The 550,973-nt window shown below is 41.2% G+C and overlaps 3 protein-coding genes across 10 annotated transcripts; 2 read left to right on the plus strand and 1 right to left on the minus strand.

The window, feature by feature from the left end:
• Nucleotides 1-28,739: 28,739 nt before the first annotated feature.
• GFOD1 (Gfo/Idh/MocA-like oxidoreductase domain containing 1) lies at nucleotides 28,740-100,146 on the plus strand. Its single transcript, XM_058030351.1, has 2 exons — nucleotides 28,740-29,131; nucleotides 93,877-100,146. Exons 1-2 carry the CDS (start codon nucleotides 28,879-28,881, stop codon nucleotides 94,794-94,796), a joined length of 1,173 nt encoding a protein of 390 aa, XP_057886334.1. The 5' UTR covers nucleotides 28,740-28,878; the 3' UTR covers nucleotides 94,797-100,146.
• Nucleotides 100,147-111,744: 11,598 nt separating this feature from the next.
• TBC1D7 (TBC1 domain family member 7) lies at nucleotides 111,745-129,556 on the plus strand. Its single transcript, XM_058040609.1, has 9 exons — nucleotides 111,745-111,885; nucleotides 113,189-113,379; nucleotides 113,833-113,956; nucleotides 114,616-114,696; nucleotides 117,571-117,758; nucleotides 119,372-119,509; nucleotides 121,128-121,273; nucleotides 128,359-128,488; nucleotides 129,290-129,556. The coding sequence occupies exons 3-9, from the start codon at nucleotides 113,845-113,847 to the stop codon at nucleotides 129,374-129,376; spliced, it is 882 nt and encodes a 293-aa protein (XP_057896592.1). The 5' UTR covers nucleotides 111,745-111,885; nucleotides 113,189-113,379; nucleotides 113,833-113,844; the 3' UTR covers nucleotides 129,377-129,556.
• Nucleotides 129,557-139,242: 9,686 nt separating this feature from the next.
• PHACTR1 (phosphatase and actin regulator 1) lies at nucleotides 139,243-434,749 on the minus strand. Of its 8 annotated transcripts, none has more exons than XM_058032829.1 (16): nucleotides 434,210-434,749; nucleotides 432,015-432,126; nucleotides 420,839-420,985; nucleotides 419,070-419,216; nucleotides 253,366-253,530; nucleotides 210,161-210,241; nucleotides 203,466-203,645; nucleotides 202,238-202,444; nucleotides 191,757-192,087; nucleotides 184,118-184,326; nucleotides 182,343-182,499; nucleotides 156,364-156,419; nucleotides 151,493-151,554; nucleotides 144,873-145,013; nucleotides 141,517-141,593; nucleotides 139,243-139,407 (listed from the first exon to the last, which is right to left on the minus strand). In XM_058032829.1, exons 2-16 carry the CDS (start codon nucleotides 432,073-432,075, stop codon nucleotides 139,392-139,394), a joined length of 2,037 nt encoding a protein of 678 aa, XP_057888812.1. In that variant the 5' UTR covers nucleotides 432,076-432,126; nucleotides 434,210-434,749; the 3' UTR covers nucleotides 139,243-139,391. The 8 variants fall into 8 exon arrangements, with proteins under 8 accessions (XP_057888812.1, XP_057888795.1, XP_057888786.1 ...); XM_058032812.1 differs by having other exon boundaries at nucleotides 434,197-434,749; XM_058032803.1 differs by lacking the exon at nucleotides 434,210-434,749 and adding an exon at nucleotides 433,341-433,507.
• Nucleotides 434,750-550,973: the final 116,224 nt, after the last annotated feature.

Genomic DNA, 550,973 nt, shown 5'->3' on the forward strand with positions numbered 1-550,973 from the left:
ACTTTGGTAGGTAAGTGATCTCCTGAAAGTAGGAGTCTGGCCTAAATTTTGTAATTTTTGTTTAAGCCTGTCTTTATAATAGCAGTTGCTTACCTTAAGTCCTGGAAAGTGAGAGATGTTGGGCTCCCTTCAGTTCCTGCTCTGGATGGGTTCAAGTTCCCTTCCCAAGGAAGGGCTCCTTGTCTCAGACCATGGGATATCCTGCAGGGAGAATGTTGACAGGGGAAGTCACACCACAGCTGAGAACAGCTGGCAAAGTTCCTGGCATCTGTGGGAAAAGGATCAACTATTTTTTAAGTCTTCTTTTAAAGTTAGATAGTAACTGGCAAAAATGCAGAAACGTCCTGAAGCTGAGCAATGCAACTCAGATTCCTCTGCCCAGAGTGGACAAGCGGTATTTCACCTAAATATTTACTTCTGATTAACTCCAGGGTCTCTAATTCAGGATCTTCTCTCTGGTGCCCCAATTGCTGACACTGAGGCAGCATCACATACATACAGGTTTGGAGTGTTACAGAGCATCCAATTAGTGAAAATGTAAGCAAATATTTTGGGGGGAGAGTAAAAATATTGAACAATTGAGTGCCTCAGTTATGGCTTAGTCTTTACAGGTACAACACTGAGACCCCTAGTTCAGCAGTAATATACTCTTAATATACTCAGGCTCAATTCCACACTGAGCTGAGGTTACTCACACATTGATGGATATCACAACCTACACTGTTCTTCCAATCGATGTGACATTTGCAGGTAGCAAAAATCTCTTTAATTTAGTACAAATGTGTGAAATAGTGTAAGAATTCAGGCAATGTTACACTAGTAGTATGGGCAACTGTCTTTCACAAGCCAGCAAAGGAGAATGAGATGTGGATGAAAGATGTTTCAAGTGGAATGGTTCAGAAGGGAAGTAGTCATGTGCTGTCCTACTTTATCACTTGTTCTAAGAATATGGCACAAGCCTGTTTTAATGCAAAGCGAGTCCCCTAACTCTTGTTCTGCTGCAGGCTTTGAAAGTGCAATTTGCCATGTCCCAGTTCTGTCAGTCACTGTGCTGGGAGCTGTTGGCGCTCTGTCATCACCAGCTGAGGGTCAGTCTGTGCTGAAACTAATATGGCCTGAAGTATTGCACAATCATCCTTTTGTGGTGTTCAAATTGCTGGCTTCTTGGCATTACAGTTATGCTTTCTGACTGTACAGCTTAATCACCTGGAAAAATGGGAGGGGGAAACAAAGGTCAGGAGAGCCTCCAAGCAGTTATGACACGAGGAGGAAAGTCTTTGTTTCTCCACAATCCCTACAAGTAAGAATGGAAAAATGTTGTGTCAGTAATAGCACAGAAGCATCTGCCCTCATCTCCTCTCCTGCTTCCTTGAAATGCCATGATGGAACAGATCTAAGTGCTTATGCTTTTATGCAATATCCCCAGCTCAGTCCAGTGCAGAAGTGACTTTGGGTGTTTCCTTTAGTCTTTCTGTGCTTCTCTTCTGAACTCTGAAATGGAGATAATGTTTTCTGTATCCCTTCCCTGGCTGTCTTTTACATTGCTGTTTTATACAGTGTGTGGCATTAAATGTTTCCTGCCTCAGGTGCAAGAATTGGTAAATGGAACTGATACTGTTTCAGCGCTGGTAGTTCATACAGTGGTTTGATACTCCTAGAAAAACCCTAATGAGAAAAAATATGGTATGACTAAAGTCTATTTGCCTTATTTCATCAAATATTAGCATTTGCTAATATATTGCTATTGTATTTTGAGATCCTGTCCTGCAAGCATGGTAACTAAATGGAATTGAACTTTAGTGCTAATATTTAGAGTCATAAAATATTCTCAGTTGGAGGGGACTCATGAGGATCATTGAGTACAACTCCTGACTCCCGACAGAACAATGTAAAAGTGAAACTATATATCTAAGATAGATATATATCCATATCTATAAATATATCTATATCTATATCTATATATAAAGCTATATCTAAAACTATATATCTAAGATAGATATATAGTTAGATATATATCTATATCAATATCTTAGATATATATCTATATCTAGCTATCTAATCTATATATCATTGTACAAGTGCTTATTGAACAGCAACAGCTTTGGGACCATCATCACTTCCCTGAGATCTTGTTTCAGTGCTTGGCCACGCCCTCATTGAAGAAAATCCACTCCCTCTCCCCTATTTTTCTTTTCTCTCTTTTTCATTTTTCTTTTTCCTTTTTTCTCTTTGTTTTTTCTGCTTTTCCTTTATTCTTCTTTTTCCCCTCTTTTTTTTTCTTTTCCCCCTTCCTCTCCCTTTTCTTTTTTCCCCTTTTTTCTGCCTTTTTTCCTCCCCCCCCCTTTTTTTTAAATTTTTTTCCATTTTCTCCTTGGTGCTTGTTTGTTTGTTTGTTTGTTTGTTTTCCCTGGTTTTATTTTTTATTTCTCCCTATTTGCTGCCAGGGGTGGCTGGCTGCGCTGGGAATGCAGAGGTTTTGGCAGCGCGCAGAGCCGGGAGAGGGCGGCAGCGCCGCTCCGATGTCAGCCGGGGGAGAAAAACACCCCACCCACCCCGAGACGTGGAGACAAGGATAAATAATAATCAATCTAATTCCAGTTTAGGGTTTGCCCGCTTGTCGCTATCTGACCCGGAACACCAAATGCTGGAACACAAATGCTTGGCTCTCTCAGCTGAATAGGTCCTTAGCTCCTTTATTACCTTTGTGCCGGCCTGAGGAAGGAAAGGAAATTATGCAGGCGCAAAAGGCTTTTCTCACCAAGCATACTGTGCAATCCAATGGTCGTGCTGCTAAGGAGCTGATAATAATCGCGCGAGGAATGAAAATTAAACCCTTCTGCCACTCTTCTTACAGCCCCTGAAGGAAATCACTTATCTGTACTGGAAGATCAGCCCAGTCTTTCTCACCTATTTATAGCAAGAAACAAAATCTGCGGGTTGTCAGCCTGATTCACAAGCAGAAGAGATTTAGCAGCACAGGCCTCCTTCTCTAAGCACTTTTAGAAAACACACAAGCGTTATAGCTTTGTAAGCTGTTGGAATAAATATATATATAATGAGGGATAGGGTGTTAGCTAAGTTTCTTTGGATATGTGCTCTTTCAGCAGCGCTACAACAATAGAAAATGGCTGGGATCAAATCATGTGCTGTTACCTGAAGGCATCCCACCAGTACGAGAGTTATTGGATGCGCTGAAATTCCTCCTGACCCCTCTGTTCCTCAATAAACCTGCACACAACTTCCTCTGGGGATGGGCCAAGTATTGCTCCATTAGTATGCAGCACCACAGTCAGCAGGGCAGGAAAATACGCACCAGGAGGAGAGAAAAGGGATGAAAAGCAGCAGGAGCGAAGTAAACGCTTTTAAATTCTGGACAGAAACTTCCCTCCACTGAGATTCCTGCAGGTCTGTGGTGTCATGAGAAGATGTAAAATATTCTGAGGTGAGAGGTCCATTTACTCAGGTTCTGTTTCTGTTTAAAAAATGGAGCCTAGACTGGGAGGCAGGGGAAAATTTATGTGATGGGACTAGGAATCCAAAAATTGTGACAACGGACACAGAGCAACAATCCTAAAATCTTCTGAAAGTATTTTAATCCATAAAGCTGTTGTGAAAATGATCATTCTGGTTCTCTGTGTGGTTACATATCCCTGGTGTTTAGCAGAGCTAGATGCTCCAATCTGCATTGTTTGTCCTATATACAGCAATATCTTCAGCTCCCAGACACTACCTCACCTGGCAACCCTGCAGCATTTACATCAGCTTGGGGCCTGTCGCCAGACTTTCTCCTTCCTGTGCCACTACTGTCTCATCCCTGCCAAAAAACCAGGACACTGTGTTCAACTTACACCTATAAATATCATCTGTATGAATTTATTTTTATATAAATTCATTTATTTATGTGAAGGACAGGAGGTTGTTTGGCATCCAGTTTTTTGGGCAGCACAGAGTCACTGATCAACACAGACCCAACTTCAGCCACGTCCTCTTTATGGCCAGGAGGGCAATTAACACACACACTCATGTTTCTGCACAGCAACAGACAGTACCATGATTGCACAGGAGCTTTATTTATTCTTTAAACAGCATTTTGTTTGCTTATCTATGGTTTTGCTTTTTACTAGCGGTAAATACCAAATAACAGTGATAAAAAACAAATAACATTTTCTTCTGTATATCCGCTTCTCAATCTGTCAAGCCAGCAAATATATCCAGTATTAGAAGTCATAGTGACTTTCTGAGACAGAGGTGGCAGCAGCCTGCAATTATTGCTGTTCCTCTTAGCTGTCAACCATCAGACTACCAGCTTCTTTAGGGAATAGTGTGCTGCATGGAGGCAGAAAAGATCCACAGATTTTCTCATTATATATTTGATTTTCAGAATATATCCCACGGAGTGCCCTCTCAGGGAATCTCGGTCCTCATAGATCAGGACTTTACTCAAGACTGCTCCTTTCAGATGAGTGTTAACTTCATGCTGTCACCTATAGACACTCTGTCTGCTTTAGTCAGGGCTCTCCATAACAATGCACGAAAAGATGAGCTGAAAGATGATGGTAAACAGCATGCAAATCCTCTCTTATCAACCACAAACAAGATGTGGTGGATATGCTAAAAATGCAGCAGCAGGAAAGAGGAAAGGTAACTTTTCTTAAAAATGTGTTAAGTGACACCTAATTAGTGCTAATCTCAATATTTTCTCTCTCTCTCTCTCTCTTTTTTTTTTTTTTTTTTTTTTTGTCCCCAGGAGCAGTGAGGGTTTTGGGGAGGAAGGGTAAGAGGGGTCAGCCTACTGCTAATTGCTTCTCCTTTAGCTGGGTCACTGCAGTTGACCTCATTCAAATCTGTGCTGGGTTGACCCTGGCTGGATGTCAGATGCCCACTGAAGCCACTCTTATCACCCCCTCCTCAGCTGCACAGGGGAGAGAAAATATAATGAAGGGATTTAAGGGCAAGGAGAGATCACTCACCAATTAACATCATGAGCAGAACAGATTGGACACGGGGAAAATTAATTTGATTTATTACCAGTCAAAACAGAGTTGAACAGTGAGAAGTTGAGCTAAATCTTAAAAACACCTTCCAACTTCACTCCTGATTTTCTCCACCTCCTTCCTGCAGTGGCCCAGGTTGATGTGGAGTGGGGTTTGAGGTCAGTTCATCACACATTGTCTCTGCTGCTCCCTCTTCCTCAGGAAGAAGACTCCTCACACTCATTCCCTGCTCCAGTGTGGGTTCCCTCCCATGGGAGATGGACCTTATGAATTTCTGCAGTCAGTCCTTCCCATGGGCTGTAGCTCTTCATGAACTCCTCCAGTAGGGGTTCCTTCCACAGGGTGCAGTCCTTTAGGAACAGACAGACTGCTCCAGCAAGGATCCTCCACGGGGTCACAGGTCCTGCCAGCAAACCTGCTCCAGGATGAGTGTCCCTCTCCACATGTCCCTAGGTCTTGACAGGAGCCTGCTCAGCCACGGACTTCCCAAAGGGTCACAGGCCTCTTCAGGCACATCCACCTGGTCTTTCATGGGCTGGAGGTGGATCTCTGCTCCACTGTGGAGCTGTATGGGCTGCTGGGAGACAGCTGCTTCACCATGGTCTGCAGGGAAATCTGGGCTCCAGCACCTGGAGCACCTCCCTCATCTCCTCCTTCACTGACCTGGCTGTCTGCAGGGCTGTTTCTCTCACATGTTCTCACTCTTCTCTCCAGCTGCAGTTGCTCTTGTGCAGTAACTTATTTCCTCTTCTTATGTGCATTATCCAGAGGTGCTACTGCTTTCTCTGATGGGCTCGACCTGACAGTGTAGCAAACAGGGCATTGTTCTTTTACCCCATTCCAGGCAGACCATCCTGCTCTGTGTTCTACCCAATCTTTTGTTTGTTTCCTCAACTGTTTCCCTGCTCATGCATGTCCTGGCAATGCATGTGAGCAGAAGATATATTTAAGATTAAATTTTCCTTTATACTTCTGAAAGACAATATCTAGTGATTATATCAATAAGTGAAATAATTGCTTCCTGTCTGGAGTGAATCTTTATAAATGACTAAATGCTCTAGAAATATGACTTCAGATAGAAATCCTGACCCTTCATTATTCCTCACCTCAAAAGTCTTTCTCATATAAGCCTAAAACAAAGTGCACAAATGTCAGCAATCTGTCTCTGGTAATAAATTAAATTCAGGTAAAAAAATCAAATATAATTTATTTCTTCAGAATCATGAAATGATATGGTGGGTGCAGCATGGTAGAGCCACAGTAATACACTATAAGCTTAAAATAACAGATGATGTGGTAAGAAAAGTAAAGATTACTTTATTTGGGTTATGGATTCAATGTCACCCAAATACCAGAAGGCTTGCTTTTGCCAGCTGTATTGGTTTTGTATGGCTTGGATTTGGAAGCAGGGAGGTCTACACAGGTGATTTCTGTGAGAAGCTGCTAGAAGCTTCCATAATGTCCAGGAGAGCCAATCTCTGGTAGCTCTAAAGATGGATGTGCTGCTGGCCAAGGCTGGGCCAATTAGAAATGATGATAATGCCTCTGTGATAACACATTTAAGAAGAAATCAAAACAAATGTGGTGCAGTTGTAATTTCAACCAGGGAAGAGCAGAGTGAGAACATGTGAGAAGAAAAACTCTGCAGACACCAAGGTCCATGGAGAAGGAGGGCAGGGGCTGCTCCAGGTTCAGAGCTGAGATTGCTCTGCAGGCCATGGTGACACCCTGGTGAGTGAGGCAGCTGTGCCCCTGCAGCCCATGGGGATCCATGGGGGACACAGAGATCCACCTGCAGCCCGTGGAGGAGTCCCATGCCAGAGCAGGCGGATGCTTGAGAGGAGGTTGTGACCCCGTGGAACATCTGTGGAGAGAGGGACCCTGCTCCCAGGCTGGAGCAGCCTGTCCTTGGATGACTGCAATCCATGGAAGAATGACCCAGGCTGCAGCAGTTTGAGGACACTGTTGCCCATGGGATGGACTCACACTGCAGCAGTTCACAGGGAACTGCTTGCTGCCTGTGAGGTGGACTGACTTTGGAGAAGTTCATAGAGCACTTCACAGGTCCCTCCTGTGGGAGGGACCCCACAGTGCATAAGGGGAACAACTCCCTGAGCATTGAGAGAAGCCATGGGTGATGAACTGACCATAACATCCATTCCATGCACCACTGGGGTAGGAGGTAGAGGTGGAAGGAGAGAGGGGTGTGGGGAAGGTGTTTTTAAGGGCTTGTTTTACTTCTCATTATCCTGCTCTGGTTTTGTGGATAGTAAATTCACTTAATATTTCTAAGCTGAGCCTGTTTTGCCTACAATGGTAATTGATGAGAGCTCTCTCCATTAGTGGGATAGAATATAAGAAAATAAAGATTGTGTAGAAAGTAATCTTACCCCTAAGGAGATGCAGCTGGCCCAATTATCAAAGATTAGGAACAGGCCTGACTTTAACAGGCCACAGCTGTAACCCATGAGAAGAAGAGTACTATAAAAGAGTGGGGTGGCTGGTTGAGAGGGGAACTGGAGTTGGTTGGCTCTTTTGTGGGGAAAAAGTCAGTGCTCTGAGGAGATGACCATGAGAAATGCCAAGAAGGTATTAAACTTTTGTGATAGGAGACAACAGTGTGGAACCCCTGCAATAAGATGGCAACACCCTCCCAGTCCTTATCTCAACTCATGAACCCTTTATTAAATTTTCTCTTTACTGCACAGAGGAGTAAGTGAGCACCTTTGGTGGGTGCCTGGCATCTGGCCAGCATCAATCCCCAACACCAAACTTGAGCATATTTTAGATTTCCAGCTGAATTTCTCTATGTACATCACCAAGACTGTGCCTGACTCCAAATGTTAACCCAGTGTAGCTAAAGTGGAATCTGGCTGGTGGGCAGAATGGGCTAGATTTGGAAATAAAGAGGGCAACTCATTTTTTCCCATTCCTGCTACCCTCCCTTAAGTGATTGTTGCCATTGTTTAGGTAGACAGGCCTCTTTCCCAAAGAAGCAGCAATGTGCTAGCTTGCAGAAAACTCTCATGCTCTCCAAACTGTTGTGTTTCCTTTATTAGTCTCTCATTTCTGTAGTTTGGTGCCTTTGGCTGCCCAGACACATAACCAGGACTGTGTGTAAGATTGTGCCCAGCTGGAGCCCTGCCAAGTAAAAAGCCAGGTAAAGGCCCCCTCTCATGGAAACATGGGAGGGGCTGTGTGAGCTTGCACTCAAATGCCTGAGCAGGGCACTGAGTGATGGAGAGGAGGAGCTGCAGAGGCAAAGCTCAGTCCCCAAGTGCAAGTCTCATGGAGCACCCAGCGATTCCTGCACACTGTGGCTGAAACCCCACAATTATGGGCAGTTGCTGCTCTCGAGGAAATGTCAGCCCTAAAGCCGTCCCAGGACAGCAACAGATGGGGGCTGGCCGGGTGAGTACCCCTGGGCACCTTCACTGCGCTGCTGCCTGGGGTGTACCACCAGCCCTGATGTCATCCTGGCCACTGCAGCCACCCCTGCTCAAGACAGCGGATATCTCTGGTCCCCGCTCAGAGCAAACACTGTGGATTTAACCCCTCACAGGGAGGAGGTAGAGCTGACAGCAGCCTGTTCTCGCCAGAGTAATTGACCAAAACGAATTAAATGAATACACATCAATTAGCATTGCCATCTTCCTGAAGCCAGCTGTTGTGTGACCTATCCATGGCTGGGATGTTCTCCATTTCCCTTGGGAAAATAATGCATTTCTCCTCCGGAGTGACCTGATGTGTTTATTAGGTGAGAGGAAGGGGATTATTTGAAGGAGGCTAGTGCTTAAGTTAAATCGCTCTGGTAGGCCACATAAAGAACTCTAAAACACCCAGTCCTGAAGCAAAGTGAATTTCCTGCGGTGCTTCTGGCAGCAAACAGGTTGTTAAATGCTCCCGGGTGTTACCCCTCATTATTTTTGTCATCAGTGTGAATGTGCATGGCTTGTGCAGTGTCGGAACCCAGAAAATTCCTCTCCCTGCCCAGGGAGCTCAGGGACCTTGGCACAGAGCCCAAGACCCCTGTGTCTTTGATTTAGCCTTTGGAAAAAACAATTCCCAACCTTTATATGAAGAATTACAAGCCACGACAGTTTAAGTAAAATGATACTGGATTTATCACAGAGTCAAAAACAGATTTTTTGGGGTTTTTAGAATGGGAGTTCAGGGGGCAAGATGGAGTAAGCTGGGCGTGTCTAGCCTTTCTCCTTCTTCTTCTTGGCTTCCATCTTCTGCTGTGATGGTGGCACTTTTAGATTGGTTTAGAGTAGAAGCTCACTGTTGTTGTAAATGATCAAATCGGGAGCCAAATTTATAAGAAAATTTGGCAATGATTTATTAAACTGTCAGCGAAATATAATTTCGATCGGCAAAAAACCCCACCACAGCCAAGGGCAGCGTCGAGCCCGGGATCGGCGCTGGGTGAACACAGGGGTCTGACACCCCAATGTCAGAGTCTCACCCCGTTCACCCCGCCTGCTTCCCGCAGCGAGCTCTTATACAGTTTGTTCTGCCTGAGGCAGAGATGACCGAATGTTCCTTTGTGTCCCCTCACATGCAGAACCGGGGCCATACAAGTGCAGGGGTAGACAAAAGTCCAGTCCAGGTGTCTGGATGCTGTCTGAGCATTCCGGAGAAGTCAGCATTCACATGTAACGGGGTGGCGCCGGTGATCACCGTAGTAGATGCAATCTTCGAGGTGCGAAATCACTCTTGAGTGGTCCTGGCATTCCAGGGAAGTCAGTGATCATCGCTCAGGAGGGTTCCATTCTTACGTTAAAAGACCTGGTATTATCTTAACGTGGTTGAATAAAAGACTCTGCTCCCGGCTGGGGTAGTCAAAAGACATCGCTTGGATCTTACAATATTTTATACATTAATAGCATGAATTATTTCTACCACATACTACACTGTCTAACGTAGGTGATAGGTATTGGAAAGTAATTGTAAACATTGTACGCGCAATTTTTAGTATAAAAAGATAACACCGCCCCGGGGCAGGCAGAGTGCCTCTGTCTGTCCTGCTGGACAGACCTCGGCAGGACAGGAGAAAGAATTTTATAGATAAGATACAATAAACAACCTTGAGACCGAGAAATGAAGAGCTCTGAGTCCTTCAAGTGCCGGGCTGGGAAAAGAGACTTTCTAACGCATCTCGGGGTCACTCTGAGCAGCGAGAGATGCCGAGAGTGCGGGGCAAGGGTTTGTCCATCACCCGTGCAGCTGAAGGCAGCACAGGGGCGAGGCAGGGCAGAGCTGTGCACAGCCAGGCAGGGGCTGATGGCCCATTCCAGGCTGTGTCACACCCTCCAGGCTGCTGAGCGTGGCTGCCGTGGGACTCCTGACCCGCGGGGGAGCAGCGAGTGGAGCTCGGTGAGTGCAGAGTGTGGCACTGCTTGTGGTGCCGGTGGCTTCCTGCCCCGCCTGTGGGCTGGTCACTGCCAGCTCCACCTGCGGGCTTGAAGCGTTTTGCCGCTGCTCCTCACAGGCAGCAAAATTTCATAAAAATGGCAGGAAGGGAGATAAGGGTTAAAAGCCACCCTGGCTGGTTCTCGGTAGAGACCTGCCCTGAAAAGGGAACCAGCTAAACTCAACCAATCGAAATTGTGAAATTTGAAGTCCAGCCTGAGTTGCTTTTCAGTGTTTGCTGGGATGCTAGGGGGGAGGGGAAACCGTCTGGCTCTCAGAGGAAAATACTGATCTAAGCCTATTCAATGTAGTTTGTATTTTCCCTAATGTGACTGTATTATATACACTATATTTTAAGAAAACATGTCTCTGAGGAGAATTAAAAACATTTACTTAAATCATGTTTGTTTCTCAAGTAAGTCTCTGATCTAAGGCAAGGAACCATACATATTTAAACTTGGAAGTTGTTTTTCTATGTATGATTAACACTGATTTCTAATGTATACGGTGTCACTTCTCCAGCTTGCTGCAATCTGCTTCATAACTTACAAGGGAAATTTCAGTGCTCTCTACAGGGCTGTGACAGAGACAAAGGAAATTTTAGAGGATAAATGAAGGATGCTCTTGAAAACCAGGGCTGTTAATTGGTACTCTGCTCTGTATTGATCTCATTCCTCTGCTCCTGAATTCGACTGAGATTCTGTAACCCCAGCTCAGGCAGATTGCCATTAAAGAGTTTTTCCCAGCAATATTAAACCCTCAGAGGTTCTCATATCCACCTTCTGAAACAGCAGAGATGTCCATCCAACAGACTTGCTTTCATTCCATTCTCTGCCATAAAAACTCAGGAATTTGCCCATCCAGCTGATCTATTAAAAATTAGCCAGCATTCCCTGAAAAAAACCCACCCATATGGCTTGCACAGCATCACTTAGTCTTTTTGCACTGTTATGCTTCATTCTGCAGAATTGCTGATGGTGTTGTAGCTTCAAGTTTCTCCACACTAATTGCAATGATATTTTTCAGTCTTTTCCTGCCAACCAAGCTGCTGGCTTTTTATTACATGTGTTCCAGAAAGAAGCAGAGGATTTCTGTCAGCTGGCTCCCATCTGTTTTGGAGGGAAGGGTGAGGTGCACAACACAGGACTTCTGCAACTGAAGAGAGAAAAAGTATGAGATACATGGGTTACATAAAAGTAAGGGGTATGTAGGAGCTTAAAACCCCACTAACCAAACCCAGGAGCCTCTTTTTGTGCAGTATTGAATGGAGTAGAAATTGTTTCTATCACTGCATTCACTACTGGGCCAAGATTGACTCTAGACTTCCACCTTCCTGTGCCTCAAAGGTGAATCAGAGATAAAAATGCCAGACTCCTATATAAAGTGCTTTAGAACCTGCTGATGAAACACATCCTTTGTGGTGATGTGCCCTATGGGCACATAAAAATGATTTCTGTGGAGCAAAAAGGCACTAACATATATGTAACAAATAGGTGAAGTTGTAGTCAGAGATAAGTAAAGATCAACAGAGCTCCCACTGTCTTGGCTGAAAAGAGGCACCACGTGCAGCCTGTTGGAGCCCAGCCTGCACACAGATGAGTTATGGATGCAGGGGGGTCTTTCAACAGGGACAGAGAAGCCTGTTGATATTGGCAGATAAGAGAAGATCCATGTCGCATTTCTCCCTAGGAGATTCTGGGTACACAAATGCCCACATGTGTGACAAAATGCCTCCTTGGTAGCCCCCCAGTTTCTGAAAGGCCATGGATGTGTGCTGTACACGGTTTTGTGTGCTGGGCACGTGCAAGGCTCCAGCAAATTTTAAACCTGTGGTGATGCTGTGCCCACACATGTGAAAGGCTCTGTTTACTGGGCATTACTTTCACCATGTGAAAGGCTGGGTTTACTGGGCATCCAGTGGATGCCTGGTCTGCCAGACAACCAAGAAGATGATCCTGGATAAAAGTAAAAATCTAAAAATCAGATGCTGACTTGGCATAGTGTCCATGCAAAGATAACAGGAGAAACCTAGGCACCTTCTCTGTGGCTCCTCTTCTCCTGCACTTACTTGGCTCTTGGTGCCTTCTGGGCTCACCTCTCCTCAAGGAAAGTTTTGCTATGGGTGTATGAGTTGCCCACCTGAAAAAACCACACTATTTTGGGCTTCACAGTTAAGGGAAGAGCTGCATGGCTAAAGCTCTGCTGGGGGTTTGGGAGACTTCTGGGCCTCATGAACTGCTCCTCAGATGGGTGGGCAGAAAGCATCACAGGCAGGGCCATGGCTGTGACCCAGTGGTGGTGTGGGCTCACAGCTGTCCCCAGGCAGTTGACCCAGCTCTCTCACAGCCCTCTGGCACCACTGCCAGGCCATCACCACTGGCACTCAACGTGCTCATGAAGGGCATGAGCCCTGGCCCCCCTTTGCCTCTCAGGAGCCTCTGTCATGGCAGAGTTGGGCTTTGGTTTTGGGGGTAAGGGAGGAGCGCAATTACCAGGTGTGAGGTTATCTCCAGCTCCTTTGCAGGGAAGTGCTGTGGGGAGCTCCTGGCAGATCAAAAAAAGAGGAATACATCAGGAGGGGCCTTACCAAAATACTCTGCAGTCCAGCTCACTGGCAGCAAACCTTATACAAGCCTCTTTCCAGGAGAGTTGCAGGGAGTCCAGCTTTGTTTGGAAGGAAGGTTTAACAAGACTTTTGTGATGGATAGTGTGGAAAGTTCCCAGGGAGCAATTAAAAAGGGGTAAGGGCAGGCAGACTCTTCTAGCATTTTTCCATTGCTATTTGGGTAACTGGAAGAGCTACTTTTGAAACTCTGAAGCAACCATAAATTCCTGGAGAGAGACAAGATGCTCCAAACATTTTGTTCCTGACAAAAACTGTTCTAAGTTTTGCTCGCTGCAAGCAAAAAGTGAGCAAATGCCAAACCAGTCATCCAAGTAACTGTACAGTTCAGTGCTTGTTTTGTGCTGTCTCTTTTGGGCACCTCTTCTAATCAGAGGGTTTTTTTTTCAAATCCTCTTCTTTCCCTGTCTAGCTTGACATTTCTTTAGAACGTCTTCATATTTGCTTTGTAAGGCAACAAATTCTTCCTCTCTGTTCTATTTTGTCTCTCCCCTTCCCTTGTGTCTTCTGTGAAGAGCACAGAGAAATTTCTTCCACATATTAAGCAGATATTCCTGCACCAGTAATTTCTGTTTTGTCTCAGGCAATCCATCAATCTTGTGTGATTAAAAGGTAATGTCTGTATGAGGCTTGTATCTCTTTCTACTAAGATTTTTCTATACCAATATATTGAGCAAGGAAAAGTTCTTCCAGCCATTAACAGGAAATGAAGGTAAAAAATTTATCCATTTAAACCAGACTTCCAGAAGTCAGTTGAAGGAGCACTAAACAGTTACAGGCAGGAACCTGCCAGGATCACTGTTTTGCAATGCAAGCTGAAATTTGATTAATTTGGCAGCTTTTTGACTAGAAATCAGAAGAGAATTTTGAGAGTCATGAGAGGAAATCAGGGAATTTTTTGCTTTTAAAGCTCTTTAAAACTCAGTGGTGCTTCTTCTCCCCTGGAGGTTTATGAGCATGCAGCAACTTCTGTATTTAATAAAGAAAGCAAGCACAGCAGAAAGACTGAAAATCTTTTCAAGGGGCAGTGGGGCTCAATCTTCATGTGATAACAGACCAGAAAATGTGGTTTCTGGAAATAAAGGCTTCAGCATCTAGGTTTGCATAGTCCAAATCCACCATCATGTATCTTGCTTTATCCAGTGCTGAGGTCTAACTTAGAAGCACTCCACAATGTCAAGCATTGAACGTGGCCTGACTGACACCTCTGGAGATCTCCTTGACCTCCCTTGAGAGGGATCTCTCTGGAGGCTGGACAGCCTGGCCAGAATGAGTTTAAGTTCCCACCAGTGGTAGGAGGGTGGCCAATGCATATGAACAATGTGGAAGAGAAGGTTGCGTGGCGTGAATAATCTGCTTCTCCTGGTGGAAACAGGGTGGTTCTAATCAACGTGTTACAAAAAACCAGAGAAATGTCTTCCTTGAAAATGATCAACATATGCCATCTGTGTGACAAGTCTAACTCAAGAGCAGTAAATTGGGAGTCAGTCAGAAGTGTTAAGGATGCCTTGGAAGCTTCTTTGTGTTAATGAAGGTTTCACTGGGAATTAAGGTTTTAAAACTGTGCTTTTCTACCAGGTGTGGGAATGCAAAATTAATGCAGATGCAGCAACCATGGCTCAGTGGAGAGGCTGTGGGCTGAAACTCAGAAGATCTGGTTTCTGTTTTGGGATGTGCTGATTGTGACATGGAAAAATACTTTATGCTAGATTTAGGAAAGTTTAATATTTTTGGCAGTCACAAATCCAGTTTTATCCTTCTGTGCTGCCAACCTTTCTGTGCAGTTAGTTTTCCAATTGTTGAATCTCCAGGGTCAAAGCTTTTTACCCTCCAGTCTGGAAGCTACTAACAGTCTGCAAGATATCAGAAGGCGATTTGTGGGAAGTGCCATAGTTTAAAAACAAAATTAAAATATTGCCAAAGGCATCATGAACAGTCAGAATGGGGAAAATACAAATACTGAACATCCTGGGTTGTATTTGGCTGTAAAAGAGAAGCTGCTGTGATAGTGTCTGCACAGAACAGCCTCTTGATTTGTTTCCTAAAAGATGTAAGTTGCTCTGGGTTTGAGGAGCATCACTTTCAGAGCATGCCTTTGTCACCATCATGCCCAAACTTGTGTTTCTCAACCTGTTCTGCATTTGGAGTCAAAGTTCATCTCATCTCCTCTGACAGCAAATCTGGAGGTGACAGTATGTTCCCTTTTATGCATGAACTCTGTAGTTAAGGCATTAGTTCAAGTTGTAGAAGAACTAAATTCAAACCCCCCTCTGCCCTGAGGGAATGTGAAATCCCATCTCTGACCTTTTGGAAAGTTGTCCTTGCATTCAGGCTCCCAGCAACTCTCAGCCTCTCCCTCCCCCTTCCTAGGGAGTATTTCCATCCCTCCTAAGCCAGGCATGACCTTGCAGCTCGCAAGAGAAGGCCCTTGCTTGTGAGGAGGTTCACACCTGAGGCTCAGTGTTTGCTCAAATTAAAAGCTCAGCATTTCAGCACTGTTTGCTAACAAGGCTCTAAAGAAAGGCAGTGCACGGAAATGGGGAGCCAAGGCATGAAGTGAACTGGGACAACCACTTATGGAAGTGATAAACAAATATTCTTCACTTGGAGCCTTTACTGCAAGTGGAGAAAGCGTAATTCCTGTATTTCAGTTTCTTCATTTTAGTTTGGTCAACAACTTGTTTATTAGAACTGAGGAATTAATTATGGTTTAAAAGATCAGTAAATTTATTTTTCCTACCCACCAGTCTTTGAATCAACTGAGACATCAGGACTACTAGAGATCTACTTATCCCAGGCTGTTTAAGCACTAGTAAGCAGTTATTTCATAAGCATCAGTTTTCCTTGTATGATGATACAGTCAATTTTAAATACAAAACATGTTTTGACATATTCTTCTTTTATATTAAAATCATTTGATATGACTTTATTTGATAACAGAAAGCAATGCTGCCTTTTGCTATGTTATTACAGCCTAATTTCTATCCAAAGGCATAACTACTAAGAAAAAAAAAATTGAATTGCCTAGCAAGTAAAAAACATGATTTACCCTATTCCAGTATAATAAAAGGTAAACATGAAACATTTTAAAAGTAAAAACATAAGCATTGGTATAAAAATGTCATTAGTTTCAGTATTTGAACATATATATATATATATATATATCACATCACATTTTGAGTTAGCAAAAAGTATGAAATACAAGAAACAGAAACAAAGTACAAATAACAAAGAAACAAGTACAAATAACAAGAAAGTATAAAATACAGCAAAAGTCTTCAGGTGCTGTGGAAGAAATCTCAGAGGCTCACCAACTACTAAGCATCAACTGCTTTTTGGAAAAATGATGAAATACAAATTCAAAGCAGGAACAAAACCTGATAACATTAGCTGAGTTCACTTGCTTTCTCCTTTAAGTGACAGTTAAAATAGATTGTTTAAGTCCCACACACATGAATCACTCCACCCAAGCTCATTTTTCACAACAGGAGGCAGTGAGTTTTCGTGCCTCTGCGGTCGGGGAGGAGGAGGAGGAGGAGGAGGAAGGCGGCAGGCTGCTAACCCTGTCACTGCTGGCTGCTGCTCTGCTTCCCCTCCTCTCCCTCCCAGCCCTCCCTCAGAAACAGCTTCCAGAAAATGCACTTGTCTCACCTTGCTCTCTATTGCCTTTCCCAGGAGCAAGGCACTGGTGTTTTCTGCCTGCCTTTCACCTCTCCAAACACACATCTCCCTGCCCTTGTCCTGTTTATGCTTCCCACACATCTCTGGTGATGGGCAGGTACCTCTGGAACCAGCAGATAGGTTTGACCACAAATGCTTGCAGGAACCTGAGATTTCCATGGAGAGGCAAGTTGCAACAGGTCAGACTTCTTGGACATGCAGGAAACTGGGACCTACTGCATCTGAAAGGAGAAAACCAGAGAGATGGGGTTTGGCATCTTGGGAAGTGAGGAGATGAGAAGTAAAGCAGCCTTGATACATTGGTTCACCCCAGGGCAAGAGGCTGTTTACTATGCTGCTGCTTACCTGGGATTTATCCACTGCTTTCTTCCCTCCCTTCTGTCTGACTCTCAGAGTCCCTCCATCATTGCACATCCTGCCCACATTTTGTACGAAACCAGCCCAGCCCAATGCAGCATAACTCCCCTGGATGCCTGTGGGAGAGTTTCAAAATGCCACCAAACCACTCACTGCAATTATACCTCCTTCCAGGAATAGGAAGTGAGCTCTGGGGCATTTCCAAGGGCAGCCACGACCTTCTGCTGCTATGTTGCTGTGCATGCAGGTTACCAAATTCCCTATGTCAGCTGTTGCCTCTGAATTATTCCAAGACTGTTTGCCATTCCTTTTGGGTAGTGTTGTTTTGTTTCGGTTTTGTGTTGTTTTTGTTTGTTTTTTTTTTTTAAATAAACATTCTGAGTGTAGCGTGCTGGCAGCCATCAATATTCAGATCAAATACCACTGTGTGATGTGCTGCCTGGGGGATAAAGAGAAACAGGAGATGACATTGGGTGCTGCTAAAACTCGTTATCTACTGCTCAGCCCCACTGCAAGTCTGATGGCAGAGAACTGACTCTAGGCAGGTTTGTCTGCCTTGACTGAAAGGCATAACTGCAGGATTCTAAAGCCTTGTGACCATGCATATTTTGGGAGTTTAATGCAGAGAAGAGCAGGATTTGCACCCACATGAAACTGCTTTGAATCTAGGCTTAGGGCATTTTCTGTGAGAAAAGAGTTGATATTTCCTCCTCCTTAATTGTCATGAAAATGAGTCACAACTTAATTCTGGACCATTTTCTATGCCAGATGAACAGCACAGCGATTCTTTGTTCAGATATCTGAAATGATAAAAACAATGCAAGGATGAGAACATCAAATTTCAGTGCTTAAATCACAGAGATTCTCCTTCCCTCCATTGGTATCTGAAATGTCTGCATTTTTTCAAGTGCGAAATTAATGAAAGAAAATGTGAGCATCTCTCCTTTTGAGATGAGCATGATTTCATTGCAAGTGCTTCATGCATATTTTTGACTTGCCTCTGAGCCTTGCCCAGTCACAAAGTTCACTACACTGGAAACTATTTCTCTGTGCAATCAAACCTGGTTAAGTCTAAAGTCTGAGGGTAAAGGCTCTAACCCAGATTTCTAAAATGATTTGCAAATGTGATTAAAACCAGCCTAGCTTTTCATGGTAAATTATAAAAATTATGCACCTGACAGAGATATTAACCTGAGCTCTGCCAGTGATTGCATTGCTGTATTCAGCACTCCCCTTTGTCTTTTGTCAGAACAATAGGAGCACAGTCACACATTTGACAGTGTCCCACATAGGGTTTATGTGGGACACAGCCCAATGTGTACTGCACTGGATTTGTGATTCCATACTGTCCTTAATAAAGCTGCCCTACTTTCCTTGTGTCTGTGATTTTCTAATATTAGAAGTGCTGAGTGCTATCATGTAGCCTTATTAATATTAAAAAAAATATTCTCCTGTTACTGAGAGATCCTCATTCATCCACTTTTGGTTATTTGTCCTACACTGAAAGGTGTTGTGTCCTTAAGCATTAGAAGACATGTACACAGCTGGAACATTGTCCTGTGCACTACAGGTGAGACATGGCAAACTGGAAGTTCCCTGCCATAGACTTCACTTGGATGAGAAATGATGAAGTCCTTTCATGAGGGTTTATTTAATAAACCACAGTTCCTGCACCAGTTTCTAAAATGCTAAGTATCCATTTTATTCCTAATGATTAATGCTTCAAGAATGGTGATGATATATATACTTATCTGAGGTATTAAAATACTTTTGAAGAAACATTCTTCTATTAAATAAAGTTCCTTTGAAGGATGCATTTTAATTGCAAGATGAAGATTAAGCCTTGCTTAAATATTAACAGGGAATTCTGGTGTGGAAATTTTATCTGTTTATCTTGAATTGGGAGTCAGTCTTTAGCAGCTGTGGTTTCAAAGACCATCTCAAAAGTATAATCTCATTAAAATTGGTGCCTGGTTGCCTTCCTCAGTTTGCAGATTTCATGAGAGTCACTCTCTCCTATTCATTTGGACATTGATGACTCAGGCCTGGATACCAGAAATCATTTTACCATTGTGATCATTTGGGCACACAAGGGCAAGACCTGTTCTGAACGAGGCAGACACAGGGCAAGGCAGAAAGAGGAAGAGGAAGCAATTAAGCCTGATTTCAAGAAGGAAGTCTCCAGCTTTGAAAAAGCCAAGAAATACCTTTGGCTCTTCTGAAAGAGAGAACAGAAAAACATCTGATGGTTTCTTTGTTAACAGGAAACCAGTGCTCCAAGTTTCTGATCCCTTGAAACACTCGACAGCGTGCTGTCCTCACCCCATTGTGGATGGTGGCCCGAGGGACCCCAGGAATGGACAGGTTTTCCTCCCCTGAGCAGCAGACATTGCTGCTTTCCTGAGAATGACAACACTCAGCTTCTTCACTGCAGACATTGCAAAGGTTCAGTATTTGCCTGGACTGAAGAAAGAACCTCCAGAAACAACACAAAATAATGGATTTACTATTGCAGATAAAGGAGAAATAGCAGAGAGCCAGGAGCCTAGAAACTGGACTGAATTTACCCTGCGTGTAATTAAACAAGACACGACTGACCATTATTGATTTAATGAAGCAAGGTCACAGAGCAGGTAATGCAGGCCAGACTTCAACACAATAACATCAGTACATTTGGCAAATCTAAGGCGTGAAATGTAACAGTTTTACAGTCTTAAAGAGCATGATTTTAAGGGAGCAATAGCTGTGCAGAGACACACCAATATCTGAAAATGTCTGAAAGCAAACTGCACTAACCTTGCTTGTGCTACAGTGCTAGCATGAACCTAGCTAATTTTTTCTATTTTATTTTCTCAATGCATAAAAAAGAAAGTTAATGAACTTGCTTTTTTTTTCAGATTAAAAATAATCCCAGTACCAATCCACAGATCTGATTCCTTGTGCCATAAATTGAAAATTGAAATGGAAACAAATGAGGAAGGCTGCCTAGGATCATAGGAGCATACTTCAGGCTGGCAGGGAGCTCAGTAGATAATGCAGTAAATACCACTGCCTCAGTACATTTCCCTTGCTAGCAGGGAAAGAGAAGGATGGCATTTCATTGTGTCCAGGAAGCCAACAAATCCAGACCTTTGGACAGATTATAGGAAAAATACAAGTTTCAGTACTGAATATCATTTATATATATATATATATATGTAAAGACAGCAGCAGGACACAAGCCTTCATTAGATGACAGCACTTTCCAGAGGCAATTAGCTGTGTTAATCTGTTTCCAAGAAAGAGATTGGGATTCAGTATCAGCACCTGGGATTCAGTACCTTTCTAGCAAGCACAGGACATGGGCTTGTTTCAGCAGGTAGACAGACATTCCTTCCTACTCTGCCTAACTGAGCTTTTGTAAAACAGCAGCAGGCTTGCCATTGTGAAATGGAACTGATCTGCAGCACCCTGGAAGGCTGTACAAGTCTGCAGTATTTAGCATACCTGACAATTAAAAATTATTCATGCAACAGATACATTTTCCTTTAGAACCTGTTCCATAGCTCTTTCCAACAAGGTTTCTTGCAAGTCACATTGAAATCCCAACTACTTTCTGAGACAGTACAGTTGAGGAGGGAGGCAACTGATTCCAGCATGGAGAAGTCTTGAGTTACACTCCTTGGCCACTTAGAGCACAGATCTGCTCCTCACACTGAGGAGTAAGAAATAAATGCACAGGCAGTGGAAGCAGTGGCAGGTGACCTGGTGGAAGAGTACAGGGATAGGGTCTGAATATGTAGGGATGGGGTCAGGAAAGACAAGGCAAAGCTGGAACAGGACTTGGCAAGGGATGTGAAGAATAAGGAAAAAGGATTCAATAAGTACTTAGGTCAGAAATAAAGGCTGAGAAGAGTGTGCCTTCCTTAGAAGCAAGCGGGGTGACCTGGTGGGAAGTGATATGGAGAAGGCTGAGGTACTCAATGAATTCTTTACCTCAGCATTCACTGGCAGTAAGGCTTCCTGCTTCTCTAAAGTCCCTGATCCTCTGGGTGGGTGTGGAGGAAGTGGAGTCTCTCCCACTATAAGCAAAGAGGAGATTCAGGATCACTGATGAAGCTGAATAATCACAAGTGTGTGGGATTGGATGAAATGCGTCCCAGGGTCCTGAGGGAACTGACTGCTGTCACTCTCCATCACATCTGAAAGATCACAGCAGTCAGATGAAGTTCCTGGTAACTGGGTAAAGGGAAAGATTGCTCCAATTTTTAAAAAGGTGAGAAAGGAGGATCTAGGGAAACAACAGAGTGGTGACCCTCACCCCGTGCATTGGAAGATCAAGGAGTGGATTCTCCTAGACATCTGCTAAGGCATATGGTGTGGGTCCAGAGGAGGCTATAAAGATAATGAGAGGGCTGGAGCACCTCTCCTGTGAAGACTAGACTCAGAGAGCTGAAGTTGATCAGCCTGGAGAAGAGAAGCTCCAGTGAGACCTCTTTGCAGCCTTCTGTTGCATTAAGGGGGTTTGTAAAAAAGAGGGAGAGGGACTTTTTGCATGGGTAGATAGTGACAGCGAAAGGAGCAATGGTTTTAAATTTAAAGAGGGCAGGTTTGGATTAGGTATCAGGAAGAAATTCTTTACTATAAAGGTGGTGAAGCACAGGAACAGGAGGTTACCCAGGGAAGCTGTGGCTGCCCCATCCCTGAAAGTGTTTGAGGCTGGGTTGGACGGGGCTTTGAGCAAGTGGAAGGTGTCCCTTTGATGTAGTGGAAGGTGTCCCTGCCCACGGTAGGGGTGTTGGAACTAGATGCCCTTTAAGGTGCCTTCCAAGCCAAACCATTTTATGATTCCATGACTTAAGGATAAAAGAGGGCTTTCTGAGAAACTGAACTCTTTCAAATCCTACCCTGCATGGCCCAGCTTAGACATCTAGAAATCACAACACATGCTCGCTTTCATCCACTCCTGCATGAGTTATAAAGTGATGCTTCTCTGCTATTTTCATCCCAAAGTAACATCTCAGATGTCCTGCAAGAAATGTGCAATACAATATTGCTAAAGTAGTAACCATTTTGGCTGCATATTACAGCTATTTGCACAGCACTTAACAAGTGTGATATGACACAAGCGACTGCTTAGGCTCCAAAGCGCTTTTCAGAATTAAGAGTTTCTATATGACTCATTCCCACTGTTGTTTTTTTCCCCAGTTAAATACTAATATGACAATCCCCTTCTCCGTGGCTCTACTTACATAGTTCAACAACCACAGATTTGCTAAGGTGGCTTAGGGAGCTTTACCTATTGCTGCCCAGTCCTTGGAATTTATCCAGGGTTTCTGGAGGCCTGCAAGAAGCCCAGGCAGGGCAGTAAACAGACCAGGCACATAAAGTTAAACATTTTGTGGGCAGGAATCATGCCTCCTCTGTAGGCCAGTACCTGGTGCTGTGCTCTAGGTCTGTCTCAGGAGTGGCTGCTTTGCTGAAGGCATGTCAGGGATTTCATATGCAAGTACAAAGCATGCAACACATCTGGTGATGCAGTGCTTGCACCTCTGCTGGCTCCTGCATCCACCCATGTTTCTGTCAGGAGGGAATGACTGATGTGATCTTTAAGCACCAATTACACCATCATGGGTCCTGGCTGCACCCATGTTATCACAGTAATATTTTCTGAAAAATCCGTTTGCCCAGGATTTTCTCCTGGGAAGCTGAGAAGCCTCAGAGAAAAATGAAAACAAATTCTTATCTCATTTGCTTCTCCTGTGTTGTGCTCACATGTGGAATGTGTTTGGAGATTGTTTACCAACAGGTGGTTGTTTCATTGGTCTCATGTGAATTGTTTTGACTCATCGGCCCATCAGGGTCAAGCTGTGTCAAGACTCTGGAAGGAGTCATGAGTTTTTATCATCACCTTTTTAGCCTTCTGTAAGTATTCTGTATTCTTTAGTATAGTTTAGTTTAGTATTATTTAATATAATATAGTATCATAAAATAATAAATTAGCCTTCTGAGAACATGGAGTCAGATTCATCATTCCTTCCTGCCACAGGGCACCCCACAAGTACAACACCATGTAGCTGTGTGTCTACTCCCTGCTTCCATCAGGTAATCCCATGTACAGCTCTGCTAACAGGTTCTCCACCTGCTTCCTCATGTTATTGAACTGTGATAGCAGGAGCTTAGGAAAGCCAGCCAGGCCAGAACTGTAAATGTGTACCAGCTGGGTGTCCCGTTTTGGGTGCCTAGCTGTCCTCAAGCACCCAAAAAGACCCAACAGAGATCAACAGAGAACATTGCGCTCATTTTCTCTGAGCCTTAACTTCTTCACATTTAAACTGAGAATACACTCTTGTCTTCATAGGACGTCACAGGTTATCAAAGAATGGAAGGTGTGCTTGTTTAGATCCTCCTCTGTGCCTTAGTGAACAGAGCAGCAATGTATTCACAACTATCTTGTTATAATGATGTGGTTTCTGGAAGCTTTGGTGGCTTCCTCACAGCCCAACCACACTTGGCATACATGTCTTCTAAAGAAAGGCTCTGGAAAGTGGGAAGGAATAAATGTAAAAATCATACTAAAAAGGCTCAGAGACCCCAGGCATGGTCACAATTCTCACTGATCAGAAGAGGACTGAATGTATTATGAACCCTTTGCTAGCAATGTGGTCTACTCTAGTTTTTTCTGTTGCATGTTAGACCATTTAATACTACAAATGTTACAGCAATTTCTGCCTTCAGAACTCAGAGCGGGAACTTCTGTGTATTCTCAGTGGAAATGCATTCAAAGAGACACTAAAACAAACTTGCTCTTCACAAGAACAAACTCCTGTCAGCTTGGGAAACTGCCAGTTGTGTGGCATTAGATGTAAAAGAGGACTTGAGCAACTCATCTCAGACATCCTTTCTCGTGCTGCACATTAAAGCTGTGGATGAGTCAGTATAGCTGAGTAGGAGAACCAGACAGGTTTGAATCACCACTTTTCCCCCATCTCTGAAGCAATACTGTTTCAATGCAAATAATTTCAACCTCAGAGTAATAAAAGAAGCCCAGTAGTGGTAATCACTAACCTCATACCCCAGAAGGAATTGACTGTTTAATGAAAATTCACAGCTGTTTCATGTTTAAAGACACTGATCTATGTAAAAGGAAATGAGCTAATTAATCTTAAATCCTGGAAATTGAGAAGTATCTGAAGAGACAGCAAGCTCTATTTCAGGGTTTCTCTGAAGCTATGTCATATTCAGCTCTTTCCTTTCTTGTTCAGATGGATGTTTGAGAGGTTTGGGAAACACAGCTGAGAAGTCTGACTGGATAAATGTTTAAAAACCTGAAAAAGAACAGATTCTTAAGTATGGAGAAGTAAAAAAGAAGCAGTGGGTTCCTGGTACTCCGTCAGGTGGATCTTATATCTGTCTTGAGCAGACTCTGGAGTTGAAAGCTCTGCAATACTTGGGAAGATGCATTCACATATTTGGAAAGTAAATTGAGAATGTTTATTGACTAAGTGCTATCTGTATGTGTGAGAACACCAACTTTCTGCATTTCACTTATGCTAAAAGATAATGCTTATTTAATGCTTGATTGATTTTTGTACCTTTTATTTATCCTTTTACATCTAGTACTTTCAATCTAAAACTACCTTAATAATAATAAAAAAACTAAATACAAAAGCTAGATAAAACATTTTTTGGTAGTTAAGTAGAACAGTTTTGAACTTTTGCAAACAACTGTATGAGAATTCTGTAGAAGTGCAATTGAGCTGGGATTTCTCACAAGAAGTTGGTAATATACCTATTACAGCCATTGTACAGTGTAGTGACCTGGAGCCACAAAACTCAGCTGAAATAAGTAAAAGAAATAGAATTGTGACTGCCACATTTTATTAGTTTCCTGCAGGTTTCATTACAGAACTTAGAAAAAGGATGTATGAGACTTTCATGCTTTTGTTTCTTTTTCTATGTGCAACTTTCTTCTTCTTCTAACTTACTTCTGTTTCCAGAAGAAAAATCAAGAATGAACAAATTCACTGTCTCTGTGTGAGGAATCTCTGGGTGTGTGTCTTCATTGAAGGAAGCTTTAGCAAACTTTAAGAACAAAATGCTGGCATTCTTGCCAAGATTGACGTGTTCAGAAGAGTGAAGGTAGGATATATGGAGTACGAGAGGCTTTGTAGCTCATTACACTCAACCCAGGGAGCCTTGGTCCTGCTTAGACAGAGCCTTCAACATGAGGCACTTAGTTGTGGTCTTAATCTCTTTTGTTTTGCACACAAAAAAAGGCTTGCCCAGATTTCTGATTTCAAGTCAGAAGTAACTGGCAGCATCAGTGGTGTGGATTTGAGCAAAGAGTCTGCTTTCACTCATGTGTGCAGTTGCCTACAGCATGGTGAGGACATGACCTGTATCCTGAAAGGCCAGTTGTCCTTCACTGCCTTCCCTCTCTGGGTGCTCATGAGGACAGGCAAACGTGGCAATAGGTGGCCCTATTTCACACAATTAATTGAGAAGGATTTGGCGCTGCTCAATACAATCAGTCTGCAGTATGGCCCCAAATGTCCCCCCAAAAAATGAGGGGAAACACGGGGCTCCTGCAGGTGTGATAATTCAGGTTCTCACAGGCTGACTTGGCTGCTGGAGTGCTGAGGGCTAGGTGCCATCTGCATCTACCCAGTTTAACACTTCAAAGTTATGTTCACTTAAATGGAGAAAAGAAATTAAAAATTAAATGAAGGAAAAATTCTTTCTAGGGAAATAGTATGTGGCTGAGGATCCGTAGTGGTGCAGAGTCCCCAGGCAGGTGCAAAGGAGAGCTGCTTTATTGCAAAAACCAGGCCTTTTTAAGCAGTCAGGCCTTTATCAGTTACATAGCTTTAAAGCATAACAAACCTAATTCAACCAACCACGATATGATGTGAATACACAATGGTTATACAACTTGTTTTTCTACCCCTAATTCAGCTGAGTCTCCTTCCCATAGTGCATTTTCACTTAGCCAAAGTAACTGGCCTGAGCCATGATTTTCCTTTTGTAAAGCTTTACTTATTGCTAACAACAGTGAACATAGCAGAACGTAATAATTTCATTGCCTAATGTAATAATTTCATTGCCTAGTCCTCAGTTCCCAGTTTGAATGCATTACTGAATATTTCCCAAAACAAGGACCTTACAGAGAACTTCATAAAGTGCCTGGTGTCTGCTAAAGTAAAAGCTATATATTGACTAAATAGGCACATAGCATCTACTTCTCTTCAACCATCACATATTTAGCCTGTTCCTGTAACCTAGCTACTTTTCCAGGTTTTTTTATTATGCACAGACAAGTAATTAAGACAGATATTCCAAATTCTCATTCTGGGAACAACTCTTATCAGCAGGTTTGAATGTTGGATGGAGAGCCCAAAAGCAGTCTTTGTATTTTAAAGAAAGGTAATATCAGTGTGGTTCTCTGACGAATAGATCTGGACTGTATTTCAATTGTCAGAAGCCAAAGAGTATCCACCTCCTTCACTTCAGTGCTAATAGGGCATGGAAAGCAAAACATGTTTAACTTGCATCAAGCCTTTCAGTGTCTCTGCTTTTTGTAATAAAGAAGTCCTGTGAGATGGTGGCTGGAAAAAAAAAACCCATCCCACCTCTTTACAGAGTATGAGAGAAGAGCCTAGTTTTTTTGAACATGTGTGGATTATATTTCCAACATTGTCCCTGGCACACTTCCAGAAGTCTCATATAGGAAAGATTCTTAATTTTTTTCGTCTTTCTTACTTTCCTTTTCCCTTTACTTTCTTCTCATTCCTTCCTCCATTTCCTTCCTTCCCCTTCTCTTCTTTTCACCTAGGAACTGGTAAAGAAAACAATTTGTAGAAAAACGTCTTTACTCTTATCCTCTAATTGGAAGCAGGATGTTTTGTCATTTTTCTGTTAAAGAGTCGGGTAGGCAGTGAGGTAACTGTGTGGCACTCACGAGAGCTGCTGTGCTCTCACCTGGCTGATCTGTGTGCAGAGCAGGGCAGAGATTCACCTCCGGGGGAACGAGGTCTGCAGAGACCTGTGTGAGGCCAATGGCACCACAGTCCTCTCCTGCTCCCAGGCCCACCTGCAGCCTCCAGGTTGGCAGCAGGGTGGCTCTGGAGGCCCAGCATTCAGCCCAGACAGGGATGAGCAGGAGCTGGCACCGGGTACCATGCCAGTGGTGCTGGAAGGTTTCCTCTTTTGGAAAAAGAGTTTTTACAAGGGTGTGTTGTCATAGGACAAGGGGCAATGGTTTTAAATTGAGAGAAGGTAGCTTTAGATTTGACATTAGGAAGAAATTCTGCACTATGAGAGTGGTGAGGCACTGGAACAGGTTGCCCAGAGAAGTTGTGGCTGTCTCCTCTCTGGAGGTGTTCAAGGCCAGGTTGGATGGGGCCTTGAGCAACCTGAGGTAGTGGAAGGTGTCCTTGCTCATGGCAGGGGGGCTGGAATGAGATGCCCTTTAAGGTCGTTTCCAACTGAAGCCATTCTATAATTTTATGATTCTATGATTTGATGTGTTGCAAGCTTTGTACCTGCTTATGAAATCCCTGACACGCCTTCAGCAAACCTGGCATTCCTGAGACAGACCTAGAGCACAGCACCAAGTATTGCGTCTGCAAAGGAGGCATGATTCCTGCCCACAAGAAATTTAATTTTATGTGTCTGTTTACTGCCATGCCTGGGCTTCTTGCAGGCCCCAGAGACCCTGGAAAAATGTTGTGGACTGAGCAACAGTAGCTAAAGCTCCCTAAGCCGCCTTAGCAAATCTGTGGGTTTTGAACTATTTAAGTAGACCCATGGAGAAGGGGATTGTCCTATTGACGCTTTGCTAGGAAAAAAAAGGAGAACCGATGTCCCAGTAAAGCTGAAGAGCCTTGTTATTTCTAAGGGAAATGAATGAACAGCAGTCCAGTGTGGGATGGGTTGTGAAGATATTGGCTGGGCATCCCTGGTGAGTGGATGTGGTGGGAAGCACAGGTGGTGGACCTGGAATCCGACCCCGTGCACGGCACTTTTAGGGGTTCAGGGCAGCTCCCCTCGTGCTCTGCGACATCTCCGTTCTGGAGGACCGTCCCAGGAGGAGACGGACCGCAGGGGATGGGCACGACCGGCTCACGCCAGTCTGCCGCTGTTGCTCTGCCAGCTCTCCTGTACCTTCACTGGGGCGTGACTCCGACGACTCCCCATCGCCACGACCCCTCAGAGGCTCTCCCGCGGGGGAAGAGATGGGGGAAGGAGGGAAGTCTTCGGAGATGCCCCGATACCGACCTGCCAGGCGGACGGCAAGCCCCGGTGGCGCGGCGGAGCGCACCTGTGGGCGATGTCTGCACCGCGTCCCCGCGTCCCGGGCCGCTCCGCTCCCGCCGCTGCCAGGGCGCGCCCGCGGCGCCGGTGCCGGCAGCGGGGCGGTGCCGGGGCGGGCGGCCGCCAATGGTGCGGCGGGGGCGGTGCGGGCGGTGCAGGAACACCCGGGAGGTGACAGCGACGCGCCGCCCTCCCGGCGGCGAGCGGGCGCCGGCGACCATGGCAGAGGAGCGGCGCTGAGCCCGCGCCGCCGCCCGGGGAAGGGCGGTCGCCCCAGCGCGCCCCGCGTCCGCCGAAGGGAGCGCAGCGCCGGCGCCGCCGCGGGGCTCTGTGTGATGGTGGGGGCATGGCGGGGCAGCCGGCGGCCGCGGCGCTGCTGAGGCGGGGGGCGGCTGGTCCCGGCCCCGGCGGCAGCAGCAGCAGCAGCGGTATCGAGCGGGGGCTGCCTCCCTCTTCCCGCTGAGAGAAGGAGGGAGCGCCTCGCCTCGCCGTGCCAGCCGCCTCGCCGCCGCCATGCTGCCCGGGGTGGGGGTGTTCGGCACCGGGCTCACGGCGCGGGTGATCGTGCCGCTGCTGAAGGCGGAGGGCTTCGTCGTGAAGGCGCTGTGGGGCCGCACGCCCGAGGAGGCGGAGGAGCTGGCCAAGGAGATGAGCGTCCCCTTCTACACCAGCCGCATCGACGAGGTGCTGCTGCACCAGGACGTCGACCTGGTCTGCGTCAACCTGCCGCCGCCGCTCACCCGGCAGGTCGCCGTCAAGACTCTGGGTGAGTGCGGGCGGCCGGGGGGCGACCCCGCCTCGGGCTCGGGATTCGCGCTCGCCTCGGGGCTGAATGGAATTGAACCTCCCCCCTCAGCGCGGAGTTTTCCCTTCGCTTTACTCTTCATGCCCTGTGTCTCCGGAGAGGGGCTGGCCGAGCCGCGGGTGCAGGCCGGGGACCGGCGGGGCGCGGGGGATGGCGCTGCGGCAGCCCGGTGTGACATCCCGTATCCCGCTCCTCGCCGGCGAGGTCCCTCGGCGCCGGGGACCCGCCCCTCCGCGATGCTCGGGCGAGCCTATGCAGAGCCGGGCCTGACACCCGAGGGTGCGGGAGGAGGGAGCAGGTGTCACCCGTGTTGTGGTAAAAAGGAGAAAGTCGCGGTAAAAGGGAGAAATGACCATCCCGCCCGCCGGTTCCCATCCGCGCCTGGCCCGGGAGCGGGGATCCGGGATCCGAGCATCCTGCCCGCGCTGCTCGGAGAGCGCGGGTGTCCGCGCTGCCCCCGGACCCAGCTGCGAGCCAGAGAGGGAGGCAGGAAGCGGTGACAGCAGAGGAAACGCTTAGCGAAGCTCACGTACAAAGGGAAGGAGGGACTGAAAAAGTAGGCATGCACTGTGGTGAGCTGCTCTGGTTTCAGGCGTGCGAAAGCGGGCCGCATCTCGCTTTCTCCTGTGTGAGCGCAAGTCTGGGCTTTACTCTGCCAGCTTCGGGATCTCTGGTCCTCGGACACTGGATTTCCCAGGGATTTAAGTCGAAGCACTCTCTGCAGTAAAGGAATTTTAATTTGTCCCCTCAAATATAGGCGACAAAAGGTGAAAATGAGAGGAGAAAGCTGAGGTGGTGTTGCAGAGAGCATGGAGGTTTATGAGCCAGGGTGATTGCTATTCGCTCTCAGCCTCATAAATGTGTGTGGTGTGTCGTAGTGTTAAATTGCTACTAGCATACTCATTAGAATTAGTCACCATTCAAATGCTGCTAATACTGCAGCCAGCTAGTGTTTTCAACATTTGAAATTATGCACTTAAGGAAATTAGGTCAGTACCTAAAGAAAAAATCCTGCCTCAAGTACAGCGTAGGCATTTGTCTGGAATCTTTGCTCAGTGTTACTTTCTGTACTTGGAAATGCTTGTTCTTTGAGTCAGAACATTTACTTTTCTTTTATAATATTCTTGACTTTTTCCTGAAGATGCTACACTTGCACCAGAAGCCTGACTTGCTTGACAGAATATGTGAATGAATTTGTTTTGTAGAAGTACATATGGCACAAAACACATAAACGACAATATAAGGTAACAAAGTTCCACGTTTGACACACAATAATTTGGAGACAATTGTGTCAGTTTTCCTGTGACACACTCTTCCTGCAGATGTTGCTCATGGAAGTGTCCAGGCTTGCCTTGTGCTCTTAGAGGTAGAGTCCCATGAGATTTCAGGCAGACACAAGGCATCTGTTAGAATAACAATATTTCTGAAATAATCAAGAAACACAATTGTTGTGCTTTCTGTCAGAGGGCCAGACACACACCTAGCATAATAAAGGCATAATGTTTTGTCCTTCTCTGAATATTTCCAGATTAAGGAAGAAAAAAAAGTCTGTTCTCAAGCATGAGTTGAATTTATGATTGATTCTATGAGTTGATGTAGCTGAGATGTTAATGGTACCTTGCTGACGCAATCTGCTGGCAACAGACTAGAGCAGGAAAAAAAGGTGTTTTCCCCCTTTTTATTAGAACATCGCCATTCTTGGTTCCCTTTCACCTCTAGTTAAAGGGTTTCCTCCCTTTCCCCAGCAGATGTTATTTGTATATTGTAGAGATAACAAAGTTTGTGTAAAAATGATCATTAAACAGGAACTAAACATGTTACAAGATGATAATGTGCAACATCTGATAATTTTTTAAATAGCGTTTTACTTTAAAGATTGTTACGGAAATATATCTTGGACTACAAGTAACTCCTCTCACAGTTATCTCAGAGGTAAATTTTCTTAATTTTTTTTTTTTTTAATACAGACATTGGGTCTATAACAATGAAAGTTCTTGCATGGTCTTATAGGTGCCAACAGGGAGCCAGAGCAGCAGTTCCCAAACTGCTGAGAGGAACATCTCTCTGCTGGCAGCTCTGTCTCCTGGTCCTGCTTGCCCTTCATGGCTTGGGAGCTGCTGTGCCCTGGAGTGATTATTTTGCTTTAATCAATAGATTTTCTGGTTTGTGGGAGAGAGTGAAATTAAGTGGGAGGTTCAGAAGTCTCTGGTAAACAGGGGTAATGTTGTATAGGCTGAGGAAAGCAAACAATAGAAAAACATTCCTTACTCTTGAAATTACACACAAAAAATATTATGTAGCAGCTAGTGATAGGACGTAGATGGGGATACCAGAGCTTTGCAGATGGAGATATCAGGAGGCCTGAACATGATGTCCTGCATTGCAGTAGAAGAGGTTGAGAAGTCATGAGTTGCTTTTTAATAACATGTTTAATAACATGTTTAATTTAATAACTGGCTTCTCTATTACAGAATGAATGTCTGGCCTGGGAAGAGACAGGGACCAACTTTTCTTTGCTACCCATGTTTTATTTTAAATGGTCTTATTTCCCAAAGCTGTGTTCTCATTTGGTGAAGTTTCATTATTGAAAAGTGAAAGCCCAAGGAAGCAGTTGGTGGTGTTTCCATCACCCACCTAGAGCTGAGTTTACCCTGTGAATTTGCAGCACATTAAGTCCTGTCTGGCCTATTCCTGATGCAGACTCCAGAGGTGAAGGTGGGGTGAAACAGGTGTCCCCACAGCTGTGTTTAACTCTGGCCACTCGGCAGGAAGGACTCAGTAGTTTTGTTTTCACTGATGCACCTGACATGGAGATGTGGTGCTGCTTGAAATGTGTTTTTGGCACAGTGGCCCATCAACTTCTGTTCAAACAGAAAAGTATGAATACATGCCCCAGCTGAGGAAGTCCCCAAAAGGTGGCTTCCTGGCAGCTGTTGAGGGGAGAAAATGGGAGAAATAAAGCTTCAAACTTGCCCTGTTAGCTTTTCCTCTAAACCTCTGCTGCCCATCTCTATTAGAAACAGGCTCCTGAGCTGCATCTGACTCTATGGTAGTTTTTTTTAGGAGTAGGATCAATGGTTGGGCAAGTCTTTGGAACCAGCTGAGAAATCAAGAGAGAATTGGAAACCAGGCTGGTTTGAACAGTGACCAAAAGCTGTGGTGTTTTATGTGAAATACGCTGATGACCTCTGTCACTTCTGGATAAAAGGAATCAAATTCCTTGTTTGCTTTTACAAAATGGGCCTGATTGACCTTTTCCCTTTCTTGCCCCTGGTCTGTCCTGTTCACTTAGGAGCTCTTTTTATTATTGCTTTATATTTGCTTCCTGGAGCATAATACAAAACTGATGTCCTTACTGACTTGCTGCTTGGTGGTGAAGAAAGATCAGTGGGTGAATATCAAGGTAAGCATTGAGAATAATGCTGCTGTTGAATAGGGGTGGTTTCTCTTCTCACTGAACTGGAACATTCAGTGTGTTTGCTAGAAGTTGTCCTCTTTTCCCCTCCCTTCAGTAGAACAGTCATATCCCAAGCCTGATCAGGCAGGGAAGCTGTGTTTGCATAGAGGAATGAAATGTGTCACCTATTGAATGCCTATTTGTGCCCAGCATCAGAAGAGCTGCTAGTACAGACAGTATGATATCAGCCTCCACCTAGTTCAAAACTGTCAGCACATGACTTTTCCCAGTGTAATTCCTCCTCAATCAATTAGATATGACATTCTTCAGATCCTGACTGAAATGCTTGCTTTGTGAGACTGAGTAGCTGCCACATCAGGTGATTTACTGTGTGTGGTTCTGAGAAGACCTTGGTGGCATTTCATCTTGAAGGCACAGATGTTTCTATGTGCCTGGTCCTGTTGGTGTTTGCCTCAAGTCAGCTTGGATAAAGAGAACTTACTCCTGAGCTCCACATGCAGTGTTTCTGGGGAGCAAATGTTTTGCTTTTGAGAAGACTCAAGTACCAGATGTTTAGCATATCTCTGGAGATGTTATCCTTGATTCTATTTACAGTTGTTTTGCTTACTCTTTCATCCCAAGTTAAGGACAGGAACACTGAGCCATGTGTTGAGTATTTACTGCATGTGTTTGCAGCCATGTCTATGTAGTATTAGTTTTTAAAATGTTTATGTTGTAGTAGTTCATGGTAGGAGTCCATTCTGCCTGGGGACTACACAGAGTATGATTTTCCCAGTCCTCCAGAAGCTGCTCCTCTTAAGGAGCACTTAAAGTTTTTTGCTGATTGGTAGCTCTTCTATACTTGATCGTGGTCATGAGGGAACATCTTTATTTAGAGAGGAACATAAATAGTACTGCTCAGATCCTTACCTTCCCACCCCTTCACAGGAAGCACTGGCACCACACACGCGTGCAGTATAGGCCTGCTGTCCAAAATGTGTGTGTGAGAACTCCTTGTTAAAGCACTGACAATGTTATTGCTGCGTCTATCTCTGAGGTATCAAGCTGCAATGAAGTAATTTACAGATCTGATGCAACCTCTAATGAATTTCTACACTCCTCTGCACCCATGCAAATCAGGCAGAAGTTAGGGTTGTAGCAGTGGATAAACTCAGTCCAGAGTTTATAAAGCATTAGGATTCCTGGGGAAGAGATGCCCTATTAAGGGAAAACATTATCATGACTATTTATTATTAATAGCAATGTAATTTCTGTCCTGTAATATTGAGTTTAAATTTGACCTAACAGCAGTGACTTTCAGCAGAGCAGCTCCTTTCAGCTCCTGTGCTTGGAAGGCAGATGACTTTGCGGCATATTAAATGTGAATTATGGTCATCTTAGTGCAAAAGAAGTCAGATGAAGTGCTGTCTATCTTTAATCAGCAGAGCTGGCAAAGGCTGTGATGCCTTTTTCTTACATTTATTGTAAAGGCAGTCCAAAGAGCCTGCTGGCAGTCGGCTGGATGTCATCTTTCTACTCAAGTGAGGAAGGTATCCCACAGAAAATGGCATCTAACTCTTCCATTGACCTTTTCCTCTCAGTACAGCAGACCTTTAATGCCAGGGTTATTCCTGTAAAATTCTGTCAGCGATATTCGGCCTCTGAGACAGCTGAGGTAAAAAGACCAGTGTTCAGGTTTTAAAACAAAACTAATAAAAATAATAATACAAAACCAGAAACCCCCCCACCTCTTGTTTCCTTCATGACCTTAAAATCAAAGGTGTGTTTTCATTTTTTTTCCCAGTTGCTCTCTTCTGTGTGAAAGTAGCCACTGGTTCTATTATTACCCTGGTAGGTGGGTTGGGAGCCCAGAATGGACCAGACTTGGAATACTTGGAGCACTGAGCTCCTGCTGTGATGACACATTCAAATCTGCCTAGCCTAAAAACCAGCCAGTTGTGATGGAAGAGGTTGTTTAAAACAGTGCTAGATGTGAAGATCTTACTGTGATCCTGTGTCCAGTCAGGCCAGTGTGTGTTGCTGCATTTTTTCCCTGTTTAAACAGAGTGCTTGGCCTTGGGGGTCCCAGGATGGTGTCTCTAGACCAGTGTGGGCAACTGAAGTGGGTTGGGGTGAATCTCTCAGGTTGCCTGCAGGTGTAGCCTTGGCCCATTCAGCTGGAGGAGGGCAGATGTGGAAAGCAGCATCTCTTGAGTTTGGTGGGTTACTGTCTGCTGTCAGATTTCACTGTGCACCGTAGGTGACTTGGTTGAAACAAATGGCAGCCAAGCCCTCAGCAGCCTCACTTCTCCCTGTGATTTAAATGGCAAAATGTGCCAGAGCACAGACACTCTTCTTCATCTGCTTGACTGCTGGGGGCTTGGACCTTTGGCATGGTGAATGAAGAAAATGAGAGCAATGCTGACCTCTGCCAGCGTTTGATTTGATCTGTCACGCTTTGTTCAGCAGAGCCCATAGTCAGGGGTGATACTTGGAAGAAAAATCTTCCTTTTAATGCATGTGTCAGGGCTGTTGCTGTCTGTTTTTCTTTTTTTGGTAAATCTTTATGTAGGCAAGTCCTTATGACCTTTATCATTTCAGTGTGCTTTGAACACTATTGTTGTGCTATTCTGCTCTTACGTTGTGTTAGACTGGTACACATCAGGGCTGTGTCCAGCACAGGTCCTCCCAGGGCACCCTTGCCAGTGCTAACAGTGACAAACCAGCATTAGCAGCACAATAATATCTTGATTTGGTGTTACAGACAGGTAAGAGGTAAGTATCTCTCTGGGGTGTGGCTTCTAGCATGGCTGAGGAAGACCTGACTAGTGTGAGTTAAGTAAAAAAGGGCTGGAAGTAGTAAAATATCTCCCATGAATGAAGCAGGTGTTGGTGCTGAAGGTGTAGAGTGCATGTCTGGCCTTGTGGCTGTGCTAGTGAGGATCTCTTTCTGTTTTTCACTTGATGGCACAGTTTGTACAGTGAATATCACATAGACAGTATCTTGTGCAGCTGTTTTTTAAATTTTTGTTAAGCGGCACATCTGTGCTGTTGCACAAACAGAAAATGTGCCACATAGCTTGATTCTGTGAGAAGATGTGAGAGGTATTGATAAAAGGTGTATTTATACTGTTAGAGCTGCCCAGGCTAAGTATTGTAATTATTTAAGGTGTAGAGTAAATTATTGCTTACATGGGAAACATCAGAAGACAGATTTTATTTGATTTTATTATTATTGTTGTTGTTGTTATTCTTTCTTGCATTGCTTTGTGCCTTCATTCTTGACAGACAGTGGCCACTGTGATGGCCTGCTGTGGTACTGAGCTGTCTCATCCCTCTGTCACTTTGTCTTGTTGCTTGGTTTTAGGGACTTGAGTTGCTGGGTGTTCAGTGGTGCAGGTAGATAAAAGGAAGGACTTGCAAGCTGCTTCTGTTGTTCCAGATTTTGAAAGAATATTAAATAATAAATAAAGGAAGAATATGTAGGTAAATGAGGAGCAGGGAAAATATGTTGTACAAATAAAATTACTGGATTTTCAAGCTTCCCATAGTTGCCTCTTTTCTCTCTTTCATCTGTTTGTTTTGTTTTTCTTTTCTTAAAGCCCTCTAATGCTTGAGGTGACTGAGGTTTGCTGTATGCTCCAGACATGGATAGTTTAGCACAACCCCTGATGGAGGCAGAGTAAAAGCTCTGCAAGATACTAAACATGTTGCTCTATCTGCTTTTGTTTGAAAACTAGGTAGATTGTGTTAGAGCATATCACAGCTTACTGTCCTTTTCTTCATATGTGCAGTAGATTTTGCCCATTGTGCTGTAGTGATGGCAGAGCCCCAAGAGTGAAAATGAAATTATATTTCCAGGATGGCCAAGATGCATGTTTTTCACAGGCCACTGCAGTGCTACAACCCCCTCCACTGTTAATATCTATTTGCCACAGCACTGTTTCTAGTGGCTGTGAATTGTTCTTGTTGCTTCAAACCACTGAAGCAGAAGTGCTTACCCTACTGCTTTTTGTTTATTTTCCATGTAACAAACTCTGAGCTCCTAAGAGTGAGCTCAGTGACTTCATTTGCAAGGTCAGCATGCATGCAGGTAACAAAACCACACTCCTTAAAAAAAAAGTCTTTCAGGTCTTAAGTCTTGATTTAAACAAATTTATTTAAGCAGCTATATAATTAAAGAGGGACAATCCCTTGTGTAGGTTTCCTAAACTGATTTAAGGCCTGGTCTGCACCTGGATTTTTGTACCAGTGTAATTTTGACTGCAAGGGCTATGATTTCTTTAATGCAGTAATTGCTGGGTGGTCATTAGAAGTCCAGCTGGTATGACTTGGCATGAGCACTGTTCTGCCAGCACAGTGGCACTTGTCTGTGGTACAGGTTATTCTTGCTCCCGTGCAGTGGTCAGTTGCACACATCTTTTGAGTGTTCAACTGTGTCTGTGTTACAGATATGGTCCAGCTCTAGGTGTGTGGGTATGGCTGTGCTCAGCACAGAGATGGGTCATGGACACAGTGAGGAATTCAGTTCAGCTTTTGGGTCACTGTGAGTTTGGAGGCCTTTGAACAAAAGTCTCCAAAAGGTCTCCAAACTTCTGTGCTTGTTCAGGAGCTGGCTATGCTGAAAATGTGGTGAAGAGCAGAGGAGAATGAACCTTGCTGCTCTGCACAGCTGGCCATGACCACCTGTGTCAGACAAGGCTCATCCACCTGGCAAGTGTAATTGTCCTTGGGTGCTGTGGGTGCCTGGGATAGCTGCACTTCCAGAGGTGGAACTGGCATCCAAGATATCATAAACACCAGATCTAAACACCAGAACACCCAGGTTTGACTCACAGAGTAGCAGGAGCTATAAGGAATTGTGGAGGCTGGGAGTTTATCCCCTTTCTCCTTCAGAAATAGACCATAGCATGCTTTGTTTTAGCATAGCCAGGGCTAATGATAAAAGTTTGGTTTTTATCAGGCCTAACTCCTGGATATGAGCATGGTGAAGAGCACAGAAAATGAGAACATGGTGTGAACAACTTGCTTGGTAGTAATGTAAGAGCAAACATAGTGATTTAACACTGGGAGTAAAATTGCTTCTCTCATTTGCTACTGTGCTAGAGTTTATCTCGGGGTGAAAACTGGTGCTTTCAATTCCATCACAGCAGCAGTCACAGCTTTAGTGAAGCAGATGGAAGTGAAAAAAAGGCAGCACCTTTGTTTTGCATTCTGATGTTTCCATGGCTTTTATCAGCAATAAAGACCCTTGTTTTGGCACTTCCTTGCAGTGAATGTTTGGCTGTCTTCAGCTATTCCAACTGGCAATTTTTTGCCAGGAAATGCCCAGAAGGGAGGGCATGGTTGAATTAAATACTGTTTGTAGGGTACTGGGCTTCACATGGCTAATGAGAAGCTTTAATATAGAGAGCTTTTCAAAATCCAAATGGAGTCGAGCAAGGAGAGAGAACTATAAAATAGTAATTACCCTTGCTGTGCTGGAGTGATGTTGCTTAAAAATGTGAAACCAAGGGCTGGGCTCAGTACTCCAAATTCTTTCTCTTGGTGTTTGTACATATAGTTTCACATATGTATAAAACTCCAAAAAACCTGTTAAAGTGAAAAATATGTAAATTAAAAATTCCTGGAAGTCCCTCCCCTTCCTTCACTTCCTCAGTCCATAAAAGACAATGCAACTGTTAGTGTTTCATGTGGGGATAGGAAAGGGGAAAGAAAATAGCTGGGAGAACATCTGAAACAATTGCAGCTAAGCTTGTGTGCTTAATAAGCAAAATAAATTCCAGAAATGTGCCTGAAAGTTGTATGTAAAAGCTTTGATTCTGATCGTGCTTGCTCCACTCTAAATGTAATTAAAGCTCTACTGGATCAAAGGAAATAGTTGAAATTTATGATGACATTATTGAGAGCACATTGTGGCCCAAAAGAAAAACCAAGTGTGCCTCAGGGAGAGCGGCCTGGCCTTGCAGATCTGTGTCCTCTCAGCAAAGACATCTCTGTCAGTTTAGGAAATGATTGGTGGGAGTCTTGGGACACAGTTATGCAAACTTTTGATTACAAGTAGTCTTCTTGAAGATAAAAATCACAGATTCCTTCTAGAGAATATTTGTCAGGCGCAGTAATTTCTGTAGGCAGGAATTTGCTTGCAAACTGCTTTTGTACCAGTTTATCAAACAATCTCAAGATATAGCTACGTCTCTGCAGTTCTATAGCTCTATATAGTTGTGTTTCTGTAGCATATTATGGCAGCATGTCTGCAGAAATGAAAAATAAGATGGAAAATATTTGGAGCAGAGGTGCATAAATACCTTAGCCATAGCCTACAAAAATCTATCACTAGATTAGTGTGACAGAGCTTGCAAAACTCTTTTGTGACTTACTGCTTGCCTTGAAGGAACTTGACAGTTTAGTCCTGAGAAGGATGCTTTGTGGTTAAACAGTATGAGATGCTTTGATAAAGACTTTCTTCTCAGGCAGAGTGCTAAGCAACACTCCTTGAGAGTAGTTTGTGGATACAGTGTTATCCGAATGCATGAGAGGGTGTCCTGAATTTTAAATTCATGTTACTGAAGAATTATGTTTAAAAATCTGTGTGATGAGATGCTTGTTTTGTAGGGGTGACATCTTTGCTAAACTAGCCAAAGTATGTGTGGACATGGCCTGTGACTATTGGTGTAGCTTGGGAGAACCTGAAATGGACATGAAATGTAATTCTGAATATATTTTTTACTCTGCCACGTAGCCGTTAGGAAAAAATACTTTGATGCACTGTATGCCTGAAATGAGGAAATTGTGTTCACAAGCCATCTTGCTTCTGTCTCATGAATGCTGTTCTGTTTGCTTGTGAGATTTAATGCTGTCTAGCAGACTTATTTATGCCTTTGATTATAGTGCTGTCTCTCAGCTTGTCATACAAATTTAATTGTGATGGTACTGTGGTTGTTGTTGTTTGAAATTACAGATTTGTTCACGTAGGCAAAGGCGATCCTTCACAAGGCCTGATGATGTGCACAGATGTTTTGGCAGCTGCTGGGACCACACCTGCTTCCATCTGTGTGCAGAGAGACCTGACCCTTTACATGTCAGGTGGGAATTAAATTGTTCCACTATACCCTTGTGGTGTGTTTGATGAGACCCCTGTTTGCTCTGAGCAAGAGCGGTCTGATGAGAATTAAGCCTCAGAGTTGCTGTCCTGACCTTCCATTCTCTGTAACACAGGTTTTGTGTTTGAATTAGATCACACTTACCTGCCTTCCTGAAGGTGGTTTCATCCTCCAGGATGCCCAAAACTACAGACCAGGGATGAGGGGGCATAGGGAAATGAAGAGACTGGCTGAAGGTTGTGTGGAAGCAGGTGAGGCCTTTGAGGTCCTCTCTCCTCTTTCCCTGTGGGACCTGCTGCAGCTGAATGCTGTTGGGAGGATGATCCTCGCAGGAAGCACGTCTGAGCTCCTGGAGGAGGAGCAGTCCCTGTCACTCTGGGTGGGGCTGTTCCCTGGATGCTTGTGCAGGGACTTTTGAATCGGGGTGGGAAGAGAGGACTGGGGAGGGTGCAGAGTAACCTGGTTCCCAGTGCAGATTAACCTCTACTGCTATTCTTGTTGCTGTCCCTTTTTGCAGGGCGGCTTGTCAAGGAATTGCAAGGACTGTTTGAGGCCCTGACTATTTTGTGGGTTATTAATGTCAGCAATCAGCTTTCTAGTGTTGGAGCTTTATCTACCAGGTGATACAAAAAAGCCCAAATCTTAATAAGACAGCTTACTATGAGCAGTGATGGCTCAGCAGCTGGGAGACTTGTGTATTTATTTTTAATGAAATATGGAATCTCTCTTTAGTATTTGTTATGGCTCTCTGCACACTGGGAAACCCCTTTCTTTACCAAATGGGCAGGGCCTTTTTGAGCTGACTGGAACAACTGCTGTTTTGGAAGATAGAAGCATACACATCTGTAATGTAGGTTGCAAATAGGTCGCAACCTCAAGCATCAGCTCAAGCTGATATGAGTAAGTTCAGATTTGCAGCTGCTGTTAGGAGTGCTTGAATGAAATATCAAAACATATCTGTAATTTCATGTAATTTCATGTCTGGGCATTTTTTCAGCCTGTAGAGTGCATAATTTTATACTACATAAATAATCTCCTCATCACAACCTCTACACAAAAAAAAAAACCAAAAAAACCCCCAAACCTGTGTTATCACTGAAATTAAAAAAACTAAACTTAAAATCTCTGCAACAAAAATTCAAAAAGTTTCACCTTAAAAATACCTAAAATAAAAAATAACTGAAACGACAATAACACCACAAAAATTCAAATCCAAACCAGTATCAATAACCTACAAGAGTTACAACAACTTTTAAAAAAAATCAACTGAGTCAAACCAATGTTAAAAATCACCAATAATAAACTAAATCCACTCTTCAACTTACTAAAAAATTACATCATCACTTCACCAAAAACTTTAACCCCTAAAATCATACTACCCTCAACAAAATCACAAAAATTCTTCAAAAAAGACAAACTCATCACTGTATTCCTAAAATCCCTTTCTTTTTTACAATTCTAAGAAAAAAAATGCAACTTTGTAATCTCATTTTCCAGTAAAACACCTCAAAACAAAATCCTTTGTTAATAATTAAATAAATTTTTCCTCCCTACAAGTTTCCAAAAACCATTTTCACAATTTTAAAAATAATTGCATACATTGTAATTAAAGCTAAAGCCAAATTATTCTTGACTTTAACAAGTCAAGAATTTTCAGTTTTCTATTTGCCATTAAAAAATAATTACTTTAATTGAACAATGCAAAATTCTAATAATTTACAATATGCATTTTTAAATTTCCCAAGTGTTCTATACACTATCCAACTCACAAACAACTGCAAACAAAATTAAATCTAAAAAAACCCCCTAAATTAAGTAAAAAACCTTTAAATACTGTAATCCTCTTCACTAATAACTCTAACAAAAACCACAAGTCCGTTATAACTTAATTTAATCAAAAAACTAATGTTTAAAAATCTAATATTCAAACAGTAAAAAAGTCCCCTCAAATTATTAAATTTGCTACAGTAGTTCAAACTTTTCAGCCTTTCCCTCAACCTTTAAATTTAATCACACATTCTATTTATGTTACTAATGTAGTCAAAAAAATAAAAAGTTCAATTTTAAAACTTGTTAACAATAAAATTTTACATCACTAACTTTCATATCTTTTTACAACTTTACAATATAAAACTAATCCATATTTTGTTTCTCACATTAAAACTCACTCTTCACTTCCTAAATTTTTAATAGAAAAAAATACGAAAACAAACAAACTAACAATAATTATTTCTAACACTTTACCAAATATTTTCAAACAAACAAAATTGTCATACTTTTTTCACCAAAATACACAAACACTCATACAAATGTTTCAAATCTCTAAAAGTCAAACTAAACCTATCAATACCTATCCTAACTATCAACTTATACAACCTATTTCTACAAAAGCAATCAACCCCCAAAACTTACAAAACCTACAGATGTAACAAACATACATCACTAAATACCCTTCCTTTAATAAATTTAAAAATATTCATGTTTCCATAAACACATTCTCTAATACAATTTTTACTTCCCTTCACACAAATAAAACCAACAATCATGCCTATCATCATTTCCTACAAACTTTTACTTCATTAAGTATACCCCAAAAAGTAAAAGCTAACAACAATCCCACATACATATCTCAAAAATTAACCACATTTTTAAATAAATAAAATATTCAGCACATCTTTAGTATTCCCCACTCTCCCACAAACCAAACAATCATTAAAAAAACACATCAAACCCTAAAACACATTTTAAATCCACAAAAAAAAAGGCTTGTGTATGGCCTTTTGCATTGTGCAGAATAATTTGATAGTGCTGGGTGAAAGTGAGTAGGGTGCTGGTAGTTACTGGAGCTGCATGTGCTGTTCCCTGTGCTTACAGGGAATTTGCACTAGATGGAATTGTGCTGTACAGAATCATTATGTCCTTCTAGTAGATATGAGTGTTAGTGCTTTTCAACAAGGTGGTAAATAAATAAATAGGCATTAGAAAACATTTTCTTTCCTTGGTGCCTGACAGAAAACTGTGGGATGATGCTCTAACTGCTAAATCGGGTTTTGGCAAATAATTTAAGGCTTTCTTGAAGAGTCTGAAATGTAATGCAACAAGTGAGTTATTAATTGGCCTTGTGTTCTCTTTGGGTTAATGACAAAGCACTGGGTTTTGAGGCTTTTGCTTACTTTGAGGAGGAATTACTTTTACATTTCTTTATTGAAAAGGATGCATCAAAGAATTAACAGCAGAGAAGTACAGAAAACTGGTTTTTTACTCCTAGAGAAAGCTAGTTTTACTTGCACTGCAGCTCTGGACCAGGATGATGGACACATCTGGGTTTTTATAATTGTCTTTCTGGTCTTAGTAAGTTAGCCTGCATCCCATGTGCCTTATGTGGTGCTTGCAGCTAGGAAGCCTGTAGGAAACAAGCAGATCATATGGACTATACTCTCATGATTGTAATGAGATATGTTCTTTGTCCCCGTATGAAAAACCTCAGATAGAACAAACTTCAGATGGGACTGTGCTGTAGCAATGGGCTTGTGAAATTGCTGCAACTGTTGCTGCCGGGAAAAATGAGAGTGTCACATTCTTCCAGTCCTGCCAGCAAATCAAATATATTAATTTGTAAATTAGTATTGTTCATGGAATACATATCTGTAGTAATAAGGTCACCTTGGTGGTCTGTATTTTTCTCAGTATCTGTTCTTTTATTCCCAGGCTGGTCTGGCACCATAAAGCCTGTCAGGGCCCAAAACTAGTTTTAGGGAAATTAGTGTGGGTAATTTTGCTGCTTCAATTTTCTGGTAGCAAACAGTGGGGGTAGTTTCTTCATGAGGAAAAAAATTTTAAAATCTGGCCAGAGAGGAAGAGAAGTCAGAAAATTAGTCTTGGGCTGGGACAAACTGTCTAACTCTGGTAGGAGAATTGTGTAGCATGAGCCTCTGTTCTGTTTTAATGCAGCTGTACTGTCCCAGTCTCTAAACCTGTCATTTACAAGACTATGAGAGATTAATTGATGTGGACAGTAGTTAGGATATTAATTAAAATGCTGTGGAAGATGTGAGGAACATCTGGCCTTATGTGCTTTAAATAGAGAAACTGGCAAATATATAATCCAAAATGCCTGTAATTTTCAGTCTTTGATCTTGTTTCTTCTTCTTTTGGATGCTCAAGTAGCTGTAAATTGCTTCACAGGGCACAAGACAGTGAAAATTCAAGTATTTATGGTCAAATGTTCATTTTGGTAGAATTAAAGTAATTTCAACTGGCCTGTTGCTTTTCAGACATGGTAACCAGAAAGAAAAGCCTGTGTGGAGCAATCTGAGATTTACCTCTACATTTCCTAGGGGAATTTATTTTTTTTTTTTTCATGTTGATATCCCCCTGTGCTCATGTAACTCCAACTTGTCCCCACAAAATATGGATGCATTCTTTATTCCTCCTTGGGATTAGAGGTGGAGCAGGTGAAGAACACTGAGCAGCTGGGGATGGGACTCCTGTGTGTCTCTGGTTCTCAGTTTTGCAAATCCTATAGCCTTTGACACATCTGTGACATTCCTTTTTTCCTGTTCTTGTTACATCTCCCATGAGAAGTTTTACAATGATGGGAAAACTCTCACCTCTTTTGGTAGCTGCAGGTGTTGGAGCTTTGTCTGAAGCCCACCAACAGCAGTGAGTGATCACAGGCAGAACAAGCTTGCAGAGCTCTTATTCCAGACTGCCTCGCTACAGCAGTGGGTGTTTTGGGTTAAAGTGGGAGAAGGGGGTTATTCACCTGGGTTGGACCCCTGGGCAGCTTGTCCCTCTCTCTGTTTGTGTAAAGCAGTGAAATAGATGCTGCTGTCCTCTAGGCAGTGGGTTTGTTAGGCATCAGTGCAGAGGTGTCTGTCACTTGGTGGGAGGCTAACTGTGAAAACTCAAACAGGACTGCATTCAAGGTCAAATGCTAAAAGATTCATAGCCCTGAAGATCTCACTGTCTCTGAAATCTTTGGCCATTCACAATCTTCCAGACTTGGCCCCTGAGAGCTTGATCAGGAGTGCATCAGGCGTGACCCTAATGGAACTTCCACATGCCTGAAGCCCAAAGACTTGAAAGCCTTCTGATCTGCTATTGGCAAAAAGTCATCTGTTTGAAGTCACTTTCTGTTTAGCAGTTGTTGTTTTGTCCAAAATTCCTAAGAAACTGGTCTTCTCCTGAAAGCAGCATTACAAGAGATGCAAAGCCAAACCCCGTCGCTTGCATTGTTTCACCATTTCCGTGAGATTGAAAGAAGTAGCCAGACCAAGTTGTTTTTCTTTACAAATACTTTTTGTGTTCCTACTGCAAAGCTTGTTTTATGGCTGATGCTTTTTTGACAGATTTTATCTCAGAGAGTAAAAAGCTGTAAATACTGGGAGTGGGATAAAGAGAATGGAATTTGTGATGGAAACGTGCAGTGGCCCATAACTGGGCCATGCTGCCACTGCTGTCTGCACAGCAGCAAATTTTAGTCAGATCAGAGAATATTGTATTTCTTTCTGCGTGGCTGACTTTCTTACATTTGGTGGCCTGTGTTTGGCTTGTTACCTTTGTTTGGAAACAGTGCCAAAAAAAGGAGACTTTTGAGGAGGGGAGAGTAGCATGGGCTGCTGAGGGTAAAGTCCTGTATTAGGAGTAGAAATCCCTAAGTCTTCCTTCTGCCCCCTTTGCAGGAGACAGGCACTGGCTGCAGGTCCCCTGAATGTCACAGAAACGTGGCAAGCCATGCCCAGCCTTGTGGGAAGTGGTGAAAAGGCTTAGCAGTGTTCTTTGGCATTTCTTGTCTTTGAAAATGCGCTGCTTGAAAACTTCAGATAACATTTGCCTGGAATAGGAGGATGTGTTTCAGTCAAATGATAAGAGGGGAGGGGCTGCTCTCAGGGCAGAGTGTGAGACACCTCCCTTGTTAGAAACAAATAGATGAAAATACAAAATGGAAAGGCACCCTGTCATGCTGACGAATTTGGCCTGAGGAAGCCAGCTGAATAAAGGCCAGCAGGGGAGGGGATGGGAGAGTGTTGGAGCAGGAGGGACAAGTGTCAGTGCAACAGGCTGTGCTTCTGGGTCTAGGCTCGAAAAAAATGGAAGGGGAAAGAGGGTGTTGCTCTTGTTACTTTGAAATTCCCTTGTCTGCCCCCCCTCTCGCCTGGGAGCTGTTCCCCGTCTCCCTCCCTCCCGCTACAGGCTGTGGGCTGCTTGCCTGCAAAGGGCTGTGCACCAGCTGCCCCTCAGATGTGCCACAGGGGCTCAGGTGGTGGTGGTGGTCCCCTGACAGTGAGATGCAGCTGGGATGAGAGGGCTGGAGCAGGACCTGAAGTGAGGTTTGCGTTACTCTGGGAAAGGGTAAACTGAGAGGGAGGAAGACTTCATTGACTTCAATGAGAACTGTCACACATCTCCAACACCAAAGTGCAGTGAATTAATGAACCTTCCCTGGAAGTGAAAATGCTAGCCATATGCTTTGGTGGTGAAAAAGGTTAAACAAAGTGTGTTACCTTTATTTTCCTTTCTTCAAGTTGTCTTGAACTTTCCAGGGAAAGACTCTGTAAAGGCTCTCTCCCTGTGGAGATGAACTTCAAAGATCAAGACTGCTGAGTGGAGGAATAAAGCAACCTGTCTGGCACTGAAAACTCCCCTCTGAGGTACCAAGAACTATTCTGGTCAGGCAGAAAATGCTTTGGGCACCAAGCGCAGCAGGTTACTGATAACATCACTGTGATAGTGAAGAATGGATAGTTAGCCTTCCTTTAGGAAGATTAGGAAGGCAAAGAGAAGTCAGGCACAGTTGGAAATTCTTGTTTATTAAACAGAGGTGATGAATAGGTATTTCAGCATCAATAAGCCATGAGACATTTGATAAGAGCTTGTTGAGTAACTCCAGAAGTTTTTTGCCAAACACGGTAAGGTCTGTTTGAAGTGACCTGGTATGTATCTGTGTGTGCCACAGCCTCCCACCCTTTCAGGTATATGAGCTGTCCTCCCAAGATGATTGCTGAAATGTGCTGTGGGCAGATGCCTGGTGTCACCTAGCCTGAACTCAACTTTTTAACCCAGAAAATGGGTTAAAAAGTCTGTAAAAATTTCAACTTCGATTTTTTTTTTTTTTTTTTTTTTTTTTTTTTTTTTTTTTTTTTTTTTTTTTTTTTTTTTTGTGAGGAGGGCCTCCAGATCAATGCTTTTCTTCATGTTCTGGAAAGGGAGCAGCACTGGTCCAAGCTCCATCAGAGCTCTGTGTCACAACCCTGCCATCTGCCTCGTTTTGTTGAAGCCACCCAGCTCCTCATAGCGAGGGCCTGTAAAGGTCTGTGTGTTAGCCTGGCCTGTGCTGTGATGCTGCTGATTTGGCAGTGGTTCCCATGCAGTGCATTTCAGGTTGCAGCAAGCATTGCAGTTAGGTGGGCTCAAGCTTACTTGCTGTTGTTTGAATAGAGTTAAATGCCCCAATGATGCTGTTACCCCTGCAGCCTTCTCACTGAGACACTTTCCTAGTGCATGCAGTACTTGAGTATTCTCCAGGCTTGTGGGTGTCTCCAGACTGATCTGTGGTTCAGTCACATCCAGTGTAGAGGGAGAGCAAACAGTGTTGTCCATTCCTCACTAGGTTCACAGCTTGTAATGGCACATTTTTAAACACAGGGCTTGGAAGGGGAAGCTGAAGGAGCTGTTACTGTTACTTGCTTGACTTGGCCCTGTGAACAACTCAGCCTTTTCCTAACATGGATATGTCTACAGTATGCATGACTTTGTATAGTTGAGCTATGTTTTTCTCCTCCTGGCTCCTCTTTGTGCAAGTTTTTCTCATGTGAAATATTTTGGATTAGATGAGGTTTACAAGGAGGAGTTGACATTATATTTCAAGGTTTGCCTCTGCTATTGCACTGGCATACTGACATCATATCCCCTGGGGTCAAACCTCTGGGATAAGAGCCAGTATTTAAAAAGATTTTTTTGCAGGGTGGAGGAATATCTTGTAGTTTCACCCCCTATGAGTTCAACCTCTCCCTCTTATGCTACTTTTTCATTATTTCAGATTCCACCTCTACAACAAGTAAGAAAAGGGTTTGTTAGTCCTTTCTGTGATAATTCATGCCTAACCATCTGCTTAGGAGGCACTGATGATACTGCATGCAGCTTGATCTCCTCCTGACTCGTTTCTGAATTGCTGTACATCCCTGTATGCTGTTAAGCCATCTTTGAAGCTTGCTGTGTCACAGCAGCATACATGAGGGGTAAATCTACTGAAGTCAGCCAAGTGGTACCAGCGTGAAACTGGAGTGACCAGAAAATCATGTCTCCTTTCTTCTGGATTATGTATAGCAGAGAGGGGTGAAAGCTTCAAGTGAGCAGAGAAAATTTTGAAAGCAGCTTTTTGATTTCCCTACCTAAGAGTCTGGCCAAGTATGCTGAAAGTAATTCCGGAGACCACAGGCTGATTTGAAGTGGATCCCTGGAGCTGCATAAACAGACAGTGCATTATTCATGAGGTAACTGAGCCTTTGCCCTGCTCCAGCAGCCTGGGACAAGCAGAAATGTGCTTGCTTCCTTCACCTGGTTGACTGGCCCTCTGGGAAAGTTCTTTGCAGAGTGGAGTGGAGAGCAGGGAAGGCTGCTGATACAATTGGGCTGATTTGCACTGTGACTTAGGAGCAGTTATGGGAAGCCCATATGAATTCACTTCCTACTTGTTAGTGCTGTGTTTGTCAGAGAGCAGTCAATGGGGATCTGAAGTCTGGGGTGCACAAAAACGAGGCAAGAGGGAAAGACTGCCTAGGTACCAGTGTACCTGTGTGCTAGCATGGGCTCAAGCACATCCCGTCTTTGTTCCTCCTGCACTCATTTGCAGAAAGCAAAAATAACAGTAATGTTCATTAGAAGCTGTTGAACGTGGCCTCCTTCAGTGTATTTCGGAATCATAATCTTGTAGAAAGCATGCCTCACCCAGCAGGAATTCAGCAAATCCAATAACAGGCTTATGATGCTGGATCTGGCATGAGAGGTTTTGGCTCAGCTGACCATAAACTGGAGAACAGAAAGGGCTGCCCTTGTTTGTGCCCATAGCTATGATGTTCATGTGGGATGTGTTTGTGGGAGAACTGGGTGTTGTGTGTGGTTTCTCCTTGAAGCATCTTGTCTCAGGGAAGCTAAGTAGACATAGAAACATGGACTTGGAGCAGTTGAAGTGGCCACAGAAAAAGGAATCTGGTCAGTGGCTATTGCCCTTTTCCTTCATGCTATGTTTGTGAGTCTTGCAAGTTCCACATCTGACTACTAAGGTAGTAGCTTCTGTCCTGTCTTATTTTATTCTAGGAACAATGCTAAAATGACATTTTTGTCCTCTCCCATCCTCCACTGTTTACTTTGCCATCTAAGTGCTGGTCTTCAAGAGTTGTAACATTAATGTGCCATGAGCAAAACCTGCTAAAATACTGTGATCTGACAGGGAGCAGATGAATGTTGTCATTTGAATGTGTTCTGCCAAGTTTTACTTTGTGTTATGTGTGTAGAGGTGGATATTTTAGCTGGTACAGATGTACAATAATGTTCTTAGTCCCAGGACTGCACTCTTGTGTTATAGTCACAGGTCATTGGAAGAAACAGGTGTTCAGAGAGAGGGCTGGCATAATCCTGCCATTCCATAGTCATACTGGAAGAACAAGTCTTATGTTTCTGGAATAAGCTGCTGTGGATTCCTTATGAAAACAACCACTTAGGTTTGGGTTTGTCTCTGACAGACCAGCTCTCTTACTGTTCATATATAAACATATATACTGTTCATATATATACATATATACTGTTCATATATGTACATGCTGTATGTTCATAGCTATTTGACACAGGAAAAACTGTTGAGGTCACCTAACTAATCTCCTGGACAGAGAAGAGTTTTCTCTACAGCATATTTTTGTGATTTATCTGATCTTAAATGTTTTCCTTTATGGAAATTCCATCACAGTGATCTCTCCGCTGAAGGAGGTATTTTGTAGTCAGGCTATACTGTCCTTTACCAATTTAATCACATTATTTCCATGTGACTCAGTTTTTAATACCTTAATGAGTTCTCTTCAATCCTTGTTGTTCCATTCTTAGAATTCACATGTACCTGTACTTCTACATTGATGTTGTATTGTCTGTTGGTGTGATTGAGGAAATTACCTCAGTTTACTAATGCCTCACATAATCTACATAACTGCATTCAGATGCCATTAAAATGGGTTGGGGGTTAGACCACTGTGACAGAAAAGGTTGGAACTAAATAATCCCTCAGATCGGTTTCCAGATGAAACCATATCCCAGTGGTGTAGTAAAAAGCAAAAATAATGCTGTGGTCTCAGTCCATCTTCTGGTGTGTGGTCAGATGACCCCTGAGAGCATCTAAACTATTTAAAGCCTGCAGAATCAATGCTGAATGTGTGAGCAGCCGCTGTTGTAGAGCTGTCTGGATCAGAGAAGCATGCACAAGAAAATTGTGTTTTCCCAGACCCTTTGCAATGGCTGTTACCAGGGGGTTGTGTTTTGCCTCGGTACCCCCACGAGTGGTCTGCAGATGTGGCTGGTGTGCTTTCACTGCTCTGCTCTCTGTGAAGGAGGCTGCACAAGGGTGTTGGCTCTGATGTGCCTGTCGATCATGGCTGAGTCAGAGAGGTGGGTACACAGTGACTGTGATTTTTCTTTTTCAGCTCTTCAGTGAGCAGCTCAGGCTATTCATCGCAAGCCTGCCAGCAGCTCTTGCCATTCAAGTGGGTGATGTTCTAGCAGCATCTCAGAGCTGGCAGAAAAGAGTGATGATCAGATGCAGCCAGTTAAAAAAACTAAGCATATGCTTTACAGGAACATTTGTTCTGTATGCCTGAGCTGAAGATGGAATTTCACAGCATCAAGGCAGAGCAGTCTCCCAGGGGAAATAGTGGCCTTTTGGGAAGCTTACTTAAATATTAGATGGACTGAGATGACATGTCAGCTCTGCATTAAGAAGGTCAAGGATTTTGCTGCATCAGGAAACCCAGAGGTGGACACAGCCTGCTGAGCACAGAGGTCTTGTTAGTGCTGTGGGTGTTACAGAAGCATAGCTAGAATGGATGGGATTGCATTAAACTTAAATATGGTAGTATTAGACCCTGGGGATTTGTAGGTTTACTCCCCAGATTGTATCAGCTCATTATAAAACATATGTCAAGTTGTAGCTGAGATGATACCACATGAAGGAAGAGGTTCCCTGAAACAAGTTCCTCCTTGCATGCTGAGTTTTGAGGGACAGTTTCTTCTGTCTCTTTCAGGTGCTATGGGAGATCAGTCTCATAACATCATGAAGTTAGGTTACCCACCCCAACTCAATGCCCTCAGTCATCTTCTCAGAAGAACAGCTGAGAGCTGCATGAGGATGGAAGCTGAAGCCCCCATTCTCTTGGGCATGTGGCCCTTCTGGGTTGGATTCACTGGTATGAATGCTGTGGAAGAAATCGTAGTTGCTCTTCTGTTCAGGAGCACATACAAGTCCCTGGAGATGTCAATCTCATGCTTCCACCAGCTTTAAGTTTGCAGAATGATAAAATGTGATGGTTGTATTGAGAGACCCAGCTGTAATACATGAAGAATGTGTGGCACATTAAACCTGTCTGGTTCATACAGAAACTCATGTATAATTCACAGTTTTTGTAAATATGTCAGTTTAATGCTTCTCTGCACCTGTCAGCAAAGCTCTGTCTCCCATGGGTTAGTCAGACCTGACAGCTTCTGAAACTGGACCCTGAATTGTGTGACAAATGGTGCTGAACTCTGAATATTGCTGAATAACAACTAATTTCAAATTCAGAAAAAAAAATCCTACAGTCAGACCCATTTATTGAAGTTCCTCATTGTCTCCTTAGGGCAATTTTAAGACTTCATCCTTCTTATGATGGAGGACCCCTTTACTCTCTTAGTAGAGCTAGATTGTACCAGCAGTAATCAAGCTTTGATTATTCTTCCCTGGACACATTCCACCAGCATCAAGAAATGTAACATAATGCAGTTGTTGGTCATCTTAGAGTTCTTTCAGATACTTATTTGTAGTTTAATTCATACAATATTTTCTTGTAGACTGTAGCTCCTGAGTAAGAGTCCCTTGCTAACCTGTGACAGAAATGTGCCAAGCCACAAGGCTCTTGGTGACTGGTGTGATGTGTGCCTACTTCTTATTAACTGAATTGCCTGTATTCCATGGATAGATTCAGTTGTGCTTTTGTAAAGCCTGTGAGAATGCATGATTTTGTGTGTTTGGTGCTTGCAAGCCTTCCTTGTAAGTGACAACACAATTCTCTTAGGTAGTCCATAGCAGGTAACAGCTTGGTTGAGTCACTGCTGCTCAGAAAACAATCCGAAATGCACTGTATACACTATGAAACTAATGCTAAATAACAGCATGTTGTATTGTGGCTCAGTCAGTGATGCTGAAAATTTTAAGAGCTGTTGCATGGTAGATTGTTAAAACACATTGCTCTGCAGGATGCTAATGTAGCCTGGACTGAAGCCAAAGTCTGTACAAGTCTAAATGAGTTAGTTGTCCAGGGAATTAGCCTGCTTTGGACTGGGCCCTTTGGATGGGATTTTCAGAAGCAGTCAGCAGTGCTCAACTCCATGACCCTAACTTCAGTGGGAGTGGAGAGCCCAATGCTGAGTTTTCCTGCTGTTAAATCCTACTGGATTTAACATCATCTTTGAGTGACTCAAAGGCACAGAAGGGAGGAAAAATAATCTGCATTTTCAAGTCAGATAGAGTATAAATTCTCTCAAGAGCTGGTTTTACAAGTGACTGTACAAGTTACAAAGTTTGCTTTACCACATGGTCAATATGAGTTATTTTCCTGTGCACAGATGAGTCAAACCTAGAGCAGTGAAAGGTGTGAGTCTGCATTGCTAAACAGCTTTTTGGTGGGAACTGAGACCCCTCTTTGGGAAATTGAATGTGTATCCGTGGGAAGGGAGCTAGAGCAAGAGGCTTTAACATCTGGAAGCCCTCCCAGGGCACATCTTAAACTTGGTTTTCCTGAGCTCTGCTTTCTTATCCAGTTTCATGCTGTCAGTTATCACATTCTAACAGCTAATGGAAATTGTGTGGCTACCTTCCTACTCTGCTGAGGGGTGTCATGGTAATTCTTTATTATTTCTGGAATTACTGTAGGCCCTTTCTTTGGGAAACAAAACGTATCTATAATAAAAACAAGAGCAAGTCTTCCTGCAAATATAATAGCACAAAAGCTGGCTGCTCTTTCCCACTGAGGCTATCTGACCCAAGCAGCCTTTCCCCTATCACTTTCAAAGCCCTTCATTTAAGGGAAGGGAGTGATTACTGAATCATTAAGGATAATGGCTATTTACTTTTGGAAACAATGGACTTGATGAACCACAAAAAATAGCCCGATTTTTAGAAGTGCATTTGTCTTAGAGAAAACTAGCTGGGTTTTGGGGTGGAAGTACGTACATTTTAATGAGGAGGTGGTAAAAAGTGACCTTTTGTTCTGAGGTAAACCACTTTTTTTTTTTTTTTTTAATCTTGAGGACTGACGTTGTCAACCACGGACCTAAGCTCGGAAATGTCAGGCTGAAAAACAATACTAACATTTAAAGTAAAGAGCACAGAATTTAAAACTTTATAGTGAGTACAAGTTGTCAGAGTTACCTGACACCTTGCTAGGAGTTCCTGTTTTTACCTTGTATGTTTTTACCTCTGTATGTTAACATACAAATTTGCTCTTTCTGCAGTAGGATTTTGCCATGTAATCATCAACATGTGGAAAACTGTTCCTATTTGGTAGAATCACAGAATGCTATGGGTTGGAACGGACCTTTAAATCTCAGCTAGTCCAACCCTCCTGCCATGGCAGGGACACATTCCACTATATCAGTTTGCTCAGAACACCTACCTGGCCTCAAACACTTCCACTGATGGCATGCCTACATTTAGGTATTTAGTCATGCTGCTTAGGTTACAGTGTAATTAAAATGTGCTGAGGCAAGGGTAATAGAGAGGGTATTACTGGGTTAATTAGCATATTACTGTAAAATAAGGGATACTGCTGGATTTGCTTTGTGAGCTGGGTTGAATTACAAACTGGAGGTAGTGGTGGTGGGATAGCTGAATTTCCTTCCAATTTTTCTCATAGTCCTTCCAGTTCATGTGACTCTGGAGCTTGAAAGATGTGTGTGTTACCTACAGCCTGAGTTGAAACAGTGACTCCTGCTCTGTTGTAAGTAATTTTGGCATTTATATAGATTTCTTTCTCAGGGTGTGTAGTCTTAGATTCACTCCTGACTTGAAGAGTGGGAATAAATGCTGCTGCAGACACAGCTGAAGAAAGTCTTTGGCCTTTCAGAAGAGATCCTGACAGGGTACTTGACAGTGGTACAGATGAGCATGGTAGAGACCTTCAATGCAGGATCCTGCTGCTGTTCATGATGATTGCTGTGAAAGAATCACTAGCAGCTGCATGTTAACCTAATGTAACTAATAACAGACTGCACAATGGCAAGGAGATAAATAACGCAGGAAGATCAAAACTGGAGAAAAAACCTAACAGAGTTTTTGAGCTTATGTAGATGGTTCTTCATAGACAAGTGACTTGGGAAGAGTCTTAGGTGAAGGTGCCCTGAAAGTGGAGGTAATCAGAGTAACCCAGGTCATATGTGCTTTTGGTAAGTGGTGTTGGCTGTATACTTTTGACTTTGGCAATTGAGCTTTGCAGGTCTAAGCCCTTTGCATTTTATGAAACCCTAAGCAACCTTTTGATGCCCATGCTTGCTTTCTTCCTGTGGAGAGCTCCAGGAGCATTTCTTGTCAGGGACAGACAGTTGTGCTATCACTGCCTTCTGCTGAGCACGTGGAGTAAACAAGCCCTAGCAAATAATAAAATGTGAAATTTGTGATCAGTGTTGAAGACAAAGTCTCCACCGGTCCCAATACTCTGTAGGGCAGCTTGTAATTGGATTTTTTATTATTAGACTCCTTGCTTATTCAAAGTTTTTGCATAAAATACCCAATGATTTCACTGGTAGAATATGAGGATATGAATCTTATTTATGCTGCTGCATTTCCTCCTATGGTAAAAATGCTTTATACCTGTAATAGGTATATAAATATTTTAAAGTGTTTTTAAACTTTAGGGAATGTAGTGAAGTGACCTCTGTGCTCTTAAGAATCAGACTCTATTATGTCTGAAGGGGATTGTTCTGCTGGCATCTGATAATATGCTCCAATTTATAGGGAATCTGTTTTTCAGTGAGCATTGCAGGCTTAACTCTGTCAGCTGGCTGAACTTTTGGTATAGGGACAAGGTCATCATTCAGTGCTTGTAGCCTGAGCAAGTAAAGCTTCCCCACTTCTGCTGCTGTCTTTGCCCTCCAGGAGACACATGAAAGACTTTGGCAGAGCCTCTTTTTAATTTTTTTTTCAGTTCAATTTTAGATCATTTCAGCATTTATTGCCCTTCCTGCTATTGCTTAGATCAAGTGGCATTATGTGATCCAGCTTGTCTTTGTACAGTGGGTGAACTTCTGTCATATGTGTGGTGTCTCCCACATTCTAATGACCTTCAGCAAATAAATGCTTATTATTTCCTGGTTAAACACAAGAATTAGATGCTTAATAACATATGCATTGCCAGTTTCATGTCACACATAGATTCCTAAGGGCTTCATGCTAAACCAAAGGGGGGTGATTTTAAAGTACATAATGGCTAATTTGTCTCATAAAAAACCATTTTTATAATGAAGTAGTAAGTTTGTGATCTTTCTTTAAAAAATACAAATAAGTATGTGTATATAAAAAGGAGGAGCATCACCCTTTAAGAATTACTTGCAGCTTTTGGGTAAATTTTAAGCTGTTTTACTGCAAATGATTTGTTTTATTGTCAGTGTGCAGTCATGGTGCTTAAAGGTGATTTAAGGTATATAGAAAGGTACAATATCTTTTATCTGATGGACTGATGAAGTTTGGGAAAATCTCCAAGCTTTCAAAAAACATTTGCATTGTGGGTTGAGATTTTTGTTGTTGTTTTTGTGTTTTGTGGGGTTTTTGAGTGTTACAGGAGCCTTAGTGAGTGAGACAGACACGCTAAACTTCAGCAGACTTTCTGTTCTTTAGTTTAATTTTGCGTTCTGGCAGTGAACCGTGCTAAAGCTCTTTCCACTTCACTGGTGCATGCCACAAAAGTGTAACTAAGAGCTTATGTAGTTTTGAGCAGACACTGCAGTAAAATTCCCTTCTGACCCTTTTTGACTTTCAGGCTTTTGCCAATCCTGCCAAGTCACCTAAAATGCGGGATTAAAAATATCTCACACAGTCAGAGCTGGTTAATCTGTGCTTGGTTTGTATGTCTGTACAAGCAAAAGGTTCTCATTGGTGATTTGGATATGCTTTTTGCCATTGCCTCATTTTAGGGCCTTCTTGTACCATAGATTTGATCACATATGAGTGTGGTTCCATCCCTTGAACACAGAAGACAAGATTTTTTTCAGGCAGGAGACATGGCTTTCCGTCTCAAGCATTCCAGACCACAGCACCTGAGGGCTCAGGCTTTCAAGTAAGGAACATGGAAGCACAACAAGAACAAGAACAAAACCACAGTGAGAGTTGTATTTTCCTGCCCTGACAACTCAAAACTGTCTCAGATACAAAGATGTCTGGTTGGTGCCCTGCATGCCCTGACCAAGCCAGGCTGATGATTGAAGCTGCAGTAGCACAGACATCAGCACACCCTGTGCAAAGTCACCAGGCATCCTGTGGTCTGTGAAACTCCCTGCTGCTCTGGTTTCGCTGCTTTTGCTGCTGGAGAAAAGCTCACTCCAGTGTGTCAGCACGTGCAGCAGTCATGCTGTGCTGGCAGTGTAGACATGAGCTTGGAGCAGTGTCTGATGCTGTCTCCACCGGTGGAAGGGAAACACCAAGCCTGACTCCCATGACCTGGAGGGGGACTTTTTACAAGGGCATGTACTGACAGAACAAGGGGTAGTGCTTTAAACTGAAAGAGGATGTGTTATTAGATATTAAGAAGAAATTCTTACTGTGAGAGTGGTGAGGTACTGGAACAGGTTACCCAGAGAAGTTGTGGATTCCCCATCCCTTGGAGTGTTCAAGGGCCAGACTGGATGGGGCTTTGAGCAACCTGATGCAGTGGAAGGTGTCCCTGCCCATGGCAGAGAGGTTGGAACTGGATGGTCTTTAAGGACATTTGCAACCCAAATTGTTCTGTGGTTCTATGACTCCAGAATGTGTTACAACAGCAGACCTTCAAAATGGGGATATAATAAGGTAGATTAAAGGTAGGAATATTCATGTGGGCTTTCTTGATTGTTCTCATTCAGGGTGGTGATTCCATATGATGATATTGTATAGTAGTTTGACTGACTGAATGAGCTAAACTCAGGCTTGGCTTTCACTTGTGAAGCTCTGCTGAAATAGATACAAGAACAGAAACAGTACTGCTGCAGATGTTTAGTTATAAAGGTGGTACAGCAGTGTAGTTTCTTCCTTTAAGAAGAGTGGAATAAGCTATCCTAAAATAAAGCATGATGCAGATAATACTGTTTCTACAACAGACAACCTAGAGAATCTGTGAGTACTTGGGAAACATTTTAAGAATTAGTCAAGGATTTAGACCAATTGTTTCCCAATTCTGTGGGTGGCTGCTAAACTAAAATAGTACTTCCCCTCTAAAATATTTATCTTACTTTAAAATTCCAGATTTACATTCAAATAGCAAAAGTAGTGGTGTGTTTTGTTCACTCACTTCTATCACTTGACTGTTTTGGTACACAGAGTACTTGTATCCAGAACAAGTGAAGATGCATGTGGCCATATATTAGATCTGCACATGGAACATACATACAAGGTATTGTCATTTTACATGTTATAAAAGCATAGGCCATATTTGGCAGATGAGCAAGACTGTGCTGTGCTAGGCATTGTATCAACACAGAGCAGAAAGCTGATTCTGTCTGATGTGCTTTCCATCTTTACAGAAATCAATATAGGTGATACATAGGGGAGTGCAGAGAAGGCAAGGGCATGATATTTTTCTGAAGCCAGATGTCAGTTCTGACAAAGAAAAGTTGACACAGAAAATAAAATGCAGGAGAGAAGCAGCAGCAATGGGAAAGGCAGGACGAAGGAAAGCATGAAAAGATTTGTTGGAAAACCAGATATTTGGGTGATAGCAGAAGCCTTCAGAGAGTGATAAGAAGCAGGAATCAAAGGCTCAGCAGTGGAGAATGACAGAAAGGATGACGGTAAGAGATGGGAAGGCTTGAAACCAAACATAAATTCGATGCAAGAATGCATCTGTGAGAGAGAGCTAGTGATACTAACAGGTTTGGTCTGTGATATTTGCCAAAGCCATTTGGGTGGAAGAGAGCAAACTTCTCCTTATCAGGACTGGAGGAAATGATGTTGGAGTTGCTGAGATGTTCGAAAGGAAGAACTGTACAAAAGCTGTGTAAAAAATACATTCAGGATGTGCTGTCTACCCTCTGTGTTAATATAGATGATAATAATATGTGAATTTAAAGTGTTTTCTGTTACTAACTACACTGCTTGCAGGTAGCTCTGTTTGGGAACAACGGACCAATTTTTCTATTTAGCTTAACCCTTTTCAAGTGAAACTGCAGAGAGGCATGTTTCTGGTCTGGGAGAAAAGTATCCTCCTACAGAGAACTGAGGAAATCAGGAGAGGCTATTAGGATAAGCTCTGTCTCAGCAAGAGCTTCAGCATAATCCAGATCTGTAGACATAAATGCAGTGCATATCCAAGCTGACAGCTAATGGTACAGGGATGAGCTGTGTTGACCTTAGGCAAGAGGAGGCAAAATAAGCATTCCCTTTTACTGTGTTTTGCTTGAGCTGAAGGCTAGATATTGGATGTGCTGTCCAAAAGACAGGCCAAGCATTTACTAAGTGCTGAAAGGGACTAGCCTGGAAGTAGTCATACATTAGTGTGTCATCAGTTTGGATACAGTTGAAACTGTAGATAAAATTTTCCAGGGATAAGATGCAGAGGTAGAAAAGAAAATCCAGTCAGAGCATTGTATGTAACAGAACCCCAGAATATGGGAGAGAGCGTTGAGGAGAGCATGAGTAAGGCAGGAGAAATAAGGTTTGGACAGTCATAAAATTATGGCTTTTACATGTCCTGAGAGACAGCATGAGCAATTGTATTAGTACTGTTGTAGTACTGTAAGGTCACATTAGTGATGCTGAATGCTACATTGTTAGTACTGCTATAATGTTTGTGTGATAAGGAATATCAGCAATCAGTGGTTATATTAGCAGTCTAATCTTGGCAAACAATTGAATTAACATCATGTGTGAGGGTAATGAGACAAGAACCTTAAGCAGTGATTGATTGCTCAGTGCCTGTACTACAGCTCAGTTAGGGAAAAGGGCTGGAGTTTTTTTCTGATTCTGTGAAAGATTTCAGCTGTAATCAATGGGAATTTCTGCCCTCAAGAACCAAGCAATTTAGCACTCTTTCGCTATGCTGTGATTGCATTAAATATTAAACTTCCCAAGAAATGAACAATCTGTTAGTCAAATATAAACTATAAACATGGCATGAATTCACTATTCTGTTGGTCTGTTTTATTTGAAGCAGGTGTAAAGCTCCTGCCATTTTGGTGGGGTAGCAGTTTGTGCTCTGCTTCACCTCTGTGCTGGTACACACAGCAGCTCAGTGTTTGGTGTAGTCCAAGTTGTTACAGATATGGTTGAGTTCCAGAAGAAAAGGCTGGAGCAGAAAGAGAGGATTGTGCACAAGGAGATTCTCATCTTGGATGAACCTGTGTTTTCTACTGGTTTTTGCCTTGACTTTGTAAGAGTGATCAAGATCTGTTGAATACCCAGTGAGGAATGCTAGTGCCACGTTGCCTCACTGCTGTTTCTAAAGGGCTTGGTGTAATCCAGAGCAATCACTGGCACTTGGAAGATATGACAATTTCATTCTTATTTTCCTTCCTATTTTTAATAACCTTTGCCCTATTCTTCCTCAGCCTGCTACGTCAGATTGGTTGAAGTCATAGGGCTCCTGGCTGTGTTCTCCTAAGGAGTTGTGTTCTAGTTTTGTTTTTAAAGGTAAAAAGAAAGACATTCCACCACTTCCCTTTCTCTTTAATGGAGAAGTGTTCTCTTTTCTGAGCAGAAAGGTTTGTGGTGCTTTCTGGAAACATTCAGACTGAGTTCACAAGATTTGCTTCTGAGAGCTTCTTCAGCAGCTGGATCTCCTGTGCCTTTGTAAATCTTACTGAAAATATTTCTAATCAACTGTTTATCACAGAAATTCCTGAGCCGTCAAGAAGCAGAAGCAATTGACTTTAGGAAAGCAGTTATTGATCCAGAAGAGCAGAATAATTGCAACAAGCAGTAATTAGCAAAATCAGATTTCACTCTACATTAAGTGCCCTTGCATATTTATTACACCACAGTTGTTGGCTCTTTCCCACATAATTTTGTCACTGGTCTCCCATTAATAAAGCAGTTTTAAATGCATTGGTAACAAACTGGCCAAGTCATTAAATTTCATTATCCATTCCAAAGTCTTGCTTTGCAGAGCCGTGGTAACTTGCTGTTAGTTTGTTTTGCCAAAGCTTTTGCAAAACTTTGGCAGTGGTTCTCACAAACTATGGCAGTGGCACCGTGCTACATCCCGAGATTTTCTGAGTCATGTTAAGATTCAGGAAACAACCATATAAATAGAGCTCTCCAAATAGTACCTTTACATCATCATCATGTGTTTCCAGTCGGAGGATAAATACTTCCTCATTCCAGTGGTGATATCACTTTTCCAGACCCTCTCTAAAACTAAAACTAAATATAGTCATAGAAAGTGTCTCTGCACTTACCAACTTAAGTGGTTGAGTCATTTAGGACCCTGGAGAATCAGAGAGGATGTGCTGTGTCATATATTACTGACAGTGATGGTGGCTTCAGTGTCATTAGTGAAAAAGGGAGGTGTGGTCTTGATTCCAAAATCTAAGTCTGGAGGTCAGTGGGGTTCATTATGTACAGACTGGCTTTGCACAGTGATTCTGTTTGTCCATCCACTTGATCCTTAGACTTAGTAAATGCTGCCCATCAATGGGACATCTGGGTACCTGACACCTGGAGAAAGTTGCAGATCCCCAGGCAGCTTCTTGGCACTTCTGGTAATCCAAAAAAGCTAAGGTTACATGCTAAGCTCTACTGTCAGTAGCATTGCCTTTGAAGGGACTAGTGAGGAAGAGGAAGCATCCTCTGGGACTGATTTTGAGGATGGTGAGCCCCTTTAGTCATTTCATCACTCAAAACTCCTGAAGCAACTGTGCTGCAGGCTGCTGTGGTCAACTCTCAAAATCAGAATCATCAAAATTGGTGGCCAGTCCTTAAAGTGTTGACTTGAGATGTTCTCTTTCACTTAAAAAGAGACATTGGGTAAATGGTATCATATACAGAATGAAATAAAATCTGATCAAGAATTAGGCCCTATGCAAAATCAGTAGCTTTAATTAGGTCAAAAGAACTAATGAAGAGTCATGTCAGTGAGCAAATCTCCTAACACCTAACTCTTCCAGGGTTGTAACTGCTCATTCCCCTGTCTTACATCTTCTTCTCTTGCTGACTGTGGTGGTGTCATGCCAGCTGTTCTTGTAGTGCAGTTCAGCATCAGAAGGCAAGCAGTAATCACTCTACACAGACATCACTTCAGACTGAAGGGATGCTTCCCTTCCAATTTTTGGATGTAGAAATACAGAAAGAACAGGATTGTTCAGGCCTGCCGTTTGCCAGATGGCCAAGAGAGCTGATAACCTGGAGAGATAAAAGCTCAGCAAGATGACAGCACTGCCACCAAAGCCTGGGGAGGAAGGCCATGCTCCACACTGGACTTTTAATAGAGAAACAGTGTGAGGACAGGTTTTTCACTCTGAACAGGAGGAGAGGGTTAAGAAGGACTTCCAATTTGGGCACAAAATCATCAGGCTAAACTAATCAGCATGCTTGGTTTTGTGTTGATATCCGGAATGCTTTTCTGCTCTGCTGCCTTCTCACAAGAATGCTGCTGTTTGAGGCACTAGGAAAAGAAAGGCATGCCAGGTGAGCAAAGAGCATGTTTCCTTGTCATATGCTTTCCAAACAGGAATGCCAAGATCTCTCTTTATATCTTGCTTTCCACATATTTCTAAATGGTACTTAACTGCAATATTTTTGGCTGTTATTTTGAGAGAATTAAATCCTTCCTTAAAAAGGAAGAAGTTGAATGAAGCTTCAAGAGGAGACTTGGGAGAAAATTACAGCTCTATACCCACCTGTAAGCCTCAAAAGGAGCTCCTTTTCACTCTAGCATGCCTTGTAGTCCTTTGAGACAGTGGATTCCAAATGAAGGCAGAGTCCCCAGATGTGTCTGGGAGGAGTGGTTATCTGGGAATCTAGCTGACATTTGGGACAGTGAGCTGGGAGAGTGTGATATAACACCAATTGTAAGTCTTCTAATCAGAAGAATTGGAGAAACCCATTGCCCTAAGGCTTTCTTTTAATGTCAAAGGCTTGTATTCTTTTAATCATATGTTCAGATAATCTGAATGGAATCTGATAATACAGAAATGGAAGAATGCTTGTGAAGTTTTGCACCTTAGCTTGCAAGGACAAATACTTGTGGGACAGACACTTGCAGGTGCTGCTTAAGTCTTCAGAATCATGGAGTCCTTTCATTTGGAAAAGATGTTTGAAGATCGTTGAGCCCAACCATTAATTAAGCACTGCCAATTCCACCACTAAACTGTGTCCCTAAGTGCCATGTCTACAATTCTTAAAAACCTCCGGGGATGGTGACTCAGCCACATCTGTGGACAGCCCGTCCCAGTGCTTGAAACCCTTTTGGTAAAGAAATTTTATCCTAATTTCTAAATCTAAACCTACCCTGAGGCAATTTGAGGCCATTTCCTCATGTCCTTTATAGCAAGAACCAAATGCTGTAATCTTGCAGTTATAATTTGTTCTTTGGTGATTTCCATCCAGTTTGAATCCCTGTTCTAATTAATTTGGATCTGGCAAATACATGTTAGGTAAAGCATATGTTCTGATTTATTACGGCATTTGTGATCTCTGATTATTTTTTTTTCCACACACAGTGGGGGCTCAATCACCAATTTCCTAAATGTTTTGGCTTTTCAGTGCTGAAAGGTGCCTCTTTGTCAAGCAGCACAAACGAGTGCTGCCCGTGCTAGCTGAGCCAAGGGAGGGAGTTGTACTCTTGCTGTCATTATGAGGAAGTTTGTAGGTGGTAATTTTCCAAACCAGAATTTGGCACTGTAAAACTAATACATTTTTTCCCTGGAACAAAAAGACTGTAGCTGTTACTGGGCACAGTGATTTACTCTCTCTGAGACCCAGCAGGAAGCAAGTTGGGAAAAAGCAAACAGCAATGTCTGTCTATAGTTTGCTCTTGCTTACAGAAGCCTCACCAGTGTTTGTGTTATCTCAGTATTGCAGGGAGAGTGTCCTTCTCCCCAGCCTTCAGGTTACTCTCCCTCTATCAGTAACCAGCCAGTCTTTGTGCTGCATGAAGAGATCTGCTTCATGTGTGAGGCATCAGCTCAACACTTCAGGCGCAGAGAGGCTGGAAAAGCTTCTTGTGAATTGCCAAGAAATACTCTGCTATAGGAACAACAGAGGGAAGTTAATGTTAGTGTAAATTCAGCATTGATGTGTTCAGCTCAGTCTCTCAGGGAAGAAATGTTTATTGTTTCCTTGCAGTGCCCTTGCCCTCAGACCCAGGGAATGCTCTAACTGAGGGATGCTCTGTGCTGATGCCTGATCTGTGTCCAGAAGGGATTTGAGGAGGATGGCATTAATTTCTTCTATCTCATTAAGCTAAATCAGGCTGTGCTTACAGCTTTTGCATTTCAGCACGTGGCATTCCCCTGGTATGTACCTTCTCTGTTTCCAAGACACCCCTCATAAAAGGAGACAGCATCTGGCATGAGCTCAGGGAACACGAATATATAAGATTCTTATAGTTAGCCCTGTTTCTTTTGCTGTTCTTTGGAAGCTTTTGTAGGATACAGGGACTGGCAGGATGTGGAAGCATATGATATGGTCAGCTCTGGATTACGCTAGCTTTTGTAAAGTGTTTTAGCCTTGAGTGACATTAATTGTCTTGCCTCCACTGGCTGTAAGGGGCGGGGAGTTTTGCCACAGACCAGACCAGATTCAGGTCAATGATCTAAACAAGAGTGTTAACTTATTTTCTTGTAGCATCAATGGGCACCTTTTGAGGCCAAAATAAGGATATTTGAAGGGTGTAAACACACACACACACACAAAAAAAAAATATATATATGTATGTATGTATGTATGTGTATATATATTTGTGTGTGTGTATATACCTGCCTCTCTAAGTTTATGACCATATTAGGCACAGAGACAGGCCAGGAGGAAACTGTGAGTTAAACAAAATTGCTTAAATTTTAACATATCCTGATGCTGGAAGAAGGAAATATCAGGAAACTTCCCAGCCATTTTTGTGGCAGAGTTTTATCACTGGAGCATTTTTGGGGCAGTACATTTGAGAGAGTCTATGGAGTGGAGCAGTACTAAACTGCTTACCACCTCATGTCCATGCAGACAGTATGTGCTAAATCATCAGGAAATATCTTCTTCCTGCATTTCCAACTGGAGCAGTGTCAGCATGAGCCCTGCATGCTTCCAGCAAGAGAGTGCTGCAAGCAAACCACAGAAGAAAACAGCGAGAGAGCCCCTTTCTCCTTTCTCCTCGCAGCTTTTGGGGAAAATCTTTTGTTTAGACAAAGGGAGCAGCCATTAGTGCCTGGAAGGATTAAGGCTTCCTGCTGAGATGTAAATCACTTTTGATTCTGTCTGGGAGATACATTCTGGGAACAGAAATAAATGACTGAAGAAGATGTGGGATGGGAAGAGTAATTGGTGACAACCTTTACGTGGTATAGGAGAGTAGTGGTCTGAAGGGAAGAAGTTTCTTGTCCTGTTGCTGAAGAGGTGTGATCTCCTTGCACTTAACTCAAGTTGGAAAAAACAAGCTAAAAGCCTTGCCCTTGGCTGGCATTTTTTGGTTACAAACTATTACACATGCACTGTGTTAGCACACAGGAGTCCCGTGTGAACTCGGTGTACCCTGTAAATATGGAGCAAGAGAGTAGCTCCCTTGTCAGATGGCTCACAGCCTTATTTGTCATGTTTCTGTGTTGTTTTTAAGATGACTTTCTTGCCAGTGGTGTTGTATGAAAATCCTGTGCAAGCATTTGGGAGACATGCATGTAGTGGGCTGAGATACAGAAAGAGCAAATGGGAGGAGCAATGAGGGGGTAAAATTTTCTAGTTTTTCTTGCTTTCTTTTCCTCCTATCCCGAGCACAGCACAGCAAGTTTCAGCTATGGATGATGATGATGACAGTAGTGAGTCACCACTTTTTGAGGCAGATGTGGGAACTTCCCATATGACGGAATTTCTAAAAGGAGCTGTCCTGCCAGGGGTCTGTTGGTGGCAGAAGCTGCCACCTGGGGCAGGGTATTTTTGGTGAGCATGACCACGTGTGCTGCTGGTTCCCTGTTCGGGCTGGGCTGATGCTGCATGGCTGGTGGGTGCCTCCCTCTCAGGTTTCTGTGCTGAGATGAGCCCCAAGGTACTAGAAAGTCTTTTTTTTTTCCCCAGCCCTGCGACTGAAGAAGTTGAGATTCATCGGTTGTGCTTTTCAAGGTTGTTTATTTTTTCTTATCTGTTACATTCTGTCTCTGACCTGCTGAGATCTGTCCAGCAGGTCAGGTTGTGGCACAGCGTCCACCCTTGGGGTGCTGTTAACTTTTTATATTAAGAAGTATATGTACTTTATTTACAATAATTTTCCAATATGTATCACCTATGTTGGGCAGTCTGTCTCTACTCTAAACCAATCAAAAAGTGTCACCATTCCAGTAGAAGATGGAGGACAAGAAGAAGCAGGACAGGACATGCCCAGATTCCTCCATCTTGCTTCTTGAACCCCCATTCTAAAACCCCAAAATTCTAATTTTTCACCCTGTGACAAATTAGCTATCATTCTACTCCTACTCTTGTGGCTTGTAAATCTTCACACAAAGTTGGTAGTTTTTTCCATGGACTAAAATCGAAGGCATAGGTGTTTCTGACTCCATGCCAGGGTCTGGAATCACCCAGGGCAGCCAGAGGAATGTCCTGGGTCCTGACACCTCCCTAATCCTTAATGTAGTCAGTGCAGGCAGCGACATCAGTAAAGTCAGGGTAGGTGGGTTTATTCCTATATTTTGGAAACCTTGATGCTTTTCTGCCTAGAGCAGAGTAAAAAAGGCTTTGAAATGTAAACATATGCCCTCTCCCTGCTTTTCGCTTTATTCTATTGTAAATCAGGAGTAATCCCAAGGAAGTTGGCAGTTTCCTGGTGTCCAAGGATTCCAAGGGGCTAATTGCAAAAGATGTTTGTATATTAAATTGCTGTTGAAGGGAATGACCTAATTTTTGTCACCTTTTGCCAGGGAAGGTGCAGTTGTGTGACCAAGAAGACAGTAAAGGAAGGGGACTTGATCTTGGATTTGTACTGTGAGTGCCAGACTTCTTGAAACATCAGTGCTTTACAAAAAAAAATCATACTGTCTTTACAAATGGAATTGAGCTGCCTGAGGGATGTTTTAGCTATGTAGCAAGTTACAAACTTTCCTAACTTCAGGGCAGGACTCTGTCCTGGTTTTAGGAATGTTCCCACACAACAGCTGCCGGCTCCACTTTAAATAACCTTCTCTATTCCCTAAAATGAGGTGTTTCTTTATTCATTTTTATCACAACTCATGAAAAAAAGCTGCAAGCCAGTAAACCACGGAGGCTTAAGACACTTCAGATTAGGATGAATCAGAATTTTCAAGTTGCGTAGATCATGCTCTTTTCACTGACTCAGAAGTCTGTCTCATTCTTTCCTGAGGCTCAGGCTGTTGCTGGATTTGGCAGTAAAGTTTGTCATTGTGATCAGTGTTTCACATGAATGTTCATGTGACCAAATGACGTGGAGCTGAAGTTTCAAGATCAAAAACCAAGAAGGAAGACTCAAAGTAATTTCCCCCTCCCCCCAATATTTAACTTGACTTGGTCTTTTGCAGTCAGCTGGAGTCTTGCTGGCCTATTTCTGTGCCCCTGACAGTGTGCTAAAAGATTAGACGCAGGTGAAAGATAGAATAAGAGAGGAGCCAACTGAATTCTTCCTGCCACTGGTGTCAGTTATCACTAGATAACCACTAAACATAAAGTAATTCCTTTAAAGGATGGAAAATGCTGGGTTCATACCGTGCATGTACAGAGGCCTTACATGACAGATAATCATTACAATAGAAGAGCAACAGTGATGGAGCAAGGGAGCTATCCCTGCCCATCCTCTGACATCTGCTGCAGTCCCATCTCAGTGCCCTTCTGCTCTTTTTGTTCAGAGCATGTGAGCTCCAGGCCTGGCAGGCACGTTTGTAATTAATGTTTCCAGCATCACCCTGATGCTGCTTGCTGTGCCGTGGAGAATGTTGCTCCCATGGAGCTGGGCTGCCATGTGGGCTGCTCAAGGGTAGTGCTGGACTCTCACCAGGCTCCTGCATTATAAGCTGGTCTCTGTGCAGAGTAATAAAACCAAGCCTTGCTAGAGAAATGGACCAGCTGGGGTTCTTAGGGTAAAAGCAGGTTTGAAGAGGGAAGGGCACCAGCCTGCTAGGTTGATCCATGAAGGGAGTTACCAGGATTCTTAATGCTGTGAAAAGTGAAATAACTGCAAATATATGGTTCTATAAAACAGTGCTTATGTGCCAGAGAAGTAATTCCCCTAGGACAGGGTAAAGGAAGAAAATGTTTACAGCCTTCCTATTTAGTAGGCTTCATGAATTTTGGCTGCTGCCTCTTTTGGATGCCCATTCATTACCAGAGCCTGTTAGAGCACTCAGAGCTTCAAGTGAGGCAATGGACTCTGTGGGAATCAATCCCAAGTCCCTGAAAATAGCAGTCCCCTAGCAATTAGGCATAAAAGGATGAGGGACATACCCATTGGGTCACACCAATGTTCATATCTGGCCCTGGATTCTTCTTCATCAGTACTCAGAAGATGTGCTGATCAGGTAGAGCATGGGAGCCTGGCCCATGTCTGCAGTCTGCTCCCTTGCACATTCCTGCTGCATCTACCATTCCAGTATTGGGGATGTTAGGAGAAGCGTTATTGCCTGTTCCCTGTACTGTTTGTTTATGGACCTATTGTCCCTGGATTTGTCTAATCCCTTTTTGAACCTGCTGATACTGTCTGCCTGTGGCAGATGTTCCAGGTCATTGCTGTGGCAACAAATTCCAGAAATTCACTACTGTCTCGCTAAAAATGTATCTTCTTTTATTAATTTTAAATTATTTCCTGCTCATTTCAGTGAGTGCCTCCCACAGCTAATAATAGTGAATTTAGTTTAAAACAGTTCTATAAGTACCTTGCCCACAGACTTCATAATTTTGTAAATGTTGATCATATTTCCCATCAGATTTTTTAAGCTGAAGACTCATGGACTTTCCGGTCCCTCTCGGTCAAGCAGCTCCTCTGTCCCCTTAAGCATTGCAGTTGCTTGTGTATGTACCTTTTCCATGTGCACTTTGTCCTTTAAATGCAGAAACCAGAAATGCCCCCAGTGCTCAGGATGCCTTTGTGAAGAGTGAACATGGGAGATGGAGCCATAGACCTGCAGCATTCACTGCACACAAGAACTATTTCAGATGCCAGTTTGAAAATTTGCATAGAGATGGGAAATATGTTTGTAAAATGGCATTACAAACTGCTGTTATTATTTTATATTTGATGTTAAGTACTGTAATTATTCATGGCACTTCTCAGGAAGGCAGAGGTAGGGTGGGTCGGAGTAACACAGCCCTACGTCATGCTTTGTGAACAGAATGGTTTTCCACATGGTCCCAGCCCTGCACGCATTTCCAGCTGTAGTGCTGCCAAGAACAATCACATGAATTTGCAGGAACTGTTCATGGCAGCAAGCAGCACTGTGGCCTCTGAACCCATGGTGCCTAGGTGTGTAGGTTCATACACATGTGCATATATAGGCAAGGGCCTTTTTTAAGCCTTGTTTTAATTTTCCAGTATAAATGTCAATGCCTTTAAAATGCAGAATGAAAGTTGGCTGAATTGTACAGAATGACTGCAGGAATTTCCCCATTGTCTACATAACTGATAGCTGACTGAGGTAATATTTTACACAGTCTAAGCTTAGTAATGGATCTGAAGGTCCCTAAAACTCCTTTCCCATATGGTCAAGCTTAAATCTGGTGATTGTTTTGTAGTGAGATTTTTTTTTTTTTGCCAAGCTTTGTTTTGTGGTTGTTGTCTGCAGATGGAGGGTTAACCCTGAGGAGGTGACTGTGTAATAAGAACGAGTGCATTTCTTGGCATTGCACACTGCAATAGTGAAGGAATATCCCGTGTTCTTACTGTGTTTTCAGCTTCATGTGATTTTTAACCACTTTATATTCTAAATGTTGTTTTTATGCTTTCAGCCTGGTTAGTTGTATCTTGATGTTGGTAAATGCTTTTTTGAAAGCCTTAGAGAGTGCTTTTGTCAGAGAGGAGCCGAGAAATTTTACCTTATTGGTCCATGCTCCAAGGATATTCATGGATATATTAGGTTTGATTTACTAATGGGCAGGGAGAAAATTGAAAGAAGCATTACTTGTTGGCTTTCACAGTCCTTTGTGCATAAGGTGAAGTGACAACATATGTAAATTTGAATTTCATTTTCTGTGATGGTCACAGGAAAACTAATTTACAGTCAGCATTTTGTCCACTAAGTTTGTCTTATGAATCTGATTTCCAGTGTTTTAAAAAAAACCCAAAACATCTCCTAGTATAAATGCGATTTACTTTGGCATCTCTTTCCTTCATTTTTCTGCCTTTTCCCATTTCATTATGAATTATAATCCATCCAAAAAGCTAGAATGGCTTTATGGTACAGCTGTACTTCACATATAAGCAGTTTGGCTGCCTTCCCAAAATGGCACATTTCAACCATGACTGCCATAAAAGCTGCTAGCAAGGATTCTAACCATACTGATGTGTTTCAGTCAGCTTCATTATATTTTTAAGTCAGGTCACATTCAAGAATATTCCTGGCCCTTGGCTATACAGTACAGTAACACTTTGAAATTTCATCTCTTGGGACATCAGCTGTCATTTTCGAGTCATTGAGAAATGTGTTTGATGGTACCTACCCAGTCCTTGGTGAAACATTTGCTCCTAGGACCATCTGCCCCTTTAATAGAGTTGTTATTTCAGCATCGCTTCAATCTCTGCAGCAGCTGCCCACTGATAATAAGTCAGATGTGGGGATGTCACAGAGGAGAACAGCAGAGCCTGACTGCAGTGCTGTTGTTGCCTTCATCTCACTCTGTCAGAACATCATTTCCCCAATTAATGAAATCCCCATTGCGTGTTCTGCCTGATCATCCTTCAGGTTCCTTCTTGATCCGTCTCCAGGCAGAGAGGCAAGTCATGTGGTAGCTCACACCAGATGCCTTTTTCATGGCCTCCACTTGCAGTGAGCATCTTTCTGTGCCTGCTGAGTTGTGTTTTTAGCTTGGCTCGGCTAACTCAAATTAAAACATTGGCAAAGACACGGGAATTTGCTGTTTCACATGGATTAGCATTTTTAAGTTCTTTTTTTAGGCTTGAGCTTGAACTGTAATCTCTGTTCATTCTTAGACTTGCCAGACATCTGCTTTCCAGCTGTCCAAATGAGCATCCCACTGAACCCCTGCAATTCTGAGCTGTCCAGTTTGTGGCACCCCAACACTACTGAGCCCTGCAGTGGCTCCCAGAGGGCACGAGGGACTGGCACTAATGCTGTGTGCTTTGGGACACAGGCATCTTGTTCAGCCTGAGTGAAAAACCTGTGCTTTTAAAAACAGGCCCAGTGTGAGTGACTTTCCAAAAAGGTTTCTCTTACAAGTGTCCTCTGTTAGCAGGGACAAATGTGCCAAATGAGGTGTTACGAAATGATGCGGTGTAGGAAGGGTCATTCCAATAGCTTGCCCATTACTCTGAGATCTGGGAGAAGCAAATTAACTTTTCTGTTTTGCTACTGATTTTCTGCCTCCTTTTGTAGTGGAGGCCTGTCTTAATTGATTAACTTTAGACAGTCTCTGTTTAGATGGTCTGGTCTAAAAGTTTCTTATCTAGTGTTGGCTGGTTACCAAGATGCTCTGTAAATGGTAGAAAGACAGACACGATCTTAAAATGTGTGCCTAAGTTAGTTAAGTAAATAGCCTTGTGGTGATGTGTATTTATGTCTGTTTGTAAGTCCCAGATTATATTTTCGACTAGATGCTTGATTTTGTGATGATAGAAAGGAGCAGAAATGAATCCAGGGCTTGTAGTCTCTCTGTGCCTCTTTTCACAGGCTGAAGAAGTCATTAATGATTATCTGGTGTTTCACAGGATGTTGTGGTTGGAAAGATGAAAGTGCCCAGAGATTTTATAAGTAACTAAGTTACGCAAAAGGGAAACATGCCCCTGTGTAGGCAGAGGTGACCTAAATGAAGTGACAGTGGCTTCTTTTGAATGGGAAATAAAAAAAGAAGACCTTTATCCTCTTCCTAAATAGCTAGCTTTATGAAATTTATAAAGCCAAAAGCGTAAGCAGCTTTTGTGGCAATCTTGGATCCATTTTCTGCTCCTCCGTACTTGGAGTCTTTCATAGCTGTACATATTTCTGTACATACACTGTTCACAAATCCTCTGCCTTCACTCAGGTGTTGGGAACGAATGAATTCTTTCTTTTTTCTTTCTTTTTTTTTTCTTCTGTTCTTTCCCTTCTCTGATGTGAGTGCTGGTTTTGGTGACTAAGAGGATAAAATTCAACAGCAGAGTCTCTTGATTCTCTGATGGGTGATTTAGTTGCAGACAGACTCCAAATACCACTTTCTTTTATTTCTCTCTTTCTTTCGATTCTTCTGTACAGGCACGTGGAAGGGTCTGAGGAGCCCTGTGCACATTGTTGGGTTGCTTTGCCCAGGACTTCTGTCTGCTTTTTGGGCCTTTGGCTCATCTTCCAGGCAGAAAAAGGTTAGCAATTGCTTTTATGGTTGGACAAGTCATTGTGTGTCAATAAAACAGACTGCTAGGCAGAAGTGCCACATTCTTCCGACCCTTTTGGCATTGCAATAACCCTTCCTGTGAGAGAATCCCACACCCTGGTCCTCTGGAGTTTGTGAAAAAGACACTGTTGTCTGTCTGTCTGTCTTGTGGGAGCATGGTTAAGTTCATTGTGCCCAGCTGTCAGGGGAGTCTCCCTGGCTGGAGCTGGCCCCATGGAGCACTTGGTGCATTCTGCACAGTGGTGGGAGTTGTGAGGCTCTCAGGCTTTGTGTTTGGTGTCCCTCAGCCCACCAGGGGAGCAATGAAGGTACCTCAGGTGGTTTAGCTCAGTACCCACCACTGAAAGGAGTACAAGGCATTATAGCATTGCCTCATGGGTTTTGGCTGTGTGTTCCTTGGAGCCACCTGGAAAGGCTTCAAGGAATTTGCAGTCCATGATGCCTCCCATGCCAGGTATGACCTGCTTGGTTACAATGACTTGGTGTTTCCTTCTAGATCAGATTCATGTTGGTTTGGCCAGATGCTGTATTCATTAACACCTCTGAGGGACTGTTTGAAAACAAATTCACCAGTCTGTTTCTTTTAGTGTGAGATACAGTGTGTAAATGATGAATGGGTTTTTGCTCACATAATCCACTTTCATCACAAAAATTATTTTGTTAAAAATTTCCTGGTTGGCTATAGAAGCCACCAAAGACTTTAGAAGACACACAAAGGCTTGTGTATTTGCACAGCTCTAACCCCAGCAAGACATGATTCGTGGCTAATAGGAACTGCTGAAAACATTTTCCCATTCCTTTGTGCCTGCACTTAGTGAGGAAACTGGGGAATGGAGTAAAGACTTAAACACTTTTCCGTAGAAACCTGCTCTGCTGGCTTTCAGTTGTGATACCAATCCATCCCTTCCCAGCAGGCAGCTTGCATGTGGTGCTGTCCTTGATCTCCTCAGCAGTACTGCCTTCCTCAGGGTGAGCAGGAGGTGTGGCACTCCTGGTAGCACATTCCCACCACGTGCTGTGTGTTGGGAAGAGCCTTTTCCCTGGTAGGTGCAGGTTGTGCTGGTGTTGTAAGAGCTGCCTTCAGGGAGGCAGGCAGATGTTGTGGCACTCGCACAGCTGGGCTTGTTTTGAAGCTGTGAGCAGTGCCTGTGAGACCTTTGTGGGTGTCTGGCTGTTAGGTGTTTTGCACTTCATCTTCCCCTAGGGAGCTGCCCCTTGCAAAACAAAGCCCCGTGCCACGCAGGGTGAGTTGACAGTCTGGTGTGAGTTGAAGAAAGCTCAATATTTTTTACCTTGTTCCCCTTTGCATCTCGCTCAGACCCACACACAAATGTACATTAAGGGACACTTTGAGCTCCTTTTGTCTTTAAAGTTGCAGATTATGACCTGGTCTGATCTGACTGTGTGCCTGCACCTCCACAATGTTTACCTGTTTTGCTCCATTTCGTTACAGCAGGGCTGAGTCTTTATCTGGGGCATGGAGCTGGTGAATGTGGACTCTGAGCCCTGAGATATGCTCCCATTTCTCTGACTGAATGCTCACAGATCTCACATTTTGGCATCTGTCCACAGATTGAAACCCTGTCTGGCCTGCTGTCACCCTGTAATTGCATAAATCAGCCCTAGCATTTGGCTTCTGATTGTAATTTTTGTGTTATTGTGTATTGTATTCCTAAAACTGTGATGTGTAAGGAGACAGTTCCTGAAAGAGGATTTAGGCCAAGCTGAAAAAAATTGCTGTTAAATAACATTGTTTGTTTTTAGTTGGTTTTTTTTTTTGGTTTTTTTTTTAATGTAACTGGGACTCTTTTTGAAGTCCTTCTTTAAATATGTAGTGACACTTTTTCTTCTTTAGCTCAAGGGTCAGTGTCTCGTGTCAGACCATGGTGTGGGCTCCCTTGCCAGCCTACAGAGGTTGCCAATTGTTTCTTTTCATCCCACTAGGGTTGGCTTTCAACTGTGTCTGTAAGCAGGGCTTGACTATTGTATCCAGATGATGGTCGAGCTCCCTGCAGCTAGACACTGCTCACTGACTTCCTCTGACAAGCTCTGCTGGCTGGGATACTCTTAAGCCCTTCTTGCATTACTCAGGATGGGTCAGGGAAAGGCCATAGGTTGGCACAGTTTTTGGTTTCCTGCATGTACATCTTCTCTGCTCATTACCTTGTGTATTGCCCAGCTTCTCTGCAATTTGAATTTAAATCCCTTCCTGGTCAGAATAACTGCATTTTCTAGAAAAGAGTGTCTTAGGTAAAAAAAATACAGAGAATTGAACCTCTGAAGCTTTCTGCTGCTGAAACTAGTTTGCAGGTTGTTCACAAGATGTTATGAAATGGGAGCTTTATCACCCCTCCTGTGCTATCCTGTTAGTTTCTTTAATCCCTGATTCATGTTTTCAATGGCTAAACCTTAGGGATTTGAATGAATGAAACTTTATTAAAAACTCCACCATATAGCTCAGTAGTAGACTCTGAAATGCTTTATCCTAAATATTCTCAACAGGATTGGCAAAAAACCAAAACAACAAAAATCAACAAAACACTCCAAGATAAACCTACCTTCTCCCCCAAAAACAGGGAAAAAATCCAAAATCTTATATGAGATACAGTAAATCTATTTAATTGTAAGTTGAAATAATTTCTAGGATCTGTGTTTTCAAGATGTTTTGTCCTGTCTCCAGTGTCAGTCACAGAAGTGGAATACAGCTTTTGCATTACACACCAGCCTCACTGATTTTAAGGCTCCAACATGAAAAATGGCCCAGTGTAGTGATTTATCATGAGATTTGGGTTCCATGTAGTTAAAACCTGCCTAGAAACCCAGCATGATGTCAGTGATAATTTACTGCATGCCAGGACAGGATTTAATTGCATGCATTGACAGGATCTGGCTTCCAAGACAAACCAGTATGGGAAGCACCTTCTCAAGGTGGGCCAGGCACGCCTGGGTGCTGCTCAGGAGTCTCCCTCACCTGTCTCCTCTGGGGTTCTTAGACATTCAGGTGGCAGAGAGTCAAGCTGCCCTTTCTCAGTGCTCCAATCACTAATGCAGGGGAAAAGCTTTGTCCCCTTTCTACAGCCGCTTCCATTTGTATGCACTCAAGTGGTCAGTGAAGGCTTTAGCCCGTCTCGACTGGCTGCACAGGAGCTGTGCACAGCCAAAACTCACATTTGCATGCGTCGGGTTTCTCCTTTCTGTCACTCCTTTTGATCCCACTGCGAAGTGACAGTAGAGAGGGGCAAATGGGGACAAGCGGTTCTTGCAGAGGGAAGTGAAGAGAAGAAGCTGGGAATGATTTTGTGTGGAAAATTAAATTAAGCCCAAGTGAGGCAAGTGGAGCAGGGTCTTGTCCAAGGTGGAGGAAGGCATCCCCTCCTGCTCCCCTGCTTCTGTGACACTTGGGAATCATGTTCTTTCCCAAGGACATTTTGAGCATGTTCTGCAGGGGGGATCTTCCTTGTGAGCTTCAGTGGAAATGTCAGATTAGCTGCAGTGGGAAATGAATAGCCACAGAGGAGAGAGGGGCCCAGCTCACTTCGCTAAAACTGCCTGATCCTATTGAAATGTTTTAGAGGGAGACAAAGCCCAGCCTGACAGACAGGACTTAATTGCATAATTCCTTTGGGAGAAACAAGAAGTGCTTCCAGTGCAGGTCCTCTCCCCTGAAGGGACTGCAGATTAATGGCTGAGAAGCCTTAGCTGAACTCGGCCAGTGGGAAGTCATCTCTGGTTGTTCAGGGGGGCAGTCAAAGTCATTTCAGTTTTAATTGGATGTGGCAATTCCTCTTCCTTTCCCAGGCAGCAGCAGGGGCTCCTGGTGTTGGTGTTTCGTGGTTGACACAGATACCTGGCACTCAGACCCAGTGTCATCAGTGTGTGTGGGAGCATTCCTGCAGCAAAGCCCTGCCAGGCTGCCTGTGCCTGCCTTGCTAATGTGGTCACCCTTTTGTACCCAGGTGTACCCCATGCTCCTCCTGCTGCTCTCTGGTGAGGTCTTTTCCAGCCAGTCACAGCATCTGGAGGTGGATCTGTGTCCTGCACAGGCCCTTCACAAAAGAGTTGGAGGTTTGTTTGTTGCCTTTGCTGTTTTGGCTCAGGAGACAGTGGAGTTCAGACTGTAACTGGTGTCACCAGCTGTGATCTCCCACTGCACACTTCCACACCTGAGTGAATGGGGTTTTCTTGGCAGAAGGGGGGAGGTCTGAGATGAAAAGTGCTTGCAGTATGCAATGGAGGTACCTGCAGCTGCCTCTTGGACAATCAAGGCATGCTCTGCACTCTGGAGTTCTGACATCCTCCTGGAGTAGTGGGGTGTGCTGGACTCACACCTCTTAGATACCTTATCAGGAAAGCTTGTCTTGTTGTGCTTCTGGAGAGCAAGGATAGCAGTGCTCTCACCTGTGCACAAGAGCATCTGTATAAGGCTGGCTGGAGATGGGCAGGACACAGTCCTTGCAGAGACCTTTTCTGTAACCACAGTCAATAAAATTAATTTTTTAGGCAGAAACCACCAACATACACTCTTGAATATTTGCTGTAGAGAAAGCAGTAACATTCTGATCTACTATTTTAGCTGGAGGGAATAAACGAGTCTGTCTAGCAATTAGAAAAGAAAGCTGAAAGATCTGTGTTTTCATACAGTTAGAGGGGAGAATTGGACAGCAGAGCTCTGTGTTCTTCATTTCTGCAGCCACTCTCTGTCCTCTGTATGGGATCCTCTCCAAAAACCCTGTGCTTGGCAGGACAGCACAAACAAGTGAATTAAAAAATCACATAACTTTAAAATTTTGCCAAGCTAAGGTAGCAGCAACTTGGCTGTTTACATATCTGCATGGGAGTAGTCACTAATCACAGTGTGCATGAGGTTCATTTGTGTCCTCCTAGGAAGGGCTGTTTTCACACTAATAATTGCTTCCATATGAGAGCTGGAGGTGTGTTGCTCTGCTCTTGTCACTGCCAAAGGATGTGCTGGAAAGCTGAGCCTGTGGTGGATACTTGCTGTGAATTACAGGTCTTGCTTGCATCCTTTTAGCTTTTTTCAGTGACTAGTGAAAATGTCCAAGGCTTTTTTGGGAGACAAAAAAAAAAATCCTCTTAGGTTACAGGTGTTATTAAACTTCTACTTCTCTCTAGTCAATCCTTTCTTCACTTTCTCTATTTTGTGTAGTATTGTCACTTTTTTACCTAGCTTCATACAATAATGCCAGAAATCAGAAAGCCAACTTCTTTCTTGCCTTCTTCCCTTCTCTGAAACTAATGTTTCATTGCCTACCCTCAGATGTTCTGGGCAGCTGACTCAACTAAGGACCAGATGTGGGTGAATGAAGGCGTGTTGCAGCCCGATACTTTGTGGGGATGTGTTCACTGCTTGTGGTGCCTTGCAGGGTTATTTGCATGGCAGTGAGAACTCCTCAGTAACCCAGTGAGCATGCGCACTGGGAATGTTGGCTTTCTGGAAATGAAGGGGTGCACTAGAGTCTTTTCTGACATAGAAGCAGAAGAGTGAGAGATGAGCTGGGATATGGCATTGCTTCCCCTCAGCACAATATTGTGTGAACAGGTGACCAGATTTCTGTGTTTTGTCAATTCTCTCAGTGGAAAGGACAATTTTAGATGAGCCAAACCAAAGATGACAACAACAGAAGCTATGAACCATACAGTTGGAGAGCAAAATACACTCTGTAGACTTAGAAGGGCTAGTTTTGTTGCAAACAAACACCACAATTTTTTTCAAAAGGATAATCCAACTGAATGTGACTCAGAAGGGAACCATCCAAATTTCTGTGAAGCCCAGTTCCTTTCTGGTGTCACTGAGCCAACTGAAACCTGCTGTATTGTGAAAACATTGGCATCAGCATAAGTGTGTGCTTTGTTCACCTTTGAATATTGTAGCATTAACAATAATTTTTTAAAGGAAAGCCACACCTATTGCATAACAGTATTGTTAAGGCTTGTCCAAGGTAAAGCAGCTTGTATTGCTGTGATGACATCCCCTACAACTGGAAAACTCCTCTGTCAAATGTGCTGCTGTAGTGCAAAACAGCTTGCAAGCAGAGAGAGGCTGTTCCAGCATGTTGCCACATTTTATGTCCTGTCAAGCCTCAAGGACAAATACAAGCTGCACAGTTTTAAAAAAGCATTTTTGAAGCTAAACACATTTGCAGTGAACAAAAACCTCACTTAAGTAGTCTAAATATGCAGGCAGCTTACAAAATTCATGTAGGATTTTTGCAGCACATACAAGAAATCTTTAAAGACTGAGCAATATGTTGTCTCCTGGTACTCTGGAGTTTCTGGAGATGTGAGCAGTTTGCTAAAGCCTCTGTTGCAGCACTCCCCAGCCCTGGCAGCAGGACACTCTCAGATCCAGTAAGTCATGTCTCTCCCAAGGTAGCTAGCAGTGCTGTGCCAAGGTACGTCAGCTGCATTTCCCTGTGGCAAAGACTCATCCAGCTACAGATAGACCACAAGGTCTGTCTGACCTTGCCCAAACATTCCTAAATCATCCTTAAGAAAATAGGAGGCCTGTGTGCAGATGCTTCCTCCAAGAAAGGGAAGGAAGGGGTACATACATTCTGTGTACACCTTGTGCCGACGTGCCCTTGGAAGGTAAGGATGTGTTCAGTAAAACAGCTGAGGTGTCTGTGCCATGGGAAACTAACTTTGACTTGTTTGGGCACTTCCCTTGCCTTCTGCCTCAGGGCAGATGCAGCTGTTGTAATGTCCCTGACAGAAACACACAGGAGTGTGGGACAAGGCAGCGTTGGGTAGGACATGCTTGCTGCTGCAATAGGAACACCTCTTCAGCACATGCTGCTACTTGTAAAAAGCTTATAGCCTGAATAAACCTGGGAAACTAAAATACTTGTGATGAGGACAGCCTCTGGTGCAGGGTATGGAGATGTGAGCATCCAGCATGTGCCTGGAGTTTGAGGCTGGCTGCTGGCCTCTGCTTTTGCCCATCCTGCTGGAAGGGCCCTGAGGGGACTTGCTGGTCTTCTTGTCAAGAATGGTTCTGGTGACAGTGACACTTCATGACTGGCAGCTGAAGGCAAGGCGAGCCTCTCATTTCACCCAGGCCACCACCTTTTTGTCAGGCCTAACGACATGCAGTTGGCCATTACTGAGATGAATTTGGGCTTGGAAGAGGAGCACATTACTGCAGTAGTTCCTCTGAGGCATCGAGTGCCCTGCAGTGCTGCAGTCAGACCAGGCATTCCTCCCGAGAAATCACAAATAGTTGTTTTGGCATCCCCCTCTTGCTGCACTGACTCATGGGGGTGAGTCTCTGCAGGCAGTGAGCTGCCTGTGGAGAAATGATCCTTTCCCAGATTTGGCACTCTGTTCATTTCTGGTTAGATGGGGTAAATATTAACCCTTAGCTTAGCTTTCTGCAGAGCTTGTATGACTGAGTGGCATCTTTCCATGTGCGCCTGTTGCTGCTGATGGGTATAACCACAGCCAGGTGCTGTTCCTGCCATGATTTTAGGGAGTGCTTTTGTCTCAGCACCCTTCTCATTTTTCTCTACCTGTTGGAAAATGCCCAGGAGTGAATCTAGCCTAAAGATGGTACTTTTGCCCAGGGATGAATCTAGCCTAAAGCTGGTATTTTGCCCTGTCTGCAAGGCACCCATTTTCAAGTGTGTGAAAGGAGGAAAACAAGAGCCTGGCTATTACAGCAACCTGAGGAGGTCTCCATGGTGAGAGAGAAGGATGAGAATCTTGTTTCTTGATCAGAAGGCTGGATTTATTGATATAAGATATATAATACATTATAACTATACTAAAAAGAATATGAAGAGAAGTTGCAAAGGCTTGCTAAGCTAAGAATAGAACAGAAAGAATGAATAACAAAGTTCTGTATCCAGGGAATCTTTCCCCAAGCTTGCTCCTGTGATTGGCCCCCAATTGTACACATGGAACATGAACCAATCACAGGTGCATCCCATTGCATTCCACAGCAGCTGATAATCATTGTTTACATTCTCCTCTGGGGCCTCTGCTTCCCAGAAGATGCAGAAATCCCAAAGAAAGGATTTCTATGAAAAAAAGTCTGCAACACGTGGCAGTTTTGCTACACAAAAAAAATCTCTGCCCTGAGACAGTCCAACCAACACTCCTACAGCTGAGGTTTGGTCGTTTCACTTTCAACTGAAGTTGAGGTATTCCAACAATCTTTGAAGAGCAGATATGGTGCTTTTTTTAAAGAAAAGAGTAAACCATGGCAAAATTGGATGGAAAAGCTAAAAGGATGGTGTAATTTCTGCAGATGCAGAAAGGATACTAGTGAGGAAGGGGTTAGATAGGTAAGATTACTGCTTTGGCCACTATCTGTACCAGGAGAAATCATCAAACTTCCTGACTTCTCTTTCCTCTGTCTTTGCAGTGTGAGGGTGATACCTGCTTGGCTTTGTTGAGTGCTTTGAGATCTGTGAGTGGACCACAAGTGACTGGTGGCAACTTTCAAAAATAGTGTGATTACCTGTTAGTTGTCCTTGTTCCTCCAAAGGGATAATCTGTCTCTCAGTGTTTTCTGTGCTGAGTGCAGATGCAAAAGAGGTAATGACACTGAAGGGTCAAAAATCTATCTCCCAAATGTCCTAGGGAGTGATTTTTCTTGGGATGTGGGGATTCCCAGTTTGAGTTTACATAGACTGGTGTCATAAATGAAAGGGAAAATAAAGAGAGTGGTTTTAATAAATTTCCCCCATTCCTAAACAGCAACAAGCAGATGGATTTGGAATGAACTCCCAGACACATGTGGCACCCTTCTGAGGCTGTTCAGGAGGATCCTCTCCCATGGCCTATGAGTGTGTGATCCTTGGACAGAGTCCAGAGCAAGGCTCTTGCCCAAATCCACCCACACACTCTTGTGTTCAGGTTTCTGACTGGAAACTTCATCCAGACTGAAGCACATGACAAATAATGCAGAGCTCCCAGTGCACTGTCTGTCCTGCCTGGAAATTCGCCCTGGTGTAAGATGTGGGACATGATGTTTTATATAGAGAGTTGTAGTAGTGTGGCTTCCCACGTGGCCAGTTATACTGGAATAATGATGACCTATTGAAATGAACCAAAAAAACTATAACATGCTTTTAATCAGGAAAACCATGTGTGTACTTGGGGGTAGGGATGGTAAATTTCTTAATGAATGGTTATGAAATAATAATGAACTCTGTATAGTTGGAGCATAAAAACCCAGAGAATTCCAGGATAACTTTTGGTCTGTACTTATTGAAGTGTCTTTTGGGCTATTAAAACCCTGGGCTATATTAAGTGATTTTAAATATACAAGCTTGTTACCATGAAGCCACTTGAGATATTGTATAATGTGACTGCAGATATATGCAAATTGGCATAATTTCCATTTGACATATGCACTGTAATTATTGAAAGCTTTTTTCCAAATTTATTTTTCATGTCTGCTGTAGTTAATTCACTATCTCCTTTTAACACTGGCAATTATAATTATTTGCCAAGAGCAAATCCTTGCTAACAAAAATCCAGTTTTCTTTAGCCTGCAGCTTTTCCTTTGAATTCATGATGAGATACTGTTAATCAGAGGAACCAGTGCTGGCCTCTGAGTATCCAGCAGGGCAGGAAAACACTGCAGTCAGAAAAAGAAATGCAATTAATTAGCCTAAGCTTCTTTCTGGCATCCCAGCCCAGCACCTCCTGGGTTGCCATGTTTGAGTGAAGAGGTGCTCTGTGAGATCAGAGTTAGCATCTCAATAGAACTTAAATTGAAAACTGTCTGTGCCCACTGTGAGATTTCTCCTCACAAGTCCTTGCTCATTCTTCTCTTGTAGGGGCTACAGGTAGAAAATAGCATATATTTGGGGAAAACAGTGTTATTGGGTTGAAAAATACGCTTTCTAGGGTTGTTTTGTGTGGGAATCTGAGCCAAATCTGTGACTGAAAAACGGAGCAATTGAAGACCTTTGGGATTCTAGCTGCATACTGCTGTTCAGAAATAAAGCAATTCTTATTCCCTTGAAAATGCCTCGTCCTTTGTGCCCTCCCTTCCCTTGGAGATCAGTGTGTTGTGCAGCTTCTGAAAGGAAACACAAGTGCAAGTGCTGTCTAAGAATTGCTGACCTACTTTACAGGTGTTTTATTCTTCATTGAATCAGATATGTACCCGCAACAGTGCAGGTGGATAAAAATTACATTTCTTTCACCCACTGCGGCACAGGTCAAGTGCAGGAGAGCTCTACCCTTGAAGTTTCTACCCCTGGAATATTACTTTAGGTTCTCCTGGGGCTTCAAAGGGATGAAGTCCGAACACAGCTTTGCAGTGAGCTCAGAACAGCATAAAGTAAGGCAGCCTGGGCTGCACTTCTGCCACAGCAGTAGGTGGGCACAGTGAGAGGAACTGCCCATGTTGACCCGTCTTTCCAGCCCAGGTATCCAGGGTGCAAATGATAAAACAAAGCCTGCTGTGAATAGGGGCTCATTTTCCATTGCACATTTGTGGAACACCTGGCACAAGAGGGTCCTGGGATTACAGTGTAAATGCAACAAAATCAGGTATTGGGGCTGATGAAGAACACAGCAGATTGGGCTGCCATAATTAATTATATATCCAGCCTGATGAGCATAATGGGGAAATGTTTCAGTGTTTTCCAGCAGTTTTTCAGTGGTGGGGAAAGATTCCCAGTGTCCTTCAAGAGCAAGTGGAAAAGCATAATAAAATATTACTTCAGCTGCTACTGTACCATAGCTGCATCTTGTCTGGTGCACACTTAGCCCGTGTGAGTGTGAATGGCATTTTTCAAAAACCCTTTTGGGAGGGTTAGTTTGCAGCTTGACTGCAGGCAGGACAATCTGGCATCCAGGCAGATTGCACCCGATGAGTTACTGCTCTCTGAGTCAGCTGCTTGGGCTGCTGCTGAGTCCTTGGCTCTTGTGTGAGCTCTGCAGCCTGGGGAGTAATTAATCAGACCTCCATCGTTCTTATGGACCCAGGGCTGGAGCCAGGGAAGCATGATGTCAGTGTCTCACATCGTCAGAATTGCTGATTCATTTGATTCATTCTTGCTGCTGCTTTTCAGAATGGGTTTATGGCTCCTCTTTAGCGGCACTTAGCGCTCACTGACAGGAATATAAAATACTACCCGAGAAAGTACACCAACTCTAAGATGACTGCCTTGAGGGGAGCACTTAATAATTTATTTAGAAGTTTCTCTAAGGACCTGAGAATCATAAAATACTGTTGGATGAGAAGTTAACAAAAGTACAGTTAGTTTAAATCCTCATTTGCTTGTCATCTGTTCACTGTTCTATTGGCCACGTTGCTCCAAGAGCCTGACCAATGGCCAGTGTGACTGCTTTAATTCATGGGATTACAGCCGAAGTAAATTTGGCTTCAAGTTGGCAAAGGCCTGATGCCAGCTCTCTGGAAAACTCTGTTACCAGAATTCTCACTAACTTCAAAATGGGAGTGGGGCTGGACTGAAGGAACCCAGTTTGGTTATGGGTAGGGTAGAACTGCACTACTCAACACTGACTCAGAGAAGTCAGTGAGAATGCATTTTGTCTTGAAAAGGTCCCAGGAAAAGGATTTTAATTTAGCTGGCTTGATTTTTCTTGCATAGGCCAAGCTACCTTATTTTCTTAGCCTGTGTGTTCTGTGGTCCTGATCCTTGATGTTGTTGGCAAGACATAAAAACCATCTCTGGTTTGGGCAGAGGACTAACTTAGACTGTGAAGAGGAAATGAGAAGCCATGAAGAATCCATGCCATGGGCTCACCAATAAATAGGCTTAGGCAAACTCTGATGAGCTAGGCAGGTGGGAGAATATTGTCCATGGTTTTGTGTATGGTTTTGTAGTCTCCCAGGTCCTGGGGAAGGGACACACCACAGATAAACAGATGGGAAAGGCAGCCTTGAGCCCTCTGGGTGAGGTTGGGGAGGTTGGACCAACTGCCTGGTTTCATCATGACACCTTTTGTGGCACATCTTTTCCTCTCTGTGCAGCCTTTCCTGAGGGCAGAGCAGTCATGCCAGCCTCTCCAGCTCTGCTGCTGCTGCCCCTCAGTGAGCAGAGAGGGGACCTGCTGACTGACACAAGGAGTAGGAAACCACTGACAGAACATTCTCTCCCAGATGCATTGTGAAGCCAATGTTTGTCCATTCCTGCCTTACATGCTGGAAAATCCAGTTCCACTGCTAGGCACAGCCTTACAGGCTCTAGTAGGGTTTGCCTAGTGATTATAAATAGATGTTTTCAACTTTTGCAGCTGCATATGTGGAAGAGAAAATGTGACCACAGGGTGCACACAGGGACACACAGGGTCTTTGTGCACTCCCTACTGAATGAAATGGCACTGCTCACCTCCACCTGCCATGTCTTGTGTGTGAAAGGAACTCTCCTGCTCCTTGTCTGTGTGTGAAAGGCACCTGCCACTTGTCTGTGTGTGAAAGGAACTCTCCTGCTCCTTGGCATGTGTCTGTGGCTATGTGCTTCTGCACTGAAGTCAAAATTTTGTTTGTGGGCACAGTCTTCAAAGTCTTCACAGTCTTTGTTTGTGAGCCCAGTTATGTTAGTGTGTCCCTGTCCATAGCTGGGTGCTTTGGTATCTGTAGTCAGTTCAGTATTTGGGAACATGAGTGATGATCTTAGAATTTATTTTAACCACTCATATCAGAAAATTAGGTCAAGTGCATGCTCCATTCATCCAGCACTGCAGGGGTGACACACATTTTTTTCAGCACAGCAGTCCTTCAGACTTCACTGGGCAGGAAAAGAAGTAGAAATACCCCAGCTGAAAATATTGCAGAGAGATAAGATTAGGAAAAACATTTGCAGTAGGGTCTGGGCTAAGTGGGTAGTGAAGCTGATGCTTCATACAGTCATCACATAGAAGGGAGCATACTGGAAACTTCAGTGCTTCTCCTGCAAAGAGATCGTGTGGCTGGATGCTTATTGAAGAAAATCCTGAAGTATGAAGTGCAGGGGGAGTACTGGTGCTGCTCTGCATAGTGATGGCATGGGAGATGCAGATAGGGATCTGACACTGCTACTTGTAGGGACAGTGGGTTTTTTTTCCACTGTCCCTGTCACTTGGCTGGCGAGATGTAATTTTTCGTGTTTGTAAAGCTTCATGGATCCTGTACAAATGAGTGCATTAACTACTCACCAGCTGTAGTCTGATGTTTATATTTTGTCAGTTTTTTATTTAGTACCAGATTACAGCTTGCTAGTTTTAATGGGGTAGAAAGGGTAGAAGAGAGAAAATCCCCTTGAAATCAATGAGTGTTTGCTTGAATAAGGTCTAAGTAGATTGTCTGGGAGATTTTTTTTCTCAGCCTATCTGAATACTTTGTGCAGGTCTTGATTTTTTTTCCCTGTATGGGGAAGTACTCAGCGGGGATGTGATGATGCTGTTTTGATGGGGATTTGAAGATAAAAAATCAAACAGAAATTTGGGAAAGCCAGCATGGTTTGTCCAATATACTTTTTCCCAAGCAGTATGAGAGCATGGAAAGCATCCAAGTAGGGCTCAGGGAATGTAAGTCTGAGCATGTTTCAGATGCCTGAGCAGATAATCTCAAGCTGAGACTCCTGAAGCATTTCCCTGTGGTGTGCACAAGTAGCTGGTTTGTCAAGGTGTATTTGCACCTTCTCTAGATTTCCCAGCAGTTAAAGGTTTTAAGTAGTTAAAAAATTACTAAGAACTTCATTTATTTCAGGCTCCAGTGCTGTTATTTGCATAAGTGCCTGCATAGAAGAGATGAGAATGACATGCCAGGTGGGCTATAAACAAGGAATCAAGCTCTACCCTGTGTTAAGAAAGGGTTAGAGAATTTTGCTTTGCCTTGCAAAGTGTGCTGGCATACACAGGAATGCAGGTCTCGCTTGCTTAGCTTGCTGTGAAGCACATTGCCAATGGATTGAGTGATGCAGAAACTTCATAGTGCCAAATCAAAGGCCCCAACTGGCCAAAGTAACAGAATAAACACTCAGAAATGTATAAGGACTTAGTAGGAAAGTTACCTTCAAGTCAGCACATGTGGTCTTTGCAGAAGAGGTTCTATATCATGGAATCTTAGAATATCTCTAAGTTGAAAGGAACATTGAGTCCAAATCCCTGCTCCTTGCAGGACTACCTGAAGCTTTCCTATGAAGTAAATGTGAGTCCAGTGTCAGGCACAGAAGAAATGCATCTATTTCAAATGCCATGAACACTGCAACATTTATATGTGCTGTAATACATGCACAGACATGGCCCCAGTCCATAAACCCTAATGACTACCTCCGTGCAAATAAAATTAATATGATATTAGTACATAATGAAAATTGATATCATCATTACAGTCTTCTCTCATTCTGATGAACTGTCCTGCTTCTGCTTAGGTGGCACTTCCTTACCTGCAGGCATCATTATAATCCTTTTGGAGTCAGCAGGGCTATTTTCCCAGCCTAGGCACCATACCTCGGGAGCTCTGTGCAAAAAAGACCGCAGCATAGCTTTTTTTTCTTTTTTCTTTTTTTTTTTTTTCCCCAAGACAAAGCAGTTTTTTGTTTTTCTGTTTGTTGGAAGGTGTTACAGACCACTAGCCCCGCTGCAATCACTGGTGTGAGCTCCCAGCTCATGGTAACCCTCTTAGCTCTTGAGCCTGATTGTGGCTGTGGCCCTGCATGTGTGAGCTGTGTCTCCTTAGTGAGTGACACCTAAACCGTCGCTGCAGATGGTGCTCATGTGCCACCAGCAGCAACATGCCCTTGCAGGTTTTTGTCTCATCATGCATACAGTTGTGAAGTTTGATTTAGCCTATGACTACAGGGCAGCCAAGGCAGAGACACAAACTGCTTTTTTTTTCCCCAGTGTATTTGAATGTTTAAGTTTTGTTTTCAAAGGAGTTGTGTGAAATATAAGTTCTATCAGTGAGGATACACCAGCCTAAAACCTGGAATCGATGTGATGGACCAGAGCCATAAATGAACTTAGGGCCTGGCTTTAGGGGTGTACAGTTCAGGTATGTGTGTTTTTACTGTGGAGATATTTCTCATCTAATAGTTATGAAGTACAGTTTGTCCCCGTTGACTGTAGAATTTAACAGGGCATATGTTCTTTAACTTGATAGTATTTTGATGCAGAGGAAGAGGCGTAGGGCTTGTAAAATCTCTGTTAGCCATTGGTTTGCTGGGGCCAAATGAGCTGCTGCTCATCAGCAGGGCAGTGTATTCCTGCCTCTGTTCATTTGCTGTCTGTTCCAGTCCCAAAGGAAAACACATTCCTCCAGTCACTGTTATTTTCCTTCACACTTGCAGCAGACTAGGAATACACACATGGCCTGTTAATACAAATCAGATCGTGAGCTGTGACTCACTATGTTGTCATAACTTGATTTTTTGCAACAGATATGCATATCTGTGATTAACAGATTAACATTGGCCAATGTTAGGGCTGTGACTGAAGCCAATCTTGTTAGGCATTCATCATCCTGATTTATTTCCTTGTCAAAAGGTTTCTTAAATAAGGTTTCTTCGAAGAAACATTGTCATGCTATCAATTTTCCCTGGCAGATGTACTGATTGAAATAAAAGTATGTTATGCACTTCTTTTCATGCCACTCAAGAACTGAATGACAGATCATGCACCAAATACAATAAATGTAACTATTGTTGTTATTGTTACTATGATCATTACTATATCACAAGATGGATGGCAGCAGCATTTCATAAGAGCAGAGACATATCTACACATTAATAAAATTCCTACTCCCATGTGAAAAGGTTTTCAAATCACCTGAGTGATTGTTTTTTTGAGATGGCCCAGACATCGTTTCTCATTTCCCAGAACAGAGCAGCCTTCTATCCAGTTTTCCACTCTTCCTGCATATCTATTATTTTGTGAGGGATTCAAAAGCTTTTAGCCACTGTGCAGTATGTGTGATATGTGATTCACACATCTCCACATGTAATGCATCACAAAATAGTACCAGCCCCATAGAACAGCCTGTCCCTGTATTGCATTGCTCTAGGCTAATGTACTGTTGGGCAGCTTAATTCTTACACATATCAAACTTTAACTCAGATACTTTTTTTTAATTGTCCCTTCTTCCTGTCCAGTCTTTGGGTAGAGAAGGGTGCTAATTTTCTCTGAAATCTATTTCTTTCTCCTCCATTATTTATTTATTTTGCAGAAAAGATGCTAGCAGGGCACACAAAAAATTGGACTCAAGGTGATCCTTTCAGGATGAGCCTCCAGACAGTGGGGATGTTACCATTAGGGCTGGCTGTGCAGCTCCTGGAGTGGCAGGAGCACCTCTGGGTTTTTGCACCAGACCCTTGCAGTGCCTTTCTTTCCACCTTGGGAGTGTTTTTACTTCCAGCTCCCTCTCCTTTCCCTTTCTTCATTTACTCAGCCACCCTCCTGCTTTTCTCTGCTGGATTTCTGCTGATGCTTGCTCATCTGGAGTGACTCCAGTGGCTGACTTGGATTCCCTAGGGAGCACCAGGAGGGAAGAAGGACTATGGACTTCACCTGGGTCCTCCTGATGCTCATTGTGCCAGTCCTTTTCCACTGCTCCAACATGCAGATGAGCTTTGTATCAATGAGCACAATATCCCTCCTGTCCTTACAGCAGTTCTGTGTCAACAGAGCCAAAGGAAGACACTTTTGAAACAGAAGAAATAATGTAACTTTCTTTTAGGTCTGTGTGTCTCCTTTGTAATCAATGGTTTAGTATGGTTGCAGCTCAGATCTCTTAAACAGTCTTCTGGGTTTTCCAGGGAGTGATGAACTTGAAAAGAAAAGAGAACTTAATTCCAGCCTCTGATTTTCTTCAGACTGTTTAAATATTGGAATGAGTTGATAAGATAACTGAGAAAGTTTTTTACAGGTCCTGGCAAAATTAAGCCTCCAAATGTTGTATTTTTTGCAAATGGTTCAAATAACTGTGAGGATTTCCGAGGTCATTGTTAGGTAAAATACACAGCAGCTCTCTCTACTGATACACAGTTTGTGTCAAAGATCAGTTTAGCTGTAGGGAACCACAGGCTGGCTCCAGGTGCCTTACTTAGTTTCTAAGATGGTTTCTGTGCACAGCTCCAGAGTTGACAATGTGTGTACATATGTGCAGAAGAACAAACTGCTGGCCATAAATTATTTAAATGAGAAATAGTGTATTTTGATTTAGGCCATTTGTTTTGACCATGGTTTTCAATAGACTCCCAGGGAAAGGTCTTCCTCTGATTGTGCGTAGGATCCAAAGGCAGCAAGAGCAGTTGCAATGGTGAAAATCTGAGAAGAAAAACTTGCATGTATTTATTTATTGTATGCTTATTAATGACAATGTGGATTATTACCATTTGGAGTATAGTTTTGTATTAGTTTCTTTTTTTAAAAAAAAGTGTTTGAAAAACTGTAATAAGTTTAAGTCATCCATTTGAAATAACCTGGTAAGTGTGCTCTTTTCACCACTCCAGTATTTTCTGAAACCCTCAGACTGTCCTTTGAATGTTGACAGTTTCTCTTTGCTTTTAGAAAGATTTTTTTTTTTTTTTTTCTGGTGACAAACTTAGCTCAGTTCACCAAAACCTTATTTTTTATTTCTCTCTCTCTCACTCCTCCATCCTGACAAAGAGGAATAGGTAGCAATTGCTAACTAATGAATCTTTCTGGTGCCAGTGAAGGATTTGATTATATGCCCAGACTCCAAATAGAGCCCTTTTTATTTTCTTGTGAATAGGAAGAAGAGAAAATACTGTATTGGGGCCTCATGTTTTAAGCAGAACATATAGAGGACTAGGCATACTTCAGCTCAGAGACAGACACTTGTTTTTTAAATTAGTTGGAGTTTTTTAATGTGAAAATATTTGTCTCCTTGTTTGAAACAATCAGAGCAGATGGGGAGAAAAAGCTGATGTTGAAGGTTTCAGAATTGATGATTCCTGTGCTGGTTACAGCCGTTCTACCTTCCCTGTGCTTTGAGTTCTGCTCGTTTTCAGCTGTGCAGCACAGGGATGATACAGGACAAAGAAACTTGGGCTGCTGGTAGCCAAGGAGCTTGAAAGGAGCTTTGTCTGTAGAATGAAGAGATGCAAATTCCAGGAACTGCAGACTCAGTAGTTAAATTCTTACTGTAGCTCCTCACTCTTTCCCTGCACTTACATGGAAAAAAATGTAAATACCCTGGACTGTATCTACTCTCCTCTCACTTCTGGGCTTATCTCCAGTTCACAAGGACTTCCTTTTTTAAAAATGAAGACTGAGGATTGCAAATAAATCACGTGGCTTCCTGAGAGAATTAAATACTGTTAGGTGGGTGACAAGCCATTAGAGCATGGTTATGATTTGACTTTCCAACATAAAGCTCTCCAGAGAGATCTTCACTTGAATGGTAGCACAGACAATTTTTTTTCTAATTGCTCAGCTGCTTCTATAGAGTTGGTTAGACATCTGCTTCTTCAGAGAAGAAGAGTGTTCTTCAATAATCTTCTTTTAAAAAGGCAGACTGGTACCTAAGTTGTTAAGGTTTGAATTGGGGGATGCACTTTACGAGCCTTGCTAGGAGATGTGTTCCCCACCTTCAGCTTAGGACTTGGCCTGGCCAGGAGTGAGTCTTCCCCAATGCTGGCACCGCTCTCTAGAGCAGAGCCAAGCTGGGAGGCTGGAGTGAAGCCTGTGTGGAGCCCTCAAAAGATGGACATGTATTTAAAATGTGTTTGTCATTTTGCCTGAGAAGTCAAGAAACCAATGCTCATTAGTTGCCTGGTTGTGAATTGTAGCACTGTATACCAGATTTCTTGATGCAGGTGGAAGGGGTGTGTATTCTTTCATAGGATGAGTTTTATCCAACTGTGTTGCTTATCAGCATGGACAGATATATTTCACTTTCTTGCTGAAACAAGCTGGCTGCATTTCCCTGCTTTTATGTAATTAATGAAGTTTTTGCTGTCTGATGTGGTGCGATTTTCAAAGACATGTGAAACAGCAAAACACGCTGGTAGAATGACAAACAGTAACAATTCATCCTTTGCTAGAGTCTTGTCCAAAAGTGGAGAGGATTAGACCACAGCCCCAGACTAGAGAAGAAGGGCGTCAGTTCCCAGAGAAGCCCCCTGCAGCACCTGCAGTCAGAGCACGCCATTCCATGAGATTTCGTGTTGGGAAGGGAGATTTTCCTTGCACTCTGCTCTCTGTTCTGCCTGATGCTGCTATAGGGAATGGCTCAAAGGGAAGGTGCCTTTTCTTCCTTCTCCTTTTGAGAAGGGAGCGGAGGGAAGAGAGCAGAAAAATGGTGTTTTGATCTGCCTTTTTCTCATTCTGGTGGCATAACCACACCAGAGTATTTCTCTAAATTAAATTAAGCAAACCTTTTATGTTCTGTCCCTACTTCCAGAAAGCTAATGTGGCTGCTTGCAGATTTGCAGCCATGGAGGAGACAAAGATCTGTAGTGCACACAGACTCAAGTGCTGAGCAGTGTTATGCTGAAAGAACTGCACAAGCTTTAATAGCATATAAAAGCTTTCTGGGCAGCAAGCAAAAAGCTGTTTAAATCCCTGACAGGGATGAGAGAATAGAATGTATTATCAGCATATGCACAGAGACAGAAAGTCTCTCAGAACATTTGCATTTTGGATTTGCTGAAATTACAAGGTTTCAACCTTTCCAAAAAGGTTGAAATGGTGGAAGGAGTAATTTTAAGGCTTCAATTTCTCCCTGTTGCCATATAAATATTTAGGGCTTTTCCCTTTCCTCTGCACACATGCCTGAGTTACACTGATCCCACTGGCAATTTTTCTCTAATGTACTGAATGTAAAAATCCATAGGCTTCTCTTTCATATTAATAATCATAATTTCATACTCAGATGTTAACGATCCCAAGTATTCCTTGCCCCACATGGCAAAGGACTAACCCCCACCATGCATGGCATGGAACACTCAGCAAAAAGATTGTCCCCAGGCTGCAATTCCTCATGAACACTGATCCTTTTCCTAGCAAGCACATGTGTGGAGCTGTATATCTTGAGACACAGTGCCTGGACAGAGCTCAGATAAAATGTGGCAGGCGTCTGTGAGGCAGAATGATGCAAGCTGAACTGGAGCAGAATGTGATGCTTTTGTAGATCAGTGGTGAGCAGGTCAGATAATGAGTAATATATATTGGTTCTTTGGGGGAAAATTGCTGTATCAGGAAGGTTTGACTTTAGGGATGTTTTGTCTTAAGATTTCCCTTATTTTGCTAACTAATTTGCCAGACTGAAATCTCTCTGCAAAGAGTCCGTGTAACTCAAGGATTATTACATTAGTGATTTGTATCAAGTGGCATAGCTGGAGGTACCAGGTAGAGGATATAGGGCAGGTGGATGAATGTTTTCTCCAGTATCAAACAGATGCAGCAAAAAATTATTTGGGGGCAGGAAAAGAGGTGCTATTAGTTGACGTTATTGAAAATGTCAACTCGGTCACCAATAGCCATCTGTAAAGATGAGAGAGAAAAGTAAAAAGAGAAGACACCATGGGCACTGAATAGAAGATTCTTGGCTAATTTAAGAGGAAAAATGAGTTTTTCTCTACTTATCTGATTAAGGAGAAGGTAGATAGGAGCAAGTTGAAGAAAGATCTTTCCCTTCTTGTCTGTTAACTGGATGTGACTGCCACTTCACCAATGACAGCCCTCCCTCCCTCCAGTTTCAGCTACTCAAATAGCAGCAGACAAAGACTGGGAGTAGGCAGTGTGGATAAGCTGGTTTTTGAATGTTTGGACTGTGACCCCCTTCTTCTTCCAGTCAGGCTGTTAAATATTCATGTAAGTGGGCTCAGATAGATCCCTGCCATCTGTCTGTACTTATATGACTTCATCCAAACAGCTCCAAAACATGTAAAATTTTATACTCTGAACAGCTCTGAAAAGAAAAAGAGATTTTTTTTCTTTTAAAACTACCTGAAGGGAACATGAATGAAAATACAGTGTGATTTTGCAAATAAATTTATTCATCTGGACTCCATCAGCAAGGACCCAAATTCAGCTCTTTTAAGTGCCAGGCCCAGCCGTAGCCCAAGGCTCTCCAGGTAAAGGTCATATTTAGTGTCATAGTTTATATCCAGAGTGTTCCACAGCTTACCTAATATTGATCATTAAGCATAAAATGTCTCTGTATGCAACTAAGAAGGAAACTGGAGATTCTGTCACTATATGTGTGTGTGAGTACAGAATGGAAGTGTTTGAGGAGGAGAAATCAGTAATAAGCCCATTATTTAGCCTTCACTGCATCCAGTTGCACACCTTGATGACCAGATAAAAGGGGACTGTCATGCAAGCTTCAGTAAGCAGTGTGCCATATGGGCAATTCCACGAGGGAACAGATTGTCACAGCTACATTTGACCTGTTTTAGAGCAATCCTGACTCTCCCTTGGCACCATGGATGCACTGCTGACATTTCAGCAGAACTGCTTCAAAAAACACTTGAGTGCCATTGTCAGAATAGCAGGGCATTTTAGGAGTGAGAAGCAATTTCTTCATTTTAAATTAAGCAGCAAGCCCAGTACTTCTCTCCTCAGAGCCTCTTAAAACAGTCTGAGCAGGAAAGAGGGAGAGACAAGAGTACTGAGAAGACAAAGCCAGGCTTTTCAGTGTACCTGTGTTAAGTTACTGAGTACATGCAATTGTGTCATTCATACCCTTCAGGGATTTGAGTTTGAACCTCAGATTCAGCTCACAGAAACCCCTGCATGGGCAGGTTGTCATAGAAGAGATGTCTGTGAGATGGCTGAGGTGGGTGATTGGTTTCATACCTGCTCCCAGAAGGGAGCTTACTTTTTTCTGTTCAGGCTCTCACCTTTGAGCTCTTTTTAGACAGGAATGCTTTTTGAAAATGAAAAGGATCACATTTTCACTGTGGTGCTTAAAAAATTCTTACATGTATTTTGGAAGCATGCCAGAGTGAGTCTTTGTGCCTCGAAAACATTTCAATATGGTGTTACTCTTTTAGGGTCTTTCTCCTTGGCTTAGTCTTTAAGAATAACCTTGAGGCTTTCAGCTTACTCCATTGATAAAAGTTTATTGATGATTTTCTTTTTCTCACCGTTTCAGGCATTGGGAAGAACGTCATCTGTGACCGAACGGCGACTCCCCTGGATGCCTTTAGGATGATGACTGCGGCTCATTACTACCCCAAGCTCATGAGCATCATGGGGAACGTTCTGCGCTTCCTGCCTGCTTTCGTGAAGATGAAGCAGCTGATCCAGGAGGGCTACGTGGGGGAGCTGCTGGTGTGCGAGGTGCAGGTGCACAGCGGGAGCCTGCTGGGCAAGAAGTACAACTGGAGCTGCGATGACCTGATGGGAGGCGGGGGCTTGCACTCGGTGGGCACCTACATCATCGACCTGCTGACCTTCCTCACCAGCCAGAAGGCCGTGAAGGTGCACGGGTTGCTCAAGACCTTTGTGAAGCAGACGGACCACATCAAGGGCATCCGGCAGATCACCAGCGATGACTTCTGCACCTTTCAGATGGTCCTGGAAGGGGGCGTGTGCTGCACCGTGACGCTCAACTTCAACATCCCAGGGGAGTTCAAACAGGACATCATCGTGGTGGGCTCGGCGGGACGGCTCACTGTGATAGGCACTGACCTCTACGGGCAGAGCAACAGCTCTCCTCAGCGGGAGCTCCTGCTGAAGGACTCCACGCCGGTCAGCAACTCCTTGCTTCCGGAGAAGGCCTTCAGTGACATCCCATCCCCCTACCTGCGGGGCACCATTAAGATGGTCCAGGCTGTCCGGCAGGCCTTTGAGGACCAGGACGACAGGAGGACCTGGGACGGGAGGCCCCTTACGATGGCCGCCACTTTTGACGACTGTCTGTACGCCCTGTGTGTGGTGGACACCATTAAAAAGTCAAACCAGCTGGGGGAGTGGCAGAACATTTCAATCATGACTGAGGAGCCAGAACTGAGCCCGGCATACTTGATCAGCGAAGCCATGCGGAAGAGCAGGATGTCTCTGTACTGCTAGCTCCTCTGAGCTCCTAGGAATGAATAGGAACCAGACAGCTCTTGAAGGAGATGGTAATTCAGCCCCTGTGAAGGGCTTGGGTGTCTTAGCTGAGGATTACAGGAGAAGGAAATGCAGTGTCTGGATCAATTAAATCTGTTGGCAGCTAAATGCCAAACTGATGTGGTCCTTCGAAATGCCCAGAACAGACAGGAGACGTAAGAGCTGATAAACTTAACTGTTTTAATAACAGTATTAGCTGGCTGATTGCAAAGATATATCATGGACTCATCCCCTGCTTGCAGGTGCTTTAGATTATCCAATTGTGTTTACTGTGAAAGGTTGGGAAGATCCTTTTAGATTTTCCTGACCTGCCAGAGGGCTGTGAAGGTACTGTCATGTCGTTAAATTTTCTGTAGTGTCTGACATGAATGTTTCCTACCATGACAGCTGACACCACCATGTTGTATTACTACACCTCCAACCAACACACAGAATAACAGGACTTGATGTGAAAGTGTTGCAGTGTTGCAGGATTCAGAAAATCTTGGCAGTTCACTTTTCATACAGCCTGTTAGGAGCTTCTCCGTGTTGGTTTAGTAGTTGTTTTTTGCTTTGTTTGGTTTTGATTTTTTTTTTTTAAAGCACAATTAAATAGGAAAATGTGTGGCTTTTAAAACAAAGCGGTCCTCAACCACAATGCATATGCCTGGGTATTTGGGGAGGGAGGCTCTTCTGTGAGCTCCTGGTAAGTGTCAGTGTTATGGGTTTTCCGAATAAAATGGATGATGGAAAACCTTCATGGATGGCAGGTGGCACGACCCAGTAATGATAATGGAGTTTATTATACAGCTGAACTCAGGCTAGTCTTACAAAGATTTGCACAAAATTTCCTGTGTTTGGGACTGACTTTTGAGTGAATTCATTGTGCATTTTGGTTTTAGGTGGGAAACAGTAGGAATATAACCCAAAACCATACAATGTTTGATTGCATACACAAGCGGTGTTCTTTTAAAACACTGTGAACTCACACTTGAGAGATGCACACCAACAAGTAATTTCACATCCCTCAATCCAGAAGTGCTCACCTCCAAGTGGTAAGTGTGAGTGAAAAACAAAAGGGATGAGGAAATTTCCCATCTATTTACAAGGAAAAAAAATTACATAGGACCCCCAGCCTTCTCACCTCCTTAAAGTGGCCAGCTGCTGGTACTGTATTAATCATTCCCTGTCACCAGTGCAGGGGTGGACAAACTTTTTTGCTATGTTTGTCCTGTTCTTCTTTTTAATATTTTAGATTGCAGTCTTGAAATAATTCTTTTGAGAATATTTTCTTGAAAGAATATTGTGAAAGGCACATGATTTATCCCAGTAAATAGGGATACTGTTTTTCTGAGTAAAGCTGCTCCAGTGCTGATGTGTTTACAGTGCTAGGTCTTGAGATAGTAAAAAAGTAGAACACAAGCATATAGCACTAAATCATATTAAACTTGAGAAAAACCTTTTCAGGGTTTTTTGTTAATTTTGACTAGGGGAAGTAAGAGAACACTGGGGTGAGCAGTAAATAGAAAGAGAAAATATGTTTTTGAACAGGAGGGCATCAATAGTGTTGTTCATCTTATCTGGCTTTAGTCAGCTCAGAGTTGGTTGTCTTGTTCTGATCAGCAAGAACACTGCAGTCAATACAGAGAGAGCTCTCCAAAGGCTGACTCAGTTCACCCTAGGATTAATATAGAAAGAGATGCCCACTGGAAATGCCTGTCTTCCTTCTTTGCAGAGAATTCTGGCTTCTAAATTTTGGTGTGGCTGAAGTTAGGAAACTTGACTTCCAGCCCAAAATTGATTCATATGTGCTTAATATTTCAAGAGCATATATATGACCTTTTGTTAAATAGTCCCCAAAGTGTGGTAGTGTGACTGATGAAGGAATAATGTAATACTGCAAAACCACACCCAAGGGGAGAATTGTTTCTATCCATGCTGTTCTGCCAGTTCTAGCAACTCTCTCTGGGGCTGTTTCGGCTAAAACCTCGGGCAAGGCTTCATCATTCCTTCTTGGAAGCAGCCCTTGACAAGTTTGGTTGTTTGTTTTTTTTTTAATGGGTTTCTCTGAGAATTCCAGAGGTAGTATCTGTGCCAATACGAATCTCCCAGTGCAACTGTCATGGTATATACCATGCTACCCACTTCCTGCCCTGAAAAGTAAATAACACAGAAGAAAGGATTTGACCAAGAAATCAGCTGTCTCCTGAAAAATAGAATTACCCCCAAGGGGATCAAGAGAGTTTTCATACAGTGAAGCAAAACCCATTTACTGAAAAGAGTGGCTAGTTCAAGTCATGAATGCAAGCCTGGTGGATAATTAACCATGTCTAGTTAAACATCATCCAAAAGTGGAACCAAACATGGACCACAATGTTTGTGAATCTTGCTTCTCAGTTTGGCGATTGTGTTGGAGTTGCTGTTCATGTCTTTGTCCTTCTTTATGCTTCACAAATGTTGGCCGTGTTTCCTCTCTGTGTTTTCTTCTTTTCTCTGTCTTTCTGGGTTTTGTGATGCCAGTTAGAATCCTTTCCCCTGCCCCTGCAGTGAACAGGCGAGACACATCAGTAAGGATAGTACTGCTGAGCTCAGACTTTCTGCCCCAGACACAAAGGTTTAGGTGGCAGGCATCATCCATCCTCTGTGCAGACGTCCAGCAGAAAGAAAATGCAATGCTTTGCTTACACAGACATCTGATGCTGCTGTCTGTACTGGCTTGCAAATGGGTTGAATCTTGTACAGCTCCTTGTGCTGGCCCAGAGGGAGCAGGGACAGGGTGGAACCTCCTCTTGTAATAGTAGCAGAGATGCTACATTTATGCTACCTAACTGGGATGGCAGCCGGAGCTGCATGCATTCAGGATTGTATGGCAGTTTTTCCATTCTCTGGGAGGTGAAGGTGCTGCAGTGTCAAGTGTAAACATACTAAATTTCCACCTGGCTTGGAGGAGGAAAGAATTAGTGTATTTATTGAATGTGTATTGTTATTCTGACAAATAGTTCATTTATAGTCTGGGATTTTTTCTTGGCAGCATCCAGCCCTCTGTTCCTTTGGTGCAGTTGAAAGTACATTGAATTTGCCCTAAGTAGCCTCTGGAGTTCAAGTTGGGTTTAGGAATTTGGGCAGCAGATAGCAGAGATGTATTTGATTGAACTCAGAAGCGGTACCATCCCAGGAAACATGTATTTGGAATTGCACTTTTAATGCTGTGCCACAAGGTTTGAGATGAATGCTGCTAAATTGGTGCAGGCCTAGGAGCCAAACTGCAGCTACTGCTGGAATTTACAGTAGCCCCCAAATTAACTTGTTCATACACTAGATAAGAAATTTCATTCCTCTTTCCCAGGACTGCTATTGGAGAGGCTCTTTCCTTTGCCATCAGCCTGTGCACATGGGATACTGATCCTTATGGTCTGTTGCCAAAGACAGAAAGAGCCAAAGGGTGAGCTTTGATGCTCTGCAGGGCTCTGTTCCAGTGCTGGGACAGTCAGCTGGGAGAGGGTGTCTTATTTCCCATTGGAATTGCATTGGGATTCACACCAGGGGTAGGCCAATGCTGCACTGTGACAGCAGGGCACAGCTTCACTCCTTAAATGTGCCCGGAGGGAGGGTGGTGATTGCAGCAGGGAGCAGCAGGAAGGTGTCTGCAGGCTGGTGCCTCTGTGCCTGCCCTGCAGGGAGGCTGTGGAGGGTGAGGGCTGCACTTCCCGAGGGTGACAGCAGCAGCCTTGCTCCACCTCTGTGTGTGGGAGCTCAGGAAGGGACCCTGCCCTTGGGGAAGCAGAATCTATCCCACACTCCTGCTGGATAGGCACATCCTCAGTGCTGATCTCAGTGGAGTCCTACATGGAAGTGTAAGAACTCTGCAGGAGCTTGGGCTTTCCTACATCCAGTACCGTGCATGTGGTAAATCCGTAGTACATCAGCTGTGTGGTGAGCAAATACCCAGTAGGCACGAGGGGATCTTACCCATGCAGCCAACATAGCAGGGAATTGGGCCATGCCTTGATGAGTTTTGGCTCAGGAAGGGCTGCTCTGGAGCTCATCCTTTGCTTTGGCTGAAGCAAATCAGCCAAATTTGATTGCAATCCCTGTCCAGCCAGCATCGGGCAATCAGAGGCAATATCCTCTTTGTACTAAGTGTTCCCTTCTTTTCCATAACTTTCCAAAAAGTGACTGAACAAGTAAACAGCTGTCCTGGAAGTTCAGCCATTCAAAAAATTGAGGCTTTTCTGCTGCGTGTGGTCACAGCACAATGACAATTCAATTTCTTGTTTAGTTTTGTGTCCATGTGGAATAGACCCAGACAATTTAAAATGACTCACTGTTATACCAAGAAAAGGCATATTTTATTTACTGGATAAAGGTAACATTAATCTTGATGTTGTTTTTGCAGAGAATCAGAAAGGAGTGATGACAGAACTTCTTGTTGCTGGGAATTTTTGTATTTGACTTTTATTTATGTCTTTCAGCATAAAATATCACTCATTATCAAGTCTGTTCACTGCTAAGTTCTGTATTTACAAGCCAGAGTTGTGGCTTTGTGCAGATACTCCACACTGGTTTGGTGTTCCAGTGGCCCAGTGATGTACCCTTAGTATGTATGAAACTCAACACTGGACTTTCGACCTCTGCAGTGATCTCTGGGTATGTGGAATTAATGTGAAATGGCAGGATTAATCAGGACAGCAGTTTCTTTTTGTTGTTGTTGAAGTTGCTACTTGTGGGGAGCAAAGTTTGTAAATTTTAGAGATGAAGTGTGACTGAATAATATTTGGCAGTCTTATCTGCTTTAAAATTTCCTCTTTTTTGAGCTGCTGGGTGAAGTCTGTCCAATAAAAATAATTTCCCCTTAACTGCCCACTTCCATTTGCTCATGAAAAGAAGAAATTTTAAAGTAAATGGGACTACACATAATGCTGCATTCATGAACTGATGTCAAAACCTCATGACTTAATGAGTGTATGAAGCCACAGTCCAAACAAGTAATGTCTTTTTTGAAGCTGCCAGATCGAGGCCTTGGGGTTGAGGAAAGAAGGGTATCAGCACAGGTCAGACTGAAATAGCTTTTATTCAACATTTTGAATAAAATGAATAAACAGAATGGCTATGGTCAATCCAAAACTGAACACGTGTTTGTATAAGTGTATTTATATACATTTTTTTTAATTTTGGGATTAAGTTCTATTTTTAAAGAATGCTGTTTTGAAATGAAAGCTTTCTAAAATCTTTTATTATGTTTTGGCATGTGTGAAATAAATTGTTTGGGGCTGGGTGGGGGGGGGTTGTTTTTTTTTTTTTTTGTTGGTTTTTTTTGTTTGTTTTTGTTTTGTTGGGGTTTTTTTTTTTTTTTTTGTTTATTTTTTTTTTAAATCCATACTTTAAAAATCTCATCCATTTGGTTTAAGGATGTTCAGTGAATTCAGCTGCCCTTGGGCAGGTTCAGCTCTGAACCTGAGCCTTCACAGAATCTTACAGTGACCCCATTTTTAACATCTGAATTTGGCCTTCTGAGTTTCCTTTGTGTCTTCTTGTGGCAGTGGGAAAACTGATTCATTCCATGGAGTTGGCAACAGATCATCAAGACACTTTTTGCAGCAATGCCAGCCATTGTCTCTAAAAGCACTTAACTCTATTGACTTGTTTACCTTGGTTATTTATGACCTTCCAGCCATGTGCTGTCCATTATTTGTTTTCCTTTTTTTATATCAGCCTTTGGACTCACTTCCCTGCCCTCTCTGTTTCTCATTCCGTTGCAAACCTGGAGCAAGCCTCCCTGGTTACCCCTGAGCTCCTGCTCAGTCTGTGTTACACGTGGCATACAGGGTGGCTAACTACAACTTGAAGTGGCTTTTAATACATTACAGGATAGGTGAGCACCACGACTGCTCCAGTACGGGGCATTCCGAGTGCTCAGCCAGGGCAGGAATTCAAGCTCCCTGCTGTGCTGTGCTGTGCTTCACGAGCAACACTCACTGTTTCTCTCCCACTGGTTTGCTTTTGTTTGATTTTGAAAATGAGAAAACGTTCAGTTTGTTGCTGTGTCAATATTAAGTATATATTTATTGTTTTTCAGACATACATACATATATATAAATGCTATATATATATATAATGTCAACGCATGGACATATGTACAGTAGATATTTTAAAGAGCTATTTATCAAGAAAATTAAGTGTTATAAGTAAACAGAGTTTATATTTTATATATTATGTAGATAGCAAAAAAAAAAAGTGGTTAAATTATACTAGGACTTTTGGGGGTGGGGTTGGAGAAATGGGCAAGGACTGGTTCTAGCATTTTAAACAGCCAAACTACTTTGTACGGAAGCTGCCTGCTGTGCCTCTCGGCTGCAACATCTGTTTGTTTCTTCTTTTAGAAGATGATGTGCATTGTTACTTTTACATTGCTTGGGGAATGTAGTTAGTTTATTCTCAGCCAACTGGTATGTGCTGCTTAAAACATGGTTTCCTGCTGTTCTGCATACTTGCATTGATGGAATAAAAGGATCTTAACTGGCAAATAAAGATGTAAAAGGTTGTCATCCCAGCTGTCTGTGGTCTTTCCCCACACTTGTATTTTGGGGGGCATGTGTGTGTGTAATAACCATCCCCTCCGCCTGGCTTCTGGCCTGCCTGTTAAGTTCAGCAAACAGAGTAAAATACATGGGCTTTGTGCTTGGAGGTGAGGATTTTGATGGAGGAAGAATGAAGTTTAACACTCATTTAACACTCATTGAAGATTTTATGTGTGGCAAAGACTGCACTAATGCCTCTTGGGGGGATATGTTTTGAGGGGACAGCTGCTTTTGTTGCCAAAGGATGCAAGTAAGTCCAGTGTCACTGCACAATTGTGACATCCCCCCTGCTGCCTGGAGATCCTTTTTTCTGAATTTTCTCTTTCTTCTGGATCCTTTCACTTGTCTTCCTACCTGACCACTGGTATTGTGGAATGGTTTTGCCTTCCCAGTCCCCAGCTCCCTCCAATGACTTCCCCATGCTTACCTCCATCCTTGCTCCCATCTGCCAGGAGGTGTCTGCTTGTCTGGTGCTCCTTTCCCCCCCTGTATGTGGGAGTATCTGAAGTCTCATAAGGATCTTCTTATCCCAGCCCCTCTGTTGCTGAGTAAAACCTCACTTGGGTATGAAAGAGAAGAAATTCTGAGATCTGAGGGAAGATTTAGTTGCCTGTGTGACTGATGTGTAAGAAGGATAGAGGATTTCCTGGATTGCCTTTTAGAGCAGAGCACACAGAAAGATGCTGGATTCTACTTGTATCAGTGCACATTCCATTCCCAAGCACTATGAGAGTGTGTAAATCCGAGGCACAAATCTGTGAAGGGATGGGAAATCATCATCACTTACAATGCACACTACCCTCAGATCACCTAATCTTGTAAACTGTATATTTTTCATATATATAAAAACTTACAGAGTTGGTATGTTTTATATAAAATTTACAGTGTGATTTCATCACAGATATGTAACATGTTAGCAACTTCTATTACTACTACTGCAATTGTCATACTGTAAAGATATATTTATATGCACATAAAATGCTCTTTATCAGTTTTAATACACATAATTTTCTTAGTCTGAAGAGAAGAAAAGCACAAGACAAGGAAGTATCAGTGCCCAGGTCTTCAGGAATTACAGTTTAATGTTTGCCTTGTCCTCATGAGTAAATGCAGTATAACCTTGCTCAGGTTTCCAGATCACCATCCCCAACCAATCAATTAGGCACTGAAATAGAATAGGGCCAAATTTCACAGTACATCCTTTCCCATCAACTTCAGAGTAAAACAAGGCCTACTTGTCTTTAAAAGGCTAAAATGTAGAAATCTCTTGGAAATAGCACCTGGGGGAGCAATTACTGTGAAACAGTGTTGGAGGTACAGTGGGGTTATTAGTACAGCGTTCCAGTGCACAATACATAACTGTACAGGTAAGTGAAAATGCAAGAGCGAGTATAAACATTCCACACTAATGAGGCTGCACAAGTGCTAAGATAAACATTTCCAAACCTGTGTCAGCACACTGAGACACTTAAATGCAGATTTATGAACCCAAGTGAAACTTCCGCTTTTAAAACAAACTGCAAAACCGTAGGTGAGGAGGAAGACCTCTTGCCATTTTCCCTAGTTCTTGAAGAACCAAGGCTTCCACAGTTTACCCTGGCTTGTCCTGCTATTTTCTGGAGCCCCTATTGATTACCAGCTATGCAGTAAAAACAATGGGTGGCTTGTAGCCATAAATATTAATCAGAAGAATGTTAAATGCATTGCATTGTTCTCTGGCAATGAAGAGTTTGCTGGGGCAGGGGTTATTAAAACATGCTGCTGTGCCAAATAGTAGACACACTTAATGCTTTTGCTATTTATTCCTCTCGGGCAGTGGAAAGCTGTGGAGGTCTTTTGTGAGGCCAGTGGAAAGCTTGTGTTTCAGAGCTGACACAGGTGATCCCCAGCACAACAGGATCCCCAGCACAGCTCCAACAGGGTGGCACAGCACAGCTCTTCCTAGGACAGCCTTTCCTGGGTTGGAGGCTGGGAGAGGGTGCCTGTCTGCTCAGTCTGCTTGGGTCTATGTGCCTGTGCTGGTGACAGCTGCAGTTGCCATGTTCAACATGGAAGGAGGAAATTTCCACCAGGCATCCCCAGCAGGCTGCCCTTGGAGTCGCCAGACTTGTCACCTGTCCCACAGCACTGGCCTAGTCCAAGCTAAAACTCATGTCCTGCACATAAATGCCTTTTCTAATGCATTTTCCCCTTGGGAGTGCTCCAACTACTGCATTTAGCACCACAAATCTTGGTGTGCACCACATCTTTGCTTTAAAATTAATCATTGCAGCTCCACAAACAGTTCCTGAGGGATGAGGCAGGGCTGCTGCCAAGCCCAGGGCACCACTCCTGCTTGTTCCTGCCTTCCCTGGGTACAGGCACTGGGGAGAATGTGTGTGGCCACCTGGTTAACAGTCATGGATTTAGCTGAAAACTAACATTGTGAGGTTTTTATTAGGTTAGTTTTCAGGCAGAACAATTCCCTGGTCTGAGTCATTGTCAACAGAAATTTATGCCAAATCATTCTAACAGCAGAATGTAAATAGAAACCAGTTTTGCTGACTGCCAGAAATGTGCTTTTTTCATCAGATCAAAGAGCTGGTAGAGTAACTACAGAATAATAAACATGTCCAAAAGAAAAGCTAATAGAGGAGAACAATTTTAAGTTCTGCATGTCCCTACAAAAGGATTTACATATAAGCAAGTGTTTCTGCAGTGGCCCCTCCTCCAGACATGGAGGTGGTGTGTATGTAGATTCTAGAGAAATGTTTCACATCCTTCTCCAGTCTGTTTCAATAACTCTGCCTTTCACAGTTAATCACATCTTGCAGACTAAAGGATTTTGCAGATTATCAGATCCCATCCAGGCAATGACAGCAGCCTCTGAATGCAACCAGTATTGTCACTTGTGCAATAAGTTTTACATGGTGTTGCAGCCAAACCTGGAAAAGCTGGGACCCACTTTTCAGACTTTGAGAAAGCAGAGATAGTTGGAAATGAAAATGGTGCTTGACATGCTTCTTTACTTTCCCAATGCTATCCCTAAATTGCTAGATTTTATATTTTAACAGTCCTTTTCAGTGGTGCTAGCTATGCAGCTTGTGGAAGTACCTGTGATGAAAAATGCCTTCCATTGCTAGTTGTGACATGCTCTCCAGGTCAAGAAGGAAGGTAATCAAAATGTCAGATAAGGTAATCAGGATCAGGGTAAAAAGCAGATTCAGAAGGAACCAGAACTTTCCTGGGCTCTGATGATTGACTCTGTTATGTTAATTATTAGGAACATCCCAAGAATGATTTCTGGCTTAGATCAACTTATATTTGTCTAGATCCTTTCCATGGCACTTTTAGGAAGTTAGCACACAGCAGACATGATTCCCACTAAGCAAACTGCTTAAACCACCCTCTTTTTTGGTGATGATGAAATTAATAATGAGCATTCTGTGCCAGTAGGCCTTAGTGGCAGAGGGTGAGCCTCAGGGCTTCCTCTGCTGCTGTGGGTGCAGCTGACTGTTTAGGACTGATTGCCAGAATGGAAGGATGTTGGGATTACAAAACTTGTGTGTTAAGAAATTGCTCTGTCTCTGCACTGTGTTGCAGTGTGAGGAAATGCAGGTATAAACACTTTCAGTAGAACATTTTTTGTTAAAATGGATTATTTTTTCCATTCACATTTCTATGCCTTTTGCCTGCAGTTCCATGGACAGCATAAACAGCTTTCTGGGACATGTCCTGCCCTTTTGGCTTACAGACCCTGATACCTGGAATCCTGTGTAGGTCTACTGTGGGACCAGGGCCTCTGTGAAGAAGAAAAGATTAAGTCACTTGCTGAATTGACAAAGCTCCCAGCTATCCACCCATGTCTGGCAAACTTTGTACTGCTTCATACATATGAAGCGTCTTATTAACAAATTCCCTCAAAATGAGCTGTTGTGATTATTCCCATTTTGCAGTTGGCAAAGTGAAGGCAGAAGTGAAATTGGTGAGATCACTCTCTAATGAATTTCTTTTTTTTTTTTTTTTTTTACTTGTAGCTTCCACCCTGTTTTTAAGGCAGATTTTGGTAGGATTATCCTCCTTTTATGGATGAAGTGGTCAGAACTATTTAGTTTTATAAAATTATTTTTATATTCTTTTTCTTTGCTGTGATGCTGGTGAGACACTGGCACAGGTTGCCCAGAAAAGTTGTGGATGCCCCATCCCTGTCACTATGCAAGGCTAGGTTGGATGGGATAAGGAGCAACCTGTTCTAGTGTAAGGTCTCCCTGCCCATGGCAGAGAGTTGTAATTAGATGATTTTTAAGGTGCCTTCCAACCCAAACCATTCTATGATTCTATGATTCTATGAGTTTAACACTAGTACTGGAAGATTTGAAATTACAGTTAATATTTCTGTTTATAACAGGATCTCATTGGCTTCACAAAGAAGGTAGATACCATTACCCTCATCTTGTCTTTTGAAAATTAGAGATGAATGGCAACCCATGTTGCTCAAGGCCATGCAGAACAAGTCTGTGACAGCCAGATCCACATCCTGCTGCTTTAATTTCTAGTTCCCTTTAAATAGTTCTCAACCCTAATATAATTCTAATTCATTATAATTAATATAATAAGTCATATATAATTAATGCCTAATATGCTGTTGCAGTTTGTGAATACCAAATAAGCTGGGGTTGGCTGCACAGTCTGTGTTCAAATTACTCTATTTAGAACAGGGCTAGCAGCACCAAAGCCTACACCAGCAGCTTCACAGCTAAGTGAATACATGTTGTGCAGTTCCATCTATGGAGAGGAAGGTGAGACTGCACTCTCCATGAATTGATTTTATAACCAAGCTGATAAAATCAGCACCAGATCCATCTGCTGACCAGAAAATCACTCGAATAACTGATCAGGTAGCACAAAGCTGCACTTTCTATTGTGTGTTTTGAGAAAGGATGTTAGAGGGGTGTATCTGCCTGCACCCTATAGCTCACAATGCTCAGCTTCACAAGGATTTCTGGCCTCAAAATGCTTCAGGGAACATTGCTTTCAGTTCCCAACAGAAAGTCCTCAATGATAATGTCTGCAAATCATTGCTTGTAGAGGCAGATGACAATCATCCTGGTGTAATTCAGGAATTGGTGGGGTAAATTGTCCTGTGATTTTTACAACTTTGCATTAATGCAGGACACTGACAGTACCTCCAGTACCTCTAAAAAGCACAGGAATGCAGACCTAGAAGGCTGACAGAAAATCACGGTCAGTAGAGACGGGGAGACTTCTTTGTCCTGTCACAAAACAAACAGCTGTTCACAATTCCAGCTGTACAGCTTGTCTTCATATATTCAAACAAGCCTGCAAACCATGACTGATAAAATTTCGAGTAATTAATTAGTTGCTGCTCAATCCTTTATGGATTCTCTAGCAAAGCCCTCTGAGCTTCACTGAGATCAAAAGCCAGCTTGTGCACAGGGCTGCCCTCCCCCTGGGCAGGCAGGGCTCCTGAAAGAAAACGATTAAGTGACAATTTATTCTTTGGAGGTACAAGTGCTGTGTCTGCTGGGTTGCTTTGGTTGGATCCAGTCCTTTCACCCTTCCATCAGTGGTCCCAGTAAAACTGCTGGGTTGGGCTCCTGCCTTTGAGCCTAGGCAGCAGGGTGGAACTAGGAATTTGCTTCCATGGCCAAACATGCCAGCAGCTAGGGTGCTGTTCTCAGCACAGGTTGTGGCTGAGGAGGATAGAAATGGGGTGCAAAGCTTAACCACAAAATAGTTTGGGTTGGAAAGGACCTTTAAAGCTCATCTATTCTCCCACAAAGAGCAGGGACACCTTCAACTAGATCAGCTAATTCAGCCCCCCATCCAACCTGACAATCAGTGTTTTCAGGGATGGGGCATCCACTGTAATCAGGGATACTTGGCTGAGTGAGGAAAAGAGTCTAATTACCACATGCAGCTTGTTACCTTGAACTGGCTTCTGGGCACATTTGTGGCTTTGGTACAAAGAGAAAAAATGCAAAGACTGAAACCCAGTCCTAATTTCTACTTAGTTTTGCATTTTGTTGCAGATATCTGCATATTTTTGCCTTGTCTCTAATCATATATGGGGATCATAATAACTATACCTCATCCAAACACCACAACTCTTGATTAGGCTGCTCAAGATGTTTTATTTGATTTTCCCACTGTCCTTAAACTGACCAACCTTTGTCTCATTTTCACCTACCTCATTGTCTGTTCTCAATTAAAGAGTAACAAACCTGAGATAATGTTATTTGGAACTGTTTATTAGTTACTATGTAGTGCCCCAAATGTGCCATGCTCAGTGACAGCACAAAGCATGTGTTTGGTACTATTTAAAAACTTGCAAGCCTTTTTCAGACAAAAATGTCAATCTTAACACAGCTACTAATCAGGTTGGTAAATGAATAATTAGGGCAGTCACAGCTGAGGTTACACAACAAATCAAAGTTATGACTAGAATCCAGAAGACATCATCCTAAAAAAATCGCTGACATAATCCTAAAAAAAACCCTTTACATTTGGAGCAAGCAACAGCAGTTGGTTATTTCCTTCCTAATTGTATTGCAGTTTCTGCATATCTTTGCAGACAAAACCATGTCCCCTCTGAAGAACACTTTCTTTAGCAGGATGAGAAAACTCAGAAGTAGGACACATTTGAACTCAGATTTCCAAGTTCAGCCACTCCTCTTGCTATTTTCAGCCCCGTAAGCCTTTTCCTTGCTGTCATGTGGGGATGCCTGCTCATGATTACAGGGACAGTGTTTGGTCTGTTTGGAGTCAGACTTGCCTCTTGTGCCTCCATGCTAAAATGAAAGGCTGAATTCCCCTTTGATGCTAAACAGCTTTATAAATTTTTTACCTTGGAGTGTTATATTTTTTCCATCTGACTTCAACAAGGAATTAAGTTGTGAACATTAATAGAGCCAACATTTGCATTCTTCTCTCAGGTAGAATGTAAACAGCAGGGGGACGCTGTTTTGGGCCAGGAAATGGGGCCAAGCTTTTCCACATCTGCTGATCTTCATAATGAAAAGGCTATGTGAATGTATAAGTAAATTGTCCTTTCCATTAACACAGCCCCACTCTCCATCTGGAAATATTCATGCCTCTGAAAAAACATGAGATGATATCTTAGAAAAGCTGATATGACCCAACTTGTAACTTCTTTCCTAAGCATCAATCATTTCCTATTATTACAGGAACAAGGGATGGTGCATTAGCAAGCTGGAATCACTGAATCTGATACACTCTGAAGATACTATTAGACAAGTGTCTTTTTTATTTTTAAAGTACATCTTCCATCAGTTTAGAGCAAATGAAACCCACATGAAAACTTCACTTATTCTCTGCATGTTACATCCTTGTGTCATAATGCCATACAAACATAGACCTCCATGCTGTGTGAAATTGACGTTTCATTGCTTTGCATTTTCCCCTTTTTTTGAGAAATTCACATAACAAGGTGTGCTTCTGATTGGTAATCCTGATCCATTGATAGGTCAGTCACACAGGACAGACTGAACTGACTTTCTAAGAGCAATGCATAGTTCACATAAAATTAGTGCAGCTTTAACAGCAAAAGCATTCATGAAGAAACACAGGCACAACAGTTCATATTTTGCAATAAAATACGTTAACAGTGCCTGTTTGGCTTCTTTCTCCTGTGACCCTTTATGCCAGCGAGTAATTCACTTGAGCAATATAAAGATATCAGTACAAAATGCAAGCACAGTGATACTCATAGTCACAGATAAAAGCAAGAGATGCAGTATGCTAGCAGGGTACTAATTCATTCAGCTCTGCTGTCTCAGATAATCCCAAGCCAATTCCAAACCTGCTTCCCTTTTAGCTTTTATGTGTGCTACCTTTTCTGATGTTATTACAGTTTAAAAGAATTAAGTGTTTAGGTTATCATGGTTTGGATAAATGCCTAGTTGTGTATTATTGATTAATGATGTATTAATCAATTTTATTATAGGCACAGTCCTCCACTTGGCTGACACTAGCAGCTATAAATGATTAAATTCTGCTTGCATTTTCAGTGGCAAGAAAGAGATTCTGTCAATAGGAATGAAGATACTTTATGTCCCTAGACAAGGGAAAATAAGGTTATTATTCCGTTTATGAAAATATAAAATGTATTAAATCAAATATTTAAGTCATTACTCACTTGTGTGCTTTGCAACACTGAGTTATGGCACAGAGAGTCACTTGGCAAGAACGGGTGGAGGTAGAAGGGCAGTTAAAAGATAAAAAGGCTGTTAGAGTAAGAAAGTCCAAGTAAAAAAATAGTTTAGTCATCTTTGGTTTGCTGTTTCACCACATAATAATTGTTATAGTCAACCTACTCTTGCTCAACCTATGCTTTTAATTTCATTTGCATTTTGAAAAATCTCAAATTAAATTCTTTAACTCATTTCCCACGGACCTAAATATTTATGTAATATTGACAACTGATCTCACTATAAACTATTATGTTAGAAACAAGCACCATTAAGAAAATCTCTGTGTATATGAAGCTTTCTATATATGGGGTTTAGAAACTTTACTAGGGGAAGAACATTAATTTGATTGTTTTTCAGGACAGGTGTTGATTTTATGCTGCATTTTTATGCAGCTAAACCTTTCAGAACCTATTTTTGTTTAGGCCTTTTTAGCAATGGCATACCATTCTGTTAACATTCTGTATCTCCTGTACTATAAATTAGTGCTAAAACAAATTGTGTTAGCTTCAGGCTTCTTCAGAGCACCACTATAGCTATGTAATAAGTCTTGATAAAGGCTTGAAGGAATGAATGATTGAAAATTACACGAGATTTAATTTCGGCAGCTGTTTCCTGAACCGTGTGATACTGGTCAGCTCCCAACACCACCGAACAGCTCTCATCCCGAGACAAGTGCCATCTATCGATAAAAGATGTATTTGAGTTGAGGGAGCCCCGAGTGACCAAAAATGGAACCAGCCTGCCACCTGCTGCTGAGAGGAATTATTCCAAGATTTGCTAGGATTTGTACACACCCAACAAAAAGCATACCCCTGTGTGAACTGGGTTTGACAAAAGCCTTGCCCATTCTGCAAGAGTGTGCTTTCTCCATGGCTACTTCCAAAGTGTGGGGCAAGATTAAAATAATGGGATGCCCTGTGCATTTGGAAATAAGCCCCATAACCTCAGCAGCTGCCTTGTCTTCTCTCTCTGGCACTGGGGAGGCCACAGCTCCTGTGCTGCGCCCAGTTCTGGGATCTCAATTCAAGAACGATGCTGAGGTGCTAGAATGGGTCCAGAGAAGGGCAACGAAGCTGGGGAAGGCTCTGGAGCACAAGTCCTGTCAGGAGCAGCTGAGAGATCTGGGGGTGTTGAGCCTGGAGAAAAGGAGGCTCAGGGGGGACCTGATTGCTCCCTACAATTGCCTGCAAGGAGGCTGTGGCCTCCTAAATAGGGGTCAGCCTCCTCTCCCGAGTTTCAGGTTGGACATAAGGAAGAATTTCTTCACCAAAAGGGTGTCTAAACATTGGAATGGGCTGCCCAGAGAGGTGGTGGAGTCACTGTCCCTGGAAGTGTTTAAGGAAAGGCTGAACTTAGCACTCTGGTCTAAGCTGACAAGGTGGTGTTTGGTCAAAGGTTGGACTCGATGATCTCAAAGGTCTTTTCCAACCTAACTGACTCTGTGATTCCAGCACTTGAGAATCTTGCTGCAGCTAACTCGATGGCCTCGTTCAAGTTTCTGCTCCTGGAAAGGGGCTCCAAGCAGGAAACTCCACTCCTGGGGCGAGCAGGTGTCCAGTGTTTGCAATAGCACAGAGGGGCTGGCAAGGTCCCACACATAAACATCACCAACAACTACAGAAGTACCCTAACCCCGAAGCAAAACCACACTACTAGTTTGGTGCCCCCTAGTTTTGGCAACACAGGTTGATTTTTGAGACTTTCAGCAGCGAGACGTAGGTCCTTTATCTCTTCTGAGGGGCGGGATATTTAGCACCCAGCACTTCGATCACAAGCGCCGGAGTAAATCTCGATTTCGCGAAATGCACTTCGCTTCCCAGAGGTCTCTGTAAGTAACGCGCCCTTGGAGTCGCCGCGGATGGGGGCGAAACCCATCATGACAGCAAACAACGCGGTGCAGCCCTCAGCGCACCCGCGCCAGGCGGGCAGCCGGCTCTGAGAGACGGATGCCCTCTGAGGGCAGAGGGACGGAGCTGAGGAGTGGCGGGGAGCACAGGCGGGGTGCGGGATGAACCGGGTGACCCCAAGATGTTGCGGGACGCCCACAGCAGACACCGCGACCCCGGAGCGCGCCCATCACGGCAGCCCCAGCGCTCCGCCCGCCGCCGGGGCGGGACCGGCCCGCGCATGCGCCGCGCTCGGGCCGCGCCGCGCTCCCCCCGCCGCCCCCGGCACCTCGGGCAGGCTCCCGAATTCCCGGGGCGCATTGATCCCGTGCCCAAATGTGCCCTTGTTTTCCTCTGGGACTGTGACGGAGGCCGGGAATTGAGCCCCGAGGTAGGGCCGGGTGGGGGGAGCCTCCGGCAGGGCCTGCGGGGAGGGGTGCTCGGTCGGGGGCAGAGCGCGGTGGCTCCGCAGCCCCGGCCTGTGCGGCGCCGCTGCCCCCAGGAGGGACACTCAATGGTACCGGGAAAGCCGCTGGTGAGGCCGAAAATGCTGTAATTGAGGGTAGGACGAGTAAATTACACACTTCTGTACAGCACACTTCTAATGAGCTGGCTAAGGATTTGTTTTCCCCCTTTCTTTTTCCAGGGTGTAAAGATTGGAATACTGGTCATTTGTAGAACATGGAGATACAAATCCTAAGTTGAGAGGGAGGAAACAAACTATCTTCCTCCTTTTACTGCTGAATAAATAAAATGTACTGCTGTTATAGTGCTAGTTTAAAATTATTAAAATAGTATTCCTGGCTAATAGGTCCTACTGTTATTTTTCAAGTTACGTTTCATGTTCCTGTTCTGTATGTTGTCATTTTTCCACAAGTGGTATGGCTAGACATGTTTTGTTTGTTTTTTTTTTTTTAGCTATTTTTCTAAATAACACTTACTAAATCCAGCTTTTAAAAATTTGACAATCTGAAAATTCTCAAAAAAAATCTGAAAATTTTCAAAAGTAGTTGACGGTCTGTCACATCTGAAGTCTGCTTTTAAACATGGCTGTAATGTAAATAATGGGTGCTCTGATCAGTGGACCCTTAAATACACCATACATGAATATCCCAGTCATTTTCTTAAGGATAGTGCAGGACTGGAATGTGTTGCAAGTAATATTTATTTCTTTTTTCTCTGGTTTTAAAATAATATTTGGCCTATCTCAGAAAGCACTAATTCAGTCATTTGCTGGTTTGTATTTTGCTGTCTGATCTTGGCCCTGATCCTACAAAGCACTAAAACCAGACATAATTTGAAACACAAATAGGCCTTCTGGAGATACAGATTTAAATGTGTGCACTCTCTATAAATTGTGGCCTTTGTTTATATCTGTAAGTGCTTTGCTCCTGATGTGTACTTTGGTTCTGCAAGGAAAAGAAGAATTTAACTATAAAGCTTCTCAATGCATCATTCACCAGTCTTTAGTCAAAATAAATTATTTTTCTTGAAGTTTTGCTGCTGTCACTGGACAAGATAAAGGTTAAGATTGTTCTTAGTCCTTGGAGTTAGGAAACAGAACTTTCTCATGTTTGCAAGCCTGAAGAGGAGAGAGAATTGATAGGTAGAGGGCTGAGCTGAATTGAAATGTCATTTACAGTTGTTCTGATACACAGAGCACTCACTGGAATTTACCTTTGTCTCCACTACAGGGATGAGACATTTGTTTGGTTTTAGTGCTGGAATAACAAGCTCAAGGCTGTGGCTGTTACAGCAGCTGGTAACAACATGAGCATTTAATTCCTATCTGCAACTTAAGAAGAAACCTACACACCCAGCCTTAGCCTTCCCTGTCCCACTGAGGCCAGCTCTGGCTTGTCCTTGCTTCTGACTATCTTGACTGGTGAGTAAGAAACCTAATAATTTTACTTATGTGGGCAATAGTTCTACTTGAGTAGGGTTTTTGTAGTCAGAATTTTGTCAGACTTGTAACTGTACTTTTTAATGTTGGTTTTGAAGTACAGGGCATGGCATAAAATATTTAAGTCGTTCTCCAGCAGTTTTTTAAAAAACTTTTTGGAATTTAGCATAATATACTATGTGGATAATTTAAAAAAATCCCTTAATTTTGTCTTTAAAGTTGGCATCTTTAGATCTTGTTTAGAATAAATTACATTTGTAATTGTTTATGTAAGTATGTGACAAAAAACATCTTGGAAGATTTAATATTCTGCAGGGTTTATTAATACTGTAGAGACATAGGCAGTAAATTTATATCAGTGTGCAAAATTACTTGACCTTAAAGCAAAAGGAATGTATGTTTGTAAGTCTTCAGAGGAATTCATTGTTTCTTCAGCAGGAATCAGCCATGGCTGATGACTCTCAGAGAAACTTCCGCTCAGTGTATTATGAAAAAGTGGGGTTTCGTGGAGTTGAAGAGAAGAAGTCGCTGGAAATTCTGCTGAAGGATGATCGTTTGGGCAAGTTGCTCTATTTCTTGGTGATTAGGGGCTGGGGAGGGAGTAATAGATAATGCTTACCTGCTGTGCTTAATACTTTTTTCAGTTTTGCATCTTTCACCAATAATTCCTCAGTCAGTGCTAGCTGACCTTCGATTTTCAAAGACCTGAAAATCTGATTTTTAAAACTATCAAAGATTTGTCACCTTGCTTGTTTCTTCTTTTTTTCCTTCTTTCATTCTCTGTGCCCAAGAAACTTAAAGATTTTTAGAGAAAGCAATTTTAATCTGAGAATGCATCATCTCATGCTGTCAATTCCATCTAACTTCAAAGCAATGAAAATGTTACTGCTTTTGGTCCCTGAGGAGTGCCACATCTCTGGCAGAACAGAAAGATAAATGTTGTCCCTTTTAAAAAGGCCTTAGTTATTTTGACAGTGACATGCTTTACAAAATGCCTATAAAAATGGTCCAGTCTCCTCCTTATGAAACCTGGAGTAGTTTTACTGTAAGTCAGGCCAATGTGAAAGCAGTGAAAGCATTTGTTGATAATATGTGGTGAAATAGAGAATTTCAATCTGCAACTAAAGTTTGTCATACTTACCTGGGTCAGAGATGCAAGCCTATTTGTAACTGTATTTAAATTTGTCCTGAATTTTTTTTCTTTGCATTTCTTTACAGATATTGAGAAGCTTTGCACATTTAGTCAAAGGTTTCCTCTTCCATCCATGTATCGTATACTGGTGTGGAAAGTGCTTCTAGGTATGAATGGAATATAGAATGTATATTCTATATGTATCTGTATAACACAGAATATAGAATGTTATATATCTGTATAACATGGAATATAAAATGTAGGAAGGTGCAATTTTTTTCTTTTTTAAATTTTTTTTGTCTTTGATGAAGTAATGACAGGATTATTCTGTATTACCTTGCCTACTGATGCATATTTAGCCTCCTTTTGTATCCACCTTGGATGCCCAATGGCAATTATAAAACAAGTTTTTGAGAACTTTGCTGAAATGTGCCTAGCAGAGTGTGTTTCTGTATTTAACTTTGTAACACTATCCAAGTACATTTATGAAATGAATTTGAAATATGGTTTATAAGAAGTTATCTATATCTGATAAGATATTCAGTTGTGCTCCTGAAATAACAGACAATGAAGTTGAAGTAAAGTTTTGATTAATTTTAGACTGAGTGAAGCATGGAATACATGTTTATTATAAAGAGAAGCTTCATGTTCTGCAGAATATCAGTTTCTTATGGCTTTGCTGCTGGCTTTGAATTGTATTTGCCGTTGAAGAAGATACAAGGCTGAAGACAAGTTAATGGTATCCCCAGAAACTGTAAAAACCATAAATAGATTATATTTTCCTAGAAGTGCACTAGTCAGATGACTAATTCAAGAGTACTAGTGGCTTTGCACTAACTGGTCAAGTACATTCATTGACTAGATGCAAAGTCATGTCCACTTGGAGACAAGGAGGGGTTTAAAAAAAATCTTAATTTTCTAATTCATTTTTTCTCCTTCCAGTTTTTTACATTTTGAAAGTTTTGGCTTCATATTCCTGATTATGTGGAATATAATTTTTATTCCTGGTTTTTTTGGCAAAGGTAGTAAATAAACACTGCACAGAAGGGGCAAGATCTAATTACAAAGCTTGAAGTTCTTGGCGTTGAACTTACAGAGTAGTCCTACTTGATAAAAGGCTCTGCCATTAACAATATTATTGTATTCTGGGCAGTAGTCAGCATCCTTTAAAATATTAGTAGTGGGAAATAGAGCATAGGAGTTTTGGACAAGCAACTCAGTACAGAATCCTTCAGCCAGCATTATAATAGCAAAATACATCTCTTTGCAAAATTGTGGCTCACTGCAGAGCCAGGTCTTGGGCTGCTTTAGATAAAGGATCTGTGAATCATATGATAACACAAAACACCTTATGAATCAACTGCATGGGAAGTTATACTGGTTCTAAAAAGTATGTTGTATTTTAAACCCAGAGTGATTCATTTCACAGCATGAAGTTGTTTCAGGGGAGGTTTGGGTTGGATATCAGAATAAGATTCTTCACCCAGAGGGCGGTTTGGCACTGGAACAGTTTCCCAGGGAAGTGGTCACAGCACCAAGCCTGACAGAGTTCAAGAAGTGAGCTCTGCTCTCAGGCACAGTGTGATTTTTTTGAGTAGTCTTGTGAAAGGCCAGGAGGGGGACTCAGTGGTCCTTGTGGATCCCTTCAAACTCGTGATATTCTGATTTCAAGTATTCCTGCTGTTATTCTGTAACATGCCTTGGGTGAACAGAGGTTCAGGGACTTTCCTTACACTGCATTTCAGTGTTAGCAGTTGTTAGAAAAGCTGGTATTGAGAAGGACAGTTCAAAATATCTCCCCCTAAATGGCTGGAACCGCAGCCCAGTCCATTTCTGGTGGGGGGTGTTATGTGACCTCTAAATAATGTTAATAATTTAAGAAAAGGGAGTGTGTCCTGTCAACAAAACCCTCTCAGACATGTGCCAAGGCTTGCTGATGTCCCAGGTGACATGGTGTGTCAGAAATGCCTCTGTTACCTACCTGTTTGAGAATGACTCATGATGGTTTCCAGGCACCTCTCTGTTGTTTCAGCTTTGTTTTGCCTGCCTAAGGTTGTCCTCTGTGTTTGAGGAGAGCAGTTGGCAGTATGTACACACAGTTATGATGTTGGCTCTCTTTTGGCGTATTGTGAAAAATGTCTTGCTTTCTTCCAGCTTTTGAAATGCAGACAGGTTTGCAGCTGGAAAAGAAAAGATAATTTTCTGTCTGATGTGCTTGTTCCTCAACCCAGCCATTTCATGGTGTAACACTTGGCAGGAATATTTTTTTCTTTAAATGAGAGGTAAAAGGAGCAGGTACCTTGTTTCAGAACTGACTTTTGAAGAATACTTTGTTCTCACGGGTTTCTACACTGAGAAAAATCCTGCTCCACTAGTGATAGGGAAATGGCATTTTTTGCCTAGGTGTATATATGTTTTTATTTCTGTTGAAGTCTGTGACAGTTTTGTTGTGAAAATCAGTGCATGGCAAGACTCTCAGGTAGGGGAAAGGACTGAATTTGAAATGGTAAGTATCTCTGCTGGAGATGCTGTGTAATTTTCTTTGCCTTTCTACTTAGATATTTTTTAAATTTTTTTTTCTCCCAGAAAACTAGAAAAGGTATTTGTGTTCTGCTAAGAAAATAACAAATGTTACTTTACAAGTGATGATGTGGCATTTTAAGTTCTAATCTTTAATTGATTCAACTGATTGATTGTGGTTTTTGAATGTCATTTTAGGGAGAATTAATTTCTGGTGCAGTGAGTAAAGACTTTTCTGGCAGTAAAGTAATTATTACTGCAGTGAACAGTATCTTTGCATTAGTTAGTTGCATGTATATATTCTCTGTCATCTCAGACAAAGTGTAGAATTTGAGAAAATGAACAGCTAATGTATATAAAAATCATTCTACAGTGACTTTGTTTTCAAAATAAATGGAAGCTGGGCACAAATATGCAACTAATACTGTACTGAAAACTAGACATATAAAAAGTAGGATTCCTCCTTACAATTGCTTATATTTTTTCTTTTAATTTTTAAAATTTAATTTATTTTTGTTTAGGAATCATTCCTCCTCACCACGAATCTCATGCTTTGGTGATGAAGTACCGGAAGGAGCAGTACTGGGACATTCACCACGCTCTCCGTGTGATTCGCTTTATTAATGATTCTACCCCACAGGTTGATGTTTTCCTACGCATACATCAGCTGGAATCAGGAAAACTGCCTCGAAACGTTGCTTTTCCATTGGTCAGTGGTGATTTTAACAGTCTGTTAAATGCAGTACTTTATTGAACTTGAAACTGTAAACCAGTGAGAAACTGAACTGCAGGTCACCCCACAAGTGCTTGTAGATAGAGCAGGTAAGGTGAATGGAAAGCAGACAAGTACTAGTGTAAAATAAAGAATTTTAGTCAAAGTGCTTTTCTCTTTTCCTTCCCCTAAGTACTTATGTAAGATTTTATGCCTTAAAATCTCTGTTGTCCTTTTTTCCTGCTAGGTTTCAAGCCTCTTGTACTCCGGGGCAATTCAGTTTCTTTATAGCACTGACATGAAATGACATCATCTCATTGTAGCTCATAGGTTCTTACATTTCTGAAACAAGGGTAATTCAGAGCCTGTACAAGCTGTAATTTAATGCAAGTTGCAGCAAATACCTGAATTATTTGTTTTTAAATCTAGACTTCAGTGTACTGTCCTCCTTTTTTTCTTAGTCTGAACTGATCTGGGCTTCTCTCAGGTAGTGCACATACTCTGCTGTTCACAGTATACACCCATATGGTTAAACAAGGCTGTGTTGTGATGGTGAATTAGTAGTGTAATGATAAAAACAATGAGTGGTTCTTTCTTTTCTCCATGAAATAGATGAGGAAAGGAGCCACAGAGCTTTCTAAGTGGATTTGTCCTGTAGTTAATTTATCCGTATTCACTCTAGCCCAGCTTAATTTGTAATTTTCATCTGTAATTGCAAATTTTGACATAAGTACTTAAAGAAAAGTTCAAAATTAAAAAAAAGGTTAGACTTGATATGGAAAATTCAGTAATATTTAGAATTGGAGGATTGCCTGCAGCATTCTCTTGTCAGAGGAGGGAATGTTTTCATACACTTACCATTTCCTAGGAATGTGGCCATCCTACCCTGCAAATTTCCAGTAGATAAATTTCCTCGATTTTGGCATGTGATTTTTTCAGTGGGCTGAAAATTCCTCCCTTCTAGAGCAGTATTGCCTTCTGAGCAAGTGTTTTGTCAGTGAATCCCAGAGCTGCTCTCAGGACTGGGGTGAGGTTTCATAGCGATGGTGTTTAACAGAGCCTCAGTCATTTCTCCTGTAACTCAGGTTTGTTTTGCTGCTGCAGAAAGCATTTGTTCTCTTTTCAGTGCAGTCACTGTCCCCTTAAACTTACGAGAGGTTGCTCTTGATGGTGGTGCACGTGTTTTATTGTAGAGGCAGAGGGAGGTAGAGATGTCAGATTGATCTAAATATTTTGAAATGTTTGAGTAACAAACAGAAGTCTGCTGAGTGTTTTGTGCATCTGAATGCAGAGAGTTCAAATAAGGATATGTGTGTATGGGAGCAGTCTGTGTGGCAGAGACACAAACCCAGTAGTATTTAGGACTCTCTATACACTGAAGCATATTTTGGTTTTAAAAGCAAGACAAGTCCTACTTGCTCTGTTTTAATAGATATCTGTCATCATCATGCAGCTGCTGCCCGATGTCTTGTTTAGGAACGTCAGAACAGCTTTTTGTGTATGTTGATTCCTGTTTTTTTCCCTGAATAGCAGAGAAAAGGAATGTAAGAATACTTTAAATCAGAATAGTCCAATACTTTGTAGATCAATTTTTTTGCTTTGTTTTTCAGGAACCTGAAGATGAAGTGTTTCTTGCTATTGCTAAAGCAATGGAGGAAATGGTAGAGGATCCTATAGAATGCTATTGGCTTGTCAGTTGTTTTGTGAATCAGCTGAACAGCAAGCACAAAGATTCATTACAACAGCTGGTAAGGAAAAAGGATTTTTTTTTTTTTGCAAGGAGAAGCAGTCATAGAAAGCATTAACAGAGGGAGACAACTGGAGAATCAGAAGTGACACCCTTGGATTCTGTTCCACCAGCTACTTTGAAAATAGGGGAGGAGTGCTTTTTGCATTGTGACTGTGCTGCCCTGTTTAATGTAACATTAGAAATAGTTTTTGTTTGGTATGTGGTAATTTTCAATTAACTTTTTTCTCTGAAGTTTACATTGTATCCAGTTGAATTATATGTCTCACAAATTGGTCACTTGAAATTTTTCTTTAAACGATTAAAATGTCAAAAGTGAAGAACATCTTGATGTACATCTGCTACTTTTTGGGCTGCATCTCTGGCATTCACATGCTGCTCATTGGATGATAGACAAAGCCCAGTTTTGCTTTATAAATGGAGCAGAGTACTCCATCTTCAGAAAAACAGTATGTTGCAGATCAAGTTATAATAAGAAGTGGAGTAGATTTTTTTGTAGCACTGACAATTTAAACACTATCACAGAATATTAATTTTGAATTGCTGTCTTCCTGATTTATAAAATAAAATTTTGATTTTAATGTGTACTTACCAAAATTATGAAAGTTCTTTAATTCATCAAAAAGCCATAACAGATAAGGAATTTTTAGTGAACAATGTCCTAAAAAGTAAAAATATCGAGTACATGTGCACCAGCAATTGCTGAATAGAAATTTGCTGAGGAAAATTGTGCCTGCCCTTGTTAGTTCTTCTGGAACTAAGAAATAATTTTTAAATCTACCTCTTGTATCTGTGGGTGGTACATTCAACTATACCAGTTCAAAGGAGAAAGAAATATTTTCAAAGTGTGTGTTCGTACGATGTGGCGTGAAGAGTGCCAAGTGTCTCCCTCCCTATTTTTTTTTTTTTTTTTGTAACACAATCAATGTGCCAAGACTCAGTAGGTGAGAATATTGGCAAAGGAAACATTTTCTGCCTTTGACAGTTGAAGTCCTTAGCAGTTTGCCTAACTATGACAAAGCATAAAGGTAGCCAAGAATTTATGAAAATGTGTATTATGTTACATTAAAATTTAAACAAGATGAGAAAATTATTACATGTTTATGCCTTAAATACTTAGGGTTTTTAAACAGTAAGTCAGTGTCCAGCCTTTAATGGGCTGCACAGGGATTTGCTCTCAGAATTGATTTTTTGGGTTTTGCTGTGTTGTGTGTAGATATTTTTGATGTGTGCTGAGGTGATTCGGTTTGAGGTGAATGAAACTCAATTTTACTTGTGAAGGTAGCAGTAATTAGTGCACGTTTAATCTTTGCATTGCTTGAAGCTCTGAAGCACATCCTTGCACCAGGGAATACTGCATATCTTGGAAGTTCTGCTAGTGGTCAGCAGTTTCAGGAAGCTGAGGTTGTTTCTTTGATTAAGTACATAATTAGTTAATTGCAAAAGTCGGTAACACCTGTATTTTGGAACAACTAAAACAATGAAGGTACATTATTTTAATATGTTACATTGCTCCATTACATTAATTGATTTGTTAAGACAGTGCTTGTCTTACAGTGTGCATTAACTATGAAGGTATTCTGATGTGACTTACCTAAAATTTTCTAATCCTTTCTCAGCCAAAATTTCTGGAGCAGTATTTGAACATTGAAGATAACAGACTGCTGATGCATCTGAAGGCATGTTCTGCAATGAGCAAACTCCCCTATGATCTTTGGTTTAAAAAGTGTTTTGCAGGATGTTTACCTGAGTCCAGTTTACAGAGGCAAGTTCTTTTTCTTTTCTTTCTGCTTATAACTGTATAGTCATTTCAGCTTTCTGTCACTATCAGGCAAAGAGCTTTCCATACTTTATCTGTAAGATTATGGTATTAGCTTTATTGCTAACTTGGAAATGATAAAATTGGATTTCATTCCCCTTGTTACTGATGCAAGATAATCAATCTCTGTGTGCTTGTTTCACCTACTGAAAATAAAAAGAATGGAGCTAAGTATACGAGCTGATTCTGTTGGACACTTAGTGCCTCCGAGGATGCAGAGCTCCAAACCCTCTGTCAGGGTTACATAGCTGAGTGGTAGTCAGTTTTTGGGCTTTTGGACAAAAATCTCTGCTTAGGGAGTGATTGTAATATTGCATTAGTGTTACATGAAAAAGATTTTAGGAATGTGTATGGGTTTTGGCTGGGATAGAGTTAGATTGTTCAGAGTACTGGTATAGGCCTGTGTTTTGGAACACAGGGATGTTTTAGTTCCTGCAGAGCAGTGCTTACACGGCATCGTTCTGCTCCTCACCAGCAAGGAGGCTGGGGGTGCACAAGAACATGGCTGGGAGGGGACACAGCCAGGGCAGCTGACTCAGCTGACCCAAGGAATATCCCATTCCATGTGCAGTCATGCTCAGCAGTTCAGCTGAGGAGGAGCTTGGCAGGTGGGAGCATTTGCCTGGGGACTCACTGGCCATCAGTCAGGGTGGTGGGCAGCTGTTCTCAGTTGTATCGCTTGTCCCAGGTTTTATTTTCCTCTCTTCCTTACAATTTTTTTAGAAATTATTACTTCTTTTTAATTATGAAACTTTTTTTCTCCACCCACAAATTTGTTTCTTGCTTCTTCCCTTCCAATTTTTCCTCCATCCCACTGATGGAGGTAGTAAATGAATGATTGGCTGCTGCTCAGTTGCTGGCTGGGGTTAAACTATGACAGAAAGTTTATTTTAAAAAGTACTAAGGCAAGTTGAATATTACAAAGTTAATGAAATTGTAGGATATATCAGGATTCTGCAGTTACAAACAGGTTGTTGAGCTTTTAAAAGGGAAAAATTCTTGTGTGTGACACTTCACTGAAGGGCTTTTGAAATGAAGCTTGCATGATTTCCCTGATTCTGCTGCCTGAGAACTCTTGGAAAGCAGGAAATTCAAGCTTAATGTAGAGAAACATCTCTCTGCATTAACAAGAGTTGCTGATAGCTGAACAGGATGTGGCACAGAGAAAACAATGGTGTCATTTGCAGCTGTCTAAAAACTTTGAGAAGTAACAATGTTCAAGAGAAACTTTACTTCGAGGTAATCACAGGACTTCAGTAGCTAGAATAGGAACCTAGCATGGAAACAGTGCTTTGTAAATTGCTTTGTAGAAAATGCTTTTGTGGTGGTAAAGTTGGTAATAATCTGAATAGTGGATGCAGTGTTTGTTTATCTGGTACTTCATGTTCTGTGGAGGAAAGTGGAAAATGGCTGTTCTTAAAAATGTTTTATTTACCCTTAAGAAGATTCTAGGGAACAAGCTGTAAGATTAGAAATCATGCTCCCTGCTCTTGTTGGACCATGGTCTTTGAGGTTCTGTAGGTTTTATTATTGTCAAGGATAATGTTTGAGGGAAAAAAAACATTTTGTGAAGGATTGAGGCCTTTAGGTGCAACATGGTTATTGTTACATGGCAAGTTCTTCTCATCAAGCACCTGTAAGGCACCAAAATAGTCTTGTCTGCCTAGTGCTTGTGTGATGTGGTGATTGAAAGCTTTTACTACTTCTGTGACTGCAGAAATTATGTAAGCATGCATAGTATAGGATGTTTGTTACAGTTTAGAGCTTAGAGCTCATGTGATTCAGTTTTGCCACTGGATCTTACGGCTGTGGACAAGAGCTGAGGGAGGAATTTGTATCAGAGCAGATTTGCTCTCGAAAGATGGAGATTTTTTTTAAATTTCTGTTGAAAATTGAAAGCTCAGTGGAGCTATGTCATCCTGATGGTGTAAAAGGAGAAATCTAGATGAAGAATTTTGATTTTTGTATTTCATCTAGCAATAATATTTGGCTTCAATTGACTATAATATTGATTTAGTTTTATTTACATGAAATATTTTGTCGAATCAGTATGCATCTGTAACATTTCCATATGCTGTTTTACCTTACTGACATGAGAATATTTTGATTACCAGAAATTTTTTAATACTGTTTTTTCCCCCTGGAAAAGGTCAAAATTCTGGCTTTTTCTATCACTCTGGAATAAAAACAAATTTCAGTGTTGGTATTTCTGACGCAGAACAATCCCTTTTCCCTACAGTTCTTGTGGGAACATGATGAAAGTGCACTTTTTCTTGGCAGTTTAGGTTTGTGAATTATTCAGTTGTAATCATAATGGCCTTATTCGCTGAGGAAATAACATACTTCATGGGTAGTGTGTGACAGATGAACTTAATTAATGCTTGGAGACTCAGTTTGGATTAGGATCTAGAAGCCCCAGTGCTTATCTGAAATGCATCCAGATGTCAGTGTTGAAACTGCTGAGGTTTGAAGGTCTCCAGTTCTCCTGTGAATTTTACTTACTTTCTTGTGAAGTGAGAGATTATCTGAACACAGTCTTTCATGATTTATTTTCACTTATGATTTACCACTGCATTTCTTAGAGTGGCTGCTTGCTTTCTATGAACTGTAGTCTTCTCTGTCAAGCAGATAAATCTAAAATTCATTGGTTTTTGTGTTTGTTTGGTTTTCTCTAAGGTGTACAAAACTTGTACATGCTGTGCATACCTGATAATGGTGGGATGAAGTTGCACAATACCAGTGCCTGACAGGCACTGCTACTCAGTATAAATACTGTTTTATACACACTTCAAGTTGCACCATAGGTAAAATTTGTGTATCAGTTTAATGTAAGTGGGCTTGGAAAATACATATGGACAGGTTTCACATGGAAACTTTTGCTTTGAGCTTATGCAGTGTCTAATACACTTGGCATATTATGTGATGAGCTTCTTAACAAACTTCTTAAAGGTGTCACATTGGTGAAAGGGAGGAACAGACCATTCCAAAGACTCTGTATCCCACCTGGAATATAGACAGGGTGTTTTCTGGAAAATGAACCAGCCTGTAGCAGAGGTTTGAGAGACACAGAAAGGTGTGTTTCTCTCTGAGACAGAGAACTGGATCACACCTTTGTTTTCATACTCATCATTGCCCTGTTTGTTTGTTTGATTTGTGCAGCAGCATATTTGCTCATCTGTTTGGTAAGCCCATGTGTGGAAAGCTTTCCAGTGGTGCTGTGAGGGCCCTCAGCTGGACATGGCTACTCTTAAACCTTGGGGTCCTGTTTGTGGCTCATCTCAACAGGAAAAGTGTCCCTTTGGCTCCCAGTTTAATCTGGCACTGTCAGCCCAGATGATTTAGCAGAAGCAGTGCAGCTTTGCAGTGTAATTGTGAATTAGCCAGGCGTTTTTTATGGCCTAATGATGCCGCCTACATGTCAGGCCCCTGCCTAATGTTGTTTGTACTCTGCACTGAAGGCTTGGCATTGGCTGGCTGCTGTTAGGTTATTAGTCTCTGGCAACTTGCTAGTGGCAAAGTATTTTGTCATTCTCCTGAAATCTTTTGACTTTCAAACTGGCACTATCTCATGTCTTAATATAATTCTGTAGTTTTACATCTGTGATCTCCATGCCCTGCATAAATTACATTTAGTTGTAAAAATGTAAGTAATTTGTTAATAGAAACAACAGAAATATGGAAAATGTCTTAAATTTACTGTGGAGCAGGAGGACATAAGAATGTGCATGTGGGCTGCTACTACAGAGAAACTTTATTCAGTTTGCCTTTGTCTCACTGAGCTGCTTCCCAGGTTTGCAAATGAATGGGCATGAGATCATGATAGATCAGGGTGAGATTTGTGTGAGCCTCATCAGGTCCCTCCATGCCCAGTTCCCTCTGGAAGGACACCCAGAGGTGCAGGCAGAGGAGAAAGCATTTGTTCTTTTTAGATGTCTCTTATCTGGGTGGCTGGAGGAGCAGAACCAGGAAATAAAGTTGAGTATGTTTACCCTGCAGCGTAGGGAAAAACTGAGGTTAATGGTAATGTATCAGAAAAAGAGAGAGCAGCAGTGCTGTGATGCCTCCTGTGTATTACTGCGCTGTGGTGCTGCAGGAACCTCAGAGAGTGCCTGGAGAATGGCATCCCTTCACACACAGGTGCACACAGAGTGTCCTATGTTGTCTATAGAAGAGGCTCAGTTAAAGTAAATGGTCTTATTTGCATAATCCTTGGCATGGTCTTTGCCTTTATAGCTTCCCATTTCTTTTTATTTTTCCTTGTGGTTGTCAGTACTGCTTTGCTGTTCAAGAAACACCTGCAAGAGTGTTCCTGTGGTAATCGAACAGTTGTATTTTACAGAGGATGATAGTCACACAAAACATAGTGAATTTTGTTCATAATATGTATTTCTTTTTCTGCATTCCTGTGTAGGGCTGTAGGTACAGTTTCATGATGTTTCTCTTATACTTTCCCCCTCTCCAGGAGTATCAAAGAACAGGTAAAAATTTGCAGTAAAGTTGATCTTAAATGATTGCTACTAAAAAAGTGAAAGCAGGACACCTGTGTATACACAATGTATAAAGACTGCTGTATTAGAATAGGATCATCAGAAAATATATTTCCTTGAAACTGCTGTGATTTTTTTCCATTTTTGACAGTTTATGTTGTTGTTCCTGGCTCTGCTGGTACAGACAAGGTGCTGACTGTTGATCGCAGTGTTGCACAATCGTTCCCAATAACTGTTACTGGTGGAGTTTTACTGAGTGTAACAATAGCTGGAAATGTTAAGGAAAAAATACTGTGGCAGACACAGCTGGTTAGTGCTGACATCTCATTCATGCACTTTGCTGTGCACCATCTTCCAAAATTTGTGAAGACACTGGTGATTTAGATACTGCATCTGTTTTGCCATTGTTAGAACGTTTGTTCTGGAATCAGACTAAATAATGCAGGAAAACAATAGAGTGTTTTCTGAGCATAGCATGTAACCTAATGTAATTATGGAGGCTGAAGTCAGAAGAATTGGAAGCAAAATAATGAAAGAAGACCGGGTATTTTATAATAGGATTAGTAAGTTTGTTTTCAAATTAACATGAGCTTTGATATGAACTTTAAAAATTATTTCCTGTTTTTGAGATCTGCTACTCTCTGTAATTGTCAGTTCTGATGCATATGGAACACATGGGGAAGTTTTTCTTGTGTTCTAAACAGATGTGTTTGGGAAGGAAAATGCTGTACAAGTAAACAGGAGTGACCTGTACAGTGTGGAACAGAGCTGTTGTCTCAGTTTTCTCATACCCTTGCTTAAAGCTTCCTAGACCTGACTTCAACAGCAAAGTAATATTTGCAGTGATCATTTGTCCTGGGATGCTTGACCCACAAATGAAGCAGTAAGATTTTGATCTTGTATTGTGTGTTGTTCCTGTCCCTGTGGGGATTATACTAATTGTTCAATCATAGCAAGACAGGGAATTAAAACTAAATTGCAAAGGGGAAAGAAATTGGCTGTGCCTTCCCCCCCCCCTGCCCCCACAATCTGTCCTTGTGGGTTTTTTGTTTCCTTCTGCTTTGAGAATAGTCCTGAGGATCTACACATTTGTTTTTCTCCTTTCTTTGTTATAAGTTAAAATCTAGTCCTATGTTTGAGTTTGTGCCTGTTGCCTCAGATGATTGGAAAGTGCCTGGCTCCACCCTTTTTGTGCTCTCCCTTCAGGTTAACACTGATAAGATTCGCCAGATCCCTCTCTTCTACAAGCTGAGCAGTCCAAGCTCTCTCACCTTTCCTCTCCTTTCATCACCTTCATTGCTCTTGGCTGGGCTCTCCCCTCTTAATTCCTTGTGTAAAAGTGTGATCCTCCACTTCAGCTCAGCTGTCAGAGTTCATGTCATGCCTGTGTTGTGCTCTCCTGGCGCTCTGAGCTGAAGGGCAAATTCTTCTGAGAGAGGTCATACAAAAATGAGTTGTCCCTGGAAGGAGCACACCCTTAGATCCAAATCTGAAGATGGGCTGCAGAAGATGTTTTTCAGTCAGTGTTACTATATTCAGAAATTATGGAGGACAGTGTGTGATCTTTGTTTCCCCATATTTTTATTTGGGAGGAGAAATACTTTGAACAAGTGCCCAGAAGGAGCAAGAACTGTAATCCTCAGAAACTCTTTCTGACACAGCTCTTAAAATTCAAGAACTAAAAATAATGTGAGCCCACAGAAGCTGCCATCTGACAGATGGTTTCACACTGTTTTGTGTAATCTTTTATCCCGAGTCTCTTGAGCTGGTCCTGAGAGAGACCTGCTGGATGAGGGATGATTTCAAATTGTTGCAGGCTAATAGTAGGTTTTGGTAGTGATGATCCATTTTAATATTCATCCAAGTTCTGTTGCTGAAGCCTTTGGACACCTGCCCAAGGAGGTCCAGGTATGATTTCACACGAGAGGTAGGAGTGCCTAGGTATTTCTGAGAGTGTCTGTGCACAGTGGGATGGATTAGAAGATTTAATAGTTGTTCCTTGTGCCTAATTTAAACATCATGGACTATATCCTGCTGATAGATCATATTTGTATCTCATACAGCAATGACCTGCTTCAGATGTAGTAGTTTGCTATTACACTTCTTTGAATTTTTAGCAACTTAGCTGATTGAAGAGTATCTTTATTAGGCATGCTAATGAATTTTTTTTTTTTTTGCATTAGGAAAAATTCTCATCTTTACCACACACTCAGGTAGCTGTGTAGTCCAGTAGAGTAGTTGTTACAGTCCAGGCTATTAAGCCAAGTTTTGCTTTTTGTACTTGAGCTTGTAAACAGTTCAATCTCTAAACAGCAACACACCATATCAGTACATTCCAATTACTGCTTGCCATCCCTCTGCTCTGTACAGATTGAGGAGTTGATAAAATGTCTTCTATTTATCCTGACCCAAATAATTCAGTACATTGCTGTTGTTCAGAAAAATATTCTGGATAGAGATGGTTGTACAAAGGCTGTTCTAGCAGAGAAATAAGCAGATAAACATTGCAATAATGTTTAGTTATTCCTTTTCACTTTCTTGTAGAGTTTGGGACAAAGTTATAAGTGGATCCTGCAAGATTCTTGTGTTTGTTGCTGTGGAGATATTATTAACCTTTAAAATGAAAATAATAGCACTGAATTCTGCAGAAAAGATCACACAGTTTTTGGAAAATGTAAGTACTCTAATTATGCTTTGCATTACCTTTTATAGCTTATAACTGTTTCAGCCTGAATTGCTTGCCTGCTGCAGATGTACCAAAAGTTATTATTCCATTACTGAGAACAGTGTAGCAGTACTGAGGTGAAGGGAGAATGCTCAGCAATGAGAATAATAATTTCTTCTATGAGGAGTTAAGGCTTCCATAGAATTAAGTGATTTTTAGGCTTGGGGAATGTATTGTCTATGTTTGTACAGAATTAACAATTCTTGTGATACTAAAGGATTTTTCTGTGAAAGTAAGAGCAGGTCAGGTTCGGTTAATTTTTCTGGAGGCTTCTAGAAGGGCTGGTTTCTGGTACTTTTTTTTTGTGTCTTGCCTGAGTGCAAATCTGTAGACTCAGTGTGTTTTCTGTTGATGTGAGGATGGGATCATGAACCTGACCCTGAACAGTAATGAGGTGTCTCAGCAGGGCTGTAGGATCCCAGTGTAACCCAGGTGAGTTACATGAGACACAGTCTGTGGTCATGGATAGGCAGTGTGGGCCATGCCTGGTATCAGGGATGTGTGAAGTGTGAGGTGCCTGCCTGCTTGTCAGCATTTTGGAAATACAAGCTGTTTGTCCAAAACCTGGATGTAATATGGTGTGTGCAGGACAGAGGGATGGTAGGATGAGAGGACAGGGAGATGGGATTCTACTTTTGTTTTCTTTCTAATAAAGAGATAAAATCTGAACTGGAAGTTCAAAGTCTTTATTTAAACAAAGCAGTCTGAATGGAGTGCTCTGAGCAGGCACCTTGCCCTGATCTTTTGCAGATTCCTCAGGACAACACGGACGCCATTGTCAGCAAAGCTGTGGATCTGTGGCGCACGCACTGCGGGACTCCGGCACACTCAGCCTGAGAGCTCTCCTGGCTTGAGACAGCTTGGGAAAAACTTGACTTTCCAAAAGACGTTTTACCACCCTTCCCCCATCCTAGTGTGGTGTTCTTCATTAACCCTTTTGTGTAAAGATGCTGTTAAAGCACGGTGACCTATATGTAAATATTTTTCAATAAATACAGATGGAATGAAGATACTTCATGATGGGGTGACGACATCTGAAGTTATGTGTTCATCCAGATACAGTATTTTGGTTGCACAGTGTGCTCTCTTGCTTTTGCAGAAGTAAAACTAACTCTTGAAGCAAGGTAAATAGATTTACTTGTAATGTAAAAATGTTTCAGTATGCCATCTTATACTTGGTATGACTAGGTACTACTTGGAGGTATTTGTACAGTGAATTTACTGAATGTCAGCCTGCTGGGTGGTGGGCAAGCATGCTTTTGCTAGGAATGTAATTGTACCCTTTTAACACTGTAAATTTTCCGATAAATGTAACTTCCCAAATCTGAGGTACAGGACATCACAATGACCAGGGGTGAAATCCTCTTCTGAAGTGTTTTAAAATACTTTTTATATGTCAGAACCTCTCTATGGCTGTATCTCCTTTTTTCTTCATGGAAGAGGTTCTAGAGAAGTGGATCTGTGCAGATATGGAGAAAATCAGTGGGATGAGCCAATATAATTCAGAATTACAGCCCAGTAATAACCAATGCCTCTGTTGAGTGCTTGGCTCAAAGCTGTTGTAATTTGATTCTTCTTGGTTTAGATTTCAGAATTAACTCAATGCAGAAATGTAATTCATGGTGTGAGTAAAAGTGGAGTGATTAGCCATAGGTAGAGATTTACTGGAGAACTGATCTTTTTCTTGTAAAAGTGTAAAATTCTGTTTCTACCTCTTGCATAGACCAGGGAATTGTACATAAGAATGTGTTATTTGACTCAAATTGGTGCTTAGTGTGCTGAGTTCCAAGGATGCTTGCTGCACTTGAGAGAGTGTGTTTAGCTTGCACTCGGTGTTGTACAGACTTGAAATGCTTTAGAAGCTTTTGTTTTAAACTGGGACAGGTTTACCTTGCAGCACATTAAGGGGGGAAGCCTGGGACTCAGCTGGGGTTACCCCTAAAATCCTGGGGAGTTGATCTCTGCTGGATGCTGAGACCTTGCTGTTGGTGCTGCTGCAATGCCCAGTTCAGGAAAAGCGTGTTTGTGTCTGCTTTGGAATCCATTGCTGTGCCTGCAGTGTGGTGTAACCCATGGAGTTCCCTTCGGGTGGGTGCTTGTTTTCCTCGTGCAGACACGGGAGCTGGGCAAGGTGCACAGGAAAGACACAAGCTGTGTTAGCAACAGCCCTGCATCCTGTAGCATGCAGTGCACAAGTGTTTCACATAATGGCCACGGGTGCAGTCTGAGGGGTTGCTGCTGTGAAGGATTCCCCTGGCATGCAGCCAGTTCACACCTCACCAGAGGTGCAGGTGCATTGCTGGGGCCTTCACATGGCACATTACTTGGTAATTTAAAAACAAGCAGCGATGACACCGAGGGTGTTCAGCTGTTTCAGTCCTGAAAGGGAATCAATAACTCATATTCTGTGAAGAGAGGTGCACTGCATCAGGATTAGAAATGCCAGTCAGTGTTACTGCTTCCAGGCTTGCCAGTGGGTGTTCCTCCAATTACTCTTTGACTGAAGGCTCCAGAAGTTTTGGTTTTTTTTTTAATTTAAAGAAGCCTTTTTTTGTCTATAGGCAGGCCTGGAGCTGCACAGAAGAGAGAGATCAACTTTTACAGAGCCTTAGAAAGGTTGAAGTTGGCAGGAACCTCTGGAGTCCTCATGGCCTGAGCCCCCTGCCCAGCAGGGCCACCTAGAGCTGGTTGCCCCAGACCAAGCCAAGTCTGTGTGGCTTCTGACTGTCACCAAGGAGAAAGAGTCTTAACACTTCTTTGGGCAACCTATATTTGGTCATCCTCACAGGAAAAAACTTCATGTTTTCACATAAACAACAGCAATTTTACTTAAACATCGCGTTTTATGTGGGATGGGTCCCAAAATGCTGCTCCACTGTAATGTCAGCTGAAGCTTGTATGTAGCTTTTCCATTTGTGTGTACCAAGAAGGGTCAGGAGTGTTTCCTTATTGCAGAGGTCATTATTTATTGTGGGCTATGCTGAAGAAGGTGCTATGCTTAAGAGAGGGCATGGTGGTTCAATGCCATGCTTCTTCACTGCTGGTGAGAGGCATTTGTTTGTCTCAAAATGGGTCTGCTCACAAACTTAAGCTGTGGATTTAGAAGGAATCAGTTTATGCAGAAGATGCCCTGAATTCCCAATAGACTGGAAGTATGAATCTGGCTCGCTTAGGCTCAGTCAGTTGTCAGTGATTGCTCAGTTGCTCGTACACTCAGTTGAACGTAAACCTTTAGCTGACTGCTCTGCTTCCCAAGGGAGCAGAATGGCACAACGGGAGCTTCCACTGTCCCCAGCATGTGACAGTCAGGGGAAAGTTGAGGCAAGGTACCTCTAATGTCCCAGCCTGGAGCAGAGTCCATTGTTAGGGAAGCCTCGGTCTGTCCCTCCAGACATTGTCACCAGCCTGGGGTTGGTGGTGACCATTCTTGCACCTCTTGAACTAAACCAGTGCAGTAGCTGTGGTGTCCAACTTGGCACTTCTAATGGGAAGTCCACGTTTGGTCATTTATCTACTATGGACTTGTAGTGCCTAACAGAGAATGTTTTGAAGTTGCATGTAATTGACTCTCCCACTGAAATCTTTGGCTAAGTAAGGTGAGGAAGGGGGGGTTATCTTTGTTATTTGTTTTCAGTTAACCTTATGTCATCCAGCAGGAACATAAGAAGTTACCTGATGTTCATTTTTCCTGAGAAGCTTGAAAATGAGGTATTTTTCCTATTTTTACATAATTTCTCCTTGGCTGGCTGAGTATGTAACTGCTTGCTGCATACTTGCTTGTTCATTTAGAACCCAATAAGTGTTAGGTTGTTGTTTTTGTTTTTCCTTTATGTTTTTTCCCCCCCAGAGATAGCACTGAAGCATTGACTTTGGAGATTGAAAGCTATCCCCCTCAAGCTTCACCCTGCCAAATATCTTCATGGGCTTTGCAAACAAGAAAAAAAGGTGTAATTTGATCCATTTCTCCCCTCAAGCCATGCTTTCTCTCCAGAGAGGTTTAGAGTGGTGCCACATGTCTGTGCTGTCCTGTGCTGCGCGCACCAATTCTTTTCCAGCTGATGTCCAAATGTTGTGGAAACTCCAGATAAGAAAAGTAATGGCAGATGTCAGAGGATGATGCTTGAAAAGTGATGAAGGGTTTGGATTTTATTAAGGGGCCTGACTGCATGGAAAGGGAAGCAGGAGAGCATGGAGACAAAAGTAGCTGAAATACAGTCATTCAAAGGCTCCTAAAGTAACAGTGATCCGGAGCAGCGTTCTGTGGGCAGGAGATCAGCTGTCATCTCCACATGGGACAGCTTCAGCCAAAGATCTCCTTCTGAACACCACAGCTCCTGTGGCACAAATTTACCTAGAAGCCAAGCTTTTGTTCATTCTGCCACTCAGGGAGGAATTCTGTATGCAGCTTTGTACCATTTGAAGGCACTGCTGGCCCATGTGGCCTGAGGGTGCTGTTGCACCTCCTGCACCTTGCCCTGACAGCTGCACCAGAAGCTCCCGCTGCTCAGGAGCAGCACAGCTGCTTTGTCCCACACACACCAGCTCCACTGCGTGACCAGGGCATGGCCACGCTGCTGTTTTTGGGCTTGGTTGTCTGGGAAGCTTGATTTGAGGAGCAGAGGGGAGAAATGGAGGTGAGGGAGATGATGGCAAAGCAATCCTGCTAAGGGCACCGAGCTCTTAGCCAGGCACTGCCAAGCAGCAGTGTGTGTTTGTGCAGGTGTGTTTGTTAAATGGAGAATTGTTTACCAGCCTCCTCTGTTTCCTGCCTACAGATGGCATTGGATTGCAATTTGATTGTCAGTAATTACATGGACTTCACTGAAGACACACACATCCCTTCACTCAGACTGCTTTTATGAAATGCTTCCATTGAAACAAAACCCATCCCTTTTGTAGAGGTCTCAGATTGGACTGTGTTCTCACATTCCCTGTACAATGTATTCTCAGCAATAATTTTCTTGTTAAAGCACAGAAATTACTGTATGTAACCCAACAACTATATGCTGCTGCTGTGGAAGCCATAGCTTGATGTGAAGGAAGGGGATCTTTAGTCACAACCTACAATTTTGTTTATTTATCCACATCTCACAGGATAGCCACAAAACCCATTGGCTGTCAGAATGGAAGTACATACAAACACACACAAACAAGGATTGTGAGGTAGGTGAAAAGTCGCCCAGATGGAAGCAAACCAAAAAAAGCCCAATACCAGAGTTTTGATCATGGTTTTTTTTTCCTACAAGGGAAAGAAACAGAATTTGGTCAGTTAAAGTAGATGGATCTTTAATTTTTGTGTAATTAGAAGCATCTGTCAGGGGAAGGGAGCTGCTTCTAGCTGCCACTTACAGTGAGGATGCTGAGTGTCACTCATCTCCTCAGGGTCAGAATGTTTGCACCATCAGTTCCAAACACTGAAGAGCCTCAGCAGAGCTGTCACCCTTGCAGGGGGCCAGTGAGCCTGTTTGAAGGTCTGTACTTACTCTTGTGAAAGCTTTTCCTCCTCTTTTCACTACACAGGGGCTTCGACTTGTCACCCACTGAAGCTACTCGGGGAAGAGGGGTAACAAAAAGTAGGAATACATGATATGGATGTGCAGGAATCTGCTGAACAGCAGCAGCACTTGCTGGTGCTGCACATTGACTCTGGCAGCTGGCCCTGGCAGGGCACAGCCTGCACCAGAGCATTGTGGTGACAGATGGGGTTTGGTTGTGGGGTTTTTGGATGCCTGTGTGTGTCTAGTGCAGACTGTTGGATTTGCTCTTCACTGGGTGGGTGCCAGGCACCCCTTCAGCAGCTGAGGTACCACTTGTCCTTCTTTGTGAGCTGCACCAGCCCAGCCACGGTGCTTGGGGCTCATCTGATCTGTCCCATGCATCCACTCTGGGAAGTCTCCCTTTCCTGCTTTGCTCCCATGGAGGTGTGGGAGAGCCTGGGTGGTATCCTTGAGTGCCTCTGTGTGTTACATTGTCAGTCACTGGGACAGAGGGTGAGAAAATACACAGGCACCAGAAAGTTTTTTTTAAATGAATTTTTTTAAGAAACTGCATACATCAGAGACAAACAATAATTTAAATACCATGCAGTTTCAGTATGTACAAAAACTAGGACATAGAGATCCAGTTTAATTTTTTCTAGTTATTTACATCATTTTCATACAGCCATAATCTGTTAAATTACAATACTGGAAGATCACGATTGACAGCCACCACACTCACTCCTATACAAAGACAATCTATATACATACACTTGGATATCAACTGGAAAATGCAACTGGTGCAGGAGTAACTGGGACACACAGGAACACAGGGTATGTGCCCGTCACCTCCTCTTTGTTTACAGAAGTTGTTCCAAGCTCAAGCAGACTGAACACCTGGGAAAAATAATTTGTCCTCCCTTCTTTCCTGATTTTTTATTAGCCTAGTCATCTCCCATGGCTATTTATACAAAGTTATTTTATTTGCAGGCACGTTAGGGAGCCCCCAATCATGTATAACTATGGGTTTCCACCTTGCCCATCTATTTTTATGAGTGCAAGCTTCACTAGGCATGTTGGAAGTGCTCCCCCCTCTCTTGGTTTATAGTGTTTGCATTGCACAGGTGGTGCTGTAGAAATAAGGAAGGGTGAATTTGGTGAGTAGTTGCAGTGATTGACAGACTTCAGTGGTTACACATGGATTAGGATGAGATTTATTTGTGTAATGGCCTCACTAAAAGGTTTCAGTTAACATAAAATAACTGAAAGTCTATTATGCTCCTTTCCCTGCCCCTTCCTTCTCTTCTGATAATGCCCAGTGTGTTCACTAGGAATTGCCTAGACCCAAAAGTTGGCCTGAGCTCCTTCCCAGCAAACCTGCAGCCTGAAACTTCTTCAGCCTGCGAGTACCCACCCAGTGGGGTGTAGGGTGGGCAAAAGCCACAATGCCCACATTCCCTCTGAGTCAGAATGGTGTCACCAGGTCCCTGCAACTCTCTGCTGGTGAAGGTGCGCCACTGTTGGGCTTCCTCACCATCACTTTTCCCAAACAACCAAAACTTTTTTGTCCAGATGTTTTGGAACTGCTTTTTTAATCCCCACCACCTCCCCAGCCACCCTTTAGTCCCCATTTCTACTTCATTCTTCTGCAGGCTGCTGAATACAGCAGATGTCAAAATACTTGCACACTTTAAATATTCAGAATTTGGTAGATATAACAAAAATGCTTCTATTCCTTGATTCTTACCTCTGGAGATGGACTACCTCTGGAATAGTCATTTTTATTCTGTGTTGACTTTTCCATTCTCTAAACCTGGTGTAATTTCTTTATTACCACTATTAATCTCCTTCCAATCAGAACGAGGATGACTCTGCTAATACAGACTTGGCAGGAATGTCATCATTATGTCCTACACATAATCCAGGTCAAAGGAGAGAAATCATGACTGTTTGTTGTTTGGTTTTTTCCCTTTACTGCCAACAGAATCACAGCTCCTTTGCCATGATGGAGATAGCTTTCACAGATCAGAAAACAATTCTCAAGAATCCAGATTTATAAAAAAAGGGACCAGCAGTTCCCCAGTCTGTGTGCAACTTCCTAGGGATGCCAGAGGTGGGTGTGCACACCAAGGATGTAGTGCTGTGTTCAGGCCCTGAAAGGAACATTCCTGTTGTGGAATGCCTTGGCAAAGGTTAACTTTGCAAACTACCCAGACCCACTGAAGCTGAAAGCAGATGAAGTGTCAGTTTGGTGATACTGCAGTGCCAAACACCTTGTATGGCTTCTTTTTCCTCTCCTTCACCCTTTTCAGGAATAAGCTCTATTTCTGTCTGGGGAAAAACACGGCAATTCTTCCACTTCTCTCTGGTGTCTGCTCAGCTAGGAGTTAAGTAAAAAAACCCAAAAGAAAAAAAAAAAAAAAAAAAAAGCATGGCTGCATGGAGCTGCCCTGGGGACAGCACAAAATCATTGGGCAAGGCTGAGTGTGGCAACTTGCTGAGTGGTCAGCAGGGACCTGCCACGAGCTCACTGGGATGAAGATGCTGGGGAATGTTTGGCCACCACCCAGGACTTGGCTGTTACGTGTCTCAGACAAGGGTTTATTTTCAATGTCAGACTGGCAGTGTGGGCACTGCTTGGGGCTGTGCCCGTGAGGGACAGTGGCAATACCCAGAGTGATCATTCCCCTGGGGACTCCAGCACTACCAATGGACAGACAGCAGCAGCCTGCGACTTCCACCTCCGTCGTCTTAATGTGGTTAATAAAAATGAAACAAACCCTCACCTTTCCTTCCCACTAGCCTACCAAGTCCTGTGATTCCTGTCACCACTGCTCCTTAAACAGTGTCCCTTCCATTTCACAGTGACCCTCTACACTAGAGATGCCAGGGCAGGTGTGAGATCCATGCTGGGAACACAAGGATTCTTCAGAACAGCTCTGTTCCAGAACTCTTTGCTAATGCAGTGCAGTCTGTGCACTTAAAAGCATAAAGACTTTCCTTCCTTGTTTTAAAGCTCTGAAGCAGTTTTGTAACTTGTGTGCATATGTATGTGAATGAATTTATAAACACAAACTGAGGTTTTCACGACAATAACCCCAAAGCAGTGTGTTCCTGGCTGGTAGTGCTCTGCCTCTGCTGGACTGAGCTGGTAACACTGCACACTGAAGGCTTTCACTACTGATGAACTCTTATCTAAAGCAAGTGTGAGCTGGTGATACAGGGATCACGGTGCACTTCCTCAGGAATCATCACCCAGTCTGGGAAGCACCAGAAACCACCTGGTTTTTACCTTCCTTTGATGTTCCATCCTACAACAGCCAATCCTCATTGAATAACTAATAATCCACAGCATTGCAAGGATGGCCATGGATGAGAATGAAAAGCTTTTGCTTCTCTCTGTTGGCGGGCCAATCTGCGAGGTGCTGAGTGCTGCCACCAAGAGCAGATGGAGGGTGTCACCCTCTCTGCTGGGATTGTTGGGGCAGGCTGGTGCTAGAGCCACTCCTTGGGCTCTGTGCAGGTCCTTTGGCCATACTCCTGCATCCAGAGGAGTGAGGTGAGGCCTGAGAAGAGGCAGGAGTGTTGGCACTACACTGCACTGCACTTGAGCATTAAATGCTCAAGGGTGAGAGGCATCTCAGCCTGCAATCAGTGAAGGGTGATGTTAGCATGGAACAGGGGGAGCTGGACAGGGAGCACAGAAGAGAGGATAGATACATGGAAGACAGTGAGAAAGGAGAAATTAGTAAAAGAATAACAGAAATAACTATTCTGTAGTAAAAAACTTTGGCCTCTCTGTTCAAACTGTCAAAGGAAAATACCTTTTGTGGAAAAAAAGGTGTCCTGGAATAATAATCTGAAACTTCTTACAGTCATGTTGCTACAGTGCTTTCAGCCACTGTCCCAAAACATGGCATGTCTCCTGTAAGAGTTTGAAAGGAATCCTGACAATGTCTGCCCCAGTTTGCTGGCATTATACTAGTTAAGGACTTAATTCTGGAAGGTGATGGCCTAAGTTCAGAAAAGCACTTAATTGTGTTCAGGTTCAATTAAGCCTCTTAGACACATTCCTGAAAGCAGTGAGGCTGTGTGTGCTTCCTCACTGTAGAGCACACGCTTAAGTTGGCAAGTAAGCCAGGCTCAGAGTGACCAGCTCTCTGAGCTCTGCTTGGTCAGTTTGTGTGTTAAACCACTATAATAAAAATAAATTAAAATCAAAGTTAGAACCAATAAATTCAGAACACCTCTGAATTGCTGTCCTTATGCCTCAGCTGTGGGTACCAGTGACAAGTCCCACTATCCATAAGAATGCCCCAGACTCCTTTTGTCAGGACAGGTAATACACCTTGTCATGCTTTGCTCAGTGTGAGTTCAGGATCAGTTCTTGAGACACCTGATAGAGAGACAATAGATATCCTCCATGGAACCTCCTGTCCCTCCTGTTGTGTGTCCCTCTGCAGAGCCGGAGGGCAATCCCAGCCTTTCCTGCTGCCGGGGGCATGCTGGCTCTCACACAGTCACAAGGGTTGGGTGTAAGACAAACTACAAGCAGAGCAGATGCCATGCAGTGACCATGAAGAGATGGGCTTTTGCTTGCTGGTTCTCAGTGTTCTTGTCGCTTACTGCTAATGGGCTCACAACCGGGTTTAGAAAATTATACTTGAAAGAGATGGAAAACAAACAGTTGCTAGAAGTGAAGCAGCCTTCAGTAGGGAGTCCTGTTCTTCAGAGGATTTTTCTGCTTGGAAGCTGAATAATGTCTACTGACTGGCTGAAAACTTCTCCAGGGAAAGAAATGCCTTTCTATTTCAGATGATATTCACAGATGGGCTGGCCCACGGAGAGTTTCGCTCCTTCACTGTCCTCATAAGGTGCTCTCAGCCAGAAAGGAGTGTTTGGTGTAAGTGCTTTAGTGCCATAGGGGCTCATCTTTTGGAGACTTCACCCAGGCCAAGTGATTCCCTGAACATGTCTCAGGGCTCCCTAGGCTTGATGAAGAGGCTTGTCAGGATGAGGGGTGCCTGAAGACAACAATGGTTGCACCACCAGCTGGGCTTGAACACATATGGCAAATCCACATGCCGGGAAAGTCCTATACATAGATGCCAAGTCTTGGCACGATTTCCCACCAGGGGTATTTTCTGTTACTGAAGCTTGAACCAGCAGGTCTGATGATGCTGCAGTACTCATCACATGTAAATACAATTCTCCTTTTTTTTAATATTTATTTTTCTACCTTTTTTTTTTTTTTTTTAGAAAGGCAGTTCAGAAGATTTACATTGTACGTAACAGGGAAGTGAATAATACCAGCACTTATGGTTCCTTTTAGTTATGTTTTGAAGATGGCATAGTAGTCAGGTAGAATTGATCTGCTACGGTCTATGAAACCTAAAACCCAAGGGGGAAAAAAAAAAGAGAAACAGTAAGATAATATCCTCACATGTATATTGCACATAAAAAAAAGTAGGAGAACTAATTGCTGCAGTGACACCATTAGGCAGTTCAATTCCTGCAGCATTGACATCAGCCATGCTAGCAAGAGGACCTAAAACAGACAGACACTCACACTTCCTTGGCCCTTGCCAGACTCACAGTTCATAGGTGTAAGCTGTTTGCACCAAAATCTACCAGAGACAGTCATACACTTCAGGTCCATCCTGAGTGGGCAATAGCAGATCAGCTCGCCCTCTTCCAGGCCATACAAGGCCTGACTCCACAAAAATTGTCTGGTTTAGACAAACCTTATGCTATTCTGCCACAAAGATTTACATGCAGTTTAACCATGATTATTCCCTGATGTTGGACGCTAAAGAGACAAATGGAGCTAAAATGGCCCCCCTTCCTGCAAGGCACCTTGTGTCAGAAGGCCTTGGTTTGTCAGATCTGCAAATACACATTTTTTAAGCTTTGATTTTTCACTCTATTATGAATTAATTAATGTGCCCCACTAGTAAAGTGACACTCACATTCTTTGCTCTTGCCACTGCTTAATGACATGAAGAGCTCATTACTTTGCTAATGACTTTATAATGGTGATTTATCTAAATTTATTTAAGGGAAATACTCTCTTTTGTTTAAGCATGCTTCCTTCAAGTGCGTTTTCCCAAAGCCACTTGTTGAACCAGTAAGTCCTGCTGTTCTTCAGGCAAAGCCTTATTCCAGAGTCTGTTACATGAGCTGTGGCTCTCTGCCTGGCCCACAACTACTGAGTCCAAGCTGCTCAGGGGTTTTCAGATACAAACTTTAAAGGGTCACTGCTTACTCCAACACTGGAAGAGAAGGAAAATACTGTGCAGAAACCTGTGAAAGCCAAGAGCCGGAGAGACTTCTGGAAAACTAAACCAGTCTGTATGTTGTGGGATGCTGAAAGCTTCATGGAATTCAAAGCAGCTCTCAATGGAGCTTGACTACTTGTAGCAACACCCTCTTTAAAACAGCCTTTCTACATTTGTCACCTTGCCTGGAGGAGCCAAATGTCCCTTAAAGGCTCAGTAACTGGGGTCAACAGATCTAGGTCAACTGTACATCCTAAGGCTTCTCCCAGACCTTGTGGCTCAGGAGCAGCTGCCTTATCTCTAGCAGCACTCTCTCACTACAAACCCCAGTGCAACCAGCCTAGCACATGCTAGGATGGAGAAGGGAGATCGCTTCTGCAAGGTAATATATGCATAATACATGTGGTGAATTTTAATATAATTATTAATTTATACACATAAAAATCTTCTAATACAAAATTAATTTTGCCTTAAGCTTTTCTGTATTTTTCCTAAAAGTACCACCTGCATTTTTCATGAGCAGTGAACTGATGAACACATCAATACAAGGGCAGCTCCAGTTTCACACCAGATCTCACTGTCACTTGTCTTCAGTACCCAACACTTGTCTTTAAAGTCTAAAGTGTTGATTTGCAAAGACCTGACTTCAGCCCTAGCCCATCAGAGAGGGAACTGGCTGGTTTGGGCTCATGGATAATTCATTCAGTCTCTACTTTTAAAACTAAAAAGAAGCCCAAGGTGTAAATAACAGTGCCTCTCTTACAGTGTGGATCTTGCCATGCCCCACTGCATCAATGGCCAGGTGTGGAGGACAAGACTGAGAGATCTGTGGGTGGTATCTGTGTGGTGTGACAGCTGCACACACAACAGGGCTCAGTGTGTGCTCATTCAGACTTTGCTACATGCTCTACAAGGGTTCCCTGTCCTCCTTCTGACACCAAGTCTTTTTTAAAATTTTTCATCTCAGAAGAACAGATAAGCAGCATGATGATTAGAAAACCCCAGGTTATACTTCATTAAATGGCACGTGCCTGCATAACTCCACATAATGGGGCAGCACGTGTTTGCCTGTGTGAGTTGTTTTTACAGCCTGTAATTCTAAATGTTGTCTAGACCTCATGGTGTGTTCAGTGCATGTTGGAGAAACAGCTGCTGGCTTTGATTTTCTTTTGAAAACAACAGTATTCATTTATAGTCTTAAAAAATTAATCTCTCAGCTTACCTTGTTAGATGCCTACTTAATTCATGAACTTCCATTTCAGAGCTTTTAAATTCATTAAGCTCTTTTCGAATGGCTGCCTGCAAAGGACAAAGAAACTCATAAATGTATAAATGAGAGAGATCAAAATAAGGTCACTTTGTTCTCAAAACAGTATATTAAAAGTAAAGCAGAGAGATAACATTATCAGAGAGACAAAGACAAACATAAAGACTTTAAAATGTGGAAAGGAAGAGAGATAAGCATGTTCTAAATCACATAAAGGGAAGAGAGAAATGCTTTGGTGGAATGGCTCAATTTGAAAACATATCACAGACAATGCAGGTACAGAACCCAGTTCTGGCTTATTATGTGAACATTAACATGTACAAAATCCAAATTAACACAAGCATGAGAAGAAAAATGTGCACTGCAGTTTGTGAAACACTGTGATCTGTTCCAGACTGGACTGTAACTAGACCAGGCCCAGATCCTGACAGACTTGTGTTTGAGATGTCTTCTGCCTTTATTGGTCCTGAATTTCCTCAGGGGATGTTACCTAAAGTGACTGATCTTACTTGGGAAGGAAAGCGGCTCCCTGCCCTCTACTCTGCCTTGGGCTGTGCCCCTCTGCCCTGCTCCTCTCTTCTGACCCAGCTGTGCTGTTCATTGAAGTGATTTGACAAGTTAAGCCAGCAGAAAAGCTGCCATGACGTGGTGGTATTCACCTCTGTGGCTTCTCTGTGAGGGCAAAGAAAACCAGGGGGCACTGGCAGGAAAAGAAATACTGAAAAATAAAAAACCAGAGGGGGTGACTTGGAGGGACTCAGCTGCAGGGCAGAGATGGTGCTCAGCAGAGATGCCTCAAGTCCCAAGCTCAGAGTCAAGACCTCTGACAGCTCTGTGCTATTTGTTGTTCACGAGTGGTTTCACAGTCAGCATTTGGAGGGGATGGACAAGGGGTCTGCTGTGGCCAAACGCTCCATGGTCTGAGGTGTGTGCACAGCCTTTCTGTGTGATGCTGAAAACATTAGGACAGAGGTGGAAAGGGGGTACTCCAGTAAGTGGTACTCATGTCTGTCAGGAATTTTTCTCAGTGAAGGAAATCTAAACCAGGATGAGTAGCACAAGCCCAAAACAGGACTTCTGCAACAGCCACGGCTGCAGTCAGCAACTACCTTTGCTTTGACAAACCCTAAGTGATGGATTTTGCAAGTGTTTCTGTACAGAAAAGGCCCTTCCTGCTCCTTCTCCACAGCTTTGGTTTCTTATTTCCCTTAGAAGTTCCTGTCAGGTGCTGCCTATCCATCAGGATGGCTGTGCAGCAGCTCCTGGGCTGCCTTCAGCAGAGCAATCTGCTACTGAAGTGACAGTGAAGGAGGCCACAGGGGTGGCTGACTCCCACAGGGACTGAGATCTGTTCCCCCCTCCATCCCTCATCTGTTGGAGAGATGCAAAAATGCCCTTTTCCTTCCCCTAAGAGTCAGACCTGCTAAAGACAAACTCTGACTGAGGGCAGTTCCCTCCCACAGAGAGGGCAGTTCCCAGCACACAGAGCAAGATTTACTGGCAAACAGAAAAACCCATTCCTAAAATCTGTTTTTGCAGTAAATCTAGTCTGTGTTGACCAATGAAGACAGCTACTGAATCTCAGCATCCTATCTAGGATGATGCAGCTTTGTTTCAATTTGTCTGGCTATTTTTTCCAACAGTGGACATAGTGTTGAGGAAAAGCAGGTCACCTGTATGACAGAAATCAAAATACTGCCCACAAAACCCCAAAAAACCCAATCTATCTGCTTCCTTATGCCATAAAAAGCAGTAATATTAGAATGCCAAATATCTCTTCTTCTGCTTTGCTGAGAAAGGTTAATTTGAAGGGCTTAACCCTTTTCTCTGACTACTGAACTTGCACATGCATTATAAAAAAAGAAAAAGTGACAAATAGTCTGACTTAATACTAAATTCCTTACTAGGTTACATTTAATAACGGTATTTAATGCTTATTCTTTTCAGAGACATAGAATGAGAGATCAAATCCCCATGCCCAGCTGATGTTTCTCCATGCCTTTCAAACCAGACAGGGATCTCTCAAAGGCTGTAGAACCAGTTGGGAGATTTATTCCCTCCCTCATCCAATAATCAAGAGAATAAAGTTAAGTCAGTTGACTAATATCTTGTCAAACATGGTGAGGTAAATGAAAAAAAGCTAATTTAACCCAGTATATTATGGTCTATGGACAGTCCTGAGGAAGTTTTTATTTTTTTTTTTTCAGATCATGTTTATGCTACATTAACTTAACCAAAGCTAAACTGAAAAAATCCCTCTATCAAGGAGGAGAACAATGTCAAAAAACTGTACAAATCCTTTGGTTGAATTATACAAGTATAACAGGCTGTCCTTTGTGAATAAAACCAAGAGGACCAAAAATGCACCATAAATGTGTGGCTGGAAACTCTGCTAAAGCTCTAAACATTGGACATCATGCTCTCCATTGCTGAATGACTGAGTTCCATGGCAAAGTCAAGGCTTGAATTCACTTATCTGAAAGTTTTTGAAATTAAAAGGGCTTCATAGAGTGACTATAAGATTCACGAGTGAATCACTGAGCCTCATAGTCATTGCTTCTTACAATGTCCATAAAATCTTTTAAATATTTTTCCTGAGGTCCCATTAAAGATCCTCAGAATGTGACTGATATAATTTGCCAGCAACTTAATAGGGATTAATGCCATCAATGTCAACACCAGAGACACTATTTAGTGGAAGTTCCACCAGTGCTCAGAGGCAGTTCCATCAATACCAAAGTATTCCTTTTTTTTCATCTGCAGGTCTTGTGTGATTTCAGTTCAGTGCTTAAAATATTATGTGGCAGAAATCCTGAGCAAATATCCCTGTTGTAACACACTAGAGAGAAGTGACTCTGGCTTTGGAGGGATGGAGGTACCTTTGCCAAATTGACCTGCTGGCATTTTCACACCCAACCCTGTCCTGTCCTGGCACAGCCATGCTGGCACACACTCCTGTCTCACTGCTCTGCTAAGTCTCGCCAGAGCTCTCAGCTGGCAGCATAATGTGATAAGACCAAAACCAACAAACAACAGGGCTGTCATCAAGACCTTTCCTCAAGGGGCTTGGGATTCCTTCCCTCCTGGTTTCCATGCATATAGTAACCTTCCTGCCAAAGATTTATGCAACAAACAAACAAAGAAACAAAATAACTGCGTGAATGGGAAAAAACCACAGGTGTGTTGGAAAGGGATGTCAGGTAGATGTTTATTCCTTGACAGCCATGGGACCTGTGGGACCCAAGGGATGCTGTTTGCCATGGCATGCTCTGGCTGTTTAGGCCATGGCTCTCCCAGAGTTGCCCCCTTACTTTGTCGGCGGCTGTGAGTCGTGTCCAGGGTTTGTCTGCCCTCCTGTCGTAGTCCTGCGCGTCTGCCACCTCCACGTAGTCACTGAAGCGGATGAGGATCTTCCTCTCACGTAGCTCTTCTACTGTGGGCCTTTGACTCAGCTGCAGGTTGGAGGAAGGAGTGGAAAAAGACATCAGGACTTTGCTTTTTCCCTGCAGAGTGCTGCTTGGGGATTTTACTGCAACCACTCTTACTGTAATAAGAGGGTTTGGACATTCCCACTGCTTTGTTTTTATCTGTCTTTCAGAGAATTTCTGCCTGGGAAATGCCCTTTGTTGTAACACCTTGACTATCATCCCACCTTCTGCCAGAGCAGCCCACTGTTCTTTGGGAAGCTGCTGTGGCTGGAGACCACAATTCCCAGCTGATGTTGATCACCCTTAGCAGAAATGAGATGTAAGGCATGAAAGACTCCTAGTGCACTGATGTCCCAGGAAGAGACAAAGATGACAACACAACTCCAAAGTGACCTGCACAGGCTGTGCACTTTCAGCCTTCTGCTGCTGTTGTCTGTATTTTTGTACTGCCTAGGAAGAGTCAGGCCAAGGCACGGAGTGGCTCCTGCCCTGAATTACATGCAAAAGGTGAAAACCAACTTTCTTTACCATTCTGATGTTCTGCAGTCCTTGCCTCCAGAAAAGGCAGGCAGCATGATTAGTGCTTATTGAACTTTTAACTGTATCTATTGACATTTGTGGTTTGTATCACACCATATCTGATTATTAAAATTTTATGTTGCATACTACAAGCCAAAAGAAATGGCAGTGGTGGATTGTATCATGTCAGGAAAGCATCTTCATAGTTTCAAGTATTTCTTTCAAATTCCACAGTAGAATAGGCAGCCACAGTGAAAAACTCCCCCTAAATTAGTGTCCTGATAGCACACGTGTCACACAGCCAGTTACATGGGCAGGGACAGCAGCTGGCTTTCAGGGATCAATTCTCCTTGGATGCACAGCGTGCTGGTGAATGTCAAAAGCAATTACACAATCGTTTCTGAAGGGGCTACATGAATGTGTGCATGGGGCTGTAGATGAGCTGAAAAGTTTCACTGTTAGAGTAGAACATTTGTAACCAGGATACATCAGGAAAAAAAATATCCTGATAACAATTTCCTACAGTGCATCATGCTCTTCCCACTCACTAAAAATAGATGTGTTTGAAATACTTTACCCTTGTGAAGGGTGAAAGGTCTAAATATTTAATAAAAGGCTTGAGATTCTATTCTGCAACATTATTTATGCCCCTGAATCCACCTTTCTTCCAAATTAAGTATCTCAGTTCCCTGCATTTCATCTTCCAGGGAGAATTAAGATTTAAAACAGCCAGGTTACTAAGTGAAGGGTGAAAAATCCCTCCTTTCTTCAGCACTTGGGTGGAGCTCCACTACCCTATTCAGCATCTGGCTGTAAGCCTGTGTGCTTGTTCTTGGCACAGCTGGTTTTCTTCCTCTTCTCTGTCTAGAAAAGATGATTGTGATGGGAGGCAGCAGTGGGGCTGCTCTCCTTACACCAGCATCCCTGAGCATGCACACACAAACTGGGCTCAAACAACTCATGTGGAGAGTCTGCAGAGCTGCACTAATGCCCTGCCTGTGAGATGCTCAGGAGGAAGGGAATGAGGATGGAAAAAAGATGCCCTGACTCTTGTGCCAGTGCTCCTGCTGTGAAAGAGTGCTGAAATCCATGGCTGGTATCACATAGTTCATGTGTAGCCATAAATCTACATATATTTCCATATATAAATACATGCACACAAAATATATTCAGTACATTAAACCAAAGTGCCAATCTGATCATGCTAAGTGTAACGAGAGAGACAACCATGCTGAGTAATTTTCTAAAAGCCATTAATTAAGGCTACATTATTGGAATGGTTAACAACTTTCTCTGCCTTCTTCTCATAGCATTGTAGAGATTTCTTGTGACCTTCTAGGTGTGAGAGTCTTGCAGTATGTTTGGGCTGCCCAGAGCTCCCTTAACTCTTGAATAGCTGGGGAACCAGCTTTGCAGGACTGACTGTAAGCAGCCCCACTGCAGGTGTCAGTTCAATGTGTGTCCATGCCGAGGACACAGCTCATCTGAGATCTCACCTTGCAGTTTATTTTTATGACCTGTGAGCTTTGGTCTCTTGGGTCTAAACTGCTTAATGCTGCAGAGTCCTTATCAAGGAGCACCTGAGAACAAGCTCTTCTAACAGGCAGAAAGAATAGGGCACATTCAGAAATTACAGGACAAGGACACAGCCAAGGGCACCATGCAATTGTCTGCACAAGGTGTGGTGCTCCAAGCAGGGAGAGGGGTTCTCACTGACACTTTTTAATTTGCTTCAGTTCATGTCAAAGGGTTGTACGGGCATGACTATGTCTGGACTTTTTCTGTGTGCAATACCTGGGCATTTACATTTCTATTTATCTATTTGTGAAGATCTGGGAGCTGAGGGAGCAGGGTAATTCTATGGTGAGTGTCTAATTATATGAGTGTGAACCAGGGTAAAATTCCCTTTCAAAATAAATGGATTTGTATTAATGTAAGAGCAGTAAATGAGGACAGGACCCTCATGCCTGGTCAAATTTTCTTCTGTATATTCTGGAGCACTAGTACATACAAATGGGCATTTTCCAGGCTTTGATACTAAGGCAATTTGAAAAGGAAGGTTTAATACATCCCCCTTTGTCCGTGGCATGTGAAATGAAGCAAACCCAAGCACTTCCACCAGGTAAAGTGGAGGGGGACTTACTGTTGCCAGTGTGGTCTTGGAATTTAGTCAAATTCAAAATCATGAGTTTGCCCCCACTTCAGTCACATGCTTATCTTAGCATGCCATCATTGCCTGCTCTGTTTCCTCATTAAAATGTTACAGTTGTTATTTAAAGAAGAAAACAAACTGAAAAATTACAAATTACAAACCCTAACCAGCAGCACCCCTCCCCCTCCTTTGCTCCTCACCTTTTGCAGTAAAGACTTAGGAGCAGGATGTGATGAAAATGCCCTGAAGACCTTTCCTTCTGACTATAAATGCAGTTTATCTAAATTAGCCACTAACCTTTTCTTCCTCTCTGACCTTTCTGCTCCCTGCTGCCTTTCTCTCACCTCTCTCTGATGAGTCCCACCTCTCTCAAGAGTTCATTATTTTCAACAGCCTTTGCTGATGCAAGCCAGTGAAGGTCAGTTAAAGAAAAGCTTGAACATCTTCAAGCAGGGGAGACATTTCCCAGAGAGGCACCAGTGAACAGAGCATTTAAATTGAACTGGGGCAAGAATTTAACAGGAGCAAAGATTTCAGATTATGGCATGGAATTTAAGAAACAGCCACACCTCTTCAATTTGACAGTCAGTATTACAGCTCTGAGAGATTTCCTTTTGGAGCTAGACCTCTGAGAAAAATAAGCTATTGGCAGTGGGGGGATAGGAAGCAGTAAACAGCTCTGGGGATTGAGAAGCATGGTGCCATTTAAGAGAAGAGAAGGTAGGAAAAAAAAGAGTTCTATTCCACCTTGCAAGTGATTTGTAAGATGTTCTGTTAATCCAGGCTACGAGTCTCTCTCTGTAATGGAAGTCCTCAGGGGACATTGAGGCTCGTGTTAATTGCCTTGGTCCTTGGCCAAGTTTGTCATGGTTCAGAGAGGATACGCTCTTGGTAGTAATTCACGGGGCCCAGATCTCCCTGTGGACGTGACCCATCTGCAACACTTCCAGAGGGCTTCTGCACATTAATATTCTTTGAATGGGCTGGAGGTCAAGACCAGTGCTCAGAGAAAAAGCCTCCCTAATCCACGTGTGCCTCCACTCCAATGACGCAAGCCCGCGTGCCCAAAGGCGCTCGGTGGGCCCGAGGGGCAGGGAGAGAGGACGGGGGGCTGGACATCCCAGGTGACAGGCAAACATGCTTCCACTCTCCTTCCTTGGGCAGGAGGGACATGAGCTGCTGAGAAACTTAGCCAACAGCATGTCCTTCCTTTGTTATTTGAATGGTAGCTATTCCTCACCCCAGTTAATATGGAACCAGATGAGTCGGAGAGGATGGAAAATGCTAAAGGGGGCAGCTCGCTATAGGTCACCTGATTTCTTTATAATGTTATTTTTTTTTTTAGAAATTGCCTGTCCAAATGATGAATTCAACCGGATATTTATTGCTCACTTTAATAAGCCATCTAGACCTAGCAAGGTAATCTTACTTATTACAGCATGTCATGTTACAACTTATCATCATAACACTGTAACAAAATGTCAGTGCTGACGGAATTTTAAGAATAGCTTTTTTATGGATGGAATGGGTTCTTCCCTTGGAATTGGAATGTTGCCACCAAAAAAACTGGGGACAGTAGTAGTTTCTGTAGTGCAAGGTCAAAAGTCTCATCAGCGGCTTCTACAGAACCACTTCCCTTCTTAAATCCCAACTACACACATTTCCAAAAGAGGCAACATGGCAGAGTTTCCTCATGTTGAATTTACCCTGCGGGCACGTGTGTGCTTGAAAATTCAGTGCAAACAGAAAGGGCTGCTGGGCAACACACTTGCTGTGCTCAATTAAACTTCTGCTTGATCTGGGGTTTAAAATCCTTTGGTAGTAAGACTTCAGTACAAACCGACAGAAGGAGCTTGCCACTCTGCTGTAAACACAACGACACATCTGGGACACGCTCATGAAAGAAACAGCTGGGGAATAACAACTATTTTTGCAGGATTCACTCAGTGGTTGGCATTTCTAGTTGTTATCTAAAACACTTGCACACTTTATTCACTTCTTTTCTCTGGTGATTTCTGAGCTTTTGTGATGATTTGTTTGGTAGGTGAGAACAAAATCTGTTGTTAGATCACCCCTGCAGTTCTTTCATTAAAATTACATGTGTCACTAGAACAATTTACAACAGTTTAAAAAGGTGATCCAAAGCAAACAATGTTAAGCTGTGTTGCTATCAACCTCAGAAATATGGGGGAGAAAAATCTTTACTAGAGAGGAAGCCAAAAAAAAAGACTAAAAGGTTTGTGACCAGGAACAGGGGTAGTAAAGAGCTAAATGCCAGGGCCTTGGACTGATGCTGCTTTCCCTGTTGTTCCTACATAAAAGGGCAAAGAAGACAAAGCAAGAAATCTCCCAGATAACTGCTGAGATTTTAGGGAGCAGACACTGCTGCGAAGCAGTGGCAGCCTGGGTGCTTTAGTTGAGCTGTGGCCTCTGCCTGTGACAGATGATTCCTGTGCTCTGCACTCTTCCTACAGGATAGTGAAGGATGGGAAGGATGGGAACCGTGTGGCGATGGTGCCGGCTCAGTCAGCAAGCCCTCACTTCTTAGGCAGCACACTGGGTGTGGGGAGCTTTGCTCTGTATCTATTACAGCTGCTCCTCAAATGGCATCAAGCTCCACACTGGATTCCTGCACGTGTTTACCCTTCAACGTACAGGGAAATTGAAAGCTTGGTAAAATGGCATTTCCAGCCTTTGCGCAGAGCCTCAATCCCATGAAACATCTGCAATGCAGTTAGGATCCTTTCTTTCAGGCAGTGCTAAGAGGGAATGCACAATCATCCCTGTCATCGTGGTGAGGAATAGAAGTGTTTTACAAATAATATTATGGCTCTCTAGCTCCTGCAGACAACAGCAGTATCCCCCCACTGGTCACCAAGAATTCTACTTATTTACATGAACTGAGAGTTAAGGCATGAGATTTTTAACCATGGTAGAAAGCAATTCAGTTCTCAGAATGTAACCTTTCCACATATATTTAGAGACCTTTCCTTGTTAATATTTATACCATGAAAGCTGTGATCACATAGGTCAAAAAAATGAAGCCATCTAAAATTGCACAGAAAGGGAATGGTGCTGCTTCACAAGTATGTGAGTTTTTAGAGGGCTTTCTTTACCCTTGGAGACAGGAAATATGTCAGTGCTGAAAGAAAGTTAATCTGCAATAGCAGGATGGATTGTTCACTGTGTATGTTTGGGCATCCGTAGACATTTATGCCAGCTGCAAAACTGAATGGGTACATCTGAAATGACTGTTCTTCAGTTTTAAGAGTAAATTACTTTTGAATCAAGCGATGCTGTTTTGTTTGTCCTTCCTTGCCAATACAAGATTGTTTTCTGCACTATATACTTTTTCATAAATGCTTGTCTCTATTAAGTTTAAATGCCTCAGTTGACAACCTCCCTTTCCAGAAAATGTTTAGCTTCCAGTTTTATGAGGGTTTTTTTTGGTGGAATTTTCAAATCAGCATTGCTTTAACTTTGTTCTCTGTAATGGCTACAGAAGCCATTACACTTACAAGAAGCACTGGTCCTTGTAAATGCTGATCTTTATCCTTCACTGTTCAAAACTCCTTCAGTTATGAAGACTAGATCTTCTTTTCTCCTGTTTGAAATGTTACCAGCAGTAGCCTGCAAAGTGGTTTCCTTTGCTCTCCATGGACTTACACCCTGCAACATTTTCTTTTAAAGATTTCTTTTTAAGATTTTTTTGTAAGACTTGTTTCACACTCTACTTTTGAAAATGGTGCTGAAGAAAAGGAAAAAGGCAAACAACTGTGCAGTAGGGAGAAAGTTAGAGTAGTGTCATAATAGGATCAAAGTTGCTTCTCACCTTACGTGTTAATCTTCTCTTAATCTCTCGTTTTTCCTCCTGCTCCTCTTGCTCATTCCGGGCTGTAAAAGATTTACAAGGATCTCAGACTGTGGACTCATCAGGCATGCACTGTTTGCAACAAAATAAGCCTTTCCATCAGTAAGTGTATTAATGTTTCAGGACCTCTCTGATGCACAGTATGTCCCTCTGGGGTGGGTGAGCATCCTCGATCTGTAGCTACTGTGCTTCTTCACACGCCTCATAAAACATCTACAGCTTCCTTCCTTTCCTTGTGTTGGCACCTCTTCATGTGTGTCACTTTCTATAAGGGCTGGGCAGCAAGCCAGCTCTTCAATAAAATGTTATCTCCCTGCCCACAGGCCTGGTGGCCTCAGGGGGCTCAGCTACGATAGGGTTGGATTCTGCAAGGTCAGTGGTTGGAAAAGAAACACGTACATTTTTTTTTCATCTGCAGAATAATTTCTTGCAGCTACTTTTTGGAGATAATAGAAAAAAACCTTTGGAATAGAGGTGCCAGACAAATTGTGCAACTTCCCATGGCATGAGTGGAGTTAAGGAGAGTGTGTCCTTCCATCACGAGCCTTCAAAGTTTCACACTGGAGCATAAAAGTTCATCCCAGGTCATTTAACTTTCAACATTAAGCCAAAAGATCACGTGCTACAAGTTCTTACCAGGGCATGCCTCAACTCTTCTCCCTCAAGAGTTCAATCACATTTGAGTACACTAACTCTTCTTCAACTTAGGAGCAGGCTGTCATGCATTGTCTTTGCATTGACCTTTACCAGAAGTCACTAAAATCCCAGGCTTCCAGGTACTCAGCTTCTCAATCAGTTAGGATCTGTCTCCACTGCTTCACTGATGGCTGAAACACTCTTTACTCCCGTCATGCCAGCACAAAACAGGTGAGAGCAAACACAACTCATCAGCTTTTCCAGTCAGTACTCTGTGCCCCTGCTGGGATCCAGTTCTTGCTCAGCTAGGACTAGCTCAGGCAGGAATAACTCTCTGCAGGGCACATTATGGACCTCAAAGGCCAGCTGAGGAGAGGTGCTTTGATTTAAATTGTTAAACTTTGGATTGCACTAAACTCAAGGGGGCATCCCACGTTCCTCTCTGCTGATCCTGCAGTTGGAGCAGGCACCTCCTGCAGAGCAGCAGGAACAACCCACCAGCCGCAGCTTCTTCAGCTATGAGAGCACAAACCAGCAATCTCACTGGAAAACTGGGGCTTTCCCCACACAGAAATGAGACCTAAGGTTTAGAGCCCACAGAAGCCTCTGAGCAGGTAAGAAGGGCTAGGCTGCAAACCAGGTGTCTCACTGCTCAGGACAGACAGTGCTATCACAACTGCTCACTGACTTCAGCAGGACTGGGAAATCTCCACCAAAGTGGACAAAGAACCTGCCGATGTTATGGTGTTTCACACTACACTTCTGATCTTTACGTGCCATTTTACCAAAAATACTGCTTATATTTTCAGAAGGAAGGAAACCAGTAGGGACTAAAAAGAACACAAGACAGCAGGGAGTTACAACTGTCTTTTTAAGCAATCACTGGAGTTGCTACACTGATAAATATGATTTTCCTCTTTCAGTGGTTTCTGCCCCTACTCGGCTGGATACTCCTCCGGCAATTGATCCTCTAGCAATTTTTTTCTTCCCTTTGTGTTTCAAATTTGGAGGAGCTGGTCCTGCAAATGCTTGCTTTCAGACACAGCACTAACTAAAGAGAATCCACACATAGTCAGGGTAGAACTGCAAGCAGCCGAGGAGTTTTATATAAAACTTAGTAATGGCTACTCATTTTTGTCCTTGGCATCTGATGTTTTTCTCTTCTCCTCACTCTCAGCCCAACCACCCACTTTCAGAGACAGCCAGGCTTAAGACTTCAGGCAGGTAAAAGCTGGAAAATAGGAATACATTCTCCTTCAAAACTAGAAAGTGACTTTGTTTTAGCCTATTTCTTTGAAGTTAAGTCATGCCAATCTTGTGAAGATACAGAACAGATGCTTTATTTCATCTTAGGTGTTCAGGAGATTCTCTGTTTCTCTAAACCTGTGTGTCAGGGTGATGTAGGTGCAATTTTCACTCCTGATCTTGTGCCAGTGTGAAATGTCCCCCAGTACTGTTTGAGGTATTCAGAACCCACCTAACCATAATTTTTATGAGAAATTTATACAACCCTAAATGTGCCAGGTTGACAATTGGATTACTTTCATCCACCTGTGAAGTGGCACAGGGGTGGTGCATGACAGGGGATCGAGGCATCTTTCCCTATACCCTTGGACAGCAAGTACAGGTGCAAAGTGTTCTTTAGTCTTCAAAATAACCCTGCAGGCCTGGACTCCTCCCACTCCATGCCCTTGATCTAAATATGAGTCAGTGACTGGGGCACACTTCAGTGAAGGAGATCCCACAAGACCCAGTTGTCTGTTTCTGCTGTTTCCTTCCTGTGGCTGCTGTGATTTCACTGTTGCCATCAGCAAGTAGCAGAACTTGGGAAATGGATGCTTTGCCCTTGTAAAGATAACTCATAATTACCGCAGTAGCACAGACCTAGGAAGCATTCAATTCATGTATAAAGACTGGCTATCCAACCACACTTTGCCTCATTTTTCCCCATCAGCATGGGCAGTAATGCAGTTACACGTGTAATAGGCACATCACAGTACCAGACATGACATTTTCAACAGGGAGATTTCAGCTTTAACTGCAGAGAAAGCCCTGTTTAGTCTACTTGAGAGCTTGGTAGGTTTTCTTTTGTGTTTGTGCATGCTTTGGGCTGGGCTTTTGCAAATTGCTTGACCTGCTTATGCAGAGAATTTACACTCTTTTTATTAGCACTTCCTGAGTTTCTCTTTCCCTACACTCCATTACATTTATTACAATGCTCCTTTTCAGAAGTCTAGAGAAATGACACAAAATTACATACAAATCAGAAAATCTTTATTTTTACTTGTTTAAGTGTAGAGTATGTTTATGCTTTCTTTTTAAAATTATGTAACAAATTTATTCTTTTTCTTTCCTGCTGTGGCTCACCAAAAGTTGGAATGCCTTGGAAATACCACATTACTCTTTCCTCTAATTAGGAAGCTGTTTGTTTACCAAGACACACATGTTTGGGGCAGATCTGTGCTAAAGCAAGCTATAAAAAAATCCATTTCGGAAATACAATGTGGTTCTGGAATCAGGGTAATATTTTCAAACATCCATGTAATTTAAAAGCTTTTATTCAATTAAAAAAGAAACTGGTGTTACTCAAGGGGTAACTCCTCTGAAATGTAAGACACCTTTAGGGCCCTCTGTGACTGCTGTGCTCAGCAATGTGACCTTTAGGAATGTCTGCAATGCACCCGGCGCTGGAGATGCTGCTCTCTGCTGATGCTGGTTCAAAGCAGGTGCCCAAGATTCCACCTCCCTCAGTGCCAGGGCAGTGTTTGCTGGTCATGCACCAGCACCAGGTGGTGCCTGACACGTGTTTGTTCAGAGGTCCCAGGATGACAACATGAGCTGCCAGAAAATCGGCCTCTGTCTCTCTGTGCGTGAGCCTGACATTGGTCACGTCGCAGGTCTCCCTTCTCCAGCTGTTCTGCTACACCCCGGGAGAAAATCACAGCTGGATGTGCCAAATATTTCCCCAGGTTCTTCCTCCAGCAGCCAGCCACCAGAGTTCAGAGCAGACATGAGGAGCACAGTTACCAAGAGAGGGCGGGTCCCAAACAAATGGCTTTTCCAGCAGCCTCAGGCTTGCCCACCCTGCTCTGCTGTCCGGTCTTTTCTCCTCTTGGCATTCACAGTGGTGCCTCTCTCCCTCTGACTGCTACGTGTAATAACATCAACAGATGAAAAGACCCTGCTGGGCACTAACACTATCACTAATCGGCTAAGATTTTGAAGTATTTGAAAAATGAATTCTGCTGATTTTCAGAGAATTATCTTCTGCTACCACATTTTTATGATTCTATACAATGCAGCTATTTGAACAAGAGAAGGTGAATTATGGACCTAGCTAAGGAGACATTATGTATAAGGTACCATTTTGGAATACTTTTTTCTGTAGTAATTTTTAAAAAATTTCCTGGAAATATGCATTTACTAACTTAAAAGGGGAAGAACTTGTTTGTTTGTTGTTTATTTCTGCTTCCAAAGTAACAACAATAATTAGATAAACAGCTTTCTTTGTTTTTAATATTCAAAACACTTGCATGCAAGTAAAGAAACTGTAATTTTCTTCCTGTTCATTCATGAGGTTATGAAAGTTGGACTCAGTCCAGCTTCCCTTCAAGTCAGTGGCAATGTATCTACTAACTTGGTTCAGGATTTCTGAGTGGTATTTTGTCGCTTTAAAAATTACGGGCTGAGGATCTACCAGCAAATTTTTGGCTGATTTAAAGGGAGAGTTTCATGGGAATAACCCTGAGTCACACTGGATTCTTTTTTAAATTGAATAAAGGCTCCAGCTAGCATAGATTGCTGTGAAGATTTTTAGGAAAGCTAATCGAGCTATGCCCTAATGTCTTTACTAACTTACAATGGGATGTTCATCTACGTAAGTGCTGCACAAAGGAGGCTTTTCAGGATGTCTGACCCTCTGTCTGGAATGTCATTCAAGACCTAGGATTTTTTCCCCTTAGGTTGTTTATTCTTGTAAATTTACTGACTCTGATTTGAAAGAACTGTTTCTGCAGATTTAGATGTTATTACAGACTTTCATGCTTATTTGCACTTACGATGCCCTTTATTATTTTTATTTATTATCAGTGATGCTTACAGAGAATAGCTGATGTTCATAAAAAACAACAAATGTATATGAAACCTAACCCAAATTATCTGGCTTCAGGTTAAATGGCAGCAGAATCAGGACTTACGTTTCAGTATGTTCCTCTGCTCCAATTCTTCAGCAGTCGGCCTCTGGCTCAGTCGTCTGCGAAAAAAGTCCAAGATCAGTTTTTGGACCATATCATATTCTCCTCAGTTCTCTGCCTTGAAGAGTCACTTTGGGGTGTGAAAGGCAGAACAGAAAGCACTGACACTGCTCCATTATGTACTTGGTATGCCTGGACCATGCGTGACACACACCATGCTTCGCTTTCGCAGTTTCCTCTGTTTCCAACCCACGAAAGACAAAATATGTTATGTCATCTCAGGCATGACTCTCCCACCCCTACCCCAGGCAGAGCTGCTGAAAGCTAAGCCACACAGATGTCTCCACTTAATTTCCTTCCCTCCATGCCTTCTTCCGGACTTGCACAAGTATTTCTAGCTAGGATCCAGCTAACCCTCTCGCTGCCCCCTCGCCAGCCTCCTGACCGCGCCCCGTTGGTTCACACAGCGTTTGAACACACAGACACAGAAAAACAAGGGACTGATTGGCAGCACTGAGGGCAGAACAATAGCAACCCTCCTCCTTCTCTTGTGGCTTTTATTAAATCCTATATTGAAGGATCAGTGTGACTTGCTAGTCAATCTGTCTGTAAGAGGGTCAACAAACCCCACAATCTGATTACAAATGGGGGCTCTGTACGTAGGAATGACCTGAATATTCAGAATACAGAGCAAGCACAAAAGCGTCTTTGCAAAACAAAGTAAACCAGAGAGATGACATCAGAAGTCAGCACTGTTGGGCATCCTCATACTTTTATCCAAGTCAATGGGTGTTTTGTCAATGATACCAGTGACATGACAGAGCCTTCTCTTCCTCCAGACTGGGTCATTCAGAGACATTTCCAACTTGAGGACCCCAGTCTTTGTCAACTGGACCAGCTTCCCTGTGAGTTACTGGTTACTGGGCACTGATAGGCAATGATAAGAATGCTGCATGGCTTCATCTTTGGCAAGGAATGTTTCCCTGACCTTGGGCACAGCAGCTCCCTGAAATGGAGCTGGATGAGAGATGTCTGACAATGGCTCCTCACCACGCAGGGACTAAGCTGCTGGTGCACGTGCATCCCCAGCCTTCTCCAGGGCCAGGAACTCATGTGTGTGCCAGTTCAAGACCCCCGCCCCTCACACTGTGTGCAGAGCACAGGGCTGAACAAGCACTGGGTAGGAGCCCACCTCCCACACCAGCTGTTTGAAGGCAGAAGCTTAACAGGCACCTGATTTTACAGTCTGAAGATCTCCACCAGCAGAGGTGATACCAGCTGCATGTCCTTTGGGAGCACTTTACACCATGAAAACAAACGAGCAGTACACAGCCCTATTTCAGTGTAGAATTTGGAGTCAGGAGCTTTATCCCTTTCTCAAAGCAGATTAAACATTTATCTCATTAAAAAAGTGTTAAAAGGGACAGAAACTGACCCTTAATTCAGAAGTAAAGAATGTCTGCAAAGTACTTTGAAGACAGAAAGTGCTATTCAAGTGCTTGCCATTACATCTTTAATATACAGTAGCTGCTGCTAATGGGAGACTTTGCCTTAGGACTGTGAAGCAATTAGAACTACTTCATTTCTAGCATCACATGACAACCAAAAAAGAAGAAGTTGCCTTTTTTAGCCCCACCATACATATCTGCATGAACTGTATTATAAATGTTTTCAATTCCCCATGCCATGATGCTTTTCAAAAGGATGCATCAGAGGGATGTTCAGGATGAATGCCAGCCATCCAGCATGTGAATGGCTTCTACAGAAACAGACATCATAGTAAAAAGAGAAAGGAAAAAACCCTCCCCCAAAGTCCTCCAGATTCCAAGAAAACAGGGATTGAAGGACGCAGATAACTGTTCTGTCACAAACAGTTCACACTAGGACATTGCTAACGGAAGGCAGAAGGTTTATCTACCTACAGAAGTGATTTACAACAGGGACCACATCTTCCATGTGTTCAGTGAGGTACCTGCCATGAAGCAGATGCATTTAAACTAAGCTTTCATTGCACGTTTCTGTGGCATTTCTTCCACACAAGAGGACACACATTTCCTCCAAGAATACCCTTGTCATTATCTGCACCCTCTACTCCTGTGCTGCTCAGGACCTAGAGACCATGGGATTTTTCCCCACACTGTCTGGTAGGGCTCCAAGTGAAAGCCAGCCAAGGATACTCATGTTCCCCATCAAGAGTCAAATTACTTTGTGGATCCCATTATCCACCCCTTTCAGTCTGCAGAGTGCTCCTGCCTAAATGGTGACTGCCACTTTTAAGTGATGCACAGCAGAAAAAGCCATGCCACTTTGGATAGATTAATTCATGGATTAGCAAACACTTCTGGAGTTTTATAATCCTAAGTTTCTAATAATGTGAGTTAGGCAGTAGGAAAAGCTAAGGTATTCTTGTAGTGGAACAAAATCTTAATTAGTCCTTACAGTGCAAGTAGTAAAGCATCACTGAAGGATGAAGAAGGTCATGAATAGAAGCCACAGAGGTTTCTGGCCTCCAGTACCAGTGTCTGCTTTCATCTCCATGAACTGCTGTTAAATTCCCATTTCCATCATCCCTTGGGACTGACAGAGTCTGCTCCTGCTCCTTCATTTTAAGTCCCTCCTTGATGAGCTCTTCAAATAAACCCAGCCCCTTCCACAGCCATTCCCTTCCAAACTCTCCCCATTATCTCTTTTCATGGTCTCTTGCTCATTTAATTTAGTTCCTTCTATGCTGTTACAGTGACTTCTGCCCCCAAACTATTGGGGCACACAAACACCTCCACCAGCTCCTCAGAACAGCACCATTTAAGCTCGTGTTTCTTGCCAGCTAATTTCTAGGCTTGCCAGACATTGAACAGCTGTAAACATCTCTGTTAATCTTCGAAAATCTTGATACTAGTTACAGATAATGTAAGTCAAGAAACACAAGCAGCTCTTGCTTTATTACCATGGCTGCAAAGACACAGGTTTGTTTGTTTTTTTTTTTCCACACTCAGTTTCAGTACACCAGCTCTAGCATAGAGCTCTGACCTTGGCAAACATCAGTGGTGGTAGCTCCCCAATTCTGCCTTCCTTCCTGTCCTGCCCAGAATGAAAAGTTGTTAATGAAGCCCACCTAGCTTGCACAGGTTGTTTTCAATAGTTTGATTGCTGGCTTGCTGCTGTGCCTCATTTAATTTAACATCACAGGGGCTGCATGAGGCAGTCAGGAGGCCACAGGTCAGGAAAAAGGTGTCTCATTAGCAGCACAATCAGAATAAACGGGAGAAAATGGATGTGAGGAAGGAACCTGGTGCCACAGCAAAGAACAGATCTGCCTGTGCAAACTGTAAGGATGGAGAGAGATGTGTGGTGCTGCTGTTGATCAGCAAGGTAACTCTGGCTGTTTCATCAAACAAAGTAAGTGCAGGTGTCTGGCCAAGGAACAGGGGAGACTGACCTCAACAAGTAACCACCTCTAACAGCACTTTCTGTATTTAAAATGTTCACGTGTCAACATGCCTGACCTTCACTGTGCCATCCATACAGTTTTGCAACGTGCTTCAGGCATCCAAGAAGACAGGAAAGTGTTTTGTAATTGGTGATTTACAATTATTGCTTGGTTTATACTTCATATATTTCTGCAATATCGATTACAACAGTTTTGCAAATATACTGTGACAAAGGTTTTACTACAAAGGAAAGCTTCCTAAGATTTATGGTGACATAAGGAAAGCCTTGCTGGGATTTCACTGAAAAAATATCATCCAAATGGGTGTGTCAGTAAAAATTGCTCACATTTACAAAGATAAACTTGACAGCAAACCAATTTTCAGAATTAATTCTCTACAGGATCAAATGCATCACACGTCTTGTGCTAGACAATAAGAGCAGTTCTTCGTAAGGATGGTGTAGTGAGGCTTATTTTGTTGGGTGATTTTTTTTTTTTTTTTGCTTGTTTGCTTGCTTTGAATTTGCTCTGGGCTGGGCTGGTCACATTATGGCAGATGAGTAGGAGTTTGGGGCCAGAGGCGACAATCCTGCAAAATCAATTGCTGTAGATCTAAAATATTGGCTGGTGCAGGGACCAACAGGAAAGAAAGGCAACATTTTCACTGATGGATGCTACTGTTTGGACCCTCCCCAGCAAACTGAGAACTCAGAATGAAAAGTTTCTGCTCCATGTGACAGTATTCTGCAGGAGCAATAAAAGGAAAAACATGTCCTTGGGCATGACAAAAAAGTTAAATGAAGTACACAGTGCTGCTTACCCTGCTCTGCAGTGTGACCACTCCCCAAGGGCTCTCAGACCAGCAGCCAACCCCTTGTGGGGGCCTTGGCTCAGATTTTTGCAGCCCTTTTGTCTGGCAGCACCTTTGAGGTGAGATGCTCCTGGCTGTCTTGGCTGTCCCCTACCAGGAGTCATGGGTTTTCTCTCCTTGATCTCTTGTTTTGCTGTGGATGAGCTCCAAGAAAAAGCTGGTTTATGCCATCCAGCTTGTTGATGTGTGAACAGGATGATGTGGGATATGTGTTTTCTGTGTACCAGGAATTCATCTTTGCCTCTGTCCAGAGGACAAGAGAATTTAAGAGCCTAGTGTGGGGTCACACGCAAGTATAATGGCTGGATACAATACAGGGCTGGCTGGAAATTGCTTCCCCACCCACTTGCCAGGCTTATTAACTGTGAGTGTTTGCAGGCACGAAAGGCAGAACTCAGCAGCTCTCCAGCGCCTCAATGGTGACATTTGGTGTGTGGGACCCATGAACAGGACTGGTGGACATGACAGGGCACACAGCAGGACGGTGAGATGTCCAGAATATCCCCAAGGCATCTCTGAGTCAAGTTGTGCTCACACAGTTGTTCCTCATGACTTAAGTCACCCTGATGTAAAATAACTTGTGAGCACAGCGGGGCATAACCTCTGGAGCAACTCCTGAATTTATTCTGTGCAAACATCCTCAATCAGCAGCAACTGGGCCCATACTACCCTAGACACTGCGCTAACAGAGCAGTAAATCTGAGCTGGGCACATGAGAAGCCAGCTGCTACAAAGAACTACTTGTGACATTGCTCTTTAGTTGACATAAATGAGCATGACTGAAGCCAGTAGAACTGCACTGATTTACATCAGCAAAATAATTCCACATGAGGAAAATTCAATGGGAGTAAAGAGTGTTAATTTACCTTGCCTTTCCCAATAATAATAATGAAGCAGAATTAACCAAGAAAAGGCTGTCAGGGGCTCTTTGCACTCCCATGCCATGTACAGAAAATTCAGAGAAAAAAAAGAAAAGAAGAAAATCTTGTATTTGTTTCTAGCAGTTAACTGTTAGCAGAGGGCAAGAATGAACTACCTCCTTTCCTTACATCACTGCACAATGAGCAAAAAATCATTGTAAGCCTGGATGTTCACTTTTTTTGCAGTGACAGCCCAGATTTTGCCAGCCAGACTGTAGAGTCTACAGAGGACTATCATTCTCCTAAACAGGATTTATAAAATGGGATTAAATGTACTTCTATCAATGAATTAATAAACTGAGGCCATATTAAATAGAAAATCCCTACCCAAAGAAGCAAGTGTAACCAATAAAATATCAATAAAATTCTTGTACTAGACTCCATTAGATGTTTGCTAATCTGTAGGATTATTACTTTCTTCAAGTTCCCTCACAGATAAGCGTGACAAGTCTCCTGGTATCAGTCATGATAATACACTTTATAAGTTCTTTTCTTGAGAAATTAGGGCAATAAAACCATAAGGAGTGTTTGCCACGACTCAGTTATCATGTAATGACTGCTCTACACTTCCCTGTTGATTTAAAATATTCAGCCTCTGGGAGATGGTGATGCTTCTGCAGCTATAAAGAAGCCTGTGGCAATGAAAGCAGACCAACGTGGGCAGAGATGCCTGTTCATCCCTAGGAAAATGGGTGAAGCACCACTGGCATGGTTTAGCAGAGAACCAGTTAGACAATTTTGGTAGGAAGTATTTGCTTTTGGTGAAAGTCTAAAAAACTGCTAAGTATGAGTTGAAGATAAAAGTATTTTCTGACAGTCCCTTACTGGCAAGGTACTACTTCTGCCTTAGTATCCCAGAGTGCTCCCTGCACTTCTGATTGTGTTCCCTTGACATTTGATCCAGGATAGCTACAACAGTCCCATAACCCTGAGCAGAGAGGCAATGCTTTTGCTCAGCATTAGTGCTCTGCAAGAAGTACAGAACAATCTGGAATGTGAGCCAAAGTAATTTTATTTCCCGTAACACATCTGCAGTTGTGTTTCCAGCTGGGCTCTACAGGAAAATCAGATTTACAACTGAAATTATTCAGACTTTAATTCAGGCTCTAAGCAGTCAATTACTACCCCCCAAAATTATCCTTATCCCAGACTTGATTTTGTGTTGAGAAACAGCTTCAATATAGACTTTAAAGCTCCGATTAGTCTAGATTGCAGTGAGGATTTTTGGGAAAACTAATCAGCAAATTTTCTGCTTGCTCAAGCATCTGTGTATAGTGAGAAATATAACCAAGCTGGCTCTTTGTTTAAAACTCTTACAACTGACCAATTTGTTTTCCCATTCTTTAGATCATGTGAATCTATTCTTGAGTCATGGCTCAAATGATGCCATTTTTTCTGGTTCAGCTCACTGAGGGATTGAATTATTATGATTTTGATTTATTCTTTGGAAAGTTACAAGCTTCCTGAGAAAGAACTGCCTGCCCAGAGCAGGTCTCCTGGGAAAAGAATATCATATTCAAAATGTAGATTTTAAAAATTCATTATGTTTGCATAAGGTTACATCTTGTTCATTATATATGGAACAAATTTCTTTAAAATACCCAAATAAAGCAGAAATATTTTGGACCATGAACTCTGTATTTCATTAAAAGAAATGAAGCAATGACTAGATAGCCCTATAACTCTGACTAGAAACACTGTGGATAATGACATACCCAGGTCATCACTCTTCCATTAGACCACTATAATAATGCAGACAATTGCATTTGCCCAAGGAATGACTTCATTTCTTTTCTAAAGATAATGCCAAGCAGTGATAGACACACAAATCCAGATTTTGTCCCCATGTTCAATAATATTAACTGGGAGATGCCTACTGGTTTGTGGAACATTGCAAGACCATGTCTCACACCTCAACCTCTAAAATGGAGCCTCCTCCATTTAATTACTGTGCTGTTCCATTAACATCAAAGCTGTCAGCCAAATGCTGGCTCTTCACATAAAATAAGATCATGTAAGTTTAAATGATTTTAAAAAAAGGTACAGCTTAATTAAGATAGTTTTGCAGCATTACTTCTCAATTCTATTATCCCTATCCCAAGAACAAAATATCCAACAACTGCAGTAGGAAACAAAGAACAATCTTTTTTAGAAGAGGGAATTTATTATGTATCTAATTCAAGAATGTATTTTCGGAACAATAAAAATGGGATGTTTTTGAGTACTAGAAATCCAGAGTGAAAAATATACTAAATGCTGGTTGAAAATCCAAAGCATGCCAGAAAAAACAGATGGATGTTAGGACCCATTGTAATAGAGAAAAAAATGTTCTAAAATGTTAGCAATTGTCCTTCTGTTGTCTATACAGCATTGTGAGAAGACACTTGCCTCACCAAATGTGATAATATTGAATTAAAAGCCGAATTTACAAAGCTACAGATATAATAATTCACAGTTCAAGGTCAATCTGTAAATGACTTGAGTAAAATGACACCAAAAAATAATCAATCTGAGCTGAACAGATATGCTTGCTGTCTATAGGCATTACTGAATGGTTTGTTTTAAAATCTCTGTACAGTAATATTGCTTTGTCTAGGTGAACGAACATACTTAAAGCAGTAAATAAAAGTTAGTTACACTCTTAAAAGCAAAGCCATCTCCAAGTATGAGCCAGAAGAGCACAATCTCCTTCTCTATTGGAATTTTCCCCACCTTGGCTTCTGATGCTCAGGGAAGCTTGGATGTTGGAACATATTTGATATAGGAATAAAGCAGTTATTCCTCTGTGTATGTGGCATGACCTTGGGATGGAGACAAAAAGCAATGCCTTAGGTTGGGAAAAAGTTTTGTGGGACCAGGGAAGAAAACACAGAGGGAGGCTGAGGGGTGACAGTGAAAGTCAGCCCCATTCCCCCAAGCTCTTCACCTTTTAAAGACCCAGGGATCTTTCCCAGCAACACCATCTTCTAAGGATGCTCTTCTGAGAAATCTGCTGCCACAAACTTAAATGCAACCTACCCTGAGAAGCAGCTCTGAGGAAGGGCTGAGGGCTGAAACACCTCATGGAGGAGCCATCTTCCTGATGTTTAGTCAGCTTGAAGATCACACCCCTAGATGGGCCTCTGTGACCACAGTGACTGACATGACCTGTGCATTAGCAGCTATGTTGCACTTCTAGCACTGCCAATAAGGAATTTGTTTAATGAAAAAAGCAGCAGCACCATATCTTCTTATTCACATATGCACTAACACAACTGTAACCCTAAAATATGAAGCCAGGGACACTTTAAGCATGTAAACAAATAAACCAACTTTGCTTGGCAGTCCAAGTAGTCTGTGACCATCATGGTAAATCTCTATCTAAGATGTAAAAAGCTGTTCATTTTAAGGAAGGAAGTCTGGATGGGGAGCTTCACCAGCGAGCTGAAGTCAATCTCAACATATACACAGCCAACTTAATAAAGTCTCCTCTGTTACTACAGCAGCTACAGACCACTCAAAGTACACAGAGAGAAATTACCATAGAATGGTTTGGGTTGGAAACGACCTTAATGATTACCTAGTTCCAACCCCCCTGCCATGGGCAGGGACACCTTCCACTAGACCAGGTTGCTCTAAGCCCCATCCAACCTGGCCTTGAACACTTCCAGGATGAGGGTACCCTAGGTGCTCTGGGCAGCCGGTTCCAGTGTCTCACTAGCCCCACAGAAAATAATTTCTTACTAATATTTAATCTAAACCCACTATCTTTCAGTGTAAAGCCATTCCTCCTTGTCCCCCCATTTTACATGCCCTTGTAGAAAGTCCCTGTCCATCTCTCTTGAGAAGCCCATTTAGGCAATGCAGGGCTGCTCTAAGGTTCCTCCTGGGGCCTTCTCCAGGCTGAACAACCCCAGCTCTCTCAGCCTGTATCACATGCACCCCCTCACCATATTAGTTTCTTGTAGACCATTTTACCAGTGCCAGCATGAAGAAAGGCAAATGAACAATAGTGCAAGAACAAAATTCATCTCAAAAAAGCCAATTTACACTGGTAAATGTCAAACCAAAAAACCCAACTCACACCCTTTCTGCTAAATGAATCAAAAGCTAAAATACTCAGTGACTTGGAACAGCCACAATATAGGAACTCTAAATATAGGCTTTTATAACAGAAGTTGGCAGTGTTAGCAATTCAAAACCACAATAATTCAGTTTTTTGTAGAAAAGATGCATAGGAAATAGCTATGGTGCCCATACTTTGTCTTGTTACTGAAGTGGAAAATTCCTGGAAGTAAACAAATTTGAGAGCTCTAAGAGCAATTACCTATTTTGTGACAGAGGGATTTCAGTTCCCCAGATTGTGGGATTTCAGATCCCCAGACTTCATGAAAGGCAGATGATAAATAGTAGTAACTATTTGCAAAGGGCTGTGCCTAAAATTTTCACTTGAAGATTAAGAATTAGGACTGGCTGAAATGTTTGTGACAAACTAAAATTGCTGGAAAATTGAGTTCTAGAAGGTCAGAAGCTATCTGTAAGGTGAGGTCAAACTTAGTGAGCAGTTTCAGCTGAAAAAAACCAACTCACTAGACACATTTTTCTCAAAAACAATAAAATTTAAAAAGCATTAAAAACACACTAGACAATATTTAATTCTGACCTGAAATGCTAGTTTTCAGGGTGTAATAAGGAAATTAAATGATGCCTGTACTTGCTATTTTTAGTCAGTTTTCCCTATTCCACTTGTTAATTATTTTGTTCCATTTGAGTACCAAAAGCAAAAAAATCCATTATTCAGCCAAGTCCAGTAGGCACAATTCTCCTTCCAATAACTGCTACAGTGATTCCAAGAACAAATCTACTGAGGTGGATTCCAAGGAGAACTCTCCCCAGCATCTGCATTGCAAACTGCAAAGTGCAGGTACCTTGGTCATTCCTCAACATTTAAGGGGATATCTGTGGTCAGACTGGGTCTTTGCCTGTTTGTATCTGCATCACCAACGGCATAATAATTTCTTATCTTTCTAGAGAATGTCATGTTTCACCACCCTATCCAGAGATTTGCCCATTGTACAAATTCCCAGCTAGTGTGTATTTAACACCTTCACTGCCAGAGCCTACTTCTGCCTCTATGCATTAGCAAAGGTCAGAAAGATTTTTAAGAAATCCTAGCATCTCATGGAATGTCAATGAAAACATGCAGCACCAGAGACAGAAAATAGCAAAAATGTCTAGCTTTAAAAAGAAATACCGATGAAATTATTTTACCTGGTTAAAATAAAAAAAACCATGCCTTAGGAAACTGCATATTTGCATTTTGAAATGATATTAGATACAATTATTCCACAGTTATACTATCACCTTTAGGTTCAAATCTAGTGGCCTAAAAGCATGACAAAATATTTTTTACCCAGGAGAATTCTTGTCCCATCTGCCTTTTCTTCTCTTGAATTTACTGAGATACACATAATTACCTAGAGGCTAAATTTGGACTACAAAGTGATAAGCTTTTTTTCTGTTGTTGCTTTGTACATATTTTCACAGCAAAACAAATGGAATGCTATAAAGAGGCTCATCACATCAAATAGGGAATTAGCAGCGGGAATCAATAATCTCCAAAGTAACAAAGATCCTATTTCCAGGCAAATACACTTAACTTCAAAATAAACAACCCCCCCCTTGTGAAACAAAAGACTTCCAGAGGGACATTCAAATCCTCTGTGCTATGTTGAACAGGCTGCAGCCTTTCTCTTTGTCCCCTGCATAGTGTGACATCAGCTTTTTACATTTTCTCCCTCAAGTTTTGAGAGCTCAGTTCAGCCCGTACTGAAGTTTCTCCACACTCAGATTTCCGACTGCTATCAGGTGCCTGTACATCCCCCTGTTCCACGTGGCACTTCATTAATGTGAAAACTTGCTTCATCTACACATTCTAGCTGCTGGGATGAGTATTGGTACCAGTATTCTTGACATTTTTTTTTTCACTAACTAAAGGTGATGGCGAACTATGGAGGGGGAGGGAATGCCCCATGATATCTTCCTTATGAAAAATGGGAGAGAAAACTGGCTCTGTTGACCTAAAGAATAATTTTTCCTTTACACTTCAGACACTTCACTTCTTAAATCTCATTGGAAAGGTGTTGTAGATATCTTCCCTGTGATATTTCAAATGAGGGTGCTATCAAAGTCCACATTTTTTCCAATTGTTTTCCCTCTAAAGAAAGACTGCCTTACATTATTGACTGGTTTTTGAGCTCCTTGCTGAATAGCTTTGCAGCTGGCATTCAGGCAGAAAGGCTGAAGAGAATTAATATTTAAAATACGTTGTACTCAAGCTGAGCACAGTATGTTTGTTCGTGGCTGCTGACATGCCATAGGAGAGGCCTGGATTTCCCTGCAGGGCACACTCTGCAGGGAAATGCCAAGACTGAAACACTTCTGTCCTGGGCATTCAGTGCCGTGGTTTTGTGGCACACACTTGTTTTCTGCATATCTGGCTGCAGTGATGGCAAGGACAGGGGGCTTGGAAGAAGGCAGCAAAGGAAATCATCGCTATCACCCTGACAAAAATCCCTTCTGAGTAGTTACTGATGATGCGCAAAGTGTTTGTAAACCTGGAAACTGCACCTACTGCTATGAGAGGCTGCAATTGGACTAAAACATGCTGGCTAGGATGGCCTGGGCAAACAGTCACAGTGCCTCCTTCCCAGTTATGCTCACCTTCTTTATTAGTTTAAAACATGCAATTTCTCATTCATCCACATTGAGCAGAAGTAAAAGGATACACCCTTTCAGGCCCTCCTTCCAGCCCCAATGGCCACAACCATGTGGACTTGAGTTTTGCTTTACAGGCAGATTGAATTTACATCTGTAGCCTATAGTTTATTGGGTGGTAAGCCTACTCTTATGACTGGACATTATCTAATGCTAATAACAACTTTGCTCTGCTGAGACCAGCTAATTAACACCAGCTGCTAAGGAGCATGAATGGGGAGGAATATCTCACAACTACTACACTCTGTCAACTTTTCAAACTCCTCTGAGCAGTGTTTTTAGCAAAATGTACATTAAATACACACTTCCACTCTGTTTTCTTCTTTAGAGACATCAGAACAATGCTGTACAATGCATTACTGGAGATCCCTGCTGCTGTCAAGATACCAGGCAGCACCACTGCAAGCTCTCTGGGATGTTTGTGAGAGATCAAGCTTCCTATTCCCCAAAGTGAGCAAGAGCAGCAATTTGCTGATTGCTGTCTCTGGATTCACCCACAGATAGAAAATGTTGAAGGCAGATCTTAAGGTTTTGCTCCAGATAGTTAGAAAAGCAGAAAAGAGCTATACAAGGGTGTCCAGACACTGAAAACTCTTGGAAGGGAAACTGGGACTCTGGGGTTTTTTTGTGGTGTTTTGGTTTTTTTGTTTGTTTTTGTGTTTTTTTTTTTTTTTTTTTTTTTTTTTTTTTTTTTTGTTTTGTTTTTTTGTTTTTGCTACAGGAGAGATGGACTGAGGGGATGAGGAAGTTCAGGGCTGAGAGAAATGCTTGTAGAAGGAAGTTGGGTGTCTGGAGTTGATTTCCTTGTGAACGCAGCATGTCATGTCTATGAGATGTTCTTGTCTAAAAACTGAGTCCTGGTAACTTTTTCCGTAGAGCAGAGCACAAGGAGTTTGGTTGCAAGAGCTAATCCCACACTCTCTTGGGACTGAAGTAAGCTAGAGACTTCTACAGTCTCCATGCCATAGACAGGCATTTGTCAAAGCTTGTGACCTGGCTAAATTGTCTGTGCTGTCACAGCCATTGTGCAATAACCCAAATCAGAGGACATTAGTCAAGCATTGCAGCAGAATAGCTTTATGAAACATATTCATCGAAACCTTAGGCTGCAGAGAGTGAAGGGAAGCAGGATTTGGGGAAGTCTGAGACAGAATTTGGCTAAAGGCACACAAAAAATCAGCCAACAATGCCATACACTTCAAAATGCAAAGACGTTGCTAATGCACATTGACATTGTCTGTTCTTTCCATACCTGTGTTATTGCAGAATGGTGAGTCTGGCAGGGATCTCTGAAGCCCATCTGATCCAATCCCCCTAGAGCTGGGACTGTGTCCAAATGACTTTTGAATGTCTCCACAGAGAGAAATCTCACAATCTCCCTGGCCCACCTGTGGCAGTGTTTGGTCACCCTCTGAGTAGAAATAATGTTACTGATGTTCAGAGTGAATCTCCTTGTTTTGTTTGTGCCTGGTGCCTCTGGTCCTGTCACTGGGTCCCACTGAGGAGTGCCTGCCTCTGTCCCCACTGGACCCTTCCTTCAGGTATTTATACACATTGATAAGATCTCCTGAGCCTTTTATCTAGGCTCAACAGTCCCAGCTCTCTCAGGTGCTCTCCACAGGGAGGATGCTCCAGTTCCTCATCTCCATCATCTTTGTGGCCCTTCGTTGGACTGTCTCTCATATGCCCCTATCTCTTTCCTACAGAGAAGTCTTGATGATCCTTGCAGATCCCTTCCAACTCAGAATATTCTGTGATTCTGAGCCAGAAGTTGACACAAAACTCCAGATGTGGCCTCACCAGTGCTCAGTAGAGGGGGAAAATCACATCCCTGGTCTGCTGGCAATACTTTTTCTAATGCAGCCCAGAATGCTATTAGCCATTTCTCCCCCTCCCCCCTCCAAGTTGCTGGCTGATGTCCAACTTCATGCCCATCAGGACCCCCAGAGCCTTTTCTGCCAAGCTGCTCTTCAGCTGGGTGGCTCCCAACATATACTGGACCATGGGATTGTTCCTTCCTAGGTGCAGCCATTAGCACTTGCCTTTAATGAACTTCATGAGATTTTTGCCAGCCCATTTCTCCAGCTTGTCAAGGTCCCTCTGGATGGCAGCACTATCCTGCAGTGCATCACCCACTACTCCCAGCTGGGTGTCACCAGCAAATTTGCTGAGGATCTGCTCTGCCTGTCATCCAGATCATTAATGAAGGTTGTTAAAGAGGACTGGACCCAGTACTGACCCCTTGGGGTATGCTGCCAGGTACTGGAGTCCAACTGGACTCTGTGCCACTGAACAGCAGCCTCTGGACTGGATGGGTAAATGGATTGAAAAGTTTGAGTGGCTGGAGCCATTCTTGAACACCTGAGGAATTTTACAGGAGACAGTGTTGAAAGTCTTACTGAAATCTACACAGACATTATCTACTGCTCCCTCGTTGTCCACCAGGTCAGTAATTTCACAAGTTCATCACATTAATCAAGCATGACTTGCTCTTGTGAATCCACATTGACTATTGCTGACTTTTTTTTGTCCTTTACATGCCTGAATATGGTTTCCAGGATTACCTTCTCCATCATCTTCCTAGTGATGCATGTGAGGTCAGCTGGCCTATAATTCCCTGACTCCTCTTTGAATATAGGAGTGACATTTGCTTTTCTTCTTGTCTTTGAGCACTTCTCCCAGCTGACAAGATCAGTCAAAGAAATATTAAAGAAAATAAGGATGGCACTGAATCTTCAGTAATGCTGGGTCAAAGTTCATCCTTTCATTTATACTTTTATGCAGAATAGTGAGGCAGCACTGCTCCCTGGAAGATTTTAACACATGCCCTAATTGTTAAAACATGACATGACTAGTGACAAGTGCTGGGACTAGTGACTAGTGACAAGACAGAACTGGGACAAAGGCAAGGTACAGTGATGGGCAGGTGGGAAAATCAAATCTGAGGCAGCCAAATGTGCAACCATCAGGAAGGATGCTGAGACAAGTGAATTGCCATGCCTGGTATTCCTCTACTGATTCTTTGCATTTCCCCATCACTGTTATGATATCTGCTCCAAAATCTTTCAGACTCAGGCCAAGTGCTGCACAGTATCTTGAACCAAGGTGGCGTGGCAGGGGCTACAAGCATTACTGAAATACAGTGAGAAATAAGACAGAATAAAGACACTGAAGAGAAGAATTAGGGACAAGGCAAACGGAAATAAAAGGGAAATCAAGACAAAGGGAAATAAAAGTGCCTCCCAAAGAAGTGCCTACATGATGGTTTTCAGAGGCAAAAATCATCTTTCCACCACTGAGCCTTTTTAATCTGTCATGTCACATTAGAAAACATGATGGAGCCCTTTTCTGGCATTAAACAGTGCAGTGCAAAATACTGGCAGCTATTTTAACTGCAGTAGAGTATTAGATTTTCTTTGCTAGTCTAGTCTGAAGGGGAAGATGAAGTGGATGGTAGAATATCACATGGCTCTATAATACTTGCAATTGCCCAGGTCTGCCTATCTTACCTTTTATGTCTGCTCAAACAAGGGAAGGGTGAATGGTTCTGGCACAACCTGAGGGTGAAGGACACCAGGCATTTACACTCAGTTGTTAACCAGGAAAAGGTAGAGTCTCTCAGGGGATGTTCTGACTTTGGAACACCAGCCACTCCTTTCCCTGAAAGTAGCAGAGGGGGGTTTTGGGATCAGTTGGGGAATCCCATGACAGGGAGATGTAAAGGCACCAAACTCTTGTCTGAGAAGTTTCTCTGCACTTGGAGACTGATGTGCAGCTCCAAACAAACCATTTCCTGTCAGAGGGGCTCCCTGCCCTCTTTCTTTTATAGCTGAACCTTGGATATTAAAGCTTCCCCAGGCCAGGGAAGTCCTTATATAGGGGCACAGGGTGCTCTGGGAAAGCTAGAATTGGTGCACAGTTTGGGTAATCCAACTTCCTTCCAAGGCTGAAGGAGCTTGCAGGTTTAACTGGAGGTGGGCCAGCTGATAGGGCTATGAAAAGACCTTCATGGAAGATGAGCAGAGATATTTCTCTCTGCCTTCTGTGAGGGCTCCCAAGGAGGGAGTTTACTCACACTTTACACAGAGCAGCCTTCCAGTACCTTAAGGGGGCCCACAGAGAGCTGGAGAGGGACTTTTCACAAGGGCATTGTCACATGGACAATGGGGAATGGCTTTAAGCTGACAGAGGGAGGGTTTAGATAAGGTATTAGGAAAAAATTATTTGCTGTGGGGATGGTGAGGCACTGAAACAAATTATCCAGAAAAGTGGTGAATACCCCATCCCTGGGAGTGTTCAAGGTCAGGTTGGATGGGGCTTTAAGCACCTTGGTCTGGTGGGAGGTGTCTCTGCTTGTGGCAGGGAAGTTAAAATGAGGTAGTCTTCAAGGTCCCTTCCAACTCAAACCATTCTCTGGTGACATGAATCTGCAACCTCCCTGCATGCTCCCCTAAGGGGTCTGGCTGCACCCAAGGTGCCATCTGCCAGCCCACCAGGTAAATGATGTCCCTGAGCTTGTAGAAGGGACAGGGCCCTGGTCCAGGAGCCATGCCTGCTCCCAGTGAAGAAGCAGGCTGGCTCCTCTGCAGCCCCTGATGTTTGAGATCAGGGTCCCTGCTTGCAAGGCTTTTAAATCAAAGCCAGCTGATTGCAGGGAGGCAAGAAGACCATTTCTGTCTTGATTACTGCAATAAAGGAAATCTTGAAGACTTTTCCAGCATGCTGAAAAACTCCAATATTCTGCAGGATAAATAGTCTAGCCTGACATTATAGATGCTTGCTCATTGAGCAAATACAATATATTGAATGCTTATTTTATTAATTATTCATTAACCAGTAATGCTGCTACCTCCTGAATTCAGGGATGTCAGTGAAGAACCAGGTTACTGAATTAATCTTGGGGCTAATGTGCTTTCCCTGCAGTTTGCTGGTTTGTTATTTATTATCAGAAAAGCAAGTAATGAACATTACTGGCTGCACACTTAGAGACATATTGATGTGATCTACCACACATTTCTCACACTCACACTTCCTCTTCACTAAAGTTATTAACACAAATGATAATTTCACATGGTCAGGTCAGAGGCTAAGGACTTAGCTGAATTCCCACATATGGTCTGTGCAGTGTTTGTGAATCCCAATGCATTGAAACAGGAACATAATTCTTATCCAAACCTGCCTCTAAAAGACTAGTTGTAATTTTTTCTGCACATATGCAAAAAAGGACCCTATTCATCTGAAAGCAATCCTTTTGTTAACACTATGTGTTGGAGAAAACATTAACGTTACCTAATTGTACCAGGTGTAATGGTAAGGATATTGCTTTTTTGATAAATTTATCCAAAAGACACTTAGTCCTACACAAAACAAACATTAAATCTTATTGACTCCTCTTCAGAAAGTCACCTCTGTTTACTCACATACAATAGTCTGCATGTGAAACTCCAGAGTTTCTGGGTATAGATGGATGACCATGTACAAAACTCAGACTTCCTCCTCTAGCAGTTCTCCTTGTACTCACAGTAATAGCTACAGAGAACATATATGAGCATATATACAAGCACATTTTTTAATTCCTGACTCAGATCACCTTTTAAATACATGTTTGACTGTTTTACAAGGATTGCCTCTGTTAAATCTCCTGCTCATGTGTTGCTAAATAGGCCATAATACATTGGAGGGGAAATGCAAACTGTAACTTCTGAGAGAGGTTAAATATTTTGCTCAAAGAGTAATTTCTCCATTTTACAATCAGCCAGCTATAAACAGAAATTTATTCCTGCCAGTCTGCTTTTATCATGTACTCCCACCTGATTTGTTTCCTTTACAGAAATTACAAGGTCATCCAAGCTAAGCAACTGTTGTGCTTGTGATCAACTACCTACAATCAGGAGGTACAAAATATGAAGATTTAGGGTTGGATTTTTTTAGAGGTGGAAATCTATGAGCTAGTTCTTAGCGGAGCTGCCCTAAATTTGTCAGTATTAACCAGCAAAAGACAAACCTAACAAATAAACCACCTTTGTTTTTAAAGCCAGAATATAACATTTTGAAGCAGCTACTTCCCTGCTTGTGTTTGCTTCACCTGTTTTTATTAATGCCATTCTTTTACTCCAAAGAGAGCACTGCACACACTCCATGTGGTCTCTTGTTTACTGGAGAAATAAGACTATTTCTATTACCAAAATATGTTATTCTCTTACTGCCACAACCTTTATTTATATCACCATGAATTATTTTGCCCAGCAGAGAAATGTGGCTTCTCTTATATAAAAGCTGCCAGTAGTTTGACAACTAAAAGCAAAACTACAATCAACTCGGGGCAGAAAATGAATGATACCACACCCCACTGAAACTGCAAAGGAAATTAAGGTAGATTTAATATATTTGTCTCAGCTGTGTTGACAGCCTGAATTAGACCTCAAATACAGACTTTGTTAGGGGTTTAAGGATATGGGAGGCATGAAGGGGAAATTGTAACCCCTTTAACACATTTTGCCTCAACTTCCTCAGAGAAAGAATGGGAGAAACAGATGTTGCAATGACAGGGCAGCGTGACTTGCCCTGCTTCCACAGAGCAGAAACAGGAACAGTAACAGACCCCAGCAATAACAAATTCCTCTCTGGGCTGGTGACATTTCTGATTGAAATGAACTTTGGACATGATGAAAACACTTTTCATTTCATCAGTGGTCACACAGGTGCCGTGGGGAGACCTTGCCCTCAAATGCCACTCCCTGCTGCCTACCATTAAAATCATCCCTCTCCTCAGAACAATGCTTCTCCTCCTTTGTAGTAGCATAAATAAGATGTCTCTGTACATTTGGAGCTCCATAGTCTAACATGGAGAGACACATCTGCCCAAGGACAGACTATATCTACTCTGCAAGGCTTTGCTTCCATAAATAACAAAACATCTGCTGGCCCTAGTTGAGCAAAATTGATGGGGGCAGGGTTTCATTCCATCCCAAGGTGGAGCTGGAAAGGTTAAGGACACTGTTCATTCTCCAAACCAAGGAGTGTGTAGAGGTGATGTGTTTTGTGGTGACACTGTCATCCCTTGATTGCTCCACTGACCTTTTGCCATAGCAAATTACTCAGACAAAGCAAACTCATGCTGCTAGCTATGAAATGCAAAACAACCATCAACTATCAAAACAATAGCAATACCATCATGATGTTAGACATGCCTTTTTCTGTAATGAATGATGATGTTAGCCATGGAAATTCCTCATACAAAGAGGTAAGTGCAAATGCTCTGAAATGAGGACCCCTGTCCTACTGAAAGACAGAGTTAGATGTCTAAAGAGATCTTGGTATTCGGGTGGTTTTTAAAAGCACACAAATGTTGCTGTCAATGAGAGTTTGTCAACTAATGCAATGTTCCAAAGTTCATAGGCATGGATGTACTTTTTGAGATATCAACACACCTTAATTAAATAGACAAACAAGCAAACAAATAAATAAATGTGTCTGGATCTCTTTCAGTGGCTTGCCTGAGACTGAAAAGCTGGTGGAAGATGCAGCCTTCTCAGAGTATTGTAACAACAAAGCCACCTTTCCTTTCAGCAGAGCCGAGCCCACCAGGACATTGATCACAGAAGAGAGGGCTGACAAGGGCCATGAACACCCATCTCCCTTCTGCACCCATGCACAGAATCCAAACCAGTTCTGCTCAGAATATTTATTCCCAGCAGTTGAGCTCAGATGTGTCATGGTAGCTCAGTTTCAGCTCGTCACCCATAAATAATCACCTGCTTCTCCTGCCTTCCTCCTGATGCTAAGGGCAATTTCCACAGCTCCCTTGAGCTTTCAGCAAATGAATAGCTAAACTAAAAGGGGAAAACTGCTAATCCCCCTAGGTACCATTGCAGCTAAAACTGAGGCTCAGCCTTGTGCAGTTTTTCTCTGTCACCCCCATTCACGTATCTAGTGCTGTCGCATCGTCCCTAATCCAGGATTTCGATGAGCTTGTTCAGCACAATCCCATTTTCCGTGTGATTTATCCCCAGCACCCTGCATGTGGAGAGGTGAGCTCCACGCACACCCGCGTGTGCGTGCTGCCATCAGGGATGAGCTCTTGCTTTAGGCACTTGCTCTGCTCTCATTAGCGGAAGCTAACATTAAGTGTGAGAACTGCAGACGTCAAATGTAATTAGGAAGAAATTATTTCACGTTACCCAACAAAATGGGGTCTTTGAATAAAGCCTAATCCTGCCGTCTGCCCATTCTTTTTATCCCTAAATGACTCGGAGATAGGGAGGGTGCAAAATGCCCTCCACAGCACCGGATGGGGAGCAGCCACCAGGAGATTCAGCCATGCTCAATGGGATCCATCATGCTGCCATCCTCTGGCTGAATAAACCCTTCCCTAGTGGGACTGCAGCACTGCTTAAAGAATTAGCCATTTCAAAAAGCTGAATCTCTTCACAGCCTAAATTGTAGTAAATAAAAATGATTGCTTCAAGCTATTCAGTCTCCGCAGACCTCTGAAGAACTGCTGTGTGTTTCAATGACTGTGCAAGCCTTGCAGACTGACCCGTCCTCAGTATTGGGAGTATCTGTCACCTTCATGGGGATGCTGACAGTCCAATCCTCTTCCCAAACTGTCCAATTTTTCTACTCTTCTTTCTAGTATCTCATACGAACGAGTCCAAAAACCTCACAGCAGCCTCATGACATTTTAAAAATCAATGACAATTTTTTATACTTGTGGGAATTCACCAACTTCATTCAATCACAGGATTTCTGTTGTAAGCAGCATTTTTCAGAACAGCTGAGGAATACGTGGTATTGACCAGGGAATGTGTAGATTACCTTTCTCAACAAGATAGTAGGTGATCACCATCTGTCAAACCTGCCATTCCATAAAGTTTAAGGATTTCTCATGCTGTGTTTCTCAGTCACAGACATCCCAGTACTATTTCCAAAACACCAATGGGACCATAAAAACATATCTAGCAGGTGTGCATGTCCAAATCTCAACTGTACTTATTTACAGCCATATGCACACAGACAGAGTCTCTCTCTCTTTCATGATCTACTGCCTCATGATCCTTGCAATATGTTATTTATATTGCTTCAGATCACGATTTTCCACTTGCTCGTGTAAGGACAGTACCCCGTAAGGTATTGTAGTGAATAAATCTAGGGCTACACAAAAAACAATGCAGAGCACTACTGTATATCTGGAAGAGAAACTTTAAAGCTTTAAAGCCAGCAAAACATACAAGTAGTGACACACAGGATTCAGGTGAGCAATTGGAAGAGCATCTCAAAGTCAGGAAAGAGGCAATAGGTAGTTTGTTACTTTCTTAATTTGTTTCTCATTTTACTAGTTAGCTAATGTGCAGAAGGCTGCTCCCCCACCTCATCTCTCTGCTTTCACACTGGGCATGATAAATACAACCCCTACAACTAACAGCTTTTGGGAGCAGCACAGCACAAACTTTTATTGGATAGCAAAATCTTACTGGTGTGCCTGTGGCACCTTCCAGTGAAGGGCAGCAGTCCCCTGACAAGCACTACTGCCTTTATGTGTCTCCTCTGCCTCCAGATCTGCAGAAAGTGGGTAGGAGTGTGTTGATCAGTCTGACATTATGCTGACCAGCAATAATACTGTGAATATCAAGAAGTTCCCTTGACATTGATTATTAACAACATGATGCCAGCACACTGGATTGCCAGACATTTTGTGTTATTAGATCATCCAATTCCAGCAGGTGGGAAAAGCCAGGATGGAAACAATCAGGGGAAACAAATAAATACACCATGTTCTTGAAAAGCAGTGGACTAAAATCTCAGCTTTAATACTCCTGTATCTAATTGCTAATGAGCACCTTCACCAGAGTGTGTGGGTTGTCAGACTAAAAAATACTTGAATGGTTTAGAAAGCCTCCCTTGTAGGATGTGTGGCAGATCAGTCGGTCTAAAGACACACATTTTCTCAGAGTATGGGGGAACACTGTGAAAGACACACAAAGAAACCAGGTCTTCCCATTCCAAGAAAGTGCAAAGTCTGGTGTTTGTAACAAAGATTAGAGAGATGCTGTGACAGGAGCCCTGTAAAGGGCTCTTATGTTTACTAAATGTGTTGATTGAGTCTGTGGGGTCTGTCATGAGCACCATTATGATTCTGTGGTGAAAGAGAAGTGCAAGGACTGAAGCACCTGTCTCAGCACCATGGGACATTCCTGCAGTCTCTGTGCAGTTCTGCTGTCCATCACCCAACAGTGCCAGCCTTCCTTTTCACCAGGGCTTCCTGACAGGCCTTTACCATTGCCCCAGGAAAACCTCCAAAGTCACTGTCACAGCCTGGATATTCCATTCCTCTCACCCTGACAGCCACTGAAAGCTAAATCCAAATCTTCCTGGCTGCTTCTCTAACTGGAATAACAGGGAACCTGTGCTTCCCAGCAGGTCCATCACAGTCAGTGAGACAGGCAGAACAGAGATGTCTGTCTTTTCCTTCCCTCACCCTGTTATCTTTCAGAGCGCTGTTTTTCCTCCTGTGTTCTCCTTTGTCTCACAGTCACACATGCACACTTCTTGAGCAGCTGTGAAGCTGCATAGGCACCAGAGGAATAAAATAGAAGAGAAGTTTGGGAGAAGCTAAAAAAAAAAAAAAAAGGAACACCATACTCACTTAAAGATTTACTTAGCACAGAAGGTTTGCATTTCAGAGCAGAAGATAATGGAGTTGTAAGGGTTTTTAGCAGCCAAGAACATGGTCTCCAGCATCCATTTTCCTATCCTCATGCCACATGTGGTTTTGAGCTGAGAGTTCTGCATCTTAATTTACTATTTTTGCTCCTTGTTTCATAGGAGATGTCACATTTTGGAGCAATCCATTCTGGCTTGGTTAGAGGAAGAGCTCTTCTAATTAATCGCTGTAATCAATTGCCATAATTGCTATGTCAGGACTCCTCAGAAATGGTTTATGCTGCACTGGCCTGTTCGTGTGGCTGGAATTCATATGATGTGGAATCTCCTGCCTTTGCTAGGAGATATTTTGGCACCTTGGGCAAGAAGCTCTGTTTTTGCTGGGGTCTGCATGTGCTGAGCCATGTTACAGGACACAGACCAGGGAAGCAGACCAGGACACATTCATGTGAAGTGCTTTGAGACAGGCACAAAGAATGTCTCTCATGGCTCAGAGAACACCAAGGTGTGTAGTGGGCCAGGTCCTTCTGTAAGATACAGTCCCTGGAGCCTCACCCTTACAGCTGGCCTGGTGTAAGTCAAGGCACTATTCTCCCAGCATGGGAAACAGTGAATTCTGCTCTGGAGTCTCTCTTCCAGTTGGCTGATGTAACACTGAAGTCATAACAATTTTCTGGGAATAACAGGAGGTTCAGAGGTTCCAAGCTACATTTAAACAGGATCTGAACAGACCTTTCTGAGCCAAACTGATTCCCAGTGCAACTCTAATAAGGCTGGAGGAACTGCACCTGGGATGATTTTGGTCCCACACAATATGTCAGTGGCCAATCTCAATATGCCTGGGAAGAGGCATCTTTGAAAAAGACATTCTCTTAATAGTACTAAATTCTTATCTGCCAAATGTGGTAGCCAATGAGCTCTTCCAAACTAAATACTGTGAGGATTATGCAAAAATACTGAAGTATCCTAATCAGCCTCTTGGTGAAAATTAATTGATCCATTACAGACAATAACTATATGCTGAAGTTTTTATTCTGCATTTTTACTTCTGTAAGTAGCATATGTGATTTGATTGGCTGGATATTTTAAACCCTAGGGAACCATTGGTGGAGCAGTACAAATCCCTCTGAAATCCAAAATTGCCAGCTGCAATTATAGTCTGCATCTAGCATCTTCTCTAAGGACTATAAATGCTTCACTACTTTAATTTTGCTTGGCATTTGCATCACTGTGTGACAATTACCAAGCAAGAGCAAAGGATGGATTCAGTAATAAAGTCTGGACAGTAAGGAAATACTGTCCAAATTGAAATATTCTCTCTATTTTAATCTCATATTCATCAGTTTATGCACATGGATATATCACATTTAGATACTGAGCACTGGTAAGACAAGCACTCTTCCTTTTTGCTGCTGAAATGCCTGTGGCTTCTTACATATTAGATATGAGCAAAATAGTTTTCTCCTCATATCTCTTTATTGTTTTCAGCTACTCAAAAGGATGAGATACTAAGTTGTAAATAGTAGTAATTAAAAGGTCAGACTGGAAACTACATCACTCCAGTTAAAGCTTGTGAAATTCTACCATTTTCAGTGATGTTACACTGATATAAAGCAGGAATGAAACAGCAGTTTCATTCAGCTCAGCTAGTTTTTGAACTCATATATACACAGTTTTAGTTATTTGAACTATTTGTGATTGCTCCTCAGTCCTAGCTATATTAGAAGACAACATCAGGCATTTTAGCTCAAACTATTAGATTAGCAGAGATACAGTTGGGGAAACAAAAAAACAACATTATGAGAATATGGGGCTCACACAGGAAGGGCTTTGCAGACAGCCAAAAATAGTTTCCCTTGTTAAAAAGGCATTTGCTGAAAAAATACTGTTTAGTGAGGAAAAAAGCAGGTTTTGGATAGGTGAAAAATAAAATACTTAAAATGAAAAAGATCTGGTGCACAGTGAGCTGTGCAGAATCAGTGTTTATAAATGACACTACTTTCCTTCATCAGCCATAGCTGGAAAACTTCAGAAAGACCTAAGTAATTTAGGCATACGGGCAAGATAGTAGAAACACTGTTCAATGTCATTGCAAGGTCAAGCAGTGAGAGACAAAAATTTAAATTCTTCAGATGCTTCAAAAGGGTTCAAATTTAACCATATAACCACTGGGACCTTGTTATCCTGTGCTGTTCTTTGGGACCCAGAGCTCAGTGCAGCTGCAGTCTAACAAGGTCGGAATAAAGCCGAATAAAGACTGAACTGAAAAATCACAGTACCAGCAACAGTGCAGCACCATCTTACATATTTTGGGCATGTTTGCAGAAGCCCCTCAACAAGATACTGGAAACTTAGGTTTTGGAGTAGGCTGAATATGATCCAGCACAAAAACTTTCAAAGACAGTTTAAAAAGGTGTGGTTAATTTATTCCAAGCAGGTGATAAACAAGGCCATGAAAGAAAAGTAAATAAAATGCTGAAAGTGGTATTTACCTGGAGCTCCTATTCTTCCTGTCTCCACAACATGGTAGCAGTGTTTACCCCTTATCCACCCACCCCCAAAATAAAAAAATGAAAACGTGCAAGAAAATTCCCAATAACTGGTTGGTCATTTCCTTGTGGTTTCCTCACTGGAGAGCAACTAACAGCATTCACCAGCTCTGCATAATACCAAGCTGACAATGTAAGAGGATTCAACTGATTACAGAAATCATGGCATGCACATAGAAGGTTCTCAGGCAGTTCTGTCTGACCTCAGTTTAGTAATTCTTGTCAGAAATCCTCGACATTTAATGGCCACCCCTTTACACCCTATTCAATACAGAAAACCAGAGCAGCTGGTGAGTAACCCTGTTATGAAGAAGAAAGTGTCTAGACAGGGTAAATCTGTCCAACCCGACCCAATGAAGGCAAGTACTGAAGGATTTAAACTATTTTGCACCGGGAAAAGTCTCAGCTACTCACAGGTGATGCTGTCAGAATAGAAAGTTATACCTGTGACCTTCGGCCAAACTAATAGCTTATAAAAAGGCACTTACAGCTACAGTCTGAAATGTTACCAAAGCTGAATATTTTCCAGTGATGTGCCAACAAGAACCAAATTCACGTAGCTCATGCTGATACTTAACCAAAGTTCCCATAGCATATGCCAGGAAAATGAAATGGGGAGTTATATGGGAAGCTTTATTGGACCAGAAATAACATATAGAACCATATCTTTTCTCTCCATGGCTTTTCTTCTTGAACATTGTAACCAAACAGATCTCAAATGTTTAAAGACTAAGGAAAAAACTACATGCCACCATATATTTCCAAGAGCAAGAGTTAAAAAAATGTTTGTCTCTTACCTTGTCAGCTTTGTCCCAATCTGCTGCCTAAGTTCAAGCCTCTCTTCATCAGTCTGCATGGGGAGGATGTTCTTTTCCTCTAGCTCTCGCTTGGAAGGCCTGTTGCTTAGTTTGATTGCTAAAGAGTCCTTCCTGCAGAGTTTCCTTGCCAGGGGGCCTGTGGGAGAGAGGAGAGGTTCTGCCAAAAGAGGTGTCATCATTTCATTACAGCATGCACCTGGCAAAGAAGGACTAGCCAAGGGAGGATATGAGGCTCCTTTACACTGGTTGGACGATAGGAAAAGGGGTGTCATTAACTTCATGTGCTCAATTAACCTCAATTCCTATCTTAATAAGGAAAAGCTGAAATTGGTAGGTATAGAGGAAATATAAATTAATATATTGCTCCATAGAGGGGAATGGAGAAGAAGGGCTTGTTTCAGAATTGGTAGTAACATCTGTATCTTTCTCTAGCACAGTATTTCCACATAATGGAATGAAAAATTCAACCTCAGAATATGGGCAGGCAGCAGAGCTATAGCATGTCAAAAGAAAGGAGTATCTGAATGTGTCTTGCAATGTAATATCAAGACATCCAAGCCAGCATTAGAAGGAATCAGAAGCGGCACAAATCTCTATGCACATGAACTAACTGCTTCCAGGGCGGTGGCAAAGACACTAAAAACCAATGGTCTTTTATAGCTCAAATTTGCTTTCTTAGGCTGGTGTTCAAAGCAGTTTGAGCAAGGAAGACAGACAAAGAGAGACACAAACACATGAGAGTTTGTCAGGAGAGTGTGAGATAGTGCAGTTCTGTTCTCTTTTTAGTATAAGAGCAAACACTGCTTAATTTCACCTACAGGGTAAGGTGGGGTGATGAGGAGATAAAATATGCCTGTTTTAGAATCTTATTTCTATGTGTTTTAAAAGGGATGTTGTTTGACTGTACTGCTTCCAGTTTTCATAAGAAAAGAAAGGCAAGGGCCTGGAACTTCAGATGCCACACCGAGGCAGGAATTGAGTTTTCTTACAGAGGTCAGGAAGGCCACAAGGTCCTTTCCCATTCCGTAATTGTGATATGGTGTCCTGGGCTGGCTATATGATGCTTGTATCCCCAGTCATCTGTTCTGTTTAGCTGCATGATAAGTTTTGCACATTTAAGACTTGTTCTGAGAGTAAAGGGGGGAGAGGAGAGGCGCAGAGTTTGTTGGGGAGGGGCCACTTGAATTTGTTTTTCTAGAGGAAGCCCCTTTAGAGGTTTTTCTCCCAAAATTGCCCTAAACCAGGACATATGGTTATCAATTAACCTCTTCTTATCTGAGCCCAATCCTCTGATTGTGACCCCTTTCAAAGCATGCGCACATATATGATTACAAAATGATTTACTATTGACTGTATATAAAAGCTCTGATTCTCTATGTGTGGCACTTATTTCATCCTCCTGAAGCAGCTATTGAGATGATCTTGACTTAAGCCAAAAGCAGGGCTTCTCTTCACAAAGGGCATTTGGGAAAGCGAATCCAAAAGCCAATTTGTAACTGAACCAATATAAGCCCAAACTTGTCATTTGAGTTTAGTCTGAGAACTACTGAGACAGGGATTCATGAATATTAGTGAAATCACTATAAATTCATACTGTTTGTTATTTTGGATTAGCATCTCCATGTAGTCAAGCCCTGAGAGATGAAAAGCCACACCCAAGAAAGAAAATACACAGGCCTTGTGTTTCCTCTGTGTATTGTGAGCTCAGGGTACAAATTAAATAAGTGAGAAAGGAAAAATGGAATGAGTCTTACTTGTAAATAATGAGTTATCCTCCTCTTCATCTTCCTCTTCTTCCTCTTCCTGCCTTGGATAAAGGCAGGAAGAATCTTCATAGTCAGTTTCATGAGGCACATTTTCTTTATTGTCATCGCATTCGATCACAACAGTTGGCACTTGTCTCATGTCTGGAAGGCCTGAAGGTCCTGCTTTTGTAACACTGTCACTTGTGTGTAAACCAGAGCTGTTGGGAAAGAAAAGAAAATAAATAAACTAAAGGAAACAGCTCAATGAAGGGCAGAGTTGCTTCTCTCACTGTATATAAGAAAGTAGTGGTCTTTCATCCCTTTTTGAGAATAAATGAGAACAGAAAGATTTTCAAGACCAGCAAGACATCTAAGGGGTTTAAACTGAGTACTTATTAGATTTAGGGTACAACACTTAAAAGGGAGAGTTGGGACATTAAATAAGCAGAAATCCTGTCAGCCAGGATGAAGCACTAAAGATCTGTGACAAATTCTCAGGGACCAGCTACTCAGTGGTAAGCACACCTTCAGCCTGGTGTCTGTGTGACCTTTTTGCTGGTGTGCAGGCAGCAAGGAGAAAATGTCTCACCTGAGTAAATCAGGCGGAGTAAGAGTGGGAGGAAGGAAGGGTGGACTGCAGGGGAAAATTGTAGAAAGGCAGAAGGAAAACTAGTGGCTTGTACTAGTGAAGAGTGACTTGAGGGGATGGCAAGTGCTCTGATGTGCAAGGGAGCGAGCCTGTGAAACTGGGCTTGGAGAAAAGAGACTTTATGAGCAGGTGAGAGTTACCAGGGAAGAAGCTAAAACCTGGGAGGTTTGTTTGCTAATGGCACAGTTATATACTGGGAGGTGGACATGATGATATCCCTTTTCATGCCTCAGCTTTTTATCCAGCCAGGTGCTGAAGATCAATCAGAATTGGCGCTAACATCAGATTTCTTTTGTCACAGGAGAAATTAATTATTTTCAGTATCTTATGAGATGAAGACCTGTGGTGAGGACTGCTACTATCTAGCCCTGTTTATGTGTTGAATTCAAAGCCCTTTACCAAATAACATCAAGTAGGGAAACAGGAACATGAGGAGGTGAAGATCAAAGTCAAACAAAATGTGGAAAGAAAAGTCAGGAACTGAAGTTGGGAACCCCAACCAGTTTTTATTGAAATAGCTCATGCTGCTTTTCCAGTATGAAATCGGAATGAAAGATTGCAAAAATGGTGGCAGCTCAGGATTGTGAGACAGCAGAAACTGCCCTCTCTCTGAAGTCCTGGCAGATGCAACAGCTCTATGAAAAATGGGCAACATTTGCCTGTGGGATACCCTCTCTATGTCAAACTCCCATTTCACTTTTCAGAAGAACATAGTGTGAAAACAGATGTTCTGGCCAAGTTGACCTTGAGGCACAACAACTTGGATCTGACAAGTATTGAGTGCCATCAATTCCCTTGAATATTTTAGCCTGAATACCACAGGTGTTCTGAATCTTGAATAAAATGTATTCTTCACTTTAAATGATTTTCTACAGAAATCTGCTGAATCTACTATCTTCAACTTGAAACATTTTGCTTTCTTCTAACCTGAAAGTTAGAATGGACTCTTAAATGGCTTCCAGATAACATTCCAGAGGGACTTTAAAAAATGTAGTTCTAGGGTTATAATGCTACTCCAAATATGCTTAGGGATTAAAGAGAAGAAAAGGCTTCAGATCCTGTGAACAAACCATACCAACAAGCTGTTATCATAATCTTCAGCTTCAAAGAAATAATTTTTTTAATTCCAACATGTATTATTGCAGACTAACCAATAATGAGATACAGAGCTTTACTAGATTCCTTGAAGAGAGAAACTCAATTTTCTTAGTGATAGCCCATGTTTTGTATCACAAAGTAAGAGAGATTCATGAAGAACTGGCTTGCAAATTTTTGTATTTGACTTCAATGATTTTGACACAAAAAAACCCTTTATCCCAAATGCAGTTTTAGAATCCATCAACTGAATTCTCATACTGACAAATCAACACACTACAATCTTTAAAAAGTTTGAACTAACTTTTAATTTACTGAAATGCTTTCAGAAGTTTTATATTATGAACTTCATTAAATCTGTTTTCTCTGTAAGCTAATTGTTGAGTAAGTCTTTTAAAGAGGAAAAGAAGGAAATTCAAAAGCCTGGAATCAAATTTCTGAGAAAAACCATAATATTGTGAAATTCTGTTAACACTGCTAAAAAAACACCCAAAACCTTCCAATTGCACCATGCAACCACTGGATCATTAATTTAATTTTAAAACAATACATGCACAGAGAGTAAGTACAAATGAAAGGAGCAAGAAGCAATTCAGCATCCAGGACTCTTTGGTGCTTCCCTGTTCTGTGAAGGATGGATGTAGCTTACAGATGCATCCTTATGGGTGTGTCCCCTTATGGGTAGCAGATATCAAAGTGATCCATCAATTTAGGTTATTGAGCAGATATAGGATGGCAACAAGATTTACAAGTTACCACAGAGGATTTTTATTTGAACTAGTGATCTAGAAATAGGCAGCTTCTCATCTCATTGTAAGCTTTCTGAATCATCCACTTTCTTGATAATACTACTTTCTATTTTAAGCCCCTCATTTTTCCTAGTGTTTTGTGTTGTTCTTGATTAAAATCAGCCCCTTCCACAGCAATTTGCCTAAGTCAGCTGTCTAAGCAAAGTTCTTATGAAATACATGCAGTACTGCAGTATACTTAAAAAAGACAAATCAAGGTCACAGGATATGTCCATTGTGTATAAATGACTCTGGGTCATTAGCAAAACTCCCACATGGTCAGGTGACTACACGACAAGGTTTTTTAGCGTTATTCACCAAAAAGCACACTATTGTTTCAAAAAGCCCATTTTAAACCAGTTTTTTGTTTTGCAACAAAACCAGGGAAAAAAGCTACAGTTAAGCAAGTACTTGTTTTAAGAAGATCTTAACACATGGATGTGAACAATTCATAGCTCCCTAGTACAACAACTTGCAATAACTGCTGGATCATCTGTACAAAATCAAAACAGAAAAAAAAGTGACACCACTATAGATTACAATGGTTTTAGTGAGAAAATACTTCAATGAAAAATCACCTTTTAAGCATATGAGTGACTCATGGTACAGAAAAAAATTTAAAAAAAGAAAAAAGTGAAATACTTCCTGTAAAATCTAGAGGGAAAAACCTGCACACTTCTTGTCTATCATGCCAGGCCCTTTGATTTTGGAATAGAAGATTACATTTTTTTCAGAATATTTTCAGATCCACAGTACTTTTATGTACTTAGCAGTTAAAACAAAAGGTCTGAAAGAACTTCAAACCACTGTATATATGTTTCTACTACAGGAATGTGTGTCAGAGAGAAGGCAGAGCTATAAATATTAAGTATTTCTATCCTTAGGCAATGCTAAAGTTTAGACAAGATGCAATTCTCTTGACAAGTTTTATGGAAGATAAATGTTTTCTGACTCAAATATGTTTCGTAAGATTTACAAGACACTGGTGGTAATGTCTAATGCATTTCATTTCATAAATCTACAGTCTGAGGCTGAGCTGGGTGTCCCAGAGGAACTGGTCTCACACACAGTCTTTTTGGACACAGTGATTTTTCACTGCTCTGCCACAGAGGCAATTCTAGCCTGGAGTGAGATATTGCCACCTAACAGCTCTTTAGTACGTACATTGAACAAACTGAGCCCTGGATTCATCTGTGCCTGCTCCTGTACACGAGCCCACAGAGTAAATGAAATTAATTGTCACCTTTCCAGACAGGCTGAGAATTATACAGGCAAGGCAGAAAATCAGGCTGTTTCAGATGAAGAAACTGCCTCACTAAGTCAAAATTAAAGACACATTTCGGTGTCACAAGAGAGTCTCTAAGGCTTCCTTAGCCACTGTTTGTGATGCACAGCTTTGAGGCATGATCTTTCTTCTCAAATTCATTTTGGTTAGGAGGATGAAATCTGCGTATTTTGGTGGCAGGGCTTACCAGATTTTCATCAATTCCTAAAATGCAATGGTAAAAAATGATGTCCAAATCTAGAGTTTTACTTATGCTTGACAAACACCCTTTGGACTGAAGGGAAAAGTCATTTGCAGTAAGACACAAATTAGCAACAGAGGTTGCAGAAAAAAGGTTACATGGAAATTACACATATCTCTGTTTCAACTTTATCTACCATAAAACCGGTAATTTATCAGGGAAAACAGAGGCAAACTGGCAGCACAAATGACATGTCATAATAGTCATACTACGACAAGGGGCAGATTGCCCTTCTGAGAATAGGTTATGAATAGACATGATGAGTACCAGAAAATGTTTGCAATCAAAAGTGTTAAGTGCACAAATGAACCTAATGTTCTATAATGTCTGTAATAAAATTTAATAAAAAAATCCAGGAATTAGCTCCCATTTTAAGTCCTAAGAACAACTGGGACTTGAATAGCTATTGCATGCCTTTTAATGTACCTTAAGACATTAACTTATTAATATGCACTAGATCTAGGTGAGGTAGTTACATGCAATCACTCCTGCAGAGGGGAAAATAGAGATAGAGAGACTCAGTAACTTTCTCAAGGTCAAAGACAGAAAAATCTGGCTTCCAGGTCTGTACAGAGGGAAAGCTCATTTTTCTCTGGCAAGCCTGTGGCTCATTGGCAAAGCACTGATTTCAACTATCATTCTTCAGATGTTGTTAGACTACCTGAATTCCAGAGATCTTATCTGTGTAAGCAAAGAGTCCAGATTGCTAGAGGAAGGGAAGGTTTTAGCTTTTCATTTTTTGTTCATGTCCACACTCAGACACCTGGTGAACAGGAGAGTTGTAAGGTATAAGACAAATTTACTGGACAGAATGAGAATTTGATAGAAACTGATTCACCAAATATCATTAGAGCTTAAATGACCTTGAGGAGCTTCCACTGCACCAGGACCAAAGAAACTAGGTACAAGGAAGAAAAGGAAAAATTCCGGAAGGAAAAGAAAAAAATTAGAGCTGAAAGCTGATCTGTACTTGTCTATGTGATCATCTCTTATTAAAATCAAAACACTATTCTAAAAAATCCCCCAAATTACCAGACTTGGCAGCATTATTACTGCAGCACCATGGCAATTCTTCTGTAAAGTTGTAGGATACTTTTGAGATAATGTCTGAGATCAGAAGGAAAAACCCCTTAGTATTCACCAGAAGCTGCCTCAGAGACTTGGCAGGCTCTCTCATCTCCTCAGGTTTGTTGACCCAACAGTAGTGGCCCAGTACTTTGCTAACTTGCAAGGAACAGCAAAATGCAGGATGTCACTCCATATCCTTTGCAGGCTACAGATGTGAGCACACTACCAAGCTCCAAACAGAGGAAGGAGATCTAGGATCTTTGCAGTTTTAACAGGCCCTCAAGAATTTTGGGCTGAAGTGTGCAATGACAAATACTGCAGTATTATTTCTCTAGAGTTTAATGCAGATTTTTACAATAAGGGAAAGTAAGTAGTGTCAAAATAGTAGAAAACAGGGGCATTCAGTGCAAGTAATTGTCTCCCAAGTTAAATAAATATATTTAAAAAATCTGCACAAATCTTCAAGCAAACTCGGCAAATTTATCTAGATCACAGTTTGGCTTGGAAAAAGCAAATGAAGAATTTAAGAGCAAGATCAGCTCCACAGAACTGTAAATGGTTTGAAATATTTTTACCTCTATATACTATAAAAATAACAATTGCTGATCATGACCTATTTTCTCCCTTGTGAATGCAGAAGTTATTGATTTGCTTTGACAAGGATCACAAACAAAGTACTCAATACATTAATCTGTGATTTAACTAACAGTTAATCAGCATAAAAAAGGCTATGAAAAATCTGCCTGCAATATCCTGAACTAGGATTTATATTCATTTTAAATGTGAAATATCAGTACCCAACCTTTTCTTGTTTTCTTCTTATTAATTGCAAAAGGAAACAATTGCTTCACACTGGGACATGATTGCTTGCTTATTCAGTTTTTAACAAGCAGCAGAGTTTCAGCTTCAAATTAATAGTTTAATCCAAACAGCATCACCTTCTTTAAATCAGTTAAACGTATTTGTAGACATAAACATGATGGATGACTAGAAACTGGAGCATTCATTGCTGTGGGGCAACAGATGCCACAGTGAAGTCATGCTCTGAGAGATGTCACTGGGCTCAGGATGACAAAGGGCCTTCTGCACACCGTGTGAGCCAGACATTAAGACGTCCAACCTAAGCTGGGGACAGCGTGGGCAATGCAGCCCCAAAGGAGCCTTGGGGAGACAACAGCAATGCTCTGTGCCTGGTGCATTGAATTTTGGAATGGTGTAGAGGCACCAGACCAGCCATGCTGGCAATGTGAGAGGTAAACTGGGTATGGCAGTAGGGGATACTCTTTCTATCCTACCTCTACAGCTCTTTCACAGACAGGAATAAGAATCTCCTTCATAGCCCTAGTAGTTTTTCCCCAGCTGAGAACTCCCCCATACTGTAGAAATATTAGCCCCATGATGTAATCACAGATGTGTCAGTATTCTGGTACTAAAATAAGCTGGCAGTGTGAGACAGCCTCTGGTCTCCTGACTCTTTTTCAGGCAGTATGGAGAAACTGCCATCAATAATCCAGTTGTTTCCAACTATGGAATATAATGAAGGTAGTTATCAGTTATCAGACAGAAATACAGGGGTAAATCATTAAGCATTTTTTCTCTTAGACCAAATATTTTGCCTTCCTGTATAACAGGATGATCTGATGCTCCTAGAACAAGGTGGCTACAAATCTGTCCTTGGTACTAAATAAAACATGTAATTTTTCATCCATCTTCCCTGTTCTGGGACTTTTTCAGTTTTGCTCTGCAAGGTGAAATAAATTTTCCAAAGCTTGCTGATGTTGCAGTCTATGAGGGCAGCTTGCATTTATACAACATGCTTCACTTACTCAGACTACTTGGAGAAACATTCAGAGATACTCATAAGTGACAATAACAAAAAACTGCGCCAAGGTGGTAAGGCATTTCTGATCAAATGTTCTACCTCTTGCCAGATGCAAATGGCTAAGAAGGTAACTGCTGTGGAATGAGTTAAATACTTACTTTAAGATCCAACACATAATTTAATTTAAATTAATTTAAGTAATCTAAATACTGTATTAAAACCCTTCTAAGTGACTTGTAGGAAGTCCACATAGATTGTTTTGAGCTAATTGGTAATACTAATCAGACGCCCTGCTGTAGTGGCACACTAGATTCTAATTGCTCTTTTATGAATCCTGCTCTCCTTGCATTTAGCAATCCTCCACACAACTGGAGCTCTGCAGTTATGCCTCAGCAGTACCTACTGCAAGCCAGGCATGTCCTATTAAAATCTCCATTGGCTGTATTAACTACTTCCTTGAACGGGACAATGGTGTTCAGGAAATTTGGTCTTTATTTCCTTTCATCCACAAACTTGTCAAACAAGTCTGGAAAGGCTCTGCCTCTGTTTCTGCAGAAATGACTCTGCCCTGAAGCTGTTAGACCCCAGAGGAGACACCTCATTCAAGTCCTAGGAACATAACTCAAGTGATGCCTTCAATGCTGAGTTAGCAGGAATCAGTGCACACCAGTGTGGAATGCTAAAAATGTTGGTCCATTACCTTTCTAGCCTGTGCATGGTCATGGCTAGCGTTTTGTTCAGTTCCTCGATCATGCGGCACCCTGAAGGGTGAATGGGCAACGTGCTGGACCCAGAAGGAAGGTGCTGGCTGTGGCTGCCGTACTGGAGCTGGTGCTGGTGAGCTGCTAACTGGGATGGCAGGACAGTGTGATGCTGCTGGGTCAAAGGCTGCTGGGAGCTCTTCTGCGTGGAATAGGATGAGAGAGAGAGGTCTGGCCCCCCTAAAGGCATGCAAATCATGACTTTCTTTGGAGGTAGTGGAGGTGACAGTTTAACTGGCATACAAGGCAGTTTCACAGGAGCGCCAGGATCTAAAAGAAAGAAAGAGAGCACAGGTGTTAATTTTCATGTCAGTAAGAAGGAGATGAGAGTATCTGCCTGGGTGAGCAGGTACAGAGGTTGCTACTCAACATAGGAGAGTGCACACCTGTTGTGACAGATAACTCCTATTGTATGCTCAGCATGGTCTCCAGAAAAACACTGTTGTTTTGCAGCACTCCTGAGTCTCACAAAAAAACATCCCAGGGCTGTGCATGCCCCTAATAAACACATTAAGCAATACTTAACAAGGCTTGTGGCATACTTTAAAGCCCTAATCCTCCAAAATAGCCCTGTGAGGTAGATGCAACTTCTTCCACTCAACAGGCACACAAATAGGGGGAGAGCAATTAGGATGAGAGCAATTCAGTGTCTGAAGTTACAGGATGACTCACCACCATCACTACCAGAGCAAAAGCTCAGGGATTTCTGATCCATCTCAGCCACTGCAGTACAATTACTACAAGTCACACTTCTTACAGCTTTGACATGTGCAAAACATCTGGTGTAAAAAATTACATTACAGGGCCAAAGAGAAAAGAAATAAGGTTTGAATACTAAACAGGACAGGTTTGGAAAAATGGAGGGTACATGAGGAGAAAAGTTAAAGGGCACTAGGTTGTTAGGACTAATGCATTCTTTTGCAGAAGTGGCAGGCATTTTTCTCTGGACTCAAGCACTGAATTTTACCTTTTTAACTCTATTTAAAACATTCACTGAAGCCCATAGTTCATCAGACAGGAAAAGACTTCACTGACTTCAATGAGAAATCAGTGAGAGGTCCACAAGCAAACCTCTCTTCCAGAACTCAACTGAGTTGGAGATTTTTGGAGTTGCATTGTGAAATATTTTCAGAAGGGAAAAGAAGTAACATGAAGGCTAGTAGTTGCCAAGATGAATGGGGGAAATGGTCACAAACCATGTTAAGAGTGAAAGAGAGAGAAAATATGTACACTGTGAGCAACAACTCTAAGTTTGTCCCTAGGAGGAAGGCCAGGCCCTTTCCAGCGTGAAATACTGCACACATTTGTCTCCGCACTGTAGCTCTGTGGGTGAGGCTTGTATGACCTTTGTTCTCTTGCTGCTTCTGTCCACTCCTCTGCTACAACATGGTAAGGGAATTGCAGGGCCAGAATCTTCTTTTGACCTGAAGAAGCTTGGGAGTTAGATGCTGCTCTCCAAAGTTCATCACTATTCTGAATGCTACCAGATTTCCATAGTCCTTTTCCAGACTATACAAACTGGTTCTTTTTGGTTTAAACTATCCTCCTCCCTGATTCCCTTCATTCTTTCCTTCTTCCTGGCTTGCTCTGGGTATTGCCTGGACTTCTATCCATATCTAATAGCCAGGGTACACAAGTTTGATATTAGGACTAGCAAGCAGTAACACTTCTTGAAAATGATTACGGATTATAAGGTGAAAAAAGACCATGAGCTAAGTTCAGATATGTCTCTTGAGTTATTTTAGTGCTAGTCACATCTTCCACAGCATCCACTTGATATTAGTGGTTTTGCTATGCTAGGAACAACACATTGACAGTGTAAGCCTTCCCCCTCTCCAGAGTGTTTATAGGCTGCTACACAGAGGGGTTCAAGGGAGTGCAAAGATGAAATGCTGCATGCTGGTTTTGGAGGGGATGGAGTTAATTTTCTTCACAGTGTCTGGTATGGGGCTGTTTTGTATTTGTGCTGAACAAAGTTTGAGTTGATAATATAGAGATGTTTTTGTTATTGCTGAGCAGGACTTGCACAGAGCCAAGGCCTTTTCTGCCTTTTGAACTGCAACACAGTGGAGGGAAACCTGGGATGCATGGAAAGCCAGGACAGGTGATCCTAAGTGACCAAAGGAATATTCCAGACCATATGATATCATGCTCAGCATGTATAGTGAAAGTAAGAAGGAGGAAGGGGGGGATGTTTGGAGGCGGGGGGGGTGTTTGTCTTCCCAAGGAGCCATTACATGTGATGGGGCCCTGCCCTCCTGGAGATGGCTGAACACCTGCCTGCCCATGGGAAGCACTGAACACATTCCTTGTTTCACTTTGCTTGTGTGCATGGCTTTTGCTTTCCCTACTGAACTGTCTTTATCTCAACTCATTCATTTTCTCAGCCTGACTGAATATGGTCCTAATACTTTTACCCTTCTGATTCTCTCCCTGACCCCACTGGTGGGGGAGTGAGTGAGGGGCTAAGTGGGGCTTGGCTGCTGGCTGGGGTTACACCATGACATAGGGGTATGGAGAAAAAGTGGCCTTTCCACATTGCAGAATGGAAGGGCTATAGAGAGTAGAATCCAAGTCTTCTGCCTTTCAATGTAATATTAAATCCACTTAACATATTGTCTCTTCTGATGGCTCTACGAAGGCTGAAATTTAACTCATGGGTTTGCCAAAGCAGTAAAACAAAAAAATAAAAACAAACCACATTCAGGATTTTCTATTCAATCACTCAAAGGTCTTCAAGTCACCTTGTTTTTCTTACAAATATGTTATTTGCATACATTTCCTTTGTGTATCCTGCATAAAAGAACACACTCTTCAATTAAAGGTAAATAACAGAAAGAGTAAGGAGTAAATTGTATAGAGCCCTGAGAATAAAGCTCCTATGGGATTTGTAGTAAAAAAAGTGGGTTTTTTCACACATTTATCCTTCAGGCAATTTTACTTCTAGAGCTTGTCCTGAATTACAAAGACTACACTAAGATCTGCACTTCCATTTTGACAAATACAGGTTGGTTTAAGATCCTTTTCTGCAGCATGTCAATTAAAGTCTTCATTTGACAGTGCCTGTGCCTGGATGCCCCATCACTATGTGGCAGCCCTCCTTAATGGTGAATTCAAAAAGATCCCAACTGCAGGCATCTCTGTCTTTTGACAAAAGAATAACTGGAAGGACCATTTGTGTTTTCTGCTTTTTGGGATCCTGAAGATCAGAGCAATATAGTTCAGGTATAAAGCAAATAGGAATCCTTCCTTCCTTCTTCTAAATACAGTGAAAATTTCTTTTCCCCTGCAAGTATTCATGCAGTAGAGTTGTGGCACAGGCACTGCAGCTCTGGAATTGTACAGGAGCACAAGTCTAGCTTCATTATCCTGAGCAGCCACATATTCATTCCAACATGAATCAGATGCACACACTTTGGTTTGACTCTGCACAACAAAGGTTTGGACCTTCAGCTTCCACTTAAATTTAAACAAATGCTTCACATTAACATGTTTTCAATGGTACCAGTGCTGAGTGACTCCACTGGACACCTGCCAAAAATTGTGCCCATTATTTTTAATGTCCTCATTCAGGCTGACTGTGTTACAGCCAGGTTCTTGAGCTTGTCTGAATATGGTCTTAATACCAAAACAGACTCTTAGAAATGACCAGAGGCATTAAATCTGCTTGTCTGTCCTCCACCTGCAGGAGAATTCTGCTTTGTTTAAATAAAATGGTTAAAAGGAGAATTAGTACAATTTGCTGGGAAATGTAACTGTGTATCTTCATTGACACCAGTAATGGAGACCTTGGTATTGCAAGTTTTAATGTGTGGTCTGATCAGTGACTATGCTGAACAAGTGGCCTTGCCCAAATCCATGGGCTCTGGGAATGCTGTTGGGAACTGTGCTACCATCATCTACACTAAGGGACAGAACAATTTCTCCCTGCATGTGAGAGGACTGAGTTTTACAGTTCTTTCCTCTGTTTGCTTTAATGTCACAATGTACATGATTTATGAACCAGAGCTAGTAACAATTACTGTCTCCCCCATGGAATATACATCAGACATAGGCATCAGCAGATGAGTAAGAAGCTGGACAGGGGAAATAAGAACAAGGAATCTATGATAAGTGTCTTCTCAGTGAAACATTACCAGAGTATTAAATCATTGCACAAAGCACTCATAACTGAAAAGAAGCAAACTGTGTGAAGCCAGGTGTGCAAGGCTGATTAATCTCTTCTGGCTGAGGTTTTTCATGCTCAAGAGAATAATGAGCAATTTTGCAAGATGTTGGTTCCCAGTGGGGATGTGACCACTCAGCACTGTGTAATAACTTGTATGCTAGAGTTGATAAAAAAGACATCAACCTCTCCACTCTTGATGATAATCAATTACTTAAAAGACAGTTGTGGATGCCACAATATTTGCTACACATCAGAATTTTGACAAGCAGGCCATCCCTTACTCTTTCCATATAATTTTGCTAACATCTGTAGTTACTATATTTCTTTTGGGGTGTTCATGAGATAAATATAGGTTTATTTGTTGCACAGATTTGCTACTATATGGTTCTTCTGAAGTGTTAGTGGTACACTGGAGCTGTGAACCATATACACCAAGTCTGATGCTTAGTCACTGAACATGGCTGGAGAATTGCTCAGCACACATTGAAGACACAACTGCTGCAGATGGGGTGCAAGGAACTTCTGGATGTATGGCAGCAAAGGTTGCTGCAGCAGGGATTGTAGAAAGGCTCATCAAAATATTCAAATTCTGCCCCAGCTGAACTACTGCATGGAGAAGGAGGACATGCCTGGGGATCCTGGGCTTGTGGCAGAGCTGGCTGTGTTGCTCTTTGTGGACTCCTTGCCAAATGTAAGGCAGTGCTGTACCCTGACAGCAAGGAAGGACAACAGACTCCTGGGTGGTACAAGAAGAAACACAGCCAGGAGATTCTGCTACTGATAGAAGGATTCCCTGCTATTCACCGGTCCTTAGACTGTGTCTAGACTACAGTGCAAGCTTAGTGTCCACCAGGAGAGATATCAAAACAACAGAATGAGTTGAGAACAGGGTCACTGCAGTGGCTGAGGGCTAGAGCACCAGAGGTACTGAGTTATGTTCAGCTTGGAGCAAAGACAGCTTGTGAGGGAACACTTAAGAGCTGCCTCCCAGTACCTACAAGTTATCAATAAGGTGATACTCTGCAGTGGTGTGTGGTGGGAGAAGGAAAGACAGTGGACAAAAGTGAAAAGAAAGAGGTTCAAGACTGGATTATAAGGAAAGTGTCTTCCCTGACATGAGAAGAGGCAGTTAGTGGAACAGGTTTATCCAGACAGGTTGTACAGCTGGCATCCTCTGACGTTTTCAACACCCAGCTGGTCAAAAGCCTAAGCAATTTGGTCTGATCCCATACCTGGCTCTGCTTTGAGCAGGAGGTTGGATTTAAGATCTGCTGAGGTCCTTTTCCTCACCTGAATGACCTTACACTGTGACCTTTGCTGTACTGTATACAGCTAGTAAGTAATACAAGTAATACAGCTTGTCATAAAGTTAATGAGACACTCTTCCTCCTAAGTAATTAATTATGTAAAATAATGTGCAAAAACCTCCCTCAAACCAACAAACAGTGCAAAAAACAGTGTGGCTTGTTGAGGGAGCTCCATGGGGTGATGTGCCTGATATTTACTGTCCCCATTTGGACAAGTAACTTTTGCTTTTTCAGGTCTTCTTTCCTGTAATCACTTGTGCCTAAATGGCGAGAGTCTCTTTTCTTGTTTCAATGAGTTTGTGAGAAGTCAAAAAATGTTCTCAAAGGTTTGCCATGCATCTCCTGCTGACTATAGCAAGATCTGCAGTCATGTCTTTTGGGGAAGATTTGAGACGGAATTCTTTGCTGTTCTTCTGTACCACATACGCATTCAAGATTCAGGTTGAATATGGAGAACAAAAGCAAGGCATGATTATCCCTAAAGGCTGAAAAGTATAGTTCTGCATGAATTCCTGTGCAGGTCCTTGGAAAGGGTTTCAAAGATGAGATTTCCTGATGCCTCTATGTGATATGTACTCCTCTCCAGGAAGAAGCACAGAGAGGAATTATAAAGGGAGAAACTGCACCAGGGTCCAGTTTCCATGAGAACCTGGTGAAGGAGAACTGCTTTTGCTCTGCTGCTTCTCCCTTGACACGCAGTGAGAGAACTGTCCATTGTCTTCAAGCGAATGTAACCTCCCTTCATGAATGTAGCCGGCCAGAGCAGGCAGCTGGAGGTAACATCACTGTGGAGGAAACTTCTGGATTATGCCTTGGGCTCATCTACAGGGAGTCTTCTGATACATAGGTGACTACTGCATTATAAAATATTCCAGAGTATTTACTGGACAAATTGTAGTTGTAAAAACTTTTACAAAGTTGTCACTTATAACCAGCTGTGTGTTGGCAAGGCACCAGGACCCCAGGCATTCGTGCTCTCAAACCTCATTCTTGTCTTGTCTGCATTGTAAGAAGCAAATTTCGAGGATTTTTAATATTTTGTACCCTATTAAATGTGTGCCTCTAATTATAAATTAGTTCTGAGTCTACACAGACATAACTAGAAAGCCCAGTATCAGAACTAAAAACGTGCTATGTGTCTCTTCAAAATATTGAATGAAAAAAAAGCAAAAGAATGCAAAAAGCTTAAATGGAATAGATATTGGCCAGATACAACCAAAGCTACATCATATTCTAATATTAGGCTGAATTTTGGCTCAAACAGACTCAAGTGCTCCTGAGATCCCATCTTAATGGCACATATTTTGTTCTCTGGTGTTTTAGGAGCTTTATGGGTTATTGGTGATTCAGTTGAAAAATATCTAATTAATTTCAGAAAGCATTATCTGCTCTGGTGAAAATTAACAGCTTAATGAATCAAGATCAAAGAGAACTTTACAACACTGGGGTCTATCAAATCAGACATGCCTAGCAGTCCTCTCACTTGACCATTAAAGATTTTTTGATTAACTGGGGACTTGAACACCAGAACCCCAATTAAATTTGGTCCCAGGTAATTATTTCAACTCTTCCTAAATTTTCAGTGAAGGAAGCTCGAAGTGTCCTAAATGCCTGGGTTCTGCACGTGAATATCAGAGAAATAAAACAACAAAAGAAGTTCTATCTTGTGAACATTGTCTCATACTAATCAGTCTAATGCTAATCATGTTTGAAAACCAGGACAAGGCTCACCAGGAGGTGACTGGCCAACAGGACATGCAGAGCAGTGAACACAGTGGTAACAGAACAGTTAAGGCTCATGTTTTTCTCCTGGAATTGCCTGTCTTCTAGGGCTTATGTGAGCACTTCCACACCCAGTGCTGTGACAGGGATGTTCCCTTGATGGAGGCAGCACCATCAAAACCACAGGACATGGCGTGAGGAAAAGCATGGAGCATCTTCTGCAGCAGTGTTGGTACCACTCCCAGTGGCTGCCCTGCAGTCTGCTCTTGGCTCTGGCACTGTTTCTATAGTGTCCCATCCCTACAGAGCCTCAGCCTTGAGAAGAAGCATGCCAAGGCTGTGTGATTTATATTTACTAGAGGCAATTCTCTCTTCCTTCCACCTTTAAATGGATTTTTTTTTTTATTTCCATTCACCACAAAATTAAATGTGCTCTTACGTGTTTATTTAGGTCTGCTCTTTTATGTGTATTTCTTATCAACTGAAAGGCCAATCTTTGTCTTGGCACAGGCAGATAGATATTTGAGATGGCTCAAAATGCTTTCAGAGGAAAGGAATGTTTCTTTTCCATTTCTAAAACCTGTAATAAATTCTTTGTCAAGCCCTGCAAGTCAGTCTGCATAACTTTTTTAAGAACTTTGGAATCTTTTCACAGCAAGAGGTGGTCTGACTTTTTTCCCTCGAGGTTTGTTTTTAAAATATTTTTCCTTTTTTTTTTCCTCTGACCACGTCTGTAGTGGTTTTTTAATATATTTATGTACAAAACATCTTTCTATTAAATAGATACACTTATGTACACGTATACATGCATATATATATATATATATATAGATAGAAGTTGAGTTGCTTCTCCCTTTTCACATGTGTACCTGAACCCTTCACAGGATCACATCTCCTCTCATAGTCTTTTGAAAAGAACTACCAGACCATTAAACCTCTGTCACTCTCCACTAGCCATGCCTGATATGTTTTAATTTGTCCTTCAACCTTCTCAAAAATTCTTCAGTAGAAAACTGTGTATTAAGCAAGAAATGAAAAGTTTTCATTTTGAATGCCAGAGTTCAGATTTTGCTTGTTTTCTCACTCCCAAGCAAAGGATGTCTCTGGAGTAATTAGAAAAAGAATAGCATTAATTCTGCTTCTCACTGAGGAGGATGCTTCATTAGGATTGATTGCTCATTTCCAAAGATTGTACATGGCTAATATAATTACCACTGGAGAACACAAGGCACTGAGCAACACTTATATCCTTTGGACCACCAAAGTAAATGGACCCTTTAGAACAAGTTGAATACTTTTATATATAAGGAATGTATAAGTGAGGGTTGCAGTACCAGCAGGAATACTGTCAATTAAATTATGGCTCTACGACTAAATTTGAGTCTCCTTTCCTTTACCCTGAAGGTTTTGTACACGCATGTACAAGAGTCTACCTATACTCACATACAAGACTTTATATAGGACTGGATGAGACATCAGTGAAGGCCACCACAAGAGGCCACACCAGAGGAGTCACAGTTCTGTTTCACTTCCATTGGAAAGTCATCACCATCAAGCAACTCACTTATGCTGATAACTTGAGCCCGATTCTACTTCACACAAAATTTCCAACTGCAGAAAAACAAAACTACTCCAGAAGCCCTCATCCTTTGATTCTTCTGGTATCTGTTACAAAAGAATGGCTTATGAACCAAGGACCTGAGTTTTTTCCTATGTTATTCCTATATTTTTATTTCTTCCATGTTGGCCTCATATCTGAACAACTTCTTGTAATTGGGACAGAGTTTTATGGGAGATCAAAGGAAGCTGGTTTTGTCCTTAGGTGAAGCCATGAATACTGCTACCTGGCCTTGCAGGCTGCAGGACCACCCATTCAGTTTGTAGCAAAGGGCAAGATACTAAATATTATGTGCAGATTTTGGCAGGTAAGAAAGTAAAGAGGTTTCACATAAAATGTACAGAACTATACAGGACAAAAAAGTGTGGTCATCCAAACAGAAACATGAAGAGACTACGTAGAGATGAGAGAAAACCAGAACATGTTCTTTCCTAATGAGCACTTTCCTGATATAGATATTAAGCCTGAATAAAATGGGTGTTAACTGTCTGAAAAGAAAATCTACAATACATAAATGTGGGCAGAGCATTTCTCACATCAGTTCTGAAAATAACAGGGCAGGATTAAGACAAGATCAACCCAGGGGAAGACAGGTAGCTGCCCCACTACAAAGATGAACCACACCTCATATTCAACTCAGGATTTTGAGATGCTGCCTGCTGTGCAGCAGCTGCAATTATGAGCACACTGTTCAAAAGGTGCAGGCAAGCATTTAGGGAAGCTATTTTCATCAGCATAAATATAGCCATCCTTTGCTTCAGCAGTTGAAATGAGAGACTGGGAGGAGGAGACACACCCACCCTCCTTCCACATTCACCTAGAACTTTGAATGCCAAAGAGCCTGGACACTTGTGAAAACATGTGGAACACAAAACAGAGCCTGTGTTGTTTACTGTTGCTACCTTCCATGCAGTGAGAGCTAAACTGCAGCATAAAGCACAGGACATCAAAATGCTGGTGATTGGGAATTGGAGCTGGACTCACCAGTGGGAGGGGACTAGTCAGAGCAGGGGTGGAAAGGGGGAGCAGTTTGGAAGATAATGTAAATACTGAGGCAAAATGGCAAGAAGTCATGGGGCAGTATTACCTGTATAAGGATCAGGGGCAAGTCAAAGACAAACATATGGAAAGATACAGGATGTGTGGAGGGAGACCTGCCCATATGGTGGTCGAGGGGACAAGCAACAAATTGCAAAAGGAGAAATCAAAACTCTCCCTTTCCCCTCAACTCTCACGCCTTTCCTCATTAAGGGCATTTAAAGATATCCTAGTATTTTTCTGATACTTCCTTTCCCATCAAAGCACATCCTGCAATTTCAGTGGTGATGGTAACTCTTGATGAATAAGGGTGAGGAGGGTTAGGAAATGCCACAGCGGTCTTAAGCAATTAGAGCTGAGAGGGGAAGCGCCCCTGGAGCAACCTTGATGAAGGTGCAGTCTGAAGATTTCACGATCCCTGCCCTAGGTACAGCACGTACATCACCAGCACACACACAAGTGCAAACAGAGTTACAGAAAGAGGAAGAACATTGAGAACCTTGCTACAAAGGCAGCGTTTCCTATAAGGGAAATGGTGGGGCTGAGGGTCCAGGAATACCTACTTACCAGTTAAGTGGCTGGCAATCCTGGCAATAGGTTTAGGAGGCAGGGCAGGGGGCTGTTTGAGGAGGGACAACTGTTTCACTGGGGTGTCCTCATGGTCTCCAGGGAAAGCGGCAGATTTTTTGGGGGGAAGTAGCAGGACTGGTTTAGCTGTAGGATCTTGGGACAGGAGGACGCCGGATTCATTGGATGTGGGGCTCTCTTCAGACACTGGAGGACACAACCACATCATAGACGCAACAACGTTACGAGCAAAGCAGCAGCAGATACAGCCAAAGTCAGACAAGAAAAGCAGCACAGCAATGCAGATTAGGAATGACTCATAGATTTCACTCAAACATCGTATAACGTAGAAAGGAGGAAAGAAGGAAAGAAAGAAAGAAAGTAAAAGAGAAAGAGTAACACACATCTACACAACAGCCAAATTTCCCATTACTTCTGAGAGAAGCCAGCTCCCATCCAGGCTGGGTAGTAATTCCACATCAGGAACACAAATCAAGTTTTATAATGTCACATCTCTGATGGTCTGTCACCACAGCTTGCCTAGGACCAGATATGTTAGCAGGTGGTCTGTAAACTTACCCTGTTAAATGTAAAAAGCACCTCATGGGGCCTACTCTGTTTTGAAAAGGCTGCATAGCTGTGCAAGGTCACAGATGACAACTTCTACTGCTCACTTTTCCTCACTTGACCTTTGTCCACAACTCTCAGCAGCACAACCTGATGCAGAAAGAGGAGCTAACCTAGATGTAGAGCATTGCTGTCTCCCTGCACAGGCTGGGGAAGAAGAGCAGCCAGCCTCACCCAGGGCAGGGCAGCTGACTGACAGATGTGTGGTGGGAACAGACAGCACCATGGGGCAGGTAGAGGGCACAATGTTGTACCCCAGGGCTCAAAAGTGTTGTAAGCTCTCTGCTCTAGAGCTCATTGGTACATCTGAGATGTAGACAGAGAGCTGGAAACCTGCTTTTTACATGTTCACAAAGTGCAGGGGTTTTGCCTCACTCTGAGAGAGGTTACTGGCCTAGAGGTAGAGCATTAATTCTCCATCATGTCAGTCAAAATTTCTTGTGGAGCATTCAGTGACAATCTCTATACTGTCACCTCCTTCTACACCAGAAGACCTTCATTTTGACAAGGATTTCTCAGGGCTAAACACCAAATGTTAGAAGTCAAAAACTTGTTTCAAACAGCTTAGAGTATCTACACCATAACATAAATGAGATGTTACCTGTCCCATCCATGATCTCTGTGGTTGGGAGCACCTCATATGAGCAGGGTTCCACAGATGCTGGGACTGACTCCAGTTCTGCTAGGGCTGGCAGGGACACCTGGCTAGAGCTCAGCCCAGAGCCCAGAGGCTGTCCATTCTCCAAAGCTCCTTCTTCATTTGGTATGGAAAGTTCCCCATCTGTTCATAGTCGGAGGAAAGAAGAATGGCAAAAAAAGAGACATAAATAAAATGCAGACAGAATTTTAAATTAAATCTATTTCCATTTAGATTGTTTTCAAATGAGGAACTTGGACTGAGATCTTCTATATACATATGCACTGGGTTTACGTGGAAAAGTTTTGATACCAGGGGGTCTACACGGGTGACTTCTGTGAGTAGCTGCCAGAAGTTTCCCCCATGTCTGATGGAACCAGTTCCAAGCTGGACCTACTGCTGGCCACGGCTGAGCCTATCAGTGATGGTGGTAGCACCTCTGGAGTAACATATAATTATAGTCAAATATCTGTATTCATCTTTTGTTCTACCCTGGAATGGTCATTATGAACCGTGTTCTAAGTTGGTTGATTCCTGACCATCCTTGACCCACATAGACATGCAGTCCCATCCAATGCCAAAAAAAAAAAATGTTTTCCCTCTCTTTGTTGAACCTGGGAAGTCAGGAATGACAGTAGGCTGGAACTAAAGAATATTAATACATACTGTATATAACATTTTAATATTAATAACAATAATTATTAGCTTTCCCCACGTCAACTTTTATGCTATAAGGGACACAAAATCACAGGGATATGTCCCTGTTTTACATACAAATAACCACATTTTATGTAAGGAAGAGAGAATATTTTTTTTATTTGCCTGATGTAAAGTCTTGATACTGGGGTATATCAGATTCCATTTAGAAAGCCTGTTTTTATAGTTACTAATAATATCTCCTCTATCTGAGCAAAATTTCTGTGACAGCAGCTGGCATTTTTTTTCCTATCAAATATCCCTTCACATTAGAAATAATAAAGAGCAGAAGAAAGGATTCAGATTATTCTCTATGGTGTCAACCTGTATGATTTTTATCTCTGAACTTGTTAAGCACAGCACTCAGGTACCTGGAGGCAGTGGCTACATGGACATCACAATTAGAGTTTTATAAAGCAAAGTGTTCAGCCCCTATGGTTACAAATGGAAACCTGAAAATATAACTGAAATGTGACCTGTAAAATTAAAAACCAGCAGGCAAATATGCAGAACTTGATTTTACTATTTAAATTACTTCTAAAAATGAAACTCAGGATTTCAGAATATGCTTTTAGATTTTTGGGCACCACTGATTAGCCATATGTAGCTCAATGTATTGAGTGGAGATGTACATCAGTCAAATAAGTGCACATTTTCCCCTCACAGGGCTAACAAATCACTTTGGAAAACAATACTGAAAAGATAAAAAGTCTAATTTTGGTGCTAGTATACAGCAATTAACAAGTCTGAAAATACATTAGCTGATAACTATTCAGAATAATGTTTCTGCCATTTAAAGCTTCTCTACAGCAAGTGAAGATGATCTCCTGTCTATTTTGGAATTATTATGAATACCGAGGTCTTGACTTTCTTGGTTTTGTTGGACGCTTTTTGGAGCCCAGAGAGCTATTATGGTAGTGCAATCACATCATACTAGACTGAAACCTGACCCATGACTTTGAGAGATCAACTGAGCTGGCTAAAAGGTGGCAACATGAATTAAACCTATGGGCTTGGGCCAAGTGTTTGTAGCGCAAACTCCTTTCTAACTGCTGTGCCCATTCTATTCAAAGCTGTTTACTTCAGCTTACATACTGGCTGATTTTTTTTTTAAATTTTTGCTGCCTAGGAAAGTAAACATTTTTTTACTTAGCTGTTTGGGCAGAAATGCTGTGTACTCTATGCTGTCTCTGTCTCCCTTTTATAAAGACATGTTTGGGATAAGGATTAATGTTCTCTCAGTCCCTGGTTTCATGAAAGAGTGTAACTATTTCTTATGTAGAGCATCTGCTTCTTGAATGAAAGGCAGCAACTGTGTCCAGCAATATATTCATTAATTCACTGCATTAATTCAAACTAAATGTGACTGTAACTGTGAGAAAAGTATGCATGACAAACCCAGCAATGTTTGCTTTTTGGAGAGATGACTACACATTCTTCATGAAGTGAGATGCCTATTGTAGTATGCTGAGCACCTTGAAATCCTACTGTCTGAAGTGTGCTATGTACTTCTCAAGGTATATTAGCACGATTTAAAAAAACAGCATTTGAATGATCCATGAAGACCTACAATTGCAAAAAAAGTAAAATGTAAGATGAAATTTTGGCTTTTACCTTTTGTCTTAATACTAATGCATGGCATCTTTCTGTACTGACAGTGTAACCTTTTTTAATCTTACATCTGAATAGCTTTAATCTTGATTTAGAGTCTAAAGCTTGTCCTTGGATTTGAATGAAATCATCAGACATGGCACAGAATCATGACTGAAATATACACCCTAAATCAGGTGTTGCTTAAAGAAGAGCTACCTGGAGAGTTGCTCAAGTACAGCAAACAGATCAAAGATGTGGAAAAAATAATTTGTAGAGGAAAGAGTATCTCAGTATGAATTAATCCTGCATCAGAGATATGCTTGACAACCAGATACAAAAGGCAAATTACTTATTATTTTAAAAGTATTAAAACTATTCCAGTTGGCTGATATACAAATGAAAAGAGTCCCGGTAATGCAATTATTACATATACAAGGATGAACTTATCTGTTTTCAGGAAATGGCTATGAGTTTAAAGTTAACTTTGCACAGTGATAACATATGTAATCTTTTGTTCTCAGACTTGCTAAATCCTTTGCTGTTTTCACAGTGTCTGGTGATACTTAGTGGAAAATGACTAAGTCCAGGAGCTTTAATAACATCAGCTGTGTGTGAAACTGGACGGGTCCAGGAGGGAGTAGCTTGACCTCTGCAGCAAGAGAGCACATGAAGGCTGCTCTTCCTTCTCTTACGTAGGAGACTCTGCACACCTGAGGTCACTGAAAAAACAGGACCTCAGAGGAAACTCTCTTATGCAAAGGACTCTGCCCAGACACTGATTCATATCAGCATGTGAAAGCACAGCATGGGACGAAGGCCCAGAGATACACAGACGATGTCTTCAAAACCTGTGGCTCCTAAGCATGGTTTGTACTCCTGAACACATCTGCATTTTCCACTCTCAGGTACTTCTAAAACATTGCCTGGTGTGAAGCAGCCCACAGTGCATCACACTGACTGGCACAAACCAGTCCTGTTGTGTTCCCCCTTTTTTGTAGCTCTGCCTACCCTCTCACTGTGTCTTTTACTCTGAACTACCTTAGAGTACACAGCTTTTTGCATATCTGAAAAGTGCCACACTCATGCATTCCTTCTACAGAAGACTGGCTATGGAAGTCAAAATGGACAAGTTGAAATCCTGGATTAATTTTTGGATAGGGTTATTTCCTTCAATACTTGTCTGCTCTCAAGTAGACTGTCCAAGCAAGAAATTCTTGATGACAAAGACTAGGAAGGGCAGAGTAAAATTCATTGTCATTCTCTGCCATGACCCCAAGGGTGGGAAATGGAAAATTGGGTGTTCTTGTATGTGGTCAAGACCTGCCCCTGGAACTGTTTCCTAGCCTTGGTGGCTACCTTAGAACAGTAGCTGAGATCCTGCACAACTTCAGCACCTAAGCAGACGCCTGATTTTGCGGGATGCCATGGAGTTTGAGACAGGCTGCTTCTGGAGGAGTTCAAAACTTCAATTTTGAATACCAGAATATAAAAGACGAAGACTGCCCATGTTTCCTTGGAAAACCATTGCAACATTGCCTTTGGCATAAGTAATTGGTGCACATTCATATTCAGAAATTTCTCACTACAGGCAATCTCATCTACATTCAGAAAGAAGAAGAGCTATCAAAATACTACAAGTAGGTTTAGTTCTTTGACCAGCAGCATGAAACAGTGGGCAATTCTAATGACAGATGTTTTTGGGACAGTTACACCTCCATGTGGAAATCAAGGTCTGCTCCTATGTGTAGGAGTGATGGCAAAAATATGAGTTCCTCTAAATGTTGAGGTATGTTCTATGATGCAGGTGGAAGATGTGTTTTTAACCTCTCAGGACCATCTGCTCACAAATTATAAGAACAGCAGGAGCTTAATCAGATACTTCTTCAACTTACTATTTTCCGAAAGTACAGAGTATTTGAAAAAAATTATAGCCTTTGCCTACATTTTCAGAATACTCAAGTCACAGACCCCTGGAAATGGAAGATAACAGAAACTGATTCTGTCGTGAGTTTGGCCCTTAGTAAGGAAGCGCTCTCTGCAGTTCAGTCAGGAGCAGCTTCAAGTGACTAATTTAAATGTGGGGGTCACTGAAATAATAACAGTATTTCTTGTTTTCCAAATGCAGCAGCTGGACTGCAGTGACTCTCCTATGTGTGACTACTGTGACTTACTGCACTCTGATAATTTTCACCTGCTGGGTGACACGAAGTCCTCTGAAAAGTCAGCAAATCCTGAAGCAAACAGGTCAGACTGTCACCTTAAACAGCAGGAAAACCAAACAGCTAATTATGCTTTTCTTCAAGGTAGAAGATTTGATAAAAACAAAACAAAACACAAGGCAAAAATTCTTGTTCTTGGGTCAATCTGCCTGCACTATTTCCTTTTATCGGTATGGGTTTTTAAAGAAAGAAAAAGCCAAAGTTACTCACAGGCCTGCTTTGCCCACCTCTTAGGAAAGGGAGATAAAGAGATTTACACCTTTTGTCTGTGCAAGATGCCTCTTGGCATGGAAGGTGCTACCACAATCAAATAAAGCGTTCTACCAGGAAATGCTAAAGGTCTGTTGTTTTCTCGAAGAATCAGAGGTTACCTAACAGGAATTACAAAGAAAATGTAACTTCCACTTAAGGTTGTCAATGAAAAAAATCCTTCATTAGAATTACTCTCAGATTATTACACCACTGAAGGAAATAATGCTTTTGCTCTACACATCTTGCCTTGTTCACATCCTTGTATCATCATAGCTGTTTGAGTACTGCTGCTATTCTTGTGTATTACCACCTTCTTCTCTGCCCTACCTCTTTCTATTCATATCAGCTTTGTAAAGGTGAAAAATCGCTATAAAGAGGAAATAATTTCTTTCTTTCAAATGCCTACAGACAACTTACAATTTGCTTCACAAGATGACACAGAAGTTTTCAAACAACATCATTTGATCAAGAAGAAAAAAAACCTGTAATGCTTTGGTAGCAATAGAAGAGGAATCTTCTCAAGTTTCAGCGTGGAAGGCAAGTCACAGAAGACTTAACAGAAAAGATTTTTCCTGGGGAAGCCTTTAGGATTATGTAGGGCTGTTTCAGAGGGTGGCTGAACATGTGGGATGTGAGGCAGGGATGAAGGAGGTCACACCTGGGACAGAGGTGTGACTGAAGGCTGCCTTCTGAGCTGGCTGAAGCACTGATCCCTTGGTGTGACAGCCTGGACCCCGCCTCACTGGCTGCGGTCTGATCTGAGTCACACTACAAAACGGGGACAGCACAAAGCAGTGAGAAGGGCAAGCCTATTGACAGGACTTGTTTTTACTCTCAAGTTGCATCTAGGATGGTTTATAAGCCAGCAGGTCATAGTGAGAGCACACTACTACACATAACTAATAGAAACTGTAAAACTTAATGAGAAGCACATTTTTGCTGCAGTTTGTTTTTAACTTAAAAAAATTAGCAGCCTGAGTCAGTAATTTTTTAAATTCCTAATAAGCTCGAGTCAAAAGCAGGTAACAGATTTAAATGGTCCTGAATTTTTGAAATAGGCCATACTTCTAATATTTGTGGAAACTTCTAATTTCTGTTGATTTCTATGAGATTTTGTACTGCTATTTCTACTGCTATGTCAAAAACCTTTAGACTTTTTTTTTTTTAAGAATTAATGAGGCTTTAAAGCATATGCATAAGTTCTATTGTGATTAAGAAGTAACTTTATTATGTTTTTATATAATTTGTTGAATTAATTACCTTAGTAATTGACAAGGGAAGCAGCAAAACAAATAGAAGACGCACTCAAATACTGACATGTATGTAACAGATGTCAACTATGTATTGTGTTACCAGTGTAAAACAATGATTTTTGTAAAACAATGGCATTTTGCATAAACAAGACACTAAAAACTCAACAAATTAATTATCCTGAACAAGGAATTATTATCTCTTCTGAGCTGTTTCAAGGGAAAGTATATTGTTCTGTGCTCATCAGGATCCAAAACCTTTAAATGTTTCCCTTTTCCACAACAGTTAATTCCAAAGTGACTCAACCAGACAATGGCAACACACAGAGACATGAACCCACTACATTTCTCCACAGCCTGGATGCTTTGCTCTTTGCAGTCAGTGACTACTGCCTATTGCTGTGATTTTTATTTCTATTGCTTTACATTTCCGATTACTTTTAATTTTTATTTGCTAACTAACTACCACAGGTATTCAACAGAGAGGGCCAGACCACAGCAGTCAAGAGAAGTGTTCAGAGATCTTATTTTGCACAGTCTTGCAATTCAGAACTCTCTGTTCCTGGTTTCTAGTGTTACAATTATGCAATGTCTGGCCATAAAGCTATATGGGATGCCAATTTACTGTTGTGAAAAGAAAAACACTTACCTTTATCAAAAATTTCTTTCAGCACTCCTCGTTTTATAAGCTCCTCTCTGCTTTGCCTCATTGACATTTTTCTTTCCAAAGCTGTAACAAAGGATAAGGGTCAATATAAACAGAAAAGAAGGGAAATTATTGTTTTAAAAGGCTCTATGCCTTTTAAAGGCATTTAAAAATGCTCTTTCTCCTCTTCAAGTCAGTGCAGTTTAGCATCTCGAAATAAAGGCTACTGGTAGTCCAGAGAATCTGTCTGCTACTGCAGTGTGGCTGTTACTGACAGAAATGGTGGTAAACTGATTTGAGGGCATGTCTGCACAGCCATTGCTTGGTTTTGACACATAAGCCAAACATTTCTGATTTCTGTGGAGAATTAGGGACAGCAAAGGGAGAAAAGGGAGATTATTGCAGGAGCTGAAGAGGGAAAGGTAAGAAAGAAGGCAACACAAAGGCTCAAACCAAGGAAAGATGTGGCCACAGAACATGGACTGTGTCCAAGCTGTGAAAGCCAAGGCTTCTTTGCCACTTGTTCCAGTGAGGGCACGTTATGGTGTTTGGGACAGTGCAAAAAAAGAGCTGATTAATAGAGCCTTCTCTTCCCTGGAGGAGTGTCTTCCCCTAAAGAGATGTAAAGCAGGGAAACTCCAAGAGAGCCACTGCAATTTATGCCAGATTTGAACAGCTCAAGTTGTGTATTGGCTGCTTGAAGCCGTGGTCACTGAGGCAGCAAAATGACAGATAGAAAATACATGTTTCTTTAGTGCAGTAGTAATTAAAACAACGTCCAATTAACCAAAACACCACAAAGGACACACACACAGGCAAAGAGCTGAAAGCCAGAAGCTGGGGGCTCAAGAAGTGATGTGAAGGAGTGGCTGTGACTGAACCTGCTCTGTGAGAAACAAGCCTGTGCCTGCCAAAAAAGAGGCACAGTCAAGGGCAAATGGCTTCTGCCATATGCTCCTCTAGCAGACCCAGCACTGATGCACACACACACACAAATGAACTGGGACTTAGCATCCTCAGCCTGCCCAAGGCAGATTTAAAGCAAAAGAGGCCTGGAAACCCCCTGTTCTCCCCTGAAAACAGGAAGGTGCAACCTTTCTTGGTACTGCCATGTGTTGATTGTTCCCACAGGGACCCATATATCTAGTGAATTAGCTGTGCTTATACTGGCACACTGTGCTTATTGCAACTTATTTGCTGCCAGATACTTAGGGCTAATATGAACAAGGCCAGCTCTGCTTCACTTTTTTCCACAGGATAAATGTTTTTCCCTGTTTTTAAAATCAGTTTTGAGCATGTATTCTTCAGGACAAAGATGACCAATATGTACAGTCATACTACATAGTTTAAAACCCTGGACTCCCCAGGTAGAGACACACTCTCTGAACTTCAGCATGGATGAGAATTAAAGGCAGGTCCCTTTGCTGAAGCACCAGACCCCATACCCATTAACCAGCCACATGGTGCAGTTTCATTTTGGAGGTTGTTAAACTAACAACAACATTTGAAGAAGTGCTTTAGGCACCTCAGCTGACTTGCAATGAAACACTGTTCTAAGTTTTTAATATGCTTTTGAAAAGAAAGGCTCGACTACAAAACTCTGGAGTCACACTGCAGACTGCTCTCCAAGCTGCCTTTTCCCTGTGCTGAAAGGGTCTTGTTCTGGTGCAGCATTTAAAGCTTTTTTCTCTTCCTCCTTAAGAATAGCTGCTCTCAGACCTTCCAAGAAGAGCCAGAACAAGCTGCAACTAATTCCTGAGCCTTTTCCCACCAAAGAAATTGTTAAAACTGACTGAGTTTAAAGAGCAATTTGGTGGCACCCAGCACCTTTTCCAATAGGTCTCAAAAAGTGTAATTTTCTGTTAGAATAAGCAGCACACTGAACTTGCTCGTCAGTGGGAAACCAAGCTGGGTGAATCAGCAGCAAAGCAGCAGTTTCTGCATACAGACAGCAGCACTGCACACAGAACAAAGACACAGGCAAATTCCATTTCTGTACTCTATCTGACCACAGATAGCTAAGTAACAGATCCCCATTTTGCACACAAATTCACTGGCATCCACCTGGGTGCCCTGTCTCACCCTCCTGCCCAGACAAGAGCTGGTTATGCAAGGTAGCAGCGTGTGACTTCATGGCTAGGAGGTCCCACCTCATTATCACAGTACTGGTAAGAAACACAGTCATTTTGCATTCAAAGATAGAATATATATATTTTGAAGACTGTACATATATAAATTTCTCGGATATTCCCTATTGTGTTCTGCTTGTTTTCAAGAATGAAAAAACCTACAACCCTTGAGCTGAAGCTCAGACAAAATCAATTTTTTCAGTTTCTAAATCCTTTCTAAGTAGGTACAGGACTTATAGTATTAACTATTTTCCTACTAAGCCAGTTTAATTAATAAGATATTTAGAGGAAGGGCATGCTGGGCTAAGAGCAGCACTGAATGATAGCAGATGTTATATTAAAACTGTGGAACATGCTGCCTTTCTTCAATTCAAATCTTCCTCCCAAACAAGTGTTGTACATTTAAGTGCATAACCTGCTAAGCTATTGCTGATCAGATGGAAAAAAAATGAAAACATTTAGACACAGAACTCATTAGAGTCTAACACTCTGAACAATGAAATACTTTACTTGGTCTGGATTTCTCTGACTAAGATTGCCAGTTCTTTTATGAAGGATTTTAATTTCAAGCAGAAAGCTGGTACAAAATAAATTCATTCACTCTCCACTGAGAAGGAATCCATTCACAGCAGAGGATAAATGTAAACCTTTAAATTAATCCTTGATTCATGAGAACCGTGTAAATTCTGTGATGGGAAAAAATGAATTATAATTAATATTTAAGAAAAGATGTATTACTTCATTAGTGTTTTTCCTTGGTGATTAACCTCATTTTTTTTCATTTGTACAACCTTCCAGGAGATTAGAAATAAGCATTAAACCCTCTTTATGGGATCTACTTATTCCAGAAACTAGTTACTGCAACAAATTCATCCACTCTACAAGAAACTCTCACTTACTAGTTTAGAGAAATGAGTCTATGTGTACTTAATGGTAGACGCGTACAGATTTTGCCAGTGTGCTCTGCAGTATGCTGTTTCTTTCATGCTTTGATGAAGAAACAGTGGGAAATGTTTTTATTTAATGTTTCTGAGCTGCTATTTTTGAACTCGTCCCTCAGGAGCAGCCCCCCTCTGCTGTTCAAGCAGAGTTTTTCTCTGTGGCAGACCCATTAAGATCAGTAAAGCCTTGACAGGGTCAGGAGAAGTTCCTGCCCCTCCACTCTGAAAATCAAACACAGTTTTGTCTTTATCCCTTTAACAGGCTGCTGTGCTCCGTGATGGCAGTGCTTGTGGGCTGCTCCTCCAGCTGAGCCGGCCAAGCTCCGCGCTGCCGCTGAGCCCAGCGCTCCTGCTGCTCCATTAACCAGCCAGAGCGGCATTTGTGCCGTCAGGACACACAGACTTCCCGTCCTCCTGTCTCCCCTCCGAGGCAAAAACACCTCAGATGAACTATTCCAACCTGCATCTATATGAGACAACAATAAATTAATGATAAATATTATTATACAAGATAATGATAAAGTGTCCTCCTTTGCAGCAATTGTCATGTTGCTGCTACACCAAAGGGTGGACTAAATAAACAAGGCCTGCCCTTTTCGTCTGACAACTGAAACAAAATCCCAGTCTGTGCTGGCCAATTGGATCTTAACCTTGCTTTTTTCTGAGGTTGTCCTTGGCTTTTGTTTTAAAAAGCACTGGGGGATGCTTTGCATGAATTCTTCCTTTCAAAGGCCACTGTAATTTTCATGATGATTTTAGAAAGCAAAGGTTGTTACAGGATGAAGCTGAGAGCAGAAGCTTTCAATTATACTTGCTTTCAATAGAAATCTGCTTTGCTAATAATTCAGATCTGAATAATTAGAAACAAGTAAACCAATTGCTTTTCACAATGTTTAGATAAACAACCATCACTGTTTTCTTTAGATTTATAAGGAAGAAGAGATTTTCAAATGTGATGGATTATGTATTTAAAAATGTTACACATCATCTTGAAATTTTCACAACTAGGTAGACTTTCTTGGCAATCAAATGAAGTAGGATTCAGCTGATACAAATTTTTATAGTGTGGGCTTCTGCCTCTGCATTGGTCTCCTCATATATTATGATCAAGTCTTGGGCATCATTAACCTCAGAATAATGTAAGAATCTTAACAAGATTGAGTTGCACCTTGGAAGTGCCTGTTAGGCTGCACTGACTGCAAAGGAATCTAAGGGTGAATGACTGAGATAAAGATGCATAAAAATAGGGCTGAATATACCCCTGAAATTAAAATTGACTGAAGAGAGTAGTTTTAAGAAAAGAAACACTGCTATAGGTGCAAGTCTTAGACATCACTGAGGAAAATGTAGATGTATCAGCTCACTGAGAGCTCCATTAATTTTGGGGTTGTTTTAATAGCTATGGCATGACACTCAGCACTGTTGCACTGAGCTTGGGGTATGACCAATACCAAAACATAGCTTGGTTAAAAAATACCTGTATTGCTCTGCTCATTGCTAAATATGAATTTTCCTTGGCTTCAGACATGAATAGGTATCTTAAAGCCTGAGGAAATTAAAACTATTCCAACAGGCTTCTGAATCTTTGAGATTTAAAGTTCCTTACAAAAGTTTTGAGCATCTCTAATATCAGCCTAGGTTTTCCTGCAACAGTACCAACTACAAAACCTAATTCAGACAGATTACTTCCTAGAAAAATTTGGGGGCCTCTTTTTGTCTGTGTGCTTGCCCATGACATTCCTTGTTGTGACTGTACCCTAGCACTCCCATTCTATGAAATAAGAACATTTGAAGGAAAAAAATAGGCTGGTATAAAAGGTTAAGTTTGATTTTGAAAAGTGTATAGAAGTACCTCTCCAAATCAGCTGACCAAACAAACTCCCTTCAGCATGTGAATCACTTGGAAAACTTCTGTGGCATGTGCTACGAGACAAACTAATAACACAGAAAAACCCCACAGCACTGATGCCACACTAAAGAGTAACTCAAAACATTCTTCAAGCAAACTCAGCTCATCATTACCGGATGGAAAAGTGAGGTACAGACAAGCTGCAGTAACTTGGCACACCACCTGCTACATCAGTAGCAAAGCATTAACAGCACCTGCTCTGTGACCATGGGCCAACACTCTAGGCTAGGAAATGACCCTTCTAGACTTAAAATTTGCTACGGTCATCAAGGCAAGTAAAATAACAGGAAAAAGAGGAAAAATAAAATTAACATCCCACCCCCAACTGTTTTTATTTTATTTTATTTCCAGTCTTGCAAGTACAACTGGACTTATTTTAGATTGTGACTATGTAAAAGCATAGAGAAGATGATGTCAAGGCATCTTGCTTCCACTCCAATACAGACCAGCTCAAGACAATGGTCCATTTCCAGTTAGAAGCACTAGACTGGGAACATGATAAATCTTCATTTGTGACAGGTAATCCTTTGAAATGACACAGTAAAAATATACACATTCCTTTGAGAGTGCAGGATCAAATCTAAAATTCCTGGTTACACACTGGAAGACTTTATGAGGTGAAACAGTTGGCACACCTGGTAACTACAGATAAAAATTCAATCTTCTTTTCCTTACTGATTGAGACAGAAAGTGAAACTGGGGAAGAAATGAAAGCAGCCTTAAGAAAACCCTAGACTTGTACTGACCATTACTACAAGTGAACTGCCAGAGGACAGACATGGGAGGAAAGTGGATGCAAAGTCAAATCTGTGAATACAGAACTGCAGAAGCTAATCAAAATACTACAAACCACACTGAGACCACAATACAGGAACATAACTCAGAAAAAGAGCATGCAACCAGAAATTCAGCAAACACAGGGAAAGGCAGAGAAATTATATCTGAACAACTCTACCACAACAGTTCTTTATTCTTTCTGAACCAAAGAAATCAGAAACCTAATCCAAGAACAGATGGACTATATTTTTTTCATACAGAAGGACTTAAAAAATCAATCAAAGAAGGTGTCTTCCTAGGGAAAGAACTACACTTCAAGTTAGATCCAAAGAAACCCAACATAATGGATTTCACAGGCCAAGCTGAGCAAGCCTGGCAGAAGATGAATGCATGAAAGCAGGAGATAAAACAAGAAATCTTGACAAACATAACAAAAGCTGTGTGTTCGGGGAAAAAAAAAACATCCCTAAGAAAGCAGGTTTGAAAAGAAAACAAGATTGTAGGCACCTTAAGAAAAATGTTACCACCCTCAGCTGCCTAGCTAATAAAGAGCAAAACAGAACTCCACTGTGTCAGCAAACTGTGATAATCTATCAAAAGGATTTTTGAAAGACTTGCATTTTTATACCTTTTGTACATAATTGCTTTTCTAGTCACACTTGAGAAGTTAGGGAGAAATTCAGAAAGTAGATCAGAATATTGAAAAAATGAAGAAAATACATGTCTTCTGTTCTTCCCTCTGAATTGCTGTACAGTGTTTTCATGAGTTCCTAGGCAGTACTAGGTCAAGAACTTGAAAGCTGGGCCAGCAACAGGTATTGCTTTTCACAGCTTAATGAAAAAGTAGATTCTGCATCTTAATTAAAGAAATTTGCAACAAGGTAACATAGCATATCTTAATGTACACTTGCTCTGCAAAGACAGTGTGAGTGCAGAGTGGAAAGCCATAACCTGGCACTCAGAGACTTCTTAATTTAGGCATCAAAAACAGCAGTGAGGGGGTGGTACTGGCTGATTAGAAGGCTTTTGTCCAAGCAAGAAACCTGGCAGACTAGAACAGCCCCTGCTTATGTCCATGCTGCTACCAGCACCCTATGTAGCTATAGCTGCGCTAAAGCTTAATTGACCATAGTGATCACCACCACAGTTCTTACTGGAATGAGGTTATCTTCTAAGCACCAGCAAAAGGTAGGAGATCCATTTACATTTTCACAAATGGTGGTTTCCCCTACAGACTTCCGTGTAACAACATGCAGAGGTTGTAGTATCAAAGGAAAACAAAGAATATGGGTTCTACATGTCAAACTTTTGCAACTGGACAAGATGAGTGATGCCATCTGAAAAAGATACATGGCAGCATCAGAAGCAGCTGTATATCCCAAGGAATGGCTGGTTTTTACAAGTGACTCAACCTGGTTTAGGTACCTTGCAGTCTCAGATTTCTGTATGTACAACAGACAAAAACTATGCTAAAAGCAAGTGGGTGAAGAGCTGGGTGAGATATCTGCAAAGTGCTTCCTTTGCCCTGAGAAGGTGGTTCTCAGAATGATGAGACAGCAGAAGGGATCTGCAGTGCCAACAGTAGAAATATCTATTTGCAATATTGCAATATTCTGCAGCATAGCATAAGTTCAAGGGACCTTCCTCAAAGCAAAAACCACAGTGGACATTGCTTCAATAAGATAACAACTCCTGTGACTCTCTGGAGAGTTCTCTCCATGACAGAGTTTTCACATGGCATGTAACTACCCGGGCAAGCTGCTGCTTTTGGGTTTGCTCCTCATCAGACAACACTTCCAGATGGCAAAATACAGAGCACAGCCTACATAAAGAAGTCTAGAAGATGTCAGGAAACTGGATTTTCCAGAGTAACTTTTAAAGGTGAAGGAGTCAGCTTTTCTGGGATGGAAATATGGGGAAAAATTTAGAGATAAAACCAAAACTATGGAAGACTGATGATAAGAAGGCAGAAAGAATGCTTGGACAGACCACTTGGAGATGACAACCAAGCTACTGGCCAGTATTTGATCCCCTCATTTGCCAGCTGGGAGGATCACCTTGCTGAAAAAAGAGAGAACTGTAGTCAGTAAGACAAGCAGCACAACTCTCTATAGCAACAGCCAACTGCTGTGTAGTTTTACAGCTTGAGTTCACCTTACAGCTGTAACTTTACAAACATATATTGCCTGGTACCCACTGCCAGACAGATGTGTAAATCCAGTGTTTTACTCCCTAACAGCATCCTACTTTGGCTACAATGAAAAAGCCTGCTCTGCTGGATGCTCCTATTTCACCAGAAAGGGATTTGAGATAATTTAAAATATATTCACACATGACTCAAACACTGTTGAAATAAATTACAGTTTTCCACTTAGACTGGAATAATTAGTACACTGTAGCCTCCCAAACTGACATGCAAAATAGATGGGGACTTGTTTATCTGTGTCCACATGTACCCCTACTAAAAATAAATACAAAGCACAGCTTGTGACTAAGAAATACCTACTTAAATCTGAAGTTGGCTTAGCACCGTTTTGAGAGAAATGTTATGAATATTTCAGATACTTCTCAGAAACCATCACTACTGTTCTACACCCAGAAAATCTTGACTAAGCACACACAAATTAAAAATGCATTTGTTATTGAAATGAACCAGCATCAACCCTTCAACACAGACCTCTGTTAGGAGCCAAACAGGAAATCATTCATTTAATGCTTGATTATAGGAATGACTGAATCACAAAGCAACAAACACTTCCTCCAAAATAAGAAGATTCTTGAATTGCAGCTGTCACACCATCCAGCAATTATATTTGGATGATATTTCCAGCTTGTGCAATGGTGCTAGCTGGCTGGTACATAATGCTGAAAAAACCCCAAAGTGTCTTTAACAACAGCGTCTTATCTCCCAAAATAGTGCAGTCTGCTTTCTGGCTTGGTAGCTGATAGCAGTTCAAGCTACAGTAAAGGCCCACCATGCAATTTCAGAATGTTTTACACATTCAGAGTCTTGCTTTGACTCTTTTTTTGCTTCTTTGGGGTGAAAGGATAACATTCCCACATGGAGAGAAACTTTCCATTATACCTGGCAGTCCTCTGGAATCAACAGACTGAAAAGCGACCAGACTGTGACTTCAGTTACAGTAACATGAATGCAGAACAGATTCATGAGAATTTGGCATGCACCACCCTGCTTTTAATACTAATTATTCCATTATTTTAATAATGATATTTTTTAAAAGGCCACCAATGATGAAATTGCTTTATGCTCCTCTCCAGAAAATGTTGAAGTTATCTGAGAAAATAATGTATTTTTTCCTCTTATTTTACCTTAATGCTTTTTGTGTGTGTGTGCAAAAACATAGTTCTGATGCTTGTCTGGGATGGGGAGACAGAGATGAAGATATGAAATATGTTTATGTTTAGATGGTAACAGTTTTTAACTGAAGTACTGATATGAGAAGCAAATTTCAAAAATAACAGGCAAGAAGGACAGTGAAGTGAAGTGAAGGAGATATTATTAATACTCTGGACATTTCTTACAGTGTAATCACGTTATAAATGTAGATAATATTGTCAGTGTCATATCTTAGTACATCTGTGAAAGTGTCCCTGCTTTCAATAACCTAATACAGTTTTTCTGTTCATTGTGTAGAAAACCAAACAGAAAATTGGTAGAAATATAGGTGATCTAAGGTTAAAAGCAATGGTACTGAAGAATAAAGGCCATGGTAAACAAGCCAAATATTTTTCACATCAGTGCTAATCCTGAAGAGCTTCAGCAGAAAAGTGCAACTCTTCTTTACAAGGAGCTGTGGAAGTCTTTCTAAGTGAAGTGTCACTTGGAGAACTTTTGAAAGAAATCAATAAAATCAGAGCAGCAAACTGCCAAGACCAGACAGTTTTCTTCCTTGAGTTCATCAGGAAATCAAATATGAACAGAGTAAGTGTGATATGTAATCTAGATAAGATAGAAAAATGGGAGATGGCAAATAGAAGGTTGCTATTCTCTAGAGTCTGAAAGTAATCTTGGAACTACAGACCAGTAAGCCTTGTTCCCATCCACCAGTCTAGGAACAGTTATATAGAATAAAGCTACACATTGGAGGCTTAGAACAGAAGGGAGATGAGAGAAGAATTCTCCTGGGTTTGAAGTCAATAAATGAAGATGTTTGTTCCAAGTTGACCTCCTCAAAGTTCCAAAACTTCTATGTTAAGGTCATTGGAAGAATTAAAATTGCATTAGATAATTAGATGTGATTATCCTCTAGTGGAATAGCAACATGTAGAAATTAAAAAGGAATGTCCCATACATAAACAGAGGGATGTCTTACAAAAACACAGTTAAGAAATGTTGACTATAGGGAGATGACAAAATTTGTTGACTGCAGTCAAAACTAAGGCTGACTGCAAAGAGCTATAAGAATTCTTATGATACTAAATGATGTGTGACAAAGGCAGCTGATTTGCCTTTGAAAGAAACTTGAATTTTATCTCCTTATCATGCAAGTCAGGGGATTTTTCTTGCATGATTAAATCAGACCTCTTAAGTATTAGGGAGTTCAACATACTGACATCTAAAATTACAAAAATTGATTCAGTTTCATGGCCTGTGTAGTGCTGGTTGCAAAAGCAGCTTACTAGCTAGCATGGCATCCAGGTTTAGAATCCTTTGTCAACACAGGCTTCAGGAATTTTTACTCATTAATTTCAAAGAATACTAAGACTTCTTTTACTTTTTTTCTTTCAGTTCTAGGAAGTACAAGAGCGTGCGCTGTATTTCATGCTGGACAAATCTTAATTATTATGAATTGCTTTCTGGCAATACAGTATGTGAAGGAACAGTGGAATGTGAACCTGAAATGTGAAAATCTGCCCAGTGTTGGGTTGTGACCTGACTGTAAATGTTTTTTTTAACAGAGAATAAAGTCAACTTGTTCTGCAGATTTTGACAAATACTTCACAAAAGAACCACAAAGATAATGCAAATCACTGCTCTCTGGCAATTAAAAGTCTATTCAAAGATGACAGTACCTTGAAATATTTTTCTGAAGATAATCAAAATGCTGTTATGTTGCTATAAATACATTAATTAAAATATTACTGCTGTGGCTTCAAATTTCAGATATAAGTCAGGAAAAAAATCCCCTCAATTTCGTGGATAACTCTACCTAAATATTCTTCTGTTCTAACTTTATCCTGGCTTTTTTTTTTACATCAATAAGATTTGTATGTTTTTTTTTTGTGAACTTTCACTTATTTCTGTTGCATAATAGCAATAGATGTCAGTCTATTTCTACCATCATAATTAGTTGCTGTGGGGATGACTGAAATATCATGAATTATTATAATTGCAAATCAGGAATAAGCAGTAGGAAAAGATGACATTGATAATGTGCAAATATTGCAAGGTTCCTTGAAACTAGTTGACTACAAGGTATTTGAATTTGCCATAATAACGAGGAGGCTTACAGAATAAGGGGGTGGTGTATATTTCAGACAAATACACTATGAAGAAACACGACAGTTACATATGATGGCATCTTAAATTTAGCTTAACATTAAAGCAAAATTATCATGCAACCCACACATCTTCTGATTTTGTTGCATATAATTTTGCTGAAGGCCTAAAGAAAAGTCATTTGCGGTATTCACCTTTATTACTATGAGGCAAAACCACCACAGCAGTAATCCATAAAATCAGTAGGTGTTATCCTGAACTAATCTTCTTTGGCAGATAAATGAAGGAGAAACAGGTGTTCAAGTATCTGCACGAAAAGCAGTGAGAATGATTCCTTTGACATCGTTCTTTAAAAGGCAGGAATCATACTCTATCTTCCACTGGAGACTAATGAACCGCTCGGAGGGAGAAAGGACTAAGTAGACAAAAATAAAATTCCTGATGTATTTTTTTATAGCAGAAGTCCTTTACATTGTGTTGCCTTTTGTTGCAGGGCTGTCTGGCAGCCCAATCTCACCTCAGAGCTGCATTAAGTGACTGCAAAGTGCAATGATGCTGCCTTCATACAGACACTGTGTGCACTCCCAAAATGACAGCATTATTAAATCTTCGCCTTTTCTGCCTCAGTAGCATGAAGCAATTGTCCTGAATTGAAGAAAAAAAATCCCAAAATGATGCTTTTATGAAGAAACAAACTTTTAAAAGCTTGACTGAGCTGAATACTGCGTTAAACACTCTCTTATGTGTTTCTGTTCAGAGCTAAGTTGTTGCATTCTGAAATATGAAGGGAAAGTAAGAAGCATTAAAGGAAATTGAGAAGCAGCTCTCTGTAAAACAAGATTTCTTACCCTTTCTGAGCACAGCAAAGCTTCTGATATCAGAACTGTATTCCCAAGATTTCCATGCCATTATTTGGATAGCTTTTTAAACACTAAATTAGTCTCCTGGCGTCTTATGAAGATGACATATATTGATAGTTGAGCTCCAGAATATCAATGCATTTTTTACTGATTGAGCAACCAAACACCAAATGGCTTTGGTATCAACAAACTCAGTTCAAAGACACTGGAATGGATTCTGTGAGGGTGAATGAGCATATTCCATTCTGACCCTCCCTATGCTCAGAGAGGAGTTCTGATCCACCTCTTAACAAGGCAAAATCTGAAACACACTCCACTGCTATCTTATCCATCTACTGCACCTTTTCAAGACACTGTTGTGATGCAATAGTCTGATAATTAGGCTAATTTGACGTGAAACCTCTTGCTTTTAAACTCAGCAGTTAATGAAACAAATTAATATAAAACTGAAAATGCATCTGGTTTGGAAATTTTCTTCTCTGTGTCGGTCAAAGTAAATACTGCACATCTCCCATCGTCTCATAAAGGCTGGGTAGGATGTGCAGTGTCTATTTTTACTTCTACACGGCAAATAAAACCTAACACACAGCTGTACACTGTAGTATTACGCATTTATACAGCTCTGAGGGATTATCTTAAATATTTTGGAGCTCAAATACCCCTTCTTATGTTGTTTGTTAGACCTCAAGGAGGAGTCAGGAAAGTGTGTCTGCTAATCACAGAACTGCAGAATGGTTTGGGTTGGAAGGGATCTGAAGATCATCTAGTTCCAGCTCCCTTGCCATGGGCAGGGACACCTTCCACTACATCAGGTTACTCAGAGCCCCAGGTACCACTGAAGGAAAATATTCAGTCAGCATTATATATGGAGTGGGATTGGACATAATTAGAGCAGTTTTACTGCCTTGGCAAGGGACAGAAGAGAAATAATGATGATTTTATATTTAATGACTCTGCATTTATTTAGTCAATTGATAGATAGGGATATGCCAGCTGGCTTCCCCCATCTCAACATATACAAAGTTCTGACTTTGTTTCAAGAAAAAAAATAAAGGCCTGACTTAGGTAATTAATTACTACAATCACAGAACCAAATCCTGCTCTCATTACCTTTTTAAACCTTAGATGAAATTATTCACTAGAGTTCATGTGCTTACTGCAGATTTAAATTGATGCAGCAGGGTGCCATATTTTTGCATTACTTAATTTACTCTGAACAATAGAGTACGTTGACAGTTTAAAAATAATTTAAAGAACAAGAGGCTCTTCTTTTTTTTTTTTTAATCAATTTCAGTTGCTTATCCTATTTGAATTTTTTTCTTAGTATGTAAAAAGGTTTGAGAAGAGATAGAGGCAATCAATAGCTTCATACTGTTGTTTTCATTCCATCTCAGAAATATCAGCTAAAAAGGTGCTTGTTTACTACTGGTTTTATTAATGATCTTTTAAGAGACTGAAATTATATTTGTTGTGTAATGTAACTGGACTTTGTAAATTTGTTCTCCTCCCCCAAAGAGTCAATCATATATTTTTATGTGGTTGACGCTATAAAAACCAAACTTTTGCACGGACTGGGTAACATTTTTTGCCACTCTTTTCTGGAGAGGACATAAGTTGAACTACTCAGAATAATTGTCTTCCAGAGCAGATAAAAATTGGTAGTTTTTATATACATGAGAAAATGCAAACATAAATACATAATAACCTCTGTCTTCCTTGTAAATGTAAGAAAATGGAAACAGAAGTCCTGTTCCCATTGAAGGTCACTTTTACCAGAGATCAGACACCAGAACTCAAAGGAAAATCTATGATACATTTGATTTCCCACAATTTATAAAGAAGAGGCTTTTTTGTCTTCAAGTGACTTTTAGATTGTGCTCTGCTCTATCCCCTTCTTAGGGCCTGACACATTGCAAGAAGAGCAATCTCAGTAACATAAGCAGTAGGTACAGGCTCTGACAATCAAATCAAACTTAAAAAAAAAAAATCAATTGACCCATTAAAATTGCTTTTGGTATTATCTTTATCAGAAGGACAGTAATGCATCCTGAGCCCATATAAACAGATTACTCAACCACCCCTGAAGTGCAGCCAGTACTGGAGTGGGAAGCAATAATTGTGATGTGCTAGCAAACACAGCACTGCGATTCTTGAGGGAGGGAAAAAAACCATCATCAGTTAAAATTCCAGGGGCAAAGTACAAATGGGGAAGGCTGAAATAATTGCCCCAGGTGGAACTTGATTGAAAGGCCAAGTTAGTGTTCTTATTTTTGAGGAAATTTCAAAGTTATCTTCATAGACTCAAGTAGTTCTTGAAGCCTGGCTTCCTCTAAAACATAAGAGAATGATTTTCCTTAGTTCATAGTTTAACTTAGAGAGTACACTGGATCCTGTAGCTAGTCACTAACACTTTCCAGAGCTCTGACGGTTTCCCTAGAAAGAATGTAAATCCCAAGGGAGAAAGAAACACGAAGAACCTAGCCTTTACTATGCAGTAAGAGCAAAACCTTTTGGAGAAGCACAGACAGTGCATTATAGTATCCCTGTGCTGAAGTAGGAGACCATGCTCCTCCTCTCTATGGCTTGGACCTGAACAAAACCCATCTAGGACTGGGCATGTACACTGGTAGCAGCTGCAAAGGAAGTCTTTACTTTCATGATGTGCAAAGGTAAGTGCACAGAACAGGTACCCAAAGTTGGAAGAAAAAAAGGACCGGCTTAGTTCTACTTTTACGAACTTCCTAAAATAAAAGCTGTATATGAATTTTGATGGAGAAAGGAGATGAGGAAAGCCTGTCTGGTGAAATCTTGATTATTTATCAATTTTCCCTTGATAGAATTCATCAGCTTGCCATGCTTGGAAAACAAATGTCTTGATAATGCAAGAAAGATTTTTGAGCTTTTCCCAAAGTGTGTGTGCAGGAAAATATGATAAGAGTTCAGCTTTCTAGAAACTATGAATAAATAAATATATAAATATGGGAATTTTCCTTCTGGCCAATTTTGCTAATAGACTATTTTTGCTTTGCATACTGCTATAGTCCTTTAAACATATCCTCATATTCACATGGAGCCGTGTACTGCAGCTTTACTCAAAGTGAGTAATGAAGAGCACCAGCATCAGTGGGAGTTCACTGACTGTGCACTTATTTTTGATAGGAGAAACATGAGTCTGCTTATATTGCAGGGTGCAAAATGAATATGAAAGAGCTGCTCATTAACTTAATGACAAAGGTATGGCATAGGGCCAGCCTTTCCTACACCACCAACACTGGCAGACTTTTAACCACACTTCCTAGAGCGATCATAGGTGATCCTAGGTGATGATTTTCACAGTATCACATTGGTTATTATGGCTTTAAAAAAATTAAATTATTTCAACATTTTGCTGAAGAATAGTTCCTCAAGCCAGTTTTTATGAATACAATAAAATAAAATACTTCCTTTAAACTGTAAAATCCTGAAGCTTTGGAACCTGAGAAGAGGATGAGTCTGTCTTAAAGGCTGATTGTATCCAAACAAAATTTTTGAATCCCAGGTGAGCTAGGATCTTTTTACCAGGAAGACCACACCCAAGAGGAATCATTGCTTCTTCTTTCTTTACTGATTTTTTTTTTCAGAAAGGTGCTTCTTTCTCTTTCTTTGATTCTCTTCCTCTCCTTCAGTTCCTGAAAATATGCAGTAACTACATACAGGCTGACTGGAGGAGAGGGGAGGAAATTGCCATATTAAGGCTGATAAAAGTAGTTGCTTATTAGCTTTCTTAAATCTGGGTTTGAGTACTCTTTTTTTTTAATTTTGCCCAGATTCCCCAGTTTTTGTAAAGTTCCATGGGGTTGTTTTGCTGGACTCATAAATTACAGCACAACCCAATTCTCCTACTCTGTGAGGTGCTGCACTGTAATTAATAAATCATTTGAATTTCAACAGCAGCTTCTGTCAAGGAAGATCAAAGAGCCCAAATATTAGAGTAGTGTGTTAACATTCTCTCTCTCGCATACAATTCCTATGGGAAATCTAAGGCAAACTCCACATCTGTGCTTGATCCACAGAGGAAGCTCCCTCACCACTCTTCAGCAGCTAATGCCAGAGGATGGAGAAACCTTCCCTCCTGCTCCACAGGTCTTGTAGGATGGAGCATCATTGCTCTGTGCCCCATAGATTTTGTAGCAATAAGCACCAGGATGACAACACAATAAGTCTGCCCCCCACAAAGGCCTCTGTCCCTTAGAAAGTGGGAATCAACTCGTAATTTTACTACTACTCCCACTTGATAATGTGAGTTGTGACTCCCATAATTTCCTGCGGAGGAAGGAACTATTTGTACTGGTGGAGTGGTTACCATCATTATCTGACCACTGTGTTGGTTGGATCCATAAAGCCAATAACTAAAAAAACAAAGAACCTACATCTCCAACTAAACTAGTTTCATACACACCCCAGAAACTATGGGTTTGCAAGAGTTACTCTTTTGCACTGAAAGCACTGTTTCATTTGAAATTAATTTAACTTGGGTAAGTAAAAATATCAGGCTCACTCTGAAAATATTACAAATGCCATCACCAAATATACAAGTAAACCACAAATCTTGCTGGGAAAACTGAAACACGATATTTTTCACATGAGTACCCATTTAAGGGAGGAAAATAAGCCTTTAGCCTTAATAAGTTCTGTTGCAGCTAGTGGAAAACTATCATCTTCTCTACAGACTTTAACGTTTGTGATGACTTTGCTTTCTCCAGTAGAATTTAAATGAGGAAGAAATGGCTTCAACATAAATAAATAAAAAGTTTAAAATGTCGAAGAAGCTCTTATCATCAAAGAGTTGATTTAAGAAATACCTTAGCAAGTCTCTTTTTAATTAGAAATATTAACCTTTCTGCTTGGAAATAAGCAAGCATATTACAGTGATACCCTCAGATAGGTTTGTGATGAGAAGTTCACTTAAGAGGAGCCCAGTTTAAATGAGACAAGAGATAAGGTATTGTCATAATATGAATTGCTTTCCTTTAAGATTACATTGCCTTCATCTAACATTTTTATTTAAAAAGACCCTGTCACGTATCCCTGTCTGAGTATGAATGCTCAGGGCAAATGCTCCCACAGTGTAATTTACTATTGAATTTAAGGAACTGAATAATGGCAGATTTTATTAGTCCAGCAGAACAACCTTTAGACAGGTTTAGTTAGCTGAACTCTGTTCATCAAGGACATTTTGTAAAGTGGTAGAAGGTCAAACTCCTTAAAGGCAACCTCCTTTCACTGGGAAGAAAGCACTGATTATTCCTGTCTGTAGCACTATTATTGGGGTGGTTAACAGAAATACTCTGAAGCATTATAACCATGTTCAAATGGACCAGCATCCAAGTCCACAAAGATAAAAATAACAAAGCCCAGCTGTCACCTGCTGTCACCTATGATTTTTTTCACTTAGAAACAGCAGATCTTGATAATTATCAGCTACAGCCCCTTGCCTTGCTTTAGTACCTATTAGTAAAAATATCTTTAACTTATTATAAACTTAAACCCATGCTATTTTGAATAAATTTATTATTATTCTTCCTGATAGAATGAAGCCAAACAGTTCACATCAACACAATTGTTGCAATCCCTTTTTCTGTTGAAATAAAAGAATTCAGGAAAACACAATGTTTTGAAATCCAGAGAGAATGTTTCCCAAAATTCTTACCGAAATATCTCTGGGATAAAGGCATTTAAGGGCTCATGAACTTGTTTTCATATTTTAAATAAAAATGGTATCTTTTAGTTAAACACCATAACATTTATCTTCTGGACTGAGGTGTGTATATCTGCACTAAAACTTGGACAACAGGGAAAGAACACTGAAGAGAACAAAAAGAACCTGAAACTTCGTCAGCCACATTGAGCCAAGCTGAAGTTTTAGATTACTTTTATACAAAGATGCTCCTTTTTGCCTTTTCAGTGCTGGCTGGTTGCCTGCTGGAGCTGTGTCCTCTTCTCTAGTCTTTTATGCTTTATGGGCGAGGATGAAAAAACTAATGTGTGTTCATTGCCTGCAGGAGGTCACAGACCTGATTTGGCTCCAGGGCATTGTTGGGGTACAGGCACAGAGAGGGCAGAAGTGACTAAATCTTACATGGTTGTGTTGGTGAGGCAAATAAACCCTAATAATCTGTTCCATGCCCCATATTGGGAATCTGCTGCTAAGAAAGTGGAGTTAAGCTCTATCCCATACTCTTGAGGGTCTCAGAGAAGTAGCTGGAAGATGAACAGTGCTGATTACAACAAAGCTTGGTAAAATACTGTTGTCTCTGCAACTGGATCATAATGGCCTGGTACCTGGAGATGTAAGTTTGAATCTCCAATGCTTGCACTGGGAATTTGCACTCTCTAATCCTGAAAAAGCTAGTAAAATTATTTTTTAGCAACCAAACATCATATTCTGAGTAGAAATGTGTCCCAACATAAAAGACAATGCGCTGGTGATCCACCCATTGGGATGATAGATCATGGATTTGATGATTTACTAGAAATACTACTAGACTTACACTTTTTCAAATGTTTTCCACGGGTTTTGAGGAAAACAGGATTAAATAGGGATGAAAGGGGGTAGCTACTTACAAAGCTGCTTTAGAGGCAATCTGTACTCTTATGAGACTGTACAGACATGTGCGACCCTCCCCTTCCATCTCAGTACACCTTCCTGAAACAATCTGTCTTTAAAATGTGACAAACAGCTAAGCAAGCATTACATAAAAAGATGTTGGCAGGCTGCTTTTCTTTATCCCTGTAAACTTTTGCCACATAATATTAAATACAATTATAAAGCATTCACCAGATTAAATGTTAAAGAGGTCTAACGCTCCATCTCTTACTTCTGGCAATAAAGAGTTTAATCTAATTAAAGCCTTGAGCTGAATGTGTCTGCTGGTTCTAATCCTCAGCAGTTTTATTGTTAGGTTATGCAATCCTAATTAAAGACAATTTTAGACAACAGGAAATTTTAATGAGAGAAAAATATACACAGTGTCCTTATGGGTCTGTTTAAGAATTATTTTTAAGGTTTATTTTTAGCCAATAGATTTCCATATATAAGATACAACTACATTCCCTCAGAGAAATCTCATTTTAATGTTTGCTATTGTAGTGCTGTCACTGTGTGCTTGCAGTTTGAATGCTACTACCTAAAATCAAGACTTACTTCAGTGCTGTCCAGTACATTAAAATAAAGTGATATGACACAGAGCCTGTGCTTCTTGATTCCAGAGTTCAACTTAAAACGTCTTAATTTTCAAAAGGTATTAAATATCTACAGAGTCTTATTCTCTGATAAGCCATCTCACAAAATATAAGTGTTGAAAAACACCGTTTCAGAAAACCTACACAACAACACTCCAGAGAATATATATTTCAGTTTTATTTTTAGGAAGTGAAGAAAAATGTCATGGAATTTCATCCAAAGCTAGCTCTCAACACCCTGCTCTCCCTGTGGGGTGCTGCAGAAACAGTAATTTTGGTAAGAGTGACAGAATTATTGTAACTGTCAGGGAAACACTTTAGTCCCCTACAGATGCCTTAGGGCACTCAGGAAGACCTAGCTCTTTGCCTGCAACAATCTAAGACCACAGCCAGAACAGAACCAGAGGAAATGAAGCAGTAGATGTATAATTTCCCTTCCAGTACGCCAGCTTTTTATTTATAAACTAAACAGGAGTTCAAAAAAAAGTATTGACAAAAGTTGAGCTTGATGTTATTATTCTCTGAATGACAATCACAGTTGGAGATATGGATCTACCAAAAGAGATTCTGGATGGCTGCAGCAGGGAGTAAGGGGGGAATATTTGCCTAGTTTTATTGTCTGTTGTGGTGAGTGCATTATTGCTCAGAAAAGTAGCTGCAGGGGCTGTGTCCAGTGCTTTGAATTCAAAATATAAGCGTTACTGTCCTTAAGGGGGTGAAAGTGCTCCAAGAGGACAAAACTGTCCTCTTGAATTCACTTTGTCCTTCTATGGATGCATGGCAAAAACTGTCTGCTAAGAGCACGCCTGGAGCAGTCAAGTTTGCTGCTCTCTAAACTTAGCTTGTGTGGAGAATATCATATTCCTATTAGCTTACACCTCTGAGTATGGGGGCTCAGCTGTGAGAGACACCAACTCAGGATGTGCCTCCAGGGCACAGGCACAGAGGGATGACCCAGCTGCATGCCCTGGTCCAGGCTGGCACTCCCCTGCTGCTGCTGGTTTCATGCCATTGGCAGCACAGGAGTGCTGAGGGTTGCAGGCATTTTTGTGGACAAAGGAGGAAAGGGAGGGAGACACTGCTTGAGGAATCAAAACCAAGAAAGAGTAAGAACCAAAGGGAAATTCATGGTCCAGTTTGAAATGATGAGGCAATAAGCAGTTAACTCACTCACCGGCACAAGACCCTGTCCAAAATTCTGCTCTAAGCTCACACAAAGGTTCCACAGGAAACCTCTAGCTTTGCACAGACTTTTAATGTAGTTTTTAAAGGACAGCTAGGTTTTATATGAAATGAAGGAAAAGCTTTCTCAGGTTAAATTTGGTAACATGAACATGAATTTTTGTGTCCAAATTTCTAATCCTACAATGTCTGTATTTTACATTAAGGAAGAGCACACATCACTGCCATGCTGTGGATTCCCTGAAGAGCTGATGAATAAAGCAACAGAAATTGGTGAGATGCCTACAGTAAATCATTCGTGTGCCTTCCTGGTTCTCCAATCAGGCAGATAAGAAATCTGAGCTATTACAGTGGAAGAAATAAGCCATTTTAAAATATTCTTTTTTTACCATGTATTTCTACAAGTAACATCCTTGTAGGTGTTCTGTCACAGGCAATGTCAATAATATTAATGTTCTTTTTAGAGAAAGGAAAGCCTCAAGTTATAGTAAACACAACGTAGCTATTTAAGATTAATACTCTAAAAAAAGAAGTTCCAATTAATTTTTCTGCTTTTCATCTTTGACCTGGTCATCTTCTTTATAACTATGTCTCATTGCCAACCTTAGGATGAGGGAGGCAATTGCCTGGCTTGAATTTGAACTCAAAATAAAATTGTAGGCTAATTCTTGTCAGATGCTAGACAAGAATTGAGTCTAAAAATCTGAATTTGAAAGTCAAGTCTGTTTTACATGTTGAACACATTGAACAGTGGGCTTTATCACAGGTTTTAATTTATCTTTTGTGTCATCTTTTGTGACTACAGTTTATTATTCTCTTATGGGAACACAGCAAATGAAAGTTCTCTCTTTGTAAGACTTAGCAGACATATGACAAGATAGAGGTGGGTTACAGGTAATTTTCTGTCTGCATTTAATCGCACTACAGCTACTTTAATGATAGAGAACAGACTCCTGAGATAAATAACATAACAAGGCTGTTGTGAGAAATCTGCTAGACTTTTCATATGCCTTACTAATAAAACTAGGCTGGGGGAAGTTAACCAAGGTTTTTGCTGCCAGGGTTCCCAGAGCCTGCATGCTTCTCTCTCTTTCTGTCTAGGGCTCAAGCACTGAACATAATCAGGTCAAATATTTTAGCCTTCACTCATTTTATACTCATATTTTGATATAAATTTTCAGTTCAAAAAATCTCCATTTAAATTAGTTACTAATGGGACCAGGTAGAAATAGTTTTTGATTAAACAGGCATGTTCATAATATTTCTTATAGCCAGCTGCCTATAGCTAGTTTTTTGCCAATAATAATTCCATCACAGAGATGACCTTGGGCCTTTCAAAGACTTTTCAGTGTCTGAGCAACTTAACCAACTTCAACAGAGGCTGACCAGGTTTTGCCTTTTTGACAGAGGAGGCCACATGGCTATTTTCAGTTCTAGGGCATGCTAAAATCACTGGGTGAAGGCTTACATTAATGTTCAGGGCAGCAAGGCTGAGGAGCAAGGTTTACTGAACAAGTCCTGAAAGGATGGCAAGGCTAAGGTGAATGCTGGGGTGAAGGTCTTGCTCTGCAGAGAGGCATGGTGATCTACAAGTAGCACAGAACATGTCACTGGCAGCAGCAAGTGAGCATTCCCAGGAGAACAGCCCTGGGAACACCACTATGGCAAAGGCTGCACACGTGGAGATTGCAGAAATGCAGAGCTGCTCTGCACTGCATGGGAGGCTGGCAGCAGAGCTCAGAGCACAACGTGGTTTTCTGATTCCCAGCCCAGCTGCTTAGTCATAACTCTGACTTTAATCAACTTCAAAGTACAATGGTGGAAAAACCTCAGAAATAAGTCCCACCCTGGCTGCAATTTCTGCCAAAAATGATCTTCTGCTACAAATTTAAGCCGTTGTGTAAGTGTGGCAAAAAGCCTTTGGAGTAGACTGTGCAAACTGCAGAAAGAGGAGGGAATGACTGGTGAAAGAACCCTCTTACTGATTTGTGTGGGTGTAGGTAGCACCTACTGACCAGAGACCAAACTGGGACCAAAAAATATGCTTTAGATCATCACCTTAAACTTATGCATGAGAATAATCAAGCTCAGCTGAAGAGGAAGGAGATCTCAGACAATACAGGAGGGGTCTTGATTACTCTCCATTTGCTGCTAGCAGGGTTCCAACATTGGTTTTGACTGCTCTTCTTGTCTACTGCTCTCCTGGGCTCCTTTAGAACTAGCAATATTAATGACTAGTGTAGCCACCTGAGGAAAATTTCCTTGCTGAATTTAATCTACATGAAATTTGTCTGGTTAAGATGAATGGTTTCTCAAGAGCTATATTCTGTATTGAGCACTTCTTAAATACAGAAAGCTGTACACTTATCGTGCACTGCCAAGGTAAAACCTGCAAAAGAAAATGAATCTTGGAAATGGAAATAAAAATACCTCCAGTGATTTAGAAAGTCTTGCCTGTCACTATTATTTCTACAGCTTACATATATTTCCTACATATTCCAACAGAGCAAACAAAATAAGCACACTGATTTTTTAATACATTTATTGAAGCAGTCTAACATCCTTGAACTACTGTGACTGAAGCTCTACAAATCATTCCCCTGCCCCCACTGTCTTCAATCTCCATTGATGTAAATTATGGAGGAGTTCACCCAGAGCAGTGCACATGTGTGTGTTGAAGAGTCTGTGCTGGGTAGTAGCCGGCTGTGATTGATCCCATCACCCAAAAGCTGGTGAGTCATACAATCATTAGCAAAGGAGCTGATACAAAAATAAAGCTGAGATAAGAATTAGGTAGCAGTTTTGACTTAATTTTGTTTCAAATGGCCTGCATTTTATTAGGTGCAAATCAGATTTGTGTGAAATGAGGCTAAGGCTCTGGTGTCAGGATTTGGTAAATCTTGTCCATTTTTGTTACATCAAATATCTCTTCTCATATAAAATTATGGACACATTATCCAGCCAGCTAACTGCTTTTTTATAGGTAATCATGTGAGTGAAACTTGACTGTCCAAATATTTATGTAAAGAAAATGCCAGTAGTCAGATATGCATGACCAAAATATAAGAAAATTCAAAGAAAGAGATGTTTTTCCAGACTAATAGTTATGAAAGCCAGGAATGCAAAGCTTTAATGCTAATGTGACATATCTATGCCTCTGCTATGGGAAAATATGATAGTAGGAAAATATGCTAAAGCATGGGCATTTCAAGTTTATGACATGGGGTGCTCTTTAATTTTCTGTTAATTATAAATTCCTTAAAGATACAGGGGAGTATTGCCATTTGTAACTCCAAAACAAAGTCAAAGGCTCTTGATAAGTTTGGATCAAATATTTTTCCCAGTGCAGAAATGCTTCTCCCCTCACCCTCCAACTTTGCTCCATGTGTGTCTCTGAAATCTCCCAAAAGCTTTGCTCTAAAAGTATGTGGTTTGAGAAAGTCTAATACTTTGAAAATATTACATGAAAAAGATTAACCCATACCCAAAAAGAGCACATTTTAACATCCTTCTTTATGGTTCAGCCACAGCAGCTGTGTGTGGGACAGCTGCTACAGAACATGGCTTGTCCAAGCTCCCACCAGGAGTCTCTGTAAGAAGCCATGAGCCAAGCTGCCCATCCCAAACCAACAACTTATATGGACAACAGACATCTAAAGCATGGGGCTTCAGTAATGAAAAGTCCTTGCAGAGGACTTACACTTGAAAGTGAGAAGCAAGAGGGAGCAGTGTCCCTCATTGTAACCTTTTTTCTCTGTTTATTCTTTGAGAAAGGCAAGTTCTGCAGGGCTGGTTCTCCTGGCTCTGAATTTCACGCAGATTTCTCCACACAAGATTCAGAGCAGTTTTAATATGCAAATGTTTATTAGCTTCCAGAAGCTTAGATGAAGATATTACAAAGTAAGTCCAATCATGGTATTGCTGCTAGGTTTTCAGTCCCCAGATTAAAACACTTTTATCTGAGAATGCGCTTAAATGCATAATGGTCAGTATATGAATTTATGATTATTTGTTTTCCAGGTCTGTTCAATACCAATTCTGCACTGTCATGAGCTACACATAAAAGAAGAACAATAGGACTACAGTTTTCTTTGCAGTATCTGCACTATTCTGACTATATATCAAAATAAATGAGCGATGGGCATAGTTGTAACACAAACATGACACTTTCCAGTAATATTCTATCAGGTATGAAAACTTAATGGTAGCATTTTTGTACATACCTAGTTGAAATGTTCTATGTGTTTCATTGCTATGGACTTAGATGTGAACTGCACCAGAGTTCAAGGAATATTTGTATTCCAAACATGTGACCTAGGCACATTTGCAGCTAACAACATTATTAAAAATTAATCTTTATAAATACATAATCATATTTGTGGCAGGGCAACTTAAGTGTTTCTGATGCTCTGCTGTTCTTCATAAAATGCTGCAACATATTTTGTCCTTTTCTCAAATAACCTCATTGCTGGTGCTGTGGATAACTACTGACTAGTATTAATATAATAGAGTTAACAGGCAAGAGTTATGAAGTGTGTACATACACAGGTGGGTAGAGAGAAAGAGGTGGAGAGAAACATGTTTTGTAGGTGAGAAGTGTTGCATTTTTTAGCTTTTAAAGAACGGCGGGTTTTGTCTTTGCAGTACCAGTCTATTTTGTTACTAAGTGGTGACTTTCCTGTCCTGATGCAAGCACTCTATATATCACCCAAGCTAAAGAAGAAGCACAGATTCTATTGAGTATTTTTCTAATTTTAGTAGAAAATTACAATTATTTTGCCAAATCCTTTAATTAGCAGATGGTATTACAGCCATTGTCAGTCAGATACTGCTCTCAGTACACCAGAGCAATCCCTTTATTCCCAAGTGGGTCACGGAGGTGTAATCAATGACAGTATTTCCTCTTTACTCTCCTTTAATTAAGTAGAACAGAGTGGGGAAACCACATGACAACTATAAGACCACTGTTAAAATTTTTGAAACCCTGAAACTGTTTTGCTGGCATTGTGATAAAATCAACTCAGAAAGAGCATTATGGATTTTTTGATGGAGCATCCAATTTGCCTATTCTCATCTCACATACATTTGCCTGAGGTTTGGGTACACCTGGAACGTGGCTTTCATGAGAACTGTCATACGTAAAGCTCTCCAAGAATCTCAAAAGCACTTCATTAACACCAAAGTGATCTAATTAACTATATTTACATTACACACCTCTAAAAACTGATGCCACAAAACCACACCGATGGTATATTCTTAAAGACCTGCTATTCTCAAACAGGAAGGCAGTCCAAATATTAATATTGCCAAAGGGTTGTGAGCCCCTTAAATCCTACTGTTGTGCTCACTGAGGCAAAAGCACACTGTTATTTTATTCCCTATCCTTGGAATCACCAGGAACAATAGGTCCAGATGGCCATACCTTTACTAGAAAAAGAATTTGTTCAAACTGGCCCACGGCTGTAAGCAGCACACAGCAGACAGCAGAAGTGGGATAGGCAAAAACACACACATCAACAAGACATCTGAGGTGCTCTAAAAGAGTTTTATCAGGATGTACATTTCCCAGGAATTCACTATTTAAGAGTTTCTTTACTCTGTCTGTAAAATAGATTGGTGCCTGACTGGTTTTTTATATTGACTCTTCTCAAAGAATTTACTCCATTTCCACCGTGCTGCTCCATGTTTTGTAGCCTCCTTGAGATTAATGCACTCTGTGCAGGGCTGACAAGCTATTCTGTCAGATCCAGTTTGTGCAGTTTCACCTGGCTGAATGTTCCCACCAAGCTCTGAACTCGTTCACAACCCAATTCATTTGTATTGCCCTGGCACTTCACTCAGCAATGCTCAAGAATGCCCAAGAGTGTCCTGAGCCTCTCTGAACACTGTGGTGTGAAGCAACATCCAGGCACACAAAACGCTGGGAATTGGGGTGAAAGTTTTCACTTCTCCTAAGCTTCCTGGCCACTAAGCTTTTCAGTTGCAACTAAATCCAGAAGGAATTGTTCATCTGAAACTCCTGATGGGCTTTGACAATCCTAGAGTGGAGGAAAGAGCATATGCCTGTGCGTGTTAATGTACTGCTGAAGGAAACATGGTATCCCTCCTGAATCTCTCACACTGAAATGAGTGGAGATGGAAAAATTAGGCGCCTCCTTATATATATGTCCAGACACTACACACTCACTTTGCATCTTCCTGGTATTATCACTGAGAGCCCTGCAAATCTAGTAAAATATTTTACTTTTAGAGACTTCTCAGTGTCTGTGTTTTTGAGAAGTATTAATCACATAAGAAAAAAGACCTAAATTACTCATGTCTCATTTCAAAGCTAGAAGAAACTGAAAACAGAAACCTACTATTTAAATATGTTCCACTGCTTTTCCTTCTGCTCAGGGTCATCCAATCCATAAATTCAATTCAAAAGTAAGATAAAATATGCATATGTTTACATAAAGCCTAAATATGTTATACAAATGGCAAGAACGGGAATGGCTTTTAAATTATATAGCAAAAGTAACAAATTAAAATAAAACATGAATAATAAGGACTAGAATATACACCACTTTATGCCTCTCCAACTCATTCCAGCTTCCTGACTTATGCAATATCTTTTATTTATATATCTCTATCTATCTCTATATATTGCACTTGAATAAGCTGCTCTGGAAGGTTCAGTCCCTAAGCTGAGTCATTGCATGTTTCTTAATACACTTAATCTCACGGAATAGTTGCTCACATCAATCTACACCTAGCACATGCTGTGAAAACATAATTTATGAGCTACATCTCTTCAGTATCTGGATTTTGACTAGGTTTTTAAGACTAGCTTACTAGCTTACTTTCCTTTACTAAGGAAAGTAGGAATGAATGCATGTGAGCATGTGTAAATGAGCATTAATCACAGCTACTCATGCTTGTTTGTCTTCCTGCCATCTAGATTTGGCCTCTATTTCATTCCTTAGCTATCATACTGTCTGCCTCATTCCTTTTATCTTCAAGCACTTAGCAGAAGTCCGCTCCAAATTAGGAATCAGCTTAATAATTAAAAGATCTGTACCTACACAGAATAAAATGGACTGGTAGAACAATGCACTTTAGGGCAAAATTTATGCTTTTCTTTACAATGCCAGTATTACCTAACCTGACAGATTTAATAGGAAATACCTAGACGTAACTGAAAACAAAATTTGACCTGAAATATCTGAAACAGAGGTGTAAGTCAAAGTACAACTTGATCTTATGTAAGCAAAAGTCAATTGTTATTTGCTGCTTTGTGTTATCCAAGTGACATTGGTGGTAACTATTAAAAAAATTGGGAAAGATCACAGTCCAAAATAAAATGAAGTGAAATCTTAGCCTAGCACTGATCTGTGGCTAGCATGACTTTAAGGCAATCTGTGCTTTGTTTATCCTCTCCTTGCCTGCCCACAGGGCTGCAGGACAGAAGACAAGCTGAGAAAATACTGTGAGCCAAGGAGCTGGCCTAGATGGCTGCCTGAGATACCTGAAGGCAAGCTCAGCTTTGGCTGAGGTCCTGCTGGTTGTCTCTTGCGGTTTCTCTGTGTGAATTGTTGTCCGTGCAGAGCCAGGGCTTCCGCAGGCATTTCACCTGACGGAAAGGGGCTGAAATGGGAGTGGTGAGTCACAGCACGTCTCTGGGGCATGCTCTGCTCCTACCACGGGTAAGGTCCGCTGCTGTCAATTCCAGCAGTGAACATGACACTGTCAACATCTGTTTGGGACACTTCTGGCAGAAAGAACTGGAGCCACAACTTACATCGTATTGACGAAACTGCTATCTCATTTAAGGATTCTCCCATGATATGCAGCATGCAAAAATGAAACAAAAATTCTCCAGAGGTGCACTCTGAGCAATCTCAAAGCAGACAGTATTAAAAGGATAAAAAACAGCTTAGGTTTTAGTAAAATGCAGTGGCCCACTGGCTGCAGAGGATATCCTGTGGCACAAAAATGATTGCAGGCAGTTGGCAAGAAGAGACAGGTCAGTGTGTTCATGTTTGCTCAGGGCTGATTCCAATTTTTTAAAATCGTATCAATTTCCTAGCCTAATACTGAGTGAAATTTAATTAAAGTGGTGTTTGAATTTAAGTATTTCACCATAATATCAGCTACCCACTCAGTACTACACTGCTCCCATCACAGACATACTGATTGTAGTTTACACAGCACTTCCCGCTTCTCCACAGAGGGCTGATTGGTCCCATGATGATCATGCTTCTCCTGATTTCCAGCTGGTACATTTCATTAAGAGACAGCTAAAACTGCCTCAGTGGTTTCCTCATATTACTTTTCCACACAAGCAGTTGGTTTGACTACCAAGGGGATGCCAAGGAGTCAGGAACAGGATGAGAGGGTGGCTTTTGAGAAGTCTTTTCCTACACAGAGGTAGTCCCAATTCAAAAGGCTTTGGGAAACATTCTCATGAGCAACTGAAAATGCCTAAAGATCTCCTGGAGACTAATGGGACCAATGCATTTACATTATTCAAGCAAAATGAAACAGGAAAAATTAAGTAAACAATGAGCCAGAAATCAGCATTTTGTAAACAATCTCCTATTTGTTATTCATCAACATAATTTTGTTCTGCAGTTATCTCCTCTAATAAATGTGTGTGCATTTTTTGTGCTATTCTTTCCTTGAAAGCATTACTTAAAATAGTGTTCTCACTATTTGGAGTGCCTTAGATACACAGCAAAAAGCTTCCTGCAGAAAGCCTTCACTACATTTTTACAGAGGGTCAGGCCTGTTGTCACTGAAGGTGATGAGATTTTACAACCAAGTTTAACAGACAAAAGGATGGCCTATATCATCTGCTGCAGGCAGGCAATGTAGTGAGATTCCAGGAGAAAAAAGTAGGACATAAGCATATATACATAAAGGTTTTACAGAAATAGCAGGTGTTAGATGAATAGGGAGACTCTGCTCTACCAGCTGCAAGCCAACTATGATATGGATCTAGGACTCCTGAATATTAGCCCTCTTTTTATCCAGTTTCTCTGCAGCACAAGAGGCACCATTAGACTAGCAGCACAAGTACTTTGCTTAGCCCATACCTTGCCACATATGCTTGAAAAAGCTATTGCTTTACTCACCTTAACCTACAGGGAGTTTCAGACCATAGACACACACCAATTTATTCATAATATGCATACTGGTACCATGTTTGCTCTGACAGTGGCTAAGAGAGAGCTCTGCTTTTCTGGAGATACTGCTGGGTTTATTAGATAATGCAATCCTCAAAGCCCCTCTTCTGTTTCTCTCATTTATCTGTGCAGTGAACTATGATTTGGCCTACTTTCAATTAGCACAGAAGGGGAGCGTCTCAGCTCTCCTCCCCTGTGGCTTTTCTATTCTGTGTATTTGCAACGTTCACTTTTATAGCCTTTCCTTCTAGGGATGCAGGAAAGAAAACAAGACCAATATAAATCATTTTGCAGCATGGGGCAACAAGGTTACTCCAATATACACTGTATTTCCTGGATGAAACAATGTTGCCAAGACAACAGATATCACAGGTAAAAGCCACTCTTCCTCAGGGCACATAATTCCACAGATAAATTCTGAAGACCCTGGTAAAATTCAAGTCCTTTCTCTCAGTGGTCATTTTGCTGATAAGGACAATAGGAGAAAGATGTCATGACTATGCTGAAGAGCACATAGCCAGCTCAATTCAAATGAATTAAATGAACCAGTGCCAGAAGACAACTAAATTGTGAAACAGTTACGTCTTCACTAGCAACAGGGGCTCCAGGCCTCTGGAAACCAATGTTCAGGTGTCAGCACATGGGCTCACCAATGGCTTCTACAAGAGCAGCTCAGGTAATGCCTTCTCAACAGATCAAAGAATACTACAAATAATGCCCTGACCAAAATGTACATTGGCATTAATTTTGTTAATTCAGTTGCCCCAGTTCAAGCCTCAGCTGCCTGCATTCAGAAGGTGTAACAGTATGAATGACACAGCTGAGACTTGGCTTGATCCAAGTGCAGTCACTCAAATGAGGGCAGCTGAGTTAAGCCAGTCTCACAATCCTTGCAGTGAAATCAGAAAATGGACTAATCTGCTAGACTAACAAACGGGAGGATTTTGATTGGTTTTGTCAGCTTCTTGCGGCGCATTTTAGCCTGCAGGAATGTTGTCTGCACATTAATGCCAGAAACACCACAGTGTCACTGGCCTCTCGTTTCAGCAAAATGCCTTTGCAGATTCAGATGCAAAAAACCAACATCAATATTTAGAGGTAGCCATTCCAAACTCAAGTTTTCTGGGGCGTAAACATCACATCTAAATAAAAGATAGTGCATGGACTTGGTTACTAGCAGGGAGAAGTACATGTGCCAGGGCTCCTGCATCGCTGTTGCCAGCATGAGAGTTCTGTGTTATGGAGATCAACAATGGCTGACTGTGTGGTCAGTTCAGATCCATCACTAATTAAGAGCAGCTGTTGCTGATTTGATTTTTTTAAATTTATAAACCAATACACAGGGGTTTTCTGTAATAATCTTCCCATGACAGTTCTGCATTTGTCTGCCTGCAGAGTAACCTCCTGATCTCTCCCAGGGGTCTGATCAAAACCCTGCAAATACCTTCACACCCTGGCTCTTTCCAAAGCAAATAGAAGCATGAAGACACACAAGGATTCTTCACTTAGCATAAAATCCAAAATAATTTCTATAAACAATTTCACGAAGCTTCTTATTCTGATGCTTATCTTCCTTACAGAAGTACATTTGATGAAAGATATTGCAGATATTTTGAAGTTAATACTGAGGTTGTAAAAGGATGCCGTATGTGCTGCCACTCTTCTAAACTCATTGGCCAGCCTAAAACAAGAAGAGCCAAAGCATCCCTTTCTATAGCACCCAGCCAATGCCTTGTTTTCTCCCATCCCTTCCTGCATATTTTTAGCAGCAGCAGTGGCTTCCTTGTCTTTATATGCCTTCATTGGTAATTCCACTACCTCTTTCCAATTTTGGCATACTTTGGTCAGGACAAAAGATCATAAATTTGTAGTGTTTCTAAAATTCTGAAAGGCTGGTTAGGGAAACTTGACCCAAATTGCCATTCCTAGGCTTGTGATCAGATGGCAAAAGATTCAGGAAGGAGCAACCCATACAATATTGTGTTTCAAAAGTTCTGTTTCTCATGGAATTACTGAGTCTGATTTTTTTCACAACTATAAACTAGAATCCTTCAGATTGAGGACTGGGATGGTGTACAGGAAGCTACTAGCTGGTGAGAAAAACCACTACCACTCAGGTATGCAAACTGTAGCTCAAATGTCATCTAATATTTCACTCACAGTCAACTACATAATTTTTTAAAATGGATGTTTTATCTATCTGTAGCATATTTTCTTATTAGATGAGAAACTGGGAGGAATGCTACTATGACTACTTAATACAGATTTGATCCTATGCCCACAAAAACCAGAGAGAATCAAATGATCATTTTTATGGGGCTTTTGATCAGGTCCATAAAGCACACGGGCCATTAGATGTACATGTACAGTTCTGAAAATGTAAGTGCCAGAAGTGTAAATGCAGTATTGATTCTTGATGATAGTGATAGAAATTCATGGCTTCAAATGGTCTTGAGGCAGAACTTAACTATAAAAGATTGCAAGGTTTCTAAATATATGTGCATACCCTGGAAACATTCTGCCCGCAGATACTGTTTATTACTGCAAAGATCTGAGCACCCACCAAGTCCCACAGTGTTCCTTTGGGAACAGAGCACCTCAGAAAGGTGATTGTGCAGCTGGCAGAAGCCTTCCTGGCCAGTCCATACGAACAAAGGCTTTTGGTATTCAGGGACTGCCTGCCAGGCACCCTGCACTCAGTGAGGACAGCGACAGAATTCATCAGCTTCAGCAGGAAGAAAATCAGACTCATTGCCAACCATTTTCAGCATAAATATATGCACTGCCTTCAGGTAGAAGCATATCTGGACCTTTTTTGGTCCTTCCTCAGATGACTGCTTATCTGTGTATGTTCAGCTGTCAGCCCCATCCTACTTTTAACTAAGGATTAAATGAAGAGCACATGGGGACCAAGAGCTTCCTGCAAGACACAGGGAAATGAGCAATTGATGTTTTCAGATTCAAGTGGTAGCTAGTGGCAGTCAAACTCCCTGTAACTTTTCTTTTAGAATAGGCAAAAAATGCTGTTGGGTAAATTTAAAAAGTGTGGTTCACCACAGCAAAAGGATGATTTTTACTGCCTGTTTTGATAAAGAGAATTGTTTGGGATTGCCAGATTACCTTGAAGAGATGTAAATAGAACTCTGAGGATATAAAGGACCAATACTGTTAATTACCAAATTAAAACCTTTTAAAGAGGAACCTGTCCTTCAAAAATGCATATACCCATACTCATCTGCAAAATAAGAGACTGAGAAACTCCATTTTTCAACCTAGAAATATATACCTGCTACTCCAGTAAGAACAAAAGGAATAGTGAGTCATGTTCAGCATCATGGATCTATTCTACCACTACCTTTATGTAAAAGTGTTGAATATCCTGTAGATAATAAGCAATTCAGATGCAGTTAACAACAGATAATATTGTCTTCAGCCTATACAAACAAATGTTAACCAAATTAAATCTTGTTTTTAACTACTTCTTTATACAGACATCATACAGTGGAACTGAAACATTCATCTGAAAGTGTATCAATAAAGCAAATTTTTAGTATTCACAAAATCTGTATGTTTCTCCAAATAGGGAGTTTAACTTCTAAAAGGAATGAGTACTTTTCCCCTGTGCTCTTGGTTTCTAAGATTTTCTCCTACATTTTAGAAATCCTTTTTATTACTGTAAACCCAAAGTCTCTCTGAATTACTTGACTTTGAGAGCTGCAGGTCTGAAGAAACCCTACATATGGAGAGTCTGACCCCAAAAAAAAGAGACCTGGTCAAATTGCAGTCAAGTCCTGCAATACTTAGAAGTCCAATATCTACAGGTGTTGTTTGCAACAAGACTGGGATGGGTTAGCAGCAGAATTTGGAAGAGAACACAACAGCTTTCTCTCTTCATTAAACGTTCTAATCACCACCTCGGACTTCCTTTGCCCAGTCCCTCAGGCAGTCCAGTAGCCAGGTGACGCTTTCACAAACAGAGCCTCTAGCACCCATCTCTTGTGACACCTCAGGTTGTCTGATCTACGCTTTCCTGCACATTAGTTCTGGTGATTGCTTACATGGGTGCTCAGGAAGAGCAATCTGAATTGGAGATTCAAGGAGGATCACCAGTGCCACATTAAACACTTATGTGGACACTTTAATTCAGAACTAAATTTGCCTTAATGAATTAAAATAAAATGAATGAGTTTATGAACTGCATAAACATCCACCCAAGGGTTTATGATGTTATAACTAATCTGTTTCATATTTATGGTTTAAATAATTCAAGTTACAATGTATAAACAAGCCCTAGAATAAAAAAGACTTAGACCAAGCTTTCTATGAAACTGTTCCTCATCAAGCTATCTTTGATTTCCAATTCATAATCTGTGTTTTCCTATTAAACCTCTGTGTATAGGGCAATTCAGTTTCTCTTTCTAGCAACTATTTATTATTCCTCAACATACTAGCCCCAGCATCCCTGGAAAGAGCTCATGAAGTTAATGGTTTTGTCTGGGTGATTGCCATCCATATTTCAGATCCCCGTGGACCTGGAATTCTCATCTCTGCTGCCAATACCCTATACATCTAACTGTATGTGCCTTTAATGCAGCTCATGGACATGGAAATAAAGGGCAACCACCATGATTAAAAAGTCCCATCAGATTAGACCCACTGGGCTGCATGCTCACACGACCAAACCAACCCATTTCCCAGTCACAACACGGGTCACACGGCACAGCAGGACTCCCTCAAGGTTCTGCCGTGCTGGCCTTGGGGATTCCTGCTTCATTTCCCCCCTGCGGGAAACACTGAGAGACAGCAAAACAGCATTCTAGGAATAAAGCTTCCTCAACAGCACTTCTCAGTGAAAGCAACATTGTGAAGACAAATTTCCTCATGGCCTCATGTCACTGTGAAATGTTGTGATTTTTTCCTGTGCCTTTATAAAGGCAGTGAAAATCAAAGAACAAAAGCCAGCGGTCTGAGAAATACTAATTAATATCCATGCTTCCACATACAATCTAAACATAAAATGCAGCTTCTACACATTTTATTGTTAAATGAAATCATTATAAAATAACCTGTAAGGACACAGTCTGATGAAGACACTCCATTCATGAGTCATAGTAATGGAAGCTGAGGATGTACAACAACTTTTTACACAAGAATGAGCTTATTCCAAACACGTATTCTCTCTCCCCACAGCCAGATATTCCATTATTGGTGATTTGATGCTAAAACACTTAAAACATTTCCAGTGGACGTTGTTCTCTAATCCATATGCCATGAAGAAGCTTATGTTATGAACAGCATCTATTTCAATCATCACAATTTGTACTTTTTCTAATGGATTAATTGTATTATATTATTTTAACATGAATGCACTGTTGTAGAATTATGTCACAGCATTACAGTTTGGGTGGCCTCATATAATCTTCATGCAGCAGCTGGAATTGTAATTAGCATAAAAACCAAACAGCCTCATTAAACATCTCTTTCCTGTAAGACGGGACACATTTAGAGGCCTCGTTTCACACATTCCATTACAGCTGGCACGGGGGTAGAACAATCCCTAAACGCATTTTTCAGCCCAGCTAAGCAAAGCCCACTTCTTAAACCCTGGAAATGTTCTGCAGCACATCTCAGGAAGACACAGCGATACTGCTCTGTAGTGGAATACATGCTCCCGGGGGAGTGATCGTTTCCTCCATTTTTGAACTAGGAGCTTCCAGTTGGCAACTCAAGTATAAAAATAGACAACTGCTTTCACTGCCTTCCTTGTACAAATCAGATCTGCAACTTCCGAATGCATTTCCATTCTTTTAATCTCCTTAAAATGACAAATCTGAAGACGCTGACAATTTAAAAATCAGCAATAGAGGCAAACATCAGCCATCACTTTCCCTTGCTATTAAGTTTCTTCTGCCACCCTAGCTTTGGGCTGTTTATCTAATTGTGAGGCTTAAAATGACCACTGGCTTTAAAAATCTCTGTGAATCTTTGGTTCCACAGCAGTAAGCAGATACACAAGATAGTTTTGCTCCCTCTATAGAACAGCAAAAGACGAAATTTTTTAAAAGTTGTCTACAGTTTTGCATGAATTCTGGTACATTTTCCTGCCAATTTCTCAAAAGACATTAAGAAAATGTCAGTGCATACAAAAAGAAGTTAAATGCACTCCTAGAATTTTTTTTTTCACTTTCAAAATTCAGAATACATCAAGTGTGTAGTTTTGGATCAATGCAAAAAATAGAACTGTGTATGGATTTTAATTTTTATTCAGTCCTTGAATGCAAGCAGTGTAATACTTCAACAGACCTAAGATACAAATGGTTTTCTGTCTACCAGGAAACCATTTTATATATGAAATTCAGGTTTTTAACTATACTAAATAATACCTAGTTCCAATTTCAAACAGAAATGTAAATTTGCATAAAAACTCTTCTAAGATTAATCTAGAAAACACTGAAATATAATGATCTTATTTTTTTTATTTTTCTTCATGCAAAAATATTTATTTCATTCAATGTACATTCAGGAACTGCCCAAGTTCTTGCAAAATGCTGCTTTTCTTCAGACAATGACAGCTTGTGCTTACCTCAAATAATCACAACATGGTGAACATAGCAGCCCTTTCTAACTCTGAAAAGCAGTTGTACTGCTGGTTTTTAATAAAACCAGAGCTCCTTTTTTTACAAGTTTGGACTTAGTTTTATAAAAGTGCCATTTTTGTCTCTTCTCCCAAAATCTTGGAAATGATCAGTGATTTTTAGCAATGCCTTAATGCTGTATGAGCTGCTCCAGCAAAGCAAAAATACCTGGCTTGGACCAGCATCTCTATCACATGCTTGCTGTTTCACTTCAAAAGGGCCCCTAGGGGTTTTACACAAAAATATTAACAGGCTTTGTCATGGAGGAGAACAGGAAGGGTTCTGAGGTATTTCAGGCTTCAGGGTGGCTTCAGACCCAGCTAGCCTGGAGGGGACACTGTGCTCTCTCTCTGAGCACTGATTCAGAATTCTGAATTATATTTCCAGAATATGAGCATCAGGGAAGATAAAAACATAATTACTTCTGTTCTCCATATCTAAACCTAGAGACAGTCTGGCTTGAAAGTATAAGAGGAATTTTAAATGAAATATTTATACTTTTCACATGGGTTCACAGCAGATATTTAATAAAATTCAGAAGAACAGAATGGGAGCATAAAGTGCTATAAAACACTTATCCTTGTTAGACAATAATCCAAACAAAACCACTCTTTTCAACAAAAACAGAACCTCTGCAGATAGATGTCAATAACCTGGCACTTGAGAAAAACCACACTGAGGTCTCTCACCCCACAGAGCACCACCTAAAAGTACAGGCAGGGCTGAAGCAGGCATGGCTGCAGCCTGTGCTTCTCCTTCCTTTCCCCAGGCAAAGGTCTTACCTAAATTGCATGACCAGTTTAATACCCTAAGGGTTTTATATGAAAAACACAAGAGGCAATTACTGGCAAAGCAGAAGGTTTAAGAGAATTGAATTGGCAACATATAATTGAATGTCTCCCATCTGGAATATTCTGGAAAGAAAAGTTTAAAATATTTACCTGTTGTAGTTAGAAATAATCAGCAGTAGGAATCAAATGATCTGGGCACGGTTTATGAATAACAGTTTCTTTAATTGAACAGCTTTATCACATTTTGTTTTTTTCTTGTTATTTATCAGAAACACTGAAAAATCCTTGCCCGTAAGTGTTGCCAATTTAAGCTATCTCCCCTGCTGACTGGGAGACTTAACTTACATAAACACACTGACATATTATTTTTTTAATAGAGTATCTTAAAAAAAAAGTCTGGTTGGAAAAACCAAAGCACCAAGGATTAACAAGTGGGAAAAAAAAAAATTCAGGCACAAAATTATTATCTGTTTTAAAGCAGATTTTGGGAGTGAGGCAGCTAAAGTTTGGATGAGTCAGCTTTGTAGAGGCTCACTTAATATCTTTAAATGGCTTGAGTGAGAGTGAAAGCAAATGGAAGAGCATGTTACGCCCTCCCCAAAAAGTAAACTGAAAAAATCCACATGCTCCCTTTTGGCATTGTCTACACTATTTGGCTTAAATCTTTAGATCAAGAGTGCAGACCTCCTCTATTCCTACTTAACAGAGTAACTGCTAGCAAGAGAAGATTGTTATCCTCTGTACAGATAGCTATTAAAAGAGTCTTAAGGCCCTTAGGCAGCAGATCAATCCAGAGACCTGCCCTGAATGTCCTTTTCCCCAAACCAGCTGATGATACTTGGCTCACAATGGTTTGCATTTTGGCTCTTTTGACATTCTGGTCTACTTCAGCCCCGGTCTTCATCCTTTCCAACTCTCTACACCTTGAGACAGGTTCTTGAACACCAATCTCTACAATGTAACCTATGCCAATGAAGCCTTAAATGAAACAGGATCAGATCTCCCCTATTCTCAGGAGGGTACCCCAAGCATAGGGCTAGAAAGTCACAGTGGTGTCTTCCTTGGTCACAGACCAGGTGTGGCTCACCCATGGGTTTTGGGATGGGAACTGTGGCACCGGAGGACTGATATGTGATTACTGCCCTGTAGAGGACAATTCCAAGTGTTTCTAGGAAGGGAAACTGGGACACAAATAAAAGGAGCTTTCAATGTACCTAGGAGGAAAGGCTGAGTTCAAAAGATTTCCTTTCCTGCTTTTCTCTTGTCATTCCAACTAGTGTCCTTCAAGTACAAGTTACGTGCTTCCTTCTCCATTTTGCCTGAGCACTGCGATTCAGGAATCAAGGATGGTGGAAGACAGATGCACCAATTCTTTAAAATGAAGGTCACCAGAAATGCGAAAAGACAAAACAAGACATTTTTCTCTACTTAAAATTCTCCAAGCAGCTGAAACACTTTTTTTCTGAAAGGTTGCAAACAGTTGGCTTTTGACGAAAGTAGCGATAAAAAACCTTCAATAATATTTCAAGTAAGTGCACAATCTATTTCCCCTCAAGCTTCTTTCTTTCAGAAGCAGTTCCTTCTCCAAAACATCTCCAGGAAATGACATTTCAGCACGTGTACAGCACTGCAATAAAACAGCAACACACCCAGGAATATTTTTCAAGTTCACAGCAAGGCGAGCAGATGATCAAGGTATTAAAAAAAGTTACAAAGGTCTAGCAGAGGAGACAGTCAGCTTGGTCTCTTGCTATCTGCTTTGCTGATTCTCAGAGAGCCCCATTCGGCTTTTAAAATCTTGATCAGTCTTCTAGAGCCATCCCAGCTGCATCCAGCCACAGAAATGTGCTTGAGTATAGAAAATGATGTTTCTTCCTGGCTTGTTCTGCCATGAGACTGCTCCTTGTCAGCTGTAAGAAACAATGCTCTTAACAGAAAGAATCTTGCCATTTAGAAGTTTGCCCATTCTTCACAGCTTTATAATACCTCACATTTTTGTTGAGGGGGCCTTGGCCCTGCATGGAAATAAAGGTTTCCACACTTCATGTAAAAATCTTTGCTAACTTTGAAAACATACAGCATATCTTTGACTGTAGCATGAATAACAATGTGGCAGAATTTGGTTTCTTTGTTTAAGTCCCTGTATACGGAACTTCAGTGTCCAGAGAGTTTATGCTGTACTGCAGGGGTCTCATCACCCATCAAGGAACTTACAATAGATGTTCTGTGATAAAATGATTTGCAGACCTGACACTGAAAACCACATCGTGCTGGTGGGAACTTCACTTCTGTCCAGGAGGAGAATTTCTCTGATGTGTCATTCACATTCTCTGACAAAATTCCTTCGCCCAGGGTTTTTCTCCTGGGAAGCTCAGAAGCCTCAGAGAAAAGGAAAACAATTCTTATCTCATTTGCTTCTCCTGTGTTTTGCTCATGTAGAATGTGTTTGGAGATTGTTTACCCAAAGGTGATTGCCTGATTAGATTCTGGTGTGACTTGCTTTGACTCATTGGCCAACCAAGGCCAAGCTGCGTTGGAACTCTGGAAAGAGTCATGAGTTTTCATTATTATCTATTTAGCATTCATTAAGTATCTTTGCTGAATTCTTCAGTTTAGTATGGTATAGTATTCTTTAATATAATATAGTATTATAAAGTAATAAATTAGCCTTCTGAGAACATGGAGTCAGATGCATCATTCCTATCTTCATTGGGGCTTCCCTACGAATACAATACTGTGAGAATTAACTTGTTTCTGTTCCTGCTGTGGAACACTGGTGTCCCTCATAGAGTGTAATCTCCCTGTTTTCTGAGATTATGCCTAGACAAAGCCTATCTTTCATTCACAGTGCACATTCCTTACATACCTCCTTAACACACCACCTTCCAGCAGAAGAGGTCACAGATCAAACCCAGCGGCTCATCTGGTGCTTCCCACCTGCACACAGATCACCCTACCCGTGATCATCTCTACCTGCTCTGGCTGTTTTACAAAATACCTGATGATGATCTCACAGAGACCAGCTGCAAGGCAAAGGCATGAGATGTCTGCATCAAACCCATGACTCTGACCTTTGTTACCAAGTCAGCACCAAGGCAATGTCAGACTTTGGACCCTTCTGCAACGTCACTACACAAATACCAAAACCAATGCACTCTATAAACATATAACTCTACAAAACATGAGCATCCTTTTGACCCTCTGCTTGTCAGTGACAATACAATAACAAAGATGGAGGATGGGGTATTTATGCTGAAATACCACAATTTGAGTATTGATGTGCTGAGAGGAGTCATGTACAGTAAGCCTAACACTGAGGTCCTCCATCAATCAAATTATATACTGTCTCACCTCATGCAGTTACTAGGTGTCAGAAAATAACTTTTCCTATCACCTAAAAGGTTTTTTTGCTCTTTGACTGTTGAATTGAATTTAAAAACATTAATCTCTGAATAACTAAGCAGAGCTTTCAGTCTGATAAAGATATGGATACAAAATGTTAGCACTTGGAAATACCAAGAAAAAGGCAACCTTTCAACCTTACATATCAGGTCTCTCTTTCCTTCTGTCCTCTCCCAGAAAAGAATCTCCCATTAATTTCAGAGGAAATTTCATCAGATTAGGCCATGTGTTTTGACCCTTACTACTTTTGACATTAAAAATAATTGAATCCATTGTTGCAGCAAATAAGGACGTAATAAAATACTTGTATTAGTATCTATTTTTTGATAATTACTGATGTTCTATGCAGGTGGGAAAGCTTGGGTGCGTGCCTGTAGGACACTAATGGGAATGCTTTTTTTCCAAGTGTCACATTTATCAGTGCACTAGAAGAAAATAAGCCTGTATTATGAAGCTTCATGCTGGCTCTCATTATGCCATCTCACAAGCTTGTCCTTTGATTCATTATAAAGATTAAATATATTTTCTCAGTGAGATCAGAGGTACTAGACAAGAGGTCATGCAAATGCTGGCAGAAAAATGCTAGTTTTCCACGTGTCAGATCTTTTGTACTACACATCCAAGGTTCAACCAATGCTTCTAATTGCTGCGGGGGTCTTGTAGGGTGCTGGTGGATTTCTGTTCCCCGGGGATGGGGATGATGGAAACTGTGAGGTCCCAGCTCTCGCACAGTCCAGAAGCAAATCTCTATCCCTGCCTTCTACAGGGTGCTCAGCAAATTTGACATCCTCATCAATTTTGCTGCAGTTAGTAGCAGGGGAGCTGACAGGAATACCAATTTTGCAGAGCAGCTGCAGGATACTGTTAACTTACTAGAAATAAAAATTTTTCTATAAAAAAAAGAGAAAGGTTTTGGATTCAACTGAGATCAAACCCAGTACTGTGACTGACAAATGTTCTGGAGACCCAGCTCTTAAATTGTTTTTTCAGACACTGACCTCACTCTTACTAGGGGAGAAGATACGCTGGCATGTCTGGTAAAACTTCCTATTCCTCTGAGAAGAGAAAATACATGTGTTCAGTCTGGTTCTAATCACTGTGTACTTTCCAAATATTTTGGTAATGGGGCAAATCTTAGCAATACTTCTTGTAATGCCCAGAGTGGACTATGGAGCCATATTCCATCCAGCTTCAAACCAGTCAGCCTGAACACAGCAGCATGCAGCTCAGCCTCATCAGCTGGAGCTGCAGAAACCATAAAACTCAACAGTAGGCAAGCTTTGGCAACCCATGGTACCTCCTGAACAGCCATGGTTATTCTCCTAGTTGTAACCAACCAAGGCAGCATGCTCAAACTAGATTCAAAGCAGTGGTCACCACAGTGTCCACATATCCCTAAGAGCTACATGGTTTTCATGGAAATCCTACTACACTACACTATGGTTATGACTGATGCAGAATAAGAAAGACAAGTCCTTTTTTTTGCAGAAAGATATCATTTTTGGTGACAATAGCTTCTAGCTGTCAAGTCAAAAAATATGATCATCACTCAGAGTGATATAGCCATCCATACCAGCTCATTAGTTTTTGGCTGATAAATCAGAAAGCAGCCTAAACAGCACACAGTAAAGAACTCATTCAGGTACAAACCCTGAAAATACTTATTCTGCATTTAAACTCATTCAAGAATTCACACTTAGTTAAATGAGATGTCTCACCCCATTGTGGGCCACTTTCAGGAGTACAGGATTTGGGGTGCCACAGGTACACGCAAGTAGTGCCTGAAACCTTCCACTGTGCAATACACAGGGTAGAAAAGCAACTTATTGTAGCTCAAGCCTCTTCTGACACTTGAAGGAGCAAGATACTCACTGCTTTCTTTCTAGTTCTAGAGAAAACAATAAGAAATCTGTAGAAACTCCATGTTTTCTCACAGATAATCCAGGCTAAAGACTTGCAGAACCAAATGTAGCAATTATTTGCCATCATGAAAGAACAAAGAAAATAAACCTCCTAAATAAATTGCAGAGCTTTCATCACATGGATCAATGCCTGCATCTGGGATTCTTGCTCAGACCAATTTACATTATAAACCCACATTTTTTCAGTTTCCCTTTTTTTTTTAATAACAAAGGGTCTTGGACTAGAAGTGCAAGAAAGCAATGGCAAAAGGAGGGGTGTGGCAAGAACTGAGACTTGGTTTTCTCAAAAAAGCAGGGACACATCATTCCTGCCCAATGGAATGAATAATTTCTGGTTATCCAAGTTACTCAACACAATGTCAACTTTATCCAGTCACTCCTTTTTTTCTCACTCCTTTATTAGCACTCACAGGAGCTTAAATGTGGCTAAATCGACCTCTAGCATTATCTTTTCATACTGCCTTTTCCTTTATTCATAATCTGTGGAATCAATATTCAAAGATTTCTTCTGGGTTTGGCTCTAGATCTAGTAGCAGAACCTGAAAAATAAAGCTTTGGTGAGCTGCTGATTTAATCGCAGCGTACCCAATGTGTCACTTTAGGGCTTTTAAAGAAAAAGTTTGTAACAAAGTTAAAGATCTTCTCTTACAATCTGATGAATCTCTCCAAGCCAAGCTTCTAGAGTTGAAATCTCCCCAAGCCAAGCTTCAAGATCTGAAATACTCTTGCAAATTGAGACTGTATTACAAATTTTCAGCCTTAATGAGCAAAAAGTTCCAGATTAATAAACCGACCCCAACGCGACTGTTACCTGCTGAAGTGTGCTTAAATTTTTCACTCTTCTTCTTCCTCCATTTCCATGGCTTAAAAATTCTCCCAAGAGTGGCAAATTTGCTCCTTCTTCTGATTGGAGGCGTGTGAGTCCCAGGTACTAGAGAATCTGAACGCATTGCAGCCAGTCTTTCCACCTCTTCAGCTGTAATTCCGGCAAGAAAAAGAGAAAAACACAAGGAAGGTGGGAAGTGAAATAAATGCTGTAATAAATTATCAGAAAACCACACAGATGGCAAAAATTTTTCATGGACATGGAGAAGGATAACAAAGGGAAAAAAAAATTTAACATTATTTTCTTTTCTTTTAGTGAAATTGTTAATCTACTGTAAAGAACAGTAGTAACAACAAGATTCAACAGAAAATTATTAAGTTATAGAAGTTATGGCTTTTAAAAAATTGTTCTACATCGCTCTAGATGGCTGGCAGTTCAGCCATCACCCATTCCTGGGGAAGTGTGACAGAGAATGGGGAAGAGAAAGCCAAAAAAAAAGATGCAATATAATTTAAAAGAAATATTACAGAGTTTTTTTTTTTTTTTTATTGCAATGGAAATAAACATTTTGTTTTACTAATATTTATTAAGAGCAAGGACCCTCATAAATAATGACCCTTTGGTACCATTTGGTGTCCATTAAAATTGTGTGGGTTACAAAAAGGGGCTACATTAGAACTTCCTAGTGAGACAGAGGGAGCTAAGAAAATCATAGAATCATAGAATTGTTTGGGATGAAAAAGACCTCTAAGAAGGGGTGCAGCTGTTAACCCAGCACTGCTAAGTCCACCCCTAAACCACATCCCCAAGTGCCAGATTTACACATCTTCTAAATTCTTCCAAAGATGGCGACTGCATCATCATCACCATCTTCGAAAGATGGTGACTGCCACTTCCCTGGCGGCCTGTTCCAATGCTTTACAACTGTTTATATAAAAAATTTTGTCCTAATATGCAATCTAAAATCTCCCTGGTGTCACTTGAGGCCATTTCCTCTAGTCCTACCACTGATTACCTGGGAGAAGAGGCTGATCCCCACCTGGCTACACCCTCCTTTAAGGTAGTTCTAGAGACCTATAAGGTTCCCCTGAGCCTCCTTTTCTCCTCGTAATCTCTCCTGCCTCAGATGCTCATGATAAGACCTGTGCTCCAGAACCTTTAGCAGCCTTTCTCTAGTACCCCAGAGTCTTTCTTGTAGTGCAGGGACAAGTCTAGTCCCATTTTTCAGCCTATTCACTGCCCTCCAATTCTTATGCTTAGCTTTAAACATTTAAACTTTTAATTTTAGATTTTAATGCAGTCTCCACTTCGGGCCGAATTCCCTTGAAGAGGATAGAGGTTTTCACTGAGCTTCTGTTTTTAAGAGTTCAGTTATCTGCCACCTTTACCCTGTAGTACACCATGATAGTCTCAATACTGGAAACAAAAAACCCTGAAGAACTTAAATTACCCTTCCGACTTGATAGAGAACAAGAGAAGTCTGGGGATTGTCCCTTGACGTACTTAAATTGCATGGTCCCCCTGTCTCACATTTGCAAGGCAAAACTAATGCTGATAGTTTTGGGAAATAACATCTCTGACATTAGAGGCACAGAAAATGGAAAGCCAGGACCACAAAGAAAGCACCAACAGAGGGAAGGTACCAGTAGCACGAGAGGTTGTCTCTGTGCCACAGATGCATAGTTCAGTCAGCATACAAGCAGGGGCTTTGTGTGGTTTGTTGTTGTTATTTTTGTTTGTTCATTTTTTAAGTTGTTGTTGGGTGGGTTTGTTTTTTTTTTTTTTTTTTTTTTTTAAGGGATACCATTTCCCAGACTTGTGTTGTAATGTGACACTGCCACTAACACTGATTTGAGAGGATTGCACACACAGTCCAGATGCATAAAGACAGGATGCAGATTGTCACCTCTCCTGCTCTGAAGACAACAGCCCAGCGTTTCTATTCACCTCTCATATTTTAAATATTAACCTCAGGCATGAGCTTGAGCTCAGGAACCTCGGCAAGAACATTGCTTTGAAGGGATGAGCACGCCCACTCCACACTGACAGAATCACCAGAGATTTTGGCTGGCAAATTCTTATGTATCTCAATGGAAATTTTTTCAAGGCTTTAAGTGAGCCAAATTTAGGTTGGTTTTCATGGGAACAGCCAGAGACGCATTTCTAACACAAAGGAGGTTTCATTATCAGAACTGCAACTGAACTACTATTTGAGTCCCTCAGGTCTTTGCAAGAAGGTTGGTTATTTTGTTATTGCTCTTTTGTTTGTTTTTAACGTTAATATGCAACATAATCCTTTTTCCTGTAAACTATCAATGCCAGATACAGCTGCCTGTAATTTTCCAAGGAAGAAAAAGCTAGCCAGCAAGATAGATAGATATATAGATAGATATATATCCAAGCCCAGATATTTCAGTGGAAATGGTTAAAAACTGCTATTCTTTGGGGTAATAAAGAGAAAGACAGACCTTTCTGAGAACATCTCTTTTCAATTTAAAACAGAGGGAATAAAAGATAATCTGGCCAAAGCATTTCATTCTGTTCCAGCTCTTTGTGCCTGACTGCCTGGAGAAATACCTTCTTATCCAAAGAACCCATTACAAGGCTCTGTCCTGTACAGGGGCTGGGACATGCTGTATCAAGGCTGGGAATTGCCTGGTTATGCTGAATAAACCATATGGATAAAAAGAAGAGGAAATCAGAAATTTCCTTACACTTTCTAATTTCACTGGAACCTGCTGGGCCTTGAAGACCAGCACAGGGTACAGACCACTGCCCTCTATATGCAGGTCCAAAGGGACAACTCCTTTTCCCCTTCCTCCATTTTTGAGATGCCTCTAGTTCAAGCAAGTAAGATCCCACTGTGCTCCAGTGCTGTGATTTTCTAGAGATGCTGCTAAAAGCAATGGGCTGGTATTGTCTTTGGCGTCTTATTGAGGGGACACAGGAAGTGGCCCACTGAGCAAACTGGGAATGACACTACTGCTGCTGCTGCTGAATTAGGCTTCCTGCTAACAAACCTACAGCTGAAACATTGAAATTCCTCTTGCTGCTCACCCTCTCTCCTTTTCACCATCACTGAGCCAAGATCTCTGCTACGCAAGTGCCTTTGTTATGAAATCTCAGAGCTGCAACAACTTCTCTTTACTAGCTGGTCCTAATTGGTATTGCTGAGGCCATGTCCTGGAGAACCAACACCCCTTAAAGACACTCTCCTTTCACAACACAACTCTGTCTCACACCAGCTGTGCTCTCACTGCCCCTAGGGAAGCTTTTCCCACTCAGGGTAAATGAGTATGGATTTACAGTCAGGCAAAACTAACACTGGAGTAAAAAATAATTTACCCAGAGGGTGGGTTCACTGAAAGCCAAACACAGTGTCAAAACCATTTCCACATTTTGACTGCTCTTCCCTGAATTTCAGTACTGTCTTACACACAAATCTGTGGCCTCAGAGTCCTGCAGTGTCTGGCATCAGTCATGAAAGTGTCCGTTCTCCTTCATCCTCTCCAAACACACACACAGCTCCAAGCTAATGCAAGTAACCACTCTTTTTCCTTCTCATTTGCATTTCTCAGAAGGACATGATTTTTTTTCATGAGAAATGCTCTCAAGAGCACTGCTAATTCAAAGCATAATAATCACTGGCCAGGAATAAACCACATTAGCATAAAGCCATGACAGTTTTAATACAGCAAGAATAAAAGCAGACCACGATGCAAGAAGCAAATGCCAGCATTCTGTGCTCTCCTCTGCTGCATCTTTTGCTCAAGTTGGCTGGATTTCTCTGCCTTTTTGGCTCATAATAGCTATTGACTGGCTGTGGGCTGCGACACCCACTGCTGACAGCAGGCTCCGTAGGCTGATTTCACACCTTTGCTGTTCCCAAAAAAGCTGGTACTTGCAGGAATGGAAAGTAACCCAGACCTTGCACTCTTTTTCTATTTTTTTTTTCTTCAAAGAGGAAAGCAGTCCCAGCAGTCCCAGCCTGATCAGTCTGCTGAACTGGGAGAGGGAACTGCAGTGTGCATTAGTACCTGTAGTCACACTGTGGAGATCTCATCTTGACACTGGTGCCACAAATGTGATCTTTACGGGTCACAGGCACTGCTGATACTCACTGCTTTTGGGAACTTGTTCTGATTTCTTTCCAGGATATGAGAGATCTTTCTGAGACACAAAGAAATACTGGGAACTGCTCTTATGGCAAGAGGGTGACGCACTCCCCTCCCACTTTCTTCTGTCCAAGCTGTCATTTCAGAGCTAGCAATGGGGAAACTAAGCCTGAGAGTTTTTCATGGGCTGTTTGGCTGTGAGACAGCCATCAATATTTTACTGTAGTTCTTAATAATTCTGAAGTTCATATAGGCTTTATATAGGGCTAAAGTAAGACATGGGGTTTTAATGAGAAAACCCCACCACAAACTGAAGTACTTTGCATCCAAGTAATATAGAAAAAAGTACATATTTGAAATAAATTACAAAGAAAAGAAGAGGCCAGGCCATCTTGAACCAGTTCTGTATGTTCTTATGATTTTCCCACATCTTTCAGTAGGGTGTTGATTTCCAGAAAGTCCAGTAAGAGACAACATAGCAGTTGCCTACTTATAGGATTTGAGAAGGACATCGTGCAGATCAAAAGCCCTCCCACAGATGAGGTAACTCATGAAGTTTTCCCTGAGAATGACAGCCAGTTTTGTCATTCCCACCACTGTCTGGGAATCACTTAATCTATTAATGTAGCTGATATGTAATACCATAATATCCAGCTTCCATTTTAGAAAAAACCCACTATTACAGCATTTGGGTACAAAGAGCAATTTCATTGCTGAAGGCTGAAGCCCACCCATCCCACTGCTGGTCTTTAATAATACCTTCCTCATGGGTAACAACACCATGTTCTTTCTTAGACTTTTTCTTAACACTCATTTTTCATAATCAGACACATGATTATCTTAATCAAAAGGAAATTTACTTCACAAAGTTAGATTTTAATTCTTCCTAGGAAGTTCCAGTGGCTACCTTTTGCTTTCTGTTACATTTGCACAAATCTGTAGTAACAGGCTGAAAATTATCTTGGCCCTAAAGGTGCAATTAACTAAATGTGTCATATAATTCAATGAGAAGAACCTTATATAAATAAAATCCCCTAACATAATACTACTCATTTCCAATCCACATCCAACCAACCTTTATTCTGCAGATTAAGTTTCCAACAAGCTCCTGTTGCAAGGTTTCTTTAGAACTTGCACCCCAAATATCCTTCACTTCAGACTGCATGGACCTTATTCTAGCAGCTTTGCTCAACACAAGATGCAGACACACCATATGTCTTTTTGAAATGACAGGAAACCTGAAAAACTCCTCTAATTGCTGAGCACTTATGTCTACTCTTTACCCAAATGGGAACACTTTCAATTAAAAAAACACCTTGTTTTTCTTTCAGGAAAATGGTTTATTTTCTGCTCTTCCATTATCTTATGCTCAGTTGTTTCCCTTTAATTTCCTTTTGCACCTGGAATTAATTTCCATCAGCCTTGCCTTTACTATGTGAATTACCCATTTAAACTTTTCCTAAGTCCACAAAGGTCTGTTTTCCAATGAAAGACAAGGCATGCCACGCTGCAGTCTAAGCGCAGTCTTGCCAAATGAGGATGATTACCTGTCTGGTGGAGAACAGCTCCCACTGGACATACGCATTTGCAGTGGCAGTGAGCTGGCATAGTGATTTTATGAGCCATGAAGAGCCTGTCAGCAGCTTTCCTCTGCATGCTAAGCAGCACTCACTTTCCAAACCCTTGCCAATTATTCCTGGTCCTCAGGTGCAGCACTTCACACTGTGTCCATGAATGGAGTCTCTCATCTCTTAACCTCGCCTGCTTCAGCACAGGTACCACACCATGGTACAGCTCTACTCTCAGCTACAGTCTCTCTATCACCGTCTACTTATTTCTCTTGTTGGCACAGAAGTGCAGAGAATAGTTTTGGAAGTCTAATCCCTCTAGGACCCTGCTTTTGACTCATCCCCATTTTGACGTAAAATGTAAATTATTCATGCTGATTGCAATCTGAAAGCCACTTTTTTAACCTCTGCAAACTACACTGCACTGAATGCATCACTCTAAACATGTCTTTACAGATATGAATTCTCTCAAAACACCAGATATTTTCTGTACCATAAAATAGTACATAAGATTTTCACTTGCAACAAAAGCACTTTATCGTGTCACCAATAGCTATACAATCTCTTCCCAAAAACCTGTAACTATAGAAAATAAGGATTTTTAGATTTCTTTGATATCAACTGTTTTCTGTATCCTTTACTTCTTTTACTACTCACTAGGTTTTCTGTCTTTTATGCATTTATTTTATATAGATTAAAGATTAAATAAAATAAACAGTACTGTGGCTCATCACTGTCATGTTTCCAGACACTGGAGCTGACACCAAAGGTCTATCCTGGGCATCACACACAATGTCTGGAGGAGACTCAGCAGCTTCAAAATAAGACTCAGAGCAGTCACTATAAGTGGAACACATCCAAAAACCAGCCAAGAGAAAAACAGGGCCAGCAAAAGCAGAAGAGATCTCACACTGTTCTTGGGGCTACAGTTCCATAGGTACCAGGAACTGCTCCAGTAAAAAACTTCAGCTTGAAAGGAAGGGATATTTTACCCTTCCTAATTGACAAGCAGGGAGGAGATGCACAGTTTGCACTTTTAAGAAAGCAGAGGAAGTAAGATGAGATGCAAGGACTTTTCTGTTAGAGCAGGCAGAGAACTTGGGAGAAAGGAGAATCATGGGGTCACTTTCATCTTCCCCTTGAAAAGGCTTAAGTCCACATCTCTGATTTTCCCAGGGAACACTACTACTCTTTCAGTCACACCCAAACCTATCAATTAGAGTTAGGTCTCATCCATCACAGCTCAAGTTCTTCCTGAAAGCCAAAGCTAAGGGCAACAGAGAAGATGTCTTCCTTCCAGCAAATCTTTAACTCATTCAACAAGAAAAAACAGAAATTGAAGCCCATGTATCTTCAACTCCTAAATATATCCTGATGAAGAAACAGTGCACAAAATTTTTTCCTGTGCTTGTTTCAGCTTGCTAGTGATGGAAACTCTCTTCTTGAAGGAGCTAGTAATGATTCCATTTTCATGGTTGGATTTCTCTCTTAAGCCAGCCTGTATTGCAAATTCTACTCAGCGGCAAAACACAAAGCAATCCAAGAAAAGGACTGAGTCCACAAAAGCCCATGGGTTTGTTGCTCACATTTTGCTAAGTTTCTCTTAGTGGGTGATAATTTTCCTAATTGCCATGTGGACAGAGGAAGACACAGTTGCTCGCATAGAAGAGCACCTTGGCTCTACCAGTCTTCACTAGGAATCAGGGAAGTTCTCCACCCTTTTAAAAATAAACCACTAGTGCTAAAGGCTAGCTGTTTATTTTGAGAAATCCCAGAAAAAATATTTGAATCCTTCTAAATTTCTTAGGGGATTTCTGATGGACTAAACAATTTCTGATCTTTTTCGTTTGACATTACTGGAAGTAGCCATATCCAATATTTTATTTTACTAGAAATGTGTGTTATAGAAGGCATATATTTATATTTTTCAGAAACTTGAGAGAGGTATGTCCTCTTTTTAAAAGTAATCCTACTCAGAAAATGGCATTGCAAACATTAAACTTCCTAAATACAATGATACCATCTCACCACTATCACCATAAAGATAAAAAATTGAGTTTTTAATTACTGCAATGGCTGAGAGAAGAAGAAAAAACCACCTTATTAAGAGCTAGAAAGTTCAAACCATTCCCCGTAAACTCTGCATTCCTTCCCTTAGGAAAAAGAAACTCTGTTTCTGTTTAAAGAAGTTGATATGAAGTTGGCCAAGAGGAAAGGAGTAATTATACCAAATGGCACATTGATAATGAACCTAAATATGAGTTTTAAAACCTCCCTCAGTAACAGCCTAGCAAAAAAAAAAAAGTTTCATATGTTCTCTGAAAGAAGACAATCTGTATCCATGATTAGGAATTTACAATAAGTACTAAACACTTTTGCTTTGAGTGCAGCAGTACTGCTGAGTGCAGCAGTACCTATGGTTATAATGAGAACTTTTTGTTTATTCAAATGACAGTTTAGTTTAGGCCCTTACAGTAGAGGCTTGAGTTTCAAAGATGACTACTCAAAGGGGACAAAAACATCCACAATTCCTTTAAGGTCATGAATAAAGCATGATAATTTGTTGGCTAAAACACACTGACTTTTTCTGTGTGTTTTTCATAGCTATGATTTCACTTTTTTCTACCATCTTTTTTAGCATAAAGTTCTAGGGTGTCTCATTGTTGCTGAGCTCTGCAGGATATTGCTCTTGCTCAATAGATTTATAGGAAAATCTCTGGTTCCTAAAAAGCTGCTGCTGCCTTGAAAAAAAAGGTGGTGCCCATCAAGTAATCAAATTGGTATATCTGCCTAAGAAATGTTACAGTCAAAGGAAGGACCTATGCATATAGCTTCAAGCTCATGAATTATTCCAAATCCAGCACCCAGAAATAGCTCAAAAAATGAGAATGGATGTAGATCAGAGCTAAGGAAAAAAATACTACAGGGAACCAAGAAAACACAATCACAGAAAAAGCTCTGAAATAAAGCTAGCAGAAAGAAATGAATGAAATCCTGATTGTAGCACAGTGAACGACAAAGGTCACAAGGAGTCAAATTACTTTACCCAAACCATCTAGTAACTGGCCAAAGCTGCTAAAGGGTCCCTTCCAGAATGCTAAAATTTACCTTAAAGAAATTGGCAGAGAAGACATTAGGGCATGGGGTGTGACTGAGTGCTTTCCACTGTATTGATGGGAATGATGCCTTTCTGTGGTGTTTGAGAGAGGAACCAGCAGCATGTTGTGAGGTGCAAATGGAAGCAGAGCATTCAGCAGCACACTAGGATGTGCTTATACAGAGTCACTTGGCCATGAAATTGACAGCAAAGTTTATTTTCAACATCATGAAGGTAAGTGTGATAGGCATCTGCACAATGGTTCATTTCAGCCTAGAAGAAGGATGAAATTAAACCAAACCCTGACATTTCTTACAATTAAAACAAAGGGATCTCTTTTCACCTCTTCACTGATGGTACTGGACAAAGCAACAAACTGATGAAATCTCTTTTGCCTTCATGCTGAAAGTTTCCTTTCAAAATCATCAAGATTCTGCTACCAAGCAGATGATTAAAAAAAACCCCAAAACCCACCAAACCAAAACAACAAACCACAACAAGTACAACATAAGCCTTTCTGAGCAGTTCTTGGCAATATAAACTGCCTTTTTCTATATAACCTATGGGGAACAGGTTCTCAATTTTAAGTACTGTTCTCTTTTAGGAGAAGTATCTATATGACATCCTACAAGTATCACAAATCCCTGTCAAGTCAAATATTATATGCTCTTCCAACTGAATTGGAGTATTTGCCCCACAAACCTAATGTTCAAAAATCTCTTTAGCTAAACAGAATTTTGTTTGAATTCACAAGTCAGAGACTATCTCGAACCATGACATCTGGCTGAGCATACCAAGTTTTAGAAGGCTTATGGTGGTGTTCAGATTGAAAAATTTCTCAAGCATTTAGTTAAAGAGGGAGGAAACAAGAAACAAAACAGGTATGTGACTGCAGGTACTAACACACAAACATATAAAAATGGAACCCGGTCTACATGCCATAATAATGCAAAAATCTGAACTAAATTAATCATAGCAAGTGAAGAACACCATTTGCTTGGTAAGCACAGAGAACAGGTGCACTAGCTCAGAGCTGCTGAACTCTATAAGTGATGCCTATCTTCACATATTTTTTAAAAAAAATAATTTATCTCACTGTGCCCAATGGCCAGAGAAAGCTGACAAAATAAAAAACAGATGAAAACAACCCCAAAGAAAAATCCCACCAAAGTGTCCTTCTTGAGCCTCTATGCAATGCTAGCAGATGTATTAATGAACTGATGCCTGTCTTGCTGTTTAGTGAACTGCCTGTTCTGCCAACTTGAGATGAATAAGAGAAAGAAGCATCGGTTCACTGGAACTACACGATCTCTCTATTTTCTTTTAGGCTCATGGATTCCTATGCTCAGCACGAGCACATTGAGTTCACAAGGAAAATGGCATTTGACTCAGATGACAAAAACACATAGAAAAGCAAATGCACATCAGTAACTAGAGTCAAATAATGCAGGGAAAATGCTGTCCTTATTTAAATGAGACACACAAGAAAGAAAGAAGGAAACATCTCCCTAGTTCTAGCTTGCTAATGCATGTGACTTAGGGGGTGGACTTTGAAGGAGAGGAAGCTACACAGCTGAGCCTCATGAGTCCCTCCTTTCTTTACCATTTGGGTATCATGTCTAATTTTCTTCAAACACTGCTAGAGGAGCTCAAGTTTGCCAGCTACAGAGAGCAGTCGGTCAGAAACTGCTCTTCTCTATTCAAAAGCTGGAGCAGGAAGCACATTCTGTCTTAAGTGCCACAGCAGGTCACTGGAAGACAACATCTCACTCTCATGACCATAAAACCACAGACAATTATTTTGGGGCTGTGAATATTAATGAAAACTTTACTCATCTCACTCTTCTACTTCTCAACAGGGTGCAATTCAGATTCAAATAGTCAAAGTTCTACACAAGCCTCCACACCTGGCTTTCCCTTCAGGGCAAACCCAAATTTCAAAACTATTCATCCAATAAAACCCGTGTGCTAGCATAAGGAAAGCATCCTGTTTTGCTGGTGCATGGGAGGAGAGGGATGAGGTCTTTCAAATTCTGGTTTCACTTCTGGTTCAAATAGTTTCCACCGTCTGCCCATCCATCCGTCCATGCACCTACACCCACATGTCTGTGCACCTACACTGCTGACTGTTCAGTCTGTGCATCTGAATTTTTATCAGTGTTGACATTTTAAGCAGCTTGGAAAGTAAAATGGGAAAGATAAGATTCTATAAAGCACTACAGCAGCATGACACACATACCCTTTATATGAGTTCAATTTCAGATGATACAGAAGAAATAACATTTCTATTTACTTTATTTATTTACTTATTTTACTAGACTCAAGGTTGATAGAGTCACCATGTTAAAAATAACATTGGAGCTGCACACATACAGTTTCAGATAGCATCAGAAACGTCAAAGTAACTGCAGTCAATGCATGGGGTAAAGAGAGATAAAGATGATGCCATAATCCTTATGACATGGACTGCTGAGATTAGGAACCATGTCTACAGTCCGTAAGGATGTGAATATATGGATCATCAATACTTTGGAGAAACTTGTTAACACATAGACTATGGATGCAATAGACCGCAATGACATTTCCAAGCCTGGCTCATTTGTCATAATGTAGTTAATGAGTATTCTAATTATTTATCCTAAGATCTCCAATGCATTCAAGTCTGCTTACCAACATTTCCATCTGTTTATTCTTGAATCTGTACTGAAAGGACAACAAACACCAAGATAACACTAATTGTGTTGCAGCTGAACACCCCGTAGCCTACAACTGAAGATAAAAAATAGTTATCAAAATTTCTAACAGAATTTAGATGTGGCAGCAGCTCTCTGACCACAGAGAGAAACAGACAACTTTCCCAGGCAAGTTGTCTGTTGTTGTTGTTGTTTGTTTGGGGAAAAGCTGTGAGAAGATCAGAGAAAAGAATGAGAAACAATTCTTATCTTAACTGGCTGCACCTGGTATTGTGAACATGTGGAATGTGTTATGGAGATTTATTTACCAAAGGGTGGTTTCGTAATTAGCCAATGGTGATGGTGCTTTGATTGGAGGAATAATTAGGTCCACCTGTAGTGAACTAGGGTATAAAAGTATTTTTCTTAATAAAAATGATCAGCCTTCTGTAAATGTCTTGAGAGTCTATGTAACTTCTTACCTGGCTGGGGACCCATTGTGCTGACACTTGGGTTTCTGACTCCTGTTTCTTGCCATGACTTGATAGGCTCAGTATTTCCATCATTACACTTCTGTGCTTCCAGAAGATTTAAAATACCAGTAGTCTCTGTTTTTTTTGAACAGATGATCAACTTCTCTTAGGAGGTGAAATAAAAATCATTCTCTGCTACCTAAATCTCCCAAGATAAATTAAACAATTGGATCCATTTTAATTTTATTCCCTGCACTTCTATTGCATGAAGCCATTAGACTAATGGCCTGAAAGATGTCATGCAAAAGATGACAGAGGGCAAGATCCCTCTCCTAAGTAGTGACAGGGGAGGGTGTCTACTGAACTGCAGCACTAAACCTGTCATCCTAGCCTTGGGCTGCACAGCTGAGGGCAGGAGGAAGGAAAGGGAAGATTTGAAGTACATCTTACATCCTTTTCAAAATGACCCAATCAATACATACGCTGGGCTCTCCCTGCACACGAGGCTGTACATCCTAAATTGCAACCCTTGGGATTTGGAGATTCAGCAAGTCATGGACACTGAACACTTCTGGTTAGGGCAAAGAAATGGGCACGGTAATAACAAACGAAGTTACACAAACCAAGGGTTTGGAGCCTGCAGGTCTCGCCCCAGTTTATGTCCTGACTAGCACACTCTAAATCATAAATATGCAGAAACCTGCCCTCCTCTTCTCCTTGGACATTTTGGACACAATTTTATTTTTGGGGAAGGGTGGGGAGTGTTGGGGAAAGCTGGGGACATGTTTGTCTTTTATTCCTGAGTCATATCTTCAGACCTTAAAAATTTCCACTGTTTATGCAGAGGAAATATGCAGAGGCTGTCAGTCAGGTCTGGCCATCTCCCATTTGTGGTTTCTCTCACTTGGGATGCAGAGCTTCCTTTCAGGGAGGAACACTGCTTGTCCATGAAAGCTCTTTCAACAGCACAGGTTAATGTTGGCTATGGGCACTGTGATTTGGGCATGTTTCAGGCAGGGTAGCCTGCACATTACCAAGTCAAAATGCAATGTCTAGTGGTTCCAAAGAAGCTGCAGCAGGTGATTTTATAGTGGCCGATTTTATCTTTGATTTAAATGACAGCAAGTGCTCATTGTTTCTCAGAGCAACAGAAATAACTCATCATTTGAATCTAAGAGTCTCATTCAAAGGCAAAGGCTCTGCTAGATTTGCCTTATCTTCAGTAAGCTCAACCCAAAGCCAGAAAAGTCAGTGAGAGATGACAGTGACATGATCAAACATTGTCTTATTCCTCTCCACCCAATCCTTTCTGAGACAAGGAGACTAAAAGCAACAGACCAGTGAAGATTCATGTCACTTCACAAAAGCAAAAAACCAGCAAGAGGACAGTTTTCCACCTCACAGGGATGGCAAAAACAGTGCCATCTCATTATTTTCTGAGAAGCGTGCAAATCAAAGTCACAAAGGAGAAACAGGGCCTCCCAGTGTGTCCCAAGTTCACCCCTTTGCAGCTTTGCTGCATTCATTTAGATAATGGCAAATATCACAGTACCCTCCAGTTTTTAAGAAAGCCCCTGAAACATGCAGACAAACCTGGCTTAACCACTGCACACTCTGGTGCTACCCTTCAGTTATACCAGTCCCCTGATGCTGGGGTTTGGCTAATGGAATTGGAATGGTGTGTGAGACCTGGTGTGATCCACTAAAGAGACTACAAATATATCCAATTAATCTTAGACATCCTGGCAGACTATTAGCAAGATGGTACTGCTGATACTTATACTGTGCTCTTGAAATTAGATTCTGGCTAATTGTGGGCTGAGTAAGGTGTCAACAACAGGAAGTCAAATTTGGTATTGTGTGATTACGAACAAGAAGATCTTAGAGGATACAAAGGAATAGCTATGCATTTACTAACAGTCACTGAAATAGATCAAGAAACAAAATCCTACAATACAAAATCTGATGTAGAAAGCCTACCTCCTCTGCTGAGGGAGCAGAGATGAATGAAAATGTCATAAATATAACAGTATACTCAAAGGATAGGTTTTGCTCATCAGTCAAGGAGCCCATAAATGAACTCTTCTGCTTTTAATGATATGATATATAAAGAAAAGAAAAAAAAAAAAAAGAGAAGAAAGGAAGGGACATCACATGGCAGAATATTGAGTCTTCTGATCTCTTCTCCCCATACCCAGTATTTCTCTGCTGTTTAGCTTTGACAGGCAGTGACAATATTAATGAATAAAATTTCAATAATGGTTGGAAAATGAAGTACTTCCATCTATCTAATTTTCTTTTAAAAAATTGCAAGTTTCTAAAAACTAAGAAGTCAAATGAGCAAATCACCCTGTAAGAGAAACATCTTTAAGCAAGTAAGAGAATAAGAAAAGACAAAACACAGACATAGAATCCAGCTGCCCACCTGGGCAGGGACCAAAGAATAGAATAGGACATAGCGGTGGTGGAAGTAAAAAAAGGCACAGAAAGCCAAACTTATTCAGCCGGGTTCATACTAGGTTTGAAGTGCATGCAACAAGAACATGCTCCTCCATGATCTATGCCACCATCCACATCTTGCCCCTTTTCTACAAATTGCTCCATACTTTACACATGGAAAATCTGTGGCCTTTTATGGTTTATCAAATAGTTCTGTATTACATTTCTGATGTATGTAACCTGATACAGAAGAATCAAAACCAGGCATATTAATTAGGATGGCAACAAATACTCTGAGCATATCATTACTGGTAAATACAGGAAAACCACTGTATTGCTCTCATCATACTTGATGGCATTTTAACTGCTTTTTTGAAATTCCCACAAGAAAATGATTTTTTTGTGTGTGTGTTTGGTGTTGCCCCAATCTTTGCATTTAAGAAGCTTACATATACCAAGACTACAAACTTGGTTCTCAGACAGAAAGCAGGATGGTAAAATGCTATCTAAAGATGACAACTTAGAGCATTGGAAAGGGGAGAAAACACCAAACGAGACAAAACTGAAACAGACAAGCTATCTGCTCTCTAAAGACCCAAAGAATTGAGGTATCCTCTTATCCATGTCATTATGTCAGCAATGTGCAATAAAAATGAGGGGGTGCTGAGCCATCGTGACCAATTCCAGCATCTTTGTTGGTTTTGTTCCTGTAAGTCCTCAAATCAATGACAAAGACATACAGAGTTCCCAGAAAAGGTGGCAAACACTTCCCCCATAAGGACACAGAAGTTTTCACTGGAAAATAAAGAACTTAGTCATCTAGTTGCATAAGCTTGACCCAATCTTGTGTACACTTTTTCTCCTCATACTATCTAATTTACCAAAGTGAAGAACTTGCTTACTAACTATATTTTTCTTACAGTTTCTGTTAATAATGTAAATTATATTGCTATTTTGGACAAGACATCTTCCAGGGCACTTCAAAGTAAGCCTGGAGCTCTGCTGGGTGACAGCCCATGCAAACTTGGGCTGTGAATTTGCTATTGCCAGCACAGTGTCACCTGGAATGGTACACAACTGGCTTGTTTTGTGGCCAGCAGCTTTTGCTACAGGCAGTTTAACAGGATGAGAATTAGTCACTACAGAGATGCATGTGAGCAGTTAATGACCTGCTCCAGGCTTCATGATATTTCTTCAGGTTTATTTTGGGACATAAATGTCACTTCCTCTCTTCCCCCATCCCTTTTCTTCAGCTGCAGACTAGGCAACTGAAAGAATTGCCAGTGTTTAAGGAAAATCTCACATCTCACGGGTCAGCCACTCGCATTTGCTAGTCTTGGCACATGTGTAAGCCAGGGGGACAGCCTCTTACAGCCTAAATGGAGCTTTTTGTTCCTCTTCTCTTCCTCCCCACTGTTCTCCCTGCTTGCAGGCCATGCCCATCTGCAGCAGCACTAACAGATCCCTGTTAGCCTCTGATTTCAGGTCAAACCCACAGGTTACTATGAGTTTTTGTTAGTCCCCAAAGTGAAAGACAAAGTGATGGGAGCAGAGCGCTGGGACTTTGCCCCCTCCACTCCTTAGTAAAGGAAAGCTAAAGGATCATGTGCTGGCAGCCATGGGCTTTTGCTGTCTGGAAGTTACCATGAGTAGGCATTGCACCTTCCTCCTAGAAGGCACATTTATTCACATCCTGCCAAACACCCAGGGCTTGTATCTTCCAGAGCAGAAAGTAATGCTGGTGGAAACAAAGTGGGCCACCCAGCTCACCAGCAACCTGTTGGGATGTGGAGCATCTTTGCTTGATCCCATCAACTTTCTCTAGCATAGCATCATATTCACCCAAATCAAATACTACAGAGTTCAACTGCCAAAAATAAGCTGATTTGGTTCTATGATCTGTTTGAAACATATTTCACTCGGCAATGAAGCCCATGCCTTTCCCTCTCTGCTTCTTCAGGGTAACTATCCCTCAGGGACTAAAGACACACACTGCATAATTGTATTAGCTGTCCAAACCTCAAACATGTTTTTCAGCTTCCCACGCTTCACAACAGGACCAGGTACACTGTTTTTTTACCTACTTTTCTATTCGATGTAGTATAATTTTTTCACTCCAAAATATCTCATGATTTTTGACAGGTACCACTGTAAAAGACTGCAATGCCTCATAGCAACATACTTTGCTCACTCTGCAGATGGTAATGGAAAAGCAGTTACTGTCTGAAATTATGTGAGAATTAGTGAAGTAAAACTTATTTCTATACATAGCTCTTGCATGGCTTACAGTTTGTCTAGAAGATAACTATTTAATTTAGTAATTACTTCTGTGGGAAGCAATACAATCAACTCAGAGACAATCTTTTAAGTGATGCTAAAGTAAATGTTCTAAAAGTTCCCAGTTAAAAGAAATAAGTCTTCAGTTCCAGGTGGGAATCACACATGCATACACACACATACACACACACATGCACAAGAGCCCATACACAGCTCCCCCCTTTCTTTTTGGAAAAGATATTTATCTGGAATCTCTAGAGGATGGGCAGCGTCAGAAAAACAAGTGTCAGAATTCCTATAGCAACAGTATCTCAGTCCACGCTGATTTTCATGCATATATAAGATCTTAGAATAATTTCTGCTTAAATAGCAAAACCATGAAGTATAGGAGCACATAATAAATAGACTGACTATCAGCTCTGAATGAAACCTTTTGGGCATGTTCATTCTTTGTATTATTTGTACTGCCACTACACTTGAACCTAAAGACCTAAAAACTTTGAGCCACACAGTTCTTGGAACTAGGAATACAGATGGCAAGAGACAGTCCTTTCCTCCCTCTCCCCACTAAAGGACTCATAATCTATTTATAGACCAGCAGCAAGTGGAAGGAAATCCCACAATCTCCATTTCACAGACAAGGAGCTTGGGTACAGAGTGATATATGATGGACATGCTTGAAGCTGCCCAGAGATACTTGACAGAGAACCCTTGAGCTGAGAACCCTGATTTGTCAGTGATAAAAAACCACTTAGCTCTGTGAATTCTTTCTCTTCCAATGCACTCCTAAGTTAACTTTTTCCAACTCAAGTTTTCTTGTCAGACCCTCTGCATAAAAATCAAAAGTATCCCACTTCATTTGTTCCACTCACTCTGTTAGGTCACCTCTGGGTGTCATTGAAGTCTTTACAGTTCTTTCTAGCCATACAGAAGTAGAGATCTGTCTAAAGCACATTCCGGAGCCAGGCTCAGCATTCAGTAGGACACTGAGATTTGCAGTCAGTTTCCAGTATAAAATAAATAAAAACCAGCCAAGCCTCTTCCTTCACTTGTTTCTCTGACTACTGTGGTTCATCAGTCATGTCATCTGCTATGACCCAGCACTATCACAACCCTCACAGAGACCACCAAAATCAGCACACTGAGAAGTGCTCTATACATACCAGATGTTTAGCATTACAGCATGCCTTGATCTCTTGCAGTTCTAGCTCCTTCTGCTCTACTAGATTATCAGTCACTTCTCCATATTTACATTCAGAAAACACTTTCATTCCTCTTCATGATTTTGGAGCAACCTGTGTTGTCTCCTCAATTCTTGTATGTTGTTTCTTTGGACTGTTGCAACTCTTCTCCATTCTGCTTCTCCCAACATCTCCCTCACAGCCCCTAGCATTCAGAGCTCAGCCCTATTGCTCCTGTATTCCTGGAGGTGACTCACATCTCTCTTCACTTGACGTCCCTCTCAGTTCAGTCCACCATGTCTGATTGCCTCTCTGGCATCCTGTCCTGCATATCTCATTCTTCACTCATGTACAGTTTCACCACTCAATTTTCAACACAGTTTCTGTTATTCTACCACCCAACCTTTTGGTACTGGTGCTTTTATAGACCTCTCTTGTTGTTTTCTATTTTGCAACTAAATTAGCATTAAATATATCCATTCTTTTCAGTCCAATGGTTAAAGCATCTCCATTTTCATCCTATTACTGTAGGATCCTGCTTATCTTTGAGCTCCTCACTTATTATTTTTTTACCTCATCAAAATGCTGCATCTACACCAACTCCTTTTACCTGTACTTCAGTGTGCCCATCTGCATTGTCAAATTTCTTCATCAACTTCTCTCCAAATTACAGGACCTCCCTTCCAAGATATCATATGACTCAGTACCTGCTTCCATATTTTCCTTCAGTTTCATGGCTATCTCTTTTAGTATTCTCCTAGTCATGACTTTTCCTAGATTAGCTGATGGTATCTGAAGGATCTGCCTCAGTTTCAGCATAAATTTTCCTTCTAGAGTAGTAGAACAATGAAAATGTAGAGTAAGACAATGACTAGAATCCAGGACTCATAACTGGATTTGGAGGATATTTCAGCATTAAATAAATGTGTCCAACTGATCTGCCTATGCCATAGGGACTGAATACTGGTCTTTGTACATGGTTCCAACAAAGACAATAGCTGCTCAGATCACAGGATCCACACAGGACATTTGGGTACACTAGAGCAGCTACAGACCTGCAAGACATTATATAAACTATACATAATTTGAATAGGAGGGTGGGGGTGCTCACATTGCAAAGTGCTGTACATTTCCCTTATAAAAGGTAGTAAGTGGTCCCCTTTCTAAGTGCTCTTTAGGCTGTGCAACTGTGAGGATTCATGGACATCTTGAGATCCTGACAGGTTTCTCTGTATCTGAGCTGGTCACAGATTTTTACCTGATCTGTCTGATATGATCATTGTGTAATTTCAGTTAATTATATCATCCTTTCCCTCCAAGCACCAAAAGATACAGAACTGATATTCACCAGGAAAAAAAAAAAAAAAAAAAAAAATTCCAAAAAATTCCTGGCATTTTTCTATGCTGAAAGTGAGTGTCCCCAGGCAGCCAGGCAGCATAGCTGGGACTAGACTACAGTTTCTTTACTTTCTGAAAGAAACTCATAGATGTGCATGCTGTGGAAAGAAAAGATTAAGGCTGTACTGGTATTAGTTACTTTTTAAATTATGATCATTTGCATGACACAGAATGAATGAAATCCTACCCCACAGAAAGAGGGGGCAAAACCAGACTGATGATGTGCCCTGGAAGCCTGCTGGCTGCGAGCCTCTCTGCTCTGTTCTTTGCCTCTCTGGCGTTACTAGATTATCTCCTGCCAAGAGCCATAGCCTGCCCTCGGAGTATGTAATGGTTTGAAGCTAAATAACCAAACACAGAGAAGGAAGAAAACCCCTAAAATACAAACCTATTAGTCTGCTAAGAGGTACAAGTAACTGGAGTTATACATTCATATGCATCCATGTGTACACGTGTGCCTTAAAAGGGAAGAAAGCATATTCTTTTCTTACTGTGCTAAGATTTCAAGTACACGGTTCCAAAAAAAACTCAGCAAAAGATGTTGATGCAGTTGAGTTTTAGGTCAATTCAATTAAACTAGGAAAGCATAATTTTATAAATGGCTTCATTTGCTTTTAAGGATAAATAAATTACACTAGTAGTGTAAAGTAAATACTACTGCTTTGGCTGGACAAAGCCATTCCTTTAATATCTGTGGGGCTTGCTGTCAGTAGCAGCACATAAGAGGAAAGGAAACACTCAACAATTTACATAGCATTCATCAGATTCTTCCCTCAGCTGTAGTGGCATAAGCAGAAAGAGTGCTTAACCCACTGTGGGTTTCCAGGCTTCTCAGGCTATCTTCTCCCTATTCACCAAAAGCAATTCTGTTCAGCTTTAGCTGCTTTTTAATCAAAGAAATTATAATCACATTAGCAGGATGCTTATTCTGAAGAGACATTAGCAAATGCACGGTTACTTTGTTAAACTGCAGACCTGTGGTTGAAAAAGAACCACGAGTTCCCAAATAATATTTTCTTCTTTTGTATAGTGCAAATGAAAGCAGAGTTGGTTAATTAAAATATTATTATTAATAATAATAATAATACTAACCTTAATGTCAAAAGCTGAAAAATGGAGTGCCAACAACTACTAAGAACCTCAGCTCAGAAAACGCTAACAATTTCAAATTCACATTTATCATCAAAAAAGTCTTTCCCTGATCTTCAGAAAATGAGATCTGTATACCACATCAGTTAATAGGGACCTAAGTCGAGTGCCTTCAGTCCTAAGTAACATGCAAATCCACACAGCAAAGCAAAGTAATACAACATTGAACAAGAATGTGGGGTAACATCTGTGAGGCTATTTTTTGCCTGAATGCTTGTATGCTGCTCCTAGTTCTCAGCTTCTCCTAATAGCTTACTTCGGCAAAATCCAGAGAATTTGTCATTGTTGCCTTCAAATATTTGCATTCCTAGAAACATAAAAAGCATATACTTACCTGTAGCAACACCTGTGATTGATTACACCGTCACTCCCTGAAACCCTCTAGAGGTTTTGCTCAGTCCCAAAAGGAGAGGGGGAAGGGATGAGAACAGTTGTCTGAAGAGCACTGTATTAATTCCAATAAAAATACAATTTCCCCCATGCATTTGACAGCACGATGAAAATCACACTAGCGGTATTCCTGATAAACCAGATCTTCCAGATACTCAGTTGAGTCAAGCAAACTCTATTGCAGCACGACAAGGAAAAAGTTGATGTATCAAGGCAAAAAACCCCCTGATCTAAAATTCATAGGAATGGGAACAAAACACAATCAATACAAGCAGCAATTTCTATAGCAACTGGGGAGAAAAGGGAATGGGAAAATAGGAGAAGAGTTGGTGCCTTAACTGTTAGCACAAAGCTTCTGAGGCAAATGAAGGGACCCGTCCCTTTTGGCATCTCCCCGATCGAGAGGCTGAATCAATGCCCAGCGTATTGCTCCCGCGCCTCCTTTCCTCTTTCCCTGGGATCTGTGGAGGAGCAAGCCGAGCATCCCAGGCTCCGACGGGAGCGCACACATGTCCGCGCACCCCCGAGCAAGCACAGGCGCTCCCTGCCTCGCTCCTACACCCACAGGATCTCGGCACTCACCGTCACGGGCTTCCTCCCCGCGACTGCAGTTGCTGCAAATGTGTTTGATCTCCTTGCCTATGTGATACTGTATCACAAACGAGACGTTGTTAGTGTTGCTGGTGGGCTCCTTCAGTGGCTTCATCCTCACTAGATAGAAAGCTTTCTTTTTAGGTTTCTCTCCACTCATGTCCGAAACCGAGCCCTGCCCGCAGCCAGCAGAAGGAAAAGCCAGCATCCCAGGCTGCCTGGCGTGCGTGCAATCCGCCATCCGCTCCCGCTCGCCTCGGTGTTTAGCTGCCACACACAACAGGGATGAAGGGGAGGGCTGGGGGAGAGGGGGAGGCGGGAGGAGAGCAGGCAGAAGCGCTGCCTGAGCCTTGCTGCCTGCCCTCCGCGACCCCTCTCCTTAACCAATCCCCCGGGCAGGGCTGGAGGATGCTCAGCGCGTTCCCGCTCCGAGCCTCTCCCTCAGCCGCGGGAGCCGGACACATGTGGCGGCACGGCAGAGCCTGGCACACCTTTGGCTACCTTGCCGCCTGCGGACACCCAGGAGGCAGAGCCTTCCCTGGCCTCCCGCTCCCTCTGCATCCCCTTCTCCCACGCCCTCCCCCATTTCCGTGCGCCCCGGGCCGCGGCCCTGCGGGATGGCGGGCACAGCCCGGCCCTGCCAGCGCCGCCGTGCTCCGGCCTGGAGTACGCGGCAGCAGGGCCGGCAGCGCGGCCCGTCCCACGGAATTAACGATGTACACACAAAGAACTGTCCGGCAGCGGGCTGCAAACCTTCCTCCCCGGCTCTCCATCATCTCCGGCTGCGGCTCAAGGGGGCACAGGGGCACGCCGCTTCAGCTGCCCCAGCAAAACCAAACCCCACCCGCTTTTCATTCCGATTTTTTTTCCCCCTTTGCTTCTTATAAAAGCCAGATAAGGTGCTTGGTCCGGCTCGTGCAGGGCTTAAGAGGGCGGCCACGGACAATGGCTGGCACCGCCTGGTGACTTCGGCCCGAGAGCCCCTGCAGGGGCACTGCTCCTCAGCCGCCACGGCTGAGCCACACTGTGTGACTGCTTATCTAGGCAGCGAACTTCTTTGTCTCCCCTGCCTCCTGCCCATGGTTGCAGCTGTTCCAGAGAACAGCCTAATCATTCCAGGCTGCCTGCATTTCCAAAACTCCCCCTGCCTGAAAGGGATTATAATCCCTGGCCAGACACATCAATCTGCTGTCCAGCTGCCCCCAAAATGCTGTGCGTTTTCACGGCTTGGTAAACAACCCAAACTGCCCAACCTGCCGAAGCAGCAGCTCAGGACAGTGCCTGTGACACAGAGAATTAGAGGAGTGGGGGCAAAGATGCTTGCTTCTTGCAGGTTCTGGGAAGGAAAGCCTGAAGAAGAGATGATATCCTCAGCTATTCTGGCTGCTATTACAGGAATGTGAGTGCTGGTTCTTTAAATGTTCAGCAAGCTATCAGTTTGGCAGGCACTAAGCAGAGAGAGTGCAATTGGGGCAGATGAAATACGGCAAAGAATAACACCATTCTCCTTATTTTTAGCCAAAGCCCTCACTCACTGTTAGAAGAAATCCACTCATTCTACAACTCTTTATCATTTCCACATATTGCTGCCCCATGTTTTACTGCAACATGAGGACAAAACAGCCTTGATACTCTTAAACTACACATGAAACAGTCAGTGAGACTTTTGCCTAAAGAAGACAGAGCAGAAACTTAATTCATTGCCATGGTTTTCAATTTTCTCAAGTTCATGCACACACACACTCACACACACACAGAGACACACAGAGGCACACAGAAGATGCATACAATGAAACTGCTGACCTACTTGCTCTGCATCATTCTGATGCAGGTCTGACTTCTCACCTGGCACTCCTGGGAGTTGAAACCAAATGCAAGGCTTTACTTTTCTCAGCGGAGTTCACAAATCAGCCAAGGTGCTATCAGATCTCACAGAAATACAGATTGAAGCAGGCATTCAGCAGAATTATGCTGGTCACCAAGCCATACAAGCATCCTATACACTGGGCTATGTATGTGGGTTTATGCTGAATAGAGTCGGTCACCTCAGGTGATGTATTGCCCCAAAGGACTTGATTTTGCATGTGTTGCTCATCTAAGATTCCTACCTGCTTCATATAAGTGGTAGGAGAACAGGGAATGCACAATTATTCAGGAATAAGCAGGTGAGTTCCCCAAATGTGTGTAAGTGTGTAGTTCCGAGTTAATGCACTGAAAAGCCATCCCTTTGAAGGAAGGCCTGATGCTGAGGTGCTGTTTGCTATGTTACACATTTGGAAAGTAAAGGCTGAGAAGAGTTTGATTCCCCCAGTAGTCAGACAGCAGTTCAGAGACTCGCAGTGGAATTCCCTCTAACTTATTCACTGCCTTTGAGAACACCTTCAGTTTGGTTGTGATTCAGAAAATAATTAGGTGAGTGGAAGACATGATCATAATTCACCTTCTGAACTTGCTTAGAGTTCACACTGTCACTCGTACTCAGTACTGCTGCATTATGGAAATGGGTCAGGAGAGAAAAGCACATTCAAATGCCAGCTTCCCTGAATCTGGGAGATATGAGTGTTAATGAAATGCAGGGTGAACTCAAAACTGGAATATCATATCTGTTGTCTCGGGGTACTTTTGGGGTGTTGTGCCTCCCCTGTCTTAAGAAAGAAAACTAGAGTCATACATTCAGCAGAGCTGGTCTTGTAAGGTAAATGGTCTTGTAGTTCAGGAACTGGGGAAGACTTAGAACATGAAAAACTGGGTCAAGTCATCAGTCTTTTGCAACCTCCCTCTAAGACCTCAGAGAATTTATTTACAACCTCTTGATATCTCAGCTCCTTGCCTAAAGAATAGTGATGTTGATGTTTCTGGTTTTCAGACAAATTTTATGAAATCATAATCTAAGTTTCTCTGAAGGTGTTTGTGTATCACAGAGGGAATATCAACAGACTTTTCAAATTTACTGAGAGAGAGAGGTTTACTGTTTATAGCAAAATGAGAGGGGGAACAGGAAAAACATTTTGCATCAGGCTTAGCCCAAACAATTCACTCACTCCAGACTTTTTTTTTTTTGTTTCACTTGATTTTATTTCGACAGTATTTATCCCTCCTCTTGCTACTCATTTCATTCTAAAGCTATAAAATTCAACTAGGATCTGAAAATAGACTTCATAACTAAACACTGCCTTTTTACTGACTCTGATATTATCTCCCCAACCCAAAAAACTTTAAGAGAGAGACAGAAGCAACTTCTTTCTCAGGCAGAGACTGAAAGACTATCACCTACCTTCTAGTTCAGCCTCACATGCACTCCATTCTGTGAAAGAACCAGCAAATACTACCAGAGCGGACTGAGTTTTACAAGCAGATCCTGGGAGACTGCAGAAGCCCAGCTGCTCTGACATGTTTGTGGACAACTGGGAATTAAATAACTGGTGAATAAGAGCTCCAAATTATCATGGAGAAAGCCCAGTAAATTTTTGCTTCCAGGTGCTATGTATTTTGAATGCAAACAAGCCCTGAAGATATCTGCTAGTATGTCTCCTGTAACATGCTCTTTGCTATAACATGCAAATTGCCTTCATTCCTAAGAGCTGCCTTACAGAGAATCTGAATTTGCCACAGCTCATAAAACAAAAATAAGTTTAATTATGATCTCTTTAATTACGGTGAAAGCTGCCGCTGCTAATCAGTTCCAGGACAAATAATGTAAAATGAATGTACTACAGTAGTCCTGCAGAAAAAGACTTGCTTTGCCTTTGTAAAGATAAGTGAAAAAGGTCTAATAACTCTTTCACTGCCTCAGTACACAGCTACAAACCTTGGCATAATTTGATTGCACAGTGGACAACAAAAATCAATGAACAGGATGTCAGATAATTCGTTATTTGACAGTGAATCAACAAACTTGCATCCTATTCCCAGGCCACATTTGCTTCTTCTATAAGCTTGAGAAACGACTTGTACCTTCAGTTCTTTCACCCCTTCAGCCTTTGCCATTAAGGAGAATGCCAGTTCCATTGTCCATAAAGAAGAAATGGAAGCAGCATCCCCTTTAAACAGATGACTGACTGATGACTTACCTGCACAAAAATCTCTGAAGCTTGACACTGTCATGCCTTTATTTTTTCCCATTTCACCATGTCTTCCCATGTCAGAGATCACTTGGCTAAGAGTCTTTTTTGGGACACTGTGTCCTCAAAGAGCAGGCAAGTTTTCAGCTGCATTCTCCACTCCACAGAGAAGAATATTCCTTCTTACTTCTTTCTCTAAGCTGTGGCACTGTGCAAAATGCCAGTCAGGACATCCCTGAAATGTGCCTTACAGCCCTCAGCTGAACAACAGGGAGGTTTCTGTGTGGGCTGGACAAGCTCTCTCTTCCAGCACAAATAGGTGCACAAAAGAAACTGTGTGGAAGCCTCTGATCCTTGTTTCTTCAGTACAAATGTTGTCTTGGAGATCTGCAGTGTTCCTCTGAACAAGCTATGGCACTGTTCTTATAAAAATGCTAGATAAATGGAAGTCTAACAAGGCAGCACCACTTCTTCTCAGCAGTTTAGTCTTTCTAACCAAAACACTATGATTCATGTTTTACAGGCTATTTAGGCAGTGATGTTTTCACAGGGATGCCCCGGTACTTGGCAATTTTTTATAAATATTTTACTTTCCTTCTTATTTCCTCTGCTCATGGTAATAAACATCCCAGTGAGAATAAAAAAGAGATAAAACATAAATAAATTAATTACCAGCTGCTCTGGTGATTAATGCATACATCAATGTTGTGCTACACATAGTGGTACAAACTGATCAGCTTGGAGTAAAGAGGGAAATAAGTACAATTTGATCACTGGCTACAACACAGGAATCAGCCCCTAGCACAGTACTTCCTTTGGTAACATCTTCAATTTACTATCAAAAAAATGCCCTCAAAACCACCTCAGGATGGCTGACATTTTTCAAAGGAGTTTGTCGCCAGGTGAAGAATTTTTCTCGTTGCAGTGCACAATTCAAACCTGGCTATCCAAATATTTTCTGTTTGCCAGGCAATTACTGCAGCTGGAGGACTCTGGTCCATGGCAGGGGCTCCAGGGTGCTAGGCTGACAGTATTTCTGCTTACTACGTGGCACATCAGCAAAAATGGGAGGGCAAGGAGGAGGGAGAATCAGCCTGAGACTCCAGCAGGCCAAAATAGAATATGACCTTTTTAGTTTTGCAGCTGTAAACACATTCTTAAGCAACAATCCCAGTTACTCCTGGCAGTCTTTGGCCCAAGAGAGACAAAGACTGCCATCACCCAGGTGATGAGTGCTGCACAAACAAGTGCAAACTGAAGGAAGAAGAAAGGAAAGAAAATGCCCCTTCCTGGATTTTCAACATTCAGCAATAGTGCTGAAGCATTACACATCTCATTCTTGCTCTACCTGCAGGGCTCTCCACATCCTGGGCATATGCTTTGCCATGATGGAGTCCTCTCCTTATTTAGGAGAAGCCCTGCTTTATTTCTATGTGATGCCATATGGTGTGAAGAAAGCGAACAGAAAAGGTTACACGTAAAAACCACATAAGCTTAGAAACACCTGTTTGCTGCAAAAGTGAAGAACTACTGATGGCAAAGGCCTTCTAAGGATAAAAAGGAAGATGTCATCCTACCTAGCAGGACAGATGGAAAGTTGCTGAGCTGCCATTTGAATGCCCAAACACCTATGTGCAATTAATGTCTAAAGGCCTGATAAAGCTAAGGGTAAACATCAGCAATGAACCAGTGTGGGGTGTGAAGTTCTAAAACAGCTGAGCAAGCAAACATTAGCATTAGATGATGCTGAAAGGAAGACAATCTTTATGCTGAAATCACAGCTGAAGCTCTTGCTGTAGCAGAGCTTACTGCAAGTCCCAGCATCAGAGCCATTAGTCACTACAGTCCTAACGAGGTCATCACCTCCCATCTCAGAAAATCCACTCTCAGTTTTCGTATCTAATTTTGATGTGGCATGCCCTAAAGTTTTATGATCGATTTGGAGCACTTTGCATATCCTGCATAGCTTTCAGAGGAATGGAAGCCTTTTTTGCCTTGACAACAGAAAAAGGATAGAGCAGAGGCATGAATTGGGACTTGGTAGCACCCCTGCATGATCTAAACTGAGCATTTAGCTGCCATCTTCAAGTTAACAAAAAGTAATTCCAAAAACTTCACTGCAATTACAAGTTTGAAACCAAGGAGGAATCTGAATTAAGTCCTGTGTGGCCAATTTAATAATTCCATTTAGGAAGGATCATACTTAGCGTTGATGTGAGCATACAGACAGCAGTCTGACACTGGTAATTGCTTTGCCCCATGTGTTTGGAACTGTGGAAATAGATTCTACCAGTAAGATTCACTACAAAATATGGGCCTGACCCAGTGCTTATTCAAGTTAATTGGAATTTTTCCATGGCATTAACTGCACACTTTAACATATACCAAAATGCAACAGCACCGGTGACTTGAAGACCCATATCATTGCAGCAGCCTCCTTGCTAGTTACTCCCTGCTTGACACTGAGAGAATAAAGTATGATATACCATAGATTTTCACACACCACACCACCCCAAAATACGTTTTTCTTTCTGTGCATAAATTAAGAAACAGCTCTCCACCCTCTGCTTTCCTTCCATCAAACCCAGAGCTGTCTTACATATACATGCAGAAAAATATTTTTAAAAACCTCACAAAACTAAACCCACAGTCAGGTATCAGATTGCATCTATAATTCCTCACAAGGTTCTGTTCCCCCACAGCCTGCTAAAAAAAGTGCAGCAGGGGGAGAAGTCAGTGCGCCTGTGTGTACCTGTGTGTCTAGCAAGCCCCTGGGGGAAAAAATCTGAATATGACTTTTCTTGTCACAATTGCTCCTAGACAGCAAAAAGGGAGGGGAAGGTCCAGAGGAGGAGTCCAAGCCTCTAGAATAAATAAAGTCAAGCACTGGTCATCTCTGGCTGACGAACTGGCAGTACTGCTCCCACATCATGGGTTAGTTTTATACTGCTTCCTACCGATATGGAAAACCAGGCACTTATGGTTTTGTTGGCTCCAAGTAAAACTACATGTTTGAAAAGTAAAGCAAAGAAGGCAATATGAGGGTTTTAGAGCTGTGCATTACAATTGTTTCATAAGAAGAACCTTAATTTGGACAAAATCAAGTGTTTCAGTTAAAGTAACAAGGAAAATACAGCAGAAGCCCTGGATTTACAACATGCAATAGAGAAACTTGAAACTTTGTGGAACCTAGCAAAGTTCTACTGTGATAAACCTATGACTTGGAACAGCCTTTTCTGGACACTTTTGGATGCAAAGAAAACTCAGTAAAGTAGGTCACAGTCATCATCTTCCAGGATGCCACTACGGTTTTCTCCATGTTTTCTCAAGAATTATGTCTCAAGACAAGAATAAAAGAAACTATACTGAGAAAAAAAAAAATCTGCTTTTCATTCCAGTGCCTGGAAATCCTGGGTGATCAACTTCAGACACCTGAGAAAACATCAGTCTTTCTAGAACTGCCACTTTGGATATCCTGAATCTCTATCCCTTTGAGAGTGTGTGCCACAGACATGAATATCACAAAATCACAGAAGTCTAGGACTTCCTGTCACAACCCCTCAAGGACTGAGCCATACACAGTGCTCTGTCTGCCCTGGCTCCAGAAAGGTCTGAGTCATCTGGCTTTAAGGAAAGTGTAAGAAAATAGGTCAAACTGAACTTCCCATCACAGGCAATTGCAGCAAAGTCAATCAGCTTGCAAAAGCATTGCTCTCAGCACAAACTGCCCTCATATTTCTGTCTACATAACTAATTAAATTAATTCCTGATCATATCAAATAGCATGACTTCCCCAAGAATGTACAGACTAACACTCCCTGCTGATAATCTTTACTTATAAAAGTTGCTTCTCAGGTAAAGCTATGGAGAAGGATCACACTGCAGGAATCTTTGTTGAAGTAATACATCCAAAATATGAGCGTGGCTTGAAATTGGTAGACAGACCAAAAGATTTATTTCCAAGCAATAAAATAGATAGTTATTATCTCAGAAACTCTCTATTGTCTACTGAGATCACCAGCCTAGAGCAGACAAAGTTACAATCAGCACATAATAGAGATGACTGGATTTTTTGCCTATATAAATGACTCATATTAAGTCTGTTGCTTGCAGTTCAGAACAGTTTACTTGAAGGTCAGGGATATGACTGTGCATGAAGCACATTCATTTAGGGAACACTTTCACACACAAAAGGAAACAGCAAATGAAGAAGGATACATTTGACAGACTTGGCCCCAAAGAACTCATTTGCAGTAACACAGTTACAGACCCTTGACCAAAGTTTCCAGGTCAATGGCCTGGGACTTGCCATATCTTCTGTGTGCCACTGGGGCAGCCACACAAAACTAACAGGCTTTCATTTCAGTTTTTCATCTCACTATGGTTGCTGTGGTTTCCAGAACCAGTGTGTTTAAAGCAATCTGAGAAAGTCACAAAGTGCAAAAGCTTTGGAGGCTGGAGACATGGGAAAAGCCACACAGCAAGTCCAGTAAAGTCAAACTCTGACCAAGTTCAGACAGAGGATGAGCTGTGAGAACAAGCTAAAGGTTCATGAGGTCTACAGAAGTACAAATGAACAGGCAAGCAGGCAGAATCAAGTGGGAACATGAGATGAGGGGAAGCAACATTCAGCCATAACAGAAAGAAGATAAAGGGAAGGAGAAGAAAAAGAGAGAAGATCAGGAAACCTATGAACTCCTCCCTAAACTTCCAGGGTGCCTTTGAAACAACAGACCCTCCCAACCTTCAAAGGCTTCTCCCAGTGCTGAAAAACACTTTGCAATAACACATGAACAGTGCAGGAACCAAGAGTACTGAGGCAGCTGCAAAGGCTGATTTAGGTACAAACGCTGGCAAAGCTGTAGGGGGAAGCTTTCATAAGCATCTGCCTCCACTGGGCCTGACAGCAGCACACACTGTCAATCACCTCACCTCAATAAGTGCTCACAGTTTTCTCAAATTAGAAATTAAGACAACACAAATCCCTAGGAATAGCACACAGTTTCTATACATATCACCCAGTGAGTTAGCAGCGCTGAAGTGAAGCAAGAAGCTTCTGACATTATCCATGTGCATCTTTTTCAGTCTTTCCTCCTTCAGCACAAACGTGGGGTCCTCCGACTGGTACAGAAATCTGCATGAGGAACTTTTTATTTTCTCCAAAAAGAAGCAGAAAAAAAAAAGTTCTTACTCTCCTCTTTTTAGTCCCTGGTTACTATGGGCCAGTCATTTTTCATCATCAGGCCCCTATCCCTCAATCACTGCTTGTACTTTCACGCTTGTGCTGGTGTGAAGCACAAGCACAGAGGGAGAAATTTGGCTTTGCATCAGTCCCATGTCATCATTCTCCCAGTGTTCCCAGAGTTTAACACAACCAGGCTTTACAACACCAACAGACAGTACATGCACCATCAACAGGTCTTACTGACAAAAAGCCATATTAAGCGTTTTTTACCTCTTTAAAGCCTTGAATAGCAGTCAACACAAAGAAGCTGCAGTGTGCTGAAGGATCTTAAGAAATAGCTGTATAATCAGTTTTTGCTGAAATCCTGGAACATTTTTTAATGTGAATCTTGCCAAGCTCTTTAATGTCTGCCCATTGGTTAAGCCTCAACATCCAGGCTAGATTTTAGTAATTTCTTAGGGGCTTTTATAAAAGCAGGAACTATTAACTGCTAAAATCTAATCCATCTTTTTCCGTGATGCATTGCCATAACATATAACGACACACCTGCAGTACTTTTAACAATCTTAGCCATCATGTACATAAATTATTCACTAGAAATAGAAACTTACTCCTAATATATGCTAATTTTTGGAGGTTTTATAGAGTTAACTGCTTCACCTGTGTGATCCATGATGTCTACCTGTCAAAACCTTAGTCTCCAGAGAACATCGCAGCACAAAGGGCAGGATTTCACTTTCCCAGAGGTTTAAACCAGAGAAGAACATGACAGAAGGCTGAACTAGAAGGACTGCAGTACACGTTTCATTCACAGTGGAGTGAATGCAGCAAAATAGTGGTAAAACCCACTGCAGATCTTTTTTATTACTTTGTATTACAAAAATTCCAAGGGGCCCCAGCAGAGCTTAGGACTGCAGTATACAATGTACTCTGACATTTTAACAGACTTTTTGTCCTAATGATCTTCAAGTTTCCTCTAGAGCAGTCATCCTCTGGGCTTAAAGCATCCTGGCTTCAAGACTTTCTTGATTCAAGACTTTGGGAAAGCTCTAACTGCATCATAAGGCCAAAAGCAGATGGAAATTTTCAATCACTTCATGGGTTATTGCTGGAAATACATCACCAAAATGTATACTAAGAGGTCAAACACATCTTTGTTCCTTGCATCACCATGAACAACTAAGAACTTAGTGTTCATAGGCAGTACTTGAAGAGCATGCTGAGAAAAGATTCACGAGAGAACAGTTTGCATACTTGTGATGCAAGAATGCAAACTTAAGCACATGTTTCTGCAAAAAAAAAAAATATTTTTCCCTTCCCACAACAGTTTAAAGTTTAAAGGTGAGACTACTAATTACTTACAGCCAAGCATAAGTCCAAGGTGCCCAGGAAGGCTGTCTATCTCTGTTGGCGCTCAAGGCTGGAAGGGGTTAAGTCCCCAGGCAATCTGATCTAATTAGATCTGCTTTGAGCTCTGGATGTCCCATCCAACTGAAATTATTCTATGATTCTAAAACATTCAATCAATAGTATCTTCCTCTGACTTGTACACCTTTGAGGTAACAACCAAAGGCAGTCTCAGTGGTGTGTGAGTGCACTTCTGCACACTGCAACTGCAAGTTCCAAGCTTTCTTGTCAGGGTAACAGTTTTCAGCCACTCAGACAAGATATTTGAGTGGGATGTGACCATGCCACAGCCCTTTGGTAAGAAGCTGGTAAGTTGTGCTCATGGGAATATACACAGCTTTTCAGTTTTCTCCAGAGAAGCCATTTGGCCTTCTTCCTCAGGGAACCTGCAGCTTTCCTTCTTGAGAGATCTAATGCACTATAAGCTGCAAATAAGCTTTTCATACCAAGGCACTATTTCCCCCCCTTCCGCCCCCCCACCCCCAGCCATACTTTGTCATTTTTCTAGATGTTTTGAGAAATCCAGAATTATGCGTATTTTGTAATTTTGCCTTGTAATCTTTGTGATAAAGGTTCCTCCACCACTTCCTAGCCACCTCCATTTAAGGACTGCCACCTCCACAAGCTGGTTGCCAGAAAACAGCTATCTTGGGAAATGCAATGTGTTAAATGACAAAGGACTGCTCTGCCTGCCCGAGGCATCATTCTTTTGATGTCTGCACAGAAACATGCTGAGGGGGAAATGAAAAGGCTACCAGCCCTGACAATGTAGGGCATTGGCTGCAGCTGCACATGGGAGAGGAACAGGAATTCTATGAGGGCAATCTGGCCTTCAAGCGGAAATGCAGGGACTGTTAAAAGGGAACAAGTGCATGCTTTGCTCTTTCTCTTGTTCTTCTGACCAAAGTAGAAGAGAGGCAAGGTGAGAAAACAAAGAATATGGGATCTAGAGAAGGAAGCAGCTTATTATAAAGCTATTATGAATAGTTGGCATGATGCTTAGCTAGGGGATAATGAAGTTAGCAATTAGAGATGATGAATGGTTGAAGGGGCTTTATAATGATATGGAATGATTTTCATCTTTATATCAGACAGGTTGAATTCGGGTCAAGTCAGTACCAAGACAACATGAATGCTATCTGATTTATTTCATCGAGGTTTGTGGAATGAGCTTGGTCCCTTGTAAGCTGTTTGGGACAAAGGCTTATTCATAAGTAATTATCTGCAATAAGCACCTCCACTTGCATGAGGCAGAGCTTTAAACAAGGGACTTTTCAAACAGCCAGGCTTTGAAAAGGTTACAATTCAAGTAGATAAAGCTGTAAAAGTATTACTTAAATATGACAAAGAGAGAGATGGCATTGTTTGTCCAATGCTTTACAGAAATGATGGGCTGAAGCTTTATTTGAATTTATTTTCAATTATGAGCCAGTTCTTCCTGCCTGGGCATTTAGAAATTGCACAGTGCCTGTTGGGCAAAACTGCAGTCTATATAAAGAAGCAAAGAACATAAGGTGTCCTTTACTAGCCACCATGTTCATCAGCATCTTTCAAGAGTCTGCTTCTGCTCTCACAAATCTCGCCGGTGAGAAAGAGAAGGCGTGTTAATTAGTACCAAGGAATGGCGTCAGCTTCTGGCTTGCTAGCAAGGGCTATAAACAACATTATATTTACACAATGCACAACTCCTCTTCTACTGGGTCACTGTCAGAGCAGCACTGGGGTTTGCAGGTCACAACTTGTAGCTCAGATCCTCTCCAGAAATTTTTGGCAGTTCAGAATTATGAATCCTCTGTTTTTTACATTTGGGAATAGTAAATAAATACATGAGACGAGATTAGAGGTATTGGCCAATGGAGACTTAGTTAAAACACAAAACCGGTAGGAGAGCTGGAGGAGAGAAGGAATATAGGAAATTTAGTTGATGCTAAAAGGAGGAAAAAAATAAAACAAGTACAAAGAGCTAATACACAGAGACCCCAGAGAAACTGCAGTGGCCTGACCCATTAGTGAGGTTATACCGATATAACCTCATTGCCATTGTCACTGATTTAGCATGGATTTAAAATCCCCTGCACTACAGCGCTTCATCTAGCATACTGCTAAGCAATCCTACTCTGCTGCATGTTCTACTTTGAGTTTGTGCAATGGGACCACATTTGGCATTTGCAGCAGTATAATCATGTTGAATAATTGGACTGTGCAAACTTTCGAAACATCAGTTTCCTCAAGTCTAAAGAAGGATAGAACAAAACTAATGGTGTGGAGTGAACGGGAGGTTAACCAGTCATCAGCTTCCCACTCTAGGCTGCACTGTTCATACAATTAGATTTTGTATTTTGACAATTGTACCAGAGTTAAAGTAATTACAGTTATATGAAGCTTGAAGTGCAGAGTTTAGGACTAGGACTTCTGGAGCTGTGCATGCCTCCAAGGCAGGGATGTGATTATTGAGGTACAATCAAGTAATATTAAATTGAGGCGTCGTAGAGAGGAGGTGGAAGGCAGTGCCTTCATGACTAGGAAGAAAAAAGTACAGTTTGTAAGGAAAGACAAAGGGGTTCTAGCTTTGGATGGTACAGGAGGTAATCTCTTTCCTTCATTTCTTTCTGTGCCTTCTCCCCATCCTCTGAGAACAGACAGAAGCAGGCATTTTGGACAATAAAGGAAGGGGCAAGAACTGCAGATTGATTAAGGAGAAAAAAATTAGGAGCTAGCTGAGGACCTAGATCAGTCCAGAAAATTCTTTACTCTCACTAAAACTACTGCGTACTATTACTTATTCTGCTGATGTTTTCTTTAATCTATTGTCCCTACATGCTTTCTCCTGGCACATTTGACTCTGAACATGTAAAACAGCATTTTTGCTGCACAGTAATGGTAACATTGGGACAATTTTACAGACATTGAGATTTCCAGTGCATAGCCCCAGCTATCCAAAGGGTTACACCTGTCCAGTGTCAGAGCTGGTCATGCTAGGTTTGACAAAATGACATCATTCAGGGACACTTACCAAAGGAATGCTAGCTTTAGGGAAAGTACTATGGAATACTCATGGTCCTGAGGCATGAAGGACAATGCCCGTAACCTTTGGTTTTTGGTTTTTGCTCACACGTCTTGAAATTGATGGTGGTTATTCAGTTATAGAACACAGGTTTCAACTGCATCACAAAGCAATTTAGAAAATGCACTTTGCCTCTGCATAATAGATACTTGTAAAGATTAGGGTAGTTCTTCCATGTCTCAGTAGACACAGGGGGTGCTGCAAGCCTGACTCATTCACCTCTGTTGACATGAAGCATGGCACTGTTTGAGATGACAGACACCGTAATATCAGTGTCTTTTAGTTCTAAGGTCTAAAACTGTATGCCAACATTCTGTAAAGTAATATCTTCCAATGGTCTACTGCTTGGGAGGATGGGTAGTTGTCTAACTATAAATTCAATGAAGATTACAGAGGTTTTTTTGTAATTTTTCAGTTGTTTTGGGCATCACTTGCTGGTATCTTCGGCTATAAAAGGTGCCTGGAATGACACGTCAGATAAGACACAGGCCTTTTAAAAATATGAAAACATATTTCAAACACAGTTGTGCTGATTAAGATTTTTGATAATGCAAGCCTTGCAAAAATAGCTTTCCAGTGAACAATGGATCTACACACTTGGGATGATTTAGTTAAAACCAAAATAGAATAGAGAGATGTCACAATGCGAATCTTTGTGTTTGGATGGTTGGTATCCCTTTATAAATTTAATCTCTGTAGATTAATCATTCTCTGTAGTTTACTGTGCTCACAAATTAAATACACTGAAATTCAAACCAAGGATCCTGAAACAAACCCAGCCAGAGGCATTAACAATGCTCCAGTGAGTACGCTGGCACACTTTGATATTCCAGGTCAATGAAGCTTGTTCTAAGAAAACATCTGGAGCACTCTAAATCCAGCATGCTTTAAAATCTAAATCTATGCTGAGCTTCTCTTCATTTCTTTAAGATGCCTTTTAATTACAGTCCTGATCAATGGCATTTTGCAAAAATAATTTCCTGTGCTACTTTCCCCATTAACAATTAAAATTACTATTTTCTCTCATTTTATTCTGGATAGCTTCTCAGAGCAGAGCATTAAAATCTTAATTTCTGTTCATTAGCACTAATTTTTGATCTAAATACAGAATTCTAATGTTGGTATAGGGACTGAAGGTTTTATAATTCAGTCATACCTTCCCCTGCCTTTTTCTTCTTAGAGCTGGACTGAAAGAAACACTTAGGGTATTTAAGGGTAGATACAGATCTAAGCTAAGAAAGTCAATCTTCATTGCTTCTTGAGAACTTTTTAAAGGGAGTCATTGATATCAGAATTGAAATGCAAGTACTTCCAACCCACCAAACTGATCAAGAGTTATTTAAATAAGCATTCAACAGATTTTGTCTTTTATATATATGTATTCAACCAAGTGAAATGGGGCATCTTTGAAGAAAGTGCTTTCCTGGTAAAAACCTTATGCTACCTGATTCTGGCCACAGGATAATGTACAAAGATTCCACATCCTCTCCCTTCGCCCCCTTTTTCTCATGGAAAAAATTCAACCAAATAATATTTCTCCTGGGCCAAATAGGCCCCATCTTCAGCTGCATTCTCAGCCTAAAGAAACATCTATGTCTGTGAGGCTATGCTGTGAGCCCATTCACTCTTTCACTCTGAAAAGCAGACAAACAAGCCGAGCACCTTCATTTCTCAGAAATGTGATTTTAGTTTTTTTTTTTTTTTAATTAACCACAATACTTCAAGACCTTTCCTAAAACAGAAATTCCAGACCAATTTCTGTTTGATAACTCTCCTCCTGTACACACTGAAATTTCATTTTTGCCTTGTCTTATGGGAAGAACATCCCACTGAATCTGTGTCAACCCTTCAGCGGCTTTATCTTCCCCCATAAAGCTATGAAAAACTCCTATAAAATCAATGCACAGATTAATGCGGAATTAAACTCCCCCGCCATGCTAAACTGAATGCAAATTCATGCAAATATTGCTGTAAAATGTCTTTTGCATTGCTCAGTATAAGGCAAGTGAACCCATGACTACAGATGTAATTTTCAAAGGAAAAAACACACTTAGAGCCTCTCTGGCCGCACTATGGAAAGTTCTCTTCAAAGAGAATGATTTCCTTGCAGTCTATATTGCAAAAAGGCCTCTTATATATCTTACTTTAGATATTAATATTGTTTTATGGATGCAGAGTAAGGAAAATCTACTACTCAGTACTAGTAAATCTAGCAGAATTCAGTCCTTATATAGCATGAGCCCATTACAGTGGTGATTATTAGGGCATCACTGACATAGCAAGATCTTCCCAGATATACCAATAGTAAAACAGAGCTAACCTGCATAAACAAACACAGAGCACCAGAAGAAAATCCTAGTTTGTAATTGTACCACACTGAATTCTGGAAGCCTCTGTAAAGATATGAGGCTTAGTCACTAAAGAAAAGACTCAGAAGGAGCTCCTGTTTCATTACATGCAAATGCACTTATCCTATAGATAAGTAACTGAGATACAGCAATGTCTTGTACAAATTCACTGCACGTCTGAAGTAGGGCTGCAAGACACACATCGGAAGAGAGGAGCTTACTTTTAATGATGGCTCCAGTCAGTTCTTGCGGACACATTTGCTTAAAAATCTCCCAATATCTTGGGGAGAACTGGCTACAAGTTACTGCTACACCTAGGCCTGGGACTGGCATTTCTTCAGAAGAGATATATCCACAGAGAGCAATGCATTGCTGCAAAAGGACACATGGAGCATGACATGTTATCTGGAAGAAGCACTGTGCCAACACATTGTGCCATGTAGCTGCTCTGTTAACTGGCTGTGAGAAGAAAAACAGGGAAGAGCTCGTATTTTTCAGTCTCCCCAGGATTTGTGGTAAAAGCTAGCAACCACACTGCTCATTGAAAAGAAATATCGAATGTGCGTGGGCAGTGTACAGGCTCTTATGCCAAGATGCAGAAGCAGCATCTCAGAGGTGGCTTTCCAAGCTATTTGTTTTCCTTTTTTGTTTCCTCTTCTAAAAGAAGAACTACTGAACCATATTCTGGCACTTAGAAGCCTCCCAAAGGTAATGCTTGCAGTGGTATATAGACTTTTTTGCTATTGCACAGATCTTTGTTTTTACGTGCTTACAGTAGCATACATGCATAACACATAAGAATGAATACTTTGTTTACCTAGAGTGTCCCTAAGGGGGCTGAATTATTGAGGTCTAAAATATCTCCATCCTTTTTCCTGCCCTGGGGCTGATTGCTAGCCTGCATCTGTCAGTCATGGGAACTGAAAGTTAGGTGGACAAAAATAAAAGCTACTGCAAAGAAAACATGTTTTACAGGAAAAAAAAAAATGAAAAGAAAAATCTATAATTTTCCAGTCACATTAGTGACAGTGAGATCCTCCCAGCTTTCCAACCACGTACAATTAGCAATTGTTTTAAACAATCAATGAGTTAATTACAGCAGTAACTTCCCATTAGATTTCACAGGGAATGTATTATTTGGTGGGGTGCATAAAAAACTACAAAGCAGTACTTTCATTTAAAAGACAAGCAGAAAAAATACCAGGGTAAGCAGAGTATGCCTGAGTCCTACACAACTTCCCAGCAGCATTCCTCTCTGCAGTGCCCGTGGCTCTTTTCCTTTCGGGGTACACTTTTTCTTCACCAAATGAGACCTGAAGCCCCAGTCAGGCTCTAAATGCATCTCTTCCTGCATGCAGAATCTCACCTACTCACCCAAAAAAGCACACTTGGTGGTACAGCACACGCAACCTAGCAGTGCAACTGCAATCTACCACTCTCTTACTCTAGGTACACATTCAGATGTGGCTTAAATAAGACAGGACTCCTGTCAGTAACCACTTCTCTTTTTGAACACTAAATTGTTGATATGTTCCTAAGCCTTTTTGTCTCTTTTTTTAAAAGCTTCTTACTAGGAAAGATTAATGACTTTACTGTCCCTGTGAAAAATGGTGAGGGAAGCACTGCTAAGCACAGCTACGATTTATCTATCTATATATAAATCCTACTGCTGAGCTTTGATTTGCTGCAGAAGCATAATTTTAGCTTGGTAGGAGATACTCATTTGCATCAAAGCAATTGATAAATTGATGCTTACCATAAGGGCTGGCATCATAATCTAGTACACCCCAAGCTTCTGTGGTTCATTATCATCTCAAGAGTGCCCAGGTCTGCATTCAATTTCATGTTTCCAGAATACAGTTTCAGTGTCATGTAGTGATTGTAGACTTCTAGATTCTGCCCAATAAAGCAAAAAAAAAAATATTCCTGTTGAGTTTCAACTGGTGCCTGGCTCCTTGTCCTGCTGGCAATTGGGCATTTCATTACAAGTGGCAGAAATCTGCATTGCTGGGACACATGTGGAAGGATCTACTTACTGCTTTCAGAAAATCACTGCTGCTTTGATAAAAAAAGCAACTGCTTACATGCATTCTGGACTCTTAGTTTCTAGGCTGGATGGAGCAAGGGCCTTCACCAAGGGAAGAGCCACCTCATTCAGATGCAGGGAATGCATTCTATTTTAGAACCCCAAATGGCAAGCCTGTTGTTCAGAGAATATATACTCTCTGACAATCTCAAGTCAAGCCAGCACAGGAAACTGCTAGGGCATGCATTAGGAAAGTTATAACTGTAGTGTTTCTCTCTTCCTAGCCCTCAACAATGCTGAGTAATGGCATGTCATCACTCTGCTTTGGAGGTGGCAGTCAGGTATGCTACTGCTTGCTTGGAGGGAATGAGATAAAAGCAAGCCAGCAGCAACCTGTCCCCTCCCTTCAAACTCTCTGAGCATCAGCCACACTCCGTCTTTGCCAACCTTCAGTGCTAAACTTGGTATCCCACTCCCCTGAGCTACTGCTTCAGTTTCCAAGATTAGTTGGAACGAGTTCTCTTCCCCAGTGCTTTGCCAACTACAACCTACAGATGCTGGGAGGTAAGGAAGGCACTGAGAGTATGTCCTTATGCAAACATGGACATTCACATAATGCACAAAGTTGGCCTGAGAAACAAAGACACACACTTGACACAGTACTCCATTCTAGATCATTTGCCTCTCTTTTAAGGATGATAAAATATATCACAAACTAGTTAATGGAACAAATTTAATATTTTTTCCCATTCTTGAAATGAGTATTGTTTTTCATTGTCTTATCAAATTTAATCTCTGAGGTTATGGCACAATGAAAGTTTCCTTGTAATAACTGCACAGAGACTTCAAAAAGAATTTTGTTTCCCTAATGGAGTGTCACTGCGATGATGATTAATTTGTCTCTCCCTTGAGGTCTCAAAGAAAGAAGATTTAAAAATAACCCCAACCAAATAAAAAAGGCCAATCTGAAAGTTCATGTTTTCAAATATGACTGGTGACTACATGGACCTACCTTAATATGCATTGAAGACTTTCAAAAGCAAGGAGTGAGAATTTAAAGGCAGTCCCCTTTAAAATGGTGGCAGTCCCCAGACAGCCACATTTGCAAACAAACAAAAGCACTATTGTTTGGGGAACGTAAGCCTAAATACCACCAATTTTAATACCATCTTTAAATACAATTTCTGAAATGACAGCATGGATTGTACAAGCAGAGAGCAGAGAAGCAGCAGAGAATGACTCCTGCAGACACAGTCATACATGCGACAAAAGCAGCGTTGCAAGGGCAGCAATTGTAACAGCACTTCTTCAGGGAAAACCAGCTTGTAAGCAAGAAAACTCAGGCACAAAACAGGTCAAAACCACTCCAAAATGACTCAGAGGTCTCAAAGGCTGAAAACAACAGGTCAATTTTTCTGGCTGCAAAAAAAAAATCCAATGCTGCTCTTCTGAGAAGTTATGCATCAGAAGCAAGAGGGTGAACACAAGCAGGGGTGATTTCCAAGTAATCACTGCTACAAAAAAATCCCTGGGTAACCTACACTGTGGATGGACACAAGCCTAATCTAACAAGAAGAGAGTGTGGCATCCAGCACAGATTGTGTCCCATTTAAACCTGAATTTGCAGCTTCTGATTTGCAGTCCATCCCTTAGGACATTTTGGGTTGGTCTCTGGACTTGATAATTAGTGTTGGTGCCTACAGTGAAAGCCATCAGAGACTCAACCACAGTTTCTTCATTTTGGTTTAGTCCCTGCAAAAAATGTCTGTGTTCAGTCACTGCTGATTTGATTTTTTTATCAGATGGCTTCTCCTCACCCTCCTCAGCCTGCCAGCCTTCCAAGACCAGATGTTTTAGTGGCCATTATAGATTGGTGGTGCTGGGTTCATTTTGTTAATGACCTTTTTCTTGGACCAAAAATCCAACAAATCACTGTTCAACACCATGGCATCCAAACTAAAGCCTCTACTTGCTTCTGCTGTTTAAGGCATCTGTAAATAACTGATAAGGATTACTTATCTCTTCAGATGGCTTATGTTTTGGCAGAAGGAAGAAAACCCATCAACTCCAGCCTAAAGGAGGATTCTTAAGTGGAGGTTAGTCACTCCTGCTGCTCATGACTGTGCTCAAGCCTTGGAGCAACTGCATCTCCATGGCTTGTGAATGAGCCAAAGCTTCTTTCTCACTGTGATAAATATGCAGAGCACTGCATTAATTAGCTCAGGACACTGCTAATGTCAGATAGCGTAAGTCTATCAAGTTCAACATGGCCAGATCTTTTACTCTCATTTGTGATGCGACTTACAAATAGGAGTAATAAATAACAGTCACCTGAATGCTAAATCTGTCTCTCCCCTCAAAGAACTACACTTGCTCTATACCATGTGCAGATTAAACATCCCTGGGTCATCTCCTCCATGTGAGGTAAACACTGAATCATAGAAGCATTAAGGTTTGAAAAGACCTCCAAGATCAAGTTTGACCAAACACCACCGTGGCAATTAATCCATAGTACTCAGTGTCATGTCCAGTAATTTCTCAAACGCTTCCACCACTTCCCTGGGCAGTCTGCTGCAATGCTTTACCACCATTTCAGTGAAGATGTTCTTCTTGATGTCCAACCTAAACCTCCCACAGCATAACACAAGGCCATATCTTCTTGTCCTGTTGCTGGCTGATTGGGAGAGGAGACTGACCCCCACCTGGCCACACCCTCCTTTCAGGCAGTTGTAGAGAGTGATCAAGTATTCTCTGAGTCTTCTTTTCTTGAGGCTAAACACCAGCTCCCTCAGCTGCTCTGCATATGACTCACTCTGCAGACCCTCCAACCAGCTTGTACTGTTATACAGTATCAGCAGTTATGCCATGTCCATGAAGAACTAGAGCAAAACAGGTAAATTTAAAGTATGTGTAGTCACAGCTTGGGCACAGCAGCAGAGCAGACTGGCTTCTCAAAGCTATCAATCCCACCAACTTTCTTTCAATGCTCATTTCAAGAACCAAAGTTTTCCCCAGGAGATACAATTTTCATCTGAGTCAAGTCTCCAATGAGTAGATTTGCTTTGCCTTTGGGAAACAGAAAAAGTACATTTGGCTAGTTACATCATTTAGATCTTTTTACTCTACTCTGTAACTGCTTAGAATTGCAGAAATGAAAGGAGAAAAGCCATTGCTTCTCTATTTAATTCCTTCCTCCCTCCACTTCCCATGCTTATTCTCTATTGGTAATTTTTTACTTTGGATATTTAACAAAGATACAGTACTATTTTCAGGTTCTGTTTGGTTTTTAAAAATTAAAATAAAGATGGCTCAGAAGCCTCATATACTCAAGCACACACCTATTCACTTTCAGATAGAGACAAAATACTTAGCAGAGAAGTAATCTACCATTCCATCTGCACACCACCCCAACTGGGGAAAAAAAAGGCAAAAAAGCCAGGAAGGCATAGGTGAACATAAAATAATACAAAATCCTTAGCTGTCTAGATCAGCAGCATGCAGGCAGTAAAACTAAAAGAAATCTCATAAACATGACATAACAGTCAATTATAGTAAGCAAAATTTAATGTTAAGTACTGCAGCCTGATTAATCAGCAGACATTCCTATTGTGAAAATGGTGCTCTACAAGTTTCAAGTTTTAGTTCACTGCACCACATTAAGCAAAAGGTGGGAAAGGTACAAAGGGAGACAGATTCATCTTTTGTGTAATTGCACTGACTCCAAAAGCAGACTCCTTTCATTCTTGAAAAGGCTCTGACTTGATATCAAATTCATGCACATTCAGAGGGACTCTCCTGATCATCATTTCCTGGCAGGATTTTTTGTTTTCCCAATATATTTCTAAATATTAATTGACAAAATGAAAAAGACAAATGCTTCAAAACATTTTGGTTAGGTTCATACCTGAAGAGTCACAGCTGAGGGCAAAACACACCACAGAAAGTATGTGGTGGGCTTGAAGCCCAGACCACCATCACAACTGGAAAAGGTGCAGTATTTGGGGGATTGTTTTCAGGACTGCCTGGCTTTGCTGTGCTCAGCAAAACTAAATTTCCCACTGCATAATTTTAAGAAAACTACCTCCAGCCAGAAACCCAAAGCTTTTGCATAAAGTTCTTACTCACACAGAATCTCCCAAATCTCTTCTACAGCTTAAAATATTCACAACATGAATCTTTCAAAGTTTTTCCTACTCTTATACTGAACTACTACAGAATGAAGGACCATTTTACCATTGTACCACTGAATTGACTGCCCTGATATCCTGAAATCCCTTCTGATTTAAATTATCCTCTGATGCTAAGTAGCATCGGTATATTCAAAATTGAATTTTGGTAAACTGGAAAACAATTTTGGGAAAAGTTGTCTAACTCAAATTCCAATCCCTAAAAAACTAAACTTTGAAAAAAATAGCATGAAAATTTGAGAATAATGCTACAATTTATTTTGGTACTGATTAAATTCTGAGCAATCACATGTAACTTTTTTGTTGTTTCACTGCTCTGAAACAACTGAAACTGTGACACAAAATTATTTTCAAGAAAGAATATTGTTTACTCCATATTGTTTACTCCAATAATTTGTTTACTCCATGTGGACTTCCTTTCTTGTTCTTTGCATCTGTCATGAGGAAGAGGAAACAACTATTAAACAACTCCTAAACTCCTTTAGAGAGTCTTTTGACTCTCTAAAAAACGCTCTCTCTTTCTGAAAACAGAACAGTTTTTTCACTACAGCTGCACTTCCAAAAGCTTCCAGCATTTTCTTAGTTTGCCTCCACTGTGAATCTACGTGGATCTGACCACTGGCTAAGAGAACTAGAAAACCAAGTACATTTTGCCATTTCTTACAGACATTTTCCACAGGTCTATCAGACAAAGACTGTGTGAAACAAGAATTACTAAGAGGCAGAAATACTGCAATGGTGGTCTAAGTCACAGCTGCAGTTTCTGTTTGCTCTGCACTTCACTTGTAAGTGGATTCTGTGTTTCCCCTAGTCATTGTGTTTCAGAAATACAACCTTGCACAGATTTTTTCCAGGTTGGTTTTGGGGTCTTTTTGTTTGTTTGTGGTTTGCGTTTGTTTCTGGTGGTTCTTTTTGGTTGTCTTTTGGGTTTGTTTGTTTGTGGATTTTTGTTGGTTTTTTTTTTGTTTGTTTGTTTGGTTTTGTTTTCTCTGGGTTTTCTTTGGTTTTTTGCTTGTTTTACCCTCTCAGGTTAATAAACCACAGAATTTCCAACAGACACATTTGCTCCTTTATCAGCTTGATAGGCTGTTAAAAATGCCAGACACCTCCTGTTCTACTGTCTGAGAGTGGTAGGCTTAGAAAGAAAGAGGCATCTGGACTTTACTCACATACCTATTGCTTGAAAATCAAAGCAAAAATAACAAAGTTTGAGACTGTTTCTCAATTTGATAAATCAAATCCTAGCTTCACTGTTGAGCTAGAATTTTTCTTCTAAGCAGCATATGAAAGATTGTGTTGGGCCATTTTACTTCTTTGTCACCCATCACACTGAGTTTCCTCAGAGAAGTTTTCATTTGCCGATCCTTTATCCAATAAAGCATGATGACTCCTTCAGAGATTAAAAGTCTAATATTCAGTAAGACTGACCACTCCTTATGAAAATTAATAGGTCTGTGCTTTCCTACCTATCTAATCCCCACTCTTACTGCCCTCATGAAGGTAATGCATAGAAATCAGTGACTATGCTCAAAGAAGTTTCATTCAACTTCTGATCTCCTGAGATTGCACGCACAGAGAAAGATTTTGTAAGAAGACATCTGAATTATATTTTTTTTCTTCAATATCTTTGAAGGATATGTAGTGATAGGTTGTGATAGAGGATTATCTAGTGAGCTTTCTTGATAGCTGTGAACGTATTTGACTACACAGATGCCCCCTATAATATCATGGAGCAATGGCATTATAGAAATGATGACTATAACCTTTTAGTGCCACCAGGGAAGATTGCCCTGCAGAGAGATGACATTCAGTGGTCCAGGTCCCAGGAGAAGAGACATTCTCCTGTAGCTGCACCCCAAGACAAGATAAACTGCTTCTTCATTTCAACTGGCAATGGATCTGTATTTTGGGAGCAGAACAAGCAGGGCTGCAGTCTCAATAACAGAAATGAGTTACAAAGACCTAGCTCTGTTTCTTAGGAAGGCCAGTGCAGGAAGTGTAGCTCTGCTAACACAGAGGGCAGTGGAATTAGATCGCTGCTAGCTAAAGTCACAGTACTGTATCTGTTGTATGATTCCAGTGAAAACTACAGACATGACAGATGCCTCATACTTATCAATGTTTTACCTGAAGTCTTTTTACTGTTGTTGCTTCCATTGAGAAATAAACTTAGGAAAAAGATTAGACAAATGCTGTTAGCACTGACAAACCTCTTAACATGCAGCACAGTTAGCAATACTACTATTAGGGAGGACCAATAATCATGTACCATATTTTACAACTTTATAACAAAGATGACATTACCCATCACTAAAATCTTTCCCTCTTAGATGTAAATTTCACACAAAAAACACCATAAAATAAACACTATAACCATTTTTAAATAGAACAGCAGAGGACAGTGCAACTATCTAGGCTAAGCTAAGGTCAAGATCATGCCCTGCCAGGAAAAAAAGAAACAATAAACAGAGAAAAGTTGTTAGTTTGCTTTGCTGAATTGTGTCAGTGGATAAAATGCTGAAGGTTTGGTTTGCATTTCCCAAATGTCTACAACATCAGCAGAGATTTTTAGCCTTTGTAGTCTCCACATATTACTATTTTCCTACTCAGATGTCTTTAGATGTCTAGTTTCATCATGGATGGCTGAGTTTCAACATCTATTTCTGTCCCCTTTAAAAGACAGCAGAGAAGTATGCAGAGCAGAATACCCATTTTGCTCCATGCCATGAACACAGCTATTCACCTAACTGTGACACAGGTCTATAATCACAGCACCCCATGCCAGCAAACACCTTCTTTCTCCCAGGCCATGTTTCAGAACAGCTTAACCAAAACCCAGCAGGACACTTCCCATACTTCAATTTCTTTGTGCTAAGTAAGGCAAACATCCTTGCTAATCAATAGAAGACCAATTCCATACTTAAAATCCATGCTGAAAGGTACTAGAGAAATTACTGGTCTCTGCTATGAATGCATGGCTTTCTTCACCTACAGTAGAAGTTGTTTCTGTACATTTTCTTTCTACTCTCGGGTCTCAGTTTTTCCCTAGCTCCTCTTTGCAGCCTGACAGCTGCTGTAGTTCTGCATAACCACAGAGCGCAGAATAAGCATAAAACTGGCTCAAAGTATAAACTCCATTTCCAAGTGCGTCCTCTGGCACTTTTCTGAACAAGCCTTTTCTTTTGTCTCTACCTTTTTCTCCCCCTCTCCTGCTTGATTATAGGCTTATCCTGTTTTCAAGCAGATGTATAGGCACTGATTTTGGTAGCCATCAGATATTGGTAAAATACAGCTGCATTTTCTATCATCTTGCAGTACCTTCAGAATCACAGGGTTAAAAATAAAAAAATAGCAGCAGAACATATCTTCCCCCTACCTTAGCTTCTTCTCACCCTTTCCTGAGCTTCTTTGTGACCAAGGGCTGAGAAAAGTACCACTAGACCATTTCAGGTCTTCTAGATAACTTTCTATACCACTTCCACTGCTTGTGCTGCTATTCAGCAGTTACTGCAGATCTCAGTTTCAGGAGGATTTGCAAGTCAATCCTCTATCTGTAAATCCCAGATGGCTCAGTGATTTTTAGCACAGCTATTGATCTCTTCATTCACAGATACGGCTTCTGGGCAAACACACCCAGCTGCTCCCACCAGCCCCGCCTGACTGCCACCAGCAGAAAAGAGGACTTGGTGAACCCAGACACTACCCGCTAATAATACTGCCACTTTGAGCAATAAAATTAGGCAGGAATAAGCATATGGTTTGCACGTTTGCCTACCTGATTACAAGGCTGCTGCCAGGCTCTCTCCCTTGCTCTGTAACAGCTGTGCTTTTGGCAGCTGAGCAGCAGCCTCCCTAAGTGTCATGCTCTGAAAACGCTCACGCTCTACACACACCCATCCAGCCTTGCCGTGCCAGACAGCCCCTTCTCCGCCGTCAGCCAGCCGAAGAACAAGTTGCAATTCAGTGACCAGCTCCCATATGAAAGGAAGATACAGAGGTCAGAACAATCAATGCAATTAGCCGTTCTGAAATCAGCACAAGGCTTTTTGTAAAATGGGAACAATTGGGTTTTATCTGCCCTTTCCCCTCCTCTCATATATTACCTATAAATCAAGAAGGTCTTCAGCAGATTGCTGCATGTTTGATGCCAACTGCTCTGTCTTCTTCATTTTATCTTATACCACTGCAGAACAGCCAGAATGCATTTGGGCTCCCTGGTGGTGCAGAAGGAAACTGCTCCTTACCTCCAAGAGGTAGGGAATCCTGCCTCCTCAGAGATCTTTGAGGAAGATGATAAGGAAACAAGCCAAAGGTCTAGCTAGCCCTCCCTCCCCACCCATGCTCTTCCCTGCAGATCAGTAAGCTACCATACATCCTGCCGCTCCACACGGCTGTGGCACCAGTAGGAGATTTCAGGCAAAGTGACATGGTATTTGATACTACTGTGACTCGTTCACATTTTGAAGGCTGTTTCTTGAGCTTTGTTACATGCAGTTTTGTCTCCTTCTGCAGGGAATTACTCAGCCAGGCAGTCACATGGCTGCAGCAGCATAATTAGAGGATTCAAAGTGTGCTAAGCTCATCTGGAAATCATATGAGGTGGGGAGATAAACAAACCCAAATGATGACAAGGAACTACTATCTCTGTGCAAATAGCAGCTTGTGACTTCCCCAGTGTGCATTCTCCCAGGGCTTTCCATCACAGAAAAACTCTATGAGTTATGGAGTAGTGTAAACCCCACCTAAATTTGAGAGGAACCCATCAGTACATGGAGTTCAAAACAAGCAGGCAAACAGGCTACAATATGCCCTCAAGAAGGAAATGGGTACAGGGAAGAGGAGGATATGTATGAATGTGAGTGTTTCAGATTTGGGGGGAGGGCAACAGTTAAAATAGTAACAAAATAGTGGAAAATTTTAAATTCAAATTCAGGTCCAATACAAGTCTTCTCCAAGGGTCAAAGGAGAACATTTCAGAGTTTCATAAAGTTTAATGGAATCTGATACAAATATTTGTTTATGAGATTTTGGGTTGGACCTGCTCCATCATAATGTTTGGGAAAGTATCATGCAGGACTCAAGAAAATTAGAATGGTGTTATTTATAAATGCAAGTGAAGCACAGAGAGCTCTCAGACTGTGTCATGGTGGGATCAACAATGGAATTTACACTTTATTTAAAACCTAGCCCAAGACAGTTCTTTGTCTGCCCTGACTAAGCTTAAAGGAGCATTTCATTCATTGCTGTGGTGCGTATGAGTGGTGCAAAATGAGAGACTCTGCAGATAATGGCTTGGATGTCCTACCTGCATGGCCAGATGTGGTGCTAGGATGTGAGGCCCAACAAAAAGATCCCCATTTTTGGTGGATGTTGCCCATGGGGTTAGGCATATTCCTTAGGGCCCCCTAAATCCTCAGGAACAGAGCTATTCACCTGACTGCTTTCTTGCTTCAGTTGATAAAGTCTTTCTAGATTACTTTCAACTTCTTTCACAAATTGCTTGTCATATTTCTTTCCTTATCACAATTTTGATTATTATTTTTTTCTTTCTATTTAAGTTGTGTAGTGAGGCAGCCAGTTTCATTCTTACCATTTCACAGATTTTACAGTGTAATGTAACCGATTTGTGTAATTGTTACTTCTTTTTCCCAGCATTTCCCTTCCCTCATGCCTCACACCAAATTTGTATAGCTACCAGCAGCCTTGTCTCTGCAGTCAAGTTCCTGCATAGCACAGCTCTTTTTTGTAATTCTCATTATGGTCAGGGCTATCACTGATGCTTCCAAAATGCACGCAAAGAGCCAGACAAAGACCAGGATCTTGATGGAAGAGGCACTGACAGAGGTGTGCAGACCCACAGTGGGAATGGGCAGCTCCTCAGATCTGTGGTATGTGCCCTTCTGAAACTTTCCTTCTCATCCAATCAGCCTGAAGCACTTCCAAATATAAATCTTTCAGCTTTCCACAGTGCTTCCCCAGTCATTCTGTACTGCCACCCTCACTGAGGGAGGAGCTGAGGGGCGGCTGACAGGTGCGACCATACAATCACAGAATATGCTGAGCTCAAAGGGATCCACAAGGATCATCAACTCCAATTCCTGGCCCTGTACAGGACACCCCAAGAATCACACCATGAGCCCGAGGGCACAGTCCAAAATCTTCTTGAACTCTGTCAGGCTTGGTGCTGGGACCACTTTCCTTGGGGAGCCTGTTTCAGTGCCCAATCACCCTCTGTATGAAGAACCTTTTCCTGATATTCAATCTAAACCTTTCCGGACACAACTTCATGCCATTCCCTTGGGTCCTATCACTGGGCACCACAGAGAAGAGCTCAGTGTCTGTCCCTCCTCTTCCTCCCTAAAGGGGAAAAGGAGGTTTCCCCTTTTCCAGGCTGAACAGACCAAGTAGCCTCAGCTGCTCCTCGTATGGCTTCTCCTCAAGGCCCTTCACCCTCTTGTTGCCCTTCTTTAGATGCTCTCTAAGAGTTTCATATCATGCACTGGAAAATAAGATCAGGAGAAAGAGCTACTGGAAGGACAGGCTCATACCTAGCCCTGACATTTATGTGAGTTTTTGCTTGTTCTGAGTTGGTGATCATTGTGGACACAGTGATACAAATGTGGGTTGATCTCCCAGTACACAGCAATTAAGCAGGGGCCTGGCTATCTCTTGAGACTGCTGCATCTTTTTTTCCCTCTGAAAACCTTCCCACTTTGGCTATGACACCATGCTGACACACTTGTCTCTCCAGCAAGTTGCCCTTTCCTTACCCATTCCACTCATCCCCTGCAAAGCACATTCAGGGAACCCTAAAGTAAATACATATTCACCACAAAAACAGAGAAAAGAAAATACTGTTGAAGTCCAATTGGGTTGCTGAATATTTTAATGTGCAAGTCCCAAAACTCAGGGGATATTCAGTGATGGGATGGATTTGGTATTGGACTCTCATCTGAATGAAAACTGACATGTATGAAAAGACATAAAGCAGAAAGCTACCAGAATATACTGATTTCTGTAATTTTACTGTCCTAAAACTATTAGCCTCTGGAAGGGACATATAGTACTTGTTTAACTTTGTATCTCAGTTTTCAACAGAAACCTTTACTCTGGTTTTAAGATCCCCTTTTTCTCTTTATGGTAAAGTCCATCCAGTAGGGATCTGGATCAAAATCTGTTACTTGTCCTGTGAAAAAGACAGCAGTTTACCCCCTATAAATCACCAGCTGAAAGGGAAGCAGCAAGTCAAGTGGACTGCTGATATTGAGTACTCTCTGAACAGTTTAGGAAAGCAACACCTAATGGTCATCTCATGAACATCCTTGGTAACCTGACACAAAACATCTCACAGTTTCATCTTGAACTGTCTGTGCTTGTCTGCTCCAGTAAAGACTTCTCCCCTCAACTGAATTTTTCAGTCTCCAGCCTCATCTAGCTTGTGACCCAGGTTAGTTGCTTGTAACAACAGCTTAGAAATGCATGGTGGACTCTCATTAAGAGGACTGATACTTATTGAAGAATCAGGTGCTTTCTCTTGCTAGTTTCATCACATGCACTGTAAAAAAAAACAAAACAAAAACTTGCAGATTTAGATTATAATATTTTAAACCCAGTAATAAATATGGAAGAACATTCTGTGCAATTGTTCTTTGATTTGCTGTGTGTGGTTGGTCTATTTCTTTACTTTCTGTGCTTTAAAAGTAAACCTCACCGAACAGCTGTGATTCTAGCATGTTCACATGATGTGGGGAGCTGGAATTCCATGAGAAACCATGAAGTTGTGGTTCTGTGTTCCACACAGAAAGTCTGAATATTTTGGGTAGTCATCAATCCTTGCTGCAGCTTCACCAGGTTCACTGAACTCAGTACAGCGTGTCCAAACCAACTGCCTTATCTTTCTGCATGGTAGAGACAATTATGAAAAAATCTCATTTCATCAAAAATGTAAAAAAGCTTTAAGACCTCTCAAAGTGGGAGATGGGCAAAGTTATCCTATGTCAAGCACAAGCTAAATGTGAAACAGAGACAGCAATAATCTATTACAGTTTTGCTAGACAGATATATTTTTAAATGGTGTATCTCTGTGAAAAATGTCTATTGTATTATTTTTTCTTTCCTCAGTATACCACATAAAAAATGCCAAAACACCAACAAATCCAAAATCTTATCTACTTCAAAGTCCCTAGAAATAATGTGAATGCCTAGCAGAATTTTAATGATACAGAGAGAGTTACTGCAGATTAGTTTAAGTATCACTAAATAATGAGGCATTTCAGGGGCTGTAAGATACTGAGGGTTTCTGAATTCAGTCTTTTGTCTGTAGTACTTTGAGGAATTTATTAATGCAGTTCATATTATGTAGGGTTTCACAGAGGCAAATAAAATGCATGTTGTTTTTAAAAAATATCCACATCTATAGGAATATAAATAGTCCTAGCATGAAAATATGGTATCTTAGAGAAAATTCACAGAACAAAAATGCTTTTGAAACAATAATAATACTTTCTTAGCATCTATCTTTTTGCAAAACATTCAACAGAAAGCATAGCAAATTAATCCTTCCAACACTCCTTTGAAATTTGGAGATAACTAATTCTTCTTTTACAGATAAGACCCACTGAGGTAGGATAGTAAAACTGTTTGGCTAAAGACATTTGGAAAGCTAAGGCTAAAAGTTAAAGGAGTATTGACAGATAACCACATCTTACATTACATCTTACATAATCCAGACCCACATCTTACATTCTTCTTAATGAATACCCCATAATTTTAAAAAATAAGGAGGATAGTATCTCTCCCTATATCGAAAGGCTGCATGATTCTGGGCGAAGCAAAATAACTGTGCCTATGTGAAGAATAAGTACATAGTTCAACCATAAATGTGCATAACATCCTTTTTAATATACAGACAGCTGTACTAGGGGAAAAATACAGTCAGAAGAGCTTGGCTTGACAATGTATGAGTCTCCCCCATCCAATCAATCTGGATGCTGTAGCCAGAGCCATAACAAAAGCTGGAGAATGAAAATTGCTGTTCCTCAGTACCCTTTCAGACAAGGGCAACAAATGTAACCAACAGCTCTGTCTACCACTATAAAAAGACAGGCTGTAGACTCACAAGGGCCAAGCAAGTGGCATTCATTAAAACCAGGAGGAAGAAGAAAACATGATGAGATTTGGCTTTAAAGTCAAATCTAAACGCAGCGGTAGAAAAGCAGTTCAAGCCACAGAGAGAATTCATTACTCCATGGGTATCTCCATAACTTTGCAAGGAATTCTGGCCAGCATCTCAAGTCAAATTTAACCCTTTGTAGATCTACTGACTTCTGTGGAATCTTTACTGAAAAAATTTCTTAAAAAGCTCTGGGATGGCTACCTAAAGCTCTTTGTAGTGAGAGGAATTTCAAGAAAATCCACATTACCCTAAATGAATCTAAATATAGACTAGGTTAACTTCTTATCTCATTGACAATCAGGAACTGCCTGTGCAAAACCGCTTATTAAACTTTCTTGCCTTAGCTGGCATGTAGTTCCACAGGATTTTGGGCTGTCAGGGTAGTGAATGAGTGAGTGAGAGAATAGCTAAGCAGGATTACCACGACACAGTAACATGAAGGTGAATATAGTGGTCATCTGAAGCAAACTGGTGGTTTTCACACCTTATCTCCTACATCCTTTCAAAGTATGCGTATTTTTAGAACTTGTAGCATGTCAAAGAGGAAAGGTTTTAAATGGGATCAAGGGTAAAACAAAGCAGCTGAAGAGGTGCTCATACTTTTGAATTGTGGCAATCCAACCCTGTGAAAATTGCCTACTTCAAAAGGCAATGGTAACAGGTGAGAATAGGAAATGAAATGTCAATACAACCTAGAGATCATACCATGAAGGGCTCACATTTTGCCTAATACAGCTCCCCTGAAGTCAGACAGAATAGAATTTCATGCTATTCCTAGGAAAAGAACGGAACAGACTATTTTAGTTGGAAGGGACCTAAAATGATCATCTATAATCCAGCTGCCTGACCATTTGAGGGCTGACCAAAAGTTAAAGCATGCTGTTAAGAGCACTGACCAAATGCCTCTTAAACACTGACAGGCTGGGAGCATCAGCCACCTATTTAGGAAGCTTCTTCCAGGGTTTCACCACCCTCTCAGTAAGGAATTGCTTCCTAATACATAGTCTAAAGCTCTCTTTGTGCAGCTTGGAACATCCTATCATTGCATCCCAGGGAGTAGAGCTCATCATCTCCCTCCCCCCTTCCCCTCCTCAGGAAGCTGTAGAGAACAATGAGGTCACCCCTCAGCCTCCTTCTCTCCAAGTTAGACAAGTCCAAACTCCTCAGCTGCTCCTCACAGGACCTGCTTCCAGCCCTGTCACCACCTTTGTTACCCTCCTGGTACGTTCAAGGATCTCCACAACCTTCTTAAATGGTGGGTGCAGATGTGCACACAGGGCTCAGGGTGAGGCTGACGCAGTGGGACAACTCCTCTCCTGGCTGGCTGGCTATGCCATGCTCAATGTGGCCTGGGATGAGGTTTGCCCTTGGGGCTGCCAGGGCACACAAAGGCTCACAGGGACCTGCTGCTGACCCGCACTCTCAGATCCCCTTCCACAGGGCTGCTCTCCAGCCACTCCTCCCCAGGTTCATACCTGTGCCCATGCTTCTCCATCCCAGCAGTCAGATCCAGCATTTGGATTTGTTAAATTTCATCCCACTGATGAATGCCCAATGCTCCACTCTACCTCTCTGCAAAGACTCCTGTCCCCCAAGAGAGTCAGCAGCACCTCCCTGTTTGATACCATCAGCAAACCTGCTAAGGGGGCATTCAATTCCTGCCTCCAGATCACTGAGAGGTATTTGCACAGCACTGGCCCTAGAACGGATCCTGAGGAACACCCCTGGTGACTGCTCACCAGCCAGATGCAGCCTCATTAACCAAATCCCCTTGCAGCCTGCTGCTCAGCCAGTTCTTCAGTGCATACCCACTCATTCCAGAGATGGGCAACTTGTCCAGAAGGATGCTGTAAGGGATGGTATCAAAAGCCTTACGACAATCCAGAAAACTACATCTGCCACCTTCCTTCCACACACCAGGCAGGTGACCCTATTGTAGAAGGATATCAAACTAGTGAAATGGGACTTTCCTTTTGTGAACTCTTGTGTCTGATTACTGCATTGGTCTTTAAATGCCCTTCAGTACAATCCAGTTTAATCTTCTCCATAGCTCTTCCAGAAACTGAGGTTAGACTAGTAGGTTTGTAGTTGCCTGGGTCTTCCCTCACACCCTCATTGCATATAGGGCAACTTCTACTCTAGGCAAGATTGGGAGGATCTTGCAAGAGGAGCTGCATAATGCACATATCTGCAAAGCACACAGCCTTGTGTGTTAGGGAAAGCTCTGTCCTGAGGGCTTAGGAAGCCACAGAGACAAGTAAGACTCCAATACAGGTTTTAGGTTCTGTGGTCAGTGTGGCACCCAGGCAACCTTAATATTCAGTAACTGCATACATCTCAGGCCTCTGGGGAGAACTGCTTGTGAACTGTGGCCTAAGCAACCTGACAAAGAGCTGCTGGCATTGAAAGGATCGGTGTTTCACAGAGCTGGAATCTCTGGTGAGTGCACAGCAAAATTACTGTTCTCTAAGGTCTTCTTTAATGAGCTGACATAGAACAAAGGAATAATTTTTTTGAGCCACACTTTAAGAAGATTATCAGAAGACATATGCAGAAGATGCCTCACTTGAACCATTCTGAGCTTCTTAAACATATAAGGTACCTGGGGACATCTAGGTTGTTCATGAAAAATGTTTGTGCAAACAATTTTTTTATTCCTTCTAGCAAATTCATGAAGAGAAGCTACCAAAAGTAAAAACCCAATCGTTAATTGGACAAAAATAGGTATCTGAGCATAGAAATGGGAGATTTTGGAGAGCCAGTCTGTGTTCCTGCTTTTGGAACAGATAGAACCAATGGAAATGTATTTGATCATTTGAGTGTTGTACTGGCTGAATTTGTTGTCACAAACAAACGCAAAGAACTGGATTTAAACTCCTGTTCCAGAAGGTGTGGATTTCACTAATACATGAGACTATTATATCCAGAGCCTGCATCTTATCCTATAAATCTGTATGCAGAGGGGGAGGCATAAGCATGTAGGTGCATGCAGCCTGCAGGCTCCTCTACCATTTTGCTCAGTTGGAGTCAACTCCCTAGAGCTAAATCTATCTCCTAGTACACTTACTATTTCCATTGTATGTACATCTTAAACTGTGCTAAACTATCTTAAATGGTCATAAGTAATCTCCACTATAGTCAGGGTAACATCAAGCAGACACTTTTCATCATCTCACCAAAGAGCCATCTGAAAGACTCACCTCTGAAATTAATAACCACACTGCCACTTAAAATAATTTACCATATCAGCCAAGAAGTGGGAAACTAACAAGATTAATAATAATGATGAAAATCCTGTCCAGCTATGTGCTGTGGATTGTGAAAATGATCTAAAAATGTTTAAAAAAAGAGTAAGCCTTGAGATACTAGGTGGAAGAAGCTGAACTAGCAATTGGCATTACCAAGCAGAAAATGAAAATTTTGATCTTTTAGAACCAAAATCTAAACTGAATTCTTACTGCAGCATTTTTAATACATCTTTGCTTTCAAACTTTTCAGAGAAATTATTTTATTCTCTTATTCAACATGTGAGATAGCACAGATTCAGTACTTGCAAAGGGTTAATGAAAAAACCCTCAACGTTTGTACATTTCAAAAGTGATGCTTAAAAGAACCCACACAGTTTTGTTCCACAGTAAATACAAAAACCTGTCACAATAGCAACATGTCACCTAAGATAAATACAATATAGAGAATCCAATTCATGTTGGAGGCATCAACTTTATAAACATCTTCCTCTTATGTGTTTATAGACCACCTCAAGGACACAAATACTGCTTTTGGGTCTGAATAGGGGGAAAAGAAGTTACTCTTTTGTCCTGCTCTACCATGTTCATTGGTCCATACACCTTTGACATGCAGTCACAGGGTTTAAGTTGCATGAAGCCACATCATCAATACAGGCTAGGGGATGAATGGATTGAGAGCAGCTCTGCAGACTTAGGGGTGTTGGTAGCTAAAATACTGGATATGAACTGTCAATATGTGCTCACAGCCCAGAAAGCAATAATGCTGTCATCCTGGGCTGCATCAAAAGCAGCGTGGCCAGGAGGTTGAAGGAGAGGATTCTGTCCCTCCATTCTGCTCTGGTCAGACTTGGAGTGCTGCATCCAGCTCTGGAGCCCCCAACACAAGAAAACCCTGGACCTGCTGGAGCAAACCCAGAGGCCACAAAGATGATCAGAGGGCTCAAGCACATCTCCTGTAAAGGCAGGCTGAGAGAGCTGGGCCTGCTCAGCCTGGAAAAGAGAAGGCCTTGGGGAGACCTAAAAGGGGCTTATAAGAAAGATGGGGGCAGACATTTTGGTAAGGCCTGTAGTGATAGGACAAGGAGTAATGGTTTTAAACTAAACAAGGGTAGATTCAGACTATATAAAAGAAAGAAATTTTTATAACAAGGGTGGTGAAGCACTCAAACAGGTTGTCTAGAGAGGTTGTGGATACCACATCCCTGAAAAGATTCAGGGTTTAGTGGTAGACCTGTAGTATCAAGTTGAATGGCTGGACTTGATGATCTCAGAGGCCTTTTTGCAACCTTAAATCCATGTTATTCCCATCTTCAAAAAGGACAAGAAGGAGGACTCAGTCAGCCTCACCTCCATCCCTGAAAAGGTGATGGAACAGCTCATTGTGAAGGTCATCACCATGCATATAGAACAAAAGAAGGTCATTTGGAATAGTCAGCATGGATTCACCAAGGACCTGGGGGCCTTGATGGGTGACAAGTTGACCATGACCTGACAGCGTGCCATTGTGGCCAGGAGGGCCAATGGTATCCTGGGGTGCATCAGGAAAAGTGTGGACAGCAGGTTGAGGGAGCTGATCCTCCTCTGCTTGGCTAGTGAGGTCACATCTGGAGTGCCGTGTCTGCTTCGGGGGTCGTCAGTGCAAGAGAGATAAAGAGCTACGGGAGACAATCCAGTGGAGGGACAGAAAGATGTTTTGGTGTCTGGAGCATCTCTCTTATAGGAGAGACCGAGGGAACTGGGGATTTTAGTCCAGAGAATAAAAGACTGAGAGGGGAATCTCATGAACGCATATAAATATCTTGAATGCATATAAATATCTTGAAGGCACCATCCAATAAGATGGTGCCAGACTCTTTTCAGTGGTGCCCAGTGACAGGATGAGGAGCAATGGCCATAAACTGAAACACAAGAAGTTCCACCTCAACATGAGGAAGAACTTTTTTACATTGAAGGTGGCAGAACACTGGAACAGGATACCCAGGGGAGTTATTGGAGTCTTCCTCTCTGTGACTCATGATTTTAAAGGGTTAAGATTTTAGCTGAGGGTTAGAACCAATTCATATTGAAGTTAGATACACCAACAATAGGTTAATGATGCTTAAGCTAAAGCTATTTGTTATCTTATGAGCTCATTTGTAGAAAGAAGTGGAGCTAGTGAACCATTATAGGAACATATTGAAGCCAGTAGAACAATGCCTAGCACCTGGACTCTGCGTTAATCCATCACAAAGCAGAAGGTCTTGGATCATGACAGAGGGTCATAGAGATCTGATGAACACCTCCCTGACTTCATTCCTGGGACCACTGACCCAATTCGAGACCACCAAACCAATGCAAGAGAAGAACTGCGCACATGTGAAGGACTAAGAATCTCATTTTAATACAAAGGGGCGTGGGAGGTGCTGGGTTTATGCATATGTATTTTTTTGGGAAATAAATAGAAGGCAGAGAATCTTGTGTGGTGCAGCCCACTGGTGTAATAAACATACTACTTTCTAACTTTGACTAGTTAGAGAGTCTTTGTCTCTGATTTTAGTTTTAATGATTCATCTGGAGATTCAAACCCCACCTGGATGTGTTCCTGTGTCATCCCAACCATTCTGTGATTCTATGAATCAATGGACAGGTTTGATGGAAATCTGAGTTACCTAATCTAGCTGAAGATGTCCCTGCTTATTGCAGGGTGGTTAAACTAGATGAGCTTTAAAGGTTCCTTCCAACCCAAAGTATTCTATGATTCTATGGACCCTTGTTTAGGTGTTGAGAGCCATCCAGCCTCCCTTATCTGCTATGTACAGACAGAGCACAATCCAGAAACTACTGCTGTAATTCTTCTGAAATACTGTGTCAAAAAGCATTTATTGCTCCAGAGTCAGTGGGACTGTACTCATCACAGCAAGGATCCCTCTTAGGAATGGTACAGCACTTTGGAAAATGTCAAAGCTGACTAGCTTGACCTATACTCAGATATCATAAATTTGTCCATAAAGCTACCTTTGCAATGCAATGAGACCATCTTGTCTTCTGTATCCTAGCAATTAGCAGCCTTTTTGCTTTTGGTTTCTTAAACTTATTCAAAGAAATCAAATAAAAAATCCAAAACTAAATTGAACTCACACAAAAAAAGGCCAGTCAGCTAAATTCAGCTTCAGAGCTTATGTCTAATATGTCACAATTCAATGACAACACATATGAACAATTCCCAAAGTGTCAATGAAAATAAGTCACATCTCTACAGGAGGTGCAAGAAGGTGCTCTAGAAATCTCCCTGCAGGGATTTCCATAGGATTTTATTCTACTTTAAAGGGGGATTTCACATGATGCAGAACTGTGTGATCCAACAGTAGCTGCTATAGAACAAACCAAAGCTCCTCCTGCACCAACCCTCCCAAGTTACATCCCAGTCTGGGACCAAAGAAAGGAGTCACAATTATTAAGGACAAGAGAGAATTCAAATGAAAACAACCAGCCAACCAGATAAATCAAACAAAATAAGAATTAGAGATGTACCAAATTTCTGTTTTTAAAAAAACAGTAACAGTAAGAATTCTGGCCTTTGAAGCCTTGTCTTTAAGAAATTTCTTGCCTGGCAACCTTGCCATAGATTTGCACATCCAGACATAGGAGGAATATGGACTCTCAAATCCTTTAGAGAAGTCCTCAGGAACACCTAAGTCAAGGAAGAGTAGGAAGTCATTTGGGTCTTTTGGCAAAGCCTTAATCAGTTTACAACCTCAGCTCCCAACCTCCATTCTCTTGTAAGTATTCACAACTGAGAGCTCTGTACTCAATGAGATTGGTTCTGCAGCCATGTCAACCCAAAGAATCCCCTTCCTTCCCTCTCAGCAAAACTTCAGCTTTAAGAATTCCTGTACTCATTGCCACAGGATCCCTTTGTTTCTCGTAAAACAGAATTGGGATTTTTTTTTTAGCAGTAGAAGTGACGCATAATCCAAAGTGGTTGCCAAAACTGGGTAATAGAAAATTATCACACCACAGTACCTGGAGGAAGAAAAACATATCAAGAAAAGAAAAGCCTCTCCTTTCCCATTCAGAGAGAAACAAAATTAAGGGATCACAAAGGAAACCACATCAAAAAGCATCAAAAAGGTTTCCGGTTCTGCACTGTGCTTTAAAGGGGCATAGAATGGATTGTGCAGTTAAGACAGGGAGAAGTTAAAGTACCTCCATAGCAGTGGATGGAGAGCTCACAGCAACAAACACATGATTTTTAGAATCTTGAAATCTATATAGCACTGCCAGCTGTAGCCTTGGCCTCAGCAATCCTTTGTGCTCTTTTGGTCAGCACTTCAGACAGCCTCATGAGGACATAATTATCTGTATCTGTGCTCCATAGTGCCTGCACTTCAGGAAAGCCTCTTTCTGCAGCTAGCATGAAACATCTAGGCCCTATCCTGGAGACTCTGGGTTTTTTGGAAGTCTGCATTGTTCTGTGGTTGAGAGCAAATCTCAGACCTTTCTGCTGTGGAGCACCTTTTACAGTGAAAGGCTTCCCCTAGCCAGCACTTAGCAGAACTGCATCTGAGTGAAGAATACTGGAGCAGCATTTCTTCTCCATTTCTCATGTGTAACTGTATCACTGAGCAGAGCCCAGGGGGTAGGGAGAGAGAGCTAATTTCATCCTGTTTCTCATTAATGCTTTTGTTGTGCCACAGAAGACAAAAACCAGTATTCCATTTCCCAAACTGCAATTCTCTGTTAAAAAAGGTGTTTTGCATTAGTGAATGCAGGCAATTCAGTAAAAAAACCGAAAGAATTGTAGGCCTGAATTTTGCTGTGCACATCTGTATCTCCTTGTTTACAGACACATGTTTAAGGCAAGGGATGCCCTTCTTCCCCCAGTCAGGAGGGCCAGGGGGTCCATTCTTGTCCTGTGTGCTCTTCATCCTCACCCTCAGCTGAAAGGATAAATTGCTGCCTAAACAAGAGGCACTCACTGAGGATGTGCCTGCCTGAGAGCTGGGAAACCAGCACTGCCAGTGCTCCACACTCTCAGCTCCTTTAAAAGGCAGACCACAGGATGCTGATAAACCAGGCAAAGGGAGTTTGAGAGACTTCCAACAAAAGTTCACTTGCTTTCTGTTTTGAATTCTGTCCAAAGAACATTGTAATTTCTTGTATGCTTTGAATTCTTTCCAAAGAACATTGTAATCATTGTCATCCTGATGCATCAGCATTTGCAGGTAGGAAAAAAGAAACCATTTTGCTGGAGAGTTTCTCACTAGTCCATCATGAGGTCATGAACTTGGGATGCATCCAGTTGCTACTTCTTTTAACAAAAGTCAGTAAAACATTTTACCCTCAGGCTAAATTGTGTATTGGATATTTCACATATACAAAAAACCCAGAGTGGTGTAAGTTTTTTTGGGGGGAATTACTCATCCTATTTTATGTACAAGGTAAAAGATTGACTGATGCAATTTTAGAAGCACCTAAAAGTGATCCAGTACAACTTTCCCATATATAAGACTCCTGCAGTTTTCAAATCTGATACCCCACATTTTGCTATAAATTTTACTGTGGTGTTGTAAATCCTGGGACTAGATCAGAATGACTGTGAGACAGCAAACCTTAAATCTGCCACCAGCAAGAAAAACTGCCACCTAAGTTCTAAGGACACGGAGAAGTACATTTTTAGCTCTCTTATAAATTAATTGGGTGACTTTGTGCAAGTCACTTTACCTTTCTCTCAGCAAGAACTTCTCTTCATCTCCTTGGCAATCTTGTCTATTTAGATTGCAAACTTTTTAGGGGAAGGACTGTGCTTGCACTAGGGATACTTAAAGAGGCTCCAGTTTGCCAGAACCTCTATGTTCTGTAATATCACCAGTGCAATCAATGAAGACTGGAGTATCATAACTGTACGCTCTTCTAAAGCACTAAGGCACAGTGGTGCCATCTATCACGTAAAGAAAAACATTTGTCTCTTGTTTTCTCTAAAAGAGAGTGCAGACTCTTAAAACCTAATTCTCTCTTTACAATTGTAATAAATATCAGGGATAAAAAATTTTAGGACCATGACAGTCCATGCTTCAAAATCTCATGACAGTTATTGTTTAACAGGGAGAAATTTCCCTGAAAGACCTTTTGTGGAATCCACTATACAAACCTTTTGTGAAAAATGCGAATGAAGTTATTTTTAATATTAACTCTACACTGTTCAAAAAGCATGCAGTTTCATAGAAAAACATCAAAACCACCCTCAACTGCCCAACACATTTTTTTTAAGTCTGTGAACAGCACAAAAGTGGCACTAAGACATGCGACATATCTAGATTATATCAATAAAAGAGATTATTTCCAGGACCCAGCTGGAAATCCCCAAGGCATGCTGCACAGAAGGGCTGAAGAACAGGCACACATCTAAGAAAGGAAGCTGGCAAGGCTGCAGGAGCAATGGGCTACCTTTCCTCACACAGCTGCAGCCTAATCTTTGGCACAGAATCTGCTACTGATCCTCTCAACATCTTGTGGGGAGCTTCTAGCAGAGTCTGTGTCCAAGTAAGAATGGGACTTTGCCCCACTGGTTTTGTAGCATCAGCTACAAAAGCTCAACTTTGCTTAAACACAGCAAAAAAACCCCAAAACCAACAAAACTAAAAACCTAAAAACAACAAACCAACAAAAAAATAAAAAAAAAACCCCAAACCCAAAAAAACCCTGGGTAATAGAAAATTATCATACCACAGTACCTGGAGGAAGAAAAACATATCAAGAAAAGAAAAGCCTCTCCTTTTCCGTTCAGGAAAAAACCCCAACCCAAAACAAACAAACAAACAAACACACAAAAAAACCCCATAAAAACCCTAAAAAAACCCTACAGTGCAATCCAGCTTTCTTTGCAAGCATATTTCCACACATAGAGTTAATAAAGCTGTAATCTCCATACTTTCCTTTGAATCCAATCAAAAATCACAAAAAGAGTCTTTATTCTTCTCTTTTCCTTCACTTAAATTAACTAAAGCTTATTTAGTACAGTGAGAGTTAAGATGTCATATTGTCTTGCTTTGATACTTGTTTGATGAGTGAAGCTTATAAAAATGCAAACCAAACATTTCAGTTGTCCCACAGCAGCTCTGATTGAAAAATTTGTTCAGCAAAATGAAATTAATTGTTATAGGTATATTCCCTTTTTTTTGGTCCACTGTCCTGTCATGTATGCCTTTTGGAGTGTCTTATCATGGAGATAAATAGAATGAACTCTGGCTACTTTGCAGATGAATGATATCCCAATTAAAATTTTAGCTTAGAAATGTCTAATGGCTCTTCCTCCTTGTAACCTGAGAGCAAGTTTAAGGTTTCACTTTGAGGATAATAATTCAGTTTTACAGCATAGTGATGTCAATTAAAGAGATTTGCTTCACACTGAATATAGAGCTCCAAAGTCCCATAAACAACAAATGGCAAAAAGATCTCTAAGTCTTCCTAGAAGTGGAATGAATGTAGCCTTTTGAAAATGCACAGTGCTTGATTAAATATGATGGTTTAAAATTAATTAAACCACTCATCACACTCCCGAGGGCCTGTATGTCCTGTAAAGAATTCAACTGGACTACTTGGCTAAGAAAAAGAACTCACTCTGTTATGCCTCTGCCTGTTTTATATTTTACCAAATTCATGCTTTGCTAAATGCACTCACCCTTGTATATTAGTTTTAAAAGGATTCAGGGGTTTTTAATAAAAATCAACTGAATTATTTCTACCATTTCTCTCTTGAATTACTTCTCTCTTGAATTATTTCCATAATGAATTTCTTTCTTTCTTGCAAATCCACTTTAGTTTAGTGCTCATAAAATATATGTCCCCAGTGGGTATATTAAGCATCTGGCAGCATGTAGGCCTGTCCTAGAACAAATACATGAATATGTGTTCCTGAATTTCACCAACAATCAAATAATACACAAGCAGTGCTATCTGCCCATCTAACCACTCCAAAAAACCTTCCCATCTATGAATTTCTGCTGAGTGACATGCACCAGAGTTCAGCATGAGCAGGAATGTAATACAGTAACTGCTGCCATCACCCAAACACGAGGATAGGCTTGGCATAAGAAAATGGTCAAAGATGCTAATAAACACTGAAAAGATCTACACTACCTAATATGCATTGGCTGCATAGAGTTCATCAGTTGTTAAACCTGGGTACAAATCCTCTTTCTCTCTCTGTCTTGGTCACTTAACATGAAACACCTTTTTACCTGCAGTGTTTTCAGATGTCAAACTGAAACCCTTAGAACCATTTAATATGAATCATTTTATGCCTTCAAATGACTACAAGACAGAGTGCAAAGAGACTGAACTTCTGCAAAAGCCTTATCTAGTCACCAGACTTCACCGAGCAGCAGCAGTACAGCAGTGTTGGCAGCAGTGCCTGTGATGTGGGAACTACATTTGTGCAGAATGTGACTTACCTGCTTGGGCCATTCACAGCCTGTAAGAGGAGGTCAAATACTTGTCTGTGCTTATACCTACCAGGGCAATACTTGTCTACATGAACCTGTAAGCTAGAGTCTTCTCATTTAAATACAATCAGGATCTCGGGCCAATGCTGTTCTTTTGCTTTCTTTGCATCTCAGTATTATCTATTATTTAACACTTCCAAGCACAGAAATTCTGCACGTAATTATTATGTGCACCCTCTTCACTGTAATGCTGTTACAGATCTTTGCATTAATCACACAGAACGGGAAAACATTACTTAACAGATGTTGCCCCCTAGCAAATAACAAAGAATTACAAGTGCTGCCTGTCAGGAAACAGCTTTTGTCTTATAAAAATCCGGTGAGTTAACTGAGAATTTCAGCCATTGTTATTGATACTACTAATAAAAAACATTATCCTGAGAATGATTTCTCTACAGATCTGAATGTATATGCTCAATAAAAGAGAGATGCTATTAATGGTCACTGTTTCCTTGGGCCCCAAGGGACGTGACTGTCTCCTGGGCGAATCCAAGGTCTGGTTAAGCACAGAGATACAGACATGGACAGGCTGTGGCTGTGTGCAGACTTACAGTTCCACAGATCCTTACTGCAGCCAAGCTGCAGCTCTCCTGTGACTCTCCCAGGAGCTGGGAGCTCTCCAGAGGTCCATGCTCATGGAAACAGGACTAGATTTTATTGAGGGGGAAAAAAAAAAGTACCGAAGACAAAGCCTCAGTCCTAAGAATTATAAGGATAGTCCTGAAAATGTGACCCCTTATATTTCAAGCTGCAGAACACAAGTACAAAGGACTGCAAATTTAATTTAAAAATACCTCACGAACTTTTATTGTCTTTTGGGGCATGTCTCATGACTTCGAGGTCCTGCTTCTGGCACTGCTATTGGAATCATCAGAGTGTTCTGATCACAGCCAGATGCAAGCCTGAGAGGCAACGCAGCAGAAAAGAGGAGGGGATAAACATAGATGGAAAAGAGAAATGATGACCTGCTTAACACTTTTGAATCCCAACAAGAAAGAAATTATTCTCCTTTGCAGCCTTCCCAAAATTTGTATCATCGAGTATTTAATAACTTTATTAGGCCACACAAAACATTTTTTTCTCGAAATGAAAGGAATACCTTGAATTTGCATCTTCATCTTTTTGTTTTTCCATCTCTTCAACTTTGATTACCACTTAACGGCTGCCAGTTGATTTTTGTTACCAAGTTTTGATTATTACTTAATATTATACTGTAGCAGCATTAGTAAGACCCAAATCTTCCACAATCATTTAGTTTAACCAAGTACATCACTTACTGGAAAATACAAGAAAACAATAGGGATGAGAAGAGTGTGTGGACTACTGGAGCCCTGTTTGCCAGACTGTCACTTGGCTTTCACGTTGCCTCCTGCCACCAGGTGTCAGTGCTATAACATCTATATATGTGTGGCACACTCGGTAGCACTTCCAAACCATGCAGAGCTGGGCATTGACATATCTAGGCTTGAAACCTCAGCATCGACAAAAAACAGCCATGGATTGCACTGCAAGCAAGTTTCCCTTCATGTGCTGAGGTGGTGGTGCAATGCTTACCCATGTTCTAGGGGTTTTGTTGGCTCACTTTGCTCCTTTCAACTTTCAGTTCCGAGTCAGTAGAAAATGCTATTGATCCGAGAAAATTTGCTTATTTTTAAAAACTTATTGCTTTTATGTTGAGATAAGAGAAATAAAACATAAGCAAAATAAAGCTGATGTAAGATTATAGAAGATGGTTTCTTTGGGGGGAAGAATTACAAGAAACTCTATGAAGCATTTTGTTCTCAGCTACTACCCCCTGGAAGTGGCAATTACAGAAACCACTATTTTTTCAGTTTTGTAATCTGTTCCCAGATATCCATGTCCTGTGATCAGAGACATTTGTGAGATCCCCAAAATAAGCAGCTGACTTGAGTTTTAATGAGGGAGAGAAACAAAAGTGCTACAAGCACTACCCTTTGGTGGGAAGCACTGTGAAGACCCGACTACCACATCTGTCAGCCACAGCCAAGATGATCTGTCCCTGAAGGTTGAACTTATTTTCCCTTCAGGGCCCAGAGAACCTAGGCAGGTCTCTTTCCCCTGATCCCCATCAGGAGAAATGAGCCGATCACCCTCTACCATAAGGGAAAAATACCTTTTGAAGAGATGCATGAAAGCATCTGAACACTCACACAACTCACTGGAGGTGGCACTGGCAGAGTTCCTGCCTGCCTTCCACAGCTCAGCAGAGGACACCACCTCTCCCTTCATCCCTGCCCCCAGCAGTGGGGAAGGTGAAGTCAGCCCTGGGTGAAATTCCTTTCTCCAGCCAAATTAGCACCAGTGGTTGGCAGCTGAAGTCCTGTGGGGAGCAAGACCCTCCAGCACAGCTTTCTGACACACTCAACTATGCCACTGCCAACCCTTCTGGCCCTGCTCAAAATTCAGAGCATTTGCTCTCTTGGGAGACAGAAAATCAATCCCAGCAGCCTCATTTGAGACCATTTAAGTGTCTGTACTCTCACACACCTGTATTTTTGATACACCTGTGAAGAATGGTTGTTTCCCTTTGCACACAGCTTTTCAGCAAGTCTGCAATCACTAAGAAGCTCTATTCTATCCACAGTGAACACTGAGACATGACATATGCTTACTTTATATTTAATAGGCCTCTCATTTGTTTAGAAATAAAATGTATTGTCACTAAATTCAATGATGCTATTTATAATGCCTGTATTCCCAACAATGAATACAGTCCATAAATATTAGTGGTCAAATTTACTGTGCTAATTTAGTAACACATTAGACCAACCCAAAATCATTCTGAATGTGCACATATCTGAGTAACTTTGAAAATCTGACTATCCCTGATTGTAAGCTAGGAAAGCTGCTGCTGAACTTGCAAAGTGGTATTTTTTTAGTTATATTCAAATTACTGTGAAATTATAAAGCTCTTTCTTAACTGATGATCATCCCTCTAATCTACTAATTATTCAAATTCCACAATAGACAGAGTACTTTATAGACATTTCTAAATTGCTTTCATGTTCAATTACTTATAATTATACAAACAAGTCTGAAATTGATGATCTGTGCATATAATTATAGATTCTGCAACTCAGCATAAGCAAATAAAGGAAACTACCCTTATTATGACAACACAGTTTCTAGTTGTCAGCCACTGTAAATTTAATTGCAGTAAAGGGTGGATAGTATTATTATGTAATTAGTAACAAAATTTTTATTTCAAGACAATTAAATGATAATGTGGGCACTGGAGCTCAGTCTTAGAGAATATTCTAAGTTTAAGGTGAAGGAGTCCTACCAGATTCAAAAGCTGAGTTAAGTTGAACAGTGTTTTCTTCTGTAAGTATTGTTAAAAATATAATGATGAAATGATGCACAAAACAGTACTAATAAAGTGATTACCTGTGGCCTCTGCACTACACATCATAAGTTTCAGAGACTCCTTTCAGGTTCTTTCCTCTTAGTTTGTCCATTTTACCACACTAATAGAGAAAGGTAACAGAGTATGTGGTTAATTCTTTGGTACATTAATACAAGCCTGGCCTTTCTCAGTTATAGAAATGCCACTTAGAAGGGAGACAATCACCTCAAATTAGTGAAAAACAAGAATAAAGCAACTTAAACCATAACTAGTGAAAGCATAGAACAGGTATTGCAGAAGGCACATTCAGGTGATACAAGAAGGATAAGTCACTTGCAACGAGGAGATAAATCTAAGTTTAATATAACCACTGTTTCTCCTAACAGAGTTTATTTTCTAGGATATAAACTGAGCTACTAGGCCATGACTTGCAATCCTCCAATTAAGAAAACAGTCAAAATAGAAAAGCTTAACAATGGTGACTTTACTTAGTGTGAGTTGTCCACAAATTTAATATCTGTTTATAAGGCATCCTTTCATATTTACATTTTAACTTGCACTCATTTGCTTTAATAGTGCAGGTTTAGGAGAAGATAAACTGATCTGATTAAATTTTATATTCTGGATCATTAAAGCATCAGGAAATGAATTGATATTTTCTTTTCCTACATTATCAAGCCTTCTGATGAGAACTAAAACTCTCTTAAACTTGAGTCACAAATTACTGACTACACCATCTTATTATAGGGAAAGGCACACTTTTATTTTAATTAAACAGCAAGGTAGCAGAAATTGGATTCTCATTGACATTAACTCATCTCTTAAGGGAAAAAGGATGTCTCTTTGTAGATTTTCATGACTGCCATGCAGGTAGTTCTTTAGTATGAAGGCTCTCTAGTCACAAAATTTATTTAATTTTTTACTCCCTTTTCTTCCCTGCATTATTTCTCAACCCACAGTTAAGGCATGAATTATTGTAGAACAGGAATAGATATTTTTAGGTGTGTTACAGTGAGTTTTCCTCTGCCTTCAGAAACCCTTAGCAGGCTGATAGGCCTTAAGAAGAGGAGAGCTGTGCTGGAGGAAAGCAGACACTGGACAGTGGTGACCCAAGGAGATATGGTTTGAAGAGGAGATCTCATTTAATAGCTGAATTAGTACAATGTCTTTCTACTGCCTAAGAAGGCATCCATCTTTTTCCTCCTCCCTGTCTCTCATGGTAGCTCATTTGTGCTGCTTCCCTTGCATGGGTCATTAATCTGGAAAAAAATTACTGCTGCAGTCACAAAAATTAATAACTTACAGATAGTCAAGGTATCGCAAATGAAGAGGGCAGGGCTTTCTGTCTTAGAGCTGGAAATAAGAAAGACTGTGAATGCTGCTTGGGCGTGATAGAATCATTAGGTTAGCTGTGCCGCACCACAAGATCTCCCCCTGCTGTGTAATGTTTTTTTCATTTTATCTGAAAAAAAGCCAACAAAACAAATTCCCCAAAAATAAGCAAGCAAAAAAAACAACCCTCAAAATCTATAAAACAACCAACCAAAAACAAACAAACAACCCCCCCACAGTACAGAACAAAACAACAAAAAAGCAGATATGCTGAAAGATGCTGTATCACCCTGGGACAATCTTTAGTCTAAAATAGTCCCATACAGCCACCTCTAGGAAAAGAAGGAAAAACCCAAACACAGTGATATGCATTTACAATAGATACAGTTACAGCATGACGCAAGCTGCCTTATGAGAAGGCCTGAAAAATTAGGGCTTAAAAAGTGCAAGACAGCGAGCAATCCCTCTTGCATGCAATGCCTGACTTGACCACGAGGTGGAAGTGAAGTTTAAACATTAAGCTAAAATCTGACCAGAGCAGAATTGTGCAACTGTGCAGTCACCGCTAGTGCCATCGAATAGACAAGAAGTGAGGGTTATTATCAGCATGGGGATTTCTTAGCTCCTTGCTCTCTGCTCGGCAGCCTGGGATGCAATCAGTACAAAGTAAATATTGTGCTGACATGTCGCAGTGGGATTTCATTTGGGGTAGAATAAAAACCAGCTTTTGATTCTTGCCTTGGATTCCTGACCGATACAGCACCTCAAGCTGTGATCAGTTGTTTTCCCCCTCCCAGCTCCAGGGGATGATTATGCCTGAAATAATTAATTGGTAGACAAGAAAAGCAAAGATCTCCTTATTCCTGAATGTTTTAAATTGTGCACTAGAAATGTCAAACTAGTTCAGGAGTAATTAGTCAACAAGGTGCTGTGCACAGAACTGGAGTTGAACACAATGAAGATTATGGCTGTGCAAAAACCCGCAGAGCTGCAGATGCTGATGCACCTTTAGCAAACAGAAAGGACCTGCAAGGGAAACAGGTTTCCCCTATTTTGTATCCTTTCTGTGAAAGACAAAAGCTTAGTGTTAGAGCAGGAATGGCCCACAGTGCTGTGGGTAGTTCTTTTAGAAACACTGCAAGATTTTCTTCTTAGATGGAGAACTAAGAACTCCACAATCTAAACAGTTTCGTCCACACACAGGAAAGATGTGCTAGGGCACATACTGAACAGGTAGGAAAACTGAGACATAGAAGGGTTAAGACTCAGGTCCTCCAATGCATTAAGGTGATTTTCCAAGATGTACAGGCTGTGTCTAAAATCCCGCACCCTGAAAGTGGTTCCTTGGTGTCAGGTTTACACTTGCACATACCCTAGGTTCCTTGGTGTGAGCCTGGTCTGTGATGGGATCCCACCACACTACTTAATGCCTGCAGAAGAGATAATTGCAAGTACCGATATCGTATTTTGAATCTGAAAATAACCCCAAATCAACAACAACAAGCCCTCTGTTTTTTACTATAGTATCCTTTATATTCAGCTTAGAAGTGAGGCTGAATTGTATTCATTACATGCAGTAAAGACTGAGGCTATGAGACCAGAAAGCATGGACATAAATAGGCAGAGGTATGAAAGGTATTAAACTGCCTTAGGCTGTTTAAGGAGTATTCAAACAGAAGAACAATGTAACTGCAAGTTTTTGCAGATGGAGGACCACATACTGATTCATTATGTGCCTGAGCCCAAACTGCTTTTCAGAGGAATCCTTCTAGGTATTTCCATTGACCTGTTCTCATGTTTGCCTTCCTGCTAACCACCATTGAGATGTACAAGAACTAGGATGCATAAATGGAAATGTGGACTCAGTAATGGAGAAAGGTCTGAAATAGGGAATTTCTTGAGGATATGGCAAATCCTCTTCTAGCATAGGAAGGCAGGGAACAAAGTGGGAATTCTCCCTGCACAATACGTAAGGGCTGTCTTTCACAGGTACATGCTTAAAATCACCTTCTAAGACCAAGATTAATTTGGTTCACGATGTGTAAATAAACGACTCTGGACAAAAGCCAGAGCAGGGACTCATAAGAAGCCTGCTGCTCATACTTTAAAAACTTTGTACACAATAAACTGGTTACATTTATCAAAACTCTGACCAGAATTGCAATATGCTTTGGAAACCACGCAGAGAATTGTTTTCCTCATTGTAGGTGAAACTGGGTGGAACAATGATCAGATAAAGTTGCTTTTGGACTCACATAATTTTCCCTCTCAGAACTGCTGAGTTGTTGCTCTAAACATTTCTCTAAGCTGGCAGGTGATAAAAATGCTAACAGAAAGTTGGTAAATAATTTCCTCACATAATTTCATTCCTGCTCCAGCTGGAAATAAACATAATGAGCAAATAGCTGGCAAGTCATAAAGGTGGACAATCCTTTTTTATATTAAACACTCAGTCTACCTTATTTTCCCTAATAAATATGGGCTGAGATAGCTACTAGCACAATAAATATAGCAAATCCAGAATGCTCTGGAATAATTTTAGTTCCTGAAGGCAGAAAGGGAGTGCCATTTTATGCTATCACTGATCAAGTATGCAAGTCATAAGTAGTTCTAAGCAAGAAACAGAGGTCCCAACACTGGAAAACAGGTATCAAACCCTCAGGTGGCTTAGACAAATACACTCAGAGAGCAAAGGGTGCTCATTTTTACTGGTGAGAGATGACTACAGCTCCCTGGTTAGCTTCATAACAGATAGGTCTTGGCTCAATGTTGAGGATCACTTTTGAACTCAGAACTGGTCCTGGATCCTCCCTAGCGCTTTCTGCTGCCCCACCTCCAGCCAGGGATGCTGATTCTTCTGCAAGCCTTTGGCAAACACCAAAGTTTTTAAAGTTTTAAAAACCTACTGCTGCCCATGCGCAGAGCAACACTCAAACTGTTTGCAAGCTTGTCTTGTGTCGTTCCTTATGAGAAGAAGGACACCACAGCGCTGGCCCCAACTGAAGTTCTTGCTAAAGAAATCTCTTGGCTGCTATATGACATTAAAACACTAAATGCATGCTCCCTTTTCTGAGAGAAAAATTACCTTAAAAGCTCACACAGCTGCATAATTTGATTAAAATCATGCTTCCTGTGAAAATGCAGGCTGTCCTTTGCTATTTAAAGCAAAACACATGTTTCTGCATATAGGAGCAGATAATCACAGAGACCGACACACATCAATCACAATAACCACCTCACTTGACATGTCTGAATCAGCCATCACTCACAGTGGGGGGAAAAAAGGTGCCATCTTTCCCCTCACCCCAGACCCTAACTGAATGCCTAATTAATGCATTTCAGTCACTTGAACACATAAGTATGCCTTGACAGAAGGCTTTAAGTCTGAAGGTGTCTCAGGTAATAAAACACAAAGCTCTGAAATGTTCCAAGGTGAGCAAGTACCTGAAAGCCTGGGCCTGAACCATCTGAACCTCAGGCATGCAAAAAATAGACCACAGGCTGTTTCCTTCTTCTTTTACTTTCTCTTTTTTTCTTTTAACCAAAATCACAGTCTTCAAATCTTGGCTAAAGCTTTGAGTCTTCTGTAACTCATTTTCCTATTCATTATGCAGGAACTAAGACTTGATCATCATTATAGCTGTTCTAATTGTAACTTACAATCTTTAATCTCTGAGCCCTTCAAAAGATGTTTGATATACTGCATTTAAGAGCCAGGTGCTGAAACAGACAACAGGCGAGGCGGAGGGGCAGGGGGAAATGGGGGCGGAGGAGAGAAGAGAAGAAGATTAAATTTAACCTTTTTTAACCAAAAGATGAGTCTGAAAATCAGGACTACGAAAATCATGCTGGATTTGATCTACAAGTTTTATGTAGAATCAAAATCATCGGAATTCTCTTTGCATTCAGTTTATCTCCCTGTCAGATCACAGTTCATATTTTGCACAGAAGTTGTATTTCTCTATGAGAGATGAGGCCAGCTCACACTCACATAACAGGGATACTTTTATGGATGAAAAAGAGACGTTAAATGCAGCCATTACTGAACCAAAAATCTAGAGAAAAAAGCATGTGAGGTTTGCATTAAGGCAAGCCAGGCATATGTGCAATTTATAAAATTGTTAGCATGAAGACTTTTGTGAATTTTTATAAGTAGTTAATGAGAAAAAGTTGAATTCCCCAAATACAGTAGTCCAGGTTTTACAAACAACATGGAAGTACAGAAGATTTTCAGAACTAAAAGGTGTTGTATATCTTCAAAGCTAACATGAGATCTAATTTGGTGGCAATGAGTCTGAGCTAGAAGGCTCCTATTCAGCTATGAATGTCTTCAAATTTCAAGAAGTTTCAAATGCAGTTTCTTACGCTGAATCGAGGAATACATCTTTAACTTCACAGGAGAGATCATTGAAAAAATCCCAACCAACAAACTCCCCAACCAATAAAACACTTCAAAGAAAAATACTTAATGCAAAGTGTTATAGTATAGGAATAGTACTCTCCCATTTAGTGTTCCCACTGGAGCCACTTCCAGTCACGCCCATCCCTCCCTCCTTCCCCTCCCACTTCCCTGTGGTGGGCTGGAGAAGAGAACTGGAGGTACAAAAGGTAGAGATCATAAGTTGAGATAAGAATGATTTACTGGAAACAGTGAAGGATAAGCAAATGAACAGTAAGATCCAAAATTTTAATAACAAAAGTGTATGAGGGGGGAATGATTCACCTGCAGAGAGCACTTACTGTGAGCCTGACAAGACCCAGCTACTCCCACTGCCACACTATCCCAGCAATCTGAAGAGAGGCCTTTCCCCATCCCTGGAAAATGAGCTGATAGAATAAATAGCCAAGCCCCCTCCTGGCTACTGCAAAATATAAGTCTGTCCTGGTCAGAACCAGGACACAATGTTAATCTGATCAAGATGCACTGTAATACTGTTCAATATGCAAATTTAAGTGCTATGTAGTACAAGCTAAGACTCCTTTTATTTATCATAATCCCATAGAAATATTTATTGTAACTCAGTAACAGGATGAACAGTGTGGCTTGATGTCACCTCCCACTGACTACATATGAGTACTTAAGAAATGCATATAAATCAAGTCTTGATCATTTAGACCTTTCTTTCTATTTCTTTCAATGTATAACAAATATAGAACACTTACTAGATACAGATGTAATAGTTCATTACAGACAGCTTAGTGCCCTGGGTCTGCTCCCTGTCCCTGGAGCTTCAATTTCAGTCCTTGTGTCAGGAAGGGCTCTTTTTTTTTTTTTTTTTTTTTTTTTTCCTTTTTTTTGGTAAAGCTATCCAAAGCTAGAGACACAATTTGTACAGGGGAGATTCAATGCTGAATCTGTCCATTTTGATGGACTGTTCCACCTGGCTTTATATCCCGGTAAAAAACCCCAACACAGAATTGCTGTACTCTGCATTCAAAATAAAATAAAGCTGTCTTCAAATCCCATATTAAAGCAACCTAATGATCAAGAATAGATTCACTTGGTCACCTGAAATTTCTGCTTCATTTCGCATGGTTAAGAATACAACCTGATTGATGCAGTTATTTATCCCCTTCACCCATAAAATGGGTCAATCCTGTGAAAGCAGCAGAATTATGGTGGTATGAAATTGCAGTGGGGGAAAATCTGGCTTTGTGTGGGAGTAATGAAGAATAGAGAACTCAGGCACATACAAAGGCTTGCAGTACATACTGTCCACCTGTTTTGTGCACTTCCACTGTCAACTCACTGTTCAATGGGGATGAAATTAAAGGAGAGCCCAAACCAGGGGAATTCTGAGTAGTCTCTGATTTTCCTTTCTTCTTGCCATAAGCAGGGAGGGCTTGTTTACTTAATTTTTGCAAGATGTGAGTGACATCTGCTAACCAGTGAGGAAAGATTTATAGAAACAACTTTTGAATGCAAACAATGTGATTTAATGGCAAGATTTCATATAATGCAGGTTCTTTTATCATGGAGAGATACATGGACAAATGCTGAGGAATGCACCTAGTTAAAATCAAAGCAGAATGGAATGATGGCCTAAGCAAATAACATTCATTAGCAATTGAGGAATTTTAAAGAGATTTTCATGGAGAGGAAAAAATCCACAGGGGAATTCTCATATAAAGCCCTTAAAACCCAACACATACATCTGAAAGGCTTCACTAGTGTGGGGTGAGCAGATTATTCAGATCTCCTCCTCCTCCGGATGTGAGAGATGCTATGGAAGGTACTCCCTGTTTAACGAGTGCAGGGTGAAGACAGCACTACACCCAACACTGTAGCATCAGTTATACAGAGGGACCACCAAGATGGGCCTCAATGTGATGATGGAGCACTGTGACACTGCAGGCGGGGGGTCTGGTGTGAATGGAAGAGTTAAAATGAAGACAAACACAACAGATGTATCACAGAAGAGCCCTAAAAAAAAAATCTCATGCGCAAACCCAGAAGGCTGCAGTGATGGAAAAGAGGGTAAAGACATAAAGTGGGAGAAGTATTAGAGACAAAAAGGAGAAAGAAAGACAGAAAAAGCTGTGTAGTAAAATCAGGAAAGTGAGGGATTACTTGCTTCTGCATAGAATAAAAAAGGAGCTCAATCCACATCATTCAGGGATTAGCTGCCCTGTGTAATACATTAGAACTATAAAAGCACTGGAGATCTTTCTTAGTTGCTTTACTGGAGACAAAACCCATTGTAATTATTAGCCTTTAAAGGTACAGCAGTATGTTGGTGCCTAGAGAGACATATTGAAAAGTGCTGCAGAGGAGCTTTATAGCACTGTCCATGCACACAGGTGTTCACAGTGCAACTGCAAAGCTCAGACAACACACAGATACACAAAGCAATTGCAAATAATGTGCCTAAAATAAACACCATAAATTTCATGCCAAGAAGAGACCCTGTTACTTCAATGCACACACATGGGCACACACATGCCCACGCCCAAAGGCCTGATGATCAGCAAGAACTTTGTAGGCCCCAAGCAAAAGCTAAGTTTGAGACAGAAATCTGAAAGACAGCACTAATAGTTTTGCAAAGCTGAGTGGAAAGTATTCCCTAGCACAAAGAAGAGAGGAGAGAGGAGAAAGAAAGAAGGAGGAGGAAAGATAGGACAGGGAAGAGATGAGAGAGGAAGTCTGGCTGCAGATGATAGCTAAGGGAAGCACAGCTGTAAAAGCAGCCAGGAAGGGAGGGTGAAAATTTCAAGTGCTCCGTTAGTGCCATCACATTGTGCATCACACTGCACTTACCCACTCCTCCTCTCAGCATCCATATCACCATTTACCTCAGATGCTCCTTGGGTTATTCTGTGTTGCAAGTCCTGACCATACTTAAGACTATATGTCCATGGCTTTTGGACTAATGTAATAAGCATGGCTAATAGCACATGTTCTGAGAGGTCTGTTATGTTCTTAATACAACATAAAAAGTAGCTCCAAAAATAATATTAAACTTGCTGAGCAGAAAGGATCCAAAGAGTGCAGTGGCAGCAATGAAAACCTCATCTAGAAAAAAAGCTTTGTTTCTTTGTTATAAGAAAGAAGTGTGGATGGTCAAGACAGTATTTTAAAGGATGAAGGTGGAGTAGCAAAGATGGGAGAGAACACAAAATAGAATTTTATTGGTGCAAAAATTAAAAGCCCCATAGAAGAAGTACTCTTAGGTAATTTTCATCATGATACAGACAAAGAAATGAATAATTAATTTTTTCTGTGCATGTCTGTAAAAAAAGATTTTCTGGGATGAATTTGCTAGCTGATTTTTTCTATTTTCTCTTTCAAGAAAATACAATCTTTCTGTATACTACATCATATGAAAATTTGCAAGTTTGTTCCCTATCTCCAGATTGAGGAGAAAATAACAGAGGAGATGGAATTAATCAAAGACTTGAGCAGAGACAGACAAGTTTAAGTAATTTTAAACTTATGACATAAAACCACAGTGACCTGTCAGGGTATTTGTTATGATGAGTGCCTGGCAGGCTTCCCAGGCCCACAAGGAGCCATTACATCTGTCACAAGCCAACTTAATCCTTTAAATACTTTTTTAAAGATTTTTTTTTGCCAACACTGCAGAATTTCTGTATGATTATTGCAATTTTGTCTGGTCTGAACTCTATTACTAAACACGCTCTGTCAGGTCTAATGAATTAAAGATATGTAAAAACAAAATATCCACAACAAAACACCAAGTAGAGGAAAAATCTGATTAAATTAACCAGAAAAAGCAGTGGATACTCTGTCTTCTGAGTCACTTTGATGATTATTGTGTTATAGAAGGACAGCCAGATGGACAAGTGAGTGCTGTCATTGAAGAAAAAGAATTGGTCAGACAGAGTTCTGCAATTGTTCCTGCTTTAAACCAGACACTGTGCTTCAGCATCTTCTGTAAACTGGAATTTCTAAAAGCCTGTAATGTTTAGAGAGGAAAAAACCCAATCCTAATGACTGTGCATAAGCCCAAAATGTTTATGCCTGTACCCAGAGTGTCCCAGCCCTCCTGTACAGCTGATCACCATGCAGTGCATGGCAGGGGAGAAAACTAAACAGGCTTTGAATGCCACGCATGGGAGGTAAAAATAGCAGCTTTTCACACTTTAAGATATGACTGATTTTTACACACTTCCAGCTCTCATCAATAGCTACTCTGCCATATAGCTTCCTAAGAAAACAAATAAGATCCAATCATTAAATTTTTCAGCTTTGGAACTGAATTTTCTGCACACACAATACACTTGATAGTCTTGTTAGACATTAAACTGAGAAATGCCAAGGTTGGAAAGGCATTATTTTAACAGGAAAATTTATAAGATGCTATCATTTGCAAGGTGGTAGTGTGCTCTGAACCATAGAAGCATGGTTAATGTGTAGTAGTTTTTTATTAATTTTAACCATGCCCTTGTATTTCTTTCCTTGCCTGTAATTTCCAACTCTCTATTTACTCTCTGTTACTATTTCAATTCTGATTTATAATGATTCCTTATTGATAAATATAAATATGCATTTATCTAAATCACTCATGTACTCAATAGCTGTAGAAATGTCAGCCCTCTCCTACCCCTCTTTCCTCTTCTTATGGATGAAAAGCCCCAAACCACTGTGAAAATGGGCCGTTTATCATGATTTAGTAGCAGTTTCAGTACAAGTTAAAACTCAGAACCAGGAAGAATTAACTTTTAACTTCAGGAAATCCTTCATTTGAGCACCTCAGAAAACAGCTGAAGTCTCTGTTCCTGTTTCCCAGAGAGGCTTTTAATTTCCAGAGCTGGGACACCATTAACTTTTCCACAGGCTACATTCACTCAAAAATTATTAATGATTTTGATAAAAACATTTTCCATTGTTAACACAGGAGAAAGTTCCACAGCTTTCAACACACTTTGAAGATTCTATACAGGCTAAATGCATATTCTTTTTAGAAATAAACACATCTATTTTGTTTGTCAAGGCTCATTGCAAGCCCTACTTTTATTTAACCAGGTATCCTCAAATTTGCACTGTATTTGCAGTAAGTTACAGAACAGAATGATTGAGGCCCCCATGACTAATGAAGAGTGGGCGTAATAAGGAAGATGAAGTGAAACCTCAGATGTTACAGGTATCATACGAATTAGACTTCAGACTGAAAAATAGCAGCAAGTAGGAGGAAACCTCAGAAACACTACCAGTGTTTTTCAGAGCTAGGAGGCCACAGAAGTCTAACAATTATGCTTTCTGTGAAAATATTGCCTTCTAAGCTGTTTATGTATGCACAGACTGCTCATTCATGTTTTCCTTTGGTCGGCACAAGACTTGGCAGCCAAATATATGTTGAGTTGATTTAACTCTCTTGTAAATGGATACCTACATTTACAGAAGTTGCCTGAGATTGCCAGGCAAACATGCTGAGGGTAAGCAGCAAGTTCTGGTTGAGACAATCAGTATGTCAGGTACTTGCACACAGTGGAAGAATGAGCAGCTTCTTTCAAAGACTATGAGAAGAATAAATTTCTGATTACACATCCTGAAGTGCTCTGGGCATTTCCTTGTATCGGTCAATGTTGGCCACAGCCCTGCACTGGATTAGATAGAGAGCAAGGGACTGCTGGAGATGTAATAAGATATTTAGGACATGTATCTGGTAATCCATCCCTGAGAAGGAAATTCTCAAAATTCTGCAAAAGCAACTGTCATGCAGAATGCTAGTTTTGATGCCCCACATCATCCAGTTGAAGTAGTTCCTTGTGATGGCATCAAAGAGACAACAGTGCTAGTGAAGTATTAAGCCCTCTGCTGATGATCTTAAATAGGCCCATATTACTAAGTGCTGAAAAGTTCTGATAAGGTAAGAGAGAACTCTCACCTTGCTGTATTTCAAACTTTAAGATAACTGCTAAGCTGCATTACCTGAGAGCAAACATACTAAGCAGAGTGAGAAAATCTCCATACCTCAGCAGTTTTGAGAGGAATTTGAAAGGCTTCATAATACAAAGAAAACAGATCAGTGTTATTTCAGAAGGATTCCTTTACCAGATAAGGCTTGATTATTTGATGAAACCATTCAGAAAAAGGACAGTTTGAAAAAAACAGATGTCTACACGATCACATGCTGTACAGACAATGGTGAAGTGATTAAGCAGTGGGGAAGCAAACTCTTGAAAGATTCAGCTCTTTAGGCCAGATGAGCATCAAGCAGTTTATTTCAGCCCACCCACTCTTCTTGGTGCAAGAGCATTATGCAAGAACGAAGGAGGAGTGTGCGCACAAGGCATGAGAGGGGAAGCATGGATGTGGGTGTGTGCATGCGAGAGATTTGCTAGTTCTTCCTAGTTTTACTTAGGTGTGAAGTTACACAAAAATAGTTTTTTTTCTCTTGACATGTTCACACATTTGCACTCTAGCTCTAAACTTGAAAGCAAAGAGAAGAAATTAAGTACTTGGAGAACTTCAGCAAACAGTGGTTGGTTGAGAGCCTGGACTTCTCATCATATGGCGAACAGAAAAGGAACTTTGCACTACCAGCCATGGCACAGAGACCATGCAGAATGCAGGTATGGAAATGTAACATCTGCTGCAGTTCACAACTACCTAAAGAGTCATGATAAAACATCCACATGCACAAGTACAGTGTGCACTATATGCACCAAAATCCTTCACAAGTAAACATCTGTCCAGCTTGTGACCACACCTTAACCCAAAATTTAAAGCTCTCTTATGACCAAAATATGAGTAAATGTTCCCAGGAGAAAAGGAGAGTGAAGAGTTGTTGTCCATGTTCACTTAGTTTGGCTTCTCTGGTAAAACTACCAGCAAGAGTGACAATTAAAATATAAAATTGTAAGGATCTAACATAGGTGTGTTGAAAGGGACCATAAATTAACTTTTGAGTGTGGCCTTGTGCCACACTGACAAATGACAACTACCCTTCTCAGTAACCACTAGAGTTACTGAGGCAGGGAGAAAGACCCTTAAACTACAGCAACATCAGCTGCTGCTGAGGGGTTTTTTCAGGTGAATTCTTTATCTCTGCAATCTGCTTGACTTCTCTGGTTCTGCTATATCCACAGCTGCTTGAGTTTTACAGTGGTCTAATTTCCCTCCTTAGCTGTATGAGAAATGCACACCTTGGGGGGAAAAATAATACACAAACCTATGGAAGTATTTTTTTTAGGATGTAGGAAATTGTACATATCTTCTGATTTGACTTTACAAGTTTGTTGCCTCTCTGTGGTATTGCTTTTTCAAGACTAAGCGCAAGATTCGGAAAGACTGCAGTTTGAACTGAACCTGAAATATAACCTCGTAACTATTTCACCAAATCTCCCTCTTGCAGCCAAAAAGCTGCTAGCTGGTAACGTGTATCCTTAGGCCTCCAGTGGCACCTTTTCTTCACACACTCTCACAAACAGGATATGAAAAATTCCTCATTTTAATCTCCCTTTTGCAGTGGGCCCCTGCAATCTGGTGTTACTGCCTGTCATAGGTTAATACTGCTCAGCAGGACAAAAAAAAAAAAAAAAAGAAAGAGAGGCAAAATTTAGATTCATGTAGAAATGTAGAATACCTTGTGCAACAGGAAATACAGATTTTCTATCCCAAATTTAATATAATTGCACTGAGATAAGCAGATTAACAGTTTTCCTGTCTATCTGATATGAACTGTGTGAAGTCACCTGGAACATGTTATCATATTCATTATGGTCTGGAAACCAGAGTAAAAGCACCTATCAATTAAATAGTATAAAGTACTAAATAATTTTTTTTAATAGGAAGAATGATAAAACAACATTTCAAATGAACTTTTAGCAGATAGAAACAGTAGGAAATAACAGCACATGATCTGTCTTGGACAAAGAGCACACTATATTCTGCAATAGCACTACTGAACTGCAATTCATACTGTTCCACTTTAATGGCATCATTAGATATCTATTGAGGAAATAGAAGAATTAGCAGATTACCTCACTGCCACAGCACTCACTTAGCTAAGCTTTAAGCATATTATGTGAAATATATAATAAAACAAGAACTTTGGTGCATCTCATTTGCAGGTGCCAAGAAGCTCCTGGTAACAGAGCAGATGGAAAAGAGACACCTAAGCTGGGGCTGTGATTTCTGCCTGGCAGCATAACACATGCACGATGCAGTAGCAAATCTAGACTCCTATTACATATTTTCCCTAAAAAACTTGACTGAGAGTGAACTCCATCTTCACTGAGACCTGTTACTGCATCACAACTTTTATATTTTGTACATACAAACTGAACACAATTCCTTTACATCCCTTAAATTGTACCCTGTAACAGTCCCTCTCATTTAGCATCATCACTTTGTTTTGAAAGCCTTGAAGGTGCTAGCCAAAACTATAAATCCTTAGTACTCAACTTTCTGACAACAGCAATTGTTCAGGTATTTAATTAATGTGGTACTTCCCTCTCATTTTTCTTTTCACTTTAAAGGCACAAGCTTGTTAATTACTGGCATCCTTTGTGAGGGCAAGAGGACCAGGCTGTCTCTTAGTATGTACTAATGAATCTGACTGATGTAAGGGGAAGAAAATACCACAGAAATGGCTAGGAGTAGATACATTTGCAGCCCCTGAGCAACAGCTGATGACTTTAAATGCAAGCAAAAGGCTGAATTCATTCCCCCTGAGCCCAGAGGAACAGCTGGGATCAATGTGACCCACTGAGCAGCTTGATGCACGTCACTGCTCACTCATTTCCCATATTGTGTAACACATGGATTAACCTCTTTGGCTAAAGCAACACCCTGGTAGTGGGACAGGATCCCAAAGTGGCCAGAAGTGCCCCATCTTCTTGGGAAACAGTGTTCAAAGTGTGAGTGGGAAGGGTGCAGAACAGGTATGGTGATATGGAAAACAGTCTTACTGGTCTTAAATACTCATCCATACTCTCCATCATGCTGACTATGCTCCCTAGGCTATGAAGAAGAATGGTAAAAATCTAAGAAGGAAGAACAGCCAAAAGGGAGATTTATATTTCAGGCAGTTTTGGACAATACCGTAAGACCTGTTTGTACCACTAAGATTCATGTAACTCTCTCTAATAATCAGACCCTTACTTCAACAGAGTAGTCTTGAAATGTGGTTCATTACAGCAAGTTTAACAAATCTGAGATGTTTCTGCAAGATTCTTCAAAGCAGATGTCTACAGATTTTAGAATAGAGTGGCTATAGCTTTTTTTACTTAGCTTTGCCTGCCATTCTTGACAATTGTAAGCAGTCATACTGTTCAAAATTTCTACCTCTATATTATTATTAATATCCATCTCTCATGCCATACCAAGTTTCACTGTTATGCTTAAAAAGATGCATTAGCTTGTTCTGAAAATGGGCAGATTCTCTACACAAAGCCCAGGGTTGTAATCACAAAGTCCAGAACGAGAAAGGACTGAAACAAAATCAGGTATTTCATCTGTTATTGTATCAGCAGTTTTTGTCTTTAAAACCTTTTCATCAGGACATAAAACACTTCATGTTCTTACAACAACATTTCTTAAGAAAACAACTGCAAACATTTGATATTTATTTGCCATCTGATTCAATAGGTTAGTGAAGCTGCTTTCCATTGTCCCCCTTGTCTATTCACCCTCCAGCTAAATGCCCTCATTACACAGGGTGACCTAGAGTTGATGAAATGTAGATCCCAGTTCACTCCACAATTGCAATCAAAGCTCAAATCCCCAGCTGGGGCTAACATCCACAACACAGCCTAAATAGGAAGAAAGGCCAGCATTCAAAGAGAAACTATTAGTTAAATACAGCACAGTGAAGGTTTGCCACAGGGATGAAAATTCATCAGACTTTACAAAGTTTTTGCCTTGGAAAGGAAATGAATCACTAAAATTTTCTTTCAGAAAACATGAAATATTGCTTGCTTTTCATTTTAACATGCCTAACAGCTTGTAATATGTCTTTTTTGATGAGGCTTTTGGAGCAATAGGTCCCTATATTGAAAAAGGAGATGAGAAGACTGTGGGCCTGAGAGATTTCCTGTTTCTTCCAAATATTTCTATTCAACTAATAAAAATATTTTCCCTCTATGAAGATATAACCTTGCATACAGTCAAAATTCAGTGTTGATTTTATGCTTTCTACCATCTGACCATAGCAAATGCATATCTGAATTGTTGTGTTTAAAGGAATGGATGTACTCCTAAAAACCAGGTATCTGGGCTGTTAACTGTGCATGATGGAGAACTGCACAATACAAAAATCCAGAAACTATGTAAATTACACAGTTTCATAGAAATAAACTATTATAGCTATAACTTAGGTGTCAGTTAAGCTTTAGGCTGCTATCAGCACTGCAAACCCATCATTGAAACGTTATGGCACAAAAAATTTGAAATCTTATCATAGCTTTTTCATGGTTATCATTACTAAATCACAGCAATAATTTGAAAAACAATACATCTGGCACTCATTTCCCTAGATGAAGAGACTGTCACACCATCCCTGATTACACCACTTTGAGCCACGGCTGCCTTAAGGAAACAAAGCAGAAAATGTCAAATCCATAAGTGGTACTGCACCACTCAGCATGCAAGAGATCAGTTCCTCTTAGTGACAGATCATACACTGGCCACAGTTCTGTCAGCCCAAAGTTCTGCCAAAACTAATGTCCTTGCTAAGCCAAAACCACTAAGAGAACAAGATGACTGAACCTCTTGTGAGCCCCTGCAAAATATTTTATGACAGTACAGATGAATCAAACTTCTTTGCCAAGGGGAAACATTGTTATGCTACTTCCTCCCCTGCCACTTTAGTAAGACTGACTATTAAAGCAAAAAATTATTTCATGTATCTACTGTTCTATTTAAACAGTGTCCAGGGCAATGGTGATTGCTGTAATGAAAAAAGTAAAAAGTAATGATGTGGGACATTATGACATGTGTATTCAAACTTTAATGGTTTGAAGGATAAATTAAAAGGAGCTAAATTATTAGAAAATATGTTAAGAATGTTCTGTTAAGGAAGTCTATAGAGACTTATCAGGGTTAAGCTAGCGTAAATTGTCACACTATTAACCTTCATGAAAAATGTGTCCAAATAGGCCTGTAAGAAAAGTGCCATTTTATTTTATAGTAAGATTCTTACCATCCCAGCATCTTCTCTCCAATGGCACTTGACATCATTTGTTTCCCAGAAAGATCAAGGAGGAAAACAGTTCATTCTGACAAATCCAACACAAATCAAATCATATGTACCTTTACTGGTGTCAAGCCAAGTCATTCTGCTATGAACAAAATCAACCAGGGTTTGAGGAAATTGAAAACCCCTAACCATATAAAAACAACATAGCATAAATTTAATTTCTAGAACTTTTAGTTTTAAAAATATGAACAGTGCATGGCCTAAACCTGTTCACTATCTACAAGAACTCACAGAGTTCTTCAATGGATCAGTTAGTTTTGAACAGAAAATGTGTTTTGGGAAACTTATTTTTCTCCTCTGTCTGTAGAGCACTGCAATAATTCTAGCACTCTAATATTAATTAAAGCTATCTTTAGCAAGGAAGAGACAACTAGAGAGAATGCTTTCTAAACGAATGCATGCTGCCCTTGAACAGGGGCCAAACTGTTTCCCTCTACATGTTAACAGATTCAGGACAACCAGAATGATCCCATAGAGAAAAAGACAAAGAGACAATCAAAGACAGAGCAGATTGCACATAAACCGCATTTAAACAGAGTAGGACCCTTCAGAATCTAGAGAAATGAGTGATGACTAAAATCCTCATTAGCTTGCAGAAAGTGAGTAGGAAATGACTATTCACTGTTTCTCCTAATAGAAATAAAATGAAATCAATAAGATCAGCACGTGGCAGGATAAAAACAGCAAAAGGAGGCTTTTTTTTATGCAACACACAGTTCAGCAGTGGAACCACATGCTGTGGGAAGACATGCTAAAAATCCTACCAGCTTCATAAAGCATTCAGGCAAATAAATATAAGAAGAGAAAAAAAGTACCTATCAGGGGCTTATAAACATGGAGAAGCTTATTTGGCTCACATAGACTACAAGCTACAGATCTCCAGAGATCACTATAGTGCACTGGGGAAGTATTATTTTATACTTACCTCATTGTGCTCTTTCCTAGGCATCAGCTATCAGGTGGTATTAAAAACTAGTCTAAATGGACTTTGTAGCAGAATGTATTTTATTAAGTTTATAAAACAAAACCAATTCAAAATGCTGACATGAATCTCAGCTGCACTCTAATTAGTTCCCATTCACAGATTGCCTGACACAAGAAGGTTAAAAAATACAAAAAAGTTGCAGAACGCAACTATGAAAAATACTAAAAGCTAAGAATACTTAGTATGCATTCATTTGGAAATAAAGCATGTAGACAATTATATATTGTGCCTTTGCCAGTTTAGCAAAGTAACACTGGCTTTTAGTACAAAAGCTTTATCATGTTGTAAATCAGCATGTTTTGAATGGTCATGCATGCCCTAAGAATGCATACTGCTCCTGGAAAATAACTAGCAAGTACAAATGAAATAGAAAACAAAAATGAATGATCTATGTAAAAGATTTCTGCTGGCTGATTAAAAAATCTATTTTAATCACGATTTCAAATCCATCAACTCTGGCTGTAAATACATTCCTTCAGCTTAGGAGCTATTTGCAAGAAATATCAATTCAAGAACTTCATCAGACTGTCAAAAATAATACTATGTTCTTAGGTACTAATCAATTATAGACAAAAAACTGCGAGTTGTCAGCACATTTTCACCAGCAACTGTTATTGGAGCTTCTAAAAGATAAATCAGCACAATCAGCTGGTTTTACCAGTGGTCTGAGAAAATGACGTTTACTTAATATACTCTCTATGTATTTCCTTCTCCTTATCCTTCCCAGTAACTTAAAAATCTGGTGGCCAAAGCTGCCAGTGGCTAACAATCTTAGCAGTAGTGCTTCTAGAGGGAAGGAAAAAATACTAGGGTAATTTGTTTGGCTTCAGCTTTTGATTGGCGTTGAGCAGCAGCTGTCATACCTGTCGTACTGGACAACACAAACTCTGTGGCTGAAGCTCATCTAACCTGGCCAGACCCCTTCCCTTCCTGCAACATTGTTGAAGGGAGAAAGGCTTTGGCTCTAGCACAGAGGCATATTGAATGGGCTCTCCAGAGAAAGAGAGCAGGCTGCCCTGCACAGCCACCACTGGCAAGAAGTGCCTGGGTCTCTTCTCCAACCTTGTGGGCATGGGACAGCCTTTGCTCTGTTTAGCTGCCTTATCCTTATAAAGGGTACCCACAATTGAACGGCCCAGTGGGAACAACCCCTGTACTGCATTCTAAATAAAGTCCAGAGGCTGTCTGGAAGAGCTTCTGCCGGCCATAGTCACAAAAGGGAATTCCTTCAAGGACCAATGGGGTCAAATGCTCAGAAACAAGTCCTCTTCAAGCTACCTCCACAGATCCAGCCACAGAAAGCACAAGGAGTGAGAGAACTGTGAGGAAAGATTCCACTCTATATTCCTCCTTCAACAGTGAAGACTTCAGTGACAGGGAGCAAGTCTACAGAAAACTTAACTTCTCCATTTTTCTGCTGTGGGACCACACAAAATGATTAACACAGGATCCATTCTGCCCCTATTCCCTGCCCTCCTCCATTGCTATCATCTTCAGGAAAATCCAGTACAAATTACGACCTAACAAAAAGAATAAAGAGGAGAGATAACAAGGAAAAAAAGAGGCAAATGGGTGTCCAGCTCTCTCTAGCGCTCAGTAGGAGCTGAGAAACTAAATCTCACTTAAGACTGTGACCCAGCTATTAGCTACCAAGCATTGGCATCCACAGCAATAAATTCCTCTCTGTAGAATATTTGTTGAAGAAAATAGGCAAACACTGACACTCCTGCTAGATGAAGACTTGATTATGATAAACCACTGGTGTTTTCTTGCAGCAAAGAGGTACGAGGCTGGTGCTCTGAAGGGTCAGTATCCTAATGAGACTGACTAATACTAGGAGTGTTACAAAGTGTTACTCTGGGAGCACCCACAGGACTGGCCTTGTATTTTCAGTTATTACCATTATTTTTCTCCTAGTCTCATTAGCACTATTATTTAGAACAGCATCTGCACACAATCACAAAAATAGAGTCAAGTGTGCTGCCTTCTTTTCCCATGTGTGCTGTTAACTCCAATTTTTCAAACAAGCATTCTGTGTGCACACGGCTCCACCAGCATGAAGAAATCTATTTTGGGACTGCTCTAATCACTGAGCACAAACAGGGAGACAGTCAATGGCCTATGCACTTGCAAGCAGTAACATTTGCACAAAGTGGGAACACAGCGAAACAACCATAAATATAGTCACAAAGATTTCTAACTCAAAAGAAAAGAAAGAAAAGCTACTCTTCCACTGTGGGATTTTTTTCAAATCAGAGATAGATGTGAGGAAGAAGGTTCAGAGTGGTGTTAGCCAGGTGTTAAGTAACATGCATGCGGAAAGGAGAAAGGGACATGTAAGTGCAATAAGCCATTTTCTTCAACACTAAGTGACAAAGCAACCAGAGAGAACATTAAAATATAGATGAATGGTTGCATTTTTCAGTACCTTGGAGAAGCAAACAAAACATTTGGTCATAAGGAGGCCAGAAGACAAAAGGTCTCCAAAAGCATTATCTATTTTCTCAGCCACTCTGCCAAATGTAAAGGCTATACTTTAATCTGGAAGGAGCCTCCTCCAAGCTATCAGGGAGATGTGCCAGTGTGCTTTGACCAGATCAGGAAATGCATTTTGCCATAAACTACTGTGAAAAAAAGCACCTGATTGGGCTTTGGTGGTGCCCTGAGGGCTAGTTGCCCTCTTACGTTTATGAGACATCAGTACAGCCCCATCCACTTCAGTGCAAGCACAGAATTTGAGGTCAGCATAGATCTTGTTTACTCAAACTGTTGTCTTTTTTCTCTCATGTCTAGCTGCCCAGCATACCTGTGGTATACAAAGCTGGACTCTCCTTTGGTGATGTCTCTGCCTGAGCAACAGAAGGACTGTTCAGGGACTGGACTTAAAATAAATTTCAGCTGGCTGCACACCACAGACTTGTGTGATTTATGCTAGCTTTTATTCTCAATAGGGTGTCCATCAACCTTTCAAATCAAGTCAATACAAAACCCTGTATAGCTATATTTAAGTAAATTTATTTGAAATTAACTGTCTCCCATAACACCAAAAAGTCAGAAGATGAGAACCAAAACTAGTAGCAATAAACATACCTTCAGCATCTCCTCCATCTCTACATTTTCTACTGATTGTCATCAGAAAAACAAAGTTTCCCTGGCTATCATGATCCTGACTGTGTATCTGTCCCTGCTGACCCTCTGTTGTACCTCCAAATAACTATGAGATCTACAAAGCTTATGGAGGGAGGATGCTGGATTGAGGGGGAGGAAATCACGCCTTGTTGGTAAATCAGTAACCACACATTTAATGAAGCAAGCTGTCAGACCGACATAAATTGTGCCTGAGACTGAGACAGAAGTTGCTAAAGGATGAGCTATTCACCCCTGGCATCAGGACTCCAGACCAAAGCTTCCCCTGACTAGGGTGCCTCAGGAGATGATTAGCTAGCAAATAATGCCTACTCATGACTCAACCTTGGTCATTATTGTGACCAACTGTTTGGATTTACAGTTCAGGGCCATTCTAGCCAGTTACTTCTACTGTTGGCTAATACAGAATGCAGAAGAATATGTAATATTGCGTGTGTGTGTGTGTGTTCATAACCAAAAAAGTATTGAAAAGGAACTTATTTGTGGGTGTTTCAATGAAAAAAGTGTCACTTGGCAAGCAAATGCTTGTATCAGTTGTACCTTTAGCTTATGCAGATTGGGCTGATACAACTGTGCTGATCTAAATTAGTGATGCACCTGACCTTTTATCTTCAGCAGATCATAGTACACCCAATTTCACATCAAACAGTAGCAACACATCTCATTGGATAACAGAAATAATCAGATAATGTATATTTAAATATAAATGTGCCACAAAAGAAAATCCCAAATTACCTTCCCTGACTAGTACTGCTAAAAAACTTCTAGAGAGAGTTCAACAGAAGAAATAATTCTGCTGAAAAACTGTCCTAAAGTGACATAAGATTTCTCAATGACATGAATAAAGGTTGCTTTATCATTGAAAGTTTTTTGATTGACCCCTCTTGTTATCCTGGGTTTGATATAAGCTTAAGCAAAGACAAGGGACAGTTTAAACACTGTTTTAAAACTGCAGCTTGGTGTGTGGTTTGGTCAACTGCATATCCTTTCATATGAACTTCAGGAGAAAAAAATACAGTGCAGAAAAAACAGTGGACTATGTTGTAGTCATCCATTTTGCTAAAGTCATGGAAAAGCAAGAAAATTGCCTGGCATAAGTGACAGAGCTGAATCTCAGAACTCCTTACAGTCTTCTGATCAAACAAGACCACTAGTAACTTCCAAAGTATAAGCAATAATTTAATATTCTCCCCTCCTTGAAGAAAGTAGGAAAATAAATAATCAAGCTGGTTTTGAGTTACAGCTGAGTAATGAATACAGTACAATACTGCACTACTCCATCATTCATTCATTCATTCATTCAGACACTTCAGGATTTCTCAGTGCTCTTAAGAATCACAGAAGCTAATCATCTTCCATTTGAAAATCAGAAATAATAGCAGCATCTCAGCATATGAACGAGGATTCACGATTTGAAACTTACTTCATAACAAGTTATTCCAGCCATTTATTCTTCAAATATTTTATTAACTTCTATGACATGCTTTCTTTGGCTGGGGAAAGGAGTTGGTTGGGCTGAAGAACTCAGAAGGAAATCTTAACATCAGGTGTTTAAATGTCACTGGTATCATGTACCTAAAATAAGCGTTCTCTTAAGAACACACAGGGATAAAAATCTGGACCTACAGAAGTTAGTAGAAGAAACTTAGCCTTTGGTTTCAGCATGTCTAGAAATTCATCCAAAATTTGTGGATTGGTCTGGCACATTCAAGATGAACTGATTTGTTTGCCAAAGAAAGGGTGTGAATTAATGGCTCACCACAGATGCATGCTCTGAGCAGTGTGACTTTTCACACAGGACTCCCCCTGACTGCATCAGGTTTTATGGTAAGGGTCCTCTCCAAGTAAAGGTCATGCAGATTTTCACAGGAATAAACAGAGACAGCTTAAAATAGCCCTCCAAGACAGCAGTTTGCTTGTAGGAACGGTACTTAACTGAAGTCTCATTACAGCGAATTATGGTTTGCAGGCACCTTGTTATTTAATAATGTAGATGAAACAATTTACATGAAAATGCAATAGATTCTCACCAGATTTTTGTATGCAGGACATGGACTCAAGATATGCTGAACAGGCAGAGACGCTGAAGAAATGACTACTTGAGATATCATTACTTGGGTGTATTGATGAAGTAGAAAATAGAGCATGAGGAAAAGATGCATGGGAGGCATAATTACTATTTACAGGGTCTGACTTTAATGCTACACAATAGTAATGTAAATGAATCCACATCTTAGCACTCAGGTGGCTACAGTGAAGAGGCTCTCCTGAAACCATCGTGCACATACCCCATACACACACGTCTGCAAAGATCTACCTACACATAACTGGATCTACTGATTGCCAGATCATTGCAGCACCTCTTCTGTGCTAGTCCACATAGCTTAAAGATGATTACACATTGGAACAATTCTAATCCACCTTCAAGTATCACCATCTGCTCACCTCACTAGGACATCAGGTTAAATATGCTTATAACACCCAAGAAATAATTACCCAGCATAGCCCAAAAGCAAGTGAAACTGAGAACAAGAGGTACAACAATTTCTAACTGAGCTGACCCTTGATGTACATCTTTGTCTCTAACACACACAGTTGGGCATGCATTTAATTCTCACACTCCGTGTACACCCATAAAAGCCATCTCTTCATACATAAACTGCTGCAGGGTTGTGCTTTAGCACTGCTGTTTCTATGTATTTGCTCAAATTTTAGTCAAGTTTTCATTGAATGAGAATGCCTTCTGATATTCAGAAAGACTAAAATTTACTTTTGCCTTCTCATTTCTCCAGGTCTTGTAATAGACTATTGTCCAATTGGTAGAACAAAACATGTGGTCACATGGTGTGTTTAGCCACTCAGAACCCGGATCTTCTTCTACTCCTGCATCAACCACTGAAGACCTAAAAACTTTTTACCCATTTCCTCAGGAAAGCTTTGACTTACAAGAATTTGCAGTGGTATCTCACAGGCTCCTCTCCTGGAGTATTTGAAATGTGCATCTTCACAACTGTCAGAGCAGAACAACACTTAATTCTGGGAACATATTTTAAAGAATACAATGAAACTGCGTTTTATTTCCAACGTTGAAACAAGAGAATTGTTTTAAAACATCAAGTATCAAGTAAACAAACACACATTTTGCTTCATTAAAACCAGCAAAATCACAGTGCTCACTAGGGAACAGAAGGAAAACAGTATCTAATAATTCATTCATCAGTACAAGCACTGAAGAAAAGTGCGAAGTCCACAAGACAAACAAAACCATGATAAATTTTTTTTTTTGTTGTTTTCCATCTTCACATTTTGACAGTTATAAGGTGGAGAAGCACCCTGCAATTCAGCTGAGGGCTGATAGTCTCTCTTTTCATCCCAGGAACATATGCAGCTGCTTGGGTGTCAGACTGAAGTAAAATGGGACTTTAATCAAGCACTTCATTAGCAGCCTGAACTTTGACAGCCACATTTTTTTCCTTTTATTACTTTTAAAATAAAAGGTTATCATTTGATTCAAAACAAAGAGCTAAGAAAACCAAGACAGACATCCTTAAAAGCTTCTTGTTGGAACTTAGAAAGAAAAAAAGGAATTTAATACTGTAATCTCTTATTCTAAGTATTATAAAAAAAAAAAAACAACCTAAAGTTTTCTTTTTGTTTCAAAAAAATCACAAAGCCCAAAGCATTGAAGATATTTCATATAATGCTAGTCAGATTTTTTGAAAGCTTTTTGTTATCGCATGGTTGTAAGACCACTGAAAAATCAGGGTCTCAAGCCACAGGTTAGGATTGGGTTTGGTAAGTGCAGTAAGGACAGAAAATTCTTTAACTAAGACTTGAGCTTGAAAGCCACATTATACTCTCATTTAAAGTGCTATGAATCCCAAATAACACAATAGCAGTAGGGTTACCATGATTAAAAAAAAAAATTTCTTTTGCATGTATTCATGTCACCCACCCCATGAACCCACTGTAGAGTATAAGCATCTACATCTGAGATACTTGCTCTAAATTCTCTTCAAAGTCAGTGTGGAAAAGAGATGACAGTAGCTCATCCACCCTTACAGTAACCATCATAATATGAAAACTGTATTTCTCCTTTAAAGCCTTGAAGTGTCTCTTTAGTTATTTTGTCTGAATATGGGGCCTAAGAGGATTAGGTCAGATTTAGATACTTCCCTTGAAAATACTCCTTGTTAAGGGATATGAATCCTACCCAAACTGTCTTTTTGTTATGCATCCAGATCTGCTGGGCCTTCCTTCCCATGTCATCCCATGAGCTGCTGCAAAACAAATACAAATCCTAATAAGCAGAACCAAGAGCTCTGCACTTCTGCTAGGCTATTTAACAGAAATATTTGATCTGGAGGATTTAATCTTATTCCCTATTACAGAAATATTAAATCAGGAGTAAATCCTGGGCCTGCAAACACAATTTGTTAAAGAAAGAAAGAGGAAAAAGATTCAAACTGTAGAGTAAAAACAATTTGAGCTAAACCAATGGTGGGTTAGATCATTTGGTCTTAATTTTTCTGGCTGTTAGTCTGAGGGAAAGAGGAGCCTTTTCAAGCTGTTCTCAGCAATGAGAAAGCCTTGCTGCATTTTTCTCAGGTGCTTTGGGGGGAAGAAACACTCAGCCCTTAGAGTTTATTCCCTCCAGCCTGTTTTGTTTCAGTCATTGCAGCACAGGTCCTGCTGTACACAGCTGCCTCAAGGGCAGAACTAGAAAATTCCTCCCAAGTGTACAGAAGACCTCTCACCAGTCCCCACTGAAATGGGAAATCTACTTAACTTGTGTATTTCTTGTCTGGGACAAACTATGCAGGGACAAAATAACCTAGAGAAAGAGTCACTGCAAAGATGTTCACATCATTAAAAATAGAATGAAATTTTAAGAACTGTAGAGTTTGTATCAGTGAGAGACTTCAGCCAGTGCCAAACATTTTCAGAGCAGGAAACAAATATTTCCTATTAGCTTTCTTTGCCTAAAACATGCAGCAGAAAGACAATCAAGGATCCTGTGTGTCAATGGGCTGTCTCAAAAATTCGTAATAACAAGAAAGCAATTGAACCTCCCCCTGATCTGTCTGCCTGTTGCTGCAAACCTCTTCTCACCCTCCCTAGTTTAGGCAGTCAAAATATCCACACAGAGCAAAACCCCCTGAAGTCCGCCCAAAGATTCTGGCCATGTGCCAGGCATGGGAAGAACCACACAAATGCGGTTTTGGGGAGGAAGGGAAGCCTGGCACTGTTTTCTTTTGTTGTTTTGTTTTTCCATTCTGTTGATCCTTTAGGATTAACATCCTAATGTAAGCAGTGGCTCAGACTGTCATGATTTCTCTGTGATACTCTTCAACAGGCACAAACCTGGAGCACTCATTGCCTGCTGTATTTTCCACTGCAACTCATGGTACCTTCAAGTCATTGGAGGCAGTCAGCTGCTCTGCAAAGACTGAAGTTCAAGAATGCAACCTCTGCTGAGGATGCTCCAGCACTCTACAGCTAAGATGTAAGCAAAATCCATCCACACCTCAGGGAAAGAAATACTCAAAATATTATTTTAAAAATTGATGGTATTTTATGAGTGTCTCACAGGAGCCCTCCAGAGTTCATTCCAACCCATTATTACTGACCTGATGAGAATTTGTAAAACTTGTCTCAGCAAACCATTCATCCCAACGCCACGTCCCCACAGGGAGGAATATTTTCAACTTAGAAAAATAGAATTAAGCACAGTATTACAACAGCATCCTTCACATTTCAAAAAGAAACTGCTAGCGACTTGATTCATAATACAGTTAATGTGCATGGTGCTAGTGAGGCCAATTTCCTGTGATTTGTTTCTGCCATAAATTTAAGAGGCCAATTTCTCCAAAAAGAGTTCTAGGTTTTACCTAGAAGGATTTGACAAAAGTGAGGCTTTAATAGATTTTGCTATTTCATAAGTGCACCACTGAATAACTAAGTCTTGTACTCTGTGAGAATGACTGAAACAGTAAAAACAACATTAGATTTGTATTTCACCAATTTTGCAGCTTTGTGATAACTACCACAGGGGATTCTCAATAACTCATTAAACTTGTGCCAATCTGTCATGCTGTTTTCTTCTTTAGGTCAGACTGATACATCCCTGCTCTTTTATTGCTTTTATTTTTTACCACTTAAAATGCATTTCTGCGGAATCACTGAAAGGCAGATAGGATGCTTACCACACATGCTTGGAAGACTTCTAGGAGCTTTGTGTCCCTCCCTTTTGCTCCCAAAATTCACATATCTGATTGTTTGGGTAGTGCTACTCTAGGGCCCACCTGTCAACTTATTTTTATAATAAAATGGGACTACTTTTATTCTCCACAATTAAGTATTTCCTGTCAGCTTCCCCCAACCTTCAAGTAATTTCTAATCATGTTTTAAACTTCCTTTTTCCTTTTTAAACCAAGAGCACATGAAACATCCCTACCTTCTATTATTTGTGACAGTCATTACATTACTCTTTTATAGAGATGGAGCCACCATGCTGGGCACCTGGGTATTTTAAGAAAGCAAAGGGTACACTCCTGTTTTCCTTCACCACCTGCAGTGAATTCACGTGACAGAGGACGGAGGAAAAACCCCCAGTAATCTGCTCACCAAAGACCTTATGGGTCTGCTGCCAGAAATAAGGCTTTTAAAGATAATATCCTTTGCATGTTCGGACTCTGTTTTGAGCAGCCAGATTGGGGTGGAATACTTGTCAGCAAATGCAATGGTGAAGATGAAAAACACCCAAACAGTTCTGCTAAAAGCAATCAGAACTGTGAAACAGCAGAACCCCTGCTACAGACTGACTTAGTGAGTTATTTTTACAGAGGAGCAGGATGGAAGGGGATGGCTGTGGGAATTGTTTGCACAGAGTGATGCCCCACTCAGGACCTGACTGCTGTTCACCACTCCACAGTATAAGAAGCAGCACCAGGACTCTGGCCTGGACTGCTGGGTCAGCATTCCCAGGTGGGAGAGACTAAGGTCTAAACTTGACCTATAGTCATTCTAGGGGTTTACATAATGACAGAAAGGCTAAAAACGCACCAAAAGGAAAGCAACAAGAGTAATTTAAACTATTTATTCAAGTGTGACTGGGACATTTTCTAATGGTCTCATCTGACCTGAAATTCATAGTTACAGTCAGAAAACAAGGCCCTACTGCCCCTATTCCTTTTTTACCCAGGCAAGTACTTTTTTCTCCCCTTCTTCAAAAGGTAAATTATCACTCAGCTTCTCCTCAGTCTTTGAAAAACAGCTCATAACTGGTGAAGAATGCATAACAGCCTTTATATTCTCACTTTGGTATTCCTCTAGCAGCCAAAAGAAAACACTTGCATTCATAAAGATCACCTTTCAAGGCTTTGGCAGCTCTGGAATCAACACAGCACAATCAAGGAGAATTGATTTTTATTAGTTTTACTGCAGACTCAGTTCCCTCGTGCTCAGAAAGCATAAGCATGTGTACAGCTGGGAAGGCTCAGTAGAAAGCTTGTCTCCATGGGTCCATGTTAAAATTAGGTCTTACATATTCAAGCATCTATATTGCTCTTTTTGCACAGTTATTTTTTAAGGCTGTGCTAAGGTACAACAGTTTTCTCTGATTGCAGGAAGGGGTGGAATTTAGTCTTGTACTTTCTTCCACAGGGTGAGAAAATCTTTGCTTTGGGGTTCATGATGCTAAAACTATTTTATGCCCAACAAGTACAACATGTTGCTGGTTCTCGCTTTATCTACTGAAAAGAAGCAACAATGTTCTTTTCTTGAACATGTGCATTTTTTGCTGTTACATGAAAACAACTCATCTCACTTCACCAAACATGAACCTATGTGAGTGAAGGCAAAAAAAAAATCTATACAGAAAACAAAAATTGATGTTATTTTCTTATAAACAGCAATACTATAAAATAATTTTATATTGAGACTCAGAAATGAACCCAGGAAAGTAGGCTCACACTACAATACAGATTTGTAAATTCTTTGACATGATTAGCTTTTAATTAGTTTAGAGGAAACTCAGTGAACTTTCCCTATATTAGGGTACCACATGAAGGAAACACCACCAAGGCTTCTATTATTGCAATACTGCAGGAAATTAGCTCTGTCCAGTACATTTCATTAGCATTAAGAGACAGCTCCTTGCTAAATGTCACATTGAGACCAATACTTCTAGTAAGATTATGCTATTTCCTACAGTCTGAAAAACAAAAACACTTTCTCAGCAAAATGTCCAGTTTATCCTAAACTTATTCCTCTCTGGGATCTGTTACTCTTCAGGACATCCCTTAGATATATGCTAGGGAAGGAGAACTCTATAAAACCTTCATGAAACATGTGATAGAGACACTGCCAGGCAGAACAGTGGATGAGGTGGACCTCTGGTGCAAACTAAGTTTAACAGTTGACCCCACTTTAAATATGAAAGTTTCCCAAAGTAGTAAGAAGAAAATTGTAGACTAAATGTTTCAGAAGCAGTTTAAATCACAAGCTCTTTTCAGAGGCTGAGACTTCAAGTGCATCTCAACAAAACAACTGGTTTTAAAACAGTTTTTTTCACTTCTGTAAAAAAGGCAGTAAATGCCAAAGCTAAATGAAGTGAATTCCAGCTTTCTTAAGCCATGGCAGCAGAAGAACACATTTGCATTAAACAATGATTTCCTGCCAACAGAAGAATGGGAAGTTAAGGCTGATAATTTATCACACAAAACACCAATGCAAACCAGAAATGTTTCTCTTGACATTTGGACACATTCCAGATAAATTTGTTTCTTTCCCACCCGAGGTAGCATTCAATGACTTACTGCCCTGGATATCAAATTCCCCAAAGGATACAGTATGTCAAAATAGGTTGGGGTTATTTTTGTTGTTCTGTTTTTCAGGGTTTTTTGGTTGTGTGTGGTTGTGGGTTTTTTTGGTGGTTTTTTTTTTTTTGTTTGTTTGTTTTTTTTTGTTTTGTTTTTTTTTGGGGTTTTTTTGTGTGGTTTTTTTTTTGTTGTTGTTGTTGTTTTTTTGTGGTTTTTTTTTTTTTGTTGTTTTTTTTTTAATGGGAAACCAAAGGTTCAATAAAGTTGTATTAACTTACATAAAAGTGATTTAGTTGAATCAGTGCATCACCTCTGTATAAATAGTTTCCTTGCAGTTTTGAATCGTTCCCCATCCATTGAGCTTAAGTGGTGAGGAACAACCTGGAGCAACTCTGCAAAAGCTGCATTTCCACTTAAACAACCCTTCCACTTAAACAACCCTTCTGCTAAGACGGCTACACCCATTGAATTGTTCTGCACCTACACAGTAGCAAGCTCAAACAGGCCCTGGTTTGAGACCATAGATCGGTGCAAATAAATAATAAAGGAGTAGCCATTACATATTTTGAAGCAGCAAACAGAAGACTCTCCTTTAATCTCACACTTTTCTGAGCCAGGTTTTACCAGGACCATGCAAACAAGACCAACCATCAAACAGAAGCTTGCAGAAGACACGAAAGAAACACAGGAGGCAGGACCAAGGTTTGGAAGACCACACAGGGCACTTAGGAGATAAGGATTTACGAGTGTAGAATTTGCTCTAGTTATGCAGACAAGCACACAATCTGATTTCAGTTTTTTGACTTTGTCTCTGCATATACTTTTGGTGGGAGTGCTGCAGATTGATGCAACACTTTTGGGCTCTGCCCTGTACTCAGTGTAAATCCATTCCCTGAAAGGAACTGAAAGCTGACAGCAAGAGTTAGTGAATGCAGCATTATCCAGAACGAATTTAAAACACAAGCCTTGCTGCTTTAATATTACATTATTCTCAGATGCATCTCTTAGCCTTGAGGTTAGAATTGTTCAAATGAAGATACCAGAAGTCACTAATCAACCATACCTTTTGATCAAGTGTTTTGTTTGACTCACCTCTGATTACTACAGAAAATTTTCCAGAAATCTGTACACAGAAATGAAAAGTGAAGCACAATTAAAAAAATTGTGTATCTTTCAAGGTAAATTTATGACGGAGCAAAGTCTATACAGCGATATTTGTTTTATTTGGCATTTCATTATTTGTTTAATCATGGGCCTACTTAGACATTTAAATAATATTAAGTTTCAGGGACAGCATATATGCACCATTGGTTCTGAAGGTTCTCACAAAATAAATAAAAGATATGTATGAGAAACAGAGCCAGTAATTTCTAAATATGTCTAGCAGATTCTTATGCTATTTTTCCTCCTCAATAACTTATATCTGCAAGCTACATTCTAGTGTTTCTTCAAATCAAGTTCTCAGTAAAATAAGTTTTGAGGGGGACAGAATGCTGAAATTGTACATTTGACCCATCTGATGAGAGTTGCAGAGCTCAGAACTTCCAGAAAGCAGCCCACAAGATATGGCTCTTACACTTAAATTCAGACAGCATACATGGAAAATATTTACAGGATTGGCCACTCTCTTGGGTATAAAATTTGGGCTTAATGAAAATGTCACTGATTTATTTATAAAGACAGACTTCATACTTGAAAGTAATTCTAGATATAAAGATGCTTTTTTCTTCTCAAGCTACCCTGTAAGTCATATGTTACGTTTTCCTGTCACTTGTTATTTTACATTTCACATATAAAAAGTTCAAGTAGGCGAGATAGAAACCACTGTTAGATCTGGTGTGGGTTTTTTGGGTGTTTCTTTTTTATTTCATTTTGTAATTAAATGCTACAGACAACTCTGCTCTCCTGAGGCATGGGTGCTAGATTTTTCCTCCCTCTTGTTATACAAGATGCTGACAATACCTTCCCTGACACAACTCTCTGCCAAGGCAGGAGCAACCCAAGTAGAGACTCCACACTGGAAATCTCCACATCACTTGACAGCTTCCAGCCTGTTGTTTTCCCAGCTGTCAAGGACTTCAACTCTACTATTGATGCTGTATTTAAACACTTGGGTATGTGGGAAATTGTAGCCTTTCTAAATTTTCAAGATCAGGGAAATTAAAAATCCTCCTATTCATAATAGTACCTATTGTTTAGGATTATCAGATTTCACTTCTCAGTCCCACACAATATCCAGATGGGAGACAGAGTTACTAGTTTCAAGTCTTCAGATTTGAAAATGAAACTTCAAATTTGCCAGCAACTTTCATACAAGAAGTGTGTGTATAGCAAACTTCTTATAGAGAATGGACAGAACATGCTGTTATACACTGAGCCAGACATGGAGCATCAAAATCTGTTTGAGATCGTTGTAATTCAAGGCTGGCATGATTTGAAGCAAAAAAACATCTTAAAAGTATTACTTTCAATAATTATTATGGAAGTATTTCCTTTGCATTTCAGTTTTCTTTTCAATATTTAAAGTATTTTAAAAAACATACCTGCTTTCATTGTACACAGCTCAAGAGGACATGACAACATGGCTCTGTTAGTTCTTTCCAGTGAAAGCCAAAAAAGGGAATAAACCACTATGTTGATTATTGTTCTTGTAAGCTTATTGCTCAATAGGCAATCCAACCAAGAGGAAGCAGGATACTCACTTCTGCTTGTGGTAAGTAATGGCTAAAAAAGAATTCTGCCCTGCAGTTCAGAAAATACTGCAATCATTACAATTCCTGTATTGTTTCAGACAACACTGTCTTCAATGATGGTAGGCAACCACTAGCCTTACATGATATTCTTGGTAGTAGAATACTTTCTTGGGCAGTAGAATTGTTCAGCTGAAACACCATTAATCTTCAACTCCATGCTGAATATATTCATCCTATCTCATTCTCATGCCATAATTTAACTCTGAAGAAACTTTTGATAAGAGCAAAGGCAGTGAAGCAACACACGAAACATCTTGTTTGATCTTCTGAATTTTTATGGGTTATCTACTAAATTGGAAAATTGTTGTTTTCATTGCAGTGATGCGATGAAATTACACTATGATTATGAATGAAATTCACTGCAAAGATGATGCATTAACTCTTTTCTACTGTATGAGTATGTAACTATTTCTTCCAGTGGAACCTCAACTCTTCTCAGGTTCTAGCTGTGATCTTCAATACAGAATAGGGACGTAGAATAAAAAGGAGACAGTTGGGTATAAATTTTGAATATACACGTCACAAATGTTCTTATGTCACTTGGTTATCATTAATAATATTAGAGAAATTTCTGGCAGAATGACAAATCAAGCACTTGCTAGTTGAGTAGGTATGTTTTGCTACACTTACCAACATTCCAGTTGGTTTCTTCTGCCACATCTTGGTTTGATTTTGAACTTGAAAAATAAGTTATGGGCATTTTGCAAATGTACGACTTGGAATTAATTCAACACTAAGGAAAAAGGCATAGATTTCCAGATATTTCTAATGGAAATTATTTGGCTTCAGACAAGTCTTTTACTTGGACAAAGTAATTTACTGAGCAATATGCATACACATATTAATTTTTACCTTCTGTGCTTCTAGAGCTTTTATTTTAACATCACTGGGCAGAAGGAAAGGAGTGTATCAGCAAGTTTGGTATGAGAGAGCAGTATAAAAGAGGCCAATTATTTCCAGAATGAAACTTGCAACTAAGGTTTCAAAATACCTAAGTTACAATCTGCCATGACACTCTTAGGCTTGATTCCAGCAATTTAAGTTATGTCTATTTTGGATAGTACTGCAGAAATAAAGGAATTCAATATTCATCATCATAATAGTTCAGCTTGGCAATTTTGCATCACAATTGTTCAATACTTTGAGTAAAAAGAATAAAAATTCCCCATTTGCATGACAAACTTTTGTGCCCTCAGCTTCAGTATGACTGGAAAGGATGTAATAATAGAGATCTTAAGAAATCACATAAGTGACTAGAATTCTCTGCAATAGAGCCTGTATTTTTCATCTCAGTGCAATTTCATATCTACAGGATTTTAGTATGGAACGACAGCTGTACCACTGCATCTTTTTTACAGATGCACATCTTTATTTTCTAGAGTAATTATGCAGTCATCTTGAAAATTTATTTAAAAAAAAGCCTCCCAGTGAGTAATGCATTACAGTGACTAGAGTCAATAAGGGATTTAATGAAATACACATTAAAAGAAGGAAAATGTGCCTAGTTTAGTGGGGTCATAATAAAAACAGTAGACAAATTTCATCTCTTTCCATTCCTTCTTATGTGTATTTTCTTCTCTTCACATGCAAGGGTTTTAGAATTATAGACTAGAGACCATCAGAAACTACAGATGAAATGATTCTGTCTTTGGACCATATAGTGAAGATACAGTACCCATTAAAACTTGATAGTTCAAATTCTCCTACTAATTTTCTGGAAGAGGGAGAAGTGTATGACATATTCCAAGGCATAAATGCTTCAAATGGGTTTCTCATTGCAGAAAAAACGTAAAATTCCTAAGTCTTATAATAGCCGCAGAACAATTAAAAGAGTGAAAGAAAAAAACAAATCTCACAAAAACGCCCAAACTAACCAAAAAACCTCTACCAACTAAAAAAAAAAAAACCCCAACAAAAACACACCAAAAAACACCAAGCCCCCCGAAGACCATGTCTTTTGAAGATGCTACTTAAGTCAATATAATCTACGTCACTAGTGCCAAACAGAAGCAATTTTCACCCTTTCAACTGATAAAGTCAGATTGTAAGTCAGCAAGTTTTCCATCTAATTTAAAAACATACTGATTCCTGGTGGCAAGTACCTGACTTCAGAAACTGTGGATTAATCTATCAGTACTGTTTAAGAGACACAAATTGCAGTATCAGTGGAGCAATGGAGATCCTGCAAAACCAGGTAGCTTTATAGACATCACAAGGAAGGGAGCAAAAGAGGGATTCAGTGAGCCTTGGGTTTAATCCTAGTATAATGACAGACTTTTTAAGGCATTGAGATGATAAAAATAGTTGTATTTTTTACTTTTAATTTTTTTTTTTTTGTTTTGAGGCACAGCTTGTTTCCTGTCTTTTAGGCTTATCTGGAAACAAACACAACACCCTTCAATTTGCTTAGCACCTATGACACAGTGGCAGGCCAATGACTCCTTACAACTGTGCCAGGTGAAATTTGTGGAGGCAGGATTCCTGACTGACACCATGTTGCAAGGTATATCATGAACAGGTTATGATATATACATAAATGACCTCTGCAGTCCTTTCCTGTGCCTGCCATTTTTAAATGCCAAGACACAGAAGAGCATATTCATGTGAAGTGCATAAATGGATATGCCATATTAAAACCTCAGCTGTATTACTGTTCAAGAAAGTATTTTAAAAGAGCACTCTGAATTTGACTGAAGAATTTAAATATCCTAAATGAGAATAATCTCCCAAGATATTTATGAATGATTATAACTTCCATGATATATATAAAAAATTACTCCACAATATAATTTGGCAACTGCCATGTAAAAAGCCATTTATTGTAAAAGAACTTGCTTCAAATTTCAATCCTTTGACATTTTCTAAAATTAAAGTATTTCTTTATGGCAGGAAGTTCTAGATTATTAATGAACAGTTAAATAGCTAGCAATAAAATAATAATTTGAGACAACTCTAATGGTTTCTCTAACTTGTCATAAAGGAACACTGCAAAATGACAAGTAGTATGTTAACATTAGTTCCATCACCTGAAATTGATTTTAAGTGAATATCATCTACACCAAGTATTTTTAACCATAAATGGTTCACATTTGTCTCTCAGAACACCTTTTTCTTGGTTTTTATTTTTCCTCTATATTTAGCTCATATTGACTTCTTGGGCTAGCAGGACTGTGGCTGATATTCAAAGGTAACATCATAAATTATAAAACTATCTGAAAAAATATGTTCTGAATACAAGTAGAAAACTTCCATCAGATAGCAGAAAATTTCCATCAGATTTCAAAGTAGTTTTACAAACACTCCAAAACTGAAATGGAGCTAAAATAATTGTACAAATTATGTATAAGAGTACAGGTAAAATTTAACTAAATGCAAGTTAAGTATGGAGATGGACCAATTATATTAATGGAATATGAAGAAAGTAAAAAGTGAGAGTAGATTCAGCTGTCAGTGGAACTAAACAAGAACTTACACCTGTTTTTGAACCTTAACCTTCTGGTGTGAACTGCACAGCCCCCCACTCTTACTGACCGGACTCTTGATCGTAAGCATCTTCCCCCCAAAGCGTCCCATCTGGCAGGTTCTCCTTGAACAAGCTAGTCAAATATTGAATTATTTAACCTCTTAAAAAAAAAAAAAAAAAGGAGGTGGTGGTGCTGCCCACTTTTCCTGTAGTACAGAAATGGGAGGACTGTTGAGAGATTTGGGTTTGCTCCCCTTGCTTGTGTGAAGGATTTCACATCTATCAGGACCACACTCAACCCAGTGGACTTTTATTTGAGATACTGAAACACTGTAATACTATAAAATTAACTATACCACCCGTGCATTTGCCAGGATCCTATAGAAAGATGCCACAATTATTTTCTCTCTTTTATATTCCTGAATATCATTGCTGAGAGGCTTCAGAACATAGAAGTACAGCAGGACAAAACTAAGAGCAATCTCACACAATATCCTGACTTTACTAATTGACAAAAATAGAAGGCTAGAGGACAGGTCAAGAATAGAGCAAGCAAGAAATTACTCTTTTCCAGCGTATTCTTCAAGGCTTGAATACACAGAGGCAGGGGACTACCCAATCCAAAAGGAAATGTTTTTGTGGTTATAGCCTTTGGTAGATTTTTTTCTCCATGAACGTCTCCAATCTCACTTAGAAACACTTACAGTTTTAGCATCAACATCTTCTTAAGGAATTCGCAACTTGACAGCACACTGTGTGAAGAACCATCTCCCTTTTTGTTTGCTTTAACTCTGCACCATGTGAACTTCACTTAAATCCCCAGCCTTCATACTGGAAATGGTGCTGGACAACTGATCACTAATTCTGCTTTGCACCCAACCCCTTTTATATGCCTGAATTGTACCTTCTCTCAGCTGCATCATTTTCAGGCTGAAAACTCCTAGTGTAAGCAGTTCTTTCTCAAAATTATTTCCTTCATTTTGATCACCCTTACCACCCCTATGACATTTTCATTGTACTATATTTCTTCCAATACATGCCCAGCAGAACCACAAAGAGCATTTATAAGGCAAGGACAACATACATCAGAGGCTCACGATGTCCTCAGCATCCTCAAAAAGATGGGAGGCTTGGCTGCAGAAGGAGGAGGAGAGGAGTGGTATAGTGTCAGAATCTGGCTTTGGAAAACATGTGAGAGCAAAGTCTTCAATCTTGCAAACAGGCAACTTAAAGAGATTCCAGCCAGCAAGTAATTTCATCGGTATATTATGAACCACCTTCAAAGGATGAAGAGTCAAGAAAACACGAGTAAAACAAAGATGTGTGTAAGGTCAAAACCAGTCAAGCAAAGTGTTCAAAGCAGTAATGAAAAGAAACAAAAGAGGTCTCCCTTCTAGGCTTTTCCTATCTAGCCTAAACCTAGATGGACCACAAGGTTACTTTTTTGGCAAAGTCACACTGCTGTCTTACAAAATGTTACCTGATTGGTGCCACTTCTGGTTTGTGGCTATAAGCTCAGATACCAGTCCGAGCTGTCAGAGGAACTGCAGCTGGATGTATCAATAAAGGACAGATTCTGAAAGCGACGGCGCACTTCCTGCAGGGAGAACAACCACTCCTGCCCAGAGGTACAATTGTCACACAGTAGGTGAATTTTACTGAACAGTATTAGGACCTCTAAAGCAAACACTCCCTTCCTTAAGAGACTGTACAATTTCAAGGCTATGAGAATGCCTTTAAAACCCAGTGAGGACCATTTATTGACAAAAGGCAGGCAATGATGAAAAAATAATTATTACCCCTCCAAACAAAAATATTTTATTTTGCTTTTCCATTATACACCAATGAAAAAGGGATAGATGCCAGGCACAGACTGACAGGTCCCAGGAGAAGGGACACTGAAGGCGACTGGAAACAAGCCAGAGAAAGCAACAGTAAGTTAGCAGATATTTTGAAGCAGGAAGGAGGGTGGACATCAGCAGGTGTTGGGCAGGACTTGTCTCAGACTTCAGAGGTCACAGGGTAGAGAAACCTTGGCCTAGCACAGTTAAACCTTGCTGGAAAAGAAAGCATCTAACAGAAAGAAGCAAGCTGCTCCCTATCTCCCTGAACTTCAAGGGACTTCTGCCAATAATAGGTTTGAAAGTAACAGATGTCATGGTTAATTTATTGGCATGCTATTAATTGACTTTTTCCAAGACGCTTCATGATAAAGTACAAAGATAAAGTGAATTGAGTGGAGAGAGGAAAGCAGCACATAATTTTATAAACTAGTATCAAAACAGAAAGCAATGGAAGTGGTGAAATGCAAGGCGCTATGTCTTTTGATAAAGTGCCTTCTGATGAGTGGGTTTGAAGAGAAAATTTTTAGAAAGCAAATAAACTCTCAGGTTCAGCACATTTCTGAAAAGAATGAACTTTGTTTATTCTCACACCTGCTTGTTTTTTGGGAAACTACTGAGCAGGTTTAAGGAAGCCAAAAGCAAAGTAAACTAGGAAAACAACAGTATTACTACCTGGTGGCCAGAGCTGTTACTGTGATTTTGGTTCACTGTTGACTATTCCTGAAACTCTCAATTTTCTAATTAAAAACCTAGGTTAGTAATCCCACTAATGGTGTTATATGGTTCAGATAGCTATCTAGTCTTTTTAATTAATGGAGCTATGTGATAAATTCAAGCAAAGGGGAAAAAAAGTGTGAAATATTAATTAGTTATCACTATATAAGGAAGAAGGTTTTATCTGGTTTTGGAGAGTACCTTGATTTTCTGATTCGAATAAACTGATTCGTCTTCATTGATTCAGGCTACCCACTTGGGAACCAGAGTCTCTGAGGCAGACTGGTTTCTAATTGTGTGTTAAATATTGAGAGCAAAAATCGATTTTTCATGGTTACGTAGCTGCTACACGTATTTTCTTACATCGTAAGAATTCCTTTCTCTTATCTCTGAGCCCATAAAAGTCAAGAGTCAAATCCCATCCCTCTGTAAAGTCAGACCTCCAGGGACAAAAACGTTCACTACAAAGAAAGAACTGTGGCAAAGGATTGTGTCAACCCAAGTTAACTTCTGTTTCTCTTAAGAGCTTTGAACATGTATAAGCAAACGGTCTGCCATACCATCCTCTCTTCCTCATGCTGATCAAGCAGAATTCAGCTTGTTAAGAGATGAAATCATCAGGTGACATGAATTTTCATGACATGGTAGAAAAATACTGCCTCTTGCAAAACTCGAGAGGGAGGAGAATGCTGCCAAGAAACATTTTAGTTACGCTGTTGATAATTTTTCCTGCAGGTACTTTTCCATATGGATAAGATCCACAATGAAAAATGAAAGAAAGGGACCGAGTGACACTACTATAGTAGAAGTGAAAAATTACTCTAAAAATTCACTTGTTTGAATGATAAATTATGGTCTAATAGTATAGCTGAACATAAATTCAGCTTATGCCTTGAAAAAGCCCAAATAAATAAAATACAACATCTGACCAAAAATCCCCAAACCAAATAAAACAAAAAATTATCTATTCAGATAATTTAACACAAAAGACTAATTAAATTCTCAACTTACCACATTTGTTAGAAGGATTACTGTTCTGCACTCAGCTGTACTGGACAGTTTAAACAGCAAAAACCACAACAGCATAACCCTATAGAAATGTTTCCCCTCCTGAATTTTCCATGAATTTTATTAGCAAAGAATGCCACACATTCCAATTTTCCTGCAGTCGCCCCTATCACTGCTCTTACAGATTGGTGGATGCACACTTGGCCTCCAGACAGCACCTAAATCCTGCTAAAGCCTACAATTATCTTCAAGTGTGTCACACCCAAAATAAGTTCATACCCAGAGTTGAACTTCATATGTAAAGACATGCGGTCACCTTGTGTTGCCTCCTTGAAATATAATTGTATTTTCCATTTGAACTCTGAAAGTCAAGCACAGCATTGAAATCTCTCTTCACCAGCCACTGACAAATAAAGTTCTCCTGTGCCTCTGCCACAGTTCTGTCACGCCTGGTTGCAGGTGCCAGGGAGCTGCCTCGGCACCCGCGGCCCACTCAGCCCACCGCGATTGGAGAGGTTTGGTTAAGTAACCCCAACCCACAGCTCCCTCTTTGTACAGATAATTCTAGCTCTGAATAAACTGTCAATCACATCCGGCAATTGTTCCCATTTCAGAAGGAGAGGAAAATTAATGGCTGCTGAATCAAGAGAGGTGAATAACATTAACTGATGCGTGTGAGGTACTTGAATGCTGAAAAGCATAGCAAAAGTGCCAACGATTGTTCCCGCTGGTGATGACTTGTCAATGCCCTGATGCCATCAAAAAGCATCCCTTCTTCCCTTTCCAGTTGTGAAGGACTACAAAAAAATAAGTCACCAAATCCTACACCATCATTCTTTAGGTTAAAATTATTTTCACCTGTTACTTCACATATCTTTAGAGAGCTCAGGCAAGCTGTGGCAGGATATAATTCCTGATGATGCTTGGACTCAGACAAGCAGCAGCTAATAGCTGTCTCCTGGCCTTTAATTCCAAAGGCCTTGTGATAAAATTAAATAGCTTTAGAGATGTCTCAGCAGTGAGTGTGCTTGTTCAACAGCCCTTCTGCTAAGGGTATCAAGCTGGATCAGCCATTGCATGGAGGATTTATTTCGCGTGAATGAAAAAAATCCCCTTTAAGCCTTTCTTCCTCGATATTAATTCTCAATTTAACGTCCTTAAGTCTAGAGCTGGATTTGCATTTGCAGCTTCCACATGGGGGATTAGGTGCATTGGAACAGCCCATCCAGGAGGGAAAGACTTCCACTCACACTGATATGTAGCCTGATCCAGGCAACCCACTCCAGCTTCCCAATACCTCGTTTTATGGTGCGCCCAAGTGGTTACAGCACTCACTAACTGCACTGGGAAACCTTCTTTTACAAAACCTTAAAAGCCCTGGATGAATAATGAGAACAATTTATGCATTATTGTTATCTTATTGCCCTTAAAGACAGGCCAGAGCCAAATAGCTTTTAAAAAGAAACTGGTTGTGATTGGAAAATGGGAAGATAACATCTCAATGCTCATAAGATATAAAAACATGTTGGTAACAGACATGGCAATGGATTAAAAAATGAAAGGTATTCTTGCAGTGTTTAGATTCCTGGATTTGGTTCCCAAACCTATTGGATTTATTATACAACTTGAAATTACATAGCACTTGGAGAGCTATCAGTTTCACTGTGGTTACCTAAAAACATGTTATTAAGAAACATGCCTGTCACAAAAGTTCTATTATGCAAAGTGACATCCAATGTTGAAAAAAATGTGGAAACTTAAATATTCACTCTCCAACAGAAGCATTAATCTAAGGAAAATAATCTTCTGCACTGGGAATCCAATAGACAAATTCATTTATAATTCTTTATATTAATGCCAATTCTAGGACACTGACACAAATGTTATGCAAGACAAAAATATCAATTTACTGTACCATTTGCAATTCTTTCTAAACGGAATAATTATCTATATCTTGCTTGAACAAAGCCATTTATAAACCAAATCCAAACATCAGCCTCCAGATTAAGCTAATTGATTTTTTTTTTTGTTTTGGTATTATGGGACTCAGTGTGGCTTGACTACAAAGAAGTAAAATGGAATTAAAAGCACCAAAGTAAACCAGTCTCTTGTCAAATCAAGAAGGGACACTCAAGTGAGAATGTGCCAATACAGAGTGGGCTGAAGCTACATCTCTTTGAAAAGGGGAAAGATGTTTAATATTAATGTAGAGAGTAGTCAGGTGTTTTAAATGAGTTTTTTAAGGTCCCTTCAACCTTAAAACACTCACTTAGGACATCAGGTGAGCCATATAGTTAGCAACAGGACTGACTAGTATGATCAGCATATCAGATGGTATCTATCAGGTCAGAGTGAAGGATTTATATTACATTGCTGCTTTTTTCAAATTTCACTGAAGAATAATAAGTATAGGATGCAAGTCTGCGGTCCATAAGGGTAACAAAAACAAAATTCAACATCATAACTGTAACAGGTACAAAAGCACAGGGAACATTCAGAAAATAAAAGATGATGGGGTAGCAATATCTGTTCACCACCAAGATAGCAGTTTCAGGGTCCATTATTGATCCTGGTCAAGTCAGTAATGTCACTATGAAGAGAAGCACTACTGCCTTCAGAGTAACAGGAGAGACTTCTATGGGCTTTCTAAGAATTTGCCAGCAGAGGGGAAGAGACAACTGCTCCTAGTTAATATTTTTCTTCATCAACTTGAGTTATTAATATTGTATTTTAAAAATGTAAATGATTTTTCATTTGGAAGAGAGAAGTGCACTAAAAATGCAATCATTCAATTTGTTTCTTCCTAAGTGATTTCCATCTGTCAGAGAGTCCAGATAAAGAGTCAGCCTGACAGCACTGGCAAAAAAGAGGAAGAATGAGCAACAGAGCTCCCTCTGTGACAGAGAAATTCTGTCAAGCACCAGTGTTTCAGCTAAATTACAAAGTTCCTGCTGGAAGGAAGCCCAAATTTTTTGTGCCCCTGCAGGGTGTTCCACAAAATTGGTAGTTTCTGGGCTTGACCTTACTATATAGTACTTACATCATTTTACTATTCTGAAAATGGAAGTTGAAAACCATAAAGGTTGGCTGTTACCATCTTATTGCAGGGGTTCCATACTGTTGTCTCCTTGTCAAAAAAGTTTCACAGCTTCTTGGTGTTTCTCATGGTCAGCTCCTCAGAGCTCTGACTCTTTATTATTCACAAAGAAGCCAACTGACTCCAGCTCCTCTCTCAACTAACCACCCCACTCTTTTATAGCTCTCTTCTTCTCATTGGTTACAGCTGTGGCCTGTTAAAGCCGGGCCTGTTCCTAATCTTTGATAATTGGCCCAGCTGCAACTCCTTAGGGGTAAGACTACTTTCTAAACTATCTTTATTTTCTTATATTCTATCCCATTCTCTGTTTCATAATTTGCACAGCAAAATCATCTCTTGTTCATCACTGTATCCAATGAAGAGTTTTGGTCTAAATAGCAAATTCAAAGAGAGAAACTCCTTGATTCCTCATTCTTTTGTTTGAGAATATACCTACTCTCATTGATTTAGGTCTGCCTCAGACCAGGGAAACCATGTGCACAGAGATCTATGACAAAATATGGAGAGTACATGACAATTGTAGACATGAATGGGAACAAGATATTGGCCCATTAAGGAGCTGTTAAGCAGTTCCCACATGCTGTTGTACAAGGTATTAAGATTTGATGGCCAATAATCACTTGGACTGTATGTGCTCAGACTCAAAATTTCTTATTATAACACTTTAAATACAACTATTTTTAAATCAGAAAAAAGGAACAGCTGACAGTTTTAATTGGTTGTCTCTCCTGTGGCTATTTAATTTTCTTTTCTTAGAACTTTTGCTAATCACGAAGTTCTGTTTGTGACTGTATTAATCATTTATCAGATTAAATAATTCTCTGCCACTGGACAAATGTCAGAGCACTGCAAGTTCCCTTAAGTGCCTGATAAACTAGAAGTCTAAGTTCTCCTTCACACAAGACAGAAGTCAAGAAAGCATTCATTTCATACACAAAAGATTCCCTCCTACCCCTTCTGAAATTTCCTAAAACAAATTATAGGCATGGATAGAAATACATGTGAAACTTGAAATGACCACTTGTATTTCACAGCTCAAAGTTCACTGCTCGTGTTTAGGTCAAAACCTTCTGGAAGGGCTTGAACACTTTACTCAACCTGTCATTGCCATCCAGCTGCTGCAAACCCGAACCAGAATGTGCTTTACTGACTACACCGTGCAAACAGTGCCAGTCCTCCAACAGCCACAAGCTGTAGGACAACTTTACACAGGAAGCTCCTGAGGCCCCCAGATTAAGTCAGGTGTGTTTTAAGCTCTGCCTGTTTACAAGGCCAGTTTCTCATAGAGCATTTCAAGCTTTCCACTTTATTAAATTAAAAGCAATAAATTACGGGGACACAGATAATAAAGCTTCAGAATACTAAGGACTCCAACAGCAAGGACGCCCATTTTTCATTCCTTTATATGAAGCATTTGCTCACCATGAAAATCCCAGTGGCTGTATTAAACTTGTTTTCATAACAGACTAAATTTGAACAACTTCACAGAGAGACAGGATAACACCTTCTCTGTTACAGAGCCAAGGAGGGTGTAAATAGATGGATCTGACATAGAAGAAACTTTTTTAACATCTCCTTACTTGTATAATGTGAATGACTGTGGATATTAATAGATACACCAGGGAACTTGACACATGAAACATTATTTTTACTCACACATAAATCTGAGACCCCACAGAACAGAGAGTCAATTCTGTTAATACTGACCACAGATAAGAATCTGAACACTGTCAAGGAGCCAAGTAAAAACCAACCTCCACCTGGGATTGTTTGGGGGATGGAGTGTTTGCCTTTTTTTTTGTTTTTAAACATAAAAACATCACTACAGAGGATACAGGTATATCCACTGGACTGATGAAAACTTATCTGTTCTCTACATCAAGCCTTAGGCTTAATATATCTTTCATTATGAACCCGAAGGAGCCTTCTTCCATTGCACAAATTGTGCTAATAGACCTACAAGAATAACTTGGCATCTCATCAGTTTGCAGATTTAATAAGCAAGAAAAGTAAGGCTACTTTTACTCCAATTAATTTTTTTTCAGGTAAAGAAGGAAAAGAAGAAGAAAAAAATCTGCTGTCAAAAACATCAGCTGGCAAAGACAGCAGCCAACCACATGATTCAAGGAAAAGATTAAGCTCATTAGAACCAGTGGAAAACAAATGAGACTATAGAGTAAGAGAGGATAAGAAAACACTCCTAAGGAAATGATCTTAGAAATATGCATAAATGGGAGCTATTTCTTGCTCTGCAAAATACTTCCTCAATGGCCTCCAAGAAGTCACTCAAGACAATAGGGTTCAAAATATCAAATAGCCATGCTGTGAGTCACACTTGGTTTTACTTCTTGCCCTGCCATTAACCCACTCTATCATCTTGGTAACCCATGCTGCTTCTGTAAACCTCAGTCATCTTAGCACTGAAGCTAGGAGAGTGGTATTTTTTTCATTAAATATTTAGAAGAAAAATCCATTGTTCTCTTAAAATAGGGATTTCTTCTATTAGCTTTGACAGAGGTTTCACTCATTTAACAGCAGATTTTGTTTCAGTGCCCCTCTAGAGTGGAGACAATCTCATTTGGTCAATACAGTGTGAGAGAAAATACAACAGTCTATTGCATAGAAATTCTTCAAGGAGCTAAAAGGCAGAATTATAGAGGCCACCTATTGTGATTCAATCAATCAATTGCTTCTTGAATCACCAACTCACAATTGTTAAAGCTCTTTCAAAAAGTATCTGCTCCTGAACAGGCATTTTCTCTCAGTTTTCAAACTTTTCAGGACAGATAGCTGAGAAATGAGAAGTTTTAGGCTTGCTTACTCTTCAATCCACCCTCAAGCAGTTCCATGCAGTTCAGGCTAATGTGATATGCTGCTGGTCCAGAACACCTACCATGGCAAGCAGTGTGGGCTGTTCACCCATGCAACAACAGCTAGAGCTGTAGACCTCGTTAGTTAAACTTTAAAAGTAAGAAAAAAAATTAAATAGAGATTAAAAACTAAAATAAGCTCTTTCTGAGCAAAAAGATTGACCTAAAACTTTACTGCGATGTAGTCCCTGAAGTCCCTAGCTAGGGTCATTTGTTCTGCATGCTTGCAACCACCTGAAGATATGACTCAACAAATATCTCTCAGTGGAAAAGAAAGCCACTCATATATGCACAAAATTCATTAACTCCAAACATGCAAATTTAATTCTAAAATAAGCCAGCAAGTCTGTATATTAGTGCAGCCCAGTGGGAGGCCTGGAGCCAGATCAGCAGGCAGCTTGCTTCCATCCAGTCCATTGCCTTTGTCCCAGAAGCAGGCAACCGTGCCTGAGGAGGAAACAACCCAAATGGCTGAATGCCTCCTCCTTTCTAATCTGGCCTGCAGCATCTGCAGCTGAGCTGAAAATGCTCCTGTCTTGATGATAGGCAAGGAGCTTATTCCCCATCCCTCTCCTGCAGAAACCTGGATCCCATCCCAAACTGCAGCAGATGAGATGTCCATCCCTCTCCACAGAGCCGGCAGCCCTACCCTGTGTCAGACTACAACAACCTTCAGCAGCATACACAGTGATGGAAAGAGGAAAGAGACAAAAGTAATTGCTGCATTAGGGCAAAAGTGGGGAATGCCCTTCCTGGGAAGGTGGCAGTGTGGGGCCTTTGATGCGGCTCTCCCACTGTAGCTATCAATGTTTGGACATCTTGGGCAAGTAATACAACAGCAACACACACCTTACAGCAGTACTGAGCACAAAACCACTTGCACTGTTCAACTTGAGTAAAATCTGTGCGTGTGATAACTTTCTCTTTCTAGCCATCTTAAAATCTTTTTACTGCGCTACAGCTGAGCAATAATACTACTGTTTACTCAGTTTTTTCCTTTAAGAGAGGTAGGCTTCCAGGTCTATTCAGTGATCCTTGAAATGTTTGAGGTATGCAGGTTCACCCTCCCCTCAACAGATGCATTATTTCCTTTATTTAATAAAGAAACAGGTAAAGTTTATACACACACAATAGAAATATTTCAACCATTTTTGCAGTATAGAAGATGTCCTGCCCTAAGTATTAAACGACTTTATCTACGAAAATAAGAAAAGCTAAATATTCATTAAGAAAATGTAACCTGTTTATATTGCAGTAGACAAAGTAGTCATATTTCACATCCAATGTTGTCAAAACACCTTCATAATGGGAAGCTTTGCATTTCCTAAACTTGTATTTTATGACAGGCTAGAGTAATGTTACATTAAGGAGATATTTCTCACTCTCTCCTTTCAACTCTTCCACACATGCAACAAAAAAAAAAAGAAATTAAAAAAAAAATCCTTTAAAGTCTGTAGAAGGAAAACAGCTGATGACAGAATTTAAAAGGTAGCAAGTGTGGGCTTTGGTGTTCACACCAAAGAGAGTCCTAAAGTTGAAAGAGTGGAGAAGAGCACAGATATACTGAGGCCACAACAGCAAAAACCTTCTCACATGCTGATCCAAGGCACTGCAGTGCAATCACAAGAAGGTAGGTGGCACGCACACGAGCATAGGTGTCTTTCAGGTGCTTGACCAAGGAGGTCTCGCCCAGTAATTCACTGCTTCATGCAAAACAAGGCAAAGATAATGGTAAATACACCATGGGGCTTCTTGAAATGGCACTGGGCATAGCTTCCCCCATCACGATCCTGCATTTTCAAGGATATTATGAGAATATCCTAAGAGAACACTCAAAAGATTAAAGGGAAAATGAAATACAAGTTGTTTGAAGTCTATATGAGCTCATTTCTAAAAACACAGGAACAGAACTATAAAATCATGTCTGCTAGATGGCTGCTCTGAAAACCACAACAGGCCATGTAAGCTACATACAAAACCCCATGTTTTGAGTGTGTATGATTAGTCTCTGAATCAATTCAATAGAAACAGAATTACAAAGGAAGAAACTACTGACCTAATGTCAGCCTTCCAAGTGGACTTGTTGCCAGTTCATCAGAAAACAGAAAACACCTGTTTCCTGAGCAACTTTAGCCTAAAGTCCTGAAAAGCAAGAGATTTGTGGAAGTTACAATGAAGTTTCTGTGACTGACTGTCAATTGGATAAACCAAAAAAGATAAACCAAATGAATCCTAGGACCCCTGAGATAAGAGATGGACGCTTACCTGACAACGCATTACACTTAGAAGGGAGATCAGCAAAAGGCATCATTACACATTGGGATGCTGCACATAGCAAGTAAAAGAGGAAAGAAAATAGGTCTTGGAACGGCACTACACAAAAATTCTCACTAATGACAGTCGTGTTTAATGCCACTCCAAGTGACTAATTTTGATCTTCCATAAATAACTGAAGTTAGAGTAAACCAGGAACACTGTTTTTGTCACTAACAGTTGTCAGTGAAACAGCTGCCTGCTGCTTCTCTCTCCAACTGAAAGGATATGCTGGGAAGATGACTGGTTATTAGGAGAGATCTTGGATAGAAGTTGGACTTAAAGAACAAAAGCTCCCTTTTAAGCCCTTGTGTTCTTGACACAAGTCAGACCCTGCGTGCTGAGCTTAGACCCAAACCATGCAGTACGGGTATTTTTTTGTGACAATTCAAAAAACCCCCAAATGAACAAAGAATAACACATAAACACCAAGAAACAAAACCACGAAAACTCAACAAGATGCTCTAAAGGAAAAAAAGTGCAAACATAGTCTTTTAGGCAGCACTATCAGTACATCCCATCATCTTATCTCTACCCAAAATATGCCTGTTAATCTCCAAAATTACTGAAGTTTAATAATTTATTAGCCTCTGAAGTATTATACTAAGCTCTAGTTCACTAAGCCAACACTTCAGAAGTGTTTGCTGTGACAGCCACAGCCTAAAGAGAACAAGAACATGCCACAATCTTGATGTGTCAAGCCATCACGGCATTGCAGAAGGACTGAGGTTAGAAAGGACCTCTGGAGTCCTTCTGGTTCAACACCCCAGAACAAACAGTGTCACCTAGAGTGGCTTGTCTAGGACCATGTTCCGCTGAGTTTTGAACATCTCCATGGATGGAGGCGTCACAACCCTTGTGGTCATCCTCACAGAGAAAAAATTGTTTCCTGATGTTCAGAGGGAACCTCCTATGTTTCAGTCTGCAATTGCCTTTGGTTCTGCCCCTGGGAACCACAGAAAACAGCCAGGCACCATCTTCTTTACACCCTCCATTCAGGTATTTATAGACATTGACAGGATTCCCCCTGAGCCCTCCTTTTCTAGCTCAAGAGAGCTTTCCCAGCTGTTTCAGCCTTTCCTCAGTGGAGGGATGCTCTAGGCTTTTAACCATTTGCAAGGCCCTTCATTGGCCGGCCTCCAATAAGTCCATGTCTCTTCCATAGTAATTCATCTTTAATGCACTTTGATGTCTTTAATGCACTGTCCAGCAGGATAACATCTGTAAAGCTAGAAACCAAATATCATCCTAAAAGGAAGCATAAGCAGGATTTATCAACAAGAAAACAAATACAAAATAGAGACAAATATATTTTATTCTTTTGAAAGCTGTAGCAAACTGAGAATTACACTAATTAGGAGCAATGAGACACTTCAAAGACTTAGAAAGCAGGAGGAACTAATAGAAAACATGGAGTAAAAACCCATATAGCTCACCATCCATATGAAGGAAAAGAAAATCAGGTAAAATCAGAAAAGTAAAGAGGCCAAACAGTTTACAAGTTACGAAGATTCTCTAAGTACACTAGGAAAAAGAGGAAGTCTATTATTTCAGTTAATTAACAAGGCCATTAATCAAGGGGGAAGGAGAGCCTACAATGAGACTAAAGTAATCAAAGCTTCCTCATCATAAAAAGGTTAGTTATAATTAAGTACTTAAATTAGCTTTAACAATGAAGGAGGAATACAGGTCAAAATACAGAAAGAACGGGTCAAGAAGTATTTAGTTAAGCTAGTTTTATTCACGTCACTGAGATGATAATATTTACCTCAGCATTATTTAGGAACATGATGGAAAAAAGTTGTGGAAAAAAGGCAAGTGTTATTTCTGGGTAAAAACCAAATAGTGCTTAGTGTTCAAAAAAGGGGGAGAAGAAAAAGAATTACAGGCAAGTCAGCTTGATTGTCTTTAGGAATGATATTAAATCATTAAACAAACAGCTGTAAGATACCTTCCTTTGCCCCAACCCCCAAATGCCACAGACTTTTCAAGAACAAGGTTAAGCCTAATCAATTTAATTTCCTTCTTGACCTCATGTGTTGGAGGGAATGGCAGAATGAAAGGAGAATGGAAGCAGAAGACGTGATTGTCAAGTGTTGTATTCCATTAAGCCGGTTGACTTTCTTCCCTTAAATCACTGTTGGATTGACCAATTTATTGGGAACATCTCTCTACATAAGTAACTACTAATCATGCAGCACAAACCAATAACATGTAGTAGGATCCCTGGGGAGAAGCGTTTCCTGGGCTTGGGTGCATTAGATATTTTCAGCAGTTAGTCTGATTTCAGAATTGGAGAAGTCACCTAAAAATTTGTGGATTGCTTTGGATTTGAAGAGAAGCAAGCAGTTTACAGAATGAGATTAGAATTAGAAATAAGTCTGATAAACTTATGACACAGCCCCATATCAACAACACAAAATTAAGAAAACCAAAAGCACTACACTGCAGAAAGAGAAACCCAAATGCAGAAAATGAACACTGGAGTAACTGGCTAAATTGCAAAAAATAAATACCTAATAGACAACTGGAACAATATTTATATTTGAATATGTTATATACTTGTGAGCATGAGCTACAAAAAAATGCAGGACAAATCCAGGACAGTATTCTTCAACAGAGTCTTTTAATGAAAGGAACAAGCTCCTGATAAAAGAAAGATCTCCACTTTGATCACTATTTCTGTAAGGTCCCACTGAAATCTAACAAATGGCCATTAATAAACAATATGTAGGTATCATATATATAAAAAAGTTTAGCATTTAATTTAAAAATATTAAAACCACATATTCAAATGATAAACAAGTCTCAGAGACTGTTTTCATTTTCCTTTGTGTTTTCAATGCTCCAGCACCATCAAGACTGTTTATCATTACTGAAATGACAAAGCTTTACTATATATTGGGGAAATAAATAATTCCCGTGCATAAATTATTAAATCTATCTCTGCTGCAGCTCCTTAGCAATACTCATGCATATTCCAAATAGTTTATCATCAATAAACTTAATGGTGAAGAGACAGGGGAGATGGGGGTGGGGGGTGTTAGAAAGAGGCTTTTTTCTCTTCACAGTAATTCTCAGCATATATATTGCTTTTCTTATAAAGTGGAAATAATTTAAAACAGAACATCAAACGTAAGAGAAGTCCCTTGGTTTTATCTCTTTATCTTAATGTTTTATGTAAATAACTGCTGTGCTTTCTTGCAGAACAAGTTGCAGTGCCTATTAATATTATGTGAAACATTCACATTGCAATGATATAAAAATAAACCACATAATTTGAAGCTTATTTTAAACTAACTTGATTAAATAAAAGCTTGCAACATTCTACATCTTCTCTCTAAACACTGATAGTTGAATCAAAGGGGCTCCTTTTATATGAATATTGTTGTGTTTTAAATTGAAATAGTCATTGAACATACACTGACGCCAACATTACAAAAACCCCTACTGAATAACATTACTGATTTCACTTTCAATTCATAGAAATACAACATCTTTGCATAGCTACAGCAATGTGTACTAGCTTGGGTCTTTGCTTTATCTTTGGACAAATACTCCTGTATTATACCAGAACAAAGCAATCTAGTTTGTTAAGAAAATATGTAACTGATTAAATCAGTCTGTATAACTAAATATTCAAGTGGTGAGTTAGATGTAAATAAAACAACTTAATCAAAATGACAAAAACAAAAACAAAAACCTCAACGACATTAAATCAACTTTGTGTGCAACATTGACTCCAGGTGCTGACAATGTAATCAATGATGTACCACAAGAACTCTTAAACAAAAACCAAAAAAGCTGAGTTTTCTATCAACCAAGTATTCTCACTCAGCTTGGAGTGTACTAAAAAACCCACAATACCCTCAAACCCTCTAATCCTCCAACCCAAAGCCAACTGAACAGAAATCTTCAGGCCACTTTGATAAAACTTGTAAGAAAACAAGCCAGTGCTGTACAAATACTTGGAGGTAGGGTGGAAACTTTTCTTATGCCACACAAAGGCAAAGTCAAACTTTTAAAATGCTTTAATAGAGAAAAAGAATAATAACTTAAAAATATAGACTCTTCCCACTATATAATGATATATACTTCAGGATAGAGATCATTGCTTTAAAATTTGTTACTGTGCACTCAGGACCAACCTGAACGTTCATCTCCCTATCTCAGGAATGATTCTGCCAGTTGTGTAGAGTTGACCCATACAATGAAAACAAAGTCAATAACAATTTCCTGTCTACATATAATCCCCTTCTCTTGCACATGCTCCCCCATCCCATCCCCTGAATCTTTTTTCCTTCTCCACATATCCAAACAGGTATTTCCGAACAGGCCCCAAATTTTGCTTCGAGCCTTTTTTTCCCTCTAAGCATTTTCCTACAGATCTGTGAAAAAAAAATTGTCACTCATGCCTCAGTGTAATTGAGGCACTGCACCTTAGTTTCAGATGTTTTCTTCTCTTTACATTTCAGCATTATGACTAAACCTTACACAGAGAAAAGTCAATTAAGCATCCTAATAACATTAGCTAAAGCCACTGCATAAGAAATTGCTCACAATTTATTTGAAGTATTTGTACAGCAATTACTCACGAGACACTGCACTTAGTTGGGATTTCCTGTTCAACTTGATCTGATTACAAGAAGTATTTTGTAATCAAGGCAATTCAAAAGCATTTCATAGATGTAATGATGTATACATGTAAAATCTAATTTGGAAACCTGAAAAAGCTAGATTTTGTTAACTGTCTCTTGGACTAGAAATCATGTATATAGGACAGCCGTTGTGAGAAAAGGAGAGCTCTCACCATGTTCTTCCCAAAACACTAGCATTTTAGTTGCAAAATTTAATTATGATACTCCATGAAGAACAGTAATTATTGTTTTTAGCCTTCAATATTCATCTGCTACAGAAAATGCTGAAATGTGAGTATACTATGGGGGAAAACCCATGAAGGACACTACTGGTCAGTGAAATGGAAAAAGTACACGGCTGGAAATTCAGGTAGCTGTTATTTTGGGAACAAGCTTGATAATACCAGATGAGATACCTCACCCCATGTAATAACAGGAAGTTTTTCTGTAAAATGAATGACTTGTGCTAAATATCATTCAGATGCCAGAGTCAGCATGTTTTGCACAGATGTTCTGCACTCTAAATCTTCATAATGAGACTACAAAAGGTACCAATGCAAAACTCTCAGACAAGCACCACAGAAGTCTGTACCACAGAAGTATATATACTAGCTCTTTCTCCAACCATTCACACTAAATCTAGGACAGGACCACAAACAGAGGTAGCACGTGCTCCTGAAAGCAAACAGAAATTCCATGTCTATCAGCACTCAGAAGGGAAAGGCCAGATGAATCCCAGTAAACATGCTTATATTGTGAAGAACTGCTTGCCAAGAAAGTATTCTGCACGCCCTAGTGTTTCCCTTTAAGTAAGGCTGATCATATAACATGATGTCTTTTCTAATTTTGGAGACAGGTGCCCAACACAATTAAGTGGGCATGAGAAGGTGATGAAGGGACAATTTTCTATTATTGTGTTCTATTACTGTGTTTGAATACAAATGCTCAGTTTAGCAAAGCAGTATATCCTGTTATACCCTGGTGATCAAATAGTGTCACGGGCATGAAGTGTAAAGTGTCCTTCACTGTGTTACCCTTCAGTGATCTCCATGTCTGCCCTTCACAAATAAGTTAGCACTCTCTCCTGTTCTGCTCTCCATACCCAGACAACTTTCAACACCTCAATACTCCATCCATGCTCGTCTGATCTCTTTCAAGTTTCCTCTAAAGACTCCAGTGAGAGGAGCTCCCAGTGGGTGGTGTGTGTTAGCTACTCCTAGACTACACTATTTGATATAATTTAATCTGAGATGAGCCCAGGACCCAGGATCACAGACTGGAGTGCTCAGAGTTTTATACAACTGGTATTGAAAGGTATTCAAAGTCTCCAACAGCGGAGGCTGCACAGCTTTTCTAGGCAGGCTGGTCCAGGCCTTATTGCTGTCACGGTGACAGCAATTTATTTTTTTTTTTTTTTTAACTTCCCTTTGGCAAATCAGGCCCTTCCCTGCTCATTTCAAGACCACAGTCACTTGTCCTGCTTCTGTGCTCCTTCACACAAAGTCTGGCTCTGCCTTCTCAAGAACGTCCCTTCCAGAGTTTCCAAGGCTCCCACACGACACCACCATGGGAAACATGGACCAGAAGATCTGTTTCAAAACTGCCTGATTTATCTATACCAACATTGGAACATCTGCTAATTACAGCCTAATTATGGGTGTGATTTTACACCTGTGTAGACATTTACACTGGAGGAATTAAATGGTATAATTTTGAATCAATAGAATTAAACTAGTTCTAAATCCTGCTAGGATACCCAGTTGAGTTCAGATGGATACATTTTTCAAATTGGCCTATGCTTGCTAGTTTACAGGACACACTGTTCTAAAATGAGATGGTATATCCATGCAGGAAGCTTTACACAGGTTTAAATATCATCACTTCTGTGTGACCTAAAGGGCACTTCAGAAAAAAGAGGTTATGCTTTGAGGGAAATATGGGAAAAATCAGCAGGCGTGGCTGGCTCTGTACACCTCCCACCTGAGGCTGAAGAATGCCCTGAGACCCTGTCCTGTGCTCGCAAATGCTTGCCCTGGTGAGTTTCCAAGAACAAGAAGTCCCCTGCTTCACATAAACCATAGGTATGCACTGGAGAAAGGAATAGGAAACATTGATTGTATTATGAAAAGATCAAAATTCAAGCTAGACAGGGAGTACCAGTTAGAAGGTGAAATACAACAGCATGATCCACGTGCTTCCACTGAGTTTATCCCTTTGCTTCACATCATACTGCTTCAAAACAGGCCGTCTACAATTAAAACTGGGAAAATTTGAGCAATACAGCTTCCAGACACAATTTTTCTTTATTTTTTGGAAAATTCAACTGAAAAAAAAATCCGTTTTCTTTGTGTTTAGATGGATTGAACCCAGGTGAGGGAAATCCTGTAATTTTTTTTTTTACTTCCAAGGGACTAACCTTAAACTGAACAAGAAACAAAAGACTGATAACTCACCTACTTGCCCCAATTTAGCTACTGCTGATTCTTGGAAAGTCTCCAGTGTTCAATGTCACCTCAGATCCTGAGCATTCAATATGACATGATTTATTATGTGGAATGAATGCACAATACAGTGATTTCTTGTTTTTCCAGTTTTTCCAGTTTAAAGGAAATTGCTTTTATATCTTATGCTGACTTAAATACTTTTTTTTTAAAGTTCCCCAATAGTTTAATTTACAAAATCAACCCTACCAATTCTTGTGTAATTAGATCACAAAGGACCATATTACATTAAATTCAGTATCTGTATCTAATTTCTATGGCATCTTTTCACAGCGGTATCTAAGAATCAGGCAGCTTTTTTCCCCCTTTTTTTTTTTTTTTTGAGTTAATTTTGCTTTCTCCTTATTTAATAAAACAAATTGCATGTTTGAATTAGTAACGCTCTGGGAAATGCATCTTATCTAATTTCTGATATTACCAGTGCATATGTGGTTTATCACAAAATCTAAACACGGTCTACTTGCTTCCAGTCAGATTACAGAGCCATGCAGGTCTGGAGGCCCCTCTGACTGCAGCCAAATTTCAGCTGTATCTAGATCTCATTCCTGCACAAGAGCAGCCAGGCGGAGCATCAACAGCTATCTGAGATGTGGACCAACACATTCAGGTCTCATGGCAAAGAAACATGGGTGGAGGCATCAATGGTAAGCTGCTCTGTACACAGCTCTTGCACTTCTGTTTTATTTATGGCATATCAGGGAGCAGGAGAAGAAATAAAAAGAGAAGCTGATATGGTATTTTAAGTTTATGTTCTCAAAATAGGAAGAGTTGCTTTACAGCTAATGGCAAATTTTTTGAGCTACAGACCAAGCCTGTTCCAGGCCATGACCACTGTGACAGCAGCACAAGGAAGGCTTTTCAAAGTGTGGTATTAAACCAGAAACATCTGTACCTGAACACTGGAAAACAGGCTTAAAAATCTGCTCAGATTTCTCATATTTAAGGTTACTCGTGAGTTGGAGAGTTTTGGGAGGTGGAATTAAGACACCAGAATGTTTATTACTTGTTAAAAACAAACAAAAAAGGTATTTCCATCGAGCAAGAAGAAGCTTTCCGAAGTCAAAGTGCAGAGAACTCAACTTTTGTGAATGCATAGCACAACCCCAACTCTATACCAAGCCAGTCCTCCCTCTGTGTGTGACTTACAAGGCAGTTTTTCACCACTGAAAATAAGCTTAGCACATTTTGGTTATCCATATTGGCAAAAAAACCAACTAAACTAGCAAACTAAAAGTGAACATAAAGTACATGTTCCCAAAGAAGGAGTATGTAGGGAGAGAAGCTTTTTTTATTGAAATAGAACATACATTACAGCTCACTTGAGCAGGCTGAGAATGAACCCCAAGCAGTAGCTGCTCACAAAATTACTGGAAGAATCCAAGTAACAGAAAATAGAATTTTTCTCAAACTAAAATTTATTAATTCTTTTTTTTTTTTTCCATAAAGAAGAAAAGTATTCCATTCACTGACAAGGAGAAAAATTAAGAGAAGCAGCTATCAGATACCAAACTGTACCTTCTGAACCTGCCTACCTGCCACCACAGGCAAGTGACCTTGCTAGGCTGACCTAGAAGACATTTGTAGAATGTTTCTAGAAAAAAAGAAAAAAAATTACTATTATATAAATGATTCCTTTTTACCTAATCTAGTGGTAACTTGATTGCTGTGATAGGGAATTACACAGCTAAATGACATCTTGTTCTTACTTTGACTGGAAAAAGAGGAGGCTGGTACACGTTAGTAGCTACATGGGCAAGATCATGGGAACAAGCTCAGGAGAGTGTTTTCTTTCTCCCCTTTTTCACACATCAGGCAAAATAGAGGGCACATACTTACTCATTAAAAAAAAATGTCATGCTCTCTGCTCAGAGCGTGCCACTTCCTCCACACAGCCCTAGTTTGGCTCTGTCCCACACAGACATGCTGCACCTTCACAGTTTTCTCCCACTCTGACTATGCCACTCTGTGGCATGGGGTCCCCCCCAGCAAAAGCAACAAGAACACCATCATGATGGGACTTCCTGCCAGAAGATGCATTTTTAGAGCCACAGGAACTGCAGCACACCTAAGGATCCTTCTGGCATATGACCTTGCGCACAAGATACTTTGCTTCCTGCTGCACATCACCTAGGGCAGTAGCACTGAAATGAACTCTAGTGTAAATATCACCTCCCACAGCCCTACTCAGAGGCATTGTGGTCAAATGGCAATATGATCTTGGGAAAGGTAAGTAAACACATTAAAATCTTACAGTAAGTTAAACTGTGTATTGTATTTCTGGAAAACATTTCATGCCAAACTCATAGAATCAGTTATTTCAACTGAGCCTACTGATGTCAGCCTTGGCTCAGCTGGGTCTGTGCACATCAATAGCGGTGGCACACAAGAACACAATTATGTGACTAACAATCACACACCTCAATCAACAGCTATTATACCACTGCTATCAAGAAACCTAGAGTTCCTCAAACTGTTCAAGAATGGGTTTTATGATAAGGACACTTGAAATTTTTCTAACACTAGAGGAATTACTATGCAACATTTATTAAAGTAGGGTACAGGTATACTTCACCATTAAATTCAGACTGGGATGCAAACTGCTGTAACTAAAAAGACCCACACTGAATTCAGTTGCTATGTAATCAAATTAAAGTTCCAAATTATTCACATTACTATTCTGATTACCATTTCATCCACATTCTTATCGTTCCCAGCAGGACTGCTGTTTTTCTAGGAGAGGAGAAATATTGTAAACTATGTCAGCAGAGACAACCATTCAACTGGCCCCAACCCTTTCTTCAGCACCTCCTGCAGCTTTGCTTAGGTTGCCTGCAGGCCAGTTAGTAGCTCTATGTGAATAATATTCTTGTCCATTCCACTATACAACAAGTGCATGCACTGAGATTCAAGTATTAGGACTCCTGTTCAAAGCACATTGCACAAAACATGCATTTGGAAAGCAAGAGCTCCAACATCTATGCAGTACTAAATGGCTTTATCAATACATAATTCCACTCTTATTTCTGTGAACTTTCCCCTATATATTGTTGAAGTCTAAACTTTTTGCCTTTCATACTAAAGGCCTCAAAGTTTATCTGGGAACATGCTGTAATTCTTTGTAGATCCGAACTAGATGCTTTCCATTTCACTCTGAATTAAATTTTTAAAGAAAGTTATCATGGAACTTGAAAGCTGTGAGCTGCTTCAGGAATTGTGTCAGTTGTCCTTCCATATTCCCCAAGGTAGTGGCAAAATACTTAGGAAAAAGAAGAGAAACAAACTTCAAAGACAACTGTCAAGTCTTATGGATGCAGGATACACTCACTTTACCAATACAGTTATTAAAAATAAAGTTTTCCTGAGTATGTTTAAAGATACCTAAAAAACACTACTAAGTCCTGCCACAGGGCAATTTACCTAAAAGTTTACTCTAAATACACTGTTAAGCCTCTCTCTCAACAAACAAGATTTACTCAAACAAAATGTCTTCACAGCATTGAGAACTCACTTCATTTTTTTGCTTGTTTTATGTGGAGCTAGCACTTATTTCATTTGGTCTCCCCCAGTCTTGCTAAGTGCAGGTAGGTTATTGACAGCAGAAATACACTTTTCCTCCTGGGTAGGGCCCCCCAGTATCACACCCAAAATACACTGCTTGGTAAACAGGCACCTTACTCTCCATTTCCATACATAACATCAAATGAGAGGGAAGGAAAAAAAATAAAAGAAGAAAAATCAACCAACCAAACGCCCCACACAACTTCAAGACAAGGAAAAAACCCCAAATAACTGACAAAGTAATAGGAATAAATGAATAAATGAAGACAACTGCCAACTATTGAAATAGTTAGTCAAAAGACTGCAGTAATGCTTTACAGTACCTCTGAAGGCTTAGTGTGCCATTATGTCTCTGCAGAGGCTGAGATGTGTCAGAACAGCAGCTGCAGAAATTAAAACGCACACTCACGCACTCTCTCTCTCGCTCTCTCTTCCCCCTCCCAAAATACTGTAGAGGCATAAGCCCAAAACCAGAGCAACAGGCCCCTTTGGTGCCCCCTAAAGAGAAGCTGTATTAGGAGGGAGCACAGAATCCCCTCTCACTTGATGGCTTGCAGCATTAGCTACACATGCTGCACCTGGCAATGACTGCTTCCTGAGCAGATGCAGTTAAGAGAAAAAAGGATTTTCCCTGTCCTCCAACACCTGCCTACAAACCCGACTGACCTGCCACTTGGCCTCTCTCTTGGCTGAATGATCCTAGCCACTTCATCTACTTGTAACCAACATTTTTACCATTTGTGTGGTGGTAAAGAAAATAAGAGGTGGTCTCCCTGTACAAAAAACCAAAAAAAGAAACAAACAAAAACCTACAAAAAAAGCCCAGGAGAGAAATATTTATTTTCATAAATTACCACATCCTTATGAAAACCTAAAATTATTATTAATGGAGGGGACAAGTACTTGTGCTAACAGCTTGAGGATGATTTTTTACTTTCACTTGAAAGCACTCTTCTAAATCTAACACAAATTCAGAAAAAGCATAAAAAAGTTAGTGATTGGTTCCTCTCTATGAGACTTTAAACAAAGTTTATCTGTGCAATTATAAATGGCATAAATTACAAGCTTTCCTCAGTGAAGGTTCATTTTCCAATATGTACCCTGTCAAAATTAGATGTAATTAAACAGCATTTTTTTCAATTCCAGAGAGAAATAAATTAAAATTTGGCATGAAATTACAACTTTCCGTGTGAAAAAAATGACAGTGTTTGAGCCTCTAACCTTTCCCTAATGAAAGCTGTATTACATCATCCTTAAATCTATATGGAGGCAATCACATATTTCCCTGGCATTTTTAATGACATTCACATGATGTTTCAGTTCCCCCATATTATTTAAAACATGCAGAGAACGCTTCAGTCTCTGAGAAGGGCCAGGCTGGCATTTCTGCTCTGGTTTTTTGGTTCAAGTGTTTATTTTCATTTTGATAAAACACATATTGATGATGATCCGTTCCATACTTCACAGAATCATAGAATATGTTTAGTTGGAAGGGACCCACAGGGATCACTGAGTCCAACCCTTAGCCCTGCACAGCACCATCCCCAAGAATCACACCATGTGATTCTCACATGTGGACAACGTGAAAGCCTTGTCCAAACGCTTCTTGAACTCTAGCCTCTGTCAGGCTGAGATGTGGACCTCTGTCAGGCTTGGTGCTGTGACCACTGCCCTAAGGAGCCTGTTCCAATGCCCATCCACCCTCTGGGTGAAAAACCTTTTCCTAATACCCAACCTAAACCTTCCCTGACACAACTTGTAGCAGACTTCACAGCAGTAAAGGACTGGTCTCAGCAGAAATAGGTTGGTGTCCAAATGTCGTTAGTTCTTTTTAAAGAACTCAAACTTCCTCTTCAAGGACAGCCCTTGGGGCAGCTCTTGAGCTCTTCAGAAAAGGCAGCACAGGTAATTGTCACGACATCCAGACAGAACTGCCCAACTCCGGGACAAGGAGTTAATGGAAACGTCCTCTCAACTACTCATCTGTGTGTAACACCAATCAAAAAACACACTAATGAGGAGTCAGAGATCCTCAGTATTTCTCAAGTGACAGTGGCAACAGGTACAAAATTGAGCGACAGAAACAACAGCTCTGCGAGAGGATGTCCTGCTAGAGGGCAGCACATACACTCCTAAAAGCTGCCAAGAAAATGACATGGAAAAGGTAAAACACCTTGGTTATTAAATATAATCTGAGCTTTATTTAGTTTTTAATCACCTTTGCTGGAGATTGCACCCAGAATATGAACGGTTTCTTCATGGTACACCATATGTTCCTCGACTGTACTAAGACCGTGATATGGTGGATCAGGATGAGAATCAAAGATGAGCAGATGAATGCTGAAAGGAAGACAGATTATAGCAGCCAGATCTCTCAGAACATGACATTATGAGGAGCAAGTAATTTTTGTCACAGGTAGCAAAAACATTAACTCTCAGGGGTAGAGGAATGGAAGATCGAAATACTAAGATCCAAAAATAAACCCAGCATGAACTAAACCACAGAGATATTGCCAAGAAGTTATTTTCACTTTACACTGATATTTCTTAATTTGCTTTATCAAATATCCTGAGCAAACAACTTTGATCATATACATTGTACAAAAGCTGCTTACTGGTGTGATTTAGTTTTTTGTGGTATTTCTCTACTTCCCTGATGAAACTTTTTATAAAACCAGATGGAAAATCTAAAGATTTATTTATACTATAAATTGTTATTATATTGAAAAGATTATTGAAGAATTGCTAGAGAAGGTGGAATTCTTGCTAGGAAAACATTGCTTCTGTCACTGCTCATGAAAAATGAATGAAAGAGTTCATGAATACTATCAAAGTGTTCTGGCTCCTGTTTTCTTGATGATTTTTTTACATGTTCTATTCCAGACTCAACCTCATTTCCCCAAATCTTTTTTGACTGATAGCAGTCTGTACAGTTTAATAGATATAATTTTTTCCCTCAAAAAAAAGTGAATATATGTAGACAACTCTGCTGGAAAACAAATCTTACATATCCAAAACATCCAGGTTATTCAAGCCAATAATCCATGATGCAATATCATACGTCAAGTGATTTACTTGACATAATTAGAACTATTAGTATAGTCCGTTTGGTCTTTTAAGAAAACTCACAGAACATATATTGTGAAGCTGTGAAATATCAAGGAAATGGAGTTTCTGAAATAGAATTTTATCTCTTTTTTTTGGTGGGCAACTAATGTGAATAACCAGAACAAGAATAACTACAGAGCTTTGAGGGAAAAGCAGAGAACATGAGAGCCCAGGGGATGACCTCATTGATGGAAAAAGCCTGGACAGGTGTGGATGCACATTGAGAATTAACAATCAGCTCTGCAGCCAGTGTTGCAAGCTGTGCTTTGGCTTTCATAGTCCAGGATCCCTCTTTAAGGAAGAGGAGCTGAGAGACAGAATCCATTTGATGAAGTAGGGTAAAGGCACCTTTGCCAAAAGGCTTGTAGATTCAGTGCAGAGGATTTTAAGCTGGGTACATGTGAGGACACTGAGAATAGCCTGCAGGTCAGTGAGAGACTGGAAGTAAAGGGGAGTTAAGTTAAAGTTACATAGGGCAGGGTGATGGGAGCCAAAGAGCCCTCAGTTGGGATAAAACATGTTGAAAGGGGGCCATCTCACATGCTGGTACACAACTGCACAGTGCCTGTGTGACACAGCTCTGCAAAGGATGGATGTAGGCAAATGAGTACAGCAAATGAATCCCAACCTCCTGCAGTCTGATTGCATATTCAAAGAGAAAATCTCAATTTTTAAGTATCAAAATGCATAAAGTAGAAAGTGCACCTATGTTGAACTTTTGCAGTATATTCAAGTTTGCATTCATCTTGATACAGGCTCTCCTTTAAGATGCAACTGTTTGCAGCCAAATATTCTTCAAATATTTCCCCCTATCTTATTCACCTTAGCAGTCATGAGACCTCATTCCTAAGCTTGTCTTCATGCTGAACTGTTATCTTTTCTTCACTACTCAGTAGACTTTTCCCTTTAAGAAGAGTGGGCTAACATACATGAATTTGCAAAGGCGTGCTATCTCCAGCCTCTGATTCAGACTAAGGAGGTGTTACTTTTGTGTTCATTAAACCACTTCTTTAAAAATTAATTTTAATTTATGTACACATGGTCTTCTGCTGTGGATTCCAGCTGCCAGAACATAAATTTACCAAAATTTGTTACAAGTTCTTCTGGTAATGAAACACAAACAAAATCAAATGCACAAGAAAAGAAAAATCTGACCTTTTATGATGAAGGGATCCAAGTAAAGTAAGAGAGAATGAGTTAACGAGAGAATTCTGTATTCTTTCTTCTTGGAGAATACAATTCTCTGCACACTTTGATGAATTAGTGAGAGTTTATGCATGGTGAACGGATGGAGATGAAAGTGCAAACAGGATTAATGAATCTTCTGCAAAAGAGAAAGCGCAGAGATCCTGAAAGCTTTACCATGTCAGTGAGGGAAGACACACAATATCACACTGTACTTATAATTCATACCCTCTATGCTCAAACCCATCTTGGCAGTCACAGCAGGAAGCTTTCCTGGCAGATACCACATGAGCTCTGAGATGGCACCTGAGACTCTCTGGAGACTTTTGCTTTCCTTAACGGAAATGCAAGAATGCAAGCCCCCCGCTTTTTTTTTTCCCCTCCAAACAACTACTGGAAGCATGAGAGCAAGGATCGCTCCAAATGAGCAGAGATCGCTCCCAATGACCACAGAAGATAATTCCAAAGCATTAGAGATGTTTAACTTTTCAAGGTGCTTTCTGGGGATGTAGAGGGTGGAGCAGGAGAAGAAAGAGGATGAGGAATATGCTTACGTTTCAAGCTTAAAAATTACTGATTCAATCAAATATCTAAATCTGGGGATTCTGAAGCATACTGTACGGACATATGTGCTGTCAGCTGCAAACTACTCCTACAGCACTAGGAGTTGAATGCAGCACCATATGTTATGCCAAGATTACTGATTTTCATTAGATATGAAAGAAGATTTCCAATTTTAATCTTAATTTTCAATCATTATTTTATTTGGCAGTCTAAACACAATGATGACAGCCAGTATCTTGATTCTATCTTTGCACCTGCTGCAGGTACATTCACTCTCACATCCTCTCTCTTACTTTCAAATCAAAAAGGGAAAAAAGAGAAATCTTGAGTCTGAGCAAGCCCTAAGGATTTTGCTAGGCACGAACACTGACATCACAAATCCCTCTGCTTCCCTGCAAGAAGCTATGATGGATGGTAGGCTGTGACTTGAGGACTTTAAAGAAAGAAGTCAGTCCTTAAAGTAAAAGTCATGAGTTAAGTCGTGACTGTGTTAGCAGAGGTGTATCAAGCAGGGCAACCCTATGAAAGAGCTGGCTTACCCATCTCTTCTCACATTCTGACTAGCAACAGGATGAGAGGGGAATGGGAAATCTGTGAACATTCATTGCCCTTCTTGTATCTCCTCAGGGATGGATAAACAGGCAAGGTGAAACATGTAAAAGAAGATCGCAGTGTCTCAGCTCCAGGTCCATGCTGGCTGACTAAAGTAACACCCTGTGTGCCAGCACCATAAAGCATGATGGAAATTACTTAATCCCATCCCTGAACAAATAGTAGATGTGAAACAATGGTGTGAAACAATGGTGTGAAAAAGAGGAGAGTTTCCTCTGCTCCTGATGTAGCATGGTGGGATTGCTATCTTTGGTTGGAGCAGTGTGAGAAGATGCAATTCCAGTTAATTTTGAGAGACCAGACTAGTGCTACCAGTCATATTTTATACTTTATTACTTATAGGAGACTGAATTTCCTAAACTGTTAAAATAAGGAACAAAAAATGATTGCAGCAGATGGAGCCTTTACAAGGACACACAAGTAAGTACTTACAATAGCGATTTACAATGAAAAAAGCAAACACAAGAGAGAAGCACCTAAGGCCACAGAAAATGGTTACCCCTTCAAAATGAGTCATCTGTATAGAGACTAAGCAGCAATGAGGTTTCAATGGAAGCAATGCAAGTCATGTTCCACTAAGAAACAAATATGAAACACAGCTGTAAAAAGTGTACACAACTTTTCCTGAGAGGTAGAGGTTAATGCTTGTCTCCTGGTTGCTTTCATCTGTATAAACAAAGAGGGTATCATTCCCTGGGGGTGCCTGTACAGCAGCTCCATGGCCACTACACCTTCTCCCACAGCAAAATGCCAAGCCACTCATTACTTGTCCACATGTACATGTTCTGTACTTGCATAAATCCTTTCGGATCTATTTCCACATTTTCTGTGAGTGTCACACTATTTTCTTTTCCTAAGAGAAAGACCCCAAAAGCTTTTAGTTTTTATTACAAATAACAACTCCTAGGTGTGCAATAAACAGTGGGAATGGGCATGTACATAGCAGAGCAGCTGGCAGCACAGTGCACAGAATGCCAAGGCAATGCTCATGTAGTCACTGGGTCTGAGGAAGGGCTTCCCCACCCCTACCTCAGTAACCACTCTGCCCTTCCCATTTCCCTTGTCTCTGATGTCTAAAGTAACCCCAAGCAAACAACCATATCTAGTTATGTTTTGGTTTGTAACCAGCCTAGATAATTCATGTAGTCTACCAGATTAATTGGCTTTCATTCTCTTTCACTCTGAGGTGCACAGTTTCTGCAGTTGGATGATCTGTCTCCATAACATAATTTTTACTTCATTTAGCAGAAGATTTAAGACATTTTCCATCTTCAATTTCTTATGAAACCTCCTCTCAATTTACATGTAATAGCCTGCATTTCAGAATGTCAAGATCAGCAGCAAAAGAGTACATTTTTCTATTGGAAATTACGTAACACCTGCTAGTAACAGTGAAGGCAAAGGGATGTATGTATCTACAAACTTCTTGTTTATTTTCTTTCCAGCTCGTCAGGATTCTTCAGGTAATAACACCCTGACAGAGCAGCACCAGGTTATGAAACATCACTGTGCATGCCAGCCTTCCATTGAAAACAAAACTCACTTTTTAATACAGCTGGGTCATTAGCCTACTGTAACTGGAGTCATTATCAGGGTCCTGTTAACAGTATAGCCAGGGCACTGCTAGCCAACATACAACAGCTGGCAGTGCAAGGTCAAACACAGTAAGCACTGAGCTGTGAAGAACCATTTATTCTATTTGCTTAATGACATGCTGAGCTTCTGGTACCTACTGGAAAGTGGCATCCCCATTTCAGTACAGTTTGTGCTAGCTCTACCACTGTGCAACTTAATTAGAGAGCAATTTTGCATGAAATAGCTCTTGCAGCTTAGGCAGGGCTAGAGCACAGGTAGGTCAGTAGCTGCTGTGCCGCTTGGAAAACCAGCCATGACAGCTACCATCAACCCAAAAATAGTGCTGCTGGGCCAGCACCATGCCTTCTGGTGGCACTTGAATTATTCCACACTCTTATTTTACTTGTCATAAAGCAAAGCAGGCAAATATTTCTATCCAATATATCTCACACTGTCGGACCATTAAGGTGCCTGCACACACCAGACATCTCAGACAGATGTAATTTCTAAGAAATTTTACACACGAATTTAGGACATTTGTGTGTGTTTGTACACAGGCAAAATGCAACTTAAGATGCACGTGCCAATTCCTCCTGCTTTTTTAGTGCAGTGAGAAAACTCAATGTTTTAGCAAAGCCTGACTAGACCAGAGCGAGGAGCCAGTTCAGTTCTAAAACTGAAAATCTAGCTGAACTTTTATGTTGGATTCTTGTTGGTAAGCTTGTGTGAAGAGATGAACATCTTGTTCAGTGAACACTGATTGGAGCTTTTGAGCTCTGCATGTCCAAATCACATACAGGGCACTCTGGTGGTGGTGACTAACAGGTATTACATTGCCTGAGGGATGCTGCATCATGAAATCCACAAGAGAGATGCCATAAACTGAACAGGCAAAGACATAAAATAACACTACAGGCAATTTCTTCTGGTTGGAACTGAAGCATCACACCACTAAGGAATCAGACCATCACTTTTCTGGTCTGTTGAGAAAGAAAGTCTCCTTTTCTAGGTCTGTGTTTTTCAATAACCACACTGGTTTGACCTGGAGTTTTTCTTTTGTTTTAAATCAAGCACATGCTGTATGCTGCTTCCTGATGTCTTCCAGGCATAAAAGTTGCCCAGTGGGATCAGACGCAGCAATTTTAAGTATAAGAAAATTTTCCGGGAAGAACATGACAGGAATATTAATTTTAAGTAACAATTATATGCACATTTTCTAGCAGAGGTGACTGTGGGAACAGACAACAAAAGCATTCCCGATTCTCTGAAGTCTGTTTGTTGAGTCATACATGGAGGGGGAAGGCTCTCAGATGTGTTTTTAAGTAAACTGTCACTGTCATATTCCCTGTGAGAAGGACTAAAAATATGATAATAATAATAATAATGAGGATGATAGCTAAGACAACAAAAACAATGGTCTGACCCACAGTTTTTGATGCCTGGCTGTAGTCATAGAGGCTCAAGCTCTGAAGGGTCTGGTGGGTGATATGGCAAATATTTGTGCAGTACAGATGTGATCATTTGGTTTCTGTACCGGAGCACTGAGTCCTTTGATTTTAGCAGCTGGAGACAAATTGCTAAGCACACTGACACGCACTGTATCTTTGTAGTAAGAGCTTCAAAGGACTCCAGCAGGTTAGTCTGGCTTTTCTCCTCTCAGCTTAATTCTAGCATTTTTGTAATCAGCCTGTGTTTTTCCGCATGGCTTCCCAGCAGATCAGTTAAAGACAGATGCAAAGATGATTTTCAAACAGGCTGACTGACACGCAGTATGCAGGCTATGGCCCTAGATAGGGCTCCTCAGGTAAGCTTTTCAACACTTTGAGAAGAACAGAGACTTATCCCAAATTTTAAATTATCCCTCAACACTACAGAAGTATGTTGAATAAATCCAAAGGATGAATCTACTGTCTTTCCACCACTGCATTTCCTTCATTTTCTACTGACAGTCTCAGATGATTGTTATCCAGTTGAAAGGCTTCTGCTTCCTACTGAAACTGAAACTTTTAATCATCAACTGGGGTATTGTCCTACCAGACAACTCATTTTCACAGAATGTGTTTACTCTGTAGCATCAGATGAATGACACCCACATTTCCTCATTCCTATTTTTAATCATATTTACTAACACTTCAAGGTAAAACAGCAATCTAGGAGGACACACATAGACTGTCAGAATCACAGCAGATGTTATGATTGTACCTGGTGTATCCTGTGCAACACTTTGCAAAAAGTCAAAATTCATAGAATCATAAAATGTCCTCAGTTGAAAGGGACACAATCAACTCCAAAGCAACAATTTTTTCTGTGGCATCCCCATTATCATGGCAGTCTGTTGGTTCTTGCTAACCAACTTTTCAATTAAAGTAGGTGATTTTCACTTAGCCTTCTTCCTCCACTTTGAGTTCCAAGATGATTCTTCCCCCCTTGGTTTAAGCAAAAGCAGCCTCAGGACTGCCCTGACTTGGTCTGCTGGTAGTTATGTGTGATCAGGGATGCACCCTCCATCTGGAAGTCCTTTAGCAATCTTTGTTTTGCTCCTGCAGGGAGAGCATCGGCATAAATACCTCGAAAATTTGCACTAACTGGGACTTGGCACAGCAAAATCATGTCTTCTGAGCATCTGCAAAGATTGGCTGCTTCTCTGCACTATTCCAGCAGCACTGAATCACAATAGTTTGAGTCGGAAAGGACCTTTAAAAGTCAAAAAGGAACCTTTAAAGGCACTGAGGTCAGCACATATTTCTAAACTGATCTTTTAATATATAAGTTTTACCACTATTTCTTAGTGGGAAGGAAGAAGGAAAAAAGAGAGCAAGGGACTCTGTCTTTGGGAAATAGTCAGCTCCTTGACAAACATGATGCACTGAACTACCACCATTGCTGTCCCCATACTAAAGCTCCTCTCTGATTCATCTTTCTGAGTAACCACTACTACTTCTCAAGAGTAGTATACAAAGAATATTCTGCTGCTGCAAAAACTAAAACAGAAGCATATTAAGTGATTCTTTCCTCAGGGTCTGTGGTATTCTCTAGCCATTATTCCAATCACAAGCTCTTTATATCTTGTTCAGTAATGGCCACACACTAACCAATAATAAATGTCATTGTACCCTCTGGATGCTGAGGAAAGGGAACTTGGCAGCCAGCAGCACTTTTCTTCAGGCAGGATCAAGTTCCCTGGGGTTCCCTTGTTCAACTCTCTGCTTCTTTCATCTTCTGCTCATACATGCAGTTCTTTTTCTGTCCTATACAGGATCACTCTGTGCTAGCACTTCACATGAGTACAATCACAAGTTATAACAAAAAACAAACAGCATTTATTAAATGAGCAAAGTTCATTTCCTTATTTCCTTAAACAGCATGTTTCTGACTCTGCAATCTGCTGTGTTTATTCACATGTCCATTGATGAATATTTCATTACTTCAGAACAGGCTTCCTAGTCATTGTATCAAACTAATCTCCAGGCCATTAAAACATTTAAGCAAGTGCAGGACATAATTTTAGGAATGTAGATGATTCTATTGAAAGAACTGAAGCAGAATCAGCTGCACTATCAACATCTGCCCACAGTGCAGAATAAAAATGTAAGAAAAAGTTAATTTCTACCCTTGAACATCCGCAAAACACGGTCTGTTTTCACAGTACTTAACAAACACATTCTTCCCCAGGAAAGGAGGTTGCACATTAATTGCCAGGAACTGTATGCCTAAAAATAAAGACACAAAAAAGGAGTCTTACGATACTGATGAAGTGAGAAGAATCTCAGAGCTTTGAGCTAGATTCTTGACGGCAATAGAGAGTGCACTAAGAATAGCAAAAGAGTAGGAGTAGTCAAGGCTGAAAAGTTTCTAAAGTGTTTTGATTGCCAATTTCTTCATGAAGCTCTTAATCAGGCTACCTCTTATGTGAGAAGGTTAAATCTTCTGTGGAGCTTCAGTGTGTTGAAAGGCAGTTAGGAAACAGCTAGTTCTGGCTTGAATGTCATTCAGTGGAGAGCCAAAACATCACTAAGAACAGTAAGTGTCCTGGACTGGTCAACAGAGAGTTGCTCTGGCTACAGAAATTATTTTAATAAATAACATGGTGAAATGTTAGAGCCAAGGCCAAAAGACACCTGTGAAGTGTCTCTCTCCCCAGGCACAACACTGCACAGTTTGAGAGATGCATAACAGAAGGGTTATAGAAATCCCAATCCCACAAAAAACTCAATCTTTGCTAGGCACGTAAAAAACAGAATGCTTGGTTAGATGAGTCAAAACCTATTCTGACACAGCTCAACCAGAATCTCTGTTCTCCAGAAGAATATACATATTTCAGAAACTGCATTTCACAGTCAGTCAAATCCTTGACATAAGAAAGTCACCAATAAAACTTTTGATGAAACTCTGGAGTGCACAAATCTAGAATTGGCCCTAAGAACTTACTAGGTCAGAAAGAACTACAGAGCTTCAAGCTCTGAGCAGAGATTCAAGCTCTGAGCCTTTTCAAAGACAAGCCAACACTAACACCATGGGCACCAGGACTCTGACACTACCTAAAGACCAGCGCCCAACTCTCTTTTTGAGAAGGCACATTATCACCTGACCTGTGCATAAGACTTGTTTTTGGATAGATAAAAGGGAGGTGGGATTCTACATTGACAGAAGGTTTAGAGGGAAAACGGACAAACAAAGTGGACTTGACATAAGGACCACAGCAACGGAACAGGTAAGAATACTAAGGAATCATGTGCTCTTTGGAAGAAAAGGGTGTTTGTATTTGCAAGTATTGCAAAATAAGCTCACAAGGGCAGTTTATGTAGCTCTATTAACACTGTGGTCTTGAACAGCTCTTAGATCACAGAGTAATCACTTGATAGACATTAACTTTAGAAAAGCAGGAAAGTTGTTGTATTTAAAGATTTTACCCTTGTTCTCAACACCCCTGATTTCCATCTGGAATAGATATCCTCCCCTTATATCCTTTCTGTGGCAAAATTTTGCACTTGGAGCTAAATATATTATAACATTATGGCTACAACTTGAAGACCTCTGTGAAGCTGCAGCATCCTAGGACTGTCACACATCACCACCACCCTAAGACAAGCAAATACATTTTCTACGTAATCCTGTTTCACAAAATCCAGGAATGAAGGCACCTACAATATCACATGAATGGACCCTGAGCCTGCATGCCATACAGCTGACTGCTGAATAGAACCTGCTCACCTGTTTAGAAATGTCAATAGAACATAAGAAAGGTAATTTTGTGAGGATTATTATTTTAGACTGGCAATAATAAAAGCTGGAGTAGGTGGGGATTTCACTTTCTTTTCATTCTGGGTCACTAGTTTACAGCTTTCTGCAGTTTTGCTTTTGTGCTCTAGTCCAAATTGCCTTCTGGTATTCCATTGAAAATGCTATGTCAGAAGGGCTGAATTTTTCCTTTTCATGACCTCACATTTCCTTTATTTAAACAACTGATTCCCCTGTCCACAATAAATGAAATACTGCAAGATCTCAAAAGGTTTGTAGACTTACCAGCTGTATTTCTGCTCTGAATTGTAGTTACTTGAAAGCATGATGGTACCATGGATAATGCTCAGATCTTCACCTCCCAAGACATAAAACAATTTTTAGGTGCAGGAACCAGGATGCTCCACTGAGCAGCTCTCATTTCATGCCCTCAATAACCTGAGTTCCAGGCCAGTTTCCTAGTATATTCACAAAAATCTTTATTGTAGAAAGGCTGATGTTTAAAGAGAGTTAAATCATTTATATAAACAACTTACTACAATCAAAAGTACTGCATTAAACATCACTCTCCTTACTCTTATCCTTACTGACAGCATTACATGAGAAGACAGAGTAACATTCCTAGTTGATGTTCCAAGGCAATGAAACCGGACAAATGGCAAAGGTCTTATTGCTTTCAGTGTATCACAATGTAATTTTAAATTTAATTTTGTCTTACTGCTAATATTTAAACTCCTTTCTTGTCACCTAGAGACTTCAACACTGCCACTGTGGGAGCCCATCACTTAACATTCCTCACAGAATTCATAGCAACAGCTTGAGTCATCGCCATTCCGGTGACTCACTCCTGCCACTCAATATACATCACATTAATTTTAAGTCACACAAAACCATCTGAGTGACAGCCAGCAGCAGCCCTATGATTTTCTGGCTTCTGCATCATTAAATTTCTCTTCTTAGCACTTCTTAGTGCTCACATGTCTTCACTACACAAAAAAAAAGTAATTTAAAAAAGTAATTTCTATTAACACAACAAAAAATCCAGATCCTTTACATGCACATAGAAAAAAAAGAAGCGCCTGTCCACCTGATTGTTTCAAAGCACTGCAGAAATGGTCATGAGAAGTTCTCACTGCCACCATAAGGGATTTAAAGCTGATGCTTGCAAACCATTTTCAGAGACTGACAACAACCTAAGCCCTAGAGAGGCACCTCAAAACATTGTAGAGAGCACTGTAAGCTCCCCACTTATGGTAAGACCTACTGCCTTGTTGTTTCATATCTTCAGGGCAAAAGAGAGAAAGAAATAAATATGTAGAAATGACATCTAAGTTCCTTTGCTTTCACACCCGGGAGATGGTAGTCTCCTCCCAAATTTAAGCCCATATCAAAGGTTTGTCTTTGGTGACACTGTCTGAGACCAAGATAAGCACATTAATTAATCCTTCTCTGATGATAGAGACATTCTTTAAACTGTAGAGGCTGAAAATTGCAGCAAAGTAGCTGGAAAGTGGAGCCAGGCATCCATCTGCTTCCATCTATCTCTTTTTGAGGAAAGCATTGAGTACACATGCCTGGTGTAATGGCAGCAGTGGGGGTTTAGGTCAGCCCAAATGGGCTCGTTTGGGGAGCCACCTGCCAGGTTTGAGATGGCCACCTGGAAACAAGAAGGGAAGTAGGTGGAGGGGCAGCTATAAATGTTCAGGAGATGCATGTGCTTTTAGCACTTTGAAACTCACTGCTATGCATCTTTGTGGTTACTTGATAATCCATCCACAAGAGGCTGTGCAATCTCCATGCACAGAGCAGTTCAAACCCCAACTTGAGAAAGCCCTGAGCAACCTGCTGTAGTTGGCTGTCCTTTGAACACGGTGAGATGATCTCCAGAGGGCCCTTCCCACCCCAACTCTTCTCTGAGAATAACTTACATAGTGCACACAAGTAGACCATTGCCCCCTGCATACAATGCCTCGAGAATACAACATGCAAACGCATTTCATACTCTTCAGGAGCAGTACTTAATTGCCAAAGGTATCAGTAACTGCTGCCAGAAACTCAGCAGGAGTCTTCCAGCTCCTAACAAATGGCCAGTGTCACTCCTCAGTTACATATTCTCTGCTAAATCAAAATTTTCAGCTTCTACAATCTCTTGGTTTGACTCAGGATTTCTTGAATTTCAAAAAACCACACAAATACTTAAATGAAACACTGAGGAACCACTTGGTTTGGTTTGGCAGCTGGCACTACAGACTATATTTCAATCCTATTGGGCATATTTTGTGACATATTTCAAAACAAGGTAGCAAGATGAGACTTTTAGCAGATGAAGGATGTGTCTGCTTTTTGTCCTGTGGTCTTCCCCCTAGACAAAAATGAACAAGCAATGATTTTAACAGACAGTTTATCCTTTCCAGGGATAAACTGGATAAATTTAACCTAACTAAAGATTGTCCTAAGAACACAGTAACCCTAATTCTTTCCTTTGTCTTGCTGCTCAAATCTAAATAGTGATGGTCATATTTAGGGAGTGGAGAGCTAGCTAATCGTTCCTATTTTTAAGTTATTAACCTTATTAAACAGTGAGAATGTCTCAAAAGCTTCCCATAATCCTCTAATGGTTGTTTTCAGTATGATGTTAAAAGAAAAATTTAAGTGCAAGGCTAACATTTGCTTGCATTTTTCATTTGCAAGCAATGAAACAGGTGCAAACAGTGTTTGGCTTTATAACCAAAAAGAGACTTGGCAGGATATTACCCCTCTCAAATACTGGCAAGGGTCAGGATGTACCTGTGGGCATGTGTTAGAATGAAGAGATGGGTTCAGAGAAAGAAAAAGGGAGGTGTTGAAGGAGGAGAGAGGGATAATTTATAGAAACAATTATCAAAACAACAGTTCTCATATCATTAACATAGTACTAATTATTTCACAGGACTACTTCAGTGGCTGTAAAATTGCAGAATATTGCTATATTGTGTGGAAAGTCATAAGCCATTGCTCTCATCACTGGCAATAACTGGGCAAGCTGAGTTTAGGGAACTCTGCCAGAGTGAAGGGAGCAGATATCTCTTATTCTTTCCTTTGCAAGAATGATTTGTGTTGCAATAGACTTTAAAGATCATTCAGTTCCAACCACCCTTCACTGCAGGGGCAATTTGCACTAGATCAGGTTGCTAAAAGTCTCATCCAACCCAGCCTTGAACACTTCCAGGGATGGGGCATCCACAGCTTCTCTATTCCAGTGCCTGCCTCACAGTGAAGAATTTCTTCCTTATATCTCATCTAAACCCACTCTCTGATGGTTTTAAGCCATTCCCCCATGTCTTATCACTATATACCCTCATAACAAGTCCCTCTCTAGCTATCCTGAAGGATCCCTTTTGGTTGGATTCAATCCCACAGGGCATTAAATCTATGTCCTTATTATACTGGGGATCCCAGAATTTAACATGGGAGTCTACATGGGGTCTGATGAGAGTGGAGAAGAGAGGGAGAGTCACCTGTACCCCTTTGTTGTAGACAGCATTGTAGGGGGCCCCTTTGTACACACAAGCACAATCTTCGGTCTTTTGCTCAGTCTCCACACCATGATAGCTACAAAATGGACCACATCATCTTTTCAGTACCAAAGCTTCACTACCAGTTGAATTCTCCATGCTGAGTCACATGGGAAGACCAAGTAGCAAAATCTCTTTGTCTTCAGCTTCCTGAAGTTGAAACCTGAGTAAAGTTGGGCCTGTTAATGATTATTAAAAATTGTTAGAAAAGTTTATACTGTGGTATTTTTCTCTACAGGTTTTCCAGTGAAATGACTTTGTAGGTCAGGGAATGTATAGATACAAAGCAATCTTAAAGTTCACTCAGGCAAGTGACCTGTCTTCAGGAGGCACCTTGTCCAGGTGGAGCAAAACAACAGTGCTCGCAGAGACAGTTTTTAGAAGCACCAGGAGCACACAAAAAGGAGCCAAGCTGAACAATTACTTCTATTCTGAACAGCATTTTTGCAGCATATTTTCTAAACAACATCATCAACTTTGCCAATTATACAAGTCCAAATAAACATGAATGAAAAGACTACTTTTATAAAAACTTAATTGGAAATTCTTTTTAAATCCTCTAATCTTACAACTCTGACATACTGAGAAATAGCTCCTATTACAGCTTCTTTTGAGGATTTTCTAAAGCACTAATCATAGACCTAGCTGATACTACTTAAGTGAATAGACGTTTTATTTGTCAGGCTCATGCCTACTATTGAAAACCACGAATTTGAAAACTCATCCCTTAAGTAATAGCAAAAAAGTAACAATATACATTCAACAGCAAATTGCTACAATAAAGAATTCCCAGAAGAAAAAAATTATGGTTGAATGGATACTGTAAAAAAAAAGGGAAGTGACAGTTTAGCAAGTAAATTAAACGCTTAGTGCCTGAAGAGCTGATTTTCAGGATTTCCATTGTACGGTTACTGTTCTAACTTGTACAAGAGAAATTGCTATGGTTGAAATCCAGCTGCTGAAATCTAAAACCAAGTTGCTTTCACAGGCGAGAACAGTCACAATTAACTGAAGCAGGGACTGCTCCAAGAGCATTCCTTAGGTCACAGTTCAATGAAATACTGAAGTACGGACAAGCTTTTAAGCTTACATTTATGACTTTAGTTGCTCTAACTAGGACAGAGTCAATTGATAAAAGCAACAAAATTCTCTTGAGTGGGGATATGGATGTACAAAAAAAGTGTAAAAGCTGCAAGTACAGCTTGTTTTAGTTTTGGGAAACAATGTTTGTACATCAATAACAGTGTCCCGCCGTATGAGTCATGTTTTACATATGTTTGGGAAAACAAATGCAATACAAACAAAAAAACTCATACACCTTTATCCAATGTAATGCTGCCAGTAACACTACTGAAGTATAGAAGAGCTCAATGTTCTTGAACTTAGCAGAGAATGAATAGGTCAAACATCAGACAGGCTACATGAGCAGAGAATTGGGCACTTTGGCTCCGAAGCCCCTCCTGGTCCTGAATAATGATCCTTTGTTGAAGACCACAAGTACGAACTTTATTGATGCTGACAACTCTTTGAAATTAGATGTCAGAGCAGCCATCCTCATGTTGCCCTTGCTGTGGCTTTAGGTGTGGTTCCACAGTAAGGTAATCCAATTTGAATACAAGATGATACAGGATTTTTCCCTTCTAGCTCTAAACGTGTACACTCCCTAGGTGGTCCAGAAAACTGATGTGGCAAAACCAGTTGGGACCTATTATTTTACTAGATGGTTTTCTGTGCAAGCCCTAGCTCCAGCTAGAGTGAGGAAATAGGTGGACTTCATGCATGAAACAAATGATGTCTCACCATAGAAGGCAATCATATTCTTGAAATCTTCTTTCTACGTTCTGTAAGGCTCTCTTCCATAGCCATCACCCTCTCTCAAATAAGAGCCTTTATCAGATACAAGTTTTTGTCAGAGTACAAACAGCATGTATTTTCAGTTCATCAGCACTCTAAGTCAAAAGCTTTTCATTACAGCCTCCTCCTATTTTGGCTGTTCTGCTTTTCCCCCATGTTCTGGAAGGTCTCACAGTTCTAAAATTTTCATACATGTTAATCAAAATCCAAAAGAACAAAATAGTATTTTCCCAGATTTAGAAGCAGTATGGCAACCAACTTCAAAGAAGATAATCTCACACAAGTATAGAAAAAAATTTTTTAAAGCTAGCCAACTTTGAGCCTTTTATGTCAAATAAAATAACAGATGTCTCATGCCCAGTGACGGAGTGCAGTAAAGTACTGGTATAACACCAGAATGAAAAAAGACAATGCAAGAGTAGGCACTTTCATCACTGAGAAGCTTTCAAAATATCTGGATTTTAGACTGAGGTAGAGGGAGGAGAGATAATGTCCAGAAACTGGTAACATGGAAGTGCAAAGCACATTGTTTTGATGAATCCAGAGCTGCCCAAGGCCTGCAAAACACAAGTTGATGGAAGATATAATTGTCTAAGCAATCTTCTTTGATCAAGTACATATCCAAAGCACAAAATCCCTGCCACTTCAACAGAAGATTAAGGAGTTTCTCAACAGAAGATTAAGGAGTTTCTCTGCACAAAAGCTGGGATTCCGCAGGAAGAAGTCCAATGGATCATTTGGGAAAAGCTAAGCTCTCCACTGACCAGGGAAGCAGCCTCAGTATTGTTTTTTAGCATCCATTGATGAGTATTTCCCTTAGATATCAGCAACACTACTTCATTCCCATTTGTTCATTTAAAAAAGAATTTATTTCACTTTTGCATCTAGAAATGTCCTGACAGATAAGACATAAATGCACATAGTGATAAATCCAGATTTGTAAAAAAAAAAAAGTAAAAAAGAGCTGTTTGTGAATCAGTTCAGATTTTCTGCCTGACAATTCTACTAATTCTTGTTCAAAGGTTGTTTCTCTGGCTTGTTTGGAAATGTGCAGAAATCACAACTGTCTGCTGCATTTGCTAGCAAATGCAAATATACCTCCTTGGTTTTCTCAGAAAATAAAATTTTGCTAAAAAAAAAGGCAAACTGGTTAAATGAAAAGTTTCAGTACAGTCTATAAAATAATTTTGAAATGTATTGTTTCAGAAAGGAAGGTACAGATTTAAGTTTAGATTTAAGTGTGTTCTCTCGGGCAAGAAGGAACCCATCAGATAGGATGACACACAAGTATAAATAAAGCACAGCTGATTTGTAGCCACTGAAATATCAGCCAAAATGCAAGCTCTAGTCAGCATTTGAATACTTTTTATTTGAGCTTCCACATGGAAAGAATTTGCATTGACAGGGTGGTCACCATTTCTTGGAGTTTTCTTTTGGTGATGGTGGACTTTTTCATTTTATGCCTTGGTTGGTATCATCTCCTTTCCCCTCTATCAATCTCTATGAATCTCTACTCTTCCCTGGTAATGCCACATCTTGAGTGCTGTCTCTAATCTGGGCTCCTCAGTACAAGAGAGACCAGCAGCTCCTGGAGAGGCTCCAGTGGATGGTCCCAAAGGTAATTAGAGGTCTGGAGCATCTCTTATGAGGAGAGACTGAGGGAGCTGGGCCTGTTTAGTCTGGAGAAAACACGACTGAGAGGGGATCTCATTAAAGCATATAAATATCTCAGAGACAGGTGCCAAGAGGATGGTGCCAGACTCTTTTCAGTGGTGCCCAGTGACAGGGTGAGGAGCAATGGCCATAAACTGAAACACAGGCAGTTCCACCTCAACATGAGGAAGAACCTTTTCACACTGAGGGTGGCAGAGCACTGGAACAGGCTCCCCAGGGAGGTGGTGGAGTCTCCCTCTCTGGAGACTTTCAAAACCACCTGGATGTGTTCCTGTGTCACCTGCTCTAGGTGACCCTGCCTTGGCAGGGGGTTTGGATCTGCAGAGGTCCCTTCCAACCCCAACCACTCTGTGATTCTGCAATCTACCTCAAGATTACTCTTATACAGAATTACCTTGAAAACTAAACTCTAAAAGCCACTAGAAAGGAAAAAAGTGAGGGATACATGGAAACCAGCTATATTCTGTTTTCTTTTAGATTAAGAAAAAAATAAATATTCAAAGACACCCTTGGAGGTTCAACAAGCACTAAAAAAGTATATACATAGAAATGTAAGTATATGGAAGGTATTCAACACTCATTTCACAAGAGATGCATCTATTTTTTCTTTAGATGACTAGCTCATAAATCAGCACTATGCTTCAGGAAACCTCCCAAGGACACCACATAATTTTTAAATGACTACAGGCAAATGTATGCTTTGCCACATGGAAAGTTTTGTCAGAAAATATTCAGGTTGATATTTTCAGAGCTTACTGTCAGTATGAATTATCAGCAATATACATTACCACAAATGTTCAATTACACTAAATATATTACTAATTTTTTATTTGATGGATTGGCCACGCAGGCATTCCTTAATATGGGATCTGCTACATTGACAGCAGATGGTGGTACCTAGCTTGTTTGCATTTGGTAACTGGAAAGTACTTCTCCTCTAAAAAGAGGCTCTGTGAAGAGAATTATGTTTCCCTTTTCCATCTCTAGAATGGTTCTCCAAACCATTCCAGTGCTTCTTCCACTGCAGTCACATCAGTGACTAAAGCTGGTTACATCGACACTCTCTATTTCATTATTTCTAAAATCTCCAAAATTTCCAAAATCTCTCCCTCAGAAAGAAAAAGAATTTCCTGGAAGTTCTTATTACACTCTGATGAACCAAATACCAGAATAACAAAAAGGGAGGAAACTGCACACTCCCCTCCCCACTGCACACAGGTACTTGAGTTTCAGATGCAATGCAAGGTTGAAACACTGCAGCAAGCTGAAATGAATCCTTAGCTAGCAAGGGCCTTCAGCAGACGTTGCTGGAGGAATATCTCAAAGACTATCTCTTTTAAAAACTACAATTAAGGCTAGAAATGGCATTTCAAGAACAAGGTCATAGATTGAGAAGGATTTGTGGATGTGTGTGAATGTATGAATGAGAGTGTTTTTTCACATATTCAAGATACACTTGTACAGCAAATTAGCAGATTAAGTCCCAGGTCTAAGAGAGATTCTTTCTGTGTTTCTCTTGTCTAGTTGAATATGACTTCTCCATGGCAATGGAGTGGAATCCAGCATTAGCTATCTTATGAAGCAGCATCAAAAGAAAAGCATGAAATTAATAAAGGACAAGGCTAATTAGATGATACTTTACCAAGTTGTAAAGACCCATATGAAACAGCACAATGTTTCTGTTTTAGCTGAACCATACACCACCAAGACCAAAGGAAACCCTAAAAGCCAACATTGCTTTACCTACAAATGAAATAATCACAAGCATAATCCTTCGAGTATTTTTTGAGCTTATCCTTAGGGTAAATACTCATATTTTATTCACAAGGCTGTTGAAATATAAATAAAGGTACCTCTCTTAACTGACAACCCTACTGGCCTGAGAGATGGTGAACTATGACTGGCCTGAAACTCCATCTTCTCTCTTCTCACCTCATATTACCCTTGACTAAATCATCAAAACTTAATTTGTGTGTGCACACTAGGGCTCTCCTAGGAGGTCACTTATTTCTGCAGTAAGAAGAATAAACATGTTCTGACTCTTTGGTTTACATGACCTCTTCTAGCAGAGCAGCAGTGATTGGGGTCTTCATCACTTCAGCTTTCAGGCTCCAGCCAAAAGAGTTGAAAGGAGGCAGAGCAACATGAAACTATGAATGCACTAGCTGAGAACTAGGAAGTAGACAGAGCAGCACAGGCCTGGCCAGGGATTAGTATTCAGATACAATAGGGAGAATTTAAATGATGCTCATAAAGATCACATACTGGATTTTCAGTCACTTTACTTGCCAAGACTAAACAACTCCCTGGAGACAGCTTAAAAACTGCACTCAGAAGAAAGCCAGAGCAGGCTCCTGCTGATGCCAGAGTCTGTGGGGTTCAGGACCACTGATATTTACTAGACAGTATTTACAGCAAGCTGAAAAAGAATGAATGAACTTCATTCTCTTTCAGCTTTGAGTAGAACTGATGTATTGCTATCCCCCATTCTGGATTACTCATTGAAAGACCAACCAGATCTATCAATCACCTCACCCACTAAGAAATCTTACCCACAGACCAGCAAGGCAAAGGGTGGAAAAAACCCAGATAGTTTTAACATGAGGGCTTGCATTATTTACATCTCCTTCACACTGGGTTTACAATCACTTAGCTCACAGGCATTCCTTTTCACTGACACAGATCTAAACAGGAAAGGAAGTATCGGTGCTTTTCAGACAAATATTGAGGGACACATATTCTCGTGTCTTCAAGGGATAGCTCCACATTGGCAGCAGCACAGAATGGCATCACAGCAGGGAAGCCCTGAAGGGCAGATATCTTCCCTGACACATGAATAGAGCATGGCTGGCACAGAGACATATAAATGACCTCAGTGTTCCTTGGACTAAACATCTATCCCAGCTGGACACACATCCCAGCAGGAGCACAGCTGCTCAGCAAGGTCAGGACTGACCACATGGGCAAAACAGGTCTTCTCATCCTGTGAAGCAGTGACCCTCTGCTCTGGGAGGCATGCTGCTAAGTGCCTTTCCCTCCCACCTTCCCCAAGGCAGGCCAGCAGCACAACAGAGCTGGGTTTTGAGGCAGAGTTTGGTTCTGCAGCTCCTCCTCATTTTGTCTCATTGCTATAAACAGGGCTGCTCCAGCCACTACCTGCTACTTGAAGCGTGCTACCTCTGGACTCAGCATAAAGCCTCAGATTTTGAGGATTACCAGTTTTGTGATGATTCATATAATAACCAGTCTGTGCAGTAGCAATACAAAAATTCTGCATTTTTTTTTTTAAAAGCAGTATTAAAGCAAAAAGCCAAAGGTCCTCAGCACATATTCTCAGCTTTAGGTGAGAATTTTCTTCCTTCTCTTTCCCCCCACAAATGGTTTTGGGTGTTTTTCTAATGTTTATATTGCATTAAACGAAGATAGCTGTAAATAAAAATCTGATTATTAGAGATGGTTATTATTTTCTTCTTCTCAGTACTGTTCTGGGTCTTTATATCCTAAGTTGTTTTATGAACACCAGAGCAGGAACATATTAAAAACTTTAAAAGCAGACAAAAAGAAACCATGAATTAAAATAAATCTTGTAATTTATTTATTACTCATAATTACTTAAGTTTAGTATCTGTTATTCTTCTTTATATAGAACATTACCTTACCCTTCACATTCCACCACTAACTCTCACCTCTCTGTGAAAAAGGAGATTCTGAGTACAAAGACAAAGCTTGGATCTCCAGTTTCACCTTCATCTCTTACCAGCGTGCTGAGTATTGATGACAACATTTGGCTTTTTCATTTCTTGGCATTTAAGATTCTAGTACTAGGCCCCCTGCTACTCTGTTAACTGCCAGATAATGCATCATCTGACAGTCATTACTATTTCAAAGGAACCCTGCTAGAATTCTGACCTCCACTATTATTTTCTTCATAATAAATATTGTTTTGGATGTGCATCAATACTCTGGCTTAAAAGCTTTTAGAATGTGTTTTCAAAAGTGAAAGGAGCTTAAGAAAGAAGATATTCTGTATTTCATAGACTGGCTTTTCCATTCAGTACTTCAGTGACAAACCATTTGTGCTAGATTTCTCTCTCATCCCTCCAAGCCCTTCTACCCACAAAGTCCACTTCCCAGTAGCCATCCCAGTTCAGATCCAAGACACCAAGCAGAAAAAAGCAAATGTGAATGTGACTGTCATACTTTCTGCTGATTTTCTATCAAATTCTGCCAAGCAAACCAACAGTAGCCATGCCAATACCCCCAAGACATTAGTCTGCTTCCATGAAAGCATGCAATTAATAAAACTACAAGCAGGTCACCTGGTGAAGAGCAGTGCTGAATTAGGGAGCAGGATACACTCTTCCATAACATTGTGAAAAGCTACCATACACAAAAGTAAGCTCTCTGCCACACTAAGGCTACAATGGAGTTTCTAAGTATTCAGTACCAAGCCCAAAATTGAAGCAACCAACCATCTATCAGGAGAAAAATTCACCTTTGTGTGTATTTCAAATAAGCTTCTTGCAAGGAGCTTTTGGATTTTTTGACATCACGTGGGCCACATTATTCTAAAAAAATACAGAAGCAGTGAAAACTGAATCCATCACTACCACTACTCACTGGTAAGCCTGATCTAGAACCCAAACCCAGCTTTCACTGCTATGCAAGTTTAAGCCTACAGGCTCTTGATTTGCCCAATGAAACAGAATCACCACTAGCTGTTATATCCATTTCTTTTGCTCCCCTCCATAAATTCATAAGACACAATGTTTTAAAGATGTTGATCAGCAATGAAGTAATCATCCTGAACTCAAGAGACCACAAGGAACTGTTTCAATGACCCACAGAGATCATGTTGTTCTATTCTTCTGCTGACTTTCCAATGAGTATGAATATTTTCTGCAACAATTAAGAACTGCAAAAGTAACAACACACTGTCCCTAAGAGACTGACACTACAAAAGAACAAGAGCTCAATGCTTCAGAACAATACCTCAGAACTCATTCAGTGCATAATTTGCCAGTATCAACAGAGGGTCCATCTAATGCTGCAGCACCAACTGATGTTTCAATATAGTAAATTAGTTATTAGCTAGCACTTCTAAGATGAGAAACACTAAAAAGTGATTTTTTCACCTTGCTAGTGCACCAGTGGGAAAACACAATGAAGTATATAGCACATCAGCACCCTTTTCAGGCCAGAAAATTCTTCTAGTGTTGTCATCTTATTGCAAAAGTTCCATATCTTCTTGGCGATTTCTCATGGGGCATGATGTTCTGAAGAATATTTATGAGCAAGGGCAGGAAGCACTATTTGAGTTGATGTGATGAAGTCTTCCCCTTTCTCTACAATGTCTGATCCCTACAGGCTTCTGGGCATGGACACAGCATGGCTCTTACCACGATACTTTGCAGAATCACAAACAGCTCTGAAGAGGTGTGCCAGCACCTCAGGGTCTGTGCCTCCCAAGCCAACACAGAAGTCCTTAACAGCAAGGTAGAGCCCCATCTACTCCACATCCTGCCAACACTTTTACTGAGACTGGTGCTGGTTTACTGTTTTCCGAAACATACAGACAAAGCAAGAAGGTGCCGAAAATATTAGGCACCTGGACAAGCTTGTAAAGTGGATTCATGGGAACCTTACGAGGTCCAACAAGGCCCCGTGAAAAGTGCTGCACCTGGGTGAGGGCAACCCCAAATATCAATACAGGCTGGGGGAGGCAGGGAGAAGGACTAGGGGTACAGGTGGGTGAAAAACTATGCATGACCCAGCAATGGGCACTCACAGCTGAGAAGGCTAACTGCATCCAGAGCTGCATCGAAGCAGCGTGGCCAGCAGGTCAAGGAAGGTGATTTTCTCTCTACTCCACTCTCATGAGACCCCACCTGGAATACTGCATCCAGCTCTGGGGTCCTCAATACAAAACAGACACAGACCTTTTAGAGTGTGTCCAGAGGTGGCCCACAAAGTTAGGCAGAGGGATGGAACGGCTCTCCTATGAGGAAAGGCAGAGACAGATGGGGTTGCTCAGCTTGGGGAAGAGAGGGCTATGGGGAGATCTAATGGCAGCCTTTTGGTACCTAAAGAGGTAGGGAGAGACTTTTTAGCAGGGCCTGTTGTGGTAGGACAAGGAGCAATGGTTTTATACTAAAAGATGGTTGATTTAGACTACATAAAAGGAAGAAATTCTTTACAATAAGGGTGGTGAAACACTGGAACAGGTTGACCAGAAAAGTGGTAGATGGATGCCCTGTCCCTCGAAACATTCAAGGTAAGACTGGATAGGGCTCTGAGCAACCTGATCTAGGTAAGATTTCCCTGTTCTTTGTGGAGGGATTAGACTAATTGTTATTTAAAGGTCCCTTCCAACTGAAACAATTCTATGATTCTGTGCTGGTCTCCAGAGAGCAGATTTTCCTCTGCAACTTAGAGAAGAATTCAGAACATATTTCTAATGTTTATTAATGACAAATCTTGATGCATCAGTGTTTTCCTGAACTGGGTCCTTCCAGAGTCACAGTAAGCCATTTGTGAGGCAGCAGTTCTTTTCCATAGCTACAGAACTGTAATAGAGTATGTATCTATTTGAACAAGGATGCTGTAATGTTGATCTATCAGAAGCTATATTATCTGTGCAATAGAAGCTCAATTTGCAGAAAATTTAAATACTAACCACACTGATCATCAAGCTAAAGTTCTTGTAAGACATTTCATTAATATCATCAAAGAGTATTTCAAGTATGATGCAGCAACTCTACTTTACAGAGAGACTAATTAAATATAAAATCTAGTTACTGTTGTACCAATGAACCCTAATTACCCTACAACCATTTAAGGGTTGTTTTGGGAGACTCATTCTGATAGAGTGTAAAAAGCAAGCAGAGCTGCAGATAACTATTCCCTACCCATCTGGGACTAAAAATCTTATTATATACAAGGGCCGTAGGATAGACACATTATTTAAAAGAACAGGAAGATAGACAGACATACTTTTCAGAACACTTTTCATTTGTCTTCAAGCCATTGTGAGCTACTTGAAAACTTCTTTAGAAGGAAACTTACCCGCTCATATTTTCTATTCTTTTCCTGAGGGGAGAGGGAGGAAAAAGAAGCCTGAAAAAATTTTCAAATACATAATTTTTACTTAATTTTGAAGATGCCAGAAAAGGTTTCTAAGGCAAGGTGCATGTAATAGCAAACACAAAACAAATCCTCACAGGATATATCATGTAAATGCAGGAACAACATATGGCAATGACATAAGAAACTTCTGTGCACAAAATGTATGCAGTATCCTTTGCTCTGGGCCCAATGTAGTTTCAGGGTACTGTTGAGCCAGTACACACAGTGTTGAAAAGGAACCTTTACTGGATTTTGTAGTCACTTCTCTATCAATTCTCTATTGGTATGAATACCAATACAGAGAAACTCTGTTACAAACATGCTAGTTCTCCAATCTCAAAAGAAAGATGACTGTGACACAGACTTCAGAAGGGAGGACAAACCCTTCAGAGTCAGCATCCCCCTTACCACACAGAATGGCACAGAATTAAGGAAGGGGATTCCTAGGGGAAAAGCATCAGAGGATTTTGTCAGAAGAAAGGGATTAGCACTCAAGGTTTTCAGTTGCAGATGAGAATAAAACTTCTAAGGATATATATAAATACCCATGCAGCTGGACAGCAAGGTGCAAAAAATATATCAAGAAAAAATATCTTTGTCTCACATAAAACACAGAGATTTATAGAAACTGGTTTGGTAAGGTCCTATGGGAAGCATTGTGAGATATTACATATAAAAAATACAGTCCTCTAGGCAGAAAAACCAAAAAAACATGACATTGGATTCTAGCACAGAGAAATGTCATTTTTCAGTCCAAAAATCCTTTGCAGGGAAAAAAGTGTATCTGAATGGTCAAAACCACTTTGGCCATCCTCCCCCTTACACTGTAAATACCTGTTCTTCCCAGAAAATGTCTCAATCAAAATTTGGAAAGGAAAAATCATTAGCAAATACAATTATTAAGCTTACTTATTAAAGCCCCTGTGATTGAAGAAAGACACAATACAGGTCCTCCTCACCACCCTAATCCTTTCCTTCTGTATCCTTTCTAGGTCTTCTGAGCTTCCTCACCATGGAAAGGATGTACACGGAGATTGGAAATTACTCATCCGGGAGTCTTCAGGGCACGTTTGAAGACAGGGAAAAGACAACAAATATGCTCTTGTATTCACTGAATGATGGGGCCATGCTAAGGGTTAATACTATGAGTAGCAGGAATATTATCCCTCCCACCTAATAAAACAAACAGATGAGGGCCACCTTTATATACAGTCCTAGATTTTTTTTCTAAGACAGCAAACCAGCTAAACCAAAACATGAAAGTTGGTACAAACTACTAATAACACCTTCTTCAAGAGCCAACCTACATTTCCTTGATTAATCCACTTTCAAATTCTGCCTTAAATTCAGTGTAAAATCATAGAAGGGGTAAAAGAGCCAGGTCCCACAGGCAAACCACCCACAGCATCCCATTCAACCAGGGAAATTGGCTGTACATGAGTGACTGCAGTACACTGAAGCTGGCTGCACACATACACATAATCTCATAGTCCCATGTAAATGAACCAACTTGACCAAATGTTTTCTAACACAGTAACAGAAAGTTGCATGGGAGTCAAACGCTTTGGATGATGTTCTGCTAGAACAGCTCTGGATTTTATGTATGGTTAATACTGTCACCACATTCACTTCCTCAGTATATCCCTCTACCTCTTGCTGATAGCAGTCTTTTTCTTTCTCTTGAGAGGTAATGAAAGCAAAGTGCTGCCTTATTAAACACAATGATATATAGCTGATAAAATGTTTTATTTTAGCCACAGAGGGAAGAATGAGATTTAAAAGCGGAATTTATCTCCAAAATGATAAAGAAGCAGGCCCTGCATTTTCCTCCCTCTCAACACTAGGTGCTTCTTTAAATCACAATTGGCTACAAATTGTAGTAAGCCTTGCCAAAACCCATGGAAGAAACATCTCCTAAAACAGCTACGATGCAGGAAGGAACACCAATCACTGCTTGGGACCTGTCTATCTGCCACTGACTTGCATAATTGAGAGAGTAAGTTGCACAACTTGGAGAGCCATCCCTCTGCTGCCCACTTTAAGCCTTTTAGACTCCTGCTGGTTAACAGATGGTCCCTGCACGCTCCTCAGGCTGCTGACACACACCTCTAGGTATATGTACAACCACTCTAGTGAGTACCTGCTAACATCATGTTTCTGCTGCCTAGGGCAGCACTAACCACGAGCAGTTAAGTTCAGTAAGGCTTGACATGTGTTAATGACATGTCCTGCATTGCTTTAATTCTAGTGATTCTTTCCCCTGTTTTTGTACTATTATGTCACGAAGCATGTTAACAAAAAGCTGTATTCCATCAGTGTAATGATACTTCCCAACCAAATACTTTTACCACTCTCCCTTTGGGTCTCCTTTAATATCGACAAAGCTGTTAGATCAACTGCTTCCAGAGGGGAAAGCTTGCAAGGTCAAACCCCAAGGTTATTCAGTGATGCCTATCTTGTTTTCTTTAAAAAGTAAATAAAATTTACCAACTAATTAGCTCAAAAAAATATTATTGGAAGCAATCTTGTAAAATTTATCTCACATAATAGTTTGTTCTTCTGAGCCTTGAGATAAGACTAAATTACAAATCGAGCTTTATATTGATTTCTTCTTGCCTTATAATTATAGGCTATCATTTTACATGTAATTAGTTAGCCCCAGCTAATTTTTTTATTATTAGCTTTCAAAGATTTTGCCGTTCTTCCACACAGAGAAAATTAAAATGATCATTTACTTTTCATTTTTTTTATTTGCTATTTCAACCTAGTAAGTCATTGTGAAAAAAAATAATATTGAAAAAAGTAATTTTTGAAGAAATCTTTTAACGATTTTTGGAAAAACATTCAGAACATCTAAAAAGAGCCTCAATGTGTAGTGTAAGTAATAAAGGATGATGAACAAAGAAAGTGTTAAGACAAAATTAGATTTTTCATGAATGGATGAACATGCTAAACTGCTTTAAATATAAACAATGACTACTCATTAGCAGGTTAATGCAGTTTTATAACTCTCCACCTCTACCTACAACCAGAAGAGCAGTGTCTATGCAGAGAGCAGGAGTGATCATTGCTCCGGGGAATGATTGCCTTAAGCGGGTTCATGGAAGCACCATGCAGATTAATAGCTCTTTATCAGAGCTCCTAAAGATGCATGGTGACCTTTTAAAGTCATAGTTCCCGATGTACCAAATGCTGGTATGGCATCTCTGCCAAGACAGCAGGCACAGCCCTCAAGAAGCTGCAGGCCAACATATTGCTGCTACCCACATACGTAGCCCTGATAAACACCAGAGAATGGAAAAGGCAACAGGAAAAGAGAGATGCCAACAACAACACAACCCCAGAGAAGCCAGGAGCTGAGAGCTCACATGAGACAGTCAGCTACAGACCTCTTCACCAGCACACGGCACAACATGACCTTTACACCCATGTGCTCCTGCAGCTGAGGCTGGGCATGGGGAAGAGCCATCCTCCTCCAAACCTTACAGATGCCTCATGCATCAAGCACAGCCTTGTCAAGGTCTCCACATTTGTTTCTAGCACTTCTCTAGTGCAAGAAAACAAAGAAAACAGAAGAAAAAAACGATGTATGAAAACTGCACTATCCGTGATCTCAGCAAGGAAAACAAAGGACCATTACAGATGTCAGATGGGAGTAATCTCTTTCTCAAGGAATATTGCAATATAACTAATAATTTCCCATTTCTTTTTAACTGGGGGGGGGATATTTTCTGTTCTGAAAGAGATTCCTATTGCTCATTGCAAAGATGTAGCAAAATGGGACTAGCTTAAAGCGAGTCTTTTAATGCTGTTTCTGATGGCTTAACACCATTGCAACACTTGACTGACTGAGGGAACATAGGAACATTCTTCCCAAGGACATGCACCCCAGTCAGTCATCAAATCTGTCAGTAGACTCCTTGTCCTTTTACCATAGAACAGAAATAACACACTGGTAGGTAGACAAGTACCACAGTCAAAACAGGTCCTCCCAAATTTGGGGCATCAAGCTTGAATCAGGCTTTCAAAAACTTTCCAACATTTTAGCATAGAATTAGATTTAGCCCTGATGAAATTTCTTTTTCATTTTAATAATATGTCAAGTATTTAATTTGCTTATAAACTATTAACCAGATGTCTGTCTGTCCAAGTACTGTATTCACTAACCGTAAAAATGATATTGCAACATAAATTATGCATAGCCAAGAATGTTCTGATTAACCAAAATATGCACTGCAGTTCATATCAATCACAGCTAAAATGGCATGTGTTCACAGAGTATATAAAAACACAAGTATATGCAAACTCTTGTCACATGCTTCCCCAGTCTTACGTACTTCATAACCAGAATGAAACCACAGTGAATCCGGAATGCAGAAGAAACATGAGCACTGAATTTTTCAACTCTGCCTCCCTGTTTTCTTGCTGAATTTGCTACTCATTAAATTCTAGTTTGGATGTCATCTTCACATTCTTATACACTGAACTGGAATTTCAAGATAAGAAAATTATTACAGAGTTTGCAGTAAAGGCACTAATTATTTTATTTTAAATATTCAGGAACATTGTCTCTACAAATGAAAGGGAAGCTAGGGACGGTGACCATATACTGAGGGTCCAGCTATTGCTTCAGCATATCAATATAAAATAAGACCACCAATGCATTATAACTGAAGGCAACAGAACTGCATGATTAAAAATGGTTATTGCATGATTATAAATAATTTTACCCTAATAGTATTCTGAATGAAGAAAACATTTTAGTGGACTACATCAAGAAGTCGTATTACTATGTAAAATACATCACATTAATATGATTAAAATGTTAAAAGTGACATTTTTTGCACCTTATCCACAAGAGATACATTGTCACGAATATTCATCACCAAGAAAGCATAAAGGTGGCCAAGTTTTATTTCACTGTGGAAATACAACATTTCATACTGACTCTTATGGTCTAAAGCAGAAGCACAAGAAATAACTTCTAATAACATAATATTTCATTAACATTGACATTTTATATTTGAAAACAGACAGCCCAAGACATTCTTTCTGGACTAATGACTTTTGTCACATTGCAAAAACTTACAAACAACTTTAAGATTGATTCTGAAGACACTTACATGCCTAGCTCTGAGAATTACTCTGAGTAGTCCCAATGAAACCAATTAGTTGACTCAGAGTAATTAAGTATTAAAGCTAATTATACCTGTTACTGAGGATTAGGCCTTTTCTTTTTACTAGATTTTACAGCTAATAATTCTGAACAGGGCTGTCAGTTTTGAAGTTTTGGAAAAATGCAATTTCCTTAAAGACCTAGTTCCCAGAAGAAAATTATGGTTCCTGATGAAACAAAAAAATAAAATTATTTTGCATCATCCCAGCTTGCAGGAATATACTTGGTTGTGTTAACCCAAAAACCTCATCAAGCAAAACACAAATATAGAGATAACTTCTTATCCAGGCAAATTCTGCAACACCAATTTTCCTGAAGGACCAGATTAATAACAAAGCACTACAGCAGCCTTAAAGTCACACATACTGCAGAGAGTTTTACAAGGCATCAGCTCTGCATATTCTGATCCCAAAGTGAGCACATACCTTCCTTCCTTTCTTCCATCTCCTGTCACAGCTGTTGCACAGCAATGTTGATGCCATTGACTGCATGTGTATCAGCTGTCCCCTGACACAGAGAGGTGATGCGTATGTGCAGTGCCACAAGAACATCATAACATGAGAATATCTCCAGCATTCAGAGAAATGCATCTTCTATCAATTTACTCTTGCCAGTTCCATCAACTTGACTAACTTCGCCCTTCCCTTCAAACTGTCCTCAGTCATATTTGTTCATTCAAGTCTGCATCAAAAATTCCTGTTAGATGACAGCTGGTGAAGCAGGGATATCTCTCCCCTTCAACAAGATCTGGGGAACATGTAAACTCATTCCTATCAGGCACACAGTGAAGGTCACAGTCTTAAGTCTCCAAAGTCAAGTACAAGAGTTAAAACCTCAGCTGCTGATAAGACCTCTTCCCCCCAAAACTGCCTGTTGATACAGAGGTGCTTTCAGCCCCTGCACTTAGCCCTGGGAAGGGCAGGCTATCTCAAATGGCCTACCCTTGTCACATGAAAGGTGGCTTTCAGCTTGGATGTTCATTCTTAATGGTATGTGTACTCATGCTCCCAGGGCTGGAAAACAGCCAGGAAATGAATGACAGGCACACATCTGATCTCCGGCTATACTCCAAATTAAGCAGCATTAAGACTATCAGTCATCAGTCAGCGAAAGTGCAGGCACAAGGTTTTTTAAGGCAACATCTGATGGCAAAGGAGGCCGGTTCTCCAGGCCCCTTTATAAAGTTATTAAGAAATGCTTTGCCAAAACCTGTGATTTCGGTTCCTAAGTATGACAGGATCTCCATGACAATAATCTGAGGGAGTGATTAGAGCAGAGCAAAAGTGGAAATTTTCCAGGCATGCATTTTTACTAATCTTTCTCCAAAAAGAAATAAAACCTCCCACACATATTAGAAAGCCTACTACTGCCTATTTCTCTCTCCCCTGTTCTGCTGAGACCAATCTTTTCTATCTGAAATCCTAAAGCCACCATAATTTAAAAATATTTTAAAAACACTATTATGCCCTTCCAATTAACCTTTCCACATTGTTTCTAATCTGTGAGGTCCATAAATCCAAAGTTGTTGAAATTTGTATATAGTTTTGGGGAGCATTTATTCATATATCATGAAACCCTGCAGAGTATTTTATTACAAATATATTGAAACATATACTGAATAAACAGGGAAGAAATAACTCAACTCCAAATGTGATAGCATTTCAAATGACTGCAGAAATGATTAACTGCGTTAAATCATTTGTAAGGATGACCAGGGGCAAACTCAGAAACTTCAAAACAGACTTTAAAATAAAATTATGGGATTTAGAGAAAATTAAACATTAATGGGATGGAGATTTTCTGCAGAAAATCCAGTCAAGTAATTTCACTTTATTTTCACCTATTTACAATTTACCCACCTCACTGAGCTATATAAATATTCTTTCTTATTTTACAAAGTAACAAAATTAAGTTCACAAGCTCCTCCTTGTTCACTGCAGCAAAATATATCATATCCTTCCAGAGAAATCAACATGTATGAGGCTAATACACAAATAACATTATCTTTCCATTAGAAAGCAAAATCATACATCATTTTGATCCCTGAAAAGTGTTCTGCACAGCTCTAGAGCTATATAATGCAGTGCATACAGCAGTACAAACAGGAACAGTGAGGCAGCCCACCATGAAGGCTGTAAGAAACCCTAGGGCCCAAACAGAGCATGGAAGGTGCCAGGACACTGAAAATGTAAGACACTTTTGATTTCAACTTTGTGCCTGGTCCATAACAAATAAATTCCCACATCTAAAACTAACAGTCACACTTTGTGTCCTGGCTTTTCCCCACCAGCTCTGCATGACAGAAACCGCCGACCATGAACATTTCCCAGCTTGCGAACATTTGTCTCAGCCATTCAGCAGTTTCTGCCAGGATCCTCCTCCCTCTTTACACCCTGTGAATTAATTCTGCTTGCAGCAGCACTAACACAGGCTGACGTAGATTTTTTTCCTCTCCCCAGTGTAATTTATTCATCACTGCTCAAGAACAGTAAATGGTACCAAATTCACTTGCCTTTCTAGACACGAGGACCCTTCTTCTGTACCTGTGGCAAAATTATTCACAGCCACTAAGTCCTCTCCCTCTCAGCTTTGCTTTCCCAGAACACATTCCAAGACAACATGTGGCTCCACACCACAAAGAGATAAAACAGATCTTTCATCATTGAAGGGGAGCAGAGATGTGTATTTCTACAGTCTGGCTGAGATCCCTGGCTGAAATCAACAAATGACTTAAATCGCTTGAGGATCCAGCTACTTCAGTGAGATTACTGAGTGACTTCAGTGCACTAAAAATCTGTGCTACACTCCAGGGCTGAGTGAGCCAGCTGAGCTCCATAGCTTGCACAGGCTGCACCATCTCTATTGAGATCTGCCCGTCACCACCTCTTTCCCCTTTCTCTCCTCTCTCTTCAGAGGCCAGCTCGGCACTCCTCCTGCTGCTCCTCTGGCTTCTGTTTGGTTGCACCGCTGGTACACACTTTGAAATCAGAGTGGGAGGAATATATTCACATTCAAAATCTCCCCTCTCCCCATTCCACAGCATGGAAGCTAATTCTTTCTGAATCTTTGCTGATCCCTAGTACAGCTACTGTAGTCATTCTGGCCTTACACCTTCTCCAAGGCATTGGCTTGCTTTCTCCCTGAGTCTCCATCCCCAGGTTAAATAAGTAGACAATCAGCCTTGCTCAAACAAAAGCCAACATTTGGTGACTTCCCTGAATGACTGCAGAGCTGAAACAAAGACAGATTCTTGCACCACTTAACAAGAAGTCAGTCTGTTAGAATCAGCTTTGCAGAGGATTGCCGTACCAAACTTACTCTTTTTTGGCTAGGGACAAGTAAGAGTACCTGTATATAGAAATAGCTTCAATAACAACTAACACTTGAAAGGCTAAAAGAACCTGACCAGATCAATTCAGTGCAGTAGTCCCCCCTTTCCCTAACAAACACCAATACAATTCTTACAGGGATTCCCCAAGCAGCTTTGTGAAGGGGGAAGGAGGAGAAAAGCTCATACAGCTTGGACCACATAGTGAGTTTTAAGCAATCTATTTCCTTATCAGTCATCACCTCTGCCAATTTATCAAGCTTGAAAGCTACTTACCATGCACTGCTATTTAAAAAGTACAGTATTTTGCAACAGGAAGAACAGAAATCAGCCAAAACCTGTAATAGGTCAAAACTGATAAAAACCACTTGAACTGATCAGCTGGCACAGGACCAGGAAAGTGATTATGCTATTGTTACAGATGAACAAGTTTTCAGAAGTAATTTGGTATTAGCCTTTACATGCCTGCATCAGAAAGTCAGAAAGACAATCTGAAAACTGCATTTAAGAAGATGTGTATGAAAAGCCAAAGATGGATGTTAAGAGATGGAGACATGCCAGATTGCTAATCATAATAAAGAAAACAAAAAACCACCACCCAAAAGTGAGAGCACATTCCACATTCCTCTAGTGTTGCACTGGAGGAAGTTGTTGAGAAAATAAAAAATTAATTTCTGTAAGGAACTGATTTAGTATCAAATATGGAAAAAGAATTTATAGCTGCCTATAGCTTTACAATATTATGTAGCTACATTAATTTTGGCAGAAGAGGTAATTTTAATCCTTTGGGAAGTATTATCCTCTTGATATGAGCACATAACTTAGATTAATAGGACTTGCATATGTATAATAATAGAGAGAATAACCCTGGGTTTGGAAAACAATGGGGTATTTTAATCAGTTTGGGAACACCAGACAAAAAACCATACCAGGCACAACTAATCGAACAGCATTTGTCAACTCAGGCTAGGTAATAATTGTGAGTTAATTGATCAATATTTAGAAACAAACATAATAAACTGGTATGTTTTGGAAAATCAAACAATGCAAAGCTGTTAATATAATCGAAAGACAAGGGGAGATAGAAGCTGCACTGTTAATCATTTGCAAATTGTGTTTTTTAAAGACCCAGACCAAATACATGCTACAACCAAACTGTATAATTGACTCTGTGTTTGCAATCTCAGTTGTTCAACAATACAGATAACAGCAGTAATGGTATAATTATAACTCACAGCTGAAGTAGATAAAAACCTGATAGTTCTTAACTAATGGTTGCAATTAAGGGTGAAGAAGAGCAGTATTCACTGTATCTGGTTATGGTTCTTTAATAAAAGTAGATTTGAAGTTCCAATGCTGCAAAGCAGATCCTGCATGCTGCAGCCGAACTTTGACCGTGTCCTGACAGAAGACAGTGACTGGGGAATGCAGCTTGACTTGTAACAGCTGTAGGAAAAATAGCTCTGTAAGCAGTGGTTGAGCGGCAAGTGCAGATATGGAATGCACTAAATGGAAAGCAAGCAGTGAGCACACAAGGAAGAGGTTCCTTCCTGAGCCCCGAGCATCACTTCAGCTTCAACTGCATCCGTGGGCTGAAGAAACAGCTTTACTTCCTTCCTACCACCTTCCCCCTGCACAGGCAAAGAGATACACACAGCCCCGTGCACACACATGCGCTGCCAGCCCACGGACAGACAGGGAGAACGAGGCAAGGCGGGACGGGCGCTCTCCACCCCCGGCGGAGCGGCTTCAGCACCGGGGGCGGGGACAGCGCCCCGGGCAGGAGGTCGGGCCCCTCCGCCCAGGGCACCGCGACACCGAGGGCGACCCGGGCCCTCTGCGGCACAGGCAGGGACACCAGCCACGAGACTGCACATGGAAACCCGGTCGGCTGGGAGACAGGGTGCTTCGCCCCCCTCCCCATACACAGAGCCATAAAAATAAGGGCAAGAACTCTGCACCTCACAAGCAAAGTAAGTTTCAAAAGGAAAGCCCGATCGAGTATGAGCAAAAGTGGCCAAACACATTTTCTAGTGGCTTTGTCCTCAGACTAGAGAGTTCTCATACCCAGGAAGCTTGGTTTGTGCTTTCTGAGCAAACAGAAGAGTAAGCCCAACAGCTCAGAAATGAAGCGGGTATCAGCGGCATGTTTCACTTGCTTTTTGGCTCTCTCACTCGATACTGGTTGCTAAGCAATTTTATTTTTTTTACTACTCACTGCCAGATGGATTAATGAAAACACACACTTGCACTACTTACAACATTTTTCATTTATATTTCTTGATACACCAGTACAGTTTCTTTTAATTATTTCTTTTTTAAGGAATTCCATTCCCAGGTTTGCAAGTAAAGACCCAAATTATAGAGAGCCAGGGGGAGGGGAGGAACAGAAAGAAGCTAAGTGTAATTACCAAATTATTTGGTGGATTGCAGGAAAGAGGTACCTTGAGACTTGCACATCCTCTGGGACTTGTAGCAAAGACAGCATGTCTAGCTCAGCATAGAGATGTGAGGCACCAGGTGACCTGAAGGTGCCTTGCTCTTAGCTGGTTTATCTATTTATAACTACATGTCATAACATTACCTGAGAGAACACAAGTCAGCACAGTGTTATTTCAGCAGTCAAATAACCATACACAGCCTTTTTTTCTTTACACCTTACAGCAATGCTCTTTCTGTTTTCACTTCCAGTTCTTTATAGAGCTGAAACCTGGCACTTGGCACAGTCTTCCAGCCTGTGCCCTGGAATGCCACCCAACTTACCCATGGTTTGACAATTTCTTATAAGTCGTGACCAGAGAGAAATAATGACATGCCATACAATGTAACCAACCGTTCTGCCAGTGGCAAAACCAAACTGCGCATCAGCCATTACCAAGGGTGTAATTGCAGCAGGGATAACAGGAGGGGGGAGGGGAATCTGTTCCATCCCCAAATGAAGAAGAAAATGCATCTCTGCCATCTCCAACTTTCTGCCAGCTGAAAGGGGGAGGAGGGATGGGAGAGACTGCAGCAGGGCAAGCAGCAACTCCAAGGCAGCTCTCTTCCCTTTACAGCTGGCAGTGAGCTCACAGGCTCAGCATCAAAGAATGTTACACAGTTGGGCCATTTTGTGTGCTACTGCTGGGACATGAAGGGAGGCTGCAGTACTGCTGGCTACAGATCCTTCCTCATGCTGTCCCCCTTCCCAAACAGAGGAAGTCTGGTTTGGTGCAGAGAACCAGCAGGAAGAACTTTCTTTTGTTTTTGAGAGCAAGTAACCTCTGGTGTGGTTAGTTTGCTGTTGATAGAGCTCATAAGGAAAGGTCAAGAAAGGAGGGAAAAAAAGAGGCCTAGTAGAAAAGAAACAGGATAGTTTCATCATGTACAGGATGAACTGAAGGGGACAGCTTAAATCTCAAAGGAGTCATGAGGAAGAGGTGGCAAAGAGGAAGGCACAGTAGTGGAGAAAGGAGAAGGAAAGGTCAGGTGGAGAACTGCAGGAGGTTCGTCCCAATAATAGGCAGAAGGAGGTGAATGCAGGGAGCTGGAGGTGTGTTGGTAGGAACCATCAGGTTGTAAACCCATCGAGAGTCCCAAGAGGCAATGCTGAGACAACTGGGGACCTCATGAAACTAAGTGGACAACGCAGGTGCAAGTTTCCTTGCACTTCTGAGGCATAAACCCATCAGGGGAAGAAGGCAAAGAGCAAGCCAGGGAGAGACTTGCAAAACACCAAGGGCAGCATGTCCAGGAGGGATGCCAGCACCTGGCGAGGAGGGACAGTGCCGAAGCCTTGAGGGGATGCGCCACCACGCTGTGCAAGGCGAGAGGGCGGCGCTCTGGGACAGGGGAAGCTTCGAGGGGCTGAACGGAGCAGGGCAGCCGGTCCCGGCTCACCCAGGAGGGAGGCGCGGGGCAGGGGGAGCCGGTGTGCGGGCCAGGGCCAGGGGAGGCCGGCGAGGTGCGAAGGCGCGGGCAGCGGGGCAGGGCCGGGCGGCGGCGCCCGGGGAGCCCGCGGGCGCAGGCAGGGGCGGAGGGCGGGGGCGGCCCCTTCCCTCCCTGCTTCCCCCGCCGCCGGTCGCGCCGGGCCGGGCCGCCTCTCACCTGTGTCGAGGTTTAAGGAGATGCGGGCCTCGGCGAGGTAGGGGGTGTCGCTCTTGGAGCGGACGCGGCGGATGGGTCTGCGGTCGATGTCCTCCTCGGAAGATGCCGCCATTAATGTGGGCACGGTGAGCAGCGTGGCCCGGCGAGCTGGCGAGGGCGAGCGGCGGCGCGGGGCGGCCGGGCGAGGAGGGGGCGGAGGGGGAGACAGGGGAAGGGAGGAGGGAGAGAGGCGCGGGAGGGGGAGGGGAGGACGGGGAAGGAGAGAGGGAAAGGGAGAAAAGAGCGCAGGGAGGGAGGGGGAGAGACAGGGAAAACCCGTCAAGGATCTGCGGACGGGAGCGGCCGCGGCGGCCCTGCCCGCTGCCCCTGCCGAGTCCCGCCCGCCTCCGCTGCGGGGCACGGAGCGCTGTCCCCGGCCCCGGCGCTGCCGGCCCCCGCCCCGGGCACGGTCCGGCCGAGCGCCTTTCCCGCCCCCAGGGGAGGTCCCGGCTGAGGTGCCGAACGCCGCCGATGGGCCTGGCCGGCAGAGGTGCCACCCCGCAGCAAGCCCGGAGCCCCGAATGCTCACTTCTAGCCCAGGGCCTCCGGAACTCACAGCACCGCTTCATTGGGACTTGGTGGGATGTCTAACGGTGCATGCCTTCACCTCCTTACCCTCGCTCCTTGGGCAAAGCCATGGCGTAAAGCGGGATGGCGTGCCACACCTTGGCAGTTTAAATGCCGGGGGGACTGAGGAGCCTGCACTCAACGTTTGAAACTGACCAGCCTCAAAGCCCGGGGCTCGCCTTCCTAAGGGCTTCGGCAGGTCTTTGAGAAAAATGTGACCCTCTGCAAAAACCAGGGACTCCCTACGTCTGCTGCAAACTGGGCTTGGTGTTTTGTGGAATCTCTGTTTCTCTGTTTAGTAATCAGCTCTTTATGTAGACGTTCTTACCCTGTGGTTTATAGGCTGCCTGCCACATTCGGGCTCCAATTTCGGTTGGTTAGTGTAATATAAATAATTAAAAAATGCTATTAAAAATAAGTGGGTAGCACAAAAGTACTACTTTACTAAAAGTAAAGTATAAGCTAGACAGTTAAAATATGTGCATAAGAGTGTACTAGCTCATGTCATTTAATTCAGGGCTTTTTAGAAAAAATGCCAAAACCCACTCTGCTTGAAGTCACTAAACTGTCAGTACTTCCAATATCTTTTGTATTGGTCAGCTTCAATGAGAAAGAAAGACCAAGGAAGGAATGTTGGATCTCACAAATTCTGAAGGCAGTGATAATAACACTAGTTAGTCTGAATTTTGAAGGACAGTTCTCTTATTCATTCCTGCAGAGTCAAGAATTTTCTGTTCCATGTTTGCCAATTAGTACTATTGAAGTTTTGGGTTGTGCTGCATTGGCTGTAACACTGGGTTTAGCTCAAGTCTGCTGTTAGCTGTAATCCCTCCATAAATGTTCTCAAGAACTTTCATGTTTCTATGCCTGGAATGGTTAAGATATATTTTGTTTGCAAATCAATTCTATTTTGGTGTGATCTCACTAGCTCACCCTGGCTAAAACAGAAAAAAAAGTTTTAGTTAGCACTTGCAGGAGAATTTTGAAAATTATTCCTGTTCATCCATATGCAGGTGCTTGTAGTTAGACAGCCTTGGCGTCTTTGGATGTCTGGTGAACCACCACAACGCTTGTGAACGAGGAGGTACCATCTGGTCCATCTGCATCTCAAGAAGTAGTCTTTAATTAACATCATATGCTGTTTAGGGAAGCTGTGGTCTTACCATTATCAAGGTTGAAGCAGATCCGAGCTTCTTCCAAGTAAGGGGTGTCACTCTTAGACCGGAGCCTTCTGATGGGTCTCCGGTCTATGTCATCCTCAGAAGTTGCTGTCACCAGAGTGGGCACAGTGAGAAGAGTTGCCCGACGAGCTGGTAAGAAGAAATAAATGAAGATGAGAATAGCAGAGAGAAATAGAAAGGGGAAGAAGGAGGTAGAAAAAGAATAATCATAATAAAAAAGACTAGAAAAGAAAAGAGAAAGAAAATCACTCAATAGAAGAGATGATCTGTAGCAGGTAGTAGAACAGGCTGTTTGCTGTGAGGTCCTTGCCTTATATTCTACATGATACAGAATTTAAGGGCTGGTCTGAATGATACCAAGAAAAGATTGCTTTCTTTTGTGTCCCAAAGACACAGATTACAGATCTGTTGTTGCCACAGATTGCTTGTTCTAAGTTCCTAGTTACATCACTAAAACAATCCTTTTCTCAACTTCTCAATAGCTCAATAGCTGCAGTCTCTCTTTTCCTGAGGCTGAGTTTTTGAGGCTGTGATACCTGAGGAGTGGAAATATTTAAGTGGTCAATTAATCTGCAGATATCGATGGAAGCTGATATTTCCAGATATCAGTGGAACACATGATATGATTATTATTCTTGACAAGATGCAAACTATTCCAAAACTCAGTTTCTTGTTGTCTCCTCTTGAGCGTTTAAAATTAACAGCTACTTTTTTTTTGCTCTTGATCACTTTATGTCTTAATTTCTTAGTTGTGGAGCAGGGAGAAACATAATTTTCATTCAGTAGGGATTTTGTGAACATATAATTCCATTAATATTGTAAAGTATTCATATACTTTAGTGAAGCACCAATGAAAAACCCATGAGGAAAGTATCTTCTGAGCAGGATTTAAATGGCTTGGGGCCATGCATTCAAGGAGGAGAAAGCAAAATATTTAATACTGGCTCATTAAGTGAGCACTGCCCACTCCATGCACTGATGAAGCAAATGGTAGGATAGTAAAAAATTGCTGTCATCATGCAATTAGAAGCCCTACTATAATCCATATATATAAGGAGACAATTAATGTTGAAGAGGCAACCTTCATTTGGGCATTGCCTAGGTATTTAGCTCTGGACCTTATAGCTTTGATAATGTCCCTTAAATGTAGGTGTTTTATATGTGAAATGTAATTATGAGTGGCTGTTGATTGCTTTAGGCACTGAGCCTATAAATTACAAATCACAAAGAGAAGAGCCTCGTTAAATATATCCAACTAAACTCTCTGTATCTGAGTAGATAAAGATTATCACAAATGCTAGTTGGGATGTGGCTGATCATTGAAATCATGAGGACCATCCACAAGTACTTTCTCCTCCACTTGGAAAGAGAATTTCTGCTTGAAAGCCCATCCTTACCCACAATGTGGGCCTATAAACATTAACTACCATATGGGACCCTGTAAGAGCCTAGGAGCCTAAACCCTAAATGTTTCTTGCTGTTGAGACATTATTTAGCATAAGAGACTTTATCTCAGGGCTTTTGTAGAGCATCACACTTCAAATAACTAACAATGAACTGTATTCTCCCACTGGGAGTAGAGAACATGACTGATAGTGACTAAGAGCATATTCTGCAACCTACTAACTATGATTCTTTATTTTAAAAGTTTTTTAGAGTTTCAAATGAGACTTGTCAATCAGTAGCTTTCAGATGCCTAAGATCTGACTAAGGTGTTAGGTATGATAGCATATAATTAGTATGAGTTAACAAAAGCTGTCATGCTCTATTTTTCAATCTGCTGTATTATGTAGTTTACTAAACAAGTAAATCTGTGCTGCTGGAGGTAAAGGATATTTCTGCTCTAACTTACTTATTTTCTGTTTTTAAATAGATTTTTTCTGGGTGGGGGGAGGTTGCTCATTTCTAACCTAGCATTTGAATTTGAAGTAAAAGCAAAGGGCAGGAGTTGAAGTTGATTTAATGGGGTCAACTATTTAGATTAAGCTAAAGTAAACATTGCAAGTAGGCTGTAAACCATTCCTCCCTTGTAATAGGGAATAGTAATGAAGATAAAAGAGAATGGAAAATTTCTGCTATGGAAAATTTTGTGTACTGCATCTTCAAATTTACACTTAAGGAAGATTTATCTATACAGGAAGTTATTATTGTAAAAGTCATCTCATAAAACAACCATGTAAAAGATTTGTCTTTTAAAACTGGCATGACCTAGCTGTAATTGAAGTCAGTGAAAGGGCACCCATGAATTTCAGCTCGATCACAGCACAGAAATATATCTGAAAAAAATCCCAACACCAAAATACATATACATTTTTAGTAAACAGAGAATAAGAGTAAGCTTTTCTATATAATTGTTTATAAATCATTTTTACCTTTTGGGTCAAAATATTGGGATCTGGCTTGTATTCATTTTGACTGCAGGTAGGTGGATGCTAGAAAATGTTTCTTGGAGTAATCATTATGTATTACTTTGACAACCATCATTATCTACCCTTTGTGTATATTACCAAAAGGAGTTTTCAAGAATGACTGGAAATTTTAAGTAAACATTGAAAACATTTCAGAGTAGGCTAATAAGTATTAAAACATTTTGCAATAAAAACCTAAGATCAATTCTAGAACTGAAAAGTATAGCTGATGACATTCTGGTATCCACAGAGTGACAGTGAACGTTTATGCCTGCCATGAATATAACTGTATGCATTCTTTTCCTAATCCACAGCAGTCTTTATTTCAAGAATGACTCGCCATACATTTTTTAGTAAAGCTGTCAATGTATGCCCATGTGACTCTTGGGTCCATCACAGATAACCCACCAGTATCTCTAGCTTCAGCTGCTCTCCATGAACCAGCTCAGTCTCTGGGACATACGTTTAGGAGATAGTTTTCCAGGAAAATTAGGAGGTATCCTCTTGAAGGTCTTGGAGCAATGGAATGACATTACAGTACACATTAAGGGACCTGCTTACTCTGCAAATAGATTTAAGAACAGTGTCTAAAAGATCAATTTAAGGAGCCACTGTGACAGCATGAGGAAGGGAAATAAGTCATTTTGTTAAATTCTTTAATTCTATTTTCATTGTTCCTCACAGGCTTACACTCCAATTGGCTCATTGCGGCAATGTGTAGTCTGGTATTTGTTAGAAAGGGAAAAAGTTGCTTATGAAGAGAAAAATACCTTAAAATGCAACACAAGTATGTCTTTGGGAGAAGGGAAAGTAAAATATGTAAATTTTTGTATTACAAGTTCAGAGGCATTTTTAACATATAATTTCAATATGTTTAGTTAGATCTATAGCTGGTCACAATTTTTAAATACTCCTTAAAATTACTGAAAATATGAAGGGTGATTACACCTTCCATTTTTTCCTTTAAGATACTTTTCCACATATTTTAATAAAAATGTTAGTAGTAATTTTTGTTTGCCAAGAACTACCTTTATGTTTTGAAGAGTTATAGTTTTGATTTTTTTTAAGAGTTGTGTTACTTAGGAAAAAAAATTGGAAAAATTTCAGAGGTGAAATAGCATCTTCCTAAAAATTAACTGGAGAAAACATGTAATACTCATTTAGATTTTCCCCCCACTTTTACCAATCAGCCTTTACTAAAATAACTCATTGGTGACACAAGTACTGTGGTCATTTTTGACTCAATAGGGTCTTCACCTAAAAACCCTAATTTGCAGAGTACATTTTGACCTCAAAATGGCAAATCTTTGAAATATGATGATTTTTATCTTAGTCCAAGTGAAGTGCTGAAATGTTTCTTGCAGCTGTCTAGATGTAGAAAGGCTGTGTTCCTGATGCATAGAATCAAAAGCAACTTCAAATAACACTGAAAGAGCCACAAGGGGGATGCTGGTTTACATCAGAAATCTCAAAGGCTTTTCTGAGGAAAACCTTGTTTCTCAGGCCAAATTTTTAACCACTTTGTAAAATCCCTATAAAAATATTTTAATTGCAATCCTACTATTGCTGATTGAATATGATTCTTCTTCCTTGCTACTTTTTTCCGCTAGAGAAACATATGGGATCTTACTCAGTTCTCCTTCATGCTTCTGTGGAGAGGGCTCACCATGACATAAAATATCTGCCTGTGGATAATGCATGCAGAAATATATTTTTGGCTAAATGGAAGCTTTAAAAAGATGAGTTCGGGTACATTTTGATTCATCTAGCACATGATACTCCTTTTGTGCTAAAGAAACATTATTAGGCTGTGAATATTCTTCCTTAAAGACAAACCAGGCAATGGGTTCAATTGAATGTTTACCAGGAAAAAAAAATCTTTTGGTCTGGTTTAATGCCACTTCACCTTATCAGTTGCATTTAAAAGAAGGTGAAAGGACAACATTTGGAGGATTAGATTTGGGAAATGGAGTATGAGTTGCAGGAGAGGCAGAGAGTGGATCATGTGGAGAGGACATAATTTGTCATTTATGAAGAAAGATTTATAGGCTTGTGTCTCCCACATAAACACAGAAGCACATGCATATGGATTGCTCCATGTCTCTAAAGCAAAGCTGTTGAAATCTGTCTTGATGGACTTCAGTAATCTGAAGCAAAGTACATGGATACATCATATTCAACCACAGGCCCAAGGGTTGCAAACAACTGTACCCATGTGAAAGGATATCCACATTTATGTGCACGTTCGTTCTGCTTGTTTGTGGAATTTGGTTAAAAAGCGTGCACAATACACCTAACTAGCATTTTTTGTACATTTTAGGTGAAGCTTGCTTATTTCTCTATGTCCAAAGGCATAGGTTGTTCTGAAATTCTCAATAATGGGGATATGCCAGAATAGAAAGTAGGAAAAGGATTCTAAAAAGGATGAGGAAAAGGTTGATGTTGATCAGTTTCCTAATATTATTTAAAGGTAGGGACATTTTATTAAGAATGCACATTTGATGTTACTAATTCTGATATTGCTGTCAGTCTAAGAACTAGTGATATCACTAGTGATAGATAAAAGAGACCTGGAAGCTATTGTAACTTTGAAAATATGTTAACACATTGGATGGATTAATTACACATTTTGGTGGATAGAGGGACATCCAGAGTGGAATCATTCTGGATTAGGATCTGAGGATTCTGCAGCAATATGTTTTTATAAAACACTGGACCCAATTTAATATGCAAAAGCAGAAGGAAAGTAGCAATGAAGAGTCAGCAGTGATTAAATCAAACATCTAGAATGAATCAGCACTGACTGAATTAAAATAAATGAGCAAAAAATGAAGCACAGTGAAATAAATATTGTGGAAACATAGAGTAACAGAAAAATGTGGAATTAAAACTATACCTGAGAGTACTTTATTAAACATTATCAAGAAGAATGATTTCCTGAAATCTTTTGAGCAATCATGGCCTATATGTCTATACAAACTTGTTACCCCTGGCAGGATGTACTATATTTTTATTTCTATATTTTTTTAACTTTCCATTTTTTATTCATTCATGCTCCTGATGAATGTGAATTAACCAAGTAAATTACATGAATGTTGCAACCAATAAAAGCATACCTAATATAAGTCTGTCTGTAACTTAATTATAGGTACAATGGATAGCTTAAGATAAACCTGCAAGAGGGTTTTGTTCAATTAAATTAAATATGTGAATTGTATCTTACCAAATGGCCTAGCAAGCAACTTCAAGGAATGTAGCAGAATCTTCAAAATAATTAACATAGTTAATTTTAATTTTAATTAAATAGTTAATTTTAAGTTGGTGTGCCCTGCTGGTTTGAAAGGATATAAGGTACAAGGTTATAGGATATAAATGGATGCATAGCTCTCTCACAGGAAATTAGAAAGTATTTTATTGAGTCAGAAGTCATGTGAGAGCTGAACCCAAACTCCCAGCAGGGACCTGAGAGTTGCACTGTGGTGCAAAGGTGGATGCCTGCATCCCAGAGTGGCACCCTGACACTGCACTGTCAGCCCATGCTGTCAGACTGGCATGCTGTTGCTCGAGGCACTAAGAGAGGGTGAGTCTTGGGCCCCATTCCATCAGATCATGCCTGTGGAAAAGTGCCATGTGCTGTCTGTGATGGGCAAATCCCCTTTTATGGCAGTACCTAAAGCCTTCTCTTGCAATGTACTGGGCAGGAATTATTCTTCTCTCTTAGAGTTCATCCAGGTGCTCAGCTCCCCTGGTGTACAATGGGAGGGAGGGAGGGGTTCCTCAGTTCTTAATCCAAGGTGATGGAGCCTAGGTGAAAGCCAGGTACCAACAGCTCTGTGTGCACTCTTTGCACAGAGTTTAGTTGGCTGTGGCTCAAGGCAGGCTCTTTGACATGGTACAGATGTTGGAGAGAATGGTTTAAAAGGCCCTGACCAGCTTTGGAGCTTCTTGAAAGAGAAGCAAGAAGCCTCAAAATCTGCTTTCTCCCTGATTTTGGAGTTACACTTACACTGTGGCCACTGCCCATTTGCTGAGCAAGGCTTCAACTATGCCTGTGGCTGGCTACATTCCTCACTGATCCACATCCAGACTGCTGACTTCACGTCCTGCTTAGTCTCATGCCTGCCTCATCATCCATGGACTTGTCTGATGGTCTGGACTCCTGACTAAACCTGGTGACTGTCACCAGACCTGCATGGCTTGTGTGCTGCTGTGCTTTACCTCTCATAGGTGAGGCTGCTGCCTCTGCCTATTTTGGTGACTCTGGGTTTATTTTCCCTTACAGAGCTGCTCGCTTCTGCTGCTTCTCAGTGCCTGCCTGCTCAGCTCTGTCAAATGTGAAGTCTTTCTTTTCATGCCCAAAAGCATAATTTTTATATAGAACTTCAAGATCAATGATGCCTCTCCAAACCAGGCTACAGCCAAGATGAAATCTTCACATTTACAGCTTTGGATTACAGCTTTACCCATTTTTGGGGAAGTTACTCTCTTTTCTGAATTAGATTCTATCTTGCCATTCCTCTATGCAAACAAATGCCATTAGCACAGGCATCTTTCACTCAATTTCACTGTCTAGGCTTTCATAATCAGTATAGAGGCAAGACTTACATTAATCCAAGGAAGATATCTAAGATTAGGTGAACCCTGCTTTTAAAATGACATTTTTTCTGAGACATGCTAAGCTAGTTAGAACTCTTAGGTAGAAACATCATCACTGAGGCCACCTAAGGGATAAGTGAACTAAATCCTATTCCAGGCCACATTACATACTTGCAGCCCTTGCAGCTGAAAGCCATGATAGATTTGCATTTAGAATACATTTGCAGCCAAGAATAACCAGTATCATCCAGACGCTTCAGAAGGAGAAGGCTTTTTTGAAAATGAAAGTCCAGCTTCATGCTTAGATTTCAGATTCAGGCTTTCCAAGGGCAAGAGGCTGGATCCAAAGGATCACAGTCCTTTCTTTCCTGTTTCTGATTTGCAGATGCGTCACCAGGCATTACGCACTTGGCAAGGACATCCCACCAGCTCCTAGATTCCAACATACAGTACAGAAGAGACAGTCAGGAGGGCTGCAGAGCTTGTGTTTGAAGACTACAGCCAGCTGGCTTCATTTACCAAGTTTTCTAAATCTAGCTAATCCTACTGGCAGATCCAGCTTTTGTGACTTTTCCATCCCTCCTGCTTCACTTTCCTTGAAGGAAACAGGGAACAGCTGTTTGAACAGCAGAACAGCCTGAACGGGCAAGCATTTCTCTGCTCTGTGCTCAGCACATGGAAGTGAGGTGATGGCTGCTCCTGCAGAGAAGAGGATGGGAGAGGTGGCAGCTCATAAAGTAACACCTCTCTCCTCCTACCCTAAAACAGCAAAGGCAGTTTGCATCTTTCTGCAGGAGCAGGGACAAGGTGTGGGTGTTAGTGCAGGCAGTAAGGTGCAGAGAACTGGTGGGTTAGTTGCTGGAGGATAAAACCCTGTCTCAGTCTATTTGTTGAGGTCAGAGTATCACACATTCAAGTACATAAGACCCCAGGCCAGGTAGAATTTTATGTCATCAGTTGTCAATGACATCATAGCTCTTTGAGTTCCTTCCCTTCTCTTCCACCCACAAGGAATGATTAGAAATGAGAATGAGTGCTTTACAGCTGCCATTTGTAACATTGTCATATCATTAATGTCAAAGCAGTGGAAAGACTTTTTTCTTGATCTGGAGTACTAAAGGGCAGAGACCTTCAAATCTCATAGAAGAGTTGAGTGGGTCATAAACCCCCATTCCACATTGTGTAAACAGAGCACTTTGTAATGCAATAACTAACAATATAACTACACTACTAATAACACATATACTGTTTTCTGATGTTGTTTCCAATTAAATGGCAGAATACTGTAGTCTTCTTTCACTCAGTTCTTATTGCAGTTTTATTGCATATACACATGCTGTTTGATAGTGTGATTTGCTAATAGCGTCATGCTATTATACCAACATCAAATAGTTACTTGCAATCCCATTAGGCAGATCTGTTGGCAATGCTTTCTTGCAGACCTTTTATTCAGTCCCATACTAGCTACTTGAGCTATGCTATTTATTGCGGATGAGTGCCTCACATTCAGTGTGTTTTGGGGGCGGTTTCAGAAAGTTAAAGCTTAATGCAGTTAGCCTGTTTCTCAGAAGGTGGAGAAGGAAAGAAATATGATGATTTTGCCCATGTTTGGATATATCATGCCATTACCTCATATGAAAGGGCTTGTTTTTTGGAAGACAGCTTTAAAATTTGGCATAAGGTACAAGGGCAACAGGAGTTAGCAGAGCTGCATAGGCAGCATGAATACACACTCAATAGGTTTAAGTTGCTTGTTCTGTACTGGGGGTAAAGCAGCTGAGAGGAAGGGGTTATTTAGAAGTTTGGGGCTAAAGGTAGTCATAAAGGCATTTACTGCAGAAAAGCTTGATGATCATAATTCTTCCAGAGGCTTATTCTTCAGCCTGCTGAAGCAGTCTGTGGCACCTCAGAGAGGCTCAGCGAAAGCCTCCTGAAACTTCTCTCTGCACAGGCCACATTTCATCTCACATCCTATTGCCACTGCAATTGTTCATCTGTTCTTCCCCTCAAGCACCTCTCCTGTTGCCAGGGGGCTGCTGTGTTGCAGCATTTGAGAATGTAAAGCAGAAGCATTGTCTCTTCTGTGCTCTGAGCAATTTCCCTGCTGGCACTCAGCTTGTTGGAGAGCAGCTGACCTCAAGCACAGAAATAGGAAGAGAGGGGAGGTTACTAGAGTTTGGGGAAGAGGCCTCACCTCAAGCATGTAGAGGTAAGAGATGCAAAGGGCAGGAGCTGCAAGAAATGCAGTAAAAGGAGCAATGAGAAAGGTGAAAAGCGGAAGGTGACAGAGTCTAAGTGCAGCATGGCTTTTCTGTCAATGTTTCTAGTTGTGGAGGGAGGTAGAGTGTGGGACACTGGTGCACAGGGGAAGAATGTAATTGGTAACTTTCATAAAACATTCCCAAGCAGGGCAACAAAAAATCTCCAAGTCTCAGTGCCAGCTCCTACTTGTTTTGGCCAAGGGATAAAAGTCTACATGACAGATCTAGAGGTCAGCCCCCTGCTGATGACATTTGTATCAAGGAATACAGTTCTGCATAATATTTTTTTTCCTTGTTTTGGATTTAATAACTGATCAGTACAAGCATTTCTATATCTGCTAACAATATAATTTCTCCAAGTATGGGTAAGATAATAATGTTTTTTCAATCTTGCTTGCTTGGATATAGTTGTAGCGAAGTTGACCTGCACAACCCTTACAAGTCACCCTGTGCACATGAGTGTAATAGACTTTCATTGCATGATCACATATTCTTTCTTCCACAGTTGCCTCTGTATGTTGCAGTGCAGAGCATTGGGATGCTGTTGATAATTTGCTATAGTTTGTAAAGCAGTGAGATGTATATTCCTGAATTTTAGTTTCTATGGAATAGAAATGGTTTGTTCCCATAGAGATATCACAAAATTGTTATGGTTGGAACTGGAGGTCATCTAGTCCAACCTCTCTGCTCAGAGGGTTGAATAACATATTTCAAAATTACTTCTTAGCAACACCCAGGTGTTTGTTGTATTTTAGAGATGGAGAAAAAAACCCCATCAAAATCACTCATTGCCCTCCGTGGTTTTTCCCTGATTTTGAAGTCCTTAGTATTGCATCTCTTGTTCAATGCAGGAAGCTGTATTATGACAAGAAAGGCTTTCTACAACTGGTACAGATGAAATTGCATCACAACAACTGAGACAGCAGCTAAGCAACACAGCGTGTGTTAGGCAGCAGCACCTCAGCTGAGCCAGAGGTTAGAGGTGGTACTGCTCCCCATTATCCTGGGATGGTGGCATCCTGTGGGTGGATTACATCTTGCTCTGGGAGAATAGCCTCCAGAGGGAAGTCCAAACTCTGTTGTCAACACTTTGCATTTGATTAGCAACTAATGAAATTAATAGTGGAAGAAAAATTGATCCCATTTTCAAAAAACAGGCAGTATGTAGAAACAAAAATGGCTGATAGAGCTACTTGGCTCTTACAATTTTCTTGAATTTAATATGATGTTTAAAGTTTAAGGGAAAAAAACCCCTTCTCTCTGATATTGCAAGTTTTCTCCAAATATAGAGCTGGTGAGAAAAATGTGAACTGACTTTACCAAAAATATCATCTATGTTGTGAACAAGTCTCAACTACATTAAAGCAGTGGATCTTGGTTACCCTCCCCCTCTCACCCTGCTGCTGCTCTGTGGGGGCCAGCATTTCACAGGGGACGATGAAGACCAGTGAGAGCTGCTCTGTGCAAACCGGGTGGGGGACTGCCTCAGGGCCTTCCCAAACCAGTTTTTCCTGAGTAACATCACCTTATGATCGCTGAGAAGAAAGAGAAGGAAGGGAAAGGACACTACAGGCTTACTCAGCAAGCTGCAGGCCATTGCTGTCTCCTCTGTCATGTCCATTTATGTTCTGCAACACCAGAACTTGTATCTTGGCAGCTCTTTTTGCTCCTGCAGCACATGCAAGAGCTCTCACAGCTCCTACTTATGCTCTGAGAGGGCAGATCAACCCCACCATTACTCTTCTTGTAGTCCCTTTTAAAGCCCATGCATTTTGAAGGCCCTGTGCCCTCTCAACACTTATGTATCTTGGTCACTGGCCCCTATCTGGCCACATACATTTTAACTGTACTGTTAAACTAGTAATTTTCTGAGTCAGTGCCAGAGTTTCTTACCTTGGGCTCCTTGACTGTAAAACAGTCTGTGAGCAGACTCAACATCCAAAAAGTAGTCCATTTTGAAGGTGCTTTGTGTACAATACTCCGGTATGAATGATCAGTCAGATTCCTAGAAAAGATTACAGAGATGTCAGAGAAAAAAAGCTGGTGGGTTTCTTTGTGGAAAGTACTGTGTAGGCAGTCACTAAAGTACTTCATCTGGCATATTAGGGTCAAAGTATTTTCAAGTCACTATTCATAGAACTTCATAAGCATCCTTTTCTATTTTAGAATGTTTGGTTCAAAACCTTGTCTAAAGACAAAAAAGAAAAGTGCTACTGCAGTATTAGCAACATTCCTTGTATCTTCCTAGTGCAATCACCTGTATTCTAGACAGTCTCCATTTCTTAAGACACATACTTGGATTCATCTGCCTGTTACATTTGCCCTTAAAAAGAAAATCAGAAAAGCTCAGGACAAGGACCTCCTTTAGCCAGATTCATAGCCAGTGCCTCTAAGTAGGCACTACTATAACAGACTACATTAAAGACTGCATTCTTGCCACTTATGCCAAAACACTGCACTAGAAAGGAAGACACAATATTCTGGATATTTCACTCCACCTAAATGGACCAGAAGCCAACCTTGCCTCTCCTCTCTCCTCTTGCTGACCAGAAGTAGCAACAGAACATTCCACCATCGGTTTTAAAATATGTGGTAAGAGCAATCATTAAGAAATAGTAGGCTTCTCCTAACACTGTTTTGTAGCTAAGGTTCATATTTTTGGCATCCTTTCGAATCGTAGATCTGCCGAGATCCTGGATTACAACTCTCCAAGCTATACACTGAATTATGTTTGCCTGAGCCCGGCAGAGTTCCTGGAAAGATACTGTGACCCTTCTCCAGCTTCATTACTATCTTCTGCACTTTATTATACTTTTAAAAACTCACATTAAAAAAACAGGATTTGCAGAAAACACACAACCCCGTTCTCTCACCCACATCACAGTTCACCACAGCATGTAATCATAAGCATGCAAACAACTCTGAACAACATGTATTTTAAGACAGACGGACAAAAATACCTCTAGTCCTTTTCCGTGCAAACCTAACAAAAAGGTTTGAGGCAGGGAGTCTGATTCTTGCTTCAAGTAATTCCTTCAATTTTGCTGTGAAAAGTCAGGAAACTAGGCTTCCAAACCTTTACCTTTTCCCTTTGATTCAGTTCTCATCAATCAACATGCAGTCCTTTTAAAATTCAGAAGTCTGTCCTGATGAGAAAACTTTTACGTTCCACAGCAATTCACTTTACTGTAGCACTCCCAAACCAGAAATGATACTTACTGCAGAGTATCAAGGGCTGTCTGGCAGTGGTGTAAGCTCCAGTAGTTTCAAGGAGGGTTTCTTTGATCTTACTAAATGTCCCCAGTGTAAGCAAACAATTTTGATTGTTTGATTGGAACTCTGATGAATAATGCATAACGTCAACTGGACTTCCTTTATCAGATAAAAATGGCCAGGAGATGTTGTTACTTAGCAACAGGAGGTGACACTACGTTCATCTCCCCCACTCCCCCTCGCCCTTCGTACTAAAAAATTAAGCCCCTGGTTTTGATTTGATAAAAACTTTCCTAAGGAAAAAAAAATCTGTATCAAGTTTCCTTAAGAATTTGTTTTACACGTCGATCTTCCTTGTTGCATCTCAGATTCTGAGATAATTTTAATGTTTCATAATTATTAAATTTAAATATAACGTTATGTTTTATCTAATAGTTTTCTTTCACTAACTAAAATACCTGCTTGCTCCATCATTTACCATAAGGGTAATGAGATTGTTTTGCTATGAATATAATGCAAATAACATCTTGAGAAGAGATTCATTTCTTATCTGGTACTGCTTGTTGGACAAGGCAGACAGAAAAAGCAACATACAAAATGTTCCAGTAATGCTACGAAATATATAGAATATTGAGAAATCTTTCCTATTACAGAATTCCTACTGTAAGGAATTCATTCATTCTTGAAGGAGCTCTAACATCTGATATAAGCATTCTCAAAGAATCGTTGCATTTCTGCTTAAGATACAGCCTTTTACAAAACACACAATGTAGCTTTTTTTAGGAAATGCACATTGACAAAAAGCCAAAGCACTGAAAGATTTTAAAAATAAATAAATAAAATCAGATGCAGAAGTACTTACCAGTGTTACTGACCTCTTTCCATCCTACTGTCATGGATTAAGACTAAGCAAATGCAACCCAGTCTGTGAGCCAGAAAGAACAGCTTCTAATTTTCACTTCAACCTCGAAATCAAGAGTACTGAATAGAGAAAGGTGACGGATCTGCTGTTTTATATTATGATGAAATGAAAGCTCTTAGCACAGATCTGAGTAGAACTGCTTTTTTTTATACTACATTAGCCTGCTAATTTGAGGAAAGTGAAAGGCTTTGTTTTACTGTCTTTTATCTGTTCTCTTTGCTACCCCCACAATTTAATTTGCATTTAAAATTATTCTTATGTCTCCACTGCACTCCAAGGTATGGAGCATTTTCTAATCACGATGAATGTTCAGTGTGGTTTTTTTGTGCAATGCCACTTTTATTCTGAGCCAGAAACATGGTGAGTAATTATAATTGCCAGCTATTTTCTAGAATGAAATACAGAGTGGTTGTCTGATGCAGTTTTTGATTTTTCCTTCATTTAGCAGTACATTGCAACAAACTACTCAGTCAAAGCATCAGTAAAAATATAAATCAAAGAGCACAGTGTCATGGCATGATAGCTTAAATATACATATCCATAGACTGTGAAAGCAGAATATGTTTCTACTGAGATCTTTTCAATTATAATTTGCCTTTTAAAAGTTTAAAAGTGAGCTTGAATAGCTAATAAACTGAAATATAGCAGTTATCTCTTTCTGGCTTACAGCTGATCTAGTTTAGTATTACTGAAGCTGCACATAGTTTGGAATCCTGATCAAGCCAGGCACTAGGGGCTAAGAAGGGCCATGCTATTAAGCTGCATGGGCATCCTTCACAAGAGGATCATGACCCTGCTTTTTCCAGCAGGTCTTTGAGAAGTTCCCCAAAGCCTTTTTGGAAGAGAGTAAGAAATTGAAGAAGGTAGTGATAAAATGATCCTTTGATAAATTTAAACTCAGGAGTGCTGGTCAAGAGAAGTGTCAATAAGTAGACAGACCTAGTCTTCTCATTTTTGCAGATATTTTGCTCAAAAGATCAGATATAAATACCTTCTAAAATCCATTGCCACCAAACATTGCTGGTGCTCAAAACTGTGTCTTTTCAGTATCAGAAAACTCTATATCAAGTAGCATAGGATTTTTTGTTTGTTTTTAAGAAGAAACCCAAGAAGATGAATAAACCCTCAGAGTACAGGGATTTTTTTGGAGCAAGTTAGAAAGTAAGAATCCCCATGAAGAGATTACTATATGGCTTCCCATTCCTAAGGCTTCTTATATTCTTTTCCAGAGCATCCAGACAGCATCAAAGATAAGGAGAAGCGACATGAACTCCAAGTAGAGTCTGGTATGGCTGTTTCTACACTGGCACTCCACTAAATATAGTTGGATTGAGTAGGTGTCTCCCTGTGCCACCTTAGTGGTAGATGAGGTTTACCAAACTGTGTTTCTGTTTTCAGAGATGTGGCAAACATTTTCATTCCTAAGGACAAATTAAAGCAAAGGCAATCCACAAGAACACTGCAAGCTGCTTTATTTGCATTTTGGAGAGTTGCTAGCACCTCCATCTTTGCATTTTGGAGGGTTTGTATTTGCCATGGTGACTATTGAACAGTGGCTGTATAGCTATGGAGTTGTATAGCTTTTCCTCCAAGCTGGCCTCTGATAATAGTTGGATCCATTACAGGGGCCAGTTGCCTGTTTAGGCAAGCTGGCTTTCTTTAACATAAAACCAGGAAAAATAAGAAAGGCTGGCAGCACAAAAATGTAGAAGGAAAATGGAAGACAGGAATATCACTCACTCCAAGGATTATGCCTGTTTGCAAGCAATATGGAATACTTTTGGTTTTTCCTCGGGACACAATCTCTCAGTCAGAAGGAAATTGAAAAAAAACTACAAGCTTGCAGGCTGGAGAATGTTTAATAGCACCTATTCTTTAGCCTTTGATGTATCCTCCTGATCCTCTTTGCTGTGTCCCTTTCAATATGCATGGTCATCTTCAATCATGACTGGCAAGCAAAGTCATTGAAATCACCAGCAGCCTCTCTACTGACCATTGCAAGATCATCCATCTTGATACCTTCATCCATCTCAGGGATTTACAGTTTATTTTAAATTATAGTGCAGCATTTCTGACAACTGCTAAGAGCTCTTTCTGACTAGGGAGCACTTAGCAACAAGAAAGGTAACAGTGCCTATGTATTTATATGCTTCTGTAACATTCATCATCATGAGGGAAATCCTTGCCTGCCTGATTAGAAAATCTCTAGGATGGTGGTGTGGGCTCAGATTTGACCCACAGTCCAAGAAAAGCTCAGCTCTCAGAAATCCAGTTCAGTTGTAAAGCTTACATGTCTGGATCCGTTTTAAACATGATCCCCAGATCAGGCTTCACAAACCCCTGAGGCTCAGGGGGAAAGTTCTGCACAACTCTTATGCTAAAGCATAGGCCACTGAGATGTGTACTCTGACTTGGTTTCCAAAGAACAGCAGAGCATCTCAGAGGACAGGACAGGGAAGGGCAGCAGTAGCCAGAACCAGAAACTGTACTTTGTAGCTCTCTGTTTTTCCTGTGCTTTATCGAGGCCTGAAGCCAAACTTGCAAAACTTCTGCTATTGACTGAATTATCAGTATAGATCCCTGTTTAGGATAACGGGTGAAGTGATTTTGTAACATACACAGGTATCTATATAGGACTAGACAGAGACTGAATGCCTTGTGAGCTAGACCATAATACCAACCAATCAAACTCTGCTAAAGAAATACTTGGAAAAAACCTATCACACTTAGGAAAAATCTGAAGCCAAAATTCCTCATCATGAGCTTTAGTAACCTACTACATCACATTTGACTTTTCCCCAAATTAAAAAAAGAAAGCCAACAAAAAACCCTCCCAAATCTTAAGAGGAACATAATTGAACACTTGGCATTTAAAAGGAGTGAGAAAGGAGTGAGTAGCCTTCTGGTTCTCTAACAGTCAGATACTTGTAGGCATTGGGCTGAGGTTTTTTCCTACCCTGAACTCTACTGAGAATATAACTGTTACTGTAATGACTCAGAGCCTTGAAAAAAGAGTCTGCTGCTGACAAACACTAATATTAACCTGAAAGAAAGTGGGAGAGAGAATGTAATGTGTGACTGAAGAAGTGTAGGCAAGGTGATTATTACAGAGAGTTGTTTCCTGAGGGATACATTCAGAATAAAGGAAGAATATAAAAGTTTATGCCCCTAAGCTGTGAAGAATGGGCTTTTTTTAATTATAATGATCAGTCTTGTGCTTAGATATGTTAAAAAGAGAGGATTGCTACCAAAATTAGGACACAAATGTGTTCTCTATTTCTTATTTGTAATGCAAGACAGATATTATGATGCACATAACAAACAGCAAAAGACAAAAATATTCAAATGAGGTTTGCAGATTCTTTACGGAGATCGAGACTAACTTTGATGCTTTCAGAACTTTGTAGAAATTTTGTACAAGTCCATTTTGGGATCCTTAGGCTGAAACCAGGAATTTAATGAGAGATGTCCAGAAGAAGGTGCTTCCAGTGCCAGTATTTACTTTTAATGCTTCTGCCATAAAAGTTATCAATATCCAGAAACATTAAAGTGAATGTAAAGGTAACTCTGGCTCTTGAGATCAGTGGAAGGTTTGGGCAGTGCTTTCATAGCATCAAGGTCACATTCTTGTTATTTAGGTCTAAAGCAAGAACTGCATGGATTCTAGTGCAGAAGAGATGAGCTTGAAAGGAGGCAGCTCCACCATCACATGTCATGAACAAGAAGTTCAAGAAGTGGCAAGCTGAGAAAAATCTTTAAAGTGCTGTCATTGAGAACAAAGGTTAGCTATCCTGCATAGTAAAAGCCTATTCTAAGATGATGTATGGCAGTTTGATACGCCTTCATTTGAGGGAGGAGAAGTTGAAGTCATAATTATATGATAAACAGAGAAGTGAGAATTTGGGAGAGCATGTACGTTAAAGCCTATTCCTCTAGTCCTTATACAGGCAGAAATTCTTCTGCTTTAATAGACCTTCATAATTTTCCTCAATTACATGACTCGATTTTTTTTCCTATAACAAACTACACAGGAATGGAAGAAAAGGAACTTTCTCTAGTTCTCTCCCACGGGCAACTTAGTGGAAGTAGTGAAACACAGAGCTATTTGTGTCAAGAAAAGTGGAGGAAACTAGTAAAATAGATGATTTGGATAAGCCTGCCTTCACTGCCCCACCAGCATTCAGCAGTTAAGAAGGTGGAGGCTTTTGACTTCTGGCTCACTTTCCAAGGAGTTCTGGCAAAGGAACTTCAAAAGGATCTAAATCAGCTGCTGGAAACAAAGACAACAAAATCATCCATCCTGCTGGGACTCAGCAGTCACAAAAGCTTGAGCTATCCCCCTGCACAAGATAGTGTGGCTGGCCAAAAATTTAAGAGGAAATGCCTTTATTTTGCACTAATACAGGTACTAGCTCAATCTTGACCTTCTTTGGAAGAAAGGGAAAACTAGCACTGGGAAACTGGAAACAAATGCATGCTTAGTGTCTCCTGGTGGCATTTGAGAAATAGCACTGAAAGCAGATCGTTCATAAGCCTGGTTTTAGTTGGTCAGTGGTTTAAGTGGGATAAACAACTGAGCTGCTGGACATAAATACACATGATTACGTTCAATAAAAATTTGAGACTTGCATTCTGGCTAGAACAAAGTCAAGTAACTTTTTGCTGACTGCCTTTATGTAAAGAAAAGACATAACTATGAAGTATTAACAAATCTACAAGGTGTAGTTCTCAAATAACATAATTTGATTTAATATTCATAGGGCACTGTGCATACATAGATAAATAATACATATCAATTCCAGTCTCTGAATAATTTACTGTAAAATCATAAAATGGTTTGGTTGGAAGGGACTTTGAAGATCATTTAGATCCAAGCCCCCTACCATGGGCAGGGCACCTTTAGATAAATCAGTTTGCTCAGAGTTTCATCTAGCCTGGATTTGAACATTCCCGGAGATAGGTCATCCACATCCAGTGCCTCATCACCCTCACAGTAAAGATTTTTATCCTAGTATCTAATCTAAGCCTCCCCTCTTTAAGTTAAAAGCCAATTCCCTCATCCTATCACTACATGCCCTTGTAAAAAGTCCCTTTCCATCTCTCCTACACACACCCTTTAGGTACTGGAATGTTCAGAATTCTCCATGGACCCTTCTCTTGTCCAGGCTGCACAATCCCAACTCTCTCAGCCTGTCTTCATAGGATAGGTGCTCCAGCCCTCTCAGCATCTTTGTGGCTGTCCTCTGGATTTGCCCCAACAAGTCTGTGTCCTTCTTATGTGGGATGTTCCCAACCTCCTTTCCTGTTTTTATACTGTGTTATCCTCCAAAAAAAATCACACCATTTTCTTTTATGGTTTGGTCTCTGGTTTTTAAGATTAACCTCCCTGGTAAGACAGATCAACAATGAGAGCTTCAGGGAAAACATCCTCCTGCCTTATATTTCCTACCTTATGTTGCTCTGGAACTACTGCGGAGCTGTATCTTTCACAGGGGGAATATTTACAGGAATTGTAATGAAACAGGCGAATATAACTGAAAAAATTGTCCAGATATCTTGAGACATCTGGACGAATTTTACTGCACCTCACTATTAAAGTTATTCCAAAGCTTACCTGTACCTGCAACTTAGTTTGGATGCAATTTTTTTAATGTGCACAAGTTGAGTATTTTATATATGTAAGTATGTCCAACTACATATTGCAGTGTTCTCTGCGCTTTTTCGAAGAACTTGATCCTGCATAATGCAGGTCAAAAATGACAAGTCTGAAAACAAGCCAGAGGAACCTAATTCTTTCTTTCTTAATTGTAGTGAAACTGTAGTGCTGTCAAGTTAGTTCTGTCTGATATCAAAAGTATGGCTCAAAAGAGGAATATGTATTGCTGCTACATATTCCATTAGCATGATGGGGGCTACATGAATTCTCCTGTCTCTTCAGACATGCCTTTCTGCCCACATCCTCCTCCTCTTTAACCATACATGGCAGGCTCAGGAGAGTACCTAAAACTTCGTGCTGTTCATTTTAAAGAATTTCTTCTTGCCTTTGAGCAATCCTTCTTTGCACCTTCAGCAGGAATTTGTAGGACTAATACCAAACTTGCATTGTATTGTGGAACAGCTAATGCAGATCCTCTACTCCAGCTTCTTCAGCTTGACAAAAGAGATCTTTTAACCTTTTAATGGAACACGAGACTGGAGATTGTTTCTAAAACACTACAGGCAAGGACAGTCCAGTGTTTCATGTTTGTTGCACTTGTTTCCAGTCAACCTTGTTGCAAAGAAAAATTGAGCATTTTTTCTGTTGCCCAAGTTTTACTAATTATTAGAGACAGTAGAGCCACATCAGTGAGGTGTATCCCCATGAACTGACACAGCAGTGTGTCAGGCAGACTACAAACAACAGCCTTGACAAATGACATTTCACCATCTATGAGTGGTCTCCTCAAAATAGCATTCAGTGTCTGCTCAGTGCTCCACAGGGTGATGAGTAATAGCAATAAAACATTCCCCTTGGGAGAATTAAGAAAAAAGGTACTTTTAGCACAGTGTACAAGTCAGATTAAAAAATAATTTCATGGTGCTTCTTTAAAAACTTACTAAAAATCAATGGAAAGTGAATTTAGATTATAGACAGTAAGACACTTCCTCAGTTGTAATCCTTATAAAGCAGATTCTTCTCTTGTAGACTACTTTCTGAAACACAAAGTTGTATTATTTAGCCTCTTGGTTGACTCTCATCTGCATATTGTGTAGTAGTAATTTATAAAACATTTTCATTTTTCAGCTAGCGAAGCCAGCAAGTGTCCCTTGTATGGCACACACACCATCCACACAAAATTTCCAGGGACCTGAATGCCAGCTAACTGCACAGCTGGCGTCCTGCTTCTGGTCATGCTTGGCATGAACAAAGCTTTAACATCAAATGGCTACGGGCTTAAAACACACGCTGAGATATGCGACTCGCACCTCTGAGCTTTTTGACACAATCATGTGGAAGTTCAAATCATAACTATAAACCCAAGGCTTGCTTGCAGTTGCTTTCCAGTAGTTGAGCCAAGTGGATGTTAGAGTGAGCAAATCCAAAAGCTTGGTCTGACGAGCAGGTCTCACTCTCGCCCTGTGTTAATGGGAGTGTGCGCAGCAGTAATTGTGGGATGGGTTATGACTGCAGCAGATTTACAGACACTGCTCAGGAGGAGGGGTTGTGGTTATAGCTGCTGTGTTGCAAAAGGAAATGAGAAGCTCTGAGCAGCTGTGGAATTACAGCCCTGAAGCTACAAAGATGGGTGTTTTGTAGAGGTCAGTGTCCCTGCAGAGGTGAAGGTGATGCCTGGTCTGTTAATGTAGACACCAAGCATCTTTTTTGAGAAATACGACTTTAATATTTTTCCCTTCCCCTATAAAAGTATCCCAGGGTAACAATAACAATAAAACCCCCTCCCCCCCAGTGTTTTCCTTTTAAACACATCAAGCATCAGAAAAGCTGTCATTTCAGACCAACTTCTGCCCATCCCTATGGCAACTAATGGAAGCATTTAATACTATATATACAAAATGTAATTTGCTCCCCCGCCATCTCTAGTTATACCCTTCTTTTTATGCTAAAATTGCTCCATGACGCCTACAATGTTTAGAAAATGCTTTTGAAGTGACATGCATCAGAGGTTCAACGTCACTGAAAAAAGCTCAAGTGACCAATTAAAAAAATATTGATTTTGAAAAAGCAATTGTGGAAATTAGCAAAGGCCAAAAATATCTTGTCTGAACAGTAGTATCTGTAGTCTTGGAATGCCCAGTATTAAAACTTACAATGTGTTTGGAAAGGAGGAGGGAGAGGAGAAATCAAGCACTGATTATCCAACCAGAAAAAGTGACAGTATTTAATATTTTTGCAGGCTCCAATCCCTGTCATAGAAATAGCATTTAAAGTTAGGAAGCAGTCTCTGTAAATCCTCCCTCTGCCTAGCCCCTTACAGCTTTAGAAATTACTTAAAGTCAGCTTGAACTTGGGGCTTAAAATATTGAAATAAAAGTAATTCAAACATAGGAGTAATATGGATTTCTTTAATCTCCTTTTCAGAAGGGAGTAATGTATCCATTGCTTACAGCTCTGTGTTATGAACAAATCTCTGTTCTGTAACAGAGAACATGCTTACAGTTATTGGGTTGTCCAGATCATCTGACTTGTTCTCTATTCCTTACAGCTTTTATCTATACCTGTTTCAGAGCTGAACACCATACAGTAAAATCAGTATTAAATGCAAGGATACTAGGTAATAACTTAATTCTGTTACCTCCTTTGAAATAGTCAGACATGCACAAAAAACCATCTCAATTTCAAGTAGGCCAGCCTTAAAGAAATATATAAAGCTATTTTTGAAATATGTAAACATAGATCCACATATAAATTTATAAATACTTAGATAAATAAGTCAGGCAAGAAGAGAGCTATTGTATGCTAATACACTGTCTCTGTCATTTTTACAAAAACCACTTAAGTTATCAGAATGTCTCCCAGGTATCTCAAGTATTGATTTCAAGTGTGTAAGGGATCCACTTCATTAAACTCAAGAGATAAGGTAGCTCTGCTGTGGCCTGAGTTCTTATATCCTTTCTCATAGTTCTCTGCAAGCAAGAGGTCTTGCAACACTCACCAGCTGGCAAAGACAGGTATCACCTGCAGGCTAGGCTGAGTATCTTCATAGAAAATAGTAGATTTAGAGAAAACATTAAATGTTATGCAGAATTTTATGGCTCTTAAAGATGCCCAGCATGAAGAAGAAAGTGAGAGCAATTTACTTAGGATAATGCTTTTTACAGTATTTCTTTTAGAATTATAGAATCATCACAGTTGGAAAAGACCTCCAAGGTCATTGAGTCCAACCTCTGATTGAACACCACCACTTGAAGTAAACCATAGCACTAAGTTCCATGTCCAGATGTTTCTTGAACATCTCCAGGAATGGTGACCCTACCACCTCCCTGGGCAGTTTCTTTCAATGCTTTGCCACCACTTTAGTGAAGAAATTGTTCCTCATGTCCAACCGGAACCTCCCCTGGTGGAGCTTAAGGCCATTTCATCTTCTCCTGTTGCTATATGCCTGGGAGAAGAGACTGACAGTCAACTTGCAATAACTTCCTTTCAGGCAGTTTAGAAAGCAATAAAGTGTCCTCAAGCCTCCATTTCTCCAGGCTAAACAACCCAAGCTCCCTCAAAAAGCATGTGCAAAGGAAACAACTTCAGCAGAGGAAGTAAGTGGGCACAGCAGCATTACAATGGTGACTAAAGCCAGACAGTGCCAGCTGCTTCCTCTAAATCATCTCTTTCACATCCTTGTCCTAGTCCTTTGGCAGGCATAGACCATTGACAAATACCTGTAGCCTTCTAATATGGTTTAATTAGATGAAGGTCTAACCAGAAACTTTTCCAGTAAAGGAGCTGCTTAGACAGTGATTCAGGGATTGGACCTTGCAAAGGCATGGTCAAGTCCTTTTAACTTTAGTTTTCTATCTGGAACTACAAGTGGTGGGTAAGTAGAAAGAGCAATGTGCCAGAAAGGAATAGGATAGAATTTAAAGAAAGGAGGAGACAATTGGTCTATGGAGTGAATATTGCAGCATGTTATAAAACCTTGCCTGTAACCCTGTGATGTAGATTTTTCCATGTAATTCTTATTTGGCTTGTATTTTTCACCTGTGTAGGTACAGGAATATAAGAAGTTCAGTCCAAGATGTAAAATGCACAGATAAAACCAATCTCTGTTTTGAAACAGGTCCTAAACTGAAATTCACCAACTGTGGAAAGCATTTGGTATTCACATTGTTCTAGTATTAGGATAAGAAGGGCTTCTGCCCATGAACCATGTAAGGAACACACTTTGTCACAGAGTTCTATGAAAAACTTTCCACAAAATCATCCAACAATAAATAATTTCTTATCAGGACTTGACCAGGGACATAAGTGCAGTTTGAATTGAGCCACCACCACTCCTTCTCCTGCTCCAGTTTCTCACACCTGAAGAGATATTTCAGCTGGGAAGCCATTCTCCCTCAGCTCTGTACGCAGTCAATGGCCAACAAACAACAATTACTCCAGAAGTTACTTCAGAGTAATCTTGTCTTCCATTCCTCACTTCTTTTACTAAGAGCTCACAGGACCAAAGTCCTTAGTGAGAATCTTCTTTGTGGTGGTTCAACATCTGCAGCTCACAGGGAGGCTTCAGTGGGTCTCATAACAAATGAGAACGAGTTGTCTGGTGTAGAAATAAGGGAGACTCCATCCTAGCATGGTTTGGGCTGGAAGGGACCTTAAAATCCTCTAGTTCCAACTCCCCTGCCATGGGAATTACACCTTCCCATAGACCAGGGTGTTCAAAGTTCCATCCAATCTGTCCTCAAATACTTCCAGGCATGGAGCATACACAGCTTCTCTGGGCAACCTGTTCCAGTGCTTCACCTCCCTAAAAGCATAGCATTTCTTCCTACTATCATGTCTAAACCCACACTCTTTTGATTTGTAGCTCTCCTTTGTCCTAGAACTACATGCCCTTGTAAAAATGCTCTGTATATGGTTTAGCATGAAAATAAGATATGGAGTATAACTGAATTATAGCATCCCTAATGAAAGAGACTATTTGAACAGTATCTATAGCATATAACATCTCTAATGTGTATGGATGGGCTCCTCTAGGCAAATGCTGGCACTACTGAAATCACTCCGGGTTTTATGCCCATCTTCTGCAAGCCCCATGTGAATACTGCCTATTGGGAGACATTAACATTTTTTTAGTTATGCAAACTTTTCCTTCTAGGCTGTGGTTTTTCTCTCAATGCCTGGAGCCTATGAAAAAACACAACTTGCTGGAAACAGCTCTAAAATCCTGACAAAGTGAAGACTGGAACATACAGATAGTGTGTGTTTAATAAAAGAGAGATGTAGCGTGCTCTTCAGGAAAAAGATTACTGAAAAAGGAAAAGGTTTTTGAAGGCAGTACTTAATGCAGAATTGCAGTTTAAATGGGAAAGAGTGTACTGGGATAGATCAATAAGCACACAGCAAACAACAACAAAAGCCCCGGTTCATAGAAATGCAAGGCAGAAGGAGACCCAAGAAATTCTCTAATCCCTGTGCACCACAGCAGAAATAACTTTACCAAGCTCATTCTTCGCTGGTGTTTCTCTAACCTACGGTTTAAATCTTCCCTTGAAGGACAGCACAACCTCTTTGGTAGGTCTTCCTAGTGTTACAATACCTTTATGATAAGAATTTTTCTTAATAGCTCCCAATTTTTCTGATGCAAGTTGTAATTTTCTCCCCTTTTTTCCTCTGATGCATATCATGAATAATTGAGGAAGATGGTTTAACTAGAATGTCACATAGAAATAATGTATTCAGTTACTTCGCCAAAGGGAGAATTCTAGTCCTCTGTAGGTGACTAGAAAACCACCATGAGACTCTGAAATGTGAGTACACTTGAAGAACATGGTTGATCACCATCTTTATAATGTAGAAATACATTTAGAAGCTTAAAATGACTATTTGTCTGGCCCCTCAAGCACCTGCTATTCAAGTCCTGTCCGTCTTCTGTAAAGATTTTTCACTAAGCAATAATCCACTGGATTTCCCAATCCTCTGGAGGATTGTGATAAAGCCATATATTGTCGTTATTGGTATAAAAAGAAAAGATTACTTGTGTCACAATCTGGTCCAAACTCCTGGCTGGAGCAGGTTGCACAGAATCATGTCCAGGCAGGTTTTGAATATCTCCAGAGACTGAGATTCAACAGCCACTCTGGGAAGTCTGTTCCAGTGCTCTATCACCTTCAAAGTAAAGAAGTTTTTTTCTCATATTGAAGTGAAACTTCCCATGTTTCCATCTGGAGTCATCTCTTCTCCCAGATAAACAGGGCCCAGCTTTCCCAGTGTTTCTTCATAGAAGAGGTGCTCCAGTCCCCTAAACAGCTTTACAACTCTCCACTGGATTCAATCCAGGAGTTCCATATCTTTCTTGTCTTGAGGAGCCCAGAACTGGACAAAGTACTCCAGATGTGGCCTCACTAGGGCTGAGTAAGGTGGGAGGATCACCTCCGTTGACCTGCTGGCAATGCTTTTCCTAATATACCCCAGGGTACCAATGGTCATCTTGGGCACAAGGACAGACTGCTGGCTCATGGACAGCTTGTTGTTGTCCACCAAGTCCTTCTCTGCAGAGCTGCTTTCCAGTAGATCAATCCTTAACCTGTGTTCATGCATGGGGTTGTTCCTCCCTAGGTGCATGACAGGACTATTGCAATTATTATTCCAAAAAGGTATCCTTCCATTTTCATATCCATGATTTTTTTACTCTTACAGCTCATGTGGGTTTCTGTAATAAATAAATTCCCATCATCTAGTCACAGACTTCTTGTCATCTTTTCTCTGTGAAAAAAAAACCAACCCCACTTAAATTTGTCCCTTTAAATCACATTCACCAGATGAAGTTGGTGAATGCTAGAAGAAATGGTCAGTCCAAGATCCAGCAGTAGACTCCAAAGAGATAAGATAGGACTGAAAGAGGACAGGCAATCACAGTGGAAAGAGCCACCCTTCCCCCTTAGAAAAACATTTAATCAAGAGTAACCAGAGAAATATCTGTTCAGATTGAAGTGACTAATAAATACTATGAGCCTGTTAAAAGCTAAAACTTGGCTAGTGAAATAGAGAGTGGCTTGAGTTTCCCCCTTCCAAGGCAACAGCAAATGCTGCTGCTCCCAAAAGTGGCAGCCAAAAGCCACTTTTGGGGCACTGGGTTTTCTTCTGCCACAGAAGCTGAACTTGTGTCTCCACTGTTTCTGGGGCAGTTAGAGGGGCAGCAGCTGCTGCTTCTGGAAGGAACTGAAACTCCCTGGCAGCAGCAGCTTGGCAAAGCAAACAACTGAAACAGCTCTGGCAAAGAGTTCTGTATCCACTGCTGTTTTACAGGCTCCCTTCCTCCCCAGCAGTTTGCAATGCTGTGAAACTCTGCCCTGTGTAAACCCAGAGCTGGCTGGGAGAAGGAGCCCAGTCATGACCTGGGACTGAGAAGATCATATATCCAAGATGTGATTAATTGAATGTATTCCTTCTGCTATGGTTAGAAGGGACAGCTCCAATTCCAGCTGCATTTCATCCCTCTATTCATTGCAGATCTGGATTTTGCCGAGAGATTCAACTAAGCATTGTGTACATCTGCTTTGAACAATCTTCAGGAAATAAATCATTTACAATTTGTGCTATTCCATTATTATTCTTCCTCATAATTTCCCTGATTCCCTAATGTCTGCAGTCATGACTCAAAAGTCCCACTGTGTCAGGCAATGAAGAAACAATCCCTGCCTGAAAGAATTTACCATCTAATATTTTCTCATTGAAATCAGTAGCAAAAGCTGATAGAAGAGGATCTTCCTCGCTCCATGGAAGCAAACAGGGGAATACGAGAGAGAATGATGAAAGGACAGACCATTACCATTAGTGGGGCAGTAAGGCAGTCTTTCTGTGCCTTGCCATTGTTTCAACTCACTAGCACAATATCTAAGTGCTCCATACATTTTAGTAAGGTATATCCACACCAACTTTCACCCCCTTGTCAAGACTTTCTTGATTGTCAGTGTTCTTCTGAGATTAATTTTTTTACATTTCATCCTTTTTGCAGTTTTTCAGATTCTGTTGTTCCTTCATGCACAAACACCCAATAACATGAGATTCAGGACATTAGCTTGTGATGATAAGGGAAAAAGCAAGCAAAAAAACCCCATCAAGCTAAAGACCAGCAGCATGAATGCAGAGAGCTATTTCCTCAGGACATAGCTGTTCTAGCTCCAGCACACAGAATGAAACCCAAATTACAGGTAGGACAATGTGTTTGAGGTCTTGATCTCTGCCACAAATCCACCTCTGCTTTACAGCAGGGGTTAGCAGCTATGACATAAGTGCAATGGCACATGAGGAGGAAGCCAATGGCAGCATCTGGGTCCCAGACCAGATGCTGTTGATGTGCTGCACAGCATTTAAATTTCTTGGATTTCCACTAGAAAATACAAAATCAATTTGGAAAATAAAAACAGAAATGAGACATTTCTTTGTCTGATCTATGTCTTACAGGTCACTGAATAAGCCTAGGAAATACTGGGAGAGATCCTGAAATACAGAGAGTTCATCCATGAAATACATATAGTGGAAGAGTCCCTATCTGAAATACTTACAGCATAAAACTTCTTCAGGGAGAAGATACATACATACACAGAGATGCACACACAAGAAAGGTATTAAAATAAAATTTAATGATAGGAGAAACATTTTTAACCTATCTGCACAGTTTATTCCTCTCAAATGTGTTAGGGTGCAATAGCTGCCCTGACACACATGGTCTTGCTAAGGATGCAGAAGTGGTTTTTTAAACTTGGCTTGGTTTGGAAAAAAGTACTCCATCTCTAGTCATTCTCTGGCAAAGTGCAGTATATCTAATTTTGTTAAATTCCAAAACATACTGTACACCAAAGTACTTGTAGGTGTGAAGGAGAATGTCAGGGATGAGTCAAAGATTAATACCTAAATTATAAAATGTGAAATGGGAATTGCAGTCTTAAATATCACGTTAAGAACCAGGAAGTATTTACCTAGCCTAAAGCACCACTTGCATTGTAATAGGCAAAATGCTGCTTCTTTTAGTTACAAAGGAGTCTTTAATAGTCCCAGGCTTGAGCAGGAAGATGCATAGGGTGGAGTGGCAATTTGATGAGACCTTTACAAACTTCAGCATACCTCTAATCCATTGCAGCACTCACTTCAGTCATACCTAACAGGTCCACTGTTCTGCAGAAAAATGGTGAGCTTAGGACGGTACTTAGAAAAATGGATGTTTGACTAGTTTATTTCCTTCAAGCACACCACTTCTTCCACTACTGCATTGCAAGACTGTCAGATAAAGTTTTCCACTTTCACCGATCTGCCCCTTCAGTTACCTCATTTTTCTGTTTTTCATCTATCGTTACAAAATTTCCTTTTGCTTTCTTAAACAAACAAACATGTCTACCTTAGCACGAATCTTAACAAACCAAAAAAACCCTCTCTACACGATGCTGTCAATGCTTCCTTCTTTCTCATTTTTACATTTTGCCTCTTACATTCAATTGTCAACTCTGTGTCAGGATTGCTTCTTTCCTGTGTGCATGGAGTCCTAAAATCATACATGGAGCTCTTAAATGCTAGGTTAAAAACCCCCAATAAATAGAGCATAAAAGACTAGAGTTTTAATCAGCTTGTTATTTTCTCAGTATCACTAAGCACAACACCTGGCAAAGGCCCAAGGGTATTTTTTTTAAAACAGTTGAGGAGACAGTAATGTCTCCTTTGATTCATAGGCAAACACGTGGAAGTGGTTCTAACAACATTCAAAACCAAGTTTCAGCTGATTCTTGGAGCTTTACCAACTAACTTCTGTTTCAATAATCAGTGCCCAGCGAGTCCAGTGCTGCTCAAACCACATGCTTCAGCAACTAATACTTTGCACTGCTCATTAGCTGGTGACAAACAGGATACAAAAATAAAACTTTGGGAAGCAGACCTAAATAGACTTGTCAATTGGTTATAGAGAACCCTGCCAAAAAGTGACTTTATTTTTATTAAAAGAAAAATAGGTTCATCGAATAAATAGTTCCAGAGATCAGACTTCTGAACCCCTGCTTTTTAATCAGTTAAAAATACTGAATACACACATATTTTTAGTAGAATCTACTAAATGTCACTCCCTGACATCAGCCAGCTCAGACTCACTGTACCCCAAGGTAACCCTTTCTTATTTTAGCATCTTCAACAAATCTTAAGATGACTTGAGCTCTGTTCTTGACTGTTTAGTCCTCTGCTTATCAGAACAAAATTACTAAAGAAGGTAACCAGAAACAACAGGGATGAGAAACCTGCAGGTAAGTTACTGCCCTTGTGATTCCCCTAAATCCTTGATACTGTCAGACTATGTTTATGGCCAAAAGCTCAAGGTCTCCTTCATGCAGCTTTTCCTCTGTAGTTTGTTGTGTTTTCCTTCTAGCTATTTCTTATATTATGGAGACTCAGGCCCTTACTTTGCCATCTCTTGATACAAGTTACTTCATCTAATATGTGGTTGGGCCAGATAAATAGTCCTCGAGATACAACTCTATTTATCAAATCTCTGCTATAAAGAAAATATAGAGAATTTCTTTCTATAAAGAAAAGTGACTAAACAAGTTGAATTGATACTCAGAACATGTAAATTAAACTCAGAAAGTAAATCTAACTGAATGCCTGTAAAGATGCAGACTGCTGCACTTGGAATATACTAAAATACAGAATATTTACAAGAGCCCTGGCAGAGGAAGTTGTTGCAACTCTATAAACTTCAAGGCCTAAAAGCTTACATAATCAGTCTGAATGTTTTGCGATGATTTTACTAAACAATCTAGCACATCTATATCACTGCACTTGGTGTTGAGTATGAAAGTCAGTCCTATAAAACCAAGTAGAACAAGCATTGCATTATAGAACAGAATCACTACGGTTAAGTAATCTAATGGCAGCAACAGAGCTGTTAAAGTCCCAAAGTTAATTTCTGGGATTCTGCTTTAAGCCTATGCCATAGTTATTGCGAAGCATCTCACAAACAAGCCAGCTCACAGTGCAATATTCTCAGCAATTAATGAGTTAGCACCTATAAAATTACAAGAGCTCAAAGATTTCCTTTTTTTTTTTTTTTTTTTTTTTGCAACTGTGCCAAATACAAGCTCATAGATGCTGTCAAAGCCTGTCAGCCTCTTACTGAGTGGGCAATCCACAGTGAGAATTAAAGAAAATCAAGGTATTCAAAGTTTGCTCAGGTATTACAATAAATGGTGGCCACCAATATGAACAATCATGTTGAAGGAAAATTTTTCAAAATCTCTATGGCCAATATCAATCTTCTTGTTTTCAGATACAGAAAGAGGCTTGAAACTCCAAGTAGTTAGAAAGAACTGGAATGTAATGTTAGTAGTGACATTTCTACAGCAGTGTCAAGGGAATCTTGCATCTCTGAAAGAGGACAAAGTCACTAAGATAAAAATTCCAGCCCATGAGAAATTCTTGCACAAAGAGTAATAGAAATGACCCTGGAGAAATTTTCTGAAATAGGAAGGTATGGCGTGAAACAATTAAGTTGATAAACTTTATGTGAAGCGTAGCTTCTAGTAAGATTTGGTGACATCAATGTGTATCTGTATCATAAAAAATGCCCATAATAAAGAATCAGAGAGAAAACCTTTAACACTCTCTGTCTGCTAAGTAGGAAATTCAAGAGATCTTCATGTAGAAAACTGCAAGAGAAACCACAGGGCATTTCAGGTATAGGCTCTCACAAATATATAATTATTAGCCAGACCCATAGTGAAGTAGGGGCAGACCCACTCTAGCAAAGTAACAATTCACTCTACTTTTCTTCTTTAGCTATGAGTTCTAGGAAAATTTGTTGTTCATCTACAGCAAGCACATTTGTAAATGTATCCTATAATTTTTAGGAAAAGGGGGGGGGGGGAGGCAGAACTGTGATTTTATACCTTTGAATTTTGTGTGATTGTGTATGCCTCCTTCCTTCTCACCCCCAAAATACCAAGACTGGCAAACTGGGACAAGGATTCAGACAAATATTCAGAGTGTCATGTGAAAACCCATTTTAGGATTAAAAAAAGTATGCCTTACAGCCACTACCAAAAGGTTTCCTCTGCTGGCAACTGTCAATATATGTTTGGAGTAGTTAAATTAGCCATCAGGACAGGACTTCTGGACCTGACAACTGAATATCTAGTTTGCCCTGCTTCTTTTTGCCCTTCTACTTCCTTTTTAGCATGCTCTCATCAAGTCTTCTGCTTCATGTCAGAAATAAGAGTTCCAGAGGAGCAAGGATCAGCTTCAAATGATTTGCCATATTGAAAAAAGAAGAAAGTGCTACTAAACTGTCTCTAGGAATGGTAAAATTGATTTTTTTGTTCACAAATAAAAACAAAAGAAAGTATTAAAAGAGAAGAAACAAAATTTCCAGTATCGCATACTCTGATGAAACAAAGAAGTTCAGAGAATGCTAGATATGGTCAACCTTAAAAAAAAAAAAGCAATGAGAAAAAAATTAAAGTGAATAGATTTCCTATTAGTCACATTAGAAATCTGAAAAAAAAAAATCATAGTCTAAATGCACCTTAGATTTTTATAGAACCTGAGCGATTGATGGAATACCACTCTTTACTTGTTTCAGAATAACAGGAGGAACAGAAACAGAGAGAATTAAATGCATTTCCCTCCCCTGATTCTGAGCTTGGACTGCATGCTGCATAATTTCATTTTGGCCTGAAAAATATATTAATATCTGGAAACATATGCCTTCTTTGCTTTTATCATCAGCAAAGTAGGTTATCGCTAGTTTTTAGCTAACAAGTATTTTTATTGCATGTAGTATGCTGAGACTTTATGTAAAACTTGTTCTCTTTTCCATTCTATTATCCTGGCCTGTGACAGCTCTCTACTAAGTGTCCCTGTTTCATAAGCTTCATCTTGATAACACCAACATGCAAGGGATATTTAGATAACCAGTGGATTCATGGACACTTATTATTAAAACAGCCTATAACAACTGAAGCTTTAGGTAATTATTTAAATATTTGCTACATTATTGTTATGGTAACAGCTAAGAACACATTCAACCACTGCACTGTTTGACAAGTACAGCACTTGAAATTGAATGTTTCTTTTCTTTAAAAAGTTGCCATAAAATATGCATGCATTGTCTCTATTAACAGTATTACTCTAGCACATCTCTTCTGTTTCTCCCTTTCTTATTCTAAATTCTTGCTTGATATTACTGCAAAGCATCAATACTTTTGCAAAGGCTGATTAGCATGCAGGGACTTGACAGACATGTTGGAAGGCAGAACTAACAAATTTCCAGCATACTACTAGATTATGCATTTCTCTCTGTGCATGCAAAAAGACATCGTTGTTCATGTACCTCTGATACTTCTGTTGATACTTCTGTCAACATCTGTTCACAGAAGTGGCTATTGGCATGCACTTATCCGAGAATCACTATGCAAATATATGCAACTGCAGTGAAAGAAGTCCCTAGAAGATTTGAACAAACTCATTTTATCAGAATAAAAATGTTGAGGTGACTGACAGGTCTATTGTCACAGCCTTTAAGGAAACTTGCTGCCTGCTTTTTCCACTGTTAAAGCAGAATATTATTTGAGTACAAGAAGCATTACTGTGAACATAGCAATCCCAATTCTGGTAACATTTTGCTTGGTCCCGTTTCATTGTAGAGCAGTTGATGTATGTCCTCAGGGGAATCAGGCTTGGACAATGAAGGTGATACGGACAATGAAGCTAAAGTGATAGTGCCATTCACCAGAAAGGACAGACCCATTATGGTTAGACAGTGCTTGGGACACCAAAGAGGAATCCTAAAACGACACCCTTAATTAAAATTGGCTCTCCACTTATACTCATGGTGGTATGCAAAAGACAAATGGGTGTGATCTAACTGATGCTTTCTTGGCTACTTGTTAAGGGCGCTGGTTCAGATGTTTGTGAGGAAGGCCCAACCAGGATAGCTGAGGAAATGCATTACTCTCCACTCTCTGAACAGCCTGAGCTGGACTGCTTAGAGCAAGAGGCAATGCCAAAAGTGTTGGTTGCAACAATGCTCACCTCAGTTATTATCCTCTTCCTGCAACTGTTCCAAGAGCCACACTTTAGCACATGAGCTTGAGGCTGGAATGAAGGCTTTATTTGCTATTCTATCTCATCACTTGACTTTGGAGGAGAAAGAACTGGTATTCTATATTCTACAAGTGTTTACCTCCAAGGTTTTGGTAGCTCATACAGGTAACAAAGGCAAAAGGTTGACAGACAAATGGTTTTTAGGTCTTCCTACTTCTTAACAGTGCATGCAACGTAAAACAGAGTTTTCCCCAGCACTTCATCTTTACCATGGCTGCAGAAGACAAAGTAAAGAGGGAAATTGTACTGTTTACTTTGAGGAGAAGGGACATGTACTGAGTCCAGCAACAAGAGAATTCTGTGTCCTAAAATGCTACATGACAATTGCAGAACAAAGAGTGAGCAATTCCTTAATCCCCACCTCTGCTCTATCCTTAAAAATGTGAAGGGCTGCTACTGTGGATCCTAGTTTTCAGTTCCAACACTAAAACAACTTGTTTAGAGATCCTGCTTGATAGTGAGTCAGCTGCTTCTACACTGCATATTGTACATACAAGCATAAGTAATCTTGCCTTCCTATCACACACTGTCAAACAACAGGGGCTAAAGCAGTAGCTTAAGACACAAGCTTAAGCAAAGGCAGCCCCCCACTTTAAAAAGCAGATTAAGCATGTGACAGATGCTTTGTGATAATTTATGAATAGCGTACGTTGACCTCATTTTTGTGATGTTGATTGTATGATTATGTTTGCTTGATTTAATTAGAAGGCACAGACAAAGCCTGAAATACTTAATAAACACAAGCTACCCACTGATGAACATTCTCAGGTCAGTTTGTGATAAAACCTGAATTCTCAGCTGTGGAGAGTCTATTTCTGGGCTCCAGGCAAGGTGCTGGAATACCTTTGGTCAGTTTGAATGCTGAGATTAAAACAACTGCAGTGAGTATGCAAAAGATCCATAAAATAATATGCTGTAAAGTCAAGTGGGTTATCACAGAGGGTCAGCTGTTGAAGGGAACTTCTATCACCCTGTCCCCTTGACACTTTGGAGAAAAAAAACTGTCAAGGCAAAACACCTAAAGTCAATTTCCCTACTTGTTTTCCCTACTTGTTTTCCTCTCTATCACTGATATTGTTTCAGGATGTCTGCACGCTCAGGATAAATCTGCAGCTGTCTGCAATCTGAGAGACTCATGAAGTACCCCAGCCTTTGGCTCACAGGGTATGGAAATACTAATATTCTGCAGCAAGTAAAGACACAAACCCTTGCATGAAGGGACTGAGCTCAGAGGCACCAGATGTAGCTAGCTCTAGTTGTTATAAATAGCAGCTTAAAGTTTCATGATTAAAATAATCTGCCCCTCACATATGGAAACTTTAAATGCATTCATAAATGTGAGATAATCAACAGGAATTCAGTGCCTCGTTGTTGACCTGGTATTGTAGAAGATTTGCCTATGGGGCAAGACCACCTGGGGAATCCTGCACAGGGGCAGGAAGGAGAGACTCATGTTCCACAGTTCCTAACCACTGGGGAGACAACATTCTATTATAGTATCTCAGAATATTTATCTCTTTGTGACCCAGACAGGGAGCTCTTATGAGATGATGACATCCCTCATAGCTGAGATTCTGTGTGAAAAAGCCTGTGCTTGGGCAGGGGAGTGAACTCAGGCAAAGAGGAAAACAGAATACATACCCAGGTAAGTTCCTATTCAGTTTACAACTGCGAGGCACACTCCGACATGGAAACCCTGAGGTACCCTGAATCTTATAACACAGAGAAAGAGTGGAGTACATCATATGGCAAAGGTCCTGGTCGCTTCAATGGGGTCAGTAGTTCCCCTGAAACCTTTTCATATTTCTGGCATTGCTTTTTCTAACTTAACTCATCACAAGACCCTTTTGCCTGAATAGTGATGTTCAATCTCCCACAGCCAGTGAACTTGTACCCCTTGCACATACCAGAAATTTGACCTTCAGCCTTATCCAGACTTCAGTGTTCATCACCACACTAGTACATGACAAACAACTCCATTCAACATTCCCTTGCTCCACCATCACAGACTGATGCCTTACTGCTGACACTGACACGCTGCCTCTCTTGCTACTCTGCTCACTCACAGTTGTCCATTTGCTGGAATAACCTTTCTAAGCCAGCATATACCCTGACATTTGAAGGAATGTGCAGGGCAGTAGGTTAGGGAGGTAAAGTGCTCCTGCACTATCCAGATCGTAGCTGGACAAATTTTTTTCTTTGAAATGGGAAAGATTCTATACGGAGTTACAGAAATTTTTTTTTTGGCATTTGGGTCAATTTTACCAAAATGTTTACTATTAAAAATAGCTATTGCTGGATCAGGAGTTTATGACGTATATGCAAAAAAGGTAAAAACATAGTACTTTGATATTTTTGATAGGGGGGTTATTTTGCTCTTCAATCACAAAATAACTTATCAATTTAAAATTACTATCAAAATGTATTTAAAAATTATTCTCAAAATTCAAATGGAAAATATCCCCTTATTTCAGACCAATCAAGACAACTCTTAACTACAAGTGGTTCTTTTTAGTTCTTAATTCCGTGATTTTCTGTTTAAATATTCATAATGTCAAATTAAAATTACTTCATCTTCCTATGTCTGTCAGAAAACATTCTTCACATTCAGCTATAATCCTGGACCCAGTTTAAAAGATTATTTAAGCATGCCTTTAATTCTGAGGCTAAGTTAAATACCTGCTCAGATTCTCCACTGAATAACTATGGATGCCAGGTATGCTGAACTGCGAAACCTCTCCAACCCTTTCTTCTCTTCAACTTTTCTATGTGAGGCTTGTCTTCACTGCTCAATGGGAAAAAGAACGACAGCATGTTAGAAACTGAGAAGAAGCTTCATACATACAAAGATGCCGCTCCCAACCTTTTGTTCAGCAGAGAGAAAATAAAGCAACATCTACCAAACTTCGGTGTTTGGAAGCAACATAAATTCTCTTGGGCACCTGAAAGGTTCTTCCCCTGCCATCTTCTTAAACAGGTATTATTTTTCATCAAAAGACACAGAAACAAGGACTGCATATAAAACAATAGAATAAACATTTAAAAATGTTTGTTCTATGGGCTATAATCCTTAGAGAAAGCATCTGATCAATTAAAATTATTTCCCCATCCCCCTCCAGCCTTACTGTGTACAAATAGAATAAACAATTAAATTCACACTGAAGTCCAGGGCTTCATTTTTCTCTCACTCAAACACATTTCAGAACATACTAGGCTCCATTTGTATACACATATATTAACGAAAGAACACATTTCAATTGAAAACCCTCTCCATGTTTCAAGCTGCTTATGTCTTATACATACAGATTCATTTCACACATCGGGGGAACAAGCACACACAACCAAGCTGAAGCAGTTAACTCCTAGCACCCTTCCTTTGTTCAGCTCCCACAAATTTCTGCTGCTGGTGGGTGTAAGTCTTTTGAACTTCTTGAAAGAAAGGGAAAACTGTAGCTCAGTGTATTTAACCATGTGCTTTCCAGGGCTGCAGGCAAAACTTGAGAAGGAGCAATATGAATGTGAGGTGAGCAGCTCACAGCATTCTTTGGGGCTTTTCTGTTGCATCAATCTCAATAGGACACACAATGGGATCACCAGTATCCATGAGCCTCAGACATCACTCAGTTTACTTTAAATAGCAACAGGAGGAATGGGAGTACTTTGAGTTTTGCTCTCTGGGTTGAAAATTGAAATGAGCTGGTTCAAACAGAATGCTGGAGAATGTGCCCACTGTCCTGCATGAGGGGAAATGTCTCCCTGTTAGAGGTGCTGGTTGTGCTCTTCATACCTACCCTAGCTTTTAAACACAATTAAATATTCCTCTTTTGTTAGCCTTGAAGGGCATGCCTTCTACAGCTAATGCCTTGTAACAATATTGACAGACACGGTCATAACAACTATTGCATGGCCAGAGAAAGAAGCTACTGCTGACCTGACTGCAGTATAGAAGTTTTCAAATATGTTATGTAGCTAGAAGTAAAAGACTAGTTTGAAGAATAAATGAAATTTAAGAAATGGGGTAGGAAAATCTAAGGAGGCCAGAGCCAAGAATCTGTAAACAGGAAAAGCTCTTTAGAAAAGAATACAGAAACAGATGACTACCCAGCAAAATAGAAGAGAGGTTTAACTCATAATAACACCCAGATACAACAATAAAATAAATGCCTACCTCATTAAATCAGATTCATAATGCACCCAAGAAATTGTACTCCTGCTTGGTCAGAAAGCAACACATGAAATCTCTCTCACACATTTGCCTAACTCAGGATCAAGCTACCAAACTGATGAGCAAACAGAAGAAGCAAAATCTTCAAAAACCCTGCCCTCCCTGCTCCTGTAACAAGCTAGGTAAGGAGCACTAGGATCCACTCTGACCAGGTGAAAACCATTACCCCTTTCCTTTGGAAATCAGCACCTGGGCCACCTCCTTTAAGCTGAGGTTGTGTTGCTTTCTGGCAGATGAGAGCCTGTGAAAGGTCAGGGATTGCTGAGAGGTCAGCTAAGGGAGAAAGAAAAAAAACATGTGCAACAAGCATCTTCCCATTACATCCCAAGGTTGCACATTTGGTTTTCTCAAGTTGGGAAAAAAAGGGAGGTTGGGCCCTGTGCTGCTCCCCGGGGAAAGGCTGCTCTGCCAGCCTGCCTCTGACTCACTGTTGTGACATCTGGTATTAAAGCTCAGGCAGTTTGAAGATCTGGAAAAGAGCATTTAAAAACCTGTTATTTCACCTGTTCCTTTGATTTTTAAATAACTGTGTTAATTCTTATTTATCACATCAGGCCCCTGAATATACTGAACATTGTTCCAAGTTATTGTAACCTTCTCTCTCAAAGTGGATTTAAACCATTACAGTCTATCACATAAATCCTTCTTAGTTTGTGGATTATTGACCTGATAGGCCCAAACAGCTCCATCTGTCCTTTTAAATGGGCATGAATGCTGTGAGTGTTTATTGCTTTCAATCCTATTATTTGCAAAATGCTTTCTTTCTCTGTCTCCATGTATGTGTTTGCTTGTGCTTAGTATTCAGGGACAGCTTATTGTCAATTTTTTGTCTATACCCTTTTAAATATAGGGCTTGACAAACTGCCCCCATACAGTAGCATAAGTGAATGTACTGCTACTTGAATTGGAAAATTAAGCTGTTGACTTAGAGCCAGCCTTTGAGAGTGATGTAAAAGTTGATAGACTGGAAGAACATTTGAAAGTGAAAAGGGACTCCCTTTTGAAATGCTGATGTGAATCAAGTCTGAGTTAATGAAGCTTTTATAGTCATAAAGTTACTTTCAGACATCTACTCTAAGTGGTTCTTTTGAAAGAGCTAAAATGATGCTCTAAGGGACATTTGTTGAAGTGAAAACAGGAGTAAAATAGTTTATTACCTGTTGATATGTGTCAGGATGAGAGTATGTGGAGACAACCAGGCATTTTTCATTGGTCAGTGTTTGTGGGTCAAATAATTTACCAATACTCAGTTAATCATTCTGATGTCTTGAGTCAAATATTTCTGATGGAAGTTTTAAAGTGCTATGAAAAGGTTCCTTGTGCAAGCACGCCTGTTCTTTCCTGTCCCAAGGGTGTTCTATACACAAAGTTATTCCTGTTAAGCAATGTACCGGAAAGCCTGGAGACCGAATAGGAACTCAAAAATCTGCCAAATGCATCTGCTGCCCTGGCCTGATGGATTTCATTGCTGCACTTTTGTCCTCTTCCTATGGGTGAGACACTCCACCTGGCACCAGGAGGCCAGGCCATGCAGAACACATGGTTGTGGCTTCCCAATGTGCAGAATGCTTTGCCTCTGACCTGGCTTGATTCTCTTTGCAACAAAGATTAGTGGAAAAGAGACAGTCTAGCAAGTCTGTTCAGAATAATACTTAAAAACTGTTGTCAACTTATTGCAAAAGTTCCATACCTTCTTGGTGATTTCTCATGGGTATTTCTTCACAGCACAGCCAACACACTCCAGCTTTCTTCTCCACCAGCTAACCCACTCTTTTTGTAGCACTCATCTTCTTACTGGACACAGCTGTGGCCTATTAAGGGCAAGCCTGTTCCTAATCTTTGGTGATGAGTAAAGCTGCAGCTCCTCAGGTGTGAGACTACCTTCTGCGCTATCTTTATTTTCTTACATTCTATCCCTCCACAAAAAATCTTACAGAAGCTAAAAAACCACTTTGCAGATGGTCTGTAATAGCTTTTGTATACAAAAATAGAGATGTCTTAGGTCTGACACTTGGTAGAGAGTGGTTTGTAACTGGCTTATACTCTTTTACAACATATGTATGCAAGGGACACGCAGTTGTTTTTTCAGGGATGGGGAAACTCAGCAAAGTGAGAGGATATTTTTGGCAAGCAATTTTTGCAGCAAAAATGCCAGGTGCCTGCACCTTCTCAAATGCAGAGCTATGCCCAAAATTTGAGTGAAGTTGTGAAACACCTTTGATCATACTGTTTCGTATAAGATGGTGTTATTTTAAGTATACTTGTGTTAATATTCAGAACTCAGTCCATTTACTGCCTTTTTTTCCCTTTTTTTTTTTTTTTTTTTTTTTAAATCTAAGTGATTTATTACTGTTTTTTAAGACATCTGCACCCTCTGACCCATCTGTTATTGGACCATTGACTCACTGCAGGGTTTACCAGTGGCTAAATGTTGTTCTAAGCAGAGAGCTTGCATAAAACACTTCTTCCTTGAAGTGGAAATAATTGTATCCTAGGTGCTCACACTTTGTTTTGGCAGGGGGAAAACTGATTGCCTCTGGAGACAGTCCACCAAGTAGATTTTGGGAGAGGACATCAGGTTCTCTGGCTGAAGCAATTGGAAATTCTACCCTGTTATACAAATTCAAAGCAAAATTTTGAAGTGTTTAGGAAACTTTCACTTCCCTTTTAGCACCAAATAGAACTTTTATTTTTGGGGATGAGCACATTTAATCCTGCCATGATGGATACTTAGCCTAATGGAAAAAGAGTGATACAGATGTTCAGCAGCACCTTGGGCAACTGTTTCAGCAACATGCATGAAATGCTGATATGCTTGAAGATATGGAAGACAGTGATAAAGAGCATTCTGCAGCATTAAAAATTAAAGCTTTGCTCTCTGAAATGTAAGCAGAACACTACTTAGCATTTTGCATTTATCATATCCATAAGCTTTAGGATGATGTCTAGAATTCCAAGTGAATATGGTTTCCTTATTGTATAGTATTAACTAGCATTGTTATCCTACAGAAATAGTAGCTGAGCATCTGATAGAAGAGCAGCTAAGAAATAAATTTGTTCATATATGTTTTATTTTTATATATAAAATATATACATATAAACACGCAAACTCTATGTAGCAAATTTTACCCACAGTCACCTTAGGTACCAATAGATATATTTAACACTGAGACATTTCTAGGAAAAATCAGTACATGTATGTTTTTTCCAACTTAGCCTCATTGAAATACTGAGATAAAATTACCCAAACCCCTTTTTATCCAAGTGGATTCTCTGCACCAAACTCAGGAATTTCCATCAGGGAAAGGGAACTGGGCATGCTACAGAAAGCTTAACTCCATCACCCTGAGTGAATGTGGGGCCAGAAGGGAACCTTTTCAATGCTCACTGTTTCTGTTTTAACATTTCAGTCACAGGAGGAGGGAGAAGGCTTTGGTGTATTACAGAATATATTTATTTTATGAACTGTACCAATAACATGGCTTATATTCTACTTGGCAACTAAATTGGTTTCTGAGTTTATATTCACAGTAATGAAGTTTATCTAGTTAGGCTATAAAACAGAATTTACTAATCAGGCATGTGAAGATGGGTTTTGAAGAACGTTTTTTAAGCTACTTTAGTAGCTAGAACACTGTTTTGGTGGCGATTTTAATACAGTCTTAAAAGCTGATCCAAAGAATTATGAAGGCTGAAGGAACAAAATCACTGCTGTAGTATTTTATTAAAGCAGCTCACATTATACTGAAAGCTTGTAAACTGACCTGTTTCTGTGAAAGCCACTCTTCTGCATCTTATTTTGATAGGCTAATAAAAAAGAAGGGACATTCTGTAGACACTTGCAAATTTTGGGACCAGGAGATTGAAATGTAAGAGGTAATGCAGTACATATTTTTTGATAGGAAACTGGTCCATACATGGGTTCATGCATTCGTCTTATGATAAAAGGTATGCCCCAAAACAAAGTGTTATCCATAGGTCTTTCATCTTGAAACAGAGCAAAGAAAACTAAGCTGATGGTCATAATCTCAAAGCCCACCACTAGTGGGAACATAACACAGCACAAGTCTCATTACTGCCTGGAATTCTTTTAAGCTATACTGTATTGATGTCATTTAAAGGGGAACGAATGATGAATGCTCAATTAATTGTAAAATCAAAAACACAGAGAAAATATCTGACTATTTTGGTATGTATATATGAATTATCTTCTTGGCTGCATAATTCATTTTAACATGAAATAGCCAGTTTTGCAATAAACTGGTTCTGCAGGATGGGCCAATTCTACTAAGACTTCATTAAAAAATTCATCCTGAGCCAAGTGGGAAGACTGAGGCCAGTGAAATCCATTGAAAGCTGTGGGATGTGATAACAGCATTTGAATCTTAAAGCAATTCAAAGTCGAAGTGACTGTGAATAAGCACTGGGATACTTGGGTAAGGCTAAGGCAAGCTGGTAAGGGGTTTCATATATTGGAATGAAGTCTGTAGCACCTAGCTCCAGAAACCTTGAGCTCAGTGAATCCTGATGGGCTGCTGGCTAGGCAGGTTTGGCAGCCTGGGGTGTGCACACTTTCTCAGGCCAGGGCTCTCTCTCCTCTTTTCTGTTGAATTTGGCTTTAATCGCAGAGTAAGGGTAGCTGAAGTGTGCAGCCCACCTCTGGTCCTCCATGCACCACTGGAAAGGTGCAAAAACTCTGCAGGGTCAGAGCTGACACCAAATCACAGACACAAAGCCATGCTCTCTGGCCAGATCTCTTCTTGTACTCTGCAGGCAGAATGTGATGGAGAACGAAGCAGGCAAAGGAGTTTTAGCAAGAACTTTGTTCTTCTTTTTTTTTCCCCTCCAATCAGTAGAGCCTCTACAAGAAAACTTACCATGACTGAGTAGAGCTTTCTTTTCAAGCAGTGAAAGTCAACACAATGTTCTGAAATCACAGCGAATATCACATTCCTGACAGCTTGATGGCATCTCCAGATGCTGAGATGAAACGATGCAGAGAAGCATAGATTATCTCATAAATATCTACACTGATCCCAAATGGTCCCAAAGGAGAAAGGTGTTCTATCTTATGAGGACTTTACAGTGTTGCTCTCTACTCCCTCATGAGATGTGTCTGCCTATGAGCACTGGGCAAATAAAAAGCACCATTTACAGAAAGGATCCTTCTTTTAGCTCTGCAGCGGCTGAAACTCCTGAGTGATCTTTTTCACCTCTTAGACACCAGAAAAACCTTTGTGACATAAAGTTTCATGTTCCTACAGCACCTCTAGGACAGCTTTTCAGGAGAGGCCTGTGTGTGGTTCCCTAATAAAAATAATGTGTGAATAAGAATTTGCAGTATACATGCAAATTGGCTTTCCAAAGCATGGAGCCACAAGACAAAGTTTATCAATCAAGGGCACCAAAGCAATTGTGAGCAGTCCCCAGAGAATTAATCCTTCAGGAATGCATGAAATCAATCTGGCAGCCTCTGAAATACACAGTCCAGTTGCTTATGTCCATACAAACATTCACCTTCTCACCATGGAAGCACTGAGGAGTGCATATTAAAAGGACTGTTTCAGGACTGAAACAGTCATTCTGCAGAAAGAAGCCAAGTAAAGACTGATAATTATTTTATCTGTGCTGAACAACATTGTAAGCAAATTACACATAATTATGACAAAATACCATCAACAACATGACAGTCTCCTGTTGTTTGCTGGGGCATTTGGCACACAGCACTGTCGAGTCAAATGTTTGTTCCCTTTCTGATGATTTGTGTTTGTTTTTTTGTCTGTTGCTTTGATTCACACTCTTGCTTCAATAAAGACTTTCTGTACTGTCATTGTGTACAGTGTTCACTGATTTACACCAGACAATTGAACTTCAGCAGCCAGTCTCCTTCATTCCTCACTGCAGGGACTGTTCCCTGTCAGAAGCTCTTCCCATTCCTTGGAAAGAGGAGACAAATGAGCCCAACCAGTGATATCCCTGAGGGAACGGGGTATACACCCTGGGATGAAGGACAGTTGGAGATCCCTCCTTACAGGAGCAGAAGATCAGTTTGCTGTAAGGACATGCTGGCAAACTTTGTGCTATCAGACTCAGATTTTGACACTCATGGCCTGGACTTGCTTGGGATTTTTGCACCACTGCTAAACCACATGGCCTTTTGGGGGACTGATGGCCTGTCCCTGTTTCAACCTTGCCAACCTTTTGTTGCCTCTGGCAGCAGATGGCAAAAGCTCCTTGTAAGGAGGTGTTGGACAGTGAGATGATCTCATCTCGTTTGACTAGTCTAAACCAAGTGCACATGAACTCCAGAGGCTTTTGAAGCTTATAAAATTTAGGCAAAACACAGGGCTTCAGATTTTAAGTTGCTTGCTTTGCAAAGTTATCCTGCAGTAAAATAAAGCTAAAAAAGTGGGCACACAACTGCAGATGAAATCTAAAACTGACAAATGCAGTATAGTTCACAAAGAAAGTCACAAGAATGACTAAACAGAGCTAGCAGTGTTAAAGCAGCATGTTCACAATTTGCCTTGCAGGTGTAGCTCCTGCCCACAGGAGAAAAAAAAAAAAAGCTTTAAAAATATGCAGTATATACTTAGCAACTGATCCTTGAGAAGCAAGCCAGTCCTTAATATCTTCCACATGTTTGGAAATAGAGGTCCTTCAATGGAGAAAGCCATCAGAAAGCAGGGGATTCATTAAGTACAAATTCTGTCTGGGCTTCTCCTTTTTCTGATCAGAAATGTTGATCAGATGTGAGACCTGGTTGTGCCATTGGTCTTGGAACCCTATGCTTTTGCGTCAGCTCATGTTGAGGAGCAGAACAAAGAATCACAGCACACACTTGCCTTAGCTCTGCAGAAGAAGCGCTGGTATGAGCAGATGTTCGGCAGGCTTCGAGAGCACTGGAGTGCAGCGTTTAAGGCCTTAAACTTCTGGAGAGCCGAAGGATGAAAAGGGGAGGCAGGAGGTGGACAGGGAGCACATCCCTACTGCCTCCCTGGTGGGAGCGCCTGCTGTACCCCGGTGCTGGCAGTGCGGGCACACAGACCCCTCACACACCACGCCTCTGCTTTTGAGGTCAGGCCACCGGAGATCTGAATGGAAATAAAGGGCAGCTTAGAAAACAATGCGATGCATGGAGTATTTTTCAGAGGCGAGAACAAAGGCTGCTGTTTCTCCGACAAGGCAATGAGCCCTCTAGAGGCAGATGCAACCAGAGCATCCCTACCATGATGGTGTGCCATGGAGGAAGAGCCCAGCCTGGAGCCCCACGCCTTTGCACCCTCTCCGAGCCCTGCTCCCTCTCCCACAGCCCTTCTCTCTACCCCAGCCCCCCAGCACCCACCCCTGTCTCCCGGTAGTTACTCCCACGTTAGCCAGTCGGCTGGAGAAGTCCTGGGAAAAGGAGCTGCAGCTGGGCACAGATACAGCAACATTTAAGGCACTATAAAAAGTTTGCAAAAAAGTTTGTCTGCTAGTACATTATGTACAGACCATTGACCAGTCCTCATCCTACATGGCACTTCTGTAAAGATTTGACAGGAATTGAGGAAAACATCTTCTCAGCTACACAGTAATCCTTTCAGAGTCAAATTGTGCTCAGAATGATCTAATCACAGCCGAGCAAGTCTTTGGTAGGAGTTGTTGAGTGCAGCAAGCAGAACCACCCCTCCACGCCTACAGGAATGGCCAGGGCATTGCATCCCCCTTAGTGCTTCCCCCTGAAGAGTGAGAAGGGAATGAATAACAGCAGAAAATTACTGGGGAACAGTAGTGAGGGTACAGGATGTCAAGCAGGCTACAGGGTAGCTTCAAACATGAAAGGTGATTAATTCCTTACTGTCAATGCTTTAATTGAAATCACAGACTCCTGCATGTTCTGTCCTGGAAAGTGGATACTGTAGGAATGCAGTGAGTTTAACCAGGCTGGTTTTCCAAGGGCTTCTGAAGCTGTGAAGCTGACTCATCTCTGGCTCCTCTGTGCTGTGTGTGAAGCAGTAGGTGGGAGGCTCGATGTGCAGCCTCCCTGGAGCAGGGGCTGTGACTGGGGTCGTGACCGTATACGGGTTGTGTTTTATCACTTTGCTTCATTTCCAACGACTTGGAACTTGTCAAAAGCAGCAGTTTAGTACATAAGAGAAGTTGTTCAGCTTTGAAAAAACCCTCCAGGCACTTTTGTACACCTGTCTTTACAAGACAGCATAAAACCTTCCTGCAATCCCCCTGAGGAATGCGTTATGTACCAGTTGTGGGCATTCAGCTTGGTCTGGAGAAGTGCCCTGCATCTTTCCTCTGCTTTCTCTTCAAAGCTCTGAGTGATACCTATCTATCCAGCTATCAAACCACAATTTCTCCAAAAGGAGAAGCTTTCTTTTTTTTCATCCCTGTTTCCTCAAAAAAAGTACAGATTTTGCAAAACAGTTTGTCTGCTAGTACATTATGTATAGACCATTGTAAGATCAGCATAAAGGGCTCAACACCTTAAGCTCCTCATGACGATGTCTGTGGTATTAATTGCTGGATGATCTTGCTGCAAGACACAACAGCAAAATGGTTTCAGTGATTTCTCTTCTGAAATATCTAAGTCTACTATTAGGATTTCCTATGTCCTTACTTTTCTTGACTAGATCTTAATTAAAAAGCTAATAAAATGTCATAATTTGATTAAGAGACAGTGATAATTTAAAACATGCCGTTAATTTCTTTGCACCACTCTCAGGTTCATCCATCCCTCTCAGGCAGAGGAGAAAAGCAAATACGAAGCTCCAATGTTATACAGAATTATCCCTTATTATATAAACCTCTCACAAGATATTTGTGGGATAATATGAAAACCAGCATGTATAAATCTCTTATTTACAGTTTAATTTATTGTGCATGTTATTTTGAAAGGTGTGATAGCTGGTTTAATTCAACTAAGAATATATGTTAGCTCGCCCTTACCTGGCTGCTTTAGGAGGGAATTCAAGGGAGGTGCTCTTGATTAAATTTTTTTTTCCTTTTCCAAGTGGAGGCAAGAATTAGATGCATATGGTCTCAAAAAGAATGCAAACATACAGTTTAATTTAATCTCTTTGTTAATTTTTTTCTCCTAAACTAATAAGCCTTTTGGAATCAGCATTTTTAAGTGACTTAAGCCTACAGATTGATGCTTGGGCTGACATGTTAGCAAGGCAGGGGAGGGACGATTTATTCTTGGAAGTCTGTGACAGAACTGATGTAAAGCCTAAAAAAGATGTTTCTTTTATAAAGATGTTGGTGCTCTATAGGCAACAGTCCACACATTTCATCTGTTTGTTATGTTGTTGGTCTCTCACAAGCTCCAAACCCCCACTGCTGTAAGCAGTAGTAACAGCAATCCCTAGCCCACTTAGCATCAGTTGCCTAAACACTTGTAATGCAGCCTAGTCCTAGACTGGAAAGCAAATAGCTGGCTGATTTTTTCCCCTTGACTTTGCACTTTTGGCTAACAAAAACCTTGGTTTTCTGCAGGCATTTTTTGGTAGGGGGGGACACAAAGTTCCAGTTTAGCCAATGCCATCTTGAAGGAACAAAAAAATTACTTTTTACTCTTGACTTTGTCTTTCAGGCCACAGAACTCTGAAGATCAGGATGAAATTTTGTCTCAGCAATGAGTAGAAAATAATAACTTATGTCTTGTCAAGCCATTCTCCTGTCTCCTTTGACAGCTCAGCCTTTGGTGCCTGCAGTGGGTTGGACATGTGGCTGTGTCATAAGCCTTTTGCAACAGCCCACCAGGAGGAAAGGAACACTGACTTGGAAGCATCCCCTGTCTTCCTCTGAAAGCATCTGGGCATTTTAACCCGTCTTTGGGTACCATTTTGCAGTCAGATGAAGAGCTCTTGCCCTTCCTTTTTGTAATTAGGGAGACATTAGGTCTGATGCCTTTTTGGTGGTTGTTTGGGATTCAGGGAAGGAATTTTGTTCTTGTCATGGCTGTCTGGTCAGTGCTGAAGTTTGGTTGGTTTTCTCCTGAGTCCAGATATCAGGTAAGTAAATTTAGAATTCATGTTTTTACAGCTGGCTGGTGCCTAGGAGAAGGGACTGGCTTTCCCGCAGGCTGGCTGGGGAAAGAGGAAGAGTTGCACAGTCACAAAACGTTTTCCTTAAATGAGTTAAAATTTCCCATGTTTCAGCTTGTGCCTGCTGCCTCCTTACAGCATACAGTTCCAAGAGCCTTGTTCTGTATTTGCAGACAGCAGGTCTCCCTCTTACCCTCTGCCCTTTTGGCTGAATGTCCCCAGTTCTCTCACGTGCTCCAGCCTCGTGGTGGCTCTCTGCTAGACTGGCTCCAGGTTGTCAATGTTCTTCCTGTACTGCAGAGGCCAAAAATGGATATAACACTTCAGCTGTGGTCTCTCAATTGCAGAGGATGGTGAAATAATCATGTCATCATTCTTGCAAATGCAGCCTGCCATGCAGTTGGCCTTCCTTGCTGCAAAGATGCATTGCTGGTTCGTGTTCAGCTTGATGTTCACCAGGACCTCCAAGTTTTACCTGAAAAACTGCTTTCCTGCCAGAGCTCAGCCTGTCCTGTGCATGGGGGTACTTCTCACTAGGGCAGGGCTTGGTGCTTCCCTTGGTTGAACTTCATGAAGTTCACCTTGGCCCATTTCTCCAGCCTGATCTCCAGCATACTGACTGCCCTCCTGTTTGACATTGCCTGGAAACCTCAGAGAGAGCACTCATTCCCCTTAGCCAGTTCCTTATACAGACACCACACAATACTGGTGCTGGTAGGGGCCTCTGAGGTACCCTCCAAGGAAGTGGCTGCCATTTGCACTTCAGACCCATAATCACCAGCCTTGGAGCCTGAGGGTTCAGAAGATTTTTCACCCAGCTTATTGTTCCCTCATTCAGTCCACCTCTCACCAATTTCCATACAAATCTGATCTCTAGAAGAAGGTGTGGACTAAGTTAGCACTTAACCCTTTGGATTCATACAAAACATTTCTATTGGCTCGAGAAATAAATAAATAAATTGTGGTGCCAACATATGCCAAAGTCTTATTTTGTGGACTGTAAAATTGCTGCCATTTCCCACAGAGATCTGCCAAATAACCCATGGGAAAAAATATGGGGAAATAGAAAGCACTTCATATAGGCTGGCTGTTGAAAGAAGACTTACATAACTCCTATGTCAGACTGAGACTCAACCTAGTAATTTTAAAAGCATTAGATTCATTCAAAGGATAATGAATCCATGAGCTAATCTCTGGATGTCAAGTTATCACTATTATTTGATATAGACCTGCCAAATGTGTATAAACAGAGTTGTTATTGTCTTTAGTTACTGTTTGTGGAATATTCCCTGCAGCATATGTGCATTACTTTTTAATTTTTGGAAATATGACATCTTGTTCTTTCAATGTGATTTGTAATAATTAGTTCCATTGTTCATTTTCTAAGAATACCTGCTGTAATTATCTCTCCATGGTAAGGTGGGGGAAAGGATGACCACAGAAATCAAGTGATATTAAGGAAAGCTATAAACACTAAAAATTACAAAACCATAAAGAACAGTTCCTCACAACTAATTCCTTCCAGAATATTTCAGAATTATTTTTAGCTCCCCTGGCTATTACTCTTTTTGATGTCACTGCATTATGTATAAAATCAACACTTTCAGAAAAGGGACCTGTGAATTTAGATGGCATTATTTCAGGTGCTGAAACGGAATCATTTTGCTGGAAGCTGGATTTGAAAAGGTAATGATCATTATCACTCTCTAGCAACTATTTGCACTTCCAGGTTCCACGGACGTTTCGAAAACAGTGGTTACAGATCCCTTGTGGTTCATGGAGGCCAAGCTACCAAGGTCATAAATGGAGCTGTTACCCTTTCTCCACACATTAAGCACCCACAGTGGAGCTGGGCATGTTCAGTAAACACACTTTTAAAAAGACTTTCACTCTTTGGCTGAAGCGTTTCCAGACACTGAAGGACCCAGGCTCTGAATTTCAGAGATCATTGAATGGGAATCGGAAGCTGTCCTTTTTGTGCTTGGGCTCATGAGCTATGAATAGAATGAACAGCTCCAGATCCTCTAAGGCTTACTGTGCCCTGCAAGGGCCGCATGGTGGAATCTCCAAACTGCTCAGCTTGTGAAGACCACTGTGGCACACTGATTCTTCCAGGCCAGGCTGGATGAGGCTCTGAGCAACCTGATCTGGTGAAAAGTGTTCCTGCTCGCAGCAGGCAGGTGGAACAAGGTGATTGTTAAGGTTCTTTCCAACCCAAACCGTTCTATGATCTCTGCTTGCCCACCTGCATCTTCAGGCAGAGGGCATCTGTTGCCCAGTGAAGACACAGCTGAAAAAAAATTAAATTGTCAAGTCTGGAGCAGGCCAAAAACATATGAAGAACTGTAAATGCACTAAAATCCAAATATAAAAAGGGAAGGAAAATTAGTTTAGTCATGGGGTTTCAAATTTCAAAGCCATCATCTCTACCTCACCAGCAGTGGATGGGTGAATTCCCCCCCAAACTAGATGCAGAGATATGTGCTAATTTTCTACAGCAAAAAAGATAGGTCAATAGCAGACCCAGAACCTAAATATAGATGCTTCTACACTTAGTTACTATGTAATACAGCTTGTGATGGTTGCCAGAGAAACCCATTTATGCTCTTGAATAAGGTTGTGCTCTCCCTGCTTTATCCTCTCCCACATAATGAACATTTTAAAGTGGTTTAGTACAGAATTGAACTATGGTGAATGCACTGCATACAGAGGCAGTAAGTGTTTAGATGTCAGCTGTGTATGTGTATTTTTCTATTTTGGGACACAGTGAAACAGCTCAAGGTATCTCTCTATAGTGCTGGAGAACAGCCGTGTTCCCAGCTCGGTCTGAGTTCTTCCGTCTCAGATCTGGGGGTGGGTGAGCAGAGGCACTTTCACAAGACACTCAGCAAAACTTTTGCCCATCTTTTAGTTTCAGCAAGGACTGAACTTTTTAACAGCTATGAGGTGTTGGATTCCTTCATGACTGCAAATCTTTTCATGGTCGTGGGTTCTTCCCTGTCGAGGACTAAAAGCAGACAAGCCAGTGATCCACATGAACTGACAGCACCACCTATGGCCTTGGACTGTCCCCTCCTTCCAGAAGCTCAACCAAGACTGACCAGGTTGAAAGCCAGACAGCAATGTCTGTATTAAACAGTGTCACCTACGCATTATGATACAATAAGACTGCCAAGGGCATGAGGGAAATGGGCTAGTACTAGCCTATGGATGCACAGGGCCTCTGCAGACTGAGAGGCATGTGACTTTGGTATATATAACTTTAGGACTAGAAAAACCATGAGCCTTGGAGAGTAGTCACAGAGGGATTGAATAACTTTTATGTCTCCTCATGTGAGTAGTAGAAATAATGAATAATTCTGTTTTCCTTGTCTCAGCTAGGTCTCCTCCTCTGTATCATATCTTGTCCAAATGAACGTAACATCAGTCAACTGAATCTTCATGATCTTTTTCTGATGACTGATTTTCTTGATTTCTGCAAAGGTTGTGCTTCATTTGTGCAGTTATTTGGCCACAGGACCCAACCTCCTCTACCTCATAGCCTTGTCTGCAAGGGATGGATTTTCATGTCGGGTTGTGAACTGAGTAACATCTGTTACTCATGATCAGGACGAAGAGCAAAAATGCATTCCTCTGACACTTGCTGTTTGGAAAGTCCTTTAATTAGCCCTGTGCACTTTTATGAGGCTGAGGCCCTTGGAGACTTTTAAAAAGAAGCATGCTGAATATTTCCCTTGGGATTTCCCCCTTATCTCTGGAAGCAGCTCAGTCTTATTACTTACAGATTAATCAGGGCATTAGTTTTGTGACAAAGGTTTCAGCAAAGCACTCAGCAGGAAAGGAACTACACTGAAAAGCAACAAGACTGAAAATATGACCACAAAAAAAAAAAAAAAAAAATTATTGATCTCCAGAAATATTTGCCCCAGCTGGGGAACAGCAGAGTCATGGAAAAAATTATGTGGCTTCAGCTCACCACTGAAGTTTCTCTTTGATAAGATGGGAAAATTAAGTCAGAGGGGTGAGTGATAGTGAACCACTCAGAGAACTAGGGGAAAAAATAATTTGGAAATATCCTGAAGACAAACAAACATTGCAAAGTCCCCTAGATGATTTGTATGCTGGGCTTAGTAACCACTCACTGCTAGGCAGGAGATCAATAGTATAGTGACAATTAGATATTAAGTAGAAGGAAAATGGCATGGATACACCATGTCCAGATTGCTAGAAACATATGAACATGAGGAATGGAGGTGGAAATAATATTTTCAGTGCTTGATACTGGGATTTTCTCCCCGCAGTAAAATTGGCCTTATTTCTTCTGAAAGGTGTCTTCAAGGATTTTTAAAATAGCCTCAGACATTTCCCTTGCTACTGGTCTAATGCTTCCTAATTTCTTTTTCCTTGCTTAGGATCTCCTCATGACTCCTCTTATTAGTTAAATATATGAAAGCCAACCTTTGGTTTTCACATATTTTATTTCTCACAGGACTCATATTTTAAAACTTGCTGACACACTGCCAATCTGGGTGCTCATTTCATACTATTTCCTGCCTGAAATGCCTAAGACAGTAATTTTTTTTATTCTTCCTTCACACAATAACTTCTGCAATAAGACCCTGATACTTTGTTAGAGTTGCTAGGCACTGTTGTAGCACCATTAATTATAATAAAGGACAACGCATAATCCCAGAACAGTTTCAAAATCCTTCTCACTCAGCAAACACATACAGAAATATGTGAAGAGGTTTATCCCTACCCAACGCATTTCCCTTGCTTAGGAACTGCATGCATTCAGCCTCCTTGATTACCTTGGCATTTATTGTCCAATTTCTTTCTTCAGGGTTTCAGAAGTCAGAGGTTAAGAATACTTTTCTCATAACTTTCTGGCTCTCATCTTTCTGTGTTGTTCTCTATCAATGTACAAAAGGTTTCCACATGCTTGCTGCTCTGCCTACATACCTGGGAAACATAGCAGGGAGAGAGATGCTGCTAAAGCACAAGATCCATTAGCAATTGTTTCCCTTGCAAGGGCACAAGAAAATGTGATTTTCTATATAATGTTGATCACAGATTCCCAGGTCTGCCTTTGGCAAAGAGAAGAGAAATTGTATGACTCTCAGCTTTGCAGCCATAGTTATTCTTGCTGTCACTGCAACTGGATTTAACTGCCAAGTTTTAGACAAATCTTTCAGCAAGTGCCAGCAAAAGGTATTGGTTGCAACAAGGGCCCTAATTCTGTTTTCACAATTATGTGAAATTAAAGAGGAGCATGTCTTAGTCTGGGAAGCCTCTAAGAGCCATACCCATGGCTTTACCCTAAACTCCAGGCAAGGAGTTCTGCGGTTTTGGGTCAGCCAATATTTGACTGTGGCATGACAGAGGGGTTATGGTCCCTGTCTCCTCTAGAAAATAAAGGGGGCACTTGTCCTGTGCCAGTTAAATAACAAGCAGAGATTTCTTCCCCTCTGTGCCAGCACAACCCCATGGACTGTTTCATGGACAGGGGTGGAGTACATCTGTATGATCCGCTGGAATCGGTCCAGAGTTGCAGGTGCTGGCACTGCAGGGGATGTTGCAAGGATTCTGTCTAATGCCCAGGGAGCCACAGGGCACATGCAGTGAGCTGTGCACCCCCAGAACAGGAACAGCTCACCTTTCCCTGTGCTGTGCTGAGGCAGAGTGGCCACAGGCCCCTTGGTATGGGATGTACTAGATGCAGCTGCAGGTTTATGCCCATAAGATGTGGGTGTATGCTGATGATAATGTGAAGGGCTGGGAAATACAAAACCTCTGCCCTCAGTGCAATTACTTCAAGTTATTCTGCAAACCTTAATGACTGAAGAGGGGGAAATAAGAGAAAGAGAAGGTAATAGACTTTGTCACAAGAGCAGCCATGTCCCTGCAATTCTCGGGGGTCAAAGAATAGATGAGACAGAAGAAAGAAAGTGTGATGCCAATCACTGTTTTCAATATCCTCCCACGTAGCAACTGCTTCTATTGAGCCTTTCTATTGTGAAAGCCCTTCTTTCACTGGAAACAGAGTGGGAGCTCTCAGTGAGCCTTGGCTCCCAGTGGAGAAAAATACTGTGCTTTGGTCAACAACAGTGAAAACTTGTTTATACCTTGAATTTGCTGGAGAGCTGCACTGGTTGGGGCCTTGGCCCTGCAGAGAGAGAGCGCTGCAGCTTGGATCCTTGCCATAAGAGAGATCCCATTCTTCCTCTGAACTTAACCATCAGGTCCTTACCAGCCCTTCAGTCTTATTGCCTGCAGGGCTGGAGCTCTCAGAGCAGACGGGCTGGTTGAGAAAAAGTGGCCACAGACCACGAGGGCCAAACACTCTTCCCTGTCACCTCAACACAAGTGAGATCCTGACTGGTTGGTTGCAGCTACCTAGTAATTTCCAAGTGACATCTGGTTGTCTCTGCCACCAAAGCTATTGGAATGAGCCTCCAACTGCACCACATCTGGACTTTGATGAAGTTTGTTCCTATAGCTGAACTTTGCTTCTTGAACTCACTTTTCAAATGAATTTTTGTTGGCTTCCAAGTAGAACAAAAGAGAATTTACATTCTCTAGGAAATGTGATGAGAATGACATTACAGAAACCTGAATTTAACTTGAAAAACATGATGACAGTGTATGAGCAATTTGCAAGGGAATCCCTGTGAAAAACATGTTGCTAAAACTGACTTTAAAAAAAATGAATTCATTAAAAGCAGAGTTAAGCAGGTCCAAAGATAATGTACTGCAGATCCTTAATAGAATTTTCCAGTTTTCCATAGTACTTTGGAAAGGTCTTCAGTGCAGGAGAGAAGAGAGAAGCAAAAGACCTGCTAACACTCCAGCAGAAATCTTTGCTGACAAATAGACAAATTACATGTATTTTCAACTCGGGAATAAAACAGCAGAACAAATGTTAGCATCAGTAAAGCTACTGGAATATCAGAGACTAAAGTGAAGCTTGAAGGTATACCCTTCCTCCAGCTAAATGGTTGACAAAGGATTTTGAAAGATTGACACATGTATACACATGTATAGACCAACAGCAACAACAGCTGTGCTGTAGTATCACTGCTTTGTTATTTCTTTGTGAGAATATTGGTTATAAAGAAAAATTACAAAAAAAAGTAGTGCAACTGCAAATTGGATTGCTTCTGCAGTTTTCATTATTGGTCAGGAAGCTGGTAATTGAAGGATCATTAAGATGCGAAAATGTGTCTTAAAATAACTTGTTCAGCAGAGAGGCCCTTTTATTGGATTTCTTTCTCTGAAGACCATCTCAAATATTTCTCAGAGCTGCAATATGCTGCAATGTGCAAGTCCTTCTGGCTCTGCTAGAATTTACTGAGTGAGCAAAACAGCTTCTTGATAGATTGAATTTAATGAACTTGCATGGAAAGACCTAATCACAGGGCTAAAACAGAGCTCTCTGTGGCCAAAACCACCTCTGTACAGCTGCTGAAGGAATGACAGCTTGGTGGAGACACTGCAAAAACAGGTTTCTCACGGTTTCAGAAGAATGAAAAGCTGCAAATAGCTGGCTTAGGGATTTGAAGGAAGGTCGTTAGAGCTACCCTTTAAACTTAGTGGTAAATCCAAACAAAATCCCCTAAAAGAGAAAAGCTGGAAATTTGCACCTGTCTTTATTTAAAATCAGCTTTCCAGCTTCTCTCTTCTCCCTTGACAGGAAGTGTGCCTTGAACACGAAAAACATTCTAGGGGTTGAGGTGTCACTGTAGCTTCTCTTTTGGTTTTACCCTACTCTCCAGCAACTTCAGAGCTGTGAGACGTCCATGAAGTCCTCATCCCATTTGCCTCTCTGTACAAGGGTCAGAGAAACAAACCCTCTTCCAGGCCAGTTTGGGGCCATGTGGGGGAAGCACAGCAGGGCACAGAGCAGCCCCACCGTGATTTGCTGTGCCCTCTTGGGCAGGTGTGGCACCCTCCTTGAACACCAATGCACCCAGAGATGTTCACATGTGTGGTGCAATGATGCTGGCCACTCATGGTCTCTGGATAAACAGCATGGTGTTATATTGTGGCTGCAGTGGGATTCCAGAAAGCCCTGGTGCTGTGGGGTGGATGCCTCTGGGTGCAGGAGAGCACATAAAGAGGGAAGTCTGCTCTGTATAGACCTTCATGTCAGCAACATTTAGCTCAAATCTTTCCCATCCTCAGCGCAGGTAATTATGCCCTCCCACTGCTTTAAACAAAAATACATTCTTCTCTTTCAAACAGTCAGGTTTTGATAACTTTTTTTCTGCCCACCTTAGCTCATATCAATCAGGCTTTACGTAACTGTGGTATTTTAAGAAGTAACACCTACTCTGCAGAAGAGTTATCGGCAAAGGCCAACTAAAAAGGAAAAAAGGAACATGGAATGTTACATTCTGTCTAAGGGCAATGTTTTCACAAATAGAAATCAGAGGGAAAATCTGACCTGGAGGGAAAAAATGCCATAGAAGGAACCTTTGTACTAAGTATGATTTAGTTTTATAGAGCCATTCCTAGTCTTAATTCTGTTTTCACTTTCAATGTACTACAGAAGAGGGCAGTATAAACCCAGTGTTTGCATGTAGTAACAAGAATACTTCTGTGGTCACATCAACAGCATTGAACCTTAAATTAGTGTTTGTCCTAATGCACGGGGGAAGAATTAATTCCTGTGGTTCACACTGTGGAGGATTTTCTAGCCTGTGTCTTAAGAAAGACAGAGCTGGGAGTCTTCTTTCACTCTGCATTTTCTGTGCATATGATCTGTAAATCCAGCATATAATACTGCATATGAAGTATGCACATCATCAATGCCAAACAAGCAAAATCAGGGTCAGATTTCAGCAAAGGCTAAGGCAGGCAACTTCAGCACAGTGCTTTTACTTACTTCCATGGAGATAGATAGGAAGGCTGTGTAAGGAAGAGAATGATTCTCCAGGAGTCCTGCTTCAGCTGGTTTTGACCAACTGGAACATCCAGCTGCAGGGGTGGGCAGAGCAGCTGGAGGACTCCCGGTGAGAGAGCTCTAGATACTGCTTTCAGATTGTAAGAGAGTTTCTGTAAGTTATCACACTAACACCAACTTGCAAGGACTGTATGAATAGAGAGGAATAGAGGTCAGTATCGATCTGGCTTGTTGTTTAAAAATACAGGGGTGCCTAACCTTATCTGCTAAAATTACCTCACCACCACAGCACCACAGAGCTGTAACACCTTGCAGCCATAGTGCAAGTCATGGCTGCAGTGGCAGCATTGCTGTGTCTCACCAGTGTCTGAGGAAACAAGTGCAGGCAAAGATGACACTTTTAATCAACTTGGCAGTCTTAGAAAAAAACAGACAAGCTCAAGGATATAATCATCTCTCAGGCCTTTGAGGAGTTAATTTTTCAGAACACTTCGCACTTCTTCCTTTCCACAGCACTCTTTCTCTTACATAATAGCTCCTCTTATATAATAGTAACTTTCTAAAATCTTCTTTTATTGCTGATTTTTTAAAATGGTTTGCATCTCTCAAAAGAAAAATTTTCCTGTGAACTATGACAGGAAACATCAGACAGCTTGTGGAGGTTGTGTGTGCAGAAGGAAGGAAAAGTTTCCTCCAAAAGCTGGAAGGAAGGGGATGAAATTACTATTTATAATATCACAGGCTTAAAGTTATAATTTGACATTTAAAATGTACTCACTGAGAAACTTGTATAAAATCAACTTTAAAAATCCAACAGGATACCACAGGGACTGTAGGTGGTTACAATCTAATAGACAATTTCATAGAAGCGCTTAGCAGGGACAGTGCTCTAATAAAGAGAGTCTATAAAAAGAAGTTTCTGTGAAAATCTATAGGATTTAACAGCAGAAGCGGGGAGAAGGGGGGGAGGCAGGGGAAAAGGGAGAGAGAAGATGTGACTTAAGTAACGTCTGCTGAAAATTGCATGTTTTACAATTTTGTGTAGGTGGACTCTAAACATTCTAATGATGCAAACGTCAGACTGGGATGTCAAGTGCCCCAAAGCATGAAATATGGAGTTGAAGGCTTGGAGTTTCTGCCCATCTGTAGCAAAATTGTGTTGCTATTTATAGGCGTGCTTTTCTCAAATATCTAAAATGCTTTCATTGCTTTGCACAAACAGGCATGCCTATAGCTGAATGCAACTGAGTCATCTGAGTACTGCAGTTTTCCTTACATTAACAGGATTTAAAAATCCTACCTTTTCACAATGAAAGAAGCTAGGTAGGTAGAGACCTACCTTGCCTTTTAAAAAATATTGCAACTTCTGTACAAAAGGTGTTTTTGTAATACTTAAACTTGAAGATTTTGCCAGTTTGATGTTGGGCTTGAAATTTTTCCAAACTCTGCCAAAATTCTCCTCCTCCTCCACTTGCAGACTCCGCTTGCTTGTGTTTTGACAGGGAGGATCATGACTGGATTTGCTGAGGAGATCCATATTCAGAAGAGGCAGTTTTTAACCCAACCACACAGTTAACCTGAGTGCACTGTAGAAAACATGCTAGTTTAAATGCATTATGTACATTTACTTTGTCAGCTGTTTTTCATGGATGTCACTTCAACAGTCACTGCATAAGCAGTCTCCCATTGATTTAGGTTGGTTCTGATTTGAAATCCCTGTCAAAACCAAACAGTGTCAGTAAGTAAGTAAATGTGACCATCAGCCAGGCTCGTTGTAGAACAAAACATCCTGACACTGCAGTAATTACAGTACAGAGAGAGTATAATAATCTGGAATAGCTGGAATTGTGTATTATTCTCATCTTCTTACACAAATAGGTCATAAAATTATTCAGAAGGCAGATTTATATTATGCTTGTTACTTTTGCTGTCCCAGGAATTTTTCAGGGTGTCTAAGAATTGAAGTTATATTATGTCACAAAATTGAGACTAAAGTGTTTAGGCACTAGGAAGTGCTGATTAAAAACGAGCAAGGAGCACAGGAGCAAATCTCTCTCTGCCTTGTTAAAGCCACTTTCTATGTGCAGCATAGACTGTCGCTAGGAGGCAGCTGTGCCTCGGATTACATGGTCCTTCTCATTTCTCTGCTGATTTTTCTCACAAATCTCACATCCTAGAGCCTAGGAGCTGTGAGACCAGCTTCACCAGTCTCAGAGTGACCTGTAAACATGACTTGTCCAGATGATACACAAGATGTCTAATCTTTGCCTTGTCTGGTAGCATCTTGGCCTATTTGAGGTTAAACAGCTCCTGCCCCTTGCGCAATATCCCACTCACATGGACCAGCAGTTCTCTGGGGAACCTCACCATGCCATGCACAGTCTCCACAGCACCACTCTTAATCCAAACTGCAGCAAACTGCTTCTCTAACCTACTCCTATCAGTGTTTCCTTGCCTGTGTTTGGCAGGGCAGTGAAGCCCTCGGGTGTGTTTTATACTTTACCCTGCATGATGCAGCACGAAGACCAAATTCCTCAGAGTCCGACAGACCCCAGCCACAACAACCCCAACTAGAAACAAACTGGTCAACTTTTTCCTGCCTAAATGCTCACTGTGCTTGCCATTAATTCAAATTATTGCAAATATAAGTGGCTTAAGCTCTCCAGGAAGAACTCTCAGAAAACAACCCAGTCCTTCAGGAAAACACAGCAGACATCCATCTCTCAGCTGGTAGATTTCCTGTAGAGGCTTAAAATTGTGATGTACTGGTCATAAAGGTGACATTTTCCTAACAAGTAAGTGGAAAAATCTTTCACCATGACTTAGTTTACCAATAACCATTAACCAGCTGATGCAATTGTAAATACCAAGTATCACAGTTCATCTTCATGCTACTCTCTACATCATGATAGAGAGCACAAAGGAACGAGGCCTGGCTGGCTGTACATATCCAGACCTCAATGGATTTAAAGTTTTGGTGAAGTCTCTGAGAAAAGGGGACTGGATGGGGTGATGCTGCTGAAGGAGGAAGCACAGACACACTGAAGTTTGTACACAGTGAGACAAGGCAGGGAAAGAGGACAAGGCAGGAAAAGAGTATCTGCTGGGCAATAGGTGAGCCCACAGCACCTGGTGGCGACACTACTAATGCAAGTAAGCACTGCAATAAAAGCAATGCAAGCAACTTGCACTTAGGTAATGCGAGTTCAGAATATATACCCAACTATGGTCCTAAACAATACATTGTGAATTGGCAGCTCTGTTTCACTGACAGTGGTCCTGGGTGAGTCAGAGGTGCAGGTCCCTGTTTCTTAATTCTTCGAATTTGAGAGAAATGTGAAAAGAGAGTGCAAGCTCGAGAGGGTGATGGTCACAGCAGCAATGAACTGCTGAAACACACTTTTTTCTTGAAATTCAGCATCGCTCAGTAGAGGGCACCAGCACCTCAGTTTAGTGCCAGACTGTGCCCAGCAAAGCAAGAATTCCTGGGAAAAAAAATCTCCCTGTTCATAGCTGGGAACTAGTATATAAGAAAATATAAAATTTGAATAATAACAGCAAAGTTGCCTTGGTGAAAAGAAAAAAGTTCAGGTCAAAGCTTAGGTTTCCAAGTTTGTGTGCAACAAGAAAAACTGGACACCTTCCTAGCTTCAACGGCAAATGCACTCTGCTGGAAAAATAAATTGAAGCACATAAAATAAACAAACCAAACAGATCTTTAAAAATAGATAGATTGTTTAGTTATAATTCAGTATACACATCTTGATGCAACAGAAAAAGTGAAGTCACTACTGAGCCATAAGTTAACAAAATATTGCTGTTGCTCAGGGCACTTTAGAAGTGAAGCCGCTCAAATCGCTCGGCCTGAACCTACAAGAATATTGCAGATGCTTGTTTCTTACAGTTATGAGACTTGCTTCCCTTAATGTCTAGAAAAAGCACCTTCACACTTTTCATCGATGTCAGGGAAGTTCAGCCACGAGTGTGGAGTTGCACACCATGTGTGACTGGCAGGTCACGCAGGTACCCTGGTGCCTCCTGGTTTGGTATTTAGCACTGTGGGGACACGGGTTGTGGCATCCTGTGCCACCAGGATGCCTCTTCCTGGCATGCTGCAGTGATCTCTGCCAGGCTCCAAGCCAGCCTGGCCTGTTCAATCCAGGACTCAATGTTGGTCCAACCTCCTGACAATGAGCTCAACTTTAAGTCCTAAAAAATCCGCACCACCCTGAAACACTGCACAAAACAGAGTGCCCAGGAACAGGCTTTCCTGAAGTCAACAAGATAACAAGGCCATTTAATCATCCAAAACTATGTGGCCTCAGCTTTGTCCCTCAAGGATATAAACATCTCTTTTTAACCACACTTGGCAGCAATAGTCTTTCTCCTGGATTTCAGCTTTCTAAAACATTCACAGGAAAGCTGATCCTTGCATGACTTGACTGAACATTGGATGGTACATGGGGAGCTAACATCTTGTAGTGGCAGAAGTTAAACCCGTGTCTGGGGCAATGTAGTTCAGCACACTTTACACTGCTGTGTCCTTTTTTGTCAAAAGGGTACATTTTGGAGAGAGGAATCTCTGTATGCTCACGTGGTCTTGACAATAAATGATTGAAAAATAAGGAAAAAAGACAAAAAAAGTTTAGGGAAAAAAGATACAATTCAAAGGACACCTGAAAACAGCCTTTTAGCTTGTAAAATGAGACAGGGCAGTGCTTGTTCTACAAGTCTTGGCATGGCTGAGGTGCAAGATCTGCTTGGAGGAGACCTGTGTTGTCAGGCTTAGGTGGATGTGAACAAAACCTAGACTTCAGCAGAAGCTCAAGCATAAAACCCCCAAACCAACTAGATTCTTATGAGGTTAGCTGGCATTTTATGAGTACCAATGATTGGTCACAGCCTTCTAGACAAGCATCCTGAAGTCTACGTCTCTGCATGTTTAATAAACCTGGAGGATTTTTCTCCGAAGTATCAGTACCAAGGGGCAAAAGGGCCACAACGGCATACCAGAGGATCCCTTGGATCCAGCTTCCCATGGCACTCTTATTAATCTCCTCAAACCTAACCCCCATCAAATGCTGCCAAGTCCTCAGCCTGGACATTAGGAACTGGTCCTGGAAGCTGTACTTCAGGAAGGATAGAGATGAGGTGGTCTGGAAGCAGAGCTGAGCAAGAAGAATGACAAAAGGCTGGGAAATATAGTCTGTGAGGAGCAACCTCAGCACTGTTTACTGAATAAAAACCACTGAAGAGTACTGAAAACAGACCTAGGAACTCTGTGAAATGTGTAGAAAAATACCCATTTCAGAAGGATGCTGTAGAAGATCTCCCAAGGCCCTTTTCCATGGTAACATTTTACAATTCTATGACATATCAGGTTTAGAGATCAGTCTAGAGTAACAAGTGCAGCAAAGAAAACAGTCTAATAGTTTTATCTGGTTTTTACAGTCAAGGAAATTGGAAGCAAGGACCTAATCCCTTGACTATGAGGTATTGCAGTTTTCAGATGGAAAATTCTCAAAACCGCCCCTGCAACAAAACAAAGGTGCATTGTGTTTTAGCCTGGGTACCAGTAAATACATGTGAGTTGCCACTTTTACATTTCTCAATGTATGGGATGCAATTTTCTCTGCCTCCCTCCAATTCCATCCCTGTGTCACCCAGCTACAGCCCCTGCTGTGTTTGCACAGTGCAAACCCAGGCTCTCAGGCTCTGGCAGCAGGACACTTTAATGACTGACACGGGAAAATATGCCAAAGCAAGACCAAAGGCCCGGGGTAAGCATAATCATCAGCCTGGTCTTCAGCTTGCCTAGTAAACCTTTAAAGGTGTTAGCAAAACTAACCTGAGCATCAACATGTACAGGCCAGCCCTCAGGTTATCAGGATCTTCTTGGTTTGTATCAGTCCTATCACAGGACTGAGTCACCCTGGGATGTTCTAAAGAAAGAATTCAGTCAGTAAACTTCAGGAGAGAGGGAATTCATCCCACCAAAAATCAAGGCTCCATACTCCGGCAAGACAAGCAAGCCTAGACCACAAAGAGGACAAATGCTCTTCTTCTGCCCCACGGCTGAGTAGCAATGCCTAGAAGGAAGGAAAACATCAGCAAAGCCAAGGAAAACGGGCACGCTGTGGGCACACAATGCAAAAGCACAAAGTCACTCCCTTTCTCTGTGTGCCTGTTTGTTTCTGTTGTGCAGTTAATTCTTCACACTGACCTTCTAAGGACAGGCACATTAGGGAATTTCAGATGGTGCTGTAATGTCTTGGCCATTGAAAACTCTTCCTTATTTTGTCTGAAATGTTCTGTGGGTGCTTTCTTTAGCAGCTTTATTGGCTCTACTGCAGATTGTTTTTGTGCTGGATTGCGGGAACATCAGGTAGTTTTGGGGGAAACAATTTTTTTTGTTATTTTTTATTTAAGAATCACTAATTTAATAATAGAAACTAATTTGTCATTTTTTATATTCCTAGTGATTCCCCATTCTCTTATTTTCTCAGTCCCACTGTTCATACTGAGTCATGGTGAGCACTATGCAATGGTGGAGGGAGAACACACGCTGAGAAATAGGTGAGGTGAGAGTTTTGCCATTCCTAAAACCTTTGCCAGTTACTGAAAAGAGGAAAATAACCTTCCAGGGATGTGGCAGAACTCTCCAAAAGATCCATGTGTTGCTGGTGAGAAACTGCATGTGAATCCAGCTCCAAGGGTGAACAGCTCCCAGAGTACTGGAGGGAGGAAAATTTCCACTACTAGAGGGAGGAAAATTGCCCTCTTCCCTTGCTCTGAAAGGTTCTGCAGCATTAGTGTCCTTCCTGGGGCTCCCTTCCCCTAACTGAACAGCTGCCATGACTATCCCAGACACTTACACTGGACATTAGGTCTGTGTTTGAGCATAAATCTGTGACCTCTAATGCCAATCTCTCAGCCTTGTGTGCAAATCATAGCATCAATTTTTCATTCAGGTGAAGGAGACCCAGGAGGATACTAAGGACATTCTAACCCATGAGTACTGATGTGTGTTAGCCATGACTACCACCTCTTCAGGGTCTTCTTTTCCAGTTAAATAATCTTGCTGCTCCAGCACCTAGGTCTGCTTTAGCCACATATGGAGGAAATGTCATGTTTTGTGTCAGGTGGGAGCTCAATGGCCCTCCTTCTGGGTCTTCTTTTCTCTGTTGTGGTTTGCCAACCCTTTTTCGATGAGGCTTTGCTCTCCAAGGAAGTCTGAACCCTGCTGTGCTGGAGTTGCTGTCTGCTGTCTGCCCTCTGAGCCTCTGCTTCATACACTTCATATGTTGCTTAACCTTTCCCCCTCCAGTTTTCAGAACTGTTGGAATTGCTTTACAATTTGCACTGCATTTTGGTCTTAAAAGTGGCCATTTAAGACCAGGCCTGTCCTCCTTGAAAAGCAGCCAGAGTCCATACTGTTCTTGCCTGCCAGCATTCCCCAAATCTGCTGCTTATTCTTCCACCCAGACCTCATTTTTATTTCTCTTCCGTTTTAAAACTTTGTAAAACTTAAAAATAGCTCCCTGCAAGTTCAGAGAAAAAGCTCAAGCCAAAAAAAGGAAAAAAAAAATTTGCAACAACAAATCAGATAAGATGAAAACAGAAAGGGAAAGGGGGGAGGGCATGCCACAAATTATATCACTGTCAACATGGAAATGCTTAAAGAATGCATATTGAGAAACAACAGGAATTAAGAGGCCACAGCTGTGTGATGAGAAGTGATAAGAAACTGCCATCCTTTAATAAGGAGTCCTAGGAGACATGCTTCAAATGCCCCTTTTCCCCAGGCCCCCCAATCTCCAAACAAACAGTACCTGCAAAAAAACAAAAACAAAAACAAAAACCAAAAAACCAACAAAACCAAACCAAACCTCCCCAAAAATAACAAATCCAAAAAACACCCTACGCCATCATAATGAAAAAGAAACCCTTCATTTACCCTGTTTGGGATTGAACAAGAGTTGAGGTGAATCAATGAGCAAATAAAATACATATAGTAAAGGCTTTAAAGACCATCAATGGAAAAAGGAGGAAGAAAAGGGGGGAGGGTGCTGGTGGCAAATAACAGTATAAACTCTGCAATTGTTACTAGTCTGTCAACAAACATACTTTAGGGATTTTCTTGTTAAGCCAGAGGGATATATACTTGCAGTAGAGGATTTCAACCTTTCAAGTTTATTTAAAGCCATCCACACACTTTGATTAAAAACACACACAAACTTTCATGTTGGAGGAATCTTAGGTAAATGTCTGTTTTAGCAGCCATTTCTTTACTTGATTTTTTTTTCTTTAGTTTTTGGTTGTTTTTGTTTTTTTTTTTTTTTTTTTTTGGGTTTTTGGTGGGTTTTTCCTTTTTTTGTCTGCTGCGCAAACTTTTCACATAAAAGACAGAGAATAGCACTTTCACTCCTGCCGGGTCTTAAAAATACCACCCTTCTGGTTATTTATTTATTTTAAGCACTGTGCTGGGGACCTGAGCACTTTGCAGAGCAGTTTAAGTGCAAATGCATCTCAACTCTACAGGATGTTTTTTTCACTTGTACCTTGGTCTGATCTCTTCTGGATTGTCTACAACGTTGCCAGCTTTTACTGTGAGTGGGGAAATAGTTCATGGCCTAATTAAAAGCCCAGCCTCTGGGCTCTTGGGACTGTGGGCTATTTAGCTTCCCTTTAGAGAAAGGACTCCTGCACAGATATAGGGAAAAGCCTGGAAGTACCACATGAATGTACCCAAGACCCTGGAAAGTCAGAACATTAAAAAGTATCTCAAATTCTTTATAATATTTAAAATAACACCACGGAAGAGTTATGAAATCCCAGGGTTGGCAGGAATGAAATTGCATAACACCCTAGAGGTTTAAGTGTTGACTGAAATCTAACAATTAACAATAAGAAACGATAATAAAAATTAAAAACAGTAGAAAAGAAATATTTGGCAAGAGATTGAAACTGTAAACATACTACTCTGAATTTTACATTTTAAAATTAAAATTGCTTGAATTACTCTAAATACTGTAAGAAAAGAAAACCAGAGCTTTGAAAGAATGAAGCTCTTGAATTAGGTATCTCATTAGCACAAGCTGATTTTCAGAGGCAACCAACTCTGTCTGTGACAGTAACAAAGTGCATTGCACTGGAAAACTGAGCCTTGTAGTTAGGGGTGTTGGCACAGGCTCTGGTACCAGTGTTAGCCACTTGTTATAAACAAACAAACAAGCAAGCAAACAAACAAACAAACAAACAATCTTTTGGTGGAAGTTAACTTCCTTCCCCAGTCACACAAGCTGTGCTCAGGTTATGTAGGCAAATATTTATCATTTGATAAAGGGTTATGATCTGCTGACCTTGGTATTAGTCTTGATTGCCAGTAAAGCAGAGTTCTTAAAAGCTGTTATTATAAGCAGGGAGCCAAACTAGTCAAAAGTTTCCTGTGTAATTTATGTCAGGTTGCTCTGAGGTTGGCTTTTTTTTTTTTTTTTAATTTTGTGTTCTCCAGAGAGCCATGCTCTGGTGGCTGGTAGGAACTACAGATCAGCCAGCAAGATCTACTCATCAGCTACAGCCTCAGATGTCCCTGCACAGCCTGCCTGGGAGGGTGATGGGGAAGTGTGGTGAAAAGGGTGCCCTGCAGTTTTCTCACCCTGTGGACAGGACAAAGAGGATGAGCAGAGCAAAAGATCAGACCTTTGTATGAACAGACAACCATAAGGCAATTATGATGTTTGTCATGATTGTTTGCTCCTAATCTGCATCCACTACTATGCCCCTGAATTTATGACTTAAGATTTATCACAACAACACTGGTGCACCTACTGTAGGTCAGAGTTTGCAAACTCCTGCACAGGATCAAGCCAATAAACACTGGCTGCAGAATGCTCTTAGGGTGGGAGTGTGCCATGTTTTAGCACATGTATGTCCCAGGTACCTGTGTGACCTAAAATACAGGCAAAAGCAATCAAGTGAAAAAGAGAATGTCTGGGACCTAAGTTTCGAATAAAGACAGTTGCTCTGCTGCTTTCTGGAAGTCACTCTCCTCATTATTCACATGTACAGTATGCTCAGAAGCATTTCTCACAAGTTTTGTATATTCACTCTAGGAATGCAGTCATCATCTTCCTGGGTACATGCTTCCAGTTTTCCAGGAAGAAAACCAATAGGAAATGGAGCAAATGATCATATCTGATAAACCTGAAAGCTGCTGTAATGAACAATGCTGGGGTGTCAAAACTCTTCAGTGCCTGCCAAAAGACGGCCAGCGGCTAAGTAGAAATGGGGCTCTACCAGCAAGGAGCTTAGCATTTCTCCTTCATACAGCAGAGCTCACTCATGACTAAACCTATACACGTGAGTGAACCCAGAAAAGTAGATTTTTTTTTCTTTTTGAAGATTTGCTTTGTCCACCTCTTCATTGTTTGCCTTTCATAGCCTGGAGGGCATGGTGTGCTGTGTCCAAACTGCATTTAATGCTTTAGCCACAACTAGCTGTTAAAAAATAAAAATAAGCTCAAATCCCTGTGCTTGCTCACATTAGATGTGTGCATGCCAAGATTTTTTTAAAGTGAGTAATACTTTGAAGAACCTTTGGTTTCCAGTTGTTTTAATGTGTGCCACCACTCTCTAATCCCCTTCCCAAACTGTGAGGTATCCATCCCTTAGATTTCTTAGAAGCTCATATCTGCCAGCACTTGGGGGTTATCATAGTCCAGTGGTGTCCAGAGCTGCACCTTCTCCTCAATATATACAGACTGCTGGTGAGGCTCCTTAAAAGAATCAGTGCCACAAAGTACTAGATTTGGGAAAGAGACAAAAGTGAAAGAATCAAAGAAATTCTTCTGGACATGAAGAGCCATACAGAAGGTCTTGGAGAGGGTGGATGTGAGGAGATATGCAAAGAGTGCAGCAGATGCCAAGATCTTTCTCTCCTTAGGGAATACTACCTGCACCAAAGGATTTTGCCAAACTGGTATGTGAAGTGCTGGTGCCCTGGACAGGTGCCTTCCTCTGCCTACCTCTTTCTCGGGGGCAGGAGCTATTAGGGATCTTGCAATGATGACAGTGAGGCCCATCTAGACCCCTACAAACACACTCCTGTGCAAGCACTCTGTCCAAACCAAGCTTCTGCTCAGGATGGCGTTAATTCATGTCGAGATTCAACAGGTGGAGAAAATGAGTGAAAGTGCTCATGAGAGCAGTAGGAGGGGATGTGAAAGATGTCTGTCAAAGACAAGCACTTCATCCCTCAGCATCTTCTTCAAATGTTAATTTTGTGTTCCCTTAACTTCTCGAGTTTTATTTGTTTGAAAACAACACTGTACTTCAGGATAGCTGACTGGCTCCTTAGTTATTGGAGGGAGAGTAGATTTTGCCTACCTGAGCAAAGTATTTTCCTTTTTCTGAGGCCAGGAGATCTTCCCCTGGGAGGCAGAAACAGCAAATTGAACTGGACCAAGAGCAGACAACTTAGCTTAGGACACTAAACATTTCAAGCAATTTACCTACTCTAGAGCCCAGCCATATCTTGGGAAGGGGATAAATTCTTTCTGATAATCATGATCATGGGGAAGGAGGGGGTGAACAAGAGAAAGAGCATGCTAAAGCTTTTCATCAGCTCCTGCAGGGGTTGGTTTTGTGCCCACCATGCAGTGTGCTGGGATTCTCTACACCCGCAGCCCAGACTCCTGCCAGCAAAACACCAACCCCTTGAAGGATTTCAGCTGTGTCTCCCTTCTTCTTCTTCCAACACCTGCTGGATGCTCCCTCCCTCCCTCTCATGAGCATATCACATCTTGACTGCAAAGTCCTCCAAGACCTCTCCTTACTGATTAAGGTCAAACCTGAATTTAAGGCACACTTTGCAGAATCACATTGTTCGCAGCCCTGTTGCATGGACCTGCACAGGCCAGCATTCATGCAATTTGAAGGGTCAGGGAATTAGGAGAGAACAGACCCTGAATTAATGGCTGCTTCCCAGAATCTTCCCCTTAGCTGGCAGGGGTGGTGACTGCCCTGTATCACTGCTCTGTTCTTCTGTAGGGGTTGAGCACGTTCATTGCGTAGCTCGTGCCACTCCCCGCTTCAAGGGGGCAGCTGGGCTGCTGTGGGAAGTGCCCAGAGCCATGTCCCAGGTCCCTGACAGCCCCTCCTGGTTTTCCCCCGGCTCTTTTGTTGGCTTTGCATGGCGGCAGGCGGCCGCGCGTGCTGCGTGACTTTCTACATGCCGGGGGATACTTCAGATGACATGATGGACATTCCTCCTTTGAACCCTGCCCAAGCCCATGCCAGAAAGGGCCATGATAGATTCCCCGTGCCATCCTGCAAAACAGGCTGAATTATAGCACCTTTTAACCACGGCCCAGGGTAAACAATACAGCCTGTACCACGGCTCATAAACAGTCCTCATTATTACAAAGGGCATTTCAAACGCGCTGTGCTACGGCTTGACCTTAAAAGCTATAGACAATCTAGCGAAGCACAGACGGTTTCATAAAGTACAATCACTTCCTGCAATTCTTGGGGCAGTGCAGCCGGAGCCGTGCAAATCCTGTTTTCCCTGCATTGTTTCCTGCATGTGAATATCATCAGTCTAATGGTGCTCGTAACCATGGCACTCGTTAAACAGGATCAGGGAGACTTGTGATAAAGCCATCCAGGACTCCAAGGATTTGCATGGGGCCAGCAACCTTGGCTGGACAAGGCAGAGTTGCCAGCATTCACTTCAGAAGATCAAACAAGCAAAGTATGCAAAAGAGAAGTGCTTTAAGAACAGCTACTGGGTAAAACTGCAATCACACAGGTTTAGGTCAGATAGGACAGTGGGTCCTCAGTGATCCCCTCCCTGCTTAGGGGGAGCACTGCCTGTCTTTGGAGAAAGCCTTTGCTCCTGTCTGAGGGTCCTCATGCCTGCAAGAACACAGAGATACAGCAACATCTGCACAAGGCAAGAGCAGATCTGTGGGAGGTGCAGAGGTCAGGGAGGATCCACCTTACTCACCTATCCATTTCCCTGCATATAGGAAAAAAAAAAAAGCATTGGACAGAGGTATGACTGCAGAAGAGGTAACTGAAGGTAGTTGGCAGTATAATCAGTTTATGCTCTGGATAAGATTATTAATGACTCTCTGATTTATTTAATATCCGTGGAGGGGTTTCATGTTTCCAGACAACACCAAGACAGTACCTGCCTGGTGCATTCAGGACTGCCAAACATTTCAAACATCATGTTTTTACAGAGAAGTCCATGTAAGTGAGTGCACACAATTACACATTTGACAAACAGAAAGCTGATGGGCTGCTCAGCAGCCATCTGGCCATCCTCAGACGCCTCAGTGCTTGGCAGTCTTTGCCACAACTGGGAACTAAAGCATCAGCAATACCCTGCTTCATACCTGAAGGTACCTGATCAACAAGATGCTGGAGGTGTAATTGCCCCATAAAAGGTTTAATTTGCAGACTCCTGCATCCCATAATGAAACCAATAGCGCCGAGCCTGACCTCGGTGTACAAGGCAGCGCCCGCAGAGACAGAACCAGGCAGAGGTTACTGCAAATCTCAAGGCAAGTAAAGGCTTGATGATGGGGAAATTTTAGATGAGTAATTAATCAAAGAGTGCTGGACATAGTTCATTGTGTTCTTTAAATACTATAGAAAAAAAGCCTGTTTCCAAGTAAGGAAAGTGCTTGTCTGGGGCAGCAGTGCATACTTTAGTCTTGGTGCCACTGAGCAGGCAGGAATTGAACTCAAGCTTTAAAATGTAAGGCCAGGGGGATGATGATGGTCACAAAATGCTTACATTCTTGAAAAGAGTAAAAACCACTAAATGGACACTTGTAGATATGGTACGTCAGGTCTCACAGGAAGAAATTCTGGGGGACAGTACTCAAGCCTACATTTGGACAGCCACAAAGCAGTGTGAGCTGCAGAGGAGAAGAGCACATAGAGTTGAAGAGAATGGGACAGCACCAACATCTTGTGGAAGATTACCACAAGAAGGAAAGGTTATCAAGGAAGTTAATGCAGAAGTGGAAACACAGACTTTTGCTGGTGAATGAACATAGAGAAACAGCACAAGCATGTAAGTACAAAATGAACAGCAACCAGGAGGTGGTATGAAAGCCTCCCAGATACCCAGAAGCAACCAGACAATCAGACAATGCAGGAAAACTCATCACTTCTTGGATAAAGAGGAGAAATTACAGCTGAAAGAAAGAAGATTGTTTAAATCTTTGTAAAAAGTTAACTGTGAAATTGATTTAGCAGATGATAAAGGCGAAATCCAAAAACAGAAAAAAAACCAAAAAAAAAACCAAAACAAAAACCCAAAACAAACAAACAAACAAAAAAACACAATAAAACCCCAACCCCCCCCCCAAAAAAAGAAAAAAGAAAAAGGAAAAAAAAAATTGCCCAAAGAAGTTTTAGAAAGATAATGTTTTGCAGTCTAAGAGGTCTGATGTAAGTCACACTAGTGTAATTAAGGAACTCCCCAGAGCAGACTGAGCTATTAGTGATTATCTGCAAGAACTCTAGGTTTAAGGGGGATGTCCCAGAGGGCTGGAAGACGGCAGACAGAGGACCTGTCTTTACAGAAAGGAAAAAGGAGGAGCCAGGGAATTCAAAACTAATCTGCCTAACTTTGATAAATGGAAAGATAATAGAATGAATAATTAAATAACCAAGTTATAACCCCAAGAGAACAATATGTTGACAAATATCAGCGACTGCAGTTTTTGACTATTTTTTATTTTTAATAACATGGCATGTCAATTTACTTGGTAAGTAGCCCAGTAATTAAAAAGGAGGCAGGATGCCATTTTTCAACACAATGTTCTGAGAAGTAAGAGGAAAATATGATCTTGGTGAAATCACATTAACTTGAACATGCTACTGTGTCAAAAACTGCACTTGGAGACCAGGTGTCAATCATTCACTCTCAGGACAGGATGACATTTAAGGAAGTCCTTCCTGCACTTATCCCAGTCTCTTCTCTCTTCACCTTATTCATCAGAGGCTGGGACTGACAGCGAGCTCTGCTCTTGCAGAACTAGCTGTAAAGCCAGAGGATGATCCAAACTGAGGAGGGAGCTCAAATCTGCAGCCTGAAATTCAGCAAAGGTGAGGTATTTTTGAATGCCAAATAAAGCAGACCAAATAAGCAAAGAAGTGGCAGCACACCAAGAAGTGATCTTTGGGACACAGAGGACCAGGAGCTCAAGGTGCACGTAGAAAACAAAGTGAATCTTTTTTCCAAAGTGTATCAGTAAGAGGGCTGGATGTGAAGCACGAGGAAACTGGCTTACTCTGTGTGTATAGAAAATTTAAAAGAGAAAAATTAAAGACACTGGTAGGACATCAGCTTGTCTCCCTGCTTGAAATGAGATCAATTCCCCAGTGAGTTCAGAAGGGAGCAATGGTGAGGATATGTGATGTGAAAAACCCATTATCCAAGCAAAGGCTGGAGAAACCATCTTTGTTCAGAAACAGGATTGGGGGAGAACAAGAGAGATGCTGTCAGTCCTGCAGCATGCAAGAAGGGAGTTACAGCAAGAAAAAAGCTTAGTTGTTCTCTGTGTTGAGGAGAGTTTTGTTTATTTTACACAAAGATATTTTGAGCTAGCTGCCTGGGGGGAATAGGAGAAAAAAAAACAAGGATGAAAACCAAAACCCAAACCCCAAAATAAAACTCAAAGCTTTCTCATTTGAAAGATAGTTGGAACAAGGTAGCAGAGGAGGCTGTACAAACTCTGTCACTGGAGGACTGCTAGTGAAACAGATGTCAGGGCTGCTGCAATCATCTCTTGAGGTCCTTTGCAGCTCTGCTTTTGTATGATCTTGCAGAGTAATTAAGCCTCTGTTTAACATTATGCACATAAGTGACTAGCAAAATAGGCAGTGTTCCAACCTGAGCACATGTTTAATTGCTTTGCTGGTCTGAGGCCCAAGGTATTTCTGGAAGGTGTTAATTTATTCCAAAAATTCTTGCTAACAACTATTCCCCTATGCACACTGACACCTGCAAAAAAATAAAAGCAGCATTCTTCTGTTTCCAAGCTGCTGCATTCCTTTCAAACCATCCTGCCCTCCTCTGATAATACTAAGAAAATAAAAGGTTCTCTGTTTGTGACCTTATTTACCAGGCAAAATTATTTCCTCATGTGGTGTAGTTACAAGAGAAACATGAAGTCACTGAAACAATGAGATGATTTATATCAATAAAGCATTAGGGATGCAAAATATGAACATGAATGTATTTAGAATTCACTCAAAACCATACATAATACATACAGACATCACACACAATAACAGACTCCCCTGAGCCTTAAATGGATGGAAAATCTCATCTTACAGCAGCAGGACCATTGCATTTAGTTCCTAGTATATATCTATGTTTAACGTCACTGTGCCTTGTCTCTGAGGCAGCTGGCACAGGGTGCCTCCAGTGCCACAAACAGGAAAACAGTTCATAAAATACAGCTAAAAGATCTTTGGGGAGCTGAGACATTCTGAGATTTAACTGACTTTCCCAAAGCTAGACAACCTCTTCCCAGGCCTATAGGGCTGAACCCCATCAGCACACAGCTGGCGACTGCATGGGGAGGCTGGGGAGGCCAGGGACAGCTCAAATACCAACAAATCCTCATTTTTCTGTTGGTGGATTTTGTGTGTGTGTGCTTAATGAATTGTTGCTCAGGAGTATCAAAGCATCAGTCATGATTCTGGTATTCCCAGTCTGTGTGAGGTGTGCAAACACACAACAAAGGAAGGAGCCCTGCCTAAATCTTTTCAAGCTGAGTGCTAGATGAAATACCAGAGTTGGATGAAAGGAAGGCAGGGAGGAACAAAAGGAAACTGTAAGCCTGGTTGCACTATTATCTGAGAATTGCTGTTGCTTATAGAACCGAATTTTAGCTCTTGAGAAGTTGCTTGTGGAAGGGGATAAGAAATGGCCATCCTTGCCTAAATATTTTGACGGGAAAGGGAATTACCAGGAGAAGCTCCCATCCCCAGAAAGTCAATCAATGGAGTGTTTATATTGCAGGCAAAAAGCCTTGTTCCAACCCTTCACTGCAAACCTGGCAGTGAAGGGACTTAAATCTGGTGCTTAAACAGGCCATGAGATTCAACTGGATCTGGCAGGGAGGGCTTGGACATTCCAGAAAACCCCAACAAACAAGGTGGAGGTGATAGACTGGGGGGAGATCTTCAATTCAGCCACCATCACTACTGCTAAGGTTCTTCCAGACACAGATCTGTCAGCGGCTCCTGCCCTGTGTGACTTTGCCACCAGAGATGATGCTGGATGCCAACAGCCCCACGCTGGGCTAGTTCCTCTCCTTGGTTCTCCACCTTTCACTGGGAAATTGGGAAAAGGGAAGGGAAGGATTTCTTGTAGAGAGGGTCCTTTTCCAACTGCAAGCTGGCTCCTGTAAAAAACTTGATGGCCATGAGTGGAGTGGGACTCTTGACTTTATTTCCTTGATAGAACCAAAACTGACCAATTTTCTTGAGAACATTTTAACAGCACGACTAAAATACCGCGTTTGAGTTCAATTCCTAAGATGCTTTAAACTGAATTTAAAAGATTTTTATTTTCTGGCTTCTTACTGATATGATGAAATATAAGGGTTTTTTTAGCAGTTGCCCTTTCACTGTGAACTTTCAGATATGCAGCTTCTCTAATGAGATTTCTCTTTGTGAAGCTGTAGTGTTTTAATTCTGATAAAATGAAAATCCCATCATTAATTTTAAATCTGCAGAGCATATGAATGACCGTTTTCCTAAAAATACACATTTCTGTCAAGTCATTCATTTTTTATTTTGAGATACTTATGTTTTCCAGCTTTCCTGCTGACACATAAATTGGTATTTTCCCAGCAGCTCCCCTCTGAACAAAATTTCTCATGCACCATTCAGTCAGGCAGTTTCAGTTCATAAGGTCTAATCCTTTAATTGTTTCATGGGTGAAAATTCCAATAACATGCGATTAAATCTCTGGCACATATTAGTTATTATTTCCTTATCAGTAATATTTACTATTTATTCTAGAGCAAATACACTCCCAGAGCACCCAGACTACAATACATGAACCCATTGAAGGTTGTCTTGTAGACCACTTGCTAACTGTGACTCTCAAAAAGGCCCACCAAAACCTTGGGAAAACCTTAAAATTACCTCCCTGATGAACCCTGCTTGTTCATGAGCTTTCTAGAAAAGGTCATTTGCTTGAAGCTCATTACTAATCCACTGCATGATTAGGAAAAATTTAACATTCACAGGCACTGCTTACAGGGAAGCTGAACACCAAAATATTCTTAGTATACTTTTGAAATTCTGATTATTTTTCCCCCTAGTGGAAAAAAAAAAGGAATTTCAAGAGCACCAGATCTGCTGTGATTCTTTGCGTGGTGAACAGGCGAAAAGAATGTTGTAACTGGAGATGGCAAGGGAGATTAAGAAAAGGAGGGGGAGTTTTCTTGGAAAAGGCAGTAGATTAAAACGAAGGCTTTCCTTAGGGACCTATTGTTTTTTGCTTGCTTTTGATGAAGAACACAGAAAGCATTTTTTTTCCTTGGGTGCAGTAAAGAACCTCTAGCTTAGGGAGGCACACCCTAGGATGGTGAGTGGGCTGGTGGAAGGAGGGCTCTTCCTCTTCCAGATTAATGACCACTTCTCAAGTGAAGTCTGAGCTCTTGGCTATTGTGCAGTGTGTACTTTTCTTTTTTTCCTTTCTTTCCCCATATTATTATTTTTATTTTATTTTTGGCAAAAGCTATTGAGAGAGTCTTGGTTTTATTGCACTTTGACACGAGTGTCAACACCTTGAAATATTTCACAAAATGGAATTCTTGCTGCCTGCCTAGTCCTATAATCAACACCCCAAGATTTCCTCAGACAGCAATCTTTGCAGAAAGTCTGGAAATCCTTAGCCTAAGTGATGAGCTAAGATACATGGGCTCACAGAGGAAAGTTGGCACATAGTGCCTCAAACCCCAGTTTTGTGGGGAAGCAACTCTTCAGGCAGCGAAGCTGTGAGTGCCTGGTGAATCCATGATCCTAGAGGTCTTGTCCTGGTTGACTCCCTGTGAATTCGGCCCTGGAACTGTTGAAGCAAACAGCAGCACTGCAGCACAGAGCATATGGGAGAGGTAACCGAGCGAGTGTGATGAGTGAGGGGCAGCAAGGCCGGGGAAATCCTATGTGCAGTTATACAGTCATGGAATCATTTTGGCTGGGGAAGACCTCTAGGATCATTGAGTCCAAGCACAGCACTGCCAAGTCCACCACTAAACCATGTCCACAAGTGCCAGATCTATATACATGCCCTTTACATACATCCAGGGATGGTAATTCCCTCACTTCCTCGGGCAATTGTAGAGAATGATCAAGTCCCCCCTGAGCCTTCTTTTCTCCAGGTTAAACACTCCCAGCTCCCACAGCTATCCCTTATAGGACTTGTGCTTCAGACCCTTCCCTAGCTTTGTTGCCCTTCTCTAGACATGCTCTAGCCCCTCAATGTCTTTCTTGACATTGGCCCAAAACTGAACACAGGAGTTTGAGGTGTGGCCTCACCAGGGCTGAGTACTAGTGAGAAGGATGATCATTGTCCTGGTCCTGCTGGCCACACTGGTCCTGATCCAGGCCAGGATGCCATTGGCCTTCCTGGCCACCTGGGCACATGTTGGCTCCTCTTTGGCCACTGTTGACCTGCATCCCCAGGTCCTTTTCTTCCTGGCAGCTTTCCAGACATTCTGCCCAAGACTCGAGTGCAGGGGGTTGTTGTGACCTTACTGAATCTCATACCGTTGGCCTTAGCCCATCAATCCAGCCTGTCCAGATCCTTCCACAGGGCTTTCCTGCCCTCCCAACAGATCAACACTCCTGCCTGACTTGGTGTCATCTGTGAAGTGACTGAGGGGGCACTTGATCCCCTCATCCAGATCACTGTTAAATTATTAAACAAGGCTGGCCCCCACACTGAGTCTTGGGGAATAGCACTTGTGACAGCCACCAGCTGGATGCCATTCCATTCACCACCACCCTCTGGACCCAACCATCCAGCCAATCTTTTACCCAGCCAACAGTACATCATCCATCTAAGCCATGAACATCCAGAGTCTCCACAAGAATCTTGTGAGAAACTTTGTGTCAAGAATAAATTCCAGGTAGACAAATTCCACAGCTCTTTATTCATCTGCTAAGGTTAATGGTTGTTCTCCAGCACAAGCCATGATAAGCTGCAACCCACCTGTTTGCAGATAGAGCCTTTCTGCCTTGCCTCCAGGACGTTTTTAGGGGAAGGGCACAGTTATCTACATATACAACCCTTCATCAAAAGCTGCATCCATTCAGTTTTTTGGATTCTGAATGCCTGAATGGGAGCCCTCACCTCTGCCCCTTGCTGTGATGATGGGCTTTCATTCCTGGAATTGGGATGCAGCCCCATCCAGTGAGGCTGATGGACACCCAGGGACACATGCACTCTCCTCTGAAGGATTTCTTTTTTTGTTGTTCTCCCCCTTTTTTTCCTTGTTTTGTTATTCTTACCACATAAAGGAGAAGTCCTTCAGAGAGAGCCTGCCGGAAGAGCCAAGACACATTCAAATGCTCTCTTTTCATTGTTCCCAGAAGATTAATGACATGTAGGCCAATGGGCCCATAGCTCTGTTCCTGTAGCCTGCATGCCAAGGGGGAACAAATGAAAGCATGTAACTGGAATTTCCACTCAGCTTGTCTCAACAGCACACGAAAAGCTAGGACAAATCAAATTACAGCCACAGAATACAACAAAGAAGTTGCCCTCTCAAAATAAACAAACAAGCAAATGAATAGGAGAATGGCCCCAATTTAATTGGTGAAGTCAGGCAATGATGGCTGTTTCACATCTGGGCTGTACTTTCATTTGGCTGGAGGCCTTTTCATGCCTATGCTGAACTCTAGCCGCCAGTGAGGATCTGGTGGACTTTGAATGTTTTTTCAAGCTGGGCAGCCTGCTGCTGCCTTCCCATGGCCAGCTCCCCATGGCTGCTTGCTGCTTCCATAACCCAGTCACATGAGGCCCCCACTGTCCCGTCCCTGTTAAGAGCAGGTGTCCCTTGTGTTTGTCCCAAATTCCAGTGCAGCAGCCAAAGCTGGCTGGCAGATGATGTGTTGGCTGTTGTGTGGAGGCCTGTCAGTCAGAGCCATGTGTGTCCCCCCAGGCAAGGTGGCTTCTTCATTCCAGGCTGCCAGCCAGCACAGGAGAAAGGCACTCACTCACTCTGAAGGGTATCAGCAGGTTGCATGCCTCAAAAGCAAGTGTTAAATAAATGTGCAGGTCTGGGGGTCAATGTTTTGTTGTCCAACTCTTTCTCCCAAAACTCTCACTGTGGTTTGTCAAGTCTCTGGTTTTGGGAGTTTGGAAAAAGAAGGATCAACAGAGACATCAAGTAGAACCAGCAGAGTAAGATGAAACTCCAAAGAACCTGGGAATGAAGGAAGGCAGGGTGCAGTCCCTGGAGAGAACCAGGGAGCCTGACTACCCTGTCAATGCAGCTGTGCTGGTGCCAAAGCAGATCCTCTCTTTACCAGCTACTGAGAGGGCCCCACTAAGCCCCTGCTCCCTCCACAGCCACAGGTGAGCTGGAGCCAGAAATGAAAAAGCAGATTTCTGTCTGGACCTGGCAGATACTTATCACTTTGCTTCTAAAAGGATGAAATTTTGAATGCTATTTCCTCATGTTTTCTGACAAGCCCAACTCATCTTTTTCCTGGCATGCAATTCAACCTCCAGTTGGGAAACAACAAAAACAACCCCAAAACCACCAACAACAAACTCCCCCACAGCTGAGCTCTGCTTCTGCCAAGCAGACTCAGGTAGTCCCCGGTATGAAAAACAGTTGCTGGCACCTAAGGTGTGCCCCAGAAATCCCTCCTACGTACTGTTCCTAGGCTTTGTAACCTGACCTGACGCACCAGGAGCAGTGTTTTTGGCTCATTTTTACATTAACTAATGCTTACTAGATACAGTGAGTGAAACACACCAATCTTGGGCACACTTAATAATTCTCCTTTCACTCCCTGCCCAAATCCAGCCAACCAGCCAGAGGTTCAGCATGCAGAAGGATGTGTTCATCCCTGGTTCCAGATAATATCACTCCTTACCCTATGTTTACAGCAGTACAAGTTATAAGTAAATCTAGTAACAAGTCATCTTTGTCTGTATTCCAGTCTATTTTTTCAATTATTTTTTTCTTCCTTTAAATGTAACTTTTCAGACTTGCCATTTAGAACAAGCCTCTGCATTGCTGTCTTTTTAATCAAATGTAAACTAAATGACACAACAATCTTTGGGTCATATGAAAAAGTGGTGGTTAAGATCTACACTGGCTGGAAAATGGCTTTATTCACACTGCATTTGCTTAAATCTGACACACAGACCCAAAGCTACAGGAAAGCAATTTAGTTGCTTCCACTCAATTTTCTCCAGGGAAAACTGGAGAAAAAAACAAAGCAATGTCTGTTTGTTGTGGCTGAGTGACATCTGTCAAAAGCCAAATGTTTTTCAGGCATGGGTGCCCACAGGCAAACATTATCAACAGCTCAATGACTGCACTGATTTTTCCAATGTTGCATCACTGGCAGTCACTGCAGTCAGGCAGCGTCCAATGCCTGAAAATATCAAACCCACTACTTGTGTCCATTACCAAGCAGTGACGTGATGCCTGAGAGCCAGGCAAACCATGCTTAAAATAACAGCATCATTGTCCAACTCCTACACCAATAGATCCTTTCTGGTGACCTATTTTCTCTCCTCTCTATTGCCTCTGATAAGATCGCATGGATCAAACCAGGTGCTGTTTTCCCTGTCAGTGCAGTCCTGGCTGTCAGAGCACACTGTCCATACCCAGCAGCTGTGCCACATGGAACACAGCACTGGTTCAATCACCACAGATGCCAAAGATAGGGTTAGTGCAGTGGTCCCTCTGCTAGGGCTGCCTGACCTTGAATTAGTGTTTTTTAAGAGGAGGAAGGCCCATGTGTTAAGAAAACATCCAGTCTTGTGTTACTCAAGAAGCTATGGCTTCTTGAGGAGGTGTTTGTTCCAAAACACAGCACGGGGAACACACGCACACCTCCTGTGTGGGGGGTGCACACACGCCACACACAGCAGGGAAACGCGCCACAGCACTTAATTGCTCTGGCACACGTGAAATCTGAGCAAGAGGGCCAGCGAAACAGAGAGACAGCAGCAAGCATATGGATATTTTGAGATGTTATTGAGCTTCGCTGCTGATTTCTCAGCCTCTCCACCACACGCTCCTTAAAAAAGCTGTGTTTCCAGCCCTCCACTTATACGCAGCTCAGGGAGCTGACCCCACCAAGACAGGTCAGAGGGAAGACAATTCACCCTCGGCAGGCACCTGAATCACCATGATTTCTGTGATTTATGATCTCTCTGCCTGCTGCAGCCAGTGTCCAGAGCAAGTGAGAGAACGTCGCGCCCATGTCCCTGTCCCCACGTGCCTTTTTTCTCCAGAAATAGCCAAACAACACATAGGAAGATTGCAGTCCGTGCTAGGATTTATTTAACTTTTCCCTCCCTCTTCTTTCTCCTTTTTTCCCTCCTCAAAGGAGGTCTCTGGGCATGTTCCGGTGGTTATTGTTCTCGGGCCCTGCAAGGGCAGCGCCCCAGAGGGGCTGGGCCGGAGCCTGACGCGTTCCACACCCACATTCCCTGCTGGGGGGAGACGGATGTCTCCTCATGGCCTGTATTTGCACAACTTACTGTATATTTCCATAGAAGGACAATGAGCATCTACCTAAGCATAAGAAGCCTTTCAGATGACAAACATGTTACATGTGCACCCAAAACAAAGCATTTGCGAAATACAGAAATTCCCTTCATGCTTTTCCTCTGAGGTTTTGCTGGGATTTTCTCCCTGCTTTAAGCAAAAGTCATTGTATGAGTAATATTGTCCCATACTTTTTTTGTTGTCATTCATTTATGCTTCCTATGATTATCTTATCAGACAAGCTTCCAGAGCTCTGGAAAAAGATTTGCATACAAATTGCCTCTTCCACATGTGCGTAACCTCTTCAGTTTTCAAATGAAAAAGCCACAAAAGTTTTCATTTTCAGATCAAATGGAGGGCTGCTATGAGATGCTTAAGCACAGTCTAATTTTACAAGACATGAGCAGTCCTATTGGCTCGAGGGGCCAGTAGACAAGTGTCTGTGTTAAAAACACAAGTTTATCTCATTACAGGCCTAGCATGAATTCTTCACCCAGGATCATCTGGGAGCAAGGTAACAGTGTCTTCATAGCTACCTCTATGGTTTGAGGATAAGAAGCAGGGAAAGTTTATAGCCAGACCCAATCTCTTTCATTTGGCTAACAGATACAGCAGGAAAAAAAACAAAAAAAAAAACCCAAGAAAACTTTGGGGCACACTCTGTCTGATGGTACTTGGTTTTCTAAAGAGAGAAGCAGACAAGGTCTTCACAGGTACAAGTTGAAGTCAGAGCTGAAATGGAGAGGAATAGAGCTGTAGGACCTTGCTGACTTCAGCTGATTACCTTTGAAGGCACCTTCCTCCCTCTGGTACACAAGACATTTATTTTGTTGATTAAAACCAGGTTTATTTAGGCTTTTGTTGTTGCTAGCATGACTGCAGCTACCCAGGAAGGGAGATTTATCTCACTTTACAGGAGTTATCTCAGCATTAGGCAACCGGCATGATCTGGTGTGTCTGGGCTCCCACTGCAGTCAGTGGAAAAGGATGAGCTCTTCTAGGGATGATTCAATCCATTTTATGACAGATATCAGAGACAAGAGGGATGAATCGCCCTATAGACAGACTTCGCTCTCTCTGCCGAGAACACAGGGACTCTGGATGACTAGACCTGGACTTAAACAGCTAAAATTAGATGACATGAATCATACCCAAAGGTGATTTTTTTTTTTTTAATGCTAGAAGCACAGATACTACCCACCCAGCAAAATTAGCAAGGCAGCAGTATCTGTCAGCATAAAACCCAGACCATGTCTTTGCAGTCCAGGAATTTGAAGAGTCATCTCCCAAACATCCAGCTCCTCCTGCAGACTCCTCTCCCTCCCTGAGACCTACTATACCCACAAATGCTCTATGCAGATTTGACACCCCAAAAACCTTTGTGACCATTCCCCATCCCCTTTGTGCCAACAAAATGAGCCCAAACCACTACAAAGAAAACAATCTTTGCTTCCTACACATTTCCAATGGGAGTCAAGGCAACTTGGAACATCAAGATAGTAAGCTCTAATATTTAACACCTTCAGTGATTCAAAGGTGAGGCTTAACATTTTATAAGGAGGCTTAATTTAAACCTCTCCCATCAAATCAGGCTGAGATTCCAGTAAAATTGTAAAGTTTCACTTGTAATGACCAGCACCAGAACTTGTTGGATGTGTGTGGGGGACCCTTGAGAAATTGCCTCTGCAGTACATACCTGTATGTTACACAATTACACTTCTTCCCAATATAAGATGAGATATCAAAAAAGGTCTCATCCTAAGCAGCCCTTCCCACACCTACTTTTGTAGGGTTACATAAGAGAATTACAAATATGCTCAGCAGCAGTATGCATTCCCAGCCCTTTCTGAATCTTGATAAACTCCCGACCTCCGTGACAGCCTGCAGGAATGAGACCTATAGTTGAATTATATCACGCAGGCAAAAATAGTCCCTTTTTCGGCTTTCAACTTGCTACCTTTTAGTTTCTTCCAGTGTCCTTGGACAGCAGCTAGAGCATGTTTGGAATTTTCCAGTGAAACAAATTGGAAAAGGGCAATTCAGAGTGAAAACGTCTTCAGGAAATGGTTCTGTTTGACAAACTTTGATAAAGCACAGGCAGGATTGGGTCCCAGAGGTGTTTCCTGCTGGGTGAGCAACATAACACAGGGGAGCTGAAGGCTGCAGGGATCCCTGCTCCAGGGCAGGTCATTACTGGGCTGGCCACTACTAGGAGACCAGAGGCCCTAGGAACCCTGGCTCTACTGCATGTCTTGGAGTTTAGATACCACTGCTCAAAGGAGGTTTAAAATTATCCTGGATTTCCTGTTTCAGTTCTGAAATTTTTGTGGAATTTTCATTTTTCCAGGAATTTGCAAAATTTGCTTCCCTGTGCCTGGCTCTCAAACAAATACTGCAGCATTTCCTCCCTCATTACCCAAACCCAGCAACTTTTGACCTGCTGTCATGACATTCAGTCCTTTTAATTTTTAATTATAAGGAAGTATTTGTCACCTTTTCAACTTCTTCCCTCCTCAGGGTTTGCAGACAGCCCTCAGTTATTTTGGTTTGGTACTTTTTGCTGTCCTGAAAAATTTCTCCAAATCTACAGTCTCTATATGTGAGTAAACCAGAAACTCTCAATGCCTTTATTAAGGGGACAGGGCCAATGTTTCCATGCATGCAAATAAAAGGTGGTCACCGCCTGAACGTTTGCACACCAATATTCACCACCCAAGGCGTGGGCTGGGAGCGCCTCGGTGCGTAACAATGCGCAGTATTTGGCAGGACTTCAAAATCTTCCTTCCTCCCTTTTGGTATGCCTCTGGCATGTAACTGCAGCTCTCCCAAGCGCTCACCCAACGCCAAGTAAGGGAAAAGTGACTCGCTGGCTTAGAAATGCAGACCCCTTTCTTTGCAAGAAGGAGAATTTCAGGATCTGTCTTCCTGTCTGGGCTGAGAGAACAGACCTGAAGGCATATTTAGGGACACTTCCTTTAAAGGTTTGTTCCAGCCAAGTATGGGCCTATCACTACAAAATTAAACAAAAAATTCCCATGCAGAACAAACAGAAGGGGCCAATAGGTCTTCTAATGGACATTTTCTTTTGATGTCCTTCTGAAACAGATTGAGATTGCATTGATGCATATTTCAGGCTAAAAAAAATAGAAAAACAATTCCCAAACACTGACATCATAAGCAAACCAGAAAAAGAAGCATGGCAAATTCATGCTTCTCATAGCCTTCATTTTCTCATATTATTCTTTCTCATTCCACTGTAGGGAGTATAAAACAAAACAGAAGGTGCAGATATGATTTTTTTGTATGAAAATTATACTAGTGAGCCTGAAGGTGCTGCATTAGTGTCACATGCTGAGGTGCACAATCCATGTTATCACCCTGGAGATGGAAAGAGGTGCAAAGATTTGAAAAGCCCGAGACAAACAAATAATGAACTTGGTCCAAGGATGATGAACCTGTGAAAAACAGACTTGGGCAGTTCAAGGCAACCTACCCCTCCAAGACAGCTCTTCCAGTTGTAGCTCAAACCTTCCAAATGCCTGGGAGATTTGAGAGCCACAGCTTTGGCTGATAGCTCACATCTTTTCTATTTCATGGAACTTTGTGCAGCCTGACCTCTGGCAAGCCAAAATAGGGTGGTGATGCTCCCTCACAGCCATGTCTCCATGGAACTCCTCTCCAGGCAGAGGCATGGGAAGCTTAACTTTGTGTGCCATCACAGCCACTCACCACTGACCAGTGCACGAGCTTTGTTTACTGCCTCCCTTCAACTATATATAGCCAGCCAGACCTGGAAAAACACAAATTGGGTCATCCACTCCAGTTGCTCACACCAAAAGGGTTGTTTCCTTGCTTTATTACTCCTATTGTCTTATCCTCTCTGGTCTCACCCACCCATGTCATTGCCTCTGCTTGTCTGACAATCTATTCTAGGCATGCTCAAGGTTGTGAATTTTTTCCCTTCTGTCTAGCCTCATTCTTTTTCCATTTTTAATTTTAGGCTAAAATCTGTGCAGCCACTTTCTAGATAATCCAGATAACACTCTTCCTTTCTTTCATGCAATTTCCTTTCACTTATTTATATTGCTATCATCATGTCATCACTCCCTAGCCTAACTTTTTCCAAGAGTTTTTGGCTGATGTACTCTGTCTTCTAGCACACTCATGTGCCCTTCCAAGGCTTTCAACTCTACTTTTCTACCATTACAATAGTTTTCGGCTGTTGTGCATCATTTGGGAAGCAGAGTTTTCTGCTCCCACCCAGCATGTCAATACTGAAGGCTAGTAACTTCACACACTATATTAGCATCATGGTAGTCTATTAGGCCCTTAAAGCATTTTGCCCTCAGCTCAAGCCTTTTAGGCCTTTAAAGCATTTCTTTGCCCTTGTCATCTCCATTGTGAGATCACAAAACGTACAGGTCAAGATTACACCTGACACTTGCACAAATCTGAGAGCTTGAAGGGCCCATGGCCTTGCTTTGTGTACGGTCTCATCTATGGTCTTTTGTCACCACAGGGCTGAAGACCCTGTGTCAGACTGAGTAACAAGAGGAATATCAAATTCTGGGAATAGAAGCAGAATATAGGCACAAGGTCCACTTTTAAATAAAAACATCATCATACAAAAGCTTATTCGAGTAGTAAAAGTCAGTAGGGTTTAGATTATTTCTCATGTAGCCCAAAGTACTGTTTGGTTGCAGACAGGTAAAAATTCACTGTTGCAAGAGGGACCATCATCTTTCCAGCACATTCTACTGGAGCTTAACTGCCTCTCACTAGCTGGTTTACAAGTGACTTACTACTAGTTCCTTGCCAGTCAGCTTCACACATTTGTATCTTAGAATCTTTAGAGATAATGCACTGTATTTTTTTAAAGGGAAAACCAGTATGTGATTCTTGCCTGTTTTAAAAATTGTAACTTCAACAGTGTTTCCTTTTTCTAACCTTCAAATATATAATTCATATCTTTGCAAATAATAATTTTCTTTCTTCCCCCCTGCCATTTGAATGTTGCCTGCCAGTGATTGGAAATTGAGCCTTGATTTCAAGGCACTACATGCTGTAGTTATTAAAATACTGAGCTTGCTGCCACCACTGAGGCCCCACGATAAAGGTTTTAAAAATCATAAGTGCCAGTCAGACCATGATTTTATTGAATATCACAGGGAGGAAAGGTATGTAATTGTGATTTTATTTTTGACAGCCTACCTTCTCACCTATCCTTGTATCAAGCTACTGGAACCTGATGGGCAGGTTGTAGATGTCTCCACAGTTTTCAACATCCAATATGACAAATGAGAAGAAAATCCTTTTATGTTAAAGAACAGGGTTTTCTAGTGACATCAGTGAAGGTATCACTGTGCTCCTGAAAATGCTAATTTATGGAGTTTCTGAATTTAGAGAGATGCTTTAGATGATCCTGACTGCAGTCTGGTGGTGTGTCACCCCCTCAAACCAAGGGGAGCAGGCTCACCCCCTGGCTAGGTCATCCCAGCTCGCTCAGTGCTTTGGAGCTGACTGAAAACTGCACTTCTTTCAGTACTTTGGCACTGGCTTCACAGCCACCAGAGCTGGTGCAAAGGATGGAACAAAAGTGCAGCAAGGCACTGGAAGGGGAGAGCAAGCAGGAGCCTGATACCATATGGAAGCACTGGAGACAACCCTAGGTGAACTTACAGCGCCAAAAAGCAGGATTACCATAGTTGTCAAAATAAAATTGAAGGAATCAGATGCAGATCTAATTTCTCTCTCTCTACCACTTCTGCAGTGTTTAAGCAGACGGCCTCTGAATGCAATCTCTCTATCAGTTTATACAATGCTAAAGTGTGGCTACTAATTACCTTATTAAAAAACAGTGGCTATTGTAGGACTAAGTCAGAACAGCAAAATTAAAGAGACTAGGCTGCTGAGAATGTAATTAAAGAGTGTTTGCAAAACGCTGTGATTATTAGATAAATGGCAGGCTTGGGGACACTAATTACTACAGTAAAACTGCTTTTGGTGGTGTTTTATATAGATAATTAGTGTGATGAGCCTTGAGATAGGAATTGGATATTCTGTCACTCCTATGGTCCCTAAGACTTCAGCAAAATTAAGTAATCTCTCCATAAGTATGTTTGAGTTCTTCTAGCAGCTGTGACGACTAAAGAATAAAAGTCAGTAAAAAACAAAGATTGGGACATGGTTTCCAAACATTTAGGAAGGAAAGATTTTGTCTAGTTACAGAAAGAAGCATCTTGGAAGGGTTAGCCAGCAAACAGAACTGAAAAACTTCAGCCCAGGGATACAGACACCAGGATAAGAAATATGAGGCTTTCCATGTAACTATTATTGCAGGAAAGTGGGTCAGAGAGTCAAGAAACCGATTAATGAATGGGGAATAGTATGCAAGGCAAAAAACAAATATCAGCATTTTTCTCCCTTGAAGCTGTTGATAACTTGAAGCTGTTTCAATAATGATATCCCAAACTGATGGCAATGTTTCCTCCCACCATCCAGCACTATCCTGTTGCTTTGTGTTTTGAAGGGTTGTCAGTCACTTGGAAAACACGGAAGAAAGGTCAAGCAGAGAGTACAGGATACGAAGGAATGTCGCACAATCAAGTCCTGGTTTTCAAGTGCACAGAAGCCCGACACAGGCATTTGCAGCTTGATCCTGCAAGCCTTTCCTGACAGCAGCTGCCAGTGTTTGTGCAGACACCTGATGGAAGCCGCAAGGCTGATGTGCATCACCGGTGCTCCTGGAGACAGGAGCACAGCAGTGTCCATGTGTGATTCCAGTGCAGTACATGACCAAGAGCTAACACCTTGGTCCCCACTTTTGGAGTCTAGATAACATAAGGAAACTTTTTACTATGTGATCCTCTCTTTTCCCTCTCTCCCCCCGCTCTTTATTTTCCTGTGTTTATGTGTTTGGGTTTTTCTTTGTTTGTTGCTTTTAAGTGGTTTTCTAAGCTGACATCTTAGCCACTTGTCCAGAGAACAATGAGAGTGAACATTCTTGTGTTGCCTGATGGTTGTTGTTGAAGTGGAAAAGAGCAACAAAACCTCTAGGAAAGCTGGAGTTTATGTTTTAAGCCCAGTTTTCAGTCCAGGGTGAAAAATATTCTGTGGCACTGAGCTCTCAGACACAGCAGGCCAGAACAATCTTTGTATGCCACAGGAATACTCACATGCACCTTAGGGCCATAGGAAAGGGTCAGATTCAGAACCCTTAAATATCAGCACTGTGCATGTTCTTTGAATCAGCCCAGGTTCACGACCATGCCAAAAATTCTCAGTGATTAAAGCCCAGAGAACAGTGCTCCACAGAAATGGGGAACAGTGCCCATGTGAAACTGTGACAGAACACTACAATCCCTAGGGAAGAAAAACCAAAACCCAAGAGAGAGCACCAGCCCAACTGCTCTTTCTTGCTAAAAATTAGTGGTTTTACTACAAAACAAGCTTTCTCTGGGTCCAGTCTTGACACCTGTGCAGATTACAGAAAGACAGTCCCTGAAGCCACACATCAAGACATGGTTTCCCCACATCACTTGCATGACACTTTTCCTCAGGTCAGAGTAAAGACACAAGAGACATTCTCTCGAGCCAGAGCACTCCTTGGCCAGCATATTTAGTCTGGGCAGCACATGCAAGGATGCTGAACATTTTGCCCCTTAGGTAGCTATCTGCTATTAACATGCTGTTTGAGAGAACCCAGACCAAGAGGAGAGCAAAGCATCCAGGAGCAATGAAAGCCCCTAGATGAGTCTAACAATTTATACTAATTTTACTGTTGTCATCATCTAGATCAAAGAATGGAAGTGACCAGCTAACAGAGGTGGGCTTCTAAAATTCAGGGAAAGCCACATTCAAAGGGCCACATTCTGCAGCAGCTCTGGCTCCTTTGAAGACAGGAGATTAGGACTGAGCCTCTTAAAGTTCATAGCTACTAAACTGTTAAGGGTCAGTGAAGAGAGTAGGTCTGTAAGTAATGTGGACTATTTAACAGACTAAAGCTATCCAGCTGCCTCTTTTTTTTTTTTACTTTTTGGCTAAAGGAGTCAGAACAAAAGGGCAACCTCAGAAAGGGAAGAGACCACACACACCTGGTAGATCAGAGTAACTGCCAGGAAGAAGCAAATTCCTTCCTAACAACTACTAGAAGTATCTTTTAGAATTCCAGAAGTGTAAAAAGTAAAGGCTTAATGGAACCCACAAATCTGCCTGTCCTACATTTCCTACAAACCTTGTTAACTGGTATGGCAGTCAGCATATTTAATCTTCTATTTTGTCTCATTTTGATATGTATGGCCCAGATACATATGACAAAGGGTTGGACTATTTTGAGCAACAACAACAAAAAGCTTTTCATTTTTATTTCTTAATGGTTTGCAGATTCCTCAGTGGTAACAAGGTCCAACCCTTAACAACAACAACAACAATAAAGCACAAAAATTATGAAATCATTTATACATTTTCAAGCCACTCTAACTAGAAGGGAGATCTTGACATTGACCATAAACCAAATCTAAATTATTGTAAATTTTTGGCATATTTAAATTCAAGAACTTGCTTCCTTCTGCTGTGACAATATTTCATAATGGTAGAGATTACTTTGTCTAGAGGACAAGTGGGAAAAAATTTCTTTGCTTGAAAATTAAATAGCCACCTCTTCTCCTTCAGGAGGAGATCTGACCACATTGATACCACTTTCTTCTGACTGAGACTTAACAAACCTCAGTGTTGTCCCGTAGGTTAAATCAACCTTTTCAAGCCAGCAATACTTCCATTTGCTAACAGCAGACATAGAGTGATCAAAACTGGATACACATATTTGGTTGCATTGAAATGACACTCAAGGTATCCTCCTTCTGCCTCTAATAGCATTTTAACCCAACCCTTGATTTCTTCTCACAGGGATGATGCAAGAATTTCAGAATTACACTCCAAGGTGCAACCTGCCCCACACAATGAGAGTATCCCAGGACTGCAACAACAAGCAGGAGTCACTCTGAGTGCTAGTAACAGTCTCAAAGATGACAAAAAAAAAAAAAAAAAAAAAGAGTAAAGCCCTAGGGAAAACTCCAAGGTGAACTTTTACATTCAGAGATAGAGGCTGGTATTGCCCCATACCAAATTTTACCATTATTAGACCCTTACTAAACTTCCAAGATCACCCTCACCCTGACTCCTTCCAAAAATTTCTCAAGTAACAATTGCCTGCCCTTATATTCTGTAATAATTAATTACCTTCACAACTGAAGTATGGCAATACCATCTCACTTCTTTATTCTTTTGCATAACCATGAAATGCAGTGGCATTAATGCATGAAAAATAAATTATAAGAAAATGTAATCAAAAGGACACCTGAGTGCAGCAACACTTCTCCCTTGCTCCTAAACAGAAAGTCTTTGATACGAGGCCAGTATATAACTGTGCTGCTGTATGTCAGCCCTTAATCTTGAAAAACAATAAACCAAACTTTGAATTTTTTCATACTCACATAACCCCAAAGGAAGTCATTCTGGCTGCAAGCAGACAGAGGAACAGACACCTGTAGCTCTTGTGGCTAACTACATGGTAAGTGGAAGGAAAGGAACAAGAGGAAGGGGAGTAAACCATGCTCACCTGACAGGAAATGGCACTGGCTGCTCCCATTGAATCCAGCACTGAAGAGTTACCAGGTGTGCAAAGTTTCAGCAAGCACCCCCTAGTTCCAGCATTAAGGAATTTGGTAAATAACCCTTCTACCTTTACCCAAACCATTACCTTTGTGATTGTGTAAGTTTTTACCATCTCCTTCCTCACACCCTAACCTTTCTTCTTTCTGGATTGAAGAAATTCCATGTTTTTAGTCTCTCTTCGCAATCTGTCATTCAATCAGCAGTACCTGAACTTGTTTTCCTTGCCCTTCTCTGGATCTTATCTAGCTCTGCCATATCTTCCTTGAGATGCAGAGCTCCACAAGGTACTCCAGGTAATGTCACTACAGCAGTTTTCTATGGCAGGAAAATAACACTCCTTTTCTCATTAGCCATACCCCTCCTTGTGATGGCCAGTGCTTTGCTGGCTCTTCTGGACCCCCCTGCACACTGAGCAGATGATCTCCAAGAGCTGTCACTGATGATGTTGAGGTCTCTTTCCTGCAGTGGAACTACAGGAGTTTAGCCTCATAGTTTAGATTATTTCTCCAAAGGTGCATCACATTTCATTTACCTATCTGGACTTCTCCTGCCTTTTTTTTTTTTTTTTTGTACACTTATGTGGTCTTTTCAAGCCTGGCATGGCATTTGTTTGTTGAGAAATGCTTACTATTGCCTGAAAACATGCACAATTTATTGTTCACTCCTCTTTATTCTCAATGAAGACAGCACCCATTCCTGGGGACTGCTGACTCTGATACTCTGGCCAGTGAATTTCTTCAACATCCTTCAGGGTGGCATCTTGTAAAAGGCTTTTGAAAATACAGATGTTTTGAAAATTACATAAAGAGGGTTACTTTCACCCTCCTGCTACCAACACCCTCCTAAAGATGCAGAGACAGGAGCTCCCTTCTCTAAAGGTGCCTTTCCCTTTGTGGGTGTGGGGCAATCTACCACCCTCCCAGGATTGGAAGTCAGACCTCCCTGGTTTACCAGCTCTAGTCTGTAGTCCCCAATTCTAAAGACAAATTAAATTAAAGGAAACATTTTAAGTCAAGAGAATTTCCTTATCCACTTAAGAATAAGGCAGGTCTGTCCTCTATGCAATTAATATAATGCTGCCATTAAGGCCTAGCTCAGTATATATAAAAACAGTATTTTGTCTGTTTATTCAGTAGGCTTTAGCTTGTCATAGACTGTAGAAAAAAGTGCAATGAAGTAATTTTGGAGACTTGAAAAAACCAATTCAGACAATCCCATGGGTCCTTGGTCTTGCACTCCAAATTCTTCAGTTGTAAGGCCATTTTCTAATTCAGAACAACTTCCTTAGAGGCCATTCTTTCACTCCTTTCTGCAAGAGGGCACAAGCATCCTGCATGTTTAATTGCAAGCATACAATGTTATCTGCTCCTTCTCTCTTATGTAAGTTTGCAGGAATGCTGAGAGACTTTCCGGGCTCTGAGAGGTTAGGGGTTGGAATCAGGTCCCTTGTATATCACTGCATTGACTTTTTGGGACGTGGAGTTATTGCAATTAAGATACTGGCCGGATGTGTGGGCTAAAGAGCCCGACTGATATCACAGGCATTTATTGATAATGCAACTTCTGAGGAAGAAATCTGGGGAATTGTTGTTCTTCATGTTTTCCTCTGCAAGCAAGCAAACCATATGGATTTATCAGAAACACACAATGCTTTATCTAGCAGAAGAGAAAAAAGAATAGTGTTTATTTTACTGTGGAGGAATGTTCTCTTTCAGTTTGGAGAGCCAGTTGCCTGAGCTGGCACTGTGTACCTTTTGGCCTTCAGCAGGAGTATTGCTCTGGTTTAATTCAGTGCTATCTTTAACCTGATTACTATTTACTATTTGTGTTGTGATAATATTTCCAAGCTGCAGTCAAGGAGAAGGGCTTCATTGTTTTAGGTGCTGTACAAACACACAACTGAAAGATAACTCTTGCCTTCAACCATGCAACTCAGCAGCTCCTAAGCTGGGTGCTGGCACACAGGGAGGAAAACATCAGGCAGCAGGCTGGGCTGAGGTTTGGGTTTGCTTCTCTTTCCCAACTGTGCAATCTCAAGCAATTGGCTTTCCCCCATCTCATTTAACTTGTGCACTGCTGTACAGAAAGCCCGGCCGAAGGACAGTGAAGGGTGGTGGGAAGAGCTTCCTATCTCCCACTTCTTTCCTCTTGTGGCACCTGATTTTAAGCAGATCATCTGCGTCTGCCTTCTCCGTGTGCCAGTGGGCACGCAGGAAGGAAATGGTGAAAACCCTGAAAATTAAAGCAGTGCCCTGTCTGACAGTCACTTTGCAAAGTGTTAAGAAGACATTTCTGTAGCGAGAAAAATCCTTTCCCAGAAATTTTACCAGAGTCCTAAGAACATGTTTTTTGGCAGCAATAGAGTAGCCTCCTGCTCCAACAATGTTTTGGGCCCTTTCTTACTGGTAAAGGGCAGTATTCAAAAGGCAATTAGGAAGAGCAGTGTTTGGTTTAGTATCACCATTTACCTTATCAAAGCCTGAGGTCTCAGTGGTCTTGCAGGATGGAGCTTTTTGCCAGAAGAGGTTTGGTTGGGTCAATGTCCACCTGTCTGGGTCTGGCAGGAGATATCCAAGTCTTTCCTCCAAGATGTTGATTGCATGACCACCCTCAAGAAATGGACTTTGAGTGAGGCCAGAGGTCTGGTAAAGGTGTTACTTTCTCCTGTGCATTGGAATGAGTCATGGCTCCATAAAGCCATTTTCACTTTCCAGTGCATGAACTTAAATTCCAGGAGTCTAAAATAAGTGAACAACCCTGCTCAATGTGGGTTTCAGGCAAGCCAGGGGAGCACAAAGGAGAACAAAGAAGGCAGAAATACTCTTTTCCAGCACTGGATGAATTTTCCAGATTTTATGTTAACACCCTCTCTCTCTCTCAGCAATATTTCAACTCTGTCTGGATTTTTATATTCCTCAAGCAGAAATTTGCTGAGTTATCCCCAGCTGCACAGCAAGGATGTGCATTAGATGGTGCTGCCAAGGAAATAGGAATGAAATAACTAACAAGGGAGACCACAGTTCTGTGGGCTCTCCAAAGGGAGTCTGGACTCTTTAAAATGCAGCAGCACCTTGCACTTCCATTTGCCTTTCTTATGCTAAAACCTACTGCTGCAAATATCCTTACAAACAGTCCTGTGGGAAAAAAAGAGACTTATGTGACTTGGTACCTTTGATAACAAACTAAAAAACAAATCTGTAATGTGGCACATGAAATCCATCTTCACAGGGGTACAGGCACAGCCCACACAACCACTACATGTAAAACCCAAGAAAGACTCTGTAATAGCTTCTTTCTCTAGAAAGAAATGGAAATAGCTGTAAAGCTATTTCTGTTGTTTAGGGGAATATGTCAAAGTGACACCAGTTCTGGAAGACGAGGTGACAAACCAGCAATTAACGTTTGCCTTTTCACTTACATTAATGTCATTTAAGAACAGAATACATACAGTAGACAGGATAATTCTATAATTTCTTTATATAGACCCTAATAAATTGTATTCAAGGCTGTGTCTGTGTTTTCTCAAAGTCCCACTGGTCTCCCAGCTCCTGCATGTTTCTTCAATTCCCTGCTGGCTTTGTCTCTGGATTGTAAGCTCTCTTGCCAGAACTGGGTGTAGGATGAGGAGGTCTTTCTTTTGTACTTCTGAAGTGGATAGCATGTTTTTAGCAGTATTCTAATCTTAATAAATATATAAAATAATGAAAATAATTGTCTCCTAATAGGACTTTCATAAGTAGCTTATGGCACGCTGCCCTTATTGTAGAAAGGTATGTCCTTGTAGATAAGAAATGTCAATTAAAATGTAACCTTTGTGGAGGACAGTTTTATATGCAAATTTAAAAAAAATAATCAGTACATTTTTGGGTTTTGTTGTTTGGGTGTTTTTTATGCACAGACATAAGTGGTAAAGGAAAAGTAATGTGCAGGAAGCTGAACCAGCATATTGTATCAGCACAGTAAATAACATCATAATGACTCTGTTATCTTATCACAGTGGTGCATAGTTTTGTATGCAAATGTTACCTCAAATAGAGTCAACTACCTGCAATAAAGAGCATTTATTGTAGGAAATGCAAGAATAATATTATTTTGTTATTACAATTGTTTTTCAAAAGAACATCATAGATTTGCACAGATCTAAGTTAATGGACAGCTTATTGCTTGCTGCTTGTATATGGTGTTGTCACACAAGCCTTTCTAAAATATGACAGGGAACATGGGTGAATGAGATGGAGACACTGTCACACACTTACTCATGCCAATGTCAGGGGCCAGTAACAGAGGGCAAGAGGGAGCTCCTGCAGCTGACCTGGTGACATACTTCACAGCTGGATAGCTTTACAATAATTTGATTTCTGGGCCAGCCAGGGAAACACCTTCCTAAGATTGCCACTGTCTTGGGCACTCTGGGAAATTAAACTCTGAATCTATATAGACACAGGAGAACAGAACTGAAAATTATTTTCACAGCCTTTAAACTCTAAAAGAAGTAGTATTTGCTCATAATGTAATCTAAAAAACTCTATAATTGAATAGCTTGTGTGGTAACAGCATGATAGTGTGGCTGAAAATGAGCCCTCTATTTGTATTGGCCATATACAAGTAAAATGCTTAAAGCAAGGAAAATTTTGCTCTTCCCATCACAATTCCAATTGAAAAAAATACTTCTTTAAACTCCTTCATTTATCAGAACTTCTGCCTGAGATGTGCTGCTTTTCCCCTTTCTGAATTCCTGACACAATATAAATCAAACAAATTCAAGATAGCAAAGCCGGGAAAATCATTATAATCGCAAAACCATCAAAAAGGTCAACCAGAAGGAGAACAACAATAGGATTCTGGTAACTGTTTGGAAAGAAACTATTCTTGCTGCAGTGAAACTCTCTGTTTTCATAACAACAAATTAAATACCAAGGTAATTCCCTGGGGCCTTCAGCAGCGTGGCTGTGTGGCAGCAGCAGCAGCAGCAGCCGCCACTCCAGCGCAATGCTGAGTGTCATTAGGAAAACCCGCTGGCTGCTGGGCCACTGGGGCAGCTCCGTGGTGTTTGAAGTTGCACTGGAGTCCAGCCTACCTTTTCAAAGCTCTGCATTGTTACTCTTCTCTTCCTCCCATTCCTGTCCATTTCCTTATTCTCCTCTCTTCCTGTCCCCTGTCAGGCAGACGTGTTTTGGAGTTCATTCATAGTATGAGGCGCTGAGCGTTGTCAGACTGGTGCAGGTGGCTGGTGTGCCGGCTTCAATAGCTGGAAATGAGGGAGTTACAGCTGCACCTCTTTTTCAAGATTTTGTTGGCTTCTTGTTGCCATATAAGCACCCAAAAAATGTGTAATTGGTCGAGTGTATGCTGTTCTTTTACACTCAAATGGCACAGGAGACAGGTCAGCAAGGTAAGTGTGCTGCAAACATCCATTCTGAGAAAGAGTGGCATTTGTGTTTGCTTTGGCTGTTCAGCTTTGGAGAATGAAAAATCAAGACTGGCCTGAGACTCCTGCTACTCATCTACAAAATGTGATGTTCTATATATCAAAACATTTCAATGATGGTTGCCAAGGAACTGCAGGTATCAAAACAACTTTCTTAATACTTTGCACTGAGAAGCTTAGATTTTCCTGACTAGTGTGCAAAAATTATTATAATTTATCAATTATGGGTCAATAGAAGTGTTTACATTACTAGGTCTGTCCTTGTCTGAGCAACAGGCAGTAACATAATTTATAAACAACCAGAGTGAAACAAAAAGAAAAATCACATTTACAAAAAAATCCCCTCAATTAAATGTCAGGAAAAGAACATGCTGCAGCAATGCAATCATTGGGGTGCTTGGTCCTTGCCAACTGACAGGTTTAAAATAACCATTCTTATGCAATGAACAGCTATAGAAGTTTCACTGGGTAATAAATACCCATGTGACAACAATAGTCAACTTTATCCTCCAAACCTGTTCACCACATAGCCTGAGGCTTGGTTTGTCAGGTCTGAAATATGTTTGCTGTGTTGATTCATGGCATTTTCAGGTAAATTCCTGCTACCTTACCTTGCAGACCAGGCCCAGTATCTGCACTCCTTTCACTGAGGCACCTGGCTGATGTAACTTCATGATTTCATGAGATTCAAGGCACAGTGAAATGAAGAGTCAGAGAGGTGGTAAGGGAGAAGTTGTTCCTCCTCCTTCTCTGGACTCATTGGTTTCTTTCTTCCTTGCTTTTCCATACTGTAATCTCAGGCTGACTGCCCTTGTCTTGGAGCCAGGCACTGCAGGGGCACCCTGACCCACAGGTAACTCTTCTGCTAATGAAAATAAATGGAATTGAGGGGAATTTTATAAAGATTCTTGTCCTCAAAATAAATTGTCACACCAACATCAAAATTAGAAATAAAGAACCCAAAAAGAAAAAAACTATTCTGAAAAACAGAACTTAATCTACATTAAATTTTAAACCCAGATATCTGGGTCTGTCTCCTATGTACTCAAGCTCTTTCCTCAGATCAGGTAGCTTCTGCATCTAGTCCAGAACTTCTGAGTTAAAGAAACTTTTAAATTTTTCTCTGGATTTCCCTAGAGATATTAAGTGATGTATCAAATGCATAAATAATTCTTCAGTACATTTACTCTTAATAACACTTTCTACTTCAAACTGGATTTGAAAAGAGGTGGTAAAAAAACTAATAATAAATTTCCTATCAATGCTTTGCCATTGGAGACCACTATCATGGTCCAACCATAATTTTCTGAGCCTGCATATTTTATTCCTTTTAGTAGAAAGAGAAAATGTTGCAGACTTAAATATCTGTCAGATTTAAGGACGCCTGTTCTGGCTCCATGTGTGTCCTATTTTGTAGCATAGCCTCTAAAATCCACTTTGGAACAGTTCTCTTTTTTCTCATGATCCTTTCAGCTACAATTGCAAACAGAAATAAGCATGAGGAAAGACTTCACTCAGTCTCAGAAGGGAGAGCTGTGAATAGCTGAATATCGAGTTCTCTGGACATTTGCATGCTTCAAATGGCACACACTGGATTTTACTTCACTTGACATGAAATTGTAGGGTGGGAAAGACTTCACTCAGTCTCAGAAGGGAGAGCTGGGAATAGCTGAATATCGAGTTCTCTGGACATTTGCATGCTTCAAATGGAACACACTGGATTTTACTTCACTTGACATGAAATTGTAGGGTGGGAAAGGCTGGTGAGAATGTCACTGAGATATGGAATGCATTCACTGAAGAAACTGAAAAAACTGCTGGGAACCCTTAGCTGCATTTTGGTTGCCTAGAATGCAATATAATGAAAGCAGCGTTCCTGTTCATGAAGCAACTTCTGCCCTTACATTTGCTAAATTCCTACCAGGAGGAAGTTTTCTTGGAATGGTGGGAAAATAAACAATGAACCAGAGATGCAAACAGTTGGTATTGTGTAATGTCAACAATAATGTGGATGAAAACAATCCACAGACTATTATCTTTACATAAATGAGATGTTAGCCTTTTGGTGCAATGTATCTTAATTTTTCCTAAGTTCTAACTCATACATTTGCAGAGGTCTGCTTGCCAGTGGCCAGATCTACATAGTTACAAAAGAATGGTTTTATTTAAAAGGAAAAACAAGCTTGTTCTCTCCAGGAAAACATCCTCCTCCACTTCCAGGGATTTACAACACATTAAGGAGACCATAATCACCAGAACTCTGTTAAAAACATTTGTCTGAAATTACCAAACAGTAGGATGCACAACAGGACAGAGAGAAGCTTCTATTTCAGGCTGATCCAGATAGGGGTAGCAGAGGAAAGCAAACCAAATCTGTTCTTTTTTTTCATTATAGATGAAGTGCTCTGAAACTCACCTCACTATGACTGTCAAATGAAATCTGTAGAGAAGACCAGTGTGAAAATGGAGGGTTGGAAGTCTAGCCCTGTTGAATGCAACCACAAGATCACAACAGGCTTTTCTTTTGTCCTTTGTCTTTGCATATTACGTAGGACGTTGTTAATTCATCTTTCAAATGTTCCTTTATGGAAAACATTTACACCTGATACTAGTTTTGCTTTGTGGAAGTGAAATGCTAAACTTAGAATCACCATTTAATCATATGTTTCCTGTGCATTCCACCTGAGCACTGTTGAGGCAAGCTTTCCTTCTAATTACAGAGGTGAGCTGAAGAACCAGTGATTAAAATAAGATCAGCTTTTCCTTAAATACCATTGTACTTCAGGAGAGTGATCAAAGTCAGTGGTTGCTTTCAGAGATATGCTAATTTACATTTCACAAACTTCTTAAATGAAGTGTGGCCCTCTTTTTCTTGCTTAGATTTAGAAAAAAAGAAAAACCCAAACCAAACAGTTCAGTGTACTGAGCAATCCTTCTATTAAAAAGCTCTGTCTTCCTTTCAGGTTAACAGGGGACTCAGCCTGAATAAGGCTAATGCTTTTGCCAAAAAGCCTCAGGGAAGATCGTGTTCTGTCTATAATTTTGTTGTCACAATTACACCCATTGTTTTTTTTCTTTAATTTTTTTAAAATTTGCTTTTCATTAAGGAGAAGGAGATTTTTGTGGCATTTTCAGTGCTTGCAAAGCACCTTTAGATCCATGGTGCAGTAATGTGTGACATCCATGTATACGTGGTGCATATGCACAGGTACATATAAAGTATTACCCATAAGTATTAGTGTTTCCTCCCTGTTTCTGATGCCTTGTGAAGCATGATTTCAGCATCTGAAACCAAAACCAGGCCCAGAATAATTTGTCAGATTTACAGAGTTCTAGTAACTCTCTGACAAGAGATATGTGTCATCTAGGAGAAGCCTGGATGAAGCACAAAGTCCAATTTCTCCTCAGGATGCCTGGGCAAGCTGATGCCTGGGAAGGAGTGCACAGCTTATCCTGCTGTGGGCTCTGCTCTGTGTGAATGCTGGAACTGGATCAAAAAGGCTCCTTCTAAGTGTGTCTAACACACTTGTGGTAGCAGTGGGAAATGGGCACTCGTGAGATATCTTGTTCTTTATCTGGGGGCAGGTATATCTCTGTACAGGCATATCTCTGTGTCTGCAGGACCAGCCACACTAACCTACAGTGGAGCTTTGCTGTGTGCCAACTTGAGCACGTTTCCACCATAACTGCAAGAGAGGGCAGCAAAGCCCTCCTCCAAAGCAAATGCTGACAGAAAAGCAGCTCATGAAAATATGTGTTAAGCTGTGAAGTGTTTAGGCTTCTGATTGAATGTAAAAATATTCAGGGCATATCTGCTCTGTAGGCCACAGAAGTAGGGTGTCACCAGTTGTTTTTCTTTGGTAATAAATGATCCTATTGATGACTGTTTGGAGGTATCCTGTCATTTAAAATCACAGTGCCCAACAATTGTGTTCAGATCTGAAACAGACTCTTTTAGCTATCCAAAACAAATGGTAGGATAGGGACTTGAACCATTTCTTGTGGCCAGGACACTGAACTCACTTTGACTCACTACAGGTGTTGAAATCACTACAGGATTATCCCTGGAGGTGGGTAATCCTTTAAAGGTTCAGAGCTTTGGGTTAGATAAAAATCTAAACATTTGGATGTTTATCTGAAACCTTATCTCACTCATCTAAACTCCTGGAGGCTGAACACCCATCAGTTGCAGATCTACAAGTAAAAAAGTAGTAGGGTCTCTTGTTTCTACAGACTTATAGCCTGATTCTGACAGCTCTGAATAAACAAAACCTCACATTGATATCAACTTGCCTTTGAGCTGGGGTATGGGGAATGGGAAGTTCCTTTCAGCTAAAAGTGACCACAAACATTATCTGATGGGGGTAGAGGAAGAAGTTTTGGTTACAAAATATAGGATTTTTTTTTCTCATGAAAGTCACTCATAGCAATTTTTTTTTCAGTGAAAATCTGTATACTTGAAAATTGTTAGAAAAGCTTTGGCAATTTTCCTTTATTTTCTCACAAAAAAAAAAAATTATAATGAAAATAATGGAGGATTTTCAGTCCCTCCTGGCATTTTGACTAAGGTCACCCTAACTGAGGCTGTGTGCTGTGGTGTCTCACAAGAGCATAAGAAAGACTGTGAGTGTGAAACATGGACACTGCAGTTCACAACAGTGGATTATGTCAGTGCAGAGATATTTTTCTTCTCTACTACAGTACCTCAAATTTTTCCATTTTGCACCAAATGTTTTGCTCCTTTCTAGCATTTCAATCAACAAAGCAATTTTGCTAGGTGGAGAAAAATTAACTTAGGTCTATTAAAATGTGTGAGAGTATATTTCTGAAGAGGGGGGAGGGTAAGGGGAGAGTTTGAGTAATGACTCCTATCCTTTGCTGACATTCCCATGTTATTTTGTTGTGCCACGCATCCCAGGCTGTATGAGAGGTATATGTGTGAGGAAACTGGGCACATCCTGGACGTTTAGTGTGCCCAGACCCATTTCACAGAGTTAAGACCATTGCTTTTTCCTCAAGGCTTGCTGAAACCAGCAGCAGTGCTAGCTCCCAGTTCCCACCACTACATGGAAAGAAAAGCTGCTGAAAGAAGGCAAGAAATGGAGAAAGGAGAGGAAATTCATCAGGTAAGACAGTGGCTGGAAACATGGTAGATACAGGTTCAGTTTTCTACTCCAGCACAACTTCTCTCCTTCGCCTTAGAGGACTCCTTTTGTCTGTGTTTTCCCTGTTGACTGTAGAGGCTTACACATCTATCTTAAGGGGCATTTCAAAGATAAACACTAAAAAACCCCACAAAATCACTCAGTTTAACAGAGTAACAGGAGCTACAGGTGCTCAGGGAACAGACAAGAAACTGGACTGCGCTAATTTTTGGCAAACACAGGCAAAAAGTGTGACTTTATCAAGGTCTGGCCCACTTGTCTGTGCTGCTGTTCTTAAACTGAGTCTTTTCTGTCCCACTTACACATTAGTATAATAGAGAATAAACATTGTTTTCCAGTATTTTAGTGGCTGGGAAGAGAATTCAAACACTTCCCCTTTCCTTTTCCTCCTGATATGCCAGTTACAGTCCCAAGTTCACAAGGGCAATTCTGCTCATTCCTGTACTTTTGGAACCATGTGTATAGCTGCCACACCACTTTTGTAACAACACTCTCACTTTGGGAATTAAAAAAATGCACTGATTTGTTTGTTTTGGGACTACAGTAGGGTGACAAGGTTAATGGTCTTTAATAAGAAAGATGTTAGTATGACTCTTCTTTGACACAGCAATTTCAAGTTGATGTCTAGAGACAAAGTGATATTCAGAGTTTCACAGAATAATTATTTTCTCCTGTCCATGGCACAGTTGTCTCTTTTTGGCAGTGAAAAGAGCTTGCATGAAAAGGGAGGGAATTATTTACTTTGTATTATTACATTCTGGGGCTCAGGAGAATCATAATTCCACTTCTGTTGAAGAAAACTATTTTCATTCTCCTGGCATTTTTCAAGCATCACTGTGCTTTGATAACTTATTCTCTGTCAAGCTTCCCTATTTAAGCAATACACTTGTTTTCCTTGGTTAACTACCTTTTATATGTACAGATGTTATTTCTCATCAACGTTTTATGCTTCAAATAAAAATGCTAATTTGGTTCATGCAGAAAGATACGACTTCCTTTTTTTTTTTCTGAGTAGCTGTGCTGTCACCAAGATGATTTCAAGTAGGTCAGTAAAATATTTTATTTTATAAAAGGTATTTCCTTCTCAGTTCTGTTGCTTCTGAGCATTGCTCTGAAAGTCCTACCCCTTGCAGAGGCTACCCAGAAATCAGGGCCTTTCTTTTGGAGTTGCAGAGGAGAGTTTTTTTGCAGGGGGCGGAGAGGGGAAAGGAATGACATAAGAGAAAATGCATCTCAGTGACTCATGAATCCAAGGCAATCTGCCCACCTGCTCCTCAGTGTGCCCTGGGTTCTCCCAGCAGTGCTGGTGTGCATTGCAGGAGTGGGAGAGGGCTGGGGAGCGTGCACCACCCCTCAGAGGCACGCATTCCACAACTGCAAACGCATCTGGGCTCCCCCTCTCGCTTCATTCCCTCGCCCACATCGCTCTGGGGGAAATTCTTGCAGGATGCTTCCTGTTTTTCACTTAATCCTCTCTCATCTTTAAATTCTGTTAAACTGGGCACTATGAAAGCTTCCAATGATTTGTTAATTGAGATTTTTTTTCATGGAACTACTCGATACTTGCAGCAAGCGTTTTATGGCCTTGTCAACACCTGAATTTTTTGGCTGCAGTTTCTTAGCATGGTGGTAGGCACTGCTGGGTCTTGCCCACCTTATGCATCACCACAGAAGAGCTGACTCAGTTCCAGGCAGGTTTTAGCCTCCCAGACTTGTAAAAGTCAGCTGCACTTGTCTCAGTGAAGGTGTCATTTAAAGCTTACAGTCACGTGCCACCCAGCAAGGAGCATGTGCCTTGTTACTCTGCCCAGCTCTGAGGCCCCCAGCATAAGGACTGGGTCTGCTGGAACAAGCCTGTGGGAGGGCCACAAAGATGCTGAGAAGGTTGGAGCACCTTTCCTATGAAGACAGGCTGACAGGGTTGGAGTATCTCTCCTATGAAGACAGACTGAGAGAGCTGGCATTGTACAAGAAATTCAGTTTAAATGAGGTATTAAAAAAATTCTTTACTTGCAGGATGGTGATGCACTGGAACAGGCTGCCCAGAGAAGCTGCAGATGCCCCATCCCTGGAAGTTAAAGGGCAGGTTACACAGAGCCCTGAGCAACCTGATCTAGTGGAAAGTGTCCCTTCCCATGGCAGGGGGTTGGAATCTGTGAGGTCCCTTCCAGCCCAAATCATTCTATCATTCTATGGGTGGAAACCAGTTACTCTGGAAGAACAATTCACTAGGTACACAGGTATTGCTCTGCAATTGTGTGCTGAGCCCTGAGGTGATGATTTGTGTTCATTTCATATTTTTCTTGAGTTTTTACAGGGGGTATCTAGAGAGCCAGCTGTGTGAAAATCTATATAAACCCATTGTTCCCAGAAAACATTAGGGGTACATATCACTGTGCCTCAATTTGCTATGGCAACTTGTACATGCACCTCTCACATTCCATGTAAGAGCAATACAAATGAAAACTGGAAATGCCAAACATTTGCAGTAGCTGCCTTTCACAAACAATACTACCAACTCAGACACTTCCTAGAGATTATTTAAAGATGACATATTTTCCAGTTAACTCAAAAAGAAAGCAACCGCAATTAAATGTCCTGGCTGTAGATATTTCCCTGATAAGATGTGGTAAGAATTGCTCAGCCATGTGCCACAGCAACAAACAGCTTTCTGAGCTACAGTCCATCCCACCTGATAGAAATTCAGATGACCCAGGTATTAAGCAGAGTATTGGCCATCATTTCACAAGTGGTCAAAGATGTACTGCACTCCTGACTTTAGTAGCAAAGCTGCTTGTGACATCATTGCTACATTTAAATGGAGCTTGTTTCTGTGGTCCATGAGGGAGAAAAAACTTTTTATCCCTTGGTGGTGAGTGAAGAGTAGGTAAAAGGTGTATTCCCAGGTAGGAAACACATCAAACAGAAGACACTGCAGAGGAAACTGAAAGCACAGGGGGCAAGTGGACAGAACAGAGAGTCAGGGCCAGTAACAGGGAGCTGCCAGTCTGTGTATATGCATATATATATATATATATATATATATATATATATATATATATATATATACGCGCACACACACAGAGCCCATTCTAAATACAGACAAGTTTTCTACCCTGTGCAATTCATGTGGACAGGAATCCCAGCTCAATGGATGTTATTCAAAGTATTCCACCACCCCCTGAAAAAAACAGTAGGCTTTTTCTGCTGTGTCAAGACAGGCAAACTGGTTCAAAGCACTTAAGCCAGCAAACATGTCTGCAATGCAGCCCAGCCTAAAGGCAGCAACAGACTAATCATTTAATAAGGCTGCCCCATCAGGCTTAATTTCAGCCTTTAAAATGTCTTGTGTGATTGGACCTTTGGATGAGACACAGACATTATAGACGTACATTATTTCTTAAACAGTAAATTCTTTGGGGCAGGAACCCCGAGTTCCTACAGGTCTCTATTTGCAGAGGCCTCATTCAAGGATCCTTCCACTATTACAGCCTCAGAAGGCACAGTGGTCAGAGTGCATTTCAGTTGTTTAAAATGCTTTGGTTTTTACTGCTAAAGATGTAATCTTGCATTTCTTTCACTGACATGGTATCATACACATAGAGCAAATGGTACCAGCCAGGGAGCAAGCCCTGACTCAGACGTGTGTACTTCAGTGATGCCAGCATCAGCCAACAACAACGTGCTGTCAGAAACCTGGATTAGCCCTCAGACTAGGTGAAAAGAAAGGATTAAATGAAATCCACTGGTAATATTCCAGGCTCTGAGAATGGGAATTTGAAACAAAACGTTGTATACAAACTTAAGAAATGAGATGGAAAATGTAAGAAAGTGACAAGACACAGCAGCCTGAAGGAGAACTGCCACGCATTGTGCAGTCCCTGAGAGGGAGAGTTGGGGAACAAAATATTGATGTACTATAGAATTGTGGCTCTAACATCTTAAACTCTAATTTTTCTCATCCAAATTTTATGCATATAAACCATGAACAGAGCACCTTTGTCCTAACTCTGCAGATAGCCTCAAACCATCTGAGAGGTGTGAGTCTCCTAACAGGGACAACATACTTTGAATCCCCCCAAAGACATGTAAGGGATCTAGTCTATTAATTACTTTGCTGCTGACAGCATTGGTAGAACCATGCAGCTGCTGCATTTGTCCCAAAACCCCAAACTACAGCATTGCCCTCAGCTACTCCTTGCACTGCTCCTGCAAAAACCTTCATCTCTCAGCTGAGGTCAGCTGTGGGATGCCAGTTGCAGAGATGGAGGTGCTGCTGAGTTTTGCCACATGAGGGAGGAAGACCTTCTTGGCTGACCTTCCTGCCAAGGCAACGAGCAGACAGGCTACTAGGATTGCAACTTTTCATGCAGCCAGCCAGATAAAAATTCCCCTCCTCTGATTTTGTGACATTGTGTCAGAAAAGCAAGAGATAATAAGCTGGAGGAGCCCCTGGGTGAGGCACATGCAGCTGCTCAGAGCCACTCTTGCCTTCCCTCTGTGAGTGTCTAGGTCACCCTATGTGGGTGTTGCTACCAGCTCAGACCATGAGCAGTTTGTCTCAGAGCTGTCTTGCCAGTTCAAAAGAGAAGTCTCCTGCAGCTCTCATCCCGAGGTAGATCCACCCTGCTGTCTGCACGAGCTCACAGCTCAGTTCACTGTGAATTAGAAGGGCAAGAGATTTGATTTTCTATTGGATTCCTTGCCACCAGCTATAAAAAAACAAGCTGCCATTCAGCTCTTATCTGCCAAGCTCTGTATATGTGAATTTTGCTTCCTGTTATTGCAGCAACGGTAGGGATGGAGAAATGCTCTTGATTTCCTTTTTGAGAAGAATTTTCTTTTCTAAACAATTGGTATTAACCAGAACAAAACAACCAAGAAACAGCATGCTCGTTTCACAGATTCCAGTAATGTTAGAGCTCTGTACATTGTTTCAGCTCTTGCTGAGATGAAGCTTGATTATGTTAATGTTAGCCAGTCATTTAATTTGTTTTACTCAGGGACACTTTCACTAGAGGCTTCCTGACCCCTGAGGAGCTGGCTCTGCTTGCAATAGCATGGGTGGGCAAAGAATGGCAACAGGGTTTTTGCCTGACTTCTAGGAAAATACCTGTCTGGGTTCACAATGTGCCTGTTCACGTGCATTTTCATATGGATATGTGACTGTATTTGCCAGCAGAGACTTAGGTGTGTCCTCCACTTGTGGCTTCTGACCAACCTCCACCAGCCTGACAGAGGAGCATAGGTTACAAGACTAACTAAGGCCCTGCAAGTCAAACAAAGGAGACACTTCAGAAAAGGGCCACTCAAGGGTAAAGCTGCTGGATGAGCTTCTTAGAGAAGGCATCTGACAGTGGAACAAAAACTTCATTTGGAGCCTGATGCAAAGTGGCCACAAACCCAGGAGCTTGCAGGTAGATCCCAACAACCCCAGCAGGTTTCCCAGTGTGCCTGTGCTCTGCTGCAGCCTGGTGGAGCTGAGCAAACCAATGGTACAATCAGTACCATCAGTACCACCTGCTTGCTCACTGTCCCTGTGGTCAGGACCTGGCTTACCCAGGACACCACGTAACCATGCAGCCCATAAAACATCTGATGTAGATCCATTGGTCATTGGAATATTGGTCATTGGAATATTGGTCAAAAAATGTAGGTCTGACTGAGAGAGTCACCCTTATTCAAAGGTTCTCAAAATTAATACTTGTGAAGAAAGTCCCAATCCTGTTTCAGATGAATCTGTCGGTGCAGGGCACTGATGGACCATGGGCTACTGGGTGGGTGCAATGCACTTGCTTAAACACAAAAGCCTGAGGGCTTTCTCTTGTCTTGTGGGTCTATTTGTGACAAATAAGATGAGCAGAGCCAGAAAAGAAAGCATCACTTCCTTGCTAGACACACTTTGGGCAAGCCCAGTCTTACATGTCTCCCAAGACCTTGGGAGGTAGGAGTACATAGGAGTACAACATCCATGTGTTTCCTGTGGTATCCTTATTGCAACTCAGCTTCCTGGTGCACATACTGTTACAGGAGCAGAGGATAGAGAAATAGAGATTAGATAGACAGGACCATTGATATTACTCCCAAAAAACCAGATCCAGCTCCCTTGCTCCCTAAAGCAAGCTGGATCAGGGTACATGAATCACTTTCTGCAAGTACAGGTCAAGGAGAGACACAGGCTCTAGAGCCAGGCTGCCCAGCAACAGGCCAGTCTTTACAGCAGGATGATGAATTATTAGAGACCTAAGTACATTGTGATGAGGTGGCATAACCATTATCTCTTCTACAATGAAACAGCTTGCACTTCTCATGGAGAGCTCATCAGAACTGTAACTTTTCAGTTTAAATCTTATCATGATGTATGAGCAGCTGGTTTACATTTTGCATTGTCCATTTCAAGGAATTATTCTCCTCTGTTTGTTTCTTAAAAATTAATATCTTGCATCTTGCCTTACTTTGATGGTTTGTTTTACGTTTCAGGAATGCAAAACAATTGCACAATAAATCACTGGAGGAATGTACATGGGGGTTATTTGTCATGGTTATAAATAAATGAACTTTAGCAATAGTTGATAAACAGAAGATTATGGACAATTTGGGCAGGCTCTCAAAAAGATCAGATCATGACTTTAGCCTTTTAATAACAAGCTGTACTTTATTGTCCCATAACCCACGAGAAACACTGCATGCAGGGTGGCCAGGTGACTCTCCAAGCTGGCAGCTGATTGCCAGGAATAGGGTATAAAGCCCTATTTTTCTTGTAAAGAGGGCCTGTGCCACACACTGTGCCAGGAGCAGACACCCAGCACTTGTGGAGAGTTTACTGTCTGTGGAAATTGTGAAGGAAGTTCATCCCACAGATGCTTAAGTTTTTGGAACTTAGCTTTAACTGTTAATATTAAATGAGAATCAAATTTGGACTTATGCCCCTTGGAATCAAGCATGAACTCGCCTCATTACAGAAGAGACTCCAAACTGCAAATCATAATGTTCTCAAACACCTTAGAACCCTTCAGTTCTAAGTCTTTTTTCATTTGGCACTACTGAAAATAAATGTCCTGCTGAATAGAAATAAGATTACCCATTTATCATGTTCCTTGAAGCAAGGACAGAGAGAGAGAAAGAGAGAATATCCAGCCTTGAACTTGCCAATGAAAGTATTAGATGCTCCAATTTTTATGGACTCTAAAAAGTCACTGCAGTTCACATATCTTTGTAGGAACTGGCTACTTCTGTGGCAATCTTTGTGCCCCCAAAAATTCAGTCAGACTTAGGTTCTCTATTAACCATAATCCCATTTACTGCTACATTCACTTAGAGAAGTTTAGTTGAATCTTGCTTAAACTTGTACCTCTGAAAGTCTAGGCTCAGTCCAACTCAGGGAGGAAAGATGAGAGCAAAAGGATAAGCTGGGTTTTTACTAGGAAGGTTTATTCCTTAAAAATACATCTCTGAGACATATGTATCTCTCTGAATAGAGGGCCAAGGCTCAAGAATACAGCAATTAATCTGATTTCAAACCCCAATTTGAATATACACACATGTATTTTTGAAATGCAATGATGGAAGGAGCTGTAATTGTAACAGATGTGCCAATCTTTCAGAAGCATATTTCAAAAGGGTAATTACAGTAGTTATGAAGTAACCACCTTTATGATAATAGGATGCAATTAATTCAGACAGTTCCCTATCCATCAAGGCAAAGTGCAACAGAAAGCAAAGGGTGGGGGGAAAGGCACTTAGGTATGCATGCCTCTGTGTCGGTGGGTTTGCAATTGCAGTCAGACCCAGCACTGCTCTTCAGACACCAATATCCGAATTGCTGCTATCTGCCAAAAATGCTTGTGTGCAGTACACAGCTCTTATTGTCTATTGTTGTTATCTCTCCAGACATCTAGCTTGGGAATAGCTGAAGTGTCCTTTGCTTTTCTGTCTGAGGGTGTGGTGAGATGGCAAGGCTGGGCTGATACCGAGGCTTGCAGACGCCACGGGACTGGGGGGGGATGCACCCCAGCCCACCTCCCCTCCCTGCTACCTCCTGTTGGCACTGGTGTGCAGCTGGCAGGCCAATAAACCAATTCAAGCCAGGGAACCAGCAGGAAACTAACCCCAGGAGAGGGGGAAACAACCCACGGCCAGTCTAGCAGGCTGAGTGAGCCCGTGCAGACACACACGTGCCGAAGCTGGAGCAGAGAAGGAATGAAATAGCATTGCTGGGAGGGAGAGAGACAGGGACACAGCTCCTGCACTGATGTTGCATGATGTTTGCTTTGCCCTGCTGTCTGACCTCACCCTCAGCTTCTAGGAACAGTGACCTACAGTGTCCTAGGAACGACAGTTTCTTCTTCCAGTCTTTGGTAGACTAGCATGTGTGGATGTCAGTGTGCTGGAATACAGGGGGTGTACTGTGCTTGGGGAAAGCATCAGTCCTGGAGCAGGAGATTACATCTGAGCGAAGACAAGTTATGTAAGGAAATTTGTCAGAAGACAGGACTACTATAGCTATGCAATCAACCAAATCCAGACTCAGCCTCAGCTTCTTTCCTTACTCTTTCTTATCCATGCCTCAGCACCTTGGGGCAAACAGAGCTGATGGGAAGTTTAACAGAAGCAGGGATAGAAGGGGGAAAACTCTATGAAAAGTGTCAAAAATGCTTAGAGTCTGGTAGGCAGAAACCAGTGCCAGAAAGAAAGGACTCTTGTGTATAATCAAAAAGATTAATTTTCTGAATATGAAGGGCATTCAGAACACAAATATGCTCCTGAGACTGAAGCCACAGTCACTCCTAAAGACTAGCTGTAGCACCAGCAGCAAGGCACTACTCCCACCACAGCCCCTCTGTGATTGAGGAGACCCCCAAACTGTGTGCCTGCTCCCCTCAGAAGCTCAGCACACACACTGGCCTCAGAGAAAGAGTCACACTTTCTATGGGAGAGCTTAGACCAGGCCAAGGTACAGCAGGCACACACAGGTCTTTGGAGAGTTGGCCCAGATCCAGGTTTGCTGAGTCCTTGGTACCAGGGAGTGTGGGGTGGGCAGGGGGGACCCCCATGCAGATTCCTGCCCATGCACATCCCTTGCACAGCCCCAGATGTCCACCAGATCCCTGGTGAAAGCTGCCGAGGAGCACTCCCGCGCTTGTACAAACAGGAAAATATGACAACTATCTGCCCAAAGGGGTTTCTGGTTCCATGACAACATACCAAACATGAAATACTCCCACCTTTCTCAGAGGGAATTTTCAAGGCAGGAGGCAGGTTGGTAGGGGAGGAGAGCACCTAGGTGCTACAGAAACAACACGGGCAGGTGCAGATCACACTACTGCAGAACACCTGGCAATTGTCAAAACTGCAGAAACAAGTCAATTGGTGTTGAAACTTCATTACAGAGCATATTTTCCTTTATTATTATTAAATCTTTAATCCTTTACTGGCATATTTTTTTCTTCTCTCACATAAACAGTTTTGGGTTTCCTGGAACAGAGTGAGGCTCCTTCACTCAGTCAGCCTCAGCCCAGAAGAGCCACGGAGAGGAGAGTAAGCACTGAGGCATCCTCTTTGCTTTGTTGTTCTCATTTTGACTCGATAGACCTGGAGTTTTCATTACTAGGAGGCTCCAACAGCATCTGTGGACAGAAAGGGAAGAGCCCAGGAGGCAGGGGGAATTCTCAGGGTGGAGTATGGGCTACAGATGCCTTCACCCTCCAGCCATCATTAAAGACACGTCACAGTGGGTAACCAGAGCCTTCCCTGGAGAATCATGGCTCAGTGCAAACCCAGCCTCTTCCTCACACTGCCCTTCGGCCAGACTGCACAGGGTTGTTGGGCCCTGTGCATTTTCATGCTCTCCTCCACACCTTCATCAGCCTTGGAACATGCTCTCTCTTTGTCAGGGCTTGACTTGACCCATGGGACAACTTGAAGTGACGAGGAAGTAACTCTGTACCTGCAGCACCACTGAGGTGGTTCTTCTGCTGAGGTTTGGTCGTTGCTCCCATCACCTCACATCCAGCTTCCTCAGCCTGCACTGCCTTCCCAGATAGCTTGGGCACCCAGAACAATTCCCATGCTGCAATTTCCCTGTGTGTGTTCTGTTGCTGTACATATTGTTGCAGCACACAGATGACATTCAGTTGTATGTACATTAATAACCCTAAAAGCAGAGCTGAATGCTCACCCACTCCTGGATCCAACCACAAAGGGGCACCTGCACACAACCATCCATACCCAATGCAGTGTTTTCCCACAGTATCATTACCCGTTTAGAGCCGTTCAGGTTGCTCAGGTCAGAATAATAGAAATGACAGGAGGAAGGCAAATAGTTTGTACAGGAGGGAACAGTGAGGATTTTCTGTGGCAGACTTGTATTATTGGATAAGAGCAGGGCAACCATTTCTAGTGGAAACTGTGTCAGACTCTCTGGGTGCATATGAGGTACCTGCTTTGTATCATGCTGGAAACACAGTGGAGCTTCAAAATGGGACTAAATTATGTTGGTGTCCTACTACTGGAGGTTTCAAAAACGCCAGTACAACCCCATACATAACATTCTTACTCATGTGCTCTGCCTTTAAATGGTCTGTTGGACTCTCCACAGCTCTTGGTGGCTGAAGATGCCAGAAACCAACCAGCTCATCAGTGCAGGTTTCTAGCCTCCTACGTTTGTGTGTATCCAGTAAACACAGCTATTTGGCTCTAGCCAAGCCCTTGTGGTTTCTCCATGGAGACTGTTGCCCTAAAGAGCAAAAGACTTGAAATATGTGACTAATTATGATGTCTTACCCTGTTTGCATGTGCGGGACTAGAAATGCTTTGCTGAACAGACAGGGATCCTCTTTCCTAGTCATGCAAAGCACAAAGCACAATGGGGAGCTGAGGCAACTCACAGGAGCTGTGCTCCAGGAAGGACAACATTTATGTGTTTGATGAGCCACAGCTCATCAGTGGGGCGGTCTAACAAATATTGGCAAGCAAAGATTGCCCAGCATTAATCTAGGAGAGGCTCTTGGGTTTGTTTCTGACTGCAAAGCTCACCAGATAAGTGACACCCCAGTTTGTTAGCTACTTCATCACTGTGTAAAGACCAATCTTCCTCTGCTCTGTCACACTTTGCGTGATGTTGTTGCTGTTTTCTGGCCATGCAACACAGTCACCTCAGCTACTGGACTTACAAAGCAAATGCTTGCAGAACTCAGACTCAAAATGTATACCCTGCAAACTTACCAATCAGCAAAAGTTTTAAAAGCAAGCTTGAAAGCAATACAAGTTGGCTAGAACAGCCTGTTTAAAGTCCAGATTCAAATGAGTACTCATAGAAAATATGTTGTAGCATACACCCAGATTTTATGACACAACAATAATAATTGTAATACCACCTAACTTTCATCTGTAGATCTCGAAGGCAGTCCACAAGATATTAAGCATCCTTAGAGCAGCTACTTTGAATAGGCACTTTTTCAGCTGCTGACAATATTTAAATTACTGAAGCAGATTAAATGATATTATTAACTAATCACCTGCCAAGCCTTTTTACGTCAAGTTGCTACCTGGAGCAAAGTATTATGCTTAATTTTGGAACAGCCGACACCTATGGTTTATCAGGGCAACTGTAAGCATAAACAATAAACCCAACTGCACAAAGGTTCATTTGCATGGCCTAATTTAGTGTTTGCCAGTTGTACACAGCATTGTTTCAGCCATGCAGATGCTATTCTGCTGAAATCAGTTGACATCTAAGGGAATACAGGTGACTTGGGAAAACAAAGCCTTAGCTTTCCAGAGATGATGCAAAGCATATCAGAGTGGATAAGTCCAGGAATCACAAGTATAAATCAACAAGAAATGAACACCTCAAACCTGGCAGAGCAATGAGGGCTTAAGTGGATCTGCCCGACAGAGGGAGGGGAGAGACTGAGTCCTACTCATGAGATGAGAAGTTATTTTTCTTCTTCCAGACTGCTGTTAAATTTTGTTATTGTGCAATATCAGGCTCTGCTAAGTGGTAGATAGTGCATTAGATAGGCACAGTGGGTGGTAGATGTGTATTAAGATATTGCATGAAGCAATAACATTTCCTAAACTTTCTCTGTCTTCTACCCAGCACACAATGCAAAAAGCATGAAAACTACCCACAGGTTAGTGGTGGGTAGGTTTGAAGGGCCCATATTGCACTTGAAGGTATTTTGACTGTGTTACAAGTAGCCAGTCTCACAGGCTGCAATGATCCTATGAAGTTGCACAATATCTGTGGAGCTATTTTTCATTAGAGCTTGGGGTCAGTGTTGTTTGGACAATGCTCTCATACACATGATGCAATTCTTGAGGTTGTCCATAGCAGGGCCAGCAGATGGAACCGATGATTCTGGTTCCCCCTTCCACCTCAGCTTATTCTATGATGCTATTTTCAAAGTGCTCATTGAACTTCAAAATGAAATGTGAGTGTTTTGCCCTCACAGTGAGGCTCAAAGCCTGAAAATGCAACAAAAAGGTGTTTTAATGGCTGAGATATTACAGCACAAATAATATGTCAAGCTGCACTAACCAGACAAAATATCATTTTCTGTGCTTACTGTTTTCCATGCAACATACCTACATTTTATTTATCACAATTTGGAACATGAGAGAAGAGAGATTTTTGGATTTTCTGAGAACCAGGAGAATGCCCTGCTAAGGTTCCAGGTATGATGATGGGTTAGTCAAGATCCACTTTTTTTGTGGGTAGCAGGTAACATCTCAAGTATTGACCCAGAGAAGGAAAAACAGGTATTTACTAGAAGTAAAGGAAAAGACCCTGAAAATGGAGCCTTGAGGCTGCCAGTCTGCCACAAAATGCAGTCATAGTCAAAAGGCTACGTGAAGTCAAGTTGATTTATCTTTTTCTAATTCATTTGGAGATGACTTTAGGCACCCCAACATGTGAATATATGTTTTTCCTTGTGAGTGATAAAAGAAACAGACCTTGTAATAGAGTATAGTGCTCTCCCTCTCTCTTTCTGAAGCCTTTCACTATATTATTCTAAAAAGAGGCAAAAGACAAGACTTTCCTACTTATATAGCTCATGTTTTGCCAAAGCTTGCAAAAAGGCAGCAGTACCATTTTCACATGAGCCCATTGCAATGGAATTAGGAATTACTGTATTTTGTCTCATACCTCAGCCAGAGGTGGGGCCTTTGTGTCAGTGCCAGGACAAGTCTAGCAACAATTGTCAGGTAACCTCAGACTGCAATTAAAATGAACTCTGAAATAAAGGATTTCTGAACAGAAAGTTGTAAAAGAGAGACGGGCGGAGAAGAAATGTCTGAAGTCCAAAAATGGCGATGTCAGGCTCCTGTACCTGGGGAGGAGTAACCCTGGGTACCAGTGCAGGCTGGGGACCGGTGACCAAGCACTGGAACTGGCTGCCCAAGGGGTTTGTGGGGTGTCCCTTAGTGGAGAGACTCCAGAACTGTCTGGATGCAATCCTGTGCTGTGTGCTTTAGGATGACCCTGCTTGAGCAGGAAGGTTGGACCCAGATGACCCCTCTGAGGTCCCTTCCACCCTGACCATTCTGTGATTTTGTGAAAAGTTATTATATATTAACTACATTTTAACAAGAGAATCAAAATCTCACCATGATACTCAGTAAGACAATGAGATTCTAGAAGACAAATTTCAGATTAACTCTGTGATGAAATATTGGGGGGATTCATTATTTTTAAGTCATAGTTGAATGAAATAATTTCACCTTGCAGTATACTTTAGTCAAACACATAAATGGTAGGGATGGGAAAGAAAAAAATTCCTAATGTTAATTTGAATGAACCAGAGGAAATGCCTATAGAAAGTAGGAAAGAATATAGTTTTATATGGTCTCTGTATCTTAGGGTTCTCTCACAGTCTTCACAGCACTCAGAAATTACAGCTTTGCTCAGGCAAAACCTGCATTTTTAGCTTAGGAAGAGCCAAGTAACTGTATCAGTTCTCTGCAAATCAGAGCTGACTGTGGTCATTAGCTCCAACAGGCAGATGCAGGCCTGCAGACATGCAGGTGAAACCACAAATTGAGCCGTGCTATGTACAAGGCTTCCAGCCATCACTTTCATTATTGGAGCACCAGGATGACTCCCATCTTTACAACTCCCATTCTTGAGTACATCACCTCAAGCCTTGTGTTTCCATCCATAGCAGAAGAAAAACCACCACCATCTCCTCCATCCCAGCCTATGTCAAGTAACACCCTCTGGTCAATAGAAATGCACTTCCAACCTTTTTGGTTCCTCAGAGATCATGGCAAAGCTTTTGTATACGTGGGAACAGCAGTGCACAGCCCACCATGACGCTGTGCAGGGCCAGGAGCTGGACTTAATGGTCCTTGTGGGTCCCTCCCAACTCATCATATTCTGTGATCAGAGAGCTGAGGGAGCAGGAGTTGCCTCTGACAGGCTCCACTTTTTAGGCAAAGCTACTGTCTACAAACTTGACTGGTTGGTCTCCTACTAGCAGCCACACTTACCTGAAGACCTACATGGTACAGTGTGACTCACCTGGCCTGGGTGCTGCTCAGGGCCCACACATGGACTATATTTACTGCTCCATTGCCATTATATTGTATCTGGAGTTAAGCGTGTACCTTGTAATTAACAGCCTACTGAATTGATTTTTACCTTGCCCTCTCCAGAATAGTTTGACCAGATTGCTGGACTGTAATGTAGTCCTTCCTTGAATTTTATGGGGGTTGTTTGCTTTGTAACTTCTGAGATGGCATCTCCTTTGAAAGCACTTGTGGGCACTTGAAATATTTGCTATTTAGCCATCCAAACATTTTGATCTAAAATATGGGACCAATCACATTTTTTGTTTCCCAGGGCATCAGCTCAAGTCCTGCCCTCAGATTGCTAAATGTATATGATTATGTATAATCATAATCTCCTTTAGCATTTAGATACTGTCCTCCTCAGCAAATTTCCATGCTCTTTCCAGAAGGGGACAGTTTTGTTGTGTACATTTTTAGAACAGCACCTGTTTGGTGCACAGAAGTAGAATGAGTCCCCTTTTCGTTAGGCCAAGAACAGAGTAAAAAGAACTTTGATTTCCTCTTGCCCAGTCAGTATCCCAGTTATAAGCGCCATCAATTTCTTATACCTTAAAATTTTGTGCATAGTTATGTTTACTGGTTCCACTTTTCCAGCAAAATCAAGATGGAGCTTTGATGGCTAGTGCATGGTACTCAGGAACCACTGATTTTGTGACCACATCTGCCTGCGAGCCCAGTCTCAGAATGATTACATACCCAGTCCAGATGCATGGAAACAACTGGCTTTAGTGGAAATTGTGACTTTTCTGGACTGATCAGCTTTGCTAAGGAGCAGGCAGGTCTGGGAAGTGATCTGTCCTTCAAATTTGAATAGTTTGTATGGTACCTAAACGAAGAAAAAAAAATTGAACCCTCAGCGAAGCTCTCCTGTGCACATGGCTCCAGCGCACATGCCTCACATGCCTTTCCTGCTGAGCTGTTTCTGCCTCACTGGCTCCACAACTGGAGTTCCTGTGTGGAAAACAAGCTAAGGGGGACAACTGGTGTTGATTGTGGCAGAGGTTTTTTCCTCAGGTCTGTTTCTACATTAAGTCATTTTTGGGGATTGCTTTAATGCTTCTGTTGATATTTCTATGTTTTGCTTTTCATAAAAAATATCTAAGTGAAGTCCAAGAGCAGAAACTTCTCAGAAAATGTGAGATGGAAAAGAAGAAAACTCATTGTGAAAGAAAAATCATCAGAGATTTCACTTTGATCTTACTCTATTGTTTTGGTTTTGCTTCTTTTCACAAAGTTCAAGTATTTTCTCGCCTGTAGCAATGCTAACAAATGTAACATGCAAACACACCCTCCTGCTTGTTGCTGATTACTATATTAAGATAGGTGTCAGATTAAAAAACAGATGGAACAACAGAGGTCTAGTTTACAAACTTTATTTAAGCAGCTACATTAACTGAGAAATACCTCGCAGACTGCTATCACTGCTGTTAATTGTTAAAATACACAGGCTGATTTTGCATCTGCTACTGGAAGGAGTCAATAGGGCCAGCTCTGAAAAGCTTTGAAGGCTCTGCCTGTGTACAACTTTTGAGCACATCTTCCCTGGATAATTTGGTTTCTTTATGCAGTAGAGATGCCCAGCATGGAGCACCAAGCCAGGCTGGGTATGCCTTTGCACACAAGTGCAACCCAGAGAGGAGCAGATTTAACTGAGAATGTTTCTTGCCCCCGAATTGCTAATTTTTCTGGCATAAGCTTTAAATTGGAGCTGTACGAAATCCAAGGAGAATTGCTGCGAGGTAAATGATACAAGGGGGTGTAGGAGTAAATACCATGGCTGGACACATTCAAATGCAACCCACAGCATTTTCCCCTCTTGCCCCTCCTCCTTCCAGTCGCAGGGTTTAGCCCTCCTCTATGACAAATCACATTCCAAAAAATTTAATGACTGCAAGCATTTAATGAATTATTAAAAATTACTATAAGCCAGCTATAACTTCTTTAAGCAAGACTGAGCCCCACACCCTCTCTGTGGTGCCTTCAGTGAGGTGGCTGAGCTGGCCCTGGCCCCTGGCTAACGCTCCCTCTCTTTGCTCCAGGGGCCTCTGGGACCACAGAGGGCTCCCAAGGATGGGTTCCTGCAGCTGAAGGACCAGTAGAGGGCATTCAAAACACAGAGTTTCCCAAATGGTTGGGTGCCCATAGCACCCAATAAAATCAATGAACTGGTGCTATGTGGACACAGTAAGTTGGAGAACACCTACACTTCTTGATTCATGTTTGTTCAAGACCTAATGGAGGTAATATTTGTCCTGACGCTACCACAAGTGCTGTTCCTATGTAATTACTGCCAGAATTACACCACAGGAGGCTCAAATCATACAGGTTACTTCGGGGTATGGAAATTCAGATTGGCATCTCTTGTTTGTTTTGCTTTTTGTTCAGTAGACATCAAAGTAAATGGCCCTCACCACCGTTCACATTACTCCTCCATATATGTGTGCAAACATGTTCATCCAATTCTCCTAACTCCAGTGTAGCCACTCACAGGTCTCCTTCTTTGTTTGACAAGGTATTATTTAGCAGCCACCTTTTCTTCTGCTACCTTTACCCTGTTATCACTTCTTTCTGCAGTTTGATTACTCAGTTGAAGAGAAGGAGGTTTATTTGGTTTGCCTATTTGTTTGGATAAAGGTTTACATGGTCTATAATTTTCTTGCTCTTGAGTTACAGCTGGATTGTTGAGCCTAATTCTCCTAAAACACAGCTTTTATATAAAATAGAAGAGTATCTCACTAACTTAACAGATGTGAGGTTTAGCACACTGCCATCTTTAGATGAAAAGTAAGACTAACTAACAACTGGCTGGTAACACGGTTCTGTCAGTAGAGCACGCAGTATTTATTGACAGCCACATTAAATACAGTCCCTGTATTTTGTAAGGTCATTTGTGGCAGTGCAGTCATCACCAGGACAGCATTTAAAGTCTGCATCAATGTTGGACCCATCGTTGGGATCTGCAGTGAGTTCTTTCGGCGCAGGCTGCGTTTGCTGAAGGAAAGTCTGTGACTGGGTAGTGGCTGTGCATTGTGCCTGTGCCTCCTGCTCACAGCAAGTGCCTATTGCCTCAGTCTTTTATTCATGAAACACTGATGTCTTGCCACAGATTTGTAAGCCAAAATATGAAGGGAAGAACACAACCATTGTTTGGACAAATACAGACTATGATCATGTTCATAGATCTTAAAGATAGATCTGTGATCATGTTCATACATCTTAAAGCCATAGCATTATAATCACACTTTTATTGTGGTGGGATTTCAGCCACTCATTTCCACATTAGTTGCCGAATTGTCTGAGATGAATTATTTTTCCTGGATAGGACTTCTCTTCTCCTCATGGATGAAGAGTTTTCTAGTCATTGAATGTGGCAACTCAAATGGCATAGTGGAAGTTTTTAGGGTTATCTGGCCCTCAGACTTAAGTTTTCCAGGAACAGCAAGGTATTTTGTTCTCTCTTGTCCTTCAGGATCATAACTGACTTTCATTATAAGTGTTCCACTTATTTGGCATATTGAAATTTAATATGTGGGAGGGGAAACTAAGGGAAGAAGTTCTATTTCCCTGCTTGCTCTTCAAATTGGAAGCTCCCTAAATTCTGCAGCCTTATTCTCAAAAGTAACAATCATTTTCCTGTTTCTTCTATCTAAACCTATAAGCATTAGCTGGGGAGAAGTAAAGCAAAAAGGAGAGGAAGGAGCAGAGGCTAGAGGAACAGGCAATGAAATTCTATTTGACAGTGCTCCTGTGAATTTGCAGATCACCTGCTCTATAGGCCTGCTTAAGCCCCAAACTTTTTCCTTACTGATGTTCACACTTTTGTGATGGGATATTTCAAGAGGGAAGATCTTGAGGGAAGATCTGTGACTGAGGAGGAGCTTTGTCCTGTGTACCATCTGCCCTCTCCAAGGGCAGATACTCCTTGAGCTACTCCCAGCGCAAGGCACAGAGCAAAGCTCTAGAGGCTGGGATTGCAGTACACAAAGCTGTTTTATTCTTTGATTTTTGTAATCCATCACAAATTGCCCCTCAAGACACTTGTCTCCGTTTGTGCCTCATGCCCCCATCTATAAATGCCTATAACAAGCCCTTTCTCCTGTCTGTTATTTTTCTTATGGTCACACTATGAACTATTTGGAGGATGGACTATCCACGATGGATCCAACAGCCTAAATTATAACCAATAGTAACAGCACCAGGAAAAAGTGTGGTTAATCCAGTAAGTGAAGCTCGAGGAATTAGTTCTGAGAACATTTTTTTGGGGTCATTTCCACTGACTGATGCAAATGGACACTGATGGAATCTGCATTCCTTTCAGAGCAGCCTGAACAGCTCATCCTAGGTTTTTTTTCTTTCCCCAAGCATTTGAAAATGTAATTTTGAAGGTCAAGGATTGCTCAGGGTGATACGGTTGGAGCTTTTTTAAGTTTCTGACTTGATTCAACAGAGCAAGATTATACTGCAGTGAAAAATCTGGTGCATGTGCCTAGTTATGTCAGGAACAGCTGGATTGTATAGCAAAATCTCTCCTCTAGGCTTCCCATAATATACCCAGTAAAAAAATTAAGAACTGACAAGGTTTTCCTATTTTATTTTTGGTTGCTAAGACTAATTTGAAGAAGATTGCATTGCTTTTGTGTCAGCTGTTTTACTTTTAATAGGGAACTGTCAGGATAGGAATTAGAATGAAGCAATGTCCCTTAATCTTTTACCATAATTAAGATCAGTGAACTTTAGACAAAGCACATCTTCCCACTGACATCCCTGCCCAACCCTGTTTCTTTTAGTCTGCCCTCCCAGTTTCCCCCCGCCCCTCACTTGGAATGACAAAGATATTGTCAACTTTAGCAGCAAAAAAGGGGGTGGATAACAGGGACAAATGAATTTCAACTATGTTAAAAACAAAGAATCACTGATTTTGCACAGGGTATTCTACTTCAGCTTCTCTTTTTTTTCTGTACTATTAAAGCCTTCAGATAGCACTGTTGACTCTTGGATTTATCTGCTTATTTGAATAACAGCTTCAGCAGCTTGTTTGAGATAATTCATATGTAATCTCAGGGACAAAAATTCTCTGGTCACTGCTGAGTCAAAACTTCACTGAAGATAATATCCTTGGTGGGAGAGTCTAAGAATACCAGCAAGATTTGCAGGAGGGGGAAATATTTGTTTCAGACTAGCTGATACATCTGAAAAAGCAAACAAGTGTCTGGGTACAAAAGTTTTTCTTCAAGTCAAAAATAGAAGCTGAAAAGATAGATACAAATTTGGAACTCTTATTCTAATTTTAACCTGATTATTCTGTCCTCTTAGTCTATGAGAAAGAAACTACATTCCCCACTGGTACCTACAAAGCAGAGAGATGAAGGTGCACAATTTGCTCTCAGACAATATTGATACTGAAAATATTAACTTTGAAACTGGGCCTGCTTTGATCAAAGGACAGGGCAGATGACCTTCAGAAGTCCCTTCCAGTCTCAATTATTCTTGGGGACCTGTGATTTTATGCTACCTCTTCCCCTAAATCTTGCCTTTTAAATGACAAACTCTGTTGTTTGAGTAAGAGCAGCACCCAGAGAGCAGAGGACTGGCCAGCTCTTTTCTCCCCTTGTGGCACAGGCCTGGGGGTGATATGGCCATTTCACATGTTTTCATTCAGATGCTGGCTGTTGCTGATGAATTCCTGTTGTGGAAAAGGCCAGACCCAAAATGGAAGAAGGAAAAAACCCAAACTACAAGGCAGACAGGAGCAGGGGTCAGCAAGCCACAGCGAGAGGGGTGCGGGAGGGTGTTTTACATGTACCCACAAGAATGGTCCTGCACCATCCACTGACACGTTTGACATTGAGGTCAATCATGTCTTTCAGCTATTTGGAGAGCGACATTGCTGCGGGTTTCGAAAGGATGATCTGCAAGTGCAGCCAAAACCATCTCATTAGAGCACCTGCCAGTCTTTATCAGTTGTCAAATAAAGCAGATGGATTTGGTCAGCAAACCTGCAGATAAAACATTAAAGGTTTTGTTGTGCTTTTCTTCTTTACTTTGGGCCCCACTTCAAAGCTAGTTTCTGCTTTAAAGTTCTGACTCAGTCTGATAAATAAAAGAAGTCTAAGTTTTCAGTTAACAATGTTTATTACAAAAAACCAACACAGCTGACCCTTGCAATTGTTAGCATGGGTAGACTTCATCTCCATTTTTTTGTTATAAAAGGAAGGGAAATGGTTTACCAGAAGTTACTGCTAAATATTTCTATAAATAAAATAACAAGCATTAATGATAATTATTCAGTAACAACAATTCTTTACCTCTTATCTTAGGAGTTTAAAACAATTATGCCTCACAGAACCTAAAACAGGATGATACAAGAAAAAGGATATAATTCCCATATGGCTGTAAAATTAGGCTGCTCCTTTTAGCATGAACTGTATGGACACAGTATACACACAGCAGTGGAAACAGGAGAGCTGCATCTCACCTGTCGGGGCAGTTGCCCAAACAATTGTCCCCTGTACTTCAGAGTAGCCTCAAAGACTACAAGATTATACATAACTCACTGCTGTACCTTTTCCAGGGCTGGCACCAATGCGGCTGGAAGCCCAGTGCCCTCCAGCAGGACAGATCACTGAGGGGCAGATACTTTCCCTGTCTCCCCTTAAGCCTCTTTGGACAGGAGGAGCAATGCTGAAGCTGGTACACCAAACCTTGGATTGTGTGGGTGCAAAAATCTTTATCAATCAGGTGTTTGTGCAACACAAACATTAGAAAGAAGCACAGATACCTTCAGAGGGGATTCATTAAGAAAATGCAAATTCATCTCCTCAGCAAGCTACTCATACTTTCCTTTCAACTCTGATTATTGTTACAGAAAGCATCTCTACATATTCATTACTTTCCAGCAGCTACTTCCTAACTGATTTCACTGCTGATGGGATTGGATGTTGCTTCAGAAGTATTTCTGAAGCTGAGATTAAGAGGTGAGCATCTTTCTGAGATTATCGCCAAGGACATAAATCTCAGGGTGATGTGATGTGATGGATGGAGAGGTGTGAGGGAGGCACTGGGGAACAGACCTTATCTTGCACCAATGATTTCAGGGAGGTAGGGGTCTCTGGGAGAAGTGAAGAAATAACAACACTTGTCAAAGAATATTTTAATAAGAGAATTGTCATAATACAGCAAATGCTTTCTGGTGATGAATTAGAAAACATTTTTTCCTTTCTGGCAAAGCCCTCATTTATCACCTGGAAGCAAAACTAATTGAGTGATTCAAATGAGAATTATGAAGCAGTGCTGTTAATAATCTCTTCTGTGTAATAATTCTTTGTCATGCAGACATGCCAATGATTTGCAGCTCCCAAGAGATCGTGTTTGTGACTAATGAGAAGAAAACAGGCCAGATTTTACCTTCAGCAGCAAAGCCTACATCCACTGTAAAATTTTCAAAGGTGTTGAAATAACATATGATTTAATGTGTAATTGAGAGTAATTCCAGCTTCAAATTATATTAGTTTATCACAATGTACTTTTCCTGATGCCTCATGAATGATATTCCTTAAATCTCACAAAGAGAAGTTCTCGTCCATTGAGGAGTTCCTGCAGCTGGTGCAGTGGCAGACTGGCAACATTTTAATATTCCGAGCAAATCTGTATGGGTCAAAGCAAACCACAAAGCTTGAAATCTCTGCATCTGGCATTTCAGCTGGATTTACCTGGCAGGGAGGAGAAGGAAGGGCAGGAGGGAGAGGGGAGAGGGAGGAGCAGCCCTGGCTTTCAGGTGGAATTGCAATAATTCCTTTATGGCAGGGCATTAACATAGAGCCCGTGCCAGTGAAATTAGCCCACCATTGTACTGGATAAACAGCTCTGGTTGAGACAACAAACCTGTTGATCTTATCTGTCAAGACCTAGAGCATCATCTGGGCTTTGCCTTATCAGCTGCTCTGTCAACAGTTCCCCCATAAAGAAAAGAAATTGCAATAGCGAGAGTAAAAGCAGCCTCCAGCACACAAGAAGCTTTTTGCTTTAGCAACCTGCCAGGCCACAAAAACGTGCCACTTTAAAGAAGAAGGCACATTGTTACTGGAGAAGATAGCCTCTGGGCAATGCTCAGCAATGGGATTACAGTGAATTCCATCTTGGACAACAACTTGATGATACAGGTGGGGAAGAGTTTAGTGTTTGCAACCAAAGTTTCTTACCAGAAACCTCAGAAATTTAGTGAAACCTTGTCTTTAATTTTGCTTGGTTTTCCTTTATGCATTTGTGACCATATCTAAATTTAATGGAGAAATATAACAAAGCAAACAAACAGAAAAACCCCACAACTCACAATGCTTGGAATATTTTCCTTGAAAATTTTATCAGTGAAACCAGGGGACATAACGCTGAGTTTCCCTCCCTTGCAGCTCTTTTTTCCTCTGGAGTTTCCTTTTTCATCAAGCTGACATGAGAAGATGGCCTTTCATTCTGTGAGCAACAGGAAGCACCCCTGGATGAGCATTAGCTCCTTGGCCAACATCACCTGCCATTGCATAATATTAGCTTGGAGAAATTGATGAAGGAAAGATTTATCAGGGTGCCCAGGTGCTGATAGAAAGTGACCTACTTTCTTCCCCAGTTTGTATTCCATTTACTGCTGAGCCAAGAGGGTGCACAGAAAGAGGCAAAGCAAGCCCAAGAGTATGAGGAAAGCCATACCTTGGAGAAGGAAGATCCATTCAGGGGTGACTGCCTAGACATGCTCTGGTCTCTGAAACATATTGCAGGCTTTCAAACTCCTGTTAAAAGGATCAGCCTGTCCCTTTCTGAAACAATTTGTGCAACTGTGAAGCCTGTAACATCCTCATGTCTTTAACAAGGAAAAGAGAAAAACTACTTAAATTAAATGGCTTTGGTACAAAGAGGATCTGGCAGTGGCCAGCTTTATGTTATTAACATTTCCCAGGAGTGATGTTCCACAGTGGCAGGCTGATATAATTACCAGAAGTGAAGTTGTAAGTACTATTGAAAAGACCAAGAGATTTGCTAGCAACTTCAAAGAGGTAAAGATTTGTGTGGATTTGCACGGGGATAGAAAATGCAATGGGTTAGAAAATCAGGTCCTCCAGTGTCTTTAATCTTTTGTGGGCTTTATCCAGACATTTTGGTTTACAGGGGATTTAAATTAAGTTGCAAGAGAGACTTCCTAAACTTTCTATCTGAATGTTATATTATGTGGGTTTTATACTATTAGCTTAAAAACTGACCTTTTCTAAGCTTTTTGGATTAATGGCTTGTGGACAACTAATGCTGGCATTGGCAAGGAATTTACTTTCATGATGCAGAGACAAATGATGATCTAATAGTGATTTGCCTTTATCCAGGAAATTCACATATATATTAAAAGATGAAAGAAAGGTCTTGGAATGAACCAGTAAATTATCAAAAAATGACAAAGCACACTGGATAAAGTACACTGGAAAATGCATTTGAGAGAACTTGTAGTACAAGATATGCTACAGAGAGTCATTGTGATAGAATATGATCAGACAGACCTTTTTTGATCCTATTTTTGTTTGAGGAGTAATGGTTTTAGTATAATTATGCAGATCTGTTCTGAATTATTTATAACAGATAGTGTGCCAGCTTTTGTGGTTTGACTTCTTAACATTTTTCTTTCCTTGATGTAGGTCAGTCTAAAATTTGAAAAAGCAGTCAACTAAGGGAAAAAAAAAATCACTTGTGTTTTAACATAACCTATTGTCCATATGGATATGGAGCAAAGGGATACCTTTTCTCAGACTGTGCACTGTGACAAGATGTCCCAGGGGATTCAGTGTTCTAAGGATCCTCTCTGTTGTTTTACAGCAAAGGTGGGAATGCACTTCTGTAAAGCAAGACATTTTCAAAAATGCTCAGCCTTGTGAAAGTGCTATAAATTGCCTGAAACAAAGGTTGCTGCAAAGATCCCTTCAAAGACAAAAAAGCATCTTTTAAAATATTCCCAGCTTCCATTTTGACCTTGCCACTGGTCAGCTTTCTTTTCCCTCTGGCCTCTAGATTCCAGCATACTTTGAAAACCCACCATTATAAGAATTTTATGCAGGTCAAACCAAGAATAAGTCAAGGCATGCTTCACTAGGCAAACAGACATCCATTAAAAGAAATGTTTCCACTGTGCCTCAGTTTCCCTCTGTGTTCAGTCGGAGTAAAGATGCTTATTCCACAGCAACACTGCATGGTAAAAACTTGCTTGCTTTTTAAAACCCCGTGGTTTTAAAAACGTGGTGGGCTGGGGATGGCTGACTACTTACCCTTGAGCAGAAGTGAAGTAGTTATAATTCCCAGTATCCTCAAAAAGGCAGGCAGAGGACTCAGTAGGAGCTGAATGAAGCAAATGTTAAGAACCAGCTATGGGAGGTGATGTCAGTCCCCTGCCTTCTGTCTCCAGGGCCTTTGCTGGACCATCACTGTGGTCTGGGAGAGCTGTAGCCAAGGCTGAAGTTAACAGGCAGGGCCTATGGGATAATCTAGATGGACTATGAATGCAGGAAAAAAGGGAAGGCTTGTTCTCTCTCTTCACACCCAAAAAGATGAGAAAGTACTACTTGCAACTTTCCCCCAGCTCAGGCATTTCGTAGATTACACTGTAAAATGCTTATTCTTTTTGATTATTCTTAAAAAGAAATGTATCAACTCTGTGGCTGTGTCTCTTTTCCTCATAGATGTCACATGAGTGGAAGGGGTTGGTGAAGGAGAGGGCTGTGGTTGGGCGTAGAGTGCCTCCCATTCCCTTGGTTAACTTACTTAGGCCCTGGCTGGCTGAGAAAAAGACTGAGCACAGAAATGAGGCAGAGGGCACAGGAGTCAGGGGAAGACCTTTCCCATTACTGGCTTGTTCCAACACAAGCTTGCCCCTGCAGATGAGGGGAACCTTGTAAGAATGCTGTTTTAGCTGACATGGGAGAGGTTCTTTATAAGCCGGGACCAGTCTGATGGAGAGAGGCCTGCTGCTGCACAGTGTGCAGGTGCCCAGCTGCTGCTCTGCAGGCAAGGTCCTCAGTGTGTGTAGGGAGGTGCTGAACCAAGTCCCAGAAAGAACCTTTGGGCAGTGCTTTGCTGCAAGTGCCACCTGTTGATAGACACTCTTCTGAAAGAAACATCAGTGTTTTGCATATTTTCATGATGTCTGGATTAAGACAAATACTTTACTGGGGGCCAAGGAAGACCATACTGGGAGAGGAATATTGCTTGTATTGCTTTCTTCTGTAGTGTGTAAGCTATGATCTACTTCCTAGGGCCTTTTTAGACTTTTAAGTAACATTTTCCTACTGCATCATTATTTCTGCACATGGGCTTCCCATGGGTCTCCTCCCTTCACATTGTTTGCACAGGCTCTCAATCTTTACTGTAGGTCTTAGTTTGTCAGAGGGTATTAGGAAACTATTTTGAAGCCTCTAACAGTCAGTGGCATGTGGAGGTGATGCTCTAGGTCCCTGTTGAGATTAAACATTTACTGCTTGACTTGTTTGTGATGACAGGGACCTGGCTGGTCTTCTCTTCCTATGCAAACTGGCAAAGCTCTGCACTTCAGCAGCTGGGAAACCAGCCCTGTCAGCACCACTCCTCCTTTGTAGTGAGGAGCAGCTTAGCCTGAGAGCACAGAGTCTCAAAGCAGTGCTCCCTGTCCTCCAGAATAAAACTTTTTGATGAGCTCTGCTGCAGGAGATCATGGAAATACTAGTGAGGGGATTGCTGAGTACATGTGTTGTCTTTATGGGCAGTGGAATTGACATTTAATGAACATGGGCACTCCTTCCCTCTCTCTGGAGACGTAAGTGTTGCATGAGCAGCACAAATAATAGATTTAAATTTAGGCACTCAGAATAATATCTGACAAGACAGGAACATACAAATCAGCTGTCGCTCACCACTCTTTCCCTAGCCCTGGTGCATGAGGCACTGGCAGTTTTCAAAGTGAGGACAGATGCCATGCAAGTCACAGGTGCCACTGCATTAATGTTAATTACAATATTTGTCTCTGCCTGGGCACAAGGGTCCCCTCCATCTGCTGGAAATATTTTTGCTGTTCTGGACTCCCTAACCTAGCTATTTTAAGTTTCTGGTGCATAATAGTTAACGAAGCTGTCTCAGTTGCTTTTTGTATTTTGTAACTTTTCTAACCAAATGTGGTTGCACCTGTCTGGTGTTTGACAAGCCATGAACCAGTGTGCTTAGTGCCAGTGATGTCCATGTACCAGGAATAACACTTTTTCAGAGCACAGCACCCACTTCAGCAAAGTTGCCTTTTCTCACCTTTCCAAAATCTCTCAGGTGTGGACTCTATCCTGTTGTCTGCTGGGAAAAGAAATTAATCTCAACATATCCAGGCTCCAAAGCACAGTGAAAGAGCAACTCAGAGGAGGAATACATGCAGGGAATTACTTTGGGCAAGGGACTGTCTGTGATCCCCTCAGCTTTACACAACATTTACTGTACAATGGGATTTGTCTGTTCTTTCACCTGTGAGTGTAGCATGTACAGCTGTGTGTGTGCACACTAACAAATTGACTTCAAGCATTCCCCATGCACTCTCCTGATGACAAAACCACATTGAGAATTTGCAGATCTGAGAGCAGAACTTGGAAAAATGATCTATGATGTTTCAACTACCATAAAAGACTTCCTGACAAGGTTCAATCTGACACACTACCATATATTACACCGATTTACCAAGCAGAAGTTTTAAGGCAAATAAAAGAATGTATTTCTCTTCCACAAGCATAATCAAACTCGAGGTCTCTTTACCACTCTAGAATTTGTGACAGACAAAGGGATAAAATAATTCACAAATATTTTTTAAAAAAAACTGAAAATCAATCCTGCTATGTCACTATAAATGGAATTGATTGAAAGTAGAAGTATCCCAGCATAGGAGGCAGACAGCTGTGTGCTTTTCTTGTTCTGCACGCTTCCCCTGAACATTTGCTGCTGGCCACATGAGTGATTTAAGTAACTGCACAAGACAAGTTCATGTCCTTATTTTATAGCCATCTTTCAGGTAAAATACAACCCAGAATGGATCCTCACTGCTTCTTGCTGTTGCTGATGCCTCATTACTTGCCCTGAGGGTGATCCATGAGTGAAGTCAGCAGAACTGCAGTGCTATTCAAGGATGCCTTAGGATTGTGTTGGGGTTTAGGCTAAATATCAAATCAACTCAAGCAATCATGTTTTACCCATATATACCAAGTTTCCCCTAGAAAGTTCAGCTGGAAAAAGTCCTTCCTGTTGCTCTGTTAAGCAGGTAAGCATTTTAGCTACCACGTCCTGTTCAGCATAAATCACTGTGTGCACTGATAGGCAGCCAGCCTGTACCCACACATAATCTGTGTCACTTTGGAAGCAGCACAGAAAAACCCAGGAAATCAGAGACTTTTTATCATGGGTGTAGGCAGAGAAGCTCACCTCAAATTCAGGCTGTCCAAGCTAATGACATTTGTTCCCATTGCTCTGAGGGTACCTGCGTGTGTTTCTGGGTTCAGCTGTCCAAGTGGAACTTGATCTGGGCGACGGCAGGGAGGTGGAGGCAAGCAGGGTGCTTTCTGCTCCTCCTCAAGGCTATTGCATCACGATTTTGAGTCAACACATTTCAGACCTCCCACAGAGAGCAGAGCTGTCTCTTTACCTGTGCAAGACCCAGCATAATAACTTCAGGTAGCTCTCCCCAAGGCAATTTGCTGAGATCATACACGACAGTCACAAATATTTCCCAGATTACCAAATCATGTGTGTCGGACAAAGAATTTGATTTTTATTTTTTATTTTAATTACTGTAAGGCAAAGGTTAGCTAAAAGACTAAAAATCATACAAATAAATATCATACAAGGTGATAAAAATTACAAATACAAATTTTAAAAAATCATACAAAGTGATGTCTGAATCATTGACTGTGACCTCTTGCATTAAAATCCAGAAACAGAGAAGAAGAATCCCACCTTTGCTTCTTCCCTTTTATTTTTGTACCACAAGGCTCTTCTTGCAATGCCAGCTATGAAAGCAGTTTTCTGTGAACCTTCTTGAAATGAGGGAATCCACAAAGGAGTGGTAGAAATTTCTATGTTGTGAGACATATGCACCACAGGGAAGAAAGAGGTATTGTTGAAAATGTCAAAATACCTGGAAAAGTAGTAGCAGAGGGATTGGCTAACTGGTATAGTTTAGAATGGGACTGAGGTTACTCAGGGGTTGAAACAGAGAACTAGAAAACGTTGACTAGTTCCCTGATTGTGTGTATAAGCTTTCCACAAGGAAATTGAGGCTGACATTTTTTGGGAGGGACTGTTAGTTGGTGAAAAGTCTCAGTTTCTGGCCACGTAGCAAAAAACCCGCTCAACACATGTTCTGCTTTCTTGCAGAAAGAAAGAGCAGCTGTTTCAGCCACACAAGTGAGGCCATCAAGGTAGCTGAGGTACCTATTGACAGACAACACTTTTCTCAGAAGCAAGACAACAATTAGAATGACAGCATGACAGTGTGCAAGGCTCTCATATTTGCCATTCACGCTGGATAATACTCTCACCTCCATTTGTTGAAAGTTTTATCCTTGATCAAGAACGACTTTTTGTCATTTCTGCAAAAGAGCAAAATTCCTCTGATGAAGAATTTGAAGTTCAAGCAGGGCCAAAATTGCTCAATGTCATTAATAGGGCCCAGACTGAGCTTTTGTGCTGAAATAGCAACAGTTTAGGGGGGAAAAAAATTAGGAGGTTAAAAAAGCAGTTATGAGGCCCCAGAAGGGTGCCAACTATGCAAATCCCCATTCTCCCAATTAACATCTTGTTTCGGTCCTTTCATATTTCTTCTCTGCCTCTGTTTTTCATGTGTGTATTTTCTGCAAGAATAAACCCAGCCTGGACACAGGAAGGTGAAAGCATTCTTACCATGTTTGTGGTGCAGAACACAAGCAGCCTCTTTGAGTGTGGGCCAGGTGTGAGCTTAGCTGAAACTGAAATTCTGCCAGGTTTTCTACAGAGCAGAAATATACGCTCTCACACTCATATTTATATATAAATAAACACATATATTAAAAAAATATATATGCATGGAAATAAGTATCTATAAATTAATGCAAATGTATTTATG

The sequence above is a fragment of the Melospiza georgiana genome, chromosome 1 (assembly GCF_028018845.1).
Source record: "Melospiza georgiana isolate bMelGeo1 chromosome 1, bMelGeo1.pri, whole genome shotgun sequence".
Taxonomy (NCBI): domain Eukaryota; kingdom Metazoa; phylum Chordata; class Aves; order Passeriformes; family Passerellidae; genus Melospiza; species Melospiza georgiana.

Excerpts from the sequence above, each read along its gene's own strand:
- PHACTR1 (XM_058032829.1), bottom strand. The coding sequence starts at position 432,075 with ATGGACTACTTTTTGGATGTTGAGTCTGCTCACAGACTGTTTTACAGT. Across the intron at positions 253,531-419,069 it reads CTCCTTAAACCTCGACACAG|CTGAAGAGGTGGAAAGACTG; the intron begins GTGAGAGGCGGC and ends CCGGAATTACAG. Across the intron at positions 192,088-202,237 it reads GATTGCCAGCCACTTAACTG|ATCCTGGCGCTCCTGTGAAA; the intron begins GTAAGTAGGTAT and ends TCTTTCTTTTAG.
- GFOD1 (XM_058030351.1), top strand. The coding sequence starts at position 28,879 with ATGCTGCCCGGGGTGGGGGTGTTCGGCACCGGGCTCACGGCGCGGGTG. Across the intron at positions 29,132-93,876 it reads GGTCGCCGTCAAGACTCTGG|GCATTGGGAAGAACGTCATC; the intron begins GTGAGTGCGGGC and ends TCACCGTTTCAG.
- TBC1D7 (XM_058040609.1), top strand. The coding sequence starts at position 113,845 with ATGGCTGATGACTCTCAGAGAAACTTCCGCTCAGTGTATTATGAAAAA. Across the intron at positions 121,274-128,358 it reads CCTGAGTCCAGTTTACAGAG|AGTTTGGGACAAAGTTATAA; the intron begins GCAAGTTCTTTT and ends ACTTTCTTGTAG. Across the intron at positions 128,489-129,289 it reads TCACACAGTTTTTGGAAAAT|ATTCCTCAGGACAACACGGA; the intron begins GTAAGTACTCTA and ends GATCTTTTGCAG.